Raw genomic sequence first — 565,000 nt, forward strand, 5'->3', positions numbered from 1 at the left:
GACTAATAATGTAACTCCCTTGAACTGGGTTAATCCCTTCTCAGGCACCGCATGATTCCTTTGGATTCTCAATAGCACAATTTCGCATTCTTTTTTTATCTCACCAGTCTCTATCAAAGAACCTGCGTGTTTCACCCTTGCTGTGTTCAGATTTGTGAGTTGGGGCATTTTCTATAATGTGATGATGATTTAGAAATGACCTGGTGCAAAAAAAATTTGGGGGGTCGTGGTGGGGTGGCTGCCCATGGGGGGGCGTCCAACTCAGGTTTTGCCCAGGGCTCAGGTTTGCCTAGGTACGCCTCTGCCCCCTTTGCTGAGGGGGGGACGGCGAGGGAACCTGTTAACTAAAATTTTTGGATCCCACCACTGGGTCAGCATCTCAGGATTTGGTCGACCGTTCTCTTAACATTCAAAGCCACTCCCACCCACCGATTAAACGTAGGAGAATCTCCATGAGGTTTGATGCTTGGGCTCTGCTTAGCAGCGTGCATCACAATCTGGCTGTCTGAAACCAGAATGGATCGTTGAAGGCCACAATCACTGGGGCATTGTGCGTTTTCCGAGCTGTGTGGCCGTGTTTCGGTAGCATTTGCTGCTGACGTTTTGTCTGCATCTGTGGCCGGCTACTGGAACACGGCCATACAGCCTGGAAACCCCACAACACCCCACTGAAATCAGAATGTTCTGAAATCCCGTGTTGGGTACGACCTTCCTCGCTTTGTGTCTCGGGGTGGTTGCTGTGCAGGAAAACGTTGCCTTTCATCCTTAGACAAGCCATGTGACTTTTCTTCAGTGTCGACCTGTTGCCTTTATTAGCAAATCCTATGCGTAGCTGTTCAGAGCTGTGCTGAACTTCACTAGGATTTTACTAACTCCTTTAGGCAGAAGGATTTCTGTCCTAGGAAGTCAACATTTCCTAGATGGGGAAAAACCAGGGGGAGATGGTCACCGGGGAAATCTGGTGATGGCTGCGGTCTTCCTTGCCTGCTTGTTTGGTAGTACATCCTGTTTAAATCAGTGGGATAGTATTCTTGTTATTAGTTTTCATTTTATTATATCTTTACTAGCAGGGCCCAGCCACGCGTTGCTGTGGCAATTGTCTTTCTCATCACAGTCCACAACCCACACAGATATCCATGCAGGTCCAATGATCCACAGCATAGCCTTTTGGGGTGGTCAAATGGAATCCCTCTTTCCCTTTTCAGTTCACATTGTTATATGGTGGTGCCTTGTGTTTTTAGTATAAGGTAACCCTTTCCATTCCACAACGGAACTGTCCAGAGTGTGAATCCCGATGTTCATGAGGCTGGTTGACACGAACAGTCCTGGCTTGGGTAAGGCAGAACTGGGGCAAGCAGGCTATCCCAGTCAGGCAGCAGAGGCAGGGTGGTGCGGCGCTCAGATCGAGGCCAGCTCCCTGAGTTCTTAAAGGGCCACTGCGATGCAAAAGAGGCGGAGGCCAGTAGTGTTGGTTGCACCACCCCGCGGATTTTCTTAGGAAGAAAAAAAGGCAAACTCCAGCCTCGCTTTTGAAGTAAAAGAGAGGCTGTGGCTAATATAGGTGAGGAAGAGTACTGGGTAAGTGGTGGTTGGGATGTGAGGGAGGGCAGAGTGAGGAATTGTGTGAGGGATGAGCTGGATGTGTGTTGTGTGGCAGCAGTGGTCAAGATTGAGGAGCACAGAGAGTGAAAGTTACTCCATGCAGTGTGTGGGACTTGGGGGGGGGACTCTCAGCTCCGGACGTCTCACACAGGCAGTGTGTATGTGTTTCACTTCCAAGTCTTTAAGTTACCTAACAGTGTTACCTATTTACTGTTTTCACTGCTCATCTCTGCCTCATCTGAAGCGTCTAACATCCTAAGCCCTCATCCCAAGCCCTCAGGCCACAGACAGGCTTGCTAATCTAACCCATTCTAAGGGTGACAGTTAAACACAGCTAGAATCTATAGCTACCTTTGGTGCTTCAGGAAAAGATGTTTTACACCTGGCTCCGAGGTATGGACTTTCATGCATTAGCTGAAGGTCCCATTACTCTGCTCCCAAGCAGGAGAAGGAACGCTGCTCATGTGAAAAAATTTGCAAGAGGGCGATCCGGCCAGCCAAGTTTTAAGTATAGGGAGTGACTAACAAAGTCACTGTTTGCTTTTTATATATATAGATGTCGCCCTACTTCTTTTCAGACTCGGGGTGGCTTACAACCAATAAGGATACAAATAATTTAAAACCGACAACAAGGGCAGTATAAATAGATTAAAAGACTACACCCCAGTATTAAAATTCCCAAACATTCCCCGAACAGATGGCAAGAGGCCAAATTATTATGGAGGTCAGTTTCAGATCTTACCTTGGTCCCAACCATACACTGCAAGCCCTGCAGAATTGTGTAAGGTCCCTCAGGGCCCTAGTCTCGTAGGACAGACACCTAGTTGGGGCCAGGATACGAAATGCCCTGGCCTTGGTTGAAGCCAAACATATTTTGGGCCAGGGATAATCCGTAAATTACTATTTGCAGATCGAGGTGCTCTTGGGGGGGGGGGGTGCATAATGGGAGAGACACTCCCTTAGATATGATGGCTCCAGACCATTTTGGGATTTAAAGAAGAAGAGTTGGAATTTATACCCCCCTTTCTCTCCTGCAAAGAGACTCAAAGGGGCTGACAATCCCCTTTTCCTTCCCCTTCCCCCACAACAAACACCCTGTGAGGTGGGTGGGGCTGAGAGAGCTCCGAAGAGCTGGGACTCGCCCAAGGTCACCCAGCTGGCGTGTGTGGGGGTGCACAGGCTAATCTGAATTCCCCAGATAAACCTCCACAGCTCAAGCGGCAGAGCGGGGAATCAAACCCGGTTCCTCCAGATTAGAGTGCCCCTACTCTTAACCACTGCGCCACTGCTGCTCCAGGACGCCACTCGGAGCGAATGCAGCGGATGGAGCGCCAGTTCAATGTGTGCCCACCGCAGGATCCCGGTGAGGACCCAGACTGCATTTCTAAAAATGCACAGGATTAGGCTGGTCTACCTCAGTGGTAGGATCCAAACATTTTAGTAACAGGTTCCCCTGGTGGTGGGATTCAAACTGTGGCGTAGCGCCAATGGGGCTGGACGGGGCAGACGATAGGGGCGCATGTGTGAACATTCCAGCATTCAAGCGGGCATTATCTCCGGGCGAGGCTGTGGCAGCGTGACGCAGCATGTCGCTAGCGCCGTCCTTTGGCGGGAAACTAATGCACGCGAGGCGCCTTGGCTGCCACGCACGCCGGTGCACCTCCTGCTAGACTGCTTCAAGTTCTGCGCGCTACTGCTGAGAGGAGGGGCGTCACTAAGGCAAAAATCACGTGGCAAAATCACCCATCGGTCACCCTCGCATGTAATACAAATAATTAGTCAGCCTACTCAGAACTCCTGTGAGAACCTGCTGGATCCCACCTCTGGTCTACCTACACAGTGGATTGGATTCATGCAGGAAGACGCTTCTGCTGCTAAAATGATCGAGAGAAGGAAACCTGCCTGTTGGAATGGAGGCACCCTGGAATTGATGAGCGTTTTATGGGAAATCAGCAGAAAAGCACTGGCAAAGGCAGACTTTGGGCTGTGGCTCAGTGGTAGAGCGCGTGGTTTGCATTTGCAAGGTCTCAGGGGAAATACCTGAAATCTCCCTTTAACAGGGCCAGGTAGTGGGTGTTAGGAGGGCTGGCGCACAACCCTTTTCTCAGAGGTTTTCCGGCCCACTTCTGCGTCCTGACCCACAGTTTGGGAAACGCTGATCTAAATCTTTTCGGTCCTGGCCCTACCTGGTGGAATATGCTCCCATCTGAGATCAGGGCCCTGCGGGACATAAGAACAAGCCAGCTGGATCAGACCAGAGTCCATCTAGTCCAGCTCTCTGCTACTCGCAGTGGCCCACCAGGTGCCTTGGGGAGCTCACGTGCAGGATGTGAACGCAATGGCCTTCTGCGGGACCTGAATAGTTTCCGCAGGGCCTGTAAAAAGGAGCTCTTCCACCGGGCTTTCCCGGATGGCCAGCTGGGTTAACATCTTTCCTGGCCTCCTGGGGGAGGGGAGGGGGGTGGGATCTATTAACATGTGTAAGTCGCCATCTGGCCCTTTTAGTATTGTTTTAAACTTCTTTAAACTATTATTATTTTATTGTATTATTATGATGTGGCGGTAAGTAACGTGAATCGGTTTTACGGCACATGGAATAATATTTCACTGTTCTGAACTTAGTCCCGAGATTAGGAGGGCTGCATCCAAACATGCCGGGGTGGTGGTGGTGGTGGTTGTATGATTGTTGGCCTGTTCCAATTAGTGTGCAACTGTTGCCGCCTTGAGCCCCCAGGGGAAGGGCGGGGTATACCTTTAAAAATAAATCAATAAATAAAGTTACCTTTCGTTCAGCTCCAGCTTGGGACCACTTCACCAGTAGAGGTAACTTCCTTCAGTGCGAGGGGTCTTCCCCTGACCCTGAACACTCTTCGAGCGTCTTGTGTTGAAGCCGTCTCCTTCTGCCGGTGGAAGGCAGCTCTGGCCTGGTGCCGTACATTCAAGTTTTGGGCCAGGATTTGTTTTAATCAAGATGAACTGGACTATACATCCCAGGGACGCTCCATCCTCCACACAACCCAGTGGTGGGTTAAAATCGAAGCCAAACTTAATGAGCTGTGGCTATGCTAAACTTTCTACTCTAGAGCTGTGGCTATGCTAAACTCCGCTGCTTCATATTGATGTATTTGGGGCTATGTAGGGATGGGTGGAGGATGATGATGTATGAGTCTGAAATTGCATGAGTCTGAAATTGTATGAGTCTGAAATTGTGTGCATCGAGGAATGCTGCTGTAAATTTCGTTGTGCGTGCACAATGACAATAAAATGCTTATGCTTATGCTTATGCTTATGCTAATGAGTTGGGCACCTCCTTGGAGGACCTGCTAATGTTAACAGAGCAGGAGGTCTATGGGGCTATCAAGAAGAGACTTTTTGATGGAGAGTTTCAACAGATGCTACAGGAAGCTAATAAAACCTGTTCCCCGATCTCTCTGGGAATACCTGTGGATAGATTAATTGTAGCCCAGTACCTTTATCTCCTGGTTGAGGCCTGGTGGCGTAGAGCAATCACCTTAGCTAGGTGTAATGCCCTGCCTTCTTCCCTTAGCCTTGGACGCCACCTTGGAATCCCACATAAAGAAAGGAAATGCCCGTGGGGCATGGGTTCTGTGGAAACAGTATCTCCTATGCTGTTGGATTGTCCTTTTTATGAGATAGGTAGGAAGAAGCACATAATCCCCTTCCTGCATGGAAGTGAAGGCATTACAGATAAACAGAAGGTTATATATCTTTTAAACAGCCACAACTACGAGCTGTTGGAAGCGGTGGCTAAATTTTTAAATGGTGTTATTTTAACTCGTCAGAAGTTGTACAGGCTGTTATTATCTTGCAATGTTAATGTTAAACTATTTATGTGCCATTAAAGGTATTTGAAATCGAATCGAATGCAGCTCTGCAAGCAGAATGGAGCTGTAGGGCCTTCCTGGTGACCTGTGTTCCTGTGTTGGCCCTGCAATGGGGTGGAGAAGGCCTTACTCTCATTATTCAGGCTTTTGGCAACAGGGTAGACAAGACGCCTCCCAGGGTAGATAGTCAGTCTGACCGGGAGAAGATCTGTCTGGCAAAGAGCTGCCAAAAAGCCTTCCGTGGACGGCACTGAATGATTTTGACTCCTAATGTCCGGTGTCTCCCCTTTTGGCCAGCCTTGGAAAACTTGCATGAAGAAGAAGAAGAAGAGTTTGGATTTATATCCCCCCTTTCTCTCCTGCAGGAGACTCAAAGGGGCTTACAATCTCCTTGCCCTTCCCCCCTCACAACAAACACCCTGTGAGGTGGGTGGGGCTGAGAGAGCTCCGAGAAGCTGTGACTAGCCCAAGGTCACCCAGCTGGCGTGTGTGGGAATGTACAGGCTAATCTGAATTCCCCAGATAAGCCTCCACAGCTGGGAATCAAACCCGGTTCCTCCAGATTAGATACACGAGCTCTTAACCTCCTACGCCACTGCTGCTCCAGTGGTTCTGCCTTGTTATTCCTAATATACCGAGGTATGCTGCCTTTAAGCTTGGAGGCTCAATTTAACTGTTCTTGTAACTGAACAGAAGCTATGTTTTATCCTACACATGTGCATTAGAGTGCTTTTGGGAAAAGCTAGTGGCCGTGACAACGCGTGGCGGTAAGTAACGTGAATTGGTTTTACGGCACATGGAATAATATTTCACTGTTCTGAACTTAGTACCAAGATTAGGAGGGCTGCATCCAAACATGCCGGGGGGTGGTTGTATGATCGTTGGCCTGTTCCAATTAGTGTGCAACTGACTTCCAGTGTGGACAAGGCAACATTTGCAAACGACGGATAGGCACAGGCTCAGTTGTCTGATTGTGGCCTCTGATATTTTGGAAATGTTTTGCAAAACAACACAGCCTGAAGTGTTCGCATCAGGATAGAAAGACCAGGGATTAATCTGCTCTGCCTCCAACAGTGGCCTGATGGATGATTGAAGGAGGGACCAGAGCTCTGGGGAAGAGCATCCGCTTGGTATGCGGAAGGGTTCGCTCCTTGGCATCTCCACTGAAACAATCTCAGATATCAGGTGACGTCAAAGAACCCTGCCTGACATCTTGGAGGGGCGCTACCAGTGGAGGAGGAGGAGGAGGAGGAGGAGTTTGGATTTATATCCCCCCTTTCTCTCCTGCAGGAGACTCAAAGGGGCTTACAATCTCCTTGCCCTTCCCCCCTCACAACAAACACCCTGTGAGGTGGGTGGGGCTGAGAGAGCTCTGAGAAGCTGTGACTAGCCCAAGGTCACCCAGCTGGCGTGTGTGGGAGTGTACAGGCTAATCTGAATTCCCCAGATAAGCCTCCACAGCTCATGTGGCAGAGCTGGGAATCAAACCCGGTTCCTCCAGATTAGATACACGAGCTCTTAACCTCCTACGCCACTGCTGCTCCTGGCTTGAGTGGACAATACTGACCTCAATAGACTAGTCTGTATACTACACTGTCATGTGTTCAAGTGTGCATTTAGGGAAGGGTAATGGCTCATTGGTTGAGAATCTGCTTGACATATAGAAGGTTCAATCCCAGACATCTTCAGTTAAAAAGACCCGCAGTAAGGGCACCTCTCCACATGCAGATTAATGCACTTCCAATCCACTTTCAACGCACTTTGCAGCTGGATTTTACTGTGCGGAATAGCAAAATCTGCTTGCAAACATTTGTGAAAGTGGATTGAAAGTGCATTATTCCGCATGTCCCTCTGCCTGAGAGGCTGCAGAGCTGCCCGGGGTGGCCAACCTATGGCACTCCAAATGTTCATGGACTACAATTCCCACCAGCCCCTGTCAGCATGGCCAACTGATGGGAATTGTAGTCATACATACATACATACATACATACATACATACATACATACATACATACATACATACATACATAAAACCTTTATTAGGCATAATACCAATATAACAACCAGCATTATCCAGGCAAATGTTCCATACATAAAACCATCACAGGTATTATTCCAAAGTTCCTAAAAGGAACCTAGCTACAGAATTTAAAATCACAGAAGAAGAGTTGTTTAGTAAGAATGCAACCTTCCCAGCAACAGAGTATTCCTTAAACTTAGCAGGAAGGAAAGTCAAAAGCCTGGTCCTAGCTTCCTCGTATTTGGGGCAGGGGAATTGTAGTCCATGAACATCTGGAGCACCATAAGTTGGCCACCTCTGGAGAAGGCAATGCTGACCTTGATGCACCAATGGTACAATTCAGTATAGCACACCTTTGTGTGTTCAACAGGAACAAAACACGAGATGCCTGTGAAAAGCATTCTTTTCTTTTTCTACTCTTAAGAGTCCTCTGCTTGTTTTCCTAGGTTTTTCTGGCACCCTGGAGAAGCCACAGAAAATGCAAAACAACGAAGTGATAAAACCTGCCAAGTACTTCTCCGAAGTGGAGAAGAGCGTGCTGCTTGCCCTGGTTGAGAAATATAAATATGTCCTGGAGTGCAAGAAAAGCGACGCCCGGACGATTGCGCTGAAACAGAGGACCTGGCAGGCCCTGGCGCACGAGTACAATTCTCAGCCCAGCGTTTCGCTCCGGGACTTCAAGCAGCTGAAGAAATGCTGGGAAAACATCAAGGCGCGGACCAAGAAAATAATGTCCCACGACAGGCGAGATAAGGTCAAAAGGAGTATCAGCCCCCTCATTGGTAATCACGTCCTAAGGAAGGAGAAGATCGCCAGCATGGTGCCGGAGCAAGTGTACTTTTTGCAGAATCCGCCAGACGAAGATTCGGAATATCAGCCAGAGACTTCCAGTCAAGGTACGGTTCTTTCGTAGACCTGAACGAATTGCGCTCGTAGTCAAGTATTTATTGTTTGAGCCATTGGCTGTAACAATACAGAAATACGTGCAGTTAAAACATTTAAATTAAAACAAGAACTTAGTTTTACATTAAAATATAAATTATTTGTATTCGCAATCTCTAAATTAAAATGCCCCATCAAATACTTTCCACGTCAGATGTTTTTGCAGCTTCTTCAGCTAGTCTAAGTTAACCTCCAGTACTTTGGAACATCAGTTCAAACAGCGCTTTGCTCGTAATTTCCTACCCGCCAGGGCAAAGAGAGCCATCTTGTAGGAAACATAGGAATCAATATCAGATAGTAAGAAAATCAGTTTCTCATCATCGGACAAAAAGGCTGTCCTAGGTAGTATTGGCTTCAAAAACCTTTTCCTTATTTCTGAATATAAAGGACAGGAGAGTATATAATGAAAGAGATCCTCAGGCTCTTGTTTTCCACAGATACAAAAGCGCTGAGAAAATGGTATTCGTGTGTATCTACCACTAAGCACTGCTGAAGGCATTGATTGAAATCTAATAGAAGTATAAGCTATTCTTAGGTTTCTTGATAGTGTAGTGGTCAGATATGTAGCTCTAATAAATTGCGCTTGTAGTTTCTGCGTAGGCGGAAAGAAATCCCTTGTAAGCCCATTCATCCATTCCTCTTTCTCTAGCGCCAGTTTCAAAGTTGCCAACTGCAAGCAGTCTATGGGGCCCTTCCAAGCAGAATTAAATCTTTTTAAGCCCACTGTCTTCAGTAGGGTAAGGGTTTGGTACCCCAGTCAATAAGAAGACACGAGAATGGCTTCAGGAGCTTTATTAGAACTGCGTCTGGCCCCTATGGCCAGGTAGCTGAGACTGAGGTCCCAGCTCCCTGGCCCCCAGTATAAACCTTACAATTACAATCAAATAGCCCCCACCCTTGCATTCCCCATATCAGCCTTAGAAAGGACAGTTGAAGACAGTTGCGGTAGATACATTGTTTTGGGAATGGCTTGTCTTCTCCCGGGGAAGGGGCAATGATGGAGAGTCGGTGGACTCCATTCACTACATCACTGCAGTAACAAAAGGCAGGGCCTCTGGCCTTGGGCAATGCCAATACGAGTCCAGCTGCAGCCAGACGTGCCCAGGCACGTCTTGTGTGTTTTGGCAGGCCCAGAATGGCGGGGCCTGGCAAGTAGACTTATCAGAGAATAAGCCCAGCACTGTTAATTTGTTCAGCAGGTGGGCAGGGGTTCCAAAACAGTTATTTCCCCTGCTGTCAGATGGTTCGTTCGGGCTGTACCATCATCTCTTTTCCTCTTTTAAGCCTTTATTTTTTTCAGCGATCCTTTTTCCCGTCCCTTTTTTGATAACAACATTTTGAATGATGACGGCAACCATCGTTGCATCTCGGCGGAATAGGGAGAGGGTTGGGAGGGCCCGTTAGGAGGCCTGGCATATTAGGGGGAGGCAGGGCCCGAGCGAGGGGGAACTGCGCCCAGTGGTGGGATCCAAAAATTGTAGTAACAGGTTCCCATGGTGGTGGGATTCAAACTGTGGCGTAGCACCAATGGGGTTGGGCGGGGCACGATGGGGGCGTTGCTGGGCATTCCTGGGCGGGGCTGTGGCAAGGACACAGCCGCTGCGCCGGTCCTTGGGCGGGAAACGAATGCACGCAGGTGCAGGCTGCCACGCACGCCGGTGCACCTCCTGCTAGACTGCTTCAAGTTCTGTGCGCTACTGCTGAGAGGAGGGGCGTAACTAAGGCAAAAATCATGTGGCAAAATCACCAATTAGTAACCCCCTCTCGGCACACACAAATAATTAGTAACCTACTCTCGGGAACCTGTGAGAACTTGCTGGATCCCACCTCTGACTGTGCCCCTGCCACACCCCTGCTCTGGAATGCCCCCAACACTCCCCCTACTGGCACGCACCCGGTGCATCGCGCATGCACACACACTGTCCCCTTGGTGCTACACCACTGGGAGGAGGAAGGGATGTATCTGGTTATACAGTTAGCAGGGTTCGTGGGCTGTTGCTGGAAGGAAAGAGAGAAGAGAAATGAGAAGTAAGCTCACTCCTTACCTTTGTGAAACAAGAAGTCCTGTATGAAGGAAGTAAGGAGAAGGTGCTGATTTCTTTATTATAGTTCTGAAGGCAGCTTTCTATGTGACGTTGTGCGTGTGCCTGTGTTTGCAAAATTGCTTAGCCACCTGTCTGATGAGGCACCTTCATTTTGAATGATACAGTAATGAACATTAATTATGTCAAGGGGAAGGTGATCTTGTAGAAATGTGGGCAAGACATCAGGGATTATGCTAAAGAAGTGGACACAAATATCTTCCATGAAACGAACCAAAATGAAACCAAGGGGACTTGTCTGACCTGTTTCCACATTTGAGAATTATTATTCCATTACATGTTGTCTATTCATATTGTGTTAATGGCTTAAACGTCTGTGTAGATATTAAACATACAAGTCAGTCGTTGCACGTCATCTGAGTTGCTGGATATACTGTGTAGCCAACATTTGATGTTTCTGTAGTTTTGAGCTGCTTCCGCTAATCTATACCTGGTTCTTTTATTAATTGTAAAAGTGTTTTCCGTTTCCTGCTGACCACACTTTTTACCCTGTTTCCCCTAAAATAAGCCAGGGTCTTATATTAATTTTTGCTCCAGAAGATGCGTTAGGGCCAGAGGTGAGATCCAGCAGGTTCTCACAGATTCCCGAGAGTAGGTTACTAATTATTTGTGTGTGCCGAGAGGGGGTTACTAATGGGTGATTTTGCCACGTGATTTTTGCCTTAGTCACGCCCCTCCTCTCAGCAGTAGTGCGCAGAACTTGAAGCAGTCTAGCAGGAGGTGCACCGGCATGCGTGGCAGCCTGCACCTGCATGCATTCGTTTCCCGCCCAAGGACCGGCGCAGCGGCTGCGTCCTTGCCACAGCCCCGCCCAGGAATGCCCAGCCCCCGGAATGCCCAGCCACGCCCCCATCGTGCCATGCCCAGCCCCATTGGCACTACGCCACAGTTTGAATCCCACCACCATGGGAACCTGTTACTAAAATTTTTGGATCCCACCACTGGTTAGGGCTTATTTTCGGGGTAAGGCTTATTTTCGGGGAAAAGGTATCTTTCCATGGAAAATAGTATACGTTCCTATCAAAGGCAATGCTGCCATCTGATGGTATGCTTCAGTAACGTACTATAATACATATGATGTAGCTGGAGATTCCAGCTAGCCGGTGTTGGTCCAAAGAAAAATTCAAAAACATGAGCCAGGTTATACATTTTGGTTAAGACCAGCCAAAATGACACAAAAAGATGTGCAAGTTTTGGGCTTCTCCAGAACTTTTCTTTAGTTTGGGAGAACCCGGAGGTTTGCACACTGTTGTGTTGTTTCAGTTGCCTTTAGCAAATGCAGCCTCATTTTTAGCTGATACAGTAGTCTTTGGAGTAGACCCAACCATCCTCCTAGTACCGTGGTGGCGAACCTTTGGCACTCCAGATGTTATTGGACTACAATTCCCATCAGCCCCTGCCAGCATGGCCAATTGGCCATGGGAATTGTAGCCCATAACATCTGATGGGAATTGTAGTCCATAACATCTGGAGTGCCAAAAGTTCGCCACCACTGTCCTAGTAGCTTTCCTCCAGCCTATGTAGCTCTTCCCGCATTAAAAGAACCGCTTAAGTTGGATGAAGTCTCCTTAGACTGGAAGCGAACGTCAAACTTGAGCTGAAAGGAAAGGTGCGGGTATATGTATTTTAATAAATGAATAAATTTTTCTCAGTGGGGTGTTAAGATAAAAGGGTTATCCACCCTATAGTATCTAACAGCTGAACCCCTTTCTTGAAATGACCTCGTGCTGGCATCTGTGGAGTGATCTTGTTCAAAACAGCTTCCCAGTAAGGCACAGACTGAGAATAAGAGAAAGAGGGAAAATGATTTCCCCCTACGTCCACACAGCCAGTCCATAGCTTAGGACCAAACCAGGCATGCTCTAGAAATTCTGGGTCTGGAGTTTTCAGGCACATGGGAACTGAATTGTAAAAAAAAAAAAAAAATCAGGCAACTGGTTTGGTCCTGAACCTGGTCCCTTTGGTGGTGGGTGAAAAGTGCCAACAAAACACAACCAACTTATGGCAATAGGGTTTGCGAGGCCATTTCCTACCTCTGCGTAGCAGCCCTGGATTTCCTTGGTGGTTTCCCATCCACGTACAAACCAGGGTCGAACCTTCTTAACTTCCAAGATCTGACAAGAATGGGCTAGTTTGAACCATCCAGAATAGGCCCACCATGGCCTGTACTCTGTGTTTTAGCTAGTGCAGAAGATCTTTAATAGCAGCAAATTCAACTCGCTCACCTGTAAATCAATCTCTAGTTGGAGTAAAGAGTTGTATGTCTCTATCATGAAACCAAGCCTGGGAGAGCCACGCTTGTTTCAGTAAAACCTGGGTTCTTTTCTCCAATAACTCCAACCAGCTGAGGTCTCAACGATTTTTATTGAAAAACAGAAATAAAAGAAATAAAACATGAATGCAGTAAGAGATTGCTCAACTGGTTACATTCCTTTCGGTTCTTTGTCCCCATTCCGGGATCCCATGGCCCAGAGATGCTTCTCTGACCACGTCTCAAGATGGAATTCAAAAACCTTTGTTTTCCCCTTCTCAGGAATACTCTGTTCAGGCCATGAGGTAACTTAGGCCTTTGACGTTTCAACCTGGCACCTTTGTATGGCTTCCTGTCCTCCCTCAAGGAGACCAAAAGGCAAAGATGCTTTTCACAGTCATATGTGACTTCCCTTTACTGTAGCGATAGCATCATTCCATGACACGCCCCTTTTTGAGATGAAGTCTGTAAACTCCATGTTCACATACTTCAGCTTCCTTATAATACTGGTTGCATAATATCACATGTTTCTAGCTAACATAGTTCAGCTAACTATTTTCCATCACAGTCTCATTATTTATTCTATATGACCAATCCTAAATTAAGGCGTGCATTTTCCTTAGCAAGATTTAGTATTTTGCCATCTGCTTTACTTAAGGGCAGGTTTCAGAAAATACCAAAGACTTAAAGCTTATACCCTTGCAATAGTGCACAAGTAGAAATGCTAGCGTACACTATGTGTCACTGCCCAAATAGGATATATTTAAAGCATAAGCATCGAGTATTGTTCACATCTGCTAATGTGGATAGGACAGATGACCAAAAGATAAAGTATTTTCTGGATAATTCTAATCAGGATTTTTCTGAACGGGATGCCAAGTTCTTGTTTGATACAATTGGTACTTCCATAAAGGAAAGTTTTTATATTAAATTATGGTGGCTACATATTGAAAAAAAAGATATTTTCCTTGGGCTTCTCTTGGGAGGCCCTACAAATGCTCACCGCTCCGGAGATTTACCATCGCTTAAAGACTAGATTATTTGATCAAGAATATCTCCTGAGCAAAGCGCAAAGCTCTTGCTCTCCAATATTCTTTGGGATTATCCCTCAGAAATCTAGCCCTGCTGTATACCTGGAACAACTTGTTAATTACAATTGCAGATGGGTCATGACTAGAGCAAGGTGTAACTCTTTTCTGTCAGTACATCTTCAAGGTCGCTTCTCTAATTTTCCACAAAATGAGCGTTGCTGTCGATTTTGTCCTAATACAACTGGTTCACTTACTCATATTCTGCTTCACTGTTCAAAATACAACAACATTAGAACTGATTTGAGAACTGTATTACCAGCAGGATTTATGCTCCTTTCTGATAAGATAAAAATGGCTAAGCTTCTAAATAACTCTAATGTTGAAATCTCTGAAGCTGTTGCTATATTTTTACTCTGTGTACTGCAAGTTGTGCAATAATGATCTTCTTATTGTATTTGGAATTCTTGACACACACCGGTTTTATGCCTAATAAAGGTGTTGGATTTGGATATTAAATGATGGTTATTTTGAGCTGTATTAATGTTACTTTTGGTTGTTTTGCTGTATGTGATTCTGTATTTGCCTTTCCCTAGAACCTTTCACCGTCATAAACAGAGAACTGTGCGACGAAGAGAAAGAGCTCGTCCACTACCAGGTGTGTGAAGGGACCTCGCAGTCCGAGCCGTCTTGCTCGGCGGTCAGACTCACGGGCAGTAAAAACTTCCGCAGCAAGGCCGCTCAGGAAAGCGACCTGAAGAAGATGCACGAGGAAGAGCACCACCAGCAGATGTCCATCCTGCAGCTGCAGCTGATCCAAATGAACGAGGTGCACGTGGCCAAGATCCAGCAGATCGAGCGGGAGTGCGAGATGGCGGAAGAGGAGCACCGGATCAAGATGGAAGTGCTCAACAAAAAAAAGATGTACTGGGAGCGAAAGCTCCAGACAGTTGCCAAGGAGTGGCCCGTCTCTTCTTTTAACAGACCCTACCCCAATTCACCCTAGAGAATCCGGCAGCACCCGGGCGGTGGGATTGAACCAGCGGGCTCCCTTAACACAAGGGTCGGGATTCGCTCAAGTGAATTTGGTATCTGTAGTTGAATGGCTGTGAGAATGCCTGTGGACAGACAGTAAGGAAAAGCTAAAAAAAAAAAAGGTGGTGTTTAGTTTTTAAAACAGGTTTTGTTTCTTTGCAGGCGGAGTTGGTGTTAAGTGCTCTTTGTGAGGCTTTAAATAGGCACAAGGATGCCATTTCAAAATCCATTTGTCTTCTCTGTGATGGTTACTTTCAGTTTAGGGGGGACCATAATGCAGGTGTTCAGTTGGGCTTTGAAATATTCATTTGTGGGCCCCCAAAGCTGGAAAATCTCTGTCGGTTTTAAAGGGGAGGGCTGGATTTCATACCTCAGTCCAATGTTTCCCAACCTTTTTGATGTCGCGGTACCCTTGACCTCGCTCTTCATATCTCAGGATACCCTTGAGGTTCATTTGATATTTTTTTGCATTTTTAAAGAGTTTTTTTCCTTTTTTGCCCTGTAGGTGGGGGGAGTGGCAAGCAGGGGGAGGGGAGGGGAGGGAAAGCAGCGTTGACAGCTGTGTTGTGTGTTTGCCTAAATTCAGCATGGATTGGGGGGATTTAAAGGGAGAGCTCCCTTTAAATCTACCCCCCCCATCCACACCAAATTTAGGCAAATAAAACAATGCTGTTTTTCAATGTTGTTTAAAGGGAGCCCATGAGGCTTCCAACCCCTCCCCTTCAAAATCCATTTGATTCCGATGGGGGGGGGGCAGGCGGTAGCATTGTCATGGTACCCCTGGGACGTGTTCATGGTACCCCAGGGTACCACGGAACCCTGGTTGGGAATCACTGCCTCAGTCACTGCCCGTGACTGGTCTACTAATGGGCACTGCCCGTGTCACTGCCCGTGTCACTGCCCGTGACAGGTCTACTAATGGGCACACAGTGACTCAGCCACATTGCTGGGTGCGGGTAGGGACATCTAGCACACAGGTCCCCAACATGGTGCCACCATGCCGCCCACCTGCACTTTCCTGGTACCTACCAAGTATTTTTAGAAAGGGGGTGTGCCACTTAACTAACAGGACTTCTGATTGGCCATTGGAGATCGAATTGGCTGGGCAAATTAAAATAACGTTTCAACAGCTTTTTTTTTTAAAAAAAAATTATGTTTCCATTTCTATCCCACCCTCCCCAACAGGGCTCAGGGTGGCAAACAGCAAGACAATAAAAACCAGTTTCAATCATGAAACCAATAGAACAGCAAATCAACCACAGATGGCGAAGACCCTTCCGCACCTACGGGAGGCCACGGTGATAACAGGTCAGGCCGGCTGGCTAGATCAGGGGTCTGCAACCTGCGGCTCTCCAGATGTTCATGGACCACAATTCCCCTGCCACATGGTCAATTGGCCATGGTGACAGGGGCTGATAGGAATTGTAGTCCATGAACATCTGGAGAGCCGCAGGTTGCAGACCCCTGGGCTAGATGGAAATGCCTGGCGGAAAAGCTCCGTCTTGCAGGCCCTGCAGAAATCGTTCAATCGCCGCAGGGCCCCGATCTCACTTGGGAGCTTATTCCACCAGGTAGGGGCCAGGGCCATAAAAGCCCTGGCCCTCGTAGAGGCCAGCTGGATATCCTTTGGGCCAGGGACCTCCAGCCAGGTTTCCCTCCGACGACCTCACAGGGCAGTACATGGAGAGGCAGTCCTGCAGTGTTTGCCCCCACAGTGTTTGTTTTGTCCCCTCTCTCTTCCTTCCCATTTCATTTTTCTTTTCAAATTATCCTTTTCCTCTCCTGTAGTTACACTTCTTCTGTCTATATGGCTCTGCCTCCCATTGCTGTTGCCATCACCCTTTGTCAGAATTCCAAAGGTGCCCACAGGCATAAAAAGGTTGGGGACCCTCGTCTAGACCAGTGATGGCGAACCTTTTCGAGACTGCGTGCCCAAACTGCAACCCAAAACCCACTTATTTATCGCAAAGGGCCAACACGGCAATTTAACCTGAATACTGAGGTTTTAGTTTAGAAAAAACGGTGGGCTCCAAGGTGTGCGTTACTCGGGAGTAAGCTTGGTGGTAGTTGGTGGCTTTGCTTTGAAGCAACCGTGCAACTCTTCCAACGAGTGAATCACGATCCTAGGAGGGTTTGCACAGAAGCAAGCCCCATTTCCAGCAACCCAGCTTACTCCCAGGTAAAGGAACACACTTTAGTTCTTCGCATGAAAATCAGTGGAGTTTAACAGCACTTAACAGGGTTACCTACACTGCTTCCCCAAAACTAGGTCTTAGGTTTAATGCTAATAATCGAGCCCAGAGGCCCAGGCTAGCCTAGATGTGGGGGGGGGGGGGGGGCAACTCTGCGCGTTCCCACAGAGAGGGCTCTGAGTGCCACCTCTGGCACCTGTGTCATAGGTTTGCCAACACTGGTCTAGACCCATACCCAGTTTACCTTCTAGAAGAGGTCAGCGGGAGGTGAAGGAAATGGCAACCCTCCAACTTTTTACTCTCGCGGAGGGAAATCCAGACGTTTTCACGGTTAGCTTTCTGCTGGACCCCAGCCTGTATAAAAAGCATTCTCATCCCACCTCTGCTGCCTATTCATTTAATGCCCTGGCTCTCTGTTCCCACTGTAGAGCCTGACCAGTTTGCCAGCCACAGACGAAACTCTTGCTCGTACCTTTCCCAGAGTTGCAAGAACATCAAAAACTTAACATGGAGGATCTGCTTTATGTGTACACATCATGTTTACCTGTGTCAGATCTGAACAACTTCAGACTGCAGGAGGGGGTTTACGAGATTGCGCCCTCTTCTATGCAAAATCATCCCTGATTGTAGAAAACTAGGACGTCAGAAGAAGACGACGCAGCTAGTTTTCTAGATGCAGGGCATTTTTTGGCAGTGTGGAGAACTGTTCGTTCCTGCTGACTACCTCAGTGAGAACTAGGCTTTAGTGTATTCACTGGCAAGAAATCTGAACGTCTGGTTATATTCACTACGTTTTGCTCTCTGATGGCAACTCACTCAGTCCGGTTGTCTCTGTGAATGGCTTGCCCTCTTGGCACTGTGCTCTCTTTTTCGCTGCCTGTACGAGATGGGGTTTTGGAACGAGCCGGAAAAAGATGGGAGAAACAAGCGCAAACCAAACTGCCGGGACAGATCAGATATGCGATACAACTCAGTGCTGCCGTGCATTATATTCTTTACATGTATGCCTGCATGTAAAAATATGACTGCACACGGCAGAGTTGTAGCTGCAGTGCCCATGTTCCGGGGAACCACAGTTAGCTACAGCTCTGTCCCGTGTTAGCACACAAAGGCCAATGTGCTTTGCTGCGTATTGCGTGCGTGTGGCCTTATGGGGTGGCAAGAGAAAACAGTCCCTTCAAATTACAGGACAGGACAGGAGAACGTGTTCAGATTTTTGGTAAACCGGTAACAGAATGTCCACGACTACGTTTGCCGTTTTGTCCAATTATGATGACTAAAGTCAGCATTAGCTGACATATATCCCCCCACCCCCGGAAACGGAATAATCATCTCTACGTCATTAGATGCCCCCAGTGGCATCTTAACTGCATTCGTAGCATTGCTTTGCTTTTTTACTTCTTCAGAGGAAAACAGTATGCATGTTTAAAATGACTGTTGAGCAGCTAGTGGTGTTACCAGGATGTACAACTCGCGCTGCTGTAGAAAAGAGCATGGTAGCAATGAACTCAGCACTTCTTAAACCCATCCATGTAGCAGCTAAGTGGCCAAGAACAGCTTTCTTCAGCCAAAGAGTTCCCAAAAATTGGTGGTAGTGGTGGAAAGTGTCAGCCAGCTGCCATCAACTTATACCAACCCCCCAGGGTTTTCAAGGCCAGAGACGCTTAGAAGTGGTTTGCCATTGTCGCCTGGCTCCCATCCAAGTCCTAAAAAGGGCCGACCCTCATTCGCTTCTGAGAATCGACATTGGTCGAATCCCCACTACCGTCTTAGCCAGGTTTCAGAACACAAACGACCTCAAACCTGGTTAGTTTGTGTTCTGAAACCTGGCTAAGATGGTAGTGTGGATTTGACCGGGGAGGTCGTCCCTCAAACCTGGTTAGTCTGTGTTCTGAAACCTGGCTAAGACCGTAGTGGGGATTCGACCATTATCAGAATGATACACTGCCAACTTGGGCAATCAGGAAATCACTTTTTAAAAGGTATTTGTAAGTAAAATGCTGAGCTAATTTTCATTTATGGCTGATTGTAGAAAACATGGAGTATGTTGTGCAGTGACCAAATGGAAATTAAAATAAGGCCCTGTACTAGCGCAGAAGAGGGAATATTTTTTCCTGCCCGCCATTTATAATAATTTGCTTCCGATTACCACACTATGTGTACAAATTTAATCTCAACGGTAGCAATGGGCCTGCATAAACCAATTGCAAACTCTCCCTGCGAGTGTTTGGAAACTAGCTGTATCACATGCCTCTTTACTGGAACATGCTACACATTCTGGAGCAGCAGTGGGGTAGGAGGTTAAGAGCTCGGGTATCTAATCTGGAGGAACCGGGTTTGATTCCCAGCTCGGGCGCCTGAGCTGTGGAGGCTTATCTGGGGAATTCAGATTAGCCGGTGCACTCCCACACACGCCAGCTGGGTGACCTTGGGCTAGTCACAGCTTCTCGGAGCTCTCTCAGCCCCACCTACCTCACAGGGTGTTGGTTGTGAGGGGGGAAGGGCAAGGAGATTGTCAGCCCCTTTGAGTCTCCTACAGGAGAGAAAGGGGGGATATAAATCCAAACTCCTCCTCTACTTCTTCTTCTAGATCTGTCAGGAAGTCTTCAAAAGTATTGGGTGGGGTGGTGATCATTTGCACAATTCACAAGCATCGTTTTGTAGATTTCCCATCACCAATCCAGAGAAATGGTGGGTGCGTTATTCCCCACCTCCGAAATTATGTCATGTTTGTGCTGGTACTTGTCCCTGGCTGGTTTTGAGACATTTCCGCCAGCACGTTCTCCTGTTATCTTGTACAGCTTGTTGTATCATTATGTAGCCTCCATGGCGCCTTTTTAGGATTGCTATTTACTGGTTTGTGCTGTTGCAACGTGACTGTATCTTTTTTTGTGTTTGGGAGCATTTCGCAACTCTTTGGGACTTCTGGAAAACTAGACACCAGTGTCTTGGGGCACCGGTAAGATATAAACTGCCAAAATGAAATTAGTGCTTTCACTGAGAGGAAGGAATCATGAGGGATTCCTTCTGTCTGGTTTGGAAGTGGATTCAGTTCCCTAGGATCTAAAATCATGGGTACAAACTGGAGTGCCCACTATAGGAGCATGCTGCATATAAACCACTACTGGAAAAGGGATAACGCTTTTTGCATCGCCAATAATGCATCTAAAAAATACGAGGTCCATAATTCACCAATTCTGTCCTTGGGAAAGGAAGGGAAGAAAGAAGCCTTCTAAATGCCCTCATTCCCAAAGATTGCATCCATTGCTCCTTTTTTTCTTGGGATTTTCCCTCCTTGGGGAGATCCGATACCTCAAAACTCGTTAGAGTTTAAGGACGATTATTATTTCATGTGCAAAAGACGTCGAGACTCCTTTTGCTCAACTGAATCCAAAGTAAGTGTTTCTCATTCCTCTTTGTCAGACTAGATTGTGAGATCTTTAGTATCTGTCAGGACAACTGTGCTGTTACCGGTTAGATTCTCTATAACTTGAGTTATGATTACTGGGACTAGTTTTTGTTGTGTTTTTATGTCTCCATCGGCCATGACATCGCTCTTTGTGTCTGGGGAGTGTTACAGCACAATATGTCTATTTGCTCTTTGGATTCCCTTTCTTTTTTAAAAATAATTTTATTGTATAGTCTGAAATTTTGTTACACTTATACATTATCCAAGAACATTTTTATTTACATATTCCAAACCTTACTTTTCCCCCTTGTTTCCCCCTCCACCCTGTTTTCTATCTCAGTTCCTTAAGTAAGCAGGAATAAGTTCATTCATTGTACTTTTTCTCCCATATTTCTTCTTTGACTCCAGCTTCTTTCATCCAATCCACGAACTGTGTCCATATCTTCAACATTTCTCTTTGTTTATCTTGCCATAGATTATTTCTTGCCATTATCTCGAAAATGTCCATTTGTATTTGTTCCCAAATATACTCTAACCATTTCAAAATAGTCCATTTCTTCTTATCCTTCCATCCCAGTGCTATTATTTGGATTCCCTTTCGACCAGCCACACCTTTCTCCCTTTCTACTCCCAAAGAGAACTATCTAGATTGTTTGGTTTATTTTTTATTTTATTTATTTATTGGATTTAATATACCGCCCTATCCCCGAAGGGCTCATATAGAAACAATCCTCAGTCCCAGAGCATTTACAAAGGCGACAGTCGTGGTAGTCATACATCCCTACCTGGATGATCTTTGGATGTGTTCATTCAGAAACCAATACCATCTTCTTCCCTGACTTGATACAAATTCTTGATCAACATGGGAAAAACCTAACGTCTCCCATTCAGCACACATCTCATTTGGTGGCAGTGGTAGACGTGATGGTTGAAAGTGCTGTCAAATTGCAGCTTACAGAGATCTCTTGGGATTTCCAAGGCAAGAGATGTTCAGATATTCCTTGCATTCCTCTGTGTGGTGACCCTGGACTTCCTTGATAGTCTCCCGTCCAACGACTAACCAAGGTTGACCCTGCTTAGCTTCCGAGATCAGGCTAGCCCAGGTCGTCCAGGTCAGGGCAGTTGTAGCCATGGTAAGAAGAAATGCATGGCGGGAGATAAGACGGCAGTGGTGCAAAAAACAGCAGACGTGGAGTTCTTCGCCCACTTGAAAAATGCATGGTTTGGTGCACGGTCTCCATTCTGTAGGCCACTCCAGACCTCTGCAGGGGTTCTTAACTTAACAAGAACGTAGCTTGGGGAAAGAGCAAGTTTGAGTTCCCATGCCAACCTCGCATAAGCAGAAATTAACTGGATGGCTCTCCCTGATACCATCACAAATTCAGATAATGAGGGATGCCAAGTCTTCAAAGAAGAGGGGCAGATGATCAGGGGCTGACCTGTAGCTTTGGAGCTACATGGTATTGGACAAGAACATCACCTGGTCAAATTGAGTGCCATACAGTCAGCTCTAATATACTTTCCACAAATGCAGCAGCGTCATGTCCTACAAACTAAGGTAACCGCTAAAGCCCAACTTAACCAGGCAGAGCAAGGACACCCCGGCTTTCCAAACTTGGGGAAAAGGCCCTCTCTTCCTCTCTGATCAGCAGCTACATAAACCACCTTTGACATCAATGATTGGTGGGGAAAGTCTACCAGGAAACCACTTTGAATTTTTGAGAGTCCTTTGCCTCTTTCAGCGCAGCCTTTGGCTAGATTGCAGGTAGTATAACTACATCTTTCTTTGGAGCTTTTAGAGTATCAGTTGGATCTCCTCCAACTGGGAGATTCAATAAATAGGTTGAATAACAGGCATTGCTCCCAGCCAGATGGCAGAAGGTACTTTTTAAAGCATGTCATCTGTATTTATTCCAACTGAGACTCGAACGTTGGACTCGTCATTACTGTTTCTTCTACCCAGAGGTAAGGGGAGAATTCTGTCCACCGTGTTATAAAAGGGTACGTATAGCCTGTTTTGTCAGCACTGGAGGTAGAGGGGCTTTGCTCTCCTACATTTTTTCTACGTCAGCTCTTTTTTTAATATCGTGGGCCTTCATCTTCTTCTCTAGGGAAGCTTCAGAGGCTAGCTGCGTTGGTCTTCAGTAGAACAGCTAGATTTGAATCCCGTAGCATGCTAGATGCTAACAAAATTTCCAGGATGTGAGGTTTTGAGAGTCAAAGCTCATACCCTGAAAATCTTGTTTGTCTGTAAGGTGCTACTTGACTTAAATCTAGTTGCTTAGGAAACTTTTTTTAAAAAGTTTGATAATTTTAGTTTTGGAGTTATAAAGTTGAAAGGCGGGGGGGGGGGGTTTGGAATGTGTGGCTGTTGGTCCAGTAACTTTTGCTCCAAACATTTCGCCCACATCGATGACTGGCATCTTCAGAGGCACGTCCTGGTGAGATGTCATTACTGTACCAGACCTCAGCCTTACAGCCTGGAAAACCTACAACAGCCTGTGGATTCTGGCTGTGAAATCCTTTGACAATACATTGAAAGGATTTTTGTTGTTTTTATTGGATTTTTGAAGCATCAAACTAAAGACTCCTCCTACCTGTAGAGACATGAAGCAAAGTATGACCCTGCCGTCAAACTAGACGGGCCAAATTGCCTCTTCACCGAAATGCACTCCTTACCTAAAAGGAAAAGGAAACATTGCAGTTAATCCACAGATTCTGCATGGCACTGAATTGTATGCACACTCAAGATTATAACCAGGGGCGTATCGGCCCCAGGTCCCCGGGCGCAACTAATCTGGTCACGTGGGGGCGCAAAATCAGCCCCCCACGTGACCAGATGCCTCCCCCTTGTCTGACTTGGGCCTCCCTCGATCCTGCCCATGTCATGACAATGTGGGCGGGGCCGAGGGAGGCCCAAGTCAGACGAGGCAGCAGGACGACATCGGGATCACGTCGGGATCAATTTGTAACTCTTGGCGTTTCTAATTTGAAATGGCAGCCCGCAGCCCTGAAACTTGGATTGGTTCTGAGCAGTCCTGCTGATTCTGCAATACGCCCAGGTAAACAATATCAAAATTAAATCATTACTATAGAAGCCCCGTAGCACAGAGTGGTAAGCTGTACTACTGCAGTCCAAGCTCAACTCACGAGTTCGATCCCAACAGAAGCCGGTTTCAGGGAGCCAACTCAAGGCTGACTCAGCCTTCCATCCCTCTGAGGTTGGTAAAATGAGCACCCACCTTGCTAGGGGGAAAATGTAGATGACTGGGGAAGGCAATGGCAAACCACCCCATAAACATAGTCTGCCCAGTAAATGTGATGTGACGTCAGCCCATGGGTCAGTAATGAGCCTGGTGCTTGCACAGGGGACTACCTTTACAATAGGGTAGCCTATTAACCTCTGTGTGCATCCAATAGGCAGGCTGACCAGACGTCCTGCTTTTGGCAGGACAGTCCCGCCTTCTAACAATTTGTCCCGCAGGTTATTTCAATTGTCCCGCTTTTTGGGAGGCTGCCGCACTGCCTTCTGGGGCGCAAGGCAGTGCGGCAGCCTCCCATGCGCGCGGCCGCAGGAGCATGGCCTTCTGGGGCTTGCCGTTTCCCGCCCTGTCACAGGGCGGGAAACGGTAGTGCCACAGAAGGCAGTGTGCTCCTGCAGCCGCACGCACACAGCTGCCTACCCCCATCCCGGATCACAAAGGTGACCATCTGGTCACCTTACCAATAGGTGACAAGCTAGAGCCGCTTGTCACCTAGTTTCCTGATTGCCCTCTGTGAAGTAACTGCGTAGCACTGTGCTCCTCCAAATATAAGGCACGACCTAAGAGGGTACAGGATGTTTCTAAGGGCACTGGGTTTGACTATCTGCCTTATTGGTGCAACATTGTCAGCTGTGTGAACAGCGTTCTCTTCCCTTTTCCAGTGTGAGATGGTGGTTGAATACTATTGTCTGTTTTATCACACATTTGGACTGACCAAGTTGTTCATTTGTCTGTATGAGCTCTATATCTGAGTTCGTATGGATGATCCCTCACTCCCTTGTATCTTTGATTCTTGGGTGCCCACTTCTTGGAGAAACTTAAAAGGTATTTTAGGACCAAACACCTGGAATCATATCCTTTATGTAAAAAAAGTAACCTTCCTGTTCCAACACTGGGATGAGATTTTTAGCACCAAAAGCCATTTTTTATCCAGCAGGCTTTTAACAGTAGGTCCATTTTTTTTGTCCGAATCATATGATAGAGTCCTTTTGGGACAGTATTACTCTTGAGATTGCAAGTGAAGGAATCGCTTTTTCAAAAGTTGCTCCCACACTTCTGCACGCAGACATAAATCACCTCTTCAGATTTAGTACCAAAGTTGCTTCTGCTGCTTGCAGAATTATTTTCTAAATTACATTGTGGAAAATGCTAAAAACTTCTCCCACCTCCCAAATATGGGGTTTCGCCTTATGTTTGGTTTTACACTATGGGATCCTTCACTTTCATGTGGTTGTATTTAAGGAATTTGGAGGATCTTTGTTACCTAGCTCACGTCACATGATGGAATAATTAGATACAAGAACTGTCCAATAATATTTATTTTGCAGTAAGATGGAGACTCTAAATTCAAGTCAGGAATCTGTAATGAGGATGACTGTTAGGCGTACATTTTAGTGCCTTGTCTATTGTACAATGTGTAATCAAAATGAAGGATTTCTGATAAAAATGTATCTAAATATTGCTAGTAGAAGAAAAAAATCTATATGCCCATTGTTGGTACCAATAAATCATGAGTTATCAATCTTGCATTTTTTCCTTGTTGAAAAAAAATCATGTTCTGACCTTCTGTTGGCATTTGGGGGGGGGGGGGTCCACCATAATGGGTCATGCATCCCCAAATGCCTGTGGAGTTGCAAAATTGTGACAGATAGATGGCAAATGGCTTCAAATAGAGTAAAGAAGCAAGAAAGTTCCTTTCCACTTACAGATCCCATCCTTAACTCTACTGCTGATCACTGGCTATGTTCTCACTCCACCTAATTTCTGCCGCAGCCGTAGCCAGTTTCAAAAGACATGTTATGCCCCCACATGCCCGCTTTTCCCTTTGCCCTGTACTTGATCCCTGTCCCTGCCGCAGCCTCACCTCTTGAGTATCTCGCCCTTCCAGCTGGGCAAATGCGTGGATTTATAATTCTAGCTTTAACTCCTGCTTCAATCTGATTCACCCTCTTGCCTCAGATCCTGGCACTGGCCCTAGCAACCAAGTAGCTTGGATCATGACATTTCTAGCTGGAAGAATGATGACTAAGAAGGTTATATGAGGACAACATGAAGATAAATTACTCTCCTTTTGCTCCAAGAGATGTCACTCATAGTCTTTAAAACATTACCGCCTCTAAAGACGTTTGATGAAAAGACACACATTTGAATGTTTGAACAACAGGGACAACAACTTGATTAATAAATATTTAAGTCTATAAAATTATGCATGGGGTAGAAAATGTTGACAGAGAGAAATTTTTCTCTCTTTCTCACAATACTAGAACCAGGGGGCATTCATTGAAAATGCCGGGGGGAAGAATTGGGACTAATAAAAGGAAACACTTCTTCACGCAACGTGTGATCGGTGTTTGGAATATGCTGCCACAGGCGGTGGTGATGGCCACTAACCTGGATAGCTTTAAAAGGGGCTTGGACAGATTTATGGAGAAGTCGATCTATGGCTACCAATTTTGATCCTCCTTGATCTCTTAACTGGGAGGAAAAACTTTATCAACAGTGCAGATATTTACAGTGCATACAGGAACTCAAACAGCAAACGGGCAGCATGCCCTGCAGCAATAGGCCATCCCTAAGACAGTGATGGCGAACCTTTTTGAGACCGAGTGCCCAAATTGCAACCCACAACCCACTTATTGATCGCAAAGTGCCAACACAGCAATTTAACCTGAATACTGAGGTTTTAGTTTAGAAAAAACGGTTGGCTCCAAGGCATGCGTTACTCAGGAGTAAGCTTGGTGAAGCAACTGTGCAACGCTTCAAATGGGTGATTCACGATCCTAGGAGGGTTTACTCAGAAGCAAGCCCCATTACCAGCAACCGAGCTTACTCCCAGGTAAAGGATCATGTCCAGGCCAGCCTAGATGTGTGTGTGTGGGGGGGTGATTTTCCACCCCCCTCCCACATGATGAACTCTGTGCATGAGTGCCCACAGAGAGGGCTCTGAGTGCCACCTCTGGCACCCGTGCCATAGGTTCGCCAACGCTGCCCTAAGAGCTAGTGCTGGTAAGCAAGCACTTCTTTTATATAACAAGTAACCAATCATAATGAAAAACAGCTGACTGGTTTCAGCTGGCTCTGACAAGGTGCTGGGAGGAGCAGCTGTCAGACTAGATCAGTTTGATCTACTTGTCTGCTCTCAAGATGTGTACAGGTATTTTGGATACTGTAACAGATGCTTCCTAGTCAAACCCCTCAGGTGGAATCCTAAATCCTTTGTTTTTACCTTCCCAGGAAAACTCTGCCCTGCCACGAGGTAAATCTAAACTTTTGAATTCCACTGGTCAAATGTGAATGGCATTTCCTGGGACCAAAGCCCTTTACCATCCTTGTGGGACTTCTTTGTGTGGCTTCCTTGCTTCAGCAATAGAATCTTTCCATCACAAATCTCATCCAATTTTGAAAGCTAAGCAGGTTGTCCGTGGTCAGTACTTGGATGGGAGACCAGGGAAGTTCAGGGTTGCTATGCAGAGATAGACAAGGGCAAGCCATCTCTGTTTTATCTTTTGTCTTGCAAACCCTATTGGGTTACCACATAAGAACTGACAAAATGGTTTACGCCCGAGCTGCTCTTAGGGCCCAGTAGGACCTAATTGGACTTCCTCCTGGAAGCTCACAAGATGAGCACGAGGATGAGAGCCAGCGTGGTGTATAGATTAGAGTAGTGGTGGCGAACCTATGGCACGGGTGCCAGAGGTGGCACTCAGAGCCCTCTCTGTGGGCACTCACACACAGAGTTCATCATGTGGGAGGGGGTGGAAAATCACTCCCCCACACATACATCTAGGCTGGCTTGGGCATGATCCTTTACCTCGGAGTAAGCTCGGTTGCTGGCAATGTGGCTTGCTTCTGTGTAAACCCTCCTAGGATCATGATTCACCCATTTGAAGCGTTGCACGGTTGCTTCACTAAGCTTACTCCTGAGTAACGCGTGCCTCGGAGCCAACCGGTTTTTCTAAACTAAAACCTGAGTATTCAGGTATAATTGCCGTGTTGGCACTTTGCGATAAATAAGTGGGTTTTGGGTTGCAATTTGGGCACTCGGTCTTGAAAAGGTTCACCATCACTGGATTAGGGCATAAGAGTACGAATGAGGCCTAGTCCCCCCTCTGCCGTGGAAACTCACTGGGTGACTTTTGGCCAGTCGCAACCTTGGTCTAACGTACCTTAAAGGGTTGTTGTGAAGATAAAAAAAGGAAAGAAGAATGCTGTGAGCTTCGTTGGATCTTGAGGAGCAGCAGTGGCATAGTGGTTAAGAGCAGGTGCACTCTGATCTGGAGAACCGGGTTTGATTCCCATTTTCTGCCACTTGAGCTGTGGAGGCTTATCTGGTGAACCAGATTGGCTTGTGCACTCCAGCTGGTTGACCTTGGGCTAGTCACAGTTCTTCGGAGCTCTCTCAGCCCCACCTACCTCACAGGGTGTTTGTTGTGGGAGGGGGAGGAGTTTGTCAGTCCCTTTGAGTCTCCTTACAGGAGAGAAAGGGGGGGATATAAATCCAACTCTTCTTCTTTGGGAAGAAAGGCAGCGTACAAATAAGCAAATAAACTCAGTGGTTCTTGACATCAGCTGCTGAAGTGACAGGCTGCCAGTCCAAATTTGTCCAGTACTCTGTAAAGCTATCTAACACAGGGGCATTATGGGCTGTCATGCACACCTGTTTAAACTTCTAGGGCCGTGGTGGTGAACCTTTGGCACTCCATATGTTATGGACTACAATTCCCATCAGCCCCTGCCAGCATGGCCAATTGGCAGGGGCTGATGGGAATTGTAGTCCATAACATCTGGAGTGCCAAAGGTTCGCCACCACTGTTCTAGGGGCATCAAAACAGCAACTCAATCCCAGGGCACCCGGAAACCAGTCTGTCCACTGTGGTGAATCACAGGCTGCATTAAGAGCCCATTAGTGCCTGTGGCAGTGGTGGCGAACCTATGGCACGGGTGCCAGAGGTGGCACTCAGAGCCCTCTCTTGTGGGCACGCGCACACAGAGTTCATCATGTGGGGGCGGGGAATCGCCCCTCCCCACATCTAGGCTGCCCTGGGCCGCTGGACTTGATGCAAATGCACCTCAGCAAGCAGGGAGGACTCAGCTGGTGGGCCCGGTGCCTGTGCTCCAGGTGGCTGCTACCTGAGGGGGGGGGGGGCGAGGCGAGGCGGCAGAGATGCTAGAGAGGCGCAGAGTGGCAGATGTGGGACTTGCTGGAGGCTACAGCAGGCTGGCCCCTGCTTGAGGGGGTTATTCAGGTTAAATTGCCGTGTTGGCACTTTGCAATAAATAAGTGGGTTTTGGGTTGCAATTTGGGCACTCGGTCTCGAAAAGGTTCGCCATCACTGGCCTGTGGAATGCATCCAAGAACGCCACGCACCTCAAGAGCAAACAAAGTGGGAGGCCGGAAGGGCAGGCACGACTCCACAGGGCAGAGATGGGCAGGTATGTGGGGGAACGCAGACTTCCAAGTCAAAATGCACGGGCTCAAGTGTGCTTCCAAGAATCCACAGATGGATAGCCTGCCCATAGAAGTAGAGCCAGGCAGCAATCCTCACCCTACCTGCGAGGGAGGACTTACTCCTAAGCACACGGAGATTCGCACTGTAAGCTCTTGTGGGGCCTGCTGGCATTCTCTCTCTCACACATACACACGTGTTTCTATATCCCCCCTTCTTGCTCTGGCAGCCTTGTTGTGTTCCTTCCTTTTATCATTTTACCCTCACAACAATCCTGCGAGGAAGGGGAGGCTGAGAGACAGTGACTGGATCAAGTTCACCCAGTCAGCTCCCATGATATGAGTGCGGCATTTGAACCCAGGGTCCCAGAGACACACACATCCATAATCAAGTCAAATCCAAATTATAAAATATAAACATAAGAATCACTACAAATATTAAAATCCATCATCTCTATACACGCGTCAAACAGAAGCGCCTATCCAGGGGGTGTGTGTCAAATTCTGACCCTCCAGATGTTCCACTGGCCGTGCTGTCAGGGGCTGATGGGAATTGTAGTCCATAACAAACATCTGGAAGGCCACCGTTATATGTTTTGATTGAGGCCCACGCATAAAAGCATCTCGGTTCACGGGCGTCACGTCTGAACGCGTGCAGTTGCACAGGCACAGCAAGGGTTCTGACGCGTGTCCTGGGGCTGGAGGCGGGCAGCCTCTCGGAGCTCCTGAGGGGCGGAAAGGAGGCTCCGCAAACGCTGTCAACAAGCAAAACTCTGGGCCCCCCCACGCGACCTCCTTTCCCGTAGAGCGCATAGACACGTGTCAGCGCGCATTCACACAAACACCCGTTCCATGTCCTGCCTTCGAGCCGACAGACTCACTTGAGGTTGTCGAGGGAGCGGACCATCCTGGCCGGCCCGGCGCCTCCATCGCCTCTCCGAGCCGCCAGGACCCATGAGCCCGGAGGGGGAGAGCTGCGCCGCGCGGGGCATGCCGGGAAATGTAGTTTCCGCGGATCGCCTCCCACCCGCGGGGGTCAGGACACGGACTACGCCTCCCAGCATGCACCTGAAAACAAACGCCGGGTATGCGCGGTTAGCGGTTCGAGGATAATCGGGTCTTCGTGACCCGGAGGAAAGGAGCTGCCGCAAGCCTGCCAGAGAGGGAGGGAATGTGGCTCTGTATGAGTCTCTGAGCGGATGGCAGCAACGCTTCTCTGTATATATAGGCGAAAGTAACATGAAACATGCGGTTGGGGAGTTAGTTGTCTTGGATGCCACCTTTCCCCCAAAGCGGCTCACAACATTTCCAGATACAAACCGAAATAAGTATATTTAAAGCATTTAGAATCAGGGACCCCTTGATCTAAGAGAGTTTCCCAGCAAGGTCAGGTACCATTTTCCACTTCCTAGCCTAACAAAGAGAAAGAGGGGGGTGGAGATTGACTTCATGACATGCAGGGTGGGGAGGGTAAGAGGTTTGACAGATAAGGGGTTGGGCAAAAGTCATGCCTGGATTTACCTCCATCTGACACCCTTCAGCACCCAACACACACCAGCTGGGTGACCTTGGGCTAGTCACAGTTCTTCGGAGCTCTCTCAGCCCCACCTACCTCACAGGGTGATTGTTGTGAGGGGGGAAGGGCAAGGAGATTGTAAACCCCTTTCAGTCTCCTACAGGAGAGAAAGGGGGGGACATAAATCGAATTCATCCTTCTCCTCCTCCTCCTCCTCCTCCTCTTACAGAACTCCTAGGCTGCCAAGGGAGAAAGAACTGCTGTATTGTATGACAGGGTTATATTTGGCTGAGAAGAACACAAATGAAATACAGGCTCTCCAGGAAGCAGCCGGGAGATGGCTGCCTCATGCCTGGATTTACCTCCATCTGTCACCCTTTACCACCCAACTGGATGTTGCCAGTCACCCTATCATCACACTTTGATCCAATTCTGCTGACTTATGGCACCACCACAGGGTTCTCAAGAACAGGAATGTTCAGAGGTGGTTTGCCATTGCTGCGTCTGCATCATCCCCTGGTATTCCTCAAAAGTCATCTATCCAGATACTTGCCAGGGTCGAGAATAAGAGCGTGCGATTGGCCCAAGGTCACCCGGCACATTTTCATGTCAGAGTGGGGTTTCGAACGATCCCAGTTTCACATCTTAACCTCAACGTCACACCCTTCAACCCAACTCTGACTACCATCGACGAAGCGAGAAGTGGCAAGGAACCCCTCTGTGGTGCTTAGATCCAGGTCCCCAGGGAATCCTCATGGAACATTTGTATTATATTTTGACTGTCTTTGCATTGTGCTGTATTTTTTTCTTATGAGCTGCTCTGGGAATTAAAGAAGTCCAGAAAGCAGGGTAAATGAAGACATTGGGACAGCAAACACTGGTCTGCTGATTGGGCGTTTCGAATCCTAAGTGTGTGGAGGGTGGTCAATCCGCTGTCAGCCGAAACTTTTTGCAAGGGTGGGGGGGCTCCTGCCTTTGTGCTGTCACTATAAGCCACCCTTGGGGGGCAGGTAGAGGGGGGCATGCCCCTGTTGATCTTGCACCATGCCCTACCAGGCACCTTTTCAGGCAAGGGGAGGGGTGTGCCCTTTCTGCATTTTTGCCATCTACTGTTAGGCACCCTTTGGTGCCCTTTTATGTCCAGTAGGGAGCCACGTGGCATAGTGGTTAAGTGCTTGCACTGCCACTCACACGGTCAGGAGGTCGAGCCCCCTTTGGGTCAGATATCCTGGCAGCTGGCTCATGGTCAACTCAGCCATCCATCCATTCCTTGGTCGGTAAATGAGTACCTAGCTCATAGCTAGGGGGTAAAGAATAGCCGGGGAAAGCATGGCAAACTACCCCACAAAAACGGCTTGCAGTGGGACCCCAGGGTCGGACACGACTGAAGGGGAAACTTGAACTTGACCTTATGTTCAGTGCCTCTACCGACAAGGCTTGGAGACTTCTGAACATTTCTATTTATTCAAAATGTTTGCTGGACGCACACTAACTTTATCTGCCGTGAGCATTTCCTCCCCATGCTATCTCATTTAAGCGTTGTGATGAGCAGGAAGACTTATACGGGGAGCTGACGAGTGTTGGTGGGAACAGCGCCACTCCACCCCCACTTGCAAACAATGACAGGAATGTGATTTGCAATGAAGGACTTATTTATAACACAGAAACAAACAACCGTACAACAACCCACAGTAAACAGAGAACCCTAACTCCCCAACCCACCCAAACACCCCAAACAGCTGAATATTTACAAACAGTTTAAAACAGTTCATTGCTGGGCATCTGCGGATGCCTCGTCTATGGGCCCCAGCCGCTGCTCGCAAAAGTCCATGAGGAGCCTCACCGCTGCCTCCGTGCTACACTGCTCCTTCTCGACCCTCCTCAGTGCCACCTCCATCCTTTTCTGGCGCGCCTTCAGACAGAAAATGCGCCACTCCAGGTCTCGGACTGTAACTGAAATGCAAAATGTTCAGCACCGTTGGTCATCTAACTGTTATTTTCTAAGTCCTGCCAGTAATCAACGTTGTACTGCACTACAAATTGGGTCTCTTGGTCAGCGTGCAACACCAATATTCAATGCGTGTTCTCTATCTGCTGGTTAAGTAACGCTGATTGCTTTGGGGACTGCGTGCCTGGCACGTCATACTGTAACTGTCGGTGTCCAACCAGACGATTGTGGCCTGCTGCAAGTTACAGTGCTTTCCTAATACATACACGTGACACCTGATTACGTTGGGCTACACCAGGGGTCTGGGGGGTGTCACTGCCCAAATAAGGAGTTCCCTCTGCCTCCTAGCTTGGGTTTGAGGAAACGCAATATCAAGCCGAAAACGCAATATCAAGCGCGATGCGTTCTGTTTGATGCTTGCTTGCAACAAACAACAAACAAAAAACCTTTATTGGCATAACAACATTATATACACAGATCCACTTAACCAAGTAGAGGGAAGCTAAAATAAATGTACAGGTAGAGAAGGTTGATGTTCAGGATTTGCTCCTAAAGCGCTGTTTTATATACAAATCCAAAAATTTGGTGACTGCATCGTTTGCATCACTACTGGAGCTGTCCAACAAAAAGGTAATCTTTTGCAAGTCAGATGCATACTCTTTTTTGAGTAGCAGGGGTGACAAGTATTTGACTCTGGGTACTGTGTAAAGTGGACAATGAAGTAAAATATGGTCTATAAAGTCAACACAATTCCTGTTGCATATGCATAGCCTTTGGCGGTAAGGGGTTTTAGTGAATCTCCCTGTTGATACGGCTTGCTTGTAATATACATCCTACCTTACAAGGTTGTCCTTGAATTGACTTTCTATGAGCAACTTCTTGGATAGCGTCAGCTGGAGAGCCAATTTCATGAATGGACTGAGTCTACAAAGAGTGGTTACCTATTATGAATGAAATGTCTATTTTGACTTGGACAAAAGTATTATGAATGGGAATTTAGCTGTGTATTACACCACAGTAAAATACTTTGAATGAGACCTGAAAATTGCTGTGTTACATTGTGACTAAAATATTGTTTGTTACCTAACATTTGTTGTTAATTATGAAATGATTTTTCTGTATATAATTCTTCTATGAAGCAATAGGTTTGTATAACTTTGGTACAAAGAAATTTTTGTTTATGTTGTTATTCCTATGAAGCAATAGGAAAATACATATATATGAAAATAATCTCCAAGTCAAGTACATGTTTGCATGTTATCATACTATTATCCTGTGGGTCCTGTTCAAATGTTAAAAAATATTAGATACTTCAAAACACATAGCACCATTCAGTTTCAATGGAAAGTACGCAATTATACGTCTTATTTTACTTAATCTTAGCAGCTCGGCTTACCTTGACGAAACAATGGAGAACAAACTCTATCCCAATGATAGACGATTGGAAAGTAAAGGTACGATATCTATTCATGATGGACAAAATCTCACACCAAATTAAACTCCTGGCAGAGACTTATATGAAGATCCAAGAAGAATGCCAAGAAGAATATCTCTTTGCCGAGGAACATGAAGAATTTTCGCCCACAGCTGCGGAGGATCCCAGGTTGAGAACCACTGCCCTAAAGTTAAAAATTATTGGACATTAGTGCATAATGAGATAGAAAAAAATAATCAAGAAAAGATGTAAGAAGGAAGCTCTTTGGTCCAGCTACGATGGAAGAATCAATGGAAAGTACGCAATTATATGTCTTATTTTACTTAATCTTAGCAGCTCGGCTTACCTTGGCGAAACAATGGAGAACAAACTCTATCCCAATGATAGACGATTGGAAAGTAAAGGTACGATATCTATTTATGATTGACAAAATCTCACACCAAATTAAACTCCTGGCAGAGACTTATATGAAGATCCAAGAAGAATACCAAGAAGAATATCTCTTTGCCGATGAAAATGAAGAATTTTCGCCCACAGCTGCGGAGGATCCCAGGTTGAGAACCACTGCCCTAAAGTTAAAAATTATTGGACATTAGTGCATAATGAGATAGAAAAAAATAATCAAGAAAAGATGTAAGAAGAAAGCTCTTTGGTCCAGCTATGTTGGAAAAATCAATGGAAAGTACGCAATTATATTTCTTATTTTACTTAATCTTACCAGCTCGGCTTACCTTGGCGAAACAATGGAGAACAAACTCTATCCCAATGATAGAAGATTGGAAAGTAAAGGTACGATATCGATTTATGATGGACAAAATCTCACACCAAATTAAACTCCTGGCAGAGACTTATATGAAGAACCAAGAAGAATACCAAGAAGAATATCTCTTTGCCGATGAAAATGAAGAATTTTCGCCCACAGCTGCGGAGGATCTCAGAAGTAACCCAAAACTGAAGATCCAACTCAGTCTCTTTTCACAGCCAGGAAAAGGCAGGCCACTCCAAGGCTCCACAGAATTGCTGGGAGCCAAGAGAGACACATTTCAAAGCGCGCCCATCACCTGTCCTCTAGCAGCCCAAACAATCAATGTCTTTTTGTTCCCTCTCTCAGGGTGCCCCTCGACATGAATCAAATCCCAGCACACGGCCGCCTTTCAAGCACCGGTTGTTATGGATCCAGATTTAACAGCAACAGCTCCAGTCGCCAACTTTGGGGGCAGAATCTGCCTCTGATGGTAAAAAGTGAAATTCAAGTGGCAGTTGGCTTATGTTGACTCCTCATGGGGTTGTCATGGCAACAGACTGAAAGAGGCAGTTGGTCGTTTCCTGACTCCGCATAGTGACCCTAGACCAGGGGTCTTCAAACTATGGCCCTCCAGATGTTCATAGACTACAATTCCCATGAGGGAGCCTCAAGGACTCCCCCACCCACAACTTAGTGCCTGGCCCATACTCAGGAAACAACATTTGAATATGAACAACAGCACACCTGAGCAAAACCAGTTCTCTATTGTCTATATTTGTTAAACCTTTCCGGTGACTCATCCCCTTGTGACCATCTTATTTTGTATCGGCCATTAAGGGCTGTTCAACAGCAGGCAAAACCCATTAAGATAATGGGTCAGCCAACAGCTCAGTGGTCTGATACTCAAGACCATACACTCACCTGGAACAGCAGGAAGGATCCTTTGTTCAAGGATTTCCTATAAAAAGCATGTCTCAGACCACAGTCAGTTGTTCAATATTATCATGCCACCATGGTGGTCAGTAATATTGTTCCCTTAGCGCTGATCATCCAGAGCCTAGCCATTAGGTCTCTGCTTCTTGGACATACATTATAAGACTTTGGTGAAGTTTGGTTCAGGGGATCCAAAGTTATGGACTCCCAAAGGGGGTGCCCCGATCCCCCATTGCTTCCAATAGGAGCTAATAGGAGATGGGGGCTACACATTTGAAGTTCAACTTCTAACCCCCCCCCCCCCATTTCTTCTGCTGCATTTCATTCCTGCAGTACATCTTGGATGTCATTGTTACCAGTGATCCTGCAAAAAGCCCTTGCTACACTTCTGCGGTGCAGGCAATTTTACAGTTGTTCCTTGGATGAAAGTGATAACAGAATATAAACTGCAGGGTTCTGCCAAGTTATGCAGAAAAAGTCTAAGCAGACTTCTGATGTCTGGAACTTCTTGCAGCTGTTTATTTTTTCCCCACTAGTAAAAAATGTTCTAGGGCAATGAAAGTGAGCAATACGGCCTTTCCAAAATAGGCATCGTCACAAGAAACCAAACGGTTCTGCAATCCTACCATTATTCTTGATTTATACTTACATGCGGTTGGATGCAAGGTGTATTTTGTGTGTACCTCCCCCCTTTTTAGACTTTTCAAGGCTGGTCAGAGAATGAAGATGCTGCCCTCCAGAATCTGGACTAAATTATATTCTGAGACTGCCCGTAGAAAGCTCCAATTCTGATTTAGGACATTTAAAATCCACGTGACAGGGTCACCTCAAAGGTTTATTCTTTTCTACAAAGCAGAACTTCATAGCCACATTACAATCAGCAGATTAGCATACACAAGTCTTAAAATGAAGAGTTTGGATTTATATCCCACCTTTCTCACCTGTAAGGAAATTCAAGGTGGTTTACAAGCTCCTTTCCCTTCCTCTCCCCATAACAGATACCTTGTGCGGTAGGTGGGGCTGAGAGAGTCCCAAAGAACTGTGACTAGCCCAAGGTCACCCAGCAGGAATGTAGGAGTGCGGAAACACATCTGGTTCACCAGATAAGCCTCTGCCACTCAGGTGGAGGAGTGGGGAATCAAACCCAGTTCTCCGGATTAGAATCCACCTGCTCTTAACCTATACACCACACTGGTATCCTCCATTCTCCCACTGCAGCTGTTAACTGGAACAAAACAATTTTATATCAAATCATTGAAGCAACATCTTCATTTCCAGTATGTGGTAACAGTTATCCAGAGGAACACAGATTGCTAAACAAGACAATACAATCTGCAGCATTGTGGTGGTTTATTGGAACAGAACACGACTGAAGGGGAAACTTTACCTATTTACCTTTCTCTCCTGTAAGGAGACTCAAGGTGGCTTACAGGCTCCTTTCCCTTCCTCTCCCCACAACAGACGCCTTGGGAGGTAGGTGGGGCTGAGAGAGTTCTGAGAGAACTATGACTATCCCAAGGTCACCCAGCAGGAATGTAGGAGTGGGGAAACACATCTGGTTCACCAGATAAGCCTTCACCACTCAGGTGGAGGAGTGGGGAATCAAACCCTGTTCTCCAGATTAGAATCCACCTGCTCTTAACCACTACACCACTGTACTTGCTACCTCTTCCTTCTTTGTATCTTATTCTCTTCATGCAATGGGCCAGTACACTCACTGCAAGGTACACATTCTCCTCCGTTCCCACTCCTCACTACTCTGGTGCAGAGCACCCAGTTTGGACCAGGACTACGGCACACACAGAGAAAAGGCCTCCGTTGATCCCCATGCCATCATCCTGGCTTAAATGGTCAGACAGGGAGGCTATTTGGCCTACAGATGAAAGTCGTGTCTATCAAATGGGCCAAACCCCTCCCCATCTTCATCTACACATAACCCCGAGGAGAAAGCTGAAGTCCCTTCTTCCAGCCTTCCAGGGTTCCAAGTCAAACCATCACCACGTGTGAAGGTAAAAATAAAGAGCAGGAGCAGCAGTGGTGTAGGAGGTTAAGAGCTCATGTATCTAATCTGGAGGAACCAGGTTTGATTCCCCGCTCTGCCACCTGAGCTGTGGAGGCTTATCTGGGGAATTCAGATTAGCCTGTGCACTCCCACACATGCCAGCTGGGTGACCTTGGGCTAGTCACAGCTTCTTGGAGCTCTCTCAGCCCCACCTACCTCACAGGGTGTTTGTTGTGAGGGGGAAAGGGAGATTGTAAGCCCCTTTGAGTCTCCTTCAGGAGAGAAAGGGGGGATATAAATCCAAACTCCTCCTCTTCTTCTTCTTCTTCTTCTTCTTCTTCTTCTTCTTCTTCTTCTTCTTCTTCTTCTTCTTCTTCTTCTTCATAAACATAGATTTATTATTTATAGGCATATTGGATTATATAATAATAGAACAAAGAAAGATAAAGTTTTTCAAACTCATGATCAGAGCGGCCCATGCAGTAATAGCATTAGGGTGGAAGGACAAAAGAATCTGGACAATACAGAAATGGTTGGAATATATATGGGAGCAAATACAATTAGAAATTTTTGACATAATGTCAAGAAACCAAATATGGCAAGAAAAACAAAAAAGATATGAAGTGGATCTGGGTGGAATTCAAAGACTGGTTAAACGAAATTGGAATCACAGAAGAAAAATGGACAAGAAGATTGAAAAGAATGGACCTGCTGCTGCGCATCTAAAGAAGAGAAGAAGGGGGGGAGGGGGAAAAGGGGGGGAAAGGGTATGGAGGATGAAATATAAGATATACAATATAAATCTGTAATAATTCCAAAATATCAATTAAAAATATTTTTTAAAAAACCCAGGCACCACGTGCACAGGATCTGAGCATGAACGCCTGCTGACATCTGACTGAAGCGCAGCGTGAATTCGTACTCAACCCCAGTATTCTGTAAACATAGGTATTCTGTAAACAAGCTGGCAGGGGATGTTGGGAACTGTAGTCCATAACATCTGGAGGGCCGCAAGTTTGACACCTGTGCTGTAAAGCATGAATTGGTGCTATCGTAGTGTAGAGCCAGGGCGGTGTAGTGGTAAAGAGGAGGGGCACTCTAATCTGGAGAACCAGGTTTGATTCCCTGCTCTGCCACTTGAGCTGTGGAGGCTTATCTGGGGAACCAGATTAGCCTGTGCACTCCCACACATGCCAGCTGGGTGACCTTGGGCTTGTCACAGTTCTTTGGAGCTTTCCCACCCCCACCCACCTCACAGGGTGTTTGTTGTGAGAGGGGGGAGAGGGACAAGAAATTATGCATGGGGTAGAAAATGTTGACAGAGAGAAATTTTCTCTCTCTTTCTCACAATACTAGAAGTTGCAAGGGCGTGCCCGGGACAAGGCGCCCCGGATGTCCCCATTGGCGCTACGCCACTGGGGAGGAGCAGTGAAGTAGGGAGCGGTAAGGGAGCAAAGGGGAGTGCCCCTCCCTGCAACTTTCTTGGGGGGCCCCACTTGCAGTTTTCTAATACCCTCATACCTTAAGAGACTCCCTGAATAAAAAGAATCAGTGGCAATAGAACAGATGGGGGAGGTCCTCTCTTCCTTGTCCCCCCCCCCCCCCGCAAAAGAGTTGCTGCAGTTTGCACAGGTCTCTTCCAACAGAGAGGGGGCTGGGGTTGCCAACCTCCAGATGGGACCTGGAGACCTCCCAGAATGGCAACTGAAAGTTCCCCTTGGGGGAAATGCCCGTTTTGGAGGATGACCTGCATGCCCTACTAAATCCCACGTGCAGCCCCCACCCACAACAACTCCAGGAATTTCCCACCCACCCACCCCCGTTGGCAATCCTATTAATGGATATCCGTAATGATCATACAGATTGGAAAAGCAAATGAAGGAGGCATGGGAGGGGTCAGTAGCCGCCCAGTGTTAGCTAAGTAAGGAGCTGCGTGGCGTAGTGGTTAAGTGCTTGCACCGCCACTCACACGGCCAGGAGTTCAAGCCCCCTGTGGTTCAGACATCCTGGCAGCTGGCCAGTGGTGGGTTCCAAAATTTTTAGTAACAGGTTCCCATGGTGGTGAGATTCAAACTGTGGCGTAGCGCCAGTGGGGCTGGGCGGGGCATGATGGGGGCGTGGCTGGGCATTCCTGGGCGGGGCATTCCTGGGTGAGGCTGCGCTGGTCCTTGGACGGGAAATGAATGCACGCAGGCACAGGCTGCCACGCACACCGGTGCACCTCCTGCTAGACTGCTTCGAGTTCTGTGCGCTACTGCTGAGAGGAGGGGCGTAACTAAGGCAAAAATCACGTGGCAAAATCACCCATTAGTCACCCCCTCTCAGCACACACATATAATTAGTAACTTACTCTCGGGAACCTGTGAGAACCTGCTGGATCCCACCTCTGCAGCTGGCTCATGGTCAACTCAGCCATCCATCCATTCCTTGGTCAGTAAATGAGTACCTAGCACATGGCTAGTGGGTAAAGAATAGCCGGGGAAAGCAATGGCAAACTACCCCACAAAAACGGCTTGCCTGTGAAATCACTGCTTGCAGTGGTACCCCAGGGTCGGACACGACTGAAAGGGGAAACTTTATATATTTTTTACTTAATTAGCTAAGTAGGGATAGTTAATTAGTCAGTAATTAAGATGGGGGGGGGCAGGAAAGAGTGCTTGAATGCCAGGGCTCTCCGGATTATGGTTGGATCCCGGGTAGGTCGCACACAGGAAAACTGGATTTTGTTCCAAGTAAATGAGTTTAGGGATCACAGCTGTTAGACACAACAAAGATACCCCTTTCCCACTGCAACCCAGGACTCTTTGGCTGCCTATTTCTCCCCCAGGGCTGGAAAGCACGGCAGCACCATCTTGATCAAACCAAGGCCTTTATTCCTGGTCCCCCCCACCCCAGCACTGAGGACTGCCCTGTTATCGATTTCGAATACCTTTAATGGCATATAAATAGTTTAACATTAACACTGCAAGATAATAACAGCCTTTACAACTTCTGACGAGTTAAAATAACACCATTTAAAAATTTAGCCACCGCTTCCAACAGCTCGTAGTTGTGGCTGTTTAAAAGATATATAACCTTCTGTTTATCTGTAATGCCTTCACTTCCATGCAGGAAAGGGATTATGTTCTTCTTCCTATCTATCTCATAAAAAGGACAATCCAACAGCATATGAGATACTGTTTCCACAGAACCCATGCCACCCGGGCATTTCCTTTCTTTATGTGGAGTTCCAAGGTGGCGTCCAAGGCTAAAGGCAGAAGGCAGGGCATTACACCTAGCTAAGGTGATTTCTCTGAGCCACCGGGTCTCAACCAGGAGACAAAGGTACCGGGCTACAATTAATCTATCCGCAGGTATTCCCAGAGAGATCGGGGAACAGGTTTTATTAGCTTCCTCTAGCATCTGTTGAAATGCTCTATCAAAAAGTCTCTTCTTGATAGCCCCATAGACCTCCTGCTCTGTTAACATTAGCAGGTCCTCCAAGGAAATGCCCAACTCGTTAAGTTTGGCTTCGATTTTAACCCACCACTGGGTTGTAGACTGCCCTGTTATCTAAAGACTTAATTAGAAAGTCTGCCCCCAGAATGTAAAAGGCAAGAAAACGACAGGGAGGTTTGGCTGATATTATTTGTTGCATGTATTCTATTCATTATGTATTGTCGAAGGCTTTCACGGCCAGGCTCAACTGGTTGTCGTGGGTTTTCTTGGCTTTGTGGCTGTGGTCCGGTCGATCTTGCTCCTAATATTTAGCCTGCATCTGTGGCTGGCATCTTCAGAGGTGTATCACAGAGAGAAGTCTGTTACACACTCCGCCCTTCTCATGTTAGGAACAAGATCTACCAGATCTCAGCCGCGCAGGCCGGAAAACCCACAACCACCAGTATATTCATTATGTTTGAAATAGTGAAGTTTTGTATTAAGCGAAATATTAAATTTTGCTTTATGTGTGAGAGTGTAGCTAAATTTCTGCAGAAAGCCATTAAGATCCATCTTCCAAAGAAAGGGTGCTAATTTTTACTGTGATTGCATAAACTCTTTCCTTTTTAACTTCGTGCAGTGTTGTAACGTAGAATGTCTTTTATCTATTTTAAATCTCTGTATATTTAAATTTTTTGTATATTATGTAATAGGGGGTGTCACAGCCCACACCCTCCAAAGCATCCAATTTCTTTGGGGAGGGGGGAGGGCAGATTTCTTGTCTCCTGGAGTCCCAGGAGATGGGCAGGCCCCGCCTGGAGGTTGGCAACCTTGGGGATCCCCGTGTCATCCTGCACACAGGCCGCCTCCTAGCATCAAACTCATCCCTCCCTCATCCCTCAAGCCCCAGCTTGCTTACTCGCTTACTCCGCAGCGAAAGCCGACCCTCCTGGGGGCTCTTTCACGCATACCGAATAATGCACTTTCAATCCAGAGGTGGGATCCAGCAGGTTCTCACCAGTTCCCGAGAGTGGGTTACTAATTATTTGTGTGTGCCGAGAGGGGGTTACTAATTGGGTCTGCTTTTCCATTAGAAATTCCACTAGGTCCAAAAATCCTAAAGTCCTGTTGTTTCCTATGTGGCTGGTTAGCGAAGGTAGAAAATGGGATAATTCTCCCTGTTGGGCTGTTTTAAAAACATGTTTTAGAAATATGGTAAAGTTCCTCGTTTAAGGAAAGTCTCCTTCTTTTGATTTCTAGAAACAAAATGAAGTATTTGAAAGCATTAAGTATTTGACAGGCAGTCAATTAGAGGAGAAGTAGTTGTTTCTGTTGGCAGTAGACGATAGGACTTGCTAGAATGAGTTTAAATTATGGACAGAAAGATACCAGCTGGAAATTGGGAACTTTTTTTTAACAGTAAGAGTTTTTTACAGTAACAGAGAAATTATTAATGCCCTGCCCCCGGAATGCCCGCTATGCCACTGTTTGAATCCCACCACCATGGGAACCTGTTACTAACATTTTTGGATCCCACCACTGGTTCAATCCACTTTCCGTGCCAGCGGGTTTTGCCATTCCAGGCCGGAAAATCCAGTGGCGAGGTATAAGTTCCTGGAAAGCGTCTTGCAAGCAGCGCGTCCGTGGGAACGTGCGAATTCGGAGCGCGCGGGCTCCGGAGCGTCTCTCGCGCGCCCCCTAGCGCCCCCTGGCCGCGGCGGCAGACGGAGCGCATCGCGTGCGAACGAGGCGGGCGGGCGGGGAGGCTGCGCTCGTCGCTGGGGCTGCTTCCAGCCAGGCGCCCGCCAGACACGGCGGCAGGCAGGCAGGCAGAGAGCGGCTCCAGCCTGCGTGGCTCTCCTTCCCGCGGCGGTGCCAGCCGGGGCTTGCTTCCCTCCCAGCTGCGGTGAGTGAGCCTGGCTGGGGGCGTTGGGGAGGGGGCTTCTTTGCAAAAGATCCCGGGGTGGGGGGACCAATTCTCCGCAGCCGGGGTTGCAGAGGGCATCGTGGAGGCTGCAGGGGGGGGGGGGGGGGGGCCAGCCTGCCTGCCTGCCTGCAGGTGTCTGCTCGTTTGGACGAAAGGGGAGCCACTTCGGATTTAACAGCAGAGCCCCCCCCTTTCCAAAAACGGGGGGGGGGAGACCTGCTGTTGTAGCTTGGAGACATCGCCGAGGGGGAGGGGGCTGCCTGCCCCTTTAGAAGCGGCCCTTACTCGCGAGGAAGCACCCGGCACTTGGGGGAGGTTCCCGCGCACCCGAGCAGGTGCCGCTCCTCTGGCCCTGGGTGATGGGGGGGGGGGGGGGGACGAGCGGCCCTTGAAAAGATGGGGACCAAACTGCGGGACTTTCGGGGACTCGATCCGGCCATCTCTTGGCTGCCCAGCGCCCGAAGCCGGTTGCGCTCTAAGGATACCCATTGAGATCCATCAGGTTTCTTCTGGGTAATGGTTGAGCGGAGTTCTTTCCAATATTGGAATCGATGCAGCGCACCTAAAGGATTTCCAAAACTTTGCTAAGAATTAACCCTGCGCTGCCTGGAACTGATTTACGGGTGATATTTTTTGGAAGCAGGGAATCGAATAGACGTTAACGCAGGTTAATTGAAGCGGGGGAAAATATTCAGATACTTACGGCGCGATCCTCAAGTTGCTTCCCTGTGAGTAAGTTCCATTGCAGCGGGCGAAGTGAGATTCTGGGTAGATCTGCTACCGGTTTGGTCTTAAAAGATCTACAACAGAAATAGCTGTTAATGGCTTTTTTTAGCATATATATATTTCCCTTGAACTGATTTTAAGTCCAGGAGAGGAATATACTGTACCTCTGAGGCCATACAGAAGTAATTTCTTTTTCCAATGAATAACTTTCAGCCAACCGGAGCCTAGGAGCAGTGTTATGAAGGTATGGAACAGTACAGCCGGAACTCCTCAGTTTAGAAATTAACCGCTGGGAGCTTCTCTTGTTTGTTTATAATTTACATAGACTTTTTTAAAAAAGAAAAGAAAAAGGAAGTACCCGTTTTATTGCATCTTCTCTCTCTTTGCCTACACAGTGCGAAATGCTTTTCGCGGACTCTTTCTTGCCACTAACAGACTGAGAGATATCCTAGTGATATTCCCCCCCTAAAATGTGCATGGTTTTATAAAATGGTATAATGTGGCATAATAGGAAGAATCAGATTAGTTAATTTAATAAAAACGTCGAGGCTAATAAAGTTACTTTACACCCTTGTCGGCTGCAGGTAAGAAAAAAAACCTGATGGAGTAATCGCACTTCTCTGTTCTTACGGAGAAGTAAATCCCATGTAATTGTGTTAAATTGACTTCCGACTAAGTGTCATGGGATTGTGGCCATACAGTCTCAAGGGAGATTTATGCAAAAGTTGAGCAGAAACGTGAATAGTAGCTAAATTAAATGGACCGCCGTAGAATTAAGCTTTAAATACATTGCTGAGAAATCGTTCTTACATTACTTCAGTGGCGTTTCTCTATATGGATTTACTTCTCCATGAGCACAGAGAAGTGCGATTACTCCATCTGGTTTTTTCCTTACCTGCAGCTGAAAAGGGTGTAAAGTAACTTTATTATCCTCAACGTTTTTATTAAATTAACTAATCTGATTCTTTCTATTATACCACATTATACCATTTTATAAAACCATGCAAATTTTAGGGCGGGAATATCACTATGATATCTCTCAGTCTGTTAGTGTCACTGCTGGGGCAGGGCAAAGAATAAGGATGTGTAGATTAAAAAGCAGCCCAGATATTTTTTGCAGAAACCCTAGAAAAATAGGACATCCTACTTTTAAAGAAACTATAAGAAAAAAATCCTTGTTGCTTTTAAAGGCTTGAACTGGGCTTTTCTTTCTTGCTTTGCCTTTGCAAGAGTAACACTTTTTTTTTTAAAAAAAGTATCATATCCGATTCTGAGTCAGACGATTGTCCTGCTTTAAGCTGTTAGCACATTGAAATTACTATATTTACGCAAAGGAAGAGAACTCTGAAAGTAAGATGACCCCTTCCTAAAAATTTTAAACACAAGCAATTATTACTGTACATATTTCTTACTTATATGAGAAAGTAAGACATTCCACCTCCTGCTTTTTCTTGCGAGTATATATGGGGGAAAAGCTCCTAAACTTCCTTTGGATAAATACAGTGTATATTTCGTTGTGCAGCTATTTAGTGAAGATTTCTTTCAACTAAATTTTGCTGGTAAATAGTTTATCCAATGGCAAATTGTCTTGTCTGTTTACGTGGCAGATGCATCTAAAGTGTTGGTTTACAACAGTATGGTCGACTTTAGATCAGAAACTTTGTAGAAGACAACTAACCGGCATGGCACTTAAACAAATGAACTGGATCATAATACCAAAATGCTCCTATTCAAGCTTTTAGCCATAAAAGTTTTTTAAAGCAAATGTATAAGAGGTTTTTTTTAATTAATGAAACTGGATTTTAAATGCCCTATTCCACCCTGACCGAACTAAAAAGGGGAAGAAAAGTTAGAAGAATTAGATAGGGATGCCTAATTCTAACACAGAAAGACCGTCGGAAGGTGTAATAGTAGAATAAATACGAATAGGTTGTGTGTTTCACCTACAATGCCTTCCTCAGTGGTACAAATGATTTAAATACACACTATAAAGGAAAATTATTCAAAATATGAAATACAGTGTTTCTGACCAAGGCTTTAAACACTCACAAGAAGTAGGGCATATGTTGCTTCCTGGATGTGGATATACGCACTATAGAGCTACAATTCATTCTGACCTTACTTCCAGAGATATTTGGACCGTGAACAATAACAATATGAAAAATAATGTTGATGGTCATAATCTATCCCAATAATAAAGTGGCTAATGAATCGGCCCTACTTCTTGTAAGTGTTTTAAAGCGCAGGTCAGAAATTTTGTATTTTATATTTTGAATAATTTTACTTTATGGTAGGTATTTTAATAATTTGTGATCTTGTGGTCAAAATGCATCTGGTTTTATTAATAGAATTTCTAAACTGTTCGTTAGGCATTAAAGTTTTGTTAATTTGACATATTATTTATTATTATTATTTATTAATTTTCCTATACCACCCAACCCTTGAAGGGCTCTGAGCGGTGAACAATAAGGCCAAAAAGGCAACATACAATATACAATGATAAAATATAAACATATAAGCATTAAAATTATTTAAAACACAACAGCAGCAAAACACAGAAATAATTTGCAGCGCCCGATCCTACATTCGGGAGGGGACCTGGCAGAAGGCCAGAGATGGTACTGGTGAAATCGGGGGAGGGGGGTGTCACGGGGGCGGCAAGATCCACAGCCAGCCTCCCCAAAGGCCCGATGGAATAACTCAGTTTTACAGGCCCTGCGGAACTTCTCAAGGCCCTAACAGTTGGAGAAATAGTGTTCCACCAGGCAGGGGCCAGGGCCGTAAAAGCCCAGGCCCGGGTAGAGCTAGCCACATCATTGAGGGCCCTAACAGTTGGAGAAATAGTGTTCCACCAGGCAGAGGCCAGGGCCGTAAAAGCCCAGGCCCGGGTAGAGGCTAGCCACATCATTGAGGGGCGAGGGACTACCAGTAGATTCACCTCTGCAGAACGCAGAGGCCTATTTGGGACATATGGGGTCAGAGGTCCCAAAGGTATGAGAGCCCCAGGCCACGAAGGGTTTTAAAGGTCGACACCAACACCTTGAAGATGATCCGGAATTCCACTGGGAGCCAGTGCAGGTGGTGCAGTATGGCGGAGATGCGGTCTCTTATAGAACCACCTATAAGAAGATGAGCCGCCGCATGCTGGACCAGCTTCAGTTTCAGGGTCAGCTGCAAGGGAAGGCCCACGTAGAGCGAGTTACAATAGTCTAACCTGGAGGTGACCATCGCATGGATCACCATGGCCAAGTCAGCCTGGGAGAGGTAGGGAGCCAACCGCCGAGCCTGACGAAGGTGGAAAAAAGCAACCCGGGTAACATGGGCTACCTGGTTCTCCATAGACAGAGATAAATCCAGATAGACTCCCAAGCTGCAGGCCAAAGAGGTCGGTACCAGAGGGACCTCTGCTAACACCGACAGCTGGAAGTTTCCATTTCTCTCCCCGTGACCCAGCCAGAGGATCTCTGTCTTCAATAGGAGCATTAGTATTTATTCTGTTATTAGGCCTAGTCCACTCTGATCTGTGGCCACCTTCATATCTGCCATGAAACCTTTCAACATTGTAGAGGATTCTGGGGTCATGTATGTACCCTGTTTCCCAGAATATAAGACATCACCTAAAAATAAGACATAGTAGAGGTTTTGCTGAAGTGTGAAATATAAGGCATCCCCCAAAAGTAAGACATAGCAAAGTTTTTGTTTGGAAGCATGCCCGACGAATAGAACACAGAAAAACAAGATATCCCCTGAAAATAAGGCATAGCGCATCTTTGGGAGCAAAAATTAATATAAGACACTGTCTTATATTCGGGGAAACACGGTATGTTGCATTCAGCCATGTTGCTGAAACTGGGCACAGTCAAGGGTGCACTGTTTGTCTAGGTCTGAATATTGGAAAAGATTTAAAGTAGCAAACAAGCTGTTTTTTGGGGGGTGTTGCTGAGCTTCTCGCCAAAGACCCCCCACCCCATTTTAAGTTTCTGAGAACTTCACAGTTCTTAGGAACACAGTTTGAAAACCCTTGCTCTGTACATAGTATCGCCCAAAAGAAGTTACTTAATGGTGTTCAAGAATCCAGAGGAAAGCAGCGGAAAGCTTTACCGCACAGCTAATCCCAACTACTGGGCATCACAGTAATACGAACAGTGACATGTATTTTTGCAGAATCTGTTCTCAAAAGTTTTGTCAGACATTTGTCAGACCTCCATAGGTTTTAGCAGTTTAGCCATTCGTTCAGAGAAGCTTTCTGTTGAGTAGTAGGTCTAGATCGCTAAAGGTCAGCAGAAATTTGAGGCTGGCTTTGAGATTAGAAACTAGATCGAAACGGGCTGACAGAAGAATTCCTCCCTGCAAATAGTCTTTTCGGAACAAAGTAGAGGCATGTGTGTGAGCCACAGTAGGAGAAAGCTACAGTCTCCTCTCCACCATTTTTTGTCGGACAGAGGACCTATTTATTTTTTGTCTGATAATTCTTGCATGGTATAATTCTTGTGTGGCGCAATTATTTGCTTCTCTTTTTGTTAATCATTAGGATAAATGTATTGTCGAAGGCTTTCACGGCCGGAATCACTTGGGTGCTGTGTGGTTTCCAGGCTATATGGCCGTGTTCTAGCAGCATTCTCTCCTGACGTTTTGCCTGCATCTGTGGCTGGCATCTTCAGAGGATCTAGTTTCGATCTAGTTTCTAATCTCAAAGCCAGATCCTCTGAAGATGCCAGCCACAGATGCAGGCGAAACGTCAGGAAAGAATGCTGCTAGAACACGGCCATACAGCGCAGAAACCACACAGCACCCATCAGGATAAATGTTGTATAAATATTTCCAAGAAAAGGGCACTTAGAATATGAAAAGATTCCCCCAGTGTGGATTTGTGTGTGTGCAGGTTCGTGTGTGTGTGTGTGTTACAAAATGGAAACCAATGGGCTAGCGTATTTTTCGTCCCAGTATAGGTGGGACGAAAACACAGTTCATGGCTGTGCAAAATATATATGATCTTTTTTACAATATGAAGCTACATTATAGAATTAGACTCTTGTTCTGTGTTTGAAAGAATCTGCACAAAATATCCAGCATGGGAAAGACTAAAAATCAGTGAATTTTTCCAATGAGATTCCCTTTCCACTACTTTTTGAGCAATCTTAAAATTGACATCTCTGCCCTATGCATGTTTTCCAGAATTCTCACTGAATTCCAAGGACTATATTCCCAAGTATATGTACATAGGATTGTAAGCTGGGATTGTTTTTAACTGCTGTGCTCATATAGGCTTTTGTGTGTGTTGCATATATTATTTTGAATGTAAAAAATCTAGATTTAATTAGAATTTACTTTCCATTTCCACTCCTCTTTCTGGACCACATTAATGATTTGTGAATGCTACATTTGAATTGAAAGTATCATTTTCATCACTCATGAAAAATGCCCTTTGTTCGTACTGTCATCCCAGTTTTCGTGATCTGGTTAAACCAACACATGCCATAATAATTTGTTAGGTATATTCGTGTCCTGAATAAAAGATGTGTCTCCGTAGTACGCACTTCAAGAAACAAATGGATCATCTGCGAGGTTTGAGCCTGCAGGGACAGCATAAGCAACCTTCATTTGGAGAATTTATTTATTGGCGGAACTTAGTTCCTAGCCTTCCTCTCTTGCTGCGACTCAGTGTGGATTACAAAATGCAAACTCGGGAATTAAAGCAGTAAATGTGCGCACAATCACACACTATCAGCACTGAGCAAAATAGCACTTTGTCACTAATCCTGTTACTGTTGTTTACTCCAGAAGACTTATTCAAATTCAGTTTCGATTGGATTGTTTTGGAAATAAGTAGATTGCAGACAGTTTCATATCGCTCAGGATTTGGTATATTTCAAACCACCCCACAGACATTTCTGTTCACTTCAGCACTGGTTGTATAATTGCTGGTACCAGCGTTAGGAACACCCAGCGGAACCACCATGCAGACCCGCTGGGCTTTGCTTGGTTTAAAAACACACACACACAAACCCCCAAACCTCAAACCAGCCTATTGAGAAAGTGTACTCCTTGAAAAGTAAACTTCTAGAACAGGAATATCATATCTTGTTGGGGCAAGCAAATAAATCATGCTCACCCCTCTCTGTCGGAATAATACCGGAACAGGGGCACATAGCCAAATATCTTGAATTATTAACTGAACCCCAACAGAGATGGATTATCACAAGGGCCAGATCCAATACCTTCCCATCGGCCATTACAAAGGGTCGCTACTTATCCATACCTCTCCAGGATCGGGTTTGTCCACACTGTAAAAATCAAGTGGAGACTCTTGCTCACATTATTCTTGACTGTCCGAGATATGTGGGCATTAGGGATTTCTCTCCCAGGCTGGCCCTAGACAAATCTGAACGTGACTCTGACTGTTCTGTTGTGGAGCTTCTGTTAAACAACACAGATGTCATGCTCTTGGAAAAAGTAGCAAAATTTCTTTTACAAGTGACAGAACTTTCTAAGTAATGTATACTGCTATATAGTCTTCCTGTCTGCGCTTTGAATGTACTCTTGATTTGCATTTCAAAAATGTCTGGCAATGCTCTAGAACCTATTTTTAAATGCCAAATAAAGGTTGTTGTTGAGAAAGTGTACAGAAGTTACAGATCCACAGAAAAAAAAATTGCCATAAGCTCCCCTCCCCGTTTGTAATGATATATCCTCGCAGAAAACAGGAGCTTTTTGTTTTCTGCATCCCAATCCGCTGGAGGCCATTCTCACTCATCACAGTCACGCAGCGAAAGTGACTGTTTTACAAGCCAGAACTGAAGTGTCGACAGGGAATCACCTGGAGGTGAATTGTCCTCAGCACATCATCATCCCGGATCCCTCTAATATATTTCTAGGAACTCAATAAAAATGTGGCCCGAGAGAGCTGTTGTGTCGTACCGATGGGTGGATAATTTAAGGCAAGCGAAATGTTAAGAACTAGGTCAAAAAGAAGGCAAAGGATCTGGGAATGTTTATAAGCACTTAGGCAAGGTTAGGGTCAAAGGGAACCAAGAACGGCCCGGAACAGAGGAGTTTGCTGTAGGGATGCTAACAGTCGTTAATAACCAGCAACGTAGGTGGACGGCAGGGTGGCAGTAAATGTGGAACGGGCTTGTTATGTCATGAAAACAAGAAAATACACAGCCTATTCAGAGTTGATTCCTCCTTGTGCTTTCTTCTAACTGCAGAAAAATCAAAGGACTACAGAGCGACTGTTACCACTGGGCAAAGAAAAGCTATTCTGGGCTCCATAAAAGAAATGATAAGATAGATATTTATTACGGCCTTTAGGTTTTCCGGTTCCGGTGATGAGCGTAAGCCAGTGTGTTTTCTTTACTCCTCTGTGTTTTTGCCCACTTTATCTATTTATGTGTCTCAAGAGCTGGGATATTACAGTTTGAGACATATGCTAAGAAATACAGCTACCCTGTTTCCCCAAATATAAGACATCCCCGGAAAATAAGACGTAGTAGAGGTTTTGCTGAAGTGCGAAATATAAGGCACCCCCCAAAAGTAAGACGTAGCAAAGTTTTTGTTTGGAAGCATGCCTGGCGAACAGAACAGAGAAAAATAAGACATCCCCTGAAAATAAGACATAGCGCATCTTTGGGAGCAAAAATTAATATAAGACACTGTCTTATATTCGGGGAAACACGGTAATTAGTGGAACCTAAATTATGAGAAGGAGTTTCTTTCTCTGCTCCGGCTAACTTAGTGGTATTACCGTTGCTGAGGATATAAAACATAAAAGAAATGTAATTTGTTCATTATTAAATTTTTATATTGGGGATGGGAGAAAAGGCTGGAATTTTCTGTCCCGGAAACCAACATGGTTTGGGGGCAGTCCTAGTTCATTAGTTTGGAGATTTTTCTTACTGATAACTATTGAGGAATGTGCTGCGAAACTTTCTTTGGGACTGCATCAAACAGTCCATTTTCAGATAGTTTGGTTGAAATGGAACCAAACGAAAATAAACTGATGCAGACTGAAGCGCTATTGTGGAAGTATACAACTATCGCTGAGCAGGGTGTGCGTGTGTATGGCAGAGTGGCAAAGTATGCATTATTCATCTGTAGTTTTCTGAAGATACACCCAGAGAGAAAGCCAACAACTAAAGAGATGGGAGGTTCTGGAATGGCAAGGTACCACAAAAGGACTTGCCACTTTTGTAGCCTTACTTTCAGACTGGTGTAAACCTGCTTTTGTGAGAGAATGCTGATGTGCTTTCCAAGACTTACACAATCCTGCAAAACGCATGTGTAACCTCTATGAGTGGGTTCTGTGGGGCAGAACTTGGAATGAGTTTGCAACAACAAATTTTTAAAACAAAATGGTTTACTTTCTTAACATATAACATATAACATCAACATTTTACATCACACTTCAAGGTCCTGTTCAGGTTGCATTTTCAAGTCCTTATATTTACAGTCTACTGATACTGCCAAGTCCAATTCTTCTTTGCAAGTGGGTTGGCTCCTGAAGACTCCAAGGGCTTGATGAACAGGATTCAACATGATAGAAGGTTTCCAGGAGAACTCTCACCCATTACAAACACAAAAAACCCTGAAACAATAAACTCCAACATTTACAACATAGCAGAAATAAACAACTACCTTCCCAGTAGTTCCCAACAATATTGCAGTTACCTTAACAAGGTGTTAAGGGCTTATACAACCAAGGTCCGAGTCTGGTAGCCTTGTCTCCTCCAACTACATGAGCTCTGCAGCCTTCTCCTGCTTTGGGTCTCCACCCCTTTCTGGGTCAACCCATTCTGAGCATGGGGGTTACACCTGCAATGCAAAGAATGACCAATATTTTAGCTCAAATGTTGACTGCTTCTGTTTTCAACGGACCAGTGAGAATTACATGGTGTTGTTGGCATGCGATTGGCCTTGAAAAAGTGTCTTTTTACATGACACTGTGAACTACTTAAATGTACAAAACCCTCCTCAGTTAGCCCCTTCCTACCAAGTGCAGCTCTAGCAGCACAGCGAGTTTGCAAGGCCGCCTAGTCAAGACCTATTTGGAGTATATTTTAGAATACAAACGATGGCAGGAGAGCATCATGCAAGAAACCAGAATGAGAGCTTAATTTGGGACAGTGGGCCTTTCCCCACTTACCGTAAGCCCCGCGCTACTTGAGGAGAGTAGCGCGGGGTTCCTCCTCCCTCCCCACGGCAGGGGCGGCCACAGCGCAGCCGCCTCGACGCTGCCGCTGTCGCGCCCCCTTAGCGCGCGGCATCCCAGGCGCTCTTCCGAACGGCGCCTTTTGACGACCCCGCACAGAGCGCTGGGTCGTGGGGACGCCTGGGTGCGCGGCATAGGGGGGATTGAAGGGAGTGGGGAAAGGCCCAGTGGAAGGAGACCCACACTGAAGAAGACTTTATTGACAGTCAATGACCAAATATATTACAAATCTCCAAAATATCTACAATAAAACAAGAATGCAGATCTCTCTCCCGTATTCCAGCACTATCCATCTATATATCATTATACTTTGTAGACACACCAAACAGCATAAAATTACCAGACAAAACAAAAATATCTAAGGGGGATGCCATACTCAGATCATTTTTTTTTCTTTTTCATAAGGAATAGACAGAATTTTGCTACCCACTTAGTAATATTCTCCTTCCGATCTTGTAATAGTTTTTCACAACAAACTTTATCAGAACAATATGTCATCTTGTGGAGTAGATGTGACAGGCATTTTTTCCTTGCCTCCTCATAAAGGGGACACTTTAATAACATATGCTCTATAGTTTCTACAGAATTCAGAGAGCAAGAACATAACCTTGCAGCGCAAGGTGTCTTTTGATATTTCCCTTCTAAGACAGCAGAAGGTAGGAAGGAGACCCATAATGTAACTTAATGGGGTTTTGTCTGTATATATTATATGTAGAATCTGTGTTGTGCACCGCCCAGAGCCCTCCGGGGGTTGGGCGGTATAAAAATCCCATAAATAGATAGATAGATAGATAGATAGATAGATAGATAGATAGATAGATAGATAGATAGATAGATAGATAGATAGATAGATAGATAGATAGATAGATAGATAGATAGATAGATAGATAGATAGATAGATAGATAGATAGATAGATAAAAATTCACCCTTAAGCAGCAGTATGGTTTTTTCCTATTCTTATGGGACCGTTACTGTTTTTGGAGGGTCTCCTTGGGGGAAGCTTAGGTTCCCTTTTCATTTGCAGTCATGTTTATACTAACATTGATTATAAATCAATTCCTACAAGCAGAAGAGGAGGCAAGCGCATTGGCGAGCTCCCAAGCTGGTGAGCCTTGTCGCATTTTAGGGTGGGTGGAGACGAATCCATGTCGCTGCCTTATGTGGAATCAGACCACCAGTCCGTTAAAGTCAGTATTGTTCACTACTTAGACTGGCAGAGGCCCTCCAGGAACTCAGCTGAGAGAGTCTTCCACGTCACCTACCACCTAACACTTTTAATTGGCCATTCTGGGGATTGAGCTTGGGACCGATTGCGTGCCAAGTAGATGCTCCGCCACTGAGCCGTCACCCCTCCTGCCCTTCATGGCTTGCAACACAACTCTGTAGAGCCACTGTCCTTCCTGTTGAGTTTTTTCTCTTCGTTCAGGGTTGCTGATCCACTCTGTGCTTATCTACGGCCCAAAGGCATAGATTCTCCAAAGGAATTGACAGACCAGTACGTTTTCTGTTCCCGCCTGAGTTTCTAAGGCCTGCAAGTGGTTGGAGGGGGAGTTGTGAGAGGACATCAGCCGAGTAACATGGGTTAAGTCTCCCTACGCCAGGGGTGTCCAACTCTGGTGCCCCAGATGTTCATGGACCATAAACATCTGTGGCGCCAGAGTTGGACACAGAGTTGGACTCTGGGGCTCCAGACACAGAGTTGGACACAGAGTTGGACATCTGGGGCGCCAGAGTTGGACACAGAGTTGGACATCTGGAGTGCCAGAATTGGACACAGAGTCGGACTCTGGGGCGCCAGACACAGAGTTGGACACAGAGTTGGACATTTGGAGTGCCAGAGTTGGACATCTGGAATGCCAGAATTGGACACAGAGTTGGACTCGGGCTCCAGACACAGAGTTGAACACAGAGTTGGACATCTGGGGCGCCAGAGTTGGACACAGAGTTGGACATCTGGAGTGCCAGAATTGGACACAGAGTTGGACTCTGGGGCTCCAGACACAGAGTTGGACACAGAGTTGGACATCTGGGGCGCCAGAGTTGGACACAGAGTTGGACATCTGGAGTGCCAGAATTGGACACGGAGTTGGACTCTGGGGCTCCAGACACAGAGTTAGACACAGAGTTGGACATCTGGGGCCCCAGAGTTGGACACAGAGTTGGGTTCTGGGGCGCCAGAGTTGGACACAGAGTTGGGCTCTGGGGCCCCAGAGTTGGACACAGAGTTGGACATCTGGGGCCCCAGAGTTGGACACAGAGTTGGGCTGTGGGGCGCCAGAGTTGGACACAGAGTTCAAGGTTAACAGCCAGATATAAAAGACTCTGGATCCAGGAGAGATGACACTGCTTCTTCCTCATCTCTTGACTCAAGCTGGGTGGGGGTGGCAGGATCATAACCCCAGCATGTCTGCCTTTGTCTTGAGCACGAAATTCTTGTTCCCTTCTAGACTAACATCCTGTCCACTATACAGCCAGGCTTTCTAACTGTGGGATCAATCCTCTGTTTCTTCCTTCATATTGACATCAGGATACCACATGGTGCAAAGCTCTGAGCCAATGAGTCCTGCAAAAAAAATATCTAAAGAGTTAAGGCAACAAAGGAACTCTTGTTATTTCCTGGTGTTTTTATTGTTCCTTTTCTCAAAGTCCCTTCCCGTCCTCCTGAAGCCAGCCTGGTGTAGTGGTTAAGAGCAGGTGGACTCTAATCTGGAGAACCCGGTTTGATTCCCCACTCCTCCACATGAGCAGTGGACTCTTCAATCCTGGTGCCCAGTGTGGGATTCAAATAATTTAACAACCGGTTGTTTACAGGTGCCATTTTAACAACCGGTTCTGCCAAACTGGTGCAAACCTGCTGAATCCCACCACTGCTGGTGCCTCAGAGGAACCTAAAACCTATTAGTCAGACTTCAGCGGAAAGGAACCAGAGGTGGGATCCAGCAGGTTCTCACAGGTTCCCGAGAGTAGGTTACTAATTATTTGTGTGTGCCGAGAGGGGGTTACTAATGGGTGATTTTGCCACGTGATTTTTGCCTTAGTTACGCCCCTCCTCTCAGCAGTAGCGCGCAGAACTTGAAGCAGTTCCAGCAGGAGGTGCACCGGGCGCGCGTGGCAGCCTGCACTCCGCGTGAAATTCGCTTCAAGGACCAGCGATCGGCTCGCCCTTGCCACAGTGTACCGGCCCTGGAATGCCTGGGATGCCCGGCCACACCCCCGGAATGCCCCGCCCAGCCCCATTGGCGCTACGCCACAGTTTGAATCCCACCATCATGGGAACCTGTTACTAAAATTTTTGGATCCCACCACTGAGAGGAACTTTACTGGTTCATAGACTGATACTGCTTGAGATATCTTTGCTGTTATGGATAATGCCTAAAGTTAAACATTCAGGTTAAAAATAATAATAAATTAGAACGGCTGGATTTAACTTTAATTAGAGGAGAAGGCGGACTGTCCGTGTCATACTTCTTTCCTTCATTGTTAGGGGAGGAGCCACGGCTCAGCTGTAGGGTATTTGTCAAAGGTCCTGCTTCAATCCTCTACATGGCTAATTAAAAGGGTCAGGCAGTAGACGTCTCCATGAGAGACCCTGGAAAGCTGTTGCCAGTCTGAGTAGACAATACAGATCTTGGGGTCTGCAACCTGCGGCTCTCCAGATGTTCATGGACTACAATTCCCATCAGCCCCTGCCAGCATGGCCACTTGACCATGCTGGCAGGGGCTGATGGGCATTGTAGTCCATGAACATCTGGAGAGCCGCAGGTTGCAGACCCCTATGGTTGGCTCAGCAGAAAGCAGCTATATGTCTGAGCCGAATTGCAGTTCAGATTTTAAATTAGTCCACTCACACACACACACATATATATCCAACCCCAGAATACAATCCATTACGGAAAAATGTATAGTTTTCTTTCTGAAGCAGTGGCGTAGGAGGTTAAGAGCTCGTGTATCTAATCTGGAGGAACCGGGTTTGATTCTCTGCTTTGCCGCCTGAGCTGTGGAGGCTTATCTGGGGAATTCAGATTAGCCTGTACACTCCCACACACGCCAGCTGGGTGACCTTGGGCTAGTCACAGCTTCTCGGAGCTCTCTCAGCCCCACCCACCTCACAGGGTGTTTGTTGTGAGGGGGGAAGGGCAAGGAGATTGTCAGCCCCTTTGAGTCTCCTGCAGGAGAGAAAGGGGGGATATAAATCCAAACTCTTCTTCTTCTTCTTCTGAAATGACACTAACAAATCATATCATAAGACTTGCACAGAAAATGGCGCTTTGAGCAGACGAGCCTTTGAGCACTCTCTGCCACACAATACTGAACGGAGTGATTGTTGAGCAGTTGATGGCATTAGGGCCGGCCGGGTCTGGTCCCAGCCTCTCCAGCAACTTTTGGAGACCTTTAATTCGACAGGTGAACAGGTTTGGGTCTTTTTCTAGACCCTCTGGCTCTGATGCAACCCAGGATCAGTAATTTATGTGTGTGAGCCATTTGGCTGCCTTTCTGCTTTTCCTCCTGTTCTTTAGATTTTACTTTCACTTTTTTGGGGTGCTTTCTTTTGCTGCCCGAGGGGAGGAACCGACTGCCCCCCAAACTAGCAAACAGCCATTAACAAGACAACCAGACATTTTTTGTGGGGAAATAAGATCGGCCATAGCCTTTTATTAATTTATTGGTTCAAGGTTAACAGAAGCGTAAGGTGCAGCATGGGGGTCTGATCTCCGGCCTCGGTGAGGCTGGGCACAGCCTTATAAAGGTTCCTCGGCCCTCCCGGACGCCAGGGATGCTAACCCCAACGCCAGCTGAAAATGCCGCCACCGGCCAGCGCGATGTTCCATGGGTCCGGCCAGGTTTTAGGGCTGGCACAAAGTGCCGTGACACCTGAGGAAGGAACCAGCACATATACGTGCTGCCCCTTCCCCGGCAGCAATGGCGGCCGCAGGAAGTTGCAGCCACTTCTTTATGGGCTTTCTGTATTTGTATATTATTATTTTTTACTGTGTTCATTTTTTTCCTACTCTTTGTTGTTATGTTTTGTCAAAAAAAATGTTTAAAAAACCCATATCATGAGAATAAGATTGCAATTTGGGCTTGATCTTTGGCCGTTGCTATGGGGTAGTGTGTTCAGTGGTGGGATCCAAAAATTTTAGTAACACGTTCCCATGGTGGTGGGATTCAAACTGTGGCATAGCGCCAATGGGGCTGGGCAGGGCACGGCGGGGGTGTGGCTGGGCATTGTGGGGGCGAGGCATTCCTGGGCGGGGCTGTGGCAAGGACGCAGCCACTGCGCCGGTCCTTGGGCGGGAAACCAATACACGCAGGCGCAGGCTGCCACGCACGCCGGTGCACCTCCTGCTAGACTGCTTCAAGTTCTGCACGCTACTGCTGAGAGGAGGGGCGTAACGAAGGCAAAAATCACGTGGCCAAATCACCACCAGTAACCCTCGGGCAATACCACAAATGATTAGTAACCTACTCTCGGGAACCTGTGGGAACCTGCTGGATCCCACCTCTGGTAGTGTGTTCCTCCACCCAGAGGTGCCAGCTTCCAAGGGGGGTCCAGAGTTACAACTGATTGCCGGACTACAGAGATCCCCATGGATTCCCCAGCCTGGAATTGGCAATGTTACCCACACCTGCTGTGGCATGGTGAATACTGCTGCAGCAAGGAGACTTGGATTGAAATTCCTGCTCAGCCATGAAATGTTTGCGAGATGGCCTTACCTCTGAGTCTGTCTTGCTTCGTGAGATTTATGTAAGAATGAAATGTGACAGTCTCATATATGATACCCTGAGATATTTGTTGCGGGGATTCAGAGATAATAAAATAAAGCAAGGAGACCAGTGTCTGCAGTCATCAGGCATTTTCTGCACAGACTGTACCATTTTCAGGGGCTCTGTAAAGAAATAGCTGCCATTTTTTTTATTGCTGATGCCCCATTACAACACAGTGTTTCACACCAGAAGGACAGTTTTATATTATACATCTGTTATATAAATAACGTAGAAGAGAGCAGTAGATTTATAACGTTACCAATCTTAATTTTTACCGCTTGAAAATATTTTTTGTTTTTCTAACAATTTAAACCAGTGGTGGCGAACCTATGGCACGGGTGCCAGAGGTGGCACTCAGAGCCCTCTCTGTGGGCACCCATGCACAGAGTTCGTCATGTGGGGGGGGGAATCCTCCCCCATCTAGGCTGCCCTGGGCTGCTGGATTTGATGTGCGTGCACCTCAGTGAGCAGGGAGGACTCGGCTGGCGGGCCTGGTGCCTGTGCTCCGGGTGGCTGCTGCCTGGGGGGTGGGGGGGTGGGCAGAGGCGACAAAGATGCTAGAGAGGTGCAGAGTGGCGCATGTGGGACTTGCTGGAGGCTACAGCAGGCTGGCCTCTGCCGCAGGTGTTATTCAGGTTAAATTGCCGCTGCTTGGCACTTTGCGGAGCAACAAGGGTTTTAAGCTGCAATTTGGGCACTCAGTCTCGAAAAGGTTCGCCATCACTGATTTAAACTGTGTGTGGTAGAAATTTATTTTGTCTGAAATTTGGTACAATCATCAAAAGGCCAGGGAAAAAGCTGATTTGGAGGGTCAAATCCAGCCAGTGACTCTCCATTTAGACTTCCCTGAAAGAAATACAAATTATTCAAAGAAAGACAAATTATACAAATTTGACATTAAAATATAGCCGTAAAAATCTGTACAATATTGAACTATGAAATCGGGTCACACCTCTTGCTATATTAGTAATTGAGGGGCTCCATTTGGCCTAGCTGTTTATAGCATCACAACAAGAAAAATGTTGACTTTAATTGCATTTCATGGGCTATGCTTTTTAGCTTTCATGTCCAGGCAATGATTCCACCAGGAGACTGTCTATATGCCGGGAGGAAAAGACGGAAACCCATCCAAAAACAGTTAAGTATTTTTCAGTTTCTTTTCCCGCCAATTTATTTATCCAATCTTATCTTTATCATCTCCTTTGTGAGGTTGGTCAGATTCAGAGATAGTAAGTAACTTGACCAAGTCGACCAATCAGGTTCATTGCTGAGGAGAATTTGAATCTGGGTCTCTCCCTGGTCTAAATCTAAAACTCTATCTGCTGCTTCAAATCAGTATAACATTTGTTGTGGAATAAATGCTCCCCTTTGCTTGGTATGGGGGTCTCCTATAGGGGTTCCAATCTTCATCTGTGGCCTGAAGATCTCACAGAATTACAACTGATCTCTGATCCACAGGCAGTGGTGGGATCCAAAAATTTTAGTAACTGGTTCCCATGGTGGTGGGATTCAAACAGTGGCGTAGCGCCAATGGGGCTGGCCCGGGCACGAGTATGGCCAGGCATTCCTGGGCTGGCATTCCTGGGCGGGCTGTGGCATGCGATGCAGCCATACCGTCCTTGGCATGGAACGAATGCACGCAGGGCACAGGCTGCCATGCACTGCGCACCTCCTGCTAGACTGCTTCAAGTTCTGCCGCTACTGCTTAGAGGGAGGGGCTTAACTAAGGCAAAAAATCAATGGCAAAACGCCAATTAGTAACCCCTCTCTAATAATATCAGTCAATAGGTAACCTTACTCGAACCTGTGAGAACCTGCTGGATCCCACCTCTGACTACAGGAATCAGTTTCCCTAGAGAAAATGGCTACCCCACCTCAGGATATGTTGACGCTGATCCCGATCAGGACTAACATTTTATTAACAAAGCATACAGCGGTTCTTTCTGTATTTGACGGTAGATAATGAATAAGGTATAAGAATTGGGGCTCTGTAACACATTTTCTCCCACAAACAGGAGGCCTGCTCTTGGAACCGGGAAGTCCAATCCTTCCAAGAGACACAGAGATCGCTTGAATGCTGAATTGGATCACCTGGCCAGCCTCCTTCCTTTCCCGCCAGACATAATTTCCAAACTGGACAAGCTCTCTGTCTTGCGTCTCAGCGTCAGCTACCTGAAGGTCAAAGCTTTCTTCCGCTGCGAGTTTCTTCGCTGTCCAAAATATTTTGCTGAGGGAGATCATCAAGCTGGGAACTTGTTTCCACTCCTCGGTTTAAATAGTCATAACTATGCTACTTTGCGTTTATTGTTGTGTTGGCCAAGTCTAAACGTTTTGCGCTGCCCTTAGAAGCGTTGGCTTCCTTTACTTGGAAGTCATGGAGAGAGTTTTGGAGATGTGTTAGCCCAAGATATATCGGGCTGGTGAATCCATTCTCTCATTCCCCGCCCCCCCCCCAGGAGTTACTTATAAGCAGAGGTGCTTAGGGGAAATGGCCCCGGCAAAACCTGCACTTGTCGGCCAGCTACGCCCATCTTACCAGGAGCAGCCTGATGGCTGAGGACTCGAGTGGGACCGAGGAGAGGAGAGTAAGTGGGGTCATGATTCTCCTCCACCCCCAAGATGTCCCCCCACATGAAGCCCTCCGCCTCTGCTTATAAGCCTTTGTATTTTGTAAGCTTAAATGTTGTAAGCTTCTACTAGGAAAGTACTGTTTTAAAATGAGAAATATGGCATAAAATGGGGGGGGGGAATTAGAAATCAGGGAATTGCTCCAAAGGCAATAGCCACTTCGAAGGCTTTTCAGCCACATCCCAGTTGACTTTGAGGGTTTGTGGGTTTCATTGCATTCTTGGATGTCAACCCCATGGCTAAAAGAAGACGGTGGAGTGAGAAGTTGTGTATACGTGGCAAAAGAATTTGTCACCAAGCAATTCTGGGTGGAGTAGACTCACCATTTTGACTCACCCACCCCTCAGTCCCAGTCAGTAGCCTTCCAGTAAAACCAATAGCTGAGTCAGGATTTAGATTTTTGGCTACCCTAGAAAAAATATGCAGTTGCTTAGGCCTAGTCCCTAGGCCTCAGCTGAAGGAAATGTGGGGAGTTGCTGAAAATTAGAACTGTAGAAATATGTCTTGGGGGAGGGGGGTTGTTGTCCCAGAATGAACTTTCTTCCAGCCTCTGTGCTGCCCATTCTTGCCCAGGATTCTTTGTGCAAACACGCCCCTGGTTCCAGCTTTTGGCCGAGAGCCACTCAAATAGCCATCTCGGTTCCCCGTGGGCCTAAGGTTGCTAACTGGCCAGGAGAAAATTTCCTGCCCCTTTGTCAGAGGTGTAACGTGTGTGAACAGGCTGTTCGAGGTTTTCGTGGCAACACATCCCCTGGAATTTTTACTGCAGATCAAACTGAGATTAAGGGAACAGCTAGAGGGTTCAATTTAAAAGTTGGCAAACGTAGATGGGTCACTGTTGACTTCAGGGTTGCCAACTCCGGTTTGGGAAGTACCTGGAGATGTCACGGGTGGAGCCTAATGCCATAGAATCCCCTTCCAACGCAGCCGTTTTCTCCAGGGAAACGGATCATGGTCATTTGGAGACCAATCATAATAGCACGAGATCGGCAACCCTTCTGGACAAAGAATGGCACTATCGCATCGCTGAACAGCCTCTTAAAGGGGTTGCAGCTGGCCTCTGTGGCTCGGCCGTATAGACGAAGCCGTTAGGCGAAAGAGGGATGGGGTTAAAGAGTGAGGTGGGCTGTAGGTAGCACTGCTAACCTCCAGATGGGTCATGGAGCTCTCCAGGAATGACAGCTGAACTCCCGACAACTGAGATCAGTTCTCCTAGAGATACCGACTGCTTTGGAAGGTGAATTCTTTGGCATCATTACCCAGGTGAGGTCTCTGATGCCACCACCCCCTACCCCCACTGGAGGGAGAGATCCACTGCCCCAGCACCCAGTGGTGGGATCCAAAAATTTTAGTAACAGGTTCCCACATGGTGGTGGGATTCAAACTGTGGTGCTTAGCGCATGCAATGGGAGCTGGGCCGGGGCTGACAACAGGGCGTGGCTTCAAGGCATTCAGGGACCGGGTGTGTGGCATTCCTAAGGGCTGTGGCAAGTGGCCACTGAAGTCGCTGGCGCCGTCCTTGGAGTGGGAAGCGGATCGATGCACGCGAAGCACTTGGTTGCCACATCACGCCGGTGCACCTCCCTGCCAGACTGGCTTCCCAGTTCTGGCGCCGCTACTGCTGAGAGTGAGGGGCTTAATCTAAGGCCAAAATCGCACGCGGCAAAATCAACGGCCATTAGCAATCTCCTCGGCAGCAATACCCAATGAATTAGAATCACCTACTCTAGCAAGGAACCTGCTTGAGAACCTGTTGATCCCACCTCTGCCAGCACCCCTTCCCTACTTGCCAGGAGAAAAAAATAGAGGCCCTGGGATACCTTCAGTGGAGGGTATGGCATACAAGTTAACAAATACATAAATACATTAAATAAGTACAGAAATGGCCAAAACATGTCTCCTCTCTATATGAATCCACTGGAGGAAAAAGTTCCCATAGAGTTTCCAGCAGTTCCTAGAGAGGCCTGATGTCATTGATACCCATCATGTCCCCACCCTGTCCCAGGTTACCTGGCAACCTTGTGGTTCATATCACTGTACAAAAAAATAGAATGAAAACTAGTGTGTTGGATTGTGTAGTTCCATTCTATTGCTTAAGAAGTGAGATAGCGGACAAGTATGAGAGAAAACTTGAATCCAGGGAAGATGTCTTTGTTGCACTGAAGAAAGCCTCGGTTACTGGCCCTAGGTCAGAACGGTCAGTAGGATCCAGCCCGTTGTGCATCTCTATAATTGGATTATTCCTTGTGAGTGTTGCCTTTGGGTATTACACAAGGAGGAGAAAAGCATATGGATGTTTAGTTCCAGTGTCAGACTAGGACAGTGATGGCGAACCTATGGCACGGTTGCCAGAGGTGGCAGCAATTTGAGCCTCTCCCCCCCCGGGTATAACGCAAAACAGAGGTGCCCTAATATCATCACACAGCTAGGCTGGCCTGGAGCTTCACTGGGAGCTATCAACATTATTACCCGCACCGGTGAGCAGGGAAAACTCGACTAAGAATGGGCCTGGTGCCTATGTTCACGGTGGCTGCCGCCCGCTGTGGTGGAGGCTTAGAGGAGCGCAGAGATGCTAGAAGAAGCTACAGCAGCCGTGCTCTTCATGGGACCCCTTACTGGAGGCTAGAGTAGGCTGGCCCCTGCTCACCGAACCGCCAAGGTGGGCAGAGGAAGAGGGAGCCAACTGGTTTTTTCAAAACTAAACCTCAGCATCCGGTTAAATCGCCGCCGCGCACTTTGGCGAGCAAATAAGGTGGGGTTTTGGAGTTGCAGTTTGGGCACTCGGTCTCAAAAAGGTTCGCCATCACTGGACTAGGATCTGGAGACTCAGGTTCGAATCCTCGCTCAGCCGTGAAAGGAGCTCATTAGGTGGTTTGGGCCTGTTACACTCTCAGCCTATGTTACCTCACAGGGTGGCTGTTGTGAGGAGACAACAATACGTTAAAGTGCCATGGGTCCCCATTGGGGAGAAAATCAGGGCATTGATTAATTAATTGAAGTACTAAATAAAGTATCTGTGTTTTGAGCCTGAAGTCTTAAAGAGTGGTGGTTTCGTTTCAGAAACATTAAAAAAAATTCAGTGTCTTCGCTTCATTCACGAAGCACCACATTTCAGCCTAAGTACCTTTCGCGTAATCTAAAGCAATGTGTTTCTCAGATACATAGATAATGTGATAAAGGCGTACTGCGGATTTAGAAACAACAAATGAGTTTGTGCTGTTAGCGAAGGGTTTAAATCATTTTCCATCTGCAAATATGTCTAACAGAAGTGTTGACCTGTGTGTAGCAATGACTTAAGTAATTAAGACAATACACTCTGTGTTTCCACATACCTGACGCTTTCTGGCTGCCTCCCGAATGTCTGTATCTGTGGGAGTGACCCATTCAAGAAGGCTCGATTTTGTCGTTCTGAGCTGAATTCAAGATTTCCTTTGCCTTACCAGACAGTCGGCTTCAATGCCTTCACCGTGAACTTCCCCGCCCCATCCAATTTAAAATAGAAAGTTTCTCTAAAGAGATGCTAGGCTCAAATGCTGAGGGTAAATAACCTGGTTTCAGTTATACCCGCAAATGTCAAATAGCTGGAGGATCAGGATCAGCCACTGTAAGGTTTTGCTTCATGGCATCATGGCATCACTCTGTAGTGTTCTGAGGTGATGTGTGTGATGCTGCCTCCTCGCCTTCCTTAGCATTTCCTATTTATTTTTCCTGCCAGCAAATGGCTCTCAACTTAGACTTATTCGCTGAACCCTATTCCCTGCAGATGAAATCTCCCCAAGGATCCATTGCAGAACTTTTGTTCACACCACAATAACATTCTGCCTTGCAGACAATAGCTTGCCTTCACCTATTCCTTCCTTCCTTCCTTTCCTTTCTTTTCTTTCCTTTCTTTTCTTTCTTTCTTTTCTTTTCTTTCTTTTCTTTCTTTCTTTTCTTTTCTTTCTTTTTTTCTTTTCTTTTTTTCTTTTCTTTCTTTCTCTCTTTCTTTTCTTTTTCTTCTCTCTCTCTTTCTTTCTCTCTTTCTTTCTCTCTCTTTTCTTTCTCTCTCTCTCTCTCTCTCTCTCTCTCCTCCTCCTTCCTCCCTTCCTCCCTCCCTCCCTCCCTCCCTCCCTCCTTCCTTCCTTCCTCCTTCCTTCCTTCCTTCTTTCTTTCTTTCTTTTTTTTTTTTTTTCTTTTTTTTTTTCTTTTTTTCTTTTTCTCTTTTTTTTTTTTTTTTTTCTTTCTTTTTTTCTTTTTTTTCTTTTTTCTTTCTTTTCCTCCCTCCCTCTCTCTCTCTCTCTCTCTCACTCTCTCTCTCACTCTTTCTTTCTTTCTTTCTCTTCTATATTGCCCCCCCCTTTACAGGAGGTTTCCAATGTAACATATACAGTACTCATCCAGATATTATATATTCCAATATCTAGACATAATAATTGCTCAACAGTTCTTAAAAATATTTGCCAATGGATTTCAAATCATTTCACAAATTTCCAGATGGTGACAGAATTCAAGTTCATCAATCTAGTCAGTGGGCTGGATAAGAAAATCTAAAAACAATCCAATGAGGATCAATTTCAAAAAGTCAAATAGAATTACATGTCTGAAGTGGAAGGAGGAATGGCTTCCGGCAAAAAAAACAAAATCTGACCTAATAATGGCAGTAGAAAAGAAAAAAGAAATAAATACGCCAAACTGTTGTTACTATCTTCTGCAAGGAGATTTATGGTAGATTTTTGAGAATTTTTCAACAGGAGAAGAATTGTCTATGGTAGGGCCATGGCTCCTGAATTTTTACCTCATGTCTTGTTATGTTGTAATTTTTGTACTGAGTTGAGGAATTCCATAATTAACCCCCTCTTAGACAAGTTTCAGGGTTACCCAGATGAGTGCATGATTTTGAATAGTTTATCTGACTGTGAAATCCTTACTTTATCTACCAAGTTGCTAAGTATTTCCTAGCCACTATGAGGATTCATGGGTTGGTTGTAAATGATAATGAATAATTTTATCTATATTCTATTTAAATGGATGATCAATTGTCAGTGTGATTTTTAATGTGTATATTTGTGCTAATTGGATTTATGTAGGCTATTTTGTTGTTTTTAGTGTTCGTAACAAGCGTTTCTAGAGGGATTTCCTGCAGAGTGGAAACTTAGCTGAACCCAAAGAACAGAATGGCTTAATTATATTTGGTAGAATAACAGAACAGTCATCATGTGGGGGTTGCTGAGGAGAGGTAAAAGGGAATCTTTTGAATAAAATGGTTGCTTTCTCTTAAACTTATACCGGCATAAGGAATATTAACATCTGGCATGGTTCATTAGGTGTAATTGTTTCAGATAGGTGTTGTAGTTTTTTTTTATTCTATATGGTACCTTATATGTATCCGGCTTCTCAGCGTTTATTTACCTCACTGGCTGTTTAGGCTAATAACTTCCACAAATATTTATTTTCCTCACTTGCCACTTAGGCTAATAGCTTCCACATTTCTGTCAAATTTCACAGCACCTTATTCCATCTTCGCCATCAATTTTCTTTTGTCTCTTTTCACACCGTAACCTCAATCCTGACAACCGGCTGGGGGGGGGGTCTGTGAATCATCCGCTTACAAGAAATAGAAAGAATAGAAAAGCTTGGATTGATATCCTCCCCTTTTCTCTCCTGCAGGAGACTCCAAGGCTGACAATCCTCCTTGCCCTTCCCTCACAACAAACACCCCGTGAGGTAGGAGTGGGCTGAGAGAAACCGCTGGAAGCTATGCAGGTGACTAGCCCAAGGTCCACCCAGTTGATGCAATATTAGGAGTTACAGGCCAATCTGAATTCCCCAGATAAGCTCTCCAGCTCAGCGGCAGAGCTAGGGGAGATCAAAACCCTCGGTTCCCTCCAGATTAGATACCATCGAGTTTAACCTCCTACGCCACTGCCCCCCTCTTTGGGAGCACAGCAGCTCACTTATAATAAAACACACAAAAAATATTTACCTAGCAAAACACCGACCAGTCAAGAATGCTCAGGGGTGAGCAGATGTGTCGGCCGGCATTTCCTTGTGGACGTTGTGTCGGTGGCTACTTTTTCTTGCCTTGCCTTGAACTGCTTTCTGGTTGCCTGGAAATAAGCATAAACTGGCTCTAGCTTTTTTCCTGTGCACTTGTAGAGACCGGATACAGGAAGGTGGAAGGAACTGATGGATTTATAGCACAATCGAATGCCTTCTTACTCAGAAGTTTCTTTTTGTGTTCATTGACGCTTATTCCCAGGTATAAGATGGAAGCCTTCGGATGAGTCTTTTCCTTCCTCTAATTAAATGGGAATATCAGAAGCCAAATTGCTTTCATACTATTGTTGCCAATGTTAGGTGGCAATTTACAGTGACATCCTCTTTCCTGGGAGTAAGCCCCATTGAATAGATTCCAATAGGATTTTGAGTAAATCGATTCAGGATTACCCTGTTAATTAAACTGTTATTTGCATCTTAATGGATCCCAGTCGCCCTCCCCTCTTTTAGGGGATTGGTTAGTAGGTCGCCTCTTATTGTATTATTTATTGTATTTGATATTAATACGCTGCTTTTAATGGGGTTTTAATGATTCAAAGACTATAGAGCCATTTACTATGATTTATTTAATGATTTGAGATTTATTGATTTTATTTCGTGCTCTATTTGTATATTCATGTTCACCGCCCTGAGCCCTTCAGGGGAGGGCGGTATATAGATGTAATAAATAAATAAATAAATAAATAAAATAAAACCTAATGATTGCAGGTGACATGAGTTGTGGGCACACTTCTTCATTTTTCAGTACTGCTTTGTTTTTGTTGTATTTCAGTAAGGAATGAACCCTAAAGATGGTCTTTCTTTTTAGGCATAGCTTACATTAAAATAATCACATTATCTGACCTTTCTGTCTCTATCTTAGGTAAAGGTACCTAAGTTGGTGTTTTGGTAACAGACAAATGTCTTTAAATACAATTAATTGGTGTAGAGCAGGTTGTTTATTACATCCGAATTCTTTGATGAGTTGGCCAATAGGTCAAACAATTCATTTATTCACTGGTAGGGTTATTTTTTTTTAACTTTCTCTGGTTTATTATGGCACTCCATTGTAGAATTAATAGAATCTTCTGAAATTTGCAGATCTGTCTGGTCTCCATTAGCATGGGGGTGGGGGACTGTAACCATATTGGGCAGCTAAAAATAATACCGGTATAAGATAAGGTGACCAGATGGTCACCGTTGTAATCGGAGACGGAAGCTGACCATGCGTCGCATGCGCCACTTGTGACCGCAGGCTTCTGAGCTTCTAGGGCTTGCGTTTGCAGCCCCTGTCAAAGTGACAAGCGGCTAAGCAGAAAAAAACATCGCTCCGCGACCAAGCGCATCAGGCTACCGCACTGTATGTGCTGAGCAGTGCAGCAGCCTACACTTAAAAGTAGGACAATTTGTAGAACCCGCAGGACGTGGGACAAATTGTCTAAAAACGTGTGATCCCTTAAAAGCGGAGACTGACACAGTCAATAGAATGAGTAGAAAACTTGAGGGAAATTTACAGACATAGTATTTATTATGGCTTATTCTTAAGGGCTGTCTATTGTCCTTGCATGTGTACCTACGTGCAATCTCAAAACAGCAAATCAAGAGGCTGTATTTTTATATCCTATTTGGTCAATTTAAATAAGTTGGATTTTTGCTCTGTGTATAAGTAATTGATAGAATCCTTTCAGTCTGTGTTGGTAACTGAAGCACTTTCCCCTGACAGAAGGAAAATGTTTTTCTCTGGAAGGATCGGTGCCACAACACTCTTTCTATGTTTCAGTACACTCAGAAATCTTACATGAAACCGGTTTCAAAGAGTGAGTTTTTATACTGGTGTATACTCGAGCTATCTGGCAAAAATTCCGTCAAGATTATATCCACAGAGTTCCAACTTGCTGATGGGGCTGGAAGCTGGAGGTGCAGGCAGACTAAGGGACTTAAATTGTTATTCAGGCATGTAGAACAACCAGTAGGTGTCCTCCCTGTAATTGCTCACAGTAGCAAAATACTGTTTTATTTAGACATAGCTCATTAATCGATGTAAATACTTCAGGTGGACTTCAGATGGACTTAAAGCTTCAGATGGACTTCGCTTTAATAGTTCACTTTAGAAACCTCGCATGGATGAGGATAAATGTTTTAATTTCAATTTCTGCATTTTAATTTCTTGATCCTTAAAATTATGATTGGGATTTACTATGTTGTAAAATCGGATGATAATGGATGTATGCAAACTTCACAATCATCGCTATGTTTAATTTCAGGAAATAGATAGATAGATAGATAGATAGATAGATAGATAGATAGATAGATAGATAGATAGATAGATAGATAGATAGATAGATAGATAGATAGATAGATAGATAGATAGATAGATAGATAGATAGATAGATAGATAGATAAAAAACTTTCCAGTATTTTTTAATATGATCTTCCTTTTGGCACTTTAATAAACAAAAGGTATTTTGTAATATGTCGGCTTCCGGAAATGGTCGGAATCAGTTTAGCCGGTGCGACTTGGTTCGGTCGCCTGTCATCGGTGGTCGGTCGGCAACATCTGATCGGTTTGAAGATCGGTCAGCCACAGATGCAGGCGAAACTTCCAGGGAGAATGTTAATATGAAAAACTCCATGGCAGTTCTGATACCACACAGCAAAAGGTATTTTTCTTAAGAGTTCAAGTTCTGAAAATTATACATTAACTATTCAACAAGTAGCTAAATTGTAGAATTCAGAGCGATTGGACGTAGTGTTGGCTGTGAGCATAGCTGGCTTTTAAAGTGAGTTAGTGTCAGGCCTGCACCATGCTTGGCCTGGCAGCTCGCACATACACAGCCTGGGTGCAGATGGCCCGGCTATTATCATCACCCAAGGCCATGGGGCCTCTTCTTGCTTGCAAGTAACTAGTTCAATAGTGCTTAACTGTTTCTCCTTATCTACCTTCCTGAGGGAGTAAACTACCTGTCCCAAAAACAATGTCTCTTTCTCACTGTCCTTTCATATGCTGATATTATGGGAATGTGAGGGTGGGGGGATTCTGGGTTGAGTCAAACTGTAACCTACAGGTATATACCAGGGGCCAGACAGCCAAACCCCAGTTTTGGCTATCTTAAGGTGACCAGATTGTCACCTTTGTAAACCGGGACCTGGGTGGGTTGTGGGCGACCGCCCGGCCGTGCGCACATGTGCGTGCAGCCACAGGAGCACACTGCCTTCTGGGGCGCTCTCGTTTCCCTGAGGCCGCGTACGCTGGAGGCTGCCACACTGCCTTCTGGGGCGCTCCCGGTTTCCCGCCCTGTGACAGGGTGGGAAACTGGGGAGCGCCCCAGAAGGCAGTGCGGCAGCCTTCCAAAAATTGGGATGGTTCAAAAAACCCACGGGAGGCGGGACAAATTATTTTAAGGCGGGACTGTCCCGCCAAAAGCGGGACATCTGGTCACCATAGGCTATCTGGCCATTGGGCTGACACAATTCTAATAAAGCTCTTGAGACTTGTTATTGACTGGGGTAACAGACCCTTACAGTTAGACAGATTTCTGGACTACTACTCATCCTGATGAGTAAACGGAATTTACAGAGCTCTGAATATCAGTGCTAGGAAGAAACATCAGAACAAGGCTTTGGTTTCTGTACAGTTTTTTGGCCTTCGAGGAAAACTGGCTGGCCACAGGGGTAGATTTTGCACAGGGCAAATATAACAGGTGTAGGACGCTATAAAAACTGGGTTTTTTTGGGGGGGGGGGGTTCAAACAGGTCGCATCTCTAAAACTAGTCTGCCCCATTTTATTTCCCTCAATCCAGGTCCTGTTAGGGCTGCAGCATAGCACTTAATCCCTTGAATGGACAAATTAAAGGGATATTCTTGAAGACACCGTTGGGAAGCAAGTAAAATCTGCTCCATCCCTTGAGTGTCCTGAACTTAAAAACGCAAACTTACTAGAATATGCTAGAACATTCTGGCACTTTGTATGGAAGGATTTATTTCATCACATTTTATTAGTTGTCTTTTATAAACTTACTAGCGGGCCCGACCAATGACATTAAGCTGTGGCAATTTGATTCATCTACTCATCACAATCCACAACCCACACAGATGTCCATGCAGGTCCAATGATCCCCAGCATAGCCTTTTGGGGTGGTCAAATGGAATCCCTCTTTCCCTTTTCAATGCACATCGTTATATGGATGCTTGTCTTGTGTTTTTAGTATAGGGTAACCCTTTCCATCTCCACAAACAGAACTGTCCAGAGGCGCTTAATCCCGCTGTCCATGAGGCTGGATTGGACTGGACGCCTGGCCAGTCCACTGGCTTGAGTAAAGGCAGGGAACTGGGGCAAGGAGGCTATCCCAGTCAGGCAGCAGAGGCAAGGGTGGGTGCTGGGCGTGACAGCTCAGATCGAGGCCAGCTCCCTGGGTTCTTAAAGGGCCACGTGCAAAAGAAGCGGAGCCGGTAGTGTTGGTTCGCCCCCACCCCGTGGATTTTCTTAGAAGAAAAAGGCAACTCCAGCTCGCTTTTATTTAAAAAAAAGAGAGCTGTAGGTGAAATATGGGTGAGGAAGTGGGTAGAGTGGTGGTTGGATGTGAGGGAGGGCAGAGTGAGGTGTGTGAGGATGAGCTGGATGTGGATGAGAGTATATGGAGGTTGTGTAGTAGCAGTGGGTGAGGCACAGAGAGCGAAAAGGATTACCTGGTATGAAGTGGGGGGAACCCCACCTGGCGATCTCACACTGCATTAAAGTTTGTAGGTGTTTCACTTCCCCTCGATATTACCTAGCAGTGGCCACCATTTGCAATTTCCACTGCTCATCTCTGCCCATCAAGGCGAACATTCTAAGCCCCTCAGACACACAGACAGACAGGCTACACGGACATTCCTAAAGAATTTGACCCAGTTAAACAGAGGAGACAGCTTTGGCACAGCCTAGTCCGCCATGGAAAAAATTATATTTTACCTAGCTCAGAGTATGGACTTTTTTGATGAGATTTGAAGGTCAGATTACCTACCACATAACTTAGGGAGGGATGTCCTGTAGAAAATTTGGGAAATACGATCCGATCCAACTTAATAGCTACAGAGGGAAATCATCAGGGGACAAACACATTTTGGAATTACTATATACTATATAGATTTTAACTCTTCTTTTAGGGGTGCAAAAGAACAAAACTCAGAGATCCAACTAATACAAAACCTAATGTAACTTTATATTTGTAGAGTGATATTAGGGTAGAGTCGGGAAGAAAGTTTTATTATTATTTGTTGTTATGGTCTTAGAGAATTTAAAAATACCTAAAATATGAAAACACTTAAAAACAGACTTTCAATAAGCCTCTTTGTAGACTTGCGAACTGCCCCCGCCCCCTTTGTGTCTCGCTGCAGCCGTCCAGGGGAGTCAGGGAGACGCTGGCACCAAATTGTTCCTTGCTTGTGTTTGTGCTTCGTTTAGAGCTGGGATGTCCAACTCCGGCGCTTCAGACGTTGGCCAATTGACCATGGCCAATTGGCCATGCCAGCAGGGGCTAATGGGAATTGTAGTCCATGAACATCTGAAGCGCCAGATTTGGACACCCCTGGTTTAAAGACTGGTAGAAATGATTCTTTGTAGCCTAATCAGACAGCACCTGCTCCTTATCAGGGCTCTGACCTTGGGAGAGCCGTGCGGCCTGAGGCCGCTTTCGCTTTTGGGGTTGACCACTAGGGGAGGGGCCCCAGCCCAGAGGTGGGATCCAGCAGGTTCTCACAGGTTCCCGAGAGTAGGTGACTAATTATTGGCAATGTTTGCGCCGTAGAGGGGGGTTACTTTAATTGCGAATTCAGTTGCCGCATTGATTTTTTTGCCTTGATATTCCCCCTCCCCTCTCAGCAGTAGCAGCCGCAGGAACTTGAAGCGCAGTTCTAGCAGGAGGTGCACCCGGCGCGGTGCGTGGCAGCGGCCGCATGCGTATATCTTCACGGTGGCTTTCCCGCCTATGATCGCCGGCGCAGCTGCCGCGCCCTTGCCACAGCGCCCGCTTAACCAGGAATGCCCGCCCCTTGAGATGCCTGGCAATATGCCCCCCCGCTTTTGTGCCCCATCCAGCCCCATTGGCGCTACGCCACAGTTTGAATTTCACCACCATGGGAACCTGTTACTAAAATTTTTGGATCCCACCACTGCCCCAGCCCCATATCTATCATTGCTGGAAATCAGCAGGTGCAGAAGGGCATTCACCCTTGCTAGGTGCTCAGCAGTCTCCTCAGCAACCCTAGAAGGCAAATTAAGAAAAAATCCCTTATGCAGCAAGGTTATGTCTGTACCCAACAAGAAAAATAGAATTGAGAGACCATATGGAGCTGGAGATATGGGCCCTTTCCCCACTCACCATAAGCCCCGCGCTACTTTACTTCCTCCATGCAAGTAGCAGCGGGGTCCCGTTGCTGTAATTCTCTACGTCAGGGGCGGCATTGAAGCGCAGGCTTCCGCCTCCGGCGCTGCCGCTCTTGCGCCAGCTCAATGCGGCATCCCTGGCGCTGGCTTAAACGGGCGCCTTTGGCCAGGCCGGAGGGGCGAAAGCCCAGCCGGAAGAATTCGATGGGGGCGGCCCCGAATAGCTGCTTCGAAGGGATGCCGCGCGCTCAGAGCAGCGCGCAGCGACGGCGGCAGCAAGGGAAGTGGGGAAGGGGCCATAGACTGCTGCTTTGCAGGTGATTTTTAGTTTTGTCAGCAACCCTGTTGGCGTGTACCAGTTTGTCCTCTGATACAGTAAACCTGATTTCTGCAACCCTAAGTCCAGTATTAGGAGGAGGTTGATGGACATGACATCTTTATAAACCAGTAGGCAGAACTTTGCAACTTGGGTTGAGAGTTGAGAGTTCTCATCGGAAAGAAGCCACCGAGCCTTTCTTTTCTCTCACTGGCCAGGAAACTTCTTAAGAATTGGATGAATAAACTTTGATTGTGCCTGGTTAAAGTGTATGCGACAGAAGAACACATGCTTTATTGATTCTACTTCCCCTGTTGGGCACGGGCGTAATCTTTCTGTGTAAGGATTTTTCTGAATTTGCCTTCTAGGATTGCTGAGGAGAGCACCCAGCCAGGGTACGCCCTTCTGTATCTGCTGATTTCCAGCGATGATAGATATGGTGCCAGGGCAAGGATGTAGCTGGTTTCAGCTGAGGACTTAAAATCAGGTGTTCTCAGAATGTTCATAAGGGTAACAGGTGGGTGGAAGACTGCTTGTGATCTGCTGACTAACCGTTGGACAATATTTGAAGGATTGCCTCCTTGATGCAGATATTTTTGCAGTGAATCTGTAAAAAAAGTCAGCTGCCAACATTGGTTCACATTTTGTGATCATAGCAGGGTGCTCACAGTCAGTGGTGGGATCCAAAAATTTTAGTAACAGGTTCCCTTGGTGGTGGGATTCAAACAGTGGTGAAGCGCCAATGGGGCTGGGCAGGGCACAACGGGGGCGTGGCTGGGCATTCTGGGGACGGGGCATTAATAATTTCTCTGTTACTGTAAAAAACTCTTACTGTAAAAAAAAAGTTCCTAATTTCCAGCTGGTCTCTTTCTGTCCATCGACTTTAAACTCATTGCATAGCAAAGTCCCTATCACGTCTACTGCCAAACAGAAAGAACTACTTCTCCTCCTAATTGACTGCCTGTCAAATACTTAATACTTTCAAATACTTAATTTTGTTTCTAGAAATCAAAAGAAGGAGACTTTCCTTAAACAAGGAACTTGACCATATTTCTAAAGCATGTTTTTAAAACAGCCCAACAGGGAGAATTATCCCGTTTTCTACCTTCGCTAACCAGCCACGTAGGAAACAACAGGACTTTATGATTTTTGGACCTAATGGAATTTCTAATGGAAAAGCAGACCCAATTAGGAACCCCCTCTCAGCACACACAAATAATTAGTAACCCACTCTCGGGTGCTGGTGAGAACCTGCTGGATCCCACCTCTGCTCACAGTAATAGAAAAATGGAGATGGATTGCACTGTGCAGTGATTACATTTGATCTGTGCCCTGTGCAATGATTACAAAGGCCTGTCCCCTCCCGGCCTTTGGATCGGGTGCCACAATTTTTATACTGTATGCTGCTATGTTTTTATATGTCTTATAGATCTGATTATGAATTTTAATGTATTATGTATTGCTGTATTTGTATTATTGTATTTACATTTACTGTACACCGCCCAGAGCCCTTCGGGGGTGGGCGGTTTCCAAATCAATCAATCAATCAATCAATCAATCAATCAATCAATCAATCAATCAAACAAACAAACAAACAAACAAACAAACAAACAAACAAACAAACAAGATTGTACCCATTGAAGCATAAGAAACTGGCACTGCAGGCTCACTTGTTTCTATTGAAGAGTTGCCTGTCCCGAATGCAGGTCATAATCATCTTCAAAGTCTCCCCCATTGCTTAAATGCGTTGCTTGTCCTGTTCTTCTTGGCACAGGGGTCCCCAAACTTTTTAAACAGGGGGCCAGTTCACGCATGGCCAGAGCCCAGCCGGGGGCCGGACCAAGTGCTGCCCGCATGGGCTTTATCCATCCGCCCTCGACCCGCCCCTGGCCGAGCCCCCCACCCCCGCGGTCCCCTTCCAATCCGGCCCTGAAGCTCTGCTGCCTTTCTCTCTCCCCCCTTTGCCGCATTGGTACGGTCCCCTCCGGCCGCTTGGAATGAGCAGCGAGTCGCCTGCGCTTAATGCTGTTTGTAAACCTGGGGAAAAGGAGATAGAGAAGGGGGAGATCCGCTTCTGCCCAGTGGGCCAGATAAATGTCTTCCGGGGGCCTGATTTGGCCCCCGGGCCGTAGTTTGGGGACCCCTGTCTTGGCAAGTACCGTGTTTCCCCGAATATAAGACAGTGTCTTATATTAATTTTTGCTCCCAAAGATGTGCTATGTCTTATTTTCAGGGGATGTCTTATTTTTCTGTGTTCTGTTCGTCGGGCATGCTTCCAAACAAAAACTTTGCTATGTCTTACTTTTGGGGGATGCCTTATATTTTGCACTTCAGCAAAACCTCTATGTCTTATTTTTCAGGGATGTCTTATATTAGGGGAAACAGGGTAGTTCTTCAGCTCTTGTCCTCAGTCTGCCTCTGTTCTTGGTTCAGAGAACCTTTTACCGAACGCAAAATGGTCTCCCCAAACCCTCTCAATTTTAATGAGTTCTTTTGTAATTTTTTAAGAGTTGGATAATCTTTTATACAACAGTTATGGAACAACCTCTCCAGGGAGAAAGTGCCCGGCCCTCTCATTGTTGATCTTCAGGAGGCAATTGAAAACAGTGTTATTTACACGTCAGTTTTATGTAGAATTACTCTAGTCTAAACTCATCAGGATTTTATTCGTGTGTGGTCTCCTTCGCTTTGAGCGTGCATTCCATTCAGGTGTGATTCTCGTTTACGCACATGGTTTCTCCTCTTCAGCTGTTACTCCACCTTCAGATTAGAGAATCCTTGCAGTTTCTTTCTTTTTCTTTTTTTAAAAATAATTTTATTGTATCATTTGAATATTCCATTTTATATTAATACTCTTTTTCATTCGTTTTCAAACAATGCATTTCCCCCTTTTCCCCCTCCCCTCTGTATTTTCTTCATAGTTTTATCAAACAAACAGCAGTAAGTTCATTCTTTGTAATCTCTTCTCCCACATCTCCTCATTGACTCCAGCTTCTTTCATCCAGTCCGCATATATTGTCCATATCTTCAAAATTTCGCTCTGTTTATCTTGCCACAGTTTATTTTTTTGTTATTATATCGAAAATGTCCAGTGTCACTTGTTCCCAGATATATTTCCAACCATTTCTTGGATTGTCCATTTTTCTTTTCTTTCCAAGCCTAAAGCTATTGTTGCATGTGCTGCTTTGATCATTATTTCATACATATAGCTATATTTTTTATCTACCCTTCTGTCCTCCATTACACCCATGAACATTAAATCAATATTTATCCCAATATTAATCTTCACCAGTTTCTCGATATATAACATTACGGTTGTCCAAAATTTTTCCACTTCTATACATTCCGTCCACATATGGCTATAATATGCATCCTGATCTCCGCAGTGCCAGCATTTAGGACTGAGTCCTTGAATCATATATCCTTGCAGTTTCTGAAAGCTCTAGAAGTGCAACTTTTTCTCTCCGTTTGCAGCGAAAGTGAAGGAGATCACCCTGTGTTAAGCTTTCTTCGGGTTTTCTCACTCCTCCCCACCTTTCCCTGTCCATACCAGAGCAGTCCTTCCCTCTCTTCGGGTCATAATTTCAGAACAATCAGAAGTGCTTTTTAAAAATGCTGAAATGTGAAATGGACCTTTACATTGAATTGACATGGTCTAGCAAAGTAATACTAAACCAAAGATGAGGGCGGGGGGGGGGGGGGGGGGGCAGGCAACCTCCCCAAATGGCAGTTGTGTGGAAACAAAAGGAACCAGCAGGCTGGCAAAATGGTGGGTTGGCTTGTCTAGGGACACTGTGTGGGAAGAGAAAGCCACGGGAAAACCTGTGGGTTAAGTAGCGCATGCATAAATGTCCATATTTATACAGCTTAGACTGTAATAACTCCACATAGAATTGGACCTTGAGGACTGCATTTTTATTGCTTTAGCTTTTACTATTAGTAGTCCTCAGGAGCAGCAGTGGCGTAGGTGGTTAAGAGCTCGTATATCTAATCTGGAGGAACCGGGTTTGATTCTCCAGCTCTGCCGCCTGAGCTGTGGAGGCTTATCTGGGGAATTCAGATTAGCCTGTGCGCTCCCACACACGCCAGCTGGGTGACCTTGGGCTAGTCACAGCTTCTCGGAGCTCTCTCAGCCCCACCTACCTCACAGGGTGTTTGTTGTGAGGGGGGAAGGGCAAGGAGATTGTAAGCCCCTTTCTCCTGCAGGAGAGAAAGGGGGGATATAAATCCAAACTCCTCCTCCTCCTCCTCCTCTTCTTCTTCTTCTTCTTCTTCATTGTTTTATAATAGTTGTTTTCATTGTGTTGGTGAATAATGCTTTGTTTATATTGTAAGACATGATTCATTTACCTCTCTGCCTGGTGAAACTCAAGATGACTTACAATAACAACAAATCATCCCAGAGAAAAATCAGCTATTTCTTCATAAGTATTGGATCTGCAAAAAGATAACAAAATTGTGGATATTAATTTATACTGAGACTCCAAAAACACTAAAGATCAATTTTTAACCAGGTCAAAATCAAAGGTGTTTCTTAACAGTTAGCAATTATAAAAATAAAAGAGTACTCGTGGAGAAAGCTAAGAAAAACTTGGTTTAAAACTTGGTTGTAAAAAGACAAAAAATGGATATGAATTGACACTGAAACCTTAAGAATGAACAAAGATTAATCTTTGTATGGGTCTTAAAAATTAAGGTATTATGATACAAGCATGCTGTATCCTTTTGTTAAATTTATTAGAACAATAGTAAGAACTAATTTTATATTTACTAACTATAGAGTTTTGTTGCCTTTACTTGGATATCTGAAAAGAACTCCCATGTGAAAGAATTATAAAGATGATGTGAGAGAATATTTATATACGGCTCAAACTAATTGCATGAGTAGAAGATTTGTAAATTTTGTTGTGCGTGCACAATGACAATAAAATGCTTATGCTTGAATGTAACCCGAAAGTAGAATGGGAATCTTATAGTAATCACTTCTTTATGCATTACGTTTATTAAGTTTGTGCTTTGCTAATATAATTGTGAACACAAATATGTGAACACAAATGAATGTTTCTTTAATATACATAGCTTTTAATTATATACAGATGATCATAAATAATTCTAAATGAATTTACATGAGTATGATAAAATGTAGAAGTCGGTAAACTAATGTATTAAGCTTCTCTTTTCTATTTTGAATGTAATTTATGGGTTTTTTTCAGTTTAACAAGCTATTAACACAGATCTTATTGTTCTTACTGTATGTCTCCCTTTCCCCTCTTTTTTCTTTTCTGCATTATTCCTTTTTAATATATGGAAAAATGAAAACAAATAAATAAAAATTATAACTCCACAACCTTAATGTTTTGATACACAACAGAACAGACTGCCAGGTCTGCCAATTGCTTACCAGCTACGCAGTCAGAAGATTTAGTACCTAGCATTGCCAGCCTCTAGGTAGGTCTTAAAGGTCTGGAATTATAGCTGTGCTCCAGACCACAAAGTCTTCTCTGGAGAAAATGTCTGCTTTGGAGGGTGGGTCTATAGCATTATATCCTGTTGAGGTCCCAGTGGCGTTGGGGGGGGGGGGAATGGCACCTGGGCTCCACCCCATGGTAACCTGCCCCTGCAGGCCCCCCACAGGGCCCCGCCTCACCACGTATCTTAGTTCAGCTGGCTGCCTCCCCTCCGTGCCTCCTGTGGAGCCCCGCTCCCCCCGCGGTCCCCCCACTTACCTTAGTTTAGCTGGCTGCTTTTTCAGCTGGCGGAACTCCAGGCTTCAAAGAGCAGCTGGCTGAACTCCAGGCTGCTTTGGACTGCCCCCCCATGGGGCCCTGCCCCCTCCCCCCCGCAGCTCCCCCATGGCCCCCCCACTTCCCTTAGTTCAGCTGGCTGCTCTTTGCAGCCAGCTGAATTTCAGGCTGTGAAGAGCACCCGGCTGAACTCCAAGCTGCCGGGCTTCTGCCGGGCAGGGTGGGGGAAGGGTGTGTGTATGGGGATTTTCCACCCAATGTGACCCCAATGGCATGAACCCAGCGCACGGCACCCCTGCCCTGTGGCAGCTTCGCCACTGTGAGGTCCCTTCCAGTCCAAAACCCACTCTCCCTAGACTCCACCCCCAAATCTCCAGGAATTTCCCATATAGGCTCTGGAACCCTCATAACACCACTGACCAGTGAAGGTGTTTACCCATGTGTTTCTAACATATTCTCTACCCCATATGTTGTGCTTGTGCTTCTTATGGAAAATGTTAATTGATAGTCAGTGCGGGTGGGGTGGACATGCTGTATTTCATAGGTGTCAAACTCGCGGCCCTCCAGATGTGAAGGACTACACTTCCCATCATCCCCTGCCAGCATCTGCTGGCAGGGGATGATGGGAATTGTAGTCCATCACATCTGGAGGGCCACGAGTTTGACACCTGTGCTGTATTTGAAGGAAAGAATAAATGGACGTAAATAACAAAAAATTCTAATCCTGTGGACTTTTAACTTCAGAGCTTTTATGGTAGCCATCTTCAAACAACTGTCATTGGGTGGACTCGGTTAGCATGAAAAGATGCAGCAGGGCTTTATTCAGAAGTTTAACTTAGTCAGTCAAGACCTAGATAGGGATTACAGTTTCTTCCCAAAACAGTTTCCCCTTATATATACAGTTTTTGCATAAACATTTCATCAGTACTTGGTTCATTTATCTAGCCTGCAAAAAAAAGTCACACTAGCAACTGATGAACTAAGTAATAGCCTACAAAGTCTCATGTTCTGCAGTGTTTAAAAAGCATTAAAGGCAGAGGTGGGATCCAGCAGGTTCTCACAGGTTCCCGAGTGTAGGTTACGAATTATTTGTGTGTGCCGAGAGGGGGTGACTAATTGGTGATTTTGCCACGTGATTTTTGCCTTAGTTACGCCCCTCCTCTCAGCAGTAGCGCGCAGAACTTGAAGTAGTCTAGCAGGAGGTGCACCGGTGTTTGCGGCAGCCTGTGCCTGCGTGCATTCGTTTCCCGCCCAAGGACCGACGCAGCGGCTGCATCCTTGCCACAGCCCCCCCCAGGAATGCCCTGCCCCCAGAATGCCCGGCCACGCCCCCGTCGTGCCCCGCCCAGCCCCATTGGCACTACGCCACAGTTTGAATCCCACCACCATGGGAACCTGTTGCTAAAATGTTTGGATCCCACCACTGATTAAAGGTACTACTGAAACATCTTATTTATCTTTTTCCTACACTTTTTGTCGTAAAATAGGTGGTGGGGTAGTGGTTGAGGGCAAGTGGACTCTAATCCAGAGAACCGGGTTTGATTCTCCTCCCCTCCACATGAGTGGCTGACTCTTATCTGGTGAACTGGATTTGTTTCCCTGCCTCTACGCATGTCAAGCTGGGTGACCTTGGGGTAGTCACAGTTCTCTAGGAACTCTCAACCCTGCCTTCCTCACAAAGTACCTGTTGTGGGGAGAGGAAGGGAAGGAGTTTGTAAGCTGTTTTGAGTCTCCTTACAGGAGAAAGAAGCAGGGTATAAATCCAAACTCTTCTTCTAAAAACTCACTGTTGATCTATTACTGCATTGAAATCAGGAGTTAAAATGGACTTTTTTCATGGATGAAATCATCCGTTTGGACACAGATGAATATTTCCTGTGATAGCTGATGTGTTCATTTTTGTGGCATAGTACATATGGTGTGTGTGTGTGTGTGTGTAACTGCAACTTAGGACAAGGTGACCAGACGTCCTGCTTTTGGCGGGAAAGTCACGCTTTTGAGCAATTTGTCCCGCGTCCCACGGGGTTTTTTAATTCTCCCGATTTTTGGAAGGCTGCCGCACTGCCTTCTGGCGCGCTCCCCTTTTCCGCCCTGTCACAGGGCGGGAAACAAGGGAGCGCCCCAGAAGGCAGTGCGGAAGCCTCCCGCGCACGTGGCCGCATGAGTGCGGTTTCCCGCCCTGTCACAGGGGAGCGCCCCAAAAGGCAGTGTGCTCCTGCGGCAGCACGCGTGCGTGCGTGCGTGCGTCCCGCGTTAAAAAGGTGAAAATCTGGTCACCTTAGCTTAGGAGCCCCATGCAGATAATGTGCGGCTCATGGCCAGGAAGGTGGGTCTCCCCTCTCTCAGCTTACTTCCAATTCCGCGTGTCTCTGGTTGCTTGTTCTGTCCATTGCATGTTCACCTGAATGTGGGTCTATGCCAGGAATGTAACCCGGTTTCTTGAGGAGGGCAGCGGGCTCTGTAGTGGGGAAGGAGGCAAGGAAAGGGAAAAGGAAGAGTAAGAAGGCAAGAAGTGGTCCAGTTTTGACTATGCAGCCATGGCAACAGCTCTGAGCCAAGCTGCACAGGCAATGATTGTTCGCACCTCACCTACCCAGGAAACCAGTGATGGGATCCAAAAATTTTAGTAACAGGTTCCCATGGTGGGTGGGATTCAAACTGTGGCGTAGCACCAATGGGGCGGGGCGGGGCACGACGGGGGCGTGGCCGGGCATACAGGGGACGGGACATTCCTGGGTGGGGCTGTGGCAAGGACGCAGCCACTGCGCCGGTCCTTGGGCGGGAAACGAGTGCACACAGGTGCAGGCTGCCACGCACGCCGGTGCACCTCCTGCTAGACTGCTTCAAGTTCTGCGTGCTGCTGCTGAGAGGAGGGGCGTAACTGAGGCAAAAATCACGTGGCCAAATCACCAATTAGTAACCCCCTCTCAGCACACACAAACAATTAGTAACCTACTCTCGGGAACCTATGAGAACCTGCTGGATCCCACCTCTGCAGGAAACACGAGGTGAGCAAAGGGAAGATGATGGGGCAGCTGAAGGCCTGAGTGGGCAGTGGGTCAGAATTGGCACTGCTCGACCTCACTGGTCGTTGCTGCCACTCCAGTCCGATAGGATGGAGAAGATAAGATCAGAAAAGAGAGGGGAGACCAGGTGCCCAGCTAATTGTTTCTTTTCACTTAAATTTTTGTTTAGGCATCTGTGAAACCTTTTGTGAAGTAGGATGGCATCATCAAAATGTTTTTTAAAAAAATGAAAGTATGAAGTTTTTACCTCTTTGGTTTTTATTTTCGACCATCTCACTTCATGTTAATGAAAATTACATACATGAACAATTATTATTACGTATGTGTATTTCTTAATATTTTTATAAAAGGTTTGCAACAAAATGTGCTTTTAGTGATCAAAATGGGTGCGTAGTATTTGTTCACGTTTTGAGGCTTTCAAATATCTGACGTTTGTCGCATGTGGCTCTTATGTTAAGCAAGTTTGCCCACCCCTGATATATGGGGTAGTAATAAAGCAGAATGAAACGTGAGGCTGATTGACCATCTTACAAGAACGTTGTGTTTCTTTCTGAGATAAGGGATCAAGAGATTTAACGTGAATACAGTTTTACTAGTTTTGCTGTATTGCTTGCGTCCAGAAAAATATGCAGGTATGGCAACGATAGCGTTATTTGGAAACATATTGTTCTTGTAGTGGGAGGAAATGTTTTTGATGGGGCAGAATTGTTAGTGCATCTGTTTATTACCAGTGTGCCATATTATTGATAATTACAATAATGCTGAGGGGACAAGTCATAGTGCTCTGTGTGAGCCTCGGGACATTCGCATCGCTCCCACAGAGACGGCTTTTCATGATCAGGAAGCCTGCTGATGAACAGGATTTAAAACCCTAGTATCATCATAGTCCCACTCCAGACTGTGGTCATGTAGTCTCTTGTGGCTGCCTCTAATGCAAAGAATATGTCTACTTCTACATGGCAAGGATTCTCTCTGATGCTTTCATAGCCACTGCAAATGTGCTGGCATATATGAAGTGTCAGCAACAGAGTTTCCAAAGTTTTCGGCACTTTCCTTTGTCCTTTTCAACTTTTCTATTCCACACGTGGTCCACAGTGACTCTGCTGTAGCTTTCAGGGTGTATTCATCGTGGCCACCATGGCAAATTTGCCCCCTTTGGTTGTTCTTGTTCTTTTTCTACACCCATGCGCTATAATGTAATACTTTTTTTTTCAGCAAGCCTTTATTGGCATAGACAATAGTACAACAATAATAAAAAACGGATTAAAAAGCATATACAATACACGAAATAAATGTTAGGTCGAAGGAAATCTACTGGCATTTAGTAATTTCCAGGAGAAAGTCTGCCACTATCATACAGAAAGAAGGATCAGGATTCTGGTTCAGTTCCGGTCGCCACATCTCAAAAAGGATATCGAAGAGATAGAAAAAGTGCAGAGAAGGGCAACGAGGATGATTGAAGGATTGGAGCACCTTCCTTATGAGGAGAGGCTGCAGCGTTTGGGACTCTTTAGTTTGGAGAGGAGACGTCTGAGGGGGGATATGATTGAAGTCTATAAAATTATGCATGGGGTAGAAAATGTTAACAGAGAGAATTTTTTCTCTCTTTCTCACAATACTAGAACCAGGGGGCATTCATTGAAAATGCTGGGGGGAAGAATTAGGACTAATAAAAGGAAACACTTCTTCACGCTAATGTGTGGATTGGTGTTTGGAATATGCTGCCACAGGAGGTGGTGATGGCCACTAACACTGGATAGCTTGAAAAAGGGCTTGGACAGATTTATGGAGGAGAAGTCGATCTATGGCTACCAATCTTGATCCTCCTTGATCTCAGATTGCAAATGCCTTAGCAGACCAGGTGCTCAGGAGCAGGAGCAGCAGCAGAAGGCCATTGCTTTCACATCTTGCATGTGAGCTCCCAAAGGCACCTGGTGGGCCACTGCGAGTAGCAGAATGCTGGACTAGATGGACTCTGGTCTGATCCAGCAGGCTAGTTCTTATGTTCTTATGTTCTTAGGATTGTCCAACAAGTAGTGTAATCTAATTAAATCGGGGAGACGGGGTAAATGTAAAGGAGTAAGATTCACATACTTGGATCTGATTTCCTTGAATCTGAGACAGTGTAGTAATTGGTGCGCCAGAGATTCAACTGAGCCATCGTTACAAGGGCACAATCTTTTAGCCTTTTCTTGCTTATTAAATCTGCCATGTAACAAGGCAGAAGGCATAACATTAAACCTGGCGAGCATTGTGGCTCTCCTTTGAGCAGGGTTTATTAAGCAATACAGGTAGTGTGTCAAGTGGCCCCGTTCAAATGGGAGAGAAAAATACAAGGGGGAGCACGTTTTCTTGGCTGCGGTGATTAGGGTAGAGAACTCTCTATCCAATAGTTGACCTTTTAATTTCCTATAAGCTTCTGAATAGGACAAAGGGCAAAGTGAATCCACTGACAGTCCAATAGAGGCCATTTTTTCTTTAATTATGGAAAACCAGGGGTTGGAATGGGTGCCAGAGAGCAGACGGTGGACCAGGGAATGTAATACTGATATACAAATAATATCCCTGCTGCTGTCTTGCAACTTTCCCTCTCCATTATTTATTTACTGGATTTGTACCCCGCCCTATCCCTGAAGGCAATACAGGCAGCAGGCCATCTACCGTGTTTCCCCGAATATAAGACAGTGTCTTATATTAATTTTTACTCCCAAAGATGCGCTATGTCTTATTTTCAGGGGATGTCTTATTTTTCTGTGTTCTGTTCGTTGGGCATGCTTCCAAACAAAAACTTTGCTGTGTCTTACTTTCGGGGGATGCCTTATATTTCGCACTTCAGCAAAACCTCTACTATGTCTTATTTTTCGGGGATGTCTTATATTAGGGGAAACAGGGTAGGCAATCCAGGCAGAAACTCCTCACCCCTTTCCGTTTGTATCTTCATAGTGAAAAAGGACGGACAGTCACTTAAAAATGAAAATTGGGGATCTAGAGAAAATTTATTTATTTATTTATTTTATTGTTCGTTTTATATACCGCCCCTCCCCCGAAGGGCTCTGGGCGGTGTATAACATCAAATACAACAAGTAACAAATGGAGCACAGAAACAAAATACAAAATTATAAATTAAATAATACATGCTCCATAAGCTATAAGCTCTATAATTCTATGCCAGTAAAGGCTTGCTGCTGCTGCTATAAGCTCTATAAGTTCTCAAAGCCTCTTAAAACAGTGTTACAAATTTATTGGCGTCCACATTAAACCCCTCTTTAAGAACCCCCCGGGGGGGGGGGTTCCTATTGACGTTGAAGGGACCCAAGGTGTACAGGAGAACAGAAGATAAACAGAAGGAGAACAGAAAATAAAATGGAAGTAGCAGTAGATTGTGCCAGTGCAACAGAGCAACGGTGATTACCTGTTGTTGTTGTTGTTGTTGTTGTTGTTGTTATTGTTGTTGTCGTTTCAATCCTCAAGAAAGCCCTATAGTGCAGTGGTTCTCAACCTGTGGGTTGCGACCCCTTTGGGGGTCGAACGACCCTTTCACAGGGGTCATCTAAGACTCTCTGCATCAGTGTTCTCTATCTGTAAAATGGATAAATGTTAGGGTTGGGGGTCACCACAACATGAGGAACTGTATTAAAGGGTCGCGGCATTAGGAAGGTTGAGAACCACTGCTATAGTGGCACAGCGGGGAAATACTAGGAAGGGGCACAGTGAGGGACTGACAGTGGGAAAATGTACACCATTTCTTCATCCTATATGCTAACCTACGCCAATCTACCCTGTTTCCCCGAAAATAAGACATCCCCTGAGAACAAGACATAGTAGAGGTTTTGCGGAAGTGCTAAATATAAAGCACCCCCCGAAAGTAAGACGTAGCAAAGTTTTTGTTTGGAAGCATGCCCGTCGAACAGAACACCAGAGCATGCAGTTGTGGAGCGGAAAAATAAGACATCCCCTGAAAATAAGACATAGCGCATCTTTAGGAGCAAAAATTAATATAAGACACTGTCTGATTTTCGGGGAAACACGGTATGTGCTAACCTGAACTTCAGTTTTTCTAAAAAGATCAAAAGGAAGATAAAGGAGGGAGGTTGTTATTTTAATTCTGATTTTAAAGTGAAAACACTGTAACTATTATTGTAAACTCCCCCGAACCATAAGGAAAGGCACAATATAATTTTTAAAGTAAATAAGCCTAGAAATAAGATCTCGAGCATGCCGTTGAGTGAATGCTCTTTAAAAAAAGGAAAAAATGGCCGTTTGGGAGCTGAAGGTCTCCCACGCAATTTGTACTTTGGTCCTTAATTACTGTTACCAGTGTTTCTTTGATTCATTCTTTTGCTGATCATGTTAAATTTGATCTGGAATTTGTGTACGATTTTGTCTGTCGTTTTGTCGGTTTGCACATTGTCTATGACGTCTAAGTAAGGTTTAGTTCAGGGTTTTAAATGGGTTTAAAACTCAACTGGCATAATTTACAGAAACCCTTAGTTTATTGTTTAATGTGTTGAAATTAATAGCAGAATAAATACCTAGATATAAACGTTTCAAGAGGTTTCGGACTTTGTTTCTCTAAAAATGCTTAACACTTTCTTCTCTTTCTTACACTTGTGAAACCTGTTGATTATGTAGACCCAATGTAAAAACATAAATGTTGAACAACACTTTTAAAGTGTTCCCGTGTTCCTAACTTTATCACCGTCGCATCTATGTGGAAACGGAGGAATGTGGAAATAGAACTGTTCCTTTAAGAGAGTTTTTGAGCATGTACAATTATAGCCGGGCAGGGATTGCGTGACTGAAGCAGGCTGGGTGCAGACCGCAGAGAAGTGATTACGAAAGTGAGCTTTTGATCTGAGGAACAGCAATCTGAGGTCTGGTAGACCAGCAATGCGCAAATGAGCTGCCCTTTCTGAGTTTTCTGCCCCACTAAGAGAAAATGTCCTTGCAGGAGACTCAACTTTCCCCTTTTGGGTCAATCATGAATGGAAAAATGTTGAGGAACAGACATGTCGTCTGCCTAGAATGCACTCTTGTTTTCTCATCGTTCGTCAGCGGTTGCTTTAAAACTGAGTATTCCTTCCGTCTGTTTACCCGGTGCTGCCTAACATTTTGGGGATTCAAGCAGCAAGCGTATCTACAGAGCCGGACGAGGGCTTAGAACAGACCTGGGCATTATACGGCCCGCGGGCCACATTCGGCCCGCCGGATGACCCTGACTGGCCCCCCTGCCTTGCTGGGGAGCGAGGCGCCTTTGAAAGCCCCGCAGAAGCCGGTTGCCTTGGCTGCCGGCTTCTGTGGGGCTTTCAAAAGCGCCTCGCCCCCCTGCCTTTTGGCCTGGCCCTCCACAATATTTTCTGTTTCTTATGCGGCCCCATGGAAAAAATAATTGCCCACCCCTGGCTTAGAATCAACTCTGTTTTGGAGTATTTTTGCTTTCTTTGGGAAAAATAGAGTACTAAACAAAAATGGGGAGGGTATGGTGTACAAGCACCCCCCCCCTCCCTGTGGACCTCGATGTGCTTTGCATGTGTATCTGTCCGACAGATGGTTGGTATTCTTAGCGAAGGAAGTGCTGATCAACTCTTATCTGGATTTAGTTCCTTGGAGCAATTCATCGGAATAGCGTAATATACATTTTTTAAAATGCAGCAATAAATATAACAAAAATGCTTGCAGTGTAGTGGTTAGAGCAGGGGTCTCCAACTTTTCTGAGCCTGTGGGCAACTCTGGAATTCTGACACAGTGTGCAATCACAAAACGGCTACTGATCCTGGTATTCAAGTGAGTGCAATACAAGTTTAGGGCGGCCCTGGGCAAAGAATGCCTTAAAGCAGAGGTGTCCAACTCTGGTGCCTCAGATGTTCATGGACTACAATTCCCATCAGCCCCATGCTGGCAGGGACTGATGAGAATCGTTGTCCATGAACATCTGGGGCACCAGAGTTGGACACCCCTGAACTAGACGCTTAGGGCACATCTGGCTTAGCCACCAATCCTATTGGCCAATTTTAATCTCTCAGAACTGTGATGTGCACAAGTGGTGGGGTACACAGATAGCAATAACTACAGTTAGCAATCTTAGGAGCAGCAGTGACGTAGGAGGTTAAGAGCTCATGTATCTAATCTGGAGGAACCGGGTTTGATTCCCAGCTCTGCCACCTGAGCTGTGGAGGCTTATCTGGGGAATTCAGATTAGCCTGTACACTCCCACACATGCCAGCTGGGTGACCTTGGGCTAGTCACAGCTTCTCGGAGCTCTCTCAGCCTATCTCACAGGGTGCTTGTTGTGAGGGGGGAAGGGCAAGGAGATTGTCAGCCCCTTTGAGTCTCCTGCAGGAGAGAAAGGGGGGATATAAATCCAAACTCTACTCTACTCTTAGCTTCTTCAAGTGAACCACTGTAAGTGGAAAGGTTGCTAGGTACCAGGTGCACAGCTCAGTGACAGACCATCTTTTTTGCATGCAGAAGGTTGTGCGTTCAGTTCCTGACATTTCCACCAAATGTAAAACATCGGGTGGTGTGAAGGACCTCTGCTGAGACCCTGGAAGGCCGCTGCCAGCCAGCCAGTGCTGACCTTGATAGACAGTCAAACTCAAAAAGAGGCGGCATTCCTTGGGGAGTTTCGCAGGGCCTGTAAAACTGAGTCGTCCCACCGGGCCTTTGGGGAGACTGGCCACAGATCTGCTGCCGCCCCATGACGCCCCCCTCTGATTTTATCTGTACCCTTCTCGGCTTTCTGCCAAGCCCCCTCCAGAGCGTGGGATCAGGTGTCGCCAATAATCTCTCTGTGTTGCTGCTATTGTTACTGCTACTGTGTTTTAAAATGTTAATGTTTTATATATTTTATCGTTGTATATTGTGCGTTGCCTTTTTGGCCCTATTGTTCACCGCTCAGAGCCCTTCAAGGGTTGGTATATGAAAAATATATGAAAAATATGAAAGGTATATGAAAAATATGAAAGGTAGATGACAGCGGTGGCGAACCAATGGCACGGGTGCCAGAGATGGCACTCAGAGCCCTTTCTGTGGGCACACGTGCACAGAGTTCATCATGTGAGGGGGGGGAGGGGGCGGAAAATCACCCCCCCCACACACACACACTTAGGCTGGCCTGGGCATGATCCTTTACCTGGGAGTAAGCTTGGTTGCTGGCAATGGGGCTTGCTTCTGAGTAGACCCTCATAGGGGCGTGATTCACCCATTCAAAGCATTGCACGGTTGCTTCACCAAGCTTACTCCTGAGTAACACGCGCCTCAGTGCCAACTATTTTTTCTAAACTAAAACCTCAGTATTCAGGTTAAATTGCCATGTTGGCACTTTGTGATAAATAAGTGGGTTTTGGGTTGCAATTTGGGCACTCAGTCTCGAAAAGGTTCGCCATCACTGGTATATGAGGTATATGAAAATATATAAATATATATATACAAAAATATATATATGAAAAAAGGTATATGAAAAATAAATAAATAAATAAATAATAATAATTTCTGTCTTAAAACAAACTGGATTAACAAACCAGCATCTTCGAAAACGATGGTAACGAATTGGCAAAATAAAACAATCACTAACAGAGTGAATGTAAAAATATGAATGCAATCTTCCATCAAAGTATGTACGAAAAAGCAAACACGTGTCACTGAATCGACAAGTGAAGCTACAAGTTGTGTTGTCGGCAGCCCTGTTCTCGTTATACCGCTCCAACTGGAGATTGTACAATTGTACAACTGGAGATTATACAATGTTTTTTTTACAGGTTCCTTGTACTGAAAGTCCTGGTAAATTTCAGCTAACTGCTTTGGAGTTGTTGTTGTTGTTGTTTTAGAAAGCCCTTTAAAGCTGGAAGTTACTACTTTAAAATCTCTTTTCCTGAACAAATTAAGTTTAGTTTTTTAGTGTTTTTTTAAAAAAATTATCCATTTCTTGGAAACTGGAGGATATTCCCGATAGCAGATAAAGATCAGTCAAGAGGCATTAGGTTCCGTTACACAAAAGCCTCCACCGAAAAGCCTCCACCGGGAAGGACTCTGGGAGGAGTTCGCCCGGCCTCATCAGTATCAGACAGCTCTTGTTGTGCTGAATTTCATCGGGGGAACGTCGGTTGCCTCTTTGCACGCAACGGTTTTAAACAAGAGCCAGGCCACTGTCGGGCTTGTGGAAAGATTGACAGTCAGTCCTCCTTGCGTGACAGGGAACTCTGGTTAGTCAGCACTCTTCTTTTAGACCAGAAGGCATGTTCTCCCTTTGGCATTTGCGAAAAAAAAAAATTATAGTTCATCTGGGAGGAGGGAAGGAAGTGAAGGGTGGAGTTTTCGGCCGAGTCGGTGGCACAGCGCCCAACACTTTTTCACAGGCAGAGAAGATATATCTGCAAGCTCTCCTCACGCAAGGCTGACGGAGGCAAAATAAAGAAAAGGAAGAGCGGCTCTCGAAAGGTCTGGAGATGCTTCTAGAAGGCCCCCACCTCCTCACGGGAAACGTAAAACTCAAAAGGAAAGAATAAGTCGTTTAATTGGTTTTGAGAGGGGTGAATGTTAGTTGGCTGAGTCCCAAGACCTTCAATAAAGTGTCCCACTGGGTGTCTGGAACTTCAAAGGGCAGAAACTTTAAAAAGACCCTCTTAAGCAGCAGCAGTGGCGTAGTGGGGAGCAGCAGTGGCGTAGTGGATAAGAGCAGGTGCACTCTGATCTGGAGGAACCAGGTTTGATTCCCAGCTCTGCCGCCTGAGCTGTGGAGGCTTCTCTGGGGAATTCAGATCAGCCTGTGCACTCCCACACACGCCAGCTGGGTGACCTTGGGCTAGTCACAGCTTCTCAGAGCTCTCTCAGCCCCACCCACCTCACAGGATGTTTGTTGTGAGGGGGGAAGGCGAAGGAGATTGTAAAGCCCCTTTGAGTCTCCTACAGGAGAAAAAGGGGGGGATATAAATCCAAACTCTTCTCTCTTCTTCTTAAGAAGAAGCAGACAGGGGGGAAAAAACCCCACGGTAGAGACAGGAGAGGCAGAGAACTTTTCTTGTGGTTGGACTTGGTGTTTGTCCCTGATAGGCAGCGCTGCCCTTTATACACCACAAACCTGTGGAATAATAGAGGTGGTGTCGACATGTTGCCGTCGGCATCGATTTGCTGTTGCCAAGTGCGAAGGAATGGATGCGCAAGCAGATGAGTTGGTTTGCCGGGTGGGGCTAATTGAGATACCTCTGGCTGAACTGGTTTGCGGGAGACATCTGAGGCCACCCAGGGACATGTCATTCAAAACATTTCAAAGTATCTTTTTGAAAACAAAATCCCACTAAATGTATGTTCTGCAATTTTTTTTGTAATTTTACAAATTAAGATTTGGCCCCTAAGTTGCTTGTAATGAGCCAGTCGATACTCTGAGGGGGTCATTGGACTCTGTAGCTTAGGCACAGCGGCTAGCCGTCTTCTAGACCAGAGATCCTTGCGTCAGGATCAGGGCAAGTCTCATTCTGGTCCAAGGATATACCCAGTGGTGGGATCCAAAAATTTTAGTAACAGTTCCCATGGTGGTGGGATTCAAGCTGTGGCGTAGCGCCAATGGGGCTGGGCGGGGCATGATGGAGGCAGGGCATTCCTGGGTGGGGCTGTGGCAAGGACACAGCCGCTGCGCCAGTCCTTGGGCGGGAAACGAATGCACGCAGGCGCAGGCTGCCACGCACGCCGGTGCACCTCCTGCTAGACTGCTTCAAGTTCTGCGCGCTACTGCTGAGAGGAGCGGCGTAACTAAGGCCAAAATCACATGGCAAAATCACCAATTAGTAACCCCCTCTCGGCACACACAAATAATTAGTAACCTACTCTCGGGAACCTGTGAGAACCTGCTGGATCCCACCTCTGGATATACCGTGTTGCACTTACCTGTAACTGTAGTTCATCGAATGGGCTTCTGTACAGGGACACGTTAGACCTGCGCTTGCACAGGCCAGACATGGTCTGATTTGAAAGCTTGTTTTTATTTCTGGCACTCTCTCCCCTCCCCTTTTGAGCCTGTGTGGGCACCTCTTCAATTCTAACAGGATGGTGAACGCAATCACCTAATGGCTGACAGAGGAGATAGAGCCAACCGGAAGACATCATAGGCAGAGGTGGGATCCAGCAGGTTCTCACCAGCTCCCGAGAGTGGGTTACTAATTATTTGTGTGTGCCGAGAGGGGGTTACTAATTGGGTCCGCTTTTCCATCTCCATGCCCTCGCCTCCTCGAGAGGAATACTGCCCTTGAACGTGAAGGTTCCATATAGCAATTGCCACTAATAATGTAACTCCTTGAACTGGGTTAATCCCTTTCAGGTACTGCAATTCATTGATTCTCAGCCTTTCGTACCTTTTATCTCACCAGTCTCTATCAAAGAACCTGTGTGTTTCACCATTGCTGTGTTCAGATTTGTGAGTTGGGGCATTTTCTATAATGTGATGATGATTTAGAAATGACCTGGTGCAAAAAATTGGGGGGGGGGTCGTGGTGGGGTGGCTGCCCATGGGGGGGCATCCAACTTAAGTTTTGCCCAGGGCTCAGGTTTGCCTCTGCCCCTTATGTACGCCTCTGCCCCCTTTGCTGAGGGGGGGCTGGCGAGGGAACCTGTTACTAAAATTTTTGGATCCCACCACTGATAACAGGTCATGCATAACTCGAATAGTAAATCTTCAGTGTTTCAGGCGGAAGCTCTGTTCAACAGGATGCCTTTTTAAAAAGAACATATTTAGAAATATTTTGCTGCATACTGCATGGAGGGAGAGCTTTGTGTAGTGGCAGCAGCAGCTGCCAAATGAATTTTTAAAACAGCTGCGTAGCCAATCAGCTCTCTAATGGCCAATAAGAAGCTCTGCTGGACTAAAACCCCACTTGGCCTGCCCACTTTCTCAAAACGCCTGGTGGGTGCTGTGGTACCACACTGGGGACCCCTGTTCTAGTCAGTAAGAAACCCTGAATACTGGAAGTTGGAGGAACAGACTGGCAGTTATGATCCATATTGATAAGCAAACACAAAACTTTGCTTTTTGGTGAACTCAAAAGGGATAAATGCAGTAGCGGAGCTACAAGGGGGCAAGAGGGGCATGTTGCACCGGGCATGTGCTGGGGTGGGGAATCGCCCTGACCCCTCCCCCTTCCTCCCTGCGGCGCCCCGACCCCCGCATCCCCACTTACCTTAGTTCAGCCTGAAAATAGTTCGGGCTGAAAAAGGTCCTGGTGGGAACTACACTACCCAGAAGACCTTGCGAGCCCCACTGTCTCCTGGGTAGTGTAGTTTCCACCAAGGCTTTTTTTCAGCCTGAACTGAACAGGCCTGAACTTTTTCAGCCTGAATTAAGGTAAGGGGGGGGGACTGGGTCTGTGGGGGGGGGGGCAGAAAACATCGAATCAACCCTGGGCGCAGTTTGGCCCAGCTATGCCTCTGGATAAACGTAAGCATTCCAAAATAACTTGGACTCAGTATTTTCAGCAGCTTGTATTCTATTACTTGCCAACAATGGAAGGACACTTCTGGGATTAGAAGGGTGGGTGTCACAGTCCCTGTGAGGTCTGCTTTGCTGGAGGATCGCATTGAATACAAGCCATTGTCTTCTTTAGTGAAGTGTTCAGAGTGGTCCTTTCTGCACAAATCCCCTAAAACGTTTCTAAAAAACATTCATTCCTCCCCCCACTTTTACAAAAAGGGTCACTGTTTGATTAGGATCCAAGTCCCTACTCTGCTATGAAGTTACCTGGGTTTCTCATTCTGATCTACCACATAGGATTGTTGTGAGCATAAACTGGTGGAGCAATGCGTGTGTGTGCCGCCCAGATCTCCTTGGAGGAAAAGCAGGGGCGTAATGCCCATTGGGCAAGGTGGGCAGCTGCCCAGGGCACCACCTTGTGGGGGGCATCAAAATGCAGGGTTCGTTTTTGGGTATTTTAGTGGTTTTCCATTTTTTGCCTGCAGGGGGCGCAGATTTTAGGTGAGCGGCACCAAAATTTCAGCGTATCATCAGGAGACTGTCCTTATGCTACCCCCCAAGTTTGGTTCAGGGAGTCCAAAGTTATGGACTCTAAAGGGTAGCCTCCATCTCCTTAGCAAAGAATGGGGGATGGGGCACCTCCTTTGAGGGTCCATAACTTTGGACCCCCTAAACCAAAGTGCACCAAACTTGGGGGGTCCCATCAGGATAGTCTCCAGATGATACCCTGGGATTTTGGTGCTGATACATCCAAAAATGCGCCCCCTGCAGGAACATCCCAGAAATTTGCCCAAGAATCTTTGTTCTACATTGAGTTTTCTGCATTGCTATCAATGGGGGTTGCAGGCTGGGGGGGCACATTTCTGAAGGCACACTCTCAAAGCTTTCAGGGTCTCATCAGGAAACTGCCCTGATGATAGCCCTCAGGTTTGGTGCAGTTTGGTTCAGCGGGGCCAAAATTATGGACCCTCAAAGCTGTAGCCCCCATCTCCTATTAGCTCCCATTGGAAACAATGGGGGATAGGGGCACTCCCTTTGGGAGTCCATAACTTTGGACTCCTTGAACCAAACCTCACCATACTTGGGGGGTAGCATAAGGACAGTCTCCTGATGATACTCTGAAATTTTGGTGCTGATATGTCTAAAATGCACCCCTGCAGGCACCAATGTCCTGGTGCAAAAAATAATTTGGTTGTGGTGGAGTGGCCACCAGGGGTGGGGGGGTGGGGTGGGTTTCCAACTCAGGTTTTGCCCAGGGCTATAATTTGCCTCGTTACACCCCTGAGGAAAAGTGAGATTAAAAATAAATGAATAAAATCGTAAATTGTATCGTAAATTGCTATTTTTTGTTTCATAATCCAAAGTTCACATACTTGTCCATGCATTCACAGATGTTTAAAATGTGAACGTTTAAACTAGCCACATTTATACCAGAGTTAATTATCTTCAGCCAGGAAGAAATGTATGCCAGAATAAAGTCTAGAAACTCTGAACGTTAAATCGTCGTATCTTCTTCTGACATAGCCATATGTGTGAGATGTGAGAAAGAAAAGAAAGTGTGGTGTAGTGTTGTACTAAGATCCGGGAGACGCTGGCTGTAATTCTCACTCTGTCGTAGAGGTTGACTGGATAATCTTGGGCCAGTCGCATGCCCTTAGCCTAACCTACCTCACTGGCTTATTGTGAGGAGAGGAGAACATAATAAGGTGTAACCCTGCTCAAAGGAGAGCCATAATGCTCGCCAAGTTTAATGTTATGCCTTCTGCCTTGTTACACGGCAGATTTAATAAGCAAGAAAAGGCTAAAAGATTGTGCCCATGTAATGATGGCTCAGTTGAATCTCTGGCCCACCAATTATTACACTGTCTCAGATTCAAGGAAATCAGATCCAAGTATGTGAATCTTACTCCTTTACATTTACCCCATCTCCCCGATTTAATTAGATTACACTACTTGTTGGACAATCCTGATCCTTCTCTCTGTAGTGGCAGACTATCTCCTGGAAATTACTAAACGCCAGTAGATTTCCTTCGACCTAACATTTATTTCCTGTATTGTATATGCTTTTTAAATCCGTTTTTTATTGTTGTTGTACTGTTGTCTATGCCAATAAAGGCTTGCTGCTACATAATAAGGTGCTTTAGGTTCCGAGAAAGGTGGGGCATAAAGTGAAATAAATTCAGTTTCCATCTTTCTTTTTCAATAGCTGTTCAAGAGAAGGGCCAGTCAAAGCAATCAAGTAATGGAATGAAAGAAGTGGACTTTCTTAAGGATCTTACCATACCTGGCGAACATGCACTCTTACTTGAGGTGGGTGATAAAATAAATTTCTTTAACCTTGAATCTTAGCATTGCAAATAATACTACGGAAGTCGCTGATGTTTTTACTGCCCTGCTTGCCTGCATATACCGTGTTTCCCCAAAAATAAGACAGTGTCTTATATTAATTTTTGCTCCCAAAGATGCGCTATGTCTTATTTTCAGGGGATGTCTTGTTTTTCTGTATTCTGTTCGTCGGGCATGCTTCCAAACAAAAACTTTGCTATGTCTTACTTTCGGGGGTTGCCTTATATTTTGCACTTCAGCAAAACCTCTACTACGTCTTATTTTCAGAGGATGTCTTATATTTGGGGAAACAGGGTAGTAATTTGTGGCCTCCTTCGTTTTTAAAAATTAATTTTCATAAAGTGCTTGTGCCTCAGTGCTTGGAGTCAGTTTTCAGGTTGCAAGCTTACAATCCTAAGAGTAAGCCCCACTGAATCAAATTGCATTTACGTCTGAGTAGACCTGCTTCGAATTTCCCCACCTCCTCAGTCAGCATAGGCAAATGACTATTCAGAAATTATATACAGATGTCATAAAAATTGTATGCAGATGTCATACATTCACATAACAGGTTTTGTAGCATTTTCTGAAATGAAGAAATTAGCTATATCGCAGTTGTACTTCTTGACCCACTGAAGCACAAGACAGTCACCGGAGCATCTGTTTTTCAGTAATAATTATCTCCCATGACTAATTACCCTTTGTAGATGATGTAGTACAGCAGCTAAGTATGAAAACTGAAAATCAGGATGTCCTCGTGGGTCATCTTGGTCGTGAACTTCCGAAGATTACGTGTCTTAGTCTCATAAAACACAAATTACAACCTCAGTTTGTCTTGGGGCAGTGCACGGAATGGAAAGGTGGTTCCACTTCCCCCTTCATGCCATGATTTCAAAACTAGATTCCCTGCTGACCTATTAGTGCTTTAAAAGGGGAAAAGTGTATCCTTTTAGAATTTAAAATATTAATAGCCAACAGGGGGAATGGTTTCAAGTACAGAGTCTCAAAGTTGTAATTTTTGTTTTGTAGAGTAGGCAAGCCACTAACCTGCCAACAGTGGGGAGTCCTGTGTTGCTACTGGGAACAAGGATCGTTTGGGGGGCACCAGCTGCGGTGGGGACCATCAAACCATGATCAAAAGGTGCCAAATCTTTCCAAACCTGGATGTATCTAGATTCATTTTTTCAGTGGGGAATCGACCTTGGTTAGATCATTAAGGTGGATCAGAAAGAAAATTCCAGGCCAAAAACACCTTCGGTGATTGGCCAAAGAGCAGTGTTGTCTCTAACCTGAAATCCTATTGGCCACTTTAACTTGCTGCCCCGCTTCCACCCTCCCCTGTATAGAGATACTTGCCAGCATGGCGTAATGGTTAAAAGCAGTGCACTCTAATCTGGAGAACCAAGTTTGATTCCCTGTTCCTCCACCTGAGGGGCAGACACTTATCTGGATTTGTTTCCCCACTCTTACACATGAAGCCTGCTGGGTGACCTTGGGCTAGTTACAGTTCTTCAGAACCTTCTCAGTCCCACCTACCTCACAAGGTTGTGGGGAGAGGAAGGGAAGGTCTTTGTAAGCCGCTTTGAGACTCCTTACAGAAGTGCAGCACAAAGCACATTGCAGCCATTGGCCAAGTAGGAAGGCTCCCGCGAGGAAGGCCTCTACTCCTCCCCCCTGTTGCCCTGGAAACCAGGGCAGGAACAGGCCAAAAGAGGATTGCTGCTTGTACAGCAGTCCAGAAATGCGAGGTGCTTTTGTAAGCCCAGCAGAACCTACCTGGAACCCAGCAGAGCACAAGTTGTTCAGGGGGAAGTTAAAAGTTGAAGCCTGATTGCCTGCCTCAGGATTGTGCTTCGAGTTTTTTAAAGGACTAACAAAATATTTTGACCTGAAATGGGCCGTGGGAACTGGACCACTGGAAAAGCCAAAAAAGGCCAAAATATTTTTCGTCTATTCAGCTTTACCTGGATAGCAGGATTTTTGGGGCAAAAAAAAGCCACTTCATGTTCAGCTCAGCTTATCTCAGCGATGGCTAACCTTTTCGAGACTGAGTGCCCAAATTGCAACCCCAAACCCACTTATTTATCGCAAAGTGCCAACGCGGCAATTCAACCTGAATACTGAGGGTTTTTTTTAGAGAAAACGGTTGACTCTGAGGTGTGCGTTACTCAGGAGTACGCTTGGTGGTAGTCGATGGCTTTGCTTTGAAGTAACCGTGCAACTCTTCCAACGGGTGAATCACAACCCTAGGAGGGTTTACTCAGAAGCAAGCCCCATTGCCAGCAACCGAGCTTACTCCCAGGTAAAGGATCGCGCTTTTATTCTTCGCATGAAAATCAGTGGGGTTTAACAGCACTTAACAGGGTTACCTACACTACTTCCCCAAAACTAGGTCTTAGGTTTAATGCTAACAATCGAGCCCAGCAGCCCAGGCCAGCCTAGATGTGGGGGGGGGGGGGGACTCTGTTTGCGCATGCCCACAGAGAGGGCTCTGAGTGCCACCTCTGGCACCCGTGCCATAGGTTCGCCATCACTGGCTTATCTGAATGCACAGCTTTAGATCTCGCAGTTTTTGACAGAACACTTATACAAATGTAGGAATTAGAATTAGTCCTGGAGTTTACTCTGATAACAGCATGAACGATGTCTTAGCTTAGTGGACAGAAGTTGATTTTCCCTTCTCAGTGCAAACGTCTGCGTGGGTTGTAAAAAAATGGAGAAATGTCGGCCAATTTGTTTTTCCTCACACAGTGTTTACAAGCACACATCCTTGTGGAAGAAATACAGGGCTATGTGTTCCATCTCCAAATGCCAAAAATAGCCAATTATTTGGAAAACAGTTCCACCCTAATGTGTAGAAAAAAAAGTGCAACGTACTCATAAATGAAGCCGTTCCAGATAGATTGAAAGTTCAGACTATAAAAATGTAGTTGCGTGACTCGAAAACATGTTAAAGCTAGGCATGGATGAAGAACTTGACTGTTGTACTTGGGTAGCTATAGTAACGCCGTCTCAAGAGACTTCAGTACAGGCACTTCCATTCCTTTATTTCAAAGAATAGCAATAAGAGAAATAAATATGGCAAGGGCTTGTTCTTTTTATTTTTACGAAATGTGACCTTAACCGAAAGCCCTTTGAAGTGTTGTCTGGCAGATTTTCAGTTACAGTGATGAAAAAAAAAGAGGGGGGTGGGGGTGGAAATTACAAAATATCTTGCCAAGGAAAGTTAGACCATCCAAACAATATTTGTTTTCATTATTTATTAGTGCCTCTGAGCTCTTTTAGTAGAAGAAAGAGAGAACTTTAATCCCCCACCACCCCCAAAAATTGAACTCACTGTGAACTGTAAGGGGCTAATTGCTGAGAGGCAGGTGCAGTATTTCGTGACTACATAATTGGATCTCCATGTTTGACAAAAAACACAAAGTACATTTTTAAGCCAAGTTTTTTTTTTCTTGGGGGGGGGGGGATGATTTCATTCATCCTGCAAGACTTTTTTTTTAAAAAAGAATTCCTCTGTTTTTACCACAAACAAATGTTCACAATACATAACTGATTCATATGTTTGAAGTGCTATCCTAGAATAGAAATTCTGCCGGTTATTGAATCCACATGCTCTTTCCACATGCTGTCACTTATTTTCATAGATTAAAGAGTAGCATTGTTTTTATTTGGAATGCTCATCTGTACTATAAACTTTTTTTAAAAAAAATCGCTTGATCTTAAAAACATTTTGAAAGCTGAATGGACTGTTTCATTTCACAACATTGAGGGTTCATGAGTTGGAGACACATTCAGAGAATTATAATCTAATCAGGCTGTGTTGCTTTAAAAGTTACTATCAGATTGGCAGGTGCCGAGCACCGAGAAGCAACAAATATGATAGCAAAAGAGCACAATACTAGAACCAGGGGGCATTCATTGAAAATGCTGGGGGGAAGAATTAGGACTAATAAAAGGAAACACTTCTTCACACAACGTGTGATCGGTGTTTGGAATATGCTGCCACAGGAGGTGGTGATGGCCACTAACCTGGATAGCTTGAAAAAGGGCTTGGGCAGATTTATGGAGGAGAAGTCAATCTGTGGCTACCAATCTTGATCCTCCTTGATCTCAGATTGCAAATGCCTTAGCAGACCAGGTGCTCAGGAGCAGCAGCAGCAGCAGCAGGCCATTGCTTTCACCTCCTGCCCGTGAGCTCCCAAAGGAACCTGGAGGGCCACTGCGAGTAGCAGAGTGCTGGACTAGATGGACTCTGGTCTGATCCAGCAGGCTCGTTCTTATGTTCTTATGAGCAGGGCTATATTTCTTTTATTTTCTTAATTTATACAGAGCCTGGCAGGGGCGGAGCGAGGGGGAACTCCGCCTGAGGCACGTGGGAAACACCCACACACCGGCGCGCGCCCGGGGCATGTCACCCCACCCCGTCCCCTGGGCGCTGTGCCGCTGGAGCCTGGCAATTTAGAAAATAACATAAGTAGATTGTAGCTGCCCTGAGCTGGATGGCCCTGTTTAACCCAATCTCACCAGATCTCAGAAGCCAAACAGGACCAGCTTGGGTTAGTACTTGGATGGGATAGATAGATATTTATTACGGCCTTTAGGCCAGCCAATCGTTTAAGATCAGAATACATGTGAGTACATAGCATTCCATTTATACAAAAATATAATATAAATGGTAAAATCCACTATAAGATCTATTGATAAATAACGTTAACTTCAGGCATTATTACAGTCCTCGTCACCCAGTACAGCTCTTTGTCTTAATAAGGAACGACGCTTGTTGTGTGCCAGTATACAAAATTTAGCTACCTTCTGAGCAATGGCGGAAACACGATCTTCTAATAGCATTCTTACAGCATTTGTATCTGAATTATCTATGAATGGGTATACATGACGAGTTAACAATGGTTGGATTAACGGCTCCCTTTCACCTTCGTGTAACTTGCAATGCAGTAAGATATGTGACACTGCATCTGCTTCCCCTGAGCCGCACACACAGGTTCTCCTGTGCCTTGGAATATTTTGGAATCGTCCCATCAGATTAGCTGACGGGAAGGCATCAAAGCGAGCCCTAGAAAAAGCCCATCGGCTTTTTGCTGACGTTACATCAGATAGATAAGGTGCAGCTGAAATACCTATCCATGATTTTAGTGGTTTATATAAAACAGGTAGCCGGGGAAAATCTGTTTGCATCTCGATGCCAATAAGACATTGGTGGACCATAACCATTGCTCTGCTGTTTCCAATCTCCAAAAGTTTCATTGGATCAGGGGTCTTCAAACTATGGCCCTCCAGATGTTCATAGACTACAATTCCCATGAGCCCTACCACTTGGCCATGCTGGCAGGGGCTGATGGGAGTTGTAGTTCATAAACATCTGGAGGGCCATAGTTTGAAGACCCCTGCATTGGATCAAGACCACACTGTCTAATCAGTGCTGAGGGTTGTTGTGCAGAGGCAAGCGATGGCAAGCCACCTCTAAATGTCTCCTTCTGCAAAAACCCTGTCGGGTCACCACAACAGCTGTGATTTGATGGTACTTTCTACCACCTTTTGTAGACATCTGCCGGGACATCTGACTTAAACTATTCCCCAGAGATGCTAGCCCTGACTTAGATGGCCCAGGCTAGCCTGATCTCGTCCGATCTCGGAAGCTAAGCAGCGTCAGTCCGGTTAATACTTGGACGGGAGACCACCAAGGTAGTCCAGGGTCACTGTGCCGAGGTAGGCAAGGGCAAACCATCTCTGAATATCTCACGCCATGAAAATTCTACCGGGTTGCCATAAATCAGTTGAGACTTGCCAGCACTTTCCATCAGGAGCTGCCCAAAGGAGCTTACAAGTCTGAATTTCAACATTTTTGAGGGACAGAAAAGGGGGTAGGAGTTGCTGGAGGGGAAACTTTGAGCAGACGTCAGCTTCATTACAAGTTATCTGATCGGGGTGCTACGTGCTGAAATTGGCCAGGGTGGGGCAGGAATTAATATCGACAAAGTTAATAGATAATGTATGCTTCTGTAGCCCAGGAGACGGTTTACAGGACAGAACTGGGAAACGCCCATCCAAAATATTTCTCATAAACATGTATTTATTTATTTATCTATTTATTTCATGTTAGCTGTAGACTGGTTTTCAATTCTAAAAGTCCCCAAGGCGATTTACGCCACAATTATTACAATACAATAAAATCACTTGTAAAAAAAAAAGAGAGGCAATTTTCAATAGTGCCAAAAATTCACTTTCATACGCCCAACAACACCATTATACATTGATCCAACTCAAAGGCATTCCAGAAAAGGCAGACCCATCTTGGACCATCAGGAAAGCATCCATTCTCCGCTTCTGAGGGAGGGTATTTTATATTTAGGGTTGGGCAGCAGCCGAAAAGAAACCCTCCCCTCAGCACCTGCTGTCAGGAGCTGAAGGTATAACAGCTGCATGGCAAAACCCTTGATTGCCTTAATGGACTGCTGAAGGACTAACTACAGTCACCTGTTGACAGTCAGCCAAAGGGAATGACTAAGCATGATTGCATCAGCTACCTGTATAAGAGTCATGTGACCTTTGACTGTACTAGCCATAGGCTAATTAATGTATCATAGTGTATATAAGTAAGCTAATTCAGTTAAGCATGTTCCTTGCTGGGGACAGGACCTAAGCCGAAGGCTCTGTCCGTTTAAACTGTATATATTGTATCAATGCCAATACATCCTTTCTTTGAGTGAACTCCCTGGCTCCAGTGGTTATTGCCGCACTCTGTGTATGCTCAGTTGCGCCTACGCTGTCAACTCGTGTCACCTGCTAGTGCAGTGGTGGCGAACCTTCGGCACTCCAGATGTTATGGACTACAATTCCCATCAGCCCCTGCCAATTGGCCATTCTGGCAGGGGCTGATGGGAATTATAGTCCATAACATCTGGAGTGCCAAAGGTTTGCCACCATGGTGCTAGTGGAATCTCTAGTCAGGCTGGAGGAAAATATCTTGGGGTTGGTCAGTAGTTTATGAGACAGGGTTTTGTAGGTTGTCTTTGAGAAGCTCAAGGCAAAGCCTTATCTACAGTGATCATCCAGGAAACAGGATCAAAATGAAACAACACTCCAGCCAGAAAAGAAATCTTTTTTATTTTGAGGGACAGCACAGAGAAAAGCTTGTTAAGCAGAATGAGGATTTCCTGGACAGAGTGGAACAGATGGTACTGGGTGAGGAACACTCCGGGAATCTCTCTGAGGAGGACAGCAGCTCTCAAACGCAACTGGAGGCCAACTGTTGCATGGCCAACTAGAGGAATGTGACACATAGGACCAGGGAGCATTCTGTGAGTTTGAAGCTACAGAATAGCTTTGACGTTCTCTCCCTTGTCAGCGAGGATAAGAAACAAGTACAGGAGCTCCAGAGTCAGCCCTTAGAGAGTGTGCAAGTGACAGAAGAGACAGAAACAGTGAGTTCGTTGCAAGGGTCTATTGCAGACCCCAAGCCAAACTGAAGAGTTGGACGATGCCTTCCTGAAACACATGACCACACTTTCAGAAAGGAAAAAAGTAGTAGTAATGGGAGTGTGGTGAAACGGGCTTGCTTTTGGCTGGCAGGCCCTATTTCGCGCTCTGCACATCCCCAGGACTTGCCAACTTTTCCTGGGGAGGGCTAGTTTTCTCTCTGGGTAATCTGCTGCCACCACCTGATCATTTGAGGACTGCCCGCTGGGGAAGATCAGGATTTCCCAGCTTCCTTTCCAACTGTCTGAGGCATCTGCCTCAGTTTCCCGCTTGGTTCCCCTCTCCTGGGTTCCAAAGGGAAGATTTGAGGTCCTGCAGGAAAAGCTGCTCAGCCTTCCTTTACCTCCTGTTTAAATAGCGTGTCCAAGACAGTAGGGCATACATGGTACAGAGGACTGTCCTCCACATGTAAGGTTTAAAAAGTAGTTATTAAAAAGAAAATGATTACCAGTATTGTTGAAGGCTTTCACGGCCGGAATCACTGGGGTGCTGTGTGGTTTCCGGGCTGTATGGCCATGTTCTAGCAGCATTCTCTCCTGACGTTTCACCTGTATCTGTGGCTGGCATCTTCAGAGGATCTGATAGTAGGAATGGAAATCAAGTGGACCTATTGACCTTGCTATCTTCATTGTTACTCACATGCTACAGACTTCTTTGTGACTCACATGCCAGGCTACTCTATTCAGATGGCCTCACCTTTTGACCTCACAGTATATATACTCCACTTGCTTTCCATTCCTACTATCAGATCCTCTGAAGATGCCAGCCACAGATGCAGGCGAAACGTCAAGAGAGACTGCTGCTAGAACACGGCCATACAGCCCGGAAACCACACAGCACCCCAGATTACCAGTATGTTTTATCACAGCACAAGATGGAGCAAGGGTTTACAAAGCAAAGGAGATAAAACGCAAATCCCCTTCCCCTATCACTTATACATACCCTAGCTAGTAGATGGTGGAAAGCAGCATAGGTCCTTAAAGCTTTAAAAGTTGCAGTTCTCCAAGAGCTCACATTAGCTGATGGAGCACATGGTCCAGGAAATGGCTGCTGCCTTCCACAGCTCAGGCATGAAGTCTGCCCTCCAGCTTAAGGAAAGAGAAAAGAGACCTCCGCCCCTTCACTCCCAGCAATTTATCAGATCCCAGACCCCACCTTCCTTTGACTAGGTCAGTCTAGGTCAAGATATCATTTCCCCCTAGGTCAGGTAGCATTTCCTGATGTTTCTCTGGAATTTCCAAGTCCCCCAAGTCTATGATACCTGATGGGAGGAGGGGAGGAAAGAAAAAGGAAAGGGAGGGGGGGGAGCCATTTCTCCACAGGGAGTAATGTCCAACAAATTCCTCATTTGCCTTGCAAACAGTTTCATGGCGGAAGAGGCAACAACAGGACTGGCTGTTTTAGATCTGCTCCTGATCAACAATGATGACCTGGTTAATGAAGTGGAAGCAGTAGGATCCTTACGTGAGAGTGATCATGTTCTCCTGGAGTTTGTTATACAGTGGAAAGAGGATGCCAAGTGTAGTCAGACATGCGTTCTAGACTTCAAGAAAGCTAATTTCAGTTAACTGAGGAAACTACTAGGTGTGATCCTATGGTTAAGAATATTAAAAGAGAAGGGAGTGAATGATGGATGAGAGTTTCTTAAAAGTGAGATCTTGAAGGCACGATTTCAAACAGTTCCAATGAGGAGGAAAAGTGGGAGGTGTCTAAGGAAACCAGGAGGTGGTGATGGCCACTAAGCTGGATAGCTTTAAAAAGGGCTTGGACAGATTTATGGAGGAGAAGTCGATTTATGGCTACCAATCTTGATCCTCCTTGATCTCAGATTGCAAATGCCTTAGCAGACCAGGTGCTCAGGAGCAGCAGCAGCAGCAGAAGGCCATTGCTTTCACATCCTGCACGTGAGCTCCCAAAGGCACCTGGTGGGCCACTATGAGTAGCAGAGTGCTGGACTAGATGGACTCTGGTCTGATCCAGCAGGCTAGTTCTTATGTTCTTATGTTCTAAAAAACTTTCAACTTAGCTGAGATTTAAAAGGGACATGTACAAGAAAGGGGAGAGAGGAGTTTTGTACCATCCTGTTTCAGTTAAGCTGTACAGATGTATGGCTTCTTTATTTTAACCCACAACGGTGTTATATTCCTGTCTTAATTGGATTCATGGGTGGGAGGATATATGGTTAAGAGGGATAGATAATTCACTATACAAATGAAGATGTTAGAGAGGATAATTGCTTTCTTTTTTCTTCTTTCCTTTACCTCTCTTCTGTACTAGGTAACCCAATGTCAAAAGAAGGAAGATATACACTGTTATCTAATTGCATCTAAAATATGTTTTTATATTGTCTTAAAATGTCAATTAAAATTATTTTTTTTAAAAAAAGAAATGGAAAAGGAGGGAAATCACCAAAGAAGAATTTCAAACAAATAGCCAGGACATGTAGGGAGAAAGGCAGAAAAGCAAATTTCAGAATAAACTCAGACTTACTGGAGAGGTTAAACACAATTTTTAAAAAAGGATTTTTTGGTTAAGTCCATAACAAAAGGAAGAAAAAGGATATGATAGGTCACTGTGTATAGAAGATGGCAACATAGGTATGAAAGAGTGAAACCTTTGAACCCTTTTGTTTTATCAGTTATTTTATTTTTTCCCCTCTCTTTCCCAGGCATTAAGTGGTTTTGCACTGGTGGTAAGTGTTGACGGAATGGTATTCTACGCATCCCCGACAATTGTGGATTATCTCGGATTTCATCAGGTAAATATGAAGAAATGAACTGCTGGACTGTTGCATGTTGTTCTGAGTTTGCAATACAGTCATTTGTCCTGCTGCCATTTTTCCCTGTTCGCTTGGAAACATATTTTATTCATGTAACGTGCTTCTTTGCTTAGTGAAGATAGTTCACCAGAAATTTTAAAATTCAGTTAAAAATCAACAATTAGGAATAAGGCAGTAGAGAATTCTCAGAGCTCAGCTCATATACCACCCAGTGACGAAGGGAGGGGGAAGAGCGCCCAAGGCATGAACTGCCCACGTGCCCCCTCTCGCCCCGACACACCACGCCCCACCCCCGCCCCAACATGTGACTGCAATGGCGGCACCCGGAGCAAGCCGCCCCAAATGTTCCCATTGCAGCTACACCCCTGATACCACCCCTCACTTCCTAAACTGCATTGCTTTCCGTATTTTTCTAAAGGCTGTGAAAGATGGCCTAAGCCCCTTCCGCCCAGCCCCATTGGCGCTATGCCACAGTTTGAATCCCACCACCATGGGAACCTGTTACTAAAATTTTTGGATCCCATCACTGCATATAGAGATCCTTTTTTGGATGAATGGGTACCAGGTCACAAAGGGGTTTTAAAGGTGAAATGGATAGGCAATCAGTGAAGGTGTTTTAGCACAAGCAAACCATGCTTGCAACAACTTTGTTGATAGACCAGCATCTTCATTTTGCATTAACTGAAGGACAGTTCCATGCATTTTTTTAAATTTATTTAGTAAAAGTATTTATACCCTGCCTTTCTATAGTCATATTCAAGGTGGCTTACAAATTACAATAACATACGTTAACAGTTAAATCCAAGAAAATGCAGTAAAATACAATAAAATAACATCATACTGGTACCACAAAAAAATCAAGCCTACAATAAAATACACCCATAAAACGGAAATCGCTGCTTATTAAAATGTAGATGTGTTATCGAGAACAAGGTGGATAATGTTATCAGCTAACATCTAGAAAGGTATTCACTTTCCAAGAAACCCTACATTTCTATATGCTTTAAAAATGAAAGTGCCATATAAATATGCTGTCACTGTTTCAGACTGATGTCATGAATCAAAATATAGATGATTATATTCACGTGGATAAAATACACCCATAAAACTGAAATCGCTGCTTATTAAAATCTAGATGCGTTATAGAGAAGAAGGTAGATAATGTTATCAGCTAACATCTAGAAAGGTATTCACTTTCCAAGAAACCCTACATTTCTATATGCTTTAAAAATGAACGTGCCATATAAATATGCTGTCACTGTTTCAGACTGATGTCATGAATCAAAATATATATGATTATATTCACGTGGATGACCGACAAGATTTCTGTAGACAACTGCACTGGGCTATGAATCCACCACAACTGCGGCCTGGACAACACACACACACAGAGGAAGGTGAGTTAGAGTAATATTCTGTAGACCCGCAAGAAGGAACGGGACAAAAGGAAGGAGATGCCAATGCTTTCACATCCTGCATGTGAACTCCCAAAGGCACGTGGTGGGCCACTGCGAGTAGCAGAGAGCTGGACTAGATGGACTCTGGTCTGATCCAGCTGGCTTGTTCTTATGTTCTTATATATTGTGTTTCCCTACTCTCAGCTCATTACCACTAGCCCTCACCTGGATAGTCTAGGCTAGCTTGATCTCGTCAGATCTGGGAAGCTAAGCAGGGTCATTCCTGGTTAGTGTTTGGTTGGGGGACCACCAAGGAGACTGGGGTTGCTACACAGAGGCAGGCAAAGCCAAACCACTTCTGCTTGCCTCTTGCCTTGATAACCCTAACACAGGTGTCAAACTCGTGGCCCTCCAGATGTTATGGACTACAGTTCCCATCATCCCCTGCCAGCATGATGCTGGCAGGGGATGATGGGAACTGTAGTCCATAACATCTGGAGGGCCACGAGTTTGACACCTATGTGTGAGGTTGCCACAAGTTGGCGACAACATGATGGCACTTTCCACCTCTACCAACTTATTGCCATCTCATTTTTCTTGCTCCCCGCCGCCCCTTTCCTTGACCTCGTACAGCTGTTCCTTCTCCTACCATCCAGAGCTTTCTGCTGTTTCTTTCCCCACATTACCCCTCTGCGATTTCCCCTCACCCTGTTTCCACCGCCCCTCTCTCCCTGCCAACTGTTCCCTTGCTCCAGTGCTTATTAGAACTGTTTATTAAGTTTCTTCCATAATTATTGTTCTTAGGAGAAGAATTCATCCTTAATAAAATGTTTAAAGCGCAGGAAAATGACATGATGCCAACCGAATTTTCACCCTTTTTAAGCCGTCGTTTTACCTGTCGAATCCGCTGCCTTTTAGATACGACTTCTGGCTTCCTTGTAAGTGAACCATTTTTTTGTGAATTGTGCATTTCAAAACAACCATCTGTCACTGTGTGAAATGTGGAAACAGAATGTTTGTTTATGAGATAGACTAGCAGCAAAGCCCATTGTCAGAGAGAGAGGGGGGGAATAGCAGATTGGGGGATCTAGCACAAGATCCTCTTCTTCAGCAGCATGTGGTCCAGGGAATGGCTTTGCCTCTTTCTTTTCTTTTTTTTTTTGTAGGGGGGTTATGTTAGCAAAGGGACTACATAGATGTCAAACTCGCGCCCCGCTCTCGGGAACTGATGAGAACCTGCTGAATCCCACCTCTGGTTCTCAGTGGTAGAAATGGAGGCTGAGACATTTTTGAATTGCTGCTTCCAAATGTAACTGCCCAGTAACACTGCAGCACATGCGCAAAGGAGAAAGGGGGAGGGTTGTTCTTCTCCATCATAGATGACATCCCACCACGATTAGGAAAATGTTTTCAGCAGTAGCGTGTGGAACATAAGCAACCGAAGAAACAAAGAGGAAACAAACCCAACGCGAAAGGAGGGAGGAAGGGTGCTGAATGATTTCACAGAAAATGTTTCCAAGAGGCAAGGTTTTCACCACTATTATTTTTCCCTGCTATGTTTTCACCAAGCTCTTGACCTTCTCTACAAGCACAGTTTACCACAGATGTTCCCACTGGGAAAATCCATGGTAAACTGTGCATGCAGAGAAGGTCAAGAGCTCGGAGAAAACGTAGAGGGGAAAAAATGAAGAGAAAATGTTTTGAAACCCAAACTCCAAACAACTTGTGTGGAAATTAAAAAAAAAATAACATGAGGCATTTGAGGGCATGAAACACTATAACCCTCTCGTGTGGAAGAGTCCTTAGTTTAATCTACACTGAGGTACTGATTAGCATTTGGATTTTGTGAAATAGGTAGATCCACTGGTGAGATTCAAGTAATTTGACAACCAGTTCCGGTGGTGGGAATTCAATTAATCTAACAACTGTATTGTCGAAGGCTTTCACGGCCGGAATCACTGGGGGGCTGTGTGGTTTCCGGGCTGTATGGCCGTGTTCTAGCAGCATCCTCTCCTGACGTTTCGCCTGCATCTGTGACTGGCATCTTCAGAGGATCTGATAGTAGGAATGGAAAGCAAGTGGAGTATATATACTGTGAGGTCAAAAGGTGAGGCCCTCTGAATAGAGTAGCCTGGTATGTGAGTCACAAAGAAGTCTGTAGCCCGGGTGTAACAATGAAGATAGCAAGATCAATGTAGCCTGGGAGTAACAATGGAGATAGCAGATGCATTCACCTATTGACCTTGCTATCTTCATTGTTACTCCCAGGCTACAAACTTCTTTGTGACTCACATACCAGGCTACTCTATTCAGAGGGCCTCACCTTTTGACCTCACAGTATATATACTCCACTTGCTTTCCATTCCTACTATCAGATCCTCTGAAGATGCCAGCCACAGATGCAGGCAAAACATCAGGAGAGAATGCTGCTAGAACACGGCCATACAGCCCAGAAACCACACAGCACCCCAATCTAACAACTGATTGTTTACAAGCACCATTTTAACAATCGGTTCTGCCGAAGCGGTGCGAACCTGCTGAATCCCACCACTGAGTAGATCCTGCCAACAATACCACAGACATCCATCGGAATGTTATGATCGGAAGCTCTTCCTGGCTTTTGTACAATCAACGTTCGAGAACTTTCTTTGTATTTTTACTTTTTCAGACAATGCAATTTCAAGGCAAACTCAAATTTCTTTTTGGGCAAAGAAAGAAATCTTCCTCTGGAACAGTATTGCCTCCTCAGCTGGCTTTATTCTGCATGGTTGTACCCGTTTTGCTTCCTTCTGCGACTGACATGAAGTTAAAAAGCCTTCTCGCAAAAGCAAAATGCAGGTCCGATAACGCTGCCCCAATATATATGAAGTAAGAATAAATGCATTTTTTTTAAAAAAATCTTCACTGGAGATTTTGCTTGTAAAAAGAGCTGAACCTTTTAAGGGTGGGGGTAGAAAGTGCCAACACATCACAGCTGATTTACAGCAAGGTCACAGGATTTGCGAGGCAAGAGACATTTTTGTCATTGTCTCTGTCCTTCATAGCCTCCCATTCACAAACTGTGTGTGACATTGCTTATCTTCTCAGATCTTGATGAGACTGGGCTAGCCTGGTGTACATCCATTGGGGGGAGGGAGGGGAAAGCGGGCCGGCGTCTAATTATGACACACCCACCAACATTAGGGGAAGGAGGAGAGGGAGCAAAGGAGAGGGGAGAAGGGGGCCTGTCATCTGATCGGGTCTACCCACCATGGGGGGGAGGGGAGGGAGGGGAAAGGGGGCCCGTCATCTGGTCATGGCCCGCCCACCCTCGGAGAAAGGGGATGGGGGCCATCATCTGGTCGTGGCCCACCCACCCTGGGGGGAAGGGTAGGGAGGGGGAAGTGTCAAGATGAGATGTGAGATTTACCCCCCCCCCCCCCCGGTTCTGGGCATCAAAAATTTCATCCCTAGTTTGGGAAACGTGTTGCACTTTCAGAAATACTTAATTTTCTCTTTGTTGCCACTTGGTTATATCGAATTTCCTCCTCTGCATGCGGAGGTAAACGGTCTGATTGGTTTTCTTCTCAAAAGAAGTTTTTCGTGCTGAGCCTGCTGTAAAAGAGGATTCTGGAACTCTTAAAAAGAACCATTTCGTTGTGGGCTGGCTGTGTTTATGATGATGTTTGATGGTCCACGTTGTCAAGCTTTATTATTTTAGCTGAGGTAAAACGTACTGCCTTCGGCAGAAACTACAGTCTGCTGTGCTGGAGTCCCTCTCGCCCAGAGAGCGTGTTCATGCAGAAGAGCAGATATTGAATCATTAACTCATTTTTTATTTAGTTTAGTCAAAGAGCTTTCTTTATAACTCCTCTTTTACTATGTGTCCTGTCTGATCACGTGATTTTCACCTTTTATTTCTCTTGGCTGGGAGCAATAAAGGAGTTACGCTCTCTGTAATGACATCTATTCTTTCTGCTCTTAAAATTAGGAGCTTTTATGTATCATATAAACATGGTGGTTGAACTTTTTTAAAAAGAAATTAATAATTTGGATTTGGGGTTCTTTTGCTCCCATATGCTTTGGCTCATAGGTGCTCACATTTATGAACAGGAACTGGTTTTATTATATATCACTGCTATACCGGCAACTTGCTAGCTACCTTCAGTCTGAGAAAGGCAGAGTGTAAATATTTTAATGAATCAAAACAATTCCATACTGCCACCTGCCATAACCATAAAGTATCAGACTACCAATCTGATCAAAACAAAGTCCTTTCGCTTTGTCATGTGACAAAGGGAGATCCCTCCATGCATGCTCTTCAAATCCTTGAAGTTCTGTCTCATGGAACAGGGAAAAGACTTCCCCTCTGCTGCTCCAGAGTGCAAGAACAAATCTAATGGACTTGGAGGGGAGAGTTTGGTTGTGCCCTAGGAGAAACTTTCTAAGGATAAGAGCCGTCCGGCAACGGAGCCAATTACTTGGTAGTCAGCGCATTCCCTCATTGGAAGTCTTCAAGCAAAAGTAGTGGACATCCATCTGTTGGGAGAGCTATAGTGATCAATATCCTACATTCAGTGGATAATTGAACTACATGGCTATATAAGGCACCTTCCATCTCCAGGACTTTGGGACATATACTATAGAAATTCTATAGTGTATGTCCCAGAGTTGGAAGTTCTATAATAGAACTAGGAACACTTTCTGTAGCATGCAGAGTGTTGGTTTTTAAAAAAAATAAGAGCCATAGTGGTGCAGGGGTTGTAACTTTCATTGGGACGCTAGAAAATATTTTAACTGTACAATGGTTTATTAAGCTGCTTTCTGTCATCTCTTTTTGGGAGTTCAAAGGCCATGTCAGGACAATGTGTGGCTGATTTGCACGGAAGAAGCAATTTCATAGAAGGTATGTCATTTCACCTATGTATTTTTTCCTTTTAATTCTACTTTTGGGTTTACATTCAATGATTTCTTTAAGTATAGTTCAGTAGGGAGAGATGTTTGGGAGCCATCTGTTCTAAGTATGTATTTTATGACTACATATGTCAGATTGTATATATTGTGCCAGACCATTTCTAGACTGGCCAACATTTCACTTTTTTGTATTGTCGAAGGCTTTCATGGCCGGAATCACTGAAGGGTTGTTGGGTATCCGGGCTGTTTGGCCATGTTCCAGTAGCATGATGTTTCACCAGCTGGGAACTCAAAACACCATCTCTCATACAAACTGGTCTGGTAGCCTTGAAAACTTTTAAATGTGTGAATTTGCACATTTAAATGAATGAAGGGTGGTTCCTATCTAGCATAAGGAAGAAGAGTTGGATTTATATCCTGCCTTTCTCTCCTGGAAGGAGACTCAAAGGGGCTCACAATCTCCTTTCCCTTCTCCCCCACCCGCAACAAACACCCTGTGAGGTGGGTGAGGCCGAGAGAGCTCCAAAGAACTGTGGCTAGCCTAAGGTCACCCAGCTGGTATGTGTCGGAGTGCACAAGCTGATCTGATTCACCAGATAAGCCTTCACAGTTCAAGTGGCAAGAGTGGGGAATCAAACCCGGTTCTCCAGATTAGAGTGCACCTGCTTGTTGGCTCTCATTCAGGGAAGCAAACTTCTCTGTTTATCTCTTGGGCTGCAGCCAACCGTGATCTTGAAATTGTGCCCGTGGGGAAAGAGGGAGCAGCATGAGGTCTGCAAAAATCACCTGCTTCCAACTGATGAGCATATTTTCCACCAGCAGAAAGCATGATTTGGTCTACCTGTGCAAATTCTGTGCAGGGATTTCTGTTTTTGTACAGTGCATAACAGCTTCTTAACCTTGTGAAATATTAACAAACCATAAGAATGTTAGGTAAAATATTTTCTACTCACCTGCTTTTGTATTCAACCTCCATAGGAAGGACTAATAAAGACATGATGAAATGGCAGGCGAATGAAGACCAGTGGGTTTGGATACAAGCGAATGCACAAGTCGGTTGCCGAAATGGTTCATCTGAATATGTCGGTGCCCTGGAGCAAGCCCCCAAGTGAGTGTGCTGAAAAGCTTTCGAAACAGAAAAGCTTTAAAAATCAGAGATAATTTCCATAAAAAGTGTGATTATAGAAAGGTGTAAGGGTGGCCAACCTATGGTGCTCCAGATGCTCATGGACTACAATTCCCATCAGTCCCTGCCAGCATGGCCCATTGGCCATTCCGACAGGGGCTGATGGGAATTTTAGTCCATGAACATCTGGAGCACCATAGGTTGGCCACCCTGGTGTACGGCCTTTTCATTCATTCATTCATTCATTCATTCATTCATTCATTCATTCATTCATTCATTCATTCATTCACTTACTTACTATACCGCCCACCTATGAAGGGCTCTGGGCAGTGTGGAACATTCTGCTCCAACAAGTTCCATCTGATGCCATAATTATTGCCATTCAGGCACCAGGTAAAACCTTTTTTAATCTGATAACCATTCGGTGGACTTCTCTGGCCCTGTTTATCTTGATGTTATGATTTGCTACTTACTGTTTTTGTGATGTAATTGTTGATGAATAACTTCTATGGTTTATTTTATGTTGTTTTGAGTGCTGCTGTTTCCGGCTGATGGCCACTTAGAGCAAGTGTTTGAAAACTGGATAGAAATGAATGAAAATTAATGCGAGGAATTCCCTTTTTCACTCACGGCTTGCTTTTGCTGCCATGGAGGGGCCAGCTCCCGGCACCTTTGCCCTCTCCCCCAGCAGAGATCCCCATTACACCGGCAAAGGGGGCAAACCTGCAAGTGCAGCCCCACGCTATCCCCATTGGGCCGTTCGCCCCACTCCCCAATTGGATTGAGTCCCTGTGGGACTTCACTTAATGAGACTTACCCTCAGGAAAGTGCTCTTAAGAGTACACTGTGGATAGAGAAGGAAACTGATCTCTCAGATGTCAACCTCAGCACCAGCCAATGAAATTGATGGGTGTTGTGTTCAGGACAGATTTTACAGAACTGCTAACAGTTGTGTCTTAAAAAAAACAGGACTGGACACATTAATGAAATATAGATCTACGCTGGTTTCATAACCACTACAGCTAAAAATTAAACTCTCGTATGAAGAGGTCATAACCATTGGAATAATCCACAGGAATATTTAAATTTGTTATTCTGTAATTGTGAAATCGGATGTGCGCTACATGAAACCAAAATCACATAATGAGGAACAAATTGATACAGTGCAATCTTTTAAAATTTTTTTGCTGTCAAGCCATCTGACGTATGGTGACCTGCGGGGTTTTCAAGCCAAGAGATGTTGGGGAGGCGCTTTGCCATTGCCTGCCTCCGTGTCCCGATCTTGGTATTCCTTGGAGGCCTCCCATCCAAATACTTGCTGGGGTCGAGGCTGAGACCCCAGCCACCCAGAAAGTTTATTTCAGTGATGGCGAACCTTTTCGAGGTTGAGTGTCCAAACTGCAACCCAAAACCCACTTATTTATCGTGAAGTGCCAACATGGCAATTTAACCAGAGTACTGAGATTTTAGTTTAGAAAAAACGGTGGGCTCTGAAGTGTGCGTTACTCGGGAGTAAGCTTGGTGGTAGTCGGTGGCTTTGCTTTGAAGCAGCCGTGCAACTCTTCCAACGGGTGAATCACGACCCTAGGAGGGTTTACTCAGAAGCAAGCCCTATTGCATGCAACCAAGCTTACTCCCGGGTAAAAGGATTGTGCTTCACATGAAAATCAGTGGGGTTTAGCAGCGCTTAACAGGGTTACCTACACTGCTTCCCCAAAACTAGGTCTTAGGCATTACCGGTCAATCCAAATTAAGTGGCCCACTCCAGATGTTAGTGTGACTACGGAGGCCTTCCTATCATCCCCTGCCAGCACCGGCGCGCTTTGGCAAGGCGATGATGAACTATAGTCCATGTATACATCTGGAGGGCCACGAATTTGACACCTGTGGTCTTAGGTTTAATGCTAATAATCAAGCCCAGTGGCCCAAGCCAGCCTAGATGGGGGGGGGCACTCTGTTTGCGCGTGCCCACAGAGAGGGCTCTGAGTGCCACCCCTGGCACCCGTGCCATAGGTTCGCCACCACTGGTTTATTTGGTGCAAGTGGAGATTTGAACCCGGGTCGTCCAGATCCTAGTTCAACACCTTAACCACGACCCCACGCTGGTTCGCCTGAGTGTATAATGATTCTGCCTTAGAAAATATTTTATTCTTGGCTGATTCATGTTAATACTTTCGTTGTAAGGGAAAGAGAAGATCATCAGAAGATACCAAACAACACAACGAGCCTGAAAGGGAACAGGGATACAGGAGATCTGACGAAGCACTGTAAATGGACCACAATGGAAAAAGAGCAGAACTGCATAAAAGTCAAGTTTGAGGACCACACAGACGATGACGACGATGAATGTTTCGGTGCACAAGAATTTTTCAGTTCTAATGGGTCGCTCTTCGGTTTTCAGCACAGCAACAGCACTAATGGCACATGGGCTTCGAGGAATCTGTCCAGTTCCTGCACTCGAGCTCAGCACAATGAGAATATGGGCCCAAACAAAACCCCGAAACCGTTTTATCACAGAGACCAGCGGCCCTTCGGCTCATCCGCTGCCTGTTCTTCGCACTGGAGCGGCATGGAAAATTGCCAGCAACATCCACATTTGCAGCAATACGCCACCAACAGCCATTCCATGGAATATACGAAACTGCCGTGCCCACTGATGTCTCCAGAAGTGCCGTACAACTCGCAGAACATGCTGATCAAAACTGAGTACGATTCAGATTCTGAAAATGTAGCTAATAGTTATGCCGTTTCCCCAAGTCAAGTCTGGATGGATGAAAAAAGTGCGTTGAAGAAGCCATCCTCTCATTTCCCCTCCAGGGTCCATCTCAAAGCAGAACTGGGTTTCAACGAGCATCCACCTCCGTGCCAAAGTCCAAAACGTTGGGTTTACTCGCCCTATAATTGGCAATGCCTTGTGATGCATCACAGCAACCTCATCAGAAGTGGGCCTGGGAGAGGGGCGGATGACAAGGAGACCTGCCCACAGAATCCCATTGGTGTAGAATCTATGGAGGACATGCAAGGAGCATATTGCTGTAATCCATTTTATAATACCGGTTTTGCAGAGGAAAGAGAGCTCAATACCCAGGTGCTGAAGACACTGTGTGAGTTTAAAAATCCCAGCTTTATTCCAACAATCAAACATGAGCCTTTAGATTCTCCACCTCTATCTGGCAGTAGCCGGAATGGAGTACAAGCTACTTTCTCTGAAAATACCTTAGCAGGTTCTCAGCCTCATAAAATAATGGGATCTACATTTTCACAACAAACTGTGTAGTATGTTAGAACGTGGGCACGTGTTGCTCACAACATCAACAGTGCAGAGAAACGGGAAGTACTTCATCAAGAGGGACTTCCCGTTGCCAAGATTCAGACCGACTATTGCTGAGAAGCTCTGTGCCTTGCTTAATGCATGAATTGTGAGTGACCTGTACTCTGATTCAGAGCGCATAGAAGTGCCCTTAATTTTTACAAAGCCACACTGTGATGCACTGCAGATACAATTTCTACTGAAATTAAATATTTTCAAAGGAAAAAAGGTTGCAAAAAAATTATGCAACAATTTGTTTTGTTTGGCCGGTGGTCACCAAATCGCCATGGTACCCAAGTAATTCAAGAGTTTTATGAAGAAGAGTTGGTTTTTATGCGCCCCCTTTTCTTTACCAAAAGGACCCTCAAAGCGTCTTAAACTCGTGTTCCCTTCCCCTCCCCACAACAGACATTTTGTGAGGTAGATGGGGCCGAGAGAGTTTGAAAAGACTCAGGCTCATTCCGCACATGCAGAATAATGCACTTTCAAACTGCTTTCAGTGCTCTTTGAAGCTGTGCAGAATAGCAAAATCCACTTGCAAACAGTTGTGAAAGTGGTTTGAAAATGCATTATTTTGCGTGTGCGGAAGGGGCCTCAGTGTGTAGGAATGGGGAAACAAACCTGGCTTACCAGATTAGAGTCTGCTGCTTATGCAGAGGACTGTGGAATCAAACCTGGTTCTGCAGATTAGATTCCGCCACTCTTAGCCACTACACCGCACTGCATGAGCAGTGGTTTAATTAACAACATTAAAAATAATGCAGTATGAACCCTATACAGGCATGATCCCCTTCCCACAGTTATTTATATTTTCTCTCAAAGAGGCCAAGGATACTAGTAGAAGGGGCAAAGGCAGGGAAAAGAGAATGTCAGAAGAAGCACAGATGGTGGAGACCGAAGATAGGGAGTTCTTGCCTAGGACCCAAGGGATTTGGAAGGGAAATTTCTATTCTGCCCGAGGCAACTGTCGTGGAAAGGGGAAGAAAAGCCATGTGTGAAAGGCATGATCTAGCTTGCGACTAGCAACACCAGGATCTAGCTTGCGACCAGGGTTGCAAACTTCCATGTGGTGTTTGGAGATCTCTTGCTATTACAACTGACAGAGATCAGTTCACCTGAGAAAATGGCTGCTTTGGAAGGTGGGCTCTATGAAACTGTACCCCACTGAAGTCGCCCCCCCCCCTCAAATCCCACCTTCCCCACACTCCATCTCTAAAATCTCCAGGTATTTTCCAACTTGGGCCTTCTTGTGACTGACTATATATGAAGATGCTGAGAATGTGAGGCAGGATGACATGATGGTACCCGAATTATGTAGTTGGACTAGTATCTGGAAGACTCATCTTCAAATCCCTACTCTGCCGTGGAAGCTTGCTGGATGACCTTGGACCAGCTTTTTCAGATTCTCATTTTCCTTGCTTGTTGGTTGGTGTGTTTGTATGTTCTGTTCTGCATGTGGTTTGCTCCCTCTAATGGTCGATTCAATATTACACTGGCTTATGTTCAGAGAGACATAAACTTGTGTAATTAAAAAAACCTCCCCAAAGAAACAGGAACTTACAAGCTAGGAAACTATGAATGCTGAAATGCTCTCTCAGCCTAACCTATCCCATGGCTTGTTGTGAAAATAAACAGGATATAAGGAGAATGATATAAGTTACTTCACATTCCCATTGAGGAGAAAGGTGGAGTATGAATGAAGGACTGTGGAATTTTATAAAATTATGCTAAAAGCTATTGGAATGCTCAGGCTTTTATAGACCATATGCCATTGGTCCCCAATGTTTTGAGCCTGTGGGCACCCTTGGAATTCTGACACATCGTGAAAACCTTTGTGCTGTGGTGGCAGCTGTTGCCAAATCAATATTTTTAAAAATCTGCACAGCCAATCAAATCTCTAAGGACCAAATCAGACACCTTGCTTGGCAACAGCCTCCCCCACACTTTACAAATATTTGACAGGTGCGATGGCACCCACGGGCACCACGTTCAGGACCCCTACCCTATATTTATCCCACCAAAAATTGCCTTATGACGAGGAACTTACAAACATCTTCAGCCTCCAGGTTCGTCTGTGCACCCCCAATCCTGAGGCTGCAGAGACACAGTTAGTACCTCTGCAGTGTAATGTATTGGAGCAGCAGTGGCGTAGGAGGTTAAGAGCTCGTGTATCTAATCTGGAGGAACCGGGTTTGATCCCAGCTCTGCCGCCTGAGCTGTGGAGGCTTATCTGGGGGATTCAGATTAGCCTGGGCACTCCCACTCACGCCAGCTGGGTGACCTTGGGCTAGTCACAGCTTCTCAGAGCTCTCTCAGCCCCACCTACTTCACAGGGTGTTTGTTGTGAGGGGGGAAGGGCAAGGAGATTGTAAGCCCCTTTGAGTCTCCTGCAGGAGAGAAAGGGGGGATATAAATCCAAACTCTTCTTCTTCTTCTATTGTCTCTGCTTGCAATTCTCAGGAAAACCTTGCTCCTTTGCTTTCTTACTGTCAGGAGCGGCTGGTGCTCTGCTGCATCTACAGGCTACAAGACGGGCACCAGGCCCAGCTCCTGGCAATGCTTCACCCGTTGTGATGTAGAACCAGAAGCAAGATGCTTTGCACTCTGGAGATGGAGCGTGAGCCTTAAGAGTAAATAATAAAACACAAAACGAGGGTTCTTCTACAGCTCCTCTCCTGCTTTTTTATATTGTAATGCTTTGCTTTCTATTCGTATTTTAATAGAAAAAATTGCACTTTTAGGTTTGTGAAGCCATCTGATGAGCAATGTTTATCGCATTTCATGCTTGTGCTGTTTGCATTTTTGCAAATTCCAGATTTTAACATGGGATATTTAATTATACATAAGGCCTGACAGCTGGCTAAATACTACAGCGTGTTACTAATTTAGAGAGGAATATCATTTAAAGTGTACATCAGCTGCAATCCTAAGGACAGTTTCCTGCAAGTAAACTTCACTTCTCCATTGAGTAAAATGGGACTTCTAAGTAGACCTGTTCAGGGGTAAGAGCATCCAGAAAGATCTTCAGGGAAAACTGATAGTGACAATTCTGCTGCCAACAGAAAAACAAGAAGGAACAATGTTTGACAGCAGTATAGTCAGAAATCATGTAAAGGGATAAAGTGATATTTTAGCCTAATCAATTTTACTGTTAAAATGAACATTCGGGGCATTTCTTGCCCCCTTCCTGAAGTAGTCCAACATTATTAACGTGAAATAGAAAACATGTTTGTGAAAAAAAAACTCTGTTTCCAGTTCAGGTGGTTTTACATTTGGCTATTGATTAAAAATATCAGTTTACAGATAAAAGGATGCAATTTAGAATGTTACTTCAAGTGTACGATTGAAAGTTATTTTTCTAATCAGGCAACTTTATACCAACTTTATACCAACACAAACTGCAGAGTTAAGTGCTCACGTGAAGGTCTCATGACTGATTCTATTTCTACCTTTAAAGGTGTGAGGCAAGGCTGTGTGTTAGCACCAACCCTTTTCAATTTATTTTTGAGTGACCTTCCATCAGCCTTATTGGAAATTAATAACCATGCCCCTAAATTAGGCTCAAGGCATATTCCAATACTTCTATATGCTGATGATACCATCCTTCTATCTCGCTCAAAAGTTGGACTTAGTCGACTGCTGAATAGATGTGGGCAGTACTGTACAGATAACGGACTAGTCATCAATTATCAAAAGACCAAGATTTTGATCTTTGCCAAACAATACCAAAAAAACATAATCAAGGACATTAATAAAGTGCCAGTGGAGCAGGTTAATCAATACAAATATCTTGGAATTACATTTTCTTATAACCTCTCCTGGTTACCCTGACAAAAAAGCTGCCATTGCAGCTTCTGCTACCATCAGTTATTCTTACATTGCACCCTTCTTTTATGGAAAGGGCCACTCCCTTGTCCCAGCAGCACTAAAAATCTTTAGCTCTAAGATAGAAGCGCAGTTACTTTATGGAGGACCTATCTGGCTCCAAGCAGTTGACGACTCCTTGAATACTGTCCAATCCAAATTTTTCCGTAAAATTATGGGCCTGCCAAATTGTGTACCGTATGCGGCCCTCTGTTTAGAACTGGGCCAAAATTCATTAGTTTATAGGGCTTGGTTGAGAGCTTTTAAATTTTGGCTTCGCCTGCATTTCTCGCATGATGAGCACTCGCTGATTCACCTACTTTTGTCTGATACTCAGGCTAATCCATGGTTCTCTCTGATCGAAAGTTATTGACTCAAGCAGCTGTGGAGAAAATAAAATTATTTTAGTCATGATTTGTTCTACAAAAGAAAAAAAATTGAGGTCCAGTGTACAAACGCAAGGTGACCAGATGTCCCGCTTTTGGCGGGACAGTCCCGCCTTAAACCAATTTGTCCCGTGGTTTTTTTTACTGTCCCGGTTTTTGGAAGGCTGCCGCACTGCCTTCTGGGGCGCTCCCCGGTTTCCCACCCTGTCACAGGGCAGCGCGCGCCCCCGCCCACCCTGGTCCCGGTTTGAAAAGGTGACAATCTGGTCACCTTATACAAATGGCAAATAAAAATCAAACCACCATACCCCAGGTTGCTGAGGGATCGCACTGTGTAATGATAGATTAAAGTGCAAAATTGATATAGAAGTGCAGTGCAGTAAAACTATATACAGATCATGGGCGATCACTCCTATGTCACTATAAATACACTGTAATCAGTTATATATTTGTATGCTGCCATGATTCTATTTGCATAGTGACATAGGAGCGATCAGCCATTATCTGTATATGGTTTTACTGCACCTACCAGTTTTGCTCTTTAATAGATCATTACACAGTATATGCTTAATTCTGATCCTTCAGCAGCCCAGGGGACAGTGGTTTGATTTTCGTTTGCCGTGATTCTTTCTACAGCAGCAGCGCCCCGAAAATACGTAGCAAGTTCAAGCTAAACTTACAAAAAATGTTTTTTTTTAAAAAAAATGTTATTTTGAAAAGGAAAAAATAATTGAAAGAAAAGTTACAGCGTTGTTGTCTGTTTGACTAACAGTTGCACTACTGAGTAACTTTTTTTTGTAAAGGTTTCTTGCTGTAATTTCAATGTGTACCCTGCTGCTATTTGTAAATGTAAAATTCAGTATTTCTTAATAAATATTCTATATAGGATTATTTCCTTCTGTTCCTGTATTCTGTTTAGACTTTGTTTTTATTTATTTAATACCTTTACGGCCAAAGTTCTTGAGGCAATAAAAGCACATAAAGCAGTGAAGATAATCACTCTACCCCCAAAATCTCCATCTGTTTCCTAACCCAGAGCTGGTAACCCTAATATTCAAACTTGTGTATGTGGGTTTAAAACATCATAACCTGCAAAAAGTATGATGTATGACACTTCTATGCCAAACTCAGAAGTATATAAGATAAACACAGTGACAATTCACAACTTCCGCCTGGAGTAACGCGGTAGAAAAGGTACAGTCAACGTTTCTTTATAGAATATTTGGAGTCCCGCATTGTGTCCCATATGTGGTGCTATGTTTAGAGGCGGGCATGCACCGGCTGATCACTAGAGCATGGCTACTTACTTTTACATTTTGGACAAGGCTATGCTTTCACTTAGATTCTGGCAGCATGTTACACAGGGCCTTAGCTGACCTGCAAGATTCAGAATGGTGGAACACAATCATGGGTAAACTCACCTTATTAAGTTTTTCCCTGGAGGAGTCAGCGATGTGGGACCCCCAAGAAATATGCAGTCTAATTAAAACTAGACTGCTTGATCAGGAGCAACAAGATTTAATCAGGCATGCAGCAACATCATGCTCCCCATTACACCTGGGTATCAATCCTGACAGGGATAAGATGGCCAATTATCTATTACAAATTTCAGATCCCAAACAACGCTGGGTTCTGACTAGAGCCAGATGCAATGTCTTCTTAGGAGCAGCAGTGGCGTAGGAGGTTAAGAGCTTGTGTATCTAATCTGGAGGGTTAGGGTTTGATTCCCAGCTCTGCCACCTGAGCTGTGGAGGCTTATCTGGGGAATTCAGATTAGCCTGTGCACTCCCACACACGCCAGCTGGGTGACCTTGGGTTAGTCACCGCTTCTCGGAGCTCTCTCAGCCCCACCCACCTCACAGGGTGTTTGTTGTGAGGGGGGAAGGGCAAGGAGATTGTCAGCCCCTTTGAGTCTCCTGCAGGAGAGAAAGGGGGGATATAAATCCAAACTCTTCTTCTTCTTCTCCCCTGACCTTTTACAAGGTTGGATTGAGACGCTCCCGCTATCGAACAGAGTATGCCCACATTTCCTACTGCAGTGGAAACACTGGAGCATATTGTATGTTACTGTCCAAAATATAATTCACAGAGGGAAGCTCTATTATCATCAATCATGGGCAAAGCGTCTCCCCAAGTTTGCATGGTAAAACTATTTAATAGTAATGATCCTCTGGTTTTAGGGAAAATAGCTCATTACTTATTGCAGGTCATGCCGCTAAAAGGGAATTAATAGCATACGTCATACCTTTTCCTGTTGTAATTGTATGTAGCACAAATATGCCTAATAAAGGTCTTTGTATTTGTACAATTCACAACTTTTGCCATTTGTGATAACGGCTGCCTACTTAGTTAAGGAACTTCAACCCATAGGCTCACCGTTCACAGTCCCCTAGCCCATGTTAATGTATCTGCCCACTGCAGTTTGGATTAATGCATCTGATGAAGTGGTCTCCAGCTCCCCAATCTTAAACCACAATAAGCCCTTAACCTTCAAGGTGTCACGAGAAACACCAGTATCATTCATTATTATTTCTGCAGTCAAATTCCTGCTGACTTACGGCAACCATAAACCATCAGGTTTTCAAGGTAAGAAACTTACAGATGTGGTTTGCCGTTGCCTGCCTCTGCATTGCAACTCTGGACTTCTTTGGTTGCCTTCCAACAAAATACTCACAGAAGTTAATCCTTGCTTAGCTTCTGAGATTGGAAGACAGCAAGCTAGCTTGGGCTACCAGGTCAGGGCTTCATGAAGCAATAACAACACCTTCATCCATTCTCGTGTTTTGGCCACAGCAGACTGGGTCAGTTACAACACTGGAACCTACACAGGGTTGCTTTTTTCCGATATTATTCTTCTCTTAGCGTAAAATGGGCCCCCTGAAGGGTCCCTTTCCACCCCAGCATCTGCCAGACTACCTTCACTCCAGGCCAGCACAGCCAACCCTTAAAGCAGGCAAGTAAGAATCTGCCATGCTCAGAAACCAGGCCTCTTCTGCACAAGTTCACTTAGAACAGTGATGGTGAACCTTTTTGAGACAAAGTGCCCAAATTGCAACCCAAAACCCACTTATTTATCGCAAAGTGCCGGCAATTTAACCTGAATACTGAGGTTTTAGTTTAGAAAAAACAGTTGGCTCTGAGGCGTGCATTACTCGGGAGTAAGCTTGGTGGTGAAACACAACCCTAGGAGGGTTTACTCAGAAGCAAGCCCCTTTGCCAGCAACTGAGCTTACTCCCAGGTAAAGGATCGCGCTTTAGCTCTTCGCATGAAAATCTGTGGGATTTAACAGCGCTTAACAGGGTTACCAACACTGCTTCCCCAAAACTAGGTCTCAGGTTTAATGCTAATAATGGAGCCCAGCGGCCCAGGCCAGCCTTTATGGGGGGGGGGGAGATGAGGACGACTCTGTGCGTGCCCACAGAGAGGGCTCTGAGTGCCACCTCTGGCACCCGTGCCATAGGTTCGCCACCACTGACTTAGAACATTTCCAGAACTTTTTCGACCCCCCCTTACCATTATATTTGTCCACATCACCTCCTCCACACTCCATTTTGTGCCACAACCCCCATTTTTAACCCCCCCCCCTTTAAGTCTGATGCTAAAAGAAACATCAAATAGGGCTGTTCAATAATGTCACCCAGGCAAGGCTCACAGGTAGAAATCAAGGAAGTCAACTAAATATAAAGCTTCATTCCACTACCACCACCCTGTGGTAAGCTACAGTAATGCAGTCAAAGCTCTGCTCACAACCTGAGTTCAATCTGGATAGAACTCAGGTTCAGGTATCTGGCTCCAGGTTGACTCTGCCATCCACCCTTCCGAAGTCTGTAAAATGAGCCCCCAACTTGTCGGACCCAAAAGAAGAAAGGCGGCTTACAAATATAATAAACGAAATGAAATATATGGAATGAGGATAAAGTGTACCTGACTGGGGAAAGCAATAGCAAACCACCCTGAAGACAGTCTGCCTACTAATGACACTCTATTAGGAGCAGCAGTGGCGTAGGAGGTTAAGAGCTCGTGTATCTAATCTGGAGGAACCGGGTTTGATTCCCAGCTCTGCCGCTTGAGCTGTGGAGGCTTATCTGGGGAATTCAGATTAGCCTGTCCACTCCCACACATGCCAGCTGGGTGACCTTGGGCTAGTCACAGTTCTTCTGAGCTCTCTCAGCCCCACCTACCTCACAGGGTGTTTGTTGTGAGGGGGGAAGGGCAAGGAGATTGTTAGCCCCTTTGAGTCTCCTGCAGGAGAGAAAGGGGGGATATAAATCCAAAACTCTTCTTCTACTCTTCTTCTTCTTCTTCCTATGTTACTATGGAAATGTGGCAGCCCCGAGAAGACAGTTTGGAAAGCAGTCTAGGAGAGTTATCATGGGAAGGGTGGAGCGTATTAGAAGAATGGTCAGCACATGTACCACCACTGCTGATCTGTTTGTTTAAAAGGTCTGACGCCCAGAGATCAGGAGAGCCCCTGCCCTTTTGCTGGCTGAAGCTCCTGTTATTTAAAAAAAGTCATTTTCTAACCTTCCTCCTCACTGGCATCCTTTGATCGGCTGTAGGCCCACCAGGAAACAGCCCAATTTGGCTATCACACTGGTCCATCATTGCTATGGCTCACTGCTTTGTATAAAAGCTCCAACCTCTGGAGACTGGGTCTCCCTGCCCTTTTGTTTGCTGGAGCTCCCTTCAAGCAGAGGTTGGATCCAGCAGGTTCTCACAGGTTCCCGAGAGTAGGTGACTAATTATTTGTGTGTGCCGAGAGGGGGTTACTAAGTGGTGATTTTGCCACGTGATTTTTGCCTTAGTTACGCCCCTCCTCTCAGCAGTAGCACACAGAACTTGAAGCAGTCTAGCAGGAGGTGCACCGGCGTATGTGGCAGCCTGCGCCTGCGTGCATTTGTTTCCCGTCCAAGGACCGGCGCAGCGGCTGCGTCTTTGCCACAGCCCCGCCCAGGAATGCCCCGCCCCAGGAATGCCCAGCCATGCCCCCATCATGCCCCGCCCCATTGGTGCTACGCCACAGTTTGAATCCCACCGCTATGGGAACCTGTTACTAAAATTTTTGGATCCCACCACTGCCTTCAAGGCACATTTTACTGCTATAAACAATTTTGGTTGTGTAATCTTACTCCCACAAGCATCACATAGATTGTCTTGTATTATTTCTATTTTCTCTAAGCATTAATTTCTGATTAAAATAGTTCAGCCTCAACACTGGCTTTGGTCATGATTCTTATATAATTATACTGTGCTGCCTTTTATTTTTTTCCGTATCTCTGGAGAGGCCACACATACATTTTCCGAAAAAAGCAAAACAGTTAAAAAAAACTTTAAAAAAACTTTTAAAACAGTGAAAAAACTTTTTAAAAAGTTTAAAAAGCTTTATTCTTCTGAAGATTTTTTTTGCAATGATGAACTCTATATAACGCAAAATTTCCAGGGAGTAAACTTTACAGAGTCAAAGCTCCTTTCATCGGAACTAAGTAGAAAAGGAGATATTTTGTCCCAGTGTTGGCACAGACCCTAGATTCCAATCAGTCTCAATGGAAGACAGGAAACTTCTTTTGTTTAAAAACTGTTTCAGATTCCAATCAGTCTTAATGGGAGACAGGACTTAGATTCCAATCAGTCTCCATGGAAGACAATGGAATTCTTCCTTTTAATAGGTCTTGATTCAGATTTCAACAAGTCTCAATGGAAGACAGGAAACCTGTTAGCACAGAGAGAGAAGTTTGCTTTGGTACCTCAATGGAAGGCAGGATCTCTCGTTTACTTTAAGCCAAGATACCAAGTTTAGATCATTAAGCAAAAATCAAAACCAATTTAAATTAATGAATTAATTTATTCAGATCTAAAAGGGTCCAGTCAGCATCAAGAGAGCGTCACGGCGAATGACAAGCATCAGAGCTTCTTAAAGCATTTTTCAGGATGCAAGCCAAGAGTAAACTGCATACAAAGCAAAAACATATATGGATACTTTCAACATGTCAGAATCTTCATCGTTCTCATGCAGCTGGTATAGTGGAACAAAAGGGAACACGGAGTTCTGACAGGCTCCTCTCTTGCAAACTACTGTTGCCAAAGAAGCTGGTTAGAGAAAGAACTTTGTTACATCTATAGCTTAATACAATGGAGTTCTCTTCTGTTCTGCTGAGTAACTGTTATGTGCTGACAGCTGACAGCTTTATGGCAGTCATAAAAATGACTTTTGTTCAGGTCCTGTGACCTGCTCTGTGACCAAATAACCGGCATAGGGGCTGGTGGTTACACCCAGTGGTGGGATCCAAAAATTTTAGTAACAGGTTCCCTTGGTGGTGGGATTCAAACAGTGGCGTAGCACCAGTGGGGATGGGCATTCCGGGGGCGTGGCCGGGCATTCTGGGGGTGGGGCATTAATAATTTCTGTTACTGTAAAAAAAAGTTCCTAATTTCCAGCTGGTCTCTTTCTGTCCATAATTGAAACTCTTTATGGCAAGTCCTATCGTCTACTGCCAACAGAAACTACTTCTCCTCTAATTGACTGCCTGACAAATACTTAATACTTTCAAATACTTAATTTTGTTACTAGAAATCAAAAGGAGACTTTCCTTAAACAAGGAACTTGACCATATTTCTAAAGCATGTTTTTAAAACAGCCCAACAGGGAGAATTATCCCGTTTTCTGCCTTCGCTGACCAGCCACATAGGAAACAACAGGACTTTATGATTTTTGGACCTAATGGAATTTCTAATGGAAAAGCGGACCCCATTAGTAACCCCCTCTCGGCACACGCAAATAATTAGCAACCCACTCTCGGGAACTGGTGAGAACCTGCTGAATCCCACCTCTGGTTACACCAGTCACAAAGTAGGACGAATGTGGTCAATAAGTCTTGTAAAAAACCGCAAACATACATTGAATATTCATGTCTGAGTCTTAAATTCTCAGCACTTTTGCTCAGAAAACCTTGCTGGTCTCTAAGGACTAGGATCCGGATGGTGCACAGCGAACCAACACGGCCACTTTCTCAACGCCCGCCCGTTTCCCGCCCCTTTCTTATCGCCCTCGCGCGCCTCTCGATTTTTTTCTTTAACGTGTCGAATCCACTCATTGGCAGACTATCTTCCTCTCCGTCTCTCCCATTGGCTGGCTGGCTGGCTGGCTCCGGAGCATGCGCATGCGACGTAAGTGGCCCGGATGCCACTGCTGTTCGTGAGGAAAAACGCCCACCCTTTCTATTTTTTTCCCTGTAATGTGTCGAAGCCGCTCATTGGCAAACTTTCTATCTCTCCGCCTCTCCGATTGGCTGGCTGGCTGGCCGGGAGCGCGCGCACGCTATGTGCGTCGTCCGTGAGGTAAAAAGGAAGCGTGGGGGGGGGGAGGGGTGGCGTCGCTGTTGTCGTCTCGCTCAGCTCCTTGTTTGCTCCGCTTTCGTTGGGTCGCGGCGGACGGTAATCCGTTTTTATTAATCCGCGGGGCCCGTTCCTCCTCAGCTTTGCCGGTCGGTCTGCCTGTCTTCCCGGGAGGGGCGAATCCAGAGGTGCCGGGGGGGGAGGCTTTTCTCTCACGCGGGTTGTGTTCTCGGCTGTCCGTCCCCACGTACCGATAGTGCCCGGGGGTTTAAAAACTTCTCGAGCCTCCTTATTCCTTACCCCCACCCCGAGGCGATACAGTTGACACGTTAAAGCACAGGTGTCAAACTTGCGGCCCTCCAGATGTTATGGGCTACAGTTCCCATCACCCCCTGCCAGAATTATGCTGGCAGGGGATGATGGGAGCTGTAGTCCATAACATCTGGAGGACCGCGAGTTTGACACCTATGCGTTAAGCGCCGTGGTGGCGAACCTTTGGCACTCCAGATGTTATGGACTACAATTCCCATCAGCCCCTGCCAGCATGGTCAATTGGCCATGCTGGCAGGGGCTGATGGGAATTGTAGTCCATAACATCTGGAGTGCCAAAGGTTCGCCACCACTGCTAAGGAGTCTTCACATATCGAGCGGTCGCGAGCCTCGATTTGGATGGACGGGGCCTGTGGAGGATCCGAGTTCTTTGTAACGTGTGAATAACGGCCTGCTACCGTGACGAGGGTGTGATTTGCCCCCAGTATTGAGTCCAGGCTTCTGACCTCTGGCATAAATCTGCCCCCACGACTCATGCTTTTTTTTTTTAACGAGTCTTTTGCTCGCCTCTTAGGCTAGTTGACTCTTGTGGTGGGATGCTGCGTGTTGGAATTATCCATCTCTGATCCTTCAGGTGTTCATGGACTACAGTTAACACCAGCCTCTGCCAGCTGGCAAGGGCTAATGGGAATTGTAGTCCATGGATATCTGGAGGATCAGAGGCGGACACCCCTGCTGTATGTCAATAGATGCTGCTTTTCAGTACCCAGTGTTTCAGTTGATTTGTCCCTGACTTTTATTCCTTGGCCTCTCACACAGTGCTGGCTTGTTAATTTTTCTCCCCCACTTTTACCACAGCGATTAGAAAGTCTTCTGCTCCCTGGAACCATTCTGGTGTTTCCTTCTGGATATCCTCAACCATTTTGGGCTTCCAGGCACATTTGGAATTCTAACCTGGCATGCAGGGTGCAGCGACAAAATGACTGCTGCAGGAAGTAGAGCCAGCCGCAAAATGCCACAGCTTAACTTCAGTGACACAGTGTGGATCCTTATGCTGTAATGGCAGCTGCTGCTAAAGTAACATTTAATAAAATGTGAACGGCCAACCAACTCCAGTAGCCTGTTAGAAACTTTGCTGGACAAAAGGCCTACCTAGTCCCACCCACTTCCTAGAAACATTTGATGGGTTCCCCATTGGTGACCCCTACTGTATAGAGGGTTTATATGGTGCCTCATGTTTTCATTTAAATTACTCTGAGAAATCTTTGGCTGAACATTTTCACTCTATGCAGAAATCAAATTTAAAAGTGGGTAGCTTCATTTGTGCCTACTGGTACCCTGGCAGCCTTCCTTTGTTCCCCTTACCATAGTCAAAATTTAGAGTGTTCAGAGCCATATTTATTAATAGTGATCTGTAAATAATAATCTGCAGTGCTTGGACTTTTAAAAATTTGTGACACTTGTCTTTTGACAGGTTGGAATTCGCTTGTCCTATTAAAAGAGTGTTTTTGATTAAACTGTGTGAACAAAACTTTTTTCAAAATGAGCACACAGAGTGAACCTGAGAATCTAGTACCTGAGGAATTGGAGAATCTAGAGTTCGAGGAATCAGAAAATATAGAGGAATTGGAGAATCTGGAGCCTGAGGAATCAGAGAATTTAGAGCCTGAGGAATCAGAGCATCTAGAGCCCGAGGAATCTGAGAATCTAGTGCCCGAGAAATTGGAGAAACTAGAGCCCGAGGAATCGGAGAAGCCAGAACCTGAGAAATTGGAGAAAGCACCCCGCAAGATATATTATTGCGACGTAAGTTCCTTGTAGTGGTCTTACCAGTGTTAGGAGTGTAACAAATTTGCTGTGGGGGAAGAAAGTATACAAAGAAGTTTCTGAAATTAAATTTGTGTGTGTGTTAAGTACATCAAGTCGCTTCTGACTCATAGTGAAATAAGTGCTGAATAATAAACTTAGGTTTAAGTAAAGAAATCTTGTTGTGAATTCATCTTACTAAAGTATCAGAATTATTTATGGAGTCAATATGTAAGAAATGAAATTCAGTCACTTTTCTCAATTAAATTATCAAACTTCTTTGTAGCTTGTAGGAACTTGTTTTATTTTTATTTTTTATTCATTTTTTTAATCCAATCCATTCCCAACCATAGCCCCAGGCTATGGTATGGCCTACCTTAAATTGAGTGAGCTGGGTATGATATGGGATGGCTGCATACCAGCAAAGTAAAGGAGGAATGCAACGAACTCCTGTGGAATAACTCGTAATGCTTCTTTGCGTGTGTGGGCCGTGAAGGGTTTTTATCATTATTTTTGTCCAATTCTATGAGCGTTGAAAGACACATTGGAATCTTCAGGATTTATGAATGATTGTTTTAGTAAATCCATAATAGGAAGGCTTCCTGCATTAGGGACATGCAGTCCTGCTTCTCTAGGAATGCTGTTAATTTTACTGTGAAGCTTGCTTCCCAAGAAATGTAACTAAAATGTGGTACTTGGGGATGATGCTTTAGTATCATTGCTGGAATTGGTAATACTGTTATGTAAGCATGTCCTGTTAGTACATTGATCATGACCTCTCCCAAATACCTTTAATATGCGACAGTGTGATTTGGGACAGATTAACTGCAAAATTGTAAAAAATATTCATTTATTAGTTACATTTCTTATAACCTTGAACCTCGGGCTGTGTTGAGATTGCTTAGTTGCCAGCCTGTCCAAGAAGTGTGCAGTTTGAAAATTTTGTGGGTTTTGTACATTCATCTCCTTTCAGATTCCAATTTCATTAACTATTTTGTGCTATCTTTACAAGAACTGTTCATTTCAGTGTATTGTCAAAGTCTTTCGAGGCTGGAATCAACTGGGTATTGCGTTTTCCAGGCTGTGTGGCCATGGTCTGCTAGTTTTTGCTCCTAACATTTTTATGGCTGACATCTTCAGAGACGTCTTGCTGTGGCAGCCACAGACACAGGCGAGCAAAATGTAGAAGCAAAAAACTACCAGACCATGGCCACACAGTCCAGAAAACAAACAACACCAAGTGTTCATTTCATTAAGGAAGTCTGTACAGCACATAGGCTTTAACACAAAATAATGCAACAGTAAAAGGAATATTCAGTATTTGAGGAAAGGTAGGTATTAAATACATATTTTAAGATCGTTAGTTGAAATTGCAGTTGAACAGAACAGTTAAATTAGCAAAATATATAACTGAAAATGTATTTCAACTTCTTTAGATTTGTAACATTCCATGTCTGAGCGCTATGGTAATGCAGACACACATCGCTGGACTGAGGCATAAAAAGGTAATTTGTTGTAATGCAAAGATGAGCATGTGTGTACACAGACTTTTAAAATAATTTACACTGCATTCTGGGTTAGCAATGATGTTACTGAAAGAAAATTAAGATTTAAGTAGTAAATCTGAAGAAGAGATTCTGACTTTTTATCTCTAATTGCTTCCACAGAAATAAATACTTTATAGTGGCTTGTGAATGACTGTGCTCCTTTTTAAATCCTCTCAGCTGTATAACACCGCAGTTTCATTAAAACAACCAAGAGAACTGTTGGTTTCTTGACAGTTAATGGGGCCTGTATTTGTTTGCAGGATAAAGCTCATCTTATTGAACATTCATCCATACCTTGGATTTTCTCACCTCTCTTCTCTTTCTTAGAACATGTTGCTCTGTAAGTTATGAGTTTCTGGTCCTGACTGTGTTTTGATTGGTGAGAACAGTAGGGAGATAGAACTTCCATAAGGTATGCATTGGACCGAGATCTTTAGTTTCTTCCATTTTCAGTGGAATAAGACTTCTAGGTGCCAAGGACCTGAATGGTTTTGAAGTCCACAGTTTCTTGCTCAACGTTTGCCTTGCTCTGATGTAATTAAAGCATGGATTTCACTGCTATATATCATATGCAAGCTATTATGGTACATCCTAGGAACGGCAGCAGGTTTGTTCTTTATTAATACCATCCATTGGGAGGTTTCTCTGGACTTCCTCCTTCTATCATCTGAGTTCTTCCATTTGTTACTGAATTTCTGCTGTGAAAGAAGCAAGATTCCTGGACCCATTGTGTTTATGCAGTGTTACACTGAAAATTTGCTCATTGTAAATGGAGCCGTCATCTTGGTATAATAGAAATTATATTGACAAAATTCAGTGTCGTACCAGAACAAGAATTTTGAGAGCTGAGTCCATGGTCAAGGTAGAGTGTTGCACCTCACCTGTAAAATCGATGTATTTGTGAACATGACTGCTGAAGACTGATCGTCAAATAGTTAGGATTCCTAACTATTCCAGAAGATAAACAAAGATCTCAGGAAATGAACATCTTCATGTGTAACTAAGCTTACAAAGAACATGCAAACCATCTGACCAGGATAATTATTTTTATATCTTTGGGAGGCTGATATCTCTTTGTCTCCTGATGGAAGACCGCTGTAAAGCAAGAGAATCTGAAGCAGTGTTCTAATGCATTGATCCAGTGTAAGGCACAGAAATCGTTTGATGTATTTCCAGGAACACAGATGACATCGATTACTGTCACGAAATATCAACACATTCATAAATACTGAAATGTTGGTTTGGCTTGGTAGCTGAAGAGTGGGCATAGAGAACAACAAAGGACAGAAATATTTCTGCCTCATGACGACAGAAGTATGGTCCTGCTCAAACTTACAAATCTTCTTATACTGAATCTTATTGGTTGGCCAGTCAAGCTTTCTATTGTTCTGACTGGCAGCATCTCTACTTGCATGCCTTGTGTGAGCAGCAAGATCTCCAGAGGAATAGGATCAGCAGAACTGCCCTGAAGTAGGTTACGTCTTTGCATTATCAATTATTAAAACCTTGAAGGTTGTTGTCAGTGCTGTGGGTTTTGTGGGAAAATTTTTCCAATTCAGATTTACATAACATTATCAAAAGAAGTAAGATACATCATGTATGAGCACGGATCATGTACAAGCACTGAGGATTTATGTGTCCTTCATATCCTACATTTAGCCCGTCTGACATGATTGAATTGCAGCACAACAACCTTGGAAACTAACAGTTTCTTTTCATCTGTGGGGTGGAAATTGTTCTGTGGAAAAACGTGGCATTGGAAAATTTTTCACCCTGTATCGCTGGTTCTCTGAAGTTTTAAAGAATGTTTTAATAAAGAAGATCTGGGGTAAATGCAATCATAGTAATAAAAGAATAGATAATATTTAGCAGTGTGCCAGGAGAGAGAAGTAAATAGCCTAGTGGCCTTTTGTATTCTTTTCCTGTAGGATACGGATTGTTAGTCTTTACTTGTCATGACATTCTTTGAGGGTGTTGTATCTATTTGCAAGCTTCAGGCAGTCTTCCTTGCTCTAGTGACCTTTTGCAAATAGGTAACGAGATTGACAGTGTTTGGAGTTTTTATATTAATTATAAAGGCAAATCTGCCATCTTAAACGAAACATACAGAGAGGCATCAGGAAATAAGCTAGATCAATTGTATGCAGTAATTGCAGAATTGGATGGCATGTTGTAGACTCCAAAAAAACCAGGTTAACTAGATTATACTAAACTTCTTCTCTGTGTTAGGCTTGCTTTGAGTTTGAAGATATGTATGAATGAATGTAGGACATTCTGAGGTGGTAAACTTATAAGGTCTGTGCTATATGCTTACGTTAAAACTGCTGGATTGGCTCATATTTGTTTACCATCTAAATTTTAGAGTACGTATGGATGTTTATACAAAAGGGCAAATCAAATTGGCCTGTGATCATAAAAAAATGTAACTTTACCCTCAAACAGTTTTTATGATGACTTTAATTGCCTAAAGCTTTGGCAGAAACTGCATTGTTTTGCCGTAGCAGCTGGTGTTATGCACCATCCTGAGCCATACTTGGAGTTGCTGGAAATCTTAGGATTTGCTTTTATAGTTTTGTCATTCTTGGTGTATATTTATTAAGACTGACTAGTCATTGCCCCTAAGAGTGTGTGGTGGTACCAGTATGGTAGACAGTTTGTCTGAACAGTTTGCCAGGTAAAAATAGGGATTGGTTCACAGTGTTAGACAGACTTTTCAAAGACAGTGTGTGAAACATGATGATGAAATGTAACTTTTTTGTAGATCATCTGCAATGGCTTTCAGAACTATTTAATAACTAAATTGGGGGTTTTTTTGCTCCTCTAGGTCCCTTCCTCTTATGCTATAATGCTACAAAACCATTCTCTTTCCCTCTTGTTCCTTAGCCAGAAGGCAAGAGTGAATCTTGCCTGGCTTGCAAGAAATAGGAAGACAAAACTTACATTCTTGACTGGGAACACTTAAGTCGTTTTGCCTTTGGGTAGATGTTTGGTTATAGTGTTTTGCAACTTAAGAAGAAGATGCTCACTTCCCATCTATTCCTTTTAGGGATAGAGTTATCCTAGAATGACATCTGATGGTTTATAAGCTTTAGGGATAGCTGCAGCTTGATGGGAATACTATGCAAAGCAATATCCTCCAAGCCTGTGACCTGTTCTTAGAGTGAAAGTGAGGATGTCACTCTTGACTCTATCCCTAAATCCCTTCTTTAACAAGAATATTTCCTGGGACTTGGTAAACCTGCGTGCCTTTTCCTAGACACTATGCATTGTTATCAGGAAAATATGCTGTGAAGATGGTCTCCCTCCTGTGCTTCAGGACAGTCATTCTCTGCTAAATCCTCTGTGCTGAATAAGAGATGCAATAGTCCCTCTAATGCTTCTGTTCTGCTGCGCTGAACCTCGCCCTTTCTGAGCGGAACTGAACCACCAGCAAGAGCGTCCCTGGCTGGGTGGCCCCTTGGTCTGGGTGGCTGCATGGCATACAGGGAACGTTGTTCAGATGAGTTGCCAAAGTCTCATGAAACTGGAATTGAAAGTCTGGATTGAATTCTCAGAACTGGCAGGCGTCATCACCTATATTCTGGAACTAGAGTTTCATTATGTCCAAGTAAAACCTTGCATTCTTGACACCCAGTGACTTTCCATTCTTCTAATGACTAGGTAGTCTCCACTTCAGTCTGTTTTAGCAGTGCTTGACAGCCGGATCTGTAGATCATTCTTGTCTTAACAATATGGAACATTTTTTTCTATATATGGAACAGTTCAAGCATGTGGCAGTCAAACGTCTCTCATGGATTGGCCTGATCAGAGTGTTTTATTTTAGTACATTTTAATCTGTTCTTTTTCCAAGGAGCTCAGGGGATCTCACTTCGGTATCTCTTCCTCCCTTTTTCCCTGTGAGGTAAGCTAAACAGAGAATTGCCTAGCCAGAGTAGGAATGTGAGCCCCTGTCTTCCAGAGACACTTTTACCACCACACCGACTTGAAATATTAAATCTTGTGTCTTGGAAAAATTAAAGAGGCTGCATACAACGGCATAGAGTAACCTGCTAAGAACTTATTGGTTAATGTTGTTAACATATTACCGTCACATTCTGGAGATTTCAGTTCTTATTCCATTTTTTGGCCCAAATTTGTTCTAGTAGTAGAATTCATTTAAATTTCTCACGTTTCTGGTTGGTTTTTTTGGAGAACTTCAGGAAAAATTGATTACCCAAAGATCTTATAGCATGTCTCAAAATCTTGATTTTTCAAGATTCCTGTTCCTAAGATAGTAGGAACTGTAACTGTACAAAAATTAAGATTTTGTGTATGCTACCCCCTCAAAAATCTGTCTGTGTAAACCATTTCTACTGCGGAAGTCTTATCGTCTGTTAATAAGTAATACCAGGATTAATCTCGTTTCAACCCTGTGGTATTCCTTGGGAGCAAAAATTCATTCTCAGCACTTTTTAGCTTTTGCAGAAAATCACAAAGGCAGTACTTTTTTGTTTACCAGTAAAAGTTGGCCTTTGTTATTATTTGTCTGCAAAAGCTATGGACAAAATAATTTTTTCCTGTCTTAAAAAGATAGCTAATTAATGATTCTTTTATTTTATTTTCGGAACACTTGCACCTACATACTTAGAGAGAGAGAGCCATGAAGCTGAGAGGTAAGTGTCTACATATTTCTACTTTTGCTCTTACTTGACAATTATTAAATCATTTAAACTAGGGGTGGCCAACCTGTGGTGCTCCAGGTGTTCATGGACTACAATTCCCATCAGCCCCTGCCAGCTTGGCCAATTGTAGTCCATGCACATTTGGAGCACCACAGGTTGGCCACCCCTGATTTAAACTGTCCTGTTTCTGCTGCTTTCACTACAGTTCTGCCTTCACTACGGTCTTAGAGGCACATAAGCTACTGGCAATTCTTTTACACAGGGTGGATTTTGTGTTTATTCAGTTGGATTAATGGTCAGACAAAAATGGTATTCATAGTTTTTCTGGCCTTCATTTTTACAAGTTAATAGGATGTAAATCAGACAAGTTCTTTTCATTTTGTAAGATTGATTTCTAGAACCACAGCACTGAATGACTGTCCAGCCTTTGGCAGTAATGAGATGTTTAGCTGTGTTCTGAATATTGGGCTCTCAGGTCCCCATCTTAAGGAACAAGGTTATTGAAGTAAGCTATGTAAGGGCCAGGCTCAGTCATCTAGCTGCATACCCAGTCAGGAAACTAGAGTGACTGCCACACAGCAGGAAAGTGTTACGGAAAGGGGGAGAATTGTGAAAGAAAACTCTGATCTTCCTCCTTTTCTATCACATCTCCCCTGTCCTCCTTCCTTTCAGCCATTTCACCCCTCCCAGTACACAGCAGTCTTATGGGATTGTTGGTGTAGGAAGCAAGTCAAAGGTTAGGGATGATTTAAGCATGCTGTTTCTCCTTACTCCTACTAGTCTTCAGATGTTTGACAGTAACCTGGCTGGCTGCCAGACACCCAGTTTGTTCCTTAAACTATATATCTGAACCTGTTTGCCCGGAAGCCAATGCCATTTACATCACTGGTATTTATTTAGAAGATTCTGGGTCTTCGGGCCAGCTACCACATGTTGGGGTGACTTGAGTACTGGGGAATGGGAACTTTGGTGTGTGTGAATATGCTGTGTGAAACTATTCTTCTGCTGTTTCCTGACTGATTATCTCTCCTCTGCTCAGCTGGTGAAGGCCAAATATTTTGGTCTGTAGTGCAGCTGTGAAATTGTATGGTGGGCAGGGGAATTGGGCTTGCTAGTTACTTTAAAATAAATACGTTCTGGCTCGGGCACTCAGAGACGTCTTTGTACTGTACTGGACTAATCTTAACCTGCAATAAAGAAATCATTGTTCATCAACAAATGTTTCATTTGACTGGTTTAAGGATGTTCTGACAGCACATAGTTACTAGTGATTCTTCTACACAGGGTAGATTTGCTTTTAATCACATTGATTTAAATCACAATTTAAATTACTAAGCAAGACCTGATTTAAGTCATGGTTTTCTACATATTTAATAACAAGCCTCTCTTTCCTCCCACAGCAGCAGCAGCAGCAGGTATGTGTGTGTGTAAAGGGATGGGGGGAGAGATCAGTTCTAGGACATGATTGTCTTATTCAGCAGAGTGGTCCAAGGGATTTCTTTGCCTTTTTCTTTTGAAGGTTATTTTTGGAAAGGAGCTAGAATACCAATCTTACTGCTTTCACAGGTGTATTGATATACCTGAAATTTAAAGGAGTTTAACAAAGCCCTTTATCTTGCAGCTATAGGGTGTGATGAGATCTGTACCGTTAAGAGTGAGAATAATATGATAAACCTCACGCTAGACATTCAATGATCCCAAGATTTGTCGAGTATTTTGTTCAAAAGGTTTCACATTCATTTTTACTGTTTGCCCCTCCTCACACTTAGCTCCTCATTAAGATCCATTCCTCTCCAAATAATTTTCTATTTATTGAACTTCCTGAAACTTTGCACTTAAGAGGTAAGGGATTGATTCTGGGTACATAGATGGGCAAAGGAACAATTAGATTAAAGTCTTTTTCTCAATGCTGTATGTTTATTTACAACAATTTTACTGTGAAGGAGAGGTATGTTATCTCTACAGACACAAATTCACAGTTTTGAGAGCCGCAAATAAAAACCCAAGTATCTGTGATGTCTTCTAGATAGAAAACAATTCTTAAAATCTTACAGAAAGAAACCTCTGGAACAGCGCAGCATTGGGAATGGATTAATGGAGTTCAATTGCCAAAAAAATTAAACATTACGTGAATATGCAGTCTCATACTACATAATTAAAAATTATTATTTCATGACGAATAACCTTTGAACTATAATGCATCTTAAACAGAAAATTCTGTAAACTATCTTTCGATAGATTTTTCCTCTCAAGTAGTCTTAATTTTAAAAAATCCGATTTAAATAAAAAACTTCAGTTTTAAAAAAAATCACTGATTTTTATCCACCCTGCTTCTACATGATGTCACTTTTGTTGATCTTAATTGGCAAGTGCCGCTCAGTTATGACCCGGCATTCTTAGCAGTACAATGAACTTCCAATGTAGTCTCAGTTTTTTAATCAAGTGAAGGACGCTGCAGTGGAAAGGAAGTATTGCCGTTTGTTTCACTGCTGTACATTTATGAACTCAGTATAGCCAGTACATTTAACTTCACAAAGATAACTAGTTTCTGTAGAATGCTGACGAAGACAAAATGGTCAAAAGATACCTTCATTCAGTTCCAATTCAAAATGGCATTATATAGAATGAATTCTGTGTACGTATTGGAGTGTTATGAGGTGGGGGCTAGTTTGTCAGGACTTGGAATGAAGAGGCAAATGTACAGGAGTCTAGCCCAAATGCCTGATAGCGTGGCAAAGGCCGGGATATTTCAGCGTGTCTGTGGCCCCTCAGGAACAGTGGTGTCATATTCCATATTGGATACTGATCAGAAACATAATTCTTGTGTCTTTGTAGGTATTGTGTTAAATCAAGAAGCAAGGCCTGGTAAGTGTGCAGCACACAGTCTTGAATAACTTAAGTGTTCCAATAGTCAAAATTATCAGTTTTTAAACCTGATTGTAAAACTCATTGTTGCATAATTTTGAGCTGATAGGCAACCTACTTATGCAAATCTGTAATCTATCCATATTTCGATTTTGTGCCATTTTGAGAGTCTGAAAGAGGAAAATAGAAAAAGTAGACTAAAATGCATGGGGATTGGAGCATCTTCTGAACAGAGCAGTGTAAGATGGGATACTTCAGAGTATCTGTGGCCCCTCCGGCACAGTTGTGTCATATTGTAACCTACCGTGAGACTGGTAATATAGGACGGGTAATAAATGTCAATAGAGATATTGGATACTCATAGGAAAGCATAATTCTTGGTTTCTTCATAGTTGTTCCAGTGGTATATGAAGAATCAGATTTTGGTAAGTATAACAGCACACAGTATTGAATAATCTAAGTGTTTCAATAATCAAAATTACCAATTTTAAAACATGATGGTGAACCTCATTTTGAGCTGATAGATAACCCATTTGATGACACACAAATCTGCGATCTGTCCATATTTAGATTTTGTGCTGTTTTGAGAGTCTGAAAGTGGATATTAAAGGAAATGTGGTGAAAGAGTGATAAAGGGTGCTTCTTGCAGTCCCATATTTCAGGGGCATCTCTTAGATTTTATCTTGGCCCAGTCAGAAATCAGGGCACTCACTCAAACTTTCTTCCAAAGGAGAGCTTGGTCAGTATAATATTTTCCATGTGCATGGGACCTGTAGTTCAAAGCATAAGGTTAACAGGATGGGATGCAAAGGAGAATTTATAAGTGTCAAAGCAGTAGAAATTTGCTGTTCCCCTGGTTTGACATTTGTCAGGTAATGGTGACAGTGTTACCTGTATGCTGATTCCCCCAATTCAGGATGCTTACATGTTTTTCTTAACTCACTGTAATGGAGGTTGTAATGCAACTGAAACCTCAAGACTTGGCCTGCTTTTTCCCAGGATGTAAGGGTGCACCATAACAATTTCAAACAGATGAGGATATGCCAACTTATGCCATCTTGTTTTTATTAATACTAAAAAAAGAAGAAAAATTATTACAAGACTCAAAACTTTCTGTTCGTCTAAGCAGCTAATTGATGTAATAGTTATAGTCTCTGGATTGGCAGTTCATTTGTGTACGCAGAAAGTGTGATAATGTCCATTGTCGTAGAATTGCTCAATCTAATACAAGTGTTTTATCTTAGTAAAGAGACCACTTTCAAAAAACATTAGATGTCTGAAAGATTACGTGAAGGATCCAAACAGAGATGAGCCTCTTATAGGTAAGTAGTTTTAATTTGAAAAATGCTGTTAGTTTATATAAAGATGAAAACAAACAGCCAGATCCACTACAACAGAAGTGTAAGTTAAGGAGTACACAGTGTGAATGTAATTATACTAGAATACCAGGGGGTATACTAGAACCAGGGGGTATACATTGAAAATGCTGGGGGGAAGAATTAGGACTAATAAAAGGAAACACTTCTTCACGCAATGTGTGATTGGTGTTTGGAATATGCTGCCACAGGAGGTGGTGATGGCCAATAACCTGGATAGCTTTAAAAGGGGCTTGGACAGATTTATGGAGGAGAAGTCGATTTATGGCTACCAATCTTGATCCTCTTTGATCTGAGATTGCAAATGCCTTAACAGTCCAGGTGCTCAGGAGCAACAGCCACAGAAGGCCCTTGCTTTCACATCCTGCATGTGAGCTCCCAAAGGCACCTGGTGGGCCACTGTGAGTAGCAGAGAGCTGGACTAGATGGACTCTGGTCTGATCCAGCTGGCTTGTTTTTATGTTAATTGTTGCATCTTTCTTGTGGTTTGGATTGGGAAGGGGGAAGAATTTGCCCTTTTCAGCACCCCTCTACGTAATGGGAGCCCCACAGCATCTTGGATACCATTTCTTGATCGTGTGAGACTGAGAAACTCACTAAGTCCAGTGATCTGACTTTTATCTGTGATCTCGTTTAGTAATTAATATGAATAAAATTATCAAGTTAATCTTCGTGGTCTCTGTGCAGTCCAGTCATGGAGATAGGATCTTCCAAGCTTCTTCTAGAAACTTCACTAGACAGGGTACCCTGACCTCCTGTACCACTTGGTATTAGTGCTTCCTGCCTAAATTATCACATGATAGGGGAGGGGGAACATTCTGTCCCTTCAGTTCTTCTTCTGTCTTGGTGGTAGGACATGCTTCTTAATCAAGATCCCTCGGAGGAGGATCCGGTGATGGACATCATCCAGAATAGGGGGTCAATTTTAACCAATTTGCTTTTAGACAAAGTGTTTCTGTCCTTAGCCTGTAACATTCTGAAGAGGTTATCTTTCTGTGCCTGTTTCCATGAAGCCTGAACCTCGTTTGGGTCAAGAGCCTCCATCCCTGCATCCTTCCTCTGCAAATGCAGTTCTGATCACACAGCTGCTATGTACTTAGGCTTCTCAGCCCCCTAGACACTTGCAGCCACATGGCTGGTTTTGCTGCATCACCCTGAACTCTGTTTTTATCTCAGATTGCAAATGCCTTAGCAGACCAGGTGCTCAGGAGCAGCAGCAGCAGCAGAAGGCCATTGCTTTCACCTCCTGCACGTGAGCTCCCAAAGGCACCTGGTGGGCCACTGCGAGTAGCAGAGTGTTGGACTAGATGGACTCTGGTCTGATCCAGCAGGCTAGTTCTTATGACTTTTTGCTTATGCCTTTCTTAACGTGTCTTGTTCTTATGCCTTCCTACACATTTTTTGCTAGCTGAAAAATGAACCTGTCTTTCTGGAGAGAGCATCTTTGAGCAGCCGGTGTCAACAAGGACTTCTTTAGCGGGTTACTTGGGGATTGAAAAACCTAAGAATCTTAGGTTGCTTACAATTCTTAACATTGGTACATTAAACTGTATATAGTTTAAAAGGTTGCATAGACTCCTGTCCCTGTTGCTGTGTTTGCATCTACAGGCTTGGAGTATGTGGTTGAGGTTCGATTTGAAGGGAAAAGAAATCCTTGCTATGAATGCCAGCTGTGCCAGTTCAATACAGAGGTGGTGCCGATGATAGAACATCTCACTGGCCGAAAGCACAGAAAAGCATATCTTGTGAGTCAAGTCCATGTCTCTTAAGTTGTGTCTTGTTCATGGAGAATTGGAATGGCTGCAAGAGTGACTTCAGCTTGGACTGTGGTTTTCTCATACAGACTACAGTAAAATATGCATTTGTCTGCCCTTGCTTTATAGAAAAGAATCAAAACGGTGATTCTGACTGATTCGAGGGCTTCGCTAAGTGGGACAGAGCAAAGGCTCCTGAAACCAGAGAGTTTAACAACCAAAGTTTCTGATTGTCTGGCAGGTGGAATGCCAGTTCTTCAGTTAGTGCTGTTTTAAAACAGGAAACAGTTGGAGCTGGGTTAGTCAGAGAGAGAGAGCTGTATAGACAGAGGGAGCTGCTCCAGTCTCTTGAGGAAAGCTTTCTTTAAGTGAGGGAAAATGTAAACAGATTACATTAATCTGCTCTAAGTTCCCCACATAGCAGTCTTAACACTGAAAACATACATGATGTTTATATTTCTCTGGGGAGATGCACTGAAGGGAATAAGACAGGGGCTTTAAGTTCAGCTAGTATCTACACAGTGGCAGAGGATTCATTCTGAAAGGATTCATAAGGGAAAATCCTATTTTCTTCAATGTGTAGAGGGTAGATCTAGTACAGATTTCCCTGAATCAGTGTTTAGATAAGTCTGCTGATAGTTTTACCTGAGGGTAAAAGGAATCTCTTCCAGTCTGAGAGAGTGAGGAGTTCTAAGAACAACCGTATAAATAGTCTTTCAAACATGAATTATAAGTAATAATATAAGGAAAATTAACATCTTCTGGAAAGCACTGGGTTACTTGTAATTTTTTGACAATGCCTGAGAAACTGAATTTGAACTGGAAACAGTGTTAAAGCAAATAACCAACAATTCTAGGTAAATGCTGCCTGGTTGTGGTGGGTTTTCCGGACTGTGTGGCCGTAGTCTGGTGGATCTTGTTTCTAACGTTTCACCTGCATCTGTGGCTGGCATCTTCAGAGGTGTATCACAGAGGGAAGACTGTTACACACTGTGTCCAGTGTTATTTTTGGCTTTTCAATATTTACCAGCTTTTTTCTTTGACATATTAGTCATGTGATAACTGCTTAACTTCACTCATAGATTTATTTTTTTTAGAAAAATCATTGCTACTTGGCTCAAGTACTTGAGCTATAGGGTAGGCTTGCATATTAAAACTTGCCTGCCTTTCTCTTGGCAGATTAAACATTTTCCAGAAAGAGGAAGGAAGAAGCCAAATATGAATTTTCCTAAGGAAGACAAAGCTAAATTTCTTAAGCGAATAGCAAAAGAAATAGAGACGGAAGAAGGAGTGAAAAGGTATAAGGTAAGATGGGGAGATCAGCTGGTAATATTGCAATAATTGAATAGGAAATGATAATTCAGTTGATGTGCTGAATTTCAATTTGTTTTGCAAACATCGTTCGCTTTAAACCTGTGCAAAAAAAAAGTTTTAAAAAAGGAAACACAGCAGATTTAGAGCATGGTGGGGGTGTGGCTAGGGGAGGAACTGACATTAGTCGGCTCCTTCCTGTCCTTTGCTGGTGTTACACTAGCGGCCTCAGCCTTGGATTTAACTCTACCAATAAGGTGGTTTCTTGGGGTGGCAGAGACACTTTTCTCTTTGTGAGCTTCCCTACACTGCTGGGAACCCTCTATGGGAGTGGTGGGGTAGCGCCGCATTAGCGCCACGGCTCGCCTCTTCCAAGTTTGGATGGGGCTACAGGGATCTTAGGTGGCAGTAAAGAAGTAGTTCAGATTTGCTGCCTTGCTAAATCATCATCTGTCCTCAGTTTTAAGCAGGCTACCTGAACAGTAACTGAAGTTTAAAGCTAAGCGGCTGTATAGTTTATTATAAGAAAACAAGTTTATTGTTTACTTTTACTTTATCAAAATTAAACCTGATCAAACCTTTTTTCTAGTGTGAAGGATATGACAGACCCAGCGTACCTTGTAAGTAAGAACACAATATTTTCAATGGAGCATTGGTTTAAATTCAACCTGTTTTTCCATATATTGTAGTCCTGAATGTAGTTCATTATAATGTTGTTATCAGTGACTAATAAATACTAAGTGCTCTTGACTTCTTTTAGTGAGCTTTTTAATTATGTTCATTAAAATATTCATGTAGCTCTTGTATGCTGCATACACTTACAACCTTGCATGTGATGATCTTGAAGATCATTATAATGCCTCATCATCAAATGCAGACTTTTTTCACTTTGTTGAGTGATCAGATGTTGGAGTGTTAACAAATCATCACGTGAGGAAATTTTTCATTGATATCCCAGCTGCTGACAGTGATCAATCTAGTAAAAAAAAATCAGTGTTGGTTTTGAGATACATTAATCCACATGGTAGCATTCTCTTAACAGTCAATTCTCATTGCATGCTATAAAGCCAAAATAGTACTGGTTGTGCATGCAGTTTCCATCTCATGTGATGGGTCTGTGCGAATCTGTTCCATTTACAAGTCTGAGTCCTGCATTTGGCTTCCCGATTCATATGTATACAGTGGCATGGAGGTGTTTAGTGATTTCAAGTACAGCAGTGTAAACTATGTTGTCAAAATCTGTGGCAGTCAGCATGGCCCTAAGAAACACCTCTGTGGTCTGTGATGGGAAAATACAGAATGATTGAACTCCAGATGTCAAGTAAACTGCGATAATAGAGTAACTGTGTGAAGTACTTCATCCAGGTGAAGGCAGCTGTTTGGTGCAGAAGTCGGCCAGGAGATGAGGAACTTGGTTCTGTGCTTAGTTTAGACACTAATGGGCGTGGCGAGGCTGCAATGAATCTGAGGAGGGGGAGAAGAGCTCTGTGGAAACCAGAGAATCCAGAGAAAGAAATGGCAGTTGGGGCTATAAATTGGTAAAAGGCCCTCCTTCTGAGCTGCAGTTCACAGGTCTCTGAATGTGTTTGTTGGGAGAAGGGGAGAGACTGGACAAATAGTGGCATAGCTGTTGGTATCTGAATCCATTTACAATTGAGCAGGGCAGCCATTGTGAATGGAGCTGCTGACTTACATTCTGCTTTGGAAATGACAGCTTTCTCCTTTGCCTTCCACCTCTTTTCTTAGGCTTTCTCCTTTGCCTTCCATCTATTTTCTCAGGACGGGAGACTGTGTTCTGGGAGGACAGAGAAAGAAACTCTGGTATCCCCACAGTGTCAGGAAGGGAGGGGCACAGTGAACAAATGGGGCTTACTGGAGTGTTGTGGGATTTCTGGGCTGTATGGCCGTGTTCCAGTAGCATTTTCTCCCGACATTTCGCCTGCATCTGTGGCTGGCATCTTCAGAAGATCTGATGGTAGTAAAGCAAGTGGAGTGTATATACCTGTGGAATGTCCAGGGTGAGAGAAAGAACCATTTGCATTGGTTTACAAGTATAAAGGGTGCAATTAGCAAGTGTGATTTGCATGTGTTGAGTGGAATACTTTCTCCTACCCTGGACATTCCACAGGTATATATACTCCACTTGCTTTACTACCATCAGATCCTCTGAAGATGCCAGCCACAGATGCAGGTGAAACGTTGGGAGAAAATGCAACTGTAACATGGCCATACAGCCTGGAAATCCCACAACACTCCAGTGATTCCGGCCGTGAAAGCCTTCGACAATAAATGGGGCTTAGTTTCTGACCCCAGAGGTAATGAGATTCCCAGTAGAAATCCTGGCTTAAAATTCTAGCAATAAAACTCCCTCCATAAACAAAATGACACCTAATTCTTCCAGCAGTGCTAAAGTTGAGAGTTAGAAGGTAACACAGCCTGCTTTGTGTATTTGGACAAGCCGCTCTCTGGCTGAAAGAATGGGCTGAATGATGAGTGTGTGTGACAATTCCATTAAGTGAAATTTTGTAAGTATTCCTGCATACTATACTCTGTAGGTGTTTGCTAATAAATTTCCCTTTTGATTTTATTTTAGCGAATTCAGCAAAGAACAGAGCGAGGTAGGTGAGAAAATAAAACTATGCCTGAGTGAAAACCATTTGTACATTTCAAATGATGTTAGCATTTTGCCTCTCAACTGTTGCTTCTGGTCTGTGGGCAGTTCCTTGCTGTTAAAGGTACCTCACGGATTTCAGTAGAGTAACTGGAGTAAACTGCATCTCGGTAAACTTTTATTTTTGATGTGACAAGCTTTGTTTCCACGTGAACCGGCAGGTTCCTATTTAATTGTAAACTTGGCTTCTGGTTCTACCTAGATGAAAACGCAAGGAGACCTACAAAATTGTGTCATTTTGTAGCAGTGTGTTTATATCGTCCCTCCCCCCAAGTTGGATGCTCTAGTATAGAGGGATGAGAGGTCTTTAGAGCAGGGATGTCAAGCATGCAGATCCTTGAAGGGGCCTATCAGGCCCACAGGCCAGCTGAGACACCACCTCTCCACTGCTGATCAGATTTGGAGTGGGGGGGGGGTCACCTCAGCTGGCCTGCGGGCCTGATAAGCCCTCTCAAGGCAGTAATCCTCACTGTGAGCTCCCCAGTTCAGACAACTACCCAGTGTCATTCTGAGGCCAGCCAAGGCAGCACCATCTCCCCCCCACCCCCCCGGGCCCAGTTCAACCAAGTCAAATTTATGTCATAGCCAACCCTCGTAACAAATGAATTTGACACCCCTGTTTTAGAGGCATGTTCCACTTGCAAGTGAAGCAGATCAATAGGATCCAGTCTTTCCTGTGTGCAGAGCAGATCCGTATCTTGTGACCAGAAGGGAGAGAACAGAAGCTGCTGCTTTAAAGTTACACACAAATGTTTCATATGACGTCATTTCTCCTGGGCTACCTTTGGCTATATTGAGCTGGCAGTCTCTTTGTCTCCCAAAAGGGCGAGTTAGATTTGTGTACTTTTCAAGCCAGTGCTTTGAAGATGTTTCTGCAGAGGCTCAAGTCCTGCCAGAGGTATAATTGTTTCCCAACCTTTTTTCACTCACATACCTCTTGGCAACCCCTTTCCCTAAAACTGTGCCCCCATATTAGCAAATCCATTACATAATGGTTTTTGTGTGCCCCCAAATGCACTGGTGCAGGCCCCAGGCTGGGAACCACTGCTCTACTATACTTTGGTTGTGTGGTTTTCAGAAGTTCATATTAAATATTTTTGCCAGATTTGTTTTCAGTTTTTTTACTAGATTATCACTGATCTCTCCTGAACAGATTGTTCTCCTGTTTGTCTTACCATCTTTGTTTTGTTGCCATACCAAATGAAATCATGTTTTAAGAAGTTGAGAACTTTGTGTGCTTAATAAAAAGAGGGTTGTTGTACTCTCTTAACAGTTGATTCTTATTTCAGGTGGTCACGTACTGTTTACAAGGCTGAGGTATGTTTCAATACCCTTTCTTATTTGAGCATAGAGGTTAACTCCCTTTTGAATTTACTTCATATATATTAAAAGTTAAAGCAAGTCTCAGTACTTCATTAATATGTTTATTCCAAAACGAGCAGGAGATCACTTTCAGAATGGTCATGGTGACTTGAGGACATGCCGCAGGATTCTTTAAAGAACTAATAGTTGCCAGTGGTTTAATTAATTCATGTTTATCAGACTGAAGTGTCTATTTAGAACATGTGGAGATGGCAGTAGTTCTCTAAATATTACTTTGAGAATGTTTATCATAGCTGTTCTGGAAAGGTAAACTGCAAGTGTGGTCAATTTTCTCACTTGGAGCAGGAGGCAGGGATGACTTATAGCTTTCTGTCTCTGCTGACAGGCATTGCCCTTTTTTGTTTATTTCTTGCCTACAGGGGCAGAGCGAGGGGGAAATGCACTCGGGGCGCATGCCCTGCGCCCTGTTGCGGCGCTGCCTGCCCCCGCCCTGTGGGTGCTATGCCACTGCCTGCCTACAAGCATGATGCAGGGAATTTGGAAGGAGTTCTGCCAATCTGGGGCTTCCACTGCAAAACTCCATACAGCTACCTAACATCTAATTGGCAGTGAAACATTTCTAACAGTTGGCTTGTAAGGGACTCAGGTTGCAGATCCTAGGCCCTGCAGGTTTCTGGAAGCCGTCTTCTCCGGAGGACACTTCTGTTCCATAAAGTGTATCTTGTCTCATTTGTTTGCATTTCTTTTTCTTTAGAATGATCCAGTTCAGAGAGAGAAAGCTCTGGCAACCTTGGTATGGGAACGATACATTTATCTGTTTTCTGATAAAGGAATTTGTAAACTCTTGCAAGTATATAATATGACTTTCTTAAACCTCACATTTCGACTTTCCAAGCAGGGTTCTTATTATAGCCATGATGGACATTATGTGGTGTCCAGTTTACCATATGTTAGATTTGTATTTAGTCTTTTAAGATGTATATAAATCCCTGTGCAATGCATTTAATCGAAGAATTGCTGGAATTTGGGAGACGTTAAGTTTATTTACATGAGCGGAGGATCTCCTCAGAAACATGCTTTGTGTAATATTCACTCATGCAACTCAGTCATATATTGCTGTATGTGATGCCCACTCTTATTTCTTTACAAATAAATATATAAAATAGGTGCAAAATAATGTTTATTTCCCCCCTCCTTTCTCTCTGTTCCACTCCTGGCAGGAATTTAATTCCAAACCCCTTTATAATTTCCCCTGAAGTTGTGTGGCTGAGCTTTATAGCAATTTCGAAGGGCTCCGTTATCCAAGGGAAATTACTAGGTCACATTGAACAAATTAAAATTTTATTTATATATGTTGTTTAGCTTAAAGGGTTCAAGAAATAATTTACAACAAATGGCAACAACTTCTGCTGAGGTTCATTTCTAGATTCTTAATGTTTCTTCCTATTTCTTTGGCAATTTGACACTTCATAGAACACCACCACAGGTTTAGCACAGACAGCCTCCCTCTCTCTAATACAGCGCAGACTAAATCTTTCCTCCAGCATAGCATAAACAACCATTCCTCTCTAAATGTTGCTCACGCACTCTCGCAGTTCAACTGAACACAGACTGACTCTCACCGTTCAGCACAGCCTCTCCCCAGTCACTCTCCAGTGTCAGCTTCTCATCCCCTCTCCTCCTACAACTTACCTTTCATTTTAAAGAAACGCATAAAATCTTTTACATCGTTACACTACATTTCTCTTTTAAAGCCCAATGGGATCAAAGTCTTGATGACCACAAATCTGTATTTCCTTTCAGAGAGCAACCCCCAGAGACAGAGCAACCCCCAGCTGGGTGGGCAGGGCTACCTCCCCCATTCTTTCATCCAATTCAAACGGCCAGGAAAACAGAGCCTTTAGAGCAGGCTCATGGAGGGACGTTTCCCCAGATGAACTCATAAATTTAGATAGGCCATGGGGGTCACCACAACATAAGGAACTATATTAAAGGAAGGTTGAGAACCACTGCACTAGAGCCAACCTGAATATCTAGTACTCGATTCTAAACTGCCATTTGTTCTTATTGTCTGCAATTAGGACAAAAATAGCACTCGACAGAAACAAATGCAGAATGAAGGGAAATACTTAAACATTATATTCATAGCCTTTAAAACTTTTGCAGGACGTCTTTGAGATAACATCTGATGCTGAAGCAACTCAAGTAATAAATATTGCACAGTCTTTGTCAGAAGCATTAAAAGCTTTTTGTGAAAACAAAGCAGCTGTAAGTAATCTTATTTTCACATTGCTTATTTTATTCGATTGTTTCATTTTGTGGTATTTTTGATTCTAAAGCTCATCTAAGTGCTCGTTTTCTGATTTTATAACAATAGCAACAGATCTTGTATTAGTTATGCTATTCAGAAGCTTCTGTTCATTGTCAAAAGGTTAAATTAATTGCAGAAACATCTCTTTTTTTGCTTATCACCTTTGTTAATCTTTTTCAATGGCTTTGTTTTTTCATCCTTTGACCAGCAATATTTCTAGTTCAGGGGTCCCCAATGTTGCTCCCACCAGCTCTTTTCCTGGTGCCCGCTAAGACTTTTGCCCAGCAGGATTTCTTTTCTTTTTAAAAAAAGAAAAGAAAATCGTAAATGTTATATATTAATACATGTCAACAATTTAATATCCACAATTCTACATCTTCATTCTTAAATAGCATGATCTCCCAACCATTGTCAAAAAACAGCTCCTCCAGTAAATATTCTAGAGCACAGGTGTCAAACTCGCGGCCCTCCAGATGTTATGGACTACAGTTCCCATCATCCCCTGCCAGCATCATGCTGGCAGGGGATGATGGGAATTGTAGTCCATAACGTCTGGAGGGCCACGAGTTTGACACCTATGTTCTAGAGCAGGGGTAGGGAACCTTTAACACTCAAAGAGCCATTTGGACCCGTTTTCCACGGGAAAAGAAAACACTTGGAGCTGCAAATAATTTTTGACATTTAAAATAAAGATAACACTGTATATATTGGGGTTTTTTACCTTTTACTTCGCTCCTTCTGAGAAGCGCATGGATGCGTCCGCCCTGCTGCCTGCAGGGCGGGCAAGGATGGGGCCAGCGGCTCGGCCTTGCCGGCCGCCGGGAAAGCACCCACCCCTCTCCAACGGGGCAGGCGAGAGGGGAAGCCCGAGGCACGTCCCAGCCGGCTGCGGGCAGTTGGTGCGCCCGCCCTGCTGCCTGCAGGGCAGGCAAGGATGGGGCCAGCGGCTCGGCTCGTGGAGCCGCAGTGCAAGGGCAGAAGAGCCGCATGCGGCTCTCGAGCCACAGGTTCCCTACCCCTGTTCTAGAGCCACTGAGAAGTTATTACCGGAGAGAAAATAAAATGCAATTCTAATTTTCTTTTATATTGGAAATTCCAAAAATAATCTTGTGAAATACTGAGAAAAAGAACAGACACTGAGGAAAATTTCAAAACAGGTCTAAACTGGTAGCCTGTTTGGCTGAACGAGTTGAATTTCTGCCTGCACTGTGCTAATATTGGCTGGAAGCAAGATATGTCGGTATATGTCAGTGGAAGCAAACTAAACTTCTGCTTTCATTGATATGGTTGAAGCAAGGAGGAGAATAAAGATTACAGAACCACAATGTAGGCTTTCTTATTATACTTTGTATTGCCAGGTCAGTGGCCATTCACACTGGGTTTTGTTTTGGTTTATTTCCCAGATAGTGTTATGAAATTGTTTAAGAATTTTTTTCGTTTGCTTTCTTTTTAAGCCAGTTGGGGAAGTGATAGGCAGCCATTTTCATGAAATTATTTGGAATCCTGCAGTCATATGTGGGTTGAAGAAATTACATACACAAAGACGGTGGAATCAAGAGGCCCAACCGCCAGACACATAAGGTGCTTTACATGGTGAACAGTGTGGAGATATTGCTGGTCAGAAAAATAAGGGTGAAAACTCTTTGTCTGTGTGCCTGTTCACTTCAGATTGCCCAATACAGTTAAACAGAAAGATTTCTGAAAGTGCCCCCAGCATTTTGCTCATTAAGATCTTGTCCTTGGCTGTTTGCTGGAAACTGCTCCTGGAAGTGAAATGTTCCAGTCCCAGCGGAGATTGTACCTTGGGCATACCCCCCCCGGCATAAAAAGGAACCCAGTTAATGCTTGTGTAGAGTCATGACAACAAATTCTGGAAAGAATGCAGCTGGCACGATTCCTTTTCTCTGTTTTTTTTTCACTGCTTCTCCATTGTGTGTGCTGTTTAAAAGTCAGCTAGCTCCATAGCAACTGTTGAGCCTTAGCTTTCCTACAACTTTAACTGGCTGTACGTAGTTCATACAGGCGATAAAACTTCTTTGTTCTTCTAGCTCCAGCATATTAAAAACCTTCCACCACTGTTGCGGATGTTTCCATCAGAACACAGAAATACTACTAATCCAGGTACTCTGTTAAATGGATATAATATACAACCCTCCCCCGCAACTAAACCCAACATCATTAACTGCATTTGAAGTTCCATGTTTGTTCAGTATTTTCTGCCACTGTTACCTTGGCTTATTTTTTTAATGCAAGTGTAATTTGAAGGTTTCCATAGCCAGAATCAACCACCTGCAGTGGGTTTTCCAAGCTGTGTGGCCGGGGTTTGGTTGTTTTGACTCCTAACATTCTGCCTGCATCTATGGCTGGCATCTTCAGAGCCCTGTCTCGGCAAGAGGTGTTTCTCTTTATGGCAGACCACAGCCACACAGCCCAGAAAACCCACAACAAGAAGTGTAATAATCTGGTGAAGGTGAGGTTTGATGGGTGTTGTGTGATGCCTGGAAACCCCCACTATTTATCTGTAGCTATTTTCAGTAACGGCTCATTAAAATTATGTCCTGAATGCTTCTAAGTATGAATGGTTCAGTGTGGTCTGCAGCCCAGACCTGTTGGAAACATCCCGGAATTCAGGGTCTACTGATGTACCCGTCCCCTTGAATGTGTAGAGATGAACTGATGACTGAACATGACTGTCCAATTAGGAATATGACTACACAGTTGAAATACACTGTAGAAAGCCTGACATGCAGCAGGATCAGATGGGTAACTGGCAATGTACTTTGCTTATAGCTAAGCACGTAGGTGCATGGATAGGTTCATATATACTAAAAATAACATGCTATATTTCAGGCACGTGAACATGAAAATAGAGTTTTTGAATGAATTCCAGGCTTCACCATAGCGGTACAAACAATTGCAAATTTTGCTAAACTTCATACAAGCTCAGATTCACGTAGTTCTGTATCGTATTTACACGCTTCAGTTGCAGCGTCTCTGTGCAATTTGTATATTTTGGTGGCGGAAAGAGAGTCAGAGACAAGTCATTTGTAGTAACAGGGTGTTAAAACAGCTGTTGAGCGTGGGCCCCTTGATCTGCCAAGCAAAGAAAGACCACTCAGCTGCCATCCAGCAGGATCAGTTCCACTACTTGTTAAGATTTGCCTTGGTTTAAAAGCAAGGTGGCCATTCAGAGGCTCGGCCTGTCATTCCAGTAGTGTGCCAGCCTCGCCCCTTGCCGTATAGAAGTGCTAATGTTCTGGCACAGGCCAGTTCCTTGCACAGGCTTAGTATCTACCCATGGAGGAGGCTGCTTGCTGATGCCCCTCTCCTTTCATTGCTGGGCTTGCCTCCTTCCCAATCAGTCTTCAGTGTCAGACCAGCATAACCAGAACAGCAGTGTGTGTGGAAACACAGGGAATAGCTTCATCTGCTGTCAGAAATTTGCGAAATTGTTTTACTCTTCCAGAAACTCTGGAACCTTATTTGAAATTCAGAACAGGCTAAACACAGTTCTGCTGATGCATTGTGCTGTGGTTTTTTTCCCTTTTCCAGGAAAGGAGGAGGAGAGGACTCAAGAGCTTGCTTCTGATGGCGTTGCACCGTTACCGGGCCTGCTGGGAAAAGCTCCAGGCCTGCTGGGACACGCTCCAAGCGCTTCAAATACCTGCCAGACGGGGCAGACGATATCTTCCTTTACAGTCGGTTCCAGTGACCTTGCAAGAGAGACCAGCATCAGGATGTCCCTTGCTTTTCAGTTGGGAAACTTTGCTCTCGGAGTCAATCAGTGGATGAAGCAGTTCAGCCAAGCTGCTCCTGTTAATTTCCAGCCTAATCCAGGTGGAGAAAAATCTCACCCCAGTGTGTCTTCACAAAATAGTTACCCAAAGCAGTGTCACCAAGGAAGCAAGACTCAGAAATATGACAACAGAAAGGCAGGAGGTAGAGTAAGTAGGTGGGACAATCCGGGAGATTCCTATTCTGCTACAGGAGAGTATCCGGTAAAGTGCCCTTCGCAAGGCGCTCCCTCTTGGTACAATGGTGGGAATAGTAATCATGTTCCTGCATCTCTTCCTGCTGCAAGTAATCGCCTTGGCTGGCCGCAGGCATCTGGATACCAACAACAAAATCTGCAAGCTAATGGAGGAGGCGTTCAGTTTCCCTTTTCTGGTGGCCGTTCATACAGTGATTATCAACAGCAGAACACAGAGATGAATAACATGATGGGTCAAAGTAGTGAAGATCCGTCTTCCAGCATCATGAGTCAGCTTCGTGGGAAAGATCCGGCTACTCTGACTAGGATGCTTCAGGAGCTGGTTCCCTACTATCCAGATCTTCAGAGTAAGTACATGAAATAGTCTGAGAGTTGAGCTGACAACACAACCGAACTTGAAAAGCAAGTTCTCCCTCTGAGCCAGAGGACATCTTCTGGTGATTCCCTCCATCCAATCTTCCTGATTCCTGTGGAATTTATCACCTTCTCAGTTCTTTTTGTTGCCTCACAGGGAGAACAGTTAGCTCAGTTGCCTCCACTGTCACTCTTTCTAATCTAAGTTCTTGTCTTATGAGAGTAGCAATCCCTGGGAGCAGCAGTGGCGTAGTGGCTAAGAGCAGGTGCACTCTGATCTGGAGGAACTGGGTTTGATTCCCAGCTCTGCCGCTTGAGTTGTGGAGGCTTATCTGGGGAATGGAGATTAGCCTGTCCACTCCCACACACGCCAGCTGGGTGACCTTGGGCTAGTCACAGCTTGTCGGAGCTCTCTCAGCCCCACCCACCTCACAGGGTGTTGTGAGGGGGGAAGGGCAAGGAGATTGTAAGCCTCTTTGAGTCTCCTATAGGAGAGAAAGAGGGGATATAATTCCAAACTCCTTCTCCTTCTCCTTCTCCTTTTCCTCCTCCTCCTTCTTCAGTACCTACTTTCTAAAACCTTTGCAGCCTTAAATTTTAAGGGAAATCAGGGAGGCAATGAGCGACCCAAGTCTGATATCAGATCCAGACTTAAGGGGAACAAGGAAATCTTTCCCAATGTTAGTAGGAAAGAAAAGATTTTCCCCCTTCCTCAGTTCTTTGAAAAGCAGCTTGAAGCAGAAGGGCAAAGTCCATGGCAAATAGGCAATTTCCAGGTTTTACTCATTGAATGCTGTGCTTGTTTATGCGAATTAAGTACTTTGCAGGCTGCCTTGAGCAATGGACCGATGGCAGTCCTTCAATCACCTGGACTACTTTCAGAGAACAGTGAAGGTCACATCAGGGATAGTCAGGACAGATGTGCTGACCAAGCATCTATGAACATGTGAGACTACAGCAGTGGCAATTAATGCATCAGCTATAAGGCAGCAATTGTCTGAACTGGAAAAATACTTCAGCTTGTCCCATAAAGTCGCCATCTCAACAAAAGGGCAAATAGACTACTTGAAGCAGTTTCCTTCAGGGCCAAAGGAACTTTGGACACATTGTCCTTCTCGGCCAGGGTCTGGGCCTTGGTAGCAGCTGCTTGACATATGCTGCGGCTTAGAGCATTGTAAACCAACTACCACTGCAAGGCAATTATTTCTGCATACCATTTCAGGGGGAAAATTGTTCAGTGAAAGTCTCACCAGGATATTAGTAGAAACTAGAGATAACACCAGTGCCATGCTCAGTTATTTAAGGTGCTCAGACAAACAACCTCTGGGGACCAGAAGTGAACTCCACCTTCTATAGACAGCACAAGATACACTTAAACTTCTTTCTGCCCACAGCCAAAACACCCAGAGGGAAAAATTATGGCATGCCTTACACATCAGAAGAGCCATTAAAATATTTGTCCTCAGAACACAACACATAAGCAAGATGGACTCTTTATATCCATTTTCCCTCCAAATATTGGCAGCAAGTTTTGAAGTGCCATCATTCGTCGATATCTTAAAAGATTGTATTGCTGAGGCATATCAATCCCAGAAGCTAGAGGTCCTGAATAGGATCCCAGAGCATTCTGTTAGTAGCACTGCAACTAATTCAGCCCTCATTAAAACACCTCTGTGAAGGAAATATGGAAGGCTGCAATATGGTTCTCAGTTTCTACTTTCATTAGGCACAAGATTAATACCGGCAGCTCTGCCAGTGTGGCGTTTGGTAGGAGGGTCTTGCACCATCTAGAAAGTTCAGACTGATGACCCACCCTGTTCTTAGGGACACTGCTATGGGACATTCCAAAGAATGTCATCTGACTCAGAGCGAGAGTGACAGTTGTCAATGTACCATAAAGGGTCCTTTCCCCCTGACTGTTGGAGGACATCTTGCCTTCCCAAGTCATCATTCTTTCTCCAGGCAACTGATTGCTTATCCCTTCCTATTTCTCTCTCTTCTTTCTGAAGCCTCTGTCAGGCATGTTTCAGTTCTGGAATTGACTGTTGTATTTACATAGTTTAATAGCTTATTGACTGCTGTTCAGAGCTAGTGAAACTGGGGAGGGGGGCATATTCCAGAAATCAGGAATAAGATTCCTTGTTCCTGCCTCCCTGACTGGATAGTGAGAATCACCAGAAAATGTCCTCCTGTGCTTAGCAGAGAAAGACCCTTCACGGTAAGTTGCCAGTGGTCATTCTACATGGTGATCTTCTTTATCAAGTATCCACAACAAATCTGCCTGCCAGAAGGGAGGGAAGAAGAATTTAACTGCACCAAAGGCAAATTAAGTGATTTTAAATTGTAGTATATGTTTCTGCAAAAGCAGAGGCATTGGGGTCAAGGGAAATCTTCCTAATACAATACAATAATATGGCTTATTCAGAATACTGAAAACAAGTTTCTCATGGTGGTTAGAGACAAAAGTATAGAAGTTATCTTCAGTTAGCAATAGCACATTTTTACCATTGAGAGCTGCATCCCTTCTGTTGGATTATATTTCATATTTTGCTGATATACCTAATTGTGCCCCTCTAAAAGACCTTACTTGAAAGGCAGCTGCAAAAGGGCCGCAGCTATCTTAAGATCTTCAAACAAGATCTTCAAGCTCTCTGTACTGTGGATAGAGCCAGTGGTGAAGAGCAGGTACACTCTAATCTGGAGAACTGGGTTTGATCCCCCCCTCTGCTGCTTGAGCTGTGGAGTCCTATCTGGTAGACTAGATTAGCTTGTGTACTCCAACACATGCTAGTTGGGTGACCTTGGGCTAGTCACAGTTCTTTGGAGCTCTCCCAGCCCCACCTACCCCACAGGGTGTTTGTTGTGAGGGGGGAAGGGAAAGGAGTTTGTAAGCCCCTTTGAGTCTCCTACAGGAGAGAAAGGGGGGATATAAATCCAACTCTTCTTCTGCTTCCCTCACTCCCCAAGACAGTGCAGCAGAACATCTTGGTTCTTGTAGCGGCTGTTTAATTTTATGCAGCTTTTAATATCAATGTGTAGTTGTAGAAAACCATGGGGTGAACCTCACACTGACAAAGCAGCTTGTAGCAGCTCAAAGAATTAGCCAATTTTGTAGAAGTTCTCAGACTGGTAATTACTTACTTTAAATGTGCTTAATCTTTTTTTCTCTTTTCTCGCAGGAATCGATATTTATGCACTAGCTCAAGCACTGAGTAAACTCAGCTAAGACTAAATAGGAAGAATGAATGAAGTTTCTGTGTGACAAAACTGACTGCTTAGATCTGGCTTTGTATAAAACTTCTCTGTTCCATGACAATATTTGTTCTGTATCTAAAACCAGCTGTAGAGATAAGACATGCTTTATTTTTTTTCCTTTGAAGCTGCTCAATGGTAGCAAGAAGATTCACATATGCTAAAAACACAGAGTCCGTGTAATACTTTCTATTAGGATCAAACAAATTGACATAATTCGGTTATTATAAAAGATATTACACATTTCATTATTGCTCTTGATTTTGTGTGGTCCAGTGTGTCTGTACAACTTTTTCATTTTCTAATAAACCACAATGTTCTTCGAAGAGTCTTGAGATTCTTGCTGTTTCAACTTACATTTTATGTTAATAAACAGCTAAAACAATAAATATAACTTCTTCCACAGGGAGAATTCTGAAATCTCAGAACCTCTTTCTAACTTGGATCAGCGTGGGATAGAGTTGGAATTCAATGCAAAATTGTCGCTTAGAATTCCTGATAAGAAGCGTACTTAAAAACATTGCTCGAAAACAAACTGTATTGCTGCTGTGCTTTTCTCTGACATGTGCTCCAGTTACAGATGGTATCACATCCATTTGCTCAGTGTTTCACATGAGGTGTATACAAAATCACTAAACAGAGTATTTTTTTTCTCATGCAGAGTTTGTAGCTTCAGTACAACACAGAGGGGGAATACTGTTAGCATCCAACTTGTACCAGTTAGCATTTCTGTTCCTAAACTATGACTACTAAGAACAAATTGTTTACCTTCCATACAGTCATGCATTATCTCCTGTCATCAAATATTATGCCCTGGTTGTACAGGCTGGTGCTTTTGTTCCAATGGGTTTTCCTTCACTTTCCTCCAACTTGATGCCACAGGATGCCTCTTGAGCCTAGGTTAGCTTGTCAGTGCAATCCATGGAGACCAGGTAGCAGTGAACACTCCATTGTATTGATCATGACTCAGAACAACAGCTACACGTCTGTATTCACCTGGCAACCTGTCTTCCCCACAATAGATTCCTTTAAATTGCCATGATGCACTCTTAAGATTTGGAAGAAGTTCAGTAGGAACACGTGACTCCTCACTAGGCTCGCATCATTGTAGCTGTGTGTTTTGAGAGGGAGGTTTTTGTGCCTAAAATCCCGGTGCCACACACACCACGCTCACTACCTGGAATGCACAGAGAAGTACTCAAAGAACAGATACTGCAGGAAGCAATCTGTATCCACCCCCACCCCCACCAATGCTGAGGTGGGTGAAAAAGACAGTTCTGCCCTTCTAGGAACAAACCTTAGCACCCTCTCCTTTTGACTTGTTAGAGCCGCCCATCAAAATTGTTTACATTATTCAAAATATTCTGGAGAAGACTCTACAAAAATGCAGAATCTCGCTGAGATGCCTGCACATGGACCACAAAGAAGAATATGAAACTCTGTATTGTTTGTCTTTTATGGCTTGGCAGAAGTATAGCACAATAACAAAGATGCGTATTTCAAAACACTGAAAATCAGAGATGGCTTCTATAAATCAGTACCTACACCTTCCAAGAAGGTCTTTGGCCAGTTAGTCTAGATCAAGTGGATGTTATAAAAATTAAAATTTGAAAAGCAAAATAGAAGTATATCTGGTAGTCTTCAGCTACCTTTACATTATTGTTTTGGCTACAGTAAAGCCCTAGAGCTAAACTTCATTCCCTTCTCTCAGCATGCATGTTGTATGCACAGCACATGCGCAGCTACTGGAAGTAGCTGCAAAGAAACATCTATCCTTGCTTGTAGGAGCTATACATACACAGTATTACTGAAATGGACACAGATGCAGCCCACCATGCCTGAACCCAAGTGGCAGGAATTTTCAAGGGCACTGAGCTATTGTCCCCTCCCCAATATAACAACATGCTTGCTATGAACACAGGACATATTTCTAGACAATCTGTTTTAATATTCTCTGTTAGAAAAAGGCACATGCAATATTGTGCAAGTTTGGGCACTATTGATTTGGCATTGAAACTTCATGCACGTTTTCAAAAACATTGAACATGATAGTGCTGAAATTTTGCAGCTGCAGCTATTGTGGCCATGATTTGAATTTTTTAAAAGGTAAATTAGTCACCTGATTTTTTTTCTAACCCATTCATATACAACATTTAAGAATGAGACATTTTTGATACTTTGTACGTAAGGAAATTGGCAAATTCAGTCCACATCCTTGCAACAGTATTCGCAGTCATACAGCACTGAAGATCATAGAAAGGTATTGTTCGTAAGACACTTGAATCCAGCCATCCTGATCAGTATCGTAGCGTCTGAAGATATCTGTCCATTTCTGAAAACAAAGAAGAAGTTAATGTACAAACCTTACTCAATTCTACTCAGAGGCGTAGCTGGGCCAGAGTGTGCCCAGTGCGCACTCTGGCTCCCCCCACCGCGTGGCACCCCCTTCCCATAGGCCCCCCACACATACACTTACTTTAGCAAACGGAGCAGGCTGGAGAACAGGCTGCCTGTTCTCTTCCAGGCTGCAAAAGACCTGGCGGGAACTACATTTCCCAGGGTCTCCTGGGAAATGTAGTTCCCACCAGACCGGTTGCAGCCTGGAAGAGAACACAGGCAGGCCTCTTCTCAAGCCTGCTCCATTTGTTAAAGTGTGTGAGGAGGTGTAACAGTGTGGGGATTGAGCTACAGGGGAGGCAAAAAAATCCACCACACACCCCACACACGATACCCCCCCACACACACTTACTTTAGCAAACCGAGCAGGCTGGAGAACAGGCCTGCCTGTTCCCTTCAGGCTGCAAAGGACCTGGTGGGAACTACATTTCCCAGGAGACCCTGGGAAATGTAGTTCCCACCAGGTCCTTTGCAAACCTGGGGAAGAGCTGAGCAGGCCTGTTCTCCTACAGCCTCTTCTGTTAACTAAAGTAGAGATGTATGGAATGAGGAGTGCCACGGGGAAGGGGGGGGGAAGGGTTAGACAAAGCTGTCTTGATTGTGTGGTGCACCCCCTGTCCCCTGGTAGCCCCGCCACTGGTTCTACCAGCAAAACCTAAAGAGCACCGTCTTCACATGGGATTGGGTGAGACTAGAACAGGTGAGGTGATACAGTCGGTAACTACTTAGGTAGTTCTCAAATCTTAGGATCCTCCACAAGATTTTGCTTTAAAGCTTGTCATAGCCCAGGGATGGGAAGATGCCTGGAAAAAAATATACTCAGGAAAAAAAGGATCTCCTACAACCTGACCTACCAAGATTCAATTAAAAACTGCAACAAGCAATCACTGTCTATGGATACCAAATGCTGTTTTTCTTTCTATGATGGAGCTGCAAAATAAGAGTGAAAGCCCACTCAATTTTTCATTGGGAATTTGTATGTCAGTTGCATAAGAATGGTATCTCCTTGGTGACAACCGACCTACAGCTGAGTTAGTGGTTCGCAACATCCAATCAGCACGTTTTCTAGCTAATGTTCCAAGGTGATGGTGGGTGGAAGAAACACTCAAGTCCCACCCCTTTGACAAAGGAGGAAACAGATTCCATCTCATTCCCCTGAGGCTGATTCCCTGTCCCCTTTCTAGAGACAACACCACTCTTCAATTAGCCAGATGGTCATTACAAAGGAGTCCTTGGGAGTATTCCCATGAACTCCTGGGGTTCCTGTACTCCAGTACAAGAAAGTGAAGATCTACTTCATATTTTACTACTTGTGTTGACTTTATTAACCTCATAACTGCAAACTTTCCTTGAGCAACAGCCAGAAATTGCTCATTAAAGTATCTCTGGAAAAGAGGTGTTGATTTATTTAAGCTAATATGGAGAGAAGCTGAAACTAGTTGGGATCTCTACTAATTGGATCTAGAGGTTCTGTGTTGCTAAAGATAGAATCTCCTTTGCAAGGAGCCTTTTCCCAGCACAAGAGGTGTATCTATTGGAGGGGGTGGACCTATCATTAACGGAAGAAGAAGAGAAGAAGAAGAGTTTGGATTTATATCCCCCCTTTCTCACCTGCAGGAGACTCAAAGGGGCTTACAATCTCCTTGTCCTTCCCCCCTTATAACAAACACCCTGTGAGGTAGGTGGGGCTGAGAGAGCGCCGTAGAACTGTGACTAGCCCAAGGTCACCCAGCTGGTGTGTGTGGGAGTGCACAGGCTAATCTGAATTCCCCAGATAAGCCTCCACAGCTCAAAACGGCAGAGCGGGGAATCAAACCCGGTTCCTCCAGATTAGAATGCACCTGCTCTTAACCGCTACGCCACTGCTGCTCCTAGGAATGGCACCTAGGGATCCTACTCCATATCAGAAGTGCCTCACCACATAATCCAGGACTTAGCTGCAAAGCTCCAGCAAACAAGGAGTTAACCACAGCAGCTTGTGATTGGCTGGCAGCTAGAGAGCCAGTTCTCAATCAACGCTGTGAGGACTGAGAGATGTTCTGAAGCAGAGAGAGCTAAGGAACGGTTGTAGAGTGAACTGCTCTGTTCTCTTGGGGAAAAGTTTTGTGAGAGAACAAGTCAGGCAGACGGAGTGGCCAGAAATATTGCAGTGATACAATAAAAGTACACTGCTTACTTATTCATCTCTGGGGGAAATACACTAAAGGCGGCTTATTGAGACAGTGGAATTTCAGAGGAGACAGTAGATTTAATTCTGTAGCGAAACAGAAAAGAGGAATCCTTGAAAACCTCAGTGAGTGACAGGTCATATCTGAGGTCATAAAGAACTAAGAAAGCAAACATCTTTACTACTGAACTGGAACAGTGTCAAAAGCTATCAACAGGTTGATTGTATATATAGCTTGTATCAACTCACCTGCTTTATCTTATGTTATTTTTACTTAGCCAAACATCTTTGTTATTTCTGAATAAATCTTATTCTAGTTCATCTTTTTATGGAGCCGTGTAGTATAGTGGTTAAGTGCTTGCGCTGCCACTCACACGGCCAAGAGTTCGATCCCCTTGCGGGTCAGATATCCTGGCAGCTAGCTCGTGGTCAACTCAGCCATCCATCCATTTCTTGGTCGGTTAATGAGTACCTAGCACCTAGCTAGGGGGTAAAGAACAGCCGGGGAAAGCAATGGCAAACTACCCCACTAATAGTTTGCCTATAACACCACTGCTCACAGTGGTACCCCAGGGTCGGATACTACTGAAGGGGAAACTTTACCTTTTAGTTCATATGGTTGGGCCTGATTTATGGATTCCATTGTGGGCCCGGCCTACTCCCTCCCTTTTTTTTTAGCCTTAGATCAGGTGCCTGTTTTTAAACAACTTCTGTTTTATAAAAACCTTGGTTGTCTTAATTTATAGCTCTTTGCTATTTGTAATCGCTGCATAGGTTTTAATGGGTTCAATGTTTTATGTTGTTGATTTTATGCTGTTGATTGCTGTTCGGTAGAACAGCCGTATTGTGAGCCGCCTCGAGTCCTTTGGGGATGAGGCGGCCTATAAGTTCAAATAATAAATAAATAAATAAATCTTTTTAACGTTTAAGAAAGCCTCTTGTGCCTACTTTGTTTCTGACTAGGAAAGGTGTTTAAACAAGTGACATTCTCTGGCTTACTGGGAGATTACTGGAAATCAGAGCTGAAGAAGCCCATTATATTTATTTCTAGTAAAGGATGGGAAAACAGAGAAATTACCAATATGCATCGTTCACACACATATCACATAGAAGACCCTGCGTTGGGAGGCATAATTCAAGCCCAAACACTTGAAAAGCCAAAACCATTCACTCTTTGTCACTTCAACACTGACATGAAAAGCTGCTGTTGCACTTCAGAGCAGATACCTTTCAGAATGGGAATTGTTACCATTCAGTGGAACCTTCAGGGTATCTTCAGAATGGAGCCAAATATATTTTTGCCCAATATTAAAAAAAACTGAGGGGACCATTTCTAAGAAGGTTTAAGGTGTTGGTAGTTAGTCCTGAGCAGTAGGGACTGCTGCTTACCTGGGCAAAAATTATTTATTTTCTTTATGCATCTATAGTACCCTTCTCCTTAAAGCAAAAGAAGAAGAGGAGGAGTTTGGATTTATACCCCACCCCTTCTCTCCTGTAAGGAGACTCAAGGTGGCCTACAAGGTGGCCTTTCCCTTCCTCTCCCACAACAGACACCTTGTGAGGTAGGTGGGGCTGAGAGAGTTCTGAAGAACTGTGACTAGCCAAGGTCACCCAGCCGGAATCTAGGAGTGTGGAAACACATCTGGTTCACCACATAAGCCTCTGCCACTCAGAGGAGTGGGGAATCAAACCCAGTTCTACAAATTAGAATCCACCTGCTTTTAACCACTACACCACAGGTGAGATCTTCATTGGCAAGAATTTAAAAAATGCAGCTTCTTGCAAAGGATTGAGATAATTTATTTACAGGCTTCTGTTTGACTGAGAGTACTGCACTTTTACTACTACTGTAAAATGCACATTATTCCTTTAAATATTATTTTTTTTAAAGCCAGGTCTTTAAATTTGTAAATATAGCATTGCTGACTTCATAAATTAGATTTGGCCGAGCAAACTGGCCATTCCTAAATCATTTTTGTATCTCATTTTGTTGTTACCTGCAGGACCACGCAGCACTGAATGAAGTCGTCAAAAGCCACTTGGCCTCTTCTCTGTCTGTCAAACTTCTGAATAAGGAGATCGTAGAATTGGTCAGACAAGCGATAACCTTGAAAGAAAAATTGAAGATGTGCATGAATCAAATGAAGAAATAGAGTTTAGTCTGTATGAGCCACGTCTGCTACAGTGAGTTAACTAGGAAACAAATGACCATACATATTAAGTCACCATGAAGGAAATACTAAATTGCATATGTTCTGACCTAGAGAGCCCCAGCTAGCTCAATCTCATCAGCTAAGCAAGTTGGCCCTGGTTAGCACTTGAATGGGGGACCACAAGCAAAATCTAGGGCTGCTATGCAGAGGCAAGCAATGGCAAACTACCTCTGAACACCTCTTGGCTTGAAAACCTTATGGGGTTGCCATAAGTCAGATGCAACTTGATGGCCAAATATGCAAGTTGAAGGGATAATCTAATGAAAAAAAGGGAATTAAAATGTGTTGGTAATGTTAGCGAGCAGTATAGAGCTGTGCTATCCACACAACGTTATCCACTTAACAGGAGCAGCAGTGGCGTAGGAGGTTAAGAGCTCGTGTATCTAATCTGGAGGAACCGGGTTTGATTCCCAGCTCTGCCACCTGAGCTGTGGAGGCTTATCTGGGGAATTCAGATTAGCCTGTACACTCCCACACACCTTGGGCTAGTCACAGCTTCTCGGAGCTCTCTCAGCCCCACCTACCTCACAGGGTGTTTGTTGTGAGGGGGGAAGGGCAAGGAGATTGTAAACCCCTTTGAGTCTCCTGCAGGAGAGAAAGGGGGGATATAAATCCAAACTCTTCTTCTTCTTCTTCTTAACCACAAAAAAAAATCTTAAAGAGTATTGGTTATAATGCTGCCAATGCTATGGAGAGAACAATCTGCTGTCTAATATAGAGCAGTATGGTTATGTCCTGGCAGGTAAATAATCAGGCAAAACATTTGGATTTTTGGTAGATGTACAGTAATATGCTGGGTGTAAGATACTTTTTGCCCTTTTTGAAAATAATAAGTAATTTTTTCTTTGATTTGTTTTCTATTCATGAATTGGGCATGATTGACGCATTTTGTTACACTTTCTAAGAGAAAATGACTTTGTGTGGAAGACCCGGAAGCCAATCTAAGCAATTCTTTAGTTGGTTTCTTTTTTAAAAATTGCATGTATAAATTATTCTTTAGTAATATTTAATATCATCATCATCATAGTTTATTTACGGTCATTGACCAGCAAGATCCAAAAGAATTAAAATCATAAAAGTTACAGATATTACAAATATACAGATTAAAACAGTTAACAAAGTGCAGATAATAGGTCTCAGGAACTCAGAACATCAGCTCAAGATAATGAGTGGAATGTCAGTCTAATAATAATTAATAATAAGGATTAGCTGGCAGAGCCGGTAGTGCTCTGTCGGGCCTTCCTGATTTTACTTGATATCCAGGCAAACTTGGCAACAGAATATGTTAGATTTTTAATATCAAATTGGCTATAGATAATTGGTCTCAGTCTAGATAAAAGATTTATTACTGCTATGCGTGGTTAGATTTTTATTGGTATCTGATAACAGTATTTTAACCTTTTCTTTCTTAGCCAAAGGAGAGTTTGTCTGGTCAAAGGACAGAAGCATCCAACGTATCTCATCATAGTATGAGCATTCAAATAATATATGTTCCGAGTTTTCAACACCTCATATTTGACAACTGAAATTCTACCCTCAGTTAATATTTAATATCAAATTGGCTAATTATAGACAATTGGTCTCAGTCTAGATAAAAGATTGATTACTGCTATGTGTGGTTGAAGATGGACATTACTGTATTAATTTTGACCACTAAGGAACGCAGTTTGGCTGAAATGTGTCTGTTAGGGTCCCAAAAGTGGACCCTTCTGTGTACTGTAAGTTGGATTTTGTATGTATGAGGTAGGCTATTGTGGGCCTTTTAGAAGATGTAGATGATTTATAATAGATGATTTATAATAAAGTAGACTTACAGTACATGATTTATAATAAAGGTTAGATGATTTATTGTACAATTGCAGATGATTTATAATAAATAGGCTTTGAGATTTAGTAGTTGTATATCTAGTGGCCCTTTAAACATTTTCTTAACCTTCTAGCCACTTAATACAGAGCAGTGCCCTGAAGCATTTAAGAATCCTTTAAAAAGTCTGATCCTTTTACTACAAAAAAAAGATCAACCCTGCTTTGGTGTTTGAATTAATCTACAGGAACATGCTGATCTTCAGGAGGTCAGAACCCAGGTATACTAGGCATACTTAGAAAATGCAGTATTCCACACTACTTGTCAGAGAACACCTGTGTTGACTATTAGGCAACAACCTGCACATTTGCCAATACTGCTCTGTGGCAGGAATCTACTTGAGAACTTAGAACTACGATGTTATTCTTAACAGCCCAAGACTGTTAAGGCCCCCTCCAAAGGGCTTTCCTGCAGTACAGGTAGCCAAAAAACAACCACCCCCACCAGAATACCCCATAGGGGGGAATTCAGAAAGATGTACAAATCTTAAATGAGGATATTAAATATTAAAATGGAAAATATGGCATATCTCCGAGGCCATCTCTGCAGGCACAAGGGGACTTACTAAGGTTGGCTCCACCCCCTGGGAATGCCCCTGCCAAGCCTACATAGCTCAGGAGTGCTGATGTGGAGCTGGGCACTGCTGCTGGGTCTCTCAGTGTCCCACAGCAGCTGGGCACTGGCAGATTTGCCTTTCCATCGGAATAAGTGCCCCTGGGAGGGCAAATCCAACAATATAGGCCCACGCTGCCCCCAGAGGGGGATTAGGCCCAGTCCCCGGATCGGGTTGCCTGATCACTAATTATCTTGAGATTAGACTAGAGTAAGTCTGCACAGGACGGCACTGTTTTTTCCAACCACTAATGCCTGGCTGCTTGAAATTTTGAGATGAGAGAATGAACATTTCACACACCAAGAATCTCTTGGTCTAAACAAGATTTGGAAAACCAAAAAGGGAGTGTGAATTCATTCCAGTTTGACATACTGTCAGGAGAAAAGGGGGGGACAAAGGAATCCTGCCAACAGCTTCACTGAAAATATGGGCTCTCCCTCTCATAAAGGTGCTCGTTCTGAGGGGTGTTTGTACCAGAAGGTGAGACCATACAGACAAAGCGGAGAGAGGCAAGGCCATGAAAGGACACCAAAGGATGAAGGGTCTGGGTTTATTGTATTGAGTAGATCTGAACTGATACAAAACAAATAGACTCCGGGGGCATTAAAAAAAACACAAGTCAGACCAAAAAAAAGTTACCAGTGAACTTGAAATGAACCTTAGTGGCATGAGGTAAAAACAGGAATTTAGGTCACTGTTTTCCACATTGTGTGATTCAATTTTTTGCATTTGTAAGGATTTGTCTGATTTTTGCACTATTTCTAATTCTGGAATCTAAGTGCTATTGCCCTACATGTCGTGCCACTTGTTTGCTTTGCTTTATTCAGTGTAATCCACTTTGAGCCTCAGCAAATGAGGAGGCCTATAAATAAATAAACAAACTATAATACTAAGAATGGACGGAGTTCTAATAGTCTGAAATGCTTTTGTTTTGGCAAAAGTTTCATGAAAACTTTGGCCCACATGGCAGCCTTGTGAGACTCTTGTTTTTTAAGGACCACAAAAACAAACAGCTAGGCCATGTTCTGCCTTTTACCACTGAATGTTTCAGTGTGTGACGTGGCACAGCTCTATAGAGGACTGTAGTACGCAGGCAACTATAATTGCAAATGAATTACCAAAACCTGTTAGTGCTTGCTTTAATTCGTGTTTGTCGATCATTCCAGAATTGTCTCTGTCATACGTGCGAAATACGTTCTGCCAGTCTGAGATGTATTTCCAGACGCCACTGAATTCGTTGAAGTTCACGCCACCTTTGTTTTCTCTGTCAAACATGGCTGAAACAAACACAATCCAAATATTAAGGTGTACAAGTAACAGAAACAAGACACTGTCTGTTTCCTTCCACTTATAAATCTAAGAAAAATTACAGGAATGTCTACTAACGGATAAATAATGACATATCAGGCAAAAATTAACCAGCAGCTTCTTCTAGCCCAGACGTCTGCAACCTGCAGCTCTCCAGATGTTCATGGACTACAAATCCTATCAGCCCCTGCCAGCATGGCCAATTGGCCATGCTGACAGAGGCTGATGGGAATTGTAGCCTATGAACATCTGGAGAGTTACAGGTTGCAGTCTCTAGCCCCAGAACCAGGCTGTCAGAATCCCAAAAACACTCACAAACTCTTGTTGAAGAACAGTAGTTTTAATGGTGTGGGATCTTCCCTGGCTAAAGCCAGAACTGAGAAAAACCTGCGCAAAATCCAATAGTTAAAACAACTGGCAGCGCCCCCCCCCCGCCCCGGCCTGGGAAAGCGAGCCTAAAAGTAAGTGTTAGGAAGATAACATAAGATGGGCAAGCAGTGACCTTGAACACCACCTGGTATTGCTCCACATTCTACAGCAACAGTGAAAAGACAGTTAGAAATGCATTTAACCCATTCCATCTCCCTGCCCCCCCCCCAGTGCATTGAAACAGCAGCATAAGCAATCCCCAAATACAGGCCTCCTGACACAGGCTTCCACCTACAGATCTTATTCCTGTCCTTGCCAGAAATCCTTGTTGAAAGCAGGTCTTGGACACCTCAAAGAGCCCAACTCACACACCTCAGAGTTTGTTCCGTGAAGTGGGAGCAACCACACACAAAATACCAGTCCAGACCACTGCTGGTGAATAGGGACACGGGATGAAGCTCTGATCCTCTTTGGTCAGTCAATATAAACACAAAAACATTCAGTAGTGAATATTAAAGCAAAGGTATAGTCTAATTAACAACTTACATAGGATGGATCTGACTGTTGCTGGGTTAAATGGAGTCCATGTTCCTAAGACAAAAAGAAAGCAAACATTTTTTAAAAAAATCACAGGAAAGATCTTTAAAAAAAATAAATCCATAATCACAGTGGAATAATGGTCATGACCTCTCTCAAAGGTGTCAAAACGTTGGACCATCTGTTATAGATATAAAAGAGCAATCAAATCAGACTGTAAGATACCTACTGTAGACTGGTGGTTATACAGACAGCTCAAGAATCATTCTGATGAACCTAAGAAATCTTTCAAGATCGCAACAGACATAGGTGTATTAGAGACTCGATTGCTGAAGACAGATTTAGGTTTGAAAGGAAAGATGTATGAAGTTTGCCTAGCTTTCGATAGGGAGAAGGAGAATGTAAAGGATTATATGGTTAGTTGGGTTAGAAATGTGGGACATAATATTATGGATCAAAGATTTAAGTTTCACTAAGAGTTATTATATTAAAACATAGGATGCTTTATTGCTGGTACATAACACCTCATAAGCTGGCTAAGATGAAAAAAGGTTCTGAAATGCAGAGGTTTTGAAATGCAGAGAAGAAATAGGTACTCTAATTCATCAGTGGTGGACATGCAGGAAGACTGGAGTTTTTGGTGACAGATCCATAAAGAAATATCAAAGATTTTAAATGGTAAGATGAAGATGAATCCTGAAATGTATTTCCTATAAATTTTAGATGCAAAGAAAGACAAGAGATATGCTGATCTAGTCAGATACTTATCTACTGTTGCAAGAATAATTTGGGCCAAAAATTGGAAAACTTCAAAGATTCTAATGGTGAAAGAACAGCAACTTAAAGTCACGGAGTTTGTAAGATTGGCTAAACCGACAGGTTATATTTTATGCAAATTCGATATGGAATTCAAATCAAAGTGGAAAGAATGGATAAATTATATTGTATGAGATAATAAGAATAACATTGTAGTTGGCGGTGTAACATTATAAAAAGTTATAAATATAAATCCAATATTATATATAGTGAGTTTGAGTTTGGATTTATATCCCCCCTTTCTCTCCTGCAGGAGACTCAAAGGGGCTTACAATCTCCTTGCCCTTCCCCCCTCACAACAAACACCCTGTGAGGTAGGTGGGGCTGAGAGAGCTCCGAGAAGCTGTGACTAGCCCAAGGTCACCCAGCTGGCGTGTGTGGGAGTGTACAGGCTAATCTGAATTCCCCAGATAAGCCTCCACAGCTCAGGCGGCAGAGCTGGGAATCAAACCCGGTTCCTCCAGATTAGATACACGAGCTCTTAACCTCCTATGCCACTGCTATATATAGATAATACATAAGATTGAAGAAAGCTGGTGAAGGTAACAGAAAGCAGAGTTTAATGTTACCGTAGTTTCTTTATTGACGTTTTTCTAATTAGTATCATTGGATAGTGATATCATCAGTAATACATGTTTTATCATTTATACTGCAACTGTATGAAAAACATATTATGTTAATAAAGCATTAATTTTGAAAAAAAGGAAGAAACCTACTGTGTAAAATGGAAGATTTGCTTTATCCTTCTAAGCTGCAATATATAATGTTACAATACTATACAATACAAAACCTTTACTAATTACAAACCAATACAAAACACACACTAAGCAGGTGGATAAATGAAAAAATGAGGGAAACAGACACAGAAAACACAACAATCACACAAAAACCGACAAGAATGGAAGGGAAAGACAAAAAACTTAAGGCTCCTGAGGAAAAAAGCTGAAGAAAGGCATGGAGCCCGAAGGAAGTTGTGCACTCCTGTATGAGGCAGGAACGTAACTGTCAACGGAAGGAAGTGACCGTTATAGGAAGAAAGTGAAGTTAAAAGTTCAGAGAAGTCCTGCCTCCTAGTAACAGGAAGAGAACAATCCATAGATCCAGACTCCCTCCGCCTTCAGGAGAAGGAGGGATTTCTCTGAAAAACTGAAAGCATTACTTTGTATTTTTAAAGAGTAAAGTATTATTCTGAATCAGAATTTTATCTGAATAATGCTCAGGACTACAACAGATATTATTTATAATAAATTAAAATGGCGGTGAGAAAGGGACACAAGAAACCACAATATTTGACCACAACCTTCAGTTTAAATGCCACACTTCTCTTGTCAGGAAAGAGAAATGACAGTTTTCTTATTCCAAAATGAAAAAAACTCTTAAGTCATGTGGCTGAATGTCTGAGCCACTACTACTGTATCACGTGTGAAGACATTACTGCTCCATCAGCTGAGACCACTTAGACCAGTGATGGCAAACCTATGACATGCATGTCAAAGGTGACACCCCACAACACAGCAACACACATGACTGGACTGAATATGCAAAGAATCGTTTCTCTTTTGTTCGGAGGCAGGGGGACACCAGCAGAGTCAAGATAGGCATTTTCCAAATTTTTTACACATCAAGCTCAAAAGGTTCATCATCACTGGCTTAGACAGTAGGGTCCTCCTCTTATTTTGGACTTGGTTGTTGGGGGGCACAGCGCCCGGGAGGCTCCCGAGTAAGGCAGCCATTCTGCTTGGAAAAGGGTCTCCCACGTGCAACTGACCTTTCCTTCCCAAATGTGGTTTCGGAGAAAACTGCTGACATTTCAGACCCTCTGGCTCCAATGTGTGTACGTGCAAATACCAAATTCTCTGCTCAAACCCCCGTACTCTTTGCCCTGTCCATTGTATTGTGTTTCCCCTGCCTGCCTTGTTTGTTTTTCCTCTTGTAAACTGTCAATAAAAGGGCTTGGGGAGAAACAGGACGGCAGAGTTGCCCCCTGCATCTCTCACTTGCCGAAAAGACATGCTGTCTCCATTGCTGTAAGACAACACTTGGTCAATAGGCATCCCCTTTTGTAGCCGAAGTGCCAGGAAATGTGAAGCTTGGGGAGCCTCACAAAGGCACCTGAGTTCAGCCATGACATTGAAAATTCCCAGGAATGAAGAGGAAGGATATTGCTACAAGTGGAATCTCCTCCAGCTCAGTGGCATAGCCTTCTCAACCTCAAAATACTTTTCAACACTGGAGACATCACCACTCACCCCAGAGGAGTCAGCCCAGCCCAAGGACATTCCTCTTCTCTCTCTCTTTTCTTTTTACTCAATCAAGAAAGGCACTCCAGTCATTAATTTGCCCTCCATTCTGTTTCCCTCTTTTTTGGTCAGGGGCTTTGTGTCTGCCAGTGAAACTGGGAGCAATACCGTAAGGGGTTTAGATTCTGTCAAGCGGCTAAACTCCTAGCAGAGTGATGCAAGGCAGAATGGTCACAGCTGTGACATCAGACTAAAATTTAATAATCCAAAGCAGGGGTCTTCAAACTATGGCCCTCCAGATGTTCATGGACTACAATTCCCATCAGCCTCTGCCAGCATGGCCAAGTGGTAGGGCTCTTGGGAATTGTAGTCTATGAACATCTGGAGGGCCATAGTTTGAAGACCCCTGATCCAAAGTATGTAAAGTTCACTAATAAGTGCTTTCTATTATAACTTTCTAAATTTCCTAATAAGATATTGAATTTTTCCATAAAGTGATTAATCATTTGTGTTTCCATTTAAACCCCTTTTCAATCTATGATATAATAATATCATCAGGGTTAATGATAATTTATATGCATCTGCGGAGAAATGGGCTCCTCCCCACCCCTTCTCATCTTCTCTCATCAGGTATCATAGATTTGGAGGACTTAGAAATTCCAGAGAGACATCAGGAAGTGCTACCTGACCTAGGGGGAAAAGAGATCTTGACCCAGCCTGACCAGATCAAAGGAGGGTGGGGTCTGGGATCTGATAAATTGCTGGATAGGAGAGGGGCGAGGTCTCTTTCTCAGGCTTTTCTGCTGAGACATAGAAGGGAGAAGACCTCTGGCCAGGGCTGGGAAGGGAGCAGCCACCTTTGAGCCATGTGCTCTTCCAGGGAGCACACCCAGCCTGCCAGGTAATGAGAACACTTTGAGAATTGCAACCGTCTAAGCTTTACATGCCTACCCCATGTTCAACAACTCCTAGCTAGGATATGTTAAGAGATAGGGGCAGGGGATTTGCGTTTATATCTCCCTTGCTTTGGAAACCCTTGCTCAATCTGGTGCTGTGCTAAAAGATATTTGTGACTTATTTTTACCAAATACTTTTAAATCTTAGATGTGGAGAACGGTTCTCTGTACTACGAATGCCCCAGTGTCTTGGATGCACTATCTAAACAGGAGAGAGAGGAAGGCTGAGCAGCTTTTCCTCCAGGACCTCCAATCTACCCTGTGGAACCCCGGAGAGGGGAACCAAGGGGAAACTGAGGCAGAGGCCTCACGGTTGGAAAGGAAGCCGGGGAATCCTGATCTTCCCCAGCGGGCAGTTCTCAAATGATCGTGGTGGCAGCAGTTTACCCAGAGAGAAACCTAGCCCTCCCCAGGAAAAGTTGGCAACCCCTGGGAGAGTGCAGAGAGTGGAATAGGGCCTGCCAGGGAAAGCAAGCCTGTTCTGCCACAGCATCATTTCAACAATATTTCTTCACTTTTCATTATACCTTTTTTGAATAATACAAGTAATACACTTTCCATTTATCTTGGAACTCTTTGATCAATTGCTCAGTCACAAAGTTTGTTGATTTTGACACAGTTGCCCTATTCCACTAGTTAACCTTCCCAATTCTCTGGGCTTGGACATTCTTCTGCCTTCCATTTTGTTTCAAATACTACTCTGGCTGCAATTATCAAATATTGAAAAAGTTCTGAAATTTTTGGAATATTTTTGGTCAGTATGTCTAATAACATAGTCTTAGCCACACAGGACAATTTTATACTTCTGTGCTGCTCACAGATACCAATTCTGAAACCACATTCTAGGTTCTAGGTGGCAGCTCTTAAAATATGCCATAGGACCGTGGTGGCGAACCTTTGGCACTCCAGATGTTATGGACTACAATTCCCATCAGCCCCTGCCAGCATGGCCATGCTGGCAGGGGCTGATGAAAGATGATCCTAATCCCATAAGATCTCGGAATGAAACCACTCCTACCTATAGAGATGATATGCCATACAGTTACAGCACTTGATCATTTCATGGTCCCCTCCTGCATATTCTTTTACAGCTTTAAGCCTTTTGTTTTCTTTTAATTTTATATACTATATTTACCTTATGCTAGTTTATCCTGGTTTATAGCCATAATAAAGATTGAAGTGAACAGTTTATAGTCCATGCTTAGCAGTGAAATGGATCTATAAGATTGTTATGTTACATGAGCTTCTTGCTACAATGTTGGCAATTCTTTCTCTTTACTTATTTCATTCATGACTTTTTACAGATGTAATATTAAATTATTTTCCAAGCATTTGTAATACATTGATGTTAGTTCATCCAGTTCCAGCACTTTGTCTTTTTTCTGTTTCCTTTTGGCCTGTGATATTTTTTGATTTGTAATAATTTGATCCAATGTATCCCTATATTCACATATGTGAGCTTCTCAGTATGGACTTAGGGCAGAGGGGAACTCTAAACTAAAGAACCGTGTTTGATCCCTCACTTCTCCACATGAAGCCTGATGGGTAAGCTTGGGTCAGTTCTTTCAGAACTCTTTCAGCCCACGCCGACAAATGTCTCTTGCCTTGAAAACCCTACAGGGTCATAATAAGTTAGCTCTGACTTGATGGCACTTTACACATACATGCGCAAATTAGCTGAACTCATTGCAGACTAAATGTAAACAACACATTAAAGATGTACCAACATCACTCTAAAAGCATTTATTTATTACATTTGCAACCCGCTTATCCTACCAAAGCAGGCTCAGAGCGGCTCCCAACATTTCAAACATTTCAAATGATGCCTTTAACAAATCCAACCAGGCTGGGGCAATCAAAATGAAGTAAAACACAGATCCTCTAGTCCACAACACAAAACAGAGGGAAGGGAGGCCAGCCAAGATGAAACAAAACCCATTCCTGTCCTCATCTGCTAGCCTGGCAAACAGCTCTCTATATTACAAGACCTGCAGAATTGAAATAGATCCCACAGGGTCCTGGGCCCTTTGGACAGAGCATTCCACCAGGCTGGGCCAGAGACCATTTAAAGCCAGGGATCACCAGTAGGTTGTTATCTGCAGAGCAAAATCCTCTTTGGAGGACATATCTAGAGAGACAGTCCCACAGGTTCAATGAACCCAGACTGTTTAGGCCTTTAAATATCAGCACTAGGACTTTAAACATGACCTAATACTCTACTTGGAGCCAGTGCAGCTGGTAGAGCACTGGTCTATTGTGGGTTCTCCATGGTGTCCCTGTGAGGACTTGTGCATTATGCACTGGTTAGAGTTTCCAAATCAGGCCCAAGAGTAGCCTTGCATAAAGTGATTTACAATAATCCAACCTAGTGGTGATAACTGTGGCTAGGTCAGGGTGAAACAGGCAGCGTGCCACGTAGTTGCCTAACTTGGCACAGATGGGAAAATGCCACTCTGGCCACATTCATGACTTGGGCTACCATAGAGAAAGAGGCATTGAGAATCACACCAAGCTCCTTACAGGTGGCTTAGGTGTTAACTCCAGTTCATTAAGAGCCAAGAGTTGGCATCTTCCACCCCTGAATCTCCACTGCCCAGCCACAGGACAGTGGCTGGATCTGGTTTCATCTGGCTGGCCAGATTTTCTGGGCAAGTACAGCTAAGCTAGAGGCCACACATTGATATTAAATAAAATTGGGGAAAGGCTTGCTCCCTATGGAACCTCAAATACCAATGAATAGCATGATGAGGTCCTCTCCTTAAGTACTATCTTGACCCTGGAGAAAGAAGATCAGCCATTGCAAGGCTTTCCCCCGTATACCAGCATTGGCAAGGCGATGACTCAAAAGCCTGTGACTGACTACATCAAATGCTGCAATGAGATCGAGAAGCACTAACATCGCTGACCCGCCTGGTCAAATTGTCTTCAGAGATTGTCTGTGAGAGTGACCAACACCATTCCTGTCCCAAGGCCAGGTTGGAAGTTGGATTGAAATGTCTTCAGGAGCGGATATACCATCTCTTTCAGCTCCCCTAGGAAGACCCCTGAACTCAGGGACAGATTTACAATGTCTCCTAGGGGAGCTTGAACACTGCCACTGCTGGCTTACATCAGCCATGATGGACATGGATCCAAGTACCGGTATTAGGCTTCACAATCACCATGACTCTGTCTGCACTGACTTGGGAGAGATGGCTAAATTGGTCCATTATTGGACCAGAAGACTGCTAAGGGGCCTCCAGTTCCTTAATTGTATCAAGGTTGGCCAGAAGGTCTGGCAGAGCAACAGGATCTTATTTGAAACAAAGCTTGCAAATGTCTCACAGGTAATAGCTGAATTTCTAGCATCTTGGAACCCCTCCAAAAGGGCAATCAAGGACCTATTACCCTAAATAATTGTGCTGGGCATGAGCCTGCAAACACAATAGAGACTGTTTAGAATTCCTTCTTAGTAGCTTTCATTGCCATCTCATAGGATTTCATAAATGTGTTATAAGATGATCTTGGAGCTGTGTCATGAGTTTTCCATCAAACTCGCTCAAGTTGTCTCAGCTCCTGCTTTTTTCCCAAAAAGCTCCAAGATATACCAAAGAGCTAATGGTCTAGAGTAGAGGGCAGAGGGCGTGATGGCTTTATCCAGCTCACCTAGCTAACAAATCTCAGGGGCCTCCAGAATTGCCTGCACTTATTGTGACTGTTGAAGGCAAGCATAAATTTGCTCTCTGCCTATACAGGGAGGGATTGGGATTCTCAAGTAGGCCTTGAGCGTATAGTGGTCCGACCACAGCACTATCAACTAACACTGGAGCAACATCTGTCCCCGTGCTACAGGTCAAATCCACAGTGTGGCCTACTTGATGCTTAGGGTCTGAGACCAACTATGAGAATCCCACTGTTGCCATAGAAGCCACCAGGTCCTTAGCTGGTAAAACACAAAAGTTTTTCCTTCAGCACAGATATAGTCCTAGTTTCATTTTCCATTAGGCTTCCAACTGTGGATGTTTTGAGAAAATTTTTATTTTAAAAATGAACATCAGATCAGTCCTGCTGGATCAACCAGCAGTCCAGTTAATCCTTCCTCTGTTTCCCACAGTGGTTAGCCAGACAAACTCAGGAAGCCTTCAAATACCACTTTCTTTGAACCCAGAAGTCACATTTAGCCATCATGTTCTTTTTTATTTGAAGTATTTGTTGTACTACCCACGCATTTACTGTGCTTGGGGTGCTTATGTGCTCTCAGCTTCAAGTTCACTTGCATCAGCTGATAACCCCAATCAGCTCCCATTCCACAGAAAGGTGAGATTTTCCCTTCTCCATGATTCTCTTGCAATTCTGCCCTTTGCAGCCGTCCACAGGGGTTAGAGCAGGGGTAGGGAACCTTTAACACTCAAAGAGCCATTTGGACCCGTTTTCCATGGGAAAAGAAAACACTTGGAGCCGCAAATAATTTTTGACATTTAAAATAAAGATAACACTGTATAGTATTGGGTTTTACCTTTTACTCCACTCATTCTGTAGAAGCATGGATCACGGCAGGATAGGGTCAGCGGCTTTCGGCCCGCCATGTCCGGAAAGCGCCTGCCCGGCTCCAACAGGAGCAGGCCCGAGGGGAAGCCGATGAAGCCAGCGGCAGCCGGCGAGGGCGGTTAATCGCGCCTGCCCTGCTGCCTGCGAACAGAGATGGGGCCAGTGGCTCGATGATGGGCTGCAGTGCAAGGGCAGAAGGGCATCGCTGACTCTCAAGCATGTTCCTAGGGTTAGAGTATGACTGATATGGTAGCTCAAGAAGGTCCCCTTTAACTCACAAGTCTGGCTGCAAAGGTAGAAACAGACCCTTGGTAAGCAGAACGTAATGTCTGCTGGGGCAATCCCAACAGGCTTCTTTAATCACTGAAGATGACTTTGAAGGTAGAAATTGTCCCCATCTATTCCCAGACAAGCAGAAACGATGCATCATATTTTGCTGAAGATCCCCATTTGTTCCATTTTAAGCTCCAGTCCCAAAACTCAAGCTACTTTTGAGATGACGACCAGGCACAGAAAAACAGTTTGTGAATTTCCTCCCTTCATAAAGAATGAGCTTTACTATCTTAGCAAAACTCTCCTCTCCCAAAATATCACAGTCGACCAATGTTCAATTTGGCAGCCCTGATCTGGGCAGGCTCCCACAGAACAAGGCAGTCTTTGTGAGTAAATGGGTGGAATTCACAGTAGGTAAGTGAGCACAACTTTCCATACAAAAAACAGCTCCCTTTTCTGAAACACGGTTGGTTACGTTGCGGCACGGTTCCAGACACAGAGATCTGTTGTAGCACTGCTACGCTTTGCAGTGACTTCTAGAAGCGAAGCGCAGCCATGGCAACCCAGCTCGGCTGGTCTACCGAGACAAGTCTTTGCCTGCTCATCTGGGGCCCAACCTCTTTGCCGACATTGACTCTAGCTAATCAGTAAAAAGAATTGTGTGTTTTTCATTAAACTCCCACTGCAGAAGCAGCTAACTTTTGGCTAAGTGAAAACAGAGAGTGAAAACACATTTCACAGGAAAAAAAGAGAAATCTGAGGAAAAACCAGCAGAAAGAGCACAGAGCTGCTTCAAAAACAGCAGAAGAAAAGCAGACGAGGCAGCCACACATCTCCGTAAGTAGTGATCACAAACCTTGTTTTAGTGCCTGTATGCGGGCTGAAGACCATGTAGATTCCCACTGAATGCATACAAGTCAAAACAGTAGTGGTTACACACGGATATCTGTACACGACACATACTCGTTTCTATTTATGTAAGACATCTGGCATGTTAAATTTACACATGAAACAGCCCATTCTGACAATGCTATAGTATACAGGATGTTGTGAAACACTGTGATTTCCGGACACACCGCAAAAACAGAAATAGACCTGCAATATCATAAGAAGGTTTGCGTTACCTTTCCCATACTCACAAACGAGGCAGCCACACATGCCTAAGAAAAACTGCATGTGTGATGAAACCGTTAAAACAGCATGAAAGAATCCAACTAATACTTTTTGAACATATCCTGCTTTACTACTTTGCACGTAGGGTACTAATATTACTATTATTACTATTGTACTGTATTACTATTATTATTATTAATTAATTAATTAATTAGAATTTAGTATACCGCCCTATCCTCGAAGAGAACTCAGAGTGATTGTGCAGATAAAACATCAGCTAAAAACATACATATAGATTAAGAAACAACAGAAGTATGTTTAGAACATCATGCATGCCCTTACAAGAAACCCTCCTAATCACGAGGAAATAATGTGTCCTGATGGTATTAGGGCCATGGGGAGTAATTAGAGAGGAGGAGCAGGGGGGCACCCTCAGCTGACGGTCTCTCCAAATGCGGATTGGAACAACTTCCAGTCTTACAGGCCCTGCGAATCCCCGAAGGTCCCGCCAGAAGTCCGGACGCTGGAGGAGAGTGTTCCACCAGGCGGCCAGAGCCATAGACCCTGATTTCCGGTGGAGGCCAGTCGCATCATTGAGGGGCCGGGGACCTCCAGTAAATTGGCCTCTGTTGAGCGCCATTCAGCTCATCAGGGTATAACCATTTCAGTCGCCCAAACCAAACGTCACTACGTCAGCAAGTACTTCCCAGGTGGTCAGCTGCAAATCAAGCTTCTCATAAATAATTTTGTTATCAGAACTGGGGTGGTGTGGTAACTAATGTTTATAGTTCACACAGTTCAAGCCACATTCTCAGTTAAAGTTAGTTGGTTTAATTGCTTGTCATGCTGAATTCACTGCCACAAGGATCTCTTCAGAATCCCTTAACTAGCAACAGCCCACCATTCATGGTCCATTACTAGCAGCAGAACTTTGTACTATTAAGGTGGACAATAGCAAAGCAGCAAAAAAATATTAATGTACTTTGATGTTAACCACACCACCATACATTATCCCTTTCCTTGATGTGCAGTACTACAGCACAGTATTGTGGCAACATACTGTTTACCAGTACAGCAAACAAAAATGCAGAGTCACAATACAATCACACAGGGGAACAACAATGCCGGAAGCTAAATAGAACCAGGAAGTCTATTTCTCTAAATAAATTATTTTATTGCTCTTCACAACAAATCAAAGCAATACAGCCCCAAGCTCCACTGATTTGTTACTTTTCTTTATCATGCGTTAAATGATTCCACTGTCCCTTTTAACTGACCACTTCCTAACAGACCAGTACTCTGTATTGCCTTTATCCAGACCAGCCTAGCAATTGCTTAAGGAAATGACTCTGGCTGAATGCATTCTTTCATATCCAAACTCATTACAGCATTTGTGTAGGAAAATGTTGGCTCATCACCCTCTAAGACAGCAGTGTTCAGGACTGGCCCTCCAAATGTTCAATTGGCCATGCTGGCAGGGGTTCATGGGAATCATAATCCATGAACACCTGGAGGGTCAGACTTGGGCATCCCTGCCCTATGATAACAAAAATATACTTTAAAAAAGGGCTCATTTAGCACTGACAGTTAACCTGGTCCTGGAATAAATGCTTGCTTCTGACGGTCAGTGAAGTTTTTGAGGTACCAGTTTGTCGAGGCAAGAAGTGCAATTCAAGGCCTACCCCCTGGCAACAGCGCTCCCTCTTGAGCATTTCAGCCAAGAAGATCCAGACAGCGACATCACAGGGCCTCCTTTGTGGCTGCCCCAATCTTTCACACTGGTCTTCCAAGCAGAAGCCACCACCACCACCCCTTTGCCGCTGAGGGGAGGTCTTGTCTTGGCTGTTTAGTCTTTCAAAACTTGACTCTTTGGCGGGCAGGTGTCATTTCATATCCAAACTCATTACAGCATTTGTGTAGGAAAATGTTGGCTCATCACCCTCTAAGACAGCAGTGTTCAGGACTGGCCCTCCAAATGTTCAATTGGCCATGCTGGCAGGGGTTCATGGGAATCATAATCCATGAACACCTGGAGGGCATAGGGCATAGGTGTCAAACTCATGGTACCTTTAGGGCATAGGTGTCAAACTCATGGCCCTCCAGATGTTATGGACTACAGTTCCCATCATCCCCTGCTGTGTAGTCAGCATGATGCTGGGGATGTCAATGAAGTCCTGCAACATCTGGAGAAATGCGAATAAATTGACACCTGTGCTTTAGGGCCACCAGGAGGCCTGTCTGTGCATGCAAATCGCCAACTATAGAGATTTGTATTTTGTATTGCTGTGTTCTAAACTCTGGAAGCAGCCCTGAGCCCAACCCTGGCTGGGAAGGGCGGGATTCAAATTCGCTATTACTATTTTTAATGTCGCAGCTGCCAGTTCTTTAGCTGGTGGTTACTGTTACTACTTTAATTTCGTTATAATATCAGAGCTGCCAGTTCTTCAGCTGGTTGTTGGCCTTTCATTACAGTCCCTGGCCTCTGAGCGAGGCCTGAATTATGATGAAAGGCCAGCAACCAACTGAAGAACTGGCAGCTGTGATATTAAACATAATTAAATTATTATTAATTTATATATTAATTATTATAATTTATTATAATTATTAATAATTAATAATGATGATAATCGTAAAATAGTAACGTGTATGGGGGGTGGCCCTCTGGATTGCGACGGACCCCTCCCGCCCGCCCGCCTTCCCCCGTCGGACTCACCGTTGGAGAGCGCCTGTTGGAGTTCGCCGTCGGAGATGACCCCGCTGCGGTCCTTGTCCACCCTGAGGAGACACCGAAAACGTTGCTGTGGCAACGGCGCGTGGACAGGCGCCGGCCGTTCAACCGCCCGCTCCCAGAACCCCACGGGGCAAGGGGAGTGGGCGCGCGGGGGGGGAGGGGGCGGGAGGGACGGGTCAGCGCCAGGCGCCCTTACCTTTGGAAGACGCCCCACAAGAAGCTCGCGTCCGGCATGCCCATCGCCGCCATCGCCCAAGGCCCCGCTCGCCCCTGTCAGCGCCGTCGAGGAAGTCTCGGCTCGCGGCTTCCCCCTACCTGACGCGCCCGCCTCTGACGTCACGACGCTGACGAGGCCCGGGAGGAGGGTCCTCCTGCGCGCGTGACTCTGGCCCGATTGGGGAGGCGGCCGACGTCAGCGGAGAGGCGGGGCCTCCCGGGGATTCCCTCCGGAGGGGATTCCAGCCCCGGGCCTTTCCGACCGACCCGCCTCGCGCAGTCTAGACTCCGCCCCCGAAAGCGACTGTTTCAATCCGGATTGGGTAATCTTGCCTTTATTATGGATGCACTTTTGAATCTGCTTTTTTAAGGCATTCGTGTCCAACTCTGGGCCTCCAGATGTTCGTGGAGTGGAGTCCGATTTCCATCAACCCATCATGTCCAGGCGTGTCCAACTGTCCAGGGGAGCCCCTGCCAGGGGCTGGTAGGAATCGTAGTCCATGAACATCTGCAGTGGCCCAGTTGGACGCCCCTGGACAGGCATTATTCACCAGACCCCAAGGACTGGGAAACTGGGGCGGATGGAAATTGTACTGCGCGAATATCTGGAGGGGCAGAGTTGGACACCCTTGCGGTAAGGGGACCCACAGGCAGCCCTTGTGGAAGGTTCGACGAATCTGCCTGATTGGTCAATAGGAGGCGGGTTCTGGCGATTTTTGCTTTTTTTGTCCAGAGGGTGGCAGGTTCCAATCCCGCGCCGCTTCAGCCTCGCCTTCCCATATTTCATCCGCATTGAATCGGTTCAGCTTCTGTTTGAACAATTTGGGTGAAATGCATCCCACCCACCTCCTCTTGGTTAAAACACTGCAACACCCTGGGCCCGTTGTTGTGTCTCACTGCTCCAGCTGGTCTACCATAAAAATGTTTTCCTTCTGCTAGTCCAGTGGTCTGCAATTTGCGGCTCTCCAGATGTTCATGACTACAATTCCCATCAGCCCCTGTCAGCATGGCCAATTGGCCATGCTGGCAGGGGCTGTTGGGAATTGCAGTTCATGAACATCTGGAGAGCCGCAGGTTGCAGACCCCTGTGCTAGTCCTTCAGCTAGGCAGTGGGCCCTCCTCAGCTGTCTCTCCCGGGCATTTCCACCTGTCTACTGCCTTGAATTGTTCCATATCTTGGACTTCCTTCTTTCCATCCTCAGCAGCCTCAAGGCCTCCAGTGGCATCCAGTTCTCCTCTGTTGCTTCCTGTTGCCAGCGCTGCCTTCCCAAATACTGACAAGGTGCTGCCACTCTCTGCTGCTCCCGGTTCAAAACCCACCTTTCCTACGAAGCGTTTGCTTAATTCAGTCTGCTTGTATGGTCGTGTGGTGGAATGGTTAGACGCAGTTCAAAGGCTTGCTTAGCTCTTCAACTCCATGGGTAACCTTAGGAAAGTCACTCCTTGTGAACCCAGCCTATCTCACACTGTGATTCTGAACATAGCATGGCAGTGGCGTACCTAGGCAAACTGGAGCCCTGGGCAAAACCTGAGTTTGATGCCCCCCCATGGGTGGCCACCCTCCCCCACCGTGACCAAACAATGATTTTTTCCACCAGGTTATTTCAAAGTCATCATCACATTATAGAACATGCCCCAACTCACAAATCTGAACACAGCAATAGGCCATGCCACACAGCAGAAATAATTTTTTTGAAAACATTTTCAAAATGCTTTCAAAATGTTTTATTATTGCTATGAAAATTTTTATAGTGTTGTATCCAGTCCCCCCAATTGGGGGAAACTGCATCACTTTCAATGTTATTTAAACTGGGGACCCCAGATTCTCCCTCTAAGAATCTGGGCTCCCTAGTTTAAACAAGTGATGCTGGAATCCACCCCCAAACAGCATCATTTTCAATGATGTTTAAACTAGGGAGCCCAGATTCTCCTTTTAAATCCACCTTAAAGGGAGAATCTGGGGTCCCCAGTTTAAACAACATTGAAAGTGATGCTATTTTGGGATGGATTCTCCCCAACCCTGAAACAGCATCACTTTCAATGTTTAAACTAGGGACCTCAGATTCTCCCTTTGAATTCATGCCAAAGGGGGTGGATTTAATAATAATAATAGTAACCTTTATTAGGCATTGAGAGAATAAAAGAAAGAAAGAAAACAAACATTGGCAGGAAGGGGTGGATTTAAAAGGAGAATCTGGGGAAATCTGGAGGGTGCCTGCTTTCAGGGGTGCAATTATTAAGATAGCAGCACCAAAATTTCAGAGTATCTTTAGGAGACTCTCCTGATGATACCACCCAGGTTTGGTGAAGTTTGGTTCAGGGGGTCCAAAGTTATGGACTCTCAAATGTGTAGCCCCCATCTCCTATTAGCTCCCATTGGAAACAATGGGGAATGGGGCACTCCCTTTGGGAGTCCATAACTTTGGACTCACTCCCTAAACCAAACCTTACCAAACCTGGGTGATATCATCAGGAAAGTCTCCCAAAAAAATCCCTGAAATTTTGGTACTGCTAGCCTAAAAACTGCGCCTCCTAAAGGCCAAAAACGGAAAAAACACTGAAAATACAAAAACCCCCACAAACGAACCTGCACATTTTTGCGCCCCCCACAAGGGGGCGCCCTGGGCAACTACCCACTTTGCCCAATGGGAGGAATGCCTCTGTAGCATGGACAAAAGGAGAACAATCTGTAGCACCCGGATAAAAAAAGGACAAGATAAAAATGTGAAAGAGTTATAATCCCCAGTCCCCTTTTTAACTATGACTGACTATATAACTGTGTCAGGCATTTGTCCTTTGGTCCCATTATGAGAAGACAAGAATCACTGGAAAAGACAATAATGCTAGGAAAAGTCGAAGGCAGGAGGAAAGGTAGAAGACCCAACATGCGATGAATTGACCCAATCAAGGAAGCCATGGCCCTCAAGTCTGCCAGACCTGGGCAAGGAGAGGAGAGGACATTTTGGAGGACACTGATTCGCAGAGTCATCATGAGTCAGAAGCCACTTGATGGCACTTGACACACGCCAGCCCAATGCTCTAGGTTACCCTTTGCACTCCTCTGTTGTCTCTCTCTTGTTAAACCCAACCCATATGGGGAACAAGTGCATACTCATAAGGATAAAAGGAGAACCAATGAACTCTGCAGCTCCTGGATTAGGCACATGCAGGAAGATCATACAGCAGGAACATTTCTTGCATTAGAAAGAATTATGTGCGCCTGCAAACAATTTCCTGAAGGGTGAAAAGGCTCTGAACACTTAGCAGCATCAGTGTGTCATCATGTATTTATTTGGCAACCTCTTACACACAATTTCTTCTTCAAGGCAAGTGAAAGTCCTTTGGAGAGGGGGGAGCCCCAAATCATCGGTGTACCTTAGAAGTTTCAAGCTGGGTCCCCTCCACCCAACCTAGTAACAAATTCATCCATGCTGTCTACATAAATATTTTCTAATTCAGTTTTCTAAAACACAATGATGCACCCAGTTACATACACAAAATTCAGGATAAATACATGTGAGAGAAAGTCTATTGCTAATGGGAAAAATGCCCATTAACATGAGATGCCTGTCGAAAGTGGGCTGGCCCTCAGAATATATCTTATTCTTCAAACGGCCAATGCAGCAATCTCTGAACCTGGCTGTGACTGCTAAGTTCGAACAGAAAAAAAGGAAAAACTAGTAAGAAATTCCTGTGTTTTAAAGCGCATGGGCCAAATTAGGCTACGCATGATTTTACGATAGCAACACCCTGTCCAAATTGGTATTCCATTAAAATCCATTGCAGTTATTTAAGAAGCTTTTGCACCGTTAGTGTTGGAACAGTAATGTCTTTAAAAATTGGCACATAGTTTGGACTTGGCTGGCTCGGGCCTTTATCCAGAGTTTCAATGATGGTCTGCTTCATCTCTCTGCTGGCATCGCCTCTCATTGTCAGCAAAGCTGCAATATGCTCATCCCTGCCCATCAAAGAAACACAGCATTAGTACAATACGGGTTTGTGGAATAAAACAATCGGTAGCTTGCAGTGGCTATCCTGGCTGTCTACTGTGTAGGTCACACACATACTCACACACACACCACACACATCAGTCCCAAAAAGTCTGCCATCTTCAGAATGCTCTAAAACTGGCCTTGTGGGCACTTCTCCACTACCTTTTTATTTTAAGGGCCCTGCACACAACCAACGAACCAAGATGATACAGGGCAGCATATTAGAACTCCTCAAACCATCAGATTGGTCTGCAGTTAGTCTGAGTCAGCTCAACACATGGGGTTCTCTGGGCTTCGCTGCCATGCTGTCTGCAATTTTGTGTTTAAAGACGTTTGTCCGGACAAGCTGCCTGTTTTACATACAGCCCCGTCAGCTTCTTTCCATCTGTCTAACACACGCCAACACCCTCTTACCTTTTACTCATCTTTCTCCATTCAAAGTTTAAATATTAAAGGTATACATCTTTGGAATGTTCCTAGAATCTCACAATTTTCAAGACAGAATTAGGTGATGTCAGAGGCATAGCTGGGCCAGAGTGTGCCCGGTGCGAACTCTGCATTTTCCACCCCCCCCCACCCCCACCCCTTACCTTACTGCAGGCTGGAGAAGTGGCCTGTTCCCTTCAGGCTGAAAACGGCCTATGAGACCCTGGGGCTCGCAAGGTCTTCTGGGAAGTGTAGTTCCCACCAGGCCATTTTCAGCCTGAAGGGAACAGGCCGCTTCTCCAGCCTGCACTGTTTGACAAAGGTAAATGGGAGGGGGGGGGGTTCTGCAATGGTAGCTCCGCCTCTGGGTGATGTACAGAAGACTATTATTTTAAAATGCAGATTTAGTTGCATTGGAGTTAGGAATGGGTTCTAGCCCCAAATCTTTTATTCCCCATTACCACCACCATGCATACTTTCCCCCTTTTTTAGATCTTTCCTTTTCTCTAAATCTTTATACACTGGCATAATTGGGGTGCTAGAAGATGATGAAAATTCTCTGAGATACAGAGAAAGAAATAGGTTTTGCATGATGCTCAGGATCCAATTTTGGAAAGCAGTCTTCTTTCAGACAAATTGCTCGATGGGGACTCTAAAATGACTGTGCCTTACGGGATTGTTATACACATTATTTTTAAACATGCAAACTTGAAGCCTCTAATAAGCTGCTCTCATTTGAGGTGTTTACATGGAGGAAGGACATCATATGTAATAGAAGGAGATTTGTGTGCATAGAAGCTTGAGTTAGAACAGAAATTTGCATGAGGTGATCTTTTAAATTTAGGAGTATGGAATGAATTACATGTTATTTCAGCGAATTCTACTGCAAAATCCACAAGACAAAAATGGAGAAGCAGGAGAGATGTACACAAAAGTGCTGCCTCCCATGGCCTTTGATCCGCTTTCGGATCTTTAAGCCCAGTTCAGCAGCATGGAAGTGGACAGGCATTGGGGTGAATTTGCTCTTCCTCAAGCAGGCTCAGAAACCCCCTCCCAGATGCGTGGCGGCAATGGGGACATCTGGGGCAGCTCGTCCCGGGTGCTGCCATTGCCGTCACATGTCAGAGTAGGAGGCCAGGAGGTGTAATGTCCCCTAAAGGGGGGGGGGGTGCCTGGTGTTAGGGCATTTGGTAACGCAGGGACAGGAGGGGGCACGCAGGCAGCTCATGCCCCGGGCGCAGTTTCCCCTCCCTTCATCACTGCTCCCTCCCACCAATTGATTTTTCATTGTCAATCTCCACACAGGGATTCAGGGGAAACAAGGAACTGTAGTCCTATCCAAGACACCACATTTTGGGAAACCCTACTCCAAGGATCAATCAAAAACAGCACTATAAAATACGTAATATGCATCACCAGGAGATTCAGATAACAGATTTATACTAGGTAATCTCTTGTACCTAAAAACAGAAGTAATGAAGAAAAAGAATTCATTATCACAATCTGGGGGAAAGAGTCAAATATTTTACTACCGAAAAAACCCCAAAATGAAATATTTTTACCTGATATCTGGATGTTTGCTAACTAATGTTGAAACCTCTAAGTAAAGAAGTGAAGGATCAGTTAACTTAAAGACCTCTGCAATGCCTTCAATCACGCTACAAAGTCCTTCCGTGTCCTCTCCAGAGCCCTATTAAGTAAACATTATCATATTCAAATTTCAAAGCCTCTATTGGCATAATAACTCAGTTGAATTGACAAAAGCAGCAAATAGTATAATAACAATCCCACCAGCAATTGAACACTTAAGGTACTTATTTCTAATGCATTATCTCTTGCAGAAAATTTGCTATTGTTTCATTGAACCTGGTATCTGAGTTATTCAATAATAGTGGGATTTTGAATAAATCAGCTGTTATGTCTTGTAATAATGGAATATAATTTGGCTCGAATCTCTGCAAATTTAGGACAGAGTATGAGAGAATGACAGACGGTTTCCACCTGAGCTAAAGAGCAGGAGCAGAGTCTTTTGATTTTCCGATCCCCTTATATCTGCCTCTCAGTAATGCTAAGGGCATAATGTTGAATCTTGCTAAGGCAAGAGCTCTTCTCTGCGCAGGTGTAAATAGTTGGAGCAAGTATCTGGCCATACGGCCTTGCTCAAAAGGAATTAGGTGGTTCGGGAGGGGGGGGGGAACACATCTTTCTGCCTTCATCATTAACAACTGAAATGCCCGATTTAAGAGGTTGGATTTTAGGGTTTTATAAGCCTCTGAAATCGAAAGAGAGTATAAAAGATCAATCTGGAGCCCGATGACTTCCATCTTCTTTTCAATTAGAATAATTCAAGTGAATGATTTAGTATCTTGCAATAATAGATAAATAAGGGTAGAATGGCTTTGATGGTGGTGAATTCTGAGCCAAAACTGAAATGCTCTCAACCATGCCATAGTCTCAAAGGTGATCTGACCAAGCAGAGAGCCGCAAATTTTACACAGTTAGGGAAACCCATCATATAGTAAAAAAACCCTAGATTGCACCTCGTGTTCCCTTTTCTTTTTGCCTTTTTGGGCATTACGTTATTCATGATAGAACTTGGCAGTGTCGTCAATTAGTTTTTCATATGAGGTTACTGCAACTTGAGGTAAGTCAGTATTGACTGTTGAAGTTTTTGAGGTGGTGACTGAAGGTGAGTCCAACCATTGATTAACGTGGGACTCGAGAGGTGGGGTCCAAGATTATAAAGGCTTATAAGGTAGTTTAGGATGAGACTATATAAACATTTCTCAGGTGAGAGCCCTTGACCATTACCACAATTTAAAGAAAGAGACACAGAGGTGGCAGCAATCACTCAGAAGGAAATCATCAACATAAAACTTGTATACTGAACTCAATAAACAGGGAGAGACTAATATATAGTCAATTACACTACAGCCACAGCAAGATAAGTATGTATGATTTCCAGAGTTACTGAACAAGTTCACCCTGTTAAGCCAGAGTTTATTAAACTGAATTGCAAACTTAATTAAATTTATGCCAGCTATTATAAGATTTATCAGGAGATGTTCTGAAATCAAGTGAAAGTAAATGATATATCAGGTCATCATTTAGACCCATGTCTGTCAGTGAATTTGAGAACTGATCCCCAACACGGGCATTAAAATCACCTGCTAATACAATTTCAGATGCTAAGTCATCTCTCTCGAAGCCTTCTACATAAGATTTAAGGGGGGACCATAAGTTGTCAAGCGATTTGGAGTTTGGAGCTGGAGGTATGTATACATTAAGTAGAAAGATTGGTGGACTCTCTAAAAATAGAAGTATCGTGCTGCAGGTGGGCAACCTTGGAAGAATTTTAATCTTAATGCTATTCTTAACAAATATAGAAAGCCCCTCTGAAAAACGGCCACGGAAAGAAGTTTCGGTGGCAGGTATATGGAATGACTGGTATCCATCTATCAAAATGTCAAGGTTAGTCCAAGTTTCTTGCAATAAAATAATATCAAATCTTTTAAAATAAGTATTGAAATTATTGTTAGCTTTATTGTTCCAGCCAGCGATGTTCCAGAAAAGAATGGGGACATAAACCCCCGAACGTTCCTGGCGTCAGCCAATAGGCTCACCGGTTCCTCAAAACAACTATTGTCATATTGAACGCATCCACTGAGTTCTTGTTTCCTGTTTGGTAGATTGGGGAGAAATGTAGCAGCGTTGTCAGTTAATGTACCCAGATTTACAGCTGATTCCGTAACTGGAGGATTAAATAACTCCGTCATATTGGATGGATTCACTTGAACGAGTAAACATTGGGCCACTACCCACTTACCTCACTAAACTGCAGAGATGCTGCATGCGATTGCAATAGAAAAGCCTCCGTGGCTTCTGACCACCGGAGACAGTTTAGTTACACGGTTGCAATTCGCGAAATAACGCGGGCAGCAAAGCCGGGAGTTCACGTTACAATATGAGGGAATGGAAGCGCTCCGATTGGCTGTCGAGGCGTGTGCGTCATGAGTTACGAGAAAGTGAAAGCGGCCAGCCGAAGGCGGGTCCTCCGAAGATGTGGAATTGGCTGGGAAGAGGTTGTTTTATGATATTAGAGTTCGCCCGTGCGTGAGTCGCGATCGATCATCAAAGGCTAACGACACCTCTATTAAGAACGATCGGCACATGCTGGCGTCAGCAATTTATCGTTAGCTCGCGCTTTCTGTGGAGACGCGATCATCAGCAGTGTTTGGAAGTGAAAGCAGAAGCCGAAGCTTGCACGCACGCGCTCTTTAATACTCCCTCATTAAGCTCACGGCGCCAACATTTTCCATTTGCTTTCGACACGGGGCTTTCAACAGAGTTGAGGCGGTGATGAGAGCGTGAGAAAAAACTACGACTGGATGTGGGCACGTGTAATACGTCATGCACTATGCGCGCTTTGGTAGACGCGGGACTTACCCCCAGCTTAACAAGATGGCTCCCTGTTCCCCTGATTGGCCATGAGCTCGCAGCTGTCTACAGCCGAAATCAAGCCGTAGCGCAAACAGCCGAGGTTCCCCACAACCCCGCGGCACCCGCGGGGTTTTTTAAAAAGTTGCTCTTTTTAGCGGAGCTAATTTGCCGCGCAGCCAGGAGGCGGGAGAGAGGTAAATCCCTGGCAGCCGCGCAGTGAGCGCCGGAGATGTGGGGAGCGTCCAGGACCCCCGTGGCTTTTAAAGAGGTGACCCCGCGGCTTATGGTGAGTGGATAGTGACCCATTATCAAATTATCATCCTTTTTAGGCATCTAATCGCAACATTAATTTCATGCTTAATATGCAAGGTTTTTATTTAAAAAATCAGCTATGAGGCACAGGGGAAAATGCAAGACGGCTGAAATCCCCCGATTTCAGTGGCCACACTGAACTATGGTGCTAGATTATGACCTCTGTGTTCTTACCGTTTGCCAAAGTTTTTGTCAAGACCACTGTAACAAATAGGAGCAATATAGTCCTAATCCGGCCTTTCCCCACTTACCTTAAGCCCCACGCTACTCTCCTCAATTAGCGCGGGGTCCCCCGGCACTCCCCACGACAGGGGCGGCGACCATGAACGCAGTCAGCGCCTCTAACGCTGCTGCTGTCGCTACGCCCTAAAGCATTGCATGTGATCATTCACTGGTGCTCCTTGTAGTAATGGCTTCTTTGATGACAGCGCAGGGTGGTGCGTTGGGGACGCCTACGCAAGTTGCCAAATGAGAGCTTAGCACGCGGCAAAACAGCGGGGGGTCGTGGTGAGTGGGGAAACGCCCATCAAATCATGACTGTGACGTCTAGCAAATGTTTGAGCTGTCAACATTTCTTAAGATTTTAATTGTGAAGACTGACTGTTGGCATTCCAGCTTTCTAATACTTACAGCAGCAAGCTTCTTAAACAGAAATCTGAATTGCTCAGCTTCTCGGTTCATTCTATCAGCACCTTCTCTTCTTTCTTCTGCATTCTTGAAAGTTATGCGCTTAGACATAATAGCCTTGATATACTCCACAACAACTCTACGATGGCACTCAAGGGTCATTTTCTGATAAAAGAAATATTCAGATTATTATGTGCAAATTCCAATCCAGTTTAAGGATCCCAGTTATGGAGGGAAAAACCAGCATGTCTGCATTCATACATCCACAGTAAACAACAGCAGGACAAGAGAAGGATGTAAACTGCTTTGGGTCCTCACTGGGGGAGTAAAGGGGGGTATAAATAAAGACATTTAAGATAATAAAAGAAAGGAAAATTCAAATAAAAGAAAGGCAAGTTTCGCTGTAATTCTGAAGGATAAAACACACCCATTCGAAATCCTGAATCTGCCTGTCTTAAATAGTAGCTGAAGGTAAGACAAAATGACTACTACTGACCTGGGACTCCAGGCTTATTTATTTCATTCATACTCTGCCTTCCTCCCCAGTGTGGACCCAAAAGGACTTACTTTGTTCTCCCCTCTATTTTATCTTCACAACCACAACTACCCTGTGAGGCAGACTACGCTTAGCAGTGGCGTAGGAGGTTAAGAGCTCGTGTATCTAATCTGGAGGAACCAGGTTTGATTCCCAGCTCTGCCGCCAGAGCTGTGGAGGCTTATCTGGGGAATTCAGATTAGCCTGTACACTCCCACACACGCCAGCTGGGTGACCTTAGGCTAGTCACAGCTTCTCGGAGCTCTCTCAGCCCCACCCACCTCACAGGGTGTTTGTTGTGAGGGGGGAAGGGCAAGGAGATTGTAAGCCCCTTTGAGTCTCCTGCAGGAGAGAAAGGGGGGATATAAATCCAAACTCTTCTTCTTCTTCTAATGACACAATGTCATCCAGCAAGCTGCTATGGCAGAGTGGGGCTTCAGAGCTTGGTCTCCTGCATCCTAGTTCAGCGCTGTAATCACTACACCACACTCAGGTTACAGTAACGCAGCAGAGGATTGCACTATAACAGGCCAATCCAGAGTGGGCTGGTGGGCAGGGACAGCGCTGCCTCGCCCGCCCCAAAGGGCTTTCCCATGGCACGGGAAGCCCCCCCCCCCTCCCCGGCCAAAAGAACCCCTCCAAGAATCCCTCATAGGGGATATGCCACAAAAAAAGTTGCAAATCTCCAACGCCAACTCTACAGGCAGTGGAAAATGACTAAGGTTAGCTCCATCCCCTGGCCTGTCCCCAGAGCTTTTTGCGTCGGTGGGCCTAGGGACACGTGGCGGCTTCTGGATTGGGCACCACAGAGCTACCACAGCCAAGTTGCCTCTCCCCCAGTGAATTTGCCCTTTGCGCCAGCGGGGTGGGCACTCATGCTGGTGCAGGGTTGCACCAGATCTAAGTGGGGTCTGCCCCCCCCCCCCGACTCTGGATAGGGCTGTGAGTATTCTGAATTAGTTCCCTGCAAATACCTTCTGTGACATAGGAGAAGCTGCTTTATGCACTTAAAGTCACGGAAATAACTTTCTACGATGCTCACGAAATTCAGGGTCCACTGCATTGGATCCTGCCAGCCACTTCCTTGTCATCAACTCATTTAGATGTGGCTTAAAAAAGATAAAAGCAAGGAACAGCATTTAGAACAATGTCTCAACAGCAAACTCCTTATTTCCTTCGTGGTTTATCTCAGAATTGTAAATGGTTTATTGCAATTTTGCTGGAAAAGTGTCAGGTCAGCCCAATCCAAAGGGGGATAGTTGCACGGTGGTCAGGGACAGTGCTGTGGTGGCGCAGAAACACTGCCTGCAAGAGGTGGCGTGAAAACACTACAACTGCAAAAAATCCTTGGACACCCTGCAACCCCCCCTATGCAACTCATTGGACGGCACCTGCCTTTTTGATGACATAAGTCTACACCATCAAAAGGAAACTTCTCCCGGCCCCACCCCTGGGAACACCCCTGGACCAACTCCATCCATGCAGTGGCGTATCTACCAGAGGGACATGGGGGTCAATTGACCTGGGCGCCAATGTGGGGAGTATGTGTGTGCCCCCCTTCCCTCCTGTGGAGAGGCGCCCTGCCCAGAGCTCCCCCCTCTGCCGGCCAGGACTGCCACTTCCCTTCTTCGCTGGCTGAGGTAAATGGGGCGTGGGGAGGGGAGCGGAGGACACCCCGTGCAGGTGTTGCCCTGCCCACCATTTTCTCCCAGTACACCTCTGCACCCATGCCAGTGTGGGCTCCTGCGATGGAGGGGCACCAGAATGCATAGCAGCTTCCAGGTTCAGGAACTGCTCAGTTGTGAAGTATCCCACCACAGGCCCAATAACCCCTTCGCTGGGGCATGTGTTCCTTACACTGGCGACATGGGCACCTGCATCAGCCCAATGTCGCACCACTCCCAAGGCTCCATCCTCCCCCCCACTCTTGGGCCCTTCTCAAGATTGGGTGGTTTATAGCGAGGAGGCTCGGGGATCTGCAACAACGCCGTCTCAGGGAGTCATTCGCACATAGGCATGAAGCTGTTTTCAGCCGAGTCAGCCATCAGCTTGCGCAGCCCTGAGCCGGTAACCGGTTTACATTTCCCAACAGCTTGCAGCAGCAAGCGAAGATTGTTGGGAAGCGGCGGCTTCCAGGCATCTTCCACCTCTCAGACCAGGCAACTCACCTGTCCTGCGTCTTCATGGCGCCGCCAGCGAGCCTGGGGACACGCCCCTTTGCCCCAAGGCGCACCCTGGAGAGCGGTCACTTAGGGCCGGAGCAGGGCGTGTCCCCTGGCCTCCGGGCGAATCACGGGAGGAACTCCGCGAGGGATCGGTGGCTCGCTTCTGACAGGTACAGTGCAGCTGCAGGCTACTGCGTCGTCTCAGACGATTCTGGGACCATCCATGCGAACAGACCCAGAGGGGTCGGGTCGGCGTGGATTGCGCCGACCCGACCCCTTCCGCCTCCGTGCGGAAATGGCCTTGGATTGCACTCTTAGTCTTTTCTACTGAGGCTACTTCCACCAATAGGAATTTGGGGCTAAAAGGGTCTGAGTATGCGTGAAGCAGCACCTTTCTGCAAGAATTCTGATCCCCACCCCGCCACCTTTCCCCAACCACTGAGATCTGCAAGAAAGGGCTCTGCTCTGTGTCCCACCCTCTGAGGAGAAGTAGGCAGGGTGTGAGAAACAGGCCCGTTTCTGTGACGGTGGCCTTGCTGGGGAATTCCTGTTGGGGGAATCCCAATTGGCTGACTCGTGGATGACCTGCGAGCCAAATCCTCACACCCTTTCAATTCTTTTTGGACATCCAGGATAGATTTTGTTCATGTGCAAACACCGACTTGTTCTTGCAATCCTATAATTATTGTTTTTTTGGTGAAAGTCTAATTAGCTGGTGACCCCACATCAAGAATTTAGCCTTTCCTTGTGATGTGCAGCTCGTCTGACTTTTTTCTCGGCTTGAGCCATCAGCTGCCACCATTTGCAGGCATCTTGTCTGCAGTGTGCTTGCTCCCGGCTTGGGGCATGCTGTTATCTGGGTTTACCTGTAAGAAGTCGCTGGAAGGAAGAGGACGTCTTCCTCAGATATGCCGACTGCCAGGATTGATAAACCCAGATAATCGCATGCCACAAGCAGAGAGGGCAGATGGGTGTGAACGTACATCCAAGTCCCCAGCACATGTGGGTCTCACCCAAGGTGATTTCTGAGAGCAAGAAAATTCCAACCTCTAAATCCATGAACACTTCCTCTAGTAGGCTCGAACAGCCCTCCTTGGCAACATCGTCTAACACGGCATAGATACACGCGTGGCTGCTTGCCATTATATCTTCCATCATAGGAGTCAAGTATTTCTTTTTCAGGCTGACAATGGATTCCCTGGGATGAGACAAACAAGATCCTTCAGTGCACTGAAGGCCAGTTCACCAAAATAGATTGAGTGCCACCGTTATCCCCAAGCACCTCTTTGAAGCAGGTAAACCACATGTGTTGATCTATAGGTGTGAAAAAGGCAAACTCTATGCTGGGGATAATTAGGAAAGGAGTTGATAATAAAACTGCAAGGATTGTCATGCCCTTATATAAAGCTGTGCTGCGACCGCACTTGGAGTACTGTGTCCAGTTCTGGTCGCCACATCTCAAGAAGGATATCGAAGAGATAGAAAAAGTGCAGAGAAGGGCAACGAGGATGATTGAGGGACTGAAGCACCTTCCTTATGAGGAGAGGCTGCAGCGTTTGGAACTCTTTAGTTTGGAGAGGAGACGTCTGAGGGGGATATGATCGAAGTCTACAAAATTATGCATGGGGTAGAAAATGTTGACAGAGAGAAATTGTCCTCTCTTTCTCACAATACTAGAACCAGGGGGCATTCATTGAAAATGCTGGGGGGAAGAATTAGGACTAATAAAAGGAAACACTTCTTCACGCAACGTGTGATTGGTGTTTGGAATATGCTGCCACAGGAGGTGGTGATGGCCACTAACCTGGATAGCTTTAAAAGGGGCTTGGATAGATTTATAGAGGAGAAGTCGATCTATGGCTACCAATCTTGATCCTCCTTGATCTCAGATTGCAAATGCCTTAGCAGACCAGGTGCTCAGGAGCAGCAGCAGCAGGCCATTGCTTTCACATCCTGCATGTGAGCTCCCAAAGGCACCTGGTGGGCCATTGTAAGCAGAATGCTGGACTAGATGGACTCTGGTCTGATCCAGCAGGCTAGTTCTTAGGTTCTTATATTAGATATTGGTACAGCGGATGTACGCAAACCTCCGGCAGCAATCAACCAGAAGCCCCTCATATTGTTCTTCAGGATAGACTGAATAAGAGCTTCCCAATTGGATTCAATGGCTTTCTGTCGATTTTCCTGAAGAGTTTGCATTAAACTTTGTCTAAGAGCAAAATAATTATTAGGTAAACAGGGTGAATCACTATTCCTCAAATCAGAGAAGATATTTCTCATTTGTCTCTTAAGACACGTGCACTCTTTTGTAAAACCCTTATCGACAGTACAAGTCCTATGTGGAAAGAAGTCACCGGAATTGACTGACAGATTGTCAACAATCCCCTGGGATAATTCCTCAAATCTACTAATAAAATCTTTAGACGGTAACATTCCTAATAGTTCAGTCCTAGTTCCTAAAAAAGTAGGCCCAAAGAGCAAGAGCAGCAGTGGTGTAGGAGGTTAAGAGCTCGTGTATCTAATCTGGAGGAACCGGGTTTGATTCCCAGCTCTGCCGCCTGAGCTGTGGAGGCTTATCTGGGGAATTCAGATTAGCCTGTACACTCCCACACATGCCAGCTGGGTGACCTTGGGCTAGTCACAGCTTCTCGGAGCTCTCTCAGCCCCATCTACCTCACAGGGTGTTTGTTGTGAGGGGGGAAGGGCAAGGAGATTGTAAGCCCCTTTGAGTCTCCTACAAGGAGAGAAAGAGGGGATATAAATCCAAACTCCTCCTCCTCCTCCTCTTCTTCTTTGTTCTTTGAGGATTTTTGGGATGGGTGGGGAAGTCGGGGTGGGTGGGTCTGAATTTAAGCTCGACATACCCAAGTCAAGATACATTAAGAGGGGCAGATAGTCACTCCAAGGTTGATAATCCATCTGAAAATCTACCTGAAAACAGGAGTGAGAAAGCGTAATATAATCTAGGATGCTACTGCCATGTGGGGAAATAAAGGTGTATATGTAGATTGAGTGGCAACTACCAAGAGTCACCACTACAGCTAGCCTTCATCGAAGGGACTGTACCAGCCAGAGATCTCATAATTTATTGATTTAAAACAGCCTTTTAAAAAACCCTCTTCTGCCAGGTGGCTTCCAAGAAAATAAAACTACCATTGTTAAAATGTATCAACAAACCATTATAAATAATTCAGCATGAGTGTATTAAAATATCGCATACACTGATAAAAACCTCAGCGACTAACGGAATGAAAGCTGGTTGCCAAGGAACCCAAGATGCTGGGGAAAAAGATGGCAGCAGAAATCAGGAAAAGGTAGGCTAGCCGCCTACTGCTCCATAGAGGAAGGGAGAAGAAGGAAAAAACAGGAGAACTGGGGGAAGGACGCCAAAGAAGAAAAAGTTGCCACTTGGGCAGGTGAATAGAAAGAGATTGTGTGTGCTGGCAGGAAGTCTGGGCAGGTGAGCAAAACAGGTGGACGGGTATGTAAGTGGCCAACGAGGAAGAGCCAAATGGCCACTCGGGGAGGAGTCAGGACAGAGGGGCAAGAGGGGGAAAGGGAAATCCAAGCCAGAGCTGGAGAAGAAGAAGCCCCCCTGGGTCCCACTTTGTGTTGCCATTATAAAACTGAATTAAATAATAAGCATTATTTATTTAAAGGACCCTCCGTTTGAAAAAACTTACTTGAAAGTTTGACAATTGTTAATGATGGCAACCATGTAATGAACATAGCATGGATGATACTGGCGATTTCTTAGGTGTTCTTCTTTATACAAATGTGCTTCTTCTTTGTACCTGTGGGAGAGAGAACCCCATTCAGCTACGGAAAGGTCCAGTCCCTGGTGGCCTGCAGAAACAGAGGGAGAAACCTTGCCTATCTGCGCTAAGGATCTGCTATCATTTGGCACAGAAGGAGATGGTCTTAGCCTCTGAGAGTCTCCAAGGAAAAGACTTCTGCAGACGTGGTCTAATTAACAGAAACACTTTTTGGTCTACAAACTAACAGCTAACCTCCTGGAATTTATATTTGCAGCATGTGCAACTTAACAGTTAATTGGTATCAAGTGGCCCACAATTAGGAGGCAACCAATTGAGGGAGTACAGCCCAAAATAACAAAGGGGCTAGTAAGTATTAGCGCTACCACGTATGGCAAAGAACCTCATAACCGTGTCTGATGAAGAACCCAATCAAACTACTGCACACAGCATCCATCTGTTATTGGTACAGGGAATATTTTTTGTGCCAAGAACAAGGAGTAATCAGAAAGCTATTATGAGCTACTATATTGAAAAATGTCAAGGATACAGCGGTTTATGATTGGATAGCACTGTTGATAGGGAGGACTGATCTGTCACTGAGGAGCAGCAGTGGCGCAGAGGTTAAGAGCAGGCGCACTCTAATCTGGAGGAACCGGGTTTGATTCCTCGCTCCGTCGCTTGAGCTGTGGAGGCTTATCTGGGGAATTCAGATTAGCCTGTGCACTCCCACACACACCAGCTGGGTGACCTTGGGCTAGTCACAGCTCTTCGGAGCTCTCTCAGCCCCACCCACCTCACAGGGTGTTTGTTGTGAGGGGGGAAGGGCAAGGAGATTGTCAGCCCCTTTGAGTCTCCTGCAGGAGAGAAAGGGGGGATATAAATCCAAACTCTTCTTCTTCTTCTACATACAGTGATCAATTGCTGTGTAGTTAAAAATATTGATGAGATGAAACATGGCCAAAGGGCTCTTCCATCTGACCAGACTTCCTGGGAACAACCACCATCCTGTCAGAGTTCTCTGCATGTACTTCAGCTAACCTATGCAAGCCAAGGGAGCAAACAACTGAGGGATGTGAGGAAAAAAGCACTGCCCACGTCTCCTGCTGCTGCTCAGAGCAGGGGTGGAAAAGATCCCTTGGTTTTGTACTATAGAGATGCACAAACACGGGAGGATTCACAAGGATTCCACTGCTGCTTAGGCTGGGAAGGAAGAGGTTAAACACTCTCTCTCACTTTTGTGCGAGGAAGCTAAGGAGATCTGAGCAGCTTAGTGGCATATTTGTGAAGGGAAAAAATCCAAGTAAAAGAACCGGAGAGAGTTGTTTAATTTTACCTGATGAGGAATGAACTCATTTGTTGAAGGCACAAATGTAGCACTTTTATTTTCAAATCCTCGCTTATCTGGGTAGCCACCTGAAGATTCTGTTCAAACATCTGAAAACAGAAACCAATTGGCCAATATAGTCATTAATCCAAAAACGGGAGCAGCCAAGGACGAGGGCTGGTCATCAGAGCGGCTGCTCATATGCCAGTGATGGCGAACCTATGGCATGGGTACCAGAGGTGGCACTCGGAGACCTCTCTGTGGGCACGCACACACAGAGTTCGTCATGTGTGGGGCGGAAAATCACACACGCCCCCACACACACATCTAGGCTGGCCTGGGCCACTGAGCACAACGTGTGCACACTGCGGTGAGCAGGGAGGACTCGGCTGACGGGCCTGGTGTCTGTGCTCTGGGTGGCTGCTGCCCAAGGGGGGGGGGCACAGAAGAGGCAGAGATACTAGAGAGGCACAGAGCGGTGCATGCAGGACTTGCTGGAGGCTAGAGCAGGCTGGCCCCTGCTCAAGTGGGTGGGGCGGAGAAAGAGGGAGCCAACCGTTTTTTCTAAACTAAAACCTCAGCATTCAGGTTAAATTGCCAGGTTGGCACTTTGCGATAAATAAGTGGGGTTTGGGTTGCAATTTGGGCACTTGGTCTCAAAAAGGTTCGCCATCACTGTCATATGTGGTCCCCCTCCCCAGCGAGACTTGTGCTCTGTGCCCCGTCCCAGTTCTTGCAACCCACAGGGCCTTCCGTCCACGCCTCTGGCCTATGATGACTATGGGCATTTAGTTTGAATGATCTGAAGAGGTAAACTGTGGTCCCACACTGTGGTTCCTGTGATGGAAACCCAGCAATGGGACAGCTAACAAATAACACAAAATATACCAGTGGGCTGGGAGAGAATCCCAGGAATGAAGTGCTAGAGTTTAGGTTCTGAGATTACGTCAGGTGGCCCATAATAAGCAATCCATAACATACGTGGAGCACCACGCACTCAATTATGTAATTCATTTCTCAGTTTTTAAAATATCACTCTACACATGCCGTTCAATTTACTGAAACCAACTGTTATACCTGGAATACAATAGCAGGGAGCGTTGTTTGATAGTAACCATCTTGATCCGCTTCCGGTTCAGTTTCCTTCAGCCAGTCTTTTTTGTCCGTCTCCAGGGCTTTTCGTAGCCACCCAATGATGTTGGTCTACAGAGAAGATGGACAACACTGCTTTTCAGTTGACCTCTGGGTCAAAACAAGGACACGGCAATGCAACATTCCCGCCAATCCCACTTGGCTCCAATCTCAATTTTTGACTTGCAGCACAACACTTCCGAATGAGGATTAAGCCCTAAGGCAGGGGGTGGCCAACTAATTGGCCATGCTGGCAGGGGCTGATGGGAATTGTAGTCCATGAACATCTGGAGCAGGGGTCTGCAACCTGCGGCTCTCCAGATGGGATTTGTAGTTCATGAACATCTGGAGAGCCTCAGGTTGCAGACCCCTGATCTAGAGCACCATTGGTTGGCCACCCCTACCCTTAGGGCAGTGGTGGCGAACCTATGGCACGGGTGCCAGAAGTGGCACTCAGAGCCCTCTCTGTGGGCACGTGCAAACACTGTGCCCCCCCCCCACACACATCTAGGCTGGCCTGGGCATTAAACCTAAGACCTAGTTTTGGGGAAGCAGTGTAGGGAACCCTTCAAAGCAAAGCCACCAACTACCACCAAACTTCCTCCTGAGTAACGCACGCCTTGGAGCCAACTGTTTTTTCTAAACTAAAACCTCAGTATTCAGGTTAAATTGCCGTGTTGGCACTTGGCGATAAATAAGTGGGTTTTGGGTTGCAATTTGGGCACTCAGTCTCGAAAAGGTTCGCCATCACTGCCCTAAGGGCTTAATCCTCATTCAGATGAGTCATGATGAAAGTCAAAATTGCGGTGTTTCTATTTCGACAACTCATTTTCCTCAAGCAAGGCAATACATTTGCAGAAACTACTTACTGTTAGAGTCGACATGTACGTGTTAAGGAGATCATCCACCACATCTTGAGAAAGCAGAGGCTTCAGGGCATTGACGTCCACTTCTGGGGCCAGTTCTGGATTGCCCATCATCTCTTCACTGGATGGAAGAGAGAACAGACAGATGATGTGATTGGACACGCAGCTTGTGGGATTATTGCAACGCTCAATCGTTAGGCCGGGAACTTCACTTTTTTCCTAGCCCTGCCTTAACAGTGTGATGCAATATTTCCGGGATGTTCCCACGGGGAGAAAAGCACAGCAAATGCAAAATGGAAGAACTTAAAAACAAGCCTAATACAGGTAAAATTAACAGTTTCATTTTCGTGAAGTTTTAACAATAAGCGCCGAACATCCAAGTAATGACAACTATCCTAGAGCTTCTGTACCTCCTGGGTAGATGACGGGAAGACAAAAGCACAGTCCTGCTGTTCACCTGGACAGAAAACTGCCAGCACATTTCCTCAGAACAGCAGAATTAGACAGCTCCCTTTAATTAGAATAGTAAACTTGAACATTCAGTAAGCAGGAAATGCCTGTAAGGGGGTAAGACCCTACAAGGTATCCATCAGAGATAGTTTAGCTCAGGGGTCAGCAATCTTTACCACCCAAAGAGCCATTTGGACCAGTTTTCCATGGTCCCAAAGATCCACCTCCGGTTCAGCCCCTCCACTCACCTTTTCTTCCAGCACTAGGGGGCGGAGGCACCGGGCAAGAAAAACCCCTTCTGCCTGATGGAGCAGGCAGCCGCCTGCTCCATGGGGCAGAGGGGGGATGGTGGCTGCTCAGGAGGGACACGCCCACACTACCCTCCAACGTCCAGGGGTTGGAGGGCAGTGTGGGCGTGTCCCCCCAGCCCTCCAGAGCAGTGCTGGAAGGAGACGTGAGTGGAGGGGACACGAAAAGCGGTTCCCTCACGCACGGAGCTGCCTCCGGTTTGGCCCTTCCACTCACCTTTCCTTCCAGCGCTGCTCTGGAGGGCTGGAGGGACATGCCCACGCTACCCTCTGACCTCCAGGCCACACGGAGCCGCAGTATAAAACTGAAAGAGCTGCATGCGGCTCCGGAGCCTCAGGTTGCAGACCCCTGGTTTAGCTCTAGAACCATCCAGAACTGGTGGACAACGGCCCCAATATATTATCTATTTTTGCCATCCTGATTCCGAACACATTAAGGAACTAAGGTTGGGGAGCGGGAGTAGAACCTGGAATTCTTTGGATCCTCAAAATACCAAACTACTGAAAGTATCTCACATGGGAAGGGAACACCTTCAGGGGAGGGCGGTATACACATTGAATAGTACCATACAATACAAGATACTCACCCTTAACCTAAATCTTGGTGCCTTCCACACAATAAATTTCTCTGCTCACAGCCCAACCTGCCCCTGCTCAACTGATGCCTCAAGCTGACCTTCCTCATTTGCAGCCTCCCTCAAACTTCCAGAACACCTTGAAAACATTAACCTTGGAAGCAGAATGGATTGCGTGATGTGAACATTCATATAGTTGATCTCATGTGTGCCATCAGGAATGAGGATCACAGTCAATAAGTCCTGCCTGTACCTTATGGTATATACAGCGCAAGATTATTTCCTCAGAATGTCCCACTGAATTCAATGGGGCTTACTGTGGTATAAATGCCCTTAAGGTTGCAAATAAGGAATATCTACATATTTTAGGATCAATCGTCAGATTTCCTTATATGTAAATTGGAGTCTTCATATCTAAATCCGATGGTAATGATATACAACTGTTGATCTAGCTCAGGGATCTGCAACCTGTGGCTCTCCAGATGTTCATGGACTACAATTGGCCATGCTGGCAGGGACGGATGGGAATTGTAGTCCATAAACATCTGGAGAGCCGCAGGTTGCAGACCCCTGAGCTAGCTCTTCCTCTCTCCATATATGTATAAATTTATAAAAATTCCACTCATATCTTGTCCCCTCTCCAAGTATGTCATCAACCCAAAACTAAGGACTCTTTAAAAAAAACACCTTCATTGCTACTATCCCACCACGTAGCACCCTTACCTTTTATAAGTATTTAAGACCCATGTTAAAAGGCTAACAATTTCATTTGCTTCCAGATCTTCAGAAGCCAGATCCTGCATGCGAGTGGATAACGCTTGATGATACATGCTCAGCAAATTTTTGAAAATCTCATAATGCGGTGGAAAACACTGGTCCAGAAGATTTTTCGCCACCAGCAAGTCATCGAGGACATATTTGCGGATGATCTCCAGATGACGGACGAGCCACATCTTGTCAGATTCCCGCGTGTCTGCTTGCGTGCCTTCGATCCTAGTAGTGACAGTCCGGTCCAATACACTAAACAGTTTCGCCTTCCATTCTTTAGGTCTGCCCGGTGGGATGAACCCAGTCTGCTTTTTCCGATCTAGCATTCGCCTGTCTATTTTCTCTTCCCTGTCAATTATTCTGACAACTGAAACCAGCAAGGTGGGATCTCGGCGGACCGTGACTAAAGCCCGCTGGATGACCATCCAAAGTTGCTTGGCCAGCTCTTCGGAGAGTTTCTGCATGTCTCCAAAATAGCTGTCGATGAGATTCATGTCACGGGTGTTCTTGCTGTCCATGCGGTACTGCTCGTACATGAGGTCATCTCGCGAGCGCTCCAAGTCCATCAGCTTCCGATGGGCTTGCAGCAATTGCCCCTGATCAATCAAGTCCTGGGTCTCCCGAACTATTTCTGGCACTGAGAAGCAGAAGAAAGGGGAATTTAACATTTAGAAACCCAGTTTCTAAAACTAAGTTGCACAAGAAACACTGGTCTATTATGCATGGACTCTTCTCTGCGCAGTGGCCTTATAGTAGGGTCTCCTTGCATTTCTCTGTTTACATACAAGGAGGCACTCCCTCCTGCCACAGAGCTTTTCTGCAGAGAACTCTCCCAGGTCTGGCTGCCTCCACCCATCAACTAATCCTTACAGGAACAGACCTCATTACACATCTCAAGATTGCTGGCTTAGCCCTTTAAGCTGCACTTATACTGATATTTCTGTTCCAAAAATAATCCTTCTCACCAAATGAAAGAGGCAAAGCAATTCCCTGGATCACAGGCTGCTAAAGAAGGGGACTATCCTAGAGCTGATATTCTCTTCCCACACACACTTCCTGCTGCTGCTGCTGCCAGAAGACAGAGAGGCTTGTTATTTCCAAGCACTCCCTGTTACTATTATACTGATATCTCAACATTACAAATATGAGAATTGGAAGTTTGTGTGTTTTGGCTAAGCCCATGTAAGTGAGCTTCTTTTCTGTTACTTGAAGCAGCCAGCAACATGGAGAGGGAAAGTGATAGGAAAAGCATGGATAGCAACGCGACATAGTGGGAAGGCTGGTCATGGGCTGAGGGAAGATGTCTGGGGCAAATATGTCCCTCTCTGTAGTGAAGCAAATCTAAATTGTGCTAGAAGTGGTCTTGCTTGCTGCAGAGAAAAGTGAAAGTGAAAGCGGGGCTTGAGGAAATCTTGCTGTGTCAGACATTTGCCCCCATGGCACAGCAGACACCTTGTGCGTCAACGGTCATTGGGATGGAGGGTTTAATATTTATGTACTTATTTTTTAACTACAGTCCACGTTTCTTACTGGGATCAGGTGAATTACACAGAGAAAGTCAGCATAATTGACAGGGTGAGATATTCAATGAACAATCAAATAGGATTAGGATTGCAGAAGTTTGAAACCAGTGAAAGCTCTAAAAAAAAGAACTGATGCATAGTATTAGCATGACACAATAAACAGTGTAAAAATTACATAGCAAGATCCTACTTACAGTGGGCTATATACAGTAGTACAGACCATAGCCTCTAACTATTTTGTACAATGCAACCTACTCAAACTATGACCTCCCAACATTTATGGTGCCTCAGCTGACATCATCATAGCTTTAGATCTTGTGATTGTTCCCCCAGAGGAAGGCTACACGTCCCAGACTAGTACCTGAGAAGATGTTTTTTAGGTTTTCTACAGCAGCTGCAAGTTGGCTGTGCTGCACGACGGCATCCTTAACATCCTTCAGGTTTTCGATGGTGCTGATACTCTGCCGCCAATCTTTATTCACATCGACCAAAGAACGCTGGATATCCTTGACGTCGCTCAGGGCATTGTGTAGTTGGCTCAAACCAGTTCGGACTCCATCCAGCTGCGACTGGATTGCTGCCTGGAAATATGAGCTGAAGAGTTAGCCTGCTCTGCATTAGCCAAAAATAAAAATCATAACAAACATTTTGGCAAGGTTCATTTTTGATGTCTCGCTAAAGAAGGTCCCATTATAATAAAATCAACACTCAAATCAATGCTCAGAGAATGAATACATACAAAATGAAATATTGTAATCTGATATTTCATTCTTCCATTTGATTCTTTGAAAACAATAAGCACAAAGCAAGAAAATGGAACCTTATTATGACAAACACATTAACTTTCATCAGTTCACAGGCTGTAGTATGGCTGAAATTTCTTGACGCTGAAGAAAATTTCTCTTATATGTTGGAAAGCTCTGATGTGTATGTATTAAGCAATCCCTTTTACAATATTAGGTGCATTCAAACAATGATAAAATAATCTGCCTGTGACAACTGAAGGCTGTGGCAACCTATGGGAGTCAAATCAATTGTTTGCCCATTTCCTCGCCCCCTATCCCTTGTTCTGTGTTAGGTGCCACTCTAACAAACTCTGTGTTTTATAGTGGAGTGTTGATACTGTATGCTGTTGTGATGCCTGGGCTCTGTTGGTGGGTTTTCAGTCTGGTCTGTGGAGAGGTGTATAGGAATGGCACTTTTGATGAGTCCATTTGGACTAAACTATTGATAAGACTCTGAATGGCTGTTGTATCTATCTGTCTTTTATGGACAATTGTTTTATTGTATTTTGGAATGCCAATAAAGGCTTGTCTATGTCTATGTCTAATCTGCCTGTTAGAAAGCTGGGATCTAAAACAGTGTTTCCCAACCTTTTCGACATCACGGTACCCTTGACCTCACTCTTCATATCTCATGGTACCCCTGCCATCCCCCCCCCCACCTTCCCCTCCCAGGGTGAAGGGAAGCACTGGGGTGTGTGTGTGCAGGAATTGGGTGCTAACCTTGCGGCAGGCCCTGCTTCCTGGGCCAACTCCATGTCCTTGCTGGTGCCAACGAGAGACACCACAAAAGTGAGGGGGGCCGGCAGTGTTGCTGTGGTACCCCTGGGACATACTCACGGCACCCCAGGGTACCACGGAACCCTGGTTGGGAATCGCTGATCTAAAAGAATGCTATAATTAATGTTGGATTTGTGTTTACTGAACAAGGGTCAGCCGAGTTGTCTGACAACTCATGCTTGAAGCTAGGGCTGCTTCCACATGGGGATTCCCCCCTGAATGGGAAGCAGGAACCCCCACATTAAAGGGGAAGAGGTGAACGGTTTTTCCCCCCAGCTCAAAGGAGAATATACAAGTTGGTTGCAAGGGAATGTTCCTGTGGGTACTCCCTCCAGCCCTCCTCCACAAGGGGGTAGAGCTAAGCCCCACTTTCAGAATGGCACGTTGAAGGAGTGTGTGAGGGGGTGGGGTGGGTGGGTGCCAAAGCATGGTGCCTCTGATGTTCATACAGAAAAAGGTCTAAAATCCCACTAGTAGTTCTCTGAATTCAAGGTAGAACATTTTCAACAAATTAAAAATCCAGAAGTTCCATATTCCATTTCCCACCGCCATAGAGATATCAAAATATACAGATTGGATCCAGCTAGCTTTTTCATCAGTCTCTTCTAATTCCCCTTCATGCTGTTGCCCCCATTCCACATAGCCTTCGCACATTCAGGTCCCACAGTTTGCAGCATAGCCAAGGAGGCCCCCTCCTTCCTCTATCATTAGCAGAAAAGCTAGCTGAATCCAAATCAATGTGACGACGTTATCAGGAGCTTGAATAATTCTGCAGGCAGAATGCGGCACGATTTCAACAGATGAAACAAGTAGGCAAGGGTTTTCCCCCCCGAATGACTAGACTGATGTCATCAGTTCAACAAAATGCAGAGTTTTTCTGAAGTCAATCAGGAGACGGAATCAGAGAGGGAGGCACGTCGATGGGAACTGTGTGGGAGGAAAGAAGCACTGAGGGATGGGAATCTGGTACCAGGGAAGAGCCAGGGAAGATGGAAAATCCTAAGAATGCTTATTATGGAAGGAGCAGAATGAGTTACCATATGGCCGTGGTGGTGAACCTTTGGCACTCCAGATGTTATGGACTACAATTCCCATCGACCCCTGCCAGCATGACCCCTGCCAGCATGACCAATTCCCATCGACCCCTGCCAGCATGGCCCATCGACCCCTGCCAGCATGGCCATTATCCCGCATCGGGATTTGTGCAGGCTGATTGTTTTCTTTTTGTTTTTTGCACTGCAGGGAAGCCCTTGGGAAAGGGCGGGGTGTCCCAGAGCAGCGCCATCCCCACCTGCCTGCCCAGTCCGGATTGGGCTGTTCGTATTCCCCTGCACAAGAATTAGATAAGTTTTAAAAAAACAAAAGCCAGATAGTTTCTCCATTCACTGGAATTGACTTTCTTTAGCTCACTGTTGCAAAAATATCTGTCACATCCAATACTAATGAACAGAATCTATAGAGCAAATATCTTCACAACTGGTGGGCCAATCCTATTGTCAATGTTACGTGAACCAGATATATCAACTCCTTGTTCCTATTACTCTCAAAGGATGTAATGAAAATCACTTCTACTTCTACGTTAAAGGGGGGCGAAATTTAGTTGTTTTTAGAGACTGTAGAGGAGAATGTTTCAAACCACCAAAATATACACAACAAGCTCCAGCTCACATCAAGTATGTTAGGCTCATTCCGCACGTGCAGAATAATGCACTTTCAAACTGCTTTCAGTGTTCTTTAAAGCTGTGCGGAATAGCAAAATCCACTTGAAAACAGTTGGGAAAGTGGTCTGAAAACGCATTATTTTGCGTGTGCGGAAGGGGCCTTAGTCTTTAACGTGCCACGAGACTTTCTGTCTAAACCAGCCATTCTCAACCAGAGTTCCCTGGTACCCTGGGGTGCCGTGAGCATGTCCCAGGGCTACCGCGGCAACACTACCGCCCCCCCCCTCATTTTTGTGGTGTCTCCCACTGGCGCCAGCAAGGACATGGAGCTGGCCCATGGGGCAGGGCCTGCCACAAGGTCAGCAGCCACCACCCCCCCCCCCCCAGTGCTACCCTTCACCCTGGGAGGGGAAGGTGGGGGTGTGGCAAGCAGGGGCAATGGGAGGGGAAGGTGGAGGGTGGCTGGGGTACCATGAGATGTGAAGAGTGAGGTCAAGGGTACCCTGACCTCGAAAAGGTTGGGAAACACTGGTCTAAACGATAAGGCTGATGCTTCCTCCAGAAAGAAAGACAAGGAAGGGGGCAGTGGGGTGAAGAGAACGTGTCCTCTTCTCTATCTATTTTTCAATGAAACTGAATCCCTGTATAGCGTTGGAAGCAAAACTCCACTTTCACCAGAGGCTAAATTAGATTGCCTACAATGTCTTCCAGCAATAGCAACCGATAAAGGCTTTGTAGAAACATATAATTACAGTTCTTTCCAGTCACAAAGAGAACTCATACAAGCTTAAGGCAGACGTGCCATACTTTCAGTCTGGCTTCCACGGAAGCTTTCTTGCGCGCTTCCCTCCGACGGTACTGTTCAACTTTATCCAGCTGGTCCGGCCGCTGGAGCATCCCGGCCACCCTCTGCACGGCCGTCGCAACCGCCTCCCGGTCTGTCTCCTCCATTTCGGAGCTGTGTCTCAAAATGCAGATGTCTTCATAACTCAAGAGCTGCTGGAGAAACAGGATAATAAACTATTTAGTCATTTTTTTTATCTCAGACATTACTTACAGATTTAATACATTTGCTGGTGGCACCAAGCAGAGTTAATGTGCCTTGATGGACAAATGGTAATGAGTGCCTGTAGAATGGTAGCGGTAGATAGATAGATTATGAATAAAAGATTAATTGATCTGTATAAACCAGGGGTCTGCAACCTGCGGCTCTCCAGATGTTCCTGAACTACAATTCCCATCAGCCCCTGTCAGCATGGCCAATTGGCCATGCCGGCAGGGGCTGATGGGAATTGTAGTTCATGAACATTTGGAGAGCCGCAGGTTGCAGACCCCTAGTATAAACCAATTGGCCATGCCGGCAGGGGCTGATGGAAATTGTAGTCCATGAACATCTGGAGAGCCGCAGGTTGCAGACCCCTGGTATAAACCAATTGGCCATGCGAGCAGGGGCTGATGGGAATTGTAGTCCATGAACATCTGGAGAGCCGCAGGTTGTAGACCCTTGGTATAAACCAATTGGCCATGCCAGCAGGGGTTGATGGGAATTGTAGTCCATGAACATCTCAAGCGCCAGAGTTGGACACCCCTGGTTTAAACTGCTTTGTTTTATATCTGTTCACTTTTGCAGCATGGCTATCCTGACAGAAAGCATGATCTGACACGCATGTAAACACTAGATTGGTGGTGGTGGACATCAAGTCACATCGAGCCATAGCTGAGTCGTGGTGATCCTGTAAGATTTCCAAGGCAAGACAGGTTCAGAGATGGTTTGCTACTGCCTGCCTCCAGGTATTCCCAGGAGGTCTCTCATCCAAATGCTAGCCAAAGACCAACCCTGCTGACCTTCCAAGATTGGATGAGACTGGGCCAGCTTGGGCTATCCAGCTCAGGGTGAACTCTAAATCTGGGTATCGGAAGCGTCACTGGGTCACTCTACAATAGTCTGGCAGCATGCAGAACAGGGAAGTACAGCACTGTCAAGAAACAGAAAGGAGGACATTCCAATTCCTGGGACATTCAATATTCTATGTACCAGGAAATTAACAAGACGGCTCAACCAGTTTTGGTACCGCAACGCTGGCAATCAAGGTCAGTGGACCGCATGGCAGCATCAGTTTGAGAAGTAACGCTGGCACTGCTGTCTGCTAGCCGAACATCTGATCTAAGTAAATTGGTCGTCAGGTTGGGAGGTAGGAGAAGATAAGCGATCAGGAAATGCCAAACTCCTTCGTGCTCAAGTTAGTACGTTTTCTCATCTCCCTGTTTCTTTCCCCTCCTTGTTCTGAGAATGATAATGATCAACGCCCATTATATCACTTTGTGGAAGGGACACTTTTTTTCCCAATGCACGCAATGTTGGATCCTTCCAACCAAACCTTTTCTGGCATCTGCTAAGGCAAGGGTGTCCAACTCTGGTGCTTCAGATGTTCATGGACTACAATTCCCATCAGCCCCTGCTGGAATAGCCAATTAGCCATGCCAGCAAGGGCTGTTGGGAATTGTAGTCCATGAACATCTGAAGCGCCAGAGTTGGACTCCTCTGTGTTAAGGGTTTTCAGAAAGTGAGTGGGGCTAGGTGGAGCTTTTGCTCAGCGAAACCTCCGATTGGTATGGCTGTGCAGATTTAAAAAAAACACAACACATTGTTTTGTCATTCGGTGCCACCACAGCACAAGGATCTTCACTGTGATACAGAAGGTAACCTGTGGCAGCCATTTTGTGGCTGTGTCCACCATACTATTTCAGAATTCCAAAGATGCCTGTGGGCTCAAAAAGGTTGGGGACCCCCAGTGCAGAGAGAAATTGGAGAGGAAACACTTCATGGATGTGTGGCACGATCAAGTAAACCTGCCAGGTTAGATCAAGGGTCTGCAACCTGCGGCTCTTTAGATGTTCATGGACTACAATTCCCATCAGTCCCTGACAGCATGGCCAATTGGCCATGCTGGCAGGGGCTGATGGGGTTTGTAGTCCATGAACATCTGGAGAGCCGCAGGTTGCAGACCTCTAGGTTAGATGAAGCAGTTGACTCTGAGGCTTCCTGTATGGTTGCCAATTTCTTCAGATCAGGATAAACCCTACTGGCAAAGAACACACCTCCAAATATATATCTAAAGTTTCCTTCACGTTGTTCAGTTTTAATCTGTGCTGCCACCGTCGCAGACAATCAAGTTAGAGCAGCTTCAAGCCTGTCATTATATTCCTTTTAGATTCTCCCAGTCACAAGATCCTCTTCATTGAGGCTGAGCAGCGACTAGCCCAGACAAGTTTTTCCAGACTGCCTTCAGACAAAATTTTAGCAGCCAAAAAGTTGCCACAACCAACCTGTTGATATCAGCAGCAAAGATCAGCATTCCTGGTAAAGGGTGTGATGCATCCAGATCCTTGAAGTTCTAGTCAGTTATATCCGGCATTAAGGTCAAGCTCAGACAATATCTTTGCTCTATTGAGAGCCAGCGTGGTGTAGTGGTTAAGAGCAGTTAAGGTGCTCTAATCTGGAGAACCAGGTTTGATTCCCTGCTCTGCCGCTTGAGCTGTGGAAGCTTATCTGGTGAACTAGATTAGCCTGTGCACTCCAACACATGCCAGCTGGGTGACCTTGGGCTAGTCACGGTTCTTCAGAGCTCTCTCAGCGCCACCCACCTCACAGGGTGTTTGTTGTGAGGAGGGAAGGGAAAGGAGCTTGTAAGCCCCTTTGAGTCTCCTTACAGGAGAGAAAGGGGGGATATAAATCCAACTCTTCTTTTTCTGTTCAGGCCAGGTTATCAACAGCGTATATGAAGAGATGTTCTCACTTTTGGGCAGGTGTTCAATCACACACAGTTCATGTTTTTGGTGGTTGTTTGGGATCTCACAATTAGTGAGATCCTTGTGGTGCCTTCTCAATGATTTCAAGTCTTGCTTAGCATTCAGATTCTTCCTCTATTCATTTTCATATATGGTGGCAGAACAGGTCAGTTTCTTTCAATTGATGTTTTCTACCTGCAGATCCATAATTTTAGCCTAGCTTTTTTGTGTGTGTTCATAGGGGACTGAACGTTTTATCACCCGTGATTGTTGGAACAGGCAATATCTGGTGTACCAAGATGAGAAGAAGACTGGGTAGGTGGCAGCAAGAGGGTAGTCAGATAGTTTAGCAATGGCTGCACCTTCTCTCCTGCTAGGGGTCACTCCTTGTCTGTGTCCAGATTGCTACTTCCAGGGCAATATCCTGCTTTTTCTCAGAAGTTCCACCTTTACAGTGTAAAAGCTGCTGTTGCGTTGGGGCTCCTCCCCCAAATAAGCTTGTGCTGGCACCGGTGAGAGTGTTCCTGGGGGGACAGCCGATTTCAGCCGGCTTCCTGTGGCTTTTCCACCCAGGAACGCTGCCTATCGCTGGCGTGGACTCACACCAGGGCTGCATAGGGGGTGTGTGTGTGTTATTATTGCATTTTACCCAAGATCCCGGGACAGTACCTGAACTATCAACCATAGTAAACAGAGAGGCCAAAAGGGGGGCCCACCAGTTCGAAAATGCTTTATAAAAATCTGGGGGCATTAGATCTGGGCCTGGTGATTTGTGCAATTTCAGCTGAGCAATTAATAGTCTGATTTCTGAGACTGAGACTGCGGGCCAAGGTGCTACTTGATTGAGTACTGTCAGGTCATTCTGTAAGGCCAATTCATTGTCTCCTTCAAATAGGCTTTGAAAATATTCAAACCAGTTCTGGGGACTGATATTAGACATTAAGAAAGTTGAAGTGCGCATGGCTCCTGCAACTAATGACCAGAACTCTCTTGTATTGTTACTCCTTGTAGCTTGTATCAGAGCACTCCATAGGGATTCAATGGTCTTTAGTTTGTTTTCACGAAGCAGTTGCATTAGCCGGGTCCTGAGAGAAAAATATTCTTGAGGTAAGGTTGCTGCTTTACTACTTTTGAAGGTGTTGTAAATTTTTCTGATCTGATTTTTCACCTCTTTACATTCCTTATTAAACTCCTTGTTCACAAATTTCTCAGGAGGAGTATCACTGGGACTTGAGTATCTTGCAACTTTATCTGTAATTGTTTCCAAGAGTGCCTCATACTGTTCTAGAAATTGGGTCGGTGATGTTAGTGCCCATTAGGTCTTGCCTGGCTTTAGTTAGCAGAGAAGTAGAAAGAAACTCTTCGAGTTCCCTTTCAGTAACCCTGTTCCAAATAATTCTTGGGGCTCTGGTTAAGCATAAGTTAAAAGAGCTAAAATTAAGAGCTGCCTTCTTCATAAAAAGCACAAGTGGCATGTGACCGCTCCAAACCTGGCATTCCCATTGGGGGGGGGGGTTGAGGAGTGGCTGGGGATTTCTGTTGTTTTTCTTGCTTCCTGCGCCACTTTGGAAGCGGCGCAGCTGCGCCACAGGGGCACTGTCCCCAGCGGCCACAAAACTGCCCTCTTCCACAGGTTGCACTGTCTCTTCCTCACTGTCAGCTAGTGATGCAGAAAGGACACGATCTCTGCTTCGCCTCATCCCTATCAAGGATGTTCGCTCCTGATTAAACCATTACTTACAACTTCAATCTGGTTGTGCACCTGCGCTGCGTTAGTTACTTTCTCAACACTGACGGTGTGTCTTGCGTCCCATTCCCATAGAACATAGGTGTCAAACTCGCGGCCCTCCAGATGTTATGGACTACAGTTCCCATCATCCCCTGCCAGCATCATGCTGGCAGAGGATGATGGGAACTGTAGTCCATAACATCTGGAGGGCCACGAGTTTGACACCTGTGCCATAGAAAAACGGCACCCGTAGGGGAATTCCAGCCCACCATATGCTGGGGGTATCTGAGGAAGCTCCCCAGCTGCCTGCACCCCACTTGCTCTCAAGAGCCCCTGAAAGCAACAGGGAACTCCTTAAACGTTTGTGGAATGGAGGCTGGAGTCTAGAGAAAAAGCAAATGCCTGAAACGAACCAAAGCCATCAAAGGGACCGACTACTAGACCGTAGAGCAGGGGTAGGGAACCTGCGGCTCTCCAGATGTTCAGGAACTACAATTCCCATCAGCCTCTGCCAGCATGGCCAATTGGCCATGCTGGTAGGGGCTGATGGGAATTGTAGTTCCTGAACATCTGGAGAGCCGCAGGTTCCCTACCCCTGCCGTAGAGCGAATGCTGGCAGGGGCTGATGGGAATCGTAGTCCATGAACACCTGGAGAGCCGCAGGTTGCAGACCCCTGCTCTAGAGGGCCCCAGCTGGACACCCCTGGACAGACACATTAGTCACCGGACCCCAAAGGCTGGGAAACTGGCAGAGGGCACAGGAGGAGTTCAAGATAACGCCCAGAATGGGCCCCCTTTCCCCGCTGCATCGCCCACCACAGCCCCATGGCTGTTTCTGCAGCCTCCCCTTCCCTTCAGGGGGTCGTCCAGAAAGACCAAGGCGAACCCAAGCCGGGCCGGCGGGACGGCGGGGTCGGGGAAGCCAAGAGGGGGCGGCGGTGGAGATTCGAACTCAGGCCTCGACCGCCACCGCCGCGGCCGGGATCCTCCAAAGCGCCCCCACCTGCCGGGGCTCCGAGGACCCCACCCCAGAATATACCCCCTCCCCCAACGGGGGGCGGCGGCTACGTGATAACAACGCCAGGTGCGCCCTTCCCTCTTCCCCGGCCTACCTGGGCTGGCCGTTGGTCGCCGGAAGAGTCTGACAGAAGAGCCGAGCCCTCAGTAGCTCACTGCGCGTGCGCGGGCTCCATTGTGTCGTGCGCGTGCGCAGAACGCCCCTCCTGCCGCTTGGGGAAATTGGAGAGATGGGTGGTGGGCTCTAAGGGGGTCTGGGCTTTACGACCACCCAGCGAGGGGGAGCTGCTTGCCCTTAGGGGTGTGTGTGTGTGTGGGGGGGGTGTCCCTCAGTACAGAAACCTCGCTGGAGCGGAGTGCAGCTGCTCAGAGAGCGCCTGGAAATCACGTGGCAAACAGCGTTGCCAACCACCAGGGGGTGCCTGGAGTTCTCCCGGGACCATGAGTAATCTCCAGGCGGCAAAGATCAGCTCCCCTGGAGAAAAGGGCAAAGGGGAGGAGCGGGGAAAGCACGCTCCAGATTCCTCCTCCAAACCTCCAGGAATACCTGCGGCTGCTGTTGGCAGCCGTTGTTGCTCTGAACTTGGATCCGGGTGTGTGTGTGTGTGTGTGTGTGCGTGCATGTTAAGTACTGTCAAGTCGATTCCCACTCAGGGCGACTCCAGGAATCGATGTCCTCCCAAAGGTCCTGTCGTGCACAGCCTGGCTGGCTGGCGCAGGCCTTGCAAATGGGGGCCGTTTCTTCCTTTACAGAGTTAATCCATCTCATGTTGCCTCTTCCTCTTTTCTTGCTGCCTTTGATATGAACATATAGTTTGTAATGTTTTAAGCCATATATTTAATCATATAAAGTATATTAGAGGTGATTTATAAAAGATCAGTAAGATGCTGTTAGTTAAACAAAGAACTGTAATTTCATTAGTAGAGAGGCTTTGCTTGGAAGAAGGGGGGGGGGGAGAGATTTCTGCACTTTTCAATAAAGTCTGATACACATGCTGTGGAATTTGGGTACGGCCTCTCACCAGAAAGATAAAGGAGACAAAGCGTACATAAAAACACAGATAAGGGCAAAGTAAAACTTGGTTGAATACACGCCCAATTGTGGAAAGCAAGGTGGGCTTTGGAGAGGAGTGGAGATTCAAATGGCAATGTGTACGTATTCCAAATCTAGCCAATGGTCAGAAGACAAGGAGGGATGTTTGTAAGAGGGTATAAATTATGTTACGCAAGCAACAGCCCCTTTGAACCTCCTCCCTGTTGCTAACAGAGGAGAGTTCCCTCTTCTGCGCAGAATTGAAAGAAAACAATAAATCTCTGAACACTGAAGAAGCTTGTGGATGGTTATTTTTGTAGCCGGTTGGAGCTTTTGCTCTGTGGACAGGGCCTTTGCCCTTGTGTCTATCCCCTTCATGATTGTATTTTCCAGTGACCCTCAGCTGCTCATTATGGGACCAAAGTACAACCACCTCAGTTTAGTCATTTGACGTGTAATGAATTAGAAGTGCTCTTTGGTGACCTGCTCCCCACATCGTATTTAAGTGTGCTCTCCTGTTCTGGAAAGACCATTCTTTTCTCTGTTTGGAATATATATGTGTGTGTTTGTGTGTATGATATATGTATATAATATGCCTTTAGCAGCTGCATATATATATGTGTATGTACGTGTACATATCTGTCTGTCTCTGTCTGTCTGTCTGTCTGTCTGCCTTTAGCAATTGCATTTCATCTCTTTACAGGATGGGTGGTGAAGAAGGCTTTCCCTGTTGAATTTCTCTCAGAACATGGGATTTCTCAATAGTTGCTTGTTTACATCAATATTGTTCCTTTCTCTCCATCCCTTCAATGAGGCTATTGTATCCACTCTAAGGCTAACTGTACAACAACTACAGCGTGACTCACCTCCCAATGGGGCCTGCATCATGTTGTAGAGGTAAATTGGCTTAGCCATAATGAATTCGGCCTTTAACTACAGATCTGTCTCAAATTCCTCATTAACATTTCAGAAGGCAGTCTCCTTCTGAAGTGGTAGTAGGGCCTGAAATAAGGAAACCCGCATGTTGCATTTTGCAGATTGGTATCTCTGTGGTCTGTTTTGGGCCTAGTACCTTGTAATGTGTCTCCATTTGGCTAGTGGAAATAGTAGTGTATCGAAAGCAGGGTTACTAAAGCACACTAATGCTTCAAGATAGGAAGACAGGCAAGAATAATTGATACCTCTTTCTTGGGAGGCCTTTGAAATGATTCATACATAACCTTTTAAGTGACCATTCTACAGACACCATTCTACAGACCTGCTTGTATCCCTAGTGTATACAATACAAGGGGTGTGTGGAACTAGAATAACCAAACAAGCAAATATTTGCACACACTATGGCTAGTGGTCATAGATTGTATAATCTGTGAGTTGACTAAATCTACAGTATATACATTAAAGGGGCTGTGTCTCAGTAACACCCCAGGACATCTTCAAATATGTCTCATATACAGACAAGGATGCATTCATAAGTACCAATCAGCACTTTTTCAATTGTTTCCCTAATCTTTCCAATGACAGCTATTGACTAATGCTGAAAACTCAACATGAGCAACCAGCTTCTGGATATATTCTGGCTATGAACATCTTCAAAGGTTCATGAGTGTGTGGTATTCTCAGTGTAGGTCAGTTAGTGATATATAAACTTGTTCTTACATTACAGTCATGTCAGATTTTAGCTCTGCAAATGTTTCTCTTGCTGCAAAAATGTCTAACAGTGCTTGTATCCCTGGCTGACAGTCTGGTGAGTCTTTACTCTTAGAAGCTTTTGTAATAAAATGCAAGGCGCATAAGATTATATAAACCTGTATATTTATTGCATTTACCTTGTGGCTTTCCTCCATAGAAGCTTCTGGAAGGTTCTCAGTCAATTGCCCACCCAAGCACAAACTAGACTGATGTCCATTCAGCTTCTGTAAGGATTATGGCCTCAGGTGGTAACTTCATCCTTTATCAGTAGTTCATCCCACTGGGGAGCCAGTGTGGTGTGGCCTGTTGCACTAGGACTGGGTAGATCTGGTTTGAATCCCCACTCAACCATAAAATCCCCTTTGGGTGAGATTCTTTCATTCTCTCAGCCTGATCTACCTCAAAGAATTGTAGGGATGAAGCAGAGGGGAGAACTGTATCAGTAGTCCTAAACTTCTGGGCGGGAGGGCTGGATAAAAATGTAGTAGAGTTACTTCAGAATAAGTTACTGATTGATCTGCAAAATTTTCCTCTCACTGTGTCTCCACGCTGGCTAAAGTCTCAGTTGTTGATTCCTGGCAGGTGGAGAGTTATTGTGTGTGCCAAGTTCTGTCAGGTTGTTTCTGACCTCTGGCAACTATATGAACAAACGGCCTCCAAACATTCCCCCATTAACAGCCTTGCTCAGATCTTGCGAATAGGGTTGCGGCTTTCTTTATAGACTCAGTCCATCCCATGTTGGGCCTTCGCCTTTTCCTAGCATTATTGTCTTCTCCGGTGATTCTTCTCAGAATGTGAGAAAGTGTAATAACCTCAGTTTAGTAATTTCAGCTTCTAGCAAGAGTTCAGGTTTGATTTGATCTAGAGCCCACTTATTTGTCTTTTTGCCAGTACGCGGCATCTGTAAAACTCTGCTCCAAGACCAGGTTAGTTATTGGGCGTTTCCCCACTTGCCACGACCCCCCGTATGCCCCATGCTGCTCTCAGCGTGCGTCATTTCTGGTGCGCGCCCGGGCTTCCCCACGACGTCATCTAAAGGCGCCGTTTGGAAGAGCGCCAGGAATGACGCACGCTGAGAGCAGCACACTGAGAACGCACGCTGAGAGCTGTGTTGTTGCCGCCCCTGTAGTGGGGAGTGCCGGGGGACCCCGCGCTACTTGCCTACAGTAGCGCGGGGCAGAAGGTAAGTGGGAAAACACCCATTGAAAGCATAGAATTTCGAGCTATAATAAAACATTTTTTTCATGCAGAATAAACGTCCTGCCGTTCCCTCCCGTTAACTGGTTATGTATGCTCAGGTGTACATTACTTCCCCCAAACAAAATATCCCCATGCCATTTATATCAACAGCCACATATTTTTAGAACCCACAGGCAAACAAATCAGCTTTTAATTAAAAGGAGATTAAACTCCAGTGAACCCCACTGCACAGCGCTGGAAACAAAGACAGAGTCCCGAGTCTTAATTAATCCTCCAGGGCTGGGTACGGTTGTTGAAACACCTGCCAATGTCTCCTTGGGAGTTAGCATGGGTCAGGAAGTCAACGTGTTTCAGGAAGAAGGCCTTGAAGAAGACGGGTTTTAGGCATGGCTACCTTCGCGAGGCTGCCGGGGAAGCCAGACACCAAGAGTCAGAATGGCAGGTCAAACGCTAAGCGCTTTTCGTTTGTGCCCACCTGATGTGTCGGTTTCCAGAAAGGTATGAAGATTATCTTTTTCATGTTGGCCATGGGCCTGGACCTTAATGTACTGTTTAAATGTGTCAGCATTAATTACTCCACCCAAGGTGGTTACAATCAAAACGCTTAGCAAAAATATCGGCCTTGCAAAAAGAAGAGATCCCAAGTTTATCTTTTGTGGGTTCCCATTGGGTGTTTTGTACCCAGTAACGGAGCTCTCATTCTCCATCATCTGTCTGTACAGGAGTTAACTTTGGATCTTGTGCACTGTTGTTATATCTATTTATAACAATAATTTTACTGGTAATGATAGGAGGGGCAGTTTGCACACAGTACTGTAATATTTTAAGGGGGAGAATGCCGATCAGAGTGACAGCATGCAGAACAGGTGTGGGCAACCGTCTGCACAATAGCTCTTTCTATGGTGGCAGACGCTGCCTAAGTTCTGTCACATGGTCCATCTAAAGAGTTTAGCAGTGCAGACATGCGGGAACATTACACTGTGTATCAAATCCCTAAAGCCAGCTTCTATGTATTGTGTATCCAGCTATGCAGACCACAGATATCTTTTGAAAGCACGTTGAACTGTAAAATTTAGAGTGTCCTCAGTCACTAGAGGGGGCTGTAGACTTTGTCTGGTCTTAAAGGAGACGAAACCATGTTTTGCAAGACTACTACTCCTGGTAGGGGTATTTTCTTCCAACTTCTGTCACAGGGTTACTAACTTGCATCAGGTACATTCATCTGGCTTCATGTTAGAAAATGTTTGGGGGAGAGGGGAAGTGCCATCAGGTCGTGGCCAGTTTATAGGGTCCCCAACCAGTGGTGGGATCCAAAAATTTTAGTAACAGGTTCCCATGGTGGTGGGATTCAAACTGTGGCGTAGCGCCAATGGGGCTGGGCGGGGCACGATGGGGGCGTGGCTGGGCATTCCAGGGGCGGGGCTGTGGCAAGGACGCAGCCGCTGCGCCGGTCCTTGGGCGGGAAATGAATGCATGCAGGCGCAGGCTGCCACGCACACCGGTGCACCTCCTGCTAGACTGCTTCAAGTTCTGCGCGCTACTGCTGAGAGGAGGGGCGTAACTAAGGCAAAAATCACGTGGCAAAATCACCAATTAGTCACCCCCTCTCGGCACACACAAATAATTAGTCACCTACTCTCGGGAACCTGTGAGAACCTGCTGGATCCCACCTCTGTCCCCAACCATATTATGTCCATGGGCATCTTTGGACTTCTACTATTGGGTGGTGGCGCAGGCAGAAAATGTTGGCTGCTGCAGCTTCCTTTCAGGCACACAGTGATAGACTGTCGTGGCAAAGTAATATTTTTTAAAAAATTAACAGGAAGTAAATCTCCAGTTGCTAATGTCAAATCTCGTAGCAAAGTAATATTTTTTTTAAAAAACCCCATAGCCATCAAATCTCCAGTTGCCTTACTGGGTGAAATTTCTATCTATCGCCACCCAATTTCCCAAAACACCTGGCAGGCACTTAAAAGATGTCCCATGGCTAAGGTGACCAGATGGTCACCTTTGTGAACGGGGACGGGGGGGAGTAGGCGGCCGCGTGGCCGCAGGAGCACGGCCTTCTGGGGCTTGCCGTTTGCCGCCCTGTGACAGGGTGGGAAACAGCAAGCCCCAGAAGGCCATGCTCCTGCTGCCGCACGCGGGAAGCTGCCGCACTGCCTTGCGCCCCAGAAGGCAGTGCGGCAACCTCCCAAAAATCGGGACAATTTGAAGAACAAATTGTTTAAAGGTGGGACTGTCCCGCCAAAAGCGGGAGGTCTGGTCAGCCTACCCATGGCGCCCACAGGCTCAACACTGGGGAACTCTGACGTAGGGTTTTCAAGACAAGAGATGAACATTAGGTGGTTTGCCATTGCCTGCCTGTGCATAGTGACCCTAGTCTGCCTTGTTAGTCTCCCATCTGAGTCCTAACTTTCTGCACGGGCCAAATACAGCGCCCTGGGGTCGGCAAAAACGGCGTCCCCAGGGAGCTGTTCGCATGGGGGGCGCAGCTGCTTCGCAGCCGTGCCGTCCTCGCTCCTCCCCAGCGGCATGAAGCCGCCATTTTCCCACCTCGCTCCCCTGAGCAAGGTTTTTGGAAAATGGCGGCTGGAAGGCGCCATCCCTCCCCCCCTTGCCCGATTGACCTACCTTCTCTGCGACTGTCCAGCATGTCGCCGAGGTCTGGGGACACGCCCCTCCTGCCCTGTGACTCTGGAGTGGTTGCGCAGGGCAGGGGGGCGTGTCCCCTGGCCTCGATGACGCGCTGGATGGTTGCAGAGAAGGTAGGTCGATCGGGCGATGGCGCTCTGCGGGGCCGTCTTCCCTTTCGTTACCGGGACCTTTCATGCGAACGGTCCTGGGGGGGTTGGGTCGGCGTCATGTACACCAACCCAACCCCCAGCAAGGCCGTGCAGAAACAGCCTAAGACTGAGCCTGCTTGGTTTTCAAGGCAAGGGATGTAGAGAGGTGGTTTGCATAGGAACTTTGTCTCTGCGAAGGAACTTTGGACTTCCTTGATGGTCTCTCATCCAAGTACTAACCGGGGCCAACCCTGCTTAGCTTCTGAGACAAGATTGGGCTAGCCAGGACCATCCAGGCCAGGAAAGAAAACACTAGTACACTTGAAATCATCCACCAGCAATGCAGTCCTGAGCACTGTTAACCCTTGTAGACTTGTTCACTTTACTGGATTTAGCAGGCCACAACCCCACAGGCAATGGTAAGCCCCCTCTAAGGATCTCTTGCCTTGAAAACCATACAAGCTGTGACACGTCAGCACACATGCACACAAGTGGTGGGATCCAAAATTTTTAGTAACAGGTTCCCATGGTGGTGGGATTCAAACTGTGGCGTAGAGCCAATGGGGCTGGGCGAGGCTCGATGGGGGCATGGCCAGGCATTCTGGGGGCGGGGCATTCCTGGGCGGGGCTGTGGCAAGGACGCAGCCACTGCGCCGGTCCTTGGGTGGGAAATGAATGCATGCAGGCGCAGGCTGCCACGCACACCGGTGCACCTCCTGCTAGACTGCTTCAAGTTCTGTGCGCTACTGCTGAGAGGAGGGGCGTAACTAAGGCAAAAATCACGTGGCAAAATCACCCATTAGTCACCCCCTCTCGGCACACACAAATAATTAGTCACCTACTCTCGGGAACCTGTGAGAACCTGCTGGATCCCACCTCTGCCCACAACCCCACATAGGATTGCTCTGTGCTTTAACTGAATGCCTGATATCCTTTCATTTTTTACTCTGTGAATGGGGACCTCTCCATCTAAACACCCACAGCCCTCTTTAGTCCACTCAAAGTGAAGAAGGCTGCCTCTTTAAAATCATTTAGCAACAACTCACTTGTACTCCAGTATGCCCTATTACTTCCTTAAAACTTGGAATTCAAAAGCAAAAGAGAGAGAGAGGTTCAGATTGCCCATGGTTTGGTATCCATCTTGATCAAATGATAATGTGGGCAAGATTAATTCTTTATCTTGTTCCTTTCAAGTGAAAGGGCGGTATGAAAATCTGAGGAGCTTTGACTCTCAAAAAGCTGATGCCGCAAAAGTCTTGTGGGTTTCGAAGGTGCTACTTGACTTGAATCTACCTGTTCTGCTGCAAGCCGACTTGGCTGCCCATTGAAGCTGTCTCATATAGTTAAACATATATGACATGACATTCCCTGCCCCTCCCGAAGCCACACATAAATTCTTCCTCCCATCCAGCAGGGGGAAAAAAGGTCAAGCACGTGGGTCTGTTTTCAGGTCTGGATTTTTTTAAAAAAGGCTGCATTTTGTTAGGAGCAGCAGTGGCGCAGTGGCTAAGAACAGGTGCACTCTGATCTGGAGGAACCGGGTTTGATTCCCAGCTCTGCTGTCTGAGTTGTAGAGGCTTATCTGGGGAATTCAGATTAGCCTGTGCACTCCCACGCACGCCAGCTGGGTGACCTTGGGCTAGTCACAGCTTCTCGGAGCTCTCTCAGCCCCACCCACCTCACAGGGTGTTTGTTGTGAGGGGGGAAGGGCAAGGAGATTGTCAGCCCCTTTGAGTCTCCTACAGGAGAGAAAGGAGGGATATAAATCCAAACTCTTCTTCTTGTTGTGTGGAATTATACTATTTTTATACAGGGCCATGTTGCATGTCACACCAGTATAGCGTAGTTGGAAGAATGTTGGACACGGACTTGAGCGACCAGAGTTTCTACTGCATCGAAAACTCAGTGGGCGACCTTGGGCCGTTTGTTCTCCCCTACCCTATTTTACCTCATGAAATTGCTCTGAAGAGAAACTGGAGAAACAAGCCTTAGTTATTGCCCTGAGCTTTTGTGAGGTAAAAATGGGTCAGGCGAATCTGGAGCCTACTCTACCTGTAAAAACCTCAGAACGTGAGGTTAACCCCCAAATCTAAAGGTAAAATAAAGGTAAAATATCATTGGAGAGGAAGATTAGTATCGACATGGAGGAAGGATCTGCAAGGTGGTGGCTCCAGAGAGCCAAACGTGACTCAAAGAGAACCAAAGCATGGCTCTTCTTGAAAAAAGAAAAAGAAAACTTTGTTCAGGTCAACTGGACAAGGAGGTGGGGTGCTAGAATAACCACTATGGAATGAGAATCACAGGCAAAGATTTTTATGGGACTGAAAAGTTTCTTGGCGATGCTGTAACAGAAATGGAAGTGAAAGAGGTGAACAGTTGCCAGTAATCCATGGGCAGTTATGCCAGTGTGCCAAAACAATTATGCAGAGTGGTCCTGGATATATTTATTGTGAGACCTTGTGCACCCTACTTCCTAATGAAGAACTTGCACCAACAGCATGTTGCAGTGGTAAACTACTTTGGATCCCCATTGGGGCGGAAGGTATGGCGAACCTATGGCACCCCACACACACACACACACACACACACACACAGAGAGAGAGAGAGAGGCTGGCCTGGGCCTCTGGGCTCGATTATTAGCATTAAACCTAAGACCTAGTTTTGGGGAAGCAGTGTAGGTCACCCTGTTAAGCGCTGTTAAACCCCACTGATTTTCATGCAAAGAACTAAAGCGCGATCCTTTACCTGGGAGTAAGCACGGTTGCTGGCAATGTGGCTTGCTTCTGAGTAAACCCTCCTAGGCTCGTGATTCACCTGTTCAAAGAGTTGCATGGTTGCTTCAAAGCAAAGCCAACAACTACCACCAAGCTTACTCCCGAGTAACGCACGCCTCAGAGCCAACCATTTTTTTCTAAACAAAAACCTCAGTATTCAAATTAAATTGCCGTGTTGGCACTTTGCGATAAATAAGTGGATTTTGGGTTGCAGTTTGGGCACTTGGTCTCGAAAAGGTTCGCTATCACTGGTATAGCACAAATGAAGTAAAACTGTGAAAACCCTACGGATTATTAATCAGGATCAGTAATATTATGTTAAGTTGTACCGTTCCAGTTATGCAGGTAGGCTTTGTTACACTGGCTCCTTGTTGATCTTCTCTGCTGTAATGTGGCTGTTTATAAAAGGTTGCCCGGGGCTGCAGTGCTGTCTTTGGAACGGGGAGAGCAAAGTTCACAGTCCTGCTGGGCCGCAAACCTCATTAACAGCGCAATCCTGTGCAGGTTTACTCCACTCTAAGCCCACTGAAATCAGCTGCTTAGACTGCAGTCACTTGGTATATTTCGGCACTGTAGTTCACTTGCGGTCAGCGGCTTTCTCTGTCCAACTTGTGAGTTCTGGGGAGAAAATGGGATTCTTTTGAGGCTTTTAATACCAAGGTGTTGGAGCCAGTGGTGGGATCCAAAAATTTTAGTAACAGGTTCCCATGGTGGTGGGATTCAAACTGTGGCGTAGCACCAATGGGGCTGGGCAGGGTATAACGGGGGTGTGGCCGGGCATTCCAGGGGCGGGGCATTGCTGGGCGGGGCTGTGGCAAGGACGCAGTCACTGCACTGGTCCTTGGGTGGGAAACGAATGCACGCAGGCGCAGGCTGCCACGCATGCCGGTGCACCTCCTGCTAGACTGCTTCAAGTTCTGCGCGCTACTGCTGAGAGGAGGGGCGTAACTAAGGCCAAAATCACGTGGCAAAATCACCCATTAGTAACCCCCTCTCGGCACACACACATAATTAGTAACCTACTCTCGGGAACCTGTGAGAACCTGCTGGATCCCACCTCTGGTTGGAGCACCTGGAATGGCAGGTTGCAGCGGCGGCGCCCCCATGCAACGGGGCCATTCATGCCTGACAATTCCAAGCTGCTTTGCAAAACAAAAGGCTTTTTATGCAGTACAATTTTCCAGTTTGCGGTCTCTGCCGTTTCCCTTTCTTCCCGGCCAAGTCTGTGGTTCAGGCACTGAAGCAGAATGCAGAGGGGGAAATAGAAACTGAACAGTTCAGCAGATATGTGTTTTAAATTTTAAACTACTAATAAGTGTTGGCTCAATTGCCTTGGGGCAAATCAACTGTATTTGCACTAGTCAAGGCCAGAGTTGCAGGCCAGGAAATTCTTCAGTCCCTCTTCAGCTGCCAGTCCGTTGCAGCCACGCACAATTATGTTGATTTCTTTTCAAACATTTAAAACCTGGTTCTCCCGTTTTTCTCTCAGAATTAAGCCTCTGACTGTGCAAAGCTGTATTGTCTGTTATCTTTGGCAGCAAGCATAACCGGCTGAAAAGTTAGTATGTGGTGCTAAATGGAGGCACCCTAAGTGCAGTGGTGGGATCCAAAAATTTTAGTAACAGGTTCCCATGGTGGTGGGATTCAAACTGTGCCAATGGGGCGGGGCACGACAGGGCGGGGCTGTGGCAAGGACGCAGCCGCTGCGCCTGTCCTTAGGTGGGAAACGAATGCACGCAGGCGCAGGCTGCCACACACGCCGGTGCACCTCCTGCTAGACTGCTTCAAGTTCTGTGCGTTACTGCTGAGAGGAGGGGCGTAACTAAGGCAAAAACCACATGGCAAAATCACCCATTAGTCACCCCCTCTCGGCACACACAAATAATTAGTAACCTATTCTCGGGAACCTGTGAGAACCTGCTGGATCCCACCTCTGCCTAAGTGTGTTTCAGCTAAGGAAACCTTGGGAAAATTCACAAGTTCAACTCTGGCCATTTCTATGCTTAGTGTGATTCCCATGACTTTATTACATCATTATTAAACATATGTTAGAAATATAAGGCAGGTCTATTTAAAATGAGTACTAAGGCTCTGGGACTTGAGACTGTAATCCCATGAAAAACACTTGGTATGAGACTGATAGAAGTTATAGCACCCTGACCTGGATAGTTTAAAAACATGTTTTGGAAATATGGTCAAGTTCCTTGTTTAAGGAAAGTATCCTTCTTTTGATTTCTAGAAACAAAATTAAGTATTTGAAAGTATTCAGTATTTGACAGGCAGTCCATTAGAGGAGAAGTAGTTGTTTCTGTTGGCAGTAGACGATCAGGGATCCTTGCCTGTGAAATGAGCTTCGAATCAAGTGGACAGAAAGATACCAGCTTGGAAATTAGGAACTTTTTTTTTACAGTTATAGTTACTTTACAAAATAGAGAAATTATTAATGCCCTCTCATTTCTGAATGCACGGCCACGCTTCTAAATTTATCATGCTCCCCGCTTCCAGCCCCTCTGTTCACCTCATAAATCCCACCACCATGCTAAACCCTGAAAGCATTAAAATTTTTGGATCCTTTACCATCATCAAGTTATCGGGCGCAACTGGAAATAGGCAAGAATAGGATGCTGCTTCAGGCAAATCATTCTGTAACTTGAGAAAGCTTGGCTCCTAGTGGATATCAATCAGATTTCCCAAGAATATGGCAGGAAATGTTAATGGGTAGATCTGGGCATGTATGCTAGTGTGCAGAGAGAACAGTATTTCTTTGATCATTGCCTTCCTTCTCCATAATCCATCCATCCATCCATCCATCCATCCATCCATCCATCCATCCATCCATCCATCCATCCATCCATCCATCCATCCATCCATCCATCCATCCATCCATCCATCCATCCATCCATCCATCCATCCATCTTTCTTTGTGATGGTTGTAGACCAGCCTACGGTGAATACTGTATAACTAGGGGAACAAAATGTTTTTGAATTATACATATATATCTAAAAGAATGTATTAATAATTTTAGATAGATAGTTTAATACGGCCAGAGGCCAGCAAAGACAAAACAAAACAACAGCAATACAACCCACACAACAGCAATCGGCAAATAATTATTATGTTTTAACCATTTACATGAAATGTTTAGCTCTCAGCCTCATCCCCGATTAAGCCGACCCTGCGGTTTTGATGTCGCAATGCACAGTAACCCTGCCACCCGCCGGAGATGGTTGCATCCTTGTCTTCCAACAGCATTTTCCTAATCTCTTGGTCAGAATCCTTTGCAATTATCTAACTGTGTTGCACAAGCAGAGGTAAATAAAGAGCTCTCTTTCTGCCTTTATGTGCAGGCATGCAGCAAAATGTAACAAGATATGTGCTGCCATAGAATCAACGGTCTCCTAGAATTATGGCAAAATTACATTTCCTCAAATGCCAAGGGATTTTCCCAAATCTGCCTATAAGCATAGATGATGGAAATGCATCAATTAAAAAGACTGGAAACACGAAAAATATGGAAACATAAAACAGGATAAAAACATCTTTTTTTTTTTAATATTTTTTTTATTGTATCATTTGAATATTACATTTATATTAATGCTTTTCTTCAACAGGATAAAAACATAAGTAGTATTAGAACAAAAACTTTTTAAAAGGTATTGTAAGGACTATAACAAGCTATAAAAGGGGGGATGGGTATAAGGGCGAAATAAAATTTGTAAATAAAAAGCTATAACTATTGGTTCACTAAGCCTACTTTATATCACAAACCATCCTGTGACGCATCTCAGTAGCTGCTGCACAAAACCTGGTAGCACTGTATGTGCAGTAGCTGCTGCACAAAACCTGGTCTGCACTGTAAGCAGAAAGGAAATACATGCTTCATTGTGTATTTGCAGTGGTGTGACCGCACTTGGAGTACTGTGTTCAGTTCTGGTCGCCACATGTTTTATCACTACTTGTTGTTGGTTTTATTGTACACTGCCCTGAGCCCTTTGGGGGTAGAGCGGTTTAATTAATTGATTGATTAATTAATTAATTGATTGATTGAATAATTGATTAATTAATTAATAACCTCAAAAAGGATATCAAAGAGATAGAAAAAGTGCAGAAAAGGGCAACGAGGATGATTGAGGGACTGGAGCACCTTCCTTATGAGGAGAGGCTGCAGCGTTTGGGACTCTTTAGTTTGGAGAGGAGACGTCTGAGGGGGGATATGATTGAAGTCTATAAAATTATGCATGGGGTAAAAAATGTTAACAGAGAGAAATTTTTCTGTCTTTCTCACAATTCTAAAACCAGGGGGCATTCATTGAAAATGCTGGGGGGAAGAATTAGGACTAATAAAAGGAAACATTTCTTCACACAACACATGATTGGTGTTTGGAATATGCTGCCACTGGAGGTGGTGATGGCCACTAACCTAAATAGCTTTAAAAGGGGCTTGGGCAGATTTATGGAGGAGAAGTCGATCTATGGCTACCAATCTTGATCCTCCTTTATCTGAGATTGCAAATGCCTTAGCAGACCAGGAGCAGCAGCAGCAACAGGCCATTGCTTTCACCTCCTGCATGTGAGCTCCTAAAGGCACCTGGTGGGCCACTGCGAGTAGCACAGTGCTGGACTAGATGGACTCTGGTCTGATCCAGCAGGCTCTTTCTTATGTTCTTATCTGGATTTCTTGATGCATGCAGTTTTTTAAAAAGAGTTAAAGCTTTGGAGAAACATGTAGTATATTTGACAGGAAATGCAGTTGTCTCACTGTTGAGTGGACATTTGGTGGTAAACGTGCTTAAGTTATGGCAACGTAATATGGAAAACATCCTTCTGTTCTCCGCACAAGGGTTAATAACCTCATGTGTGTTTCCCTGAGGAGTAGCTTTCTGCCCTTGCTTTACTTGACATGGAGATACCAGTCATTTTTACGACTTAGTGGTGAAGAGTCTTCACTTTTCCAAGGCAAATATACAAAACAAACAATTGCAGCACTGGTGCACAGCTTGGTTGTACCAAAACATCAGGGTGCAATTTCCCACCGGCTTTAATCTGAGAAGATCAGAGTTTGGAAATCAGATACTCCTCTCTGTTCTGTCCTTCCAGAGGTTTGCATCTTGAAGATCTGCCCATGCGAGGAATGTGGGTGTGCAAAATTCTAGAACACAATCTGGGGGAAGAGTGCATCTTGGCGGATGTCCCATAATAACCTTGTTTCAGTGGAGCTTGCCAAGAACTGGTGGACTGTTTATAGGTTCAGATCTTTTTTTTTAGCTTTAGCAATAATGCAGCTATTTCATACCTGTACTGATGCCAGTGTTTTTTTTTTCTCTATCTCCTTGGAAATTCTCCACCCCTTCCTATGTAATTGAACCCCTAATAACACTGGGTTGGTTCCAAAGTTTCCATTCAACTAACAGTGGAGCTTTCTTCTAAAGGAGTGACTATTACTTACAAAGCCCTTCATAGCCTTGGCCAGAGGTGGGATCCAGCAGGTTCTCACAGGTTCCCGAGAGTAGGTTACTAATTATTTGTGTGTGCCGAGAGGAGGTTACTAATTGGTGATTTTGCCACGTGATTTTTGCCTTAGTTACTCCCCTCCTCTCAGCAGTAGTGTGCAGAACTTGAAGCAGTCTAGCAGGAGGTGCACCGGCATGTGTGGCAGCCTGCGCCTGCGTGCATTCGTTTCCCGCCCAAGGACCGGCGCGGCGGCTGCGTCCTTGCCACAGGCCCGCCCTGGAATGCCCCGCCCCCGGAATGCCCGGCCACGCCCCCGTCGTGCCCCACCCAGCCCCATTGGCGCTATGCCACAGTTTGAATCCCACCACCATGGGAACCTGTTACTAAAATTTTTGGATCCCACCACTGATAAGCACCCATGCTCATACATTTTCCCTGGTAGTCTCTGTCTTATGGAATGGCCTACCTGATGAGTTAGGAAGTCTTCTGCTCTCCTGGCTTCCCACAAACTACGCCAAACATAATTATTCAAGAGGGATCTTTACTCAGAAAAGAGGACTGGCCTGTAATGAAATAGAGGGCCAATAAACATGAGTGTAGGACAATAAAAAAAACCGTTTGGGGGGGGGACTTCGCACAGATCCCGCCCCTAAAACAAGTCTGACCTATGTTATTTTCCCCTGGTTTTTTTTTTTTTTGGAGAATTGTGCTATTCCCGAGTCTTTTCAAAAATTCCGAGTGACAGCTGCTTATGAGCGAATTGCCAGTCATTACTTTATTTACCTCCGTTTTCCTTGTTGAAAATTTCATGACTGACATCTGTGTAGCTACACAGGTGCAGATGGTCGTATCATGAGACATCAGCATGGCTGTGAGGGTTCAATTGTGCATGCCGGCGTACCTATGCATCAGTGGGAAGTAAATTAAAAAATAGACGTTTCTCCATGCGAAGGCATGACAGCAACCCGGATTGTTTCCGTGGACTCCAATTGCTGCCCGCATGGATGCATGTGAACGCAAAAACAGGAAAACCGGTGACTTTATCCCGACTGCAATTTGCTGTGTGGAAGGGGCAGCTGCATTGGCAAAGAGAAAGGGTCTGTGACCTACACTACTGTATTGCTGTCTATCACTGTAAGGCCCCTTCCGCACATGCAAAATAATGCGTTTTCAAACCACTTTTCACAACTGTTTGCAAGTGGATTTTGCCATTCCGCACAGCTTCAAAGAGCACTGAAAACAGTTTGAAAAGTGCATTATTCTGCATGTGCGGAATGAGCCAATGTCTGCTCCAGGTAGTTTCTACGCCTCTTAACATCTCATATTTTAAAGCCCATCCTTTGTTTCATCTGTGTTTGAGATGTCTGGTTTCAGATTTATGTAGTCTAAATTCTTGCGTACTTTCCATTGGATTTCCCACCCTGTCGATTCCAGTGCACCATATAATCCCCCTTGAGTCTCAGTGAGAAAAGCAGACTATAAATAACCTAAATAAATAAGTAAAGAGCCTTCAAGTAATAGAACACGCCGCTTTCCCCGGAGGAGCACTTCTTCCACCAAAGCAAGATCCACCTTTAGCAAAACAGAATAACCCAGTGGTGGGATCCAAACATTTTAGAGACAGGTTCCCTCGCCAGCCCCCCCTCAGCAAAGGGGGCAGAGGCGTACCTAGGCAAACCTGAGCCCTGGGCAAAACCTGAGTTGGATGCGCCCCCCCTTGGGCAGCCACCCCATCACGACCCCAAAATATTTTTTTTGCACCAGGTCATTTCTAAATCATCATCACATTATAGAAAATGCCCCAACTCCCAAATCTGAACACAGCAAGGGTGAAACACACAGGTTCTTTGAGAGAGACTGGTGAGATAAAAGGTACGAAAGGCTGAGAATCAATGAATTGCAGTACCTGAAAGGGAATTAATCCAGTTCAGGGAGTTACATTATTAGTCGCAATTGCTACATGGAACCTTCACGTTCAAAGGCAGGATGCCTCTCGGGGAGGCGAGGGCGTGGAGGTGGGAAAGCGGACCCAATTAGTAACCCCCTCTCGGCACACACAAATGATTAGTAACCCACTCTCGGGAACTGGTGAGAACCTGCTGGATCCCACCTCTGGAATAACCGAACCCAACCCATAAAGTGATTTGGATGGCTTACCTTCTGTGATCACATCCATCTCAGCTTCTCTTGAGAATATATTTGCACCCTTAAAGAAGTCTGCAAGTACGCATTCTGTAGAAACATGTCCATGTGACTGCAGTCTTGTAATTAGGTATGGAAGGGAACAGCTAGACTCAACAAGATTTTAGGGAAACAACAAGATTTCGGGGTATGAGCATTTCAGAGTCAAGACTCCCTTTGTCAAATTGCTTGTATCTGATAAAAGGGAGAATGGACTCACAAAAGCAGATTCCTCTGAAATCTTGTTGGCCTTTCAGGTGCTACTGGACTCTGGCGGATTCCGCATGGACCAAAAAAGCGGTGTGAAAACGGTGTGGAAACGCTTTAAACCATTTCACACTGTTTTCACACCGCTGTGTTTGGCCCATGCAGAATTCACTTCTGAACTGGTGGTACAAATTTTATTTGGTGATGCAAGCTGAGCAAGCCAATCTTATGCTGGTGTACTTGAAAGGAAACCCCACAGTAATCAGGGAGGCTAATTCTCAGTGTAGGCAGAGGGTCGCGATGTAGGGGTGCGTCTGCGGACCCAGTAGAGCCTCAGAAAGCGCACAGGAATGCCTGCACCATCTGTCCCCTCCTGAGCTCACATGCACACCCATCACGAGACCCCTCTGACTCACGGGCCACAAGATGCCCCAGACACGGGTCACAAGACCCCCGAATGTGGATTTGACCCAGACAGGAACGTTTCCTCCCGCCCGTACGCAGCCCCCAATGAGTCATGAATTGCGCCACTTTCTCCTGCTCTCCCGCCTTCCCAAACCCTTAATAAAAGGTGCCAGGGACCCCAGCTCGGCAGATTAGCCAGATCCACGGATCACGCTAGATCGCCACTGGCTTCTCTCCACCGGCTTCCTGATATCGCTGTGTCTCGTCTCTTCATTGCGTCGTCCGTAACGACTTCATCGCGGGTTTAGTCGATTGACCCGCAGGGCTGCAACGTAAAGGCACACAAGTGCGCCAGCTCTCCCAAAGGACTACTTCTTTCTTTCTGTGCCGGATTTGACAGAAAACCAGTTTGTGATTGAAACGATGAAGATGAGGATAAAAGGCCTAATGGGAGAGTTGCCAGCTCTAGGTTGGGAGATTTGCGGGGTAGGACCTGGGGCGCAGAGGCATACGGCCTATAGGGACACGGGGTCACCCATGTCCCTTGGCGTACGCTTTTTGGTCACATGACAAAATGGCGTGTGCCCCAGCCGCATGCCACTGAGCCCCGCCCCCTGAAGGGAGACGGGGTAGGCGGCAGCTCCACCCCCTGGCCTCCATGCAAACTGGCTTTTGCCCTCCCTAGGCTCTGGGGGTGGCAAGAGCTGGCTTCCAAAGAAATGAGGGGGCACCCCTCAATTCGCCTGTGCTTGGGTGGGATTTCAGCAGACTATAATTCCATCTGGTCCACCCTCTAAAGCCATTTTCTCCAGGGCAGGGGTCTGCAATCTGCAACTCTCCAGGTGGACTACAATTCCCATCAGGAGAGCCGCAGGTTGCAGACCCCTGCTCCAAGGGAACTGATCTTTGTCATCTGGAGATGAGTTGTGATTCTGTTAGATCTCCAAGCCCCAACTGGCAGTCAGCAACCTTACCTGGAGGTGGCTTGAAGAAAAGGGGACATGAGAAGGAGTCTGAGGCAGCAGCAATGAACCTAGAACCGTGGTGGCGAACCTTTGGCACTCCAGATGTTATGGACTACAATTCCCATGGCCAATTGGCCATGCTGGCAGGGGCTGATGGGAATTGTAGTCCATAACATCTGGAGTGCCAAAGGTTCGCAACCACTGAAATGATGCTTCAGGATGTCCAGCAATCAAGCACCATTCCTGATGGCTGACTGATGGCTGACTTGAATTTGCAACTGATAAAAGCTTGCTGTGGGATATTTGTCTTGGAAACCTCTCCGAGGAAAACATGTAGCTTACTCTTTTTTAAATTTTTAATAGATATTTTGGATTGTTACAGATTTATATTATACATCTTTATATTTCATCCTCCATATCCTTTTACCCCCTTCTTCTTTTCTTCTTTAAATGTGCAACAGCAGGTCCATTCTTTCTAATCTTCCTTTCCAGTTTTCTTCTGTGATTCCAATTTCGTTTAACCGGTCTTTGAATTCAGTCCAGATCCACTTCATATCTTTTTGTTTTTCTTGCCATATTTGGTTTCTTGACATTATGTCAAAAATTTCCAATTGTATTTGTTCCCATATATATTCCAACCATTTCTGTGTTGTCCAGATTCTCTTGTCCTTCCACCCGAATGCTATTACTGCATGGGCAGCTCTGATCATAAGTTTCAATAGCATTCTCTTTCTTTGCTCTATTATTGTATAATCCAGTATGCCTATAAATAATAGATCTACATTTATCTTTATTTTTACCTTCACATATTTTTCCGTATACATTGTAACATTTTCCCACAGGTGTTTTACCTCTGGACATTCTAACCACATATGGGTGTAAATTGCATTTTTATCCCCACAATGCCAACATTTCGGGCTGAGAACATGTAGCTTACTGATTAAGTTTGCTGGGGGAAAACCAATATGTGTTTTTATATTGCTCGAAACGTTTCTAAGATCCTGTCCCTGCCACATTTTGTGAACATGAACAACATTTTTTTTGAAATCTAGAAGAAGAATGGTTTATTATGGCACCAGACCATTTAAAAGCACACGGCATATAACCTAAAATACATACAAGCAGTACTGACTCAAATTAAAATAGAAAGTAAACATTATTTAAAACCATTTTACAGATTATATGAACATCTTACCAAGGTAATAATCCTGAAGATTTCTTTGTAATATTTCATGCTTTAGGTGAGCTTTATATACTAAGGAACAAAACTGTGCAACTTATCTGGTCACAGGAGGATTTTTGTCAGAGAGAAATTTTTCAGTCTTGATTTTCCCCAAAAGTCCTGAGGTTTTATCTCTCAAAGACCCAGTAAGCTTCGACTGAGCCATGCTGTGAAGAGACAATCTTCAAAATACATTTTCTAGGACAGTGGTGGCGAACCTATGGCACGGGTGCCAGAGGTGGCACTCAGAGCCCTTTCTGTGGTCACGCGTGCACAGAGTTCATCATGTGGGGGGGGGGGCAGAAAATCACCCCCCCACACACACATCTAGGTTGGCCTGGGTACAATCCTTTACCTGGGAGTAAGCTCAGTTGCTGGTAATGGGGCTTGCTTCTGAGTAAACCCTCCTAGGGTCAGGATTCACCCATTCGAAGCATTGCATGGTTGCTTCATCAAGCTTACTCCCGAGTTAACGCATGCCTCAGAGCCAACCATTTTTGCCATGTTGACACTTTGCGATAAATAAGTGGGTTTTGGGTTGCAATTTGGGCACTCGGACTCGAAAAGGTTCGCCATCACTGTTCTAGGATTTCCACCTTCCCAGACTTACATGGGCTGACTTTGTCCACCCAAGGAATCGTGTTAATTTTTCCTCTAGTACTGCAGAGGGCAAGGCAAAAATTTGAAGGCTAGATAAATCAAAGGAAGGCCTTCACCACAGAAACATCGCTGACATAACCCGGCACAAATTATACTTGTTTGCTTTTGTTAAAATCTGAACTTGACAGTTACAGGCTTGCTGTAGCGACTAAGATAAAGAGCTTTTGTTAGGCGACCACGAGTTTTGGCTTTGTGTAGACATCTGTGGCTTGGTTTAAGGCACAGATATTTTAAAAGCAGATTTATCAGTGGACTCCAGACCTACTTGCACGATGGCGATAAGTTAGAGAGTTTTCACGATGGGCTTATCAACCTGTCATGCAACCACATCCTGTTCACCTACATTTTCTTTTTCCTGCTCACGATTCTCCAACAAGGGCCTTTGGGGATGTGGGTGTATCTTTCTGTAAATCAGACAATCTGGCAGCGCTGATGCTGCTCTGTTTAAGGGACACTCTTCAGTTTCACCTTGTATATAGGTTTGCAGTAGGGCAAGTGGGGCTGCAAATCACGGAGAGACCCTTCCAAGACACTGGAAGTCTGTGCAAAAATGGGACTCCTATTCCAGAGGGAAAGTTTGCCTTGACAATTGAGCCCAGCTCGTGTGGTCCAACTACTTCAGATAACTTTTCTCTTGAAGGAGGGGGACGGGAAGCCCAGCAGAAAATGTAAACCTGGACCAGGTCGCTTTATAGCCGAGCTGCATCCAGTTTTTATTTTCGGAGGGGGTGAGTAGGGAGAGACAGAAGGCGCTAAGAGGGAAAAGAAAACGCCAAAGAAAATGTTGTTCGCAAGCAAATGTGTCTCCCCTTTCTTTGGCTAGGTTTGGTCTGTGTGTATGTGTGTGAATGTGCAAGTGCGCCCTGTTGTGGAGATGTCAAACCACACGGGGAAGAAGAAGAAGGAGAAGAGGAAGAGGAAGGAGGAGGAGGAGAAGGAGAAGAAGAAGGAGGAAGAAGAAGGAGAAGAAGGAGAAGAAGGAGAAGGAGGAAGAAGGAGGAGAAGAAGGAGAAGGAGGAGAAGGAGGAGAAGGAGGAGAAGGAGAAGGAGGAGAAGGAGAAGAAGGAGAAGGAGAAGAAGGAGAAGGAGGAGAAGGAGAAGAAGGAGGAGGAGGAGGAGGAGAAGGAGAAGGAGGAAGAAGAAGGAGAAGAAGAAGGAGAAGGAGGAAGAGGAGAAGGAGAAGGAGGAAGAAGAAGGAGAAGAAGAAGGAGAAGGAGGAAGAGGAGAAGGAGAAGGAGGAAGAAGGAGGAGGAGAAGGAGAAGAAGAAGGAGGAGAAGGAGAAGAAGAAGAAGAAGGAGAAGAAGAAGAAGGAGAAGAAGAAGAAGAGTTTGGATTTATATCCCCCCTTTTTCTCCTGCAGGAGACTCAAAGGGGCTGACAATCTCCTTGCCCTTCCCCCCTCACAACAAACACCCCTGTGAGGTAGGTGGGACTGAGAGAGCTCCGAGAAGCTGTGACTAGCCCAAGGTCACCCAGCTGGCATGTGTGGGAGTGCACAGGCTAATCTGAATTCCCCAGATAAGCCTCCACAGCTCAGGCGGCAGAGCTGGGAATCAAACGCGGTTCCTCCAGATTAGATACACGAGCTCTTAACCTCCTACGCCACTGCTGCTTCTAGGCAAGCCACTTTTAGGCAAGCCACACAGCAGGCAGTGGGGCACTCCTCAGGTGTACATGGAGAAACGTGAGGAGACCACACTGCTGAGCGAGGAGCCTCTGCGTAAGCACTCTGCGCATAATAGGCCGCAACCAACTCAGCCTCGGCTCTCTGGTTCTTCTGCAAAATGTTTGGAACCAGCTGGACCAAAAGCCGGTGTCCCCTGGGGCCAGGAGATACTGGACGGCCAAGGCAGACTGAAACTAGGTGTGCTAGTCCACCTGACAAATGCTGCTACCCTGCATTCCATGTACAGCGTAGGGAGACTTGAAACTCCAGCTGGAGTGACTTTCACATGACTGGCTCCCTCGCAACAGTGGAAGAGCCAGCTCATCCGAGAAAGGCGGTGGCTGAGGTGGGCGGATAGCATGCGTCCAGAAGCACTGCCTTGGTGGACTGATCAAAGTAGGATTGCGAAGCCCCCCCGTCCAGAGGTGGGATCCAGCAGGTTCTCACAGGTTCCCGAGAGTAGGTTACTAATTATTTGTGTGTGCCGAGAGGGGGTTACTAATGGGTGATTTTGCCACGTGATTTTGGCCTTAGTTACGCCCCTCCTCTCAGCAGTTGCGCGCAGAACTTGAAGCAGTCTAGCAGGAGGTGCACTGGCGTGTGTGGCAGCCTGCGCCTGCGTGCATTTGTTTCCCACCCAAGGACCGGCGCAGCAGCTGTGTGCTTGCCACAGCCCCACCCAGGAATGCCCCGCCCCTGGAATGCCCGGCCACGCCCCCGTTGTGCCCCGCCCAGCCCCATTGGCATTACGCCACAGTTTGAATCCCACCACCATGGGAACTTGTTACTAAAATTTTTGGATCCCACCACTGCCCCTGTGCCCCTCCCCCCGCTACTAATGGAGGGTGGGTGGGAGGGTCGGTAGGGTTGCCTCTTCAGGATAGGAAATTTTTGGAGATTTGGGGATGGAGGCTGGGGAGGACGAGGATCTCTGTAGGGTGCAAAGCGAAATGGTCCATACTCCAAGGCATGCATTCTCCAGGACAACTGATCTCCGCAGTCTGGAGACGAACTATAATTCCAGTTGATCCTCTGGTCCTGTCTAGAGGCTGTGTTGTGGATTAGCAGAGTTGCAAGAAAAGAGAATGCAGAGTCAGTTGCTATAATATAGAAACACTTTACTTAGCACAAATGGGAGGCAAAACAATAAACTCCTTTCTATCTACGCCAGGGGTCTGCAACCTGCGGCTCTCCAGATGTTCATGGACTACAATTGGCAGGGGCTGATGGGAATTGTAGTCCATGAACATCTGGAGAGACGCAGGTTGCAGACCCCTGATCTACGCTAACTGTGAGCTAGCTTACTCTTATCACATTACTCTAACGACTGCAATTGTTACTACTGCTACTGCTATATGCTGCTACTGCTATCTCTCTCCTCTATCTGCTTTCGGGCTACTGCTCCTGCAAAACTTAGCTTCTGTTCTGACCTCACTAGCTAATTAGCATGAAAACGTTTAACTCCTTCATGATTAAATTGTGTTACAGACACTTGCCAAATACCATCAGGCTGGTATCCCTAGACCAGAGTCCATTGAGCCCGTTTCCAACAGTTTCCTGGCACCAGGTGACTCTGGGGCATCGTCGACAAGGTCTCCAGCCGACGGCCCAGCATCTGGTATTCAGAAGAAGAAGAAGAGTTTGGATTTATATCCCCCCTTTCTTTCCTGTAAGGAGACTCAAAGGGGCTTACAATCTCCTTTCCCTTCTCCCCTCACAACAAACACCCTGTGAGGCAGGTGGGGCTGAGAGAGCTCCGAGAAGCTGTGACTAGCCCAAGGTCACCCAGCTGGCGTGTGTGGGAGTGCACAGGCTAATCTGAATTCCCCAGATAACTGAAGAAAATCTAATGCAGATGGATCTCCTTCACTTTCCCTGCGAAGGGAGAGAAAAAGTTATATTTAAACAGGTTTTGGAGATTCTCTGATCTGAGGGCGGGATGACAGCTGAAGAGGGCAAAATGTGTGTGTAACTGAGAATCCAACCCAAAGGGAATGTACACTCAATGTGAAGGAGACCACGTGTGTAAACACCCATAATGTTAAAAAAAAGTATGGTACATCCCCTGGTGGAAAGAAAGGTAAATTGGCCAGAATCAGGAAAGTGAGTGGAGCCATTAAGTATTGATTTATTTTGACACTGACAGAAATCAATTAGGAAATGACCACTTTTGTTTGATTTTGTATCCTTGAAGTTAGTTGGATCGGGTAAGTTTAAGACCGTCAGTCTTGTGCAGTTTTTGAGGATCGTTGATTCCTTTGCTTATTCTGGCGTTAAAGTCACCCAACACGAGGCAAAAGGTGTCAGGAAATTCCATCTCCATGTTGGAAATGTGGTTCGTAAATTGGTTCCATTGGCTAGTGAGTTCGTGGTCTGTGGTTGTTGGAGGTAGGTATACATTAGTAAGTAGTAGTGGTTTAGGGCACATGTCAATGAGTCAAGTCTGAGCAAGAGGGATACATGGATCACGATGTTTCACTTTAAGGGATAGCTGATCTCTGATCAGAAAGCAAAGACCAGCTTGAAAATGCCCTCTGGGAGTGGTTTATTTGTTTGTTTGTTTGTTTGTTTGTTCCACTTATATACCTCCCTCCCCCGAGGGGCTCAGTTCTATGCCTACTAAAGGTTAATAAAGATAAAGAAAGTTTTAAAAAGTCTGTCCTGTCAATTCTACTAAAAACGTGCCTCTGTTCAAATGCGGCGCCACAATCATATTATTAATTTAAAAGAGTTCTTTTGTACCAAAGGGCATAGTCAGGCACCAGAGATTAGTGTCTATCCCAGGGGTAGGGAACCTTTAACAGTCAAAGAGCCATTTGGACCCGTTTTCCACGGGAAAAGAAAACACTTGGAGCCGCAAATAATTTTTGACATTTAAAATAAAGATAACATTGTATATATTGGGTTTTTTTTACCTTTTACTTCACTCATTCTGAGAAGCACATGGATGCGTCCGCCCTGCTGCCTGCAGGGCGGGCAAGGATGGGGCCAGTGGCTCAGCCTCGCCGGCCGCTGGGAAAGCGTCCACCCCGCACCAATGGGGCAGGCGAGAGGGGAAGCCCATAGCGCGGCCCAGCCAGCTGCGGGCAGTTGGTGCGCCCACCCTGCTGCCTGCAGGGTGGGCAAGGATGGGGCCAGCGACTCAGCTCGTGGAGCCACAGTGCAAGGGCAGAAGAGCCACATGTGGCTCTCAAGCCGCAGGTTTCCTACCCTTGGTCTATCCCAAGGCAAGCCATTTGTAGAAAACCTTAGTAATATATATTTGCATGTGAATGCAGGGATGTAATGGGTAGGGCTCCACTGATGTTGGATATTGTGGTATTATGTACTGAGCAGTGGTGAAGAGGGAAGGCAGCAATAAACCAGGTGAAGTTATTCACTTTCCGGTCTTGGAACCTGCCTAAGCATACAAAAGAATGTTAGAAAGCTGTTTCTGACCATGCCAAAAATGATTTTGGATACTTGGAGGTCTTTGGTTCCCATGTTCAGTATTCAGTGGGCAGAGGCGATCTCTATAACTCACTGAGCTGCGAAGGAATTTGTGAAAATGGATTGCAGAAATCAAAGGTTAATAGGGTGTACGCTGTACACCAAGTGAGTGTGCATTGAAACATGCCATTCTTTAGCATCGTTAAGAGAGGTGGGGTGCAAGAATTTCCCTAGGGGCAATCTCTGGTTTCACATCTAAAAGCACTAAGCCAAGTAAAATGCCAGAACACATTAAATTATTTGCATTCATCACTGACAGAAGCACGTGATGGGACCATGATGTAGGTTTCTTGTACAATTGATTTCATACAATTGTTCTAATCTTGATAGTATTCTGTATGCTTCTTTTGTAGTAGCTTATACTGCTGGCAGGTATCGTAAACATTTTGTGCTTTGGATTTTTTCTATTGCTTTCCCACAGTGATTGTCCAGTTATTGTCTCGTTCAGGGGTTATTGTCTAGTCCGGGGGGCTTCTGCGTGGTGCCCAATGGGTACCAGAGTGCCCGAAGAACCTTTTTTGGTGCCCCCAAGTGGTTTCAGGAAGTGGGTGGGGTTCTGTGGTTCTAATTGACTATTGCAGATTTGGTTCGCTAGGCAGATATTGAAAAGGCAACTGGATGCAATGTTTTATCCCATAAGATAAAATAACTAGAGCAGACCTGGGCATTATACGGCCCGCGGGCCACATCCGGCCCACCGGATGACCCTGACTGGCCCCCCTGCCATGCTGGGGAGCGAGGCGTCTTTGAAAGCCCCGCAGAAGCCGGTTGCCTTGGCTGCCGGCCCCCCTGCCTTTTGGCCCGGCCCTCCACAATATTTTCTGTTTCTTATGCAGCCCCATGGAAAAAATAATTGCCCACCCCTGATCTAGAGGTTACTCTGAATGGATGAAACGACAATTTTATAAAGACAAGAAAAATGGCTAGGATTAAAATGAGGATTTTACCAAAGCTTTATCTCCTGTTGAATGGCTCCCTTAGAGTATTGAAATTCAAGTTCTTGTAGTTAAGTGCTGATAGGGGAGAGAAAAGTGGTGCATGTCTGGTCTTCCTGACAGGTAGAGGGGAGATAGGTGATGACTGACTGTGTTTGCAGAGCACAGTTTGAGATTTATGTGCTCCACAGACCATTAATTAATATCTTGTTTGTTGTTGTTTGTAAAAGGTATGGCCTGAGTATGCAAAAATAGCTGGCCCATGTACTAATTTACCTATCCTGGACCTCTGTCCCCCGAAACCTGTGTCAGTGGCATCACAAGACTTCCAGGAGTCCTGCGAGTTGGGAATTGTTGCCTTCTACCCTCCCCTGAGAGCTAGTGTGGTACAGTGGTTAAGAGCAGCACACTGTAATCTGAGAGAACCAGGTTTGATTCCCCACTCCTCCACGTGGGTGACCTTGGGCCAGTCACAGGTTTCTCAGAACTCTCTCAGCCTGCATGGAGGCAGGCAGTGGCAAACCACCTCTGAACACCTCTTGCCCTAAAAACCCTATAGAATCCCCATAAATCAGCTGAGACTTAACAGCAAACACACACACACCATATACGAAGGTGGATATGCAAGTCAGAGATGAAGCTGCAGGTACTTCCACCCTGAAAACTATCAATAGTTCAACATTTTATCCAAAAAACCCAGCAAGCCTGAACTCCAGTGGCATAGCGCCAAGGGGGCGGGGGTGCGTGCAACGCACCGGGGGTGTGCCCCTGCAAGGGCGTTCCAGGGGCGCGACTTTCGGAGGCATTCCTGGTGGAATGAGGCAGGGCGCACGCGTGCCCCACTCACAGTTCCCCCTTGTTCTGCCCCTTGCTGAACTCTCACTAGAAGCTAAAATTACTAAACTGAGAGCAGCAGTGGCGTAGGAGGTTAAGAGCTCGTGTATCTAATCTGGAGGAACCGGGTTTGATTCCCAGCTCTGCCGCTTGAGCTGCGGAGGCTTATCTGGGGAACTCAGATTAGCCTGTGCACTTCCACACACGCCAGCTGGGTGACCTTGGGCTAGTCACAGCTCTTCGGAGCTCTCTCAGCCCCACCTACCTCACAGGGTGTTTGTTGTCAGGGGGGAAGGGCAAGGAGATTGTAAGCCCCTTTGAGTCTCCTGCAGGAGAGAAAGGGGGGATATAAATCCAAACTCTTCTTCTTCTTCTTCAAACTCTATTATATTTTGGTCACATTATGAGATAAGAGATACTGGAGAAGGCAATAATGCTAGGAAAAAGTTGAAGACAGAAGGAAAAGAGAAAGAGAAAGACCCAACACTGACTCTATAAAAGATGCCACAACCTCCCGTCTGCAAGATTCGAGTAAGGCTGTTAACGATAGAACATTTTGGAGATCATTAGTTGATGGGGTCACCATGAATTAGAAATGACTTGAAGGCACTTAACACCCAAACATCCATGTCTTGGTGAACCCTACTATTTTCATTTTATTCTTTCAAAATCTGTAATCCTCTTTGAATCTTTTCAAGAAAAGTGGACTATGGATAAAATAAAGAATAAGAATACAAAAGTGACCATCACTGACAAAGCAGTCCCCGGTGACAGCAGGGTCATTGAAAAAGAACATGATAAGATCACTAAATACCACGATTTGAAAATTGAGCTTCAGTGTTATCATGAAAGCAAGCCTGGGAGAGCCACGCTTGTTTCATTAAAACCTGGGTTCTTTTCTCCAATAACTCCAACTAGCCGAGGTCTCAACAATTTTTATTGAAAAACAGAAATCAAAGAGATAAAACATGATTGCAGTTAAGGGATTGCTTAGCTGGTTATGTCCCTTTTGGGTCTTTGTCCCCATTTCGGGAACCCATGGCCCAGAGATGTTTCTCTGACCACGTCTCAAGATGGAATTCAAAAACCTTTGTTTTCCCCTTCTCAGGAAAACTCTGTTCAGGCCACGAGGTAACTTAGGCCTTTGAAGTTTCATCCTAGCACCTCTGCATAGTTTCCTGTCCTCCCTCCAGGAGATCAAAAGGCAAAGATGCTTTTCACAGTTATGTGTGATTTTGCTAGTTTTACAGTACTATTCCATCACAAGTGTCTATGGCACAAACCAGCTGAGGTCATCTCAGTGGTAATCAGTATCCTGGGCACCGTTCTGAAAATGCTGGGGCAGCACTTGAAACATCTTCAAATCGACAAAATTAAAATCTGTCAGATTCGGAAGGCAGCCCTGCTGGGATCTGCACAAATACTACGCCGATACACTACAACTTCCTAGGCCTCTGGGCAATGGTAGGATTCAGCAAGTTCGCACCACTTTGGCAGAACCAGTTGTTCAAATTATTTGAATCCCACCACTGGAACTGGTTGTTAAATTATGAGAATGCCACCACTGCCTCTGGGTGAGGCTTGAATTGTAATGAAAGGCCAGCAACCAGCTGAAGATCTGGCAGCTGTGAAATCAAACAATAACATACAGATATACACATAGCATGAGGGGCAGCTTAAATCCATTGATGACAATATTTGTGTGGAAATGGAAAGAATGTTGCTGGGCAAACTACTCAGAGGTGGGATCCAGCAGGTTCTCACAGGTTCCCGAGAGTAGGTGACTAATTATTTGTGTGTGCCGAGAGGGGGTTACTAATGGGTGATTTTGCCACGTGATTTTTGCCTTAGTTACGCCCCTCCTCTCAGCAGTAGCGCGCAGAACTGGAAGTAGTCTAGCAGGAGGTGCACCGGCGTGCGTGGCAGCCTGCGCCCGCGTGCATTCGTTTCCCGCCCAAGGACTGGCGCAGCGGCTGCGTCCTTGCTACAGCCCCGCCCAGGAATGCCCCGCCCCTGGAATGGCCAGCCACGCCCCCGTCGTGCGCCGCCCAGCCCCATTTGCGCTACGCCACAGTTTGAATCCCACCACGATGGGAACCTGTTACTAAAATTTTTGGATCCTACCACTGAAACTACTGCAATGGATTGCTCTAATGTTCATTATTTCTGCCGTCTTGCTTATTTCATGTAAAACCATAAAATATGTTTTTGTTTTCTTAACCAAAGATGTGACATTTTTCTTGGATATGGGCATTGCCTCATTGTGAGCTAGGATGTTTGAAATTCAGCCGCAGGGCTGAATTGGTGCAACTATAAAAGCTCTCGTGAATAAAAGCTATGAAGGATTTGGCATAGGGATCCAAGGGGAAAAATAACTGAATTGTTAAGTGTGCCAGGACTCTGTGATGACCCTAGCCAAGGAAGAAAGAGGGAATTGCAAGAGCCTTCTGTGTGCAGTCAAAAATCTGGCACAGACCACCAGACCCTGATGAGGTTTGCTATACCACTGCCACAACTCAGTTCATCATACATGGACTTATTTTACGCATACTATCAAGGGCTGTGTTGCTTTCTTGAATTTATCAGCTCTCAGAATGCCACAAATTCTACAGTGGATGTTGTTGAAACACCACCCTCCCCAAAAAAACAGATTTCCTTTCCAATCCAGTTATTTAGAAGCATCCTGTTAAAGTCAATAGCACTGAACCGCATTTTGACATTTCATGGTGACCAGGGTAAAATCCTGGTTTTGTTTTGATCCCCACCCCCAAATAACTCATTATATATGACTATTAAGTACAGAGTATATTCAGGAAGGCAAGGTAGAAAGTTGAGAAATTCCTGGAGGTTTTGGAAGTGGATTTGGGAAAGTGGGGTTTGGTGAGGGGAATGACTTCAGCAAAATATAATGCCACAGGGTCCACCCTCCAAAGCAGCCATTTGCTCGGAGGCTCCTCCCGCACATGCAGAATAATGCACTTTCAATCCACTTTCAATGCACTTTGCAGCTGTGCGGAATAGCAAAATCCACTTGCAAACAATTGTGAAAGTGGACTGAAAGTGCATTATTCTGCATGTGCGGAAGGGGCCACCATAAGGGGTTCTATCATAAACAATGAGCAAGTGGGGATTAGTGCAACATAAATGAAGAAGTGTTTTTGATTTATACTGGCCCCATCTCTCACCATCCAGCTAGATAGATTAGAATAGAGAACCTATCTTTCCAGAATGGAGTTCACTAATAAAGTCCTCTCTTATTGGTTAGAAACTGTGAATTGGCTCTGAGGCTCATTCCGCACATGCAGAATAATGCACTTTTAAACTGCTTTCTGTGCTCTTTGAAGCTGTGCGGAATAGCAAAATCCACTTGCAAACAGTTGTGAAAGTGGTTTGAAAACGCATTATTTTGCGTGTGCGGAAGGGGCCTGAGATTCTTTGGTTACCAGCACACATACAAACCTGGGTAAGCTCCGCTTCAGTGCAATCTGCTGTAATGGAAAAGGTATCTCTTACCAGAGAGAATTGCCAACAACCTTAGGTTAGTCACAGTTTTTTCAGAACTCTCTCAGCTCCACCTACCTTACAAGATCCTGTTGCTGGGAGGAGAAGGCCATTGTAAGCCGCTTTGAGATTCCTGAAGGGTAGATAAACAGCAGGGTATAAAACCCAACTCCTCTTCAATTTTCAACCAATGAAAAATAGTTACATTGGGACCTGAAAAGATGGGTTATCCTATATAGCACTGGGATTTTGGGGTTTGTGCCGTAAAACAACCTAGTTTTTTTGCAGAACAATCCTTACACTGCCCTACCTTTAAATAAGTCCAAAGGAAAGCATTATATAAACAGTAATCCTAATGTTTTTATTGTCACAAGTTAACAAATTTCCTTGGATATATTTGCTAGAGGTGAATGGTGGCTCTCTTTGTTTGCCCTTGGGCATCTCAACTAGTACAAAAAGTACAGTCACAGTCCAGAACTGTTGTCAACATAGCATATCAAAAGCCAGCTTCCCACTCTCCGTTGCAAACAGTATTCAAAAGCTGTACAGTGTGAGGTGTTCTTGCACTTTATAATAATTTGTTTTATTTATATCCCAGCTTTCTCCTCAATGGGGACCCAAAGCAGCTTATACCCCTTTCTGAACAAGTCACCTAAAATGTTTGCAAAATGTTTACCCCAATGTTTGTCTGCACTTAGCTTCTTGAAATGATTAATGGCTGCCGTGTGATGTTTTTTCCTCCTTTTTTGGTTCTTTGTCAAATCAATGTTTCATTGCTTCCATGCTTCCTAGCTGCGATTCTCTGTAGCTATGTGTATTCGATGGTTCCAAGATTTAACCTAGCAAAAAGACACACACACACACACACCCCTGCCTGAAATGACAAAAATGAAGAGGTGCAGGCAGTAGTGGAATCCAAAAATTGTAATGGTTCTGATGGTGGTGGGATTCAAACAGTGGCGCCGCCGCACACACGCACCTCCAGTCCCTATTGGGCAGGGAGGTTGCTTAAGTAACCCCTTCTTGGCACTCAGAAAAAATTAGTACCGTATATACCGGCGTATAAGACGACTGGGTGTATAAGACGACACCCCCCCCCCACTTTTCCAGTTAAAATATAGAGTTTGGGATATACCATATAAGAGTACCCGGCGTATAAGACGACCCCACACTTTACAGATGATTTCCCAGGGTTCAAAAGTAGTCTTATACGCCAGTATATACAGTAACCACTTCTAGAGAAGTGGTGAGAACTGGTTGGATCCCACCTCTGGGTGCAGGGGAATGGAGTGAGCTTAGGAACATGATAAAATGGCATCGAGGAGGAAGTTTAGGGGTCGTGGACAGGCATGGAAAATGGCAGTGGGAAAGATAAAACATTTTAAATACCCCTGTGCTGCATGGAAAGAAAAGCAGGTGCATTCTAATCTGGAGGAACCGGGTTTGATTCCCAGCTCTGCCGCCTGAGCTGTGGAGGCTTATCTGGGGAATTCAGATTAGCCTGTGCACTCCAACACACGCCAGCTGGGTGACCTTGGGCTAGTCACAGTTCTTCAGAGCTCTCTCAGCCCCACCCACCTCACAGGGTGTTTGTTGTGAGGGGGGAAGGGCAAGGAGATTGTAAGCCCCTTTGAGTCTCCTGCAGGAGAGAAAAGTGGCATATAAATCCAAACTCTTCTTCTTCTTCAAAGAGGTTTTAAAAGGGGATTCAGATACAACGTTTCCAGTGGGGTGTTGCGTGGTTTCCGGGCTATAAACGTTTCCAGGCTAGAACTAAGAGGGGAGGGGACAATGTGAAACTCCATGGAGGAAAAATGTTTTATTTCCTGCCTGAAAACGTTTTAAAGGGTTTGTGTGGAAAGGGCCTTTGTAATTCCCCTCTGCTCCTTTTTATCCTCCAAACAACTCTGTGAAGTAGGTTAAGCTGAGAATCTGTGACTGGCCCAATGTCACCCAGGAAGCTTTCATGGCAGAGTGGGGGTTTGAGCCTGGGTCTGACCCTTAAACTACTAAACTAGTAGTAACTAAAAAATTAAGCAGTTCTGCTGGGTACATACAGTGGTGGGATCTGGAAATTTTAGTAACAGGTTCCCACGGTGGTGGGATTCAAACAGTGGGGTAGCGCCAATGGGGCTGGGCGGGGCATGATGGGGGCGTGGCTGGGCATTCCGGGGGCGGGGCATTAATAATTTCTGTTACTGTAAAAAACTCTTACTGTAAAAAAAGTTCCTAATTTCCAGCTGGTCTCTTTCTGTCCATAATTTAAACTCATTCTAGCAAGTCCTATCGTCTACTGCCAACAGAAACAACTACTTCTCCTCTAATTGACTGCCTGTCAAATACTTAATACTTTCAAATGCTTAATTTTGTTTCTAGAAATCAAAAGAAGGAGACTTTCCTTAAACAAGGAACTTTGCCATATTTCTAAAACATGTTTTTAAAACAGCCCAACAGGGAGAATTATCCCGTTTTCTACCTTCGCTAACCAGCCACATAGGAAACAACAGGACTTTATGATTTTTGGACCTAATGGAATTTCTAATGGAAAAGCAGACACAATTAGTAACCCCCTCTCGGCACACACAAATAATTAGTAACCTACTCTCAGGAACTGGTGAGAACCAGAGGGATCCCACCTCTGGGTACATATATGATGAAGGGGCCAACCTTAACAATATCAACAGTTGCTTCTTTATTTTTTTAAGGCAGCATTGGGAAGGGCTGTGAAACTTTTTCGCAACACCTGACTTTCTTACTAAATTTCTTACACACACATACATCTCAGTGAAATTTCATCTTTTGAGATGCTATAGCTTAGGGGTGGCCAACCTATGTTGCTCCAGATGTTAATGGACTACAATTTCCATCAGTTCATGGGAATTATAGTCCATGAACATCTGGAGCACCATAGGTTGGCCACCTCTGCCTGCTTCAGAGCAGACTTGCCAAAGGACTGATAGTTAACAATTGAGGTGTTTTGAAATAATAAAGCAAATAGTTTTTTAAAGTCATTTTAATGCTGCATTTTAAGATGGCATAATAAGAACACCACATCTAACATCAGATAATACATTTTCAGCAACTGTCAAATCTTGCAAGAAATCTGGCAGTTTAGGCTGGGTGTTAGATTCCTCACAATTTTGAAAGGAAGAACACATATTTCCATTTCATTTTTAAGGTTGACAATTGTCCTGAGTACAGCTCATCGTTGCAATGTGCATAAGTCTGATATGTGAAGAAACCCCAGGTAGTACTGAGGTTGTAGCTATGTGTGTATGTAGGATAGCGAGAAGTGCCCTTTAATAAAATTAACTTTGAAGATGTCCAAAGAGGGATCTTAAAAAAAAAAAAACTTGCTGAGAAACTTATTCCCTCGGTTTCTACAGGAAGTACGTTATGTGCTCTTTGTGTCTCTCCTAAACCCTGTCGGTACAAAGCAGTCCTACTCGGATAGATGCAAATACTTTGAGTGGCCTGGCCCAGGGTCAAAACCCGGGGGAAAAAACTGTTTTAAGTTTACCGTGCATTTTCACAGCTCTCTTCATTAATGTTCTTTTGGCTGACTGCCTCAAAGCATTATAATGAAATCTCCACGGCATCTCCCAACTGCCCGTAGTGCAAATTCCTATGAATAAAAGCACAACTTTCTTCTTCATTCGAGCTGGTGAAAAAGGATGTTCGTTGAATAGGTAGGAATGCCTCTTTCTCTGGCTAACGACAAAGAACAATTGAGTGGCATGATAACAAGTTGCATCTTAGACTGTACTATTCGAGAGACATCCACAAAAATTTACATTTGAACAATCGGTCACCTTAGTGCCACTGTGTTAGAGACGGAACTGGCATAAGCTGCGTACCAAGTATTCATTTATTGGAGAGGACTTCAAAGGCTTTAGTTAATTGAATTCTACCTCACTTTCATTGTTCTGGGGAGCTGCGTGGACTGAGAACATTTTACGTAAACTGGGAGATCAATCTCATTTTTGTCAAACAGCAGCCACGAGGTATGAGTTTGCGCGGGGGACTCGGTCGCAGCACGCGCTTAAAGGGATTTCTGGCCCTTAACGTCAGCAGGGGGAGCAGAGGCCATCTTGAACTGTTCTCCTGAGTCAGCCATTCTCAACCAGGGTACCATGGTACCCTGGGGTGCCATGAGCATGTCCCAGGGGTACTGCGGCAACACCACCGCCCCCTCTCATTTTGTGGTGTCTTCCACCGGCGCCAGCAAGGACATGGAGCTGGCCCATGGGGCAGGGCCTGCCACAAGGTCAGCAGCCACCCCCACCCCCAGTGCTACCCTTCACCCTGGGAGGGGAAGGTGGGATGTGTGGCAAGCAGGGGCAATGGGAGGGGAAGGTGGAGGGTGGCGGCAGGGGTACCGTGAGATATGAAGAGTGAGGTCAAGGGTACCCTGACCTCGAAAAGGTTGGGAAACACTGTCCTGAGTGTTAGCAAAGTAAACACAATCCAGCGGCCATTCCCAGCTTACTGAGCCAGCGGATGCTTCTGAAATTTTGGGAACAAATAGTGGGCACCACTAACATTGACTCCAGGTTCTGCCATTATATACAATGGCTGAGATACAATAAGACCTTGCTATAGTAGAATTGGGGACATTTTGGCACAGGATATCAATCCCTTATTGAGGATTGGAATTTTGTGGAATACCAATGGAGGTTATTTTTGCACCGATTCACCTTAGTCATAAAGAGTGCAATAATCAGTCATTTTTGTCTGGGTGTTAGATGTCTTACATTTGACAACCGAAGAAGGCCATTTGGCCAAAAGGTGCTTGGCTTCAGGGGTCAAAAATTGTCTTGAGAGTTGAGACCCATTATTGTTCCCTGTATGCAATGTGACATTTTGTAATGTAGGCTATTATGGGCCTTTAGGATATTCTGATTATTTTAATTACACACACACACACACACACACAGAGGGCCACTAATTATAAAATTATGGCATATATTCTATATTTTTATAATTAGCAGCCCTGTATACATTTTCTTGACCTTTTGGGTACTTAATTCCAGAGTTATAGGGTTAAATCTTGTTCCCTTTCTTTACGGGGGAGAGGGGGACACCAAATCAGGATTTCCCAAGGATCATCCTAAAACAAATGCAGCTGTTTCAGATGGGGTGCTGCAGAGGCAAACTTGATGCCATCTAGACTTTTCTGAAGCACCTTCTAGTTCAGTGATGGCGAACCTATGGCACGGGTGCCAGAGGTGGCACTCGGAGCCCTCTCTGTGGGCACGCACACAGAGTTCGACATGTGGGGGGCGGAAAATCACCCCACCACACACACACCTAGGCTGGCCTGGGCCACTGAGCACGGCATGCACGCACCACGGTGAGCAGGGAGGACTCGGCTGGCGGGTCTGGTGCCTGTGCTCCAGGTGGTTGCTACCCGAGGGGGGTGCGCAGAGGAGGCAGAGATGCTAGAGAGGCACAGAACGGTGTGTGCAGGACTTGCTGGAGGCTGGAGCAGGCTGGCCCCTGCTTGAACGGGTGGGGTGGAGGAAGAGGGAGCCAACCATTTTTTTTTCTAAACTAAAACCTCAGCATTCAGGTTAAATTTCCGGGTTGGTACTTTGAGATAAATAACTGGGGTTTGGGTTGCAATTTGGGCACTTGGTCTTAAAAAAGGTTCACCATCACTGTTCTAGTCTAATGAGGCAGGAGAAGTTAGGACTAGCTTTTTACTTTGCAGGAGAAGAGAGTGCAGGAAAAAGAATTTGAAGTTCTTCTTGATCTTGGGCCCGCATTTTTGAAGGTCAATTTTCTTCGATATCATCACCCTTCGGTATCAGCCACCTGTTGGCCATACCACTACTTAGGGTGGCCTTTCTGGCATTGACCACAGCCTGGGCCTTTTCAGTTGTGGCTCTGAGGAATGAGCTCCCCAAAGAGGTAATTATGCACCCCCGACCTTCAGAAGGCCCTGCAAGGCCTGCCTGTTCACCAGGGGATTTGAATGGCAGGCATCTTTTAACTGCAGAAGGGGGGGGGGGAGGATTTGGGACTTGCTATTTCATTTTTGGGTTTGGCTGGGGGTGTTTTAACTATTGTTGTAAGCTGCCTCAAACCAAGAGGAAAGGGGGGATGTAAGAATTTAAATAAACAAACAAAAACACATAGGCAGGTATTATATTTCAGATCACCACAGCAGCTTCTCCCTGGATAGCTTTAAGTGCGTGCTGCAACCGAGTCCCCTGCGCAAACTCATACCTTGTGGCTGCTGTTTGACAAAAATGGATAGCTTTAAAAAGGGCTTGGACAGATTATGGAGGAGAAGTCGATCTATGTTTTAATGGGGTTTTTATTGTAACTATTGTTTTATTTTGTTGTTCAACGCCCAGAGCCCTTCGGGGGAGGGGCAGTATATAAAACCAATTATAAATAAATAAATAAAATCTTGATCCTCCTTGATCTCAGATTGCAAATGCCTTAGCAGACCAGGTGATCGGGAGCAGCAGCAGCAGAAGGCCATTGCTTTCACATCCTGCATGTGAGCTCCCAAAGGCACCTGGTGGGCCACTGCGAGTAGCAGAGTGCTGGACTAGATGGACTCTGGTCTGATCCAGCAGGCTCGTTCTTATGTTCTTAAGAGGCCGGGAGGACAGCACGAGAAGCTGGAGTTCCCTATACTACTAGTGGTTTCGCTTATATTACATGCAAACAAAACATTTGAGGCTCTCGTGAAACCAGTGTTTTGGAAAATACCATTTGTGTATGCTCTAGGGTTGCTACCAAGCTTAATTGACAACGAAATTTGGGTAACACCCCCCCATGTTTCTACCATATTGTAAAGAAAAAGGCTTCATACTGCTAACAGAAATCATCACTTCTCTTTCATGCGCTTTAATGTCCAAAGCCATGCTGACAATCAGCGTTCTTTACGCTTACGATCATTGTACTCTTTACTTTTATTTGATCTCTGTCCCTTTCCACTCCAGCCAAAGGCCGTGCTCAGGGCAGCTTACAACCCATCAATACAACACTCACAATTCAAAGTACAACCATCGTTAATATAATACAATAAAATAGTTAAAATATCTCAAATCTAATCAACAATTGAAGTTATAACTATTAAAAAAAATAACATTCCATCGTTCTCTGTTCTACTTCCCAAAAGGGGATATAATCTGATAATTCCAGCTACATCAAATGTAGCTCACCCACCGCCTAAACTCAGTTTACAAGGGGGGGGGGAGAGGGGAGGGTGAGGACAGAAAGGGACGGAAGTAAAGAAAAGAGAAGGAGAGAAAGGGGGATGGGGAAAGAAAGGAATAGAAAAAAGAGGGAAAGGAGGAGGGGAACTAGAAAGTGCAAAGATAGTTTCAGAGGACAATCTTTATTTTATTTTTATTATACTTACAAACCACCCTTCCCCTTTGGGGCTCAGGGTAGCTTCCAACATGAAATAACAGTAAAATCAATAATCATGCATCAATACAACCGGTAACAATTTATAGCCACTGATCCAGGTGGCATTAAAACTTGAACACAGTTATATCAGATAAGATTTCTCCATGTTGCTCATACAGTTGCGCGGTTGAATGCTTTACTGCTAAATTGCTTCCTATTCTGATTCTTCTTTTTTTGGTCTTGTTTAAAATGCCCAGTTTTTTTCCCCTGGTCCGTCCTAAGTCCAAATGCAGGGCAGTGAAAGCAAGATGCAGTGGGCACTTTGCAGTCTGACCGCAAGAGAAAATGCATATGTAACTGGAGGCCCTGGATTAGACTGAACAATAAAAGAAGGATCATGTGACAGGAAGTACACCTGGGACCCAGGCACATCCCAATATGGCCCATAGATTTCCCATAACATTGAAGAAAGTGGAGTGAATGAAGGAGTTCATCACTAATTTTTAAAAAGCCTTTCAAATCTATCCATTTAATATTGTCAACAGACTGTGCAGTAAAGGGGAAGTCTTCAGAAATGCTTATCTTTTAAAGAACTTCCTTTCCCTGAAATATAACGCCTATTTTACTTTATACCCTGCCTTTCTCCCCAAAGGAGACCCAAAACCTCTCATCCGTTTTATCTTCACAATCACCCTGTAAGATAGGTTGTGCTGAGAATGTCTGGCCCAAGGTTACCGGGTGAGCTTCCATGGCAGAGGCGGAATTCGCACTTATGTCTCCCAGCTCTTAGCCTGACACTCCAACCCCTGGCCTATACCACACTGGCTCTCAAATTTGTGCTCTCTCAGTATAACGCTGATTTAGAAAACTACATGTTTTTAAAAAAACCCTAAGACTAACACAAAAAAGCTGGAACACATAATATATTTAGGGGGAAGGGAAATAATTTTGAGTGAGCTCCCAAAGGCACCTGGGGGGCCACTGCGAGTAGCAGAGAGCTGGACTAGATGGACTCTGGTCTGATCCAGCAGGCTAGTTCTTAATTTTCAAAGGTTAACTGTTCCTGATTCCTCACTACCTATCTATGATATTCTGATCCTCCCAAAAATAAGGCAGGTGAGGCCCAGTAATCCAGGATTGCGATCAATATCAGCTTCAACTTCAAGGAGAAGTGTGGATTTGACCCAGGATCTCTTAGGTCCTACCTAGGCCAACAGTCACACCACACAACTGCCTCTCTATTGTACTTTTTTTTTAAAGTAAAAAATGATCTGATGAATGATGGATGCGCCAGACAAGTGGGGAGACTGCCGGATCAGTAAGACCTCAAGACTGCAGGTGGCGTCGTGGGGATGCCAGTCTCCAGCTGAGACCTGGAGATCCCCTGGAATCACAGCTCATCTCCAGACTCCCTGGAGGACATGGGTGCATTGGAGGGTGGGCTCTGGCGTTGCACCCATTGAGCTGCCTGTCTTCCCCAGGCTCCCCCCACCCCCGCCCCCAAATCTGGAACATGGCAAAGCCCCGGGCCCTCTTGGATAGGCCCAATGGTAAGCCCCAGGCAGGCAGCCGGGTGTTGCAAAGCGCTGGGCTCCCCACGTAGCTGGCCCGGCCGGCTCCGGCTTGTGGGTGCGTCCCCCGGGGCGCTGGCACCGCTCCGGAGCGCCTTTCCCGGCCGCCGTGTTTGCATTTGCCCGGGGCAGTCACATGGAAACGCGGCGCTGGCCGCCCCAAGCCCCGCCGCCCCCGCGCCGCCCTGGCCCGGCCTCTCCTCGCCCGGACGCTCCGGAGCTCAGTTGAGGGCCCCGTCTGGGAGAGCCGCCAACCGGCCTGGTCGTCCCCGCGGGCAGCAGCGCCTTGGCCCCGGCTGGGGACTGCAGGGAGGAGGCACGCCAGGAACTGCCGCGCGCCCCTCCGGGGTGAGTGGATCCGACGGCCTCGGGGCGCAGTGGGGGCGGCTGCGCCTGGCCGTTGCGGGGAGGGTTGCTGGCCGTGGGGGGGGGGGGGCGGGCTGTGTTGGAAAGGAAACCTCCCTCCCCCCGCCCGGGTCCAGGGCAGCGGCGGCCCCCTTAGTCCGAAGTGGAGCCCCCTGAGGCTGGCGCAGCCAAACCCCAGCTGTAGCCTCCAGAGCATGAACCCAGTTAAGCTGACCGACCCTTCGATCGCTCTGCTGCCCTTCCCCTCGCAGGCCCGGGGCGGCTTCCACCCTTTCCTGAAACCCCCAGCCCCAATAAGACCCACGTCTAGACGCAGTTTAAAGCTTAACGGGGGCCGTCTGTACATGCTCGGAGGCATTCTGCGTCGCGCGCGTGGCATGCCTATTTCGGCTTCTCCCGTCTGCAACCGGGGCCGTTTTGCCCACCTCGCCTGTCGCCCCAACAGTTAGATTCGAGGCCAGGTTTTGTGGGGCTCCCGCTGTTGGGAATCGCTGCTCGTCCGGTCTGCCAGGCCTGGTTGCCCCTGCTGGGTTTTCCCCCGACCCTCTTGCTGGGTCCCAGAAAGCAAACACCGACGGGAAGGATGAATATTTCATCGCTCCGCTCCAAAGGGCGCCCGGCTCTTTCCTTCCCCCGCCTCCCTTTGCAGAGCAAGCCCGGGCTCGGCTCGGCTCCCGTCTAAAATATCCGAGCCTGCAAAGGGGGGATCGTGAGGGGGGGGGGTTGTGCCGCCCCCTCACCCCCCACCCCCACCCCGGGGTCTTCGCAGGGAGCAACTTTCCCTCTCCGCTCCCTTGCAGCACTGCACGCCCACCATGGCCCGCGCGCCCCAGCCTGCAGCCGCCCCAGCCCGGGCGCGGCGGGAATGAAGCCGGCCCGGCCCGAAAGCGGCTTCCCCCGTCGCCTCTCCTCCCCGCGGCGCTGAATCCGGATCCTGCACCGGCTTCGTCCGCCAGAAACCTCGCCGGCCGCAGCCACCCATGGAGGCGACCACGACGACGCTGCTGCGCCCCGCGGATTGCAAACCTCCCAGCGGGTGAGCCGGGGAAGGCGGGAGTGTGTCTGCGGCGCCTGGGGGGGGGTGGTGGTGGTGGTGGTGGTGGCTTTGGGGGGTGCGCGCGGAGAAACCGCCCGCTTGTTGCGTCTCCCTTTTGCAAGCCTCTCCCAGCGCCTGCAAACTTGTGCGGTTCCTAAGGTTGCGCGCGCTTCACAAAAACTGCTTTGCAAACGGCCGGTAAGGACAGGGGCGCGCGCCCCGGGCCAGAAATGGCGCTCTTTTGTGGAACCCCCCCCCGCCCCCCCACCCACCCACTTCTGTCCGGGCTGCGGCGCCCACCGGCTCTCTCCTTCCCGCCGCGGCGCGCGGGGGTTTAATCCGGTTTTGAGGCTGAGGAGCCACCTGTTTGTGTCCCGAAGGGAGATGGAGGCGGCTCTGGCAACAAGAGCCGGGGCGCCATTTGTGTCTCCCTCGCCTGACCCGCTCGGAGCTCCTCAGCGGGTCCTGAGCTCCCGGGGGAGCCAGAGGGGATTTCGCCCCCCCCCCCGCGTGCTTCTTCTCCCCCCCACCCCTCCTTGTGGCCTCCTCAGCTGTTGACAGGGCGGGGAGGCGCCGGAGCCCGGCTGGCAGCTGTGAGGGAGGGAAAGGAAGGCCTCTCGGAGCGCCTGTCAGGAGGGAGGCCGAGGCGGGGCCTGGAGTGACAGCAGGAAAGGGGGGGGGGTAGGAGCAGGCCCGGAGGAGGGGCCAGCAGGTAAGGCAGGCTCAGGTGCGCCCAGGCTCAGGTGCGCTGTCCTTGGGGAAAGAAAGGACTTTAAAGACGGGGTAGATTAAACAGCGCCTCTCTGGACCTTTGAGGTCTGCTGCTTTTGGAAACACGAGTTTGGCACCTGTTGGACAATTGCATGGCAGGCAGAAAGGCAACAGGTGAAACCCTTTCTGGCAGGGCGGGAGAATCTGAAGCCATGCCGCTGTTTAAAAGATGGGCATCCTTCCGGGGCTCTTAAATTAAGGTTGCTGGGCTCTAGGGTGGGACTGGAAATCTGGTGGAATGGGATTGCCAGGTCACCCCTGTCCTTGGGGAGGGGAAGCGTTGCCAGACCTTTCCCCCTTCCTGTTCCCCCCAGGGTGGGTGGGCCTCAACCAGATGATGGCCGCTTCCCCTTCCCCCTCCCCCCCCCTGCTTTAACCTGCCCCTCCCTCCCCCTCCCTAACCTGTCCCCTGGGGTTCGTGGGCCTTGGCCACGCTCCTGGAGATTTTGGGATGGAGCCTGGGGAGGTCAGGGAGCTCACAGGGTATGGGGCCATAGAATCCACTGTCCAAAGTGTCCATTTTCCCCAGGGGAACTTATGTGACTAGTCCCACCTGGAGGCTGGCATCTCTATCCTGGAATTACAGCTGGACTCCAGGGTACGGAGATAATGGAGAAAATGGTTGCTTTGGAGGGTAGCCTCTGGCATCCTACCCCACTGAGTTCCCTCCCCACCCCTAGCCTTCCATAGGATCCAACCCCCCACCCCCAAATCTCCAGGAATTTCCTAACTCAGAGTTTGCAACCCTGTTTAAATCTGATCTGGAACTGACATTCCGGTTGTTTAAAGAGTGTGTTTTCTAATTTGTGTCAGTCTGTTTTGGATGAAGGGTGATAGTTGCAGATTGGTAAAGGTGGATTTGTGCCAGTGTTGACCCAGGGAAAGAAGCATGTTTTACCCACAGAATGTGTGATATGTTTACAAGATTGCATGATATGTATTTTTATTAACTTATACTCCTCACAAACACACACAAATGCACACTCTTACGCCAAAGAATTCAGGATAGCAGACATGGTCTCCCCCTCTTATTCTTATAACAACCTTATTCTTGTAACAACCTTTGAGGTAGCTTAGTCTGAGGGAGTTGTTAGCATAAGGTCACACAATTTTACGGCCCTGGCCCCTGCCTGGTGGAATGCTCTTCCTCCAGCTGTCCGGGCCCTGCGGGACCTAAATGAATTCCGCAGGGCCTGTAAGACCGAGTTATTCCGCCGGGCTTTTGGGGAAGCCGGCTGCTGATAGGTGCCCATTAACAACTGAGATCCGCTGTTCCCCTCTCAGAGTTAGAGGAGTTAATGGTTGAACGCCATCTGTTTTAAATATTTATGGATTTGGAGCGCTGCATTTTAACTGGTATTAATTTTTAGCATTTTATCCTGTTTATCCACTTGCCTGTGATTATGTTGTAAACCGCCCTGAGCCCTTTGGGGGAGGGCGGTATAAAAGTGGAATGAATGAATGAATGAATGAATGAATGAATGAATGAATGAATGAATAATTGCAGCTATCCTTCATGTATTTAGGAAACTGAAGTATAGGCAAAAAAAGAAAGCAGGCTTCCTTTTCAGTCTGTGGAAGAACATTTAGTGATTGTTGTGGGTTTTCCAGGCTGTGTGGCCGTGGTCTGGTAGATCTTGTTCGTAATGTTCGTAACGTTGTTCGTAACGTTTCGCCTGCATCTGTGGCTGGCATCTTCAGAGGTGTATCACAGAGAGAAGTCTGTTACACACACACACTTCTCTCTGTGATAAACCTCTGAAGATGCCAGCCACAGATGCAGGTGGAACAAGATCTACCAGACCATGGCCACACAGCCTGGAAAACCCACAACAACTGGTTGAATCCGGTTGTGAAAGTCCTTGACAAAGCATTTAGTGAATTTGAATCTAGAGCTACCACATATTTGTCTTAGTGAATCCACTTTTGGTATTAGTGCAGCATAATGGATGTGTACAGGTGGTGTATACACACACACACGAGAGAGAGAGAGAGAGAGAGAGAGAGAGAGAGAGCAGGAAAATTCACATCTGATTTGTCTCTCAAAGCAGGGATGGGCTGGGGATAATTTTGCCACTCTTACTGGAAATACACTTCAGGGCGTTCAACCCAGTCACCTGGTTTGCCGCTGCATTGATCACAGCATCTTTGAGCTAGGAGCCCTTGAAGGAGCCAGAAGGAACAATGGTGTAGGTATGATTCATAATCTGCATATTAGATGAAGAAACCATTTAGTCAAAAGAATGCCTTCTGTATGTTCTGTAGTTTGTGGGAGGTGCTCATAAAGTCTACTAAGTTCAGCAAAAGGGTGTGATTTCATTTGTGTGGGTTGCAAGAATAAACACTCAAACTGGGCATACTGCAGAGCCTAGAATTTATTTCAGTGGTTCTGAATAATTACTTTTTAGATACTCCCTTTTGAACTATGTCTTCTGGATCTTCCCTTTTTCTAAGAAATGAGGTTGCAATTAACGGGAAGGGGGAGGAGGAATACTATTTTTATTCCAACATTCCTAATATCCTATCTTAGGCTGTCTTGAGTTGTAATTAAATTCTGCAATTTGCAGTGCTTGCAAGTGAAACTTGGTAAAAGTGTTCTGGAATGCCTGTGAGGATAGGAATAATACCAGTGTATTTTGCATTAGGGTATGGATAGGATTAAGGTGTTGCCTGTCAGAGAAAGACGAAAGTGCTGTGGTTTTTGTGCTTGTTTTACAAATTCTGGAGTAAAGTCAGAGGGGATCTTTACTGGAGAGCCAATGTGATGTCATGGTTATGGTGTAGGGGAAGGAATATGGCGGCTCAGATCGAGGAGGTCATTGGGTAACTTCAAGGTACCGTAGTCAAGCCAAAACTTCTCAAAGCGTAAATAATTCTGATGGAGTATACTGTCTTGATCTGCAGAATATGTTGGTATTTTTTTAAAAAATTTCTGTCAAATGTTTAATTTTCCCTGTGAGAATAATTTTGCACGTGATGAGTGTTCTTAACATATTTTTAGAGAAATGGTAAAGCTGAGGTGTTAGCAAGAAATCTGAATAAAAGAAGAGGGGAAAGAAATGGTACTGTGAGTTTTAATGGGCTGACTGAATATTGAACTGTTCTGTTGTTTTTTCAGAGCCATGATATTACAGAAGCTGTTAGTAGTAGTTGTATCCACAGTCACATGTTAGAGAATTCACAGCTATCTGTACAGGTTTGCGTTTGTAATTGCTTGCCAGAACCATGAGATATTATATCTTGTGAATAATGAAGAATCAGAGCTGTGTAGTTTTCATGTGGTTAGTGTGTTGGACTATGATTTTGGAGATACAGATCTCTATTCACTGCCAACGAAAGCTCAACACACCTCATAGGGCTGCTATGAGGATAAAATGGAACAAGGACGACAGAGACTCATGGTAGGAGTTTAACTTGTGGTGAATTTTTCTAGATCTCTCATGAGAATATCATGAGATAAGTAGCAGCAGGTTACGAAGGAGGCCACTCAGAAATGCTCCCTCAAGTGTTCCCCAAACCACAAGGTAAACCTTTGCTAAAGTGTGAATTGTAGTATGTTGCTATTCCTTGGTGGTAGGGGCAGCAAAGGAAGTGTTGCATTCCTGCATCTATCTACACAGTACGTTCTTTTGGATAGTGCGATTCCACCTGAGTCTGAATACGAAGTTAGAGAAACACTCAGAGGCCTCAGTTAAATATTTGACGAGTATCTTGCTTGCAGAAAGCAGTGTTGTCTTCCCATAGTGTCCCGCCTATATCTGGCGGATGTGCTGGACCTGTTTTGATAGATATTTTCAGTTTGTGCAACTGGCAGAGGTGAGCAGGATCCTTAGAGATGTAAAGCTCACCCCTAGGATCTTTGAAATCATGCCCAACTTTAACTAATTTGATTTCTAAGGAAGACAGGATTGATGAGTTGTGGAGGCTTATAGACGGCTAAATGGCCTAGTCAAGCCTGATCCCATTAGATCTCAGAAGCAAAGGAGGGCCAGTCTTCAGTAATTGGATGGGAGGCCACCTGGATTGCTGCTCAGAGGAAGGCAATGGCAAACAACCTCCAATCATCACTTGCCTTGAAAGATCCGTGAGGGATTTCTATAAATCGGTTGCAACTTGATGGCACTTTCCACCACCAAAGGCTTAAAACCTCTTTAAAGCTGCAAGGTCTTGACCTTGGCAAAAGAGATTTTGACGAGGACATTTCTAAAGGGCATCTTAGATATGAACAGCGTCAATTCAGTTTTCAGTCTTGAGCATTCAGGCAGGGTATAGAGACTGTATCAGTGACTCAGGTTTAAGGGTTCACGGATGGTGCTGGTTTTGCTTTCAGACCGGCTTCTGATTTGGTGGCTTACAGAGCAGTTCTAAATAGAGTTATGTCCTTCTAATAAAGTCCATTGCCTTAGAAGTATGTAACTGTTCGGGTTTGCACTGTCCGGTCACTTCAGTTCATTTAATAGGAGACCCAGGAAACAGAGAAGTGGAAGGGACTTCTGTTGGTTCCCACCAACATTGTAGTTGTGTTTGATACTATCAGTCATGATTGCCTTTTCCAGTGTCGTGCCTGGATGTGTCTGTGAGGTAAAGTTTTGTAGTGGCTCTGGGTCCTTCCTGTTGGGAAAATTTCAGGCAGTGATGTTGGAAAGCTGCTGTTCCATCCCATTGTGTTGATCTTCTTGGATCCTGTTTGTCTCTTGTGCTAGTTAACATTTATGAGAACATGCTGAAGAAGGTCATCTGGAGAGTCTGGGAACAACATGCTGCTGACATGCATCAGCTTAGAAAGCCAGTCTATGTAGAAAAGGGGAGGGGGGAAGAGACACCAATTTTGAGGGTTTACCGTTAGCTGCACAGTTAGTTTACAGTACTTGTCTTCCGAGGCAAGGTTGAAGGAGGTATAGACAGTGGTGGGATTCAGCTGGTTCACACCACTCCGGCAGAACCGGTTGTTAAAATGGTGCTTGTAAACAACCAGTTGCTAAATTATTTGAATCCAACCACCGGAATTAGTTGTTAAATTATTTGAATCCCACCACTGGGTATAGTTATGTTTAGCCTGGAGAGGATATGACTGAGGGGTGATATGACAGCCATCTTCAAGTATTTGAAAGGCTGTCACATATAGGATAAAACAGAGTTGTTTTCTGTTGCCCCAGAAAGTTGGACTGGAGCCAGCAGGTTGAGATTAAATTGAAAGAGTTTTCAAATTAATGTTAGGAAGGACTTCCTGACAGAGTGGTTCCTCGAGGGAACTGATTTCTTCAAGAGGGGGTAGGCTTTTCCTCTTTGGAGCAGAGACTTGACGACCTTTCAGCAATTTTGATTCTGTGAACTTAGACAGGACATGAAGGGTTGTGTAAGTTCTTGGCTCTCGGGACCCTTTTTTACATGCCCAGGGTAATGCTGATCACCACACTGGGGTCAGGAAGGGAATTTTCCTCCCAACCAGATTGGCCCAAGGAGTGCCCCGCAGAATGTTGCCTGCCTCATGCTTCTGGGTTGGGAGGTTAATTGCTACCTTTTTCTGAATTGTTGTAATGATCTATTGCTCCTGAGATAGACCAAAAGCATCAAAGTCCCATTGATCTGCTGGAGATGCTGGCAGAGGAGTGAGTAGAACTGCTCCCGCACGGGCGCGGATGAGCAGAAATCCCGGAGGAAGCCAACTTCATTCTGCTCTGCTTTGCTTTCCCTGTCAGGCAGTGACGGAGTTGCACTTTGCCCGCTTTTGCAAACCAGAGGACTTCTCTGATTTGCGGCGCATTGAGTTCAGGAGTGGGGAAAACATGTGCGCAGCCCAGAATCTGAGCCAAAGGGAACGTGTGCTCACTGTGGGGCAGACCACAAGTGCATAAATGGCTGATGTCTAGTCTTTCTGATACAGGTAGGAATTTGCCTCTTTTAGTTTAGAAGGGGGATCAGATACAGTTTGTGTTCTTTGATTGTAATATAAAAGAGGCATACTTTGGGTAGCTATTATTGCCTACGAACATATCTTTGGGAATGTTTACTTGCCTAGGAAGATGCTTTATCTGAAAGGAGGTCTTGGATTTGTCATTTCAAACGCAGCAGCAGTAGCAGCTTACAACGGTAAGTTAGGGTGACCTTTTTTACTTTTTAAAGCAAGCTACCATTGTTTCTGGCTTAATCATTAATAGTATCATGGCTTTTGGGGGGTGTGTGTGTGTGGGTCGGTCGATTTCAGTACCCAACACCAGCACCATTTTTGAAGGGCTCTTTCCCAAGCCCACCCCACTCAGCCACAGAAAGAAAGAAGGGACCCTCAGGAACAGGCTAGTGGGGATCTGCGGAGGGAGAGAAGACTTTGTGGGAATGGGAGCTACTGATCCCTAAAAAAATAAAACTCTGAATTGCATTGTTGTGATTAGGCATCTTTACTGGAGGTGAACAAAAGTATTGGCAAAACATTATACGTAGGAAATCTTTATTATATGCATCACTGTGGATGGACTGTAAAGTATTACTCGGCCAGGGCATGTGAAAATTGATACAGGTCTTTGTTTTAAAATAAGTCAAAGGCACAGCCAGCTGGAGCTTTGCCACTTTATTTCAGCATGTATCATCTCTGTCAGACTTTTAGAATTCATGAGTTATTACTACCAGTTACCAAATGGAGTTAACCTTTAGTAGTGCATTTTAACATCCCCTGCATGAAGTTCTGGGAGGGCCACGTGGGGAAAGGTTCAGCCCCTTCTCCGCTCTGTGCCGTGTACACTTTTCATCAGTGCCCTTTGCCACTGTTTTTTTAATTTAAAAAGTGCTGGGAAGACCCAGCCACAGATCTTCCAACAACTCAGTTAGTCAGGCTGTAGTCAAGCTGTAGTCCCCGTGTCTTGCCTGATCAAGGACGTTGTCCATTTCATCTTCAGGAAGATGCATGTAGTCACAATATGACATGCATGTTTCCTCCTGGGGGAGCTGCCTCAGTCCTCCCTCCAGAAAGGAATTAGGATGCACAGGACACAGATTTATGAATCATTTGTGTGTTATCGGTACCTTCTTTTGTGTCACATATGAATTGACACACACAGCTGGTTAAAAACTGGTACAACTTGGCAAGGGACAGTGTCCACCGTAATTATAGGAGTGGTACTGTAACAAAATATTTTGTCGATAGAGCCAAATAATTGTTGCAGGGAGAGGGGAGGTTGAAAAAGTTTAATTTTTTTCTGGGAAACTGTAAAACAGGGAATCCTTCAAAACTCTGCTTAAGTAGTTTACCACTTGTGTAGTAGAAATGCAGACAGTTAGGAGATTCTGCTGCAGCACCCTATAATAAACTTGTAAGCTTACAAGTTTGTTAGGAAATGAAAGTTAATGTACAATATTTTTTTTCTGGGTTGCGTGTAGTAGATTGCTTAACGCCAAGCAAGTGATCTTGTGAATAGTGTATCGTTGTCATAGTTTCGGCATTACAGCATCAGAAATGAAAGGAGCCAGAGATATAGTGCATACCAACACATGAGTCAGAGAGATTGCATGGAATGGCGAGGGGAGTGCTGTGAAATGCAATACCTGATATCTACATTTAGAACTTCTCCACCAGAAGAAAGTTTGTCTTTAGAATGGTACTAGTGTTGCACTATGTTCTAGCCGCCACACTGATGTTGATTAGCTAACCCTAGGGAGGAAATTGGTGTGGAAAAATGACATGGATTAGGATTTATCCCACCTTTTCAAAAGCCAAATTGTGTTTTTCTTCATTACAATTTACAGCCAACATTAGGAGACTTTAGTCATTTACACTATTGATTATATTAGGCGTAATAGAGACCACTCCATTTTTCCTAATCTTTGTTAACTCTGCCATGTGAGAATTCCCATGAATTTATACTGAAAACAAACTGGTAAGAGTTAGTCAAGCAGAGGTTGAGTATTATTGTTATTTGATTTGATTTATAAACTGCTGTCCCTGTTGGGTGGTCTCAGAGCAGTTAACATCAATAAAATTAAACAATTACAATCATTGGCATAAAAAAGCCAATAATCTAATAGCCAATCTGATATAACCTGATAATCTAACAACCAAGAAGGAAAAACAACAGAGGAGAGGCTAACTGAATTGGAATACCGTTCCAGCCCTCCAGTGTAGGCCTGGCGAAAACGATCTCTCTTTCAGGCCCTGCAAAACTGTGATAGATGAATAGATTCCATAGTATGTTGAACGAAGTGTCATTTTAACCTGGATTCATTTGTAATGAGTGTTATCAAGTGGTATAGTTGTATGTAATTGGTTGGACTATTTTAAAAATTACAACCCAGGAATATAAACAAATGGAAAATACTGATATTCAATATGTGTTTCTTCGGAGGCTGGGTGTATATGTATAGCAGAATAAGGTGGTTGAATAGACTGTACAGCTTCAGATAGTAGGTGTGGCATTTCAATTTTGAGCACTTCCATATGCAAATCAATTTCTGAAGCAGAAAAGTAACACAGCAGGGAAAGGACTGGGGCCCTTTCCCCACTCACCTTTGTCTGCGGGTTGCTTAGCGCAATTCCCAGCGCACGCAATTCCTGGTGCGCGCCCAGGCTTCCCCACAGCCCTGCGCAGAGCGCGGGGTCATCAAAAGGCACCATTTGAAAAGGCACCAGGAATTACGCACGTTGAGGGGGCGCGGGAGAGGCAGCGTCGGGGCGGCTGCGTTCTCACCGCCCCTGAAGTGGGGAGTGCAGCTGGACCCCGCACTACTTGAGGAGAGTAGCGCGGGGCTTAAGGTAAGTGGGGAAAGGGCCAGGGCTAGAACCTTTCTCTCTAGCTTGTTAGCTTTCTCTTTGTCGTGGAAGAATGTTCAAAATGTTATCTGCTACTTTCAAGCTATAAAAATTCAGCAGTCCTGGGAACATTTGGGAAGCTACCATATCATTCCATTCATAATCCATGCTTACTGTGGTACATCTAAAGTTTAAGAGAGGTCTTCTGTAGGGCAGTTTCATCTACTGTTACATCTTGTGAGGACATTCATGTGAAGCTATTTTCTGCAGTTGCACTTGCATTGGTTTCTATGAGAGCTTGCAGTAAATTATGATAGCTGGACATTTGAGAAATTTGTTCACTGGGAATGTGGCTAATTGTCTATGGTTTAAAGGTGTTGAGTGTCTGTCTGTCTCAGGGGTGTCCAACTCTGGAACTTCTGATGTTCATGGACTACAATTCCCATCAGCCCCTGCTGGCATGACCAATTGGCCATGCCAGCAGGGGCTGATGGGAATTGTTGCCCATGAAAATCTGAAGCACCAGAGTTGGACACCCCTGGTCTATCTAAACCAGAGTTTTCCTCTAAACTTTTTTTTTTGGGGCGCAGTTTGTGTTTCACTGAGAAAACTTTCTGTTGTTCACATTATGAAATGACTTGCTGCTTTAAGCTGTTGCACCTTCATTTGGGGGCTTCAAAGGGAACTCTGTCTGTACTTACATGTGTCTTATTTTGAATACTACTGTTGTTCAATTCTAAAATATTTATGATTATTAATGTAGTTTCTATCTGTACTCCCTTAGAATGATTATAAAACTTTAAGTGCTAATAATAGTAACAATTTTTAAAATATCTGACTTGCTTTCTTTGGGTATAAGTATTATTGAAAATCCATGAGACCGATTGCTTTTATAATAGGCTCAGCATTTCTTTCTTTAGAGATGTTTGTGCTTTTCTGTTATTGTCCAGAGGAATTGTTCAAAGGAAGGATCATTCAGGAAGACTAGAGGTGTGTTGTCCAGCTACTCTGTCAGTCACCTTGCCCTGAAACGGCAAATGAGCGACTGAACGTTACTTGGCTACTTCGTCCTTCTCTAATGATAGTCTTTGAAAGAGTGTGTGGATAACTGCCTCTTTTCGTGAGCCAGGAAAGGTTCCTTGAGTCTGCGATTTATTTGTGATATATATCAGGGACTCATTCGTGCGCTCCTTTTAGGATTTCAGTAATCAGGGCAAACAGGAATCAAGAATGCAAGTGGCGACCTTCATAGATCCCAGGATCCTGCCAACACCCATCACCATAAGAAAGTCAGAATGACCCATGATCAGACCAGAAGGTGCATTGGACATGGGGGTCAAGACAGAATCTTGAGTCAGCCCAGACAAGGTGCCCTTAGCATATAGTGAAGTCCACTAGGATAGAACAACCATTCGTGGGGTGGAGGAGGGGGGGTGCAGCACCAAGTCTGAGACTGAGATGAATCTCTAAGACAAATAAGCTTCAAAATGAGTTTCCATGTGTGAAATTTTTTCTTGACCTTTTGGTGCAGGAGAATTTTTTTTCCATTTAGCATTTTTGCATTGAAAATCCTTACACCTGCAAGCACAGACAAAATGTACCTGACTTTTTTTCCAGCTGTGAGGGATTTGTGGCTACTCCAAATTTTGTTTGAGTTATAATGCCATTTTCAACTCCTGACAATATTACATACCCAGTAACTACTGCAATAATTTCTCAATTTAGCTGTAGTATTTTTAAAAAAGAAAATGTCACTTCTTGCCTTCCAGCGCTTTTAGGCTGTGTGTTTAATAGTAGAAAGTGTGTGAGCTGTGCCTACTAAAAGAGGATATACCAGTATAAGAAGTGCTTTGTGTGCAGAACCTATTTACATATAGGTCTTGAATTTCCTAATAGGAAAAAAAAGGCTGTGGTCCTTCCTGTTCTGATATACATAAAGATTTTTTTTTTTGGTATGGCAGTAGCAATACTGGAGTTTTCCAATTTTATAAAAGGAAATGCTAGAGGGAAGATTGGTGGTACAGTGTGTGTGTGTGTGTGTGTGTGTGTGTGTGTGTGTGTGAGTGTGTGTGTGTGTGTGTGTGTGTGTGAGAGAGAGATTCATTCTCGCTAAGTTAGCTAGATATTATATTGTTCTGATCCAGAGAGTTCTCAAGCCATATATAGAAATGGCATGAAGTATCTGTTGGAGAGGGATACATAACTTTTCTTCTGAAGAAAAAAATTACTTTACTTCTGTGTAACATTACAGTAGAAAAACAGCAACAGACGGTAAGCAGAAAGAGGCAAGTAATATCTTGGTAAAAAACAGTAGAAGGCAGATTCTGCATGGGCCAAAAACAGCAGTGTGAAAACGGTGTAAAATGGTGTAAAAGGTGCCCTCACAGTGTTTGCACACTGCTGTTTTGGGCCCATGCGGAATCCCCCGAAGAGACAGAGAAGGGAAGGGCTGATTCCAGGGGGAACAGTACCTCCCTCCAGAAACTATAGAAAATTCTGTTATTCAAGTCAGGCTTTATTGATTTTTCTGACAGCCTCTGTATGCTAAGAGATTAGAATGTGCCTGCCTCCTTCACACCCTGTGAGGCTACCCTGATGCATTGTTTCAGTAGGGTCCACGTACATAGCACTGAAAGTGTATCCAGTCTATTTAATTTTCTACCTCCTGATTTTGTGGATTGAGCCTTCTTAAGCATCTTGTGCTCCTTGGATCACTTTATGTTTAGACATTATATTCCAGATTGAAGATTGTCCAAGAGGTAGGGTGGTCTACCAAATCGAATGAATGAATGAATAAATAAATAAATAAAAATTCTTATATTATCCAAGCAAGTGCTTAAATTGACAGGGTTATAAATTTGTTTAAAAATATGTGTCCAACAGTTTGGCTAAGATCAAGTATAGTATGGTTATGTGAGATGTTTTGTACTGAAGCTGGATAGTTTTTGTGGGCTTTCCAGGCTGCGGGGCTGTGATCTGGTAGATCTTGTTCCTAACGTTTCGCTCCATCTGTGGCTGGCATCTTCATCTACAGATGCAGGTGAAACATTAGGAACAAGACAGCGTCCCTGGAAGACCGTTCGCATGGAGCAGCACCGACCTCGCAACTTCCGAGCGGAGTTTTTCAGAAACGGTGGCTTCCAACCACTGCCGTGCGAACGGCGGCAGCTGAAAGGCACCATTTACCCCCCCCTTTCCCGAAAGCCTTATCATCCCTCCGGCCTTCCGCTGCATCGCACAGGCCAGGGGACTCCAGAGCTGTCGCGCAGGGCAGGGGGCCGCGTCCTCGGGCCTGTGCGATGCGCCAGAAGGCCGAAGGGACAGTAAGGCGTTCGGGGGACGGTGCAGCCTCTGCGCAGGCTGCGCGCTCGCTCTTCCCTGCACTTCTAACTGGGATTGCAGTCATCACAATTTAATGGTCCCTGAAGTGCATGTCGGTGTTATACGCCCTAATGCACCCCTGCAGAAGGTGTAACCCATCGCGGAAACAGCCATAGAATTGTCAGTTGCATTATTTTGATATGTTTAGTTTTTGAATAAAATTTTTTGAATAAAAGTTTGAATAAAAGTTGAATAAAAATTTTAAATATTCCCAAATAGTGTTTTATACCAAATTATGATACAAAATCAAATACTTCAATTTACAGACAATGTTCATGGGCTATAAAAGTTGGAGGACTTTTTACTGAATTTTGTTTGGTTGTGGTTTTCTGGGCTGTGTGGCCATGGTCTGGTAGATCTTGTTCCTAACGTTCTACCAGACCACGGCCACACAGCCCGAAAAGTCCACCACAACCAGTTGAATCCGGCCGTGAAAGCCTTTGACAATACAGTTATATCAGTAGTTGCTGAGTTTTTAAAAAAATATTGTATACTTTGTCTGCTGCAATTGTATGTATTATTTTGCCTGGAGCAGCTGCTGAACAAATGAAATCTTGTCCAGTGAGCTACATGGGAATTATGATTTTTGTTACTGTTGTGACCTTATAACTGGTATGGCATTTGGGTTTTTCGACTATTAACTCTCTCTGAATGTGTGCCGTCAACATATTCAGACTTCGCAAGGAAAGACTACTTGGATAAAATAGTTTTTGCTGTGTAGATGAAGAACTCAGTCCATAGATCCTTAGTTTTGCACAGGCTGGTGTTAGTGTGTGCTGCTGTAATAGAGATAATCATTGCTGTCACCTCTGACAATTCTGATCATCTGTAGGGGGGAAGGTTGCCAACCTCCACCTGGGGCCTGAAGATCTCCCAGATTTATAAGATGTACAGTTGTAAAGACTAGTTCTCCTGCCAAAAATGGCTGCTTTGGAAAGTGGACTTTGGTTCTATGATCTGAAGTCCTTTCCCTCAACAAACCCTGCTCTTCCCAGACTATACACCGGGGGTGTCCAACTCTGATGCCCCAGATGTTCATGGACTATGATGCCCATCAGCCCCTGCCAGCATGGTCAATGGGCCATGGTGGCAGGGACTTATGGGAATCATAGCCTTTGAACACCTGCTATACATCATCCAGGAATTTCCTAACCCAGGCTATTTATTCATGCTTTATTTAGACAGGGATGCTCTTCCTGTGAAGTGCTCCTAGCTGCCTTTTTGCCCACCCCTTGCTTCCTTGCAACCTCCATTTGAGGATATTGCCTGTGTAACTTAAATTTAATTCCAAGAGGGATATCCAAGGCTCATTCCGCACATGCCGAATAATGTACTTTCAAACTGCTTTCAGTGCTCTTTGAAGCTGTGCGGAATAGCAAAATCCACTTGCAAACAGTTGTGAAAGTGGTTTGAAAACGTATTATTTTGCATGTGCGGAAGGGGCCCAAGACATTTTGCTCTTAATTGAGAACTATAGGAGTTCGCGTGTTTGACAGTGTGATCCCACCATCCGACACTTGACGTTCATAAAAATTACAGTAAGCAACTTCAAATTTGTTTTCTTTTTTTCATAAGTAATATATAGAACAACAATCAAAATATGAAAAACAATTGTTAACATATAACAGTTGGGGCCTGTTGTCCTCAAGCAGACTCGCAGGGTCTCAGTCTTTCTGGTTTCTGCCTAGACAGGTTCCTTAAAGATGAATGGACTTGCAGCTTTGTTCTGCCTTGCTGAACCATCTGTTCGTTCTCTTCCAATGTTGCCCTGGAATATTAATATGTAGTTTATGACAAAGTTGGTGTCCTTCTGAGGTGAGCTACCTGCAGCTTCAGGCCCTCCAGTCGGGAAGATTCATATAACATTAACTGCAAACATTCACAACAAAAAATAAAAATACAGGCTAATAGCCAGTGAGTATAAACACAATCCCCCAGTGGCATAGCACCCACGGGGTGGGGGGGCATGACGCCCTGGGCGGAGCAGTGGCAAAGGTGTGGCTGGGCTGAATGGGGTGTGGTGGGGGTGTTCCAGGGCGGGGGTGGGCAATGCTGTGGCAGGGGCGCAGGGTGCATGTGTGCCCCAGGCGCAGTTTCCCCTTTGTCCGCCTCTGCAATCCCCCCCTTTCAGCAATCAGTATACCTGGAATATTAATACATAGGTTATTACAAAGTTGGTATCCTTCTGACGTGAACTACCTGTAGCTTAAGGCCCTCCAATCTGGGAAGATGACATCTTTTCTTCTTTATATGGAATATCCCAATTCTTTAGTTCCCCTAGTGGACTCATGGTTACACCTGCTGCCTTTTTTTTGGGGGGGGGGGCGTTGCCTTCTTTGATCTAGCATTTATTCAGAGTTGAGTGCTCAGTTGAATGCTCTCTGCTCCAAAGATGGAATTGGAGTTGATCCTTTGAGTAGGCGTGGATTGACCTGCTCTGATCTCTTGCAGACTTTCTTAACCCATACAGCACCCTTTTGCACACAAGACAGGTGTTTTTCTGAGTTTTCTGAGTTTTGCTCCAGCTTGTTTTCTTAACTGCATTGGGGTTTCCTTCCCCACCCTTACCCATAGTAGTGTTTGCCAGCTGTCATCCTCCCGGTTTTAATTCGAGTTTTCCTTCTGTGTTTTCAGGCTAGCTTACTGGGGAATCTAACTTGAAAAAGGGGAGAGAGAACCATATTGTGTGCAAGGGAGGGGGAAAAAACTGATGCAGTTAAGAAGCCAAATTATGCAAGATATGCAACATATTGCAAGATATGCAACATATTGGAGTTTCCCTGAGTTCTCCCACCCAAATCAGTAAAAAGTGAATTATTTTCAAACTTACAGTTAAATGTAATAATGTGAGAGGTCCTCGGTCTTCTTTTAACATTGGAGTAGGTTGAACTGTGGTTAGTTTGCCTATGAAAACCTTTTCTATTTGTTGTACATTTTATTGAAGCAGCTCCTCCTTCAAAACACATTTGCTCATATCAAATGAGACATGTGGGTTTGTTACCGATATTTTTATTGAGTCCAGTCAGTCCAATCTTGAAATTATCAGTTGAAGAATACTTTTATTTTCTGCCAGGAAAAGCTTTATTTACACGGAACCCATTGATGAACCAGAGGATTATGCCCATCGCTGTTGTTAGGCGTTTGCTGCTTCTAAATATATCGGCACATTTTAAACAAGCAGAGTCTCGCATGATTACTATCCATTCAGAGCCGGGTTTCTAGATGAGGGACCTGCTGGAAACTTGAGAGGAAGAGCAGATGCTAAATTCGCCTTCAGATTGTTAATAGCAGGGCCACAAATGTCTGCTGGGAAATAGTCCTCAGTTGGCTGTCTACTGGCATGGCTGGAGGTTCTTCAGAATTCTTAGCATGGTGGTTGCTCTTTGGCTGTGTTCAAGACAAAAACGTTTGCCGAAAACAGTCCACTGTGTGTAATTCTGCCTTTTAGTAACAACTGTGATCCAATGAAACTCGGCCAAGTGTCTCTAGCCTTCTAGCAGCTCAGTAGGGCTTTCTTCCAGCTTAACATACATAGTGGCAAAAAACTTCTGGACATTATGTGGAAAAAAACCAGGAATTGTGGGTATATATGAAATATGTGGAATGTTTATATTATCATACCTTGACTTTACTGCTTCAGCAACATGGAATGAATAACTTTAACTCAGCATATAAAAGTGCACTGTTTGGCTTAATGATATTTAAAATTTTTAGTGCCTTTGTTATTCTGCAAGCAAAATTGAGAGTTTACAGTACTCAGGAGAGAAATCTGCAAACTGCCGTACAGTGTGCTACACATGTCCCTCGGCACATATATCTGAGCTTTTGCCATCGGTGTGATAGAAAAATAATAGTATAAAATAAACACACAAATCTTATTGGAAGTGAGAGTATTTTGGACAGGAGCAGCCTCATACTGCCTCAATAGGACTATTAATGTATTTGGATATATTAAACTTTAAAACATTGAATTCTTGAGTAGTTTCTTATCAAGCGTAACATATTTTTGTGACTAAAATTAGTCACATTTAAACAATGTGTTTTTGAAAATCTGTGGCATCAGTCTGCAGTATACAGCTGAACTGCATAATTATCTAATATGGAACATAAAAATCTTCATACTACACATTTTGAATGTGTAAAACCTTGTCTTAAAATATTTCACTCATTCCAGAAAAAGGAAATATTTCATGGGAATGTTTCAGTGTTATCAAAAACTTTCAGTAGTTAGAAGAAAAAAGACCCCCTCCTTTAATTCTCCTTCTCCCCAGTCCATCTCTAAACGTGCAAAGGATTGGGTTGTACCCCTGTGATTTTGATTGGAAGCCTCATGTGCAGAAATTCAGTGGGTGAAGCTTGGAGGTGAAGGGATAGGGAAAACTTTGCCTGCTTAATTTCAGTGTCAGGCTCCTGTTAAATCTACAGGGTAGAATATAAAGGACACGTTCCCAGAAACTATCTTGTGTATAGATGTATTATAGCTTTCTATCGAGAGCCTGGCTGGCTGTGGAAAGTCATTTTGCATAGGAACTAACCACTGAGTGCTTGAGTAGTCAAATTTATAAACAAGTCGCCAATAAATATCCTTACCTAACTAATTTTCAGGTAGTTTTCCTTGTAGAACAGGTACCTCTGATTATGGTTTCTGGTGCAAATGTAGTAGGAGTGATACTCACAAACAGTGAAACATATGTACTGTATCTAGATGGTTTTTAGGCATGTGAATGCTTAGAACTGCAGTGCTGCTCTTAACTGAAACCACCTCTGGCCTCTGGAGCTATCTCTAAAATTATAGTTAAGCATTGTATTAATACTACACCTATTTCAGATAATTCCTTCAAGACATGGGTGTTGCCTGAAATATTGAATAACCCCTGGGGGGAATAAGAGTTCGTGTTTTCATTAGTGATGTTCAGAGTTCTGTATCAGAATAGAACTATGAGCACATACCCTTACAACCTCACATCAGAGGTTATTTCTATGAACTTGCCGGCTGAGGCTATCCTTGGGAGCACTTGTGTGTGTGTGTGTGAGTGTGTGTGTGTGTGAGTGTGTGTGAGTGTGTGAGTGTGTGTGTGTGTGTGTGAGTGAGTGAGTGAGTGAGTGAGTGAGTGAGTGAGTGAGTGAGTGAGTGAGTGAGTGACAGACTGGATCCAGTTTTTCTGAGCCCAGTTCCAAACTGAACTCCAGGAGGGGCGGAGGTAGGGGTCCAACACTGATTATGGAGAGGGCTCCCTATTACAATATTGTCTGATCTAAGCAGAATTACACCATCCTGAGCCCATGGACTTCAATATAATTTTGCTTAGGATGATAGTCTGTTGCTGCAAAACAGAACAAGACGCATCTGATGAAGTACGTTCCAGTGCATGAAAACGTCTACTAGAATAAAAACTTGTTAGTCCCTCTATTTTCATGTCTAGGATCCCCCTGGCCCCGGTATTATTAGAGGGACTTAACACCCACCTGCCCCCACCTGGCATAACACTGAGCATCATCAGTATAAGTATTGCAGTGAAGTTCATCATCACAAGCAGATTTTTTAATTGATTCAGAAAGAGAGCATCTCTACAGTGAATATCTCTAGCAGAGAATAGCTAATTTAAATTTGTAGATGAATGGAGAGTTTTGTGATTGAAGCTTACCTGAGTGGGGTGTAAGTTAGTCTGCAGCCTCCAGGTGGGACCTAGAGTTTACCTGGAATCACAGCTCATCTCCAGACTACAGAGATCAGTTCACCTTGAGGGAAATTGCTGCTTTGGAGGGTGGTCTCTACTGCTGTACCCTACTGAGGTCCCCGTCCTCCCCAGGCTCCGCCCCCCAGGAGTTCCCCAAACTGGGCTGGGCAACCCTGTGTGTAGGTGAAGGCTATTTAGACACCCCACCCTTTTAATGGCTTCCAAACAGTTTAAAGGAACTTCCTTTGCCAAAGGCCTCCAAGTTCCTTTGGTTGGTGTTGCTGGCTTTGCTGGAATATGTATTTCCATCATGTTTTTATATGCTGTTTTACTGTGCTGATTTTGATGCGTTATCTGGGTTTGGATTTAATAATACTGCACTGTAAACTGCCTTGGGAACCGTGTTTGATTGAAAAGGTGGTTTAGAAGTACATTGAATAATTAAACTCTCAGCCTTTTTCACCATGATCCAATTGAGACTATTTGGAATAGCCTGACAAAATTCAGCTCTTCCAATCAGATCATGACTGCACCTAGGTCTACCCCTTACACCTGGATACCCTCTTTGCTTTCCCTTTTTTTTAACCTCTTTGTTTTGCCTTGAAAGTTTTTCCAGGACCCTGAAACATCAGTTCTTCCTCTTTGATCAGTCAGGTTACACACTTGAATCTTCATTTTGGTCCTGTTTGCCTGACTGTAAGTGAAGTCAGAATCTGCCGTAAAGCATCCCCCAAAGCTCATCTTCACTTTCTGGATTATTGCTTTGCCTCAGATCTGTTACATTTGGCCCCTTCTGCACATGCAGAATAATGCACTTTCAATCCACTTTCAGTGCACTTTGCAGCCGGGTTTTACCATGTGGAAGAGCAAAATCCACTTGCAAACAGTTGTGGAAGTGGAGTGAAAGTGGATTATTCCGCATGTGCGGAAGGGGCCACTGTGGTGTTTTATCTACCCAGGACTATCACTGTCTTGTGAACTTGTTGACACATGTCCCTGCATCTGTTCATTTTTGGATTATTTGCCCACAGTTGAAGGCAGCAACGGGAGTAACATAACCATCTTCCCTCCCTCTCCTCTTTTTATAAAATTCGGGGAGTGATGTGTCACTCCACCCTTGAATATGTTTAGCGCTGGGTGTAATAGTTTTATATAGTTTATTGATTTTCTTATTTTTAGAAAATATATGAAATTTTGTATTTGTCAGTATTGTGAGCTGCTTTGAGCCTGCTTTGGCGGGGGAGAGCCGTCAAATCTAATAGTTCTAAATCTTTCGAACTTGGACTTCTGCTTTGGCTTCGAAGATTGATAGCTATAGTGTAGTATGAGGTCCTTGGCTTTTCAGCCAAGGACACAATTATTAAATTCTTGACGATATTTTGATATGCATGAGGTTTCTAGTTCCCAAGCCCAGCTGTTTGAATTATTTCACTCAGGAGTCTTTCTTTCTGTCTTCAGTCTTTCTGGATTCTCAGGATTCCTGCCACATTTTTAGAGGCACCTTGTTGGTTAAAGATTTCTCAGTGCAGTTATGGGGGACCCTGCTCAGACTGGGGGTATTCCTTTAAAGTGGGTGAAGAACCTAAGCCAGCAGCTCTTTTGAGTGAGTGGTGGTAGAAGACTTTCTTTCTTATGGTTAGGAAAAGTTAGTGTGGAATTGGAAAATTGCGCACATTCATACTGACATGTTATACATGGCTTCCCAACGGCACATGGTAATGGAAGGAGGTTAATGCATCCTAGCTGTCAACACAGTGACATCGGTTGCAAGCTGTTCATATGACCTGGCACGGGGCTGCATTGAAGATTCTGGGAGGGACTAAGACTCTAGTTTCTTGTATACTGTCTCCACTCAGTAGGACCATTGGTGACTTGTGAGCTGCTGAAAAATATTTGTCTTTTGGTCTCTGTGTGGAGCTGCAGTTGGTATGAAACCCAGCAACAAGATATCTGGCTTGGGTACAGGCTATAGTGATCAAATAAGAACATAAGAACTAGCCTACTGGATCAGACCAGAGTCCATCTAGTCCAGCACTCTGCTACTCGCAGTGGCCCACCAGGTGCCTTTGGGAGCTCACATGCAGGATGTGAAAGCAATGGCCTTCTGCTGCTGCTGCTCCCGAGCACTTGGTCTGCTAAGGCATTTGCAATCTGAGATCAAGGAGGATCAAGATTGGTAGCCATAGATTGACTTCTCCATAAGTCTGTCCAAGCCCTTTTTAAAGCTATCCAGGTTAGTGGCCATCACCACCTCCTGTGGCAGCATATTCCAAACACCAATCACACGTTGTGTGAAGAAGTGTTTCCTTTTATTAGTCCTAATTCTTTCCCCCAGCATTTTCAATGAATCCCCCCTGGTTCTAGTATTGTGAGAAAGGGAGAAAAATTTCTCTCTGTCAACATTTTCTACCCCATGCATAATTTTATATAAATCTTGTGACTTAAAGCAATACTGACACCAGCCTACTTTTGAGCCCAAGTCTAAGGCCCCTTCCACACATGCAGAATAATGTGCTTTCAATCCACTTTCACAATTGTTTGCAAGTGGATTTTGCCATTTCGCACAGTAAAATCTAGCTGCAAAGTGCATTGGAAGTGGATTGAAAGTGCATTATTCTGCATGTCCAGAAGGGGCCTAAGCTCTGTCTGATACCTTAAAATTTTGAATGACCTAGGATCAGGACCATGGTCTGCTGGCTGTTATACTGTTATTTGTCAGGCCATGCTCTAAATATCCTCACCCTCTGAACTGAAGCAGAAGGCTATGAGAAACAGGATCTTTTCAGTGTATTGTCGAAGGCTTTCACGGCCGAACTCAATTGGTTGTGGTGGGCTTTCCAGGCTGTGTGGCTGTGGTCTGGTAGATCTTGTTCCTAACGTTTTGCCTGCACCTGTGGCTGGCATCTTCAGTGGTGTATCGCAGAGAGAAGAGCACATTTGTGATGCCTTCACTTTGAAACACCCTCCTTCCAAATCTTTGCCTCATCCCATATATTTTTATACTAAGACTTTTTAAAAATGATATTCTTCTCCATCAGTTTTATTTTTAAGATTTTTGGCAACTGGTTTTATGTAATTAGTTCTACTAATCCCCCGAAGGATTTTATGTTGTCATTTTGAATTACGCATGCTACTTTTAGTCGTACAGTGATAAAGTGGTCTGGTTGATTTTCCTGCTCTTTTTATGTTCTTAAGTGATTTTATATACTGTAAGAATCTTGGTGTGCTGCAATCTTGTTTTAATGCTTTGGTGTTTATAGTTGGTTTCATATTCATTATTTCAATATTTATTTTTAGTCTCACAAAGTACAGGATGTAAATAATTCACTGTTTTGAATTTGCACTCTATTTTTGATGCGTCTCCCTGGTAATGCTCATTCTACCATCACTAGGTTGTTGCTTAATGGTTGGAACATCATGTTGTCTCGATGTGGTTGAGTGTATTGGTTCCAGCTATGGGACTACAGTGTGCAAGGATAAGATGTTTTGGGAGGCACAGGAACAGGGAGAAGTAAATGCCCAGGGTGGCTTTGTTCTGGCTCCAAAAATTGATTCCCCCCTCTTAGATTGGGCTGCGAGCCAGCTTGGGAAACAGCTGTTAGTTGGCATCTCTCTACCCTTTAAAAAGGGAAAGAAACCAACAGGTGATAGTTGTAAAGATCCCACAGCCTTTTACATTCTAAAAGGAAAAGGCCAAACTGGCCCCAGTTTTACAATGCTGGCATTGTCCCTACTGGTCGCTTCTCCCCACCACTGGTATCAAAGATGGCAGAGTCCACTTCCACAGCTGTCAGATGCCTAATGGGGATCTGGACTTCCATGAGGCTTGGCTGTCATGGTGGTCAATCTACCTACCCCTAGTCAGTAAGAGACTTAAATTGGCAATTAAATATAGTTATTATAGCCCAGGGGTCAGCAACCTTCAACACTCAAAGAGCCATTTGGACCCGTTTTCCATGAAAAAGAAAACGGAGCCGCAAATACTTTTTGACATTTAAAATGAAGATAGCACTGTATATATATATATATTTAACCAATTATAGTGTGTTGCTTATGAAATCCCTCCTCCCCATGGTTTTTGCGCACCGAGTACATGCAAAATAAATATATTTTATAAATATGAAATAAATATGCGACTTCAGCCACAGGCCGCTGGTGACTTCCTCCCACTATCAGCCTGCAGCTCTCTCCTGCCTTCTGCTCTGCCTTCCCCCTCTCAGCCACTTTCTCCGCTTCCTTCCCTGCACGGCTCTCCTCTATTTTCCCCTCTGCCTTCCCTCTGCCCCTTTCAGCCACTTTCTTTGTCTCTTTCACAGCTTCCTTCCCCTCTCTCTTCTCCTCTTCTGCCTCCCTTCCCGTTCCTCGCAACCTCCACAGGTCCCGCTCCTTCCCTTTCCCCGGACGCCCTGCCTTAAATAGCCTCACAAAGGCCTCTGGGGCTCCCTTGTCCCTGCCCCCTGGCCTTGTGCCAGTGCCGCGGCCAGCCAGCTGTGGCGCAATCGCCCACTCGCCCCGCCCCCGGTCCAGCTGGTGGGCTCCCGCCACGGTCAGGGCCAGGGAGCATGCTTCGGCCAGGGTTTCCTCGTGGGGCAGCGTGGCTGGGCCACTAAGCCTGGAGCGGGGGCTCCGGCACAGAGGAGAGGAGGGGAGGAACCGAGTAGGGAGACCTGATCAGCGCCGAGACAAGCCTCACGAGCCAACGGGAACTTGCGAGGCCCCAGGAAGGGGCAGCCATGACGGGAGCTGCACTACAAGCAGGAAGGAGCCGCTTGTGGGTCACGAGCCGTGTGTTGCCAACCCCTGTTGTAGCCGTATACAGCAGTGTGTATATCAGGTTTCTTTTTTCCCTTTTAAAAAGTACGTCTCAAGCCTGTTCCATGGAGGAGATATAACGGAAAATATTATACATAGTTTTTATTTCTTTCATCAGTGTGACTTTAACTTTAACACAGTAGCAAATGTGCTATTCGGAATGGTGGCAGCAGCTGTAATAACACAGTCTGTAATTGCATGTGTACAGTAATTTTTTTCTGCAGTTGGTCAACATGGAGCTGTTTGGATACAGCTGCATGGTGTGTCAAACATTTGGGCCCCATGATTACTACCTGTCAGCAGTGCTCAAATGAACCAGGGGAGATTGTCTTGCGTCAGAACATGCTCAGGGGGAAAAAGAGAGTCGGGCGACAGCCAAGTTGAGGGGACATTCAACTCTAAATGTCCAGATGATCTTGCCAAATATTCAGGTATTAAAATACATGGCGGGATAAAACTGAGCCCATTGAGACATCACAGCATCAATACAATGGACTGTAGCTGTCACCTACCTTCTGGCATTGGTTGGCCAAATAGGGTGGGAGTCATCAGAACACGTTGCCTCCAGTCCCTGTCAGTTGTTCCAGAGGGGTAACGTGGTTGATGATACCAGAGGTTAACAAGAAGTACAAGAAAATCATCGGGGACCGTCTGACTATGTAAGGACTGTTTCACAAAGTAAGCAGTCCAAGAGAGTTTCAGTCCCAAAACCAGGCCTGAAGCATGATTAAAATGTGCCTAGATAATCTGTGACCTCCAGGAATGCCTGGAGTTGCCCTGCTGATATTTGCTTAGGCGCCTTTCCCAAAAAAGGAATGTTGTCAACGGGCTGGCAATTGTTTAGATCCTTGGGGTCTAGCGAGAATTTCCCCCCAGCGTGGACTTTACAATTGCCTCTTTTAGAAGAGTACCCACGACCTCCTACGTTCAGGCTACCAGTCCCACCTAACTGTAAGAGAAGATGGGCAAGGTGCAAAGTTCAGAAGACCTTAACCTGACTCCTCTAAGCAGTTTGGCCATATCCTCTGACTGCGGTAAATGTCATTCCTCCAGGCAATTGTGATCAAGTGAAGCACTGATGATATTGCCATGAAGGCAGTGTTAAACTGGCAGAGTCAAAATCTAGGTGGAGGTGAGCGATCTCTTATCTGCAAAAATGCCTTGCAAATATATCACCAGGTGCACCTTGTTCTGAGGCTAAACCACGCAACACAAGATGTTCTCCTGGCCTCGTAGGAGAAGGACCATTCATGGTAAGTATCCAGTGGTCCATTTCATTGTCTGCCAACTGAGGAGAAAGGCTCTGTGGAAACAAAAGGGGCGCTTGGCTGTAATTGTGTGAATTGTCCAAGCCATCTTCAAATTCTAGTTGTTGACCAGAGCTTCAGCAGCAGTACCAGCCATGCCAACTGAAAACTCCCCCAGGACAGGAAACTTATAGCAGTGGACCATTTTCTTATTATCTGTATGCACTGAGCTTTATAGAGTCCCTTGGTGAACATAGTGTTTTACAAAATACCATAAACAAAGTGTCCTATAGTTTAAACACAGACTGGAGAAAGAGAAGGTAACTGAGGCAGTGTCTAGAACAAATCCTTCCCCCTTCTGATGTTACATGCAGGAGTATCCATGTACTGGAGTACACATCTGACACGCTTTCTCTAAAGAAGTACAAAAAGAAAAATAGCGTAAACGTTTTTCATATATCTGGCACCCTCTAAAGAAGTAAAAAAAAGAAAAGTAACTTCAACTAGAACCAGGGGGCATTCATTGAAAATGCTGGGGGGAAGAGTTAGGACTAATAAAAGGAAACACTTCTTCACGCAATGTGTGATTGGTGTTTGGAATATGCTGCCACAGGAGGTGGTGATGGCCACTAACCTGGATAGCTTTAAAAAGGGCTTGGACAGATTTATGGAGGAGAAGTCGATTTATGGCTACCAATCTTGATCCTCCTTGATCTCAGATTGCAAATGCCTTAGCAGACCAGGTGCTCGGGAGCAGCAGCAGCAGCAGAAGGCCGTTGCTTTCACATCCTGCATGTGAGCTCCCAAAGGCACCTGGTGGGCCACTGCGAGTAGCAGAGAGCTGGACTAGATGGACTCTGATCTGATCCAGCTGGCTTGTTCTTATGTTCTAATTTTGCAAAATGATTGGGTAGAGGAGTTGTTATTGTGATGACACATGAACATATGATGCTGCCTGTGGTGTTTTGGCACATACAAACTGTGTTTGCGTTTTATTTCTATGGGTTTAGTGTAGAGTTATAGATGAATGTTGCTGTGATCTAAAATGTAGACCTGTAGAGTAATAAAGGGGTGGGGGGTGGATGTGAGAATGGGGAGTGTTAGGTTGACTGGAGCTGGATCCGCAGAGGTGAGTTGCCACTGGTTTGGAGAGTGGCTTTGGAGGAGAGACAGTTATGGAGTGTGTGTATGTAAGAAGAGTTAAGAGAGTTGTGTATGAGAAAGCTGAAGAGAGGAGAGTTGAATGAGGTTCTGCAGAGCATGAAAGAAATCTGTATTCTGTGTGGAAGTTACGAGCCTGACCGGGAAGTTAAGATGTGTGGAAGTTGTTGGCCTGATTGGCCAGTGGGAAAATAAGCTATGTGGTTAGGTGTTTTACCTACATACCTATCTAAAACCATTACGCTTATTATCCATAAATAAACCATTGCCGCTGCTGTGCTTATCAATAAACTCTATTTATGTTTAAGAAAAACAACTAGAGTAGAGGATTTCCTTTTTACCTCAGAGCCACCGCATGCACTGACTGTTCTGTCATTTTGCCATCTTACTATATAATTGATCAGCATGTGCCTGCCAACGAACAAGAAAAGGCAAGGGCTGCTGGGAAGTGTAGTCTTTGACTATCTGGGAGGGCCCAGAATCCAGCTCCCTCTACACCCAAGGGGCAAGGATTAAATTTCCCAGCAGCCCATGCTGTACAAAGCCATATTCCCCTCCTCCCCACACGTTGTGCTTCTCCCTAGTGGTGGCGAGCCTTGAAAAGGGGGAACAGTACAGGAGGAAGCCATACTGCCCTCCTTCCCCCATAGTGTGCTTCACCCTACTAAGTCCCTATAGTGAACTTTCAAGAACTTCCTGTTTGGGAACCTAGGACAAGCTCTGACAAGCCGTAGCTGAGCTGGAAGAGCCTGTTTGCAATGTTAGGGAAGCCTGTCTGTGTGAGCTTGTGTGTATGTGTGTGGGGGGGAATCTAAGCCTGTTTGAAAAGTTGTGAAGTCAGTCTACATATATGTGGGTGGGGGGAAGGAGAATTTGAGAAAGAAGAGTCCATTTACAAAGTTGGGGGAGCCTTTCTGTGTGGTGGGTGGAGGGAAACCTGAGAAAAGAAAACCCTCTTGCAAAGTTAGGGGAGCCTGTTCATATGTGTGTGGGGTGGAAATCTGTAAGCAAGCCTTTTTTTCATTGAATAATTAGGCTGCAACCCATTACACATGAAACCCTTATCTCGGGAGTCTTCTCTGTGCAGTGGGCTTGCAGAGGGCTCTCCTTGCATTTCCCTGTTTACAAATGAGGAGGCAGTCCAGTGCCTGGCCAGCAGCTTTCTGAAGTCTCAACTGGCCTTTCCTTTTGCTGCTTCCTTCCTGCTTCTCTTAACTCCGCCCATCAACAGCCTTAAAGGTAGGTCCAAGGCTAGAGCTGATATTCTCCCTTCCTCCCTGCTGCAAGAGAGAGTGTGGTTTTTAAAATAGAGGCTTGTCTGAAATAAAGTTTTAAAAAGCCCTTCCAATCGTCAGGGAGGGCAGAAGCAGAGGGGGCAGGTGACGCTGCTTGTGCTATTCCTTTGGAAAAGCCAACTCTCAGTGTATCGATATAAACATTTAGAGAATCAGGAAGGAGCCTGCTCCCTCTGCTAGGTGTCATCCCCTAGAGCACAGGTGTCAAACTCGCGCCCCTCCAGATGTTACGGACTACAGTTCCCATCATCCCCTGCCAGGGGATGATGGGAACTGTAGTCCGTAACATCTGGAGGGGTGCGAGTTTGACACTATGCCCTAGAGAGAGGATAATGGAGAGCACAGCAAGGAAAAATGGACGAGGAGAGGACTGCCTGGCGAGGAGGACACCACATCTGTACAAGAAATCTTGCTGCAACAGACATTTTCCCCTATCATGCAGTGAACGATTTCTGCAGAATTGGCCTAGCTTTCATTAACTGTGATAAATTGCAGGGCCAAGCATGGAGGAAAGGTAGGAGGGGTTGGCCCCCTCAATGGATGCTGTTAACCCACCAACAGTTTTCTAGTATTAGTGCATCAAATGGGTTTTACTTCTAGTATACAACTAAGCCATCAGGTTCTTCAAACTAAGAATCCTCAGCACTTGGTTGGTAGTGAATATATGGTGAGGAGGAGGAGGAGGAGGAGGAGGAGGAATTTGGATTTATATCTCCACTTTCTCTCCTGTAAGTAGACTCAAGGGGGCTTACAGTCTCCTTTCCCTTCCCCCCTCACAACAAACACCCTGTGAGGTGGGTGGGACTGAGAGAGCTCTGAAGAACTGTGATTAGCCCAGGGTCACCCAGCTGGCATGTGTTGGAGTGCACAGGCTAATCTGGTTCACCAGATAAGCCTCCACAGCTCAAGTGGCAGAGTGGGGAATCAAACCCAGTTCTCCAGATTAAAGTGCACCTGCTCTTAATCACTACACCATGCTGGCAGCATAGAACGTGTCGCCTTGAAGCACTACAGAGAGGTGCCTTTATGGAGGTTACACATAAAAGGGTTATACAAAGAAAGAGCAAAAAAATTACACTGCTGTGTACTGAATCAGAATGCTGGTCTATGAATGTGAGTATTGCCTACACCCTACTCTGACTGGCAGGGGCTGTCCAAGGTCTCAGGTGGAGGTCTTTCACATCACCTAAGACTGGCCCCTTTGAACTGGAGATGCCAGGAATTGAATACAGGACCTTCTGCGTGTCAAGCTGTTGCTCTACAATTGTGCTGTAGTCAATTATGTCACTGGCACAGTGGTGCCTCTGGCACGCATACCCCCTCCTATCAGTCTTCAGTTACAAGGGAAACACTTGGAGGATTGTGTGTGGGCAGCATGTTTTTGGTCAAGTTGTGGCATTTTTTATTTTGGAGAGCTGTTGTTGCTTGTCAGCATTCGTGCCCAGCTGCAAAATTGTACTGTGGTGCAAGGTATGGTATGAATACTGTCAAGGTAAATAGATGCTCTTTTCTCTGAAAGACATTTAATTTTTGTCCTGGGTTAAATTGAATAAGTTTAGCCGAAGGGTTAAAAAGTCTGCTTTTTATAGTCATTTTAAAAGTACAAACACTAACAAGAAGACCTTTTTTAAAAAAAAAAGCTAACAAGAAGATCCTTTTTTTAAAAAAAAAGCTAACTTTCTGTCAGACATCTGACATTTTTAGAGCGTTAAAAGCGCTTCTACCTTAATGTGTAATCTCATTCCATTGGTAGTAAGTTAATGTTTCCGCTTCTTTCTCAGTCCAAAATTGGATACTGTGGAAGGGCTATTGTGTGAGCACTAGTAATAGAGACAGTGGTCTTTTCTTACACACAATGGTTTACTTGTGAGTGTAAAGACTAGATTTCAGCTGAAAAAGAGCAGATACTGTAGACCTCTTGCTGTTCTGGGTTTCGCTCAAATTCTTTTTGGCTTTAAAGCATCGCATTTTTTTTTACACGTTTGATTTGAATCCTTCAGCCTATTCATTTATAATAAAACAAAGAATCAAAATGGAAAAAGAGACTATTGTTGGCCATGAATCACAATATATTTCTGTTTTGTTTTACAAGTCCAGTTTGTGCACAATGGATGGACATGAGTCAAATTTCCAATATTTATTACATATAGAGAGTCGACATTTTTACTGCCTTATTGTATATTATAACAGTTCCTTTTCCAGTTCGGATTCTTTGTTTTGTTATAAATTAGAAACCTGCACAATTCAAACTAATTTGTTTTAAAATATATTCCGAAAATAATTTGCTCTGAAACTCAGAATGGCAAGAAACCTACCGTAGGAGCCATCTCTGTGTTATTTTATTAGAGATCACATAATTTCACAACTGTATTGGAACAAAATGTTCATTTTAAGATGATCAAAAATAATATTTGTTGGATCGTAGGCTTGTCCTATGCGTAACTGGGTTAGAAAACTTCCAGTAGGATTCAGACATTTTTAGGTAAACCAAGAGTTTATTCAAGTTCAGAATATTACTAATTCCCCACAAACACGCTAAAAACAGCTGCTGTTCTAATAATGTAGGCTATTTTGTATCTCCTTGCGGATTTGTTTTGAACAACACAAGTTATCTTATCTCAAAATAATGATTTAGAGATCTCAGGAGTCGTGGCCTTTAACAGAGAATGCTTTTACTGAACATGTTGTGGGTATTATGTGGGAACATGATCAGGTGGCCTTCAGATGTTTTTTGTGACAGGTATTAGAATTAACGGTTCTCCAGATAAATAAGGATTGAAATTCCCATCATCCCCTGCCAGCATGCTGGCAGGGGATGATGGGTACTGTAGTCCATAACATATGGAGGGCCGCGAGTTTGTCACCTATGTTTTAAATTGTTCAGCCAAGCACCTCCGTCTTCACCGATTTTAGAATTAATATTATCTATTATTTCAGAGAGATAAAACAGAGACGGTACAAATTGACTTGTCAGTCTAGTGCCCATCTTGTAAAGTCACTAAATTTGTAAATCACTGTTGAAAATTTATTTCATCCACTGGGTGTGGTTTTTTTTTTTATTCCCCCAAAATGTAGTTTTAAGGAATGAAGCCGTGCAGGAGCAGGAGAGGCATATTTGGGACTGGCAAAGGGTAGGATTGGATGGGTGAGTTCCCTGGGAATTTCAGCTCAGGGAACTTTTGCTCTTGTGGCCTTTTCACTACAGTGTTTATAGAAGTTAAATTCACGTTAGGCAATTTTTGTGTTGATACCAAAGTGCTTTTTTTATTCAGTCAGTTCAATAGTGGTCTGAGAATCTAGGAAGTCCTCCATGAAACTGACATGGTGGATAACAAGTTTCAGTGAAAATCTGCCCACGATTATCAATCTTTGCTTGCAGTATTGTCGAAGGCTTTCATGGGCGGAATCACTGGGGTGTTGTGGGGTTTCCAGGCTGGACAGCCGTGTTCCAGTTGCATTTTCTCTTGACGTTTCGCCTACATCTGTGGCTGGCGTCTTCAGAGGATCCTCTGAAGATGCCAGCCGCAGATGCAGGCGAAACGTCAGGAGAAAATGCTACTTTGCTTGCAGTGTTTGACCTTATGACATTTTTGTCATCCTTCTGACACACAGTTCAGTCAGCATAGCTATGATTCAGCACAAAAAGTGACAAGTGCCCCAGCTGTTTCATGAATGTACGCAATATGGGATTATGTTCTGTTCGTTTTAAATTAGCAGTATTCAAAGCTTCACAGATCGTATATTAGAACAGCATCCACTCAGGTCTACACAGAGGCCAGGTCTATGCAATACTTCTGAATGAGAGATAGACATAAGAACATAAGAACATAAGAACAAGCCAGCTGGATCAGACCAAAGTCCATCTAGTCCAGCTCTCTGCTACTCGCAGTGGCCCACCAGGTGCCTTTGGGAGCTCACATGTAGGATGTGAACGCAATGGCCTTCTGCGGCTGTTGCTCCCGATCACCTGGTCTGCTAAGGCATTTGCAATCTCAGATCAAGGAGGATCAAGATTGGTAGCCATAAATCGACTTCTCCTCCATAAATCTGTCCAAGCCCCTTTTAAAGCTATCCAGGTTAGTGGCCATCACCACCTCCTGTGGCAGCATATTCCAAACACCAATCACACGTTGCGTGAAGAAGTGTTTCCTTTTATTAGTCCTAATTCTTCCCCCCAGCATTTTCAATGGATGCCCCCTGGTTCTAGTATTGTGAGAAAGAGAGAAAAATTTCTCTCTGTCAACATTTTCTACCCCATGCATAATTTTGTAGACTTCAATCATATCCCCCCTCAGCAGCCTCCTCTCCAAACTCCTCTCCAAACTCCTCTCCAGACCAGTCCTCCGAGCAGCCGCTATTCTAATATACAATCTGTGAAACTTTGAATATTGGCAGCAGAGCCTTTTGGACTTTTGCTTACTATGTTAATCATACTAGACCTCAGTCTGCTGTTCTTGCCTATTGTGGTCAGGACAGTGGTCATGTGACATACGGGTGTCAGTTATGCCTGACCCATCCCCCCCCAGGAACGCAAAGAAAATCTGCCACTCCTGCAGGGACGTACCCATTGATAGTTGGTAGTATTCACAGTCTCTTGCCCTAACATGCAAGATAAATCTCTCTCTTATGCTCACAAACATGCTCACACACAAACTATATATATTCTTCCCTGATGTCGCAAGGGATGGGAGCAAGTTAATTTAAAAATAATAGGCAAGAAAATATTTGCTGTAGTGGCCGGCATTATATTTAGCTGCATAAGCCGCGAATGAAAAGAATGTATGCAATTTCTTCTTAAATCCCTTGCGCTAAGTTTTTCCAAGTTTAAAAATAAGTAACCGGGCCTGTTTATATGGCCCAGGCCTGATTTAGTTTATACTTCTCGGACCAGTTGTTGTTTTGGATATTTATTTATTTATAGTGTTCCTCCCTTGCTGAAAAGCAAGGCAGATTACAACCGAAAACCATATTGTAGGAACAGCTTAGCACACACGACCAGCAAACTCAGAACGCACTAAAAAGGCTCTAATACAGATTACAAGATTGGAGAACAATATACCGGTAGTGGAAATGTATTACGTACAATAAGCAATGAAATAAAACTGGCTGAGATGGAAGACTAGTCCAAGTCAAAGTCATGAGTTTCTTGGCTTGGCGGAGGAATGAAATGGATGCATTGGCTTGCCTTCCAAAATAGGTTTGACCAGTCAGACCCAGGTGGTGCCATGTGGTAAAAACAAGTTTCGACCCTCTCAAACGCTGTGAAGGATGAGAGTCCATGCCAGATTCCCACCCTCTAGAACATCCCTCGAGTAATTTAAATTTTAACATGAATGCCAGATAGAGGTAGCTCGAACTTTCATTCTTAAACTCTTCACTCTTGTATTGAGCCTCTTCAAAGGATTGTGTCAATTTTTTTTCTTGCTCAGAATTTTAACTACAGTGCCGAACTGATTTTGGATTAGTGTTGCAATATCATGCCTAGGTTGTGAACTGGCAATGAGATACACTGTGTTGGCGCTTTTATCCTTATACTTGACACAGGTCCCTTCTGCCCTCCCCTCCAGGCAGAGACATAGCTAGGGAAAATGGAGCCCAGTGAAAAAATCTGAGTTTTGCCCCCCCTCCCCATGGGCGGCCACTGTGATGCTGGAATCCACCTCCAAACAGCATCACTTTCAATGGTGTTTAAACAGGGGACCTCAGATTCTCCCTTTAAATCCATGTCGAAGAGGAGAATCTGGGGAAATTTGGGGGGTGCCTGCTTTCAGGGGTGCAGTTGTTAAGCTAGCAGCACCAAACTTTCAGGGTATCTTCAGGAGACTGTCCTTCTCATACCACCCAGGTTTGGTGAAATTTGGTTCATGAGGTCCAAAGTTATGAACGCTCAAAAGGGTAGCCCCGTCTACTATTAGCTCCCATTGGAAACAACGGAGATGGGGGCATCCCCTTTGGGAGTCCATAACTTTGGACCCCTGAACCAAACCTCACCACACCTGGGTGGTATCATCTGGAGAGTCTTCCAACAAATCCCTGAAATTTTGGTGCTGCTAGCCTAAAAACTGTGCCCCCTGCAGGCCAATAACCGAAAAACATTTTAAAAAATACAAAAAACCCACAAATGGGGGGGGGCGGAGCTTCGGACATGTAATAGGGGTTTTTTTTTAGCCCAAGGAACCCCTCCCCCTTACCTACGTCCTTGGTTTCTGTAGAACAAATTTGTAAAGTGGCCATTTGGTCTTCCCCATCTTTATTTGTTAAACATTGTAAGCTGAATGCATGGGGAGCCGCTGAAACTTCATTTGGTCATACAGTTTTAGAGCACATACTAGAGATTTAATGGTAGCCCTCCCTAACATGGGGCACTGCTCTGGGAGTTCCCAGCAAGATGCCCTACGCCTCTAGGAGAATGGTCCATTGTACACTTACAGTGAAGGGGCCTTCTCCTGGAAGGCAGGAGGGCATCTTGGCCCACCCTTGGCACCGTTTCTTCTCCAACATATGCTACTCTATCAAATACAGTTTAAATGCAGTTCTTAAAACTTCCTGTTATGTGTTCCTTTTTATGGTTATTCTGATTCTGAAGGTTATTCTGATTAGGGATGTTCATATCTGTTCGAGTCTATCCTTTTCTGTTTTCTTACTGCTGAGTTAGGAGTTTACTCCTGGAGTCCAGAGCCTCTACAGGAAGTGGCGAATTCTTTTTCCTGCCTCCCTGAGCAAAGGTGAGAAACACCCAGCAAGATGTCCTCCTGCCTTCCAGGGGAAGGCCCCTTCACTGTAAGTATACAATGGACCGTTCCCACCTAAGTATGCGGTCAGGTCATCAAAATAACCTATGGACTTTCTAAGCATAGAATCACTTGGGGCTAACCTTCTCTTTTACATCTGCACAGTCTGACACATCATTTTAATGACCTACATTGTGTGCATGCTTCACTTTGTGCTTTTGTAACTAGCAGCAGGCATCATGTGGTCAGGTCTGTTCACCTGCCTATCAGATCGACAAACAGCAGTTGTGGTCATGATGTGCTAGGATGACATGCTAAAGTCTTCCTCACTTTTCCTCTTTCTTTCTTGTAACTGTCAATGTGATAAATTATGAAAGGGAGGGACAGTGTCCTGGAACGAGTTAAAGGAAGCTGTATATCTTCCCTCAGTCCTCGCTGTCTAATTATATAAGAGCCCTAAGTTTGCATAGAACTTGCCAATAGGATGCACAAACACAGAAGCTACACAGCTCATGCAAAGCCTGAACAATAGATAGCTTTATGTTCATGGGAACAAATATGACAACCTCATTTGCTGCCTTAGTTTCTTCCATAGCTTCCATGCTGTCCAACCGTCTAAAGATTGGAATGTTGATCTCTCTTACCTATGGTTTTTTATTATCTTATATTGCTTCTCCCTTTTTGTGTGTCATCTGGAGCTCAGAGCTTTAAAACATTGCTGTGCTTATCTGAATCAGATTCAGGTCAGCGCTTTCTATAAAACCAGGTGGACTGGAGAGGTTGTATATAGAACATTCCCCCCCCCCCCCCCCAGCTTTTAAGCAGCTGTTCTGAAACTTGGGGTTAATTTATTTAAACACTTATAACCCACTTTGTCATAATCTAGGTTTGGCTTGATGTATCGCAGTGGGAATGCTTTTCCTCCAGGAAATCTTTCAAGAGTTTGACGAGGTAGCATACGCTGAACTGAAAGCTGCCATCGCTCTTTCATTTCACGCCAACTCAAATTGTGTTGAACATTCAAATGAGGTTGTGGAATTTCCTAATAATAGCCGCGGAGGCATCTGATAATTATGAGATTCTGAAACAGCTTTGCTTTTGTGCGGCGGCTGAACACTTGGTTACCTCATTGGGAATGCATGTTTGGTTCATTAACAGTCTAAAATGAGCAGAGAACCCCGGCACACATCTTAATTCCCTGTCTTTTGGTTCATGTTAAGAACTAACTTTGAATACTGGTTAAGCGGCTTCTGCAAATTAGTGGGTTTATATTCTTTTTATGACTGGTTTGCTGCTGCAAACATGTATTCTTGTCGCCTGTGTTCAGGGAGTCTTGGTGATTGTGAGGCGCGAGGCCAGGTTAGGGAGTCTAGCAGAAGTGTTGCAATTCTTAGGACACTAAACAACGCAGGGCAAGAGACCTGTTTTGATTATGCCTGAGTGGGCAGACACACTGATCTGGACATTCACCCGCATAGGCAATTCAGGGGGAGGGGAAGAGGACACAAACATGTAAGGCCTCTGAAATAGAGGAGAAGAAAAATTGGTTTTTCCCTACTTTTAAGGAGTCTCAAAGTGGCTTACAATCACGATCCCTTCCTCTCCCCACAGCAGTCACCTTGTAAGATAGATGGGGCTGAGAGAGTTCTGAGAGAACTGGGGCTAGCCGAAGGTCATCCAGCAGGCTTCATGGGGAAGAGTGGGGCATTGAACTTGGTTCCCCAGATTAGAGCCTGCTGCTCAGGTGTAGGAGTGAGAAATCAAACCCAGCTCTCCAGATTAGAGTCTGCCGCTCCTAACCGCTACACCACTCTGGCATCGGCTGTGAATATTATCAAAATGCTGCGTTACTCATGCAGCCTCTTTCAAGAGACGCCATGGAAAAATAGTCACCTGCATACACAGTTTCAACTCATTCTCTAGACTGAACACGGGCATTGCAAAATATGTTTTACGCCAGGTATCCTCAGACACATTTTTTGTCTAATTTATCTTTAGATAACCTTTACCCCTGCAGTGTCCGTCATCCCCCTACCTGTTCACTTGGAGGGAAGGATTTGTTACAGAATAACACATTGCACAGAATATTTGTGTTTAAGCCGAATGCCCAATTCATCATTATCATTATCTTGTCAACTACCTTTTGTATTTGTACCCTCGCCTTTGGAATTTGTCCCACAACAGTTTCTCTATCTGAGCTTTATGCCCAGCTCTGTATTGGTATGGTGTTTTGATAAAAACATGTTGTGATGTTCTCGGAGCTAGCACATATCTGTTGTGCTTACGTCGAATGGCCAATGCGAGTCTGGCACACGCAGCTAAGGTGGAAAACAGGTTGCAGCGTTGCTACAAACAATTCAAGCATTTTGGCACATAGAGGTCAAGGATCTGAGCACGTTTGCTCACTACGTCTCTCTGGACAGAAAACCGCCAGGCAACTTGAGACAGATGAACGGGGGAGGAACACAGTCTCTCCCCTTTTTATATCCCAACTGGGAACATGAGAAAGGCTGGTTCTGGTGGGTTTTCTGGACTGTGTGGCCGTAGTCTGGTAGATCTTGTTCCTAACGTTTCACCTGCATCTGTGACTGGCATCTTCAGAGGTGTGTCACAGAGGGAAGTCTGATACACACTGTGATGGACTTCCCTCTGTGACACACCTCTGAAAAATGCCAACCCAAATGCAGTAGCGCTTTGAACAAGGTCTCTGAATCGGCCATTCAGCCTGTGAGAAAACCAGCCACAACTCAGTTCGAAGGAATCGGAATAAACTGTGAAAGCCTTCAACAATACAAAGAGAAAGGCTGTTGACACCCAGGTGTGTCCCAACCATACTTCCCTAAGGGTTGCTGTGCCATTATGACAGGAGCGATACTAGTGGGGGAGTGGGAATAGAAGGGAATATCCAGTATTATGACATATTTCTGTGCCAGCTGTCCTCCTCCTCCTCCCCTCTGCACTCAGGCAACAAAGGCTGTGGCATAAGATGGAAAGGGCCTTGCTGGAAATCTGCCCTGGTTCTTGGACTTTATTAACGAGAGAAATATCTGGGATTCCCACTGGACCAGTTTTGCTGCAAGGGGATCCAAATGCAGGTGGCTCGCATGACTTACTTCTGGGCCGCAAAGATTTTATGTCAGGTGCTCAGAGGAAGGGGGTGGGAGTGGGGGCAGGCTGTAGGCAGTCAGCCTGATTGGGAATGGGCAGGAAGTGATGAGCGAGTCAGGTCAGAAGTCTGGAGGAGTTGAGAGAAAACCAGGTGTCTTCCCTCCTGTCAAAGCTGAGCTGTGACTGAGTGGTGGAGAAAGCTTGGCTTGCAGAAAGCCACAGGCTCAATCCCCAGCATGTCCAGTTAGTAGGTGTGAAAGTGGGTGTTGAGAAAGATGTTATGATATAAAAAAAAAGTTCACAAAAGGTTCATCTTCTAATCAGCAGAGGTTTGCCCAACAAAGAGGATGGAGACAGTCAGTCTAGGGCCAGGAAGCTACAGTTGTCCTTTAAAATGATTGATGAGTTCAACTGTGACTCTAGACCAGTGGTGGGATCCAAAAATTTTAATAACAGGTTCCGATGGTGGTGGGATTCAAACAGTGGCGCCACCGCACACACACACCTCCAGTCCCTATTGGGCAGGGAGGTTGCTTTAGTAACCCCTTCTCGGCACTCAGAAAAAATTAGTAACCACTTCTAGAGAAGTGGTGAGAACTGGTTGGATCCCACCTCTGCTCTAGACCAATGATGCCGGGGTGGGGGAAAAGTATCCTTGTTGGATGTATAAGATGCAATGCATTGTATATGCTAAGTTCAGGGAGAGTCTGAGTTCAGAGTGTTCAGTGTGTTCAACTTTGTTGTTGCTGAAGAGTTCTGTATAGCTTTATAGTCTTGTATAGAACAGACCTTGCAACTGCCAAAATAAAACCTTCCTATGGAAAGAACATCTTGCATGGAGAGTATTATTTTCCTAAGTGCTAGGAGGTTGCAGTGAGTTCAAGAGGACTGTGGACCTTCTCATCTTGCCAGAGTGACTCCGCTTTAAACTCTGCTGATAAAAGACTGTGCCTGAGATGTTGCAGCGCTGGAGCCAGTCTGAATAGATGCTACTGGATGAAGGAATGGTTTGATTCTTTTTCACAAAAGTAACTTACAACATTTTCAGGATGATAATAAAACATCCCTGAACAAAGACAGTCTAGCATGTGGTGGATGAAGTTATCATTCTTCTTAGATCTTTCAGTGGAAAAGAGTACAGGCAGACCTCTGGGGTGGTTTGGCATTGCCTTCCCCAGTACTCCCCCCCCCCCCCAGCAGGCTGAGTCAACCTTGAACCGACTACCTGCGACTGACTTCCTTTGGAATCGAACTCAGGTGATGAGCAGAGGTTTGACTTCATTGCTGCAGCTTACCTCTCTGTGCCAGGGGGCTCCTTTTCACTTCCAAGAGATGTCCTGAAAAGTGACCCAGCAAGGAGGTCACTTGTCTTTGGCACCCTGACATTGTCAGCTGTTGGCTGCCTTTGACAGCTTTAAGTGCTTTCAGTCTAACAGACCTTAAAGGGAGGTGTAAATTCCTGGAGGATCTTTGTAAACTTGAATTAGCATGAAACCTGCGCACACCCTCTTTTCTGTGTTGTTTCCTACCCTCCACCCCGTGTGTTTATTTGTGTGCGTGTGTTTAAAATCGAATGCTTGAGGCGTTTGCTGTGTCCCCCTCTCCCACCCAGGTCTACTGCTTCAATCATCTGCCAGAGGTATTTGGAGGGGAGGTGGATTGCCATGCCAGATGAACTCACCCCTTCCCATCCATAGTGACAGTTCTACCCAAGAGTCCCTGGGCCCAGGGAGAGGATTTCTGTGCCCCCGCTCCTTCCATGACACCATGGAAAGATTTTAAATTAACTACAATCGTTCTTATGCAAACATAACACTTAACTGGTGCTGAGGATAGAGAACTGAGAAGCAAACTGGTTCTACTCAGAGCTGCAGGTGCAGTAAATAAATATACTAAATTGTGATTTGCGGCTTACCGTCGCGACTGCAAAAGCTGATGCAGACATAATTCAAACAACTGCTAACTCAGGAATTGAAGGGAGTGGCAAATTTACGCACAAGAGGTGAGGTAGGGTGGGAGGAATACAGGAACTCATTCACGAGTTGACATCCTCTGATAGGATAAGAAGATGAGGCACTTCTTCATTGGCACTATGCCACGCTATCTCCCCACCGCCCACTAGATTGGAGCTAAATATGTCCCATCTCGGCCTCTGGAGCTCCATATGTCCCATCTCGGCCTCTGCGCTCAGCAGAGGCTAATTTACTGGTAGTCCATGGCCCCTCCATGATGCGGCTGGCTTCCCCCCCGGGCCAGGGCCTTTATGGCCCTGGCCCCTGTCTGGTGGAATGCTCTTCCACCAGCTGTCCAGGCCCTGCAGGACTTAATGAGTTCAGGACCTGTAAGACTGAATTATTCCGCTGGGCCTTTGGGGAGGCCGGCCGCTGAAAAAGCTCCACCTCCCTCCCCTTCTTCCCTCTCTTTTAATAGTTGGGACCTTGCTGTCCCCTTTTTAAAGGAGTTCAATCATTAGACGCCATCTGTCTGCTATTCTGAAATTTTATACCATGATTTAAATGTTATGTTTTAAATTGTATTGGTACTACTTGTGCCATTATATTATTTGTTGTTATCTGTTGTTGTGAATCGCCCTGAGCCCTCCGGGGGAGGGCGGTCTATAAGTTTAACAATCAATCAATCAATCAATCAATCAATCAATCAATCAATCAATCAATCAATCAATCAATCAATCAATCAATCAATCAATCAATCAATCAATCAATCAATCAATCAATCAATCAATCAATCAATCAATCAATCAATCATACCATGCATCCCCCTCGTGGGCCTCTTCCATTATATGCTTTTAAGATTTCATCCTTGTAATATATTTTACAGCAGAGGTGTCCAACTCTGGCGCTTCAGATGTTCATGGACTACAATTCCCATCAACCCCAATTGGCCATGCCAGCAGGGGCTGATGGGAATTGAAGTCCATGAACATCTGAAGCACCAGAGTTGGACACCCCTGTTTTATAGCATCCAAGCAAATTTGGATGCTGTAAAATACATGCAGCTGAAATTTAAATGTAAAGGTCCTGAATGTATATAATTTTCTCTTCTAAGGGGATGAGGAAAGGGACGATTAAATGCTAATGACATTGTGAACAGAACTATTACGGCAGTGATGGCAAACCTTTTCGAGACTGAGTGCCCAAATTGCAACCCAAAACCCATATATTTATCATGAAGTGCCAACATGGCAATTTAACCTGAATACTGAGGTTTTAGTTTAGAAAAAACAGTTGGCTCCGAGGCGTGCGTTACTCGGGAGTAAGCTTGGTGGCTTTGCTTTGAAGCAACCATGCAACTCTTCCAACGGGTGAATCACAACCCTAGGAGGATTACTCAGAAGCAAGCCCCATTTCCAGCAACTGAGCTTACTCCCAGGTAAAGGATCACGCTTTAGTTCTTCTCATGAAAATCAGTGGGGTTTAACAGTGCTTAACAGGGTTACCTACACTGCTTCCCCAGGGTTACCTACACTGCTTCCCCAAAATTAGGTCTTAGGTTTAATGCTAATAATCGAGCCCAGCGGCCCAGGCCAGCCTAGATGTGTGTGTGTGGGGGGGGGGGGGACTCAGTTTGTGCGTGCCCACAGAGAGGGCTCTAAGTGCTACCTCTGGCACCCGTGCCATAGGTTACCACCACTGTATTAGGGCATGGGGTCTCCAGCCTTTCTGAACCTGTGGGCACCTTTGGGATTTTGAGAGAGAGTCGTCAGTCCTGCCACGGAAGGCAGACCCAGATGCCGTGCCACTCTCTTCGCTTGGCTGAAGAACTGCATGGAGGCCAGGCTGAAGTAGAGTTTCTAACGCTGGGTTGGGAAATTGCTGGAGAAATTGTGGGTAGAGCCTGGGGAGGAAGGGTCTCAGGAGGGGGTTGGATCTCATTGAGGTATGATGCCCAAGAGACCACCTCGAAAGGAGCCATTTTCTCCAGGGGAACTGACTTTGGTCAACTGGAGAGGACCTCTAATTCCAGCAGGACTCCAGGCAACACGATGCTGAGCACAGGATGGCATGCTCAGAGAAAGAGTTTGTGGGATTCTGGCTTTGAATATTTATCTCCCTTCGTAGAACAGGCTGGCTCGGGAGATTCTAAGACCGGAACAAAAACCTGCTTTATGAAATAAGCTCAGGGCAGCTGCCAGTCAGGTCCGAATGTGGCATGTAACCACACACTAAGAAAATCCAGGGCGTTTAAACAGTCTTCCCGATCCTCGAAAACCCTTTCATTTGAATGAGGGCAGTCAAATAGCCCTGCCTTGTAGTGTCCCCATTCACTTTTTCGAAGCTTTCCGGGCGACTGGGAAATAGTGACTCGTCCGGGCACCTGTAGGTGCAACATTCCAGGATGCGATAAGGATCCACTTTCAACCGTTTGCTGCCACCGAGGAAACATCCATAGTCATTAATGAAAGTCAGCGTTCTTTTGTCAAACGCCTTGCCGTTTAGTCCTTTTGGGCTAACCCCATTTGCACTGATTAGACACCAAACCTAAAACAATATTTATTGCAGCTGAGATTTTTCATTAGTCTCTTCTCTCTTTCACTTAACTGCACTGATGTGCCATGCGATTCTGATGGGGGCAGAAAGAACAGCTAATTTGTGTTTCAAAATGTGTGTCTACTGCTATATGAGTGTTTCAGTGGCTACTTTTAGAAAGTTTTTAAAGCTATGCTTATTAGAATGTTCTATTTGGCAGCATTATCTTTCATTCCCAAACTGTCATGGGGGTCAGTATTGTCACATGACTTGGGTTGTTTCCCCACTTACCTGCTGCTGCGCGCTACTGTTCCCAAGTAGCTCGGGGGTCCCCGGCACTCCCCACTACAGGGGCGGCGACAACGCAGCCGCCCCGACGCGGCCGCTGTCACGCCCCCTCTACGCGCGTCATTCCTGCTGCTCCTCGAAATTGAACCTGTGGGCACCTTTGGGAAATTGCGCCTTTTGATGACCCCGGTCGTGGGGAAGCTCGGGAGCGTGCCAGAAATGATGCGGGCTGGGAGTAGCACGCAGCAACCTTTGGTCAAGGTAAGTGGGGAAACAACCTTGGATAGCTGTGAATGGATTTCTTATGGTTTTCTTTTTCTTGAGTGTAAGGCTGAGTTTACAAATCCTTTCAAATCTTTATAATTCTGTGGTGTAGTGGTCAACACTGGAGGACTCTAGGATTTGATTCCCCACTCCTCCATATGAAGTTTGCTGGGTGACCTTGGGTCAGTCACAGTTCTCTCAAAATCTTCTCAGCCCCATGTCTCTCACAAGGTGCCTGTTGTGGGGAGAGGAAGGAGTTGTGATTTTAAGCACTTTGAAGTTCCCTAAGTAGAGAAAAGCAGAGTATAAAAAACACTAGTTATTTTGCTAGTGGAACCTTATGTAACCAGTGCCGTAATTTATCAAGAAGTCTGATTTTATGTATATCCTGAATCCTGTTCATATCCTTAAGATAAAGGAGCTTATGTACAAATGTAAGTTTCATTTTCTTTCTTGTAAAAGACTGAAACTTTTTCCAAGTATTTTATCTACTCCTGAATCCCGTTGTAGAAACAAAGCATGTACCCTGTCCCAGTGGCGTATTTGCCTAGAGACAAGGGGTACCCCTTGTTCTTGGGCGCCACTCCTCTGGTCACATTGGGGGGGGGGTGCAAAATAAGCCCCCACGTGACCAGGAAGATGGCAGCAGGGGGTGGAGCTGGGCGCCCTCGACCCTGCCCATGTCGAGGGCGCCCAGCTCTGCCCCCCTGCTGCCCTCCCATTGCCCCTCCCCACTGCTGGCTGGGCTTGTAGCCAGCAGTCCCTTCTGCCCCCCCCCCCCCCCGGGGAGGTCAGAAGAGACTGCCATCCCCGGCCTCAGAGAACTGCTTTTATAAGCACTGAGGCTGGGGTGGGGCTCAGGGTTTGGGGCCAGGCCCCCAGGGGTGGGGTGGGGTGTGGCCCCACTCCTGAGCCCCGCCGTCCTGCCTCAGTGCTTATAAAAGCAGCTCTCCAAGGCCGGGGACAGCAGTCTCTTCTGGCCTCCCTGGAGGGGAGGCTAGAAGGGGCTGCCGACTGGGAGCCCAGCTGGTGGGGGCGGGGTGTGGGCAATACCCCGAGCCCCTGCCTGGTCCGGGGGGGGGGGGTCAGCGGGAGGAACCCTGCCCCCAGGTGCAGGGCGGGGTGGGGCGCCCGGAGACAACTTGTCTCTGGGTGCCATTTATCCCCAGTACGCTTCTGCCCTGCCCCTCCCCAAAGCTTTCTGCAACATCTGACACGTGACTCCATGATAGGAAGTTGAGGTTCGGGCAGTTTTGGGTGGTCATCATATATTGCGCTATTGTATATCTGGCACTTCCAAGCATCACTGAAGAAATCACTCACCAAATAAATAATTGCTCTGTGGCTTCCATGGGATTCCGCAGAATGTCTTTATTTTGTGTCCAAACAATTTATGCACAGCCGATAACAATTAGAATAAATGTTCAAATAAGTGTAGTAAAATTAACAAAGCTGCAGAATAGAATGCAAATATAATAGTTGAGAGAATGAGTGTGTGTGTGTTCTTTAGCGTGGGGTTTGGAATGCCGGTGTTGCGCTGTTAATGATCTTTATTAATAAATAACTTAGATAGGTGTGGGTCCAAAGGGCTGTGACCTGTTCTTATTACATTCCAGAGTGTTAGTGTCAATAAGTCTTGGGAAGCACGCTTCAGAAATTGGCCTATACAGTTTTTTCATTTAAAGGTCCCTGGCTTATTTTCCTTTGGGGACATCGTGCATCAAGACTTCTATTCTAAAAGGGAAGATAACACAAGCAAGTAACTCAGCTGTTTCGCCAGGGCATCAGCCAGCTCATGGAGTAAGTATGTTAAGCTACAGCTGAAGCGTGGAAGGAAACAGCGAACACTGTGTGCAACGTAGCAACCAATTTGCCTCCATTTGCCTGGCATTTCAACCTTGGGTTTTCTTTTTCCGTGATCTTGTAAGATCACTAGAACATCGCTACTGTTTTGTTTGTGGACAGGCCTTTGAATTGAAAGTCCTATTGATGTGGACTTGGGGTAATATAGCTATCATTCTCTTATGCTTCATTGTTAAAATGCTGGCCATCGTGTGAGAGGAAATGTGCAAAAAGATTTCTTTAAGACTGATTGTTGTCTGTATCGGTTAGAAATATAACATCTCAAAACAAAAATGAAGACTTGAAAAATGGCTTTTTTCCCTGTTTCTAATGGAAATTTGGGGGGAAATAAAAAACTTGTGAAGTATAAATATTTGTTGTTGCTTAACCATATGAATACATACTTTGCAACTTAGCAAAAATAAAATTAGATTTTGGTTATTTATAGAATTTGAAAGAGTACATGTCTTAATTTTCTACAAGCGTAACTAAAATTATACCGAGTACTTGAGAGACAACGTCACACTGTTGTACTCTGTGTTGCATTAGCACATGCATCTTAATTTTTGCCATCTGAGAAAAAATAAAATAAAAGGGTTGAGTACAAAGTTGTAGTTAAAAAGTGTAGTATCTGGATAGAAACAGTCTCATATAGCATCAATAATTAGGGCTACTAGCATATTTGGGTAGGAAGTTAAAATTTGTAACATTGAAAATACTGAGCTGCTTAATTTATTATCATCAATCGCGTTATAGTATATCAATTATTCTCTAAATTATTTGCATGTGAACAATAATCAGATCCATAAAATACATTGGTATGCCTACAATATACATAGGAGTTATCATTATCTAATGACGTGGATTGACTTGCATGAAATTTTTCATGGTGTGTTTTTTGAATGCGTGAACCATTCTTTAAAAAAAACACTAATTCCAAAAGGGGGAAAACATACTTCATAGAAATACCTTCCTCTCTCAGAATTCTCCAAAATTTCCATTGGGGAAAAAAGTGGGGATGAATCCTTGGAGTAGAAGGGCTGGATTTTTTGGGGGTGGGGGACGTGACTTCACCACTCTAGTATTAGTAAATTATTGTATTTTCCTCCTTGCCAATCCTAATAAGGTCAGTATGCTGGAATTTTTAGGAAAATCACAGTAGAATGTTGGTATTGTTACAAAGAGAGAATATAGAAATCAAAATGAATTTTAGGTCCAAAGTTGTTATAAAATATGGCAATTCCTTTTAAAAAATGAACAATAAAATAGTCCTTAATAAAGTTTCTTTGTCTCTAGGAGCCAGGTTTATTTTTAACCTTTGGAGTTCCATAGTTTAATGACCAATTTTGTAATTATTGCTACTACAAAACATAATTGTAATCTCTTCACACCTTGTAATTTTATTAATGCGATTACAAAAGTGTTGTTACATATATTTAAAAATGGGGTAAATTCAGTTGGCATTGTCACATCAATAACAAACCAGAGCTGTTGCAACCAAGGGAGTTTGGGATGATTTCCCCCCAGAACGAAAGGAAGTATTCATCACTAAGGAGCATTCATACATAGCAGCTTTGAGCCAGGACTGGGCAAGCCTTCAGGGTGAGCAGGGCACATGAGGCCAGGATATGGCCCTCACTTTGCATGGCCATCATTCTTTGCCATCTTTGCCCCTCATTTGGAGCACTTTTTGAAGAGAGCTGGGCCCTTTTTCTCCACTGAGACAGAAGGACATCTTGTCCTGGTGATTCTGACCTCTTGGTACAGGGAGGCAGGAAATAACATTCTTCCACTTCCTGTCTACTTTGTGGGAGTCAGCCATTTCCAGTTCTGTTCCTGCCTCAGTTAGGGAAGCAGAGTTAGGCTCAGGCTCGTCACTAATCTGATCTACTCTCACTTAACTCTTAATCTTGCCTCTCCTCCTGGTCTATTTATTTTTGTCTTCTCCCTTTCGACTCTCTGTCCCAGTAAAGGTAGGTAACAGGGAAGTGGTTAGGTTGAGTGAGATCTTTGAGTGCAAAATTGTGATGGCCATTTTGACCACCAAAAAAACACTCCCGCTCTTGAGATCATGCTAGGAAGTGAGATAGAAGATTGCTTTCTCTCTGAGTCAGAGCTTGAGGCCTCTCTCACAGTTGCTGCTGGCAGTATCGAGGAAGAACACAGCAATCCTCACCTGGGATCCAATGCTTTGGCTACACCTGAGGCTGAGCAACAGATGTCAGGGAAGGGCATCAAGAAAAGGTGTGTTCCCGTAGACTGAAGACACTCAGTGCAGTAGGAGAAAGGGGTGGATGCAGCTTCTGAGCTGCCTAAAGTTGCAGCTGCTGCCTAGAGTTCCCTCCAATTGACTAAAAGCCTTCCCAGGGGAGCAACTCAAGCTGAGGGGGTTTCGGTTCCCTTACTCAGGTGTTTTATTGTCTTCTAAGTTCATTGCATTCATGAGACAGCTAGTGATGGAGGAAATTGCATTATATTATCTCTTCAAGGGCCGTGGGTCCAGAGCTGTCTCCCCCCTCCTTCTTATAATCTCATCCCACAGATATGGGGGGGGGGGGTGTCAGGTGCAGGGCTCTTCCTCCTGGACCACAAAGATGGCCAGGAAGGTGGGGGAATAGGATAAAAGAGATCTACAGACATAGTTCAATGGCAATCTGATCACTCCTCTTCCAGTGAAGAGGAAGAGAGGGAACTCCTCTCAGATGAGGAAGAGCTTCACCTAGATGTCCCTGAACAAGCAGCTAGATTTTTAATGTCTGAGGATGTTATTTACCTGCTAGCCAAGTCTTTGGTGGCTCTGGGCCTTCAAGAACCTTCAGATGAGGATGTGAGTACAGTTCAACCTATTAAAGGGACACCTACTGAAACATCTGACAAGGTTTTCCCATTGCCAGAATTCTTTGAGACACAAATCAGAAAGAAATGGGTCAAGCCCACTTTCAACAAGAACTTTCCAGCATTTATTAAGAAAATTTATGCTTTCCCTGAGTTTGCTAATAAGATGTTCCAGGTGCCATTAACGATGCTTCCATAGCCATCCTGCAGTCCAATGGTCTATGTTTCCATTATGAATGGTAGAATAGTAGAACTGAATAGTAGAATTGGAGGCTGAGATAGTTTTGAATAGTAGAATTGGAGGCTGAGATAGTTTTGAATAGTAGAATTGGAGGCTGAGATAGTTTTGAATTGCTATTTCAAACCGTAACTATACAGTAACACCTGTGCAAAAGGGAAAAAAGGGGGAGGGTTGTTCTTCTGTGTCAAGGACAACATCACGCTGCCATTAGAAATTATACGTTTTCAGCAGTAGCTTGTAGAATAAATGCATCCGAAGAGATAAGGAGAGAAATATCCCAAAGCAATGGGGGCGGGGCAGTGGTGGGATTCAGCAGGTTCTCATCACTTCAGCTGTTAAAATGGTACTTGTAAAAAAATCAGTTGTTAAATTATTTCAATCCCACCATCGGAACCGGTTATTAAATTATTTCAGTCCCACCACTAGTGTGGGGGAGGTGTGTGGAATGAAATCATAGAAAACATTTCCAAGACATAAGGTGTGACCAACGGGAAAATCTGTGGTAAGCTGTGCATGTGTTTATGTGACCCTTGTCTTGAATGACTATGTACACCAGTTGCTCACACAGGGCTGGATCTTAGGGGACGTCTGCTGAAATAGGTAGACCAGGCAGTCTCCACTTCTTTCCTGTTTGGATTTTTCTGCATTTTGGTGTATTTTTAGAACTATGTAAAAGGGAAGTTAAAAGATCACCCAGCCGTATACTTATAGGCACAGACATCTGAGGCTTTTTGTGAAGTGTGACTTCAGTGCTAAAATTATTAAAGAAGTCACTCCGGTTTTTCCAGTGGCCCCGCCTTCAGATTCAGACGAGTTGGGCTGTTTACAGTGACATAAGGGTACATCCTGAATTTATTCAGTGAACAGCTGTGGTCATCTGCTGGCGTGAGGCAAGACAGTCCCAAAATTAATATACTCAAGAAGAAGAAGAAGAGTTTGGATTTATATCCCCCCTTTCTCTCCTGCAGGAGACTCAAAGGGGCTTACAATCTCCTTGCCCTTCCCCCCTCACAACAAACACCCTAGGAGGTGGGTGGGGCTGAGAGAGCTCCGAGAAGCTGTGACTAGCCCAAGGTCAACCAGCTGGCATGTGTGGGAGTGTACAGGCTAATCTGAATTCCCCAGATAAGCCTCCGCAGCTCAGGCGGCAGAGCTGGGAATCAAACCTGGTTCCTCCAGATTAGATCCACAAGCTCTTAACCTCCTACGCCACTGCTGCTCAAAACATTTCTCATGAGTTTGACTCCTAAAATGCTAGCTGAATACTGAAGTTCCGGTTCAGATGTGGACCAGTAGCAGCACTAAAGATGAGAGTTTATTGGCAGGGTTGCTATCCTCCAGATATCCTCAGAACCACAACTGAATCACAGATCTGTTCCACTGGAAAAAAGGGCCGTTTTGTACACTGAACACTATGGTGCTGTACTTAACTGAGCTCCTTCCCTAGGCTTTTCTTCAAAGTCTCCAGGAGATTCCCAGCTGCCCTTGGAAATCCTGGTTATTGGGCTCAAAGTGACTGACTGCAGCTCCGTGCTAATTCATGATCTTCCTTTTATTGTTCCTGGCAAAGTGTCCCTTCAGATTTCAATTTCAGTAGAAAGACAGCTGTGAATCACCCACCGAGAAACTGCAGTTTGCCCTCTGGGGGGAGGCGGGATAGGTGCGAGCCAAGGTGACTGGCTTCACAGCTTAACTTTGAGGTAGGCAGGCGAAGCCCGGGCCATGTTGGGCAAGGGCTGATGTCACCAGGAGGGGAGGGCGGATTGTGACCCTTTAAAGGGGAGAAGCCCTCCCTTTGTTCCTAGCCATGTGCCCGGCCAGCCAGCTGATTTACTTACCCACCTCTCCACTGGGAGTTGTCCCAGGTTTGTTGCATGTGTTTCTGTCACTTAACTTCCGTTAGTGGTGGCGCATCTGGGTAATGATCTGGAGGTGCTGATGGTGGCAAGAGGCAACCGCCCTGCCGAACCGGCAAATGGGGATCACGTCTTGCCAGGAGTGTCCGCCCGGCAGAGCCCTTCAGCAGAGCGAAGTCCAAAACAGGGCATCCACCCGTTGGAGCTTCGCTATGAATCAGACAGGCCAGATCAAGACCCATGCTACGCCTCATGCTTCTGTTTTGGTTGGCTAATAAAATGGCTATGGCCCAAATGTTTATCCCAGCAAATGAGTCCAGTGTGGTTATTGGAGAGGATTCACCCAGGTGGTTCCCACCCTCAGAAGGCAATGGTCATTCACCAACAATGAGTGAGTGATGCGAGTACATGATAAAAAAATTTCCACAAGTATTGCTGCCTTTGTAGCCTGCTTCTCCTTTCTGGATCAAGTAACCAACCTCAAGATGGGATGCGGGGTTTTAGAATTACAACTGATCTCTGGACTGAAGAGATCAGCTCGTCAGGAGAAAATGATGTTGGGAAGTGGACCGTGTGGCGTTGCATCGCTGCAGATTTCCCTCCCTCTGCCCCTTGTCTCTGTCATCTCCAGGTCAGAACTGGTTGCCCTATCTTTTTACCACCTCTGCTGTTTCTTCATTGTGCCTTCAGTGCAGTCCCACATGGGGGCTGGGCAGGTGCAGGACAGCCATGGAGAACTAACCAGAAGGCTTCCATAAGCTACACATCACTTGCAGCGCTCTCCCCTCCGGAGCTGAGAAAGGACATTCTGTACCTATTCAAGGATACTTCCTTGTATTTATTTATTTATTTTATTTATACTTTGGGCTTTTATACCGCCCTATCCTCGAAGGGCTCCGGGTGGTGTACAGCATATAATAAAATACAGTCATGAAACCATCATAAATTAGTTAAAACCTATAAAAGCAGCGAAAGGCTAACTGTAATACTAATAATTATAAGTGTGAGTGGCATCCGGCTACCTATTATTAAATCCTTTCCCAAAGGGAGGAACGGCGAGTCCCATCAGATAATATAAGGCCCAGATGTAGGAGCCAAGAAAAGGGGGGGGGGCACCATCAGCGGCCAGTCCCTCCAAAGGCCCGGCGGAACAGCTCCGTCTTACAGGCCCTGCGGAATTCACCAAGATCCCACAGGGCCCGGACAGCTGGCGGGAGAGCGTTCCACCAGACCGGGGCCAGAGCCGTAAAGGCCCTGGCCCGTGTGGAGGCCAGTCGCATCATCGAGGGGCCAGGGACCACCAGTAAATTGGCCTCCACTGAACAAAGAGGCCGTGTAGGGACATATGGGGTGATGCGGTCTGGAAGATACGAGGGTCCCAGGCCGCGTATGTGATGAAGTATCCTTGACAATGTAGAGAATGCCCTTTTTTCACGATTCTCTCCCATCAGTCCACATGTATGGCCAAGCTAGATGTGATTGGGGCAAACATTTTTGTTGAGATATCTGCCCAATTCACATATGGAAGAGGGACTGCGAGAAGCTAATTCCTATATCAGAAAGGGTATGTGCCAGATATCACATTCTTGGTAGATCACATATGGTGGTATCATGTCCAGGTCAAAGGTCAGAGTGTCCAACTCATCCCTTCCTTTGAGGTTACTTCACCCATTTTGAATTTTAAATTTAAATTTTCAGCCTCATGTCACTTCTCCCTTGCCATTTTCCCCTCCAGAAAATTAAGTTCAAATTATTCTTGAAACAGGAAATATCCAGCCCAAATTGTAAGGTGCTCAGGAAAGCTACACATCTGGTAAAAACAACAACATCTGAGTTCATTTCCACACTAGTTTAGCACTTGGCTATGTATTTCTAGATTCATCACAGTACCAGTAAATAATGCAGTATTTAGAGTTCTCAGTTCTGATTACATGGATGGTTACTCTTTTATTTATATACCTTTTCTTTTATTACTTTTGTGCACATGTTGAAAATCTAATTTTTCCCACCGTCCTTTATACACTCCTTCACGTCTCTGTTTAATAATTATTTATTTGTTTATTTACTTCATTTTTAACCCACCTTTCTCAGTGAGACTCAGGGCTTATCACAAAAGATCAGCAAGATTCCAATCTGTTTAAGGATGATTAAGGCAATAAAAGGCTGTCCTCCTTCTCTGGTCTGTAAAACTTTCACCTTTGTTTCTTTATGCTCAAATCAGATGTTTTCCTCGCTGAGTGAGAGAATATATGGTGCTTTGTTTCTCCTGTGGCAGAAAGAGTGCAGAAATTAGATTGTGTTTTAATTTTTGAGAAAGAAAACTTTTTTTAATTATTAAGGGTTTTTTTTATGTAGTGGTGATTAGCTAGGTGCAAAGAAAAGCATGACCTTTTGCACACTTTTGGTCTTTTCTGGTCAAGTGTCCATTATCTTCAAGTCAGATTTGCAATTGTGCGTGTGTTTCCCATTCTTCAGAACTCACCGTACCGCAGATCAGGGAAGCCTTGTGATTTCCAAGTGTGGGCAAAGTTCGATTTTCCCACCTGCCTGTGCAGGGAAAGCAGGGCAGAGTGGTGTGCATTTTGCTACCTTTGGGTTTTCTACTCCTCTCTGTCTTTCTTCATCCATACGGGAGCACTTCTGCCAGCATTTCCTGGGGATCACTAGATCTTCTTAAAAAAAAACCCCACTTTTGCTCTGTCCCGGGGGCAAGAGATCAAACAGACTGACTTTAAAAAACAATCACAGACCGCAAACAACCACATGAACCCAGAAGCATTCGTTCAGGGGGCAGGGAAAATGGTGCCTGGGCTTGGGGGAAGTAGTGGGACATCCCCTTGTGCATAAATGAAGAAATATGGGTAGACCCCACTGCAAAGCAAACAGCTGCACTGAAAAGTGTAAGTGCACAAAGGGCCTATGTCAGTGCGAACCACTGAGACTTATCATACAGTCAGGAGAAACAGGTACCGTGTTTCCCCGAAAATAAGACAGTGTCTTATATTAATTTTTGCTCCCAAGGATGCGCTATGTCTTATTTTCAGGGGATGTCTTATTTTTCTGTGTTCTGTTCGTCAGACATGCTTCTAAACAAAAACTTTGCTACGTCTTACTTTTGGGGGATGCCTTATGTTTTACACTTTAGCAAAACCTCTACTACGTCTTATTTTCCGGGGATGTCTTATATTCGGGGAAACAGGGTAGTTTTGAAGTCTAATGATTAAGGCAGTTAATTCCTTTTTAACTTTTAACAGTATGATATGGTATACGTGTAAACCAGTGATTCTCGGACTGTAAGTCAGAACTGCCAAGAGGGTCATGAATCTGTTGCTGGGGGATTGTGAGATCAGGAAAGAGAAAGAGGGATAGGATGGGCTGAGAGAGAAAGCTCTGGGGAAACTCAGAGACAGGTTTGGGTTTGCCTGGGTGTAGTGTGTGGAATAGATACAAAATGCAGCTTGTTCTTAAATCACCCCGGTATGTTTAGAAATATTTTTAAAAAATAAAATATGCACTCGTTCTGCGATGACATGCAATTCTTGTTCGATGTGCTGGGGAAGGACGCGAGAGCTTGGAGTTACTTTGCAAGTAGGTCGTGGAGATGCAATACATTTAGAAGCAAATCCCACTTCCAAAACCGTTTGGAAAGCAACTGATATCGAACCACGGTTCATGTTAAAAGAAATTCAGAGAACTTCCTCTAGAAAAGGAGGAGTGGAAGTGGAGAACTAGCAAAACGTCTGCTCCTGACCTTCCCCCCAAAAAATAGAGCTGTAAAGTCTCTAATGGTAAAATATGCATTTCTAGGGTGCTGGTAGTACCTGGTTTCTAATTTGTGTTGTGCTACATAGAAGGAAACAAAAACTGTTTTGGAATTTTGTTCTGTGTTTTATGTCGCAAATTCTTCCTCGGCAGCCCAGCTGTGAGTGATGAACTGAACGTTAACTTTTGGAGGAGAGGCTCATCTCGCTTTGCAGTGGATGTGTGGTGGGCCAGTGAAATTGGGTTTGTGCTGCATAAAATTTGATGCACCACTAATTACTGTTTGTCTCAAACCGTGCCCATTGCCTGATGGCGACTGTTCTCCTGCTCCCTAGTTTTGCAAATAAGAATCTGTGGGTGAGGAGGTGTAGATAAAGGCACGTGCATATAACACGACCCTTTGCTCTCTTTTCCCAGGCGAAGAATGAAGGCCCGGGCTCCCCCTCCGCCAAACCAGCCTCCTGCTTCTCGTAAAGTGAATAATGAACACAGATTAACCGCAGACGTGGCAGTGCCTCCTGATCAGGGTGGGATAAACATGAAGGAAAACATGATTAACAGAACAGTGGACTTTATGGTAGTTTTTCCAGATGGAGAAGAGCAGAAGAACTCTGTGCATGGGAGGTAAGGCTTTTGTTCAGTAAAAACCGGTGTTGCTTATCCTGGTTTCCTTCTCTTGGAGGCGGAGACCTTCTCGGTGGGTGATTTCCACCCCCTCTCAGGGAGGCAGGATCAAAAATGTCACTTCCTATTCAGACTAGGACTCCTTACTTTCCCAGTTCTATTTCCTGCCTGAACAGGGAGTGCATGGATCCTTTGGGCTCCTTAGCTTAGCTCGCTTTTTTGCTTTCCCTTTCCTTTCCTAGCGACTTTTTGTCCTATTCTTCTCTGTTCACTATCTCACTATTCTTGGGGATTTCCCTGTTAAGATGTGTGTATGCATGTTCTTCTGCTGCTTGTAATCCATCAGTATGTGTTACATAGGGGACTACTGCTTTTGTATCTTCAGATTCTTGGCCCCTTGTTTATACTAATCTCTTCCACCTAGTGTCAAAAGAAAAGGGCTCACTTTATTGATATCACAGATTATTTCTTATTAGACTGCACAGCTTGCAATGTTCTAAACGCAGTCTAGACTATCAGCAGTGTGTTATGGCCTGCCCAATAGAAATTATACTGAAGAAGGCTTGCAGCATTTGCTGTCTACTTTCTAATGAAGTCTTGTTATAAGTAAATCATGTCCAAAATTACAAACATTACATACCATAAAGTGTCTGAAAAACAGACTCTGAAAATCTTCTGCAGTACAAAACATTGGAAGGAATTTGCAGATAATGAGGCCATTGGAAGGTATATGCAGATAATGAGGCCATTGGAAGGTATATGAAGATAATGAGGCCATTGGAAGGTATATGCAGATAATGAGGCCATTGGAAGGTATATGCAGATAATAAGGCATTGGAAGGTATATGCAGATAATGAGGCCATTGGAAGGTATATGCAGATAATGAGGCCACTGGAAGGTATATGCAAATAATGAGGCCATTGGAAGGTATATGCAGATAATGAGGCCATTGGAAGGTATATACAGATAATAAGGCATTGGAAGGTATATGCAGATAATGAGGCCATTGGAAGGTATATGCAGATAATGAGGCCATTGGAAGGTATATGCAGATAATGAGGCCATTGGAAGATATATCCAGATAATGAGGCCATTGGAAGGTATATGCAGATAATGAGGCCATTGGAAGGTATATGCAGATAATAAGGCATTGGAAGGTATATACAGATAATGAGGCCATTGGAAGGTATATGCAGATAATTAGGCCATTGGAAGGTATATGCAGATAATAAGGCAACTTGTAACCTGGTAGTTCCCCAAACCTGGTCATGGTTTCTTATCAGTATTTTGTTCCTTCCAGTGGTCTGATTCATTACAATTGCTGAGCATAACCATTGGGAAGGACAAAGGCTTCCTATTATCTGAGGCAGAAGCAACATGTCAAGACCAAGGCAACAACCCATCCAAAAGAGCCTCTATTCAGTAAACTTGTTTCCACTTTCTGGGGCAAACCCAAATAACTGATGCTACTAATGAGAACCAGGCTTGGGCTATTACTGTCAGTATGGGAGCCGATTGCAATTAACTGCCAAGTACTGGCCATCACCTTAATTGGGTGCGCTGTCGTATTTAACCCTCCCCCAACTGAGAGTTCTTCTGCATTGTTCCACCAAAACACACTGTGTGACTGTACAAACGATCACTTAAAGAACAGTGGTTATTGGTAAACAAACTCTTGTCAAACAACAAACATAAATGCCACATTTTCAGACCTGTCTTATAATCTGGTTGTGGTATTCTACATACATATCTAATTTAACTTTTCTCACTGTTTTGGAAATACATTGAAAACTTTGCTGTTTTGTGGAAGTACGATTCATGTGTTTCTTCATACCAAACGCATATGTGCATGTAACATGTCATATGTCTTATTTTTGTTTTCAAGTCCTTTAGCGTTAATATAGTTCTAGATTAGTCTATTTTCAATGTAATTGTTGCTATTACATCTCACTTTTGTAGTTAGATTCTGTAAGATAGATTAATAAATCACTTTGCGGCTGAAACAAATATGAAGTAGACTGAAGCAGTCTTTGCTGTGGGGCTTTCCATTCATTTTCCTTTAAGAATCTAAAAGTTAGATATCTATGATCTGACAAACAATTTTGTAAGAAAATATCTCTGAGGGATTTAAGTTGGCATGGAACACTTTAATGCAGAACTGCTAAAGTTTTTAACAGAGCTTTGCTTGTGATATTAAAAAAACCTGTCGGTCTCCCTTGTTTTTTAATTTTAATGTCTACTATATGAATAGCCTTTGTTTATTGACTAAAACCAACTAATCAGTTTGATACTGATACTGTGTGTGAGGTGTGTGTGTGATTTTCTGCTCCCCCCATAACGAATTCTGTGCACGCGTGCCCACAGAAAGAGCTCTGAGTGCCACCTCTGGCACCCGTGCCATAGGTTCGCCATCACTGGCATACATGTTTGTCATTACTTGTTGGTTTACTTGCCAGTTTGAACATGTAGGAGATTCCTATGACCTGTGGCTGATTTGAAGAACATACTTTTTTTGAAATGCTTCCACAACACTTAAAAAACCATGGCAAATTTGCTGTTTTTTCCTAATGCATCCATCCATTCATTCATATTCCCTATCTCTCTCTCCCTCTCTCCTTGTTTCATTCATTTACATTGAAATCTTTGTTTATTTCTTAATAACCTCGATTGCCTTTCTTATTTCCAGTAAAGCTGTGATGGACCTGTTAGTTGACCTGTGCAGTCGGTACCACCTGAATCCAGCCCACCACACTCTTGAGCTTCAATCTTGGGAGAGTCCCCAACCGTTGCAGTACACGCCAAATACGTTGATAGGGGCACTGGATGTACAGAAGATACTTCTCAAAGAGAAGTCTCTGGAAGGAAAGACAAAGAAACCTCCACCCAAGATTCCAGAGGTCAGAACTGTGTGGGTTTTACTGTATGTGTGTGTGTGTGTGTGTATAAATTATGTTATTTATAGTCTACCTTTCCAGGGATCAGAAATGTGTGGGTTTTACTTTATGTGTGTGTGTGTCAAAGTTAGAAGGAGCAGCAGTGGTGTAGTGGTTAACAGCAGGTGCATTCTAATCTGGAGGAACTGGGTTTGATTCCCTGTTCTGCTGCTTGAGCTGTGGAGGCTTATCTGGGGAATTCAGATTAGCCTGTGCACTCCAACACACACCAGCTGGGTGACCTTGGGCTAGTCACAGCTTTTCGGAGCTCTCTCAGCCCCACCTACCCCTCAGGATGTATGCTGTGAGGGGGGAAGGGCAAGGAGATTGTAAGCCCCTTTGAGTCTCCTATAGGAGAGAAAAGGGTGTGTGTGTGTGTATTATATATATATATACACACACACACACACATACATATATATATACATATATACACACACACACACACGTATAGGTATACGTATATATGTATATGTGCATATGTATATGTATGTATGTGTGTGTGTGTGTGTATATATAACATATATATCCATCTCTCTCTCTCTCTATATATATATATATATATACACACACACACACACACAGAGAGAGAGAGAGAGAGACAGAGAGAGAGATGGATATATATATAAAATATTATTTATAGTCTACCTTTCTTCCTGAGATGGAAGGAGTGACAGCAATAATTCTTTCTGACAGTAGAACAGGGCAACTGGGGTTTGGATCCTCAAATATTTTTTCATCTGCTTTTTACTCTGCCCTTCCTCCAAGGTGCCCAGGGTGAAGTACACAACTTCTTTTTTGTCCTTATGGCACGTGGCAGAGTTGGGCGGCTTCCCAGTCCTGACATGACATCTGAACAAATTGCCACACTGGCTTGATGTTAATGTTCTCGTCACTGTGATGTAATCATAACCTCCATCTCACAGTCAGTGAGGAGTCAGGAACATAAAGCCGTCTCAGCGACCACTGGTGGTACAGATTGATGGAGGCTGCTGTGAACCATGAAGTGTCAGCAGATATAGCACATTGAACAAACAGGGTAGAACAACCTGTGGAAGGGGGCAGTTAGCCTGTACAGTTTAAGCCTGCACCTGGCTAGAATCAGTTTTGTTCACAGATATAGCTCCTCTCTCCCCTTGTCCTCCATCTGGTGTCTCAAAGTTAGAAGTGATCATCCGTTTCTTGGTTCATATCAATAATGTACAAGATAGTATAGGATAGTATTTTTGTTATTTGTTTCAGAGCCAGTGTGGTGAAGCGGTTAAGAGCAGCAGACTCTAATCTGGAGAACTGGGGCTGATTCCCTGCTCCTCCACATTAGTGGAGGACTCTAATCCGGAGAACTGGGTTCAGTTCCCCCTTCCTATGCATGAAGCTTTCTGAATGTCCTTGGGCTAGTCACAGTTCTCTCTGAACTTTCTCAGCCTCACCTTCCTCAGGAGGTGCCTGTTCTGGGGGCAAGGGAAATGATTGTAAGTTGCTTTTTGAGATTCCTTTTGGTTGAGAAAAGCAGGATATAAAAACCAATTGGCCATGCTGGCAGGGGCTGATGGGAATTGTAGTCCATGAACATCTGAAGAGCCACAGGTTGCAGACCCCTGGTCTAGCAGTTGCTTTATGAAGTAGGCTGTGGGGAGACAAAGGTCCAAAAACAGTTTCTGTTAATTTGGGGATCTTTGTTCCTGGATCTGTCTAAATCTGATAAAGCTGTTATCCTGTAGTCGACCCACGTGGTCAGCGTAAGAACGAGACGAGACGCGGAGATAACATCTGGTGGAGATCGCCAGCAGCGGGAGCCCGGAGGTCCGTGTTCCTAGCGAGTCTCCCGCATGCCGGTTCCTGGCACCTTTTATTGTTATTCTATGGTGTAGGAAGGGACCCGGGGGGGGGTTTCGGGAGGCCGGGAAGGCGGGAGAGTGGGGAGATCATCATGTGATGCATGATCTCCACCTGGCTACGTCTTGAGGAGAGAATAAGCGTCTCAGCCTAATCCTCACCTGGGGGCAAGACCATTGTCCTGCGCCCGGTGATTGAGCCAGACAGTTCATGACCCGTGACTCATAGGGGGATGAGGAGTGGGAGTGTGATGCGACCAGAAGGCCCGTAGGTCCGTTGGTGTCTAGCACGTTCTACCCGCGGTGCTGCTGGGTCAGCAGTGCATTACTACATCTCCTCCTTTTACATTTTAGAAAAGAGAGGGACGAAATGCTAAGGGGTGATTTAAAGGGGCCTTGTCTCCTCCATGCGTCTGGTCAAGCTGACCGAGCTGCTTGTGCTGTGAACTTTGGATTTGCGGGGTAAGGGAAATTGAGGGCTTCTTACACGTTACAGGCAATATTAGACACACATTGAAGCGAAACAAGATCGATACTTGAGGCACACAATTAAAGCAATGCAAGAGCTGCACAATAGCACTCAACCATCCTCGGCAGCCAGCTCCAGAGGGCTGACCACCAATGGGAGCAAAACATCATATTCAAGATTAGATACAACTTCTTGCAGCTCATGCACTTTCATATGAATCAATTGGGAATTATCAGAAAGATTAAAACAACACATATTATGTACATTCTCACAACCTTGGTGATGTAATAACAATAAGTAATCCATAGCGTACGATTGTCTAAGGGTTAAACTTGACGAAGTTCCTGCTATAGGAGGCCAAGTCCAGAGCAATGGAGGTAGAATTGATGGACTTAAAATTTTGCAGGCCAACCCGGCCAATAGATCTTGGTGTTACAGGAAACAAGTCCGGGGGCTCCCACAAAGGAAGGATTCTGAGGGAGACAAGCTCTAACTTTGGAGGAAGCATTGTCGTTCGACAGAGGAGGAGGATCGAAAGGCAGAAGCGGGCCGGCGTGTCGAGGAGCTCCTGGGGTGGAACCTGGGAGTAGCAGAGAGTCCCGGCAGACAGACAGGCGGAAATGGAACAATAACAAAATATATAACTAAAATTAGGGCATGCAATAAATTTTAAACAATAAAACATGGCTAAATGATACATAGGCTGGATGATGCGGAGGCAACCCATTAATGCGTAATTGTCCAATGCATGGCACTTGCTGTTTGACTACAAAAACTACAGAGAGATGACGTTAGAGTAAATGGATTTCTCAAAGTAGTGAGAGCTCCGGATAGTCTTTAGCATTGCAGGTTCAGTGATTCTCACGAGCAAGGTTGTGAGAGAAAGCGTGTTCGAATGTATTAAGCGGCTGAAAACAGCGGAGAGTTCCAAGGGTTAACCTATCAGGGGATGTTCCGGCTGTAAGTTCAAATCAGCGAGGCGGTGGGGAGGAAAAAGGATGGTGGTTGTAGATGCCTGAAGATCCTGCAGGGGTGACGATTGTCACCGGTGGGGGGTAGTTGTGTGAGTAGCTGCTGATGGCTGTAAAATCCGCAGCGATAGCAGAAGAGCTGCAGCTTTGGGATTCTTAGGTGTCTAGAGGCGGGCCACTGCGGAGTCTGGGTTAGGCTGATCGTAGCTCTGGCCTCGCGGATCCCTCTGGATCTTGAATTCGTTCGATGCTGATTGTAAGTCTGCTACGAAGCTATGGAATGGCGGGAGCCTACTCGGGGGACCTGTTCCATCTTAAGTGGTGTGGCAGCCGTTTGGCATCGTTCCTCGAGCTGGTGGGACATAATGTGGACTGGAATCCATGAGAGACCTGTAGGACAAACACTTCCCAGGTTGCGGGGAGGCGGTCCCGCCAGGTTCGATCTAGGAGCTGGCGGTAGTAGACTAACAAGCGTGGGGAGGGTCCTGACTGCCTGAAGTGTCTTTCTGAGGGGTGATCCTGTTGCCCTGATGGTAGAGGCAGGCAGATTTAAATGATTGATAGTGAAGAGTACTTTTGATACTGTCTGTTGTATGTGGCCTAAATGGGGGGCTACCTCCCCTTTCTTTGAATTTGTTTGGCTAGAATTTCTTTGAAGTTGCGATTTGCTCTCTCGCGATCGCTTGCCGGTGCTGTTGTAGGGAATTCCGTGTGTTATACGATTCCCCAGATTGGTGCAGAACTAGAGCATGGCTGCTTGGAAGAATATCTTGGAGTCGTTGTCCGTTTTAGGCGGAGGCTGACCCATAGCCGGTTATGCATGCAAAGAGGTGCTGGATAGCGTGATTGGTTGTTTCGCCTCTCCGAATTGGTGGCCCAGGCGTATCCAGTAAGGTATCTACAGTTACATGTAGAGTGCTTCCAGGGGCTAGGGCAGGGACCAGGGAGTTCACGATCCATTGCACCACAAGTCATTTTGCCAGGCCCCTCGGGTTTACCCGGGGTCATGAAGGGCAAGGCGTGAACATTGAGCTGGATTTGATGGGTGTGCCTGGTTGAGAGGATGCTACAGGATCGGACGAGTGCTTTTGCCCCTGGTGGAAGAAATGCGTCTAGCCGTGGAGAGTGGGAGAGAGGGTGGAGATGTGGGTAGCGTTGTCTCTGCAGCTGGTTCCCCTAAACTGGGGAGCCCTGGGAGGCGGCGTGTGGCCTAGCATATGGCCTCTAGTATTGAGAAGGTTCTGGATGCTAGTAGGTTCCGTAATGTCAGGAAGAGACTCATGAGGTTTGAGTCGATTCGAAGGCGGCGTAAGCTCCGGGAAGGTGGAAAGCGTCATGCATACGTATTAGAATCGACCAAAAGTTGAAGAGGTTGGGAAAGTTTGAAAAGGCCAGAATGGCTCTTGGCCAGGATTCGCTCAGTTGGCGGAGGCTTGAAGTGGCGATGTCGCGGTCTACCATTGACCATTTGTTGAAATGCAATGGCGCCCGGCGCTGCCCCGTCGGCCGAAAGATAGTGGGGGCTTTGGAGGTGGGACAGAAGCAGCTAAAGGCGAGCAAGGACAGGAGGGTAGAGTGGAGGAGAGAGTGAGGCGAGGTCTGGGGGGGGAGGTGGAAGGATCTCCCCACGAAATCCTCAGGGCCAGCTGGAGGGGTGAAAAGCGTTCAAGAGATGCTGGAATTCTGCTCTGTTTAGAGGCATGATTTTTGGGGGTCCCACCCACCATTACCATGATCGCTGGCCCTTGGTTGATGAGATCTAAGTAAAATGGCCGGGGTGGAGAGATTTTTGCAGGGCACATGAGGTAGGTAGAGCCACTTTCGACCAGAAAGGTTTGTGGCGGTCCGAGTGTACCCTAGGACTCCGGTTAGGAGAGAAGTGTTCAAGAGGAAGAGAGAGAAGTTGATCCTTGAGGGGACCCGATCCACCCATCGTGAGCCTAGGACCTCCCTTACTGCTTTCGAAAAGCGTCCTTGTGCTTTTAGGTGAGTTGGATCCTGTCCCTGGGTTTTATGGCCCGGAAGGAGTGAGAACAAGGCTGAGCAGGGAGGTGGTGAGGCAAAGAAGGGCGGACCCAGTTGGGGTTCGAGCAACTGCTGCAGCTGGAGGAAGCGATGGGCGTGTCTGGGATTTGCATCTCTGGTATGACAGAAATTTGGAGGCAGGTGGAGAGTTTATACCCCAGATACAAAGAATGGCTTGTTCTTTTGCACCTTTTGGGGAGGCGATGTATAGAGCCAGACTGTTTTAATGTGTCGACCAGCAGCGTTATCCCTACTGGAGGATAGAATTAGGATGCGGCTACTAGGATATCGTCCATGTAATGGATGATTATGGCTCGAGCTTTTAGCAGCTTGAAGGGGCTAGGAAGCGTGATGGACAAAAACTGACTGACACACAAGGTGGGGCTGTTGGAAAACCCTGGGGCAATACTTTCCATTGGTATCTGGCGTGGGCTGCTGATGATTAAAAGCACCCGGTACCGTGAAAGCGAAATGTACTTTCGGTCTTGGGAGAGGGAATACAAAAAGAAACAATCCTTCAGGTCAACAATCAGGACCTGGTAGTCGAGGGATAAGAGTTGGGAGTTGGGTAAACCGCGACTGAGGCCCATGGGTTGGATGCAGGCATTTACTGCTCTGAGATCCTGTAGCATGTCGCCATCGGCCACTCTTCTTTTATCACAAAGACAGGCGTGTTCCATGGCGATGTGAGTCTCCAATGTGGCCACTTGGCCAGTTGTTCCTCCGCGAGTTGGTGCATGGCAGTCAATTTTTCTCTGGGCAGTGGCCACTGTTCTACCCATACTGGGATGTGCCCAGTGGTCCATGTGAGGGGGGGAGGGCAGTGGGGGCCGGGAACTACTAGCCTCCTCGAGGCTCTCCCATGGCAATGGGGAGGCCGGGCCGGAGTGAATTACCGCCGAGTCCTGGGGGGGGGAGCTTCCGGTGTAGCCTGCTCCCCTCCCACTCTTCCCCGGGTGCGCCGAAAATGGCAAAAGCTAGCCTGAGCCACTGATCCAGGCCGCCCGGCCCACCCCTCCGCCCGATAAGCAAGTGCGGGAGAACTCTCTCACACCCTGGGGTTTACCTGGGCCTCTGAACTGTGTGGAAGTGGGGGCCCCGGCCGGGATGCTCTCTTGGGGGCGTAGGAGCCCTTGGCGTCGTGGCTGCCCTCGTGAGGCCGTTCCTGCAGGATACCGCCCACATTGCAGGGTGTATCTTGGCGGAGCTCAGAGACAGCGAGGTCAGTGGCCCCTGCAATAAGGGGATGGATTCTTGTTTAAAGGTGGAGAAAGCCCGAGGAGGGGGCCCGGGCCTCCCTGGGAGTCCCTCTCCCTTGGGAGACCCACTCCCGGCCTTGAGGTTGCAGAGCCCCCCTACTGGGCAACCTGCCTGCAATCTCTGGAGAAGTGTCCGGACTGGTGAAAGCAGGGTTGGGAAAACATCTGCCTGCGGGGCACATTTCCTAGCGATGGAGAGGAGACTGCGGCCCAGGAGGTCAGCCAGTAAGTGAGGCGAAGGGCCGATATCCTGGCAGAGCCTTAAACGCATGTCGGCCAGTTCAGGGTTCCTACCTATACCTGTGATTGCTGCGGCACTCAATGAGAGGCGTTGTTCTCCTTGGCAAGGCAGGAGCCCAAGGAGCTGTCATGCAACCTCCTAAGTTGTCAAAGCCTGCCTTTTGAGAGCTTCCTGGAGCCTGCTCTGCGGCTTCGGCGCCATGGGGTTCTTTGGGGTTTTGCGGGATGGTGGAGAAGCTCTGGGTGGAGCTGGCGGCATTGGGAACCTTGACAAATGCGCCCATACCGAGCACTCAGAAGTGGCGACCGTAAGGAGTGGCCTCAGGCAGGATGAGAAAATCTGATACGTTGGGGTTGGCCGAAAGCATCGAAACCCGTAAAGCTGGCTGGCTGTGTAACCTTGGCGAGAGCTTGCTGCTGGCGGAACTTCGCTTTCCCAGATCCACAGAATTGTGCAGGGCTCAGGAGCATCTGGGAAGAGTGGTCTTCAAGTCGTCGGAACCATTAAGTGATTTTCTCGCGACTACACTCTAGCATGCCTCTCACACCGGGGGCTGGGCTACGAGCTCCTACGTCCGCTTTTACGCTTCGCGAGACTCAGGCTGAAAGGATGTTATGAAAGCTTAAAGAGGCGATACTCGCGAGCAGCGCCAGCGAATAGCGCGCCACCTCTCCCGCCGGTATCTGTAGAAGATGGGAGGGGCACAATGCGAGAGTCTCCGGCATGCGTCCTTCCGTCAGGGGAGTTTCTTTCTCCTTTACCAGATCGTGGCCCTATCACAGCTCACGAGAAAGGTTTTGAAACCAGCGCCATTCTGCGATATGAAGCCGGCGAGATCGCGGTGGCTTTGGAAAATGAAAGCCGGAACAAGGGGAGGCGGCTTCAAGGGCAGCGGGAGAGTTGAAATGGGTTGAGAAGGAGCAAGGGGGGGGGCAGAAGGAGGACAGGCATCAATTTAGTGGATAGAAAATTCGGGGTTGGAAATTGAAGGTGAAAGATGTCGAGAAGAAGGCTGACCTACAGCAAAGGGAGCCATAGGTCTCTGCAGGCTGATGGCGACGCAACTTTATTATCTCCACGTCAGTAGCTTGGCGACATCGGTAGCGAGGGCTTCCTGTCGCGAAGAATTATAAGCGCCGATGTTTTCCCAGTCGCCTTAAGATTCAATGCTCTACCCCCCTCTGGAGTACCATGGACACTGAGCTTTCATCTCCTCAACCAATTTGCGCAGCTCCATTTACTCTTCTGCGGGGACCCTGCAGCGTTCGCTAACGCTTTCAAAGTTAGATCGGCGGTGCTTGTCATAAGCCCTGCTTTTGCAAGCTACCATACTCACCGGTGTTCCGTCCGGATAACGGAAATTAATCTGGGGCCAGCATTATTCTGGATCGCGCCGATCCAGAGGACAGGCGATACGAAGCGGTGGTCCCCTGGATCGCCCGATCCAGCCGGACCGGTATCAGCGGCGACCCCTTCCCCGAAGCGTGACGGTGAGCAGCAGATTAGCGGAGGGTTCGAGGATTCCTGGGTTTCGGCACCAGCTTGTAGATGCGACCCACGTGGTCCAGCGATAAGAAGCGAAGGCGAAGACCCAGCCGGAGATAACATCTGGTGGAGATGCATGCCAGCTTGGCGGGGAGCCGGAGGTCCGTGTTCCTAAGCCCGAGTCTCCCGCTATGCCGGTTCACTGGCACCTTTATTGTTATTCTATGGCGCCAGTGTAGGAGGGAGGACCGGGGAGTTCAGCGGAAGGCCGGGAGGCGGAGAGGTGAGAGATCATCATCAGCGATGCATGATCTCACCTGGCAATGCGATCTTGAGGAAGGCGTAAAGCGTCTCAGCCTAATCCTCACCTGGGGGCAAGACCATTGTCCCTGCGCCCGGTGATTGAGCTAGACAGTTCATGACCCGTGACTCATAGGGGGATGAGGAGTGGGGGTGCGGTGCGACCAGAAGGCCGTAGGTCCGTTGGCGTCCCAACGTTCTACCACGGTGCTGCTGGGTCAGCAGTGCATTACTACATTATCCCTTTTCTGTCCTTTAAAATATATTTTCTTCATTGGATCTACAAGTATTTCGTAAGCAGTTTCGATGTATTAATTCATAAGAATGCTCTAAAGAATCATATTCTGTCTTTGTACGTTAACATACCCTTCTGGATTATTGAATGGGTTTGATATTTGATCTTTTCTCAGCTGTCTTCCCTCAAAAGACTTATCGGTAGCACCAACTGTATAGCGAAAGCAAAACCTACTGTTTTCAAGTCACTAAAGGTTCTATAACTCACAGAGGCCTCCCCTCCATTTCATTTTCACAGAAAACCATGAGGCTGGTAGTAAATTACCTCAAGACCCAAAAGGCAGTGGTTCGAGTGAATCCCGAGGTGCCCCTTGAGAGTATAATCCCAGCCATTTGTGAAAAATGTGAGGTCAGTCAGGAACACCTCACCCTCTTGAGAGACACCATCACTGGGGAGCAGTTGGAACTCACCAAGTCGCTGAACGAACTGGGGATAAAGGAACTCTATGCATGGGACAGAAAAAGAGGTAAGTGAAAACATATATTAACCAGCTTTGAAGAATCCCAAAAGTTCTCATATTTCGGGGGTGTGGGGAGCATGGAAAATACTTCCTCTTCTCAAAATGGGCTACACAGGTCTGCCACTGTAATGCTCCAGAATGTACAAAGCACTCTGTCACACTACTCTGTTTTGCCATGCACCTCAGAAAGATGCCTGTATCTTTGGAGTGTCCAGTCGCTGACTGAGTGCCCCCTTTTATTCCTCCGGTTTAGAGTTCCCTTTTGCCATCTGTGGGACCCACTTTTTCGTCTTGCTTCCCCCCTCCTTGGGAGGGTTTTAATTGGGTTTATTGCGTGACACCATCTTTGTTAATTTTATTGCTGTGTTTTAATTTTAATTTAATGGGGTTTGTTTGTATGGATTGTAAGAGGAAATTATGCTGTGCACCTTGGGGCCACTCCGGGGGTTGGTGAATGGTATCTCGGCTATCCATCCATCCATCCATCCATCCATCCATCCATCCATCCATCCATCCATCCATCCATCCATCCATCCATCCATCCATCCATCCATCCATCCATCCATCCATCCATCCATCCATCCATCCATCCAATCATCCAATCACCCAATCATCCATCCATCCATCCATCCATCATCCGTCCGTCCGTCCGTCCGTCCGTCCATCCGTCCATCATCCATCCATCCATCCATCCATCCATCCATCCATCCATCCATCCGTCCGTCCGTCCGTCCGTCCGTCCGTCCGTCCGTCCGTCCATCCGTCGTCAAATCCATCCGTCCGTCCAAATCCGTCCGTCAAATCGTCCGTCCATCCGTCCGTCCCATACATACATACATACATACGCTACGTACGTGCATACGTACGTACGTACATAAAAAATCTGGTTTTCAAATCTGCCGGATGACAGCTTAGATCTTTGTGAGCCGCGAGAGCTCCTGCAGTTTTATTTATTCAGAACATTCCAATGCCTCCTTCTTACCCAGTCAGGATCTGCAAGATGGCAAACATAAAAAAAGAAAAACATTTAAACAATGAGAATTAGTCAAAAACGTAAAATTCAATTCATAACACATTAACCAGCAAGACTAGAGAGAGGGCCAATAACCATTGTTGGCAGCATGCCAGACGAAAGAAAAAAAGTCTTCATTGGCTGGTAAAAGACACCACGGAGGGAGGCAGGTGATTTGCCCTGGGGAGGGAGTTCCAAAGTTTTGGTGTTATGACAGAGAAGGCCTTTTCTCAGGTTGCCACCAGTGTAGCTTCAGACGGCAGGGGATAGGGTGGCAACTAAAGCAGGGCCTGCAAGGATGGCTGGAGCGAATAGGTACGTTTGTATGGGAGGAGGCGGTTATGGTTATTCGCCCACCAGACTTCCACGTATCAACGTTTCCACCATTCGCAGTGCACTAACGTGAGTGGTGTTGTAGGAGGAAAGACATATCTGTTCACCTTACAAATTGGGCGGACGTGGACGCGTGTTTGTGTGTGGCTCCTTAAGCCTGCTAACTTGATGTCATGAAGGGGTTAGAAGTCTGCAGTAGCATACAGTGCTACAAAAAGATATTTAAGGCTGTGAGCGGTCTTGAACCTACATACCTACGGGACCGCCTCTCCTCATATTGCCCCTCTAGACCACTCCACTCCTCGGAGGTGGAATTTACTGGAGGTTCCCGGCCCTAGACAGGTTCGGCTGGCCACTACAGGAACAAAGACCTTTTCGGCCCTGGCCCCTACCTGGTGGAATGAGCTCCCAGCTGAGATCAGAGCCCTGTGGGACATCAGTGAATTCCGCAGGTCGTGTAAGACCGAGCTCTTCTGCCAGGCTTTTGTATCTTGCTAGCAGGCCTGAATGGTACATTGTGACCTCCCATGGGTTCCTAATAATGCGTTTTTATCGCCATCTTTTACTGTTTAAAGTCTTATATAGTGTGGTGGTGTTCACACCGGCTTTATTGTATTGTTTTAATTGTTTTTATATTGATGTTGCTGCCCTGAGCCCTGTCGGGAAGGGCGGGATACAAATCTAACAAACAAACAAACAAATATAGAGTATGATCTGAATTGCTGGGCTACAAGCCAGTTTAGTTTTTTAGTTTGTGGCCTCCGTGTATCTTGCTGCCTTTGCACCTGCTCAGAATTACGATTTGAGATGTCTACAGCTATCGGGCAACTAATCTTGTCCTCTCAGAAGAGCAGCTTGAAGTTTGCATGCCTAAGGACACAAGCCCTTTTTCTGAGCTCTGTCTGCTACAGCAGGATCTGGGGTCTTCTCATAATTCTTTTTGTCATAAGCTATTTTCTTTTATTTGGATCCTGAACCTAAATATTATTAAACATGTAGAAAAGCAAGACCTGCTGAGGAAGAGTCAGCATGGCTTTTGTAGAGGCAAGTCCTGTCTTACAAACTTACTAGAGTTCTTTGAGGGTGTAAATAGACATGTGGATAAGGGGGAACCAGTGGACACTGTCTACTTGGATTTCCAAAAGGCTTTTGACAAAGTTCCTCACCAGAGACTGTTGAGAAAACTCAGCAATGAAGGAATAAGAGGGGAAGTCCTCCTATGGATTAAAAACTGGTTGTTAGGAACAGGAAACAAAGGGTGGGTATAAATGGGAAGTTCTCACAATGGAGAGATGTAGGGAGTGGTATCCCCAAGGATCGTGTGGGACTGGTACTCTTTAGCACTGATTCATAAGCCATTTCCTGGAAGTAGGGTTGCGTGTGAGTGTGAGTGGCCAGGATTTACAGATGATACCAAATTATGTAGGGATTGGTGAGAACCACAAAAGGATTGCGAAGAACTTAAGCTCCAAGGACCTTGATAAAGTGGGTGAGTGGGCTAGGGAAATGTGAAATGCGAGAAAGTTCAATGTGGCAAAATGTAAGAGTGAGTGAACATGGGGGCAAAAAATCCAAGCTTCACACTTTTATGCCCTACAGGGGTCAGTGCTGTAATTCACCAGACCAGGAAAGGGACTGGGTCAATGTGGTTGATGATTCCATTGAGGAATCGTCCAACTCAATGCATGGCAGCTGTGAAAAAAGGCAAACTCTATGCTTGGGGATAATTAGGAAAGGAGTTGATAATAAAACTGCAAGGATTGTCATGCCCTTATATAAAAGCTATGGTCTTTGACGCCCGGAATTACTTTGTGTACTGTGTTCAGTTCTGGTAAGCTTTATCACAAAAGGATATCGAAGAGATAGAAAAAAAGTGCAGAGAGGAGCAGCGAGGATGATTGAAGAGTTAGAGCACCTTCCTTATGAGGGAAGGCTGCGAAAGCGTTTGGGACTCTTTAGTTTGGAGAGGAGGCATCTGAGGGGGATATGATTGAAGTCTATAAAATTATGCATGGGGTAGAAAATGTTGACAGAGAGAAATTTTTCTCTCTTTCTCACAATACCAGAACCAGGGGGCATTCATTGAAATTGCTGGGGGGAAGAATTAGGACTAATAAAAGGAAACACTTCTTCACGCAACGTGTGATTGGTGTTGCAGAAGGCCATTGCTTTCACATCCTGCACGTGAGCTCCCAAAGGCACCTGGTGGGCCACTGCGAGTAGCAGAATGCTGGACTAGATGGACTCTGGTCTGATCCAGCAGGCTAGTTCTTATGTTCTTATGTTCTTATGTTCTTAAATATCATTATAGTTACAAAGTTAGACAGACAGTTGTCTTTTTATCCTTAATTGTCTTTCTACCCTATTTTCTCCAGTTTTCTTCCATCTAATTGTCTGTACACAGTTCTCCTCTAATTATTTATGATTTCATCATATTCCGGGTGCCTTAATATTTAAGGAAACAAACCCAATGTTTAAAAGGTGTAGGTTGTATGGAAGGAACTTAGGGTACAACCACACCTTCTCTGCCTAGGAAATCACCACAAATGTGAAGTGTGTACACACTGCCAAAATATCAAACAAACCTAAACATACGGCTTCTGCAGATTTTAAGTTGTCTTTCGGGAGAAGATCATAAAGAAGTAAGAGCAGATTGTTCACCTGTAACTAGGGTTGGCAATGTCTGCCTGGGAAACTCCTGGAGTCTTTGTGGACGGGGGGTGGGGGGGGGTATGGAGGGGGGAATTTGGGATAGATTGCACCTAGAATCTATAATATATACTTCAGAGTCTGCATTCTGAAGCTGACATTTCCTCCAGAGTAGCTGAGCTCTGTAGTTTGGAGATCAGTTATAATTTTACAACTCGAGACCCCACTTAAAGGTTAATACAAATAAGGGGGATTGGTACAGAAATAATCCAATACAAACCAAAACTATGCCAATCATTAAGTTATTAATAGTTTTAAGCTATGCTGTTTTACAGAATAAAACTCATAATTAAACCATCAGATTCTTATATACACGTTAAATCCTAAAGATATCATATAGCATATAACAATTGTTGATCTTAAATAGCAAATTGGTTAACTCTAATACCTGTTGGAGTACAAGTCTCTTATATTTGCTTAATTTCCAGGCTGAGTCCAAAGAGAGATTCTTCAGCCAATTTAATGAGTTCCGATATTGTGTAGTATGATGTTAACTATGATTCTCCTGCTCATAGAGGTCATTTGTAGTGTTCTCAGGAGAACAACTGGGCTCTTGAAAAACTACCAAGGCTACTACAAAACACCTCAGTTAGATGGGAGATGAATTAATCATGAGAAATTATGTTTCATTTTATAAAACAGCATTGCTTAACACGATTAATAATCTAGCGATTGGCATTATTTTGTACAGTTTTGGGTTGTATCGACCTACCTGGAGGTTGGCAGCCATACCTGTAGCTGTTCTTTGAGCCTTTCACCAGTGACGTACTGCCTATAGGGACATGGGGTAACCTCTCCCCCGCTGGTGCGATCCCCAGGCGGGGGTGAGGCCTCCCAGCCATGCAGCAGGAGGGCCTCTCCCCTGCCAGGTATCTGCTGCAAAGCCTCCCCCCCCGCCTCCCTGCAGGCTGGCTTCTGCCCTCTCCGGGGCCTGGGGTACAGGAGAGGAAGCTTGGATGAAGCAAAGAGACTTGGAGGCATCAGAGGCTATGGGGGGGCGTTACCTGGAGCAGGTGTGAAACTGTCCCCGAAGCCGACTTTCCTCCCGATACACCTCTGCCTTTAACTTGCTGCATCCTACTTGGGGCAGCCCAGTCCAGGTGGGAGGGTGACTGAATGGCCATTTGGAGCGGCAGAGTGTTGTGCCGACATGATCGATTGAGATGAGTGATGAATAATCTATTGAGATGAATAATGTTATTTCGACTTGTGACTGGCCTGTATGCCATAATAAAGAGATTGACTGGCTTGTCTTTTGCTGCAGCAAGGGACTTTGAGGTTACAGTGTGTATCCTCTGGGTTACAACCTGAGTAGGAAGGGTAGCCATGCTGAAGCGCATTTGGGAACATGTAAAATATTGGAGAAAGCAGAGCAGAGAGTGAATTAATAAATCCAAAAGGTCATATTGCTTGGACAACATCAACGAAGCAAGCTGCTCTCAGACCTGGAAAATGTCAGTTTTTAATTTTAATTTGCCCAACCAGTAAGGCAGTTGAAGTCATGATGACAATGGTTTTTTTTTTGCTCTTGATATATATTTTTAAAGAACTGTTTATTTTCATCTTGATGTTTTTAGCGATTTGTTCCTTAAATTCTCTTTTTGCTTGCCTAATTGCCTTACAATTATTTTTCCAGACCTCGTGCTCCAAACTCTTCTTCTTTTAAAAGGAAGACCTGTTTTGAACCTATTATGGCTTTCTTGACATGGGTTGTTAACAATCCAGGGCCCCTTCCGCACACGCAAAACAATGCGTTTTCAAACCACTTTCACAACTGTTTGCAAGTGGATTTTGCTATTTCGCACAGCTTCAAAGAGCACTGAAAGCAGTTTGAAAGTGCATTATTCTGCATGTGCGGAATGAGCCCAGGATTTCTTTTAGGTTTGTCAGTACCAGCTGTGTGAGGCTGCTTCAGATGGGGAAATACTGTGGGAGTATTTATTTATATAGTTTGCCTTTTTCACTGAGACTCAAGGTAGATTTACACAGTGCAAGTCCCTACAGTCAATAGGATGGGATATCAAATAAGCAGAGTAATCAAACTACTCTCTAGTGTCATTTGCAGTTGTTCACCACCTTTAGCCCTTCGGGGGAGGATGGTATACAAAACTAATAAATCAAATCAACTAGAATTGCAAAATCTGGGGAAAAAACAGAAATATGAACAAAGCGTAAGTATAAAATGTGCCATGTTAAACCAGTCGTAAATGTCATTTAAGGAGGAGAAATACAGTGCTTTGAGAACAAAGTAATGAATACAGCAATAGGCACCTCCCTACTTGCAACTCCCATTAACAAAATTAGCTGTACCTAGTTATCTGCCCCCAACTTGCCTCTCTAAGGGGGCTTAAATTAGAATAGCGATGGTCGTTCTTTTACATTGTTTGTAACAGCATTTGCAACATCAGCATGTTGAATTGCCACCTGACTGCAAACAGCCTGCCTTGTTCGCAGGCCTGATGCCAGTTTACAGCTGTCAAGCAGGCGATTGGCCCAGATTGCTCATGCAAGGCGGGGCTACCTTGCCTCTGACTGCTGCTGTCAACAGACACCTAAGCCGCCCAGGAACAGAGCCCAGAAAGGAGCTGCTTTCTTGCCTTTGTGGCAGGATTCAAGTGCGCCGGATGTGCCCCAGTCTTCATAACTATTAGGACTGAAGAGAGCCAGCAGGCATGAGGTATTGTGCTTCTAAGGAAAAAACACAGATGTGATCCCCCCCCCCCCGCTCTTAAAAAAAAGCACTTAGAAAAAACTTTTTATTCATCCCGAAGAAGAGTTGAGAAGGTATCTTTTTCATTCTAAAAAGTCTTTTGTTTCCTTTCTCCTAAACTGTCGTGGCGCTTTCCTGATCTCCAGACTTCTTGGAAAGCAACCGGATTGAGATGCTATAGGGGCAGCTCTTTTTAGATGGAGGTTAAAAACGGTTTTGGCTGGATGTCGCAGCTGGCATCGATAAAAGTTAGATTCTGTTGTTTTCCTTCATAGTCTGTTACCAGCGGGGCTGTTATTTTTATCGCCTTTGCGAAAACAGCTAGGCAAGACGTATGTTTTATTTATGTAGTTATTTATTTATGTTGTCTCTTCTTTCAAATCCCCCTGCCAAACGATCTTTCTTTTTTTAAAGCAGCATTTTAAAATATAGACAAGGGTCTGTCCCCGTCCCCCTCCCCCTTCCTGGGCTCCACTGAATTGAAGGTGCTCTTATCCGTGATCAAATGCTGCTTCTAAGGTACCCATTTTGTCACCAATTCCTTCCTTGCTGTTGCTGCATGAAAAGGGAGCCTATTCGCACAACATTTGTAAGCTTTTTTCGTCCTCCAGATCAGCTGTGCATCTTTCCTGTCTTCAAAATCTCTCTTTTGAAATTAAAAAGTAAAGTACAAGAGCATTTTAAAATTATGCAGTTAATCAAATATAGGTTATTATATTTTTTTCCCCTCAGGTGATTGGATAGATCCTATTGAATCCATAAATATTAGCTGGTGGATGCTACTAAATCCCTGACAGTTAGCGGCAGGCTGTACAAAATAAAATGCCATCATAATCAGCTGCATTTAATTAACACAATTGAATGCATCACGTTGCACAACACTAGCCCATATTCCTCTTTTGAAAAACCAGGACAGAAAGATGTCCTTGAGTTTCCTGCACCTGTCTGTTGCTTGTAGAGTAAACAATGTATTAGACTTTTTGTATTAGACCACCCATTAGACATGTTGGGTGTGGCTTAAAAACTACCAGATTAGTGCAGCAATGTCATCCCTACAGCTTACGGTTAGGCTGCAAGTGAAATTTGTTTGGTGTAACCCTGCGCTACAATTCCTTTCAAAGAGTGGTGGGGTTCAAACGAAAGTAATCCATCTCAGGATTGAATTGTAAGTGCATTAATTCCGTATGGTTGACCTTCTGTGGACATGAACCATTTCTCTTTCTCCATAACCCTTTCTTCTAGTATTACCATTTACGTTTGAGGACATAGGGCTTGGCTTTTTCTCCTTCGTGGGTTCATTTAGTTGTGATGTCAGTATTTCACCAGCCCATTGTAGGCTGCTGCCTCATCATATAAAGTCTTCACAATCTATATGTAGTCATACTCTACATCTGAGCCCCAGGTCCCAACCAGGAACTTCCGGGTCTTACTTATCTGCCAATCCTGGATCAAGGCCTCGTGGCACTTTTAAATGGTCGAATTCTTCTCTAAAATGCATGACCAGCCACGATTGGGAGCGGGGGCCGCTGTAACGTCTTTGACAGAAGCCTAGGATCATAGCTAATCCAATCCAATCCAAAAACCTTTATTAGGTATAAACCAGAAGTGCCATACATTCCAAATACAAAAACAGGATCATTGTTATATATCATGTAGAACATGGATTTAAAATGTAGCAGCTGCTTCAGAAATTTCTACATTAGGGCTGTTCAATAGCTTAGACATTTTTAGTTTGCCTGAGAGAAACATAAATTCTAGAGGTAGTAAAGCTCCCAGATTGGTTCTAATATCATTATACCTCGAACAGTATAGCAGGATATGAGGGATTGAGTCCATAGTGTTGGGACAAGTACCCGACAACAACAGCTCACTTTTGTGGGATGTTAAAGGAAACAACCTTGAAGAGATAGACAAGGAGAGATAGGAGTTTGCCACTTTTGCTTGCTCTTGTTGCACCCATCTGCACTTATAATTAACAAGCTGTTCTAAATATACAGCAGGGCTAGATTTTGGGGGTGTGATCCCAAAGTATAGAGGGGAACAGGAGCTTTGTGCAGCACTTAGGAGAGATTGGTATTCCTGGTCGTACAGTCTGATCTTTAGATGATGGTAAATTTCCGTGGCGGTAAGCATATGAAGAGACTCCCATGAGAAACCCAAGGATCATAGCTATCAGCTCAGTGTAGCAGACTAGCGTCAAACCCATTGTTTGATATTGGGTTGCCTAGCTGGGAGGGGGACATGCCTGGAGTTGTTTTCGCTTTTGCAAGTGCCCTGCTATCTAGCGGTCCGGCCTTGAGTATCTGCTGCTGGGATGCGCCTCGTGTCTGGATTCATCTATGCTATGCTAGGCTTTCGTGTTTCTATGTGGGGGTGGGGAACCTGGGGTATATTATCAATTGCTTGGCACGTTTTTACTCAGCGTCATCTGCTTTGCTGTACCCTGAAGTCTGCCAATAAAACCCTTTGATCAACCAGAGCGTTTATTGGATTCTGATCCAGGGAGTCTAACAACTAGCAAATTGTGCCAGCTTTACAGCAACCAACCTTTCTTTCCTCCACTTGGGTAAGATAGTCCTGTGGCTAAACGTAGCTTTCCTGCTGATAGTACAACAGACTTCCCATTTGGACTGCGTTATCATATCTCTGAATAGTCCAGACCACAGGTGTCAAACTCGTGGCCCTCCAGATGTTATGGACTACAGTTCCCATCATCCCCTGCCAGCATGATGGTTGCGGGGGATGATGGGGACTGTAGTCCATAACATCTGGAGGGCCGCGAGTTTGACACCTATGGTCCAAACTCATCCAATCTTGTCAGATCTCAGAAGCTAAGCAGGGTCCGCCCTGGTTAGTCCTTGGATGGGAGACCACCAAGGAAGGCCAAGCTTGTTATGCTGAAGCAGGCCATGGCAAACCTCATCTGAACGTCTCTTGCCTTGAAAACCCCTCTGGGTTGAACACAAGTCAGCTGTGACTTTATACCACCACCGATATGCTCCTAGATTCTTCTTGGCCCTGCAAGATGGAGCAGTGGAGGAGCTCCAAGGGCAGGGAGGGGTGCGTTGTGCACCAGGCGCATGCCTGGGGGCAGAAAATCGTCCCCGGCCCCTCCCCCTTTCCCCACGCCCCCGCAGCCCTCCGTGGCGCCCCCCCGTGGCACACACCCCTCCCGCCCCCTTTACACACTTACTTATGTTCCTTTTCTTTTTTAAGTACTTTTTGAGGCTGAAAAAAGCGGCCTATTTACAGTTCAGGCTAAAAACTGCCTGAGGAACTACAGTTCCCAGGAGACCTTGGGGCTCACAGGAGACCTTGTGGCCGTGGGGGGGCCATGGGCGGGCGGAAAAAACACACTGCGCACCGGGCGCAGCTTGGCCCAGCTACGCCTCTGAGATGGAGACTAGATTCTTCATGCTGTAGATGTTTACTCCTTGTTGGCATTTTACCTTCACTGGATGTCTCCCTCCAGGAAGTATCATATGTTCTGGTACAAGGTACCAAGAGTGCCAGTTCAGTGTTTGTTTGGATGTTAGCTGTGACCCATAACCCCATGTTAAAGAGCTAGCTTCATAGCTCCCATTTCTGCATGCCACAGATCATTCCAGCAGTGGGTATCTCAGTTTCTTCAGTCTTGGTTGTGAAGCCATGATCTGCATGACACCATCTTTGCCAAGCTCTAAACCATTAATACTTCCTTCCATTTGACACAGTAGCTTTACATTAGTTTCATCTCAAAGAGTACGCAGAATCATCCCAAGAGTATGTAGGATCCTCTGCCATGTCTGTTGGCTTGCAATTCTTGTTTGTGATGACACAGAGACTACGGCAACAAACCATGAACGATCGACTGTTGATGCACACGTCCTATGTACTTTTCCCTGCTGTGCATGTCCTCTGGGATTTTGTGCTCTTCAAAGGGTTTCATGACACTAACTATGTCATGGGAAGCACCTCACTTTGCCTCTTGGGACGTGTGCACTATTGTGATGCGATCCCCTACATCGTTGAGGGAGGAGCAGGTGTTATCTGCCATGCTTCAGTTCCAGAAAGTTGCAGAATTTTCTGCTTGCGCATACAGATTTCACATGTGAAAATAAAGACAACCCCTTAAAGAACCTCAGTCTATTTTACCAGAATGCTGTGTACTCTCCAGTACACTCCAGCTTTGAGTAAATGACAGTAAAAACAATGACACCATGGTCAAAGTGTTACAGCATGGTAACGGGTTCAAAATATTTAAGCCAAAAAGCTTAAGCCGACAAAGGAATAAAATCAGATAAATATTTTATTCACGCCAACAGACGGGCAAAACAGGATCAGGGGAACCACGCAAAATGACAGTGTGTTCTTACTTTTATAGGTTACATCAGAATAGCAGTAAAAAGAATACACCCCAAAGTTCATCATCATCAATCAATCATAAAGAAAGGTGGAGATTTTCCCTTTCCCCAAAACATTTGGAGTTGTCCAAGACCCTTATTGGAAGATGTCAGCACCTGGTTCTTTGACGCAAGATGAACTAGAGCCCTGTTTCTTTCTAATCTATATTGTCTTTTGTTGCCCTTCTCCTCAGACAAAGAGCCTAAACATTTTCATGTTTCTCTCTTCTGTCACTAGAAGAAGGGCAAATCCAAGGTATCTGTCTGGGAGCAGTAAGACCTTAAAAACAGTTGAATTTGCACATTCTGTATAACTCTGAACAAGGGGCATTCTGCTGGGCTGTCAAGCTTGCCTAGTAACAGAAAAAGGATAGATTTTCAAGCTTGCATTTTTCTTTGTTCAGCTGCATCATGGTTGTCAACTATCCATTACAGAAAGAAAGTAATGGGGGGCAAAAAGAAAACCTTTGCTTTTTCAGAGTATATTCCTCTTATGCCTTCTGCGCCTACAGAATCAGTTGTACAATTTTCTAAAACTTTTATAAGGAGCCCTGGGGCACAGTGTGATAAACTGTAGTCCTGCAGTCCAGGCCCTACTCAGTATTAAAAAAAAACACCCTGAGTTTAATCCTGTTGAAAGTTGGTTTCAGGAAGCCGACTCAAGGTTGACTCAGCCTTCCCTCCTTCCGGGGTCACTAAAATGAGTACCCAGCTTGTTGGGGGGTAAAGTGCAGACCACTGGGGAAGGCCATGGCAAACCATCCCATAAAACATAGTCAGTCTAGTAAACGTCATGATGTGACGTCACCACATGGGTCAGTAATGACTTGGCGCTTGCACAGGGGACCATTGCCTCTACCAAGACATATATGTCATGGCTTTATAACCCTTGCCTTTACCGAGAGAGAGAGAGAGAGAGAGAGAGAGAGAGAGAGACCGTTTCCCCACTCACTGTTTGGTGCGGGGTACTCACGGCAAGTAACCCGGGGTTGCAGTGCACTCCACACTGCACCACTGCCGACAACGCAGCCACCCCGATTCTGCCGCTCTTCTGGCTCCTCAGCGCGCGTCTTTTCCTCTCCTGCACGGAAGGGCGCCTTTTGGAAAACCCCACGCAGAGCCTTTCCCCTCTGCTGGCTCTGGGCGTGGATCGCCCTCCAACCTCCCCCCCTTGGGTTGAGTCACCAGCGTTGTGGACTGGAGAGTGCGCGAGGGAAGAACGGTTGAGGGAGGGAGGGAGGGAGGGAGGGTGAAGGCTGACTGGGGTGGGGAGGCATTAACCCGCGCTCATGAACACGGTCTGCCTCCGCTTTCAATTGAAGTGGGAAATCGGCCTCACACACACTTTTTATATGTGCAATGGTGAGTGTTATCTGCAGAAGTACTTTTTTTTTTTAAAAAAAGAGGGCTGGTAAGTCTATCCACTCACCAGTCTGAAGAGGACTTTGGGTTTTTTTTCTACTTTTGAAGAGGTGTTTGTTGCAGCACAATTAAATAGGAGTCCACCATAATCGTTTATAAACTGGAGCTTGCTTTATCAGGTGCAGACAAAAGCTTATGCTAGAATAAATGTTGTTGGTCTTTAAGGTGGCCCTGGATTCCTTTGAACACCCCGTGTTTCTCCTCTCAAGCAGTAGAATGGACATCCTTTTTCACTTTAAAAAAGGATTAAAGGCGCAAACAGGCCTTCTCCATTGGGAAAGGTTATTCCATGCTGGTCTTCTGTGGAGTCCCACATTGGACTGCACAGGTTCAGGTCAGCCATCGGAGGTTTTTCTAGCTTAAAATCATTGGGGGGAACAGAGCGCTGGAGCCATACTGGCATTTCCGCCAGGGCTGTTATGTGCTAAGGTGCACCTGCGCCCTCTTCCCTCAGTTCCTTTTTTGCGGCTGTCGGAGTTTTGCTGTTCGTGAGTTGATCGTTGTATTCTTCTGGTGGAGTTTTGTGGCTTTATTCTTCCCTTGCTGTGTAAGGAATAGCCTTTTGGGGGCTGGCAACAATCTGCAGTGTCCCAGAAGAGTTTATTTGGAAAGTTCATGCCCTGTAGTGCTAAACTAACCCAAACTGATGAACATAATCATTGTCTTTTGTGTGTGAGAGAGGGTTGCAGTTTTTCAACCTGTGAAGCATATTAGAAGTTCTCTCCTAAAGCAAGGAAGAAGAAGAAGAAGAGGAGGAGGAGGAGGAGGAGGAGGAGTTTGGATTTATATCCCCCCTTTCTCTCCTATAGGAGACTCAAAGGGGCTTACAATCTCCTTGCCCTTCCCCCCTCACAACAAACACTCTGTGAGGTAAGTGGGGCTGAGAGAGCTCCGGAAAGCTGTGACTAGCCCAAGGTCACCCAGCTGGCATGTGTGGGAGTGCATAGGCTAATCTGAATTCCCCAGATAAGCCTCCACAACTCAGGCAGCAGAGCTGGGAATCAAACCCGGTTCCTCCAGATCAGAGTGCACCTGCTCTTAGCCACTACGCCACTGCTGCTCTTGATGAATGATTGTTCATCAAAGTTGAAAGCTGTTTTGTGGGAGCTGGCTCTTCAGTCCTCAGATCTGCCACCTGTACTAGCCATGGATTCAACACACCCTTCAAAGACATCTTCATCCTCATTGGCGCTGTTGGTTCCACCAGCGCAATGTTCAGAATCATGCTGTTGGACCTGATGGTGCTTCTTGGTTCGGAGATGTTCCTTGGAACTACCTGCAAAATGCCCAGAACAGAAGGATAGAAAGTGGGTAAAATGCGGCACATAACTGAGGCAATGTTGTTTGGCAGTACCAGTGTGTATACCTTCACCTGAGGTCCAAGAGGTTGCCACCACCACCCAAAACCCCTTCACCCTGCTTGGAATCTTCACACCTTTCCTTCTCTGAAGGGGAAATTGAGCCTACATTAGACTCCTTCTTGGATCAGGAGCATGGATCTGACCTTCACAGGGTGCATTGGCAGCACCCTCCATGTATGTTCCCAGTGGTTTAGAGTGGAACAACTTAAATGCGATCGGCTAGACATGTGCCAATAACACAAGGCATGTCATGCCAAACTTCAGGACCTACACCTGCTATGATATGTAGGAGACCCTCCTCCCTTCTAAAAGAGGGTGTGACAGCGAGGCTGAAGTAGTTCAACCTGGGTCTGAGGCTGGATCCAACGAGGTGTTGGAACTGAGCATTGATGAAGCCGTGAGATGGTCTCTATCTGGATCCCCTTCAGAAGATTTGAGAATGTATAGGGAGCAGATGTTGTGGATGGCAACGTTGATGGACATAGAAGTGGTGACAACTGTACATCGAGACACGAACAAGGTCCTGGGTAGACTTTGAGCTGATTCTAGAGTCATCCCTTTCCTATTCTACACGGACTCCTAGATTCCATCTGTGAGGTCTGTCAAAAAACATCCTCTACCCAGTGACATCAGCGTTTCTATAAGATCAGACAAGAGAATGCCTCTTTCTTGTCTGTCCTGCAGCATCATCCTTGATCACACAGGAGATGCAGTCCAAAGGGGACCAGATGCAACATGCAGCTCTTAAGGAGGGCAGGAGGCTGGATGCTTTCTGGAGGAAAGGTTTTTCGTCATCTGAAATGGACCTGCAGATCCCAAATTACCAAGCTATTTTGGCAGGCTATCCGTTGTTTTTGTGGGAGATGTCCCCCTGCATGGACCTGATCCCTGACAAAAAAATAGGCCCATCGCAAAACTTCCGCAAACAGAGGCTGTGCGATTGTCCGAGCAGCAAATTAATGTAAGCTGGCCTTGTTCAGATTCTGCAACCAGGACTACGGTGACATCCCTTGCGTTGAGGTGCCGGGCCTGGGAAAGATCCACAACTTTGCCCTGGCAGCCCTACAGAAGGTGAAGGATCTGCCCTTTGAAGGAGGGACAATGTTTTCTGAAGTCGTTACGGGCGACGCAAGGAATAGGTGAGACACAGCGATATCATCCGGTGGAGAGAAGCCAGTGGCGATATAGCATGATCCGTGGATCTGGCTACTCTGCCGAGCTGGCGGTCCCTGGCACCTTTTATTAGGGTTCTTGGGAAGGCGGGAGAGCGGGAGAATGTTGCGCAATACATGAATCATAGGGGCTGCGAGAGGAAACGTTCCTGTCCGGGCCTAATCCATACCTGGGGGTATGCACCTTTTGTCCCTTTGCCCAGGGCATCTTGTGACCCATGAGTCACGGGGGTCTTGTGACCGGTGAGGGTGTTTGCCCAGAGGGCAACAGATGGCGGAGGCATTCCTGTGCTCTGTCTGAAGCTCTTCCGGGTTTGCAGGCTCACCCCTACAGTTTTCTGACAATACTGGTGATACTCTTGCCCAGATCAAGAGGAACCGGCTGACTGCTACATCCCTGGGCACAGTTTCCTCCGCTCCACAATCAAGGCAGAGGTCCTACACCAGACAACGATGGCAACTGTGTTTCCAAGAGCAAAGTTATTTCTGTCCACACCACAGTATCCTGCTCCTTGCCAATCTTACCCAGCAGCAACGATTCCTGGGGAGGCAGCGGCCACCAGCAGCTGGGTGGTGAAGCAGGTGTCATGGCAGAGAACCCACTGATCTGAAACTACCAGGGAGCACTTACCTGACCCGGTGCAGCCCTCAGCAGCAGGCAGGAGAAGGAGGCGGTCAGAGAGGTGAGCGACGAAGCCTGGGGGAGCAACAGCTACCGACCCTGAGCCACAGGTGGCAGATGCCGCGAGGACAGGCCATGACATTACGGACAGCCTGCAGGGGCTAGCAAGCAAGCTGAGAGGCAGAAGGTGTGTTTCAATGCTGCAGACCAAGGCACAGTGTCTGGAGAGAGGAGGGGGAGGGGCTGGAGGGAAGACTAGGAGGGGGTGGGTGCAACTCTGGAGCGGCAGGGCACTGGGGCAATCCGGCCAAGGAAGGGCGGGCTCACTCCCAACCCAGAGGTCCTGATTGGGGAAGACCAAGACAGGAGATGGAGCTGACAAAATAAAAGGGAGGCAGGACAGAGGGCCAGGGAAGGAAATGCTGGCCACCTGTTCTTAGACCTGGGGAACTCGGTGTCCTGGGAGGGAGAGGCAGCAGGTGAGACCTCCTTCCTCACTTCTGAGGCCCTTTGGGATCCAGAGGAGCTGGCAGAACTCATAGGGGCAGGATTGCAAGATGCGGCCCCTGCACTAGGGGGTGCCACACCTCCGATGGCTGGCCTGCACATGCACAGTCCCAATGTGTGCCTGCACTGAAGACCTGGATGAACAGCAGTTACAGGTAAATGCAGCCCTGTTATTTTTCTCCCCTGCATCTTTCCTGTTTCATTATCAAGTTTATTGAAGCAGAAGATGCGCTGGTACAGTTGTAGCTGTAGGAAGAACCTTACGCGGCCTGGGACCATCGTATCTTCGAGACCGCATCACCCCATATGTCCCTACACGGCCTCTCCGGTCGATGGAGGCCAATCTACTGGTGGTCCCCGGCCCCTCAGCGATGCGGTTGGCCTCCACGCGGGCCAGGGCCTTTACAGCCCTGGCCCCGGCCTGGTGGAACGCTCTTCCTCCAGCTGTCCGGGCCCTGCGGGACCTTGGCGAGTTCCGCAGGGCCTGTAAGACGGAGCTGTTCCGCCGGGCCTTTGGAGGAACCGACCGCTAATGGTGCCCCCCCCCCTCTTTTTGTGGCCAGTCATCTAGGTCACTTACCATCTATCGAGACTCACCATGCCTCCCTTTTTCGGGGGAGGGGGAATTTTAATCTGGAATATTGGATGCCAACTATGCCATTTATCGCGATGTATTGCATAATTTAAACTTTTAGCTTTTACCGCTGCTTTAAATGTCTGATTGTTTTATAATGTTATTTTTATATGCTGTACACTGCCCAGAGCCCTTCGGGGATGGGGTGGTATAAAAGCCTAAATAAATAAATGAATGAATGAATGAATGAATGAATGAATGAATGAATGAATGAATAAATAAATAAATAAATAAATAAATAAATAAAACCTACTTTGTAGATATGTTTTATCTGTATATAGCAATAAATGTTTTGCTTTCTGAATCGAGAACTTGGTAATGCCTGTGCCCTGGGGATAAAAGTTTTCTACAATTCAGTAGCCTGTAGAAATGTTTATTGCGCCCGTTCCCATGGGAATCCCAACAACTGAATGAAATGAAAGCTATATACAGTTTTATTCCTTTCAAAGGTTGTGAAGATTCGGGAAGCAATTCTGTGACTAAGCCATGAATGTGCAGAGTCAAAGTCTATTGCTGTCTTCCCATGTAATCCTGTCTGCCATGCAGGGATTCTCATTTCCATTGCCCTCAAGCTCGGCACAATCAGCTTTTTCCTGCATGAGTATCACAGAAGAAATTATCTCTCGTTAGCCTGACTTAGCATCAGTACGTTTTAAGAATAAACACCATGTGTTGTCGAAGGATTTCATGGCCAGAATCAATTGGCTTTTGTGGGTTTCCTGGACTGTGTGGTTGTTGTCTGGTTGGTTTTGCTCCTAATTAGCACTGCTGTCCCCTCCCGGCCTTGGGATCGGGCGCCACCCTTATTGCACTATTGTTGTACTTTTATTGTACTATATTTGTAATGGTTCTATGTTTTTATTTTAACTTAACTTATTTATTGTGTGTATTGTTGATCCTGGCCTGTTGTACACCACCTAGAGCCCTTCGGGGGTGGGAGGTTCTAAAATTAAATAAATAAACAAATAAACAAACATATAAACAAACATACCAGGTGCTCAGGAGCAGCAGCAGCAGAAGGCCATTGCTTTCACCTCCTGCATGTGAGCTCCCAAAGGCACCTGGTGGGCCACTGCGAGTAGCAGAGTGCTGGACTAGATGGACTCTGGTCTGATCCAGCAGGCTAGTTCTTATGTTCTTAAATAAATAAATAAAGTTTGGCTCACATCTGTGGCTGGCATCTTCAGAGGCATGTCACAGTCAGGTGTATATCTCTTCAAACACTTCTGACCATGACATACTGTGAAGATGCCAGCCACAGATGGGGGCAAAACATTAGGAGCAGAAACTACCGTGTTTCTCCGAAAATAAGACAGTGTCTTATTAATTTTTGCTCCCCAAGATGCGCTATGTCTTATTTTCAGGGGATGTCTTATTTTTCTGCTCCACAGCTGCATGCTCTGGTGTTCTGCTCGACGGGCATGCTTCCAAACAAAAACTTTGCCACGTCTTACTTTCGGGGGATGTTTTATGTTTAGCACTTCAGCGAAACCTCTGCTACGTCTTATTCTCAGGGGATGTCTTATTTTTGGAGAAACAGGGTACAAGACCATGGCCACACAGCCTGGGATCCACATCAGCCAGTAAACACTATCTTTTCCCATGGACTACCACTGGCTTGCTGCATTGTTATACTTATAAAAACAGGCATATTGATTTCACAATTTTAATCTCGTTGGCTGTACAACAATGGTCCTGCGAGCTTTGAGAAAGGGGTAAGTAGCCTATGCTGTGGATCCCCAATTATGTAGAACCTGTGGACGCTTTGAGTAATTTAAAAAGGGAGTAATTATAAGTAACTGCGTGTACGATCTGACTTTTCAACCGTAGCTCATAATCTGTAAAACCACCATTAATCAGTTCAGAGCAGAGGCAGAATTTCCTGATATATAGATGAGGTGCTAACCTTTTACTTTGAGCTGTAGAGATTGTGGGCCTCAGGATTTGTTTTAAGAGGAGCAAGTGCGGGGTCCTGGTCCAATCCCTGTGTCACTCACATGCAAAAATTTAGGGCATCTTTAATATTCTTTCTCTCTCTTTTTTTTTTGTCCTTTGTGTTTCCTCTTTTCCAGTTGTCCCATCAAAAGCTCAATCTGAACCTTCTCTGAACTGTAGAGGTACTGTACAGTGAGGCATAGAGAGAAATTATTTCCCTTCTAACATTTTCTTGGCATGGGTTTGATGACTAACACATTTAGGCTTCTGCTGTAAGCCAGTATAGCTCCATAGTGTGTCTTCACATTATAGGTGACATAGAGCTTTTTCTCAGCTTCGTTCTTTAGAAGAATGTGTGTATGCTAGCATCTATGAACTGAAATGCGCATGGTAGCTAACCACATATTTCCACACATTCACACAGTCACAGAAACTAGGCGATACGTTCTTCCTTGGCTATTGAAATGAGTTTGGATTATTGCACCCTTCTTTCGTCCTGCTGTTGATGCAGTAGATTTCCTAACGAACGTGCACGCTTTGGATCATTGGCAGTCAAGACTTAACAAATGTGTGAGCTTGGTGTGGATCTACGCAGCTGTTGCACAAGTCTGGGCGGTGGCGACGAGGATGTCATGCTTTGTCGAAGCCTTTCACGGCCGGAATCACTGGGGTGCTGTGTGGTTTCCGGGATGTATGGCTGTGTTCTAGCAACATTCTCTCCTGACATTTCACCTGCATCTGTGGCTGGCATCTTCAGAGGATCTGATAGTAGGAAAGGATCTGAAGATGCCAGCCACAGATGCAGGCGAAACGTCAGAACACAGCCATACAGCCCGGAAACCACACAGCACCCCAGATGTCATACTTGTTGCAAAATGAATCCCAGCGCTTTCTTGTTGACCTCAGCTGATTGTGGGACCTCCAGCAGCAGCTTTGGCACACAGCCATTAAAAGATAAGTCCCTTAAGTGGCCCCACCCCTGAGCCCCACCCCCGGCCTCTGTGCAGGCCGAGTCCTTGCCCCCCCCCCCCGGACTTCGTGTAGGCCAGGAGGGCCTGAAGAGGGCAAAAGCCAGCCTGCACGGAGGCCGGGGGTGGGTGGGGCTTGCACATTTTTTGCCTTGTGGGGGGTCACCCATGTCCCCAGGCGCATGGCTTTTGGTCACGTGGGGGGTGCTGGGCGCCCCCCACATGGCCAAAAGGTGTGTGTCCCAGCCACATGCCACTGAGCCCCGGCCTTCGTGCAGGCCGGCTTTTGCCCTCTTCATGGTGACCCCCATTTCTATATAGGCCATACGCCTCTGCCCTGCTCCCCCAGGTTACACTCCCATGAAAAGATAAGTCCCTTAAGTGGTTACTCCCTCTGCCTTTTCTCTGCTCCCAGAACACATCTTTGCAGTGTTTTTTTTTTTAAGATCAGAAAAATACTGGGCTACCACTGTACGTGTTTGCATGCTGTGTGTAGCTTAGCCTACAGTGTCTTTTCTTAATCTGAGACTCTGCGCTAAAGTAGCAAACTTGCTTCTAGATACTTTAGAGGAATTGTAGAAGTGCAGCACGGTCTCTGGCTTCACTGTTATATAAAGTAGAAATACAGAAGAAACTTGCTGTTGTGCAAGAAATGCATTCCGTGGATCACTCCAAATGGTGAAATACATGTATCCTAGGAGACTGGGTTCCAGAATCTTTAGTAGCAACACAACCAAATTTCGTATGAACTTTGGAACGATTGTGATCATGGTGCAGTGGGAGTTGGAAAAGATGGGATGCTGTATCACATGATCAAACTGTGAATAAGGGAAATCGCAAAATGAGTGAAATAAAAAAAATTGCAGATTCTATAATTTCACACTTTATATGTAAAAATAAATTTGCTTTCTTTAAGAACGCCAGGATACACTGAAATAGTGTAACTGTTTTAAGCTTGAATGATTTTGAATCACCCTTTTAAACTGGGCTAAAATAAAAAGGGGGTTGGATCCAAATCACTAACTTGGTGCAAAAAATGGAACATGATCAGCAGTGGCATAGGAGGTTAAGAGCTCGTGTATCTAATCTGGAGGAACCGGGTTTGATTCCCAGCTCTGCCGCCTGAGCTGTGGAGGCTTATCTGGGGAATTCAGATTAGCCTGTGCACTCCCACACATGCCAGCTGGGTGACCTTGGGCTAGTCACAGCTTCTCGGAGCTCTCTCAGCCCCACCCACCTCACAGGGTGTTTGTTGTGAGGGGGGAAGGGCAAGGAGATTGTAAGCCCCTTTGAATCTCCTACAGGAGAGAAAGGGGGGATATAAATCCAAAACTCCTCTTCTCTTCTTCTGTGAGCAATTCATACAACAGTATACCAGAGCTTAGAATTCATTTGTGTGTGTTCAGCCATACGTTACCAGTCACTGATTTCCATCTTCAAAGTTAACGGTAGCTTTTTCCACCCTTTAATTGATGCCGTGTGTGACAGGAGTATTGATGCAGTATCATTTGTATTACAGAGACAAGAAATTCAACTAGCTGTGACCCAGTGGAAAAAGAAAAGAAAAGATTTCTGGGATTTTTCAGAACTAATAAAAGAATCAGTAAGGTAAAGCGGTGTTATTTTTCCCTTTTAAGAATTAATCGCTTCAGTTTGCATTTGCCCCTGTGGTTATGCAGGTCTCTGGTTTTTTAAAGGAACATTTAATATATATTTGCTGCAGCTAGATTTACTTGGATTGTGGTCCTCTTTCCAGACTCATCGCAGCATCAGTTGTAATAATTTATGGCCAGAAGACTTTTATTGTTCTATCTTATCTCATTTGAACATTTACTGCGTATTTTTGACTGAACTTGCCATTCCAATTTTTCTGGATGTCATTATAAGAGCTTTGTTTCGATAATATTATGTCACTTCCTGTCTCCTTCAGGTGGGGCTTCAAAGTTTATGACTGAGCACTAATCTGGCCTTTTATTGAAAAAAATATTGTGTGGCTAGACTGTAGACAATAGAAACGGACACTTCTGTTGCCCACTTAAGCAAACAAGGAGGACACAAATCTTCGTGTGTGGTTTAATGTAGGGGAACTTCAAGATAAAAGAGATGTAAAAAAAAGCCGGTTTGATTCACTCAGTGATAATGATTGAGGGCTAGGATGCCGATGGGTCATATTTTCTCAGTACAGATCTTACCCATTTACAGGGGGAAAAGATCAGAGTCCAACCTCTGTTAAAAACCACCAAAGAAGGAGACTCCACCACCTTCCAAGGCAGTGTATTCCACGGTCAAAAACCCTTTATTGTCAGGAAGTTCTTCCTCATGTTTAAATGAAATCTCTTTTCCGGCACTCGGAATCCATTACTCCTTGTCCTAGTCTCTGCAGCAGCAGAAAACAAACTTGCTCCAGCTTTCAGCATGACAGTCCTCAAATATTTACACATGACTGTCATGTCATCCCTTAACCTTCTCCTCTCCAAACTAAGCATACCTAGCTCACTAAGGCGCTCCTCATAGGTCATGGAATCCAGACCTTTTCTAGTCCCATTCCAGCTTGTCAATATACTTCTTGGATTGTGGTCCCCAGAATTGGATACAGTATTCCAGGTGAGGTCTGACCAATGCAGAATAGAGTGGTGCTATTAGAAGAAGAAGAAGAGTTTGGATTTATATCCCCCCTGTCTCTCCTACAGGAGACTCAAAGGGGCTTACAATCTCCTTGCCCTTCCCCCCTCACAACAAACACCCTGTGAGGTAGGTGGGGCTGAGAGAGCTCCGAGAAGCTGTGACTAGCCCAAGGTCGCCCAGCTGGCGTGTGTGGGAGTGTACAGGCCAATCTGAATTCCCCAGATAAGCCTCCACAGCTCAGGCGGCAGAGCTGGGAATCAAACCCGGTCCCTCCAGATTAGATACACGAGCTCTTAAACTCCTACGCCACTGCTGCTCCTTTATTTATGAAAAAGTTGTAAGATTAGTCTGGCATTCCTTGTTTTTGAGATGGGAAAGACTCTCTACCTGAGGCCCTAGAGAACTGCTGCCAGTCTGATTGGACGGCAGTGACCTTGAGGGATCAGTGGTCTATTCTTTATAAGGCAGTTTCATATGTTCAAACTCAGCAGACTGTGCAGGGGAGGGCGGATGGTTTCATGCCTTCCGTGTGTGAGTTCGCTGGCAGTATCTGGTTGCTCGACTGCTGAAGTGCTGGATTAGATGGACCTTTTATCTGATCCAGTAGGGCTGTTCTCCTGTTTTCATATTAGTTCATGTTTGGTTAGGCTTGTGCACCTTTGAAAGTGGAAAGTGGAGCGCACACCCTTTGTCTCTCCTTGCAAGCAGGACATACAAGCAATATCTTTCCCTCTGCTGTCTTTCTTTGAATAGCTGTGCGTGATCTCAAAAAGGATATTGAGGAGATAGAAAAAGTGCAGAGAAGGGCAACAAGGATGATTGAGGGACTGGAGCACCTTCCTTATGAGGAGAGGCTGCAGCGTTTGGGACTCTTTAGTTTGGAGAGGTAGACAGCTTGAGGGGGGATCTGGGTTGAAGTCTATATAAAATTATGCATGGGGTAGAAAATGTTGACAGAGAGAAATTTTTCTCTCTTTTCTCCTGGCAATACTAGAACCAGGGGGCATACATTGAAAATGCTGGGGGGAAGAATTAGGACTAATAAAAGGAAACACTTCTTCACGCAACGTGTGATTGGTGTTTGGAATATGCTGCCACAGGAGGTGGTGATGGCCACTCACCTGGATAGCTTTAAAAGGGGCTTGGACAGATTTATGGAGGAGAAGTCGATGTATGGCTACCAATCTTGATCCTCTTTGATCTGAGATTGCAAATGCCTTAGCAGACCAGGTGCTCAGGAGCAGCAGCAGAAGGCCATTGCTTTCACCTCCTGTATGTGAGCTCCCAAAGACACCTGGTGGGCCACTGCGAGTAGCAGAGTGCTGGACTAGATGGACTCTGGTCTGATCCAGCTGGCTTGTTCTTATGTTCTTATGACTCTGGGCAAAGATTAACTTGATTTTTCCCCGTCTGTGGTGGAAGACATATATGAAATAGCGTTCAACCATGGGCTTCTTCAGAACATTTAGAATTGATACACCAGGTAAAAGCTGATGATAGCTGTCAGGCCTGGACAAACCCTTCCATTCAGAAGTATGTGACAATTTAGATACCATGCATGCAGATGTCTTCTCCTCTGGAGCAGTTTTGTCCCTGCAAAAAAGTTCACTTCTCAATCAATCAATCAATCAATCAATCAATCAATCAATCAATCAATCAATCAATCAATCAATCAATCAATCAATCAATCAATCAATCAATCAATCAATCAATCAATCACACCTTTATTGGCATAAACAGCAAAAATGCAGATTCATACATATAAAAGGACAAACAAAAAATATAAAAGATACATATAAGAAGTGAATAAAACAGCTAGCAACAATAATAAAGAAAAATTAACCATTTGAAATTGTCATCAAGAATAGAGCTACCATATATGTTACATCAGCGTTGTGGTCTCCTAAAAGGAAATGCACAGCAATAATGGGATTTTTGAGTTTTCCTTGCTGCTCGCAGAGGATGGATTAAGCGAGAGCACACATCTGCATTTGTTTCACCTTCTTAAAGGAGTTCACTTCTCCTTGAAACCTTCTGAGTTGGGTTGGGTCCAGTGGTTCCCGCAGTCAGAGGAAGGAAACTTCATCCAGTGATACACTTGAAAAGAAAGCGCGGTGTAGTAGTTAAGAGCGCAGACTCTAGTCTGAAGAACTGTCCCATTTCCTGCCCCTCCACATGGAGTCTGCTGGGTGATCTTGGACCAGTTACAGTTTTCTCAGAATTCTCTCAGCCTACACGGGGCAAGCAAAGCCAAATCCCCACTTGTCTTGAAAACCCTACAGGGTCAACTTGCCATAAGTCAGCTATGTGCAGTGGCGTAGTGGCTAAGAGCAGGTGCACTCTGATCTGGAGGAACTGGGTTTGATTCCCAGCTCTGCCACTTGAGTTGTGGAGGCTTATCTGGGGAATTCAGATTAGCCTGTGCACTCCCACACACGCCAGCTGGGTGACCTTGGGCTAGTCACAGCTTTTCGGAGCTCTCCCAGCCCCACCCACCTCACAGGGTGTTTGTTGTGAGGGGGGAAGGGCAAGGAGATTGTCAGCCCCTTTGAGCCTCCTACCGGAGAAAAAGGGAGGATATAAATCCTCCTCCTCCTCCCCCTCCCCCTCCTCCCCCTCCTCCTCCCTCCCCCTCCCCTCCCCTCCCCTCCCCCCTCCTCCTCCTCCTCCTCCTCCTCCTCTTCCTCTTCCTCTTCCTCTTCCTCTTCTTCTTCTTCCTCTTCTTCTTCCTCTCCTCCTTCCTTCTTCTTCCTCTTCTTCTTCCTTTCCTTCCTCTTCTTCTTCTTCTTCTTCTTCTTCTTCTTCTTCTTCTTCTTCTTCTTCTTCTTCTTCTTCTTCTTCTTCTTCTTCTTCTTCTTCTTCTTCTTCTTCTTCTTCTTCTTCTTCTTCTTCTTCTTCTTCTTCTTCTTCTTCTTCTTCTTCTTCTTCTTCTTCTTCTTCTTCTTCTTCTTGAAGGTACTTTCTACTACCATGCTTCAAAAACCAACGTTCAGAGTAAACACAGTCTTCCTCTCCAGTGGATTCCCAAGGTGTCAATCACTGTTCTCCTTCCCTCTATTTTGCCTCCACAACAGCAACCCAGTGAAGTACACTAGGTTCAGTGTGCCGCTCACCTCACCCGATAAGCTTCCATGGCAGAACGGGAATTCTAAGCTGCGCCTCCCAGATACTAGTGGGACACTCTAGAAATGCATCATTTGTCGCTGAGAAGTTTTAAAATTCTTTTCTGCACTTTTCTCTCACCACCCTGGGTTCTTCTTTAATCTTCCCTAAATAGTCCTGTGGTATTATTGAGATTCCTCAGTAATTATTGAGATTCCTCAATAATACTGAACAAACAGTCATTGTCTCTGGTTTGCTTTCCCACTCGCACAGTGTTTTATCAGGCTTGTCCGTCACAATTGTTCATAGTTGGCATGGAATGTGTTTCTTTTGGTGTGGTTGTGTAGGATGCTTATTTGTGTTCCAGGCAGAAGTGTCCTTGCTGAGGATGGATGTGGATTACGGCAGCGAGGAGCCTTTAAAATCGACCAGAGCAAGTCAGCAAAGCTTGGATGTAAGTATTAATATGGCCTCTAGGTGGTGGTAATGCCATGTAAAGAGCTTTATGTGCTGGTGGCTTTCTTACCAGAAGGTTCTTTGAGGCTGAGATGATGGGTTCTAATTGTATTCACGGTTCTTAAGTAACTGGACAACAGGGAGTACACCAAGGCAACTGTGAATGAAACTATTTTTAATTAAAATATATTAATGTATTGTCAAAGGCTTTCAAGGCCGGAATCACTGGGGTGCTGTGTGATTTCTGGGCTGTATGGCCGTGTTCTAGCAGCAAAATGTTGACAGATCTTTCTCACAATACTAGAACCAGGGGGCATCCATTGAAAATGCTGGGGGGAAGAATTAGGACTAATAAAAGGAAACACTTCTTCACGCAACGTGTGATCGGTGTTTGGAATATGCTGCCACAGGAGGTGGTGATGGCCACTCACCTGGATAGCTTTAAAAGGGGCTTGGACAGATTTATGGAGGAGAAGTCGATCTATGGCTACCAATCTTGATCCTCTTTGATCTGAGATTGCAAATGCCTTAACAGACCAGGTGCTCGGGAGCAACAGCCGCAGAAGGCCATTGCTTTCACATCCTGCACGTGAGCTCCCGAAAGCACCTGGTGGGCCACTGCGAGTAGCAGAGAGCTGGACTAGATGGACTCTGGTCTGATCCAGCTGGCTTTTTCTTATGTTCTTATGTTCTTAAACCACACAGCACCCCAAAAATATATTAAACTGTATACAGTACATTCAGCAACATAAACTGTACCAAATTATTTCACACAGTTATCAAATATCATAGAAGGATAAGAAAAATATGATGTCCCAATTCTCTGTGTTGAAAGCTAGGATTGGAAAGTTTGCTGAAGCATTCAGTTGACTAAGAATGGGAACATTCTAGAATGGGGTCCTCTGCCTTTTTGAACATGCAGGTGCCTTGGAATCCTGGCACGACATGGCGGGTGCAACCACAAAGCGGGTGTCGTAAAAATGGTGGCCTCAGCTTATCTTCAGCAATACAGTTAAAAATCCTTGTACCATAGTAACAGCTGCTGCCAAACTGATGGTTTTGAAAATCCATTGTCCAGTCAGAAGCCTTGCTGGGCAAAACCCATATCTGGCCCCACCAACTTTCTAAAAACACTTGGTCAATGTTGGTGGGTTCCGGAGTGTGTTGCAGATCCCCATTCTAAGTCATTGTAAGGTTGGAAAAAAATATTGTAATGAGAATCTCTGCAAAGTCTTAGCAGCAGGCTGACCCAGCCAAGTATGCTACAATAGTACCACTGGCTTTGTATGAGAAAGTCCAGTTCACCCCATGCTTGGGCTAGCCTGTGAAGAATAACATGTCCCATAAGAACTTAGAAAATATATCTTGGCCATCCCTGGTAGAAAGGAAACCAGGAAGATAAATGAACAGCCCACCACTTGATGTCTCTATCTGCATAAGAAAAACCAGTGGACTTATGTGAGACTCCCGTCAGTGACATTTGAAATTAGTTGCAATTATATAAATCAGAAATAAGGAAGATATCTCAAGTCCTGAACAATTTATTGATCCTTGAGCATGCTACTTGTTTGTGTTGAAAATCAGGAGGGGTGGGGAAAACCACAACAAGAAACAATGGAAAGATATAACAGTGTCGAGAACTGTACACAGCTTACAAGGGCTATAATTTAAGGCAGGACTCCACAAAATCCAGGTGTCAGGTCTTGGTGGCACAAAAAAAATTAACTCTAGTACCTAGTCATGGGTTTATTATAGTGTCTCTTGGAAATAATCAGTGGAAATCTGAAGATTATTTATCATATCACATCAGAATATGTTTTGTTTGTGTGACATAAAAATGAATGCATGAAGTCTGTCATAGCTTAGTTATGTCAGTGGATGCTCGAGGAATTAATTTTTTAACTTCTCTGCTGGCTCTAATATTCATTAAACAGCCTTTTAAAGCAGTAATGAATTTACGAGGAAAGTGGCGAGAAGTTATATTAGTGTTAGAATATTGTAGGAGATAACAACACATGTAATTAATGGTTAATTTAAAGTGTTGTCATAGCTTTTATAAAATTATGAGAAACTGAAGAGTTTAGTATTAGGTTTTGTGGTAGCAGCGATGAGAAAATATGGTCACTTAAACACAAAGCCCTGAAGGTTGGCAAATGAGACCAACTCCTCAATTTTTGTTTTAGCTCCTAGAGGTAAAAGAAAATTTGTTAAGGCCTATTTTAAGCCATCTGGAACTCACAACTGGTAGGTAATTAGATGGTTCAGTGTCTCTCACTGGGATGGCTGATTCATAAGCCCTTATTGATCCTTCTCAGTGATACTAGAGGCTAACTATGCATACACGTACTTACTTTTTCTTTCAAACTTGCCTGCTCTCCATGTGTATTTGCAGAATTTTTTTTGTGGTTAGCTTCGCGTCTCAATTTAACAGGATTATTTTTCATCATCTCTGATGTCTGCAAGTTCTGTGTCGTTACACATTTTGTTGGATGAATGACATCCAAAATCCTTTGCTGCCCCACTGCTGATTATTTTGCATCAATAGAAATCAGCTAGGGGGGAAACCCCTATCAGTCTTGGTGGAGAAGATGACCTGCTGAACTGTGTGCTGAAAAATGCTCCGCTGAAGTTAGTGGATTCAAGGAGTGTCATTCTGTTCAGGGCTCCAATGTCAGTATACTAAAAATTATTGCCAGTCTACTTAACAAAATAAAAAATGTACCTTGTGTTTAAAATTTGTTAATTGGCATCGTGGTAGCCTCAGCTGGACAGTTTGGAAATTTTCCAAAGACAGTGACATATAGATCTGGTTGGAATGGAGAATGCAAGAATTATGTGTAGGGTTTAGAACAGGGGTCTGCAACCTGCGGCTCTCCAGATGATCATGGACTACAAATTCCATCAGCCAATTGGCCATGCTGGCAGGGGCTGATGGGAATTGTAGTCCATGAACATCTGGAGAGTTGCAGGTTGCAGACCCCTGGCTTAGACTGGAATAACTTTGCATCAGATAGCTCTGTAAGAGTAGTTCCAGGCAGGGAAAGGTGCTATTAGAGTCATTCCTTCTGTCCTTCTGTTTCTTTCTGTAGTATATCTGTACTTGTATGCATACACACACCTAGCATCCGCAGTCTAAGAAGCTTAAGTATGTTATTATCCATTTCTGGCCTCTTTTTCCATTTCCCATCCTTCCCTTTTGTTGCTGTGGGTTTTAATAGGATTGGGAATATCCAAAAGCTCCATCATGTTATAATTATGTTCCAGGTGTGCAGGCTTTAGGACGATTGTTATTATGAATATTATTGTATGTTTTATTTTATGATGTAAACTGCTATGAACACACTATGACAGGAAGAGCAGGGTATAACATGATGATAATGATGATGATAATGATAAGGTCACTAAATACTATGATTTGAAAATCGAGATTCAGCGACTATGGCACAAACCAGCTGAGGTCCTCCCAGTGGTAATCAGTGTCGAAAGCAAAAAACCAGAGAAAATTGCAGCTCTTCGGTTTTGGAAAGATCTGTGGGAAAACAAGAAGGATTACAACAAGAAGGCACAGTGGATAACGGATTTTGAGAAAGGTGTTAGTGGAAAACTAATGCAAGAACTGGAAATAACTGATATTATAAAAATTTGAGTCAAGAAAGTGAAAAACTGGAAGCCACTTGGACCTGATCAACTACACGGCTTCTGGCTCAAATATCTGACCAGTTTACACCTGACAATGGCCAAGCAATTCAGTGAAGCCATGCAAAATGATGAAATCAATGAATGGCTAACAACTGGGAAGATATACTTAATTCAGAAAGATCCAGACAAGGGACGGCACCTGAAAACTACAGACCAATAACATGTTTGCCCACAATGTTCAAACTGCTCACTGGCATATTTAGCAGATAACATCATGGACTACTTGAAAGCAAATTTGCCATTGGAACAAAAAGGGAACAAGAGGAGGAGCCAGGGGATAAGCGATCAACTCCCGATAGACAAAATAATAATGGAGAACTTTAAGAACTGAACAAATTTTCATATGGTCTGAATCGATTACAAGAAGGCATTCAAATCACTGGCCCATAGTTGCATTATGAAATGCTTGGAAATAATTGGTGTCACCAAAAACGAATGAATATTCACTGGAAAAGCAGTGAGACAGGGGAGAATTGAATTAACAGTCAGAAATGAAAACGATGGAGCAGTCAATGGCAAGCGAGGAATTTTCCAAGGTGATTCACTATCGCCCTTACTGTTTATTATTGCCATGTGATTTTAAAGGAAATTTTTAAAGAAAGTTGGGATATTAAATGGCCAAAGAGAAAAAATCTCACATTTGCTGTACATGGATGATTTGAAGCTCTACAGGAAAACAGACGTCAAAATCCAGTCACTAGTGAACATAGTCCGAATATTCGGCACAGACATTTCAATGGAGTTTGGCCTGGAAAAGTGCACCACTGTGGCCATAAAGAGGAGCAAGATCACAGAGAGTGAAGGCATAGGAAATGGCTGATGACCAACTAATCAAGTGAAACCAAAAGGAAGCCTAAAAATACCTGGGCATTTTGCAGCTGGAAAACATCAAGCACAGCCAAGTGAAGACTGTGGTCAGCAGAGAATACAACCAGAGGGTCAGGAAAATTTTGAATGGCAGGATTACCATCAAGGCCATCAATACCTGGGCCGTACCTGTCATCAGGTACATTGACAGAATCATAAAATAGACACAGGGTGATTTGGATAAATTAGACAGAAAACTTGGAAGCTTTTGACGGTGCACTATGCTTTACATCCATGTGGTGATACTGGTAGACGATACCTTCCCCAGAGAGCTGATGGCAGAGGGCTACTGCAAGTAAAGCAAACATTAGAAGAGGAGAAACATGCGCCGCCCGGTTATGTGAATGAAAGTCAAGGACAGGCATTGATTGAAGTGAAGAACAGGCATTTACTGAAAGCCCAGAGAACCAAACAGGAATACAGAAAAAATGTGATTAAAATGAGGACTGAAAGCTAGCACAACAGAGCATTACACAGCCAATTTCTGGAGAAGATCAGGGATATGGTGGACAATGAAAAGATCTGGCTGTGGTTAACAACTGGAACTCTGAAAAAGGAAACTGATCCACTGTTTTTATCTGCTCAAGAGCAGGCCATTAAGATAAATATTAAGATAAATAAAAGTTCTGGTCTCCACATCTCAAAAAGGATATCGAAGAGATAGAAAAAAAGAGATGCAAGAGAGAGGAGCAACGGAGAGGGATGATTTGAAGGATTGGACAGCACACTTCCGCTTCCCTTCCTTCCTCTCCATTCCTTCCTTCCCCTTCCTTCCTTCCTTCAGCCCTTCCTTCCTTCCTTCCTTCCTTCCCCTTCGCTTCCCTTCCCCTTCCTTCCTTCCTTCCTTCCTTCCTTCCTTCCTTCCTTCCTTCCTTCCTTCCTTCCTTCCTTCCTTCCTTCCTTCCTTCCTTCCTTCCTTCCTTCCTTCCTTCCTTCCTTCCTTCTCTATCTGTCTGTCTGTCTGTCTGTCTGTCTGTCTGTCTGCCTGCCTGCCTGCCTGCCTGCCTGCCTGCCTGCCTGCCTGCCTGCCTGCCTGCCTGCCTGCCTGCCTGCCTGCCTGCCTGCCTGCCTGCCTGCCTGCCTGCCTGCCTGCCTGCCTGCCTGCCTGCCTGCCTGCCTGCCTGCCTGCCTGCCTGCCTGCCTGCCTGCCTGCCTGCCTGCCTGCCTGCCTGCCTGCCTGCCTGCCTGTCATCTATCTATATACTGCCCCATCCCCTGAGGGCTCTTATGAGGAGAGGCTGCAGCGTTCGGGACTCTTTAGTTTGGAGAGGAGGCGTCTGAGGGGGGATATGATTGAAGTCTATAAAATTATGCATGGGTTAGAAAATGCTGACAGAGATAAACTTTTCTCTCTTTCTCACAATACTAGAACCAGGGGGCATGCATTGAAAATGCTGGGGGGAAGAATTAGGACTAATAAAAGGAAACGCAACGTGTGATTGGTGTTTGGAATATGCTGCCACAGGAGGTGGTGATGGCCACTAACCTGGATAGCTTTAAAAAGGGCTTGGACAAATTTATGGAGAAGAAGTCAATCTATGGCAGAGGCTGATGGGAATTGTAGTTCCTGAACATCTGGAGAGCCGCAGGTTCCCTACCCCTGATCTATGGCTACCAGTCTTGATCCTCCTTGATCTCAGATTGCAAATGCCTTAGCAGACCAGGTGCTCAGGAGTAGCAGCAGCAGAAGGCCATTGCTTTCACATCCTCCACGTGAGCTCCCAAAGGCACCTGGTGGGCCACTGCGAGTAGCAGAGTGCTGGACTAGATGGACTCTGGTCTGATCCAGCAGGCTAGTTCTTATGTTCTTATGATCAAGGCCAGAATCTAAAAATCCTCAGATGATGCAAAGTGAAGATTGTGCAAGGAAGCTGATGAAATTATAGATCATGTACTCAGCTGCTGCAAAAAGATCACCCAGACTGAGCACATACAGAGGCACAACTCAGTGACCAAGATGATCCACTGGAATTTATGCAGGAATTAACAACCTTAGAACAGCTAAAAACCTGTGGGAATATTGTCCAGAGAAACTCACAGAAAATGAGAAGTTCAATCTTGTGGGACTTTTGAATCCAAACAAAGTGTTGGCACATAATACATCAAGCATCACACTGATCGAGGACCAGAAAGTGACCATCATCGACATAGCATTAACTGGTGACAGCAGGGTCATTGAAAAAGAACATGAGAAGGTCACTAGATACTACAATTTGAAAATTGAGCTTCATCATCTATGGCGCAAACCAGCTGAGGTAACCCAGTGATAATCGATTCCCTGGGCGTCATTCTGAAAACACTAGGGCAACACTTGAAACATCTCCCAATCAGAAGGCTGCCCTGCTGTGATCTGCATGATGACACCAAAATAGGAAAGGTAGCTAATGTCCCAGAGGACAGAGTCAGAATTCAAAATGACCTGGACAGATTAGAAAGCTGGGCCATAACAGACAAAATGATTTTCAATAGAGATCAATGTAAGGTACTACACTTAGGCAGAGAAAATGAAATGCACTGTTATATGATGGGTGACACCCAGTTTGACAACACTACCTGCGAAAGGGATCTGGGAGTCTTAGTGGACCACAAACTAAACATGAATCAGCAGTGTGATGCGGCGGCCAAGAAAGCCAATTCAATTCTGGGCTGTATCAATAGGAGGGTAGTGTCTAGATTGGGGGACGTAATTGTACCTCTCTATTCTGCATCAGTTAGACCTCACTTGGAATATTGTGTACAGTTCTGGGCACCGCAGTTCGAGAAAAATATTGACAAGCTGGAATGGGTCCAGAGGAGGGCACCCAAAATGGTAAAAGGTCTGGAATGTATGCCGTACGAGGAGAGACTTAGGGAGCTGGGTATGTTTAGTTTGGTGAAGAGAAGGATAAGAGGTGACATGATAGCCATGTTTAGATATTTGAAGGGGTGTCGTGTTGGTGAGGGAGCAAGCTTGTTTTCTGCTGCTCCAGAGACTAGGACCTGGAGTAATGGGTTCAAGGTGAAAGAAAAGAGATTCCACCTAAACATCAGAGAAAACTTCTTGACAGTAAGGGCTGTTCGACAGTGGAATGGACTACCTCGGGGTGGTGGTGGTGGAATCTCCTTCTTTGGAGGTTTTTAAAGAGAGGCTGGATAGCCATGTATCAGGAGTGCTTTGATTATGTGTTCCTGAATTGCAGGGGATTGGACTTGATGGCCCTTGGGGTCTCTTACAACTCTATGATTCTATGAATACCACACCAATTCATTACAATGTCCTAGGCCACTGGGTGAGGCAGGGGCGCCATTTTGCCCTAGGTGCCATTTCCCCTGCTATGCCTCTGATGTACTTGCTTTCTAAAAAGGTGCTTATGTTTTCCAAAGAGTTGACCCCCCACTCTCATAAGATGGGGGACTTTCAGTTGGGACTTTCAGTTGTAGTTAGTGATTCAGCCTGGTTGTCTGCTGTTCAAACAACGCCCTGAGACATGCCCAAAATAAATCTTCAGATCTCATACTACAGAAGTCAAGGATGATAACCTGATTTGTAACTCATATATAAACACTGCACAGTTAGACACAAGATTTAGGGTTTGACTTGGAGCTTGCTAAAGATTTACTCTGGTGTAATTAAACCCCGGCTCCAATAGAGTATGATTCATGCTTGATCCACAAAGCTACCAGCGAAGCTAGGAACAGGCCTCCGGACTGAAGTAATGTTATTAAAAATCTAATGAAAATAGATTTGAGCAATGGGGCAGCGGTGGTTAAAAACACATTGAAAACTATTAATCACAGAGTTTCCAGCAGCAAACCCTTTCTTGCCTTCAGTCTGGCATCTGCCCCGATGAGATACTGAACAGAGACTGTTTCAGTACAAACAGAGAAGGCCTTTCAAATGTAAACATTTGAGCAGCTGGCAGAGGAGATTAGCAAAGTTTCAGTGGGAGGGGAGAACTCGTGAGCAGTGGTGCCATCGAAATTTAACTAAAGCCAAATCACACCCCTGTTCAAATATGAGGGGTATCGTTTGAAAAGGCTACCAACTGAGCTTTGAGAACATTGTCCAGCACAATGGTGTGCGTGTGTGGGTGGGTGGCTCATTAAAAGACCTTTGGCTGGCATTCTGTTATAGTTACCTTCATCCCTTTTTGTGAATTCTGTCAGGGGGATTTAATGTAAGGTTCCCTAGCAACCCAGGGTCAGACCGAATGGACCCAACTCTTGAAAAGCGGTATCCTTCAGTTTGGCCCTCAGATTCGAATTTCAAAGATGGGATGTGTTTCGACCTGAGTTGTGACGGGACTGTTGTTTTGATATCGGGCAGCATTGCAGTTTCCAGTTCTGCACAGCTGAAGCAACAGAGCGGGGAATCAAACTCAGTTCCTCCAGGTTAGAGTACACCTGCTCTGTTCCTGTTCCCACACCCAGCTAGGCTAGTTTTTTGGTGTTATTCCATTAGTGTGATGCATAGTGACCACAAAGGGTGTTGTCCCACCTTCCCTAGGTGTGCCGTAGAGGCCATCTTCTCAGGATATGTGAGCAAGCACCAGAATCATTTTCTAGATTATTTCTCAAAGCTGTCCATTAGTGTGACTGCAGGGATGACCACTCAAACAACACCAGTTACAGGCAAGCAATCTTTTCCTATTGCCTACTGAAACTAACTGCTTTTTGTGTGTGTGCATCATCTGGTTGAGGCCCACCCACCCTGGGGGAAAGGGAGGGGGAGAGGGAGGGAAGGGGACCTGTCATATTGTCATGGCTCACCCATCCTGGAGAGAGGGGAGGGAGAGGGAGAGGGGAAGAGATTGGTGGGGGGAAGGGCAGAGAGGAGAGAGGGACCCATCATCTGGTCGAGGCCCACCCACCCTAGGAAGAGAGGGAGGGAAGGAAGAGTAGTGAGTGGGAAGGGGGCCCGTCATATTGTTGTGGCCCACCCCCCCGGGGGGAATTATTGGGGGGGGAGAGGAGAAGAGATTGGGGATTAATTATGGATCCGAGCTGCTCGGCTGAACACATTTCCTGAAGAAATTTATCTGTTCTTTTGTTAACCGAAGATACAGGGCTGATTCTCAAACTGAGCTGCCCAAATGGCTTCTTTGGGCAGCAGAGTAAGGGAAGTATCAGCAGAATGGGTCAGAGAAACAGCCCTGGGCATCAGGACCACAGCTGGGTGAGGGCAAGGATGACAAGAGGTATAGCTGGCATCTGTGTGGTCCCGGAGCTACGCGAGGGTCCTGTTTGGATTGGGGGAGGTGGGCGCTGCTAACTGTTTAAGAAGAAGAAGAGCTGGTTTTTACACCTTAATTTTCTCTGCTATAAGGAGTATCAAAGCAGCTTACAATCCCCTCCCCTCCCCCCAATAGTCACTTTGTGAGGTGAGGAAGGGGACTGAGAGAATTCTGAGATAACTGTTACTGGCCTAAGGTGCTCCCTAGATGTGTGCCTTATGCTGCGTTGTGCATTGAGATGGGCCAAACAACTCTAGAAACCTTGGCATGGATAAGGGCCATAAAATATTGGCTGCATATACATTTTCTAGTGGGATCCAATAGCTGTATTCCCTCTCTGTTATCAGATCCATTTTCCATATAGATATTTATTATTACGGCCTTTTGGCCAGCCAAGATCCATTTTCCATTCCATTTTAACCTTTAATGGCATATAATTATCAGATCACTTTATTTCAGAATGGCATACTTTGATCTTTAGAAAGGTTGAAGCTATTGGTTTCCCCTTGGAATCACTCCTTATGCTCACAAAGGTGGAAGCCTTCAGACTAGTTAAGAATAGGCTCTTGGATCTTGATTTTCATAATTTGACTCTTGCTGCCAAGACAACCTGTTCTCCGACTACATTATTGCGAGCGTGGAATTATGGCAGCATATCTTCGTCTGCTGATTAATCCCACCCAGAGGAGAGCCTTGGCTACTGCAAGATGTAATGTGCTGCCATCAGCTCTGCTGGAGGGAAGATTTAAGAATATGGAACGTTCTAAAAGAGTTTGTTCATGTGATATGACTACGGTTGAAACACTTGACCATTCTTTGTTTCTTTGCCCTAAATACAATAAGATACGCATGAAATACATGAATTCCATTTTCTTGCAATGTTCCCAGTGGCATGAGTGTTATAAGATACCCAATCTCCTGAACAGCTCTGATGTGCTCTTTTGTGAAACTGTTGCAAATTTCATACTGGAAATTAGTAGTTTTAACTGCATTTCTTAACCTTGTTTTGTTTTAAAATTTGTTTTGTTTTAAAATTTTAAAATTTGGTCCTGTTTTATATGCCAATAAAGGCTTGTGTTGCGACTGGCCTAAGGTCATCTAGTAAGCATCGGGTGGAGAAGTGGGGAATCAAACCGGGTCCTCTGGATTGAAGTCCACCACTCTTAACCACTACACCATGCTGGCTCTCATGTCCCCGCTTTTTCTATCATCCTGATAATAAACAGTTGCGGGAGAGGAACAGCTTTTGCCCCGTACGCATGCATTTTCATTAGACTGTTCTCTGACGAGTGCTTTTTAATTTACCCTGGAATAGGCCTAACTGAAAAGCAAGGGCTGTGAAGAGCTGAGCCTGAATGGCAGGGGGCATTATAATGGACATGGAGTGTTCGCTTCCTTGGATCCAGATGCCACACTTATGTGAAGACCCAATACGATGTTCTTTGTTCTTTTTCTTATACAGAATATTCATTAGTGAATCTTACTACAGAGGCTGATATGAAGTGGTTTATGAATTGAGGAGGCTGAACTTATTTGTGTGCAAATGGCAAAGACCAAAGTGGTTTCAATTGCTCTGCGGAGATGAGGGCTGCCCATTTGCTAGACGGTTGCGAACTGGATACCCTCATGGGACCCTGTCAGCACTGTTTAGCCGTTCTGAAAATAACATGTCCGATTGTCATTTTAAAGCTAAATTGAATATCAAAAGCTGCTTTTAGCCTAATGAAAGGATTAGACTTCACTTGGAATGAGAGGAAAAAACTCATGAAGGCCTCATTCCCGCTCTTTAATTAATACCTCATTGTTCATCGTCATCACTTCATTGTTATCGTCGTAGTGATCTTTTTTTCATGGCAGAGCATGAAAAGGAAATTAGTCCACCGCAGGCTTATCAAATAATGTTGTGTTCATCAATATATTTGTTATATATCTAAATATGATATTTGGTCATTGACTGTAAATGAAGTCGTCGTCGTCGTCGTCGTCGTCGTCGTCGTCGTCGTCGTCGTCGTCTTCTTCTTCTTCTTCTTCTTCTTCTTCTTCTTCTTCTTCTTCTTCTTCTTCTTCTTCTTCTTCTTCTTCTTCTTCTATCTAAATATGCATTATGCATATTAAATAATTTTATCAAGGTATTCCAGCTGTCTTTAAATAATACAGAAAATGGTATAATTACATAGGCAACTGAGTGTCAGATGAAAAATGTTGCAACAACATGGTCGTGAGAGAGCTTGCAAGCACGAAATACAGAGACTAAATCCTGGCTGTTTTTAAAATCTCTAGCTGCCAGCTTCCTTCTGGGCACTGTTTTGATTATTTACCTTAATGAGCTGCAGGATTTGGGGCACTTAGCTCTTCACCCATTTTTATGTGATCCTGTTCAGATTGTCTTCAGAGGCCCTGCTCTCAGCATTCCTGGCTTCAGTTGTGTTGTGTAGGCCCTCTTCCAGGATCTGGGGTTTTCTACGGTAGTAGTTGTGAGAGTCTGAGACTTGCTCTTGGTGTTGAAGCTTTGTCTGTGACGTGGCAGACAAGTCAAGTCAAGTAAGCCTTTATTGGCATAAGAAAAAGTAAGAAAAGGGTTACATATTAGAAGTCAAAAATAATAACAAGAAGTCAAAATACAATTTGCAACTCTAAGCAATTCATGGAGTCTCTATATTAAATTTGCAACTAGTGCACGATGTGCGGGATCCTCATTATTTAGAAGGAAAATATCTTATGAAAGTCCGAAAGGCCCAAGCATTAGGAGGAGTTTGGATTTAAATTCCACCTTTCTCTCCTGTAAGGAGACTCAAAGTGGCTTACAGGTTCCTTTCTCTTCCTCTCCCCACAACAGACACCTTGGCTCATTCCGCACATGCAGAATAATGCACTTTTAAACTGCTTTCAGTGCTCTTTGAAGCTGTGCGGAATAGCAAAATCCACTTGCAAACAGTTGTGAAAGTGGTTTGAAAACGCATTATTTTGCATGTGCGGAAGGGGCCCTTGTGTGGGAGGTGGGGCTGAGAGAGTTCCAAAGCACTGTGACTAGCCCAAGGTCACCCAGCAGGAGTGGAGGAGTTCTGGTTCACCAGAAAGGCTTTTGCCACTCAGATGGAGGAGTGGGGAATCCAACCTGGTTGTCCAGATTAGAATCCACCTGCTCTTAACCACTGCACACCACGCTGGGTAGGAAGAGGGAGGTGGAACCGGAGTTGGTGGCGATGTGAAAGGCAAGAGAAGAAGATTGTAGGAAGGAACAAAGAAGAGGGGGATAGAATTTCCATTCTGCTGCAAGTTTCTTGTGGATCCCCCAACGTATATAAATGTATTTTACTTAAGAAGAATGTTCATTCAGGAAAGAATCCCTCTAGATCCTTGGTGGCGAACCTTTGGCACTCCAGATGTTATGGACTACAATTCCCATCAGCCCCAATTGGCCATGCTAGCAGGGGCTGATGGGAATTGTAGTCCATAACATCTGGAGTGGCAAAGGTTCGCCACCACTGCTCTAGATCTAAGGGCAAAGTAATCCAGTTTTTCCCATGTAAAGCTGCACGTTTAAAATAATTCAAGGCAAGGAAGCAGGAACAGCTGAGAAATTTATCTCACTGGAGTTCACTCTTCCGAGTCCAATAAATGCTCCTGATGATTGATGGGGGTGTAAGTTTCCAAATATATTCAATCATAAATATTTCTGAGAAATTCTGTTCTCAGTATAGACTTCTTTGCTTGTTCTTTTTATCTTTTTTCCTTTCTGATTTAGTTCTTCAAGTAGAATTAACCCAGATTTTAAAGCGTTGACTTTAACCAGATCTGGGTGGGGGTGGGGGACTGCTTAATGAAACAGTTCAAATGTGGATTTTAGTCAGGGCGAAAAGATAGCGTAGCTTGAGAGAAAAGGTTTTGACCGATATGGTGAAAGTACAGGGGAGCCCAACTTCACTTAATGGTCTTTGAATAGGGCCATGTATCCTATGAAAACAGAAGAAACATCAGGAACACAAGAATGGTCATGAAGGCTCTTTGTCAAAACAGCAATTCTTTTCAGTATAAAGAAAGATAACTGAATACAGTATTTAAGCCTCTTTTAGCTAGTTTACATGCTGGGCAGTTGATCAGTCCAGACTCCCATTATGACTGAAATTTAGTACAACCTCAAATATAATTACTTGTATAGGACCATGCACTCCGGTTCTTTGCCCTGAGCCCAAACCTGCCTTCCCCAAATGAAGACATATCTTGCTTGGATATAACAATTGATGTAGTCATTGTATTGTCGAAGGCTTTCACGGCCGGAATCACTGGGGTGCTGTGTGGTTTCCGGGCTGCATGGATGTGTTCTAGAAGCATTCTCTCCTGACGTTTCGCCTGCTTTCTCACAATACTAGAACCAGGGGGCATTCATTGAAAATGCTGGGGGGAAGAATTAGGACTAATAAAAGGAAACACTTCTTCACGCAACGTGTGATTGGTGTTTGGAATATGCTGCCACAGGAGGTGGTGATGGCCACTAACCTGGATAGCTTTAAAAAGGGCTTGGACAGATTTATGGAGGAGAAGTCGATGTATGGCTACCAATCTTGATCCTCCTTGATCTCAGATTGCAAATGCCTTAGCAGACCAGGTGCTCAGGAGCAGCAGCAGCAGCAGCCGCAGAAGGCCATTGCTTTCACATCCTGCATCTGAGCTCCCAAAGGTGGGCCACTGCAAGTAGCAGAATGCTGGATTAGATGGACTCTGGTCTGATCCAGCAGGCTAGTTCTTATGTTCTTATCTGTGGCTGGCACCTTCAGAGGATCCTCTGAAGATGCCAGCCACAGATACAGGTGAAACGTCAGGAGAGAATGCTGCTAGAACACGGCCATACAGCCCGGAAACCACACAGCACCCAAGATGTAGTCATTATATGTAAGCTGTCACTTGTATTGTATCGAAAGCCAAAGGTTAAATTGTCAAGTCCTCAGGACAGGGACTTGTTTTGGTTCTGATATACGTAGAAGTCCAGAGTTTTCCTTTTCTCCTTTCTTTTCTTTTGGAGATTTTGATGGCATTGTGCTTCCATTTACAGAGAATCACAACGGCTCCCAATTCTCCTTCAGTGAATTCCTGTTCCATTACTCTGGGTCCATCGCTGTCTCTTGGGAACATCTCAGAACTGACTGCAAGCAGCGAAATCAAAAAGCGGCGCGCGCCTCTCCCACCAACAGTGATGCCTCAGAGTGGAGAAGCAAACGGGCAGGAACAAGCATCCAGTCAGGTAAGGATTGTGTTTAAAAAACAAAGATGCGCGTCTTGATACACTTGATATCAAAGTATGCATTACATACTCTCCTGTCCTTTATATTCTGAAATAAGGAAAAGGTTTTTGGAGCCAATACTATCTAGGGCAGCGTTTTTGTCCGATGATGAGAAACTGATTTTCTTACTATCTGATATTGATTCCTATGTTTCTTACAAGATGGCTCTCTTTGCCCTGGCGGCTAGGAAATTACGAGCAAAGTATTTGAAGCGCTGTTTGAACTGATGTTCCAAAGTACTGGAGGTTAACTTAGACTAGCTGAAGAAGCTGCAAAAACATCTGACGTATTTGATGGGGCATTTTAATTTAGAGATTGCGAATACTAATAATTTATATTTTAATGTAAAACTAAGTTATTGTTTTAATTTAAATTATTGTTTTAACTAAGTTACTGTTTTAACTGCATGTATCTCTGTATTGTTATAGCCAATGGCTCAAACAATAAATACTTGACTGACTGGCATAACGCTAATTTCATTTGGTTGTGGTGGGTTTTCCGGGCTGTGTCCGTGGTCTGGTGGATCTTGTTCCTTTTTAAAAAAAATAATTTTTATTGTATAGTTTGAAATTTCAGTACATTTATACAATATATGCATTCTTGTTGACATATTCCAAACCATACTTTTTCCCCCTTCCCCCCCTCAATTTTCTTTCACATTTATTTAAGTAAGCAGCAGTAAGTTCATTCTTTGTACTCTCTTCTCCCATATTTCTTCTTTGACTCCAATGTCTTTCATCCAGTCCACAAATTGTGTCCATATCTTCAAAATGTCTCTCTGTTTCTCTTGCCATAAATTATTTCTTGCCATTATTTCAGAAATGTCCAGTTGTATTTGTTCCCATATACACTCAAGCCATTTCAAAATAGTCCATTTCTTCTTATCTTTCCATCCCAATGCTATTACTGCCTGTGCAGCTCTTGTCATCCTTTTATACATTAAACCATATTTTTATCTATTTTATTCTCCTCAATTATACCTGTAAACAGCAAACATTTGTTTAAATCTATTTTAAACTTCACAAGTTTCTCTATATACAATATTTTTCCCAAATTTTTTTAACCTCTTTACATTCAATCCACATATGAGTGTAGTATGCCCCAGTTCTCCACAGTGCCAACATTTTGGACTAAGTCCTCTAATCATATGAGCTAGTTCAGGGGTAGGGAACCTGCGGCTCTCCAGATGTTCAGGAACTACAATTCCCATCAGCCCCTACCAGCATGGCCAATTGGCCATGCTGACAGAGGCTGATGGGAATTGTAGTTCCTGAACATCTGGAGAGCTGCAGGTTCCCTACCCCTGAGCTAGTTGTATTGGAGTTCTATACCATTTAAGTATTATTTTTCTTTCCATCTCTGCATACTTTTCTATTTTTATATTATTTATACTTTCCAGTATGCGTTCTATGTTTTCATTGTCTAACATTTCTTCCTTCTCCCATTTTTGTTTTAATACTCTTTTCATGAATTCCTTGTCCTCTATCATAGGCCCTTTCCGCACGGGCCATATATGGCGCCCTGGGGACGGCAAAAAAGCTGTCCCCAGGGAGCCGTTCACACAGGGGGTGCAGCTGCTTCGCAGCCGAGCCGCCCAAGCGGCACGAAGCCGCCATTTTCCGACCTCGCTTCCCCAGCGATTTTCCGACCTCGCTTCCCAATGTGCCTTCCCTCCCCCCGTATCCGGTCCACCTACCTGCTCTGCGGCCCTTCGGCACATCACCAAGGCCTGGGGACACGCCCCCTCTGCCCTGCGACTCCAGAGCGGTCGCGCAGGGCAGGGGGGCGTGGCAGCGCCGTCGTCCCGGGAGGTTCTGGGACTGTTCATGCGAACATGACGCCGACCCAACCCTTACCGTGGCCGTGTGGAAGCGGCCATACATTTGTATATAAAACCTAGGATCTTTGTTTTATCTTTCTCATGGGCTGATTCCGCATGGGCTGATTCAGCAGTGTGAAAATGGTGTGAAAATGGTGTAAAAGGGTTTAAAACGATGCAAAAGGGTTTATACTGTTTTCACACCATTTTCACACCGCTGTTTTTTTGGCCCATGTGGAATCAGCCATAGCTTTTCAGGCATTGTGCCATTATACATTCTCCTTTTATTCTTGAAACCTTTATTCTTTCCCAAATCCCTCTTAACACTAACCAATTCTCTGTACCTCCTATTTCTATAAGGTGGATCTTTTTTCTAACGTTTCGCCTGCATCTGTGGCTGGCATCTTCAGAGGTGTATCACAGAGGGAAGTCTGTTATACACTGTGTCCAATGCTAATTTCATTGTTTGTGACTTTTAAAAACTCAAACGGGCTACAGACTACGATATTCAGCCTTCTCTCTTCCAGTATGTTACTTTTGCCTCGTTGTTACACCTGCCTTAATAGGATCAAAAGCAGCTAAAGAGGAAAAATCTAGAGAAGAAAATCAGGAGATAGGGAGAGATTTAAGATGCTCTTTCTTGTGCATCCTGCTTTCTTCCTTCAAATTTCCATCCACAGTTAGAGGCTCAAGTATCTCTTCATTGACATGTCCACAGGTTTAGCCAAGAGGGATGGAAAGGTTGGAGGTGGAACAGTGGTAGAGAAAGAAGGGGTTAAAACACCTTTCGCTGCTTTTGGAGGGGGAAGAGAACGGGGAAAAGCTATGTAAAGTAATGTTACAGCACCTCACTGTAATTCTGTTTTCCTTGAGTGCGTTTCTGGGTCAAGAGACGTTTTCAGGGTCATTTCTGTTTGGGAAAAATGGTGTGAGGAAAAGTGTGAGCCTCCTAGGAGCAGCAATGGCATAGTGGTTAAGAGCAGGTGCATTCTAATCTGCAGGAACTGGGTTTGATTCCCCACTCTGCCACTTGAGCTGTGGAGGCTTATCTGGGGAATTCAGATTAGCCTGTACACTCCCACACATGCCAGCTGGGTGACCTTGGGCTAGTCACAGCTTCTTGGAGCTCTCTCAGCCCCACCCACCTCACAGGGTGTTTGTTGTGAGGGGGGAAAGGGCAAGGAGATTGTAAACCCTTTTGAGTCTCCTTACAAAAGAAAAAGAGGGGATATAAATCCAAACTCTTCTTCTTCTTCCTTCTCCTGTCCTCCATGAATCCTATCCAAATCGGGCCTTTGTACACCTGGGAAGCACAGAACTGTAGAATGTGTTTCTTGATCCTTCCTGGGGAAAATACAGTGGACAGTTGGGCCCTGGCTGCAGAGAAACCTCAGATGTTTCAGCAAAGTTTTGCCTAGAATCAGCTAACAGTAGTTAGTGATAGCCTTGATGTCAACTGTTTCAGCCAAGTGCCCAGAGAAACCACTTGAGATCTGAACATGTTCTCATTTTTTTTGACATCTGGTGGAACTGTGATGATGCAAAATGCAAGGGAGAAGACAGCGCATGCATATTGATTTTACTGCAAAAGGGAAGATAGAAGTAGTCTGGTTGAGAGAGGAGACAAAGTCTTCTGAGCTTAGTACTCAATTTTCTTTTCAGCCCCCTTTCCTCCCCCCACGCCCCTAGCAACACTTCTGGACTCCCATTGTAGGGGCTCATACTGTGTCTACTGGCAGATGGCCAAGGATTTGAGAACTATATTTGGAGAGGAGAAAGAAAAACAAAAACTTTCCAGCATTTCAAATTAAAGTAGCTGGAAGGAATACAAATACCAGGAAATAACATTGTTGCTCTATCTCCAAAAGAATATTACAGACCTCAGAAATGGTCAACAAGGGGCTAGAACACCTTCCTTGTTATGGTTGGCTAAACATTTGTGTTTCCTTAGTTCGGAAAAAAGATAACTAAAGGGAAACATGGCAGAGACTAATATAATTATGAATGGTCTAGAGTGAGTGATGTTGTGTGCCCTCTTGCATAATATTAGGATCTGTAGCTTCTAGTGAAATTGAGATGCATTGAAAGTCCCTAGCTCATCTGTCTGTAAAAAGGACTGGGGAAATTCAGAACAACTATGTAAAACAGGATAGATACACCCATACACCACACACCATGGCAATTGCATACATAGAGATCTATTAGTAAGCATTAGACAAGAAGTCATAGGGCCTTTCCCCACTTTTCCCTCGGGCGCCATCGCTGCGTGCAATTCCCACTGCGCGGCATCCCTGGCGTGCGCCCAGGTGTCCCCACAACCCCGCGCTCTGCGTGGGGTCATCAAAAGGCGCCCTTTGCAAGAGCGCCAGGGATGCCTCGCGCTGAGGGAGTGCAACAGTGGCAGCGTCGGGGCAGCTGCGCTGTCGCCGCCCCTCTCGTGAGGAGGGTAGGGGAACCCCGCGCTACTCTCCTCAAGTAGCGCGGGGCTTAAGGTAAGTGGGGAAAGGCCCGTAGAGGTTCTGTTGGGTCTGCCTATAAGCCCCTTCCACACATGCAGAATAATGCACTTTCAATCCACTTTGCAGCTGGATTTTACTGTGCGAAATAGCAAAATCCACTTGCAAACAATTGTGAAAGTGGATTGGAAGTGCATTATTCTGCACGTGCGGAAGGAGCCTAAGTATCAATCAAGACAGCTAAATTAAAATTCCCAAATGCAGAGGTGTCATACCACTTGGTAGCAGATGCTGGGGGTGAGCATCAAGGGGAATGCTATTTCCTTTGTGACCTGTTCGTGATTACCCAGAAGCATCTGGCTGACTGCAACTATAAAGCAGACCAGATGGACCTTGATTTGATTTACCCGTCCTCCCCCCGTTCTAGTACAAGAATTCTGAAGTACAGAGAATTGTGGAATTTTCAGGAAGTGCTGTGGCTACTAGGAGTATGCACTCCCCCCCCCCACTTGGAATTTTGTGAAAAATCGGGGGGGGGGGGGGGCCACATCCCCATATTACTTTGGGGGGGTTTCGAAATTTTGCAGGTCTATTAAACCCAACCATTTTATGCTGCCTCTCCGCTCCACACGGAGTTAGGAGGCAGCAGCGTTGGTGGCAGGTCCAAAGCGACCCAAATCATGCTGAATTTTTTCAGCATAATTCAGGATCTTCCTTTCGGATCTCTTTAAATTGCCACCTTTTTTCAAGTGAAAAAAACCTCCCAAAATACTGATGAGGGGTACTCCCATGCCCCTCGCCCTGCCGGGCCTGGCAGAAGCCGGGCCAGCCTCGCCCAGCCAGGCTGCTTTTTCAACTGAACTAAGGTAAGTGGGCAGGGGTGGAGTGCTGGGGAGGGGGGGCACCGTGGGTTGGGCGGGGGACTGAAGAGGGGTGGGGGCCGTGTGCCATTTCCCCCCACATGCCACTGGTCACCACCACCAAGTAATTGCTTGGGGTAGGCTACAGCTAATCACAGAACAATTGCGTTTGTGAGCTGTGAGCGGTCACAAAGTTGTGGCAGGTTCTACGGCCAGGATCCTCCCGCAGTGGACACAGCCGCTTCCAATTGGCTACTTCCTTCACATGCACATCATATGATGGCTCCTGGGATTTGTGAAGCATCTCCTGCTCCCAGGAAGCCGAGGAAAGCCAGGAGTAGCTGTTTCCTTTGCAGAAGAGATGCTGTTTAGAAAGGGGAGGGCTCACTCTTTGTACAGCCACAGGGAGAGGTAGCCAAACTCTGACAGTTGAGAAAGTCTATCAGTGGGTAAGCTGAGAAGGCACAGTTATTGTGCACCTGCCTGGAATGAGTTCAGCTGGTAGAAAGTGACCAGAAGTTCCCATGTTTTTTTTCTGTCTCGTACTAGATCTGTGGTGGCGAACCTTTGGCACTCCAGATGTTATGGACTACAATTCCCATTGTCCATAACATCTGGAGTGCCAAAGGTTCGCCACTACTGTACTAGATTCTTCTAATTTCATGCCTAAACGAGAGCCAGCGTGGTGCAGTGGTTAAGAGCAGGTGGATTCTAATCTGGGGAACCGGGTTTGATTCCCCATTCCGCCACCTGAGTGGCAGAGGCTTATCTGGTGAACCAGATGTGTTCTCCTACATTCCTGCTGGGTGATCTTGGGCTAGTCACAGTTCTTTGGAATGCTCTCAGCCTCACCTACCTCACAAGGTGTCTCTTGTGGGGAGAGGAAGGTAAAGGAGCTTGTAAGCCACCTTGAGTCTCCTTACAGGAGAGAAAAGGTGGGGGTATAACCCCCTCCTCCTCCTCCACCTCCTCAAGTAATAAGCAGGAACTAGGATGTACGCTGGCAGGCATCACAGTTCCTCTGGGCGCTGTCCTGAGGATCATTGACTCAGAGTATTCTACTAGGCTCCCACCTTTTGTTTAATGCAGATTTCACTTTTTAATTTCACCATTTTGATCATGTCACTTCGCTTTGCATTGCACTTAGGTGTTTTGTACAGGGGTCAACAGCACTTCATGGGAAACATTTATGCAATCCGGTACAGGAAAATATTGCTGGATGTGCTGTCAAGTTTTGTGTTTCATTTAAAAATATATATAATACTTTCAAGTTTTGCTCACAGATCCTGTTGCAAATTTTAAAATGGATTTATGATCCTAATTTTTTTAATTGGGTGCTGTGAAGGCACAGCCAACTTACAGCGACCCCATAGGGCCGTGGTGGCGAACCTATGGCATTCCAGATGTTCATGAACTACAATTCCCATCAGCCCCTGCCAGCATGGCCAATCCATAGAAAGTGTGATTATAGAAAGGTGTAAGGGTGGCCAACCTATGATGCTCCAGATGTTCATGGACTACAATTCCCATCAGTCCCTGCCAGCATGGCCCATTGGCCATGCCGGCAGGGGCTGATGGGAATTGTAGTCCATGAACATCTGGAGTGCCATAGGTACGCCAGCATTGCCATAGGGCAGGGGTGTCCAACTCCGGCGCTTCAGATGTTCATGGACTACAATTCCCATCAGCTCCTGCTGGCATGTATCTTATAGCCTATGCTGCTGTTGTAGGTCAGCTACAAAGGGGAAATTTAGTGACTAAGTAGTTTCTACATCATTATGGGGAATGAGTTAGCAGTTACATGGGGCAGCAGTTACATGGGACAGCCTCATTTGATATTCCAAGGAAGAGAGAGGGGGAAGAGATCTTTACAAGATCTTGCTTTTTAATTCAAGCCAGGCTGTAGAGACCCGAAAGTGTAACAAGCCTATGAATGCCTTTGTCTTAAGTTGAACCAAAGTGAACATTTTGCCTGACAATCCAGGCGTGCTGCTCTGATTTTTGTTTATGGAGAATACCTGCAAGTCGCTTAGGTGATAGAAATGCTGTCATGTGAAGGGTTTGCCCACAAATAAAATAAGGTTTGGCAAAAACTGTGCCTCATACAAGGCAGACGAAAGAACAAATTCTTCTCCAGTCAACAATTTTCATCATAGGAACGATCTCTGTGAATAAACCAGTGATGGCGAACCTATGGCACGGGTGCCAGAGGTGGCACTCAGAGCCCTCTCTGTGGGCACGCACACACAGTGTTCGTCATGTGGGGGTGGAAAATCACCTCCCCCATACACACATCTAGGGTGGCCTGGGCCACTGAGCACGACATGCGCGCACCGTGGTGACCAGGGAGGATTCAGCTGATGGGCCTGCTGCCTGTGCTCCAGGTGGCTTCTGCCCAAGGGGGGGTGGGGCGCAGAGGAGGCAGAGATGCCAGAGAGGCACAGAGCAGTGCACCAGGACTTGCTGGAGGCTAGAGCAGGCTGGTCCCTGCTCAAGTGTGTGGGTTTTTTCTAAACTAAAACCTCAGCATTCAGGTTAAATTGCCGGATTGGCACTTTGCAATAAATAAGTGGGGTTTGGGTTGCAATTTGGGCACTCGGTCTTAAAAAGGTTCGCCATCACTGGAATAAACTGTTGTTAATTCAGAAATCAGTCCAGATGGGAAGGAGAGGTGGCTGCATCATATGGAAAGGAAGCAACGGGGGTGCTGTTTATTTGAAACACCAGCAGACAGAACTTATCTTTATGAAGTTTTTTGGAATAAAAATATTCACGGGTTCACGTCTTTAGTTTATGGGAATAGATTTGGATATGTGCTTTTCTCCGGGAAGAACGTCAGGTCTTCATTAAAGGACTTCCTTCCATAAATAGATAAGATGTTTGTTTAGTAAATTTTATTTATACGCAGCTGTTACTAACAGGAAAATCCTGCAACAGTAGAATGTTAGTTAATGAGACTAGTAGATTTTTATTTGAAAAAGAGGATCTATTTTGTGTTGTCACTTTAGAAAGGGAGGAAAAATTCCTAGTTGAAATGGTTTTCGAATAAAAATATATTGAACAGAAATTTTTAAAGATTCTAGTTTTCTAAATCAGCTTAAAAAGAACTTTATTTGTTAGCCTTCTATGATTAAGTTCAACTGAAACCTGAATTAATTGTGACTTAGGAGTTTCATTGGTTTCCATAGAATTCAGTTATGATAAACATTAACTGAACTGGAGCCAGTTAGCAAGCCAAAGCGGTAAAAAAATTCCAAATTTATGTTGCAATTAAATTACGCTTGGTAGTATTTGTGTGTTTACTTTTTCAAGTCTGATTATCTTTTCTACTGTATTTTTTCATGATCTAGCTATAGTCTTAGTGAGTATCATAAGCATAATATTCATCTAACAGAAAAATCTCTCTAATATTTATCTTTGCCACCACTGTGTGCTGTGTTGTTTCTCTGAAAGTACAAGTGAGTAATGATATCCATGGGTGATGGTTCCTTCTACCCCGTTGTATGTAGCCAATATAAGCCATTTGAACCTTATAGGAAGAGGGCATTTAATTTGCGGAAAGTCTTATTTCTGGGGCTGGGTAGGTATGGCTAAGCAGCACCCCCTGTGGAGGGGGACCTCTTTTTGGGGTCACTGGTCATTTCCTGTTGTTAGGCAGGGCTTTTCTGCACTGCTTCTCAGAACAGCTGGGAAATGGAAACAAAAACAAAATGAATTTTAAATAGCCCTGTGCTAAGTCCTACTGCAGCTGGAGGCCTTCTTCCTTCCGTATCCTCCATTCCTTAACTGATGTTTGCATTTATTGGTTGTTTCAAATTAATAGGCTGTATTTGGACATTGCAATCAAAATTTGGGCTCATGCACTTGCCTTGCTTCTCCTTCATCCTCTTTTGTATATATTGAATCAGAGGGAACGGGATTCACGTACACTCATCGTAGATGATCTACTGGTAAGATCCTTGTCCAAAGAGCTGTCCATTGCAGACACCCACACAACAATCAGCCAGCTTCAACAACATAGCTACCTAATCAACTTCTAGAAGAAGCTTTCTGACAACCACTCAGAAATTGGATCACCTGGGTCATTATAGATTTGTTGCACAAGAAGCTCTTCCTCCTGGAGGCCAAAACGCAGAAGATCAAGAACTTGACCATCTTAGTCATTCAAAGCAGTACATCCCCTTTGATTCAGCAAGCCAAATAGATTCCACACTGTCAGGGAGACCTCATGCCTGACTCCTACAATGTCTCCTTCATCCATTCCAGACAGACATAATGCTCAAGCAAGACGGAACAATTCTTGTGCCACTTCAGGTAAAATCCAGCCTAACCTGGTGGACCTCTCAGCCAACCAGAACAAGGGCAAGCTCTACTACATCACAAACTAACACCAGATGTTTTCAGATGCCAGCCTGATGGTATGGAGGGGGGTTCTGGACAACAAACCAGTACAAGGTCAGTGGTCTACTCCAGAACTCACTCTCCCAATAAACATCCTGGAGAATAGAGACATTTCAAGTCCAAAATTGTGGGGAAGCATCTTTTTTTGAGAATGGACAACATATCCACCAAAATGTATAAAGACAACCAAGGGGGGTCCAGATCTTTCAAACTGCACACAGAGGTGTTGAAAATCCTCACATGGGCAGAGAGACCTGGCATTACTGAAGGTGGAGCACATCAAAAGAATTTTGAACATGCAAGTGGACTGTCTGGGACAGTCGACTGATGAGACCGAATGGTCCCTAAAGAACAATCTATTGGACCTGATAACATCACGCACGGGACTGCCAGTTCTGGACCTCTTCACCTCAGAAAGTAGGTGGAAAGTTCTTCTCAAGATACTTCAGCAGGAAGGTGGAAGTGACAGATGCCCTGACCATGAGGTAGCCTCGGATCTTCTGTACACCTTCCCCACAATTCCTGTTCTCCCCAAGCTGCTACAAAAAAGCAGTGAATTGGGGGCTTAGATGACAGTGATAGCACTATACTCATCCAGATGACCATGGTTTCCCATGCTGCAAGAGATGTCAGTGTTCCCCCCCCAATGACCATCCCTACGTCACCAGGCATTCTGACCCAAGGACCAATCTTCCACCCTCATGTGACTAAGCCTCACTGCTTGGAGATTGAGCAGTGGAGGTTCCCAAATATAGGCTACTCAGCGGCTGTAACTTCCACCATTTTAGACTCCTGCAGACCTTCTACAGTCTGCATGTACGACACTACGTGGTTAGCAATTCGCTTCTACCAAACCTTAATACATCATCCTTTGTTAGACCAAGGGTGTCCTATTGCTTACCTAGTTCTTGCATCCAGTGGGAATAGAACTGATCATTATTAAGTTCATAATGCAGGCCATCCTTCTTTGTCCAAAGAATAATTATTTGTTTATATTATAAGGTTTGCAGCCATGCTTTAGCTCAATAGACCCTTGGCCCAGTTCTAACCTTAAAGATCTTTGCTAGTTAGGAGGCAGACCCCATTAATTAATTTCACAGTAACTTTAATCCCACAAGAAGGCAGAGAATGCCTTAAACCAGAGAGAAGGAGGAAAACTCAGTACTGCTATCCAATCTCGTAGAAGGAAAATGATTTAGGCATTATCGGTGGAAGCTTCATAAGCTCTTTTGAAGCCTTCCTTGTTGAAGAACGAACAAACATTATGACGAGATCTGAACAATTGCAAGTCCAACTAACCAAAGTTCACCAATGAGTATGAATAGAGCAGCAACAAAACTATTGGTTTAGTAAGCCAGTGTGGACAACCGTGTTGGATGCAGAAGCCCTAGGTTCAGACTTCCTGCTTGTTATGTAGTTCATTTGAATGGCTTTGAGCAATGCTGGCTGCCACTTTAATCTTCCTTAGTCTTCTGCAAGGGTAGAATGGGATATGTTTATGTGTTCTTTTCTTTCATGTATGAAAGGAATAATATAAATGCAATAAATAACATCTATACTCTGTCTCAGCAAGAGATAAAAATACAATCATGGTGGCGCAGCAGGAAATGACAGCTGCGTCTTTCTGACATTTAAAAAAATCCCCATTTTCTGGTAGAATGTAAAAAGTTATTTTAAGCACCGCTTGTGTCCAAACCTTTATTCTGTCCACTATTAAGCTCGCTACCTTGATAAAAGAGCATTTTTAAAGTGCCTCTAAAGCAGTGGTTTTCAACCTGGAGGTTGGGACCCCTTTGGGGGTCGAACGACCCTTTCACAGGGGTTGCCTAAGACTCTTCATCAGTGTTCTACATCTGTAAAATGGATAATTGTTAGGGTTGAGGGTCACCACAACATGAGGAACTGTATTAAAGGGTTGTGGCATTAGGAAGGTCAAGAACCACTGCTCTAAAGACTAATAGTAGAATGTGCCTGTTGCACCCGCCATTTTGAGTCAGCGTCAGCAGGCTCTGTGCTGATGCCGACTCAAAATGGCGGGTGCAACAGGCATGTTCTGCTAACAGGCACTAATTTTTTTTTATCAAGGTAGCGAGCTTAACAGTGCACAAAAGAAAGATTCTGACACAAGCGACGCTTAAAATAACTTTTTTAATCCTACCAGAGAATCGGGACGGGAAGAACTAGGCAGGCAATTGAAGAAGGTCCAGGATGTGACTGCAGATTCATTCAGAACTGAAGTTCTTTCTTTCAGTGAGACAAGGTATAATATTCCTTTGCCGAAGATGCCATTATAAACTCAACTGAAATTTCATGCAGTAGTGATTCTACAGTTAGATTGAAAAATAGACTCGAGAGATAATTTTGTGCTCATCATAAAAGCCTTTTAAATGTCTTCTTTTCTTGCCTGAGCTCTCAAAAGATATTTTAAGATATGTTGTTGTAGCCATTTGTGTTCCAGTTGTCTGAACAGCTGGCCCCAGCTGGTTGCTTGCTGGAGATATTTAAGGTTGTTTTTTTGCCAAATACAGCTGGAATATGGCACAGGCAAGAGAGAGAGGTGGGACCGATCAACTATTTTTTATAGTCACCAGATGCCTTCTGTGCATTTTTGTTGATCTTGAGCCCTGTTAACACTATTAAAATAGCCTGCGCTATACCTATACGCGAGGCCCTACTCTCGCTGTGTCAGTTTAACCCTGTTGCAGACACACTTGTCTTTTCACCTCAGGAGGTCAGGCTGACCATACAAAATTAATTTGGGAGTGATTTGGTGGGGAACTGTAACTATGTAACGCAGATCAAAAAACAGTTCCGAAGTTGAATCTCTCCATCTCCTTCCTTAATTAAATAAAGACACAATTGAACGGAAAAATGTGCAGCAATTTGAGAGTTTTGTTGGGGGGTTTCTGAGCCTTGCTTCGCCAGCAATTAAAAGAGGGATTTGAATGCGCTACGGTGTCATTTTTATAGACATTCTCAATTGATCCCTTGGAAACTCTACCGCATTGAGCAAGATGCTGAAGGAGTTGTGTTTTGTTATTCTGATTATTCTGATTTTTAAAAATTATTTATGTATTTTTCTTTCCCTCATGTGACTTGTTCCGTGGGGTCAAGGCCGTGAGCCAGTTCGTATTCAGCAACACATCCAAGTGGAAACACTGGTTCAGCGGAGAGGATGGGATTAAATTAGTTTATCTTCATTATATCTAATTCAGAAAACACTGTCACAGGGTATTAGAGAGATGTGTTTTTGTCTTTGGAGAGGAAGGGAGGTTTCCTTCAATGTCAAGGCCGTGTGGGTCATGCTTTCTGAACCTTGTGACACATTTCCTGTGTTCCCTCAACAGTGTCGTGAACCTTGTTCTCTTGTGTATCTGACCGTCTCTTCTGAGTAAGGGCTGGTATTTTTCTTTCTCCATTTTCTGAGGCAGGATGCAGTGAATCAGTTTCTTTTTATTCCAGTCAAGCACATTTCCCTCTGCACTGTTTTCCAAGACTAGTTTCCAGTTTTACAATCCCCCTAGGGCAGGAAAACAAAATAGATTCCCATTGTAAAAGGTTTGGCTATATAGAAATAACAACAACACAACAACAACGGCGGGAATACCATCAAGGCCATCAACACCTGGGCCATACCCGTCATCAGGTACACTGCGGGAATCATCAGCTGGACACAGGCTGAGTTGGAAGCATTGGATAGAAAAACTCAGAAGCTTATGACAATGCACCATGCCTTACACCCACGCAGTGATACTGATAGATTATACCTTCCCCGGAGATCTGGTGGCAGAGGCTTACTGCAAGAAGGCCATTGCTTTCACAGCCTGCATGTGAGCTCCCAAAGGCACCTGGTGGGCCACTGCGAGTAGCAGAGAGCTGGACTAGATGGACTCTGGTCTGATCCAGCTGGCTTGTTCTTATGTTCTTATGTTCTTAAGTACAGCAAACAGCGGAAGAGGAGGAGCATGCACTGGCCGATTATGTGAAGGAAAGTCAAGAACAGGCATTGATTGAAGTGAAGAACAGACATTTGCTGCAGACCCAGAAAACCAAACAAGAATACAGAAAAATATTGATTAAAACGAGGACTGAAAGCTGGCACAACAAAGCTCTGCACGGCCAATTTCTGGAGAAAATCAAAGACAAGGTGGATAACGAAAAGACCTGGCTGTGGTTAACAACTGGAGCTCTGAAAAAGGAAACTGAATCTCTGATTTTAGCCGCTCAAGAGCAAGCCATTCGAACAAATTCGATCAAGGCCAAAATCGAAAAATCCTCAGATGATGCAAAATGAAGATTGTGCAAAGAAGCTGATGAAATTGTAGATCATGTCCTCAGCTGCTGCAAAAAGATTGCCCAGACTGAGTACAAACCCAGACACAACTCAGTGGCCAAGATGATCCACTGGAATTTATGCAAGAATTACAACATAAGAACAGCTAAGAACTGGTGGGAACATTGTCCAGAGAAAGTAATGGAGAATGAGAAGGTCAGGATCCTGTGGGACTTTCGAATCCAAACGGGCAAAGTGTTGAAACACAATACACCAGACATCACCGTGATCGAGGACAAGAAAGTGACCATCATCGACATAGCTGTCCCCGGTGACAGCAGGGTAATTGAAAAAGAACACGAGAAGGTCACTAGATACCGCGATTTGAAAATCGAGCTTCAGCGTCTATGGCACAAACCAGCTGAGGTCGTCCCAGTGGTAATCAGCACGCTGGGCGCCATCCCAAATACACTAGGGCAGCACTTGAAACATCTTCGAATTGACAAAATTAACATCTGTCAAATTCAGAAGGCAGCCCTGCTGGGATCCGCATGAATACTACGCCGATACAGTACAACTTCCTAGGCCTCTGGGTGAGTCTCGAATTGTAATGAAGGCCAACAACCAGCTAAAGATCTGGCAGCTGTGAAATCTACAATAATAATAATAATAATAATAATAATAATAATAATAATAATAATAATAATAATAATAATAATAATAATAATTTGAAAATCGAGCTTCAGTGTCTATGGCACAAACCAGCTGAGGTCGTCCCAGTGGTAATCGGCACGCTGGGCGCCATCCCAAAAACACTAGGGCAGCACTTGAAACTTCTTCAAATTGACAAAATTAACATCTGTCAAATTCAGAAGGCAGCCCTGCTAGGATCCGCACGAATACTACGCCGATACATTACAACTTCCTAGGCCTCTGGGTGAGTCTCGAATTGTAATGAAGGCCAACAACCAGCTAAAGATCTGGAAACGGTGAAATCTACTACAACAACAACAACAACAACAACAACAACAACAACAACAACAACAACAACAACAACAACAAATCTTGCTGTCAACCCCTTCTGCAGAATCTGAGTTTGGGGGCTTCCTATTCTTGCTTCCTATTCTTGGTGGAGGATCAGGAAGGTCAGGGTGTCTAGCTTTCCAAAATTGAAGTATGAGGTTCGCCCAGGAAGCTAATTGCTGAATAAAGAATGTGACTTGACTTTTAGGGAATTGATTTGCAATATTTTTTATTAAAAAATTCAGACGGCTTTCAGAAACAAAGCCTTCCCTTGCGTCTGATTCGGAGATTGAAAATGGTCCAGAATGCAGCGGCGCGTATGCTCACGGGAGGTGCCATGAGAGAACACATCACGCCTGTGCTTCGCCGCTTGCACTGGTTACCGATTGAATACCGAATCATTTTCAAGGTGTTGGTGTTAACCTTTATGGCCTTACGCGGCTTGGGACCTACGTACCTGCGGGACCGTCTTACCCCATATGTCCCGAATCGGCCTCTGCGTTAGGCAGAGGCCAATCTACTGGTGATCCCTGGCCCCTCAATGATACGGCTGGCCTCCACCTGGGCCAGAGCCTTTACAGCTCTGGCCCCCGCCTGGTGGAACGCTCTCCCTCCAGCTGATCGGGCCCTGCGGGATCTCGTTGAATTCCGTAGGGCCTTCAAGACAGAGCTGTTCCACCGGGCCTTTGGAGAGTCTAGCCGTTGATTGGGGCCCCTACCCCCCCTCCTATGATCTTATAACATCAAGCGGATTCTACCGCCCGTCCCCTTTGGAGTTTGGGAGAACGGAAATTGGTGCCATCTTGTTTTAACGCTACACTATTGTATTGTATTTTAATGGGGCTGGGTTTATTTTTATTAGAGCCGTATTTAATTTATATTACTGAATTTTAACCTATTATTGTGCTCTATTATATATTGTTCACCTCCCTGAGCCCTTCAGGGGAGGGCGGTTTATAAACCCAATAAATAATAATAATAATAATAATAATAATAATAATAATAATAATAATAATAATAATAATAATAATAATAATAATAATAATAAGTTTTGTCCAGTGCTGAGAAACCTTTGTCAGTGGTCTCTAGCCTGTTGGAAGAACTGCAGTCTCATTATTGAAAACCACAACAATCAAACAAGCTCAAACCTTGTTTAAATTTGTATTGTAGTCATACTTGCAGTTGGCACCTGAATCACTTTTACGCTTTCCTGTTCTAGAAAGAAATGTGGAGAGTTTATTTGCACTCAGATGGTGCTGTTAATATGAGAACAGTCCAGCCAAGGTTAAGCCGAGTGAAAGTGTTAGCACCCCATTTCGAAAACCAGCAGCGTCCCCTTCCAAAGAGATCTCTTTGCTTTCTGTTCAGAAGTTAGATTTGTGGCCATGGGACGCTGCTTAGGTTCAGCCTGATTGAGCTGTACGGTTCTGCAATAAATAGATAAATATAGACAACAAAAAACTTGTCCTGTTCAAAAATCGTCCCCAATTCCTTCATACATGGATTAAAAAAAAATTACTTGTCTCTAGCTGGGCTAGAACTGCCAACCTTTTATACTGCAGCACAAAGGTTAGCCACCTGAGCCACAAGGACCTTACTAGCTGAAGGGGATAAATACTAGGCTTTAAGTGAATGCAAGGTTACTGCTCCCTTGCATTGCTATGTCACTGGCTCTATGTTGCCTCAAATCAATGTCGATCTCGACTCCACGGGAAAAAAAAGGGGCTGCGTGCGCATCGAACGCTGATTGGGCAAAAGGCTCCGTGTCACTATCAGTGGTGGGGAATTCAATTCCGGATTCACCTCCGAGGTTCCCCACTTGGTGTGTGTTTTTGGTGTGTGTTTTTTAAAAAGTTGTGTGTTTTTGGTGTGTGTTTTTTAAAAAGTTGTACATGCATTGAGGTTCCAAAAACAGACACTCTGGGGGGCAGGGGGAGCGGCAGAAACAGGGTGAATCTGTTTTCGTGGCTGGAGTAGTGGGTAATGCTGCAGGAAACCTGGATATTTGGAGTGACGAGCACACATCTAATGGTGAGTGGGGAATCGACCATGGAAACAGGACTAAATAAATTAGTTGGAAAGGAGAGATGTATGTATACATGGACCCCGAAATATTCTTTACCCTAATCAGAGCATGAATGCAGACAGCAGCAAAAATCCGACAGCTTGGAATTGGTGTGGTTTGTATTAATGTCTGCTGTTTTTGGGAATTGCCTTCTTGAACATATTTGAAGAATGTCATCTCAGGACATGTTCTGTCTTGCATATTATATAATTCTGTGTGATGTGCGGGGTGTCTATTTTCCACATTTCTTATCCTGACTCACACCCATTGTCTCTTGAGGTTCAGCGTTTGTTTTTGCACCGCCCCAGTCACATTTATAAAAGTACAATTGCAGAAAGCACTCCCAACAATATTTTTCCGTTTCCTTCAAGCCCTTCCTTTCCCTTGATAATTACTTCTGCCTTTTCCCTTCCTATTTTCAACCACTCTTGTAACAGTTCTGAGATCATAATATAAAGATACTTGGGCCTCACTGACTCAATTAGCAGGGTCTCCAAGCCGTAGCTCTACACAAACAGCTGGAATTCGATATGTCTGGTTAACATGAATAGCAGAAAAATAAGCAAGCATGACATCTTAACAGCTTAGCTAAAATCTGGGACGTGAGCGCGCCTCATAATAACAGTCAGCACTCCACCCACCTGTCCTGCGCAAGTCAAGCCATGTGTGGGACAGAATGCGCATATGAGGGACTTTCCCAACTGTGTGGTTTAACCAGCTTTAGATTGAGGACAGATGCTTTTCCAGTAGCAGCTAGGAACCTCGCTGGTTTGAGGAATTTGAACAGTGTTTATTTGAAATGTGAGCATAATTGGAGTACTAGAATTTCGATAGCCTCGTAAGGCAGAAACTTGCAGTTTCGTACACTCTTAATCCAAAATACCCGACTAGAAAATGGGATATTTTGCTGGCTCTGTTAGGGTCGGCCCGGGTCAGCTAATGCTGCCAAAGTTCACCACAAGAAGAAGAAAAGTTGGATTTATATCCCCCCTTTCTCTCCTGCAAGGAGACTCAAAGGGGCTTACAACCCCCCCGTTTCGCCCCACACCAAATGTCCCTTACAGTTTCTACAACATTTGCACTACAGCGCTTCAAAGAACCTGGGAACCGTTTATACCTTCTCGCAGATGAGCTGGCGCCAGGAGGTTGCCTGGAAGGGAAGAGGGAAACAGGAAAGCAGTTACAGGAAAACATTTGCAATTCCCACACAGCAAGACATCCAGGCACTGACCCCTTCCCCCCTCACAAGAAACACCCTGCGAGGTAGGTGGGGCTGAGAGAGCTCCGAAGAACTGTGACTAGCCCAAGGTCACCCAACTGGCGTGCGTTGGAGCGTACAGGCTAATCTGAATTCTCCAGATAAGCCTCCACAGCTCAAGCAGCAGAGCAGGGAATCAAACCCGGTTCCTCTAGATTAGAGTACACCTGCTCTTAACCACTACACCACTGCTGAACTTCAGAAGGTAGGGGGTTAGTTCTGATGTTATTCTTTGTTTGTCTTCCAGGTAGAAAACCAGCTTGATCTTGCCCTATGAAGTCTTTTAAATATTCTTTTATTCTATTTGACAATATACTTGCAAAAATTTTATAATCAATATTTAGCAGGGAAATTGGTCTGAATTTTCCTACTTCTGGTGTATCTGGTTTCTCTTTTGGTATTAATGTAATTCTTGCTTCCTGCCATGATTCTGGAACCTTTCCTCCTGTCAGACTCTCGAACGTGGAAATAACAGAGACCGTAGGAAAGTCCTAAAGCAATTTTTTTCTTGCAACGCATAGAGTAACAATAGAAAGCAGGATCTGAGCTAGAGAGCTCAGATCCAGGACCTATATCCTTCAAAAAAAAACCCCGCCCGTTTTGCCCCAAACCAAATGTCCCTTATAGTTTCTACAACATTTGCACTACAGTGCTTCAAAGAACCTGGGAACCGTTTACACCTTCTCGCAGATGAGCTGGTGCCAGGAGGTTGCCTGGAAGGGAAGCGGGAAACAGGAAAGCATTTACAGGAAAACATTTGCAATTCTCACACAGCAAGACATCCAGGCACTGACAGGCATGGTCCTGACATTCCACCCCCCTTAAGACCTCCCCCACCCCGGGTGATCGGGGTGAGCCCGGTGAAACGCCTTCACTAAGCGAGGGGCTTGAACATGTTCAGAATCGACCCATTCATTATCCCCAGCTGGGAAATGAGTCCATGAGATCAAATTTGCTGGTAGTCCCTGGCCTCTCTATGATGCGGCTGGCCTCCACGCGGGCCAGGACCTTTACAGCCCTGGCCCCTGCCTGGTGGAACACTCTTCCTCCAACTGTCCGGGCCCTGCGGGATCTTGGTGAGTTCCGCAGGGCCTGCAAGACGGAGTTGTTCCGCCGGGCTTTTGGAGCATCCAGCCGCTGATGGGTGCCCCCGCCTCCCCCCTTTGGGCCCACTACCATATATGGGCCACTCTTTTTCTCCCTTTGGGAGAGTTTAGTTTAGTAGGAATTGTTACGGGCACTGCTGTCTGTCGTTTATTAACTGCTGCATTTTTAACTTAAATTATTTATAGTTTATTCTGTACCTGTTATTTTAATGTTGTTCACCGCCCAGAGCCCTTCGGGGGTTGGGCGGTCTATAAGACCAAAAAATAAATAAAATAAAATAAAATACTGTAGCCGGCCACGGTGCACCCGAGGTCCTGACACTGCCCACGTATACATTTTGAAATATTTTTTCCCATCTAGGCACTATTATTTTAATCATTTTTTGTAGTAGATATCTGTTAGACCATCTGGTCTTGGGGTTTTATTACTTTTTAAATTAAATTAGTTGTGAAAGTGGTTTGAAAACGCATTATTTTGTGTGTGCGGAAGGGGCCTCAGTTGCTTTAGGTCAAAAGCACATTTCTATGTGGACATACAGAAATCTCAGAAGGATTGCATTTAATACTAAAGGAACTTTTTAGCTAAACTACACTACACCGAACACTCCGTGGCATAATTTTCCTAAACCTACATTCTTACTTTATTTTATTTATTTATTTTGGACTTCTAAACCGCCCCATCCCCGAAGTACTTAATACTTATCAAATAATACTTAAATATTTAAAACTTATGTAGGCTTATTACTTTCTAATAATAATAAATCCCTTCTGCTGTATCCCTGGGCCTAGTGATTACTTCTGTTTTTGGAAATTCCTTGCAGTCACAGTTGTGTGATACTGATCTGGATCTAGGGTATGTTTTCATATGTGAGCATGTGCCGCACAATCCATGATAGTGTGTAAACATTTTGTTTAATTTCGCTGTGTTTTACGTGCATTTGACTTCATCCATTGTAAATGTGAAATTGAACCAAACACTTTGTGAAAATGTAGCAGAGATTTTACACTGTACCAGAAGCTGTTCAAATCTGGTTGATGGTAAATTAAAACCTAAGTTTTTCCAGCGCATTGTCCTCCCTTTAGTTAATCTAATCAATTGTGTGTGAACATAAGGAAACAGAACCATGTATTCCTACACATATTTTGTCCAGTAAAGAGGTTTACCCCAATTTTTTTTTTGTACCATGACTTCAAATTGAAGTATCCCATTTATTGGAGGTTTTCCACATGCTTTGTGTCTAATTCCTTTTCCTAACTGAAGGCATCAGAATGGAGTATCTCACTGTTATTTACAAAAAACAAAAGAAGCGGAATTCTGTTTCTTGCCAAAACAAACATCCGCAGACCTGTGGAGTCCACACATTTCAGTGCGTGTGAAAATATGTGGTGTTGCAAAGCGACTTCCTTGGATGGAAATAATCTTGCAATTAATAATGAGATTTTGCACAGAGAGGAAGTCGCAGCTATTTTAGTCACTGGACAGAGGCAGTTTGTTTATGGATATCATTTCCTGTCTGACACATTCGGCCGACGTATTGGGGGCTGGTAGACAAATGAATATCGGGTGGGTTTCTTTTAGTTGCACTGTCGGTCCTACTGCAGGGGTCCCCAGCAGGGTGCCCACCAACACCTTTCCTAGCCACCGCCGAATGCTTTTAGAAAGTGGGTGGGGTCCTTGCCCAGCAGGGCTTCTGATTGGTCACGGGAAATCAGATTGGCTGTGCAGAGTGAAATAATGTTGTTTCGGTTGGAGCTGGCGCAACAGTATCGGGTTATTGTTGTTTTGCTTTAGAGCGATCTGTTGGAAGGAACAGCCTGTGCGATAACCACTTATTTCTAACACAGAGTGTGAAATCTGAGGGAAGGGCATTAGAGGTTTTGTCTAGCGCAGTGGTGGCGAACCTATGGCACGGGGGCCAGAGGTGGCACTCACAGCCTTCTCTGTGGGCACACGCACACAGAGTTCATCATGTGGGGGGCGAAAATCACCCCCCCCACACACACACATCTAGGCTGGCCTGGGCCACTGGGCACAATGCCCTGCAGCGAGCAGGGAGGACTCGGCTGGCAGGCCTGGTTCCTGTGCTCCAGGTGGCTGATGCTCGAGGGGGGGAAGAGCAGGAAGAGTTGCTAGAGAGGCACAGAGTGGTGCGCCCGGGACTTGCTGGAGGCTAGAGCAGGCTGGCCCCTGCTTGAGTGGGCGAGGCAGAGGCAGAGGGGTGGGGTGGAGGCACTGGAGCAGCACAAGGCAGAGCAGCAGGTGCATGCAGGACTAAAACCTCAGTATACAGGTTAAATTGCCGTGTTGGCACTTTGCGATAAATGAGTGGGTTTTGGGTTGCAATTTGGGCACTCGGTCTCGAAAACGTTCGCCATCACTGGTCTAGCGGTAGTTACGGGACTTCATCTTTGTCCATTCTGCCCCTTTGTTACCCAGAATGGTACTTTCAGGGGTTCCTTCCTTCCGGTCACTTCTTCTCCCTCTCCCTCCCTCCCTCCCTCCCTCCCTCCCTCCCTCTCTTTCTCTCATTCTTCCCTGTCCACCATGATTGCTGGATGTGCTTTCTACAAGCTACGGTTACATCTGGTAATGGCACTTTTCAGGGAAGAGGATCCCCCCTCCCACTGCAGACCTCCAAATTACCCCTCAATCTGTTCCCCAGTATCTCCTGGCACCCCAGGAGTAGCATGGGGGGCATTTTGAGCCGCAGTAGGGTGGGGAGAGTGGTGAGGAAGTCCCATTCAGCTGATGGAAACTCCTTCTGTTGGCAGGGATTTACTTCAGGCTCCAAGCCACTTGCTATATCTACCCTAAGTTGATAATATGTTTAATATCTAGCTTTTGAATAGGACTGTGCATTCCTCCTGTGTCTGACTTTTCGGCATCTATTATTATTTATTTGTTTAAAAGTTGTTTTTAAAGCCCTACTTTCCTACCCTATGTAGTCCTTGTGAAGTCAATCACAAACACAAAGAATTAGTAATACACAATTAGTAGCATACAACTGATGGATAAATGTTTCACAATAGGGGACAGACAACTTTAAGTGGGACATTCTTTATATTATTTTGATTGGTCACCCTTCTGAGTAACCTATATCTTCACAGAGGAGCATTTTTAGTCTTTCTCTATTTTAGGAACGTCATTTTGTAGCTGTACCTCATGGTTATTTCTTTTTGGTGACACCTACAGTAAACAATTCCACCTTCATGATATCAGCACATTTGATATGAGTTACACCAGGGCCCCAGGTGCACTCTGTTTTGTCACATGGGGGAGCACCGGGCACCCCCCGTCCCACATGAGGCAATGGCATGTACCTAAACTGCATGCCGCCTAGGCCCCCCCCCCGGCCTCCCTGAAGGCCAGCTCCTGCCCTCCCCAAGGCCTGTAGAGAGCAGAAGCCGGCCTGCAGGGAGGCTGGGGGGGGGCAGGGGGGCTTGTAGTGCAGGCCAGCTTAGGAGCCAACCTGCTGTCATGGTACCCATCTGAGCTGCCTCCCCTGAGCCCCACCCTCCACCGGCCTCCCTACTGGTTCCCATAAGTGAGGCATGGGGAGCTGAGCTGGGGGGGGGGAGGCAGTCATGTTCCCAGGTGCCATTTAAGCCCAGTATGGCACTGGAGGCCGCTGTTGGGATGGGACCCAGTCCTTTTGGCAGGGCCTAGTGTTCCTTCCCTGTCCAAGAAATCCCTGCCCACAACCAGACTTTTAAGGAAACAACAACTGAATGGAAACTCCTGGTATCCTTTTACCGCTGTGCTATAGAAAGTGTCTTGACCTACTGCATCTGTGTATGGTTCTCCAGTTGCACAGGGGCAGATAGGAAGGCGCTCCAAAGGGTGATCACTACTGCACAGAGGATTATCGGCTGCCCTCTCCCCTCCTTGGAAGAACTCTATAATTCCCGAAGCCTAAAGAAAGCCCAAAATATTCTGAGAGATCCGTCTCATCCAGCACACTCTCTTTTTGAACTGTTACCATCCGGCAGACGATACAGGTTTATCAAAACTAGGACAAAGAGGCTTAGAGACAGCTTCTACTCTAGAGCTGTGGCTATGCTGAACTCTGCGGCTTCGTGTTGATGTGCTTGGATCTGTGTAGGGGTGGGTGGAGGAAGGGGAAAGTGAGGATGGGGTATGAGTCTGAAATTGTGTGCATCAAGGAATGCTGCTGTAAATTTCGTTGTGCGTGCACAATGACAATAAATGCTTATGCTTATGCGTATGCTTATGCATATCACTGACCTGGAACCAGCCCTGATTTAAACAATCTTGTAGTTGGAAATCTGCTATATAAATGAGTGCTTCCTGTAATGAAATGTCACTGTTCTCCTACCCTGGTTACAATATGCTTCTGTATTTTGGGTGGCCATGGGAAACTTCATTTTTGCCTCCAAATCAAATTTGGGCCAGTTCTGCTTTTGGAAAACATGTACCGTATTTCATTTATTTGTGTGAATCTGTGACATTATCCCTTAGATTCTCAAATTACCAGGCAGGCCTTTCTGGGGCAGGGAGGCCACCTTGAACGGTTGATGTGCAAACCTTCCAGCAGAGAGAAGACCGATGGCTTCTTCCCCTTTTGAAAAAGTATTGGCAGATCATCTGCTTCAGAAGAAGAGAGGAGGCAGCTTGTGGCAGAGTGGTGGTGAGGACTAAGAATATCTCCTGCGGCATCGGTGGCAGCTGAAGGTCTTCTCTGTCCTCTGATTCCATGCCCTGGCTGGATGGGCTGTGTTTCCACCTGTAAAAGCTGGCCGCTCACATACAACTCTGCTTTGAGCTTACCTGCCTAATAAGAACATAAGAACATAAGAACTAGCCTGCTGGATCAGAGCACAGTCCATCTAGTCCAGCACTCTGCTACTCGCAGTGGCCCACCAGGTGCCTTTGGGAGCTCACATGCAGGATGTGAAAGCAAGGGCCTTCTGCTGCTGCTGCTCCTGAGCACCTGGTCTGCTAAGGCATTTGCAATCTCAGATCAAGGAGGATCAAGGTTGGTAGCCATAGATCGACTTCTCCTCCATAAATCTGTCCAAGCCCCTTTTAAAGCTATCCAGGTGAGTGGCCATCACCACCTCCTGTGGCAACATATTCCAAACACCAGTCACACGTTGCGTGAAGAAGTGTTTCCTTTTATTAGTCCCAATTCTTCCCCCCAGCATTTTCAATGTCTGCCCCCTGGTTCTAGTATTGTGAGAAGAGAAATTGTGAGAAGAAAAATTTCTCTCTGTCCACATTTTCTACCCCATGCATAATTTTATAGACTTCAGTCATATCCCGCCTCAGACGTCTCCTCTCCAAACTAAAGAGTCCCAATAGGTGGTGTTGGCTGCAAGAAGTGCTTTGAAATGGTTTGAGAACTAATGCATTGTCATGACATGAAATTGCCTTTTCAGCAAAATGTGGCCACACTAGTAAAATAGGTGAAGTGCCCATTCAGTCTTTACTAGCTGGAGACTACATGGGCCGGTTTGTGGATCGGTTCCTGTGTTAACATGGCAGCAAACTCAGATTTGCTACCGAGGGTACACTTAACATGGAGATGCCGTCAGTCGTGGGTCACGGATGAGTGTGCCCAGTACATTGCGCACGTTTGTAGCAATCGCTTTAAATGTTAAGATGGACACCTTAAAAGGTGATGCGTCCCACCACACAAAACAGATTTTTTTTAGAAAGGATCTTCAAAGTGCTGTTGCTTGGAAAGCTGCTGAATAACTTCAGGCGTCTTCAAAATGCTGCCCAAAATGAACTGCTGAGTATCACAAATCATCTGTTGCACGCAGTGAGGGCTGTTCGTTACGAAGGTCGGAGGGAAATTGCTTCAGATAATATTGTTAAGGCTTGATTTCTTTATAAAAGAAGCAGCCAGCCATAACAAATTATTTTCAACTTGTATTGTTTTGCTGTACGGAAATGTGAAACAGAAACACAATGTTCTTTGTGTTTTTGCCATTTACGTTTACCCTTGTAGAATTACCAAGGTTGACATAAGCAAACCATGTTTCGCCAACCCCGTGACCCAGTCATGAACTATAGACATTTTTTATAGACGTTGTTTTTTTAAAATAACCTCTTCAACTTCTTCATGTTTATGAATGTCCAACACTTAGCTAACAGTATAATAAGATATGAAAGGGACGTAGGATTGGTTGACCAATCTCCCACTACTAAAATGGTGAATTTGCAGTCTTTATCCTTTTCTTCAAAACTTAAAAAGTAATTTTCCCCCCTGTACATGATAAGCTGGATGTGAGTGCGATTTGACTGTGACCCCATTGATCACCAGGGATGACTGGACATAAGCCAGTTATCTATGAAACAACAGAATATCACATGCTGAAAATAAGTTAAAATGTACAGTCTTAAGCACAGACCAGTAAAATCTGGGCCGTTCTCCCTACTATGAATTTTAGTGATATATCTAAGGCGATTTAAGTCTGTGCCAAAAGCTGAGCATATGAACGTAGTCAGTACATGATCATAAGCACATTAATTGTACAGCAGCGGCTGCTACTTCCCCGAATATTTGGTTGCAAACTCTGATTCGAGACCTCATAATATGTGAAACGCATCCGAATCGCAGCAAATCTCTTTGATATCACTCGATTGAAAGTGAATATGTAGAAAAGAACAAAGTCCATTAGCACCTTAGAGACCAGCATCATTCCTGGCAGGTTATGGACTTTCATGAGTCACCGCTCACTTCGTCATATACAGCTAGAATGTGAGTCCTTCTGTCCTTAAGCAAAGAGTAAGTTTAGACTTACTGGCAATCGCATGTAAATGTCAATAGTAGGTAAATGATAATAGTAGGTATGATTGGTTTTGGTGTGCTATACAGAGAAGTAGCAGGCGAGAAGAAATCAGCGTTGACAGTGAGATAGGAATCTTAGGCCATTTCTGCACCGTCAAAATATCCACAAAAAGGTGCTCCTCTATTTCTTGTGATTTTTTACACCCTCTTGTGCAAGGTTGTAGAAATATGCATATTAAAGGGGATGAGAGTATTGGAAGAAGGGGAGAGGGATGTGTTATCCATTGCCTAGAAAGCCAAGCTGATGCTCCATTGCTGCAATACATTCATGGATAGAGGACTATGGTGGCAGAATATGGATGAAATCACTGGGTCCAGTGATGGTGTTGCTAGAATCTATATGAGCACAAAGTTGGCCCACCGTTTGTGGCAGGCCTTGGTAGCAGAGTCCATACTGCTGTTAAGTTTATCGTTGCAAGCAAGAAGTTGTTTTAGGTTAGCAGGCTGTTTATAAACAGGAAAGGGTCACACACACACACACCCCAGTGTCTTAGCAGGGGACATGTCACAATCCAGTGCTAGTTGTGGGTCATTAATAATACATTGGATTGGCTGGAGTGGTGAGCCATATGTGACCACCAGAGATGTTCTGTTCACCTTTTCTTTGGGCTTGTCTTGTAGCAAGTTGTACCTCAGTTCATTCTGGCCTTTCCAATCACATACCTGCTTAGGGACAGTTCTTCTTACAAACGGGCAGACTCACATTCTAGCGGTATCTAAAAAAGGGAGCTGCAGCTCACAGAAGCTTATACCCTACCAGAAATATTGTTTGTCTTTTACTGGACTGTCACTCTTTTCTGCTTCTACAGACAGACTAACACGGCTTCCCTTCGTGATGTGTTTCCAAAGTGAATGGGATGAAATTGTTAGTTTCTTTGGCCCCGTGTCCACTCTTTGCTCCGAGCAGAAAATATATTGCCTGTATTCATATGCATCGAATGGCTAATTCTACAATACTTGTCAAAGTTCTATAATGTGTATCCAGGATGGTGTGCATTGCTGCTGTCATGGCCAGTAACAGATGTACCTTACACTTCCATTCATCCAGAGGTGGGATCCAGCAGGTTCTCACAGGTTCCCGAGAGTAGGTTACTAATTATTTGTGCGTGCCGAGAGGGGGTTACTAATTGGTGATTTTGCCACGTGATTTTTGCCTTAGTTACACCCCTCCTCTCAGCAGTAGCACGCAGAACATGAAGCAGTCTAGCAGGAGGTGGACCGGCGTGCGTGGCAGCCTGCGTCTTCGTGCATTCGTTTCCTGCCCAAGGACCGGGGCAGCGGCTGCGTCCTTGCCACAGCCCCACCCAGGAATGCCCCACCCCCGGAAAGCCGGCCACGCCCCCATTGTGCTGCACCCAGCCCCATTGGCGCTACGCCACAGTTTGAATCCCACTACCATGGGAACCTGTTACTAAAATTTTTGGATCCCACCACTGCAATGATTCATCCCCCCTTCTTCAGATGATAAAATTTAGGAGGGAGGGAGGGTAATGTCCCAGGCTACGGTTTGGTCTTTTCCTGCAGCACAATGGAAGAACCATCCCCTCTGTGGAACACATGTGCACCTCCGGATGGGGGAAAGGAAACCGCTTATTTCTGTAACATTCCCACAAGGAAACAGCACAAGAATTTCTTCCAGGGTCTTGATCTGCTTTATGCACTGTTGTTATACAAGGCCAAGGGCTCAAAGTGCACTTTAAAACTGAAATAACGGTTTTCGTGCTTCTTCCTGTTGCCAAATATTGTTTATATCTTTAAAAAGGTAAACGAACAGGGAAATATGAAACTGGGGACAAAGCAGCTCTCTACCTTCCCCTTTTTCCACTGTTTTTTTTTCCGTTTGCTGTCTTATTGACATTTCACGGAATAGGTAATTTTCTTTGGTGAGATATAGTTTTAATAGGTGTATTGTACACCGCCCAGAGCCCTCTAGGGATGGGCGGTATATTAAATTGAGCCAATAAATCAATAAAACTCCAGCTCTGTGTTCGGCGCTGAAATTAATGTAGAAATGCAGCTTTTTAAAAAGGCTGAAAGTAGTTATGCTCGTCATATGCATAGCACTGCAAATCTCTTCATCTCGTTGGCAGATGTCTCCAAGTTCATCACAGAATGAATTACAGAAGAAAAAGAGACGCGCACCCCCTCCGCCGACTCCGCCGACTCCGCCGACTCTTCCGATGCCAAACAGGATAGAGGAAACGGAGGATAAGAGGCAAAGCACAGTTGGTAAGAAGCGCTCTGTTTCCTTTGCCCCGATTGCATGTGCATCGTGCTGACCAGCAAGCTGCGCAGAGAACCCAGAGAATCATTAAAATACCCCACCCCGCCCCCTGAAACAATATAACCTGGAAAAATGGACCAATATAACAGAATGAACGTCTGGAAATAAAAATAGCTGTTCATATTTCATGTTAACAGATGGAAAATGTTGGAAGTGGTATCTGGAACGTGTGATATTTTCCCAGGTAATAACATTTCAAGACCATCAAGAAGTGGGATTTGGATTTATACCCCTTCTTTCTGTCCTGTAAGGAGACTCGGAGGGGCTTACAAACCCCTTTCCCTTCCTGTCCCCACAACTGACACCTTGTGAGGTAGGTGGGGCTGAGAGAGTTCTGAGAGAACTATGACCAGCCCCAGGTCACCCAGCAGGAATGTGTAGGAGTAGGGAAACAAATCCATTTCACCTGATAAGAGTCTGCTGTTCATGTGGTGGAGTGGGGAATCAAACTCCCTTCTCCACATTAGAATCCCCCTGCTCTAAAGTAGTACGCCACGCCATTATTGGTCTCTCTACTCATCTCTGATCAAGGACTGGTTTCCAACATAAAATGCAACGCAAGACTTTGAAGAGCTTAATTTGGGCCTTGAATTTGGGCCTTGAACCAAGCCTTGAATTTGTGGAGCGTTCGGTCAAGAGAAAAGCCAGCTTTCTTTAACAGGTTAAAATTCTAACATCTGCATGGATTGGGATAAGAACTGTACAAAGCTAAGCCCTCTGGAGATGCATTGATTTCACTGGAGAGTTTATTTTCACTCTCTCAGTGAAATCAATGGGATTTAAAAGTTTTAAATGTAGCTGGATCACGGTTGTTTTTCCCCAAAAGGCTTTTTTCGATCCTTCAGTCCTCTTCCATTTACATTAAGATTACAGAACAAGGAAAAAATACAATGCACTAAACTAGGAAGAAATATTATATTCCTTGTGCGGTCTAATCTCACAGAGAACTGATCTCTTTCTTCCATGATGATTTCCGTGACCAACAGTGGCAGGAAGCACATGCAAATGTTGCATAATTGTTATTTAATGCTACTTTTACTGATGATTATAATAGTATTTTGGATATTATGAGAATTAATTTATCATTATTATATTAATTTTTCCCATTGCCATATATCATTTTGCAGGGTTGTTTTTTTTTGTAGCAATGGGAAAAGCAGTGTGGAAATTTTCAACATTTATATTTTGGAAGCTTATCTCAACCACAAACTCAGTAGAGGGCCATATGCAAGGAACTCTCTACTAGCCTCAGCTCAAGCCTCCATCTACAATATGGGGATAATGCTGGCAGGGCTGTGCTCCGCCTTAGGATATCTGTGGCCTTTGTGCCTTAGTTGTGTGCATCTGGCACTAGATAGAGTAGATGCAGGACTAGATAGACCTTTGGTTGCAACCATCAGAACCCTTTCGATCTTTGTGTGTTCTCCTGCACCCAGCACAACAATTCTACAAGCATGTCCAGCCATATTAATCACTCATGGGGGATTTGTTTTGAGTATGTACAGTTGGACAGTTATCAGGTGTCTGCAAATCATAACATAATAAATCCAGTTTGAAAAAAAAATAACCTTTCAGGTTATGAACAAACTTTGCGCAGGAGGGAAAAATCTTACTGACATCACCTGGCACCATGCTTGGCAGATCTTAACAAACTCACTTTTGATGGGATCCTAAAACATGTGGGAACTCCTGTGCTTCCAAAGCAATTAACCAGCACATGAAGAGAACCATCTTAAAGGTTCTTGGATGCATTTCAGACTTAATTTTGTGCTTTTGGCCTCAGGTTTCATAAAGCACCTAAGACAGGTATATTTGATAATATAAATGAACGCACCGTCAAGTCTAGCGGCTTTCATTACAAATGCCTCCCTGTTTTAGGAGAAACCTCTTGGCTTATTTTTTATAATGGCAGTCACCCAGTGTTTTACATTTAATGCCCCAGGACTGAAATGGCGGCAGGGGTCCGTTAATCCGTGACATGCCCTGCACGGTCGCCATCTTTATTTCCGTCCTCTGAGAAGAACTTAATGTGGTGGAGGACAGTTTTCAAAAAAGTAGTCTCTTTAATTCTGGCTGTCATGACTGCGCTTCTTGAAGCAACATTGAGAGTTCTTAGCTACAGCATGATAATTTTGTGCCACTGTCTGGGACAGCTTTGGTGGACGAGAGCCAACTATGTCTGGTAGTCCAGACATGATATAGTAGAAAAAATCTCCAGGCTGACCCTGGAAAATATCAGTTCAAATCCTCTGCTCAGCAGCGGCGTTCTCTCAGGCTGTCTCCTGAGTTTCTTGTGAGAGTACATTAAGGGGTCCATATACAATCCTTTTGGCTCTGAAAGGGTGAGGGCATCTTTTGTTTCATTTCATTTATTTAATTAGATTTTGTAGACCGCCCAACCCCTGAAGGGCTAACAAAGGTTAGCGTGCAAACTGCCTTGAGCCACAAGGGAAAGTTGAGGCATAAATATTCAAATAATTAAGTAGGAGAAAGAACAACAAAATACGATCAAGTGTCGTTTTGATGGTCACTTCTCCAGCCCTGACCAGACTGCTCAACCCCACCCCCACCCCAAAGATGTTTTCAAGTAAGCATTTACACATGACATGGTGATCTTTTATGATTTCGGAGACTTGCCGTACAATCTTGTGCAGAGTTACTCCAACGTAGGGCTTGAGCTAGACCAGTGGTGGCGAACCTATGGCACGGGTGCCAGAGGCGGCACTCAGAGCCCTTTCTGTGGGCACGCGTGCACAGAGTTCGTCACGTGGGGGGTGGAAAATACCCCCCCACACACACACATCTAGACTGACCAGGGCACAATCCTTTACCTGGGAGTAAGCTCGGTTTCTAGCAATGGGGCTTGGTTCTGAGTAAACCCTCCTAGAGTTGTGATTCACCCATTTGAAGCATTGCATGGTTGCTTCACCAATGTAATGCGCGCCTTGGAGCCAACCATTTTAGTTTTTTTCTAAACTAAAACCTCAGTATTCAGGTTAAATTGCCGTGTTGGCACTTTGCGGTAAATAACTGAGTTTTGGGTTGCAATTTGGGCACTCGGTCTCGAGAAAGTTCGCCATCACTGAGCTAGACTAATTCTGCATAGCAGCGCACTGCGAAAAAATACCTGGATTGGCTTATACGTCTTCAGCAGAATCGTTCACATATATGAATAATGCCGGTCTCTTCGGCGCCAGTAACTGGGATATGATGAGACAACCCTGTTTCCAAACAGTCAGCGAACAGTGGTTTTGGGAGGGTGATGCTTAGGTGCATTAAAATGAAGCTTGAACAGCCGACAATTAATTTGATGTTTCAGTAACTAGTGAATTCTAATTGATTCCCCCATAGGTGATGGACGGCTTGTGCCACAAAAGCCTCCTAGAGGCAGCACGCGTGGCCCACCCCAGTTAGTGATCCCCCCACCCCCACCATACCCTCCTCCTGACTCAGATATGGACCCAGCTGTACTGTACAATGGAACAGATGGTACAGACACAACCGAGCTGGTACCTAAATGTATGTTTGAATCATTGTGGTTTTTTTGTTCTTCGCTTTCGCACCAGGAGTGGAGTCCTTTTCCAGACTTTCCTCTATCCTCTTTCCAGCCATACATGTATTTTCTTTTCCGCCCTATTTCCTTTCTGTGTTGCTCAGTGCTTTCTTTATTAACTTGAACTAATGGCATAGATTGAGTCGCATGGACTTTTTTTTTCTAATGACTATCATTTCTGTCTTGCAAAGATAACACTCGCAAAGATAATGCTTGCAAAGAACGCTGAATTGTGCAGTTTGTGCTGAAACGGTGTTGTTGATTTCGTTTCGGTTTGTTCCACATTAACTTAGGTGTGTTTTCTAACCCTTTCGATTCACTTTGCAGCCAGTCTCTCGCAAAAGTTCTCTTTTGAGACACAGAACTCAGCGGCCCATGTTCAACCCATTGCAGAGGCTCCCAAACATTAGCAGCCTGTTTTGAGCTAATTTTTTTTTTCATGGATCTCTAAAACCCTGCCCGTCATGTGCTGGATAACTCTTGTTCAAGTGCATGAAACAAGCAGGCAGCCGAGGAGGAAGAAGAGTTAATTCCACCCGATTCGTTGCTGCTCTGTCATGCAAAATCCTCAGGGTTTTCACAACAAGCAGCAATCTAGCCCGGGCTAGCCTGATCTCATCAGATCTTGGATTGCCCCTGGTTAGTATGTGGATGGGAGACCACCAATGAAGCCCAGGGTTGCTATCAAAGGTCGGCAATGACAACCCTCCCCCCCCCCCACTTGCTTTGAAAACCCTACAGGGCTGCCATAAGCCAACCGTGGCTGTGTTCCAGCAGCATTTTCTCCTGACGTTTCACCTGCATCTGTGGCTGGCATCTTCCATGGCAACTTCTGAAGGGGCCAGCCACAGATGCAGGCTAAACGTCAGGAGGAAATACTACTGGAACACGGCCATACAAGCTGGAATACTACTGGAACACAGCCATACAATTCTGCACCCAGTATAGCCCCAAGGCTCTTAACTGAGTTAGCAAGTTTCAGCTGGACCCCATCAAAAGGGGGAAGGACAAAGACCCCCAAGACCTCAATCTTCCCAGTGGGTAATACCCAGTGGTGGGATTCAAATAATTTAACAGCCAGTTCCGGTAGTGGGATTCAAATATTTTAACAACTGATTGTTTACAAGCACCATTTTAACAACCGGTTCTTCCAAAGTGGTGCAAACCTGCTGGATCCCACCATTGGTAATACCTCCATCTTGTCAAGATTCAGTTTCAAGTTGTTCACCCAGAGCAGAGGTCTGCAACCTGTGGCTCTCCAGATGTTCATGGACTACAATTCCCATCAGCCCCTGCCAGCATGGCCAATTGGCAGGGGCCCCATGCTGGCAGGGGCTCCAATTGACCATGCTGGCAGAGGCTGATGGGAATTGTAGTCCATAAATATCTGGAGAGCCACAGGTTGCAGACCCCTGATCCAGAGCCATTTAACTACAGAAGTTGGGCTGCAACATAGAATCATTTCAGGAGCGGGGAGGGGTTAGGTAAAGAGATGTAGACGGAGGTCTAACATCCTAATTTTTATTCATTTTGCACATCTGAACAACACGTATAAAGAAAGAAAAATAAAAGATCTCAGTCTGGTCTTCTCACCCTTCCCCCTACAGTAATAATACTAAATAAAAAATTAAAAAGGCATACATATATCTCTACACCTATATATGGTGACTTCCATCTACCTCACTATGGGTCTGAATGTGAATCTAGTTCCGTGCTTATAGTTAATATCTGCATTTTTTCATTTTTAGTCCTCCTTATAAAACTACTTTAGTCCAATACGCTGTTTTCATTGAAGTCTTGAAACCTGCCATTATTTCTCTGTTTATATATGTTTTCAATAAGTAGTCCGCAAAGGATTTCAGTCTTTGCGAAAATTGTCCGTATTCTTGTCTCTCGTAAACACCGTCAGCCTAGCCATCTCTGCATATTCTGTGGCTTTCAAAATCCAGTCTTGTTGGGTTGGGATTTGATTGTCTCACACGGAGGGAATTTTAAACATGGAAGAACCCCACAAACAAGTCATGTCAGGTTGCGGTTGGCTGTTTAAAGTTGTGTTGCTGGGTACAGGTTTAATACAGGGAAGATGCTCGGTGACTTATTTGATGTACTGAAGGATTGCTGAAAACATAAGAACATAAGAACTAGCCTGCTGGATCAGACCAGAGTCCATCTAGTCCAGCATTCTGCTACTCGCAGTGGCCCACCAGGTGCCTTTGGGAGCTCACATGCAGGATGTGAAAGCAATGGCCTTCTGCTGCTGCTGCTCCTGAGCACCTGGTCTGCTAAGGCATTTGCAATCTGAGATCAAGGAGGATCAAGATTGGTAGCCATAGATCGACTTCTCCATAAAACTGTCCAAGCCCTTTTTAAAGCTATCCAGGTTAGTGGCCATCACCACCTCCTGTGGCAGCATATTCCAAAGCATCCTATGAATTGAGTCTCACGTGTTAGCAGCAAGAGCGGATTGTTCAGTATCTGTCACACAGGCCCCTTTTCTGTCAAATTTCTCTCCAGATGTGATCCCACATAAAACCTTTATCTGATTTAGAAATAATCGCAGTGCTTTGCGTGTATTCAGGTGTGCATTCAAACTAAAGCCCGAAACCCTAAGAATCAAATCTATGTTTTTGAAAAAGTCAGCAGCTCTCAAAACTTGGATTGAGGGGAATTTGCCAGTGGACTTTTGACACTATCCAGAAATCACCTCTGAGGTGTTTCAAATATTACTTCCTGGGAAGAAATCTCAGCTGAATAAATTTTGAGCCTGTTTGGACTTTTGCCTTGATCCTCACAATGACCACCTTCATTTATTTAACTGAGGTACAGTCACAATATGATCATGTTCATTCTTATTTGGGAAAAATGAGGAGTTCTGGTGACCATGTTAGGAAGATTTGAGCACTTTCTTGCCGTGGTCCGACAAGTGGAGTGTTCATACTGGCAGGGGTGTATTGGAGGAAATGGTGCCTAGGGACAACAGCAGTGGCGTAGGAGGTTAAGAGCTCGTGTATCTAATCTGGAGGAACTGAGTTTGATTCTCCGCTCTGCTGCCTGAGCTGTGGAGGCTTATCTGGAGAATTCAGATTAGTCTGTACACTCCCACACACGCCAGCTGGGTGACCTTGGGCTAGTCACAGCTTCTCAGAGCTCTCTCAGCCCCACCTACCTCAAAGAGTGTTTGTTGTGAGGAGGGAAGGGCAAGGAGATTGTCAGCCCCTACAGGAGAGAAAGGGGAGATATAAATCCAAACTTCTTCTTCTTCTTCTATCTGGGAAAAAAAAACCCTCGCCCCATTCCCATCCGTGCACAGGGGGCTGGGGACGGCAGGAGCCGGCCTGCAGGGAGACTGGGGGGGGGGCATGTCCCGGGGGCGTGCCTTCCGATCACAGGGGCGCCCAGCTCCGCCCCCCACGTGACCAAAAGGCATGCGCCCAGGGACATGGATGATCCCATGTCCCAATAGGCCGTACGCCTCTGCATACTGGATATTCTAATCCATAGGTGTCAAACTCATGGCCCTCCAGATGTTATGAACTACAGTTCCCATCATCCCCTGCCAGCATCATGGTGGCAGGGGATGATGGGAACTGTAGTCCATAACATCTGGAGGGCCACAAGTTTGACACCTATGTATCTAATCTAATTGTGTGTGTGAGAAGGGAAGGTGCCTTCTCATGCAGAAGGGTGACAGTATTCCCAGGTTAAGCAATATGAAACTATGCAAAATAGATTACGGCTGTGTTGCTGTAATGCTGAATGGACAATGTTGGGGTCTTTGTGAAAGGCACCCTTTGCTAACCTGTGAGAGGCATATGCAAATTACAAGTTCTTGAATGTTCTGGGCAAACCGAAAACAGCAATCCCATTAGGGCCGTGGACCCTTTACTGGTTTGGGGACTGTGGCAACTGCATGAATTTGCCATTTTTGGAGTTGGTTAGGCATGTTAGCTTTGGAACTACGTGTGGTGACTTACAGCGGTGGTGGACTATTCGGGCCTGTTCATGTCAGTCCTGCATGCTGTGTGCACGATAGAGAAGCTTAATGTGTGTGGACATAATCCTGTGTTGGTAATTCTGTAGTTATAAGGGCAAGCTCTTAAACATAAATTATAAACTGGTTCTGGAGGGTTTTCCGGGCTGTGTGGCCGTGGTCTGGTGGATTTTGTTCCTAACGTTTCGCCTGCATCTGTGGCTGGCATCTTCAGAGGTGTATCACAGAGAAAAGTCTGTTTCTCACTGTGTCTAAGTGAGAAGGGAAAGTTGAGTGTGGTATATTATCCATGTCCCATGTCCATACATCATACTAAACTTTCCCTTCTCACTTAGACACAGTGAAAAACAGACTTTTCTCTTATAGACACCTCTGAAGATGCCAGCCACAGATGCAGGCGAAACGTTAGGAACAAAATCCACCAGACCACGGCCACACAGCCCAGAAAACCCTCCAGAACCAGTTGAATCCAGCCGTGAAAGCCTTCGACAATACATAAATTATAAAGGCCACTTGAGCCCTTGACATCAGACTCTGCAAAACCCAGAGGATATGAACCTTTGGTGCAAATCCATGATCATGACCAATGAACGTCTGGCCAAGTTGTTGTATCCTGTTAAGGCATACTGGCTCACCATAGTCATTTTGCTTCTTTTGTGCTAATGACAAGATTGTCTTCCCAAAGAGAATAGCAGCAGGCTTGCTGTTTTAGTGTTTGGTTGGCTTATTCTCCATAAGTGAACTTTTCTGTTTTAAGTTTGAGCCCCTAAATAACTAGGCACGTGTTTTATGTAAATATAGAAAGAGCCCTGCTGGATCAGATCAATGGTCCATTTAGTCCAGCATTCTGTTTCACAAGTCGCCTTGCAGGTCACAGTTGATAGACCACAGCTGTCGCTTGAGGTTGTTTCCTACCCTTGGTATTCAGAGGTTTGCTTCCTTTTTATATGGCTACTAACTAACCACGGTTAGTAGCTAACCATGGTTAGTGCCATTGGTGGACTTTTTCTCCATTAATCTGTCTAATCCCCTCTTCAGAACATCTGTGCTCATGGCTACAACTACATCTCCTGGCAGTGAATTCTACTACGTATTTCATTACTCATTACGTAAAGAAGTACTTCGTAGTGTCTGTCCTGAATCTGTGATGGGAGAACAAGTTTTCTGTATCCACTTTCTCCACCAAATGCATAATTTTATAAATCTCTGTAATCACCCCCTCTCAGTCACCTTTTTTCTAAACTGAATAGTCAAGTCAAGTCAAGTATTGATTGTTTGAGCCATTGGCTATAACAATACAGAGATACATGCAGTTAAAACATTTAAATTAAAACAATAACTTAGTTTTACATAAAAATATAAATTATTTGTATTCGCAATCTCTAAATTAAAATGCCCCATCGAATACTTTCCCTATCCCAACATTACGTATCATGTCCACCCACCCAACGTACACACACTTTAATTCACTAATATGGTTTTATCTGTGTTTGAATAAACATGCATTTTATAGAGGTTTTAGTAGTTTGTTGAATGCATGGTTTGTGGAAATCTGAATTACTGAACAGCTTGACATGGCTTTTTGACTTAGATGTAATCTGCACTGCATTCAGTAGGACTTGCTTTCTGGTAAGGGCACGTAAAAGGCTGTTGTGATGTGGCATTGCATATTGGATGGATTGCAGTCTGGCACACTTGGAGTTTTCAAGTTGATTTTGAGGGGAGACCCAGGTACAACATGTTACAGTAGTCTAGCCTCCAGTTGGAATTTTTCCTCAATGGGCACACTGGCCTTTCCACTGTACAGATGTTCAGATCCTTCGAGGATCTTGCTATGAGCTGCTAACAAGTCTGCTAACAAGTCTCACCCCATGCATAGAAATGTCAGATATCCAAACTCTGCCTAGGCCAATGTGTATTGTCTGCAGATGAGGAGCAAGGGACATGCATCTTACATCTCTTCTCAAGGATATTTATATGCTGTAAGAAGGTTAATATCCCCAATTTCCCTCCCTTCATTTTTTATACTCAGCTGCACAGACCATACAGTCTGAAGTACAGATATACTCTAAAGTAAAAAACAAAACAAAACTGGGTGCATGTGAAGAAGTGCCCCCAAAGAGGAATATTTAGGAATCCCATCCTTCCTCCCAAATGTTCCACCTCAAGGATGCATTATTCTCATGGGAATTTAAGGAGGCTAATTTCTTTCACCTCTGTTATTCTCTCCCCCCCCCCCCCCCATTATCAGATGCTTAACTGGTGTCAACAGATGCTTAGGCTTCAACAAGCCATTGGGAAATGTCTTGGTTAATTAAATTATATATTGCTGCATACCAGCTTGTTAGCTTTCCCTGTTGCCCTAGATCAGCGATCCATATCCAGAGCACCCCCTTCTGGTTCATGAGATGCTCTACGCAGCCTCTGTTTTGGTGGCTATCCTATGGAAGGACACTGTTGCTAGTGTGCACACATCGAGACCCACACAATCCCAGCTTCTGTTTGCATAGACACCCAGAGGAACAGCAAGATAGTGAGGTCGCTCAAAAGGGCTTCCACTTCCATTCCTGTGGTGTTTTCCCTAGCAGATCCAGCCGGGGGGGGGGGGGGGGGGTGTTTGCCCCTTCCTTGGGCTCCACGCATCCTAGGATACTGTGGTCAGGGAAACATGGAGTCCAGGAAAGGACCAAAGAGGGCTTCCCAGTGACAGCTTCTAATTTCAAAATGACGCAGGAGAGAAGGAAGGAGGAATCCTGTGCTCCAAGTTGCACTGGATGCCCAGTGATTTTATTAAGGTAAGTCCCCCATAGTGTTTGTGGCTGAGCCCAACCTGGCTAATATCACATATATCATGTAGAGTAGGGGTGGCCAACCTATGGTGCTCCAGATGTTCATGGACTACAATTCCCATAGCCAATTGGCCATGCTGGCAGGGGCTGATGGGAGTTGTAGTCCATGAACATCTGGAGCACCATAGGTTGGCCACCCCTGATGTAGAGGTACCCTTAGACTACACCCAGAGCCCCCCTGTGACTTCAGTGGCGTGGAAGGTTGGTAGAGGATGGAAGGCAAGCAAAGGTGGGTTCTGCTCAGCAAATGTACCACGGGGTGCAGTCGTTATAAAGGAACCTGTGTTCTTTTCCCCCGTTCACGTGCATGCCTTGCAGGCAGCAATGGGAGCCCATGGGAACAATCCAGGTTGCTGTCGCACCTTTGCATGGAGATGCATCTGTTTTTTTTAATTCCTTTCCCACATACGTATAGCTATGGAGGAACGCACAAACGAACCCCCACAGCCATGCCGATGTCCCATGATATGTCCTGTGCCTGCGTAGCTACGCATGTGCAACATGCAAAGTTTTCGAAAAAGAAAATGGGACCTCCCTGCAACAGCAGGGCAATAATGAACGTATTGCTGTGGCAGGCGGATTCTCCCTGACTCTGGACGTCACGGTGGAAGGGAGGGAAATAAAGTGCCTCCTGCCCAGCCGTTCGTGCGGGAGTGGCTCCAACCCAGGACTTTGTAAAAGAATAGTTGGTTTAGCAATTTTTCGAAAATCCTGAGGGAAATAAAATGGGGCAAACTCAGTTTGGGGGTGGGACCTGTGTGAAATCTCCCCCCCCCCCAAAAAAAACCAGTTTGTATTGAACTCTATACCTGTTATATTTGCCCTGTTCAGAATCCACCGAACTTTCAGAGGAGCTTGTCCATCATTATGGACATTCGCACTTGGAAACCAGTTCAGTTTGGAACCCACTGAGCATATAATAATGTGTTCCCGAGAACAGGCTGTCTTTGTGTTCCAAAAATGACAGCTGTTCTGTCCGTAGTAGCTGCATGCATGAAGGGAAGATACTGATTGAACACCTTGATTTTTTTGCTCAGCTTTTTTTGGTCATTGCTCTTATTTTTCTCCCCACAGTTTATTGTTGTGCATCATTCCCTTCACGTGCCAAGCGCGTCTGACAGACCTTGCCTCTGCCTTTGACTTCCTTACTTCTGAAACTTCCTGTTGCCTCTGAAATCCTGACTCTTTTGTCGCCTTCCTTCCCCCCTGCTGGAAAAATCCTTGCTGCCACGATGGCATTCCCTCCCTCCTCTACTTTTCTCTTCTGAACTCATGCACCTTTATTGAGAAAACAACGAATACATTCAACTACCGTTCATTCACATTCATGTGATGTGTTCTTCCCTGGACTGACGAGTACATTGAGCAAGATATTACAATTTTTATTGTTCTCAGTATGTTTCTTTGAGGCTGGCATTTAGCTTGATTTAGGTATTCAGCTTTATCTTATATGCAGTATTTTTTGTGAAATCACAATGGTTTCTGTATAATTTCTCTTTCTCCCCTTTTTGATTTAGAGAGTAACTCTTTTCAAAAACATATGGGATGTTCAATGTATTGTTGAAGGCTTTCACGGCCAGAATCACTTGGGTGCTGTGTGGTTTCCGGGCTGTATGTCCGTGTTCTAGCAGCATTTTCTCCTGAAGGTTCGCCTGCATCTGTGGCTGGCATCTTCAGAGGATCTGATGTTGGGAAAGGAAGAAACTATGAAAATGAACAGAACTTGGCTGCCAGTGTTGAAAAATACTAGAGTCAAGACAGTGTCTAACTAACTCCACACAAACACCGGATGACTATGGACAAAGGAAACAAAGGCCAGGATACTTCTATTCAGATGCTCCCACCAGTGACCTTGCTATCTCCATTGTTACTCCCATGCTATAGACTTCATTGTTACTCATACTTCTATTCAGATGCCCTCAACTATTGACCTGGTTGTCTTCTTTGTTACTCACAGACAATGTTTCTTCACCCACCCTGGACACTCCAACAGGTATATATGCTCCACTTGCTTTCCCAACATCAGATCCTCTGAAGATGCCAGCCACAGATGCAGGCGAAACGTCAGGAGTGAATGCTGCTAGAACACGGCCATACAGCCCGGAAACCACACAGCACCCGTGTGTGGGATGTTCTTTTACTCACATTATTGTGTGCCGTCTAGATGAACTGGCAGTTGAACTACAATTAAACTACAAGATGCCTTTCGATGGTTCCCCTAATCAGGAAAACACAACTTAAGACATAATATAGAACACAGAGTTCAAGTACATTCATTAATAGTCTTTTCTACTTTTCAAACTATTACTGCCTTGAATTATTTTGTTGTGATTTTATAAATATGCTATAAGGTGCTTGATATTTATGTATGATATTTATATATCAGTAGCAAACAGTGATTTTAAAAAAATCCAATTCCTCAACATTCACTTTATATGATTTTCAAGAGCAATACAGTATATAAATGATTTTAACCTTTTAACAGAACCACCCCCGTTCTAAAAAAAAAGCCGATCTTAACAAAATGGGGGAGATTATTCTCACTGAAATGTCCATACACTTAAAAAAAAAACATAACTTTTTTAAAACCCTGAAGCATGGGTTTTATGAGCTGGAATGATGTACACACCCAGAGTCAAATTATCCTCTCAAAGGGTTGTAGGTGTTAAATGTTTTGTTTTGTGTTTATGTAATTTCTCTCCTTCGGTTGGGATAGCTGGAACTTTTTGCAGAATTGCATCGTGGATCCGTTTCATGTATATTAAAAAAAAAGTGTTCTCACAGCTAAGGTGTGAAGACAAGTTATAACAGATTGGTAAGCATGCATAATGTGCATGCAGGCATCATCGTTACCTTCCATAAGCATTCAAAATGGAAATTGTTTCTACTTTTTGATTTAGTTACTCCACCTTTATTAAGAAGTAGAAAAAAAATCTTCAGAATGGTTTAATATATTGCACCAAACTGGTATCCTTCTGTGCTGTGAATGCAACATGTTTTCCGACAATTTTATATCCTTTTTTCAGTAACTTGCTATTAAACATTGCTGTTCACATATAAAATGTTGGCAGTGACCTGACTGAAAGATAATTCTCATGTTACCTACCTAACAAGAGTACTCTAAATCAGTGGTGGCGAACCTATGGCACGGGTACCAGAGGTGGCACTCAGAGCCCTCTCTGTGGGCACACACAGAGTCCCCCCCCCCCCCACATCTTGACTGGCCTGGGCTGCTGGGCTTGATTATTAGCATTAAACCTAAGACCTAGTTTTGGGAAAACAGTGCAGGTAACCCTGTTAAGCACTGTTAAACCCCACTGATTTTCATGCGAAGAACGAAAGCGCGATCCTTTACCTGGGAGTAAGCTCGGTTGCTGGCAATGGAGTTTGCTTCTGAGTAAACCCTCCTAGGGTCATGATTCACCCGTTGGAAGAGTTGCACGGTTGCTTCAAAGCAAAGTCTCCGGCTACCACCAAGCTTACTCCCAAGTAACCCACACCTCAGAGCCAACCATTTTTTTCTAAACTAAAACCTCAGTATTCAGGTTAAATTGCCATGTTGGCACTTTGCGATAAATACGTGGGTTTTGGGTTGCCATTTGGACACTCGGTCTCGAAAAGGTTCACCATCACTTCTCTAAATTCTGAGGCCCAAGAGGGAAGCAGATCTTTTTTCTACTGGCCCATGGATTTGTAGTCCATGAACATCTGGAGCGCCGCAGGTTGTAGACCCCTACACTAGTGAATTAAAACTGGCAGTGGTAGTTTACTTTAGAACAATGTTTCTAGAAAAGGGGCAATAGCTGCACGAGTCTTCATATTTTGCATTCTGATTGTCCCTGGTCCAAAGGACTGTGGGTCACTGTTAGAGCATCTATTTTGCATGTAGAAGGTCCCAGGTTTAGACAGGATCGGTTGTGAAAGATCTCTTTGTGAGACCCCAGAGATCCGGCATGGCGTAGTGGTTAGGAGTGGAGGACTCTAATCCAGAGAACTGGGTTTGATTCCCCACTCCTCCGCATGAAGCCTGCTGGGTCACCTTGGGCCAATCACAGTTCTCTCAGAACTCTCTCAGCCCCACCTGCTTCACAAGTTGTATGTTGTGGGGAGAGGAGGGGAAGGTGTTTGTAAACCGCTGTGAGACTCCTTAAAGTTAGAGGAAAGTGGGGTATAAAAGCCAACACTTCTTCTTCACTGCCAGTTAGAGTACTGCATTTTGTAAGCTGTGATGTTCACTTTAAATCAGCAAAGAATAGGCTTGTCCAGATATATTACTGCAGGTGTACCAGAGCCCAAAGCTCGTATGCCAACAGGATAGAGCAAAGGCTTTACGATTGAAGAGTTCTGTTCCCTCATCCCTCAGTCTGATCTCATATTGCTCAGTGTTAGCGAGACAGTTCAAACACATTACAAATAATATCACAAAATGAGGTAGTATTTATTAAGAATTTAGAAAGGAAGGATGTGGCTGTGGAAATTATTTATTCCTCCAGAAATAATAAAGGCGATGGATAAGAAGAATATGGCAAGTGAGGGACCTTAAGGTAGGGGCGTGTGTGAACAGTGCTCTGTGGAGCCTACATTTGGTTTCATCTCTTTGGAATTATAAGTAGGGGGAGGGCTGAAACGAAACTAAAGTAGCATACTAGATTTTGAGCTGGAAACCCCTGCTTTAAATCTCGAATCTCTGAATTCACTAGATTGTTTTAATCTGCAGTGTTTAATCTCTGTTTGCAACCTTTCATCTGCCACTTACTCTGCAGTGTCTCTGTTTGCAACCTTTCATCTGCCACTTACGTTGGCCTATCGAGATTTGCTGCAAGGATTACTAAGATAATGTACGTGAAGCAGGGGCGGAGCAAGGGGAAACTGTGCCCGGGGCACGTGTGCGCCCTGCCCCATGAACGCCCTTGCCATGCTCCCGCAGGGGCGCACGCCTGGTGCGTCGCACCGCCCACCTCCCACCCCCTTGGCTTAGCGCTACTGATGTGAAGTGCTATGTACTTGCCAAGTATGGTTGTCATAATAACGCCTTTCTCTGTTCACACGTGGATTCATTAGCAAATTGCCAGGACAAGTTAGCATTCTGATAAGCAGGTCTGACCATATGTGTATTTAGACATGAGAGAGTATGGGTCACAGAAGATGGGCTTTTTATTTCATGGAGCAGCTCTTGGTGCATTTAGCCCTATAATTAAGGTACATGGTAACTTCATGGCTGATTTTGACCACCAGATGGGGCCCATGTTGTCCAGTGTATACAACAGTCGACTGTGAAGAATAATGGGAAAAGTATCATTTCAGTACCATGAACTTGTAGTGCTTGAAATACTGATTAGTGGTTTGGTTTAAAACATAAGGGCTCTCTTTTGTTACGCATTAGTAGCAGGATAGAGAGTGAGAGATTTTGCAAGATACTACCGTGTGTCTGAACTGAAATGGTATGCGTGTGCAGGGAGTTTCCTTCTTGGTCTAAAAGTTCAAGAGGTAAGCTCATTTTCATCCTGGAAGTGAAGAAAAGGCAATGGAGTTTGTATCCTTGGAGCAGATGTTAAAATGTTCATTCCGTTTTCACACTTCAGGTAATCCACAATACAGATCATAGTCCTAAGAACACTTTCTTGGAAGTGAGCCTAATTGAATATAGTGGGACGTATAAGGTACTTCTGAGTAGACCTGTTTTAGATTTACTTACTCCATGTGTAAGAAAGCAGCCAAACAAAACCCACAAGGGAAGAAAGAATTTTTAAAAACCCCATAATAATAGTAGAACACTTCAGTCGAAAAACAAAATAATTTGGAAATGTGAAAACATTGGCTCGTTAGATCTAGGCAGTATTAAATAATAACATCTTCAGTGCCTAGTGTCTCACTGGTAACTGTCCCCTGAAGGCATCTTCATAAATGAATAGTGGATAATACAGTTCAGTGATGGCGAACCTATGGCACGGGTGCCAGAGGTGGCACTCAGAGCCCTCTCTGTGGGCACGCACAGAGTTCATCATGTGGGGGGGGGGGAGAAATCGGCCCTCCCCACACACACACACATCTAGGCTGGCCTGGATCGCTGGGCTCGATTATTAGCATTAAACCTAAGACCTAGTTTTGGGGAAGCAGTATAGGCAACCCTGTTAAGCCCTGTTAAACCCCACTGATTTTCATGCAAAGAACTAAAGTGCAATCCTTTACCTGGGAGTAAGCTCGGTTGCTGGCAATGTGGCTTGCTTCTGAGTAAACCCTCCTAGGGTCGTGATTCACCCGTTCGAAGAATTGCATGGTTGCTTCAAAGCAAAGCCACCTTCTACCACCAAGCTTACTCCCGAGTAACGCACGCCTCAGAGCCAACCATTTTTTCTAATCTAAAACCTCAGCATTCAGGTTAAATTGCCGTGTTAGCACTTTGCGATAAATAAGTGGGTTTGGGGTTGCAGTTTGGTCACTCAGTCTCAAAAAGGTTCGGCATCACTGATATAGTTAGAGGTTGCTGCCTGAGCTGAAATCGCTGAAGTTGAAGGACTGGTGCCGGAAAAAAAAACGGTACATATATATATATATATATATAAAATAAAACAGCAAACAATCTCCATATTCTACCTTATAAATTTGGGAGTGATTGCACATCTGATACACAGTTAACCTGTGGATTTTCTTTGGTGGCATTCAGATGTAATGGGAATGACCCTTGAAAACTGTGGTCTTGGGTCTTCTCCTTCCTTTCCTCATTTGTGGCTTAGGAACTGAGGTCATCCTCATTCTTGACAAACAGTAGTTCTTTCTTTCTTTTTGACTGAACTGGCAAAACAGTCTCTTTTGTTTTGTTATTTTTCTCTCTGGTCCGCAGTCCAAGATTCTAAAGCACAGTTTATTCCTGGTTTGTGTGTAAAAGAACAAAACAGCAAACTGTGGATTGTTGGTAATGTCACAGCTTTTCGATCCAAAGCGAAGGGAAGGAGGAAGGGAAGCATAGCTCAAGAATTTGCAAAACTCACTCCTTTAACAAGAGCCATAGTTTGCCATTAATTTTGAATGAGGCAGCTGTAAATCCAGATACAGGCACTGCTCACTTGTCACTTCAGAGACATCTCTACTAGGTAGACACTGAAGATTCTCTGTGGCTGAGTGGCTGTCAAACCCTGGGTCTACGATCCAAATCAGACTCTGTAACTTGAAGGTTACGTAGCCTTTATTGGTGGATACCTGGGTAAGAGGGAAAAAGCTGGTGCTGCCAGAACCTTCAAACAAACCCCATTCCCTCCCCCCCCCCACTCCCTAGCTTGTAATACTATCCCGCACCACAGAAGACACGAAGAGCAGGAATGCAAGATGAACCCAAGGTCGGAAGAATGAGATAAGCCTTTAGCTGTGAGAGCCTCTTCTCGGGAAAACGAAAGTATTCTGGTCAACTCTGTGGAGCTCCCCTTCCCCCTGATCAGAGGTGGGATCCAGCAGGTTCTCACAGGTTCCCGAGAGTAGGTTACTAATTATGTGTGTGTGCTGAGAGGGGGTTACTAATGGGTGATTTCGCCACGTGATTTTTGCCTTAGTTACGCCCCTCCTCTCAGCAGTAGCGCGCAGAACTTGAAGCAGTCTAGCAGGAGGTGCACCGGCGTGCGTGGCAGCCCGCGCCTGCGTGCATTCGTTTCCCGCCCAAGGACCGGCGCAGTGACTGCGTTGTTGCCACAGCCACGCCTAGGAAAGCCCCGCCCCGGAATGCCCGGCCACGCCCCCGTCATGCCCTGCCCAGCCCATTGGCGCTACGCCACAGTTTGAATCCCACAACCATGGGAACCTGTTACTAAAATTTTTGGATCCCACCACTGCCCCTGATGCTCCTCTGCTGGTTTCCAGGCTCCAGCCTGACCGTGGCAGAGCAGCTGCTTGGAATGCGAAAGGTCCCAGGTTCAAGCCCTCATATTTCCAGTTGAAAGAATCAGGTAGTAGGTGATGAGAAAGACTTTTCCCCAAGACTGTGGAAAGCAGCTGCCAGTCAGAGTAGGCAATACTGGCCTTGACGGGCCAATGGTCTGATTCAGTGTCAGGCAGCTTCAGGTGTCAACATGTCTCCCACTTTCCAGCCAGGTGGCGTTCTCAAGAAGTGGCTTTTATGTTGAGCCGTAGGTACTCCCTACTGGAAATCCACATAGACTTCTTTATAATACAGGTGTTGGAGAGCCCACGTTCAAACAAATGCTGTACAGCATAGTTATTTCTCCACACACTAATGGTCCACACACTAATGGCCAAGCTATCAGAAGAAGACTGGTGGTTGTGGGATTTCCAGGCTGCGTGGCCGTGGTCTGGTAGACCACACAACCCGGAAAACCCACAACGACCAGTTGAATCCGGCCGACAATACATATCAGAAGAAGAGTTGGGGGGTTTTATACCTCGCTTTTCTCTACCATAAAGAGTCTCATAATGGCTTGCAATCACCTTGCCCCTCACCGTCAGGCACCTTGTGAGATAGGTGGGACTGAGAGAGTTCTGAGAGAACTGTCACCGGCTCAAGATCACCAGCAGGCTTCTTGTGGAGGAGAGGGGAATCGAACACAGTTCTGTAGATTAGAGTCTGCTGCTCATATGGAGGAGTGGGAGAATCAAACCTGGCTCTCCAAAACACGATACTTTTTAAACATCAGGTCTGGATTCCCCAGATCCAATTCACCTTCCCCACAGCCTCAACATAGCCACGTGGATTGTCGTTTTAAAAATCTGCCATGTGCCCAATTCACCTCTGGATCGTAATGCAGGGCGGAGAGGGCTCCTGCTTTCTCCCCTGTGCCGTGGGCATTTCAACTTGGGAAAATGGAACGGCCAGGGGAAAGGTAAGAGAGAACCCCCTCCCCTAAACACCCACCCGCACACCGTGGTCCTGAACCGAGTCAGGCCCCAACGATTTTTTAAAAGGGTGTTCCCCACAGAAGGAACGGTTCCTGCATCCATTTCATTAAAGACATTTCACGTAGTTCGGCTTTACGAACGCAAGAGAAGTGAGAACGTACCACGACTCTTACTCGGTTAAGATTTCTCCTCAGAAAGTAACGAGTCTAGAGGGCCTTAGAAATTGAATACATTCCAGGTGAAGTGGATTAGCATATTTATGGGATCAGTCAACCCTCTGTGATAGATTGCACACATATGTGGCTTATTTATTTAACACATGCCTGTGCTATTTATCACATACTTATCACCTCATAGGCGCACAGATTCACACATCATTGTACATCCACTCTAAACTCCTTCTGCTCTGCCAAGATACTCTGTCATTTGCTGCCTGTGTGTTTAAAACACTGACTTCCCAAAATATATTCTGTATTCTGCCATTCCTCACAAAGTATATTTAGACTGGAGGCATTCTCTAGTAAATTTGTGGGCTGGAAGCCAACGGAGTTATGTGCCCTGAAATCCCATTGAAATGAAGCACTTGCACTGGACTTGCGGACACGGCATTTTAAAAGTGAGAATATTAAGTTTATGTCAGTTTTCCAAAATGACAGCCGTGTTTTTACAACTTTTCCAGCTTTCGTTTCTGTGTCGTAGGAAATTGCCTTTGAAATTCAGACCGCCAGAGACTACTGTTGCAGATGAAGATTTTTCAAAGACAAATCTATGTGATAAATTTAGGTTGGTTTTATGCCATTTTGGCCTATCGTGGCATCCTGTCCAAGAAATTTTAGGAATTGTGGGAGGTGGGGGCTGAGGTTTTTCTGATTTGCTGACTTCTGCAACTACATTTTCATGAAGCAAAACAGACTCTGAAACTACTTCGTGTGGTGTATATACCCCAAGAATAACAATAGCATGTCTTGCTTTTGTGTTATTCCTCAAGCTCCCTGAATAATTGTTTGATAATGTTAGAAAACAGTAAGCCCGATTCTCATTTTATAAGTACTCTGGGGATGGAGTGAGAGATGCAGAAGTAGTCACGGTTACTCCTTTTATTGCATATTGTCATCTTAATGTATAACTTGTGGAGACTAGAACTATTATGGGATAACCTAGTTGCCTGAAGATTCCAGATTCTGTTAGTGACATGAATCGTTTCTGCCTTCTCATGTCGAAGCAGTAGCCATCAGGAGCAGCCCCACCGTTAGTTTGTAATATGTTACTGCATCATAAGAATTTGCACTTGGATTGTATGGAAATGCAATTGTCTTTAGTTACATTAGGAAATGTGGAATGGAAACCCCAGCTATACCTACAATTAAAGAATGGTGGGTGAAAGTATTAGAGTTGGCTGGGATGGCCAAGGTCACTGACTTCGTGTGAAATTCTCCAGTGGGATCCACAATGCCCAGATGTTCACCACCTCAGGCTCCTGAAAGTCTCCTGAAGCAGTGACTGGAGAGCAAAGGGTGGCTATTGGGTGAGGTGGGGATAGCCCCTGGGACCACAGCTGACTGCTCCCCCCTCATTCCACAGGTGACCACAGGTACCCATGCCTGTCATACCTGCTTAACCCCACACGAACCAAAGGATAGGGCCATCTACAACCAGGCACACCACAAAACCCAACCGATCATCAAGCACATGAAGCCAGCTCATTATTGCCTGTACCACACTGGCAGTCATTGGGAAATACAGCTGAGGCAGTGTCAACATTGTTTACCATGTGTGCCATACTCCACAATATGGCCGGGTGCCCATGTCTCCCCCCTTGTCCCTGACCCCCAGAAGGGTCCATGGGATGGTGGCAGGGAGGCGGAAGAAGAGCCCAAGGTGGCAGTAGTGCGGTTTTTCCGAGACTACCTTGGCCAGGAGTAGACTTGTGGTGCCACCACTAGGTGACATGTTTGCTCAGACCTTCCAAGTAGTCAGGGGTGACCTCTGGAGTGGCGGCAGCAGGACTACCCTGTGAAGGAGCAGTGTCCGAGTCTGCCCTTGATTAGGGGGATGATCTTCCCCTGAGGCCATGTCTACCTTAAACCAGTGGATGTGGTCTCCCCTGAATAGCAGAGGGAGGGCTGATGTCTTCTGAGCCTGGAACCCCCCCCCCCCAGTGTGTGGAGAGATGGGCTATCCCCCATGTGCAGCTGAAGAAGAAGAAGGAGAAGGAGAAGAGGAGGAGGAGGAGGAGGAGGAGGAGGAGTTTGGATTTATACCCCCCTTTCTCTCCTGCAGGAGACTCAAAGGGGCTTACAATCTCCTTGCCCTTCCCCCCTCACAACAAACACCCTGTGAGGTAGGTGGGGCTGAGAGAGCTCCGAGAAGCTGTGACTAGCCCAAGGTCACCCAGCTGGCGTGTGTGGGAGTGCCCAGGCTAATCTGAATTCCCCAGATAAGCCTCCACAGCTCAGGCGGCAGAGCGGAGAATCAAACCCGGTTCCTCCAGATTAGATACACGAGCTCTTAACCTCCTACGCCACTGCTGACGGTTGCCAAAGGGAGTCACTCATATGCCAAACATATCTGTTGTCAGAGGGCCTAGCCATGGAGAGTGGACACGGAAACAGCACATCTGATCATGCAGGCCCTGTGCTGTGATCTCCAACTGGTGGGGTTTCCAAGCTTGGACCCCGCCGAGGCTCATGGTGGCCAAGGCCCGCCTCGCATACCGTGCCCCCCAGAGCAGTCTCATCCCACTGGGTGGGTACCCCTGATGCCACTGAGAGCCCACCCACTGCCCAGAGTCACCTCAGGGTTTACCCTCATGGCACAGTTCTTATTAAAACATCAGCACCCATGTGCAGATGTTCAGTGCAGCCTCTGGGAGATACCAGAGGTGGGATCCAGCAGGTTCTCACAGGTTCCCGAGAGTAGGTTACTAATTATTTGTGTGTGCCGAGAAGGGGTTACTAATTGGTGATTTGGCCACGTGATTTTTCCCTTAGTTAAGCCCCTCCTCTCAGCAGTAGCGCATAGAACTTGAAGCAGTCTAGCAGGAGGTGCACCGGCGTGCGTGGCAGCCTGCGCCTGCGTGCATTCGTTTCCCGCCCAGGGACCGGCGCAGCAGCTGCGTCCTTGCCACAGCCCCGCCCAGGAATGCCCCGCCCCCAGAATGCCCATCCACGCCCCCGCCGTTCCACGCCCAGCCCCATTGGCGCTACGCCACTGTTTGAATCCCACCACCATGGGAACCTGTTACTAAAATTTTTGGATCCCACCACTGGAGATCACCCACTTGCCCTGGCCAGGGAGCTGTGAAGTGTCCTGGGCACTGGCCAGACTGGAGCTTGCCTTTCCCTTGTGTGCCCCCAGCCAGCAAATATTCTGGTTCTGTGTTATAAGTGAGATTTGCATGGAGGAACCAGGCGTCGCCCTGGTTACAAGCTGACAAGGCAGCAGCATGAGCCAGGGACAACGAACGGAAGGGAACTTCTGAGCTGAGCCCTCTCCTTGTCAGCCGTGCAAAGACCCGGCCTGGGAATCTTCACTCCAAACTCGGAAACAGCTGAGTCCCTGTACACCTGTGGTTGGGACAAAGCGGCCATTGTGAAGGTATTTGCTGAGGGAGGGTACTTTGGAGCGCATTGGATTGTGCCTATTGGCTGCCCCTGCAGGAGCTGGGCCCCACGATTGGTCAACGTTCATCAATTTTGGAGGCACTTAAGGCCCTGGATGTGTGGGAGCGCTGATGGGGTGGGTGGGTATGTTTTGCACCAGCTCTATTCACCTCTTTGGGCTTCACCACCATTTTTGCAGGCATAAGTTAATGTCTGTCGGAATGGGTGTTCCTGGGTCCCAAGGCCTTAGGAAGTTGACTAGCATTGGCCCCTCCACCAGGCCTGTGCCCTTTCACACTGCTGCCGCCACAACTACATTGCCACCCCTGCACTGCTCTCCCGTGCTATACCCCGGCACCAGTATTAATTCTCTGCCACCTGCGTGAATGCCCCTTGTGTTGGCGTCAGGGCCTGAGCCAGTGGGAGAGCTATGCTGCCTCCGCTGCACTTTCCCTTCTCCCCCTTGTGGGTTGTGCTGCAAATCGTTAATATCGGGATTGGTTGGGCCTTAATGGTGATTTGTGGCCTTTTCAGTTTTAATGTCTGGACTGCCAGAAATCAATTTCCATGCTTAATGGGCGCCGTGTAACCTCAGCCAAGGGGAATTACCCTTTGGTTTCCTTTAAAGTTTCATTGGGAAAGATGCCCCAGAGCTTATGGACAAATTAAAAACAAATATTTCAATTTGGGTGCTGTGTGGTTTCCGGGCTGTATGGCCGTGTTCTAGCAGCATTCTCTCCTGGCGTTTCGCCTGCATCTGTGGCTGGCATCTTCAGAGGATCTTCAGATCCTCTGAAGATGCCAGCCACAGATGCAGGCGAAACATCAGGAGAGAATGCTGCTAGAACACGGCCATACAGCCCGGAAACCACACAGCACCCAAGTGATTCCGGCCGTGAAAGCCTTCGATAAATATTTCAATCTTGATGACATATATCTGAGGGTTCTAAAAGATTTGAAATTCTTGATCTTCTAACTCAAGGGTCCTTCAGATGTTTATGGACTACAATTCCATGAACTTGTGGTCCATGAACATCTGAAGTGCCAGAGTTGGACCCCCCTGTTCTAATAAAATCCTTGTGGATAAAATCCTCGTCCACACTAGATGACTGAAAAGTAACAATTGAAACACAGTTTTCTAAAAGGAGCTCTAGAAAGTTACTGGCTAGTGATCTTACAAAACTATTCTGAGTAAATTAGTATAAACCATTTTTTTTTAAAAAAAAATAGACTTGTTAAGGACAAAGAGGATCAAGACCTGTTAAAGAAAAAAAATCTGTATCGCTTCTGCAAACCAAACTTTGGGAGTTCTTTGAGAAGATCAACAAACCTGTGGATGATCCTGTAGACTCTGAAAACTCTAGTAGTATACAGCAGGTTTTTTTAGTGTCCCTAAATGAAGACTCCTGAGATCCCCGAATAGGTTAACAATTGAGGTCTGACAGTAATAGATATTGGACCTGGCGTGTTTAGTTTGTTTGCAAATGATCGGGAATCGGAGTGAGAAGCATAAGCATTTTATTGTCATTGTGCACGCACAACGAAATTTACAGCAGCATTCCTTGATGCACACAATTTCAGACTCATACCCCATCCTCACTTTCCCCTTCTTCCACCCATCCCTACACAGCCCCAAACACATCAACACGAAGCCCCGGAGTTCAGCATCGCCACAGCTCAAGAGTAGAAGCTGTCTCTAAGCCTCTTTGTCCTAGTTCTGATAGACCTGTATCGTCTGCCGGATGGTAACAGTTCAAAAAGAGAGTGTGCTGGATGAGACAGGTCTCTCAGAATATTTTGGGCTTTCTTTAGGCTTCGGGAATTATAGAGTTCTTCCAAGGAGGGGAGAGGGCAGCCCTGCCCTGGATAGTCCAGGCTAGCATAATATCATCAGATCTCAGAAGCCAAACAGGGTCAGCTCCTGTGTGCCCAACTGCAAGGAAGGGTCAGGATGCACATCATTTTGGATGACCTGAGCTGGGCCATAAAGGTGTGTCAGACAGGCATTCTAAGCTGATGGGAGACACGGGGGCAGATATTTCTCTGTGGGACTGCGCTCCCAGCCTTGTGGTACTCAGAGACAAACTTGCTGTAGACGTCTCATCTCCCATTTCCTCACCTGTAGCTCCACCAGTATACCAGGGAGCTGGATTTGGCCAGGAGCTGAGAGGTTGTGAGGGAGTGCCAGGCATTCCATTCCAGTCCCAACACACAAAAAAGCCTCCGTGCTGCCAGAAAGTCCCTATTGGGCTTAATGGACTTACAACACTGAAAAGGAGTGTAAATCCAAAGCTGCAGCTGCCAGTGTAACATGGGCAGTGACCCAGTGGAAGCCAACTAGCGTTGACCCCTCCCTTGGCCACAGCCCTGGATTGCCGCTGCTATGCCAAGAGTGGGGGTGAAGGGATGCTGTTACTGCATTCCACCGCCACAGAGGGCAATTCACCTGGGGAGAGCAATTCCCCGGTGTGACCGCATGGCTCTCCCAGCAGCAGATTCGTCCCCCACTTTGGATGGGGTTGAATGTCTTTTGTCAATTTTACTTTTTCTTATGTCTTGTTTCCTTTTAATATTTACACTGTTCCCATACCTTTCTGTGCTCTCAATTTTTTTTCCTGCCAGTAGATTCTTTTTTATATCCTTTTAATGGTATCTTACTTACCTTATGCTGGTCTGTGAGCCAAATAAAGATTGGTTGATATCTCAGTTAAAATTGGGAGAGGGGTTGAATTTGATTTTGATGCCACTGCATACTGCTCTCCATTGAGACTGATAAGATCATTTCCTCGATAATCAGAGCCGCAAAGTCATCGTCTAAGATTTAGTAACACTGAACTTCAGTTGTCTTTTGGTGGCTTGCATGTTCAGTTTCAGGAGCTTTTCATAGTCCCATGGCATCCCAAATAACTTTGTGTTAGCCAACATGGCTACCTTGCTGCTGTATCAAACTCCACAACATATATGAATATATTCTAGCACTAGTTCCTAAGCAGAACACGTCGCTGTTTTTTGGGGGTTTTTTTGCCCAGCAGAAAACTTTGCTATTTTTTTCTGGCCGATATGAAAACTGATTTATTTCAACTCTCTGGCCCCTTCCACCCAGGCAGAGTACAGCGGGTTGCAGTCGGGGTTAAGCAACCTGCGTTGCCATTGGGCTGTTTGCATGCCTCCATGCAGGCAGTGAACGTAGCCCGTGGAGGCAATGCGGGTTGCTGCTGCACCTCCATATGAAGGCGCTTCCCCCCCCCCCCGCCCCTCACTCACCTCCTTCCGCTGCGTAGCTGAATGAATGAATGAACAAGCCTTTATTGGCATACAATTGTAACAAAACATAAAAGGATAAGAAAAATAAAACAGTACATACACCATAATGATCAGGCTGGCCTCGACGAGGGGCAGGGCCTTTTCAGCCCTGGCCCCTACCTGGTGGAACAGGCTCCCTAGGGAGATCAGGGCCTGTGGGACTTACAGAGTTTCCGCAGGGCCTGCAAGACGGACCTGTTCCGCCAGGCGTTTGGCCAGCCTGGTTAAAAATACATCCACCATGTCATCTGGCCTCCCGCGGGCACAAGGTGGGGGAAAGGGGGCAACCAGACGCCATCCACATTTTTAAATGGGTTCTGTTTTTATGTAATTAATATTTAAATTATGTTTTAATGTATGTTTTAACCTTGTTGTGAACCGCCCTGAGCCCTTAGGGGGAGGGCGGTATATAAAATTAATAATAAATAAATAAATAAAAATAAAACATCATTTACATTTGCTTATATCCAAGAGAAAATTTGCAAGATGTTCATTCTATATGGGATCAGGGTTATTCAGAAGTTTTGAGATGACAATTGAATCATCAGATTCAGTGGGATCGGTAATCGGTAAGGAAATATCGTTAGCGTATTTTCTCCTGGCTCCTTCAGTCCTAGAGCAATGAAGAAGGGAATGGGCTATTCATTGTCTCATTCTGACCAGATTGACAGGGACAAAGCCTTTGAGCTTTATCAAGTTTGTTAAATCTCCCAGCGAGAAAGGCTGACGGCATAACATTGGATCTGGCTAGGGCCATTGCTCGTCTTTGTGTTGGATTAGTCAACGTGATCAAATATTTGGCTGTTTGACCTTGAATAGGGGGAATTGCTAGATTCAAGGGAGAGCAGGTTTTATTTGCCGAACTTGTCAGTGTTTGAAATTCAGAGTCTAACCATTTGTTTTTTAACAACTGGTAGGCTTCCTTGGGAGTAAGCATATACAAGGCTTCAGTCAATAACCCGCTGCGTAGCTACGAAGTCAGGCAGGCATTGACCTCCACGGCCATGCTGCCGTCAGTGTGCCCCTCCGTAGCTATGCAGCGGAGAGGTGGGGACTTTAAAAAAGTCAGTGGTGGGATTCAACCTATTTGCCCCAGTTTGGTAGAACCGGTAGCTAATTTTTTGCCTAGTACAGAGAACTGGTTGTAATCCCACTGCTGCAGTGGTGGCGAACCTTTGGCACTCCAGATGTTAAGGACTACAATTCCCATCAGCCATGCTGGCAGGGGCTGATGGGAGTTGTAGTCCATAACATCTGGAGTGCCAAAGGTTCGCCACCACAGCACTACTGAGTCCTTTTGGAACTGGTTGTTAAATTATTTGAATCCCACCACTGAAGCGGGGCCAAGTAACCTGCTTCCTGGTGCAGCCAGTCGCTCAGACGCAGCTGCAATCCGCATTTAAACTAAAGAATCGCTGATAGTGCAATTCTTGAAAAACCCTGGTTGGGGTGGAAACGCGGAGTGGACTCATGTTAGGAGCGGGATCCGTACAAAGTTTATTGGCCCATGCCTTCTTTTTCTTCTTTCCTAGTCTTTATTGAATTAATTAGCTTTATAAGTAGACTAGAGGTCCTCTCCTGAGAGCGTAGCCAAAATGTCTCTGCTGGATCCCTTCCCTCTGTCTGTAGGTGCTCAAACAAACCTTAAAAACGGTAGTGAGGCAATGATTCCTTTTGAAGAAATTATGCCGATTCTCCCTTAGCAAAGCTTTCCCCCCACTCTGTGCAATTATTCTAGCTTTAATAATATTTCCCACTAATTTACCTGGAATGGTTAGACTGAAATTTCAGTGATCTTTTTTTAAATAAAATGGCATTATCTTGGCTACTGGCCTGTCTTCTTGCATGAAAGCTAACATTAGTGCCGCAGGCAGACTTCTTCAAGGAAGATGACACGTTTCACTTTCGAGCGTTTTAAGAACTTTGAGGCTTATGCTCTCCAGACCTGATGACTCGTTTGCTATCTGCCAGCTGTCCTGCTTCATTTTTTATTACATCTATTTGACTTAATTCTTCAAATTTCTTTCCTGAAAAAAACTGTTATGGGGGGCACTAGCGCAATATCCTCCACAATGTAACTCTATTTTTCACTTGCCTTGTTGTCAGCTTTTGTTGTGTAAAAGTTTCTCCTCTTTTTTTATTCTCATTTTTAAAGAACTCCTTGTCCTTCATAGCTTTGTTTACTCTGTTAATTAGCCACACTTTGATTTATTTGTACCTTTCCTAATGTACAATACGCATTTTATCTGAACTTCTGTTATGGTGATTTTAAGTAATTTCCGAGCATCTTGACGCTCCTTTCAACTTTTTAATTACTCTATCTTGTTTCACCTCTTTCAATTGAATAAGATTATTTTGGTCTTTTGGGGCAATTTAACATTGATGGTAACTGATGGTAACTATGATAACTTGTTGTTGAAGCCATATCTCACACAAGGCTCTGGGCAAGTCAGAATTAGGTGAAGGCTTACCTATCTACTTCACTCCTTGATTAATTGTGCGAAGGCATATTCATTTATTTAATTTAAAATTATGCCTCTTTGTCTCGCTGTAAATGTACATTTAAGCAATAAACGTGAGGGTAGTTAAAATCATGTATTATTATAAATGGGTATTTTCTAGTTTATTGTCAAAGGCTTTCATGACCGGAATCACTGGGGTGTTGTGTGGTTTCTGGGCTGTATGGCTGTGTTCTAGCAGCATTCTCTCCTGACGTTCGCCTGCATCTCTAGCTGGCATCTTCAGAGGATCTGATGGTAGGAATGGAAAGCAAGTGGAGTATATACACTGTGAGGTCAAAAGGTGAGGCCATCTGAATAGAGTAGCCTGGCATGTGAGTCATGCTACAGACTTCTCTGTGACTCACATGCCAGTCCACCCCCACTCTCTCAATATCCCCTTCCTTGTCCTTCCTCAGATTTCATGCTGAGGTATAACAAATTTATCTATGGAAGGTGCAAAACATGGTGGTTCTGCTTTATGCTGTTTCTTCTCTTTATTCCTAGTCAGTACCAAGGCCCCCACCCCCATTTTTACTTAAATGCACTGTTTCCTGACAGTTCACACAACTGGGGTGCTGTGTGGTTTCCAGGCTGTATGGCCGTGTTCTAGCAGCATTCTCTCCTGACATTTTGCCTGCATCTGTGGCTGGCATCTTCAGAAGATCTGATAGTAGGAAAGGAAAGCAAGTGTATGTGTAATCAAATTATATTAATGCATGTGTGAAAGGAAAGCAAGTGGAGTAACACTTCATTGTTACTCACTTGCCAGGCCACTCCTATTCAGATGTCCTCACCTATTAACTTTTACACACAGGTCTATATACACCACTTGCTTTCCTTTCCTACTAGCAGATCCTCTGAAGATGCCAGCCACAGATGCAGGCGAAATGTCAGGAGAGAATGCTGCTAGAACACGGCCATACAGCCCGGAAACCGCACAGCACCCCAGTGATTCTGGCCGTGAAAGCCTTCGACAATACAGTTCACACAACCATTATGGGAATGGAAAAGCCACTAGTTCCAGTACACAGAAATTTATAATCTCATTCTGCATAGAAACTCTCTACCATACTAAAAAAAAAAAGTGAGAGGGAGGGGACTATTGTGTTTGTCTCATATGTTTTGAAATGGTAAAGAATCTCCCTTAACTTGTGTTGCCCTGTTTTGTCTAGGTAACGAGCAGATTTCAAGCGATAATCATTATAGCTCGGATGATCTAGTTCTGGAACAGTCAGAAATGGAGGAAACCGCCTCTGTTAGCAGCTGCTTTGCCTCAGAGGACACCACGGAAGATTCAGGTGTTTTGAGCTCTCCTTCCGATATTGTGTCGTTGGATTCCCAAAGCGATAGCTTGAGGTCGAGGGACAAATCTGTCAGTGTCCAGGACACATTGGCCGGAGCAGAGTCCCCGGTCATTGCAGAATCTTGCTCTTTAAAGAACGCTTCCTTCAATTCCGAAGAGTCTGGGAACTTTCACTGCAGGTGAGTCTCATATACGAAGCAAACTGGGAGAGTGATTTCTGCTTAGCTTAACCTTTTCCCCACCACACGTCTTGTTGCTTTATCAGAAGCCAGCGCCAAATTAACACCCAAGGGCTTATTCTAATGAAAACGTTTGATGCCAAAACAGTCTAATGGATGTTTGTGGCAACTAGCATAGCTCGCGTTTTGGGAAGTAGCAACATCATGGGATTATTTTTTCCAGGGTCAGTTCCCCCTTTCCTTCCATTTCTTGCCTCTCACCAGGCTCTTCTTGAGCAATCCCATATTTTAGCAAATGTTAAAGCATTAGTTACACTAGGATATTATGGTAGATTATGTGAGCAGCAGTGGCATAGGAGGTTAAGAGCTCGTGTATCTAATCTGGAGGAACCGGGTTTGATTCCCAGCTCTGCCGCCTGAGCTGTGGAGGCTGATCTGGGGAATTCAGATTAGCCTGTGCACTCCCACACATGCCAGCTGGGTGACCTTGGGCTAGTCACAGCTCTACGGAGCTCTCTCAGCCCCACTCACCTCACAGGGTGTTTGTTGTGAGGGGGGAAGAGCAAGGAGATTGTAAGCCCCTTTGAGTCTCCTGCAGGAGAGAAAGGGGGGATAAAAATCCAAACTCCTCCTCCTCCTCTCCTTCTCTTCTTCTTCTTCTTCTTCTTCTTCTTCTTCTTCTTCTTCTAGATTTCCATATGTATTTTTCTGCCATGACCCAACACTAATTTTGCATTGAGCCAATCTAACAATGGCCGATTACCCATGGCTGGCTCTGCCCCGCCCTTGCCTTGCACTGGTGCAAAAGTCATGCCAGAAGTCCTCTCGCTTTCCGCAGGGAAAGCAAGAAGCACCAGGCGGGACAAGAAGAAGCGCATCAGTACAAGAAATCTTGCCCCAACACACTTCCTCTCTCGGGGCACTGCAGGGAGGAAGCGTGTCAGGACGAGACTTTTTGCCCCAATGTTCTTTTGCTCCTGGCGCATGGCAGCTGCCCCATGGGTTATCGACCAATTAAGGCTTAGGTGAGCAAACACTTTCAGATCAAAGGTAGATTTTAGAAAACAGAATTGGAAGAAACTTGTTATATGTTCTTCGAAACAAGGATTTGCAGTACAGTTTTGTGCATATTGATTCATAGATAGGTCACATTGAGATCAGTGGTTCTTTCAGGTAAGTGTGTATAGAATTGCAGCCTAAATTTACGAGATATTTGTTTATGTTTATTTTCAATCCTGACACTGCAATTGTCGTGGAAGAATAAAAAGCAGAATAGGTAAATAAGTTGGAAATTGGTCATATGTGTAAAGAGTAACTGTCATTAATTTCATTGATACAGGGAGAGCAGCAGTGGCGTAGGAGGTTAAGAGCTCGTGTATCTAATTTGGAGGAACCGGGTTTGATTCCCCGCTCTGCTGCCTGAGCTGTGGAGGCTTATCTGGGGAATTCAGATTAGCCTGTGCACTCCCACACACGCCAGCTGGGTGACCTTGGGCTAGTCACAGTTCTTCTGAGCTCTCTCAGCCCCACCTACCTCACAGGGTGTTTGTTGTGAGGGGGGAAGAGCAAGGAGATTGTAAGCCCCTTTGAGTCTCCTGCAGGAGAGAAAGGGGGGCTATAAATCCAAACTCTTCTTCTTCAATATGTTTAGTTAGTGTCAGAGGGATGGTATCTAAGTGGTTGAGATACATTCCTGGAATCATGGAACCACTTAAAATAACAAATTGCTCCTTTTATAAAGGTAACCAGCCTGTTATATGTATCCATCTGCACATTCTTTCCTTGATCTTACTTTATGGTTTCACATGCTTGTAGACAACTAGGCTTCCCCTGGTCCTCCTGTCCCACGAGAACTATGTTACATCCAAGTATCATAAAATTCAGGACAAGAAGCCAGGCGGAACTATTTGTAGCTGACAGCAGAGCCTCAGCTCCAAAGGCTGTTTTTCACAAATTCTTGGGAAAACCGGGAGGGGGGGGGGTTGTCTGTGCGGAATAAAGGGGACTGTGAATTCCAGCTTCGTCAGACCAGTGTGGTGCTTCGATGCTTATTCAATAAATGCTACTGATCAATATTTCAGAGTCTGTTTATTGGCTTAAGGGTCTGAGACCTAACAGTTAGACATTTTGCTGTAATTAATGTAAAAGACCAAGACCACACTTCATGTTACATGCACTGAAGAGTTGCTCTCCCGGTAGGACCAGGCCATGGCCTATTTATCTTTGTCCATATATTTTGATAAGTTGCCACTGTCCAAATGAAATTCCCAGGTAAATTCTGGAAGTTCCCACTTGAAAGAAATAGCCAAGGAGTTCTTCGGAAAGCCAAAAAAAGCAGTCATGCACACTTCCGGCTGGGACCTTCCAAAAACAGTAATGAGCTCTGGGTGTCTTCTGCCTTGCATCAGGGAGGCTACAAGTCCTGTTGATCACTTTGGGTGTGAAAAAATTTATCTGCACGGTAGGCAACATTAGCATAAAGACGTGACAGAGTTGTCCATAGTGCTTTATAAACAAAGGCGCAAATTTGACAGGGGATTTCCAAAGGATTTCATACTATGCCAATTCCTCAGATAGAGAACCAGTGGAGCAATTTGAAGAGTCAGGTGTTATGATGTTTAAAAAGAATGCTCAGCTTTATGCAGAGATGTGTCAGGGGAAATGGAGCCCGGAGACAACCCCTTCTCTGGGCCCCCCACCTCTGCCCCGCGGCCTGCATGGGGGCCGGAGACGTGGCTCGGGGGCCTGTGGGGGTGGAGAGGGCTTCCAGAGGCCTTCAGGCTAGGGTGGCTTTATAACCCAAAAAGTAATTATGATCATTACAATGATTATAATGGATGGATGACTAAATTCTGAGAAAGTACAAGGGCCAGTCTTTTGGAAACCACAGCAGAGAATTGCATTCAAGTGCTTCCCATCAGCAGCCAATTATCAGCTTCCAGTTACGACTGGGGTTGGCAGACAAGTTGTTTCCAGCTAATCAACTGAAAAGCCCAATCCCACCATAATATTACTTGTAACCGTAAGTTCAAGATTAATTAAGCTTTATACGAGACACATTAATAGATGGGGGGCAAACTTTTCATTCTGCTGGCAAAGGCACATGGAAGTTCATTTCAACAGGGTCAGCTGCCAATCCCAGAATCTACTTACGACAACCTTCCCTAACAATGAGAAAAGCCAGAGGTGGGAGGTTAGGACTGATCCATGGAGAGGGGGAGAGAGGCGTAGCTACCATGGGGACATCCGGGGACAAGTGCCCCGGGCGCCACCTTGTGGTGGGCGCAAAAATTGCAGGTTCGTTTGTGGCTTTCTGTATTTTTTACTGTTTTCCCAACTTTGGCCTGCAGGGGGTGCAGTTTTTAGGCTAGCGGCACCTTTGAGGCTCCATAACGTTTGACCCTTTGAACCAAACTTCGCCAAACCTGGGTGGTATCATCAGGAGAATCTCCTACCCTGAAATTTTGGTGCTGCTAGCTTAACAGTTGCATTTCCATCATTTTGAGTACGTCCTGACCATTTATGCAGTGAACTTATATTCCCGTTGGGTCAGATTCTCAGTTGCGCACATGTTTCTTCCGATCCTGAACTCACTATGTTACAGATCAGAGAATCCCCGTGGTTTCCGAAAGCAAGTACAAACTTTTTTCCTGCCTTCACAGGAAAAGCAAAGGAGATGGCCATGCGTTACTCTTCCTTGGGCTTTTTCACTCCTCCCTGCCTTCCCCTGCCCACTCAATAGCTCTTCCAACCACTCTGTTCTTTTTATTTTTATGCCAGCGTGTATTTCCTGGTAGTAGTCAGCCACCAAATTCTTCCCATGACCAGAACATGCCACACTATAATAGTAAAGGGGCCATGCCTCCAAGCCAATCATAAAAACTGCAGAACAAGATCTCCTATAGAGAAGGAAGGAACTTTTGCATATTTGGGGTCTACCCAGGTCTGCAGAAAAATGTGAATTTGCACATTCACACAAAGAAATTGAGACTAGTAACCCTATCCTGCAGATCTTTCACTGGAGGTGCTGCGGGTCTATCCCGGTAGAGGGATGGAACCGCTAGTGAGCAGCTGCTGTGGCCTGCCAAAACAGCTGGACGTAATGGCATGCGCCACGCCAGTGCTCCTATGCCCCCACTCCCTGTGCCAGCGTTGCGGGGGTGTTCTGGAGACAGGGCTGGGGACGGAGCCGACATTAGTCAACTTCCATCCCCGCTTCGCCTCCGGAAACCCTGGCGCCTGGCTCCAGCACGTATGTCAGGAGCGGGGGATGAATGAAAGAAAAAAGAACTTCCGTTGAGTTAAGCTAATAACTGAATCAGTTAATGACTGAAAAGGAAATAAGAACCAGTAACATATTTTCTCAGTTTTCTCTCCCTCTTCCTTCATTTCTTGGAGTTTGTTGATATTGGATGTGATCCTTGTAGCTAATGATTTGGATGGAAACCGTTCTTTTGTCATCATAACAAGAAAGGGCTGTTTTATTTGCTATGCCCCTGCTCTTCGAATAACATAGGGCTGTGAGCTTATTCTGTCAAATCTGTGAAGCAGCTGGATTTAGGATGCTACTGGCTAGCTTAACATTCCACTCAATGAACTAATGCGGTGTGGGCTAGAATTTATTATACAAATGGGCCAAAGGGTGTTCAGAACGAGAAAAAAGGCCAATGCAGTAAATACATACATTATTTGATTTATTTGTCAAAATTTACTGCATTGCAATTGGAAGGAAAATGAGGACTTTTCCTTCCCAATTCAAAAAAGTATAGGTTTCTGTTTCAAAAAACCTACCGTAATAGGACCTCTTTTGCAAAATAACCCGTGCATCTGTGCTTTGATGACCCTTCCTGGACTATTGGGATTTGCCCGCAGCTAGCCGTCTTGTGATAGCTTCCGGGGTGGGTTACTACAGTGTGCTTGACATGGGGCTCGCTTGGAAGATGTTTTGGGAACTCTAGTTAGTGTAGAATAAAGCTGAAAGACTGATAAATATTCTGATGTTAAGCACATCACCATGACAGGGTTTGTGTGTCTGTTTGTTATTTGAAGTTCATTAGAAGAGTTTGGATTTATATCCCCCCTTTCTCTCCTGTAGGAGACTCAAAGGGGCTTACAATCTCCTTGCCCTTCCCCCTTCACAACAAACACCCTGTGAGGTGGGTGGGGCTGAGAGAGCTCCGAAGAACCGTGACTAGCCCAAGGCCACCCAACTGGCCTGTGTGGGAGTGCAGAGGCTAATCTGAATTCCCCAGATAAGCCTCCACAGCTCAGGCAGCAGAGCGGGGAATTAAACCTAGTTCCTCCAGATTAGAGTACACCTGCTCTTAACCTCCTACGCCACTGCTGCTCATTAGCTACCCGTTCTTTTCTCTGTATAATTCCAAGTGTTGGTGGTTTGTTTGTTTGTTTGCCATCAAATCACAGCTGACTCTCTGCTACTCTGCAGGGTTTTCAAGGCAAGAGAAATTCGGACGGGATGTGCCATTATGGCCTGCCTTCGCTTCAGCCCCCAGGTATTTCTGGGAGGTCTCACACCCAAATACTAACCAGGGTGGAGAGGGTGTGATTGCCCCAAAGTCACCCAGCAAGCTTCCATGGCACAAGTGAGGATATGAACTGGGATTTCCCAGACCCTATTCCGACATCTTAACCATTGTACTACGCTGGTTACACTTTAGTGCAGACCTGGGCATTATATGGCCCGCGGTCCACATCCGGCCCATCGGATGACCCTGACTGGCCCCCCTGCCGTGCTGGGGAGCGAGGCGTCTTTGAAAGCCTCGCAGAAGCCGGTTGCCTTGGCTGCCGGCTTCTGCGGAGCTTTCAAAAGCGCCTCGCCCCCCTGCCTTTTGGCCCGGCCCTCCACAATATTTTCTGTTTCTTATGCGGCCCCATGGAAAAAATAATTGCCCACCCCTGCTTTAGAGAGTCAACTTGGTGTAGTGGTTACAAGCAGCAGACTCTAATCTGGAGAACTGGGTTTGATTCCTCACTCCTCCATTTGAGTGGTGAACTCTTATCTGGTGAACTGGACTTGTTTCCATGCTCCGACACATGAAGCCTGCTGGTTTGGGTTTTGATCAGTTAATTCCCAATAATACGGATTACTCGGTTGCTTTTTGCTGATACCTGGCAGATGACTATGTAAGCTGATTCCACCTGAAGATGTTGCAATTGAAAAATGTTGCAATGTGAATTCTCAGTTGCATATTGAGGGATCTATTCATATATGTCACTCATGTAGTATTCAACTTGCACTTGTGAATCAGCTTAGTCATAAACTATTCACAAACAAGTATGGAAATGCCCTCCAAATATTCTTGCCTCCTTGTCTGTTAAACCAGCATGATGTTGTGGTTAAGAGCGTTGGACTCTGATCTGGAGAACCATGTTGGATTCCCTACTCCTCCACATGAGTGGCAGACTCCTATCTGGTAAACTGGATGTGTTTCCCCATTCCTTCACATGAGGCCTGCTAGGTGATCTTGGGCAACTTTCTCAGCCCACCTACCTCTCAAGGTACCTGTTGTGGGGAGAGGAAGGGAAAGGAGTTGAGACTCCTTAAGGTTGAGAAAAGTGGGATAGAAATCCAAACAACTCCTCCTCCTCCTCAGTCCCCCAAACGGCATGGATCATCATACTTGAGAGACAGCCTCTTTCTTGGTGAATCATCTCAGTTCCTGAGATGATTGCTAGAGGCCTTTCCATGTTTGTCTCTACCTTCTGAAGTGAGATGGGTGGCCAGAAGAGGGTCTTTTCACCTTGCTTGCTTACTTGAGAGACAGCCTCTTTCTTGGTGAATCTGCTCAGTTCTTGAGATGATTGCTAGAGGCCTTTCCATGTTTGTCTCTACCTTCTGAAGTGAGATGGGTGGCCAGAAGAGGGTCTTTTCACCTTGCTTGCTTACTTGAGAGACAGCCTCTTTTTTGGTGAATCTGCTCAGTTCTTGAGATGATTGCTAGAGGCCTTTCCATGTTTGTCTCTACCTCCTGAAGTGAGATGGGTGGCCAGAAGAGGGTCTTTTCACCTTGCTTGTGCAACTCCCTGTCCTGATGTGGCTGGCCTGATTTAGCTTAATCTCATCAGCTCTCAGAAGCTAAGCAAGGTCAGTCCTGCTTAGTTCTTTGAATGGGAACCACTGAGGAAATCTAGGGTTACTTTGCAGAGGCGGGCAGTGGCCAACCACCTCTGAATGCCTCTTGCCTTCAGAACCCTTCTCCCTTCCTGCATCCACTCTCCCAGCACCTGCTCTTAAGTTTTGAGACCGCCTGAAGATGGATCCCAGGCTTTTGGCTACAATATTTGATTTGTGCTTTATGTTGGGGTGGGGGGTTGCTGTCAAATCACATCTCACTTATGGTGCCCCTAGGGGCATTTTCAAGGCAAGAGACATTCATAGGTAGTTTTCCATGACCTGCCTTCATATATCTCCCATCTCCCGTCCAAATACTTACCAGGGTTGGCCCCGCTTAACTTCTGTGATATGAGCTCAGAGTAGCTTGGGCTATTCAGGTCAGGGCACTGCTGATGTTACTTGCTGTTAAATAACATTTTAACTAATGCTTATTTGTTGCTGCTTATTTATTGTTGCTGTTTCATGGGTGAATTCTCATCAGATCTTGAAAGCTAAGCAGTGTTGACCTTGTCAATATTTGGATGGGAGTCCACGAAGAAGGAGGAGGAGGAGAAGAAGAAGAAGAGTTTGGATTTATATCCCCCCTTTCTCTCCTGTAGGAGACTCAAAGGGGCTTACAAGCTCCTTGCCCTTCCCCCCTCACAACAAACACCCTGTGAGGCGGGTGGGGCTGAGAGAGCTCCGAGAAGCTGTGACTAGCCCAAGGCTATCCAGCTGGCGTGTGTGGGAGTGCACAGGCTAATCTGAATTCCCCAGATAAGCCTCCACAGCTCAGGTGGCAGAGCGGGGCATCAAACCCGGTTCCTCCAGATTAGATACACGAGCTCTTAACCTCCTACGCCACTCTTAACACTCCTACGCCACTAGCCCAACTCACCCAGCTGGCGTGTGTTGAAGTGCACAGGCTAATCTGAATTCCCCAGATAAGCCTCCACAGCTCAAGCGGCAGAGCGGGGAATCAAACCCGGTTCCTTCAGATTAGAGTACACCTGCTCTTAACCACTACCATGGTGCAGAGACATGCAATGGCAAACCACCTCTGAACATCTCTTGAATTGGAAACCTTACCAGGTTGCCATGTCAACTGTGACTTGAGGGCACTTTACGTGCACAAGTATGACTGGCCGCTGTTGGAAACAGGATGCTAGATTAGATGATCCCTTGATGTGATCTAGAAGGGTGAGCCTTATGTTCACACCATCAGGAGTTAGGCTGCAACTGTTCTAGGCTGCTGTCCAGATGAGAAGATGGCTCATTCTTCTTTCAGACTACCCAGAATTGATCTGGGAAGCTTCTTGTGTACTATTACCCTATGAGTTAACCTGTGTGCCGTACCAAACCGTTCTCTCATCATACCAGAAAGTATGTATCATTTGGAACTGATTAGATAATAGTTGTCATTTTGCCTTTTGGTATAAAGTTTCTGCAAACATCGCAAACGGCAGAACACGAGTGCTGCGGCTTGCATGTTTGTTTGGTTACAGCATGTTCCTGTTTATATCTTTTATGAGATTAATTGCAGCGCGGCGAGCAAACTGCAGAGAACTTTTGTAATGGAATGGGACCAATTCTCTTAAATCAATGACACAAGTAATTGAATTGCTTAGCCTTTGTGAAAGGGACAGTTTGTACAGAAGTTGAATCAAACCATTATACACATGCAAATGCTTATCTCCAGATCCAGTCTTGCCCAGTAAAATATTCGTATGAAGAACAGCCCTTACAGTTGGTTTACTGGGACAGATAAATGTGGACCATTTCATGCCAAGTTAAGTGCTTGGGCAAAGTCAGCTGTGGATGTCTTGTGTTACATGATTTCAGTAATCCTTACAACAACCCTATAAAGTAGCCCAGTATTATTATCCCATGTGATATTTGGGAAATTCCTTGGTGTGAACCAAACCCATCCCATTCATGGATCTCTGCTGTCCACCAGTTCTTTATATCAGCTCCTATAACGTTTTCCTTTACTGTCTGCTACTGGTCTTAGTTCCAAGTATTTGCAATTCATGATTTAAATTACAGACTGAATTACTGTTTTATGTTTTATTTTATATATTAAATTATGATGTACACCGCCCTGAGCCTACTGGGGAGGGTGGTCTAAAAATATAATAAATAAACATGCCCTGGCCCCTGCCTGGTGGAATGCTCTTCCTCCAGCAATTAGGGCCCTGCGGGACCTTGGAGAGTTCCGCAGGGCCTGCAAAACTGTGTTGTTCCACCGGGCTTTTGGGGGGGCCGGCCGCTGAGCCCGCCCCTCTATTGCTGCCCTGCGCACTGGCTATATACTTGACCATCTGCCTACCCACTCCCTCCCAGGGTTTGTCCACTGGGGTTTGATGACAGACGCCTTTTATTATGTATTGTCGAAGGCTTTCACGGCCGGAATCACTTGGGTGCTGTGTGGTTTCCGGGCTGTATGGCCGTGTTCTAGCAGCATTCTCTCCTGACTTTCGCCTGCATCTGTGGCTGGCATCTTCAGAGGATCTGATGTTGGGAAAGCAAGTGGAGTATATAATCTGTTAGGAGTGTCCAGGGTGGGTGGAGAAACCTTTGTCTGTGAGTAAACAAAAGAAGCTGCAACCAGGTCAATAGTTGAGGGGCATCTGAATAGAGAAGTGGCGGATGAGTAACAATGAAGACTATAGCATGGGCGTAACACTGGGAGATAGCAAGGTCACCTGGGTGGGAGCTATCTGAATAGAAGTATCCTGGCCTTTGGTTTCTTTTGTGGTTCTATGGTCATCCCTGTGTTTGTGTGGAGCTGGTTAGCACACTGTTCCTGACTCTTAGTATTTTTTCAACAATTCTGGCAGCCAAGTTCTGTTCATTTTTTCATAGTTTCTTCCTTCCCTATTAAAATTGTCCATGTGCTTCATGGATTTCAATTCGCTTCTCTGTAATAGTCTGACGTGAAGTGGCTTTCAGAGTGGTCCAGAATTTCTGTTTTTTCAAATAATATTCTATGTCCAGGTTGGTTTATCATGTGTTCTGCTATTGCTGATTTTTCTGGCTGAAATAGTCTGCAGTGCCTTTCGTGTTCTTTGATACGTGTCTGTGCGCTGCGTTTGGTGGTTCCTATGTAGACTTGTCCACAGCTGCATGGTATGCGATAGACTCCTGCACAGCCTTTTATTATTATTATTCATTTTTTGTAGGTTACTGCTGCTATAGTTTTAAGGTTTTGTATTGTTTTTAATTGGGGCTATTCGATTTGTTTTATTGTCTTGTCATTGGCTATTGTACACCGCCCTGAGCCCTTCGGGGGTAGGGCAGTTTATCAAATCGAATAAATAATAATAATAATAATTTTAAAAATGATTTTTAACACCCTAACAACTTCATTCTAGATTTTCCCAGACTCTAATCAACATGGCTTGGACTATAATTGTCCTTCCCGTTTGATTTTATAAAGGCCCAGCTCTCACAGTTCCTATTTGACAGAAATACTCCTTATCCTTCGCTTTTGTCTCCAGCCGATTAAACACTGCAACAAGCCAACAATAACCTGTGACCTCAGTTTAGCAAAAGTCAGTAGTTAAGCGGCTTCAGGGTCTTTGGTGCCCCTGATGCTCTGGTGTTTTAGGAATCTGTGCTAATCCATCAGTTCCTTCAAGAAATTCCCAAGCGGCATAATTTCAACACCTCATGTTTTATGAGACAAAAGGCCTAAAGTTTATCTTGTTCTTTCCTATGTCAGAAAAGAGTGTGTGAGAAAGTGCCATTGGGAATATTTATCTGGCCTGTAAAACACTATCAGAAAAAGGCCTTGTGTTTTGCTTGAATGGTAGCCAGAGCAAGTCTGTCAACAAAAGGAAGGTCTTAAGAGGCCGGGTTCTCTTCTAAGGGAGGGACTGAGAAGGTCAAGGAGGAAAGATTTTTTTAAGTCTGTTGTGTATTGCTAAAAGTGCAAGCTTTAAATATAGTCTTGTGTCAGGAGTTATTGAAATTGCCTGTCACATGGCCTGCCCATTAGATGTTTGAATGACTTGATGGAGAGAGCCGTATGAACATAGTAGGTTAACTGGTTGTTGTGGGCTTTCCGGGCTGTGTGGCCGTGGTCTGGGAGATCTTGTTCCTAATGTTTTGCCTGCATCTGTGGCCGGCATCTTCAGAGGTGTATCACTTCAGAAGTGTACTTCTCTCTGTGATACACCTCTGAAGATGCCATCTGCAGATGCAGGCGAAACGTTAGGAACATGTTACCCAGCTAAACAGTGTATGAACTTATTTTTATAGAGCAATGGGGAATTACTCGGCTTGGCAATACTAGAGGTAGGCTGGGAGAGGATCTTTTTAGACTATGTATACCAGAAACGGCTTGAAACGTATCTGCAGAGAATTCACAAAAGACCAAATTGCAGTTTAAATATTTTTATATAAGTTTTGGTTGCAAACAATCACACAGTGAGACGTTAAGGCACATACACACGGTTCCTAAGTATATAGATAGGGAGGGAAAGATAGGGTGGATGATAGAATGGGAGTTGGGCTGGAAAAAAAATCATTTTAATTTTGTGTTGTGATTTTAAGAAGGGCACGGCTATTATTGGCCCAAAATTTTGAGAACATAGGAATTATTTTGGACATGAATTCCTGGAAACTTTTCAGGTTTGGAAATATAGGCTGTGCTTTCTAGAATAGCCAGTTTTTAAGCAAAGGGCCCCCAAATTTCTCACTCACACAAACACGAAATGTTTTCCAAACATTTTGATAAAGAGGCAGATTCATTCTTTGACAGTAGTAAATTTCTGGATCCCAATTTTTTTTTTCAAAGTGCCTTGCTCCATTTTTTCCGAAGTGCCTTGCTCCATTTCAGATATCCCCAAACTGAAATGGAACAGAAAATTTCAGACAAACGTTTTATCTCAGAAATATCCGAATGTACACTCTTAGCACAAATGTGAATGAAGTCAAGTATGACAACAAACTGTACATCTAGGCTACTGTTTCTGCTTATAGCTTCTTTATATTAACAAGGCATTTCTTCTTGGGACATGTTATATTTCTGGAGATAGAAAGCATAGGTTATATATGACAATACATAGATTTGGCCATGAGTTATCCCTGTTCTTTTTCATGGTCTTCGGCATTCCCATGCTTGAATTCTTTTCGAATGCCTTAATTTTCTGTAACGTGCTTTCTGGGCAGGGAAATGAATTCTTAAGAAGACGGACCAAAGAAATATATGATGTATTGCCCTGACCTGGTTAGCCCCAGTCTAGCCTAATCTAGTCAGCTCTCTGAAGCTAGACAGGGCTGGCCCTGCTTAGTATTCAGATGGGAGACCACCAAGGACTACCAGAGTCATGATGTGGAGGCAGGCAATGGCAAACCACCTCCCAGCATCTCTTCCCTCAAAAACCCTATGGGGGCACCATAAGTCATAGAATCGAGACCTCAGGGCCATCGTCCAACCCCCTGCCAGGCAGGAACACACAATCAAAGCACTCCTGACAGATGGCCATCCAGCCTCTGCTTAAATACCTCCAAAGAAGGAGACTCCACCACTCTCAGAGGCATTGAATTCCACTGTCAACTGTAATTTGTCAGTTCACACACACTTTGTATTCTAGTTGATGATCTGACTCTTCCTCCTGGCTCAGTGGTACCCCCCACCTATGAGAGCCAATGTGGTGTAGTTAAGAATAGGTGGGTTCTAATCTGGAGAACTGGGTTTGATTCCCCACTCCTCCACCCCAGTGGTGGAGGTCTATCTGGTGAACCAAATGTGTTTCCGTACTCCTACATTCCTGCTGGGTGACCTTGGGCTAGTCACTGGAACTCGCTCAGTTCCACCTACCTCACAAGGTATCTGTTGTGGGGAGAGGAAGGGAAAGGAGTTTGAAAGCCATCTTGAGTCTCCTTACAGGAGAGGAAGGTGGGGCTATAGATCCAAACTCTTCTTCTTCTTTAAATACCCACATTATGTATCCTTACTCACTTGCTACATTCTTTGATCTAAAGTTCCTGGGTATAGTGGAGTTGAACAAAATGGAGTAGGGCTCTGATTTTCATTGAGTTCCTCTGTATCCTCTTGCAACCAACCATAGCCAGTGCTGTTGCAGAAGGCATGAGAAAAAGCAATGTACAAGAATCATGTTGCTTCACAGCTTTCCTGGAATAGCTCAATTGACTGCAGATTTGCCTTGCGTGTTCCAAATGAGGCATGAACATGGTTATGCCTTCATTACCTGCTGTCTGACCTGCATTGGCCTCAACCATCGCATTAATTACTGATGTTCTTGGACAGGGTTGCGTAAATGCACATTGTTTCTGCTTTATATCAAAATCAGAATCTTTCTTACAGCCAAAAACCAATATACACCAGCATAAGGAAAATATAGTATGCACAAATAAAAGAAAGCAAAAGGCTTAAAGCTAAAAAAAGAATAGGCACAAGGGGACAATGAAATTGACAGTTGCAGTATAGTAAGTATAACTATTTATTTATTTATTTATTTATTTATTTATTTATTTATTTATTTATTTATTAATTAATTAATTTTCTTAAACTTTTATACCGCCCCATCCCCGAAGGGCTCTATCAAATCTAAGTCTATTTCATGCCACAAACCATCCTACAGTGTAATTCAAGTGCTGCTGCACAGAACCTAGCAACATCGTTTGTTGTATCAGTTTGATATCTGTGAGCAGCATAGACATATTACATTGTACTCTGGTGACCTTCATAGCAGGGATGAGGTATAGTACGTATGTTTTTATAGTACTGTACTGACTCTGGAGAAGCACATGTTCTATTTTTTCTGCGTGTCCAGATTTACAAGGGCATCGTCTCTCCTGATAGGGAACCTTCTTATGGCCACCTTCAGGAACAGATGAAGGGAATTCCGGCTTTGTATAAAAGCTCTCTGATATTTAAGTACTTCAAATTTAGTCTGGTATGTCATAGAAAAGGTAATATACCTGTAGCAATCATGAGCAATAAAACTTGGAGATCTGGCAAGATCCCGCAGTCACTCTATATCTGCAGTTATATAAAAGCAAAAGTCGTTCTGTGTATGAAAATATCTAGATTCCCATGCTTGCGTACGTTAGAGTACCCCAGGGGCCACCCAAAGAGTTACTAGTATACGATATGTGAACGTGTGCGCTTTGGTACTGAAAGGAGAAAGGAATGCACCAGCTTTCAATTATTTCTTCCTTTGATGTTGAGATATAACTTTTCCTCCTCCCACTACCAGTTCCTCTTTCTTAACGACTCCGTCTTTGTGCACTGCAAACTTTTATTAGAAGATGTGGGCTCCGATTAATTCCCCATTAACATAATTCATGCTGAGAGCAACATGCAACTTTCTGCGAGTCCTAAATTTGAGAGGGGCCTAATTCTTCTTCCATTCTTCGTGCAGACTGTGTAGGTGCATCTCAAGAATAGGTGCATCTCAAAAGAACTTGCTGAAAGCTGAAAGCTCAAAAGTAGAACTTGCTGAAAGCTCAAAAGTAGAACTTGCTGCTCTCCGCATGAATTATGTTAATGGGGAATTAATTAGAACCGACACCTTACTAATAAAAATCTGAAGCTCTTAGTGGAAGCTCCAGTTCTGACAAATGGTGGCTCCACACACATTTCAAAATTCTCCATGGTCGCATTTTGAAATTTGAATAGAGCAGGGGTGTCGAACTCTGGTGACCCAGATGTTTATGGACTTCAATTCCCACCGGTCCCTGCCAGCATGATGTCCATGAACATCTGGGGCTCCATAGCTTGACACCCCTGGAATTTGTGTGAACTGCAGCTTCTACAGGGTTGCCTACTTCCAGGTGGGGCCTGGAGATCTCCCACTATTACAGCTGATCTCCAGAGTACAGGGATCAGTGCCTCTGGAGAAAATGGCTGCTTGTATCCTGCCTGTACCCTGCTGAGGTCCCTCCCTTACACAAACCCTGCCCTCCCCACGCTCTACCTCCAAAGTCTCCAGCTGTTTCTCAACCCAGGAGTGGCAACTCTTCCATATGGCCAGTGGACCAGGCACTAGCAAGACTTCTGCATTCCTGATAGAGCTTCCGCCAACCCCCAAGTTTGAGCAACCACTTGGCAGCCACCCTGCAAAGGTGCTGATTGACACATATGGCTGTAGTTTTTAGGCCTAGCTCAGCAACCCAGTGCTGAGACGTCTGTGTTGTATGAATAAGCCGTTAACTTGAAAAAAGATAGACGTACTGCTGTACAGATTGCCTGTAGAAGTGCACACATGGGATTTGGGGTGTGTGTGTGTCTGTGTGCATAGTCTGTTCACCTTGATTGGTATCAGTCAGTGGTGGGATCCAAAAATTTTAGTAACAGGTTCCCATGGTGGTGGGATTCAAACTGCGGCGTAGCACCAGTGAGGCTGGGCAGGGCATGAAGGGGGTGTGGCTTGGCATTCCTGGGCGGGGCTGTGGCAAGGACGCAGCCGCTGCGCCGGTCCTTGGGCAGGAAATGAATGCATGCAGGCACAGGCTGCCACACACGCCGGTGCACCTCCTGCTAGACTGCTTCAAGTTCTGCGCGCTACTGCTGAGAGGAGGGGCGCAACTAAGGCCAAAATCATGTGGCAAAATCACCAATTAGTAACCCCCTTTCGGCACACACAAATAATTAGTAACCTACTCTCGAGAACCTGTAAGAACCTGCTGGATCCCACCTCTGGTATCAGTGAGACTGAGGTTGGTAAGGCACTACCGACCTTTTCTTCTTTTTGTCTAGCATGGAAGAGGATGAAGCGACGGAAACTAAATCTGAAAATTCAGAGACATTCATTGCTGCACGGCTAGAACAGACGTTGGCTGCCTTCGATGAAGAACTAGCAGGTAAGCTGGTATTGAACTTTTGTGTTTGTGATGCAGAAAGAATAAAGAGGATCCCAGGAGCAGCCCACAAATTAGTCTGTTTAGGTGGCAGTCAAAATGAGAGTCAGTGGAACTGATCTGTTGGGTTCAAGTCCACTAGCGGTCATGGTTGGCCATAGTAGGACATCTTAGAACATCCACTATGTCCTCACTATTCTGGTTTTTGAGGACTGAAGTTTTCTATTGTGCGTTACAGTCTTGTTCAGCTTTTCTGGAAAAAAAACAGACTGGAATTTTCTTTAGTAAACGGTGAAAGATTTATACGATATGAAGAGAAACCAGAGTATCAGACTGGAATTTTCGATGGTCACCGTGCCCCTATCTGAAGGAGTTAATCTTGCCCTCTGAAATTGTTTACCCTGGCCTGGCTAGTCCAAAGTGGACATCCGTGACAGCACTTTAGAGACCAACAGGATTTTTGACATGTAAGCTTCCAAGAGTCAATGCCCCAGCGACGAAACTGCAGCCCAAATCCTATGACTGAAGAACAGCTTAGCATGGAGACAACTCTTCTTTCAGTTCCTAGCCTTGTTTTACCTCTTGAGGGCTTTATGATAGAGGCTTGTGTTAACTTGTAAACTTAATATAATTTGCAGTGTAACATAAAAGAGACCAATACACAGTTGCTGGTTTTATAAAAATGAATTTACTAGCTATTAGGGAGGGCTACATGGAAGAAAATAAAGAACTTTCTATTCTCGCACTACACTTGATTACTACCTCCTGGTCACATCGTCATGGCGACTCTGACTCTAACAAAAAAACAGACTTTATAACTTTCTGTCTACTTGACTAGTTCCACATAGGCAATGCTGGAGCTAACTGACCAATAGCTTAATCAATGAACTGGCCATAAAACTCTGACCTCAGCAACTAATTAGCATGCGCACAATTAACCCCTTCATGTCTGAAGTGTGGCAGACTCTTGCAAAATACCAACAGCTTGTCTGTGCGGGCCCTGCGGGATCTTGGTGAATTCCGCAGGGCCTGTAAAACAGTTCTGTTCCACCGGGCCTTTGGTGAGGCCAGCCATGGACTCCCCCTCTAGGATGCTCTTGTGTTGCGTGCCATCATTGGTACGCCTGATACCATCTAATTAGTACTGTCCCCTCCCGGCCTTGGGATCGGACGCCACATATATTATTGCTGCTGCTGTGTTTTATGGTTTTAGATTTGTAAATTGTTTTAAATTACCTTAGTTTTATGTGTAAAATGTTGTTTTTAGCCTGCTGTGTTTAATGCTACTTTGTATTGTTGCTGCAGGCCTGCTGTACGCCGCCCAGAGCCCTTCGGGGATGGGCGGTTTAAAATCCAATAAATAAATAAATAAATAAATAAATAAAAATAATAGTTATGTTCATCCTAAGTATTTTCAGGAACAAAGCTAGCAATTATAACAAAGCCAATAAGCTTGTTAATAATGTTATTTATTCTGATCGTTACGTTGGGTGGCTATTAAATATCCCTCGACAGGAGAAAGTTGAATTGGCTATTGACATACCTTCAATAGAGCTGGGCTCTGAAGGATCCTGCCCTATGCTTTGGGTTACAACACCAGACTGCTATCTGTATCTGAGCTGAAGAGGGCACATTCTGCTTACTTGCTCAATTTGTGCTTTGCAAAGAAAAATCTGATATCCCTAAACGGGGCTGAAGGAAAGAGGGCCGCAGTGCCACAGAATGGCAGTCTGTTCAAAATGCTGTATCTTGTATTCCGTGCTAGCTGCAAACACATTTCTTTGAGAACCACTCAAGGCTGTGCACTGGTACCTGTGCAACATTTTCCATTCCAGCAATTATTAACATGAGCTAGTCTTTCATCTCGGCACCTGAGAACATTGTGTTTGAATGCATAATGCATATAATTTGCTTTTTTTGAGCTTTCTTGAAACTCTGGATTGCTAGGGAAATAAGCTGTCCATATGACTCATTTCGAATACATTTTCATGTGTATCCCAGTACGGGAATTGCTTCCTTCGCTTGGTTACACTGTGTAGTAAGGGAAAGAACCTAGAATAAGTTTGACACGTGCATATAAGTGAAACAGCACTTAATCAGTTATGGCTGCTTTCATATGATTCAAACGACAACAACAAAAACAGGAAAATATGGTAAAGACCAACAACCCCCTCCCCCCAATAAAGCCGTGTTACTATATTGTGACCCCAAAGAAAAGAATGATTAGCTCCAGCTACTCATAGGTCCCTAACCGCTGTTATAATAGGTTGTAATAAACATTCTAGACTACTAATTTCAAATGCACAGTAAATTCCCTGCTACTTCATCATTTATTTGCACTGAGCACTGTGCAACCCAGACTTGTAGCTGCACATATTTAAACAGCTTTGGTTTGGCCTTCAGCCCTATTGTTGTTGTTGTTGTTGTTGTTGTTGTTATTAATTCAATTTGATAAACCACCCTACCCCCGAAGGGCTCAGGGCGGTGTACAGCAAAAACAACAACCATAATAAAACAAATCGAATAACCCCAGTTAAAAATACAAAACCTTAAAACTATAGCAGCAGCATCCTACAATAAATAGTTAATAATTAATAGTAAAGGGCGTCTGGCATCACACCCCAGTGGTCAAAACCTGGGAGTGGTCAAATTCTGGGAGGGGGCTGGCAGATGGTCAGGTGCACAACCAGTGAACAGGGCAATGAGAGGGGCGGAATCAGCGGCCGGTCCCCCCAAAAGCCCAGTGGAACAGCTCAGTATTACATGATAAATGATGAAATGGCAAGGAATTTGCACCGCATTTGAAATTAATAGTCTAGAATTGTTATTAGTACCCGTTATAACAGTGTTTGGGATCCAGGAGTAGCTGGAACTTTCACGAGGACAGCGCAACTGTGCAAACAATATGTTCCAAACAGTGGAGCCGTTGCCTTGCGTCTGTCCCGTGAGCGCCTGGCAAACTGCTTTTGCAGCCAAGGAGTTTCAATGTGTACCCTGCAGGATGCTGCTGTTCTCCCCCCCCCCCCACACCTCCCCCCATGCAAACGCTCACTTGTTGTCTTTGTAAATATTTGTAATGCGTGAGAGCGTCATGGTACATGTTATACATTTTCAAAGGATTTTGTTGATGTTTTTCACAGCAATGGAAGGTTCGCCTGAAGATTCCGAAAGCGGGTCTCTGCCCAGTGAGACAGACAGTCATCTTCCACAGAACTGTAAGGCTGCGGACGATGTTCCAGCTGCTGTGCCAGTGACAATTATAGATGAAGTTCCAGAAGCTGACATCGCAATGCACTACTCTGGAGAAGGAGGAGGAGATGCTTTGCCTTCCCAGACACAGGCAAATGGAGACGCCCCGGTTAGCCCAGGAAAGCCATCAAACGAAAACAACAACGCTGGATCTTTCAGTAAGGGATGTGTGAACAACGGATCCCCCTGCCTGTTTAACGGGTTGTTACGACAGCAGTCACCCGGTCCAGAGTTTAGACGCCAAAATGAAGAAGAGCAGAAATGCGTGTCTGAGGCGCAACCATCCTCACGTGAGGAAAGGAACAAGGATGAGGCAGACCTGGCGGTTGTGCCTGAAAACGCTACTAACTTTGAACCTCCAAACAAAAGCAATGGCACGAAGGAGAACGTGAAGTCGCTGAGCGAGCGGAACGCCACGGAAGTGCTTCCGAGCAGAACAAACACGGAATCGGAATGCAGGCCAGCATCGGTGAGATCCGTGGACGGTCTGGAAGCTGCCCCGCCCCCATCCCCTTGGTCCAGTCGTGTTCACAACGTCATCGCCAGCTACGAGCCTAAGATGGGCCTCACCACCTTTAAAGTTGTTCCTCCCAGACCGGAACTGAAACGCTTTGACAGAGACGTGTCTCTCTCCACCGGTGCCATTAAAATAGATGAGCTGGGCAACTTGGTGACTCCAAATACTGGGGGGACTAGAAAGGTTGCCGTAAACATGCCTCCAAGCGAAACAGGGGAAACCCTCATTGGAAGAGCCAGAGCGTACTGGCGGTCCAACTCGGCAGAAAAAACATTTGAGGAGTCCCCAGTAGGTTATCCTAACAAACCACCAGTCATCCCTAATTCCAAACCCCTAAACAAACCATCTGAAACGAAACATGGCTGCCCTATGAGTCAGAAAGTGGCAGCCGTGCCACTAGTTGGTCCAAAAGTGGTTGGAAATAACTGGGGCTCTGAAAAAATAAGGCCATCCTTTGATGTCATACAAGATCCGGGGAAATCAACAATTGTTCCTGCAGGTAACAAGGATAAGACGGGACTGCTCTTTCAGAAACCCCCGAGAAGAACGTCAAGCCATTACGTGGCCTCTGCAATTGCAAAATCGTTGGATCCGCCCCAGCTTAGAACCAATTGGGAAAGACGTGACAAGGAAGAAGACAACTGTGCTCAGAGAGGGACCAACGCCGAAGTGGAATCCTTCCTGAAAAGACGCATCATTGTGGCCAAATCCTTCTCAGTCGAACCACAGCCAGCAAGAACAATGGAAGGTTGTTCAGGTATATCCAGCTGCAACACAAATACAGCAAACAAACTACCCAGTGGTTCTCAGTCCCAGATGACCAACAACACTGCCAACATGAAGGCACTGAATGAGACCAGCGCTACTAGTAGCTACAGAAGGAGCTTCAGTGCGCCATTCACCACAGTCTCTTCTCAAGATGGCGTCGCAGAAGAAGAGACTGGTAGTGACTCTGCCCAAAATGCCATTGTTCGAGATACATCAACGATGCTTTCAAATGTATTCTTTCAAAGTGAGGAACCAGCTGGCCAGAATAAGTCTCTCTCCTTCCTTAGATCATTTAATGCTCCCTTGTCTTCCGGCTCCCTTGCGAAGTCAAGTAGTGGGCATACCGACCACCGTGGATCCCTGGAATGTAACGGTACCACTCTGGTGAACCACGTGGCTTCTGAAACGGGAGAGAGTTTTGACCGTGCCTCTGCCAGGGATGAACTGGACCTTCACGCCAGCAATGACAGCAACATCTACAGCGTCTTTGGGCCAAAGAAGAAGTTTAAACCAGTCATCCAGAAGCCACCTCCGAAAGACAGGTCACTCCACAGTGCTTTGATGGAAGCCATCCAGACGGCAGGAGGACGAGAAAAGCTTCGAAAGGTGAGATGACCTGGCTGAAATTGAGGTCAGGTGTTGCAGCGTGCATCTTATAGGTCGCCCTTCCACCTTTTGGACTTAGGGTGGCTTCAGTGGTGGGATCCAAAAATTTTAGTAACAGGTTCCCATGGTGGTGGGATTCAAACAGTGGCGTAGCGTCAATGGGGCTGGGCGGGGCACGACAGGGGCGGGGGCGGGCATTCCAGGGGTGGGGCATTGCTGGGCGGGGCTGTGGCAAGGACGCAGCCGCTGCGCCAGTCCTTGGGCAGGAAACGAATGCACGCAGGCGCAGGCTGCCACGCACGCTGGTGCACCTCCTGCTAGACTGCTTCAAGTTCTGTGCGCTACTGCTGAGAGGACAGGCGTAACTAAGGCAAAAATCACGTGGCAAAATCACCAATTAGTAACCCCCTCTTGGCACACACAAATAATTAGTAACCTACTCTCGGGAACCTGTGAGAACCTGCTGGATCCCACCTCTGGGTGGCTTCCAACATTAAATAACAACTGTAAAATCAACAACATTCAACAATAACAACACAGCCTATGACAATCTATAGCAGCCTAATCCAACATGGGATTAAAACAGATAAATTCCCCATCGTTCATCACTTCATGCCAGTATGATGGAGAGAAGGAAGATAAACAAAACGAAGTAAAGGAAGGGGAAGAGGAGGGGGGAAGCTTTAGACCAGGGGCATCTAACTCTGGCGCCCCAGATGTTCATGGACTACGATTCCCATCAACCCCTACCAGCATGGCCAATTGGCTGGTAGGGGCTGATAAGAATCGTAGTCCATGAACATCTGGGGCACCCAAGTTGGACACCCCTGCTTTAGACAGAAAACCACAGCTGCCTCAATCATAGGCCTGGTGCAGCCATTCTCAACCAGGGTTCCGTGGTACCCTGGGGTGCCGTGAGCATGTCCCAAGGGTACTGCGGCAACACTACTGCCCCCCCCCCTCATTTTTGTGGTGTCTCCCACCGGCACCAGCAAGGACATGGAGCTGGCCCATGGGGCAGGGCCTGCCACAAGGTCAGCAGCCACCCCCCGCCCCCCAGTGCTTCCCTTCACCCTGGGAGGGGAAGGTGGGGGTGTGGCAAGCAGGGGCAATGGAAGGGGAAGGTGGGGGGTGGCAGCAGGGGTACCGTGAGATATGAAGAGTGAGGTCAAGGGTACCCTGACCTTGAAAAGGTTGGGAAACACTGGCCTGGTGGAACAGCTCTTACAGGCCCTGTGAAATTGTGTCTCATTTTGCAGAGCCCAGGTCTCATCTCGACAGATCATCCCACCAGGCTGGGACCACGACGGAGAAAGTCCTAGCCCTCGTCGTGGATGGCTGGGCAGATTTTTGTGAAACCTATTAGATTATTAAACCTGGGCCTTTTTGCCTTGGCAGGCAGCTGTCTGACAACAGCTGCAACTCACATAGTATTTTTAAAAACTTTATAACAGCAAAGACACTGCCTTGGTTGCTGCAGTTCGGCAGGTTTTGTGCGTTATATAACAACAATAACAGCTGCCCTTGTGTAAAGTGGGAAGATGGATACAGGTGTGTATTGCAGAGGGAGACAGGGAGAGTAATTAGCCTCTGAAACCAATCCTATCCTCATGAAGGATTATGAAAACAGATCTAATCACACAGTATGTCGCTGCAGTAAGTACTACCTATGGTTCCAGAAAGTCTGATTTATCCTGTCTGATCAATACTGCGTTCACACAGCCAGCGTTTATCCACAAGTCATGTTTGATATTCAGCGTTACTTTTATGCAATGCCACAACCCACTGTAATTAAACTGAGATTTGCTGTGATGGACTCAGGCGCCATTTGTTTATCGTGCCTGTGCCACCCTCCTCTTGCTTATGCCAGACAAGTAAGGCTTCAGAGCACAAAGTCTCTGTAACTTTGTGGCGATAAATTGTGGGGGGGAAAGGGGGGGCTGCCTCTCTCAAGTAATTCTGAAGTGGGGTTAAATCAAGGCTTAGAATAATAAAAGGAAACACTTCTTCACGCAACGTGTGATTGGTGTTTGGAATATGCTGCCGCAGGAGGTGGTGATGGCCACTCACCTGGATAGCTTTCAAAGGGGCTTGGACAGATTTATGGAGGAGAAGTCGATTTATGGCTACCAATCTTGATCCTCCTTGATCTGAGATTGCAAATGCCTTAACAGTGCAGGTGCTCGGGAGCAACAGCCGCAGAAGGCCATTGCTTTCACATCCTGCATGTGAGCTCCCAAAGGCACCTGGTGGGCCACTGCGAGTAGCAGAGAGCTGGACTCGATGGACTCTGGTCTGATCCAGCAGGCTAGTTCTTATGTTCTTATGAATTCTGGTTTGGGTGGGACAGGCCAACACCAGTTCACCCAGGAGGCTGCAGTTGGACTTTTGGGGGCACTGAAGTTTGTTTTAAGGTTTCTCAAACCCCAAAGACCCTAATCATGCTTCATGCACGTGCCTGGGAGAGGGAGCATGCGCTGCAGCAAGAATCGAATGATATTTCTGGCCTCCATAGCAAATTTCCATTTATTGTGTTAGAGTGCAGCCAGGGTGATCTTCCAGCTGGGGCAGGGCTGAGAGGTGCCCGGCTGTGGCCTCCGCCGGGCCCGGTGGGGCTGGGGCGAGGGGTGTCCTGCGGCAGCCCCACAAGACCACTCCTTCCGCCTCCGCTGGCTGAAGGAGCAGCCTGGCGGGGCTCAGCCTGGCCAAGGGGGTAAGGGGGGGGTGATTTTGTGCCCCCATGTGACGGAACTGGGGCCTGCCCGGGGCATTTGTCCCTATCCCGTGGTAGCTATGCCACTGGAGAAGGAGGTTGCCTTTATCTGTTTTATCCCATTCTAGATTTCAGACACGGACAATGGAACTCATAAGAAAGCATCGGTTTCATTACCAGAGAACGAGCGCTCAGCCCTCCTGGCAGCCATCCGAGGTCACAGTGGAGCCTCCATGTTGAGAAAGGTAAAGGCCGAAAGCCTTCACTGCGTGGCTGGTATTGTAGCATCTCAGTGATCTGGAAATGGACGTTCTGAGGAAAACGTAGATCTGGGGGCAGGCTTGGTTGTCATGTCTATTTTTTCAGTGACATGGATCATATTCTACCTCACTGACTTCACGAGAGTTTCACCCAGTTGCAACAGGGGATAATTGCTGTAATTCAAAACACTGCTGACTGCTCATTCAGAAAGGAGAGTCGTCAAGGAACTAGGCTGCCTGTACCTCCATCACCTGTCACTGGAGCCTAAGAAACGATGGTAGAAAGAAGTGTTGGCAAGTTGTTATCGACACGGCAACCTGGTGGGGTTTTCAAGGCCGGAGATGTTGAGAGGTGGTTTTCCACTGCCTGTCTTTGCATAGTGATCTTCCTTAGTGATCTCCCACCTAAGTACTGCACTTCCCTAGTGATCTCCCACCTAAGTACTGAGCAGGGACTACTCTGCTTAGCTTCCAAGATCTGACGAGATCAGGCCAGCCTGGGCACCTGAGAATTTTCCCTTTTGTTAGTTCACTTGTCCCTACATCTAGCCTCCTGGCTCAGTGGTATAGCGAGAGCCACCATGAAGAATCTATCCTGTCATGGTGGTTACTACTCTAAGTTTTTCGTAAGGAAACACTTCTTTTAGATCAGGGGTCTGCAACCTGCGGCTCTCCAGATGTTCATGGACTACAATTCCCATCAGCCCTTGCCAGCATGGCCAATTGGGAATTGGCTGATGGGAATTGTAGTCCATGAACATCTGGAGAGCCGCAGGTTGCAGACCCCTGTTTTAGATGATAACTCACAGAAAAATGCAGTATTTTTTTCTTTTGTGTAGTCTGTAAGAATTTAAGGGACATTTCAAACCTTGTGCAGAGACAAACCCGTACCATTCCCATTTGCAAACATGCATTTTAATTTCTAAAATGTCTAAGGTGTGAGGCAGCCCTTAATGCATAATATCAGGGATGGCCAACCTATGGTGCTACAGATGTTCATGGTCAACAATTGGCCATGCTGGCAGGTGCTGATGGGAATTGTAGTCCATGAACATCTGGAGCACCGTAGGTTGGCCACCCCTGCATTATATAATCACAATTAGAGCATATCTCTATTGGCATTGGTTGTCTCCCTGCTTTGTTAATGATTGGCCAAAATAGGAATAAGTCCAGTCATTCGCTTTTAAGATGGAGCTCTGGGCACACTGCACACCACACCTACCTTCTAGTTGCCCACATTTGTCATTCAGACCAGCCTGGGTCACAACGGAGCCCCTCGGGGATAGGGCGGTATAAAAATCTAATAAACAAACAAACAAACAAACAAACATGGAGTGCAAGATCAACAATTGGTTTTGTGGCACCATAAGAACATAATTTCCTGGGTCCCCCCTTTCTTAAAGATTGGTGTGACATTGGCCATCTTCCAGTCTTCAGGGATGGAGGCAGATTTCAGGGATAAGTTGCATATTAAAGTGAGAAGATCAGCAATTTCATGCTTGAGCTCTTTAAGAACTCTTGGGTGAATGCAATCTGGGCCAGGGGATTTGGTGGCATTTAGTTTATCAATGGCTGCCAGAATTTCTTCCTTGTCTACCACTATCCTCGCTAGTTCCTCGGATTCACCTCCTAAGAAGCTTGGTTCAGGTGCAGGAATTTTCCTCACCTCCTCTTGGGTGAAGACAGATGCAAAGAATTCATTCTGCCTCTCTGCAATCTCCATAAAGTCTTAGCAAATGTCTTGTGTCATAAACTTTCAAGAAAGAGCCAGAGGTTCGTTTGGAGATTGGACTCAGTTGATTCCAGATCCTTGCAAAGCTTCGGGGCACTTTTTGCTTTCCCTTAGTACCAATATGACGGTTCATTGAACCTTTCTGCTGCAGTATCATGCACTGTGAAGTATGTAGTTTTTAATTAGTTGTTGCCGAGCATTTTGACAATGAAATACAAGAGTATGTATGTAAGCATAAGCATAAGCATAAGCATTTTATTGTCATTGTGCACGCACAACGAAATTTACAGCAGCATTTCTCGATGCACACAATTTCAGACTCATACATCATCATCCTCCACCCATCCCTACACAGCCCCAAATACATCAATATGAAGCAGCGGAGTTTAGCATAGCCACAGCTCTAGAGTAGAAGCTGTCTCTAAACCTCTTTGTCCTAGTTCTGAGGGCCCTGTATCGTCTGCCAGATGGTAGCAGTTTAAAAAGAGAGTGTGCTGGATGAGACGGGTCCCTCAGAATATTTTGGGCTTTATTTAGGCTTCGGGCATTATAGATTTCTTCCAAGGAGGGGAGAGGGCAGCCGATAATCCTTTGTGCAGTGGTGATCACCCTTTGGAGCGCCTTCCTATTCGCCACTGGAGAACCATACACAGATGCAGTAGGTTAGGACACTCTCTACAGCACAGCAGTAAAAGGACACCAGGAGTTTTCCATCCAGTTGCTGCTTCCTTAAAAGTCTCAGATAGCACAGTCTTTGCTGGGCTTTCTTAACCACCGCGGCAGTCTGTACTCCCCAGGTCAAATCCTCTTTAATCAAAACGCCCAGAAATTAAAAACTAGCCACCCGCTCCACTTGATCTCCATTTATAGTCAAGGGCTGAATTTCTGAGCTATTCCTTCTATAGTCCACTATGAGCTCCTTTGTCTTGTTAGTGTTAAGAACCAGGTTATTTTCCCTGCACCATGAGAGCAGTCGGTCCACTTCATTCCGATAGGCAGACTCATCCCCTCCAGAGATGAGCCCCACCGTTGTGTCATCAGCAAATTTGATAATGGTGTTACTATGATGAGCAAATTTACAATCATATGTATAAAGGGTGAACAGTAAAGGACTCAACACACAGCCCTGTGGCGTTCCCATATTTAGAGTAAGAACTTGAGAAACCCGATTTCCCGATCTAACCTCTGGGAGCGATCCAGACAAGAGAGTCCCTAATCCTAAAAGATTGAATATGTGAGAGTCCAAGGTCCACAAGTTTTGTCACCAGTCTTTGTGGCGAGATTGTGATTAAATCTTGAACTAAAGATCCGCAAGAGCATTCGCATACATAATTCCCCTGCTGTTCCAGATCGTCAAAGCTGTGTGGAGGCTAATGGCAATGGCATCCTCGTAGATCTATTAGTCCGATATGCGAGCTGATGTTTATCAAATGTATCTGGAAGGCAAGAACTAATATGCCTATGGACCAGTTTTCAAAACACTTCATGATGATGGGGTGAGTGCCACTGGTCTATAATCTGAAGATTGTCAGCAGGAAATCTCTTTGGTAGTGGAACAATGGTGGAAGCTTTCAAACAAAGATGGAATGGTGGACTGGGATAAGATCGATTAAAGATCCCAGTAAAACACCAGCCATTGGTTAGCGCATTCCTTTAACACCGACTGGGAATACCATCGGTCCAGCAGCCTTCAGCAGTTCACAGCCCTCAAAACTTGCCTCACCTCATGTTCCTCCACAGTGAGGTGTGAGCTGCAATCACCTAGTGGCTGTGTGTCATCTCCTGATAGACCTGTTTCAAAGCGGGCAAGTGGTTAGCTCCTGCCTTGAAGAAGAGTCCCCATCTACAGAGATGTCATTTGGGGTTCTTCTTCTCTGGCAGAGCACCGGCACTGGCCTGGTCTATGTGAATATGCTATTGGCTGTTGTGGGTTTTCTGGGCTGTGTGGCCATGGTCTGGTGTTTTTCGCTCATAATGCTCATTCCTTATGAGGAGAGGCTGCAGCGTTTGGGACTCTTTAGTTTGGAGAGGAGGAGGCTGAGGGGGGATATGATTGAAGTCTACAAAATTGTATGGGGTGAAAATGTTGACAGAGAGAAATTTTCTCTTTTCTCACAATACTAGAACCAGGGGGCATTCATTGAAAATGCTGGGGAAGAATTAGAACTAATAAAGGAAACACTTCTTCACGAACGTGTGATTGGTGTTTGGAATATGCTGCCACAGGAGGTGGTGATGGCCACTAACCTGGATAGCTTAAAAGGGGCTTGGACAGATTTATGGAGGAGAAGTCAATCTTTGGCTACCAATCTTGATCCTCCTTGATCTCAGATTGCAAATGCCTTAGCAGACCAGGTGCTCAGGAGCAGCAGCAGCAGCAGCAGGCCATTGCTTTCACCTCCTGCATGTGAGCTCCCAAAGGCACCTGGTGGGCCACTGCGAGTAGCAGAGTGCTGGACTAGATGGACTCTGGTCTGATCCAGCTGGCTTGTTCTTATGTTCTTATGTTCTTATGTATGTGAATATGCTATTGGCTGTTGTTGGTTTTCTGGGCTGTGTGGCCATGGTCTGGTGTTTTTAGCCCAACATTTTTTTTTCCGCATCTATGACTGGGACCTTCAGAAGCATGTCATGGTATGATGTGTTTCTCTCCGTGGTACACATCTTACTGCGTGACATGCCTGGAAAGATGCCAGCAATAGATGGTGGCAAAATGGTAGAAGCAAAGACTACTAGACCATGGCCACGCAGCCCAGAAAACCCACAACAGCCAACAGAATATTGACACAAAAACCCACAATAGCCAGTTGATTCCGGCTGTGAAAGTCTTCTACCATACATTCATATACTATTGTTAGAAATCTAACAGCTTTAGACTCAAATTTGTCGAGTCACGTTACGTTCTTAAAGCGATCACTTTCCTTGGTTTTTTCCCCCCCTGCAACAAGTCAAACCATATTTTTAGGAACAGACCTACAGTAACGATTAGTTTGCGATATAAAGTGCTTCAGGGAAAATGCCCGTGCATAGCTTAACACATTGTGTTTACTGCAAAACCTTTGTGGTCGTTTTCAACCTAATATAGTAGCCAACCGCCAGCCTCCTTGTCTTCTGTGCCAAAAGCATTTCCAGGATGCCGGAGTTCCAATAAATAAAGATTGGATTTCCGAGCCTGCTTCAAGGCCAAATCCTTGATCCCCGTCATCTGTCCTTTTGAGTGATGTGAGAGAGCAGGAACAGATGTTCAGACTTAATAGGCAAACAAAATCTGCTACGTGTTTTACTTCAATGGAAGGAGCCCAAATTGTTTGGAAGGGGAGAGGTTGAAATATGCTTCCAATGTCAAATATCTGGTAGTCTGTGATGTCTACTGTTCGCTTACATGCTTGCTTTAAACTTTCTCACTGGTAGACCTCTTCATCTGCTTCTGAAGAGTTGCGGAGCTTCCGAAACGTAGAGTTAAGCTTGCAGATCAGAGAAGGCTCCCCGACAGAGCAGCAGCGTAATCCTCCTCTGCCATCACTCCCGCCGCCGCCGCCGCCGCCGCCGCCACCTCCTGCTCAATTGTCAACCAAAACTGCTCGGACCTTTACAAGTAGCAATGTAGAAAACTTGGGTGATGCGAGGCAGGCCCTTATGGAAGCTATCCGTTCGGGCACTGGGGCAGCACGCTTAAGAAAGGTAAATATCTGTGGGGAAGGGAATTAGAAATCAAGCATAAGTGGGCGAGGTTGGGAAACGGGCGGGGCCGAGACAAGGTGGACAGGGAAGACAGCTTCCTGCCTGCTACAGCCTTAGGACTGGTTGTGAGACATCAAGCCGGATGACCTGATAAAATTATTGTTGCAAAATGTGTGTTCCACCACTTAACATGGCAGCACAAAACACATCTGGAGAAATTGGACACGAATCGTCGTTTTCGTGGTGTTTCGTCCTGGATAAATAACGTGTCACCATCGACTCATGGTGACGCCACCTGCAGGGTGTTCAAGGCAAGAGACGTTCAGAGGTGGTTTGCCATTGCCTGCCTCTGCATAGCAACCCCGGACTTCCTTGGTGGTCTCCCCTCCTAAGTGCTAACCAAGGCCGACCCTGCTGAGGTTCCCAGCTCTGATGAACCTCCGATTGCCATTCCGTCTCATGGTACAATAATTATTCTCTGTGTGTGTTTGTAACATGCCTTCAAGTCACAGTCAACTCGAGGTGACCCCGGCAAGGGGTTTTCAAAGCAAGTGACAAGCAGAGGTGGTTTGCTACAGCCTCCCTCTTCAGTCTCCCTTGGAGGTCTCCCTTCCACATACTGACCCTGCATGGCTTTCGAGATCTGATGGGATCGGGCTATATACTATGCCGCCTTCCTTCCCCACAATAAATATTAGGTTACCGTATTATCATGAATGTCAGAAGGAACTTTTGCAGAAGATAATGCCAGAAGCGTAGGGATGAGGGTTTCTACTTTTGTTCTGTTTCTGTGATTACTTTTTGTGGACCAAAGCTTGGGGTCAGTTCACATATTATCCATTCAGTACAGATATCAGAAGGCCATGCTGATCAAGCAGGCTGGTGAAATGGTCACATTGGGCTATTCATGAGGGCGCCCAGTATCATGACAGAGAGTCATAGAAGAAGAAGAAAAGTTTAGTTTTATACCCTGGAGCAGCAGTGGCGTAGTGGTAAAGAGCAGGTGCATTCTAATCTGGAGGAAATAGGTTTGATTCCCCGCCGTTTGAGCTGTGGAGGTTTATCTGGGGAATTCAGATTAGCCTGTTCACTCCCACACACACCAGCTGGGTGACCTTGGGCTAGTCACAGCTTTTTGGAGCTCTCTCAGCCCCACCTACCTCACAGGGTGTTTGTTGTTAGGGGGGAAAGGAAAGGAGATTGTAAGCTCCTTTGAGTCTCCTACAGGAGAGAAAGGGGGGATATAAATCCAAACTCCTCCTCCTCCTCCTCCTCCTCCTCCTCCTCTTCTTCTTCTTCTTCTTCTTCTTCTTCTTCTTCTCAACTGCAAGAAGGCTCAAAGCAGCTTACAAACTCCTTCCCTTCCTCTCTCCGCAGCAGACAACTTGTGAGGTAGGTGGGGCTTGAGAGAGTTCTGAGAGAACTGTGACTGGCCCAAGGTCACCCAGCAGGCTTTATGTGGAGAAGGGAGAAATCGAAAACCCACCATAGCATCCACAGTGGGTCTCCAGATTCGAGTCCACCATTCTTGACCACTGCACCAGTTTTATTGATGGATTGATGGATGTCATTTGTAGGCCAGCCTTCCCCTTTCAGGCCCAGGAGAGCTTCCAACATACAATCAAAACACACGATAAATAAGTGTTGCTTGTTTATATGCCTGTGCCCCCTTAAGGCTGGCCCACGAGGCAATCTGGGGAAATGAAGGATGGCAGATAGAGATGGCAGTTGGTAGACCTCATTGCTGAAGTGATTTTGAGCCTGAGAGTGTTCCAGTGATGGCGAACCTTTTCGAGACCGAGTGCCCAAATTGCAACCCAAAACCCACTTATTTATCTCAAAGTGCCAACATGGCAATTTAACCTGAATACCGAGGTTTTAGTTTAGAAAAAACGGTTGGCTCCGAGGCACGCGTTACTCAGGAGTAAGCTTGGTAGTAGTCGGTGGCTTTGCTTTGAAGCAACTGTGCAACTCTTCCAACGGGTGAATCACGACCCTAGGAAGGTTTACTCAGGAGCAAGCCCCATTGCCAGCAACCGAGCTTACTTCCAGGTAAAGGATCACGCTTTAGTTCTTCGCATGAAAATCAGTGGGGTTTAATGGCGCTTAACAGTGGGGTTTAACGGCGCTTAACACTACTTCCCCAAAAGTAGGTCTTAGGTTTAATGCTAATAATCGAGCCCAGGCCAGCCTAGATGTGGGGGGGGGGGGGCCCTCTGCGCGTGTCCACAGAGAGGGCTCTGAGTGCCACCTCTGGCACCCGTGCCATAGGTTCACCACCACTGGTTTATTCCATGTTTGATGGGTTCTTAAGAAATAGGGAACATTTTCTACACAGCCCGCCTTTTCTCCCTGAAGGGGGTGTAACTCATGTCGTTCATGAACATGACACTTCACGCAGTTGGCCAAATGTGGGCAGTGAACCCATTTCAAATATGACATCCATTTGCCTAGAGTGCATTCCCAAGGGAGGAGCAACGTTTGAACCTGTTCCCAGTCTCAGCTCTACTAGAGTACCGAGAAGCTATGCAGTGAATTCTCTATTCACTTTCGTAAATGGTAAATATGTGTGGAAGGGCAACATAGCTCAGTGGAGAAATATGGATTGAGCATGCTCAAGGTCTTGGCTTTCACTCCAAAAATCTTCAGTTTGACAACTTCTGCCCACATAGTGATGAAGTCATATTGGAAACAGTACTGGGTTGTATTCGCGCATTTGCCTGACTGTGCAAAGAGTCATAATCGTATCCTTAGAAATTCTGACCTATAGCCATCTAGCTTATTTCTGGGCTCCCTAGAGGTACTTTGTGAACAGACCGGACTGGACCTTTGATGGACCTTGGTCTGGTCCATCATGGTTTTTCTTATGTTCTGAACGTCCAGTTTAAAAGCTTCAGTCAAGCTTGCTTCAGAATAGTCCTAGGGGTCTACAACCTGCGGCTCTCCAGATGTTCATGGACTACAAATCCCATCAGACCCTGCCAGCTGGCAGGGGCTGATGGGAATTGTAGTCCATGAACAACTGGGGAACCACAGGTTGCAGAGCCCTATGAAACCCATAGAAATAGTTGATTTCTTTTACATTAATGTTCTCCCAGAATTTCTCAGGAAGTTGAGTGTATCTTAACAAAATCGTGTGTGTATTATTATTATTGTAAATGTGGCAGCCTTGTATATTACGAATAAATTTTCCACCTCAAATCTTATCATAAGTATGTAAATATTATGTAACCTTGTCTGCTTGCCCTGGAAAAGAAAAAGAAAGCCACAAAAGGAATAAAGTAAATGCAATTACTTTCAAGCAGTTTTCTAAGGGAACACAAACCGCAGAAAATCATTACTCATTACCTGAAGAAGCCAGTGGATTTGGAAGCCTAACATAAAATTGTAAATAACGCTTTACAAGCCAGTGTGTCAAAGACCGCAGGGAGATAACGTTCAAGTGTTACAGTTCCTGATCAAAATGATCCCTTTGCATACGCTTTTCTTCAGTTGCTGCGGTAAAATGTGGTATCCAGTTTTGGAGACTGGAGAACTTTTATCTTGATGAAGAATGTAATAAAATCAATGCAACAAGATAGTAAGGGAATATGTCCCTTTCTGTTCTGCTCTGTCTCTCTAGAACAGGGGTCCGCAACCTGTGGCTCTCCAGATGTTCATGGACTACAAATGCCATCAGCCCCTGCCAGCACGGCCAATTGGGCTGATGGCATTTGTAGTCCATGAACATCTGGAGAGCCACAGGTTGCAGACCCCTGCTCTAGAATGATGATCCTCATTAATGTGGAGATTTTGATGGCGACAGCTGATTGAACACCAGAAACAGGGACTGAGCCACAGTTGTGCTAGAACAGGGAAACCATGTCTGAATCAGAGAAGAGGAAGCCAGAGAGCTTTCCAGAAGTGGGTGTACCTTAAACAAGTATCTAGCAATTCCTAAGGTCCATAAATTAGCCAAGGAATGTGCAATCACAGGGGTGTATCTTTCGAAAACAGTGCCCAGGGCAAGCCCTACAGCACCCTGCCCCCCAATTCCACATGGGGTTCAAGGGTAGGGTACACTTAAGCCCTTTCCACACAGGCAGAATACAGCACCCCAGGGACGGCAAAAACACCATCCCTGGGGTGCTGTTCGCACAGCTGCGATGCAGCAGCACTGTCCTGGCCACCCCGGAGCGGCATGAAGCCGCTGCTTTAAACCTCAGTCGTTGAGCGAGGTTTTTTTTTTGCAAGTGGCGTCTTCCGTCGACGCGGTGCCGAACTCCGCGCAGCTGGGAAGACACCTTTCCCCTCACCAGCCTTCCTGTCCAGCGTCGCTCTGGAGGGCTGCAGAGACCCACCCATATTGCCCTCTGACCCCTGGAAGTCAGAGGGCTGCGCGTTAGGTCCTGCAGCCCTCCAGAGCTGGACAGAAAAATCCCGAATGCAGAGACTGACTGGGAGAGCAGCTCCGTTGCAGAACCACCTCTCGGCTGGGGGGGGGGGAAAGTCAGGGCGCTGTTCGCGTCAAAAGCGTCTTGCGTCGTCCCTGAGCCTCCATTGGCACAATTCATGCCGGTGCAGACTGCAAGCCAAGCTCAGCCCAGCGTTGAATGGGTGCGCCCTGCCGTGTGGAGTTAGGGGGCGGGGAAAGCCCAGTTGAACCCTCACCAGGTTCAGAGTTCAACTGCACACCTGCCCCTGAACTCCACGTGGTGTTCTGGGCAGGCCACTGTTGCTCTCAGAGGCTGTGGGCACAGGCTGGCACCTCTTTGGGTTGGCACCCGGAGCATGACCTAGATATGTCTCTAGGTCAAGCACTTCTTCAATAGTTAAACTTTTAAAAGGTTTTTCTTAGAACTATAACATGGGCCTTGGATGTAACAAATAAAACAAAAGAACCACATAGTTTGTTTAAGCCTTATCACACTGTTAAAGGTTTATGACAAGTTCCGCCTGTAAAAACCCATGTGGATGATTAATGTGGGGTGTAGGCTACAACCTTTGGTGCTGATCATCACTTGCTTCTTTTCCTCAATCTCTGAGCCTCGGCTCAAATGGAGAAGGTATAGCTCAAGCTTGCTCCATCTTGAAGAAGAAGAGTTTGGATTTATACCCCACCTTTCTCTCCTGTGAGGAGACTCAAGGTGGCTTACAAACTCCTTTCCCTTCCTCTGAGAGAGTTCTGAAGAACTGTGACTAGCTCAAGGTCACCCAGCAGGAATGTAGGAGTGCAGAAACACATCTGGTTCACCAGATAAGCCTCTGCCACTCAGGTGGAGGAGTAGGGAATCAAACCTGGTTTTCCAGATTAGAATCCAACTGCTCTTAACCACTACTCCATGCTGGCCCTCAGGACATCCCTTCAAATATTTAAACATGGCTATCATGTCACCCCTTAATTTTCTCTTCTCCAGAGATTAAGCATGCCTAGCTTCCTAATCCACTCCTCATAGGACAGTGATGGCGAACCTATGGCACGAGTGCCCGAGGTGGCACTCGGAGCCCTCTCTGTGGGCACGTGCACACAGAGTTCATCATGTGGGGGTGGAAAATCACCCCCCACACACAGACATCTAGGCTGGCCTGGGCCACTGAGCATGATGTGTGTGCACCACGGTGAGCAGGGAGGACTCGGCTGGCAGGCCTGGTGCCTGTGCTCCGGGTGGCTGCTGCCCGAGGGGGGGTGGCGCAGAGGAGGCAGAGATGCTAGAGAGGCACAGAGCAGTGCGTGCAGGACTTGCTGGAGGCTAGAGAAGGCTGGCCCCTGCTCGAGCGGGTGGGGCAGAGGAAGAGGGAGCCAACCGTTTTTTTCTAAACTAAACTAAAACCTCAGCATTCAGGTTAAATTGCTGGGTTGGCACTTTGCGATAAATGTGGGGTTTGGGTTGCAATTTGGGCACTCGGTCTCAAAAAGGTTCGCCATCACTGTCATAGGACATGGAATGCAGACCTTTTACCATTTTGGTCGTCCTCCTCTGGATCCATTCCAGTTTGTCAGTATCCTTCCTGAATTGCAGTGCCCAGAACTAGACACAATATTTGAGGTGAAGTCTCACCAATGCAGAATAGAGAGGTACTGTTACGTCCCTCCATACTCCTATAGATGCAGCCCAGAATTGCATTCTCCTTAATTCCTGTCTTCCCTTCCCATAGTCTACTTTCATTTTAATGGATAAACAGCAAAAGCAGACCTGGGCATTATACGGCCCGCGGGCCACATCCGGCCCACCGGATGACCCTGACTGGCCCCCCTGTCTTGCTGAGCGAAGTCTTTGAAAGCCGCGAGAAGCCCGGTTGCCTTGGCTGCCGGCTTCTCGGGCTTCAAAGCTCGCCCTCTGCCTCTGGCCTGGCCCTCCACAATATTTTCTGTTTCTTATGTGGCCCCATGGAAAAAATAATTGCCCACCCCTGAGCAAAAGGGTCTGGTAGATAAATCACTGTAATAGCGAGCACTGAAATATAGGCTGACATCATGTTGTCTTTGCTTTTTGGCTCAAAATAACCATTGTTATCTCTCTCTTTGTTTTGTTTTGTTTTATTTCAGGTCCCTCTGCTAGTTTGAGCACCGGATTCTCCAGTTACATAATGTCACCCACATCCTTATCTGTCAATTATGGACGTTTATAGAGAAAGAATTCCGAGAAGACGTATCTATTTGTTTTCCTTCTGATTCCAGGCCAAAAGAAGTTGTAGTTTATCATCTGCTTGCTCCTTTTATTTCATTTTTTTAATTGGGTCACAGGCTGCTGCACAGCTTTTGTGCCAAGGATCCAGAGCCACCTCCAAACAGTTAAACCGTTGCCAATGAAACTATCCTTACTGGCAGGTTGATAAGCGTCCAAACACTGTCTTGTCCCATGTTAACATGGAAGTGTGTTTTTAGGGACAAAACCAAGCACTTTTTGCTGTGTGTCTGAACCACAACATTCCTTTGTTCATCCCGCAGTTTAAAAAACACACAGCTGTTTTGAACCCTTTCATTGGACGTTACCCCTTTCTTCCTCTTTAAAAACAGAAGCAATTAAAATCCTGAAATGTACACTGTAGCTCTATAAAAATTAATAGCAAGAAAGGAAAAGGTTGCGGTAGATCCTTAATGGCTTAAAATTGCCACATGTTGAAGTCACCACTTTTATTATCAAGCAAATTTCATTATCCTCAGCGTTGGAGCTACCTAAGTAATCACTGGAGATCTAAAAGGAACGGACCATTTGTGAGGTCATTGTGGGAGGAATATGAAGTACAGAATACTAATGTACCGATGTCCTGCACTCCAGGGAAAAGGGGGGAGGGGGGTGATCTGTATAGTTAGGGTGCAACTCACCAGGAAGAACCCCCATGCAAGCATCTTTGACAGGAAGACTGTGATTTTCCAGTGCTCCCAGTAACGTCAGTGACGTTTGTACTGGAACACTTCCTGGTGCATGGTGCTCTTTCTTGGTTACAGAAATGATTATAAGTGCTCTTTATATTGCCCTGTGGTGACTTACAGATGTATCTTGTTTTCCAAACTGCTGCTAGTGGGTCAGGATTCCAGTCCTTTCACTCGACTCACACTCATCCCACATACTAGAACTGGACCCAGTTCCCATGGGGCAAATCCTCAATGTGTCTAGACCAGGGATATCCAACTCTGGCGCTTCAGATGTTCACGGACTACAATTCCCATCTGTCCCTGCTGTCGTGGCATTTGGCCATGCCGGCAAGGACCGTTGGAGTCCATGAACATCTGAAGCGCAAGAGTTGGATATCCCTGGTCTAGACCAGGGGTAGGGAACCTGCGGCTCTCCAGATGTTCAGGAACTACAATTCCCATCAGCCTCTGTCAGCATGGCCAATTGGCCATGCTGGTAGGGGCTGATGGGAATTGTAGTTCCTGAACATCTGGAGAGCCGCAGGTTCCCTACCCCTGGTCTAGACAGTACAGTGGTGGTTGTTGTTTTTTAATCTAAGCTACTTTGATAGATGATGTACATATTTTGAAAAAAAATATTTTGTTAAAATTAACTTAAAGGATTGTGACAGTCATGGTTTTTAACATGTATTATATGTTGCTGAAGAGCTGCACGTTCATAAATTTTACTTGGTTTCATAATCATTACGGCACTGAGCACATGCTTGAGAGCTAGATTTTTAAAAGTTCCTATTTAATATTGCTAACCTTATAAATCATGCTGTTAGCCATCTGCAACTCAGCAACTATGTATTATATACTGTAAAATACTAATTTAACATTAGTGCCACAAATAAAGCAAATGCAAGATTCATGTCTCATCTCTGCCCTTTTTTTTGGAAACTATAAATATTAGTTCATTGAGATTATTACTTCTTCTTTTCCCCCCCAAAAATCGAAAGTGGCATGGAAGAAGTAGCATTGCTTGTGAAGTGTACACTCATATACCATGGCCTTTTCTCCAAACAAGGTTTTTGCGGGTTTTCATAGTGCTTCAAAAATCTGCATTAACTAGAAGTAAAAAATGGACCAAAAGAAACTAATGTATATTCCCTGACTTGGTCGAGATTGACAAACCATGGTTAGCTGCTAGGTGAATGAACCTGGGGGTACTTCAGGGTTGTGCATCCTCATATCTCCCCAGTGTATAGCCAGCTGGTTGGTAATTTCAGGTTTAATTACAAAGAGTAGCTTATTTTTGACTAAATTAGCAAACTATTCAGTGGTGGGATCCAAAAATTTTAGTAACAGGTTCCCATGGTGGTGGGATTTAAGCAGTGGTGTAGCGCCAATGGGGCTGGGCGGGGCATGATGGGGCGTGGTCGGGCATTCCGGGGGCGGGGCTGTGGCAAGGACGCAGCCGCTGCGCCGGTCCTTTGGCGGGAAATAAATGCACGCAGGCGCAGGCTGCCACGCACGCCGCGGTGCACCTCCTGCTAGACTGCTTCAAGTTCTGCGCGCTACTGAGGAGCAGAGGAGGGTAACTAAGGCAAAAATCACGTGGCAAAATCGCCAATTAGTAACCCCCTCTCGGTACACACAAATAATTAGTAACCTACTCTTGGGAACCTGGGAGAACCTGCTGGATCCCACCTCTGAAACTATTCCTTTACAAACCAAAGTTCTCAACTGGAAGTGAGCCTTGGTTTAGAATCCTCGTTTGAAAGGCAAGGACACCAGCCATGGATTGAGATGTAGCAAGCTGTGGTGTGCCACCAAGTGAGGAATATCTAATTATCTGCCCATGCATGGAGGGAAGAATGAAGCCACAAGTCCCAGGATCTGAACTCGGCTCTTATCTCGTGTACTTGCTTGGAGTACTTTTAACATTCTCAGAAATAACCAATAGGGGTACTCATAATTTTTTTTGAGCCTGCAGTCACCTTTGGAGTTCTGACAGCGAGTATTAGACACAACCACAACATGGTTGCCATAGGAGGTCGAGCCGACCACGAAACATAAAAAGAAGAGAAGAGGAGGAGATCGGAAAACCAACCCAAGCACATTTTTCTTGCATTTATACCCTTTTTCAACTGTAAAAAGTCTCAAAGCTTACAAATTCCTTCCCTTCCTCTCCCCACAACTGACACCTTGTGAAGTAGGTGGAACTGAGAGAGTTCAGAGAGAACTGTGACTGTCCTCAGAAGGCTTCATGGGGAGGAGTAGGAAATCAAACCTGGTTCTCCAGATCAGAGTCCATCTGGAAGTGAGGTTATGTGTAACTCTAAGGCCCCTTCCGCACATGCAGAATGATGCACTTTCAATCCACTTTCAATGCACTTTGCAGCTGGATTTTACTGCGCGGAACAGCAAAATCCACTTTCAAACAATTGTGAAAGTGGATTGAAAGTGCATTATTCTGCATGTGCGGAAGGGGCCTTATAGGTTTTTTATTTATTTATTTATTTATTTATTTATTTATTGTATTTGTATACCGCCCTCCCCGAAGGCTCAGGGCGGTTTCCAACAAAATAAAAAGTTAAAACATCATATATATAAATTAATTAAAATACATAAAATATTGGACTAAAGATGGCTTCAGCTATTCTATTCCCCCTTTTATGAACCCACGGGAGGCCAGATGTTTGCTTTTTGTTGCAAACAAAGGTTGGGTTTTGGGTTGGGCACCATCTGTGCATGTATTTTTATCTGTAATTTTTGGAATTGCTGCTATAATGTATTGTAATGAATTTTAATGTTTTATCGCTATATTGTATTTATGAGACCTTATATTGTATCTCTTTTATGTCTCGTTGTACACCGCCCAGAGCCCTTCGGGGGTTGGGCGGTTTGTCAAGCCTAATAAATAATAATAATAATAAATAATAGTAACTTCTCAATATTTCAGACAGAGACACTACTTGATAGTACCTTTTTAAATGCTTTAAAAATTGTTCTTGTTTACCCATAGCTTACCTTCTGTCATGTAGTGTAGTGGTGGCTGCTGTTGCCAAAACAACATTTTCTTTTAAATTTGCAAAGCCAGCCAGAAGCTCTGGTGGGGAAAAGATTCACAGGACCCCACCCACTTTCTAAAAACATTTGGAGGGTACCTGGAAAGATGTCCACAGGTTGGGGACCAGTGGGGTAAAGTTTTGAAAGTGTGATTGATTAGCACGAGTCCTAAAACAGCAGGAAGAAAACAAGATCTCATCAGTTACATTCATAAGGCACTTTAGGATGTTAGGCACTGCTGTCTTGTTGAGGGATATCCCATATTTTGGGAGGCAGTTATGGTTTGGAAGCTATGTTAATTAGGGTTCCGGAAAGTTGCCAGAGCTTTCACTTAAACATGTTGGTGGTCATGCAAGAAAAATGTGCTCATGTTGGTTTTCCGATCCCTGCCGTCTTATTTAACTCACATTGCTGTGTTCACGGGCCAGGAATCTGGTGGTCCAGGGAGATGCAACATTGGTATGCTACACAACACTTGAAGCAACTGTGTGTCAGGAGGCTTGTTAGAATTGGGGATTTGCTTATTCTGCTTTCTGCAAGTTGGGACGTGGTGGAATGGGTTAATTGCGTGTAACGTAAAAAGATGAAAGCCAAGAAACGCGTCACACACTTGTACGGAGGTTGGTCTCAAACAATGAAATATATAATATATGATTTCTTTTCAATAATTCAACAATTCATGAAATATAAAGAAACAACATTCAAAAATAAGAAGACCATATCCATGGTTCAGCCAACTAAGAAATAGGTCTTTTTTGCACCCGGTAATATAATCACAAATTTTTTATAAGTAGAATCCAAAGTTCATTGTCCAATTCATAGTCTTGTTCATAAATTAAATCCACAGTAATAACTTATAGAGTTAATCAAAATGAGTCTCTCAAATGCCTCATGCGTTTCAAAGCGTTTTCGTTGATGTCTTCCTCAGGAGAAGAACAATTTCATTCATTTTCTTTCTCACATTTCTTAGCTGCCATATAGATTTTCTCTAAAATATAGATGAATAATATTTTTAACATTTTGTTACATGCAACATAATTTTAACTGATTTTAGAGCATTTTTAAACATTTTTAAACATTTTTAAACATTTTAAACATTGCAAATAGTTTTAACATTTTTAACATTTTTATGTGAATAACTATATGAATTTTACAATATTTATTTAATGCTAATTTTATGCTAACATAAAGCGTTTTATTGGCTTTCATTGGAATGGGTTAATTGCAATACTGTCTGCCTTTTGCCTGTTTCATGTATATGCTTTCTCCTCCCAGGTCTGGCCAAGGTCAGTGTCTGGGCATCTTCACTGTTATCTTTCTTACAGTTACTTTTGGGCACACTTTCCCAGGATGGGGGGGGGGGGTTCAAGCTGTTTTAATTACTGGATTTTGCACGGGCAAAGTCAGTTCTGGCTTCGTCCAGGGAAGATCCACATCACTGAATAAACTGCTGTTCTTATGCATGAGTTTGTTTCAGTTTTTGGGATTCTGACTCTCTCTGTGTGTGTGTGTGTGTGTGTGTGTGTAGACGTAGAGCCACGCGCATGGGTACAGCCTATGAATACATTTTCCTTGCACCCAAACCCAGCATGGCTTTTAAACCAAGTTTAAGAAACAAAGGCAAAAATGTAACATCTATGTGCGGAAACCCAGAGATGGCTTGGGTTGGTCTGAGCTCGCGCTTAGAACTTGGGGTCTATATTCTGCATGCGTTGCCAAGAGATGCTAAAGTGAACATGTAAATATGTTGGAGGCTGAGGGATCAAAGAGCAATTAAATAAGAAAACTGCTGACAAGCCAGTTTTGCCAGCCGTCTCCATGCTGAAATTAGCCTATAAATCTTAGTCCATTTTTAAATCTCACCAAGAACAGAAGTGTGTGTATCACAAGAAAATATATTACAGAAGCGGGTGTGGGGTTGTTGTTTATTTTTTTTGCAAATGTTATTAAATTAATGAATTATGTTGGGATATGGGGCTGGGATTCCAGAACGACAATACTTAAGATTGATCTTTAAAAATAAATAAATTTCTTGCTGCATGAGTAAAATATAGTCGGACTTTTAGGGGCTCACCCAGTGAACAGTGAACAGAATCTGTCCATGATTTCATCCCTTGCCAACTGTGAGCTTCTGCAAATACTTAAAGGTAGTGAGCAATTTTATAAGGCAGTCAGAGAAAACATGTTAAAATGCTGAAATGTTGCTACAAAAGGAACAGCAAAATAATACTAGATTAAAATTTGTATCAGCCACATAGAAATATTTCAGTGATTCCTGTAATTAGGCGTAGGTTGTTAAGATAACTGGTTGCAAGCACCGAAGCCGCGTAATTATTGCTGCAGCATCATGAAATTTAAATTCTTGGAGATGTTCTTTCATCTAGTGGATGCAATTCTGCTCACAAACTAGTGGATGTAATTCTGCTTACAAATTTTGATTAGCAATATAATCCTTGAACGTTTACAAAAACCTTCCCTTAATTTAGCTGTACTAAATCACGTTTTGTAGGCAGTCACGTGCTATATATTCAGCTTTGTTCTCAGAGCAAAATTCAAAAAGATGCCATGTGAAAGAGGAGAGCTTTGCGGGGGGGGGGGGGTGTACCAAGAATATTTCTTCATATTGCTGAATGCAAAACTTTTTGCAACCAAGTATCTTGAACAAAGGCCCCTTCCGCACACGCAAAATAATGCCTTTTCAAACCACTTTCACAACATGGACAATTTTAACAGGAAGGAAGAAACTATGAAAATGAACAGAACTTGGCTGCCAGTGTTGAAAAATACTAGAGTCAAGACAGTGTCTAACCAGCTCCACACAAACACAGGATGACCATAGACAAAAGAAACAAAGGCCAGGATACTTCTATTCAGATGCTCCCACCAGTGACCTTGCTATTTCCATTGACACTCCCATGCTATAGTCTTCATTGTTACTCACACTTCTATTCAGATGCCCTCAACTATTGACCTGGTTGCCTTCTTTGTTACTCACAGACTATGTTTCTCCACCCACCCTGGACACTCCAACAGATATATACTCCACTTGCTTTCCCAACATCAGATCCTCTGAAGATGCCAGCCACAGAGGCAGGCGAAACGTCAGGAGAGAATGCTGCTAGAACACGGCTATACAGCCCGGAAACCACACAGCACCCAAGTGATTCCGGCCGTGAAAGCCTTTGACAATACACTTTCACAACTGTTTGCAAGTGGATTTTGCCATTCTGCACAGCTTCAAAGAGCACTGAAAGCAGTTTGAAAGTGCATTATTCTGCATGTGCGGAATGAGCCAAAGTAAAGCAATTTTCTGTTTATGAAAGTGCCCACATTTCCCATCCTTTCTTGCTTGGTGCAGCAAAACTATCACTGCTCAGAAAGTCTTCCAAGAGGTTCCCTTTTTTAAAATCTTGAGACAAGAATAAATTCCCTTCAAGGAATGCCAAGCTCAGCAAGGAAGACTGCAATTATTTTATTGTATTTACATTATTTATAGCCCACCTTTCTCACGGAAACTCAAGGTAGACTTCAGGGAGGAGCGGTGGGTCGGTGGCTGAGCTTTTGCGTGGCAGGCGGAAGTGTCCTAGATTAAGTTAAGTGTCAAGTCACAGGTGATGGGCAGGACCTCGGCTGGAGATTGTAAAGAGGTGCGGCCGTTGTGTGTAGACAATACTGACTTTGGTGGACTGATGGTCTGATTCAGTATAAACTTCATATTCAAATGTACATAGAATAAGTCTTAGCAAGCCTTTATTGGCATAGACAACAGTACAACAATAATTAAAAAACGGATTAAAAAGCATATACAATACAGGAGATAAATGTTAGGTCGAAGGAAATCTACTGGCGTTTAGTAATTTCCAGGAGAAAGTCTGCCACTATCATACAGAGAGAAGGATCAGGATTGTCCAACAAGTAGTGTAATCTAATTAAATCGGGGAGATGGGGTAAATGTAAAGGAGTAAGATTCACATACTTAGATCTGATTTCCTTGAATCTGAGACAATGTAGTAATTGGTGGGCCAGAGATTCAACTGAGCCATCTTTTAGCCTTTTCTTGCTTGTTAAATCTGCCATGTAACAAGGCAGAAGGCATAACATTAAACCTGGCGAGCATTATGGCTCTCCTTTGAGCAGGGTTTATTAGGCAATACAGGTAGTGTGCCAAGTGGCCCCGTTCAAATGGGAGAGAAAAATACAGGGGGCATAGAATAAGTCACTTCAGCCAGCTGGGTAAAATATGTGTAATAGGACTGGGATTGCAGTAATCTGAAACAAATAAGAATTCTGAACAAAACATAAATGTTAAACACTCTGGAAGTGGTATTCCAGAAACAGAAATACAGTGCGGTGAGAAGAAGATAATGAATACAGTAACAAGGCACCCCTGCTCTGCGGGAGGGGAGGGGGAAATCAAATGCCAGGGTGACGAACTCCAACCAATGAGGAAGCAGGACTTATTTCGTGGTCGAGGGTTTGTCGTCGCAACATTCGATTCCCTTAGTGATTTACTGTTTAGGACAGTGATGGCGAACCTATGGCACAGGTGCCAGAGGTGGCACTCGGAGCCCTCTCTATGGGCACTCACACACAGTTTATCATGTGGGGGGCAGAAAATCACCCCCCACACACACACACACACACACATACACATCAAGGCTGGCCTGGGCCACTGAGCACGATGTGCGTGCACCATGGTGAGCAGGGAGGACTCGGCTGGCGGGCCTGGTGCCTGTGCTCCGGGTGGCTGCTGCCCGGGGGGGGGGGCGCAGAGGAGGCAGAGATGCTAGAGAGGCACAGAGCGGGGCGTGGGACTTGGTGGAGGCTACAGCAGGCTGGTCCCTGCTCGAGTGGGTGGGGCGGAGGAAGAGGGAGCCAACTGGTTTTTTCTAAACTAAAACCTCAGCATTCAGGTTAAATTGCCGGGTTGGCACTTTGCAATAAATAAATGGGGTTTGGGTCGCAATTTGGGCACTCGGTCTCAAAAAGATTCACCATCATTGGTTTAGGATATGTGAGGGACATTCTATCTGATAACTATGGTTACATTTACAAAAAAAAGAAACAGTTACGCAAGAGAAGTTGAGGTTGTAAGGTTTATTTGTGATTCAAATTAGAAGGCTTTATTGGTTAAATCTATATACTAGCCATCATTTTATTTTAATGCAGTTTGTTATTTTTGATGGCAGTATACAAGGCGGGGGCCACTGACCCTATACAGGCAGTCTTTTGCTCTTGCCTATTTCCAAAATGGCACCTGTGGAAAGTCCTGTTTAGATGCTTGAAGTCAGGGAGCATAAGAACAGAGGCAATCCTGCAGATTTGTAAACCCAACGTCATGATGGGCTTTATATGTGATGGTCAGTACCTTAAACTGAACCCAGTAACTAATGAAATAATTACGGAATGGGTGTAATATGGATGCTCCAGCTGTCTCCTGATAATAACCAAGCTGTGGCGTATACCTTTTGGCAATAACATGATCATCCTTCATACATCGTTCCACTTTAAATCCAGCCTTAAGAGTTTTCAAAACCTTAATATCTTTTGTCTACTTTAAATATTTCTGGTAACCGTGCATAAAAAAAAACAAACCAATGACAGGTATTTCCTTCTGCTGTTAATAGTTCTCTCAATTCAACTCAGAACCAACATTGACTGTTCATCTCAACTGTATGTGTGTATAAAATGCTGTCAAGTCGCTGTGGATTTATGGGGATGCTGTAGTGTTGTCAAGGGAAGAGGCAAACAGAAGAGGTTGGCCTGTCTCTTTGTTGTGCCCCTGGACTTCCTGGGTGGTCTCCCAAGTACTGGCCAAGAGCAACCTTGCTTCGCTAGCCTGGGCTGCCCAGGTCAGGTCTCTCAACCGTATGTAACCCCTGTGTAAGAATGGGATGACCCAGAAAGGGGTGGAGTCTGAAAAGAAGCAGAAGGCTGCAGAACTCATGAGGTTGGAGGAAGCGAGACTACCAGGCTGGGACCTTGATTGATTTTATTAAGCCCTTAACACCTTGTGTAAGGTAACTGCAATGTTGTGGGGAACGAGTGGGAAGGGAGGTTTTGTTTTTTTTTTTGCTATATTGTAAATGTTAGAATTTATTGTTTCAGGGTTTTTGTGGATGTAAATGGTGAGAGTTTTCTGGGAACCTTCATCGTCTTGAATCCCGTTCACCCAGCCTCTGAAGTCTTCAAAACCAACCACCAGCAAAGAAGAATTGGACTTAGGAATATCAGTAGACTAAATACAAGGACTCGAGAATGCAAACTTAACAGGACTGTAAAGTGTAAATGTTAAATGCTTTAAAAGTGTTATTTGTTAAGAGAAGTAAACTGTTTTGTTTAAATTTAGTTCTCCTTCCAAGTTCTGCCCCACAGAACCCACAGAAAGAGGTTACATGTACACATCTTTAAAATTACCTGAGATCTTCGCACTATCTTGGATCAGCTGCATACAAAGAACATACTTAACCAGCAAGAAGAAGAGTTGGATTTATATCCCCCCCTTTCTCTCCTGTAAAGAGACTCAAAGGGGCTGACAAACTTCTTTCCCTCCCACCCCCCACAACAAACACCCTGTGAGGTGGATGGGGCCAAGAGAGCTCTGAAGAATTGTGACTAGCCCAAGGTCACCCAGCTGGCATATGTTGGAGTGCACAAGCTAATCTGGTTCACCAGATCAGCCTCCACAGCTCAAGTGGCAGAGCAGGGAATCAACCCCAGTTCTCCAGATTAGAGTCAGTGGTGTAGCACCAATGGGGGCATCCCAGGCGGCTTGTCCTGGGCGCGCCCCTGCCAGGTCACTTGGGGGGTGCAATAGGTGCGGTGGCCGCTCTGCCACTTCCTCTGGCTCCCCTCAGCCGGCCCCTACCTGAGAGGCCCAGCCCACCTCTCCTGAGCAGCCGGAGAGGGGAAGGGGCTGGCCGAAGGAGCTGGCAGCTCAGGCAGAGGAGGAATGGTAGCGGCGGCCTACCTGGTGCTGCTGGCTCTTGTGCTGTGGGAGCCGGCAGCGCTGGGAAAAGGAAACCCCCTCTGCCCAACGGAGAAGGTGGCCGCCTCCTCCGCTGGGCAAACGGGAAATGGCGGTGGCCTGCCTGGTGCTGCCGACTCTCGCGTCGCAGGAGTCAGCAGTGCCGGGCAGGGAAACCCCCTCTGCCCAACAGAGAAGGTGGCCGCCTTCTCCGCTGGGCAGAGGGGGGATGGTGCCAAGTAGGGAAGCCCCCTCTGCCCGAGTTGAGCAGAGGGGGGATGGCTGTTGCGGCCTGCCTGGTTCTGCCGGCTCTCACACTGTGGGAGCCGGCAGCACCGGGCAGGGAAACAGAAACCCCCCTCTGGCCAACGGAGCAGCCAATTAGTGGGGCAGAGGGGGGATGGCGGCCTCCATGTTTTCTCTCCCCCCCGCAGGGTCCCCGCACCATCATGCCTGCCGGATAAGGTAAGTGATGCCGCCAGGGGGGGGCGGTGCATGGCGCGGGGCCCACTGGGTGTGTGTGTGGAAAACACGGAGGCCGCCCTGGGCGCATCTTTGTCCAGCTACGCCTCTGATTAGAGTGCCCCTGCTCTTAACCACTACACCACGCTGGCTCTCAAGACATGGACCGTTCTAAAATGTTTATGGGCGCCAATCCCTTCACCTTCCTAGTATATGCCCAAGACAGCTGTGAACCAGGCATTGTGGTATGTTTCCAGTGCATACTTTCAGACGTTATTGCCTCCGTGTATGCATTCTTGTTGTAAGATGGTACATTCTGTCACAAACAGAAAGTCATTATGGCTGCAAGAGAACTCTGTTCATCAGATCGTGACAGAAATCCCTGTCTATACAGAGGAAGGATTTCATGACTCACCCTTTCACTGGAGAAAGTCTATTATTCTCCCACCCAGTTTTGTGATCTTGCGCCTGCATGACCAAAGATAAGTATCACTGCTCTGGCAGTATAATCATGTGATCTCTGGAGCAATTTAATACATCTGGCACAATCTATCCCATCGTTGTTTAAATCAGCAATTGCCTTTTAGCATTATTGGTAATACGTCATCCCATTGCATATTAGAGGCTTTTAAAAATGGTGGTTGTAGAGAGTGGTTGTAGGTTATCATTTCTTCATAATCATCACCACTATCTCTAAGAGTGCGATGTCAACACTAGTCTAAATCAGTGTTTCCCAACCTTTTCGAGGTCAGGGTACCCTTGACCTCACTCTTCATATCTCACGGTACCCCTGCCGCCACCCTCCACCTTCCCCTCCCATTGCCCCTGCTTGCCACACCCCCACCTTCCCCTCCCAGGGTGAAGGGAAGCACTGGGGGTGGTGGCGGCTGCTGACCTTGTGGCAGGCCCTGCCCCATGGGCCAGCTTCATGTCCTTGCTGGCGCCGGTGGGAGACACCACAAAAATGGGGGGGGGTTAGTGTTGCCGTGGTACCCCTGGGACATGCTCACGGCACCCCAGGGTACCAGGGAACCCTGGTTGAGAATGGCTGGTCTAAATACTAAGAAAGACACACGTTGCACTCTGGCTGTATCCAATCTTATATATTGATCTTACGCACGAAACGTTTTTATGTAGAACCTACAGAATTGGAATATGGACTATATGAAACTGAAGCTTTGTCTCTGAAAATAGAATTGGCAGGAATTGAATGGACTAAGTGGTTATTTATGTTTAGTTATAAATGTTGGAAGACTTATACTGTATCTTGAAGAACTCTGTCAGTAAAATGGAGGAAATGTAAATACAAATAGAAGTGTTACGTTGATTAATTATATGTAAGATCAATATATAAGATTAAGAACATAAGAACATAAGAACAAGCCAGCTGGATCAGACCAAAGTCCATCTAGTCCAGCTCTCTGCTACTCGCAGTGGCCCACCAGGTGCCTTTGGGAGCTCACCAGGAGCCTTTGGGAGATTGGATACAGCCAGAGTGCAACGTGTGTATTTCTTAGTATTTAGGCTATCATTTCTTCATGTCAACCACATATCAGTATACGAAACACTGGCTCATTGATTCCACAGACTAAGTAACTTACGTCCAACCAAACAAACGCTGTCCTTAGCCTTACGAGGTTTCTGCTTTTCTTAATCACTGAATAACACTGGAAATTTCAAGATTCATCTCCTAATTCAAGCCGAGAAACTGTGTTGGTTTTTGTCTCTAAAACTCAAGTTGACCAATGTTTCATTGTCCACCGTGCCTTTGATCTTCTCTAGAAGCTAGCCATGCAATGCGTTAATGTGCCCGCTTCCAGTCCTTGTTTTATTCACATTTTTTCTGTGCTCCTGTTTGGTTCTCTGGACTTTCAGTAAATGCCTGTTCTTCACTTCAGTCAATGCTGATTCTTGATTTCCCTTCACATCATCAGTCAGCACATGTTTCTTCTCCTTTGCTGTTTGCTTTCCTTGCAGTAACCCTCTGCCACCAGGTATAGTCTATCAGTATCACTACGTGGGTGTAAGGCGTCGTGCATTGTCATCAGCTTCCGAGTTTTTCTATCCAATGCATCCAAATCAGCCTGTGTCCAGTTGATGATTCCTGCAATGTACCTGATGATGGGTATTGTTGATAGTGGAGTTAGAAGTGATTTTATCCTACTTCTGATCTTGCTTCTAAATAAAGATGGAACTATGTTTTATTTCTGTGTAAGTTAGGTAGGAACACACTGTATTAGGTAGAAGATAGGAATTATAGCTATCTTTTGTATTTGTGTTTGCATGGAACCTCCTTTGCTCAAGGCAGGAATCCACCCCTGCTCCACCTGGGCAGGTCCCTTTCATTTACTAAAACCATGAATGGACGCTGACAAAAGGGACCCCGGAAGAGGTGCCTCCACCTGCCTTAATCCCACCAGCAGGCAGATAAGGGTGCCGTCGTCGTTAAGTTTTGTTTCCTGACCCCAAGCACCCAAAAGACTCTTTTGTGTTTTTCCCGTCTGTGCCTACGTCATCGCCTCGCCCTGCCTCTGCCGCTAAATTAAAGAAGGGACTGCCCACTGGACTCTAATTGGTTCCCATATACTTGTAGATGTACGATTGGTTGTTATGTATTTTGTGAATGAATGGTTGTAGGCTGTCCTGTATTCTCCTGGACTCCCGGCAGGAGAAAGTGCATATAAGCTGTTGTAAAGCTGCTAGGCAGCGCAGTTGCCGTGGTGCGGAGGTGCTGACGCGTAGGTCAGCATCTCAATAAAACCTTTTATTGTTTCACTATACTCGCTGTGTTGGGTCCCGTTTCTGTTCCTCTGCGCTGCCGAGAGCTGGTTGGTCTGGAGCTAATAAAAGTTACCAGGCAGCGCAGTAACATTGTAGCCAACCTAAGACCTGTGGTGGTGCAGAGGAGTCTGTTTGAATTCAGAAACTCCATATTGGGACTGGACAAGACTGCCTAATGACCCCCCCCCCTTCCAACTTGATGCCTGGCCCATACTCAGGAAACAGCATTTGAATATGAACAACAGCACACCTGAGCAAAACCAGTTCTCTATTGTCTATATTTCTTAACCTTCCTCTGACTCATCCTCCTCGTGACCATTTATGTTGCGACACCCATTAAGGGTCATTACCTTTTTATTGTCCAACAGCTGGCAAAACCCATCAAGATAATGGGTCAGCTATCAGGTCAATGGTCTGACACTCAAGACCATTACCTCACTTGTGGAACGGCAGGAAAAAATCCGTTGTCAAAGGATTTCCTTTGCCCCAAGACATGTTTTTCCCTATAAAAGCCCGCCTCAGACCCCAGTTAGGTGTTCAATATTATTACACACCACCATGGTGCTCAATAACATTGTTCCATCAGCGCTGATCATCCAGAGCCTCGTGCCGGCCATCAGGTCTCTGTCTCCTGGACGTCTACTACAAGACTGGTAGATATAATATCTGATGCCCCATCCCTTCTCTCTATATGTATCCAAAACCTGTCTTTCGCCTCTAAATTACATCCTAGGAAACCTTGTATGCGTGTGTTTTTCCCCCCCAGTAACTGAGGCTCATTCCGCACATGCAGAATAATGCACTTTCCAACTGCTTTCAGTGCTCTTTGGCCCCTTCCTCACACGCAAAATAATGCATTTTCAAACCACTTCCACAACTGTTTGCAAGTGGATTTTGCCATTCCGCACAGCTTCAAAGAGCACTGAAAGCAGTTTGAAAGTGCATTATTCTGCATGTGCGGAATGGCAAAATCCACTTGCAAACAGTTGTGAAAGTGGTTTGAAAACGCATTATTCTGCGTGTGCGGAAGGGGCCTGAGTGATTGTGACTGGGAATTTATTTTATTCCATTTCTTATTTTCCCAAATAAAATCTTAGAAAAAGAAATTTATTTTTTTCTGCTGGTTTTTTATAGTGAGCTGAACCCCGTATATACAGGCAATATATATCAATCAGGTTACCCAACGCTACACGACCTTGTGCTCTACAGCTAATTTCCCCAACCCAAGAGGATTGTGGCGTCCTACCATTTTGGGTAACAGTATGGCCCAGTTGTTGATGGCCTTGATAGTATTCCTATCATTTAATTTGGATTTCAAAATATTCCTGACCCTCTGGGTGTGTCCTTTGCTGACCACAGTCTTCGCTTGGCCCTGCTTGATGTTATCCAGCTGCAAAATGCCCAGGTATTTATAGGCTTCCTTTTGGTGGCACTTGATTTGCTGGCCATCGGGCATTTCTATGCCATCACTCTCAGTGATCTTACCCCTCTTTATCACCACAATGGTGCACTTTTTCAAGTCAAACTCCATTGAAATGTTTGTGCGGAATATTCGGATTGCGTTCACCAGTGACTGGATTTCTATGTTTGATTTCCTGTTGAGCTTCAAATCATTCATGTACAGAAAATGTGAGATTTTTTTCAGAGTCTTTGGCCATTTGATATCCTAACTTTGTTTTCTTTAAAATCACTGTTAGTCTCCCGGCAGTGATAAACCGTAAAGGCGATAGTGACTCACCGTGGAAAATTCCTCATTTGACGCTGACCGTCTTATAGTTTTCATTTCTGACTGTCAGTTCAGTTCTGTACTGTCTCATTGCTTTTTCAGTGAAAAACTCACTGATAAATGGTTCAATCAAAATTTTTTCGCAAAATCATTGCGTATGTTATGCGGCTCTCTGCTTAGAACTGGGCCAAAATTCATTGGTCTACAGGGCTTGGTCGAGGGCCTTTAAATTTTGGCTGCACTTGCATTATACACATAATAAGCACTCTCTGGTTCACCTAATACTATCAGATATCCAGAGTAATTCATGGTTCTCACTGATAGAGAGGAAAATTGAATCAATTGGTATACCCCTTGACTCCCTTCTACCTTTAACTTGTTCAGAATCATATAAATTATTAAAACAAAAATTGTTGGTGAGAGAATGGAACTATTTAACTCTGGCAGCGAGGAAAACTTGTTCACCTTTACATCTATCAATCCCCTTACAACATAACAGAATGGCCTCCTATCTGTATCATCTGACCAATCCAGATCAGAGAAGAGTTTTTTCACTCGCTCGCTTCAATGTTTTCCCTTCTGCCATACTACGAGGTAGATATAACAATCTAGAAATGTGCAAAAGGGTGTGTTCATGTGATGCAAGTTAATTAGAAACATTAACTCACCAATTATTCCGTTGTCCTAAATTGGCAAGTATTAGAGTCAAATACTCTAGGTTGCTTTCTATGATACCTAGAGAGCTGGACGAACTAAGCATAGTATTGTTCTTATTAAATAATTCTGATGCTACATTCTGTAAAATGGCTGCAAACTTTCTGCTGGAAATATCCCATAAGCAACAGTATGTATGAATCAACTTTGGTTGTTATATGTTGCAAGCTTGTATTTTGATGCGATTTAGATGTGATTTTATACTGTTTATGCCAAATAAAAGGCTAAATGAAATGAAATGAAAAATGAATGCTTTTTCAGTGAATACTCGAATGTTTTCGCTGACACCAATTGTTGTGGCATGCCACTGGCCTCGTGTAGGCTTCCCAGTGGCCTGGGGAGTCTTGAAATGTAAACCCCCCCCCCCGCCTCCAAGAAGGCCCCATTGGACTCTGCGTTTTTGGTGGTGCAAGCCCAGGGTGCCCTTGCACAACTCCGGCAAAGGACAGGAGGGAATCAACTAATTTCAGCACCTCCTCTGGCCATTGGCGTAGCTACCATGGGACGGGGGGGTGCACGTCGCACTGGGCACGCGCCTGGGGGCGGGGGGGGGCAGCAAAAATGTATTTTTGATATTTTTAGTGTTTTTACTTTGTCGGCTGGCAGGGGACACAGTTTTTAGGATAGCTGCACCACAATGTCAGGATATTATCCGGCAACACTCCTGCTGATACCAGCCAAGTTTGGTGAAGTTTGGTCCAGGGAGTCCAAAGTTATGGACCCCCAAAGAAGCTGCCCCAACCCCCATTGTTTCCAATGCGAGCTAATAGTAGATGGGGCTACCTTTTGAGGGTCCATAACTTTGGACACCCTGAACCAAATTTCACCAAACTTGGCTGGTATCAGCAGGATAGTATCCTGCTGATACCAGCCAGGTTTGGTGAAGTTTGGTCTGGGAGGGATTCCAAAGTTATGGACCCCAAAGGGGGTGCCCCCATCTCCCATTGTTTCCAATGGGAGCTAATAGTAGATGGGGCTACCCTTTTGAAGGTCCATAACTTTGGATCCCCTTAACCAAACTTCACCAAACCTGGAAGGTACCATCAGGAGAGTCTCCTAAAGATATCCTGAAACTTTGATGCTGCTAGCCTAAAAACTACGCCCCCTGCAGGCCGAAAACTTGAAAAACACTAAAAATACAAAAAACACAAACCAACATTTGGCGGGGGGCAGGAAAACTCCGATTTTGCACCCGGCTCCATTTCCCCTACCTACACCTCTGCCTCTGGCCAAACACCCAATTTGCTCCAGAAAGCTGGCAGCAGTATGATCACTGGGATGCGGGAGCAGCATCCAGTGACACATTCCAGTACTGGGGAGGGCTGCGGCAGCCACACATTTATGAAATCACCCTTCTGCCTCGGGGAGTCGATGCCCCCTTCCTTAAATTCTTTGACTCTGGAGAGATTATACCCTGAGAATCTTCCTGGTGCTACTGGACTCAAATCTTGCGCTTGTCCCTTTTCACTGTCAAGTTTCCTGCCCCCAACCATGCTTGCGAGAAGTGGATTATAAGGAATACTTTGTGAATGTTGTCAGTTGCGTTCTTCATACACATTGTGAACTTCCACTTGGCTGTTCACAACACTCCTCTCCCAGAATTTCCCACTTCGGAAACTCTCCAGACTGATGGCTATCCCAACCTGACCTCATTCTGAGCATATTTGCAGGACCGTCGGCTGGTCCTCTCTCTCCCCCTTTTTGAGCAGAGCATCTACGCCTTCTTTGCAAATCCCCCTCCCCACATCCCCTTGCTGTTCTTGGCAAGTGCTCGGCTCGGCAGCCGGAGAAGTGTTGGCTTTGTTTTCACACTCCTGCAAAATGAGTGAATGGTCCTAAGCTTTCATTCTCTTCAGAAGAAGGTTGCTCGCCAACTGCCTGTGTGGTCCAGATTTTGCAGAGATGGTTTCTGCTTGCTGGGGAGGGGATGGAGCATCTGGTGTCGCCAGGATGGGCTCGGAGCACCTTTTCCGCTCTTGTTCTAACACCGTGGTGGCGAACCTTTGGCACTCCAGATGTTATGAACTAAGAACATAAGAACATAAGAACTAGCCTGCTGGATCAGACCAGAGTCCATCTAGTCCAGCACTCTGCTACTCGCAGTGGCCCACCAGGTGCCTTTGGGAGCTCACGTGCAGGAGGTGAAAGCAATGGCCTTCTGCTGCTGCTGCTCCTGAGCACCTGGTCTGCTAAGGCATTTGCAATCTCAGATCAAAGAGGATCAAGATTGGTAGCCATAGATCGACTTCTCCTCCATAAATGTGTCCAAGCCCTTTTTAAAGCTATCCAGGTTAGTGGCCATCACCACCTCCTGTGGCAGCATATTCTAAACACCAATCACACATTGCGTGAAGAAGGGACTGGCAGGGGCTGATGGGAATTGCTGAAGAAGGGACTGGCAGGGGCTGATGGGATGCTGGCAGGGGCTGATGGGAATTGTAGTCCATAACATCTGGAGTGCCAGAGGTTCACCACCACTGTTCTAAAAGGAGGACTCTGGAAGTGCCAGATGGGAAGGGAGCTAGGACTCTCCTAAGCGACATCTTGAAAAAGGATGTCCATGGCTCAGTAGAAGAGCGTCCGCTTTTCAGGCCAAAGGTCCCAAGTTCTATTCCCAGCATCTCCCGTTAAAATATCTAGCTGAAATCCACCTGAAATTTTAGAGAGCCGCTGGTGGTCTGAGCAGACAATTCTGACCTTGTTGGACCAATGTTATGATTACATGTGTTCATGTGATGTCACTTTTTATTTTTGTTTTATTTTGCTTAGGGTTCAAAGTTGAGATCCTTGTTTGCTCTGGCTGAGAATAGCGATGAGAAAGGACAATCGAAGGAAGCCAGGCACCGATGAGGAAAGGCTAACGTTTCAGTTTATGAAAAAGGGATGCAAAGTGACACGACAGAACCTTTAAAAATGATGAATAGCCCAGATGAGCCTGATTTTGTATGAACTTGGAAGCCAAGTAGGTTCGGCCCTGGTGAGTATTTGGACCGGCCACCACCAAGGGAGTCTGCGGTTGCCTTTCAGAGGATAGCAATGGCAAACCACCTCGGCTCCTCTCTTGCCTTGAAAACTGCAGCATCCTGTGGTCACCATGAATCAGTTGTGACCAGTGGTGGGATCCAAAAATTTTAGTAACAGGTTCCCATGGTGGTGGGATTCAAACAGTGGCATAGCACCAATAGGGCTGGGCGGGGCATGACGGGGGCGTGGCCGGTAATTCCGGGGGCGGGGCATTAATAATTTCTCTGTTACTGTAAAAAAACTCTTACTGTAAAAAAAAAGTTCCTAATTTCCAGCTGGTATCTTTCTGTCCATAATTTAAACTCATTCTAGCAAGTCCTATCATCTACCGCCAACAGAAACAACTACTTCTCCTCTAATTGTCTGCCTGTCAAATACTTAATACTTTCAAATATTTAATTTTGTTTCTAGAAATCAAAAGAAGGAGACTTTCCTTAAACAATTATCCTGTTTTCTACCTTCGCTAACCAGCCACAACAGGACTTTATGATTTTTGGACCTAATGGAATTTCTAATGGAAAAGCGGACCCAATTAGTAACCCCCTCTTGGCACACACAAATAATTAGTAACCCACTCTCAGGAACTGGTGAGAACCTGCTGGATTCACCTCTGGTTGTGACTTGATGGCACGAAATTATTATTATAATGAAGGTAACTAGAGTGGTGGGGGGGGGGAGGGAATTCCTCTTTGAAGGGTTAGCCAAGGAAACTGATGGTGGCAGAGGTGGTGTGGGGAAAAGAGTTTGCCTTCATACGATGTCTCTTTGGCCCTTTGTCCACTCACCATCCGCTGCGTAGCTCTCTGCTTCACAGTGGCATCTCCTTGCGTGTCTTTGTTTACAGCAGTGGCGTAGGAGGTTAAGAGCTCGTGTATCTAATCTGGAGGAACCGGGTTTGATTCCCTGCTCTGCCACCTGAGCTGTGGAGGCTTATCTGGGGAATTCAGATTAGCCTGGGCACTCCCACAAACGCCAGCTGGGTGACCTTGGGCTAGTCACAGTTCTTCTGAGCTCTCTGGGCCCCACCTACCTCACAGGGTGTTTGTTGTGAGGGGGGAAGGGCAAGGAGATTGTCAGCCCCTTTGAGTCTCCTGCAGGAGAGAAAGGGGGGACATAAATCCAAACTACTACTTCTTCTTCTTCTTCTTCTTCTTCTTCTTCTTCTTCTTCTTCTTCTTCTTCTTCTTCTTCTTCTTCTTCTTCTTCTTCTTCTTCTTCTTCTTCTTCTTCTTCTTCTTCTTCATCATCATCCAAGCTAAGGCCATTGAAATAAATAGATTTAGACTGGAATAATTCCACACTGTGGTACTGGAAAAATAATTTAATTTTTAATAGGGAATAGGTTTGCACGGAGGCAGCATTCTACTTTGCCTAAGATTTCATTCACAGAGGTAGGCAGAATTTTCAACCAGAAGTGACCAAGTTGAGAGCTGAAGGGGAACAGTTAGTTGTTGTTGTGTTTTCCTTGGCTGAAGGCTTAGACTATAGGAGGTTTTTTTAAAAAAACCAATAAGTCTGAATACTGAGAAACCATTGTTTTATGTGGCGTGAATAAAGGGGTTTTATTTTTCATGTGGGCAAGTCTAATTGGTGCCAGAATTGGCCTAGGTCCATATATCCTAAAATTCTCAGCTGAAGACGCTCAAAAGCTTTTGGCTCCTCGTAACTTATAGTTTATCTCAATTCCGAAATAACCATTGGCCGTAAAGAGCCATTTTTGAACCTAGCCAGAATGGGTGGTTTAGTGTGTGTGTTTTTGCTGTGAAGCCGCAGCCGACTTATGGTGACCCCGTAGGGTTTCCAGGGCAAAAAATGTTTAGGGGTGGTCTTTCATTGCCTTGGCTTCCTTGGTGGTCTCCCATTCAAATACTAACCAGGGCCATCCCTGCTTAGTTGCCCAAATACAATGAGATTGCACTAGACTTACTTCTGAGTAAACAGGATCTCTTTCCTATGAGAAAGTACAGTATACAAATAACTTAAATGACCTATCGTTGCTTTAGCCAGTGTTGAAACCTCAGCCATCAGCCCCCACCATGCAGTAGGATAAGAGGCTGCAGAGGCGACAGCACAACCACTAACCAGGTTCCCCAAAAGAGCATAAGAAGCAGGGGTGGGATCCAAAAATTTTAGTAACAGGTTCCCATGGTGGTGGGATTCAAACAGTGGCGTAGCGCCAATGGGGCTGGGCGGGGCACAACGAGGGCGTGGCCAGGCATTCCGGGGGCGGGGCATTAATAATTTCTCTGTTATTGTAAAAAACTCTTACTGTAAAAAAAATTTCCTAATTTCCAGCTGGTCTCTTTCTGTCCATAATTTAAACTCATTATAGCAACTCCTATAGTCTGCTGCCAACAGAAACAACTACTTCTCCTCTCACTGACTGACTGTCAAATACTTAATACTTTCAAATACTTAATTTTGTTTCTAGAAATCAAAAGAAGGATACTTTCCTTAAACAAGGAACTTTACCATATTTCTAAAACATGTTTTTAAGACAGCCCAACGGGGAGAATTATCCCGTTTTCTACCTTCGCTAACCAGCCACATAGGAAACAACAGGACTTTATGATTTTTGGACCTAATGGAATTTCTAACGGAAAAGCGGACCCAACTAGTAGCCCCCTCTCGGCACACACAAATAATTAGTAACCCACGCTCGGGAACTGGTGAGAACCTGCTGGATCCCACCTCTGATAAGAAGATATGAAAGAACCTGCTGGATCAGACATAACAACCCCGGGTGTTTTCACTTGTTTCCCATGCACATACTAGGATCAACTCTACCTCCAACAGCCTGGCCACCTTCTCATTGGCTCCTTCCACACATGCAGAATAATGCACTTTCAATCCACTTTAAATGCACTTTGCCGCTGGATTTTGCTGTGTGGAATAGCAAAACCCACTTTTAAACAATTGTGAAAATGGATTGAAAGTGCATTATTCTGCATGTGCGGAAGGGGCCTTAATTTAGTATTCTCAGTAGAATACACTGCCTCAGCGTGTGGTAGAGTCTCCTTTGGGGGTTTTTAAACAGAGGCTGGATGGCCATCTGTGAAGGGTGCTCTGATTGTGTGTTCCTGCATGGCAGGGGGTTGGACGTGGTGGCCCTTGGCTTTTCTTCCAACTCTATGATTCTAGTTTCTGAGATCTGACATGATCAGCAGTGGCGTATCTGCCTAGGGACAAGGGCGCCACTCATCTGGTCACGTGGGGGCGCAAAAAAAAAAGTCCTGCTGTCTTGTCGTTTTCACGTGCCTCAGCCCCCTGCTGCCTCCAAGCCCCCTCAAAACTCCCCCCTGGACTCCCCCTCTCTTCCTCCCCCCCTGCCGGCTGGGCTTCCAGCCGGCAGCCTGCGGTCTCTTCTGACCTCCCCTCCGGGCAGGCCAGAAGAGACTGCAGTCCCTGCCTCGGAGACCTGCTTTTATAAGCACTGTGGCTGGGGGTGGGGCTTGGGGAGCAGGAAGGGCGTCCTGGAGACAATTTGTCTCCGGGCGACATTTGCCCCTGGTACGCTTCTGATGACCAGGCTCGCCTGGGTTTTCCAGGCATATGTACATAGATGGATGAACCGATCTTTATCTGACCCATGAGACAGAAAGGCTTGGACCCGACCCAAAATTACTGATGATGACAGAATTTCCATCAGTGGAATGTGACTCCCCCCCCCCATGCCCCTCTCCACATTGAAGCACCCTGAAATACCCCAAAATGCTACTCCTGAAGGAGTACTCCGGCAGGATGAGCAAATTTTCCCCTTTGCTTCAATAGAAATAGTAGTTGAAGTCCAAGCAGGTGGCTACACTGAGAACTTTTGTTAATTTGGAGAAATATATTTCTGTACATGAGCATTTAATTTCTACACTGGTACGAAAAATAGAATTAGAGTAGCCGGGAGACCATGCTAGAATGGGGAAGAATATAAATTGGATCAAGGCTTTTAAAATGTACTGTCTCTGAAGAATTTTATCTTCTGCCTTGCTGGCCAGCTTCCTAGTCGAGAGAAGGGTAATATTATTGGCCCGAGGGACCATTAACAAACCATTTGTGCCAAAGGTCGACATCATAAGAGAGATTAACTGAGACTCAGCTCTGGATCCAGCCAACTCTACTCCTTTGGGACGTATACAAATGTATTGCATCTAAATTATATACACACGAATTAAATATAAATTGCTAGATAGATACAGAGCAAGCCAAAATTGTATTCTTCAACCAAAGTCAATACAAGCCTCCATTATTATTTTTTTTAAAAAAAACTTTGCACTTTTTTTGACCAAATGCATTTCTACAATTTTGTCTTTTCAGACCTTGCCACCTGTCAATTATTAAACACTGTCCCCAAAGAACATCCACTTATAGTTTTCTTTATGTAAACCAATCTGGGGCAGAAACCAGTCCTTCAAAGATATACACATTTTGTCATTGGCTGGGACGGAAAAAAAATCTACCCCAGTTTAACATATTGGGTTTTAAAAAAATGTCCAGTGGTGTAGCACCAAGAGGGCGGGGGAGGGGGGGCGTGATGCACCAGCATGCACCAATACTGGCCCCTCAATGATGCGGCTGGCCTCCACACGGGCCAGGACCTTTATAGCCCTGGCCCTGGCCTGGTGGAACACTCTTCCTCCAGCTGTCCGGGCCCTGCGGGACCTTGGTGAATTCCGTAGGGCCTGTAAGACTGAGTTGTTCCGCCGGGCCTTTGGAGCGTCCAGTCACTGAGGTGCGCCCCCCCCCGCCCGCCCCCTTTCCTTGCTTTGCTCCCTGGTTCTCTTGCTCCCTATTTTATAATCTGTTTTTGCATATTTATTGCTATTTTTAGGGAGGAGTTTGGTGGCTCCCTTCTTTTTGGGGTGGTTTTTAAAGGAATTGGAATGCGGGACACCATTTTTATTGTTATTGTTATTGTTTTGCCCGCTGTTTACATGGTTTTAATGGTTTTAACAAATTTTAGTATAGATGCTCACTATTGTGACCCTTGTTATATATTGTACATAGATTACGTTGTGCACCGCCCAGAGCCCCTTGGGGATTGGGCGGTCTATACATTTAAAGAATAAATAAATAAATACGGGGGCGTGGCGGGGGCGTGGCATGGCGTGGCACAGGGCACATGCATGCCCTGGGCACAACTCCCCTAGTTCCGGCTCTGAAAATGCTGCATGAGCTTTGCAAAAGATGACTGATCCAAGAAACCACTGATGTGTTCTGTTTGATTGTCATTTGGCTCTAATAACGGGCCTCACTGAAGAACATTTACCTCTCCACAAACAGATAGGTGTTTGAGGTGGGGGAAAAGCCTGCACAGATACCAAAAAATGTTTGTGAACAGGCTCTGAGTATTGTGAAACTCACCGATTTCTGCCACCACAAACAGACTTTTGTGACATGATACTGTCCCAAGTCACTTTGGAATTTGGCTTGGGTTGTAAATATACCCCAAATACAACTTGTGGAAGGGTTTTCACTCTTCCTGTAATTTACAAAAAATACTACAATAAAAGCAAAACACTTATTTGCATCTGTAGGAATAAATGAATGGGCATTAAAATTTATAGCATTAATTGTGGCAAAATTAAAGGATAAAAAAGTTAAGCCCGTTCCATGAGGAATTTGCAATCAAAGTTTGGGCAGTGGGAGAGACAACAGAGAGAAGACAGAGGAACCATTAACTGGAGGAACACACACACACACACGCACGCACGCACGCACGCACGCACGCACGCACGCACACACACACACACACACACACATTTAGCCTTTGTTTCAGTAAAGGACGTGAACTAAACTGGCCATTTGAGAGAGCTCTCTTGCACGGGTTTTTACTATACTGAGTCCAAAAGTGCTGCAGTTTGTAGCCTGTCAACTCAGCCCTTCTACAACTAGGACAGCCAATTAAATAAAGATGGTTTGTTTATGAATGTAATAATGGTTGATATCTGTATGTTTGTGTGCCGGCCTATCTGTGCCCTGTCAACAAAAACATTTTGGTCTTGGGATCCCACCTCTGCATCTAACCTCTGTAAGAAAGATGTTCTGGAAGGATAAGGATGTGTAAGTTTGCACTGTAGTGTGAACTAACGTGTATCAGCAAAGCTCTTCTTTTGGCAATTTGCCGGAGCCTGCCTTTAATGATGAAAATTGATTGAATAACCTCTAGCTGCTGCTGTTTAATAGTTTGTGCATTTTCTTTTTATATATATATATATATATATTTATTAAATTTCAACCAAAATATAAAACAGTTCTTATTACAGAGTTTAAGTAATATTGGATATAGAGGAGAAAGCAAACAAAGAAGTAACAAAAACGTAATAAAAAAAAGAAATACAAAAAATAGACATAGGTTCCTCTCTTTTTCAAAAGGAGAGGTGTACAGTATATAGAGACCGAAACAATATTGTACACAATCTTTAACTGTTATAACATCCAACTTTAAATCATCTATTTCCCTTTATACTGTCCCCTCCCCTGTGATATTATTGTCGAGGAACAAGTTATAAAACAAAATAATTTTTTTAAAAAAACTTAGTTTGTGCATTTTCAACCAGGCCTTTGTGTTGTCATCTGGACTCTGACCAGACTCTATTGATTATTTTATTGAGGCAAATTATTGGCACAGTGCAGCTGATTTTTGATGACTCGCTGCAGCCCGACTTTCGAAAGAGTGACGGCTATATCCTCTTAGTCCCTGGGATCCTCTCTGGGTCACTGGGACGCACTCTCTTTTTTCTTGGCCTCCGGAGAGCAAGATGGTGGCGGCAAAATAATAATGGACAGGGAGAGTAAAGTTACAAGAGGTTTAAGGCTGTGGATGATGTCATGTACCAAATTGACAGTGCACAGGGTAGAATTTATGGCAGTTAGCAGGGAAGTGTTGTCTCCATCAGACAAAGCAACCTTCAAGCCCACTCTGGGAAATTGGTTTGACTAAATCAAGTCGGCAGGATTGCTGTTATTTTTCTGCCCGGAATATTCTGGAAATGGCTGGCTTTCGACCGCTCAGCAAATAGCAAGCTGGGATCTGATCCTGGGTTTTTGTAGTCTTAATACTCGAACCGTTACACCCAGAGGTGGGATCCAGCAGGTTCTCACAGGTTCCCGAGAGTAGGTGACTAATTATTTGCGTGTGCCGAGAGGGGGTAACTAATTGGTGATTTTGCCATGTGATTTTTGCTTTAGTTATGCCCCTCCTCTCAGCAGTAGCGCGCAGAACTTGAAGCAGTCTAACAGGAGGTGCACCGACGTGCGTGGCAGCCTGCGCCTGCGTGCATTCGTTTCCCACCCAAGGACCAGCGCAGCGGCTGCGTCCTTGCCACAGCCCTGCCCAGAAATGCCCCACCCCCGGAATTCCCGGCTGTGCCCCCGTCGTGCCCTGCCCAGCCCCATTGGTGCTACGCCACAGTTTGAATCCCACCACCATGGGAACCTGTTACTAAAATGTTTGGATCCCACCACTGGTCTCACCACCCTCTTGCTCATCCTGGCTGAACTGAATTGTTTCCAAGTCCAAAGGAGTCCCTTCTTCACCATGCATAGGAACAGTATTAGTGGTCTCCTCGTCTTGTACCCCGTTGTCTGACGTGGTTGCCAGCAAACAGATGTCCAGGACAGGGATGTAATGGAGACTGGACGAACTGTTGTGTTCTCTAGAACTCTTGAATAAAGTAGATTCAATTATGAAAGAAATCTCATTTATTGATAGAGAATTGATGGAAAAGTACACTGGCAAAGGATCAAGTGAGAAAAATCCAATAGTGAACCTGGCAGCCACTCCCCCGGCCAATTAGTCACCCTTGGAAAACAGTTTCTTGAAAGCAGGTATAGCCATGAGACCAGATATCCGTTCTCTCAGAAGGTCCCACAAGTCAGAGCAATCCCAGATGCCACACCCCCTTTTCCTACCTGGAGGGTTATGGCAAAACCAAACACTCAGATCTTGACGGTGGGGAATCCAACCGGTTCTCCAGATTAGTGTAAGGTCATCTGTCTTTGGACATTAACCAGATGCTGATATTGGTAACAGAAGTCTTTATTGGCAATGGTCAGCAAAGCAGGGTACCAAACGATTCAAAGCCAGATCTGGAAAATGCAGAAAAGCCAAAGAAGATATAGGGTCTGGTCAACACACACACACCAGCTGTACCAGGCAGTGGGGAAGCCGGAAGGCTTAGGAAGGTTATGACTAGAGAACAAGGGAGTGTTATTGTGTTCCTCTGAAGATGCCAGCCACAGATGCAGGCAAAACGTCAGGAGAAAATGCTACTGGAACATGGCCATACAGCCTGGAAATCCCACAACGCCCCGCTGTTATTGTGTTGCTCAGCCACAGAGAGAAAGGAATGCAACTCTTCAGTTAGACCCAGGCAGAAGCAGATAAGGTCGTAGATCCCCACTCACAGCTGTATTTTGAGCACAGTTAGTGGCTGTCAGCCTCCCGGCAAGAGTCTAACCTCAGCTAGAAGAAGAAGAAGAGTTGGATTTATATCCCCCCCTTTCTCTCCTGTAGGAGACTCAAAGGGACTTACAATCTCCTTGCCCTTCCCCCCTCACAACAAACACCCTGTGAGGTGGGTGGGGCTGAGAGAGCTCCGAGAAGCTGTGACTAGCCCAAGGTCACTCCGAGAAGCTGTGACTAGCCCAAGGTCACCCAGCTGGCGTGTGTGGGAGTGCACAGGCTAATCTGAATTCCCCAGATAAGCCTCCACAGCTCAGGCGGCAGAGCGGGGAATCAAACCCGGTTCCTCCAGATTAGATACACGAGCTCTTAACCTCCTACGCCACTGCTGCTCCTTAACAGGAAAGAGGGAAGAGCTAACAGACACCCATGACTGTAAAGCAGTCAAATAAGGAATTTCAGACAGGATCTTGACAATTAGAATCCACCTTTCTTAACCACTATGCCACTCTGGTTTAACAGACCAGGAGGCAAGGAGAGAAATTGTGGGCCATTTGAGGGACATGTCCATACTTGTTTGTAAAAGGTTTATTGGCTCGATTTTAAGCTGGTTCACAGGTGCAAGTTGACCCCCTCAGTACAGCACAGTGATGGCGAACCTTTTCGAGACCGAGTGCCCAAACTGCAACCCAAAACCCACTTATTTATCGCCAAGTGCCAACACGGCAATTGAACCTGAATACTGAGGGTTTCGTTTAGAAAAACCGGTTGGCTCTGAGGTGCGCGTTACTTGGGAGTAAGCTTCGTGGTAACCAGTGGCTTTGCTTTGAAGCAACCATGCAACTCCAAACGGGTGAATCACGACCCTCGGAGGGTTTACTCAGAAGCGAGCCCCACTGCAAGCAACTGAGCTTACTCTCAGGTAAAGGATCGCGCTTTAGTTCTTCCCATGAAAATCAGTGGGGTTTAACAGTGCTTCCCCCCCCCCCACATGACGCACTCTGTGCGCATGTGCCCACAGAGAGGGCTCCGAGTGCCACCTCTGGCACCCGTGCCATAGGTTCGCCACCACTGGCTATAGCAACTGGCCTCGACTGCAACATCTTTCAGTGGAATCAATTTTTATAGTCATCTGCCAGTCATCAGTAAAGAGAAATCAAGTAATCCCTTTAAGGGATGAGCATTTGGGTATTAAGTGACAAAAACCCAAACCAAAGACTGGTATAACGAATCCAAACTAAAAAGTAATGTCAGCTGGTAATGTGTTGAAGACATTTAGGTCCGCTGAGCAGCAGTGGCGTAGGAGCTCTTGTATCTAATCTGGAGGGACCGGGTTTGATTCCCAGCTCTGCCGCCTGAGCTGTGGAGGCTTATCTGGGGAATTCAGATGAGCCTGGGCACTCCCACACACGCCAACTGGGTGACCTTGGGCTAGTCACAGCTTCTCGGAGCTCTCTCAGCCCCACCTACCTCACAGGGTGTTTGTTGTGAGGGGGGAAGGGCAAGGAGATTGTCAGCCCCTTTGAGTCGCCTGCAGGAGAGAAAGGGGGGATATAAATCCAAACTCTTCTTCTTCTTCTTCTTCTTCTTCTTTGGTTAGGAATGAAGGCCAGCCTCACCATTAAATCGCTGGAGGAACTTTGATGACTTTTGGAGTGTTGTAATGGCATTGAGAAATCCTTGTTTCCTAAACACCGTCATACCATCTACGTACAAAGTAAACCAAATGAGCAGGGAGGGAGGGGGTTTGAACAATTAAACACGGGATGATTGCATTTCTCAACACGCTTAGGTAATGGGATGTAAAGGCTGCATCGGTGGTTCATTATAGTTGCTGCAATCTACACAATGTAATGCAGATGCATAGGCTGATATCCAAGTAGTTTCCACATATCCAAGAAGGATTTGAGCTTTTGAAAATTGTTAATATTTTGGCTGACAGCCAACCCTTCTGTTCAAGGTGGCCAACTTTCAGGTAGGTCCTGAAAGTCTCCCCGAATTACAACTAATTCCCAGAGTACAGAGATCACTTCCCCTGGACAAAATGGCGGCTTTGGAGGGTAGACTCCAGAGCATTATGCCCTGCGGAAGCTCCTCCCCATTTCTAGCCCTGCCCTCTCCATGACCCACCGCAAAAATCTGCAGGCATTTTCCAACCTGGAGTTGCTACACTACGTAGCAACTGAGGTGCTATACAAAATTGATGTGTGGTATGGTTCTGAGGGGGTCTGTTCAGTGGTGGGATCCAAAAATTTTAGTAACAGGTTCCCATGGGGGTGGGATTCAAACTGTGGCGTAGCGCCAGTGGGGCTGGGCGGGGCATGATGGGGGCGTGGCGAGGCATTCTGTGGGTGGGGCATTCCTAAGTGGGGCTGTGGCAAGGACGCAGCCGCTGCGCCCGTCCTTGGGTGGGAAGCGAATGCACGCAGGCGCAGGCTGCCACGCACGCCGGTGCACCTCCTGCTAGACTGCTTCAAGTTCTGTGCGCTACTGCTGAGAGGAGGGGCGTAACTAAGGCCAAAATCACGTGGCAAAATCACCCATTAGTAACCCCCTCTCGGCACACACAAATAATTAGAAACCTACTCTTGGGAACCTGTGAGAACCTGCTGGATCCCACCTCTGGGTCTGTTGTTCAAGAATTCCTCTGGGAGGCCCCAAAGCTTGGGCATGTTTAAAGCAGCTCTCTGGTCCCAGCCAGAACAGACTTCCAGACAGCTGCATATTTCACATTCAATAGCCAGTGGGCACCTATTGTGTACATGTGGCTGATTTCCTATGAACTTGTTAATCCCCAGTGGTCACCATTGTTCACTCCCATTTTGCAGATCTTGACGATGTTTTGACCGTTTGACTGTTTTCTGCTGCTTCTAAGAACGTAAGAACGAGCCTGCTGGATCAGGCCAGAGTCCATCTAGTCCAGCACTCTGCTACTCGCAGTGGCCCACCAGGTGCCTTTGGGAGCTCACGTGCAGGATGTGAAAGCAAGGGCCTTCTGCTGCTGCTGCTCCTGAGCACCTGGTCTGCTAAGAAGAAGAAGAAGAAGAAGAAGAAGAAGAAGAAGAAGAAGAAGAAGAAGAAGAAGAAGAAGAAGAAGAAGAAGAAGAAGAGTTTGGATTTATATCCCCCCTTTCTCTCCTGCAGGAGACTCAAAGGGGCTTACAATCTCCTTGCCCTTCCCCCCTCACAACAAACACCCTGTGAGGTGGGTGGGGCTGAGAGAGCTCCAAGAAGCTGTGACTAGCCCAAGGTCACCCAGCTGGCGTGTGTGGGAGTGTATAGGCTAATCTGAATTCCCCAGATAAGCCTCCACAGCTCAGAGCTGGGAATCAAACCCGGTTCCTCCAGATTAGATACATGAGCTCTTAACCTCCTACGCCACTGCTGCATTTGCAATCTGAGATCAAGGAGGATCAAGATTGGTAGCCATAGATCGACTTCTCCTCCATCAATCTGTCCAAGCCCCTTTTAAAGCTATCCAGGTTAGTGGCCATCGCCACCTCCTGTGGCAGCATATTCCAAACACCAATCATGTGTTGTGTGAAGAAGTGTTTCCTTTGATTAGTCCTAATTCTTCCCCCCAGCATTTTCAATGGATGCAATGAATTCTCTATCCTTTTGAGGAATTCACTCGTGGCGACTTTTTCTCTCTCATTCGTTTGCAACAGCAGCTGCAGCCTGCCTTGCCCTGGATGGTCCAGACTGGTCTGATCTTGTCAGATCTTGGAAATGAAACAGGATTGGCACTGGTTGGGGGTTGGAGTCGTATGGTCCAAGAGCCAATGGGGGCTGGAGGCAGGTCCTGGCCCGGGGTGGGGAGGGGTCTGCAAAAATAAAAGGAGAGAGAAGAAGACAAGGAGGTTGACAGAAAGGAGCAAGAGCGAGAGTGTGCAAAAATGCGAACCAGAGACAAGGACAGACACACATACAAATACACACACAGAGCAGAGAAAGTGAGCAGAGAGGAAGAGTGGCCATAGCATATCAGGCAGCCCCAAGCCTCCAAGCAGACCAGATTAGAAAGTGCCAACCAATGCCTGAAGAGAGAAGAAAGAAGAAGAGGCTGGATTGATATCCCCTTTTCTCTCCGCAGAGACTCAAAGGGGCTGACAATCTTCTGTTCCCTTCCCCTCACAACGCAGACAATCCTTGTGAGTGGGTGGGGCCTGGGAGAGAGCTCCTAGAAGCTGTGAGGCCTAGCCTGCAAGGTCACCCAGCTAGGATGGTGGGTGGAGTGCACAGGCTCATCTTGAATTCCCCAGATAAGCCTCCCACAGCTTCAGGCGGGCAGAGCTTTCTGGAAATCAAACCCGGGTTCCTCCAGATTCGGGATACACGAAGCTCTTAACCTTCCCTAATGCCACTCATGGCGCTGCTCCTGCCTGGCCTGGCCAACCTGTGAAAGTGAAGTGCCCTGCAGACCCCGAAGACCAGATAGGTCACAGACTGAGCTAAGAACACTTGGGCAGGGTAGGAAAGATGGTAGATGAACCCAGGCAAGGGTCTGCTCAGATGGTGCTCCATATCCCCATGCATACACCCAGAAGTGTATCGAGCCCATGGGGAATCGACCAATATGTGTTTAGAATGTAGAAAACACGGTTGGAAATGGATAACAGGAGACAGAGGAATAGGATTGGCTGCAAGCACCTTGCCTGGGTCAAGCTCAGAGGTGGGATCCAGCAGGTTCTCACAGGTTCCCGAGAGTAGGTTAGTAATTATTTGTGTGTGCCGGTATGAGGGTTACTACACGGGTGATTTTGCCATCATGTGATTTTACCGCGGATTAGCCCCCCCTTCCTTCAGGTAGTAAGCTGCGAGAACTTGGAAGAAGCAGTCTAGCAGTGAGGTGTGACTGGCAGTATGCGTGGCAGCCTCCGCGCTCATGCGTGCATCTGCTCCCCGCCCATCGACTGGCACACAACAGCTGCCAAGGCCCCTGGGCACAGCCCCCCCACCCAGGAATGCCCCACCCCCGGTATGCCTGGCCATGCCCCTGTTGTTTCCCGCCCAGCCCCATTGGCTCTATGCCACAGTTTGAATCCCACCACCATGGGAACCTTTACTAAAATTTTTGGATCCCACCACTGGTCAAGCTCATATTTACTATCATGAAATCTGCAGGACGCTCCCAAATACATAGCTGGAGTCCTCCGCTGAATAACAATATGGGGAGTGGAAAGCTGGCTAAATATAAAAGTTGAACTGCAGCCAGTGCATTGAGAAGACCAGCGTCCAGGATATCTATTACAGGGGTTTCCAATGTGGCACGCATGGGCTTTCAGAAAGTGAGGAGGGCCAGGGGGGCCCTCTGCCCAGCAGTGCTTCTGACTGGCCTTTGGAGAGATGACTGGCTGAGCAGATTTTAAAAAAACCCAAAACACTGCATTTGGCTCCAACCTCCAGCTGCCACCCCACCCCAGGATCTCCACTGTGCAGCTCAAGGTAAGCAAAAGGAGATCTTCAAACAATAAGTTCATTTTTTAAAAGCATCCTCTTAAGTTGAGTTTCTGGCTGTAAGGAACCTCAAAGGACTCGAAATATAGCAACTGAGTTCAGTTCTTTTATTTCATAAACTTCAACGATCACACTACACGCATAATCGCAGTTCTGACCTTCCGGCTCAAGCTGTCCGGCTTTACTGACAAGACGCCCCTCCCCAAACTCCCAAGCACACCTCTAATGACAGAGCAAAACAAGTTTCAAAACACATACATGATAAGTGCAGCAAGGTTAAAGGTAGCAACCATCCCGCACTCAGCCCAGAACGTGGAATGTGCCAAGGCCAGGATAGCGGAGCAGAAACTAACCCCCAACCTTACACTGGCTGAACTATTGAAGTGTTAGTAGAGTCATGAATAACTTCACTTCCTCAAATTTTGCGATTGGATCTTTCTCCCACAGTGGCCGTTATGTGGCTGGCTCCACATCCAACAGCAGCCATTTTGTAGGTGCACCAACCAGTCCATGCCAGACTTCCAAAGAGGCCTGCAGGCTGAGAAAGATTGGGAACCTGAACTGTTATCTCCCCTCCCACTGCCTCCAAAGTGCCCAGGACAGTGGTGGCGACCTTTCATCTCCAAAAGATGTTAGGGATCATACTTGACAGCCCATCTGCCAGCATGGTCAATTGGGCCATGCTGGCAGGGGCTGATGGGAATTGTAGTCCATAACATCTGGAGTGCTGAAGGTTCGCCACCACGGGCCCAGGACAACCGATATGAATCTCGCTGCTTTGATTTGGAGGCAAACTGGATGGAAAGGGAGAAGAACCATTGTGGTATTTGAAAATGTGTGTGTGGGAAAATAAAAACAGCTCCGCCATCAGCATTGCAGGCCCAATCTCACATAATTTTAAAATCACTTCAAAATGGCAGCATTGTCACTGTGGCAGGCACAAGGATGTTTTCACATCTGGTGTGGCACTTATTGGTCCATTATGCATGGAACGCTTACCTCAGGACTCTTCTCTTCGTAGTGGATTTGCAGAGGGCTCTCCTCATGTTTCTCTGTTTACACGCTAGGAGGCACTCCTTTTCCTGGAGTTTTTCTGCACAGAGCTCTCCAAGTCTCTTAACTCCACCTAATCAAGTGATTCTTAAAGGCACAGATCTCATTACTCCCAGTAGTCATGACTGTTGGCTTAGCCCTTTAAGCTGTAGTTATGTCAATATTACTGTTCCAAAAGTCATTCTCCCCCTGCCACACCCAATGAAAGAGGCAAAGCAATTCCCTGGACTACAGAATGCTAAAGCAGATATTCTCTCCCTGTCCCTCCCTTCCCTTCCCTCCACACATCACTTCCTGTTGCTGGTGCTGCTGCTGCGGAGGACAAAAGCTTGTTATTTCCAAACTCTCTTTATATTGATATCTCAAAATATCAAGAGAATTAGAGGTCCGTATTACGTGAGTGAGCTTCCTTTCTGTTACTTGAAGTAGCTGGCTACATGGAAGGGGATGCATCCAAAGCGGCGAAGAGGAGAGAGAAGATCTCCAGGGCCAAGCTGTGCTCACTGGCAAATCTCCCCGCTGTGGCAGCGAAGCAAATTTAAAATTGTGTTAAAAGTTGTCTCACTTGCCACGGAGAGAATGAAAAGTGAAAGTGGGGCTCCAGGAAATAGGTTCACACAAGAAATCTTGCTGTGGCGGACATCATGCAGCAAGCACATCACATGGAATCATCCATTCTCACATCAGCCCTATGAGGCTGGTTACACAGAGAGACAGTGACTGGCTCGAGGTATTCCAGTAAATTTCACGGTTGACTGGGGATTGGCAGGCAGATTTCACCAGTGTCCTAGTCCACGAGTTCTAACTTCATGATAGGAGTTAATTTTGGCACCTTAGATGTTATGGATTCACATTCTCTTATCAGTTCTCCAGCATGGCCAATTGACCATGCTGGCAGGGGCTGATGGGAATTGTAGTTGATAACATCTGGAGTGCCAAAGGTTCGCCACCACTGTAACTACTTCACCACATTGTATGTTATCCACACTATCAAAGATTTCAGTTACTGAGGTGCATAATGCAAGGGGAGGTGTGACGAAAAGGTGCTGAAGGAACATTTTGTCAAACACACACTGAGTCATCGCTTTGTGGTCTTTTTCCAGATAAGAAAGTAGAACACGGTACAATGTTGCTTATCACATTATTGTCAGAAGATAGACACAACATTCATTTGCTTATTTGTTTACATTTCCCAGCAAATGTGCCACAGGGGATTTGTACAACCCAAACATAATTCCTCCCTCATTCCTCACGGAAACTTTCTCTCCCGTTCCGTCCTACTTGTCTGTCAAAGAGACAAGATATGTTGATACAGTTAGGTAACTGTTTGGACATTCAAAGAACCATTTGTTGAGCAATTCTCTTGCATGAGCCCACGGCAATCAAAGGGAGTTTGTCTAGGACAGTGGTGGCGTACCTTTGGCACTCCGATATTTGCGGATCACCAATTCCCTATCAGCCCCTGCCAGTATGTGGCCAATTGACCATGCTGGTAGGGGCTGATGGGAATATGTAGTCCATAACATCTGAAGTGCCAAAGGTTTGCCACCACGGGTCTAGGAGAAGTTCGTGGCCTAGGGCGCCCTAAGGATAATGGCACTGTAGAACAGCGGCCATTCTTTCTTCAGAAATCCTGCTCTAAACTGTGTGTCCTATAGCTCTTCCTTCTAAAGGATTTTGGGCCTAAACGCACTCCGCCTCAAGCTTACTGCAGTACTACTAGTCCTAACACATCCTTCTTTAAAGACATGGCCACATTCAACCATAAATTGTCTTCCAAGTGAGGTGTTGTGTAGTTTCCGGGGTGTATGGTCGTGTTGTAGTAGCATTTTCTCCAGACGTTACGTCTGCAACTGTGGCTGGCCTCTTCAGAGGAAATCACACAACACCCCAGTGATTCCGGCCATGAAAGCCTTCAACAATACATTGTCTTCCTAGCCATTCTCCCCTCCCTTTCTGCCCTTACATGGGCCACTGAGGTGGATAACAATTTAAAACATACCTAAGGAAAACCACCTGTTAAACCTACTAAAACTGACACCCCTAAACTCACATCATTAATGCGTTTCAAAAAACAACAGTTAAAATGCACACAAAACCTAGAAATGGCAATTAAAACATTAGTTTAGAAAGAGGGAATCATTGGAGGAATGCCAAACAAAACAAAACTGATGTCACCTGTTGGTGGAAGACTGCAAGAGGAGGGGACAGGTGAGTTTCCCTGGGCAGAGCATTCCAGAGCTTGGGGCCATGGTCAAAAAGGCCCACTTGCAGGTTGCCACCACTAGAGTCAGAAGGTGGGGGCACCCAAGCATATGGTGACCAGACGTCCCGCTTTTGGCGGGACAGTCCCGCCTTAAAACAATTTGTCCCACAATTCCATCGGTTTTTGAACCGCCCCGATTTTTAAAGGCTGTCACAGGGCGGGAACCGAGCTTCAGAAGGCAGTGCCCTGACAGGGCGGAAACCGAGCTCTCAGAAGGTAGTGCAAGGCTTCTGCGGCTTCCAGAAGGCAGTGGCAGCCTCACAAGACGCGCAAATGTTGATTGGTTCCCATTTCCTTCCCAGTCACAGGGATGGGAAATGGGAGCGCTCTAGAAGGTAGGTAAGGCGCTCCTGCGGCTGTGCGCACATGTGCGCCCGCAGCCGCCCGCCTGGGTCCTGGTTTACAAAGGTGACAATCTGGTCACCTTACCCAAGCAGAACCTCACAAGATGATGGTACGGGTCAGGAAGGTTCATAAGGGAGCTGGCAATCTTTTTGATAGAAATGTTAGCTTATAGATGTATTAAGCCATAAGGGAAATATATTTAGTCACAAGAACTATATTATTTATTTATTGATTGATTGATTGATCGATCGATTGATTGATTGATTGATTGATTGATTTATTTATTTATTTATTTATTTATTTATTGTTTCAGCTTTTATACCGCCCCATCCCCGAAGGGCTCTGGGCGGTGTACAACACAAAATATAGATAAAAGAAGTTATTAAAATCTTTAAAACAGCGATAACAACAACAGTAGTAGTAGTACTAGGGCGCCCGATCAACCCTACTTTTAAAATTCTCCCCAGAAGAGAGAGGGAGGAGGGCGGCGAGTCATAATAGATGGTGGCCTAGATGAAAAGGCCGGCTGGGGGGCACCATTTCAGCGGCTGGTCCCTCCAAAGGCCCAGCGGAACAGCTCCGTTTTACAGGCCCTGCGGAACTCGTTAAGGTCCCGCAGGGCCCGGACAGCCGGAGGAAGGGTGTTCCACCAGGCCGGGGCCAGAGCTGTAAAGGCCCTGGCCCGCGTGGAGGCCAGCCGCATCATTGAGGGGCGAGGGACCACTAATAAATTGGCCTCCACCGAACGGAGAGGCCGTGCAGGGACATATGGGGTGATGCGGTCTCGAAGATACGAGGGTCTCGAAGATATTAGAGTAACTTATAGTTCACCATATATGTCAGAATCATATACATCATTGGTTAAAGTTAGAAAAGGGTTTTTTGGGAAAAACACAGACACAGCTGACTCTGCCGACCACCGAAAAATATTTTGGAATGTAGAAACTGCTGATAATGCGTGGTTGTTATAGTAACCAGAACCTGATACGAAGTAGAATAAATATGACTTACCGGTAACCATATGCCCAAATATAGAAAGCAAGGTGGGCTTTGGAAGGGGGAAAAGATTAGGAGCATGACAGGCAGTCTATACGTCTTCACAGCCCAACCAATGGATAATGTTAGAAAAGTTGCTTGGGAGGATTAAAAAGCGTATAAGTAATGTTTGCAAACAATAGAGCTCTGAGACTCCTCCCTGAAGCTCACAGGAGATCTCTTGAAACTGCAGTTTTGAATGAATAAAACTTTGAATCAGAGGCCCCTTCCGCACATGCAAAATAATGCGTTTTCAAACCACTTTCACAACTGTTTGCAAGTGGATTTTGCCATTCTGCACAGCTTCAAAGAGCATTGAAAGTGCATTATTCTGCATGTGCAGAATGAGCCAGAGGAATCTTGGAACTGGTTTATTTAAACCTGACAGAGGTCTGCTCTGTGCCACTTATGTAATACGCAATTCAGTGTAGTGGTTTTGTGAGAACAAAATGGATGCGCAGAGAACAATATAAGACACAAAGGCTCGTTCTGCACATGCGGAATAATGCACTTTCAAACTGCTTTCAGTGCTCTTTGAAGCTGTGCGGAATGGCAAAATCCACTTGCAAACAGTTGTGAAAGTGGTTTGAAAATGCATTATTTTGCATGTGCGGAAGGGGCTCAAGACACTCACATAAAGCCATCCAATGAATGCATAACAACCATGCACCAGATGCCTCATACTTTCTACCCATGGCCACTACATTTCTGTCGTGTATCCCTGAGAGATTTGGAGAACCAGTGCAAGATCTCCAGGCTGCATCAGTTTTCTTGACACCCCTCCTCCCCACACACAAACTCTCCAAGAGACCACAGCAAACAAGATGCTGCAAAGAAAAACAACAACACGTTGTTGTGAAATTTTGATATGGCAGCTTCCTGCCGTGGCCAAAACAAGGACATGTCAAGAGGAAGAGTTGGAGTCCAGGAGCATCTTAGACAACAACTAGATTTCTGGGCTATAAACTTTCAAGAGGCGATGCTTTCTTCATCAGGTATGAAGCGCTGCTTCTCAAAAAATTATACTCCAAAAATCTTGTTGGTCTCTAAGGGGCTACTGGGCTTGAATCCAGCTGTTTTTTTTGCAGACCAACACAGCTACCCTCTTCCACAGGGGTGTCAAACATGTGACCTGGGGCCCAGATCCAGCCCCTTGAGGGGGCTTGTGAGGCCGCAAGCTGGTTGAGGCAAACCTCCCACTCCCAATCTGGCCTGGTGAGCCTACTGCAGCCTTGCCAGGCAGATAGGGAGCAGGAAAGGGTTGCCCCAGAGGTGGGATCCAGCAGGTTCTCACTAGTTCCCGAGAGTGGGTTACTAATTATTTGTGTGTGCCGAGAGGGGGTTACTAATTGGGTCCGCTTTTCCGTTAGAAATTCCATTAGGTCCAAAAATCATAAAGTCCTGTTGTGGCTGGTTAGCGAAGGTAGAAAACGGGATCATTCTCCCTGTTGGGCTGTTTTAAAAACACGTTTTAGAAATAGGGTAAAGTTCCTTGTTTAAGGAAAGTCTCCTTCTTTTGATTTCTAGAAACAAAATTAAGTATTTGAAAGTATTAAGTATTTGACAGGCAGTCAATTAGAGGAGAAGTAGTTGTTTCTGTTGGCAGTAGACGATAGGACTTGCTGTAGTGAGTTTAAATTATGGACAGAAAGACACCCGCTGGAAATTAGGAACTTTTTTTTTTACAGTAAGAGTTTTTTACAGTAACAGAGAAATTATTAATGCCCCGCCCCAGGAATGCCTGGCCATGCCCCCGTCGTGCCCCGCCCAGTCCCATTGGTTCTACGCCACTGTTTGAATCCCACCACCATGGGAACCTGTTACTAAAATTTTTGGATCCCACCACTGGTTGCCCTACCTGGCTAGTGGACCTGATAAGCCCTCTCAAGGTAGCCACCCCACCCTGCTGCAGGCTTGCCAGTCCAGTCCAGGCACACACACACACACACACCAAGTGCCATTCTTGGCCAGACAAGGCGGCTATTCCACCACCCTGGGCCCAGCCCGACCAAGTCCCGTGTCCTATCCGGCTCTCGAGACAAACGAGTTTGACACCCCACTCTACAACTATCCTCCTGTAAAGAGGAATGGCTGCCAGCGAGCCCATTCAAGTTTTCAGTTCTAATGTTAATGGAGCTGAAGGTGACGGCGAGGACCCGTTCACAATGCTAACATTGGCCGCCTTGTATTAGAGACAAAGGAATGCGATTTACGGAGGGGTAGCCATGGGAATCGCCTTTGTCTTAATTGGTAGGAGGACAGCAAACAGAGCTTTGAGGTTGTTGTCTTTGTGTAAACCATCTTTAACTTAGCGCAAGCAAGTTCTGTCTCTGCCGCTGAAGCAAGCCATTCAAAGAACGGGAACACGTCCGTTGCCAGTTTTGGAACACGTGATGTTGCAAAAGCACACGGCGATCCCGGGACTGGGCACATCAGAGGAACAGCTGTAAATAAACTTTGCGGGTGTTCTGTCCTGTCTGTGCCCTTCTATTGTTATCTGCCGGGCAGACGTCGGCGGTGGCCTGCGTAGCAGCCCGGGGAGGGAAGGGGATCGACTGGCTGACGAAAGCAAATTGGCCGAAGGTGCTTTTCTTGCTACGATAAGATTTACCAGCAGATTGCTCTACTAAAACAATCGCGGTTCGTTTCGAGGAGAAGTCCTGTTAATATTTAATGGGCCGTGATAAAACTTGCCCCGTTTATGAGACAATTTCTGGGCTTTCTCCGCAGGTAAACTGTAAATGCCAATCACCGCTATCAAAAAGCAGGTTCTTGTTAAGGAAGACCGGGCAGTCACATATCTTGCTAACATTACCGTTTTTTTAAAAAAGGGTCACATTGTCTATTTGTTTGTACCCCAAACTTTACCAGTTTACCAAACTTTGGGATCTTGTCTTATGGACAGTTTGGCACAACCAAGCCTACTCAGTGCATCTAGTTCTGCATCAGAAGAAGAAGAGTTTGAGCAGCAAGTCTTTATTGGCATAGACAACAATATAGCAATAGTAAAAGACGGATTTTTTAAAAAAATACTGGAAATAAATGTTAAGTGAAAGGAAATCTACTGGCATTTAATAATTTCCAGTAGAAAGTCTGCCACTATCATACAGGGAGAAGGATCAGAATTGTCCAGCAAGTACGTAATCTAAATAAATCAGGGAGATCAGGTAAGTGTAAAGGAGTAAGATTCACATACTTGGATCTGATTTCCTTAAATTGGGGACAGTGTAATAATTGGTGAGCCAGAGATTCAACTGAGCCAGCATTACATGGGCACAATCTTTTAGACTTTTCTTGTTTGCTAAATCTGCCATGTAACAAGGTGGAAGGCATAACATTAAACCTGGTGAGCATTACGGCTCTCCTAAGAGGAGTTTGGATTTATAAGCTGCTTTTCTCAATCCTAAGGAGTCTCAAAGCAGCTTATAAACTCCTCCCCACGACATCTTGTGTGATAGGTGAAAGTTCTGAAAGAACTGTGACTGACCCAAAGTCACCCAGGAGGCTTCAGGTGTAGGAGAGGGGAAACAAATCCAGTTTACCAGATTAGAGTCCACAGTTCATGTTGAGGAGTGGGGAATCAAACCTTGTTCTCCAGATTAGAGTCCTCCGCTCTTAACCACTACACCATGCTGGCTCTCAATGAGGGCTGTTACTCTGAAGTAAGAAAGCTACATTACAGCACCGTCACATGTAGGGGATACAGCAACTGACCCAAGAGAATTGGTTAAAATGCTTGGGGCCATTTTGCTTAGTAAAAAGGTGAATGAATGGAGATATGACAGAGGGCTATAACATTATACATGACACGCAGAGAGTGGGCAAAGAGGAATAATTTCTGAAGCTGATGGGTGGGAGATTCAGGACAGACACAAGGCCGGGATTTGTCACACAATGCACAGTTCAGTTGTGGAACTTGCTGCCCCAAGATGTGGTAACGGCCACCAACTTGGAATGGCTACCAGTCAAGATGGAAATCTTTTCCCTCCAGTCCCCAGATGCAGTTTTGCCTCCTTGTGTCAGTTGCTGGAGAACATGGCCGACAGGATGCTGTTCCACTCGTCCTGCTTCTGTGGACTTCCTAAAGGCAGCTGATTGGTTGCTTTGTAAAATGTTGGACTTGATGGGCCTTTGGTCTGATCCAGCAGGGCTCTATTTATGTTCCTATATACTAGGGAATTCAGGATCTGAGCCTGAGGAAGAGCCAGTGAACTAGCTGACTCTTCCTATCCAAACTTCAGGACCTTTATCTGGCACAGAAGACAAGAGGGATGTGCAATGTGAGATCCATGACTGGCAGGCAGAGGTGGGATCCAGCAGGTTCTCGCAGGTTCCCAAGAGTAGGTTACTAGTTATTTGTGTGTGCCGAGAGGGGGTGACTAATGGGTGATTTTGCCACGTGATTTTTGCCTTAGTTACGCCCCTCCTCTCAGCAGTAGCGCGCAGAACTTGAGGCAGTCTAGCAGGAGGTGCGACGGCGTGCGTGGCAGCCTGCGCCTGCGTGCATTTGTTTCCCGCCCAAGGACCGGTGCAGCGGCTGCGTCCTTGCCACAGCCCTGCCCAGGAATGCCCTGCCCTAGGAATGCCTAGCCATACCCCCTTCGTGCCCCACCCAGCCCCATTCGTGCTACGCCACAGTTTGAATCCCACCAGCCACCTTTAAATTTTGGATTCGGTTATGTTTCCTTAACAACCCTAACAGTCTCTAATATTTATTGCACCCTCCACGAACTTCAATCTTCTACCTGGTGGGCTCATATCAAATCAAAGATTTCCTCCCTGGGTCTTTCTTGGGACCAGCTCCTTATGCTTTCTCCTAGCGAGATACAACATTGTATCAAGGTTCGGCTATTCGACCAGGAACACCAATATCTAGTTAGTAAAGCAAGGAGCTTGTTCTCTCCCCTCCATTTTAACATCATGCCCAGGAAATGCAAGACAGCTGTATATTTAAACATCTTGTCTGACCCTAAGCTGAGGTGGCTATTGACCAGAGCGAGAACCAACACATTTCCACTAACCTTTTCCCCAGAGAGATTCACGGTACCTTCACAGCAAAAAAAAGCGCATCAGAATAATACCTGTCAAACCTCTGAGAAGTCATTGGAGCACATTTTATTAGTTTGTCCAAAATTTAACGATTTTAGACCAAACCTGTTTTTAGGGGATCCCTTACTGGTCCATCCAAGCCTTTTTAATCTTAAATTGAACTATCTTCTGAATACAGAGAATCCCAAGCAATTGGACATAGTGGCCAAATTCTTGCTCACTATTACGAAATAATTTCCTGGTCTCCTCTTTCGCTCTGATGTATGCATTTTTGAAACAGGAGTACCCGTTTTATCTTGTAAAACTGTATTTGGATTACTTAGCTCTGCTATGTTTTAATGCCTAATAAAGGTCTTTGAACTTGAACTTGAACTTGAATCCCACCACCATGGGAACCTGTTACTAAAATTTTTGGATCCCACCACTGCTGGCAGGTCATGTAAATCTCTTTTTACCACACCTGGTAAGGCAGCAATTTCTGCTTGGATTAGAATGCTTGAATACTCACTTGTTCAGTTCACGTTTTCGCCACTGCTGGTGAACCAATTTTTCCCCGAGTGATTCGGCTGCTCACCAGCAACTTGGGCCTGCTTATTGTTTTATGTTGTTTTTATTTACTTTTCATGACAACACATGTGTGTTTTACCCCCATCAGAAGGGGTCTCCTGGTTTCTCCCATCCTCTGATCTGTCATTGTCTCCCATCAGCCAATCATACCGGTAAGGAGTGACCATCGATCAGTCAGACAGTGTGGATAAACCTTTTCTTTTTTTAAAAAAAGGTGTTCATTGATTCAGTGTTATCATCAAGGTTATTTCACACATGCACATTTTCACACAGTCTTATGGGCACCATAGTAAACCCCCGCCATCATTTAATTACCTCACCCAACCAGCCATGACCCTGGGGGAGAATTGATTTCACTGACTGCACAAATGGCAAAAGTGGCTGGAAAGGGGAAAGGAAAGGAAACCACACCGCCATAGCTTTTGTGCAGCCGCAATAAATACTGGCATTCTGTTTCTGTTCCATGTATACAGTGATCAAAATGCTGCTTGCTACTGTCATGAGACCATCAATAGCTTTGTATCTTTCTCTCTTCCTGCTAGTGTATAACATCATAAAATGTGACATCATCATCATATTATTTATTATTATTATTTATTCCACTTTTATACCGCCCTCCCCCAGAGGGCTCAGGGCGGTTCACATCATAATACAACAAGTGGGTAACAAATAAAATACTAAAAATTCATCAGTTAAAAACAGCGCTCCTAATTCAGAAACAATTAAAACAGATGGCGTTCAGCTATTAGCTCCCCAACTCCCCTAAGAGGGGGACAGCGGATCTTAGTTGTTAATGTTAATGGGCATCATAGTATGAGGTGACCAAATTTTCACCTTTTTAAAGCGGGACGTGCGGGCGTGGGCCCACAGGAGCGCACTGCCTTGTGGGGCGCTCCCATTTTCCACCCTGTCACCGGGAGCACCCCAGAAGGCAGTGCGGCAGCACAGGAGGCTGCCGCAGACCACTCACCTGCGGGCCTGCTTTCTCTGCCCTGTGGACCGGGAGGGAAACCGGGAGCTCTCCAGTAAGGCAGTGCGCTTCCTGTGGTCAAGATATGCGGGAGGCTGCTGCACTGCCTTCTGGGGCACTCCCCTGTTTCCCACCCTGTGACAGGGTGGGAAAAGGGGAGCGCCCCAGAAGGCCATGCGGCAGCCTTCCAAAAATTGGGAGATTTAAATAACCTCGCAGGACGCGGGACAGATTGCTTAAAAGCGGGACTGTCCCGCCAAAAGCGGGACGTCTGGTCACACTATCATAGTATCATACAGTTGGAAGGCCATCTAGTTCAACCCTCTTCTCAATGCAGAATCAGCCTAGAGCAGGGGTCTGAAACCTGCGGCTCTCTAGATGTCCATAGACTACAATTCCCATCAGCCCCTGCCAGCATGGCCAATTGACCATGCTGGCAGGGGCTGATGGGATTTGTAGTCCATGAACATCTGGAGAACCGCAGGTTGCAGACTCCGAGCCTAGAGCATCTCAAACAAACGTTTGTCCAGCCACTGCTTAAAGACTCCCCTAGGCATCTGATTCCACTTCTGCACGACTCTCACTGAATTTTTTTCCTAATATCCAGTCAGAACTTTTATCCCCATAATGTATACCCTTTACTGCGAGTCCTGTCCTCTGCTGCCAACAGCACTCTTCGCAGTAACAGTTTGCAGTAACTTCGCAGTAACAGGAGCAGCAGTGGCGTAGGAAGTTAAGAGCTCGTGTATCTAATCTGGAGGAACCGGGTTCGATTCCCCGCTCTGCCGCCTGAGCTGTGGAGGCTTATCTGGGGAATTCAGATGAGCCTGGGCACTCCCACACAAGCCAGCTGGGTGACCTTGGGCTAGTCACAGCTTCTCGGAGCTCTCCCAGACCCACTTACCTCACAGGGTGTTTGTTGTGAGGGGGGAAGGGCAAGGAGATTGTCAGCCTCTTTGAGTCTCCTGCAGGAGAGAAAGGGGGGATATAAATCCAAACTCTTCTTCTTCTTCAAATACTTGAAGAGACTAATCATGTGTCCCCCCCCCCTCTGTCATCTCCTCTTCTCCAGACTACACATTCCCAAGAACTGTACACAATGCTCCAGGTGAGGCCTGACCAATGCAGTGTACAGCAGGACTATGACATCTTGCAATTTGGATGTTATATCTCTAGTGATACGCCCTAAGATAGTATTAGCCTTTTTGGTCACTGCATCACACCGGCTGCTCATTCTTTACTTCTGTCCACCTGTACTCCAAGATCTTGTTCACACACACTGCCATGTTCACACACTCTGCCTCACAGCAGCACCAGGAAGAGGAGGAGGAGGAGGAGTTTGGATTTATATCCCCCCTTTCTCTCCTGTAGGAGACTCAAAGGAGTTTACAATCTCCTTGCCCTTCCCCCCTCACAACAAACACCCTGTGAAGTAGGTGGGGCTGAGAGAGCTCCGAGGAACTGTGACTAGCCCAAGGTCACCCAGCTGGCGTGTGTGGGAGTGTACAGGCAAATCTGAATTCCCCAGATAAGCCTCCACAACTCAGGCGGCAGAGCTGGGAATCGAACCCGGTTCCTCCAGATTAGATACACGAGCTCTTAACCTCCGACGCCACAGAGAACAAGAGAGCAAAATACCAGTTGTCTCTTCTAACACCTTGTTCTGCCTTCAGAGATTCCTAAGAGTTTCTACTACCATCCCCAAAAAGTTTCTTTGCACAATGTTAGCCAGTTGAAATGCAGAAAATACTATAGCAATCATAAGAAAACATGCAAGAATCCTGTGAATATGGTGTGAATATGGTAGAGTCCTCCACGGGTGGCCTCAACAGGCAACCCGATTCTCTGGTCTCTGTGGGTGGTCCATCAGGAGGTGAGAAGCCAAGGTTTAGAGTGGGTCCCCCCCGCCCAGTCTACCACAATAAGACTCTTACAGATGGTTATTATGGGCAAAAGAAAAAAAAGACAAATTTAACTTGGCAGTTAGTCATTGGGAAAGATGAAGGAGAGACAGATAGAAGAAAACGCCTGCTTTGGAGGGTGGAGTCTATAATTTATCCCCTCTCCAACTCCCCCCCCCATCCCAACATTTCAGGAATTTTCCAACTCAGACCTGGCAGCCATAGATGGGAGGACTAATGAGCAACGCTTGGATATATTTGCTATTTTAGACTCCGTGGTTTTGGAAGCCGCTCTTTAGGGATCGCTCCTCATGTTACAAGGCATCAAACCCAGGAACTGCAGTTAATATTGCCCTCCCTACTTCTAGAGAGCCTGGCCTCAAACAAATCCCCATAGGTGTCGAACTCGCGGCCCTCCAGATGTTATGGACTACAGTTCCCATCATCCCCTGCCAGCATCATGCCCCACCCAGCCCCATTGGCACTACGCCACTGTTTGAATCCCACCACCGTGGGAACCTGTTACTAAAATTTTTGGATCCCACCACTGGACAGGACTCCCCCCATCCACCATGGTTTGGTCTGGTAACACTGGTTAGTACTTGGATGAGAGACCACCAAGGAAGACTGGGGTTGCTATGCAGAGGAAGGCAATGGCGGACCACCGCTGCCAATCTCTTGTTTTGAAAACCCCACGGTCCTTTGGTCACCATGAGTCGGTTGCAACTTGACAGCACGGAATTATTATTAAGAGGTGTGCACACGCACACATCTGCACACGCACACGGACACACACAATTAATGTGCAAAGAACCTGTGTTACGCAAATGGTATTCAGCATAGTGCTCATGGACAGGCAAAGTTTGGTCAGTGAGAGTTGCAAGCAGGGTTGGAGCAAGGGGGAACTGGGCCTGGGGCACGCGTGCACCCTGCGCCCCGCCACACCCCCGCCACGCCCCCGCACTGGCACGCCCCCTGTGTGTCACGCACCCCCACCCCCTTGGCGCCACGCCACTGGTTGCAAGGGGTCCAGCATTCAGAACTACACCCCAGTACTGCTAAGTGAAGGGCCATCTCTTCAAGATGACGTGGAACAAAAGGTAGTCCTAGGAACCAGTTTTCACTCCTCTGTAACTAACCGAAGGTATTCTAATTCCACAAGTGCTGCGCAGGTGGATAGTCAACCGCTCAGGAACAGAGAGACAGGAAATGCCAATTTTATTATTATTTTTTAAAAACCCAAACCTTTCAAGCATTTTGTTATCTGGACAGTTCTTTTTATTTGTTACTTCCACACAGTGTTCTTGCAATGAGCAGTCAACGGCAGGCATGTTAATGATCTACAATCAGTCCTCTTGGCGTTGGCTGCACAGTGAGGTGACGCTCACAGGGCGTTTTTCCACTCGAGAGTAGAATAGTGTCGACTCATGAGGCTGAAAGAGTCGACCTGTGTTAATCCCTTCGTTGCTTCCCACAGCAGCCGAGGTGGTCCTGCCGGAGCCGAGTTCAGAGGGCGGGATCACCTCGACTCATCATTCACTCGTCATATCTGATTGGCTGCTGCGTTCGGGCGGGAATGTGAACGTGCGTCCCTTTTTTAAAAAAAATTACGTTGCCATTTTGTTGCTAATACGAAGCGGCGTTCAATCTACCCTTCATCACTGGGCGCATGATCGTAGTGTGTGGTTACACTGTTGCGCCACCTCGGCGAGTCTTCTGTTTTCCCATGGCGATGCCCAAAACACTGGCCTTCGTGATTATTGGCTGACTCGGCGAATCGACCCGACGAACGTTTCCGTCGGTTTTTCTTGAGTTCAACCTAGCTTCGTCGGTTCACCTCACCATCGTGATGGATTCGAAAATTTAATGGCAGAACGGAGCAGAGCAGGACGAACCTATGTCGAACTCAGCAGATGTGGGGAGCACTTGGGTTGAACATAGGTCTAACTTGAGTTCGCATGGTGAGTGGGAAAACGCCCTCACAGTGTTATGTCATATCTTGCTGGGAAGCTTTAAGAGGAAAAGGCTTGTTTATGAACCTCAAAGGCTCTTCTGGAAAAGTCAGTCTGATCAGCAGGAACAGTTACGAGCTCGAACACGGGATCCAGAGGTGGGATCCAGCAGGTTCTCACAGGTTCCCAAGAGTAGGTTACTAATTATTTGTGTGTGCCGAGAGGGGGTTACTAATTGGTGATTTTGCCACGTGATTTTTGCCTTCGTTACGCCCCTCCTCTCAGCAGTAGCGCGCAGAACTTGAAGCAGTCTAGCAGGAGGTGCACCGGCGTGCGTGGCAGCCTGCGCCTGCATGCATTCGTTTCCCGATCAAGGACCGGCACAGCGGCTGCGTCCTTGCCACAGCCCCGCCCAGGAATGCCCCGCCCCCGGAATGCCTGGCCACGCCCCCATCATGCCCCGTCCAGTCCCATTGGCGCTACGCCACAGTTTGAATTCCACCACCATGGGAACCTGTTACTAAAATTTTTGGATCCCACCACTGACGGGATCTGCAGCTATGGATGACTTTGGTCATGGGTTTCTATCACTGGTTGACAGAGGCATGTGGGGGGAAATGGCGCCTGGGGACAACACCTGCTTCAGGCACCCCACCCCCTACACTCAGGGGCGGGGCTCAGGGGCTGGGGCAGCTCAGACGTGTATTGCAGCAGTAGGCTGGCTCCTGGGCTGCCCGTCATGGCGCCCTCCCCCTTCCCTGTCTCTCTGCAGGCTGGCTTCTGGCCTTCCCAGAGCCAGGGGAAGGCAGGAGGCAGCCTGCAGGGAGGCGGGAGAGGGTGGCTCAGACAGGCAATGGCCTTCTGCTGCTGCTGCTGCAGAAGCACCTGGTCTGCTAAGGCCTTTGCAAGCTCAAATCAAGGAGGATCAAGATTGGTAGCCATATGGATAAAATATGGATTTTAATGGTCTCTCAGATGAGCAATGGAAGGAATAAAAGCGTATGATGGACGGAAAGGAGACCCTCATTATGTAAAGAACTGGGTGCTGCATATCTTAGCGATCTCGTGTGTTTAAGGGAAGGGGTGATTTATGTTTCATTTTTATTCAAGCCAGCGTCTTTGGTTGGTTGCTGGAGAGGGTGATTAATTTCTGACGCTGTCTAGGATGCTGATGGGCCTGCTAAAAGACGGTCAGGGTCCCAGCAAGAGACGGTGAGCAATTATTAGAAGCGTCATCTGTTCCCCGATCTCCCTCTTTAACGACTTCAACAGAAAGAAAGTTCAGCCATCGGGGTTATCGGTTGCCCGATGACATCATACAGGTCATGCCTGAAAGCATTCCGGCGATCCTAATAAATAAAGCCCAATTCAACGCATTAAATATGATTCAAAGGGACTCGCAGAAGCCCATGACATCACTGAGATAGGGGAAATCAAAGCTCTGGACATTTCTGTGTAACATGTCTCTTGCATCTCTGCCCGCAGTGGCGCAGCACCAGGGGGGTGGGCGTGTGTGCGATGCACCGGGTGTGCACCGGTGCGGGGGTGTGGCAGGGGCGTTCCAGGGTGGGTGGGGGCGTGGTAGGGGCACGCTTGCTCCGGCCCTGTCTGCCCGTGAGCTATACATGGAATGCCAGCTCTCTTGCTCCTTGTCCTGTGGTTCAACTTCTCTGTTTTAGTAGTGTCCTACGTTGCCATAAAGTGGCCTGCCCAATTTTCAGTCCTTTCTGATGACCAAACCGCAACTTCATAACAAGAGCCAGTTGGGGACTTAGTATACTCCCTGGTTTTTCTGCTTGCCTGGGACTGCAAGACGGGTGGGACAGATTGTCAAGAACTCGAGTTGTGGAGTTCTCTCCCTTTAAAGTTTACCGTGTCTTGATTTTTTACTTCTTGCTTCCCGTTCCGTAACTCTCAGTGCAGCAACGAACAAAGAAGAAGACTTGGTTTTTATACTCTGTTTTGTAGCAGTGGCGTAGGAGGTTAAGAGCTCGTGTATCTAATCTGGAGCAACCGGGTTTGATTCCCAGCCCTGCCACCTGAGCTGTGGAGGCTTATCTGGGGAATTCAGATTAGCCCGTACACTCCCACACAGGCCAGCTGGGTGACCTTGGGCTAGTCACAGCTTCTTGGAGCTCTCTCAGCCCCGTCCACCTCACAGGGGGTTTGTTGTGAGGGGGGGAAGGGCAAGGAGATTGTAAGCCCCTTTGAGTCTCCTGCAGGAGAGAAAGGGGGGATATAAATCCAAACTCCTCCTCCTCCTCCTCCTCCTCCTCCTCCTCCTCCTCTTCTTCTTCTTCTTCTTCTTCTTCTTTATGGAGTCTCAAAGAGGTTTACAATCACCTCCCCACAACAGTCACCTTGTGAGGTAGGGGGGCTGAGAGAGTTCTGAGAGAACTGTGGCTTCAAAGACTGGCACCACTTCCAGATTTTCTCTGGAAGTGATGTCATACTGTTGGCCCGAAATCTGGGCAAGGAATCCCTCATCCCACCAGGGGGTCTGGCAACCTCTGTCCCCCATCAACCTCACATAAGAAAAGATGTCTATGTGCAATCTATCCTAACACATCAGCGTTACCTGCAAGAGCAATAAATGCAATTCGGAAGGCTGCCGGGTTTTAATTCCTCTGAAGGTTTAATTATCTGAAGGTTTAATGAATTAGTTGAAGGGTAGTTTTCAACAGTACAGTTCGGATTTAATGGCAGACCACATTTAACCCCCCCCCCCCTCAAGTTATTTGAGTTCTAATATGCCGGGAACAAAAAAAAGAAGGGAACAGGGGGAAATCTTTTTATTCAAGTAACGCTGCGAGACAGCTTGCAACTTCATAAAGAAAAGCCATCTTGCCCTCCCTCTCATACCTGAGATTAGCATCTTTACTGAAACTTTGGTAATATATTTTTTTATTATTAACATGTTCAAAGACAGGTGATTAGCTGAAAAATTCTTGGATCAGAGGATAGTACAAAGAACCATTGTAATTAAATGACATTTTTCAAATTCCACCTGTGCTTTAACAGTTGGGCATCACGAAGGTGTCTGCGCAAGCCAAACACACAAACGATGTGTGTATAAAGTACTGTCAAGTCACAGCTGACTTATGGGCATACCATAGGGTTTTCTAGACAAAAGACTAGGTTGTTTGCCATCACCTTCTACATAGCCATCCTGGAATTTTTTTGAGGGAGGTGCCTCCCATCTAAATACTACACTGAACTAACCCTGCGTAGCTTCTGAGATCTAAGGACACTGGACTAGCCTGAGCCAGTTATGGACTAACCATGAATAAAATAAGCCACGTTTTCCAATGATGTCTGAATTGAGCTGATGTGTGAACAGCAAGAAGTAGCTAAATCAGGGTTGCAAAATTCCTGGAGATTTTGAGATGGAGGCTGGGAAGCAGAGGTGGGATTCACCCGGTTCACACTGGTCTGATCCAGCAGGCTCGTTCTTATGAGGTGCGTTTCTCATGCAGGCCTTTTTGCTGAAACTGGCCAGAACAAGATGTTGATCTTAGCGTGGCTTCGAGTGTTTAAGTACTGGCTGTGAATACACTAACTTTGATCCCTCAAGTCTAACCAATCAGATGCTGAATCACATTTATCTAGTTGGTTAGTTACAGAGGTGGGATCCAGCAGGTTCTCACCGGTTCCCGAGAGTAAGTTACTAATTATTTGTGTGTGCCGAGAGGGGGTTACTAATGGGTGATTTTGCCACATGATTTTTGCCTTAGTTACGCCCTCCTCTCAGTAGAAGCGCACAGAACTTGAAGCAGTCTAGCAGGAGGTGCACCGGCGTGCGTGGCAGCCTGCGCCTGCGTGCATTCGTTTCCCGCCCAAGGACCGGCGCAGCGGCTGCGTCCTTGCCACAGCCCTCCCCAGGAATGCCCCGCCCCCAGAATGCCCGGCCACGCCCCCGTTGTGCCCCGCCCAGCCCCATTGGCGCTACGCCACAGTTTGAATCCCACCACCATGGGAACCTGTTACTAAAATTTTTGGATCCCACCACTGGTTAGTTACAATCGAGAAGAAGATAAACTCCATTGGCCTATCTATTCAGTCCTTTCCCCTCAGTTATTACATATTGCTGAAGACCTGCTATGTGCTGCATTTGTGCCAGTTTTTCACTAATCTAAAAGCCAAAGGGATGTTTGTTCTTCTTAAAAAGATGCTGCCTAAAATAAGTTATTAACCCTTCAAAACATGGCTCAACAGCTTCAGGATTTGAAATAAAAGGCTTTGCACTGTAAGGTGTCAACTTAAAGCCCTATCCAGAGCCTGAGGCGGCGGGCCTGACTGGACTTATCCCCACGGGCCAAATGTCCACCCCCTGCAGCACAATAGTGGGTTTGCTCATGAGTAAATTTACCCACATATAAGAGAAAATGTGAGGGGGAGAGAAGTGAGAAAACCAGCCAAAAATTATAAAATGCACGAAATGATGAAAACCAAGAGGCAAATGGGAAAGTTGTGAGGTGAGGGAACATGAAAAAATGGCGGGCCAGGCTCTGAGGGAAAGGTTGAGTGAAGTCACAGGGGCTTGAGAAACGGGACAGCTTTTGGATGGGAAATGTAAAACTTTCAACAACTTGCTGGTCTTCAGCAGTATGAATAAATATTATTTATTATAAAACTTTCAAGAACACCGCACTACCAAGGAAGCTGGCTTGGTAGCACTTCAGACAAAAGAATAATCATAAAAGGATTTTCAGATGTGACAAATTAAAAGAGAAGAAGAGAAGAAGAGTTTGGATTTATATCCCCCCTTTTTCTCCTGCAGGAGACTCAAAGGGGCTTACAATTTCCTTGCCCCCCCCCCCCCACAACAAACACCCTGTGAGGTAGGTGGGGCTGAGAGAGCTCCGTAGAGCTGTGACTAGCCCAAGGTCACCCAGCTGGCGTGTGTGGGAGCGCACAGGCTAATCTGAATTCCCCAGATAAGCCTCCACAGCTCAGGCGGCAGAGCTGGGAATCAAACCCGGTTCCTCCAGATTAGATACACGAGCTCTTAACCTCCTACGCTACTGCTGCACTGTGATGCATGCTCCATACAAAACCCCCACTTTAAATAGCACTGCCAGGAGGCAACATCAGGGGAAGGTCTTGGCCTTTATGCCCAGAGGAACTGGTTGGCCACTGTGCAGTGGCGTAGCACCCATGGGACCGGGTGGGGTGCAACGCCCCGGACACACACCGATGCGGGGGCATGGTGGGGGCGTGTTGTTCTGGGGGCATTCTGGGGCGGGGTGGGCGGTGTCGCAGCAGGGGTGCAGGATGCGTGCACGGCCCAGGTGCATTTTCCCCTTGCTCCGTCCCTGCTACTGTGTGATGCTGGCCTAGGTGGACCACTGGTCTGATCCACCAAGGCTCTTCTGATGTTCTTATGCTGCTTTGACCCAATTTTACTTTGAGCTTCTCCACTGGCATGAACAGTGGCCCCTGCTGTGGACATTCCCTCCCTCCCACCCCTGCTATGCCTTCCCACCCCCACCTCCCTTCTGTAAGCATCTTCTGCCAAAGGAAAAAAAACCCTCTCGCATTCTCAGCATCCCAGTTGTTGGTACGGAATTTCTGGCAGGCGGGACATCTAGCAGGTCAAAGAGCTTTATGGTCAAGATACTGTTTTCCCCTCGCAACTGTTTCCACATGTCATTCCTTGTCATGTGAGTGATCACAATGGACGTGGGCTTGTTTCATTGATGCCCAGAATAACCTTGGAACTGAGCATCCTCCCCACCCTTCCGATAGGACATCCCCAGTTTAACCTGTGACGCAACCTCCCAAGAATTCACTTGTAAGCAATACCTCGCAAATCCCACGGAAGGGCCTAGCCCACCGGATGGAACTTCTGGCTACCAAAAGGTCTTCTCGGCTGTGGGTGGCTCCCTGTAAGGGTTATCCGCTCTAATTCATGACATTTATGGAGATTTAGGGGCACAGGCTGTGGAGGAGTCTAGTATCCTCTGGGGCCTGGTGTGTAGGAATGACCTTACCCATACAGATAGCACAATATCTGGCAAGATATTCAGATTTTCCTCTATGCTATACACAGAAATATATCACTGCCCCTGCTCCTTATTTAACTGATCTGGATAACAAAGATCTAAGGAGAGCTTTTACTCTTGCAAGAAGTGCACATTTACCTTCTGCTGTCTTAGAAGGGAAATATCAAAAGATACTTTACGCTGTTCTCTCTGAATTCTGTAGAAACTATAGAGCCTATGCTATTAAAGTGTCCCCTTTATGAGGAGGCAAGGAAAAAATGCCTGTCACATCTACTACACAAAATGACATATTGTTCTGATAAAGTTTGCTGTGAAAAACTATTACAAGATAAGAAGAATATTACTAAATGGGTAGCAAAATTCTGTCTATTCATTATGAAAAAGAAAAAATGATCTGAATATGGTATCCCCTTTAGATACTTTTGTTTTGTTTAGTATTTTTATGCTGTTTGGTGTGTTTACAAAGTATAATGACATACAGATGGATAGTGCTGGAATACGGGAGAGGGATCTGCATTCTTGTTTTGTTGTAGATATTTTGGAGATTTGTAATATATCTGGTCATTGACTGTAAATAAAGTCTTCTTCTTCAGATAGCACACAGGACATTCTGGCAGCTTCAGCAAGATGCTTCTTTATTGCTTTACACGCATTTGGAACTACAGCCAACACACATATAACTAGAACTAAACGAGGCTCTTTTCACACAGGCCGTCATGGGGGAAGAGAAACTAGTTTGGGGGGGCTCACTTAAAGGCAGGGGCAGAGTGAGAGGGAACTGTACCTGGGGCATACACGTGACCTGCGCCCCTGGTGTGGTGCCATCTGTCCTCGCCCTGAAACACCCCTGCCATGCCCCTGCCATGCCCCTGCTGCGATGCGTCGCCCCCCTGCTCCATTGGCGCTACGCCCAGAGGTGGGATCCAGCAGGTTCTCACAGGTTCCCGAGAGTAGGTTACTAGTTATTTGTGTGTGCCGAGAGGGGGTGACTCATTGGTGATTTTGCCACGTGATTTTTGCCTTAGTGACGCCCCTCCTCTCAGCAGTAGCACGCAGAACTTGAAGCAGGAGGTGCACCGGCGTGCGTGGCAGCCTGGCGCTCAAGTGCGAATCTGCTTTCCCCGCCTAAGGGATCGGCGCAGCTGCCAAGCGCGCCCTTGCTACAGCGCCCTGCGACATGAATGCCCCCGCCCCATGGAAATGTCTGCCACGCCTCTATCATGCCCTCAGCTTCCAGCCCCATTGGCTATCGCCAGCCAGTTTGGAATCCCACCACCATGGGAACCTGTTACTAAAATTTTTGGATCCCACCACTGGCTACGCCACTGTTTAAAGGCATACACACATGTACATCGCAAGGAAGGCCTTTGGGGAAGAGGGAGTTCATTGGGGATAGGATAGCATCTGCCTTCCATAACTGCCATTTTTCCTTGATACACCTCTGAATGGTTTCAACCATTCCCAACTGGCCTGGTTCTAGACCTCGTGCATAGGGAATGTGAGCACACCTTCCTTCCAGTAAAGCAAATGGGAAGCCCTATAGCAGTAGGGATCCTTTTATCCAGATAAAGTTAGGGATTATTGGCCTTATCAGCTCTTCTGCCAGCATGGCCAATTGTAGGGGCTGATGGGAATTGTAGTCCATAACATCTGGAGTGCCAAAGGTTTGCCACCATGGCCCTATAGCTCAAAGTTAAAGGACTCTTTGAAGTGCGAGGGTAGGAATGTCAACTGGACATTAGTTAGACGAAGCCGGCAGCCGGGCCAAGTGCGATTTCAATTGGGTTCCTTCTTAAAAGCACGGACGGAAGCAAAAGCCCAATCTCCTGAGTCAGCATTTATAATTGGGAAAGCAGTTGTACATCCGTGGTTTCGGAGAGCAATTTGTTTTAGCATTTAATGAGGTCTGCGATGTCTAAGCGACCTGTGCAACGAGCACGGAAAACCTGCTTCCACTTTCACCAACGTCAATAGCAAAATCCCTTTTGCCTAATTAGGAGACTGTCGGGACCAGAAGGGTTGGATGCAGCCCCCTCTGAGGACATCGACTGCAACAAATTCTCCTTCTGAAAGTTGGGGTAGGGGAGAGGCTCATTCACACGTTTAGTAAAGGCGGGGGTCTTTTCAAAAATCCCCCAATGTTCAGGGTTACTAAGAAAGATCAGTTAAAGTAATCTGCTTGTGGCTCCTGTACAGAATAAACATAGCTTGGGGTGCCAAATCCCCCTTGGCCACCAATGGGGACGTGGGGTGTAGACTCACCATCTACAGGTTGGGAGACTCCTCTAGATTTGGGGGTGGAGCCTGGGAATGACGGAGACATCCCTGACTACAATGGCGGAGATCACTCTCCAATGGAGCAGGCTAGTTTCCTCTGCTCCAGAGAGTAGGACAAGGAGAAATGGGTTCAAGACAGGGGCAGAGCGAGGGGAAACTGCACCCAGGGCACGACGCGTCTCTGTGCTCCCCTGCCAAGTGGGCGGGCGGCTTCTACCCCCTCGGCCTCGAGCACCCCTGCTACCAATGGCCTGGCTACACTCCTGTTCGGCTGTTCTAGTCAGTGTCGCACTCTGTCCCGCTGGTGCTACGCTTCACCTGGTTCGGGTGCTGCAGGAAAAGAGATTCCGCCTCAACGTTAGGAAGAACTTCCTGATGGCAAGGGCTGTTGGACAGTGAAATACGCTGCCTCGGAGGGTGGCGGGGTCTCCTTCTTTGGAGGTATTTTAAATAGAGGTTGGATAGCCATCTGTCAGGAGTGCTTTGGTTGATCCTGTCTGCATGGCAGGTGGTTGAACTTGACGGCCCTGGTGTTTCTTCCAACTCTATGATTCTGATGCCTCCACTGTCTCCAAGGAAACTGAACTCTGTATTTTGGGCATGCGCTAGAAGCCCGGCTGAGGTCCCATCCTCACTTAGGGCTCACCTCCACATCTCTTTCAGGAGTTTCTCAATCTGTAGCTGCGAAACCCTACCCCCCTGACCCCTGGGTCAGGCTGGAGGGTTGGGGCCATGGCAAAGCCCTAAGCTATGCGTTGTTTTACGCTCTCCACAGCGCTACCGCCTCTGAGTGATATGTTTGAAAACACTGGAAGGACGATCTGTTTCTTATTGGCTCTGCTTCTTTATGAGCATCAATCATTTGCCGCTTTTGACCTTCATGGACCCTATAGCAGCAGTGATGGCAAACCTTTCGAGACGGAGAATTGCTCCAAACTGCAAACTCCAAACCCACTTATTTATCGCAAAGTGCCAGCTACCGCTGAATTTAACCTGAATGCTGAGTAGTTTTAATTTTAGGAAAAAAACAGTTGGCTCAGAGGGCTTATTGTTACTAGGGGAGTAAACTTGTGGTGGTAGAAGGTGAAACTTTCGTTTTGAAGCAATCCATGCAACTCTTTCTCGAATCGGAGAATCATGACCCGAGGGAGGGTTTACTTCAGAAGCGAAGCCACATTGCCAGCAACCGAAGCTTACTCCCCAGATAAAGGATCACGCTTTAGTTCTTTGCATGAAAATCAGGGTAGAGGTTTCTTAACGAGTGCTTATCCAGGGGTTACCCACACTGCTTCCCCAAAACTAGGTCTTAGGTTTACGTCGCTAATAATCGAGCCCAGCAACCCAGGCCAGCCCTAGCATGTTATTGTTATTGGGGCCACTCTGTTTCTTGGCGCTGCAAGGTTCGCAAGAGAGGGCTCTGAGTGCCACCTCTGGCACCCATGCCATAGGTTTGCCATCACTGCCCTATAGTCAGGGGCCTGTATGCCCTTGATAAGAACAAAGGAAGACCCGGCTCCTGGCTCTAAGTAATTTATTTAGTGCAGGTAACCAACCTGGTACTTCAGACGTGTTCATGGATCATAACGATTTCGAGTCAGGCCCCCTGCTGGCATCGGGCTAATTGGCATTACAGCATAGCAGGGGCTGATGGGAGCTGTAGTCCATGAACGTCGGAAGCGCCAGAGTTGGACTCCCCTGATTTAGTGCTTCCAAGGTGTCAAAGAACATTATGGGAGCTTTTAGGTATGAAATGGCCTTATAATTAAGGACACGAAAAGCAGAGGTGTCTTTTTAGCTCTCTTTCTCTCTCTCTTCTTACAAAATTAATAAAGGAGACAATCAATTTTTATTCCTGCTAATGGAAAAGTAGAAAATATACAAGACAGCAAAACTGGGGCCTTTTAAGTAAATTGGGTAATGTGAAGCTTTTACTTGGCTGTAAACGTGTGACTCCAATCTCTATTATCCATCACTGTCTGCCATAAAGCAGTTTACGACAGGGGGACGCTCCTGTGTTATTCCTCTGCCTTCCATTCTAGCAAAACTCGTGTAGAAAAACAAGGGATTGAATCACAGGAATCCTGAGCTGGAAAACTTTCTGATGGAGGCAAGTCACAACCCTAAAATCTTTCCTTCTGAATTATCTCCCTTCACCCACTTGATCCCCTCAGGTTTCCTTATGCATACTTTTATCAGCATACAGTGGTGTAGCGCCAAGGGGGCATAGATAGGCTGACCAGACGTCCCGCTTTTGGGGGGACAGTCCAGCCTTCAAACAATTATGAGTCCCAAGGCCATTCCGCTGGGTTATTTCAAGTGTCCCCGAGCTTTGGAAGGCTGCTGCACTGCCCAGTGGGAAACATTGGGCAGAAAAGCGGCAGCCCCCCGCAGTGCCTCTGTGGGAATTGCTCCTGTTTCCCACCCGTCCCGGTTCACAAAGGTGACCATCTGGTCACCTTAGGCATGGGGGATTGTGATGCACTGCCTATTCCCTTAGTAGAAGCCACAAATTCATGACAAGTAAGTGCTTGAAGATAAGACAGGAGTCCAGTGGCAGATCAAAGACTCACAGACTTTATATCACCAGACACTTTCGGGACCTCAAGCTCACTTCACCAGAAGAAGCAGGCATGAAAGTGCCATCAAGTCACAGCTGTTTTCGAGACAAGAGACCTTCTAAGGTGGCTTGCCAAAGGTGGCTTGCCATTTCAAAGTGGATTGAAAGTGCATCCAGACTTGGCATACACTTGCTTGAATTTATTTACTGCACACAATGCAACATTTCTATTACTGTACAGCTTTTCTATATCAACTAATCAACTAGACCCATGGTTAGAAGTCTTATGGCACTCCAGATAGCAGTGGACTACAGTTACATAAATTATCAGCCGTGCCGCCAGTATGGCCAATTGGCCATGCTGGCAGGGGCTGATGGGAATTGTAGCCAATAACATCTGGAGTGCCAAAGGTTCGCCACCATTGAACTAGACCATTCAGGACTAGGGCCCTTTCCGCACATGCAGAATAATGCACTTTCAGTGCACTTTGCAGCTGGATTTTACTGTGCGGACTAGCAAAATCCACTTGCAAACAATTGTGAAAGTGGATTGAAAGTGCATTATTCTGCATGTGCGGAAGGGACCTAGGGTCTAGCATGGGTACCTATCTGAAATTATCATGAGTAAATGAAGGATGAAGGTTTAAGGAAGAAAATGGCCGATTACAGACAAGAGGAGCTGACCTCCTCTCTGCCCCGCCACAACATCAGGTGCGCGCCCGAAGCGCTCTTGCTTTCTGCGGGGAAAGCTAAGAACAAGGGCCTTTCCCCACTTACCTTAAGCCCCAAGGCTTACTTCCTCAAGTAGTGCGGTCCCCGCACTCCTTACAACAGGGCGTGTAAATAAACACAGCCGCCTAACACTGCCGCCGTCGCACCCCTCAGCTTATCGCCATTCCTGGTTTGTAAACGGGCGCTTTTGATGACCCCACGCGAGCTAACGTGGGGATTTTGGATGCACGCTAGAAATGACGCTACTTGAGAGCAGCGCCGCTGCATAAGGGGGTCGTGGTGAGTGGGGAAACGCGCAGCAATTTCCTTGTACATCGATATAAGGAAGTTTGTCAAGTACACTCTCTTAAGCCCTCGCACAAGGCAACCTCCTCCTTGTATCGCCAGGTTTGCTGCTTCGGGTCCAGTTTCCAAATGCATTGTCAAATGTGTAATCGACCAATGAGAAGTATGAGCAGAACACCGGTTTGCTTACTGATAGCTTTTTGTTCCTCTTCTGTTCTCCCCTTGCTTGGAAGATAAAAACTGTGTTCTTTTTCAGCCTAGCTGCACACTTGCTTATTCTGTTAGATTTTAATCTCCCCCCCCCCCTCGATGAATGAGTCTGTCTGCCTGGTCACTGGAGAATGAGTCTGGTTGAACCTCCGAGAGGCACGTCCCGTGGGCAAGATCAGAGCATCTAAAATGAAGAGACTTTTCACATCATGGGAGTGGGGGGGGGGGATGCTTTTCTCTGAACCGCTAATTTATCTCCATTAACTCAGTTTCTTTTCTTTCCTTTCTCTCTCTAGAAATGGCAGAATCTCAGAGGGAAATGGAAAGCACTCCTAATGTAGAAGCATCTCAGAAGAGGCTCCTCATTCCAGTTAATGGACTTTTGGAAAGGTTTCAATTCTCTCTCTCTCTCCCCTCCCCCCCTCCCATACAGCTTCTTCTGTCCTCTTGCTCCTATGCAGTTATTGGTGTCATCTGTCTGTTGGCTCTTTTAAAGTGGTAAATTCCATGAATACCTTTCACTTTCTATTTTTTTTGTTGGTGGCAACTCTCTCTTTCTTTGCAAAGATAGCCAGTTGAAGGCTACCACATGGTATATGGTTTTGGATAACTGGGTACTTATTGGAATTATTGTTCTGTTGTTTCTTATGCCAATGAAGGTCATGAAAGGAAAAGAGATAACTGGGTGGGGTGGGGGTGATTTTCACATATTCCCCCTTCCCATTGCAGATCTCCATAGATCTCCATAGATCCATAGATTTCCAACCAGGGTTCCATGGTAGGTCCCAGGGGTACCATGACAATGCTATTGCCTGCCCCCCCCGGAATCAAATGGATTTTGAAGTGGGGGGGTTGGGGTTGGAAGCCTCATGGGCTCCCTTTAAACAACACTGGAAAACAGCATTTTTTCTGTTTAAATTCACAAGTGATTGGTGGGGTAGATTTAAAGGGAGCTCTCCCTTTAAATCCCCCCCAATCCATGCCAATTTAGGTAAACAGACAATGCAGCCGTCAATGCTGCTTTCCCCTTCCTCTCCCCCCCTGCTTGCCACTCCTCTACTTACAGGCCAAAACAAAACCCTAAAATGCAAAAAAAATCAAACGAACCTCAAGGGTACCCTGAGATATGAAGAGCGAGGTCAAGGGTTCCGCGATGTTGAAAAGGTTGGGAAACACTGCCATTGTAGGGATGAGCCCCGCGAACCCAGCAGAGCCTCAGAAAGAAAGGCTGGAATGCCTTGCAGCTATCTGTGTCCCTTCTACATGATCACCTACCCCCAGGCCCGCCAGGTGAGTCACAGGTCATGAACTAACTGGACTCACGGTCACCAGATGTCCTAGACAAGGGACAAAGGGCGCTTGCCCCCAGGTATGGATGATTAGACCCAGATGCTAACGCTTCTCCCGGTGACGTAGGCAACCCCATGATGTCATGTATCATCATGTGATATTCTCCGCCTCCCACTCTCCTCCTCCCCGCCTCCTCGTCCGGGCCTCATTGTAAAACCCTAATAAAGGTGCCAGGGACTAGCACACAGCAGAGTTGCCAGATCCACGATCACGCCTCCCAAGCTGCTGGCTCCTCCACTGGGATGATATTGCTGCGTCTCAGCCTCTCCTTCCCACTCCCTCAAGCAATTTGTAACTTCAGCCATAGAGTTTTGGGTGAATCGTGGAAGGTCATGTTGGCCTGATGACGCCAGTTCTAGCTTTTCACTGGAAAAGGTGTGTGTCAGCATGGCACCAAGAAACCCCCTTAATTTCAATTTCAATAAGCCTTTATTGGCATGTACACGATAGTATAAAAAATACAGTTCCAGTTAAAAAGTGAATAGTAAAAAACTTCGTGTTTGTCATACATTCAGTTTACAAACTTCTGACAAAAACTTTGCCGCTATAAGGCAACAATGAAAAATCCTGACAATTTAAAAGCGTAACTACTTTATCTGATTCAGTATGATCAATCATAGGGTCTATAGCTTGGGATAGCAGGCTGGATCGGAGTTCTTGGTATAATAACGCAGTTCAGGAGAATGTGTGGATGGAATCCTGCTGTCCCATGCTACAGGGACAGAACTCTATCGCTTGGAAGACCTTTAAGTCTTCCTCTATGTAGCGAGATGGTATGATGTTAAATCTAGCCAGCATATAGGCTCTCCTGTGTATGGGATTTGTGAGCGCTGTAATATAATAGGCTGGGTATCCCTGCGTGAAAGGAATTGACATATTTGTTGGTGAACAAGATTTATTTGCCAAGCTCTGCAGTTGTTGATAGTCCATTGCTAACAGCCTCTCTTTGATGAGGGCAAAAGTTTCAGTAAAGGTTAGCATATTGAAGGAGTCACTGTCATAACCCAGTTCCCCGATCTTTGCTGTAAACCCCCCCCCCTTAATTTCTTCCCTATTGGCCTGTTAAGCAGCTGTGGGGAAAGGCAGGCCCAACTGAGAGGTCAACGGTGGCTTCCCTAAACCCAAGACAAAGATTAAGTTCACAGAAAGAATTCACTGAACAGGTTCAGCATGGTGTCGTGGCTAAGAGGAGGTGGGCTGTAATCTGGTGAACCAGGTTTGATTCCCTGCCCTCCACATGACGTCTGCTAGGTGACCTTGGGCCAGCCACAGTTCTCTCGGAACTCTCTCAGCCCCACCTCCCTCACATGATGTCTGCTGTTGGGAGTGGAAGGGAAAGACATTTGTAAGCTGCTTTTGAGACTCCTTACGGTTGAGAAAAACGGGCATAAATCCAAACTCTACTTCTTCTGTGTGGTGGATTTCTACATGCATAAATCTGTAGCAGCTATGCTGCTAGAGTAACTGCACGTTTCTGTGTTGCTAGAGGAAATTACAGCTGGCAATATCCTCTTTGGCAACTGCTGGACTAAATGTCTTGTAATAGCAATAGTTTTGTCAAGAAATTTCACCAGAGGAAGACTACTTGCCCAGCATCCCATTTCATAGGGTTGCCATGGAATATCAACAAACCTTAGAGGCAGTGATGGGATCCAAAAATTTTAGTAACAGGTTCCCATGGTGGTGGAATTCAAACTGTGGCGTAGCACCATTGGGGCTGGGTGGGGTACGACGGGGCGCACAGTATTCCAGGCTGGGCATTCTGGCTGGCTGTGGGTAAGGACACAGCTGCTGCGGCCGGTCCCATGGTAAACTAACGTGACTGCAGGCACAGGCTGCCACGCATGCCGGTGCACCTCCTGCTAGACTGCTTCAAGTTCTGCGCTGCTGCTGCTGAGAGGAGGGGCGTAACTAAGGCAAAAATCACGTGGCAAAATCACCAATTAGTAACCCTCTCTCGGCACACAGAAATAATTCGTAACCCACTCTTGGGAACTTGTGAGAACCTGCTGGATCCCACCTCTGCTTAGAGGCCACCGCCTTCCACAAGGCATAGAGGCCAAGGCAAGTTGGCCAAGAAGGTTGCCAAACTTACTTCTTTGATTAGAGGAAAGACCTTATCTAAATTTGAGGAATTGGAAGCCCCAATAGACTTTTTTTTTGCATAAAACAGAGAAGAATGAAGTGATGGCTTGTAGTTAAGTCAAGAGGAACAAGTAACTAGAGAAAGGTGTGAACCTTTTTAGTAATAATAATTAAGAATGAATTTTATGAACTGTCATTAGAGAGCAAGAAATAATTTTTAAAGTGTGTTTAAATTTGATGCAGGTGACATTGGGAGCCCTTGCAAACATTTTTAAAATATGTTTTGTGAGTGTGTATATTTTCCTTTTTTTGCGATTGTCTGGTTTTGGGAAGTACATCCTTACCATCTTAATAAACAAAACTCTTTCGCAAGACAAAAGACAAAAGAAACAAACAAAGGCATAGAGTCGAAGGCTTTCACTGCCGGATTCAACTGGTTCTGGTGGGTTTTCCGGGCTGTGTGGCCGTGGTCTGGTGGACCATGGCCACACAGCCCGGAAAACCCACCAGAAAAAGGCATAGAGGTCACTGGGTCTGCCTCGTAGCACCGGTATTCAGATGTTTGGTGCCCCTGAATTTAAAGGTAATCTTTGTTCCCCTTGGGTGGCAGCCATTGTTGGACTTTGCATCCTCTTTTAAAACTACCCATTGTTGTGGCCCTCACTTCATCTGCTGGCAATGAGGTCCACCATTCAGTTACTGACTGAGTAAAAAAAAAATACTTTATTTTGTCTGTTCTGAATCTATTATCCGTCAACTTCATTGGAGGCCCTAGCATTTTCCAGAGAGGGGAAAAACTTCTCTCTGTCCACTATTTCTGCTCCATGCATAATTCTAGAAACCTCTATCACGTCTCTCTTTCCCTCCTCAGTCATTTTTTCCCAAGCTGAAAAGTTGTAGACTCTTCAGTTTTCCCTTTGTGGGAAAGGTGCTTCCACCACTCAACTGCCTTCAGCAATCTTTCACAGATTTTTCAACTCTAGAATACCATTTTTGAGATATAGCAAACTGATGTACACAGTATTCCAAATGGGGCCAGATCATATATCCATACAGTGGCAATATGATGTTGGCTATTTTATTACCATTCTATTTCCTAATAATTCTTAGCATGGAGTTTGCCTTTTTCTACCCCTGTCACACACGGAATCAACATTTTCATCTGACTATCAATTACAACAGTAACATCTCTTTCAGTCTTGGCCCGTTTAAACCCTGTCAACCTATACCAAGGGTAGGGAACCTTTAACACTCAAAGAGCCATTTGGACCCGTTTTCCACGGGAAAAGAAACACTTGGAGCCGCAAATAATTTTTGACATTTAAATTAAAGATAACACTGTATATATTGGTTTTTTTTTAACCTTTTACTCCGCTCATTCTGAGAAGCGCATGGATGCGTCCGCCCTGCTGCCTGCAGGGCGGGCAAGGATGGGGCCAGCAACTCGGCCTCGCCAGCTGCCGGGAAAGCACCCACCCCGCTCAAACGGGGCGGGCGAGAGGGGAAGCCCGCAGCGTGGCCCAGCCGGCCGCGGGCAGTTGGTGCGCCCGCCCTGCTGCCTGCAGGGCGGGCAAGGATGAAGCTGGCGGCTCGGCCTCGCTGGCCACCGGGAAAGCACCCGCCCCTCTTCAACGGGACGGGCGAGAGCGGAAGCCCACGGCGCGGCCCAGCCAGCCATGGGCAATTGGTGCGCCCACCCTGCTGCCTGCAGGGCAGGCAAGGATGAAGCCGGCAGCTCAGACTTGCCGGCCACCGGGAAAGCGCCCGCCCCGCTCCAATGGGGCGGGCGAGAGGGGAAGCCTGCGGCGCGGTGCAACCGGCCGTGGGCAGTTGGTGCGCCCGCCCTGCTGCCTGCAGGGCGGGCAAGGATGGGGCTGGTGGCTCGGCTCGTGGAGCTGCAGTGCAAGGGCAGAAGAGCCGCATGCGGCTCTCGAGCTGCAGGTTCCCTACCCCTGACCTATACCATATTGACTTGAAAGAAAAGCATCTAAATGCCAGATGACCCCCTCCTAAAAATGTATTACACTCTCTCTCTCTCTCTCTCTCTCTCTCTCTCTCTCTCTCTCTCTCTCTCACTGACACACACACAAAATATATACAGTATGCAAATTGATGGCATACCTGTCTGTTTTCAAAGCTAGTCTTGCATTGGAGTGAATGCAGTATCTTTTTTTGCCATTTAATTTTTATTGAGATATTTTTCTGATGTCAGTACAAGTAACACAACATAACAATCATTATAACAATAATAATACAATCATTATAATGGTCATTATAACACTTTACTTTAGGTTTGCTCTATCAGATTCTATTAACTATATTATTATGTACTATAATACAGTATTTTAAAGTTAGCATTTTTCTCCCAGTGTGCATCATCTTACACTTACCTACACTGGCCGTTACTTGCCGTACTGTTTCCCGCTCACTCAATTTAGAGAGATTCTCAATTGTAAACGATGCATCACCTCGCCCGAACGGCCACGAATGTTTTGTCGCATGTCACAAATGCTGCTGAGATTTTGTGAAAGATTTCTAAGCTATTTCTGGTAATTTGAAAAATAAAAGTTCCATCTTACCTTTCCCACCCCCCACCAAGTGATGCAATTAGGTAATTTTAGACTCTAGAAAGAGTGGCCTTAGCGCCCCCCCTTCTTCCGGGTAATGTCAGGTGTTTCCAGAACTACAAGTCCCAGAAACAGGGTCTAGCCAATGGTGGCGAATCTATGGCACGGGTGCCAGAGGTGGCACTCAGACCCCTCTCTGTGGGCACGTGCACACAGAGTGCGTCGTGTGGGGGGGAAAGCACTGTTAAATGCCACTGATTTTTATGGGAAGAACTAAAGCGCGATCCTTTACCTGAGAGTAAGCTCAGTTGCTGGTGATGGGGTTTGCTTCTGAGTAAACCCTCCTAGGGTCGTGATTCACATGTTCGAAGAGTTGCACGGTTGCTTCAAAGCAAAGCCACTGAGTACCACCAAGCTTACTCCTGAGTAACGCATGCCTCGGAGCCAACCGTTTTAACTAAAACCTCAGTATTCAGGTTAAATTGCCGTGTTGGCCCTTTGCGATAAATAAGTAGGTTTTGGGTTGCAATTTGGGCACTCGGACTCGAAAAGGTTCGCCATCACTGGTCTAGCCGGCAGAACCATCTTACTCCTTATTTGAGGTCCCCGCTCTGGCTATTAAATAGTTTTTGACTCCAAATCAAAGTACTGGTGCTGGGGCCCACGGCTGGCAACACACTGGGGTGGGGCACGCTCCTTCCCTGGCCATATTCCCACCCCCGGTGTGTTGCCCCCTGCGGCACCACTCAGAGCAAGGGACCCCTCTGTCCCTCCTAGTGACGCCATGGTAGTGGCAGGGGTGACGGGGGGAGTTTGCCCCGAGGCTGGGAAGGGAGCGCAATGGCCGTGCACCATTTCCTAATGACACACCACTGTGTGGGGCCACAGATCGTATCTTCCCCTTGGAAGTGGTCTTTGTTTTTGTCCTTCCGTGAGGCTTTGGGAAAAGATCCCTGCAAGTAACCTGAACCGGCGGAATTTGGTCTCGTTACCAGAACTTGTGATATTCTTTTCCCTCGGGCAACTCCCATAAATTCTGTAAAGTTCATTCACCTCTGATGATTCTGCGTGCGCCAAGGACACCCGCTCGAGTGTTTCTTTCTTTCTTTCTTTTTTTTCAAACCAGACATAACATGTACAAAAATAGGAACTGCCTGAGATAACCATTAGAGGAGATACAAACTCTCTCGCCGGCTGAAAAATGCCACGACCAGATGGCTTAACCCCCTGTGAGCGGAGCAGGAAAAGTCCTCTTTGTGCTCCTGTCTTGTCTCTGGTGCTGTAATTACAGTTGGCAGACAGCCTCTCAGTAATGTATGTTCGGGCGTCACTGTATACGATACTGATTTGGAGGGGGGTTGTTCTGCATTCTGTTCACATGTGACCGGCCTGTTGGTGTAACATGAGTCATATCACCGGATCGTTTTTCACCTGTGACATATCCAGGCTTAAACTGAAAGGGAACATGCTCTTGACTTCACCAAGAAAGGAGAGCGTGGGCTTTGTTTACATGAGCCGGGGTCCTTGGGATAGTCACAGAGGATTTTCATTGAAGGTTATTATTACTCCGCAATAAATCTCTCTCTCTCTCTCTCTCTCTCTCTCTCTCTCTCTCTCTCTCTCTCTCCAGTCCCTGCGTGCCATTGAGCTCCACTCGCCCAAGCTTCTATCACACTCCAGTTCAGGGGTCTGCCAACCTGCGGCTCTCCAGATGTTCAATTGGCCATGCTGGCAGGGGCTGATGGGAATTGTAGTCCATGAACATCTGGAGAGCCGCAGGTTGCAGACTCCTGCTCTAGTGTAAGGGTTGTCAGTTCTGGTCAACCTGTGGGTGTTTTTGGCACCGTGAGAACAGGCAGTGGTGGGATCCAAAAATTTTAGTAACAGGTTCCCATGGTGGTGGGATTCAAACTGTGGAGTAGCGCCAATGGGGCTGGGCGGGGCACAACGGGGGCGTGGCTGGGCATTCCTGGGTGGGGCTGAGGCAAAGGACGCAGCCGCTGTGCCGGTCCTTGGGCAGGAAACGAATGCATGCAGGCGCAGGCTGCCACGCACGCCGGTGCACCTCCTGCTAGACTGCTTCAAGTTCTGCGTGCTACTGCTAAGAGGAGAGGTGTAACTAAGGCAAAAATCAGGTGGCAAAATCACCCATTAGTAACCCCCTCTCGGCACACACAAATAATTAGTAACCTTCTCTCGGGAACCTGTGAGAACCTGCTGGATCCCACCTCTGAGAACAGGTTGTGTGTGCCGTGGCAAATTGGTTATCCAAGCCTTATATTGTTCCCTGATAGGTTGGGGCCAGTGGCAAAATGTTGGAAGGTTCTAAGTAGATTGTCCTCGGGCTGCCAGTTCTAGGTTGAGGAATTTTTGGAGGCTTGGGGGGTAGAGCGTGAGGAGGGTGGGGTTGGAGGAGGGCAGTGACCTCAGTGGGGTATATATTGCAACAGTCCACTCTCCAGAGCGGCCATTTTCTCACGGGAAACATAACTCCCTCACCTGGAGAACCATTGTAATTCCATGTGATCGCCAGTTCCCACCTGGAAGTTGGCAACCTTCTGGATCACCTTAAAACTGAAACCTCAGTTTCAGCGCTATACTCTGTCTAGCCAAGATGTAAAACCGGAATTGTATATTAATCCACCATTCCCTGAACCAGAGGTGGGATCCAGCAGGTTCTCACCAGTTCCCGAAAGTGGGTAACTAATTGTTTGTGTGTGCCGAGAGGGGGTTACTAATTGGGTCTGCTTTTCCGTTAGAAATTCCATTAGGTCCAAAAATCATAAAGTCCTGTTGTTTCCTATGTGGCTGGTTAGCGAAGGTAGAAAACGGGATAATTCTCCCTGTTGGGCTGTTGTAAAAACATGTTTTAGAAATATGGTCAAGTTCCTTGTTTAAGGAAAGTCTCCTTTTGATTTCTAGAAACAAAATTAAGTATTTGAAAGTATTAAGTATTTGACAGGCAGTCAATTAGAGGAGAAGTAGTTGTTTCTGTTGGCAGTAGACGATAGGACTTGCTATAATGAGTTTAAATTATGGACAGAAAGATACCAGCTGGAAATTAGGAACTTTTTTTTTTACAGTAAGAGTTTTTTACAGTAACAGAGAAATTATTAATGCCCCGCCCCCAGAATGCCCAGCCACACCCCCACCATGCCCCGCCCATCCCCATTGGCGCTACACCTCTGTTTGAATCCCACCACCATGGGAACCTGTTACTAAAATTTTTGGATCCCATCACTGCCCTGGACCTTCTTTGTTCTAGAATGCTCTGCTTGGGTCCTACCCTCTTGAGAACAGAACTAGGTAGGAACCAGGGTTCAAATGGAGGATTCTAGAAGATCCAGGAATTGGTGGATTAACATACAATTCTGGTTTTATCTTTCAGTGAGAGTAGAGAAGTCTGTTGGCCTGGTAGGAAAATATTGCAATCAACTGAGAGTAGCAATGTAGATGGGAGCAGTAGAAGAAGAAGAAGAAGAAGAGTTTGGATTTATATCCCCCCTTTCTCTCCTGCAGGAGACTCAAAGGGGCTGACAATCTCCTGGCCCTTCCCCCCTCACAACAAACACCCTGTGAGGTAGGTGGGGCTGAGAGAGCTCCGAGAAGCTGTGACTAGCCCAAGGTCACCCAGCTGTCGTGTGTGGGAGTGCACAGGCTAATCTGAATTCCCCAGATAAGCCTCCACAGCTCAGGCAGCAGAGCTGGGAATCAAACCCGGTTCCTCTAGATTAGATACACGAGCTCTTAACCTCCTATGCCACTGCTGCTCCAACTCAGTAGCTGAGTTGCTCCCTACGTGCTTTACTTTGTTCAGAAAAGGAGACACCCCCACCGCCTTGCTTGAAAGCAGGCAAAACTCCTTCACACACAGACATAATGTCTGCTTGGCCTACACACTTGAAATGCTTTCTTGAACCATTCTCTTATCTGCCTAAAGTTTAGCATGAAACATCCTTTAAGCGAGGCAGACACAATTCCCAAGAATTTCATCCTAATTGGTGGGGAGAAAAAAGTTACAACCCAAAAAAATGGGTTTACCTATGAAAACAATCCAAAAACCTAATATAATAAATAATCGGAACAGTGTGGTGGCTAAACAGATAGAGAATAAAACTAACAGTAATATTTCTCTATGCTTACCTATCAGAATCTCAGTGGCAGTGACACAGCGCTGGTGTTGTATAGGCTGTCTTTGATAGGAGTCCCCAACTATGTTAAGCCAGTGGGCACCTTTTGAGTTCTTGTTACTGCTGCTGCTCAGGTAACAATAAGTGATTTCAGCTCAGCAACGTATTGAGGCTCAGGAAGCTGGTGTTTCTTCAAGACAAAGTATTTTATTTGGAAGCAGTGGTGACAGCTCGGGCAGGAGAATCGCGCTCTCGAAACCAAGCGCAAGAACTTTTATACATCAACATCAAAGGGGGCAAAGGGGCAGGTAAAGGGGGCAGGTAGGGGGCAGGTCCCCTACCGAACACCAATAAAGAAACCTCAATAAAAAGAAAGATACAATTACAACTTTTGTGAATGGGATCATGAAATCCCGCTGTCAAACCTCTTCCTGTGAGACTTTGCAATGGTGCTGAAAGGAGAGCTGAGAAGGTCCATTCAGAGAACTGGGTGGGCTTGCTACCGCACCCAGCTATCTGCATTATCAGATGGCTGTTTCCTTGAGTAATGACCTGAGGCTCCCGTGCCTCAGTTCTGCAACAAAGGAGAGTTCACATTGTCCAATGATGGTCCCGACACGTCTTCCAACGGATGGGACCTCTGGGTGCTGCCATCAGATTTAATTTGCAAAACCAAAGGGGTCTTTGTCTTCGCTGAGGGTCGGCTGGGTGTTGGTCTAAGCTGAATTCCAGGGCTAACTTCCTTGTCCCTTAATATCAGCCTCTACAGGCTACTGCTTTTACTAACAAAAGCAAATATCAAAAATAACATTTCTAAACTTAATCATTAGGGGAAACCTTAAGGAGTACAAACACATATACTTACAGGCAACAATATCTTAAGCTAGCAATAACAAAACCTTACATCAACTGGAAAACCTAACTAGAATATAAACCTAAATTCAGCACTAAAGGGCTTTCATTATATCCTAAAAGGGGCAAAGGCAAGAGGGAAACCATATAACATTGACACAATCCCGTATATACGTTCTTCGCGAGCCTCGTGGAGGCTTCTGAACCACACAAGTCTCTGCGTTCTGACATGGAGCCAGTGTAGTCATGTAACTTGACTCAAGAAAATATTTTGGCTATTTTCTTGGGCGGTAACAGTCTGACACAGAGTTGGGAGTGTAGCCACAAAATGGCGGCTGCAGCCTACCATTAGTTACACAGTGAGGATCCTTGTGCTGTGGTGGCAGCTGCTACCTAAACAACCTTTTTTTTAAAAAATCGGTACAGTCAATTAAATTTCTAATGACCAAACAGAAGCCTTGCTGGCCAAAAGCGCCACTTTCTAAAAACATTTGGTGGATGCCCGGAAAGATGTTGGCGATTGCCAATGGTTCTCACTGCACCACATACTCTATGGTCTTGTAGTCTTCCTAGCTCAGCTAGAAGATGGCTCACAGCATTCTGAACTGTTGGTAGTTTCAGAAATATTTTCAAAAGCAGTCATACATAAAACTGAGCCCAGTGATTCATCCAGTGATTACGAATGAATGGACGGTCAACTTTGGATTAGACCAGCAGCAAAAACGTGACCCCCAGACCCTGAGGGGGCTTCTCCCCAAATAGTGGAAGGGGAGAACTTAAGATTTCAACTTAAGGAGAGACACTACATGCTCTCTGACTCTTCTGGGGCTGGGGCAGTTTCTATTACTCCAGGAGCAGCAGTGGCATAGTGGTTAAGAGCAGGTGTATTCTAATCTGGAGGAACCAGGTTTGATTCCCTGCTCTGCTGCTTGAGCTGTGGAGGGTTATCTGGGGAATTCAGGTTAGCCTGTGCACTTCCACACACACCAGCTGGGTGACGTTGGGCTAGTCACAGTATTTCGGAGCTCTCTCAGCCCCACCTACCTCACAGGGCGTTTGTTGTGGGGTGAGGGGAAGGGAAAGGAGATTGTCAACCCCTTTGAATCTCCTACAGGAGAGAAAGGGGGAATAGAAATCCAACTCTTCTTCTTCTTCTTCTTCTTCTTCTTCTTCTTCTTCTTCTTCTTCTTCCTTGGGGTGCCACAAGTAACTCCTTGGGGTGCCACTAACCAGAAAGGGGCACTTCACTGCATTCAAATATAATGGGATTGTTTTATTGTCCCTTTTTTCCAGCATACTATTTCACACTGTGGCCAGTGGGTTGCCCTGAAGGGCCAAAAACCACAATTCAGAGGCACTGGTATGCAAAGGTTGACTGCCTCTGAATATGGAGGTTCCCTTTAGCCACCATGACAAGTAGCCATCGTCTATCCAGGATACATGGATTTTTCAGGAAAAGTAGAAGGAAAACAGTCAGAAGCGGAGCCTGAGGGCATCACATTCTGCTTGAGCTGCGGCACTATTTGTGGTTAACCCAAAACTACAGCTGTGTGTCTGGAACTCCCCACCCCCACCCCCCAGTACTCTTCTGAGCAGCAGCAGCAGTGGCAGCAGCAGCAGCAGTGGTGAGCAGCAGTGGCGTAGGAGGTTAAGAGCTCGTGTATCTAATCTGGAGGAACCGGGTTTGATTCCCAGCTCTGCCGCCTGAGCTGTGGAGGCTTATCTGGGGAATTCAGATTCGCCTGTGCACTCCCACACACGCCAGCTGGGTGACCCTGGGCTAGTCACAGCTTCTCGGAGCTCTCTCAGCCCCACCCACCTCACAGGGTGTTTGTTGTGAGGGGGGAAGGGCAAGGAGATTGTCAGCCCCTTTGAGTCTCCTGCGGGAGAGAAAGGGGGGGTATAAATCCAAACTCCTCTCTTCTCTTCTTCCTCTTCTTCTGCAGGCTACAATGGAGTACAGAAAATATAGCAAAAATGAATAATGCTTTTTTATTCCCACCCACCTCTGGTCCATTTTTTAATGATTGGACGGTTGCCATTGTCAAACTGCTCTCTTTCCCCCTTTCCTCAAGTAGTTTCCTTTTTGATTTTTTAACAATTTTTTTTAACAAATTTGATTTTGTAACAAATGCTTAACTTATCATTGCAGTGATATATCAATATTTTAGTGCCTTTTAAAAAAATGCAGCCCGTGTTATCAATGTCTTGATATAAGCATGCGCGGAAAATAAAAAGGAGATGTTGTGATGTCACCAATGTTGCCATCAATCATGACAGCCCCCTCCCTTGAAAGCCCTGATTATTGAATGCACACACAGAAGGAGATAACGATGAAAACGCAGAGGGAGAGCAAAGATGTGGAAGAACCCAAAAGATTCCAGTGCTTGTAGACTGACCTGCAAGAAACTCAGTGGTAAATTAAGCATGTGCAAAACCCCTCTTTTCCCCCTCCCCACAACAGTGGGCGTTTCCCCACTCACCCTGATCCCCCCTATGCTGTGCGCTGCTCTCAGCGCGTGGCATCCCAGGAGCGCGCCCGGGCGTCCCCACGACCCCGTGCTCTGCGCGGGGTCATCAAAAGGCGCCCTTTGCAAGAGTGCCAGGGATGCCACGTGCTGAGGGGCCGCGATAGCGGCAGCGTCGGGGCGGCTGCACTGTCACCGCCCCTCTCGTGGGGAGTGCTGGGGGACCCCGCGCCACTCTCCTCAAGTAGCGCGGGGCTTAAGGTAAGTGGGGAAAGGCCCAGTAAAAAACAGAACAAATCATGCAAAATTGTTTCCAAGACTAAATAAATAATGCAAAATAGAAATTACACTGATTTGCTGGGTTTGAATAGATAATCCAGACTATTATTCAGTTTTTCTCAGTGCATAATTTTTTTTACCACAAACCTGCTCTTTTGTGTATGAGCAATACACTGGGCAAGCCTGTGTAGTTACTCTTCTGTGAGCTCTCTGAAATCAGCAGTCTGGGGTTGGAGTAAACTAAGCGTAGGATTGTACTGACAGTGTCGTTCGTTTGCAAAAATCTGTCCCTCTCAATGGCTTTTCATGGGCAAAACCCCCGAGTCAACATGGTTCCCTTTCTAGGTAATCCTTTTTGCTCCTTTGCTTACAGTCGGGCTGTTAGGCCGAAATCCATTAAGGGTTGTAAGGCGCTCAAATGTTATTGATAAGGGCTGTGGTATATCTGCAGAGATATACTGCCAGGGTAAAGTGCTTTGTTGGCCCATGGCCTACTTGCGTATATTTCTTCACATCTCCCAAAAGCACAGGAGACATTAACTATTCCCACAGTGATGTGAAATGCAAGGCTGATTTATACAGGAACAGTCCCTGGACTCATGCATTCTCTTGAACCATGCAGCGTGGATTGATCTGATTCACAGTTTTTCCCCTTCATTCACTGTGGAAATAGGAAAAAGAGCAAAAATATCCAGAGGATCTTCTGGTTACATGATCCCGCAATGCAGTGATGGCGAACCTTTTCGAGACCGAATGCCCAAATTGCAAACCAAAACCCACGTATTCATCGCAAAGTGCCAACACAGCAATTTAACCTGAATACTGAGGTTTCAGTTTAGAAAAAACAGTTGGCTCCAAGGCGTGCGTTACTCAGGAGTAAGCTTGGTGGTAGTTGTTGGCTTTGCTTTGAAGCAACCATGCAACTCTTCGAACGGGTGAATCATGACCCTAGGAGGGTTTACTCAGAAGCAAGCCCCATTGCCAGCAACCGAGCTTATTTCCCAGGCAAAGGATCGTGCTTTAGTTCTTTGGATGAAAATCAGTGGGGTTTCACAGTGCTTAACAGGGTTACCTACACTGCTTCCCCAAAACTAGGTCTTAGGTTTTAATGCTTCAATAATGCGAAGCCCAGTGGCCCAGGGCCAGCCTGAGATAGCAATTGGGGGCACTTCCATGGGGGCGAATCTCTGTTTGCACGTGCCCACAGAGAGGGCTCTGAGTGCCACCTCTGGCACCCGTGCCATAGGTTCGCCATCACTGCCCTAATGTATTATGTTCGAAACGGTACTTTTTAAAACGTCTGCAAGATGTTTTAAATGGTCTGTGCGGAATGGACAGAATCTCTGGTCTTCTAATGCTATGTCATCATCAGCAAACAGCTGCCTGTGGACACCTCTGGAATTCTGACCCTGATGGATTGGCACAACCACAGTCTCAAAATGGCTGCCAAAGAGGATGGAGGCAACCACAAAATAACAGGAAGTGAGGTCAGCCTGTAACTCTTCAGCACTTCAGGCAGAAGTTCTACTTAACGAGGTGACTTTTGAAATCAACAGATGGTTTTAGAATATTTTCTTGCGTACATACAGAGCTTACTTTCAGTCACAGCAAAGATCCCGGAGCTGTGATGTCAATTGTTGACGAAGCAATGGTCAAAAAAATCTGCACAGGCCATCAGATTCGCAGTGGTTAATCAGAGGCCCTTTTTGCCCACTTACCTTAAGCTGTGCGCTACTCTCCTCAAGTAGCGGGGTCCCTCTCGCACTCCCCACTACAGGGCAACGCGAGTCCGCCTCTAACGCTGCTGCTTCCTTATGCCCTCAGCGCCGCTGCATCCCCTGGCATCCTTGAAACAGCATCTTTTAATGACCCTGCGCAGAGCTGCCAGGGGATCTTCCGGGCGTGCATCGTGGGGGACGCCCGGGCACGCGCCAGAGATGATGCGCGCTGAGAGTAGCACGCAGCAAAGGGCAGCAAAGGTAAGTGGGGAAACGCCCAGAATCCCTGCTGGGCAAAAGCCCCACTTCACCCCACACCCTTTCTAAAACCACTTAGCAAGCACCAGGAAACATGTTGGTGGGACCATGGCTCTCACACACTACACACTGTAGACCCCTGGTGTGAGCCCATAGCTCAGACTCAGCCCCATTTTTCATACTCAGGAGAAATTAGGGTAACCAATTTCAAGGTGGGGCCTGCAGTGGCGTAGCGCCCACGGGAAGGGGGAGGGCGCAACGCCCTGGGCAGAGCAGTGGCAGAGGTATGTATGCACCATCAAGGGGCCGTTGTGGCGCATTCCAGGGGCATTCCGGGGTGGGGGCGGGCAACGCCGCAGCAGGGGCGCAGGGCATGGTTTCCCCTCGCTCCGCCCCTGGGGGCCTGGATTTCTCCCAAAACCACAACTGTTCTCCAGACTACAGAGATCCATTCTGGAGAAAATGGCTGCTTCGTGGAGCAGACACCAAAGAAAACAAAAGTTTTTCTTCTTTAAAGAAACCTTTCACTGTGCAGAAGCTGCATGCAAGCAATTCTCCAGGAGTCTAATGAACATTTAAACAGTGGTGCATTTTAACTAGGTATCTCTTTATCCTGAAATATGTCCATGCCCGATATCTCAGATTTTCATATAATTTGAACATAAAACTGTCAAGGGTGCGTAGATTTAAAGCGTGCAGCTCCAATATTTTATCTTGCTAAATTTGCTCTGCCTTTTAGAGAATACCTGTCAGCAACACAGTATGGTTGCAAAAATCCAGAGGCACGCAGAAAAGTAAGGAAGGAAAGCAAAATAAATCCTTCAGCGTGGGTGTGTGGGTGTGGTGTTGAGTTATGTATTTGGTTTTCAGTTATTTCCAAACTTTGTGTGAACATACACGAGAAAGGGGGAGAATTAGACTTCTAGGCCGCTTTAGCACACACTGAGTGCACATTTAATGGATTGAGAGATGTATTGACTAACTGTGTAATCCAAAGGGAGGGGGCATATTGGAAGCAGCGGAAGATTGCACTGGGGCCTGCACCACCAATGCCATGCAGAGTGGCATGTAGTATTACTTTCGCAGCCGACCACTGTGATGCCCAAACCTGGACCTTTCAAGGAAACTATATGAAATAGGGATATTTTCCTAACAGATTTCCTCCTATACCCTTTTTTCCAGCACTTGACCTAAAAATTTCTCCTCTAGGTTGTCTACTGTTGTCACCCATGTTAGACTGCTGCGTAGGGCCTCTGTCCAGATTCAAGATGGCAATCCAGTATCATCTGGTTAGGCGTGTGCAGCTTCTCTAGGTTACCTTTAAGGCAGCCAGCTGAATTGTTTTCAAGCTTGACTGGTTTTCCAGGTCTTACAGGCTTATCATAAATTAAATTAGTAGACAATTTCACATTAATATATATGTAACTAATTTATTATTTGTAAATTATGGAACGTCTCTATCTTCTCTGAGAGAGGTAGCAAGAACAGTGGGGATTGACTTAAAGTTAGAACCCTGGGTGACAAAATAGATACTGCCTCCTATGTGCCATGTGGACATTCACCTAGACCAGAGGTCTGCAACTTGTGGCTCTCCAGATGTTCATAGACTACAATTCCCATCAGCCCCCGCCAGCATGGCCAATTGGCCATGCTGGCAGGGGCTGATGGGAATTGTAGTCCATGAACATCTGGAGAGCCACAGGTTGCAGACCTCTGACCTAGACCGTGACTCCTTTCTGTCTTTCTGCATCACTGACCTTCTGAAGATTCATCTTGATATAGCGCCACCTGCTGGTTGGGTCCACTTTCTCCACCCCCCACGAGGGACTGCTACGATCCTAAAATTCAGCAAATATTTTATTGCTGGCTTACAAATATTTTATTGTTGGCTTACAGAATTTCACAGTGTTCTAAAAAAGTTTTAATTCACTTACCGAAACCTTGTAGATTTCTAGAGCAATCCACCAGCAGTGTTCTCTTTTGTAAATCCTACCGAAATCAAGGAAATCAGTGCAAACCCTACCCCCCCCCCCTTTAGTGGATTTTGTGCTTGTTCCTTCTCATTTAGGTTGGCTTGTGCTGAGAGAACGTCCCAGAAAGTTATTCCATTTGTCATTAGATTATTATTAAACAAGGTCAACAGTGTTAAATAAGACAGATTCGTGGAGGATCTGTCTATCAGCGGCTACTAGCCATGGTAATGAAAGGGAACCTCCACATTCAGAGGCAGTAAACCTCAGATTACCAGTATCAGGAAGCAATATCAGGGGAAGGCTTCAAATCTTATACTTTGCTTTTTGGACCTCCAGAGGAACATGAGAGACAGAATGCCGGACTAGATGGACCTCTGGTCTGATCCAGCAGGAATCTTATTTTCAGTTCTCTGAATATATAAGTTCACAGTTCAGTAATACTGATAGCGGAGTCAGAAATGAAGTATTCCAAGTATTGTTGTTAATAAAGGTGAAATTATGTTTTATTTCTTTATAAGTTAGATAGGAACAAGTTGTATTAGGTAGAATGTAGGAATTACTGTTGTATTTTGTATTTGTGTCTGCATGGAACCTCCTTTGCTCAAGGCAGGAATCCACCCCTGCTCCACCTGGGCAGGTCCCTTTCATTTGCAAAAACCATGAATGGACGTTTGACAAAAGGAACCCCGGAAGAAGTGCCTCCACCTGCCTTAATCCCACCAGCAGGCAGATAAGGGTGCCGTCGTCGTTAGGTTTCGATTCCTGGCCCTAAGCACCCATCGGATTCTTTTGTGTTTTTCCCGCCTGTGCCCTATCCCATTGCCATCACCACTCGTTTCTGCCTCTGGCAAGATTCAGGGAAGGGACTGGGCTCCTAACTGGTTGCTATGTAATCTGTAAAATGAATGGTTGTAGGGCTTGTCCTGTATTCCCCGGACTCGAGACTCCCAAGGAGAATGTGTGTAAAGGTTGTTGTAAAGCTGCTAGGCAGCTGCAATTGCCGTGGTGTGGAGGTGCTGACACGTAGGTCAGCATCTCAATAAACTCATTTTTATTTCTCAATATTCTCGCTGTGTTGGGTCCCATTTCTGTTCCTCTGCGCTGCTGAGAACTGGCAGATCTGGGGAAATAAAAGTTACCCAGGCAGTGCGGTAACAATACCAGTCGCTTTCTGACAAATACATTTGTGCTTCCCCTTACATGGTATGGGGGAAAGGGATGCCATTCCTGCTTTAATAAGGTGCAGAGCTTTTCTGGAGGGAGGTTGGAGGAGGAGGAAGAAGAAGAAACAGGGCAAATATGATATTCAGCGGTACCATGACATTCAATGCTTCCTTTCTTCCTTTAGCTGAATTTACTGATAGTGTTGTGTAATGAAGTCCTTAAGAGGAATATAGTGTCTGCACACGTTTTCGAGGGTATGGGAGCATGCACAGCAATTGCCACAGTTGTGTCTGTGTATTCCCGCTCCCTTCTGCCCACCCGCTCCCTCCCCCCACTTCCAAGCATTGATCTCCCTTTCTGGACTGGAGCACTTGCAACTTCAAGATCATTAAAACAAAACCCCTATTTATTTATTTATTTATTTATTTATTCATTCATTCATTCATTCATTCATTCATTCATTCATTCATTCATTCATTCATTCATTCATTCATTCATTCATTCATTCATTTATATACCACCCTCCCCAAAGACTCAGGGTGGTGTCCATCAACACTAAAACAATTTAAAACATCAAATACATAATTTACAATAAAATAATATATAAAATACTAACTACAGATGGCTGTACTATACTATAAAATACTAAACAACCCCTCCTTCCCCCTTTATGTACCCACGGGAGGCCAGATGTTCTTATGGCGGAGTTGACATCATCCCGGCTGGCCAAACGCCTGGCGGAACAGGTCCGTTTTACAGGCCCTGCGGAAACTTTGTAAGTCCCGCAGGGCCCTGATCTCACCTGGAAGCCTGTTCCACCAGGTAGGGGCCAGAGCCGTAAAAGCCCTGGCCCTTGTAGAGGCCAGCCGGATCTTCAATGAATTTTCTTCAATGAATTTTTTGCCACCAAGTCATGCCTGGCTCATTGCAACCCCTGGTGGGTCAAGAGGGCATTCAGAAGTGGTCTGCCGTGGTCTGCATCACGCCTCTGGTGCTCTTGGGAGGTCTCCTAACCAAATACTTGCTAGGGTAAACTCTACAAGGCAGACCAATCCACGGGGGTGGCAGTAGAGCGGCAGCATGAGACAGAGCCACAGCACAGCCTCCCAAGAGGCAACCAGTAGTGCAGGTGCTGGGGAAGAAGGGGAAAAAACGCTTCTCGCCCAGGCAGAGGCGTTCCAGGGGTAAATGGCGCCCAGAGACAAATTGTCTCTGGGACGCCCCCCAGCCTCTGCCCCCCCACCCCTGCTCCGCCCTTGATGCCCCCAGGCTCCACCCCCACTGCCCTCGACCATGTCACCATGGGCATGGGCAAGGTCTAGGGTGCCCACCTCCCCCCCCGACTCCCCCTGCCGGCTGGGCTCCCAGGTGCCTCGACCGGTCTGAGGCACGCAAAAACGATGAGGCAGCAGGACTTCCTGCTGCGTTTAAGCGCCATTCCACGGATTTTCCTCTCTGCCAGCTGGGCTCCCAGCCAGCAGCCTGCAGTCTCTTCTGACTTCCCCTCCGGGCAGGCCAGAAGAGACTGCATTCCCGGCATCGGAGACCTGCTTTTATAAGCACTGAGGCCGGGGGGTGGGGATCAGGAAGGGGTGGGACTTCCTGCACCCCAAGCCGCACCCCCGGCCTCAGTGCTTATAAAAGAAAGTCTCCGAGGCCGGGACTGCAGTCTCTTCCAGCCTGCCCGGAGGGGAGGTCAGAAGAGACTGCAGGCTGCCGGCTGGGAGCCCAGCTGGCAGGGGGGGAAGGGAGGGAGGGGGGAGTCCATGGTGGGATTGAGGGCGCTTGGAGGCAGCAGGAAGTCCTGCTGCCTCATCGTTTTTGCGTGCCTCAGACGGGTCGAGGCTCGCAAAAACGAGACAGCAGGACTTCCTGGTCACGTGGGGGGCAGATTTTGCACACCTCATGTGACCAGAAGAGTGGCGCCTTTCTGGCGCCCGGGGACAAGGGGTACCCCTTTTCCCTAGGCAGATACGCCACTGCGCCCAGGGAAGCCTTATGCCAAGAATGACTTCTGCCTTTCTTTTTTTGGAGCATACGTTTGTGCGGCAAAAAGGGATATTCCTGGGCTGCAACCACACTGGGAGCTGACTAAAGTTGCCCCCACCCCACCCCACCCCCCGGAACACCTCTTATGCCAGCATATTTCTCCCGTATGCTGTGTCGCTGCAACCCCAAGTTCCTTTCAAGGTTCCATTTGTCATCCTGCCCAGAGGTGGGATCCAGCGGGTTCTCACAGGTTCCCGAGAGTAGGTTACTAATTATTTGTGTGTGCCGAGAGGGGGTGACTAATGGGTGATTTTGCCACGTGATTTTTGCCTTCGTTACGCCCCTCCTCTCAGCAGTAGCGCGCAGAACTTGAAGCAGTCTAGCAGGAGGTGCACCGGCGTGCGTGGCAGCCTGCGCCTGCGTGCGTTCGTTTCCCATGCAAGGACCGGCGCAGCGACTGCGTCCTTGCCACAGCCCCGCCCAGGAATGCCCCGCCCTTGAATGCCTGGCCACGCCCTCGTCGTGCCCCGCCCAGCCCCATTGGCGCTACACCACAGTTTGAATCCCACCCCCATGGGAACCTGTTACTAAAATTTTTGGATCCCACCACTGATCCTGCACTTCCACACACACACTCTTTGAATTGTACTCTTAGCCTCTAAGATCTGATGATATTGGGCTAGCCTGGGCTATCCAAATCAGGGCTCTTCAATCATTATATTCTAACAAACAAACAAACAAACAAATAGGAAATACAGCCCACCTTCAATTTTAAAAAAAAATCAAAACAAAAAATATTATGGAAATTTATTATATTTTGTGGGGTTGAGCTGTGAACCAGCTAAATCATAAAGATTAACATTGGCCAATTTGTACTTAGTAGGAGGGGAGTGGGTAAACATTTCCTATCAATTTCCATAAACTGCATTTTTAATTCTTTATGTAGAGGTATACATTAGTAAAATGTTTTTCAAAATCTAAACCATAGTTGAGGTTCTTTTGGGGAGCGGTAATTTTTTTATTTCTATGTAATTTCTATGTAATTTATTTCTATGTAATTTCTATGTAACCAAACTAAATCAGCTAGCAGTACCTGAGCATATTTGTAAGTGGATCACAAGCTTCCTAACAGATAGGAAACAGCAGGTGAAGCTAGGAAAAATTACATCAGACACCTGTAAAATGAGCACAGGGGCCCCCCAAGGCTGTGTACTTTCACCACTTCTCTTCTCTCTGTATACCAATGACTGCATCTCAAACGATCCATCTGTTAAAATACTGAAATTTGCAGATGATACAACAGTGATTGGTCTCATTCGAGACAACGATGAAACCGCATACAGACGGGAGGTTGAACAACTAGCCTCGTGGTGCCACTGGAACAATCTAGAACTGAACACACTTAAAAGCGTAGAAATGGTGGTAGATTTCAGGAGAAACCCTCCCATCCTACCTCCTCTCACAATACTAGACAACACAAGTATCAATAGTAGAGACCTTTACCTAAATTTCTAGGCTCCATCATATCTCACTTGACCTAAAAAATGGTCACCTATTATCAAAATGTCATCAAAAAAGCACAACAAAGAATGTTCTTTTCCTGCGCCAACTCAGGAAGCCTCAAACTGCCCAAGGAGCTGCTGCTGATACAGTTCTACAGAGGAATCATTGAGGTCTGTCATCTGCACTCCTCTATAACTGTGTGGTTTGGTTCTGCAACCCAACAAGATCGCACACCAGACTTCAGAGAATAATCAGAACTGCAGAAAAAAACAATTGCTGCTAACAACTATGCACCTTCCATTGAGGGACCTGTATACTGCAAGGGTCAAAAAAAGAGCTGTGAAAATATTTACTGACGCATCGCATCCTGGACATAAACTTTTTCAACTCATATCCTCTAAACGTCGCTACTAGAGCACTGCACACACCAAGACAACTAGACATAAGAACAGTTTTTTTCCCCAGATATGCCATCACTCTGTTAAACAAATAATTCCCTCGATAATGTTAAACTATTTATTATATACTTATTATATAATTACTGCACTACTTTTTTCATCATTCCTATTACCCATCTCCTCCCACTTATGACTGTATGACTATAGCCTGTGCTGACATTTTATTTTATTTTATTTTATGATTTTACATTTTATGTTTTCATTACTACTGATTGTTTCCTGATTGCTTACTAGACCTATATGACAATCATTAAGTGCTGTACCTTATGATTAAGTGCTGTACCTTATGATTCTTGACAAATGTATTTTTCTTTTATGTACACTGAGAGCATATGCACCGGAGACAAATTCCTTGTGTGTCCAATCACACTTGGCCAATAAAGATTCTATTCTATTCTATTCTATTCTATTCTATTCTATTCTATTCTATTCTAATTAAATGCATAAAGTAACTGAACATTACAACAACAAAGAGAACAGAATCAAGTAAATAGCGACATAATTATACACATTGTTTTGCAGTTCAACAAAATGCAATTACACTTCTAATTAAAAATATGAGCATTATTTATGCTAAGCGACACTGTTTCTCGGGTTCTGGGCATTTAATGGTGGAGGAAGATTTGTTGAATGTGAGTTGATCAAACATATAAATGAATTCAAAACAATAAAACACTGGCATTCATTTAGATTTTTTCCACTAATCTAATTTACCAAGTTAATTTTGCTTAGAGAGTCATTTTTCCAAGGCGTGCGTACAAGAGGCTGACTGTAAGTCTTGTCTTAATTTCCTGTGAGTGATAATATAATAATAAAAGAAAACTTATTAAAGATCTGTGAGCTACATTCTTATTTTCCTTCCTAAGTACTTCGAATAAAGCCAACTTTTCATCGGGTGTAAAATTGAGTTGTTAACTGCCTGCTCCGTGGGGCAGAGTGGGGATGGCGGCTGTGGGGATGGCAGAGGAGGGGTGGCAGCTGCTCTGGAGGGACACGGCCACACTACCCTCCGACCTCCAGGGGTCAGAGGGCAGCATGGGCGTGTCCCCCAGCCCTCCAGAGCAGCGCTGGAAGGAGAGGTGAGTGGAGGGGATGTAAAAAGGGGCGCCCTCGTGCACAGAGCCGCCTCCGGTTCGGCCCCTCCACTCACCTTTCCTTCCAGCGCTGCTCTGGAGGGCTGGAGGGACATGCCCACGCTACCCTCCAACCTCCAGACCACGTGGAGCCGCAGTATAAGGCTGAAAGAGCAGACCCCTGAGCTATAGCATCTCTAGCATTATGAAGAGCATGTCACATCAGTGGTGGGATCCAAAAATTTTAGTAACAGGTTCCCATGGTGGTGGGATTCAAACTGTGGTGTAGCGCCAATGGGGCTGGGTGGGGCACGACGTGGGCGTGGCCAGGCATTCCGGGGGCGGGGCATTCCTGGGCAGGGCTGTGGCAAGGACGCAGCCGCTGCGCCGGTCCTTGGGCAGGAAACGAATGCACGCAGGTGCAGGCTGCCACGCATGCCGGTGCACCTTCTGCTAAACTGCTTCAAGTTTTGCGCGCTTCTGCTGAGAGGAGGGGCATAACTAAGGCAAAAATCATGAGGCAAAATCACCCATTAGTAACCCCCTCTCGGCACAAACAAATAATTAGTAACCTACTCTCGGGAACCTGTGAGAACCTGCTGGATCCCACCTCTGTGTCACATGGACATGTTTAAGTTTAATTGGAGCGAAACGCCACGTGCACAGTTTAACCAAGGAACTTTCTCTTATTACTCCCAAAGTGTAAGGAATATCTATCCCAGATGGCTTCTCAACCTCCAACTTGTATTTTTGACCCCTTTCCCAAGCATAGTGTAATTGGCGCCAAGCCAAGGACTTTGTTTCCTGCCCCCCGGCTTCAGTGATGTATAGAGAAATTATTTTATTTCCTTGAATGGGGGGAAATTTGCCTTGTGGGACGCTTCAGTCCTAAGAACAGTTTCCTGGGAGCAAGCCTGTTTAAGAAGATGATATTTACTTCTGAGTAGACCTGCTCAGGATTGCCCCCGAAGCCACCCTCCTATCCCTTCTCCCCATTTTAAACTGAGATCAGAAAAGCAAAAGTCTGTGCCTTTTTTGGCTTGATTTTTTGGCAAAATGATTGGTTAGAGCAGGGGTGGGCAATTATTTTTTCCATGGGGCCGCATAAGAAACAGAAAATATTGTGGAGGGGCGGGCCAAAAGGCAGGGGGGCGAGGCTCTTTTGAAAACCCCGCAGAAGCCGGCAGCCAAGGCAACCGGCTTCTGCGGGGCTTTCAAAGGCGCCTCACTCCCCAGCACGGCAGGGGGGCCAGTCAGGGTCATCCGGTGGGCCGGATGTGGCCCGCGGGCTGTATAATGCCTAGGTCTGCGTTAGAGGGTTGGAAGAATTTTTTTTAAAGTGAGCCCTGTCTGAAGCACAGGGGAAAAGTGGGAACTAGGTGATCATCTAGGTTTTCTTAACAGTCTGGCTGGCCCTGTAAGGCAAAAGTATCATCACAAGTAATTTCGATTACGTTTTTGTGCAGGTTGACCTTGACTGAATCAAGAGTTCAAAACCAGTTAGAGGAGATTTGATTTTCCATGCAATCATGCGATTCAAGATAAAACGATCAATGTGGTGTATTTGAAAGCAATTTATTTTAATACTTTATCAATCATTCGGTATTTGAGTGCCAGAGCGTGACTGATGACGGCGAGGGTGGCGAGTGGGATTTGTCAGTTTCTCTCTCTGTGTTAAATGTTGTCAAGTTGGTTCTGACTTATGGCAACCCTACGAATTAATGGCCTTCCAAATATCTTATAGTTAACAGCCTTGCTGAGGTTCTGCAAACTAAGTGCTGGCTTTCCCTTGACTGAGTTGATCTATCTTGTGTTGGGTCTTCCTTTTTCCTGCTGTCAATCAACTTTTCCTAGCATCAGAGGCAGAGGTGGGATCCAGCAGGTTCTCACCAGTTCCCGAGAGTGGGTTACTAATTATTTGTGTGTGCCGAGAGGGGGTTACTAATTGGGTCTGCTTTCCCGTTAGAAATTCCATTAGGTCCAAAAATCATAAAGTCCTGTTGTTTCCTATGTGGCTGGTTAGCGAAGGTAGAAAACGAGATCATTCTCCCTGTTGGGCTGTTTTAAAAACATGTTTTAGAAATATGGTAAAGTTCCTGGTTTAAGGAAAGTATCCTTCTTTTGATTTCTAAAAACAAAATTAAGTATTTGAAAGGCAGTATTAAGTATTTGACAGGCAGTCAATTAGAGGAGAAGTAGTTGTTTTTGTTGGCAGTGAGACCTATAGGGACTTGCTATAATGAGTTTAAATTATGGACAGAAAGATACCAGCTGGAAATTAGGAACTTTTTTTTACAGTAAGAGTTTTTTAACAGAGAAATTATTAATGCCCCACCCCCGGAATGCCCGCCCCCGTTGTGCCCCGCCCAGCCCCATTGGCGCTACGCCACTGTTTGAATCCCACCACCATGGGAACCTGTCACTAAAATTTTTGGATCCCACCACTGATCAGAGGGTCACATGTCCCGGTTGTAAGCCATGGAGGGCGGAAAATCGAGGCAAGGTGGGTCAGGTTCAGCAGGCCAATGGCCGGGTGGAGGCCAGTGGGAGGAACCGTACGCCAGGAGGGAAGGCAGCGTGCTGGACCTCCGACTGTCTCGTGCATCTCCCTCATGAACAGGCCAGAGGAGGCCGACTCCTGATGCCCAGCTGAGCCCCTCTGGCGACCTCCCGCCTGCTTTCACAAGCGCTCAGGTTGGATCCAGCTAGCTTCTTTAATCAGTCTTGCTCCATTCCCTATTCCACTACTGTCTTGGTCTCATGCGGCTTTTGTCCATGATCTCATGTGTAGCCTTTTGGGTGGTCAAAGTGGACCCAACTCTTCTTTCTCCACCAGTAAGAAAGCTGGTTGTCTGAAAATTTCTTTTTAGGGGTATTGCTTCTACACTGGCCGTGTTACATTGTTCCATAGAACTTAATAGGAATAATTGAGAGTTGAGACTATTTATATCTGTGTAACTTATCCTTGAGCTGAATTTCTCGACCATGCTGTAGAGATGTCCCAGAAGTGGAATATTCAGGGGCTGCTGTGTTCTCACCCTGACCTGGATGGCTCATGCTAGCCCGAACCTAGGTTTTGGGAGTGAAGCGGAGTTGGCCCTGGTTTATATTTGGATGGGAGACTACCAAGGAAACCCAGAGTCCATATGCAGAGGCAGGCAATGGCAAAATACCTCTGCATATCCCTTGTCTGGAGAACTCTATGGAGTCACCATGAGTTGGCTGATACTTGATAGCACTCTCACCCACCACCACTACTGGGTTTCTTGATATCTGCAGGCTGGGACTGTCTGACTACCCACAGAAATGGTCCACCACTGTAATAAAGCATACAGTACAGACTTCATATATACGGAGCCTATGTACTTAGTGTAGCATAGCCAGTGTGGTGGTTAAGAGCAGGTGGACTCTAATCTGGAGAACCAGGTTTGATTCCCCATTCTTCCATGTGAGTGGCAGAGGCTTATCTGGTGAACTGCATTTGTTTCCCTGCTCCTCCATATGAAGCCTGCGGAGTGACCTTGGGCTAGTCACGGTTCTCTCAGAACTCTTTCAGCCCCACCTACCTCATGAGGAGCCTGGCCTTTGGGTTGGGTGCCATCTGTGCATGCATCTGGGCATGTATTTTTATCTGTAATTACTGAAATTGCTGCTATAATGTATTTTAATTAATTTTAATGTTTTATCGTTATATTGTATTTATGTGACCTTATATTGTATTTGTTTTATGTCTCATTGTACACTGCCCAGAGCCCTTCGGGGGTTGGGTGGTCTATTAAGCCGAATTAATAATAATAATAATAATAATAATAATAATAATAATAATAATAATAATAATAATAATAATAATAATAAGAAGAAGAAGAAGAAGAAGAAGAAGAAGAAGAAGCCGCCAGAGAAGACCACAGAAAATGAAGAAGCAAAAATACTCTGGGACTTTAGAATACAGACAGACAGACACCTGGCACACAACACCCCAGACATAACAGTGATAGAGAAAAAACATGTTTGGATCATAGATGTTGCTGTGCCAGTTGACAGCAGGGTAGAGGACAAAGAGCTGGAAAAGATCACAAAATCCAAGGACCTACAAATTGAAGTTGAACGATTGTGGCAAAAAAAGAACAACAGTAAATCCCACTAGTAGTCGGTGCTCTAGGAGGAATCCCAAGAAATCTTGAAAGAAAGAGCATCTGGAAAGCCTAAACTTGGACAGAGACATCAGTCCACCTGCTGCAGAAAGCAGCCCTTCTAGGAACTGCACACATTCTACGCAAATACCTCTAATATCCTAGGTCCTTGGGAAGGACTCGATATTCAGAGATGAATTCCAGACACTTGTGCTGTGTTGTTATGTATATAATAATAATAATAATAATAATAATAATAATAATAATAATAATAATAATAATAATAATAATAATAATAATAATAATAATAGGAAGGAAAGGAGTTGGTAAGCTTCTTCGAGACTCCTTATAGAAGAGAAAGGTGGGGTATAAATCTTCTCCTTCTCTACATGTTTAGTAGGTGTATGAATTTGGTGGGAAGTGGTATTTTTTCTTTCCCGGAATAAGTATCAGGTTGAAATATAACAGCATTTTAAAGACTCATTTAAAAAGCACCGAATAATCACGAAGACTTATTGTTGCTTTTCCTTACAAGGAAACTGTGAGTAATTTTTTTTGTGTGGAAATGGGCTGGGTTAAAATTAGGTATTTCATCAATGCATTTCAATGATTTGTTTTTGCTCTGCTTCTTAATTATATATTTCTGGGCCAGCTTCCACAAAGAGAACAGTCCCGTTCGGTTCAGCAGTGCAGATAAAAACAAAGCAAACTGCGACAGAATAAATACAACTAGAGGACCACAGTAATGGAAAATTCAGCAACAATAAAAATTAATCCCATCAAACCATCAAAGAAAAAGCCCTAAGGAATGGCGGGGACGGGGGTGGTACTTCCAAGGACAGATCTAGGCACCAAATTGACCGTCTGAACACTAGATCATGCTGCTAGATAGAGATGAAAAGTGGAGGTTCTTAAACTGCCCCCCCCCATTTATCCAACCATCAATGGCAGTTTTCCTTGCAATAAGTTAAAATTTACTTTCCAATAAAGTTCTGGTTTTTTGTAAAATCTAATTTCCATTTCACATGATGCACTATAGTGTTTAATAGTCTTTTATTCACCCAAACATTGCTAAATAAATAAAACCTATCGCCTCAGATCAAACAGGCTGTTTGCGGGCAGCTGATACAAGACTCCATTGCTGTGACTTATATTTGTTTGACCAGTGACCCTTCTGATAAATCACTAGTTTTGTCTCCAATAACGTAGCTGTGCCTTGGCAAAACCGAATACTCGCTCTGGTATTTATTCTTCCGAAAATTCGGCAAATATTCCTCAGACTCTGTTGGTACAGCGAGACATTTGCGATTATCTCCTTCCAGAATCTCTTTCAACGCGGGGTGGGGTGGGGTGGGCTGGACCTATGCACAGACACCCACTTACCAGACCTCCGACAACATGCTGTTTCTCTTTGTCATCAGCAACGGCCAAAGAATTCATCAACTTGTCTGGCTCCAGCAAAAGTCACTTTATTGACAATAAAGTGGACTGACAATAACACACACTGTACACAACTTAATCCTTTACAGTCATGCATATTTTGGCAAACTAGCATCCCCCTTAGACTTTAATAATTTGGAGACTAATTTTAGATGCCGTGCATCAAAACGAGGAACAGATGAGTCAGCGGTTTTACTGGAGGAGACGCCGTTGCTCACCCTTGGAAAGAGGCCATGGCTACACTCATGTTTGGTGGGTCAGGAAATGCCCCCAACTTCTTAGCGCTCTATTGTATACAAGTCTTGGGCAAGAGCATGAATGTTTAATACATATTCCAGAAACAAGGTCTGTGAGTCATGGGTGTCTGTTTGTTGTTGCCTCAAGGAGTGCAGTTTAAGAATCAGGACTATGGCGACATTAGGACTTCAAGAACTTGTGTACCCTCAGGGGTGGAGGCAGTAAATAAGATCTACAGACCTTTTAATGATGGGAAAGAGAGAAAAACAACCAAGCAGTATTGCACAGTATGAAGTTAATCTGTTCGTGTTTTGCATTATTCTGACTACTGAGCACAAAGGCACTTGGGTAAATGTCAAAGTTGTTGGCATTAACATTCAGGCATATAACATTGAAATATTTACAGCACAAACCTCAGTCTCAGGTGCCAGTCCATGACTGAGGGGGTTTAGCATCAACATAGCTAGTCAATTGCAGACGGTAGCCATGTTGGTGTGCTAAATTGAGTCCAGAACAGCTAAACTGAGTCCAGTTCCAGGACTATATATCCCAGGGACGGTCCATCCTCCACACAACCCAATGGTGGGTTAAAATGGAAGCCAAACTTAATGAGTTGGGCATTTCCTTAGAGGACCTACTAATGTTAACAGAGCAGGAGGTCTATGGGGCTATCAAGAAGAGACTTTTTGATAGAGAGTTTCAACAAATGCTAGAGGAAGCTAATAAAACCTGTTCCCCGATCTCTCTGGGAATACCCGTTGATAGATTAATTGTAGCCCAGTTCCTTTATCTCCTGGTTGAGGCCCGGTGGCGTAGAGCAATCACCTTAGCTAGGTGTAATGCCCTGCCTTCTTCCCTTAGCCTTGGACGCCACCTTGGAATTCCACATAAAGAAAGGAAATGCCCGTGGGGCATGGGTTCTGTGGAAACAGTATCTCCTATGCTGTTGAATTGTCCTTTTTATGGGATAGATAGGAAGAAGCACACAATCCCCTTCCTGCATGGAAGTGAAGGCATTACAGATAAACAGAAGGTTATATATCTTTTCAACAGCCACAACTACGAGCTGTCGGAAGCGGTGGCTAAATTTTTTAATGGTGTTATTTTAACTCGTCAGAAGTTGTAAAGGCTGTTATTATCTTGCAGTGTTAATGTTAATGTGAAACTATTTATATGCCATTAAAGGTATTCGAAATCGATCGATCGAGTCCAGTTTCCCCAGACCACCAAGATTATGGAGGATATGAGCTTTTGAGAATCAAACCTCCCTTCATCTCGCGAAACTCATACTCCCAAAAATCTGGATGGCCTTTAAGATGCTGTCAGAGTCGAATCCAGTTATTCCTTCCATATTGCAACTTTCCCCATCGCAGTTATAATATATCACGGGGCAGCATGAGAAATTAAATGGGGATTTTCGGGACCAGCAAACGATACAGGGAAAGTTCACAAATACAGAAATGCAGAAAATATATGTACAATATTGTATAATATCAACACATGTTATCTTTTAGTACCATAAATATATAGAATTGCTTGATAAAAGTTAAAATAAAAGAAGAAAAAAATCAGACTTGTTCTGAGGTACAAAGGGAGGGCCGGATTTTTTTCGTGGATTTCCAGATGGGGGGGGGGGCGGCGGCCACGGCATTTGTAACTCCAGTGATGTGGAAGGGATAACTGTATAGCTACCGTGTTTCCCCGAATATAAGAGTGTCTTATATTAATTTTTGCTCCCAAAGATGCGCTATGTCTTATTTTCAGGGGATGTCTTCTTTTTCTGTGTTCTGTTTGTCAGGCATGCTTCCAAACAAAAACTTTGCTACGTCTTACTTTCGGGGGATGCCTTATATTTTGCACTTCAGCAAAACCTCTACTATGTCTTATTTTTCGGGGATGTCTTATATTAGGGGAAACAGGGTAGTCAGGATCCTATGCTCTCCTAACAAAGGGAAGATTTGAACAAAGCACCCAACTCCAAGGACCTGACACCCAGCGATTGCACTGGAGTCTCTAGCACCTGCTGCAACCCACCAATCTTGGAGCAGAATGCCAACATTCTGGAGCACAGATAACAGCCAACCATCGTACGTCGATGCCAGGATGCCTTCCTGATGATATGCAAGGGAATAAAGGAAGCACAGCTCCTTCCCTGCATTGAAGCACGTGGACTGTGCGGCACGTCAAATTAGAATAGTTTATCTCCAAAAAGACCAGCCTTTTTTTTTAACCACAGAAGTTCATAAAACATAAGGCGAACTTTACTTAACTGAGAGACAAAACATATACAGCAGCGGTGGCGAACCTATGGCAAGGGTGCCAGAGGTGGCACTCAGAGCCTTTTCTGTGGGCACGCATGCACAAGAGTTTGTCATGTAAGGGGGGCGGAAAATCACCGCCCCACACACTGATACACATCTAGGCTGGCCTGGGTGCAATCCTTTACCTGGGAGTAAGCTCGGTTGCTGGCAATGGGGCTTGCTTCTGAGTAAACCCTCCTAGGGTCGTGATTCACCCGTTAGAAGAGTTGCACGGTTGCTTCATCAAGCTTACTCCCGAGTAACGCGTGCCTCGGAGTCAACTGTTTTTTCTAAATTAAAACCTCAGAATTCAGGTTAAATTGCCGTATTGGCACGGCAGTAAATAAGTGGGTTTTGGGTTGCAATTTGGGCACTCGGCCTCAAAAAGGTTCGCCATCACTGATATACAGTATATACACATTAACAAAGTATCACATATATAGTTACATGCACGCCTCATAGTTACAGCTTGGTTGCGATACAATATCTTTGTCAGAGCACTTTTACATAGCATTTGGTTTGCAAAGCACAGAGAACATTTGTTTTTCACTTAGGCAGTCAGAGCAAGTGAGAGCGAGTGAGGGAACAGAACACTACCAATGTATTCCAACTGTCACCTTTAGAATGTTCGTGCAGCTTCCCAGAATTCCATGCTGCTTGTGCTGCTGCATGCAAACAAGGCTGGAAATTCCAACAAGCTTCATGTTTGTGTAACCCCGTGAGTCCCCAACGGTCAGTTTCCAAGTCCAGGGCAGGGGCGGAGCAAGGGAAAACTGTGCCCAGGATATGCGCGTGCCCTGCATCCCTGCTGCGGCACCATCCACCCCCGCCCTGGAACGCCCCCTCTGCATTTACACTGGGGTGTGCCCGGGGCGTCGCCCCCCCACCCAGTGGGTGCTACGCCACTGGTCCAGGGTAATTCTAATGAACTCAAAACATAAATCCGATTTATTAAACTGCAACAGAAAGCATTTGAGAACGCATTCTCAAAAAGGTTCATACTGGTTCACTAACCATTTTCTAATAGTAGAGTCCTCTTCACAGTCCTTTGCAGAAACTACAGGCAGTACTGTGTGTTCTTCGTGAGACCAAATCTGGAGCAGAGTCCCAAAAAATCGTTGCCATAGCAGCAACTCATGGAAAGATACTGTATGAGTCTGTGAGCTTGCCCGTTGCCTTAGAAGCAGTTCCCCTTTTCTGCTGGCGGGACAAGGCTCCGTACTAGGGTGCTTTAGCACACTTGTTGAAGGGTGTAGCTATAGCAAATGCTTCTCTTTTCTCTCCCCAGTTACTGCTGCTCTGGAGAGGGGTTGCTCATCTCTTCTTCAGTATTGCTTTATACCATCTTTTATGGTTATGGTCAGCGGTGGGATCCAGCAGGTTCTCACCAGTTCCCGAGAGTGGGTTACTACCCCCCCCCCCCCCCCCCCCCCCCCCCCCCCCCCCCCCCCCCCCCCCACCCCCCCCCCCCCCACCCCCCCCCCCCCCCCCCCCCCCCCCCCCCCCCCCCCCCCCCCCCCCACCCCCCCCCAACCCCCCCCCCCCCCCCCCCACCCCAACCCCCCCCCCCACCAAACCCCCCCCTCCCCCCCCACCCCCCCCCCCCCCCCCCCCCCCCCACCCCTAACCCCCCCCCCCCCCCCCCCCCCCCCCCCCACCCCCCCCCCCCCCCCCCCCCCCCCCCCCCCACCCCCCCCCCCCCCCACCCCCCCCCCCCCCCACCCCCCCCCCCCCCCACCCCCCCCCCCCCCCACCCCCCCCCCCCCCCACCCCCCCCCCCCCCCACCCCCCCCCCCCCCCACCCCCCCCCCCCCCCACCCCCCCCCCCCCCCACCCCCCCCCCCCCCCACCCCCCCCCCCCCCCACCCCCCCCCCCCCCCACCCCCCCCCCCCCCCACCCCCCCCCCCCCCCACCCCCCCCCCCCCCCACCCCCCCCCCCCCCCACCCCCCCCCCCCCCCACCCCCCCCCCCCCCCACCCCCCCCCCCCCCCACCCCCCCCCCCCCCCACCCCCCCCCCCCCCCACCCCCCCCCCCCCCCACCCCCCCCCCCCCCCACCCCCCCCCCCCCCCACCCCCCCCCCCCCCCACCCCCCCCCCCCCCCACCCCCCCCCCCCCCCACCCCCCCCCCCCCCCACCCCCCCCCCCCCCCACCCCCCCCCCCCCCCACCCCCCCCCCCCCCCACCCCCCCCCCCCCCCACCCCCCCCCCCCCCCACCCCCCCCCCCCCCCACCCCCCCCCCCCCCCACCCCCCCCCCCCCCCACCCCCCCCCCCCCCCACCCCCCCCCCCCCCCACCCCCCCCCCCCCCCACCCCCCCCCCCCCCCACCCCCCCCCCCCCCCACCCCCCCCCCCCCCCACCCCCCCCCCCCCCCACCCCCCCCCCCCCCCACCCCCCCCCCCCCCCACCCCCCCCCCCCCCCACCCCCCCCCCCCCCCACCCCCCCCCCCCCCCACCCCCCCCCCCCCCCACCCCCCCCCCCCCCCACCCCCCCCCCCCCCCACCCCCCCCCCCCCCCACCCCCCCCCCCCCCCACCCCCCCCCCCCCCCACCCCCCCCCCCCCCCACCCCCCCCCCCCCCCACCCCCCCCCCCCCCCACCCCCCCCCCCCCCCACCCCCCCCCCCCCCCACCCCCCCCCCCCCCCACCCCCCCCCCCCCCCACCCCCCCCCCCCCCCACCCCCCCCCCCCCCCACCCCCCCCCCCCCCCACCCCCCCCCCCCCCCACCCCCCCCCCCCCCCACCCCCCCCCCCCCCCACCCCCCCCCCCCCCCACCCCCCCCCCCCCCCACCCCCCCCCCCCCCCACCCCCCCCCCCCCCCACCCCCCCCCCCCCCCACCCCCCCCCCCCCCCACCCCCCCCCCCCCCCACCCCCCCCCCCCCCCACCCCCCCCCCCCCCCACCCCCCCCCCCCCCCACCCCCCCCCCCCCCCACCCCCCCCCCCCCCCACCCCCCCCCCCCCCCACCCCCCCCCCCCCCCACCCCCCCCCCCCCCCACCCCCCCCCCCCCCCACCCCCCCCCCCCCCCACCCCCCCCCCCCCCCACCCCCCCCCCCCCCCACCCCCCCCCCCCCCCACCCCCCCCCCCCCCCACCCCCCCCCCCCCCCACCCCCCCCCCCCCCCACCCCCCCCCCCCCCCACCCCCCCCCCCCCCCACCCCCCCCCCCCCCCACCCCCCCCCCCCCCCACCCCCCCCCCCCCCCACCCCCCCCCCCCCCCACCCCCCCCCCCCCCCACCCCCCCCCCCCCCCACCCCCCCCCCCCCCCACCCCCCCCCCCCCCCACCCCCCCCCCCCCCCACCCCCCCCCCCCCCCACCCCCCCCCCCCCCCACCCCCCCCCCCCCCCACCCCCCCCCCCCCCCACCCCCCCCCCCCCCCACCCCCCCCCCCCCCCACCCCCCCCCCCCCCCACCCCCCCCCCCCCCCACCCCCCCCCCCCCCCACCCCCCCCCCCCCCCACCCCCCCCCCCCCCCACCCCCCCCCCCCCCCACCCCCCCCCCCCCCCACCCCCCCCCCCCCCCACCCCCCCCCCCCCCCACCCCCCCCCCCCCCCACCCCCCCCCCCCCCCACCCCCCCCCCCCCCCACCCCCCCCCCCCCCCACCCCCCCCCCCCCCCACCCCCCCCCCCCCCCACCCCCCCCCCCCCCCACCCCCCCCCCCCCCCACCCCCCCCCCCCCCCACCCCCCCCCCCCCCCACCCCCCCCCCCCCCCACCCCCCCCCCCCCCCACCCCCCCCCCCCCCCACCCCCCCCCCCCCCCACCCCCCCCCCCCCCCACCCCCCCCCCCCCCCACCCCCCCCCCCCCCCACCCCCCCCCCCCCCCACCCCCCCCCCCCCCCACCCCCCCCCCCCCCCACCCCCCCCCCCCCCCACCCCCCCCCCCCCCCACCCCCCCCCCCCCCCACCCCCCCCCCCCCCCACCCCCCCCCCCCCCCACCCCCCCCCCCCCCCACCCCCCCCCCCCCCCACCCCCCCCCCCCCCCACCCCCCCCCCCCCCCACCCCCCCCCCCCCCCACCCCCCCCCCCCCCCACCCCCCCCCCCCCCCACCCCCCCCCCCCCCCACCCCCCCCCCCCCCCACCCCCCCCCCCCCCCACCCCCCCCCCCCCCCACCCCCCCCCCCCCCCACCCCCCCCCCCCCCCACCCCCCCCCCCCCCCACCCCCCCCCCCCCCCACCCCCCCCCCCCCCCACCCCCCCCCCCCCCCACCCCCCCCCCCCCCCACCCCCCCCCCCCCCCACCCCCCCCCCCCCCCACCCCCCCCCCCCCCCACCCCCCCCCCCCCCCACCCCCCCCCCCCCCCACCCCCCCCCCCCCCCACCCCCCCCCCCCCCCACCCCCCCCCCCCCCCACCCCCCCCCCCCCCCACCCCCCCCCCCCCCCACCCCCCCCCCCCCCCACCCCCCCCCCCCCCCACCCCCCCCCCCCCCCACCCCCCCCCCCCCCCACCCCCCCCCCCCCCCACCCCCCCCCCCCCCCACCCCCCCCCCCCCCCACCCCCCCCCCCCCCCACCCCCCCCCCCCCCCACCCCCCCCCCCCCCCACCCCCCCCCCCCCCCACCCCCCCCCCCCCCCACCCCCCCCCCCCCCCACCCCCCCCCCCCCCCACCCCCCCCCCCCCCCACCCCCCCCCCCCCCCACCCCCCCCCCCCCCCACCCCCCCCCCCCCCCACCCCCCCCCCCCCCCACCCCCCCCCCCCCCCACCCCCCCCCCCCCCCACCCCCCCCCCCCCCCACCCCCCCCCCCCCCCACCCCCCCCCCCCCCCACCCCCCCCCCCCCCCACCCCCCCCCCCCCCCACCCCCCCCCCCCCCCACCCCCCCCCCCCCCCACCCCCCCCCCCCCCCACCCCCCCCCCCCCCCACCCCCCCCCCCCCCCACCCCCCCCCCCCCCCACCCCCCCCCCCCCCCACCCCCCCCCCCCCCCACCCCCCCCCCCCCCCACCCCCCCCCCCCCCCACCCCCCCCCCCCCCCACCCCCCCCCCCCCCCACCCCCCCCCCCCCCCACCCCCCCCCCCCCCCACCCCCCCCCCCCCCCACCCCCCCCCCCCCCCACCCCCCCCCCCCCCCACCCCCCCCCCCCCCCACCCCCCCCCCCCCCCACCCCCCCCCCCCCCCACCCCCCCCCCCCCCCACCCCCCCCCCCCCCCACCCCCCCCCCCCCCCACCCCCCCCCCCCCCCACCCCCCCCCCCCCCCACCCCCCCCCCCCCCCACCCCCCCCCCCCCCCACCCCCCCCCCCCCCCACCCCCCCCCCCCCCCACCCCCCCCCCCCCCCACCCCCCCCCCCCCCCACCCCCCCCCCCCCCCACCCCCCCCCCCCCCCACCCCCCCCCCCCCCCACCCCCCCCCCCCCCCACCCCCCCCCCCCCCCACCCCCCCCCCCCCCCACCCCCCCCCCCCCCCACCCCCCCCCCCCCCCACCCCCCCCCCCCCCCACCCCCCCCCCCCCCCACCCCCCCCCCCCCCCACCCCCCCCCCCCCCCACCCCCCCCCCCCCCCACCCCCCCCCCCCCCCACCCCCCCCCCCCCCCACCCCCCCCCCCCCCCACCCCCCCCCCCCCCCACCCCCCCCCCCCCCCACCCCCCCCCCCCCCCACCCCCCCCCCCCCCCACCCCCCCCCCCCCCCACCCCCCCCCCCCCCCACCCCCCCCCCCCCCCACCCCCCCCCCCCCCCACCCCCCCCCCCCCCCACCCCCCCCCCCCCCCACCCCCCCCCCCCCCCACCCCCCCCCCCCCCCACCCCCCCCCCCCCCCACCCCCCCCCCCCCCCACCCCCCCCCCCCCCCACCCCCCCCCCCCCCCACCCCCCCCCCCCCCCACCCCCCCCCCCCCCCACCCCCCCCCCCCCCCACCCCCCCCCCCCCCCACCCCCCCCCCCCCCCACCCCCCCCCCCCCCCACCCCCCCCCCCCCCCACCCCCCCCCCCCCCCACCCCCCCCCCCCCCCACCCCCCCCCCCCCCCACCCCCCCCCCCCCCCACCCCCCCCCCCCCCCACCCCCCCCCCCCCCCACCCCCCCCCCCCCCCACCCCCCCCCCCCCCCACCCCCCCCCCCCCCCACCCCCCCCCCCCCCCACCCCCCCCCCCCCCCACCCCCCCCCCCCCCCACCCCCCCCCCCCCCCACCCCCCCCCCCCCCCACCCCCCCCCCCCCCCACCCCCCCCCCCCCCCACCCCCCCCCCCCCCCACCCCCCCCCCCCCCCACCCCCCCCCCCCCCCACCCCCCCCCCCCCCCACCCCCCCCCCCCCCCACCCCCCCCCCCCCCCACCCCCCCCCCCCCCCACCCCCCCCCCCCCCCACCCCCCCCCCCCCCCACCCCCCCCCCCCCCCACCCCCCCCCCCCCCCACCCCCCCCCCCCCCCACCCCCCCCCCCCCCCACCCCCCCCCCCCCCCACCCCCCCCCCCCCCCACCCCCCCCCCCCCCCACCCCCCCCCCCCCCCACCCCCCCCCCCCCCCACCCCCCCCCCCCCCCACCCCCCCCCCCCCCCACCCCCCCCCCCCCCCACCCCCCCCCCCCCCCACCCCCCCCCCCCCCCACCCCCCCCCCCCCCCACCCCCCCCCCCCCCCACCCCCCCCCCCCCCCACCCCCCCCCCCCCCCACCCCCCCCCCCCCCCACCCCCCCCCCCCCCCACCCCCCCCCCCCCCCACCCCCCCCCCCCCCCACCCCCCCCCCCCCCCACCCCCCCCCCCCCCCACCCCCCCCCCCCCCCACCCCCCCCCCCCCCCACCCCCCCCCCCCCCCACCCCCCCCCCCCCCCACCCCCCCCCCCCCCCACCCCCCCCCCCCCCCACCCCCCCCCCCCCCCACCCCCCCCCCCCCCCACCCCCCCCCCCCCCCACCCCCCCCCCCCCCCACCCCCCCCCCCCCCCACCCCCCCCCCCCCCCACCCCCCCCCCCCCCCACCCCCCCCCCCCCCCACCCCCCCCCCCCCCCACCCCCCCCCCCCCCCACCCCCCCCCCCCCCCACCCCCCCCCCCCCCCACCCCCCCCCCCCCCCACCCCCCCCCCCCCCCACCCCCCCCCCCCCCCACCCCCCCCCCCCCCCACCCCCCCCCCCCCCCACCCCCCCCCCCCCCCACCCCCCCCCCCCCCCACCCCCCCCCCCCCCCACCCCCCCCCCCCCCCACCCCCCCCCCCCCCCACCCCCCCCCCCCCCCACCCCCCCCCCCCCCCACCCCCCCCCCCCCCCACCCCCCCCCCCCCCCACCCCCCCCCCCCCCCACCCCCCCCCCCCCCCACCCCCCCCCCCCCCCACCCCCCCCCCCCCCCACCCCCCCCCCCCCCCACCCCCCCCCCCCCCCACCCCCCCCCCCCCCCACCCCCCCCCCCCCCCACCCCCCCCCCCCCCCACCCCCCCCCCCCCCCACCCCCCCCCCCCCCCACCCCCCCCCCCCCCCACCCCCCCCCCCCCCCACCCCCCCCCCCCCCCACCCCCCCCCCCCCCCACCCCCCCCCCCCCCCACCCCCCCCCCCCCCCACCCCCCCCCCCCCCCACCCCCCCCCCCCCCCACCCCCCCCCCCCCCCACCCCCCCCCCCCCCCACCCCCCCCCCCCCCCACCCCCCCCCCCCCCCACCCCCCCCCCCCCCCACCCCCCCCCCCCCCCACCCCCCCCCCCCCCCACCCCCCCCCCCCCCCACCCCCCCCCCCCCCCACCCCCCCCCCCCCCCACCCCCCCCCCCCCCCACCCCCCCCCCCCCCCACCCCCCCCCCCCCCCACCCCCCCCCCCCCCCACCCCCCCCCCCCCCCACCCCCCCCCCCCCCCACCCCCCCCCCCCCCCACCCCCCCCCCCCCCCACCCCCCCCCCCCCCCACCCCCCCCCCCCCCCACCCCCCCCCCCCCCCACCCCCCCCCCCCCCCACCCCCCCCCCCCCCCACCCCCCCCCCCCCCCACCCCCCCCCCCCCCCACCCCCCCCCCCCCCCACCCCCCCCCCCCCCCACCCCCCCCCCCCCCCACCCCCCCCCCCCCCCACCCCCCCCCCCCCCCACCCCCCCCCCCCCCCACCCCCCCCCCCCCCCACCCCCCCCCCCCCCCACCCCCCCCCCCCCCCACCCCCCCCCCCCCCCACCCCCCCCCCCCCCCACCCCCCCCCCCCCCCACCCCCCCCCCCCCCCACCCCCCCCCCCCCCCACCCCCCCCCCCCCCCACCCCCCCCCCCCCCCACCCCCCCCCCCCCCCACCCCCCCCCCCCCCCACCCCCCCCCCCCCCCACCCCCCCCCCCCCCCACCCCCCCCCCCCCCCACCCCCCCCCCCCCCCACCCCCCCCCCCCCCCACCCCCCCCCCCCCCCACCCCCCCCCCCCCCCACCCCCCCCCCCCCCCACCCCCCCCCCCCCCCACCCCCCCCCCCCCCCACCCCCCCCCCCCCCCACCCCCCCCCCCCCCCACCCCCCCCCCCCCCCACCCCCCCCCCCCCCCACCCCCCCCCCCCCCCACCCCCCCCCCCCCCCACCCCCCCCCCCCCCCACCCCCCCCCCCCCCCACCCCCCCCCCCCCCCACCCCCCCCCCCCCCCACCCCCCCCCCCCCCCACCCCCCCCCCCCCCCACCCCCCCCCCCCCCCACCCCCCCCCCCCCCCACCCCCCCCCCCCCCCACCCCCCCCCCCCCCCACCCCCCCCCCCCCCCACCCCCCCCCCCCCCCACCCCCCCCCCCCCCCACCCCCCCCCCCCCCCACCCCCCCCCCCCCCCACCCCCCCCCCCCCCCACCCCCCCCCCCCCCCACCCCCCCCCCCCCCCACCCCCCCCCCCCCCCACCCCCCCCCCCCCCCACCCCCCCCCCCCCCCACCCCCCCCCCCCCCCACCCCCCCCCCCCCCCACCCCCCCCCCCCCCCACCCCCCCCCCCCCCCACCCCCCCCCCCCCCCACCCCCCCCCCCCCCCACCCCCCCCCCCCCCCACCCCCCCCCCCCCCCACCCCCCCCCCCCCCCACCCCCCCCCCCCCCCACCCCCCCCCCCCCCCACCCCCCCCCCCCCCCACCCCCCCCCCCCCCCACCCCCCCCCCCCCCCACCCCCCCCCCCCCCCACCCCCCCCCCCCCCCACCCCCCCCCCCCCCCACCCCCCCCCCCCCCCACCCCCCCCCCCCCCCACCCCCCCCCCCCCCCACCCCCCCCCCCCCCCACCCCCCCCCCCCCCCACCCCCCCCCCCCCCCACCCCCCCCCCCCCCCACCCCCCCCCCCCCCCACCCCCCCCCCCCCCCACCCCCCCCCCCCCCCACCCCCCCCCCCCCCCACCCCCCCCCCCCCCCACCCCCCCCCCCCCCCACCCCCCCCCCCCCCCACCCCCCCCCCCCCCCACCCCCCCCCCCCCCCACCCCCCCCCCCCCCCACCCCCCCCCCCCCCCACCCCCCCCCCCCCCCACCCCCCCCCCCCCCCACCCCCCCCCCCCCCCACCCCCCCCCCCCCCCACCCCCCCCCCCCCCCACCCCCCCCCCCCCCCACCCCCCCCCCCCCCCACCCCCCCCCCCCCCCACCCCCCCCCCCCCCCACCCCCCCCCCCCCCCACCCCCCCCCCCCCCCACCCCCCCCCCCCCCCACCCCCCCCCCCCCCCACCCCCCCCCCCCCCCACCCCCCCCCCCCCCCACCCCCCCCCCCCCCCACCCCCCCCCCCCCCCACCCCCCCCCCCCCCCACCCCCCCCCCCCCCCACCCCCCCCCCCCCCCACCCCCCCCCCCCCCCACCCCCCCCCCCCCCCACCCCCCCCCCCCCCCACCCCCCCCCCCCCCCACCCCCCCCCCCCCCCACCCCCCCCCCCCCCCACCCCCCCCCCCCCCCACCCCCCCCCCCCCCCACCCCCCCCCCCCCCCACCCCCCCCCCCCCCCACCCCCCCCCCCCCCCACCCCCCCCCCCCCCCACCCCCCCCCCCCCCCACCCCCCCCCCCCCCCACCCCCCCCCCCCCCCACCCCCCCCCCCCCCCACCCCCCCCCCCCCCCACCCCCCCCCCCCCCCACCCCCCCCCCCCCCCACCCCCCCCCCCCCCCACCCCCCCCCCCCCCCACCCCCCCCCCCCCCCACCCCCCCCCCCCCCCACCCCCCCCCCCCCCCACCCCCCCCCCCCCCCACCCCCCCCCCCCCCCACCCCCCCCCCCCCCCACCCCCCCCCCCCCCCACCCCCCCCCCCCCCCACCCCCCCCCCCCCCCACCCCCCCCCCCCCCCACCCCCCCCCCCCCCCACCCCCCCCCCCCCCCACCCCCCCCCCCCCCCACCCCCCCCCCCCCCCACCCCCCCCCCCCCCCACCCCCCCCCCCCCCCACCCCCCCCCCCCCCCACCCCCCCCCCCCCCCACCCCCCCCCCCCCCCACCCCCCCCCCCCCCCACCCCCCCCCCCCCCCACCCCCCCCCCCCCCCACCCCCCCCCCCCCCCACCCCCCCCCCCCCCCACCCCCCCCCCCCCCCACCCCCCCCCCCCCCCACCCCCCCCCCCCCCCACCCCCCCCCCCCCCCACCCCCCCCCCCCCCCACCCCCCCCCCCCCCCACCCCCCCCCCCCCCCACCCCCCCCCCCCCCCACCCCCCCCCCCCCCCACCCCCCCCCCCCCCCACCCCCCCCCCCCCCCACCCCCCCCCCCCCCCACCCCCCCCCCCCCCCACCCCCCCCCCCCCCCACCCCCCCCCCCCCCCACCCCCCCCCCCCCCCACCCCCCCCCCCCCCCACCCCCCCCCCCCCCCACCCCCCCCCCCCCCCACCCCCCCCCCCCCCCACCCCCCCCCCCCCCCACCCCCCCCCCCCCCCACCCCCCCCCCCCCCCACCCCCCCCCCCCCCCACCCCCCCCCCCCCCCACCCCCCCCCCCCCCCACCCCCCCCCCCCCCCACCCCCCCCCCCCCCCACCCCCCCCCCCCCCCACCCCCCCCCCCCCCCACCCCCCCCCCCCCCCACCCCCCCCCCCCCCCACCCCCCCCCCCCCCCACCCCCCCCCCCCCCCACCCCCCCCCCCCCCCACCCCCCCCCCCCCCCACCCCCCCCCCCCCCCACCCCCCCCCCCCCCCACCCCCCCCCCCCCCCACCCCCCCCCCCCCCCACCCCCCCCCCCCCCCACCCCCCCCCCCCCCCACCCCCCCCCCCCCCCACCCCCCCCCCCCCCCACCCCCCCCCCCCCCCACCCCCCCCCCCCCCCACCCCCCCCCCCCCCCACCCCCCCCCCCCCCCACCCCCCCCCCCCCCCACCCCCCCCCCCCCCCACCCCCCCCCCCCCCCACCCCCCCCCCCCCCCACCCCCCCCCCCCCCCACCCCCCCCCCCCCCCACCCCCCCCCCCCCCCACCCCCCCCCCCCCCCACCCCCCCCCCCCCCCACCCCCCCCCCCCCCCACCCCCCCCCCCCCCCACCCCCCCCCCCCCCCACCCCCCCCCCCCCCCACCCCCCCCCCCCCCCACCCCCCCCCCCCCCCACCCCCCCCCCCCCCCACCCCCCCCCCCCCCCACCCCCCCCCCCCCCCACCCCCCCCCCCCCCCACCCCCCCCCCCCCCCACCCCCCCCCCCCCCCACCCCCCCCCCCCCCCACCCCCCCCCCCCCCCACCCCCCCCCCCCCCCACCCCCCCCCCCCCCCACCCCCCCCCCCCCCCACCCCCCCCCCCCCCCACCCCCCCCCCCCCCCACCCCCCCCCCCCCCCACCCCCCCCCCCCCCCACCCCCCCCCCCCCCCACCCCCCCCCCCCCCCACCCCCCCCCCCCCCCACCCCCCCCCCCCCCCACCCCCCCCCCCCCCCACCCCCCCCCCCCCCCACCCCCCCCCCCCCCCACCCCCCCCCCCCCCCACCCCCCCCCCCCCCCACCCCCCCCCCCCCCCACCCCCCCCCCCCCCCACCCCCCCCCCCCCCCACCCCCCCCCCCCCCCACCCCCCCCCCCCCCCACCCCCCCCCCCCCCCACCCCCCCCCCCCCCCACCCCCCCCCCCCCCCACCCCCCCCCCCCCCCACCCCCCCCCCCCCCCACCCCCCCCCCCCCCCACCCCCCCCCCCCCCCACCCCCCCCCCCCCCCACCCCCCCCCCCCCCCACCCCCCCCCCCCCCCACCCCCCCCCCCCCCCACCCCCCCCCCCCCCCACCCCCCCCCCCCCCCACCCCCCCCCCCCCCCACCCCCCCCCCCCCCCACCCCCCCCCCCCCCCACCCCCCCCCCCCCCCACCCCCCCCCCCCCCCACCCCCCCCCCCCCCCACCCCCCCCCCCCCCCACCCCCCCCCCCCCCCACCCCCCCCCCCCCCCACCCCCCCCCCCCCCCACCCCCCCCCCCCCCCACCCCCCCCCCCCCCCACCCCCCCCCCCCCCCACCCCCCCCCCCCCCCACCCCCCCCCCCCCCCACCCCCCCCCCCCCCCACCCCCCCCCCCCCCCACCCCCCCCCCCCCCCACCCCCCCCCCCCCCCACCCCCCCCCCCCCCCACCCCCCCCCCCCCCCACCCCCCCCCCCCCCCACCCCCCCCCCCCCCCACCCCCCCCCCCCCCCACCCCCCCCCCCCCCCACCCCCCCCCCCCCCCACCCCCCCCCCCCCCCACCCCCCCCCCCCCCCACCCCCCCCCCCCCCCACCCCCCCCCCCCCCCACCCCCCCCCCCCCCCACCCCCCCCCCCCCCCACCCCCCCCCCCCCCCACCCCCCCCCCCCCCCACCCCCCCCCCCCCCCACCCCCCCCCCCCCCCACCCCCCCCCCCCCCCACCCCCCCCCCCCCCCACCCCCCCCCCCCCCCACCCCCCCCCCCCCCCACCCCCCCCCCCCCCCACCCCCCCCCCCCCCCACCCCCCCCCCCCCCCACCCCCCCCCCCCCCCACCCCCCCCCCCCCCCACCCCCCCCCCCCCCCACCCCCCCCCCCCCCCACCCCCCCCCCCCCCCACCCCCCCCCCCCCCCACCCCCCCCCCCCCCCACCCCCCCCCCCCCCCACCCCCCCCCCCCCCCACCCCCCCCCCCCCCCACCCCCCCCCCCCCCCACCCCCCCCCCCCCCCACCCCCCCCCCCCCCCACCCCCCCCCCCCCCCACCCCCCCCCCCCCCCACCCCCCCCCCCCCCCACCCCCCCCCCCCCCCACCCCCCCCCCCCCCCACCCCCCCCCCCCCCCACCCCCCCCCCCCCCCACCCCCCCCCCCCCCCACCCCCCCCCCCCCCCACCCCCCCCCCCCCCCACCCCCCCCCCCCCCCACCCCCCCCCCCCCCCACCCCCCCCCCCCCCCACCCCCCCCCCCCCCCACCCCCCCCCCCCCCCACCCCCCCCCCCCCCCACCCCCCCCCCCCCCCACCCCCCCCCCCCCCCACCCCCCCCCCCCCCCACCCCCCCCCCCCCCCACCCCCCCCCCCCCCCACCCCCCCCCCCCCCCACCCCCCCCCCCCCCCACCCCCCCCCCCCCCCACCCCCCCCCCCCCCCACCCCCCCCCCCCCCCACCCCCCCCCCCCCCCACCCCCCCCCCCCCCCACCCCCCCCCCCCCCCACCCCCCCCCCCCCCCACCCCCCCCCCCCCCCACCCCCCCCCCCCCCCACCCCCCCCCCCCCCCACCCCCCCCCCCCCCCACCCCCCCCCCCCCCCACCCCCCCCCCCCCCCACCCCCCCCCCCCCCCACCCCCCCCCCCCCCCACCCCCCCCCCCCCCCACCCCCCCCCCCCCCCACCCCCCCCCCCCCCCACCCCCCCCCCCCCCCACCCCCCCCCCCCCCCACCCCCCCCCCCCCCCACCCCCCCCCCCCCCCACCCCCCCCCCCCCCCACCCCCCCCCCCCCCCACCCCCCCCCCCCCCCACCCCCCCCCCCCCCCACCCCCCCCCCCCCCCACCCCCCCCCCCCCCCACCCCCCCCCCCCCCCACCCCCCCCCCCCCCCACCCCCCCCCCCCCCCACCCCCCCCCCCCCCCACCCCCCCCCCCCCCCACCCCCCCCCCCCCCCACCCCCCCCCCCCCCCACCCCCCCCCCCCCCCACCCCCCCCCCCCCCCACCCCCCCCCCCCCCCACCCCCCCCCCCCCCCACCCCCCCCCCCCCCCACCCCCCCCCCCCCCCACCCCCCCCCCCCCCCACCCCCCCCCCCCCCCACCCCCCCCCCCCCCCACCCCCCCCCCCCCCCACCCCCCCCCCCCCCCACCCCCCCCCCCCCCCACCCCCCCCCCCCCCCACCCCCCCCCCCCCCCACCCCCCCCCCCCCCCACCCCCCCCCCCCCCCACCCCCCCCCCCCCCCACCCCCCC

The 565,000-nt window shown here is 46.6% G+C and overlaps 7 protein-coding genes and 2 long non-coding RNA genes across 15 annotated transcripts in view; 4 read left to right on the forward strand and 5 right to left on the reverse strand.

Moving 5' to 3' along the window:
* The window catches only part of LOC125440553, a 43,362-nt gene extending 38,822 nt beyond the window's left edge, over positions 1-4,540 (reverse strand). The window contains exon 1 of the mRNA XM_048510426.1: positions 4,461-4,540. Within this exon, the coding sequence (XP_048366383.1) occupies positions 4,461-4,540 (80 nt within the window). The remainder of the gene's footprint in view (positions 1-4,460) is intronic.
* Positions 1-15,054, forward strand: part of MSANTD3 (Myb/SANT DNA binding domain containing 3) — a 17,474-nt gene extending 2,420 nt beyond the window's left edge. Inside the window, exons 2-3 of the mRNA XM_048510579.1 lie at positions 7,914-8,363; positions 14,387-15,054. Of these exons, the coding sequence (XP_048366536.1) occupies positions 7,946-8,363; positions 14,387-14,796 (828 nt within the window). The 5' untranslated portion in view covers positions 7,914-7,945 and the 3' untranslated portion in view covers positions 14,797-15,054. The remainder of the gene's footprint in view (positions 1-7,913; positions 8,364-14,386) is intronic.
* Positions 15,055-20,639: 5,585 nt separating this feature from the next.
* Positions 20,640-30,107, reverse strand: LOC125440999. Its single transcript, XR_007245773.1, has 2 exons — positions 30,017-30,107; positions 20,640-23,105 (listed from the first exon to the last, which is right to left on the reverse strand). It is a non-coding gene; the product is annotated as an uncharacterized LOC125440999 (long non-coding RNA).
* Positions 30,108-106,810: 76,703 nt separating this feature from the next.
* Positions 106,811-118,045, forward strand: AHRR (aryl hydrocarbon receptor repressor). Its single transcript, XM_048511899.1, has 7 exons — positions 106,811-106,888; positions 108,177-108,306; positions 109,111-109,244; positions 110,975-111,174; positions 113,130-113,191; positions 114,178-114,307; positions 116,510-118,045. The coding sequence occupies exons 1-7, from the start codon at positions 106,838-106,840 to the stop codon at positions 117,600-117,602; spliced, it is 1,800 nt and encodes a 599-aa protein (XP_048367856.1). The 5' UTR covers positions 106,811-106,837; the 3' UTR covers positions 117,603-118,045.
* Positions 116,459-128,907, reverse strand: LOC125441357. The gene is made up of 3 exons (XR_007245832.1): positions 128,781-128,907; positions 121,820-121,881; positions 116,459-117,330 (listed from the first exon to the last, which is right to left on the reverse strand). It is a non-coding gene; the product is annotated as an uncharacterized LOC125441357 (long non-coding RNA).
* A 314-nt stretch (positions 128,908-129,221) lies between these two features.
* LOC125441260 lies at positions 129,222-159,036 on the forward strand. 2 transcript variants are annotated; one of them, XM_048511730.1, is made up of 18 exons: positions 129,222-129,317; positions 130,963-131,294; positions 132,731-132,799; positions 137,469-137,493; positions 138,903-138,917; positions 140,338-140,367; positions 140,760-140,792; positions 141,612-141,689; positions 143,352-143,488; positions 144,677-144,802; positions 145,398-145,428; positions 147,402-147,426; positions 148,769-148,796; positions 149,557-149,595; positions 150,969-151,070; positions 153,162-153,234; positions 154,660-155,451; positions 158,638-159,036. In XM_048511730.1, the coding sequence occupies exons 2-18, from the start codon at positions 131,031-131,033 to the stop codon at positions 158,682-158,684; spliced, it is 1,914 nt and encodes a 637-aa protein (XP_048367687.1). In that variant the 5' UTR covers positions 129,222-129,317; positions 130,963-131,030; the 3' UTR covers positions 158,685-159,036. The 2 variants fall into 2 exon arrangements, with proteins under 2 accessions (XP_048367687.1, XP_048367688.1); XM_048511731.1 differs by having other exon boundaries at positions 154,666-155,451.
* A 1,116-nt stretch (positions 159,037-160,152) lies between these two features.
* Positions 160,153-183,179, reverse strand: PDCD6 (programmed cell death 6). 2 transcript variants are annotated; one of them, XM_048511733.1, is made up of 6 exons: positions 183,031-183,179; positions 182,817-182,878; positions 170,188-170,232; positions 169,089-169,241; positions 165,272-165,381; positions 160,153-161,042 (listed from the first exon to the last, which is right to left on the reverse strand). In XM_048511733.1, exons 1-6 carry the CDS (start codon positions 183,081-183,083, stop codon positions 160,944-160,946), a joined length of 522 nt encoding a protein of 173 aa, XP_048367690.1. In that variant the 5' UTR covers positions 183,084-183,179; the 3' UTR covers positions 160,153-160,943. The 2 variants fall into 2 exon arrangements, with proteins under 2 accessions (XP_048367690.1, XP_048367689.1); XM_048511732.1 differs by having other exon boundaries at positions 169,083-169,241.
* Positions 183,180-186,319: 3,140 nt separating this feature from the next.
* EXOC3 (exocyst complex component 3) lies at positions 186,320-216,202 on the reverse strand. Its single transcript, XM_048511471.1, is given in 14 exon segments — positions 186,320-187,008; positions 189,031-189,158; positions 192,851-193,024; positions 194,377-194,430; positions 194,432-194,491; positions 196,595-196,745; positions 199,231-199,341; positions 200,639-200,739; positions 201,707-201,832; positions 202,630-202,747; positions 204,683-205,364; positions 206,612-206,831; positions 210,281-210,472; positions 216,104-216,202. Coding segments are annotated over 13 exon segments (2,241 nt in total). The 5' UTR covers positions 210,425-210,472; positions 216,104-216,202; the 3' UTR covers positions 186,320-186,836.
* Positions 216,203-220,304: 4,102 nt separating this feature from the next.
* COBL (cordon-bleu WH2 repeat protein) lies at positions 220,305-459,408 on the forward strand. 5 transcript variants are annotated; one of them, XM_048511297.1, is made up of 17 exons: positions 256,126-256,298; positions 257,117-257,352; positions 310,266-310,472; positions 313,160-313,370; positions 322,524-322,752; positions 341,683-341,727; positions 344,033-344,121; positions 348,608-348,694; positions 363,526-363,714; positions 391,924-392,062; positions 395,469-395,636; positions 421,930-422,239; positions 438,085-438,188; positions 441,326-443,325; positions 446,167-446,283; positions 451,442-451,711; positions 458,238-459,408. In XM_048511297.1, exons 2-17 carry the CDS (start codon positions 257,297-257,299, stop codon positions 458,253-458,255), a joined length of 4,239 nt encoding a protein of 1,412 aa, XP_048367254.1. In that variant the 5' UTR covers positions 256,126-256,298; positions 257,117-257,296; the 3' UTR covers positions 458,256-459,408. The 5 variants fall into 5 exon arrangements, with proteins under 5 accessions (XP_048367256.1, XP_048367254.1, XP_048367259.1 ...); XM_048511299.1 differs by lacking the exons at positions 256,126-256,298; positions 257,117-257,352 and adding an exon at positions 220,305-220,428; XM_048511302.1 differs by lacking the exon at positions 395,469-395,636.
* Positions 459,409-565,000: the final 105,592 nt, after the last annotated feature.

The sequence above is a fragment of the Sphaerodactylus townsendi genome, linkage group LG11 (genome assembly GCF_021028975.2).
Source record: "Sphaerodactylus townsendi isolate TG3544 linkage group LG11, MPM_Stown_v2.3, whole genome shotgun sequence".
Classification (NCBI taxonomy): domain Eukaryota; kingdom Metazoa; phylum Chordata; class Lepidosauria; order Squamata; family Sphaerodactylidae; genus Sphaerodactylus; species Sphaerodactylus townsendi.

Excerpts from the sequence above, each read along its gene's own strand:
- AHRR (XM_048511899.1), top strand. The coding sequence starts at position 106,838 with ATGGTATTCTACGCATCCCCGACAATTGTGGATTATCTCGGATTTCAT. Across the intron at positions 106,889-108,176 it reads ATTATCTCGGATTTCATCAG|ACTGATGTCATGAATCAAAA; the intron begins GTAAATATGAAG and ends TCACTGTTTCAG. Across the intron at positions 114,308-116,509 it reads GCCCTGGAGCAAGCCCCCAA|GGAAAGAGAAGATCATCAGA; the intron begins GTGAGTGTGCTG and ends TTTCGTTGTAAG.
- COBL (XM_048511297.1), top strand. The coding sequence starts at position 257,297 with ATGGAGGCGACCACGACGACGCTGCTGCGCCCCGCGGATTGCAAACCT. Across the intron at positions 443,326-446,166 it reads GACGAGAAAAGCTTCGAAAG|ATTTCAGACACGGACAATGG; the intron begins GTGAGATGACCT and ends ATCCCATTCTAG. Across the intron at positions 446,284-451,441 it reads GAGCCTCCATGTTGAGAAAG|ACCTCTTCATCTGCTTCTGA; the intron begins GTAAAGGCCGAA and ends TCTCACTGGTAG.
- PDCD6 (XM_048511732.1), bottom strand. The coding sequence starts at position 183,083 with ATGGCGGCGATGGGCATGCCGGACGCGAGCTTCTTGTGGGGCGTCTTC. Across the intron at positions 169,242-170,187 it reads AACAGTCAGATCCATCCTAT|CCATGTTTGACAGAGAAAAC; the intron begins GTAAGTTGTTAA and ends TGTTTGTTTCAG. Across the intron at positions 161,043-165,271 it reads AGTGCTGCGTGGTCCTGCAG|AAATGGACAGATATCTTCAG; the intron begins GTAACAACAAAA and ends CTTTGTTTTCAG.
- LOC125441260 (XM_048511730.1), top strand. The coding sequence starts at position 131,031 with ATGAGCACACAGAGTGAACCTGAGAATCTAGTACCTGAGGAATTGGAG. Across the intron at positions 141,690-143,351 it reads CAGAGATGAGCCTCTTATAG|GCTTGGAGTATGTGGTTGAG; the intron begins GTAAGTAGTTTT and ends TTGCATCTACAG. Across the intron at positions 144,803-145,397 it reads AAGGAGTGAAAAGGTATAAG|TGTGAAGGATATGACAGACC; the intron begins GTAAGATGGGGA and ends CCTTTTTTCTAG.